At 35.0% G+C, this 575,240-nt stretch overlaps 42 protein-coding genes, 2 long non-coding RNA genes and 1 pseudogene across 108 annotated transcripts in view; 19 read left to right on the top strand and 26 right to left on the bottom strand.

The window, feature by feature from the left end:
• The window catches only part of LOC412617 (lipoma-preferred partner homolog), a 2,896-nt gene extending 2,472 nt beyond the window's left edge, over positions 1-424 (bottom strand). For all 3 annotated transcript variants that reach the window (XM_006563048.3, XM_006563047.3, XM_006563050.3), the window contains exon 1: positions 1-424. This exon is cut by the window's left edge and continues 110 nt beyond it. The gene's annotated coding sequence lies outside the window, so the exon portion shown is untranslated.
• Positions 1-8,931, top strand: part of LOC494509 (malvolio) — a 9,067-nt gene extending 136 nt beyond the window's left edge. Inside the window, exons 1-12 of one of the 3 annotated variants that reach the window (XM_006563052.3) lie at positions 3,359-3,514; positions 4,065-4,261; positions 4,368-4,490; positions 4,582-4,808; positions 4,924-5,062; positions 5,563-5,718; positions 5,843-6,001; positions 6,089-6,139; positions 6,262-6,644; positions 6,724-6,934; positions 7,028-7,098; positions 8,762-8,931. In XM_006563052.3, the coding sequence (XP_006563115.2) occupies positions 4,085-4,261; positions 4,368-4,490; positions 4,582-4,808; positions 4,924-5,062; positions 5,563-5,718; positions 5,843-6,001; positions 6,089-6,139; positions 6,262-6,644; positions 6,724-6,934; positions 7,028-7,098; positions 8,762-8,828 (1,764 nt within the window). In that variant the 5' untranslated portion in view covers positions 3,359-3,514; positions 4,065-4,084 and the 3' untranslated portion in view covers positions 8,829-8,931. The other 2 variants (XM_623943.6, XM_006563051.3) reach the window with 2 other exon arrangements.
• Positions 8,932-9,672: 741 nt separating this feature from the next.
• LOC551618 (prostatic acid phosphatase) lies at positions 9,673-13,008 on the bottom strand. The gene is made up of 7 exons (XM_624009.6): positions 12,604-13,008; positions 12,314-12,412; positions 11,720-12,142; positions 11,515-11,638; positions 11,229-11,440; positions 10,982-11,162; positions 9,673-10,871 (listed from the first exon to the last, which is right to left on the bottom strand). The coding sequence occupies exons 1-7, from the start codon at positions 12,751-12,753 to the stop codon at positions 10,747-10,749; spliced, it is 1,314 nt and encodes a 437-aa protein (XP_624012.3). The 5' UTR covers positions 12,754-13,008; the 3' UTR covers positions 9,673-10,746.
• A 1,400-nt stretch (positions 13,009-14,408) lies between these two features.
• Positions 14,409-17,459, bottom strand: LOC726922 (acyl-CoA-binding domain-containing protein 4). Of its 3 annotated transcripts, none has more exons than XM_006563044.3 (7): positions 17,318-17,459; positions 17,165-17,240; positions 15,818-16,011; positions 15,576-15,738; positions 15,300-15,439; positions 14,848-15,204; positions 14,409-14,757 (listed from the first exon to the last, which is right to left on the bottom strand). In XM_006563044.3, the coding sequence occupies exons 2-7, from the start codon at positions 17,223-17,225 to the stop codon at positions 14,620-14,622; spliced, it is 1,053 nt and encodes a 350-aa protein (XP_006563107.1). In that variant the 5' UTR covers positions 17,226-17,240; positions 17,318-17,459; the 3' UTR covers positions 14,409-14,619. The 3 variants fall into 3 exon arrangements, with proteins under 3 accessions (XP_006563107.1, XP_016771923.1, XP_006563108.1); XM_016916434.2 differs by having other exon boundaries at positions 17,165-17,317; positions 17,409-17,426; XM_006563045.3 differs by having other exon boundaries at positions 15,818-16,025; positions 17,165-17,380.
• A 1,914-nt stretch (positions 17,460-19,373) lies between these two features.
• On the top strand, positions 19,374-21,157 carry LOC100577279. 3 transcript variants are annotated; one of them, XM_026445136.1, is made up of 7 exons: positions 19,374-19,469; positions 19,597-19,801; positions 19,903-20,063; positions 20,161-20,348; positions 20,411-20,669; positions 20,806-20,934; positions 21,082-21,157. In XM_026445136.1, the coding sequence occupies exons 1-6, from the start codon at positions 19,388-19,390 to the stop codon at positions 20,916-20,918; spliced, it is 1,008 nt and encodes a 335-aa protein (XP_026300921.1). In that variant the 5' UTR covers positions 19,374-19,387; the 3' UTR covers positions 20,919-20,934; positions 21,082-21,157. The 3 variants fall into 3 exon arrangements, with proteins under 3 accessions (XP_026300921.1, XP_006563105.1, XP_003250197.1); XM_003250149.4 differs by having other exon boundaries at positions 19,391-19,469; positions 19,576-19,801; XM_006563042.2 differs by lacking the exon at positions 21,082-21,157 and having other exon boundaries at positions 20,806-20,978.
• Positions 21,158-21,888: 731 nt separating this feature from the next.
• LOC413466 (zinc finger protein 423) lies at positions 21,889-107,813 on the bottom strand. 5 transcript variants are annotated; one of them, XM_026445098.1, is made up of 10 exons: positions 107,267-107,813; positions 94,178-94,258; positions 93,970-94,032; positions 76,397-76,468; positions 31,763-32,001; positions 29,091-29,233; positions 25,174-26,905; positions 24,017-25,084; positions 23,652-23,876; positions 21,889-23,499 (listed from the first exon to the last, which is right to left on the bottom strand). In XM_026445098.1, the coding sequence occupies exons 1-10, from the start codon at positions 107,304-107,306 to the stop codon at positions 23,110-23,112; spliced, it is 4,053 nt and encodes a 1,350-aa protein (XP_026300883.1). In that variant the 5' UTR covers positions 107,307-107,813; the 3' UTR covers positions 21,889-23,109. The 5 variants fall into 5 exon arrangements, with proteins under 5 accessions (XP_026300883.1, XP_026300886.1, XP_026300885.1 ...); XM_026445101.1 differs by lacking the exons at positions 76,397-76,468; positions 93,970-94,032; positions 94,178-94,258; positions 107,267-107,813 and adding exons at positions 38,243-38,673; positions 38,837-39,281; XM_026445100.1 differs by lacking the exons at positions 76,397-76,468; positions 93,970-94,032; positions 94,178-94,258; positions 107,267-107,813 and adding exons at positions 38,243-38,722; positions 38,837-39,281.
• A 1,784-nt stretch (positions 107,814-109,597) lies between these two features.
• LOC724365 (ragulator complex protein LAMTOR4 homolog) lies at positions 109,598-110,754 on the top strand. 3 transcript variants are annotated; one of them, XM_001119944.5, is made up of 3 exons: positions 109,598-109,746; positions 110,184-110,262; positions 110,365-110,754. In XM_001119944.5, exons 1-3 carry the CDS (start codon positions 109,721-109,723, stop codon positions 110,602-110,604), a joined length of 345 nt encoding a protein of 114 aa, XP_001119944.1. In that variant the 5' UTR covers positions 109,598-109,720; the 3' UTR covers positions 110,605-110,754. The 3 variants fall into 3 exon arrangements, with proteins under 3 accessions (XP_001119944.1, XP_006563099.1, XP_006563098.1); XM_006563036.3 differs by lacking the exon at positions 109,598-109,746 and adding an exon at positions 109,834-109,970; XM_006563035.3 differs by lacking the exon at positions 109,598-109,746 and adding an exon at positions 109,847-110,064.
• Positions 110,755-110,864: 110 nt separating this feature from the next.
• Positions 110,865-112,480, bottom strand: LOC551191 (coiled-coil domain-containing protein 130 homolog). The gene is made up of 5 exons (XM_623586.6): positions 112,237-112,480; positions 111,788-112,103; positions 111,428-111,688; positions 111,220-111,352; positions 110,865-111,137 (listed from the first exon to the last, which is right to left on the bottom strand). Exons 2-5 carry the CDS (start codon positions 112,097-112,099, stop codon positions 110,905-110,907), a joined length of 939 nt encoding a protein of 312 aa, XP_623589.2. The 5' UTR covers positions 112,100-112,103; positions 112,237-112,480; the 3' UTR covers positions 110,865-110,904.
• A 539-nt stretch (positions 112,481-113,019) lies between these two features.
• aub (aubergine) lies at positions 113,020-119,644 on the bottom strand. 5 transcript variants are annotated; one of them, XM_026444876.1, is made up of 10 exons: positions 119,545-119,634; positions 118,384-118,598; positions 118,077-118,112; positions 116,363-116,450; positions 116,086-116,223; positions 115,799-116,007; positions 115,538-115,723; positions 115,235-115,405; positions 114,885-115,164; positions 113,312-114,757 (listed from the first exon to the last, which is right to left on the bottom strand). In XM_026444876.1, exons 2-10 carry the CDS (start codon positions 118,582-118,584, stop codon positions 113,349-113,351), a joined length of 2,718 nt encoding a protein of 905 aa, XP_026300661.1. In that variant the 5' UTR covers positions 118,585-118,598; positions 119,545-119,634; the 3' UTR covers positions 113,312-113,348.
• A 493-nt stretch (positions 119,645-120,137) lies between these two features.
• On the top strand, positions 120,138-122,663 carry LOC724506 (HEAT repeat-containing protein 3). Its single transcript, XM_006563034.2, has 6 exons — positions 120,138-120,372; positions 120,461-120,721; positions 120,795-121,732; positions 121,804-122,086; positions 122,156-122,329; positions 122,421-122,663. The coding sequence occupies exons 1-6, from the start codon at positions 120,229-120,231 to the stop codon at positions 122,529-122,531; spliced, it is 1,911 nt and encodes a 636-aa protein (XP_006563097.2). The 5' UTR covers positions 120,138-120,228; the 3' UTR covers positions 122,532-122,663.
• Positions 122,664-123,105: 442 nt separating this feature from the next.
• LOC409300 lies at positions 123,106-136,523 on the bottom strand. 3 transcript variants are annotated; one of them, XM_026444971.1, is made up of 8 exons: positions 136,431-136,523; positions 136,251-136,277; positions 128,984-129,291; positions 125,318-125,388; positions 124,916-125,168; positions 124,615-124,743; positions 124,234-124,507; positions 123,106-124,169 (listed from the first exon to the last, which is right to left on the bottom strand). In XM_026444971.1, the coding sequence occupies exons 3-8, from the start codon at positions 129,175-129,177 to the stop codon at positions 123,237-123,239; spliced, it is 1,854 nt and encodes a 617-aa protein (XP_026300756.1). In that variant the 5' UTR covers positions 129,178-129,291; positions 136,251-136,277; positions 136,431-136,523; the 3' UTR covers positions 123,106-123,236. The 3 variants fall into 3 exon arrangements, with proteins under 3 accessions (XP_026300756.1, XP_026300755.1, XP_026300757.1); XM_026444970.1 differs by having other exon boundaries at positions 136,251-136,512; XM_026444972.1 differs by lacking the exon at positions 136,251-136,277 and having other exon boundaries at positions 136,431-136,448.
• Positions 136,524-139,878: 3,355 nt separating this feature from the next.
• LOC102654890 (activating signal cointegrator 1) lies at positions 139,879-142,401 on the top strand. 2 transcript variants are annotated; one of them, XM_006563030.3, is made up of 10 exons: positions 139,879-140,073; positions 140,155-140,267; positions 140,326-140,459; positions 140,575-140,674; positions 140,775-141,042; positions 141,104-141,407; positions 141,490-141,653; positions 141,726-141,847; positions 142,000-142,194; positions 142,268-142,401. In XM_006563030.3, the coding sequence occupies exons 1-10, from the start codon at positions 140,006-140,008 to the stop codon at positions 142,336-142,338; spliced, it is 1,539 nt and encodes a 512-aa protein (XP_006563093.1). In that variant the 5' UTR covers positions 139,879-140,005; the 3' UTR covers positions 142,339-142,401. The 2 variants fall into 2 exon arrangements, with proteins under 2 accessions (XP_006563093.1, XP_006563094.1); XM_006563031.3 differs by having other exon boundaries at positions 140,341-140,459.
• Positions 142,402-145,721: 3,320 nt separating this feature from the next.
• LOC100577050 lies at positions 145,722-150,110 on the bottom strand. Of its 6 annotated transcripts, none has more exons than XM_026445210.1 (6): positions 149,985-150,110; positions 149,761-149,907; positions 147,802-147,942; positions 147,498-147,697; positions 147,240-147,419; positions 145,722-147,152 (listed from the first exon to the last, which is right to left on the bottom strand). In XM_026445210.1, the coding sequence occupies exons 2-6, from the start codon at positions 149,888-149,890 to the stop codon at positions 145,812-145,814; spliced, it is 1,992 nt and encodes a 663-aa protein (XP_026300995.1). In that variant the 5' UTR covers positions 149,891-149,907; positions 149,985-150,110; the 3' UTR covers positions 145,722-145,811. The 6 variants fall into 6 exon arrangements, with proteins under 6 accessions (XP_026300995.1, XP_006563085.2, XP_006563090.2 ...); XM_006563022.3 differs by lacking the exons at positions 149,761-149,907; positions 149,985-150,110 and adding exons at positions 148,184-148,248; positions 148,311-148,460 and having other exon boundaries at positions 145,812-147,152; XM_006563027.3 differs by lacking the exons at positions 149,761-149,907; positions 149,985-150,110 and adding exons at positions 148,184-148,248; positions 148,311-148,446 and having other exon boundaries at positions 145,812-147,152; positions 147,802-147,998.
• Positions 148,539-149,988, top strand: LOC724688 (biogenesis of lysosome-related organelles complex 1 subunit 6). Its single transcript, XM_001120579.5, has 5 exons — positions 148,539-148,728; positions 148,928-149,038; positions 149,097-149,184; positions 149,335-149,421; positions 149,493-149,988. The coding sequence occupies exons 1-5, from the start codon at positions 148,664-148,666 to the stop codon at positions 149,607-149,609; spliced, it is 468 nt and encodes a 155-aa protein (XP_001120579.2). The 5' UTR covers positions 148,539-148,663; the 3' UTR covers positions 149,610-149,988.
• On the bottom strand, positions 149,990-151,683 carry LOC113218534 (GDP-fucose protein O-fucosyltransferase 2). The gene is made up of 6 exons (XM_026445211.1): positions 151,456-151,683; positions 151,246-151,382; positions 151,034-151,159; positions 150,684-150,951; positions 150,427-150,619; positions 149,990-150,353 (listed from the first exon to the last, which is right to left on the bottom strand). Exons 1-6 carry the CDS (start codon positions 151,599-151,601, stop codon positions 150,144-150,146), a joined length of 1,080 nt encoding a protein of 359 aa, XP_026300996.1. The 5' UTR covers positions 151,602-151,683; the 3' UTR covers positions 149,990-150,143.
• Positions 151,684-153,958: 2,275 nt separating this feature from the next.
• LOC409902 (liprin-alpha-1) lies at positions 153,959-185,827 on the bottom strand. 13 transcript variants are annotated; one of them, XM_026445212.1, is made up of 23 exons: positions 184,424-185,827; positions 183,987-184,282; positions 166,706-166,807; positions 166,453-166,617; positions 166,081-166,155; positions 165,896-165,991; positions 164,897-165,103; positions 163,651-163,938; positions 163,414-163,557; positions 162,658-162,817; positions 162,211-162,572; positions 161,844-162,086; positions 161,594-161,776; positions 161,415-161,507; positions 161,156-161,316; positions 160,649-160,696; positions 158,913-159,168; positions 158,685-158,830; positions 158,353-158,583; positions 157,932-158,195; positions 157,701-157,857; positions 157,444-157,560; positions 153,959-157,351 (listed from the first exon to the last, which is right to left on the bottom strand). In XM_026445212.1, the coding sequence occupies exons 2-23, from the start codon at positions 184,233-184,235 to the stop codon at positions 157,262-157,264; spliced, it is 3,837 nt and encodes a 1,278-aa protein (XP_026300997.1). In that variant the 5' UTR covers positions 184,236-184,282; positions 184,424-185,827; the 3' UTR covers positions 153,959-157,261. The 13 variants fall into 13 exon arrangements, with proteins under 13 accessions (XP_026300997.1, XP_026301000.1, XP_026300999.1 ...); XM_026445215.1 differs by having other exon boundaries at positions 163,432-163,557; positions 183,987-185,827; XM_026445214.1 differs by having other exon boundaries at positions 162,658-162,814; positions 183,987-185,827.
• LOC102654519 lies at positions 177,972-179,921 on the bottom strand. The gene is made up of 3 exons (XR_409590.3): positions 179,639-179,921; positions 178,589-179,235; positions 177,972-178,405 (listed from the first exon to the last, which is right to left on the bottom strand). It is a non-coding gene; the product is annotated as an uncharacterized LOC102654519 (long non-coding RNA).
• A 354-nt stretch (positions 185,828-186,181) lies between the features above and the next one.
• On the top strand, positions 186,182-187,578 carry LOC100576983. Of its 2 annotated transcripts, none has more exons than XM_006563005.3 (3): positions 186,182-186,351; positions 186,684-186,980; positions 187,050-187,578. In XM_006563005.3, exons 1-2 carry the CDS (start codon positions 186,210-186,212, stop codon positions 186,971-186,973), a joined length of 432 nt encoding a protein of 143 aa, XP_006563068.1. In that variant the 5' UTR covers positions 186,182-186,209; the 3' UTR covers positions 186,974-186,980; positions 187,050-187,578. The 2 variants fall into 2 exon arrangements, with proteins under 2 accessions (XP_006563068.1, XP_003250194.2); XM_003250146.4 differs by having other exon boundaries at positions 186,192-186,351; positions 186,690-186,980.
• Positions 187,579-188,061: 483 nt separating this feature from the next.
• LOC724846 lies at positions 188,062-189,822 on the bottom strand. 3 transcript variants are annotated; one of them, XM_016916384.2, is made up of 9 exons: positions 189,480-189,822; positions 189,377-189,409; positions 189,240-189,284; positions 189,026-189,091; positions 188,807-188,944; positions 188,626-188,697; positions 188,485-188,554; positions 188,376-188,407; positions 188,062-188,293 (listed from the first exon to the last, which is right to left on the bottom strand). In XM_016916384.2, the coding sequence occupies exons 1-9, from the start codon at positions 189,570-189,572 to the stop codon at positions 188,276-188,278; spliced, it is 567 nt and encodes a 188-aa protein (XP_016771873.1). In that variant the 5' UTR covers positions 189,573-189,822; the 3' UTR covers positions 188,062-188,275. The 3 variants fall into 3 exon arrangements, with proteins under 3 accessions (XP_016771873.1, XP_006563066.1, XP_006563067.1); XM_006563003.3 differs by having other exon boundaries at positions 188,062-188,407; positions 189,480-189,821; XM_006563004.3 differs by lacking the exons at positions 189,240-189,284; positions 189,377-189,409 and having other exon boundaries at positions 188,062-188,407; positions 189,480-189,819.
• Positions 189,823-190,156: 334 nt separating this feature from the next.
• LOC411857 (charged multivesicular body protein 4b) lies at positions 190,157-196,211 on the bottom strand. Of its 2 annotated transcripts, XR_409589.3 has the most exons (6): positions 195,894-196,074; positions 195,406-195,583; positions 195,042-195,292; positions 194,912-194,971; positions 193,276-193,347; positions 190,157-190,466 (listed from the first exon to the last, which is right to left on the bottom strand). XR_409589.3 is itself a non-coding variant. In XM_395324.7 (4 exons), the coding sequence occupies exons 1-4, from the start codon at positions 196,072-196,074 to the stop codon at positions 194,916-194,918; spliced, it is 666 nt and encodes a 221-aa protein (XP_395324.2). In that variant the 5' UTR covers positions 196,075-196,211; the 3' UTR covers positions 194,858-194,915. The 2 variants fall into 2 exon arrangements, 1 of the variants encoding a protein (XP_395324.2); XM_395324.7 differs by lacking the exons at positions 190,157-190,466; positions 193,276-193,347 and having other exon boundaries at positions 194,858-194,971; positions 195,894-196,211.
• Positions 190,179-194,054, top strand: LOC107965471 (annotated as a pseudogene).
• A 516-nt stretch (positions 196,212-196,727) lies between the features above and the next one.
• Positions 196,728-198,358, top strand: LOC552492 (dual specificity protein phosphatase 3). Of its 2 annotated transcripts, XM_006563001.3 has the most exons (5): positions 196,728-196,786; positions 196,860-196,893; positions 197,150-197,337; positions 197,398-197,621; positions 197,709-198,358. In XM_006563001.3, exons 2-5 carry the CDS (start codon positions 196,873-196,875, stop codon positions 197,909-197,911), a joined length of 636 nt encoding a protein of 211 aa, XP_006563064.1. In that variant the 5' UTR covers positions 196,728-196,786; positions 196,860-196,872; the 3' UTR covers positions 197,912-198,358. The 2 variants fall into 2 exon arrangements, with proteins under 2 accessions (XP_006563064.1, XP_624869.1); XM_624866.6 differs by having other exon boundaries at positions 196,753-196,893.
• LOC552508 (kinesin 6A) lies at positions 198,089-202,290 on the bottom strand. Of its 2 annotated transcripts, XM_006563002.3 has the most exons (16): positions 202,154-202,279; positions 201,835-201,962; positions 201,387-201,761; positions 201,133-201,300; positions 200,855-201,053; positions 200,649-200,787; positions 200,351-200,550; positions 200,185-200,289; positions 199,995-200,080; positions 199,799-199,929; positions 199,628-199,731; positions 199,465-199,569; positions 199,235-199,381; positions 198,950-199,102; positions 198,644-198,880; positions 198,089-198,577 (listed from the first exon to the last, which is right to left on the bottom strand). In XM_006563002.3, exons 3-16 carry the CDS (start codon positions 201,596-201,598, stop codon positions 198,389-198,391), a joined length of 2,175 nt encoding a protein of 724 aa, XP_006563065.1. In that variant the 5' UTR covers positions 201,599-201,761; positions 201,835-201,962; positions 202,154-202,279; the 3' UTR covers positions 198,089-198,388. The 2 variants fall into 2 exon arrangements, with proteins under 2 accessions (XP_006563065.1, XP_624886.3); XM_624883.6 differs by having other exon boundaries at positions 201,387-201,962; positions 202,154-202,290.
• A 222-nt stretch (positions 202,291-202,512) lies between these two features.
• On the bottom strand, positions 202,513-204,083 carry LOC552517 (60S ribosomal protein L13). The gene is made up of 4 exons (XM_624893.6): positions 203,929-204,083; positions 203,349-203,498; positions 202,931-203,180; positions 202,513-202,863 (listed from the first exon to the last, which is right to left on the bottom strand). Exons 2-4 carry the CDS (start codon positions 203,489-203,491, stop codon positions 202,597-202,599), a joined length of 660 nt encoding a protein of 219 aa, XP_624896.1. The 5' UTR covers positions 203,492-203,498; positions 203,929-204,083; the 3' UTR covers positions 202,513-202,596.
• Positions 204,084-204,537: 454 nt separating this feature from the next.
• Positions 204,538-207,772, top strand: LOC552532 (probable leucine--tRNA ligase, mitochondrial). 2 transcript variants are annotated; one of them, XM_016916348.2, is made up of 7 exons: positions 204,538-204,743; positions 204,835-205,228; positions 205,345-206,204; positions 206,296-206,652; positions 206,740-206,980; positions 207,069-207,306; positions 207,531-207,772. In XM_016916348.2, exons 1-7 carry the CDS (start codon positions 204,653-204,655, stop codon positions 207,744-207,746), a joined length of 2,397 nt encoding a protein of 798 aa, XP_016771837.1. In that variant the 5' UTR covers positions 204,538-204,652; the 3' UTR covers positions 207,747-207,772. The 2 variants fall into 2 exon arrangements, with proteins under 2 accessions (XP_016771837.1, XP_006563063.1); XM_006563000.3 differs by having other exon boundaries at positions 207,078-207,306.
• LOC725055 (gamma-glutamylcyclotransferase) lies at positions 207,547-208,928 on the bottom strand. The gene is made up of 4 exons (XM_006563086.3): positions 208,738-208,928; positions 208,246-208,544; positions 208,072-208,176; positions 207,547-207,688 (listed from the first exon to the last, which is right to left on the bottom strand). The coding sequence occupies exons 1-4, from the start codon at positions 208,840-208,842 to the stop codon at positions 207,667-207,669; spliced, it is 531 nt and encodes a 176-aa protein (XP_006563149.2). The 5' UTR covers positions 208,843-208,928; the 3' UTR covers positions 207,547-207,666.
• Positions 208,929-209,123: 195 nt separating this feature from the next.
• LOC552569 (atypical kinase COQ8B, mitochondrial) lies at positions 209,124-212,811 on the bottom strand. Of its 6 annotated transcripts, none has more exons than XM_006562998.3 (11): positions 212,723-212,811; positions 211,999-212,192; positions 211,286-211,819; positions 210,975-211,194; positions 210,686-210,895; positions 210,448-210,563; positions 210,210-210,372; positions 209,928-210,130; positions 209,679-209,831; positions 209,496-209,596; positions 209,124-209,431 (listed from the first exon to the last, which is right to left on the bottom strand). In XM_006562998.3, the coding sequence occupies exons 2-11, from the start codon at positions 212,188-212,190 to the stop codon at positions 209,257-209,259; spliced, it is 2,067 nt and encodes a 688-aa protein (XP_006563061.1). In that variant the 5' UTR covers positions 212,191-212,192; positions 212,723-212,811; the 3' UTR covers positions 209,124-209,256. The 6 variants fall into 6 exon arrangements, 5 of the variants coding, with proteins under 5 accessions (XP_006563061.1, XP_006563059.1, XP_624948.3 ...); XM_006562996.3 differs by lacking the exon at positions 212,723-212,811 and adding an exon at positions 212,418-212,551; XM_624945.6 differs by lacking the exon at positions 212,723-212,811 and adding an exon at positions 212,365-212,483.
• A 913-nt stretch (positions 212,812-213,724) lies between these two features.
• On the bottom strand, positions 213,725-215,785 carry LOC102653879 (homocysteine-responsive endoplasmic reticulum-resident ubiquitin-like domain member 2 protein). The gene is made up of 4 exons (XM_016916414.2): positions 215,357-215,785; positions 214,674-215,062; positions 214,232-214,603; positions 213,725-214,161 (listed from the first exon to the last, which is right to left on the bottom strand). Exons 1-4 carry the CDS (start codon positions 215,489-215,491, stop codon positions 213,876-213,878), a joined length of 1,182 nt encoding a protein of 393 aa, XP_016771903.2. The 5' UTR covers positions 215,492-215,785; the 3' UTR covers positions 213,725-213,875.
• A 104-nt stretch (positions 215,786-215,889) lies between these two features.
• Positions 215,890-221,238, top strand: LOC100576082 (MATH and LRR domain-containing protein PFE0570w; the record flags this gene model as incomplete). Its single annotated transcript, XM_016916415.2, has 8 exons — positions 215,890-215,986; positions 216,369-216,408; positions 216,652-216,779; positions 216,870-220,355; positions 220,428-220,591; positions 220,677-220,881; positions 220,954-221,076; positions 221,139-221,238. Coding segments are annotated over exons 1-8 (4,272 nt in total), but the record flags the coding sequence as incomplete, so codon positions are not given.
• A 1,123-nt stretch (positions 221,239-222,361) lies between these two features.
• LOC551378 (toll-like receptor Tollo) lies at positions 222,362-232,010 on the top strand. 5 transcript variants are annotated; one of them, XM_026444997.1, is made up of 7 exons: positions 222,362-222,976; positions 223,059-223,300; positions 223,917-224,033; positions 228,643-228,997; positions 229,566-229,880; positions 229,989-230,321; positions 230,412-232,010. In XM_026444997.1, the coding sequence occupies exons 3-7, from the start codon at positions 223,996-223,998 to the stop codon at positions 231,792-231,794; spliced, it is 2,424 nt and encodes an 807-aa protein (XP_026300782.1). In that variant the 5' UTR covers positions 222,362-222,976; positions 223,059-223,300; positions 223,917-223,995; the 3' UTR covers positions 231,795-232,010. The 5 variants fall into 5 exon arrangements, with proteins under 5 accessions (XP_026300782.1, XP_026300781.1, XP_006563055.2 ...); XM_026444996.1 differs by having other exon boundaries at positions 222,362-223,300; XM_006562992.3 differs by lacking the exon at positions 223,917-224,033 and adding an exon at positions 224,940-225,226 and having other exon boundaries at positions 222,364-223,300; positions 230,412-232,009.
• Positions 224,040-228,607, bottom strand: LOC725200 (IQ and AAA domain-containing protein 1-like). Its single transcript, XM_001121075.5, has 9 exons — positions 228,167-228,607; positions 227,943-228,095; positions 227,736-227,869; positions 227,393-227,641; positions 227,024-227,325; positions 226,361-226,880; positions 225,711-226,051; positions 225,390-225,638; positions 224,040-224,774 (listed from the first exon to the last, which is right to left on the bottom strand). Exons 1-9 carry the CDS (start codon positions 228,334-228,336, stop codon positions 224,334-224,336), a joined length of 2,559 nt encoding a protein of 852 aa, XP_001121075.2. The 5' UTR covers positions 228,337-228,607; the 3' UTR covers positions 224,040-224,333.
• A 1,026-nt stretch (positions 232,011-233,036) lies between the features above and the next one.
• Positions 233,037-234,235, top strand: LOC413601 (adenine phosphoribosyltransferase). Its single transcript, XM_397043.7, has 5 exons — positions 233,037-233,170; positions 233,286-233,393; positions 233,527-233,758; positions 233,873-233,951; positions 234,023-234,235. The coding sequence occupies exons 2-5, from the start codon at positions 233,311-233,313 to the stop codon at positions 234,163-234,165; spliced, it is 537 nt and encodes a 178-aa protein (XP_397043.2). The 5' UTR covers positions 233,037-233,170; positions 233,286-233,310; the 3' UTR covers positions 234,166-234,235.
• A 210-nt stretch (positions 234,236-234,445) lies between these two features.
• On the bottom strand, positions 234,446-237,394 carry LOC724206 (TBC1 domain family member 31). The gene is made up of 4 exons (XM_026444998.1): positions 235,728-237,394; positions 235,173-235,642; positions 234,856-235,082; positions 234,446-234,794 (listed from the first exon to the last, which is right to left on the bottom strand). Exons 1-4 carry the CDS (start codon positions 237,111-237,113, stop codon positions 234,508-234,510), a joined length of 2,370 nt encoding a protein of 789 aa, XP_026300783.1. The 5' UTR covers positions 237,114-237,394; the 3' UTR covers positions 234,446-234,507.
• A 113-nt stretch (positions 237,395-237,507) lies between these two features.
• Positions 237,508-239,122, top strand: LOC409984 (DET1- and DDB1-associated protein 1). Its single transcript, XM_393473.7, has 4 exons — positions 237,508-237,697; positions 238,046-238,184; positions 238,252-238,313; positions 238,395-239,122. The coding sequence occupies exons 1-4, from the start codon at positions 237,677-237,679 to the stop codon at positions 238,500-238,502; spliced, it is 330 nt and encodes a 109-aa protein (XP_393473.1). The 5' UTR covers positions 237,508-237,676; the 3' UTR covers positions 238,503-239,122.
• A 1,163-nt stretch (positions 239,123-240,285) lies between these two features.
• LOC724158 (mitotic spindle assembly checkpoint protein MAD2B) lies at positions 240,286-241,208 on the bottom strand. Its single transcript, XM_001119914.5, has 3 exons — positions 241,101-241,208; positions 240,711-241,008; positions 240,286-240,636 (listed from the first exon to the last, which is right to left on the bottom strand). Exons 1-3 carry the CDS (start codon positions 241,117-241,119, stop codon positions 240,330-240,332), a joined length of 624 nt encoding a protein of 207 aa, XP_001119914.2. The 5' UTR covers positions 241,120-241,208; the 3' UTR covers positions 240,286-240,329.
• Positions 241,209-241,318: 110 nt separating this feature from the next.
• LOC409985 (ubiquitin carboxyl-terminal hydrolase 48) lies at positions 241,319-314,891 on the top strand. Of its 2 annotated transcripts, XM_393474.7 has the most exons (18): positions 241,319-241,666; positions 242,034-242,173; positions 242,298-242,501; positions 242,579-242,905; positions 243,084-243,320; positions 243,405-243,655; positions 243,743-244,278; positions 244,342-244,443; positions 244,528-244,931; positions 245,012-245,375; positions 245,452-245,636; positions 261,671-261,778; positions 263,960-264,066; positions 276,727-276,857; positions 277,318-277,437; positions 282,913-283,038; positions 306,690-306,774; positions 313,267-314,891. In XM_393474.7, exons 2-18 carry the CDS (start codon positions 242,040-242,042, stop codon positions 313,287-313,289), a joined length of 3,444 nt encoding a protein of 1,147 aa, XP_393474.5. In that variant the 5' UTR covers positions 241,319-241,666; positions 242,034-242,039; the 3' UTR covers positions 313,290-314,891. The 2 variants fall into 2 exon arrangements, with proteins under 2 accessions (XP_393474.5, XP_006563052.2); XM_006562989.2 differs by lacking the exons at positions 241,319-241,666; positions 242,034-242,173 and having other exon boundaries at positions 242,326-242,501; positions 242,579-242,984.
• Positions 314,892-334,457: 19,566 nt separating this feature from the next.
• LOC408455 (zinc finger protein rotund) lies at positions 334,458-529,645 on the top strand. Of its 3 annotated transcripts, none has more exons than XM_016916252.2 (6): positions 334,458-336,294; positions 395,879-396,193; positions 438,455-438,523; positions 438,607-438,658; positions 454,637-454,812; positions 524,356-529,645. In XM_016916252.2, exons 1-6 carry the CDS (start codon positions 336,118-336,120, stop codon positions 525,502-525,504), a joined length of 1,938 nt encoding a protein of 645 aa, XP_016771741.2. In that variant the 5' UTR covers positions 334,458-336,117; the 3' UTR covers positions 525,505-529,645. The 3 variants fall into 3 exon arrangements, with proteins under 3 accessions (XP_016771741.2, XP_006563051.2, XP_003250192.3); XM_006562988.3 differs by lacking the exon at positions 334,458-336,294 and adding an exon at positions 390,026-390,906 and having other exon boundaries at positions 438,622-438,658; XM_003250144.4 differs by lacking the exon at positions 334,458-336,294 and adding an exon at positions 390,027-390,906.
• LOC102656201 lies at positions 451,314-453,420 on the bottom strand. Its single transcript, XR_409587.3, has 2 exons — positions 452,705-453,420; positions 451,314-452,437 (listed from the first exon to the last, which is right to left on the bottom strand). It is a non-coding gene; the product is annotated as an uncharacterized LOC102656201 (long non-coding RNA).
• A 7,482-nt stretch (positions 529,646-537,127) lies between the features above and the next one.
• LOC410493 (vacuolar protein sorting-associated protein 11 homolog) lies at positions 537,128-541,966 on the top strand. 2 transcript variants are annotated; one of them, XM_026444962.1, is made up of 16 exons: positions 537,128-537,303; positions 537,406-537,474; positions 537,574-537,747; positions 537,824-538,020; positions 538,092-538,350; positions 538,426-538,580; positions 538,653-538,886; positions 539,021-539,321; positions 539,402-539,590; positions 539,648-539,770; positions 539,864-539,991; positions 540,067-540,279; positions 540,348-540,520; positions 540,597-540,894; positions 540,965-541,275; positions 541,382-541,966. In XM_026444962.1, exons 1-16 carry the CDS (start codon positions 537,289-537,291, stop codon positions 541,801-541,803), a joined length of 3,261 nt encoding a protein of 1,086 aa, XP_026300747.1. In that variant the 5' UTR covers positions 537,128-537,288; the 3' UTR covers positions 541,804-541,966. The 2 variants fall into 2 exon arrangements, with proteins under 2 accessions (XP_026300747.1, XP_026300748.1); XM_026444963.1 differs by having other exon boundaries at positions 540,965-541,257.
• A 155-nt stretch (positions 541,967-542,121) lies between these two features.
• LOC113219222 lies at positions 542,122-543,594 on the bottom strand. Its single transcript, XM_026444969.1, has 2 exons — positions 542,691-543,594; positions 542,122-542,623 (listed from the first exon to the last, which is right to left on the bottom strand). Exons 1-2 carry the CDS (start codon positions 543,558-543,560, stop codon positions 542,333-542,335), a joined length of 1,161 nt encoding a protein of 386 aa, XP_026300754.1. The 5' UTR covers positions 543,561-543,594; the 3' UTR covers positions 542,122-542,332.
• On the top strand, positions 543,347-547,876 carry LOC100578931 (activating signal cointegrator 1 complex subunit 2). Of its 4 annotated transcripts, none has more exons than XM_026444967.1 (15): positions 543,411-543,428; positions 543,938-543,972; positions 544,116-544,193; positions 544,480-544,640; positions 544,773-545,151; positions 545,236-545,435; positions 545,546-545,731; positions 545,935-546,090; positions 546,199-546,289; positions 546,368-546,535; positions 546,597-546,728; positions 546,819-546,991; positions 547,137-547,257; positions 547,366-547,558; positions 547,646-547,876. In XM_026444967.1, the coding sequence occupies exons 2-15, from the start codon at positions 543,958-543,960 to the stop codon at positions 547,783-547,785; spliced, it is 2,193 nt and encodes a 730-aa protein (XP_026300752.1). In that variant the 5' UTR covers positions 543,411-543,428; positions 543,938-543,957; the 3' UTR covers positions 547,786-547,876. The 4 variants fall into 4 exon arrangements, with proteins under 4 accessions (XP_026300753.1, XP_026300752.1, XP_026300750.1 ...); XM_026444965.1 differs by lacking the exon at positions 543,411-543,428 and adding an exon at positions 543,700-543,799; XM_026444968.1 differs by lacking the exon at positions 543,938-543,972 and having other exon boundaries at positions 543,347-543,428.
• Positions 547,877-547,972: 96 nt separating this feature from the next.
• On the bottom strand, positions 547,973-549,105 carry LOC725583 (bridging integrator 3). The gene is made up of 4 exons (XM_001121406.5): positions 549,055-549,105; positions 548,855-548,962; positions 548,618-548,792; positions 547,973-548,553 (listed from the first exon to the last, which is right to left on the bottom strand). Exons 1-4 carry the CDS (start codon positions 549,060-549,062, stop codon positions 548,044-548,046), a joined length of 801 nt encoding a protein of 266 aa, XP_001121406.2. The 5' UTR covers positions 549,063-549,105; the 3' UTR covers positions 547,973-548,043.
• A 553-nt stretch (positions 549,106-549,658) lies between these two features.
• Positions 549,659-550,649, bottom strand: LOC410494 (DNA-directed RNA polymerases I, II, and III subunit RPABC2). The gene is made up of 3 exons (XM_393973.6): positions 550,471-550,649; positions 550,005-550,157; positions 549,659-549,940 (listed from the first exon to the last, which is right to left on the bottom strand). The coding sequence occupies exons 1-3, from the start codon at positions 550,497-550,499 to the stop codon at positions 549,730-549,732; spliced, it is 393 nt and encodes a 130-aa protein (XP_393973.2). The 5' UTR covers positions 550,500-550,649; the 3' UTR covers positions 549,659-549,729.
• A 4,662-nt stretch (positions 550,650-555,311) lies between these two features.
• On the top strand, positions 555,312-562,927 carry LOC408456 (facilitated trehalose transporter Tret1-2 homolog). Of its 4 annotated transcripts, none has more exons than XM_016916388.2 (7): positions 555,312-556,276; positions 556,569-556,635; positions 556,968-557,118; positions 557,624-557,680; positions 560,613-560,748; positions 560,938-561,257; positions 561,433-562,927. In XM_016916388.2, the coding sequence occupies exons 3-7, from the start codon at positions 557,062-557,064 to the stop codon at positions 562,408-562,410; spliced, it is 1,548 nt and encodes a 515-aa protein (XP_016771877.1). In that variant the 5' UTR covers positions 555,312-556,276; positions 556,569-556,635; positions 556,968-557,061; the 3' UTR covers positions 562,411-562,927. The 4 variants fall into 4 exon arrangements, with proteins under 4 accessions (XP_016771877.1, XP_026300776.1, XP_026300778.1 ...); XM_026444991.1 differs by having other exon boundaries at positions 556,971-557,118; XM_026444993.1 differs by lacking the exons at positions 555,312-556,276; positions 556,569-556,635 and adding an exon at positions 556,650-556,756.
• A 2,724-nt stretch (positions 562,928-565,651) lies between these two features.
• On the bottom strand, positions 565,652-574,838 carry LOC410495 (cytochrome P450 307a1). Its single transcript, XM_026445109.1, has 3 exons — positions 569,121-574,838; positions 566,224-567,015; positions 565,652-566,108 (listed from the first exon to the last, which is right to left on the bottom strand). Exons 1-3 carry the CDS (start codon positions 569,521-569,523, stop codon positions 565,780-565,782), a joined length of 1,524 nt encoding a protein of 507 aa, XP_026300894.1. The 5' UTR covers positions 569,524-574,838; the 3' UTR covers positions 565,652-565,779.
• Positions 574,839-575,240: the final 402 nt, after the last annotated feature.

The following is a 575,240-nucleotide window of genomic DNA, read 5'->3' on the forward strand; positions in this document are numbered from 1 at the left end:
GAAGTCGTCAGATATACTCTGCACTTAACCGTGACACAACTGAATGGCTGACTCATAAATCTCTTATCTTGTAGCTTTAAAAATTCCTTTACAATGACTTTTTCATACATATAAATTTAATAACTATAGTTTTCTTTTTCTTTTATAGTATAATATTTAACCAATAATTAAAGTAGCGTGTTCATTGCTTAAAAAAAAAAAATTATTGATAATTTTGATGTATGTACGTATATAAATGGCCTAATTAATAATTCTCTATTATTTTATGAAGAAATCTGGGAAATTAAAGCACATTTATTTTTAAACAAGCTTCACCACACCCTAAATCGTACATCACAATATTGCACATTATTATATAGTTTAATTAAATGAAAAAAAAAATATCTTTGATCCGAATGTCATAAATTCATTTAAAGTACATTTTTCACTAGGGATTTCAACTCTAAAAATTTAATATATTTAATAATTTTTATTTAAATAATTTATAAAATTATATAATTTTAAATTATAATTTTTAGTATAAATAAATTATTTTTTTTAAAAAGATTAAATGAAATTTAATTATTTTTTGTTTCTTTTCTTTATTTTTTTTTTAATATTAATTTCTTTTAAATATGTGAAAGTAATACGAATTACACAGATTAATATTCAGCGCCATTTTTAAAAATATGGTTTCGATGCAATATAAACATTTTTAATAATAGATAATTAAATAATAGAAAAATAATTTTTAATATACTTGACCTCATTATCTATTATGTTTCTATATTATTTAAAATATTAATAAAGCATATATATAATATACGTTTATAATATGTATATTAATATATATATATATGTTTTTAAATATTAATAATATAGTTTATTAATATTTGTCTAATGTTAAAAGTTTATTAATGTTTAACATATTTTTATTTTTATTATATATATTTTATGAACAAACTTCATAATCAAAAAAGTTTTACTATTTTAGCAGACAAAAAATGTTTTACAGAAAATATATTTTAAAAATTTATCTTTATTATTATAATTATCTAATAAATTATAAAAACAATTGATTACTGAATAATTAAAAATTGTTTTATTTTTAATCTGTTTTTTTTTTCATAAGCCATTGAAATATTTATAACATTACACATGAAATTTTTGTAACATTACATAACAAAAATATTTTTTATTATTACAAATGTATTCATTTATATTTATTTATTAAAGACAAAGAAATTATATATTATATTTCTAACAAACTAATATATGATTCTATGATGAAACTAATATATGAAAGATATTTTTGTCAAAGATTATATTTTTTATAATCGTATATCAATATTATTTAATGAATATATTGATAAATATTGATAAATTAATATATCATTTATATTAATATATAAGAGAAACATATGTTTTCAATTATTTTATAATTATAAATATATATAAATATATTAATTATAAATTAAAGATTATATCTTAAAATACCTTATATTCTATTTATAATTATATTTTTTATTCGATTTAATGCATTTATTAATATTTTTATTTTAATTTATGTTTATTTTTCTGTCAAATTATTATTTATTATTATTAATTTATTTTTATTTTAAAACAAATTTTTTATACAGTCTTAAAAGTTCTTTTATGATAGAGAAATAAATAGATAATAATAGATAATAAACTGATCGTAAAATTTAGATTTTAGATAATATTTTTGAATAATTAAATTTATTACAATACTAATATTACAATAATTATATTAAAAAATGTTTAACTATAAATGTTCAACTAAAAAAGTTAACATTAAAAAATTTAAAAAAATATAAGTTAGAAATAAAAGATTAGAATCTTTTAAAGGAATTATTTTAATTTTATATTTAAAATTTACAAATATATAAAAATATAAAATCTTTATTCTAATATAGAAATTAATATAGAAATTAATCGATAAATTTTTTCTGAATTCAATAGTAGATTTTCCTTGTTTACTGGGATTATCCCGTATTATTCATAGTAGTAAAATTACTGTCTTTAATAATTTATATACTGAACGTCACTGATAACAATTATATTTATCTCAATGAATATAAAATATGATATTTTATGGATATGGTTGTTTAAGAAAAAATTATTCTTTTCCAATTTTTATTTGACTATTTTATTTAAATTTTTTATAAATTACAATTAAACAAAATAATTATATAATAAGTATTGTGTAATTATACATACATTATATAATTCTTATGCTGTTAAGAATTGACTGCTATCTGATATCTAATATAAAGAAGAAAACATTTGCTTGATATTCCAAGTTAAATATTTGGATCGAACTGTCCTCAATATAGAATGCAGTTAGTTATACACGATAATTTTATGATATTTTAATGTTCTCATTATATTTTGTTTAAAACTCGGAAAACTATGAGAAATCTCATTTTAAGAAATATATTTTTCTATCAATATGACAAAAAACACTTAAAAAAATACACAAAAGAACGCACACGTGTTAAAAATCAATAACAAATCCTCAATTTATCTAATCATTAATGATATATGATTAAATTTAGATATTAAGCTACGTGAGCAAATACAAGAAATTAATTATATCGTAATAGTTAAATTATCAATTAAAAAATTGTAACTAAATATTAACCATATTGATATAGTTTTTAAAATAAATTTTTAAATAGAATAGAAAAATAAATTTTATAATTTAAAAAATATTTGAATCAATTAATATTTATTAAAATATTTTTTACAATCTTAATAATCATATAATTAATAGTCTATTTCCAATCAAATATATAGAAAATTTTTCTTTTTTATTATGTGAAATATAAGTTTTATATAAATTGAAATAATATAGATAAATTTAAATTTTTTTCCAAGAAACATTTTGAATTCAATTTAATAATTATCAAATTAGTCAAATGAAGATTTTCATATAATATTGCATGATTTACATACGATAACGTATATAAATGTATCAAAATATTCCATATATTAAAGTTGATTAAAATATTAAAGTCATTTGTAATTTAAATCATATTCAATTGATTGAAAAATTAGATTTATATGTTCTTCGAATAAAATAACTTATAAGAAGCATCTTTTTTTCTGAAACAATGTAATAATAACAGACAATAACAAACAATAACAGATAATAACATAAAATGACAGACAACGTAATTATTTTTGTTAAAATAGAAAGATAATATAATGAATGTATTGCAGATTGAGCACTATAAGTAAGTTATTTTGATGATATAAATACAAATTTATAAAAAAATCGAAGTCACAAAGATTTTAAAAATTATTTGATACTGATAATGATAATGAGAAATATTCTGTAAAAGTTACATGCAGTTATTTTAATGCTGTGGGGAATCCCACACTTATATGCGCGGTTATAAATTCTATGCATGAATATTTAGTCACTGATGAGTTTGGATATCCCCGCCAAGATCACATTTGGTAATATTTCGGACAGAGAAGGGGAATATTGAAGAAAGATGCTTGTGTTGTAAGTCTTGTTCATTTGCCTTGTCGCAGCGCATTAGTTAGTGAATTCAGTTGATTGAAGGTTTTTGTTAAAATTTGTAGAGTATTTTATTTCAGTTATGTTTTTGTTTTAATCGTATATGAAGAAGCGTTTTTTTTTCTAAATTTTATGGTAAAATGATATTTAATCTATTTTTATATTTATTTAATTAATTTATCTTTAATTTATTTTTTCTTGCAACAAAGAAAATTTAATATTCATTTTTATATTAGTAAATAAAATATGTTACATGACTAATAATATGCATTTAAATATATACAGTTATATTCAATATATTTACACATTGTTTTCAATAAAATATTATTCAAATTTTTTATTATATTAATAACAATTATCGAATTATTAAATACAGATATATTAGATTTTATATAATGTAATTTATAATATATTATTTTTATTGCTTTTTTTTCAACTACAGTGAAGTGTTGAATTATATATAGAATTAAATATTTAGAATTAAATATATTTAATATATTTAAAAATATATTAAAAATTATTGATTATTTTTCAGAAAAATTTTATCAATATACCATGCAGAATAGTTATACTATTGATTCTAACAATGATTCAACAGTTACGACATTGTCTCATCAGTGTAGAAAAGAAGTACAGAATAATGAGAAACCAACTGAAAGTACCTATTTAACACCTAATAGTAATCAGACATACTTTGCTGATGAAAGAATTCACATACCAGAAACTGAAAATGTAATATATATTGATATCAATAAAGGCTAATGTATTAAATTTTAAATAGATGATAAATGATGATAAATAGATTTTTAATTATATTCATTTTATTTGATTTTTACAGAGTTTCTTTAGTTTTAGAAAATTATGGGCCTTTACAGGTCCTGGATTTTTAATGTCCATAGCTTATTTAGATCCTGGAAATATTGAATCTGATTTACAGTCTGGTGTTGCTGCAAAATATAAGGTATTTTTTTTTAATTATTTAATTTAATTTATTTGATTTTTAATTTGTTTAAATTTTTTAATTTTTTTAATTTATTATATTATTTTATTAGTTATTATGGGTATTATTAAGTGCAACCATTCTTGGCCTTATTATGCAAAGATTAAGTGCAAGACTTGGTGTGGTAACAGGTTTGCATTTGGCAGAAATGTGTTATAGACAATATAAAAAAATACCTAGAATAATTTTATGGATAATGATAGAAATAGCTATAATTGGTAGTGACATGCAAGAAGTAATAGGAACAGCTATTGCTTTGTCTTTATTAACAAATAAAACGTAAGTAATAAAATTCTTTCTATATTTTAGTGGGATTTTTAAAAAAAAAAATATAATTTATATTTATATTTTTTTAATATAATTATTTATAAATAATATAAAATTTATTATTCAGGATTCCTATATGGGGTGGTGTTCTTATTACAGTAATTGACACTTTTACATTTTTATTATTGGACAAATATGGTCTAAGAAAATTAGAACTTTTTTTTGGATTTCTTATAACAGTAATGGCTATTACATTTGGATTTGAGGTAAATTTTAAGGAAATAAATAAATATTATATGTAGAGTTTTAATATATTTAATATATTATGGATATATTTAATATATCTATAATATTTAGATTTAATATATTATAGATATATTTTTTTCATTTTATGAGAATGTTGATCTTTGAAGAGTCAATTCTAGAAGCCAAAACAAACATAAAAGTTGTTATACAAAAATATCTATTGAAATTTATATATTAAATTATATAGTAATTAATAATTAATGAGATGAAGTTAGAGTGAAGTATCTATTTTTTCACATTACTCACTTATTCTCTTTTCATTTTGCTTTGTGAATTGTTTATTGCAAATATAAGTTTAAATTATAACTTAATAAATAATTTAATTAATAAAAATTTTTATATATTAACTTTTGTATTTATTTTAGCTTCTAGTAGAATCACTATTTAAAAATTTTCCTTTTAAAAATTTTTTAAAAAATATATGTATATATAAATTAAAATTATTATTTTCAAATTTTAGTATATAGTTTCTGCTCCACCTGAAAGTGAAGTAATAAGTGGAATGTTTATACCTTGGTATAAAGATTATGACAGGAATATGTTACTACAAGCTGTAGGAATTGTTGGTGCAGTTATAATGCCACATAACTTGTATCTTCACAGTGCTCTTGTTAAAGTAAGAAAAGAACAAAGAGTATAAATAATCTTTTTTATGAAATTGAGGAAGTAGGCATTCTTATGTATTAAAATTATTTATCAAATATTAAATAAATATTAACATAATATTTTATAATTTATAGTCAAGGGATATTAATCGTGAAGAATCCAAAAAAGTAAAAGAGGCAAATATGTATTATTTTATTGAGGCATGCATTGCACTTCTGGTATCTTTTATAATTAATGTATTTGTTGTTGCGGTATTCGCGGATGGACTTTATAATAAAACTAATTTAGAAGTTGTAAGTACAAGAATTAAAAATTATAAGAGAAATTTTGTATTATAATTTTCAAAATAATATATTCATATATATTTCTTTACATTTTAGTATAATCTTTGTAAGGATAACAATTATACTCTAGGAATAGATACATTTACAGTAAGTAACAAATCATTTAAATATTTTATTTATTATTTATTTAAAAATGATATTTATTATTCATTATTTTTTATTATATTTCATTATATTTCAGTTATTATATTTCAATTTGTTCTTTACAGAAGGAGAATACTACTATTTCAATAGATCTTAACAAAGGTGGCATATTTCTCGGTTGTGCGTTTGGTGCAGCAGCAATGTATATTTGGGCAGTTGGTATTTTTGCTGCTGGTCAGTCTTCCACAATGACAGGAACGTATGCAGGACAATTTGCAATGGAAGGATTTTTAAATCTGCAATGGGCTCGTTGGAAACGAGTTCTCTTTACGCGAATGATCGCTATTGTTCCAACTTTTCTCGTTGCATTTTTTAGTGATATAGATAATTTAACTGGCATGAATGATATCTTGAATGCTATTATGACTCTTCAATTACCTTTTGCAACATTGCCAACAATAGCGTTTACTAGTAGTTCTCAGATTATGGGTGAATTCCGAAATGGAATGTAGGTTTTATTTTTATTTTTACATTTATAATTTTTTAGTTTTGTATACAATATTAATATATATTTTTATAAATTTCAGAGTTAATAAGATTGTTGCAACAATATTATCTGTTATTGTAATAACTATAAATATATATTTTGTGATAAATACTGTTCAAGAAGATTTACCGCATCACTGGGCAGTGATACTTGCCATTTCTATATATTCTATTTTGTATCTTCTATTTTGTTTGTATTTGACTATTCACATGGCTGTGAGTATGGGTGCAACTTCTCTTGGTAATCATTGGGTATGTATTAAATTGAATTATAAATAATAATTATAAAAAATAAATTGAATAATAAAATATCATTAATTATTTTATTGTTAATTTCTATTGCAGCTTGTAAGAAAATATATTGGAAATCCTGTAAGTACAAAACTTGGATTATCAAATCCTGCAATATATGCAAGGTAAGAATTGTATATATTTTATGTATAATAGAATTTCGTTAGTTAATTTAATTAATTGTTTTATAAAATTTACTAATATGAAAAAAAATTACTTTTTCCATTTATAAAATATATGTATTGTAATTAACAATGTAATATAATGAAGTACATTTTGTGTAGAATATATAATAATATGTATTTTTGTAAAAATTATTTTAAAATAACTGCTAATTTTATATAATTAAATAATTATATTTTATTTTATATTTGTTTATTTAATAAATAAATTTATTTAAGTAATTCATAACAATTTTACTTATATATTTTTTTAATAAATATTATAATGATTTGCATATGTTATATATTACTGTCAAATTTAAGAATAATCCGTTCATTGGCATTGTAATTGTCATAAAAAATTTAAATAAACATTATTATATATTCGTTAAATAACATAATTTTTAATAAAATAAGTTTAGATTTGCTTAACATAATATATTATAAAATGTTTGTTTAATATTATGTAACTAATTGCTCTATATCTAATATCATTAATTTTTAAATCTATGTATGTGTGTGTATATATGAAAAACAAGAATTAAGATATTGACAAGAATTGAATACAAAATGGAGTTAAAAATATTTATTGACCATCATATATGGTTTATGTTTAATATTAATATTATTAATATTATATATATATATATTATAATAAATACTAACACATAAAAATATTGTTTTTTTTTTTTTTTTACCATTTTATACTTTTTAAAAATGATATTATATAATTTTTATTATATTTTGGTTTATAAAATAAAAATTATATTCCAAAAAAAATTTTTTTTTATATTATAAAATGTACTTTTTTTTATATTTATTATTATTTTTTAAACATATAATATATTATATAAATTATTTCTTTTTCATACATAATACATAATACATAAATTCATAGTATATAAATTCTAATATAAATTCTTCAACATATGAAAAACTCAAAAAAATTCATATTATAAATTTTTATCACAATTAAAAAGAAATATATTTAATATTAAAAAATCACAACAACTTCATCTGTCTTCTTTAACTTTATATGGTATGTACTTTATCATCAAAATTTATATATTTTTTTTTTATATATTATATATTATATATTTTTTATATTTTTCAATATATAAAATTCTTAAAATCACTATAAAATTCTAAAAATAAAAAAAGAGTTATAATGATGAAACTAATAAAATATTACTGAAGTTATAAATTCCTATTAGTTATAAGTTGAAGATATAATTTGCTATAATTTATAAAATAGAAAATTAATAATAAAATATATTGTATTCAAAATTATTAATTATTTTATGTTTATCATTTGTCTATATTTATCATAGTTTTGTTAATAAATCATTTTATCATATGATTAACTAAATATTTCATTACACATACAATTTTAACAAATGCAAGCACAAACTTAACATATAACTAGATTTTTTTAATTTTTTTAAATACAAATAAATTTTTAACATTATTATAGTTTTATAATAAAGTATTAATCAAATTATATATTTTATTTCAATTATTTAAACAATTTTTTTAAATTCATAACATTTCAAATGTTTTTTTTTTTCTTTTATTAATTCAATTGATAAAATTAATCTAGATATTATCTATTTTTTTAATGTTTTAGGTCTAATCCAGCATTTAATATTCAAGAAAATTTGTCTGGAAACTTTACTACAATACCAGAATATTGAGAGAATATTATTGCAAATAAAACGTGATAAATAATATTTAATACTCGTGATTCGTACTGCTAAATTTTATTAGAATTGTATAAAATTAAAAATTATAAATGTCTATAAATGTTTTTTACTGAAATTAATTAAATTTTTAAATTTTTAACATAGAGATAAAAAGAGATGTGAGATATACATTTGTATTTATGTATATGTATATATATATATATACATATACATTTGTATTTATGTATATGTATATATATATATATATATATATATATATATATATATATATATATATACACATATATATATACATATATATATATATGTATTATATACATATATATATATATGTATTTAATTATTATAAAATAAAATAATTATCTTTTTTAAAAAAGTTAATAAAATATGCAATCAAATTTAAATTTTGAAAAATTTTATAATTAAGAAATTTAAATAAATGAAAATATATTTGAAATATAAAAATATGGTATTTAAAAAAAGAAGCAATAAAAATAAATAGTAAGAAATAAAAATATAAAATATAATTAGTGAGTATATATGTTATGTATATAATGATATTTATCTTATTATTTATGTTATTTTTTTAGAGATAAAAATTTTTTTTATATATAATGATTATTTATATATCATGATTATTTAATTTTAAATTAAAAAATGCTTAAAGTATATACAATATTGCTTTGAAAATAAATTAGTTCATTATATAATAATTGTTAATGAAAATGGATCTCGTATAATATATAGAAGGTATATTTTTCATTATAATTCAAAAATTCTATAATAAGAAAGAAATATTTATTAAAAAATATAAAAAATATAAAAATATTAATTCCTTTATAATACTTATTTTATTCGCTTTTAAATGTCACAAAAATACTTTAAGTAAAATACAATTTATATTTGTATGCTTATATAATATCGAACAACAAAATATAGTGATAAAATAGTTTAGTTTAAAAATTGAAAAATTTTTAGAGTATAATCTATTTGATTAAAATAGGACGTAACTTCTCTTTTTCTTTTCTAAGATATTGTCTTTTTGTTTCATTAAATCTAATTTACTTTGTATTTCTTATTCAAAAAATACAATTTACAATAAATTATAATAATATTCATGTAAATGTATTACAATTTAATAACAAATAGAATTTTAATTAATGATTAACTTAATATGATATGACTAGATACTCTTTAAAACATTGCAAATTTAATTTCTTTAAAATATTTTATTTTTTTTTTAATTTCAAATATTTATGAATCTATTTGTTTAGTATAAAATAAAAACTAAGATACCCTGAGTTGTAATGTATGTATTTTAAAATTCATTTTTTCTTATCATGATATCATTTTTACAAAAATTATTTTAAATACTTTAATTTTTTCAGAATTAATGTGTAAATTATTTCAGTCATCACAGATAATTTTTTAAATTCATATTATATATAAAAATCAATTTAAGTAATATAGCATTTTATAATCACAAAAATTATTAAGGATCTTTTACTCTTCTGTTGTGCTAAAAATTATTAGAAATACCGTTTTATAACAGCCTTGTTCTCAACAATCTATACGAACATTATATATAATTTTTTTTATCAATTAAAATTTACAAATAATTATGGATTTATTTATCCACTTATTTAATTATAAACTGAAATGTTTTATCATTAATAAAAAAGTACAAATATCATAAAATATATAAAATTTTTTTAGAATATTTTATGTGAAAACAATTATCAGACTTATTTTTCGTATTATAAATTCATTTCTTAATATTTGTAAAATTAAATATGAGTTTTATAATTTATCTTAATTGTTAATTATCTAATTACGAAAACATTGATATCATAATAATGAAGCGCTCACACGTAATATCAATTATTTTTTTTCACAATAAATTATCCAATTATATAGGATCCGTTGTTAATCGTAGGTAATACTGATTATGTTCTCGTTTATAATGCCAATAAATAAAGCCCATTATAAATAAAACTAATAAAAGTAACATCAGTATAGAAGATGTCAATATTACTGAAATAGAATAAAGATTAAATAAATGATTATAAATGATTATTCTATTAACTTATTATTCTATTATTATTTCTAATAAAAAGTATATTTATATTATTTTAGAAATTTACCAATAACTGCTGGTGTATTCATATTATATTCAAGTTGTTCCCAATCCATTGTACATTCTTTTTCCCAATTTATAGGTATAACATCTTTTGTTAATGTAATAAATTGATTTAAGGGACATAATGTAATGCAACCAGGAAGTGTCAAAAGTTTTGGTTCTTCACTAGTATTTTTATAATATATCTACAAAAAATATCAATCAACAATTTTGTACTGTTTATTCATATTCTTTTTATTTTAAATACTTACCGTTACAAAATACTGATTTTTTAAATTTATTCTTAATTCTATCAAAATTGTAGCAGTATATGGTGGACAATGTGGTTCAAAAAGATTTAAAGTCATTAACATATTGGCTAATGTGTCATCATGAGCACTATACATCCATATTTTCCTATCAGGTACTAAGGCATTTTTTGATTTTTTTTCCATATGATCTATCATTTCTCCAAGTAATGATCCTATTTTTTATCTTTCACATTATAATATAAATTTGATTTAAATTTTTTTTAGATATATTAAAAACAAATATTACCTGATTTTAATCTTTGAAGAATTTTATTATAGGCACTAGTTGTAAAACTTTTTTCAGCAATAGATTTAAGTTTATCTGGAAATACTGATTTTGTCCATTCTGGCAACGTTTTATTATAAAGATTCTATAGTACAAATTTAGAATACATAGAATATATTAAAATTATTTATTAGGAGAAAAAATAATTTAGAAAATAAAAATTTACCTCAATAAATAGGGTATCATAAAGTTGTTCAGCAGACCTTAGAGATGAAATCTTATTTCCTGTTTTTTCTGTTAAATATGCATATAATTTTTTATTTTCTTTATTTATCTTTTTTATTTCTGGAGAATTAAGAACTTTGTCTAGTTCATAATCATATTTAGGACAATATTTTTTAGCAGCTAAAATATGATCTTTATCTTCTGGAATAGTATGTATTGGAATAGGTATCCATTTAATATTACTCCATATTTCTTTACCAACTGGTGGATATAAACCCGCAAGATGTGATTCTGCTGACATTAAAGTACGATCTACATCTGTACTTTGAATATAAATATCATATGGAGAATATAGTTCACTTAATAAATATGTATAGCGTTTACGAATCCAACGACCAAGTAATAAATGTTGATCCTTTCCAATCTATAAACAATTTAATAAATATGTTATTATAAGAAATAATATTCTAGGAAGATTTTAAAATTAAAGATTGAACATAATAGAAATAATATACTAAAAACTGATATTTTTTTCTGTTAAAAAAGTTATTTAAAATAAAAATTGATGTATATATTAAGATTAACAATTACTTACATTTGTTAATTGGCCATATGGAACTGGCCATATACTTTCATCATTATAAGGATCATTTGGATAAGGTCTTATAGGTGTTCTATCTCCATGTCTATATAACTGTTAAAGAAATTATAATTATTTTTAGAAGATAATAATTATTATTATATTATTAGTTCATAATTATTATTATATTATTAGTTCATATATTGCATTATAAATGAGATGAAAAATAAATATATGTTTATAATACAAATAACTAATATATAAAATATCAATATTATTTATTTAGAAAACATTTTTTAACTTACAATATTTGCAAAAACAATAGTTCCCAAATCTATATCTTGAGCGTTTGATAGATTCATAATAAAAAATGTTAAAACGATGACAAGCAAATTTTTATTCATATTTTCAATTATATGATTTTTCGCTTTCGAACTACTAATAAGAAACGTCATGTAAAAATTGAATAAAGCAACAATTTATTGATTACCGCAACCTTTGGAATACTATGTGTTCTAACATTTGATACGTATCGTATATTGCTTTCGTCAGAAATTTTATCACTTATGTAAACATATAAAAATTGAATTGAGCAATATAAAAAAAATTCTAATGTTACAAAATTACTAACATTTCGTTGTTGCCAATATTGGCTCAACGATCTTTAATTCATATAAAATAAGAACAAGGTTATTTTACAGTGGTACTCATACTTGATATCTTTTTTAAAAATATATTTTATCAATTAATTTTATTTTTATTCGAACTTTAAATTCTTGTGAATTATGAGAATAAAATATCATTTATTGAATTTTAATTATAAATATTCATAAATTATATTACATATCTACTTGATTTTTTATCAGTTTTAAAATAAATTTATATGATTAGAAATGATTATGTACTGCAATTTTATTTTTATTCGAACTTTAAATTCTTGTGAATTTTGAGAATAAAATATCATTTATTGAATTGTAATTATAAATATTCATAAATTATATTACATATCTACTTGATTTTTTATCAATGTTTTGAAATAAATTTATATGATTAGAAATGATTATGTACAAGCAATTTGTATTAATTATTGTAAGTAATTACATGATAAATTAAGATTTCGTATGAATTTTATTTTAAAAGGAAAGTTCATTTAAACAATTTATTTATGAATATATATGTATTAATAATATGTGTATTAATAAAAATGGAAAATTGTAAAAAAAATATTATATAAATTTATATTTAATTATAATTAATTTTAATAATTTTAAGAAAACAAAATATGATAATTATAATATTTTGAAATATTTTATTGAGATTGTATAAAGTGAAAAATAATTACAAATAATAATTATTACAAATATAATTAAAAATTATACATTTTTATACAACATTTGTACATAATTTTGTGATATATTTGCTTTTAATTTAAAATTCATTGAAAGAAATAAACTTTGTAATATCATTGAATAATAATGATACTGATAAGAAAATCCGAAATAAATTATAAATTCTTTTAAAAAAATTGCATATTTTAATTAATTCTATCTTTGTTCTATCTTTAATCTGAATGTACAATATAAAATTTGTATATAATCTTTTTGTCTATATTACAATATATGAATACACATTACTATTTATAATACATATAAATTATAATTTGTTCAAAGATATAATATATTTGAAAATTATTAATATAGAAAAATCTTTCAATTAACTTATAATTCAGTTCATTTATTATTTGTTACTATCATTTATTGTCTATATACTACTATTGTAGATTGTATTTTATATATTATATTTTATATTTAAAAAAATTTTTTTTATAAATAATATTAGAAATATTTCTAATTAATATTATATAATTTAAATATTTTTATCATTTCTGAAGAAATTCATTAAGCAAAATATTTATAATTTTTCATTCAACTGATTTTATAAGCATATTATATCTTTGGACAAATTAGATATTGAATTAATTCATTAATTTTTAATATATAAACATACAGAGAGTAATGAAACTCTCATCAAATCTTTCATATTTAAAATAAATAAACATTTCTGTACAGTTACTGTACATTTATATGTGAATACTTTATAAAAAACAAAATTTAAAATTTTTATACGGTTGATTATTCGTTTATAAATGTAATCTACACGAATCGTAGTTTCGGCCAAATACGCATTTAAATTGTAGAAATTTACTTGAATTATAATTCTTAGAAAATGTCTATATTATTTGAATTCAACATTAATGTGAATTCATTATCTAATATTAAATAATGGAATATACTTTGAATAAAATAGTGGTAATGTTTAAATCACAGCCTTCGTTGACGATAACGATGTATTAAAGAAATCAAAAATTGTGTTATAAACGGCCATATCATTAAGATAGTAAATAATCGCGGTGAACATTCTGGTAAAGGCCACCATTCTGGATATGAAGTAGGCTGTGTCTAGAAAAATATATAATATATGCATAAATGAATAATAATAAGTAATAATAAACGAAAAATAAGATAAAAATTTTATTTTATTTTATTTACATGTACTGTTGATGGTGCCAATGCCTGTAATGTTTGTCCTTCTAAACTGCGTACTCTGGTTGTTATTCGATCTAAATCTCTTTGCAAATTTTGCATCGTTGTAGCTATTTGATTAAAAAATTCATCATTAGATTTTTCATCTTTTTTAGTCCGTTGTTTATTTCTTTCTTGTTTATTTTCTGTTAATGGTTCTGTATAACCATTTATATTAGTGTATCTATTAATTAATTCTGAAGAGTTTTCTTTTTGAGGAATTAATTCGTTAATTTTTTCAGTAGAAATATTTAAGCCATTAGTCATTTTCTGAATAACATTAGAGGTTTTTATTGTATCTTTTTGTATTCGTTCTGGAGCTGACTATATATATAAATAAAAAAATATAATTTTTCAATTATATTATATAAAAATAAAAGATATCTATATATATTGTCTATAATATTTATATTACTTACCTCAACAGTATCTATAAATTCTTCTTCACCATCAGTATCAGGTGGACTTGTACCATGGCTAGTGGCTGGGCTAGTTTCTAAACTACTTGCAATATGCCGAGTTATATTACAAACTCTATGTGGTGATGTTTCTCTTGATGCTACATAGATAGAAATTATTGCAAAAATTAAATTATTTAGAATTTCTTATATATAAATATTAAACATTAATTGTTAATAAATTATTAGATAACAAATAAAAAATAAAATATAATATTTCTATTTATAAATACAAACCTAAAGGAGAACCAGATAATGGCATTCCAGGTTGTGAACGCATACGTTCTAATACAGGACCAAGAAGTAGTTCCAAATCTTCAGGTGGAACACTTTCACAAAATGAATCTAAACTGTCTAAAAAATTAGCTACTTTGTCTGTATAAGACATTGTTTCTACAATCTGTTAAGTTATAAATAAATGTTAAATAATTTTTAGATATAACATTTAATATTTATTGGAATATAATATAAAAATTAACCTTTTTTAATTCTTCTACATAATTATTCATGGCTTCTGTTCTACTCATATTTCCCAACCGTGTCCAAGCATCCCATTTTGCCTTTTTAACCACTTCCCAAAAAGCTGGCTTTGGTTGTTGACATGGTCCTTCTGTTGCTTGTTTATAATATGCATAAAAACGTAGCATAATTTCATTGCTAGGTTGATATGCTCCTGAAATTAGAGGACTAATATTTAAATAATAATTTTATTGTAAAATTTTTGATTGGAAAACCAAACAGTATATTAATAAATGTATATTAGATTATATCTAATTATCATTAAATTATCATTAATTTTATAAAAATATGAATATATTGAATAAATTTTTATAATTTAGTAAATTTAATTATATTAATTACATTTAATATTTCACTAAATTTGATTTATGATGATAATATAAAATCTTAAATATTTAATAATATAAATTTTTAACAAGAGATATTATTATGATAGAATTATAAATATATTTGTTATTTTATAAAGAACATTCCAATTTTAAATACAAACTGCAATTCATCCATTCCTACTCTGTTAGAAAGTGAAATGAGAACACTTACACATTCACATGTAATAAATGGAAAGTAACATATGCATATTTATGAATTTAATAATACTAAAAATATATTCAATGTAATTGCATTCAAACAATCTAGTTTATATTTACAAAATAATATAAAGATTTCCAAAAAAAAAAGAAAAAATAATTCATAAAGCAAATTTATTGTATTTGAATTCTTAATTAAATAAATTTAATTAAGTAAATAATTGCAAATACTATATATTATACCATAAATTACATGAAAAAAAGAAAATGATAATTTTAATGATAAATCCTTATTGTATATTTAGTTACAAATAATTTTTATACTTATTAAAAATTAAAAATTATAAATATATAATAAATTACAGTTAATAAAAAACACATTTTATTATTGTTTAAAATTTAAGATATAAATCTAAATATCAATAATTTTAATGAAAAGAAGAAATAAATATTCTGAATCATCAAATCGGACTTTGTACGAATGGTTTAATGAGTGAATATTATGTATATGCTGCTGATTAAAATAACCAGTTAAGCAAACTTTGAAGGAATAAAAAAAATTGAAATTAAAAGAATAAAAAATGAAAGAATAAAAAATTAAAAAAAAAGGAAGAATAAAAATTTAATACGTTTTAAAAAGCTTCAGTTTTATAAAGTATTTTACATAAGTATTTTAAATATGATAATGTATAAACAATGTTATGACTTTAATTTTTAAAAATAGTCATAACAAAAAATCAAACATTATTATAATAAAATTGAATACTTGAAAAAATTTACCATTTTTTGGCAAATTCCTGATTACATTAACAGCCGCTTGAAATTGTTCTTCTGTCGTCATGGCAAAATCCGCTGACTTTGAACAGATAAATATTCACATTCACTTTTTGATCACTTTGTAATGTTTTTCTTTTCTTCGTTAATATCTACTACCTTGAAATATTCGAAATATATTTTCAAACTATTAATTGTAAGAAAATAATTCAATGTTTTCTGAATTAAATTAAAAACAGCTAAAAATTACTTATAACGATAGAAGATGACAGATCACCGATTGATGACTGGCGATCGTCCGGTGATCATACATATATAATGGCGCATGCGCATTAAATGATCGTCAACAAATTTTTAACCCTTTCTTTTTATAGTTTGCTAATTATTATAATTTTAAAAGAAGACATAAAATTTTCAATATGCTAATTGTGTATTTCGTTTTTTAAAAATTTGATTTTTTTGTTAAATAAGATAAATAAGATAAATAAGATTAAGATAAAAAATTATATATAATATTTGTTTCATATAATTAATACTTTTTTTTCCATTGTAATCATATAACCATTATTATTTATTATTATTTTTTTATTATTTATTTATTATTTATTTATTATTTATTAGATAAGAATAATTAGAATGGAATAATTTATTTATGGATTAATTTATTATCCAATTATATTTTATGTTATGAATAATTATTATTAAATTTATGTATCTATGTATTAAAAACAAAATTAAAAAAAAAATGTTATAAAAATAATAATTCTTTTCCTTATATACACACATACACACACACACACACACACATGTGTATATATATATATATATATATATATATATATATAAAGTAAGATATATAAAATATTAAATTCAGTAAAAGTTTTTTATATAAAAAATTATATTATTTTATATAAATAATATTTAATAATCTATTATTTTATATAAATATATGATATTTTATATAAAAAAATATAAGATTTAAATTAGGAATTTCTTTTTTTTCTAATTTTTTTGGGAACATAAAATGATTTAATAATTTATAATCATTTTTTACAACTTTTTACACTATGTGTTTTATTTTATATACAACATCACAGACAAGATATAAAATAGATTTACCATCTTTTAAGATTTTATGTCCCTGTTCTGGTTTATCGACCATGCCAAGAATTTTCATATGCTCTTTATCATTTGAGCAATAAATTTAAGAATTAAATTAAATTCAATCCATTTATTAAAATTTGTAAAGTTAACAAAAGAAAAAAAGTTTTTATTTAAATTCTAATATTTGTGATAAATATATTATTTTTATAAATATTATATATTTTTATAAAAATATTCTATTTTATGTTATACTATAAATGAAATAAAGTTTTAATTCAACTTTTTATATTTTCAATTTTTAAACTTTCAATTTTCAATTTCATTCAATTCATAATCATTTATTCATATAGATTCTAATCATATTATAAATATAATAAATATCTCTTTAATTATCTAGTAAGAATATGATTTTTAACTGAAAAATATGAATAATTAATAGAAATATAGAGTTAGAAAAAAGATTTTGTTATTAATATTCTTATAACATTATATACAAAGAAAGAAAACAGTATAAAGAGATACAAAAAAAAGAGATAGAAAATATATTAAGGAATTTGTTCTATCTTTAGAATATCCAAATGAAACACATCTAGATAAAAAAATAAATAATGGAAAAAAGATAAAAAAATATAAGGATTGACTCTCAACATCATCTTTTGAATAATAGAATCATTTTTTCAAAGATAGGATAAAAATTAAATTTAGTACAATATTCTTTGAATAATTTTAGAGAGATGTTTTTTTAAGAGCCGATGTTGGTTTCTTAAATCTTATCAAATTACTTTGCATATTTTTATATATTAGATACATATTAATTACATATTTTATTAAGGATTAAATATAAGATATAATATAAAAATATCATTTCTATATCTAGTCTGTGTCTATATTTAGTTCATGATTCTATTTTTTGTTTCTATTATTCAAAAAATGGCGCTAATTCCATTCTTATATTCTTATATTATCTTTGTATTGTTTGTTCTTTTTATCTATATCTATTTTATTTACAGCATTCTGAAGATGGCGCTGATTCCACAATTTTTAATTTTGTTTTTCTCTCATTGTTTTCCTTCTTTGCCTATATATATTATATAAATTCAGACACTCAAGAGATGGCGCTGATTTATGATTAGCTTTATGCTTTTCTTATTTAATATATTAATTAAAAATAATTCAGTTTATTCCATATTGAATTTTTATATTGAAAGTGAGTATATATTTTATGTAGAGTATATATTTAAAAATGAATATCTTAATTTAAAAGTAATATATATCCTTTTTGCAAAAATTTATTATTTATTTTTATTTCATAGTTTAAACTTTTTCCAAAGTAGAAATGGTGTCAATTGGTCGTGGTCGAGGATGGGCTCAAAACGATAAAAATTTATTATCTAGACCAGGAAGATCATTATATTCTGATGATATAGATTATGTGAATTTTCTCAATCTTATCAATACCGTTCACAATGAAAATGTAGCAGAAAAATCTGAAGATTTTGTAAAACTAATTAATGAGAAAGTGAATAAGGAAAATTTAAAGTAATATTATAAAATAAAATGTTTAGTTTCATTCTTGTTTTCTTATATTCTTTAATAGTTATTTTTAAAAATTAATTTTAATTGATTTTAATTAATTGCAGAGATATACATGATAAACTTTATCAACATGCTTTAAACAATCGGGACTTTGGAGCAAAATTATTAATGATATATAATTATCCTACAATCAAAAATGTATGTGATTCTGAAGAAACAAGTTTATATAAGCATTTAGTAAGACGATTTCAAATTGATTACGAAAGTAAATATTTTTTTTTATTTATGTTTTTAATTCAAAAATTAAAAAAATTGAAATTAATATATTTATTAATGAATTTTTTATTTTTTTATAAATATAGGAAGGAAAGATCTAAGGCAAGAAAATACAGTACAATTCCATAATGCTATTTGTTTATTTTCTAAATATTTAAGTTATATTCTGCATTCATCACAGTCCTTTCTTAGATTTCAATCTGCATTATTGGATTATATGGAAATGTTATTAGAAATACCTTCTTCAGAGGATATCCAAATTTTTACAGAACTAGTAAGTATCTGAAGCTTAAACTTTGATTTCATATTTATTTTAATGTTTCTTTATGTTTCTAGATTATTGTACATGGCAAACATTTTTATGACAGTCATAAAGAAAAATTAAATGATTTAATGATCATTGCAAGACAAATTTTAATTAAAGAAAATGTATGCTCTACATCTCGTCAAAAATTATTATATGCAATAGATTTGGAGAGTAGAAATTTTAATACATTACCTGTAAATTTACAAAAATTTTATAATTCACAATTGAATAAAACTCTTATTCAAGAGGATAATGATATTGTTAATTCTGTATTGAGAACAGAAGATGGTAATTCCAAATAAATTTTTTAATTTTTTAATTTTTTAATTTTTTTCGAGAAAAAATTGTTTATTTTAAAATAAAAAAATTTATGTAATTATAAATTTAATATTTATTAAAGAATGAACAAGATTATTTATTTTAGAGCGCCATTCTTCAACTAACGAATTAAATAATCAGACATCTCAATCTGTGCCTACAAGTAATCGAGGTTTAAGAGCAATTCGAGGATTGGGAGCAGTAGATAATGCAAAATAAAAAAATTCTATAAAATGTAAATATAATAATAATTTAAAAACTAGAAAATATAGAGAAAGGCAGGTTAAATAGTTTTTAAATTTATTAAGAAAACAATTTCTAAATGTATTATATAATATTTACATGAAAAAATAATTACATAAATAAATTATTGATATTTCAGGAATTTGCAGATGAAGATTGTATATATTTCGTAAATAATATTAAATAATCTAATATTTTACTCTAAATTAATTATAAAATATATACATAAAATCCATTAAAATATAATTTATGATTAATTTTAATACAATAATTAATAAATAAATTATATTCTATGTAATTAAAATTTATAAAAAAAAAAATATATAGATATATAATATTATTTTATATTCAGAATAAATATTGTAAGTATATATATAAAAACAGTAAAATATTAAAACATAATATATCATTATATTATTATTTAGAATTTAGAATTGTAATTTATATAAATATTATAAGTTTTTTTGTTAATTTAAAATTAATAAAATTAATATAACTTCTTTTTTTAACAAAATTAATTATATTAATCAATATGTTTTCACATACATTTTTATTAAAATTATTTATCATATTATTTTACATTCTGTAATAGTAGATATATATTACTATACATATATATTATTACATTCTGTAATGTTTTTAATATTAATATATAATATTAATTATATAATATATTATAAAATAGAATTTTATTATATATACTGTCATTAAAAATAACAATATTACTTATAGTTTAAAAGATAAGAGAACAATGTTAAAAATAAAAATTATTTTCCTCTTAAAATAATGTTAACCTGAAACATCTTGTGCAACAATTTTAAAACTCAAAAAATTGAATTACAATAATTTAAATAAAAATTTAAATAAAACACTTAACAATTATTAAATATAAATTACTATACATATATAATTATAATAGGAAGAATAAAATGGTTAGAATTGTTGATTTAGAATAATAATTTATTTTGTAAAGAACTATCTTCTGATCTACTAAGTCTAATGGACAAGTTATTGCATTTGCTTTAATAATAATCGCTTAAAATAACGGTCAAAATCGATAAAACGCTGATTAATACATTTTAATATTATTCAACATATTTACAAATTGCATCTGCAATTACACATTACATAATTTTTCTTTCTCTTTTTTATTTGTGCAATAAGAATAATATTGTTTTTATGTTACAATGTTTGTTCAAATTAATTTCATATTTTAACATGCTAAATATAATATTATGCGATATTAAGATTAACGCATATTAAGATAAATAACGTATTAAAAACAATGAAGTTTAACGTTATAATTTAACGTTATAATATTATCTTTAAAACTCAACACAGAGTAAAATATACTAGAATAAATGACAAAAAAAAAATCATTCATGTATAGATAATGTAATAGAGAATAATGAAATTTGATAAAAAATATTATATAACTTTCAAATTTTTCTAGATTGGTAGAAAATTACACCGCACAAATTATTATAACTATCATCAGTAAAAAACTTATATTATATATGAATTTGTTTACAAGTTTGTACCATTTTAATAATTACCAATTTGCAATATGTTGAGAATTTCAGATATATATGAATCATACTTACTGCATATTTCCATTCGTAATTTTGCAATCTAATAAAAGAAAATAACATACAATCATATTGAAAAATAGATTGTTAATATAATAAAGATTTATGAATAAGAATTTTAATTAACTATATGAATAAATATAGAACATTCTTATAAACATATTTTAATCAAAAAATTGAATAAATATTATGTTAAAATAACTTTTCTTACTGTAATAATCATTTAATAAAAGATTTCTCTATAGTTTTCAAACAAAATCCTATTAAGATTCTTATTCCTTATATTTAAACGAAAAAAACTTAACTATATAATAAAAAACAATAATTTTATATAATAAGATAAATCAACGTATTGTCTTTCCTTCACATAATAAATGGACATATAATAAATTATTATAAATAAAATTATATAACAAAAATATATGTGCAGTTTATTAATATATTATTAATAGATAATTTAAACTTTGATTTAGTCTAAGAATATGTCATTAATGATTTTTTATCATATCTTTGTCTCAGACTAATTCAAAAATTATGTTTTATTCGAACCTTTTACTTTCTCGATCAACGAGAAATAATCACGATTCCATCTTCTCGGAAATAGAAGACTGGAGAATGTTTTCCTCCTCGATTTCAGTTTTTAATTTTGTCTCGAATTCTAACTGTTTGTCTTCCTTTTGCTCGTTCTCTTCTACTTGTTCATCCACGTTGATCTCTTCTTCTTCGTCTGCAGCTTCCGGTAACAATTCTTCTTTCACCATTATTCTTTCGTCACAGTTATTTTCTTCGGTGTCTCTTGGTTTCGTTTCAATGTTGTTTTGTATATCTTCATCAGGCGAGGATACGTCTCCAGATCGATGGAATGTTAATATATGATGATCCAATTCTGCTCTGAAGAAAAATTTTAATGTGCACTGGGAACAATCATACGGGCGTGCACCCAAACCGTGTTCTTGAAGCATATGATTCTAAAAAAATTAAAAATTAGAGATGTTTGAAAAGGTTATTTTAAATTTTATTTATTTATTTATGTAAAGATATGATATAAATATTAATTATTATTTTTGAAAATAACAATAATAATAATTTAATTGATAAAGAATAACACTTCTTATTATACCTGAAGACCAATAGGTGCAGTGAAAAGAGATTGGCAAATATAACAGCTGAGAGCGGCACATCCTGCAAAAGTATGTTCTATCAAATGGCTTTGCAACTGCAATGGACTATTAGCTTCAAATAGACATAGATGACATCGTAATGCCTCCATGGAAGTTTTTCCTGCTACTTCCAAATGTTCTTTCTTTATATGCTGTTGAATCTTTGCTTCCGTTGCGAATGACATCTGAAAAGGAAATAAATGAATTAATCATTAGATTTTTAGACTTTATTTATGATTTTATATATGATTTAAAAAGTGATAAATTTTCGAAATATCGAATCATTATATTTTATATTTTATTTAATTATTGCAATTTTTATTACTTGACATTGTATACACGTATACGTATTAGATGCAGTTCCAGTCTTCTCATGCTCTATTATCCTATGCTTTTCCACCTCTTCGGAATCCTCAAATTTCACTCCACAATCTTGACATCTCTTATTATCAATCATTCCATTTCTATTCTCTTTATATTTATTCTCCGATTCCCATTTATTTTTCGACCCATCCCATTGTCCATCTTTATTATTAGATGTCCAAGAATCATCACATTTAGATCTAACAGATTCATATGAATTCAAAATAGGTAAACCTTGAGAATGACGAATATAGCAAGATTTGCAGACCCTCAAAGATTGTCCTCCTCCACTCACATGACTTGGAGGCAAATTAACAAAGTCATCGCTAGAAAAATCTCTTAAGCAAAGACAACAACTTGGATTCTGATTTTTTTGATTGGGACTAGGGCTAGATCCCACACTGTGAGCACCAGTAGAAGCTCTCAAATGATGTCTGGCATGAAGGCGACATTCCAAATCGCTGATCAGCGTCTGTCTGCAAACTACACACGCAGCAGGAAGATGGGGAAGAGAACCGTCCAATCTCTGTTGTGGATCCACGTTTTCCAAACTGTGTCTTTGAACGTGTTCTAAAAACTGTGATTCCGAGGCTAAATTTCCTCGACAAACAATACACGTGTCACTTAGTTGAATTTTACAGTGTTTTTGCAGTTTATGCTCTGCCAGAGTTGCACCTGAAGGACAGACTTCGTCACAAATATTGCATTTGTGGCGGCCCCCAGGTTCATTCGATGCATGTTGAATCCTTGTATGAGATTCCAGATCAGTTCTAGAACGACATACTTCTCCACAATATGCGCAAGTCATGCTGAGATTTGATAAGGATTTATTTTGAAACTTGGCCGGAGTGTGAACCAATTTCTTGTGGGCTTGGAGTTCTGTTTCATTAGAAAATTCCCCTCTTTCGCAGAGATCACACTGTTGAGAAGATGTGTTGGAGTAATTTGGACGTTTATTATTGTTGTCTCGTTGATTTACGGTGTTGTTGTTGCTGGAGGCTGGAGAACGACCTCTTTTTTGAGATTTTGTCTATATAATAAAAAAAATAATCAATCAAAAAGGGGATGGAATAATGGAAAAGGTATTAATCGAATTAGAATTTGAAGCTTTGAACATACCTCTTCTTGCAATCTTGGCGGTCTACCAATCCTTCCATTTTCTCTAGAGCTACTTCTAATAATACCTTGATGATTACTGGAATGATGCGCTTGAGCAATATGCCTGTCCAGCAAAAATTCTACAGCAAATCCCTCTCTACAAACTGGACATCTGTACAAGTTAACAGAATGGCTAGCCAAATGGAGTTGTAATTCCAGTTCAGAGGTACAACAAATTCCACAGAAGACACATCTCGGTCCGGAATTTCCAGTTATTCCAGGAGTAGATGCGGGGCTTCTGGCTACAGGGCTGTTATTTGATACAGTAGGAGGCGCATGGACATTTCTCACATGATTTGTCATCTCTGATTCACTCCTGAAGAAACTTTTCCCTTCACCTGGCGCATTACCCGGCGAATTTTCGTTATTGGACACCGTACAAGCATTGCACCTATAGATCCTGCATTCTTGACTGTGTTTCACAGCAAAATGGACTTGTATCGCCACTCTGGAATCAAAAGTGTCTTTACAGAGAGCGCATCTGTAAAGGTGGTGAGCGTGACTATCGAGCAAGTGCCTTTGAAGAAGATCTGGATGGGGATAAAGCTTTTTGCAGGCACCACAGGCATACTCTTTGCTAATCTGGCCCAGATAATGCTTTGTCAAGTGCACCAACATGTCTTCCCTGTCTTGGAAAGTGGCCTCACACTTGGGACAAGAATGTCTGACAGCATCGTTTCTATGATTAGCTTGAAGGTGTCTGGCCAGATGTTCTCTGAAAGATTCAAAGTCCTTTAAAGCTGCTCCACATTGGCCGCATAACAGAGTACCAGCTGAATAATTGTTTTCCGTAGTAGCGGTATGCTTGCTAGTCAAGTCTGCCGGCTCTGCAGAACAAGATATTTGTTCTCTGCATTTCTGATTCCTGGAACTTTTCGACTCGTAATTACCGTTCATCTTCGCATCCATATAATCTTTGCTCTCCAGTGGACCTATCGATCGATTCTCACAATGTTGAAGAACGTAATGTTCCGCGTAAGCGGCTGCCGAAGCGCAGGGTATGCCGCAAAGGGGGCACATCATCAAGGCAGAATTGAAACTGTCCGTCCTATGGATCGAGATCAAGTGATCCCTCAAAGAGCCTAACGTGGAGAATTTCATGGTACACTGATTGCACGTGAACGCGTTTTCGTAATGATCCTTTTCCATAGACCTCTCCGAATCATCTTCTCGATACTTCCTGTGCTCCTTCGAAGTTCCTTCCGATCGGTCTGAATTTTTCTCACCGTGCTGATAACCAATCGGCTCGCTGCCTCTATGCGTCGACGGGGATACGGCAACAGTTTCCCCGCTCAAGATAGCTTGATGCATCGTGTGCACGTGCATCTGGAGTTGTTGCATGCAGTTGAACGAATCTCTGGTGCAGTACATGCAGGCCAATTTCAACGGGGAATTTAGGATTGGCGTCGTCGAAGCGCTTCCCTGCGAGCTTTTCAACCCGGGTTTCGGGTTCAAGGCGAGGTTCAATGACGGTGACGGGGAACTCGGCACCGGTGGCGATGATGTACTGTGAGAGGACACGCTTCTTCTACCGTAATCGATGTCCTTGGTCGATCCTTGCGATTGATGGTGTTTCTTGTGAGATTGCATGTGGGACGTCAAGGCAGCTGCCGTGTTGTACCCTCTGGAACAGGCCGTGCACTGATACGGTTTCTGCGTGTCGTGCGTTTTCATATGGATCTTCAGATGGTCGCTATAAAAAATAATTAATAATTATTTGTTATTTGAAGATTTTCGTTATCGTTCGAAGAAAAATTATTTAAAAAAAGAAGAAGAAGAAACTGAAGCAAAATTCTATATTACTCTGAGATATGAAGAATCTTTTCGAAGAAAAAGAAGATCCGCTCTCTCGTTCGAGCAGCGAACAATCGGCTAAGGAAGGGGATAAACGTGAAATCAATCCCGGATAAATCGGAAAAATTGATCGGTGGCGTGTTGGCAAAAATAAAGAGGGAATGTGAACGATGGCCGAACGATTTTCCTCTGCTCGATGTGTCGCTCGACGGATAAATAATTCATCCGTCCGGTGGAAAACTAAATCCGTTATAAGGCGAGGTCACCGGTTTGGTCCAACCGGTCAGTGTCTCGGCTCGTTCAGAAACGAAGACAGACGGCAAATTCGCTCTTGCACTTTGTGTTTGAATAATTCATGCGCCAGGATTATCGACTGGTTATGTTCTACCTGTCCTATTATCGTGTATGTATCGTCTCTGTGCTTAGCAAAATTTTTTTCTTCGGGGGAGGAAGGGAAGAAGAGAAGAAGAAGAAAAAAATATATATCGAAACTGGACAACTTTTTCGACATCTTGAATCTTTTGGAAACGTTTATTACTCAGAATGGCTGATACGATTTAACAATGGTTATATAGTTTTAAATACGTTTTAGTTTAAATCTTTCTCGAATCTTTTTATCTTCGATTATTTAAAAATAATTATTTTCTTTCTTCAACAAAATAATGCCACGAATGTTAAAATACGATTCAAAGATATTGAAGAAAGGGAGGAAGATACTTTTCTTGGAAGATAATATCTATCGTTCTAAGTGAGAATATCGATGACGATAATAATTTTCGACAAATTAACAGAGAGAAGAGATGTTTTCGCTTTATTTTCTCTCATGGGCAGATAATCTAGGACCAACAACTGGTCGAGCGTGTATCTCGATCGATTTCGAGATCGTTCGGATCTCCTGCGGTTACGGTATCTATGTAAGGGAACTACAGGGGTTTTCACCCTTTTGTTGGATCACCCAAGCCGGCCGTCGAGCCGAGAGAACGAATAGAGATGTGGCGTAAAGATCCAGAAATGCGATTGTAATAATGGCCGACGGGCTAAGCCTCTGTTAAAACCTCTGTTTATTTTCATCCTCTTGAGAAAATACCCATTTAAAACACTTTACATCAAAATTGAATTCTAATAGAATTTTTTCTAATTTAAAAAAAAGAACAAATTTATCGTATATATTCAACAAACACAAATACAAACAATTTTAAAATAGTAATCTCGAAGAACGTCCAACAGAAATTTTTAGCGATTGATCCGATCCTTTGTTATTAAAATTTTCAAGAATCGATTCGACTAAAACTTTTCAGAGAGAGAGAAGGATAAATCTAAAGAAAAGAAGAAACGTAATGAAAGTCACGAGCGCGACGTAAGGGCTCGTAGCGTCGGTGGACGAGGAGCAACGAGGCACTTGACTAATGTTCTACCTGTTGTCCCGTAACACCTATGCGCCTACCTGTCCACTCAGCCGAGGGACGCAGAGAAGAGATCCCCTTCTTCTTGTATTCATGTATCTATACATATATATATATACATATACATTGCCTCGTGTGTATATCTCGAGAAGACCATGTGGACACTTAAAGGACGAAAAGGTGCGTGTGCTTGCCACCCTTGCGGATCCGCCTGCTTTATACCGGCTTAGCATTTCAATAACCCATGGGTTGAATGCGAGAGAAAAGGGAGAAATAAAGATAGGAGGGGGAAGAGGCGAAAAAGAGAAAGAGAGAGAGAGGAGGGAAGGTGGTAAATACAGAAAGAGTCACGTAAGAGAGTAAGCTTGACTAATGCCAGCCGGAGCCGTGGTCGTCGCGCGATCATTATTCATTTGTCAAACGATGGATCGGAATATCGGGGCCTATCCACTCTCGTTCCCGCTTGTCTACTTCACATTCAATTGTTCTTCGACTTAACGTACGCATCCAATATTGTATTACTTGATTTGTTACAATCTTTTATATCAAGTATAATAAACTTTACGAAACGAGATTATATTTACAATTCATCGATGGGATAAATTTTTTTGCAAATAATTAAGTTGGAGATAAAAGAATTCTTGGTGAAGGAGAGATATTTAGAGGATAATAGGGACGTACCTCCTGGAGAAAGCAGCCTCGCAGTGCGTGCATCGATATCTTCGGTCTCCTGTGTGAAGCTTCACGTGTCGATCTCTGCTGCGTTTATGTTTGAACAATCTGGCACACCAGCTGCACCTGTATGGCATTTGGTCCCCGTGACTCTGTGACATTAAAAGGAACGAATACACGTATCGATACTAATCGTGATTGCCTCGATTCATTTGCATACACCGATCATTTTTCTTCAAAGCAAATAGATACATGGATCGATCAATAATTTTTAACAGAGTTTATCATTTATCGTTCGTAAAGATTTCAGATGGAAGTTTTTGAAAATTGAATGGAGGGACAAAATTAATATATCTGGAAAATAAATTGAAATTTTCAAAGAGGCGAAGGAAGAGAAGGAAGTTTCTCTTCGTTTTCCTTTCGAGACATTCTTAAAAAAAAATTTCTCTTTCGATTATTCTCCTTATATTTCCTTCGTATCCGTGAAAAACGTCTTATAGACGTCGCGATACAGACGTCTCGAGGAAGAAGGCGATCGCTTCGCCCTTCCGTCCGGATTGTCTCTTCAAAGGAGCCGACGGCTCGAAAGTCGTACGTGCCGAGGTTACTTCGTTGGACGAAGACCGACTCGGGAAAAAGAGAGGAAAAAAAAAAAAGAAAGAAAAGGAGAGCATAAAAAGAGCTGTACAAAGAGAATGACCCGGCCCGTTCGCGATCATATCGGTCACACTGATCTACCTGGGTGACAACCACCGGAGGGAATTCCTCCTCGAGGAACTTTCTTGCCCCGTCGATCCTCTTGCTCCTCCTCCAACCGCTGGAAATCTCCTCCGCTAAAGCCTTGTCATTATTCTCGATGATCATGATGATTCAATCCAACGATAACTTTATTTCAAACTCAAGATAACAATTTCTGCATTTCTCTATGAAAATTATAAAACATTTTTGTGGCCAATATTAATATTATTCATTTTCCAATGGAAAAGATTATTAAAGGTTTTCTTAAAGTAAAATCTTTTATTAAAATTAATAATTTAATATTATTAACAAATATTATTTATTAAAATTTCCACATGATTTATATTTCAAGAATCAAACTCATATTACGCCGATAATTTAATTTCATTTCATAATATAGTTATAATAATTATTATTACAATTTCAACATTAACTATTTATATTATTTTAAGACTTATTTTTAAGTAAATTCTCAAACTTATTTTTATTAAAAAATCATAACATTGAAATTATTTGGAAGTAATTCCAATTATTATTTTATCAATCATTTGTTTTCCTTCGTTAAAAATTTTATACTTAATTGACGAAATTGTAAATCCTTTCTTTTCAATTAAATCAATCATATTGATCATATGAATATCCAAAATTTAATAATATTGAATTTGATTCATATACACTAAATTATAAAAACTTAAATCAATTTTGGATTAGAAACGGATAATATATACATCTCACTTTTCGAAATTCGAGATTTGTTTCCTAGAGATCCGTCTGGGAGAAACTAAAAAATTCGATCCCATTTCCAAAGTTCTATTTTGGAAATAGAGCAACGAAAAACGTTCACGCTCTTCGAAATTCGACCAGCTTTGCCACTCTCATGATCGATTCAACAAAAAGTAAAAGGTAAAAGGACAATGTTCCATCCTTCTCGAAATTCCGTAAATGGAAATATTTCTTCTGATTCCTCGTGGTCGAGATAGAGACAAAGAAGAAGAACAAGAAGGAAAAAAAAATACTCGAGGCAATGAAGGAAGATTTCATAGCCCCTGAACGAAATTTATCTCCGTTATCGGCCTCGTATCTTTGCTTGAAGCGAGGCGCGATTCAGCTCGCGTATGTGGAAGCGGCTTTTATATCGGGCCTCGAAGAAGCGTAGAGAAGAGGCCGAGGCACGGAGAACCACCTGGACGAGAACAACCTGACCGGTACAACCTGTTATGGGCCATGGAACAGATTTTGACCCGAAGATGACCCGTTCGACGTAGACTCGGACGCGGAAGAGAATCTGTCTTCTCTAATGCCACCGCCACCGCAAAATGGAAAAATGGAAGAGAGAGAGAGAGAGAGAGGCTACGCGTCCTTCGCGCCTCCACTCGAGTGACGCGTTTCCGTTCTTCGACGATACTCAGTTTCGCTGGATTACAAGGAACGTCGATAAAAATAACGATTGGAATATATATTTAACCTTGAAATTTCGAGAAATGATATCATAAATTTTGAATTTTGTATTACTTCTTTCCTAAAATCTTAAATATATATATAGGATTGATAATTTTATAATTTTAAAGACCAAAAAAAAAAGAAAAATTTAAATTATATCACTCGTTTCCAAATATATGTATATATATAATTTTTGCAGTGGAAAAAGATGATTGATCACTCCATTTCCAAATATACACACATATACATAATCTTTGCAGTGAAAAGATGAAAGGAAAATAAATAATTCCAATTATGACAACGATATTTTGAGATTCTCTAATTCTCCAAAGGAAAAAAAAAATAATAAAACGATGAAAAAAATATCTTTCTCCAAAGACTTACAATTTGCAAGGTAATGAACGAGATGTAAAAATGCAAACACGAGAGACGATTGGAAGGGGAGGAGGGGAGAAAGAACGAATAACGTAATAATAATAATAATAATCCTCCTGGATGGATACCTGTTCGTGCTTCTTGAGATAGCTAAGCCGGGGGAACGTGCGGTCGCAGAATTGGCAGGGGTAAGGGGCTGTCGCGTTGCTCCCGTCGGCGTTCACTCCGACGTCGGCGTCGACCTCTGGCTCCGACGGGAAACTGGCCGACGTCGGGGTCGCGCAAGACGAGGGCGTCTCGCCGCCTCGCCGCGAGTTTGGTCCGCCATCCTCGCTCTGCCACGACGAGCTTCCGGTCCCCAACGCCTCTGCAATTTAAACAGGGAACGGCTGAGTTTCTCGGTTCGAAGATGGGAGAAGATGGAAAGAGATATAGGAAGATTTTTCTTTTCGTGATTTATTTAATTTTAGGGATGAAATGGTGGATGGATACAAATGCTTGCCACCTCCCTCTGAGGTGGATAAATGGAACGGATACCATTTGTATCAATGTTGGGGAACGAGGAGAAGCGTGATGGAATATTGGAGGGAAGAGGCCGTTGATTCTTCCGCGATTTTTCGTCGCGATGAATTGGTTTTTGTTGCGACGATGATTCTGTGTCCAGTGAAAAAGAGAAGAAATGAAGGAAGCTGAAGAAGAGAGAAGGGACCGAGAAAAGAAATTAAGTAATCAAGAAAATGAAGAAAGAAGGAATGTAGGAATTTAGGAATTAGAAATTAGAAATTAAGGAAGCTGAAGTAGAGAAGGGATCAAGAAAAGAAATTGAAGAAAGAAGGAATGTAGGAATTTAGGAATTAGAAATTTAGAAGAAGAGAGAAGGGAGCAAGAAAAGAGATTAAGTAGTCAAGAAAGTGAGGAAAGAAGAAACCTAGGAATTTAGGAATCTAAGAATCGGAAAAGAAAGGAGTCGAGAAGCCAAGAAATCAGAGAAAGAAGAAACCTGGGAATTTAGGAATCTGAGAAGCAGAAAAGAAAGGAGTGGAGAAGAAGAAACCTAGAAGAATTTGTAAAAAAAAAGAAAAAAAAATGAAATAAAGAAATCAAGAAAGCAAAGAGAACAAAAGGGAAATCGAAAAAGTAAAGAAGAAAAAAAAATCAAAGAAAGCAAAGAAGAAAAGAAGCAAGGATCTTTGTTTTGAGGATTGTGTCGATCGACGTCGATGTTTCGTACACGGAACGAGGAGAGTGGCGAACATTCGTACGAGCGATCTTTTCGGGGAACAGGTTTATAAATGTCGTAAGACGAACCAGTTCCATAAATGAACCTTACGAACTCGAACGAACACGTAGAAATATTACGAGAGTCTGGCTGACCTCACCTTCCCCGTTACATGTCCCTTTATATCGTTTTCGTAACGAGTATGCGGTGAAACTGGTACCATTAACCCGTGAACATTGTCAAGAGAGGCTTCGTCGTCGTTCATCCTCCACTGGAGAAGACTCGTCCTCTCACGGATAGAAGAAAAGCGAATTCCTTCTTCGCTTCTTCCATTTTTCCATCCCCGATCTCTTGTCCGATATTTGCGCGATAAATGCATAATTGCTTCGAGAACGGATCGTTTTTCTTGTTACATCGAATCGAACGATAAGTTTTTGCAAACTCGATAAAATAGTATTATACGTAAGATAGGTTTCGTTTATTCGTCGATAAGTTAGGTTAATTTTCACCGATCGATACGCGATGGATAATTGTTTCATTTTTCCCGATCTGTTATCCGATATTTGCACGATAAACATATAATTGCTTCACGAGAATGAGATCGTCGAGTTTTTCTTGTTACATCGAATCGAACGATAAATTTTTGCAAACTCAATAAAATAGTATTATACATAAGACAGGTTTCGCTTATTCGTCGATAAGTTAGGTTAATTTTCATCGATCGATATTCAATCATTCAGTCTGAAGCCTCTTTCATTTTTCCATCCCAGATCTGTTTTCCAAAGTTTTTGCAAATTCAATAAAATAGTAAGTATTACATATAAAATAGATTTCGTTTATTTGATAAGTTAGGTTAATTTTTATCGATCGATATTTAATCATTCAGTTTGGAGCTTCTTCCATTTTTCCATTCCAGATCTGTTTTCCAAAGTTTTTGCAAACTCAATGAAATAGTAAGAATTATACGTAAGATAGGTTTCGCTTATTCGTCGATAAGTTAGGTTAATTTTCATCGATCGATATTCAATCATTCAGTCTGAAGCCTCTTTCATTTTTCCATCCTAGATCTGTTTTCCAAAGTTTTTGCAAACTCAATGAAATAGTAAGTATTACACGTAAGATAGATTTTGTTTATTCGTTTCGATAAGTTAGGTTAATTTTTATCGATCGATATTCAATCATTCAGTCTGGAACCTCTTCCATTTTTCCATCCCAGATCTGTTTTCCAAAGTTTTTGCAAATTCAATGAAATAGTAAGTATTACATGTAAAATAGATTTCGTTTATTTGATAAGTTAAGTTAATTTTTATCGATCGAGCGAAGATTCGTTCGAAAAAAAAAAACGTTGGAAAAGTTGGAAGAAGGGGAAGAAGAAGGACGGAACGATGAGTGAGGGAGAAACGACGGTGTCGTCGTAGACGAAGAAAACCGGTGACAAAAAGGAGAGATCCGGACGAGTGGAATAATTAATAATTGGCAAGAATGAAGACTCGTACCGGGTCGGATAGAGCAAAGTGGCCCTGGTAAACGGTGGAAATGACTCGGCTAGTTGGCCGTTTCCTCATTTGCCCCGTCCACACGCTGGATCCGACACCCACCACTGAATTTAAGAGATTTTGCGGAATCCCGCCGTCTCTGCTCCTTGAAACGCGAGCGCGAGAGACACCCAACGAGATCGGGCTCGTGTATCCGTTTAAATGGGTCGCATCCTCCGCCCACGCGTCCTCCGCCACCGTTTTTCACGCTTTAATTTTCTGGGATCGCGACTTCTAGCAACTGCGACATCAAACGACCGTTCGAGCCGTCGCCTATGAATCGCGACATCGCTGTTTTCTCAAACTTTTAATCTCATTTTCAATTTAAAAATTTCATTCGCCATTTTTAAATTCTTCGTATCTTTCATATTTCTCATCTTTTGCTTCTTCATTGCCATTCTCGAATAGTTCATTCTCTAATATTTTAAAATTCTCGTTCCCTTAAATTTCTGAATATTATATATTTCTGAATATATTTTCATGTATCTTGAAATTGCATTTCTTCAAATTTCCGCGTTTAAATTAAATTCTATGTCGTTTCTCTCTTCGCATTCTCTCTCTCTCTCTCTCTTTGATTTCTTTTCATGATATTTATATACACGGGTTGGTATTATTTTGCAATTTCGCAGGAACGGCTACGATTTGTCGGCGTGCCTCGACGATTGCGAGCGTAGAAAAAAATCAGGTGTTCCTGCAATTGTGCAACATGGACCGCGGCACGGGAACGGGGCACTCGCCCAATTGGCATCCAGCATGACTCACGCGCGCCTCTTCTCGAAGGGAAAAAGAGACGCGGCAGATCGGGTGAGCGTGCAATAAATATAAACCGAGCTGCCGATCGAGTGTACGAAAGCACCCAGCTGATCCCGCCGCCGTCAACAATTCGGTTGCGATTGCCAACAAATCAGGATCAAGCCTTTCGTCAGCCCATTCATGGAAAGATCCGATCGTTCTTCGAAATCTTTTAAACGTCTCTTCATCTCGGTCGGCGAAGGCCGACTTCTCTCCCATTTCTCCAACAACCATCTCTCCAACTTTTCCCTCCTCAATTTTATTACTTTTCGTTCAAAACACGGAAATTCAAACGCGAATTCTCCAACAACCATCTCTTCAACTTTTCGCTCCTTAATTTTATTATACTTTTACACAGAATTCTCAAAACGATAATCTATTTCTTTTTATCCGAGAAAATTCTCAAAATATCTTCAAAAATGGATTCAGATCAAACTGCAGAAAACGTAGAACGGTTGTTCAAATACAAATTTTTGGATAAATTTTCGTGCCCACATCCTAAACTGAACGACGCATCCTCTTAAAATTTCCCAAGAGACCTAATCGAATCTAGATGAGACCAATACCGATCAAAGTATTTCTTGAAAAAAAAAAAAAAGAGGAATCTAGATTAATCTTACCTAGAATCCTTTTTTTTATTCGAGACGTGATAGAGAAACACGAAAATTCTTAAAATATCCTCAAAAAGAGAGAGAATGAGTAGAATGCTTGTTCAAATACAAATTTTTGGATAAATTTTCGTGCCCATAAACTGAATCCTCTTAAAATTTCCCAAAAGACTTGATCGAATTTAGATGAGACCAATACCGATCAAAGTATTTCTTGAAAAAAAAAGAAAAAAAAAAAGAGGAATCTAGAATCCTTAGCCGAATCAAAGCGTTGCAAAGAAGTGATGAAGAGAGAACATCGTTTCTCGAACGATTGAAACGATGGAAAGAAAGGTAGGATCTTCTCCCAAGTAAAGGAATCGGGGGAGGGAGGGGAGAAGGGGGGTGCGATAACGCGAAAACGAAGAGGAGGCAAGGATGCGAGGGCTCGGCCGGAGGATCGAAGGGGGTTTTATTTAGAGTCTCGATTCCGTCCAATCAGCGGCGATGTGTCATCGACGCGAAAATAGTCGCACTTAACACTGGCAGCTCTTTTCTGCGACCTGCCGATGCCAGCCGTATTGCATTGTGTTTTTATCTTGTGGCAGTGTTGGTGCGAGCCCATACAGCCTCCCTGTGGTCGCATGTGGCCGCGTATAATGTTGTCACCTCGTGCCCGTCGCTATTTATAGGACGCTTCGACCACGCTTATTAATAGGGGGCCGACTTAACGCCTTCGTTAATTGTGACTTATGTTAGCACGCGAACCTCTGACAACCCTTCTGCCCCAGTCGTTTGCGCGGATTTTTTCATCGACATTGGCGTAACAACCGCCATCTCTCGCGCTTGGATCGATATTTTTTTTTTTATCCACGATATTCGTTGATCGATCGAAACGAATGGTGTTTTCGGTTCGGCGATCGGGTAATTTGGAAATTTTCCTTCGTTTCTTTTTTGGGGAAAAAGAAGGGGAGAGATTTTTGGTAGTTTAGAGATTTCGAGATTGATAAGATGCGAATCCTTTGAAATGCTGGGTTCATATTTGATATGACGATCGATAAGGGATATGAATTTTCCTCAATGTTTCGAGAAAATTAGGTAATTAGAGATTTTGGCCATTGATCGAATCGTTTAGGGATTTTTTTTTAGGAGGATTTTGATAATGTGGATAATTTATGTTAAGCGTGATCTCTTGATGCTGGATTCATCTTTTTGATGATTGTTAGGGAACTAGGATATGAATTTTCTGAATGTTTCGAGGAAGTTAGAGACGATTAATCGTTTAGGGATTTTTTTAGGGGGATTTTGATAGTGGATAATTTATATTAAGCATGATCTCTCGATGCTGAATTCACATTTTCGATGATTGTTAGGGGATCAGGATATGAATTTTCTGAATGTTTCGAGGAAATTAGAGACGATTAATCGTTTAGGGATTTTTTTAGGGGGATTTCGATAGGATAATTTATGTTAAGCGTGATTTCTTAATGCTGGATTCATATCATAGGAAGCAGGATATGAATTTTCTGAATGTTTCGAGGAAATTAGAAATTTTGGTGATCGATCGAATCGTTTAGGGATTTTTTAAGGGGGATTTTGATAGTGGATAATTTATATTAAATATGATCTCTTGATGCTGGATCATTGTTAGGGGATCAGGATATGAATTTTATTTCGAGAAAATTAGGCGAACGATCGAATCGTTTAGGATTATTTTTAGGGGGATTTTGGTAGATAATTTAGGGATTTCGAGATTTCGAAGGTGTTTGAAATTTGACGATAGATTGATTAATCAGTTAGATGAAATTTGAATATTTTGGTGATAGATAATTTCAGTATAATTACATTGTCAATTATAAGAAATTTTTGTTGGAACCAGGATCCTAATCGATAATATGAATAATATAATCGATAAAATGGAAGGATTTCTTAATTTATCATTTCCACCTTCGATTAATAATCCTTTAAATTTGTTATTGCTTCAATTTAAAATATCTACGTCTAAATGAAATTTTCACGATGGTGTATAGTAATACATTCTGACAAGCGTAAACTTGATAATTGTGATCTATGATGCCCATCTCCGAGTTTTAAATTGGACGGCGTTAAATATGCTTCTCCAACTGCGAAGCTTTCGGATAATTCTATTAGACAGTCGATGATATTGTATCATCGTGAAAGACTTTTAATAGCGAGTAACTTAACCATCAATTAACGGATCAGATTGAAATTGAGGAGACGTATGAAACGAAGGGTAAGCGATTGAAATACGTTCGCGTGTAACGAAAGAAAAAAAAAAAAAAAAAAAAGAAAAAGAAAAATAACTTCGAATAAAGGAAAAGATATATTTTAATCGACCATTCTACTTACGATTCTACTTTGAATTGTTGTAATAAAAAACCATGCAATTTTATTATTTTTATTCAATAACAAAAATAAATATACTTATATTTAATTAATAAAAAAGAATAATACCTTTGGACTTTTGCTGCTCCTCCTGAGAAGGCTCCTTGTGTGCCTGGATTTTCCCTATTAACAACTCCAATCTCGAACTATTTCCCTTGAACAACATTTTGTCCTTCTTCTTGTTCAATCACCCCTTGTATACTCAAATTCACACCCGTTCACCATCACCGGTTGATACCAACCAATTCGAAAAAGAGTTCTTCAAATTGATCTACTCCGAATTTTTAAATTTTGAAATTTGGAGCAACGAGAAACGATTCCAAAGAAAAAAGAAAAAAAAAGAGACTGTTATAAATATATATACATTTATCAGATATCCATCACTTCGATAACAGAATATTCTTTACATGTAAACTTTTTTCGAAATTGAAAAAATATTAGTCTCCAATTAGCTCAATCTTCGTCACGATTCGTCCCTTTCCTCGAATTTCGTTCAAAATCTATAAATAAACTACAATTGATTCCCGAATTCGAACAGCGAAAAATCATCTACAATAATCATAATATAATTAGCCTGCTGTCACTGTCGATTCTTCACCACACTCGACCCGACCAACAATTCCTTCCAAAACTTATTCAAAAATGATTCTCCTCGAAACTAACCCCTTCCTACGAAAACTTCCAAAACTCGAACACTCGATCACACGAAGATACGTAAACCAAAAAAACAAAAAAAACCAGAATTCCAAAGAAATCGCAAAAGCAAATCTCTTCTTCTCCGCGCGGAGAGAAGAGACCTGGCCCAAACTTTCGACTCTCTCGAACGAAAGAACCACGTGACAAGGTCGAAGCTGCGGAAAAGCGCGGGTATTAAACGCTCGTTATTTCCCCCAATTTGCCGGGGGGGCGGGGGGAGGGGGATGGGAAGGAAGGAGTGCGTTTATCGATCCGGTCTCGATCGTTCGATCGCAAGGACTGGCGGCGAACGATCTCCGCGCTGCCGGCCACCGAGGAACACGGCCGAGTGTATAAACGCGCACTAAACCCGGGAACCCACGGTTCCACTATTATCGCGCACGATGCAAAACCGACACACCAACGTCCACCTCCTGAAACCTCCTGAAAGAGTGTTCGCCGTACGTGGAGGAAGGAGAAGGGACGACGACAAAAGCCTGGCTGCGAGAGGCCAGGGAGTCCCCTGGGAAACCAGCGACCGCATTGGACGGTAGGCGGGATCGCACACTAACGGAGTACACCCACCTTCCGGCTACCTCTCGCACCTATTTAACCTTTTCGTCCACCTCTGTTTCTGCAGCCAGCCAGCTGATACGTGCTAGGTGATCGCCGCTGTCCCACGCGGTGCTCGTGTGCGTGTGAGTGTGTGTGTGTGCGCGAGGACCGAGCTGGCGATCTTATTATATTAAGAATTGTCCCGTTTCCCGTTTTGGATGAGGGGAAGGGGGATGATCGGTTTTAAGGGGCTCTTTGAGGGACTTACGTTCGTAAGTGTTGGTCGAAAATATTTAAGAACGGGGATTTTGAGGGGAGAGGGATGAAAAGAGTGTGTAGGTACTTTTATGACGGTTGTATGACGAGGTTGGTGGCTCGTGTTGTTGAGAGTTGCGAGTAACGATGCAGTTTTGGAGATTCGATGATGGATGGAAAGAGGAATGGGAGGAGTGATTGGAAGATCTATAGGAAATGTATAAAGATCGCTTTCTTGAAGTTGTTAAAAGTTGGCTCGTTTTGCACAGATCGAGAATGGGAGTGGAAAATTTTTGATAACATGTGAGACTTAAGGTAAAAAGGGAATGATTGGAAAAGTATAAGTTCTTAGCATCAGTTGTAAGAATTAGAAATTATTGGAGTCGCGAAATGTAGGTACAATAAAAAAAATTGGAGCACCTTTGGATAAAATTTTCTCTGGGGAAATTTCAAAGTGAAACATATACTAATAATTTTCAACAATAATCATAAAATTAATTTTCTAACAATTTAAAGTACGTGCACGCACACAATTTCGCAATTTTAACAATTGATTTGCAAGATGGATTATTTACGCAACAATCAATGGGAATCTGATCGATGGAAATCTCACGGGTTGCCAAGCCACCCTATATATACGTTCCATTTATTCGAGACCGAGGCAATATTCGAGGAAACCAAGGGCGTATTGCTTCCTCGAAGCGATATCCAACGGCAGTTAACAAGCTGTTAACTGGTCGTCGCAGAAAACAGAAGCGGCACGGCGCATAGTTTTCGTGAAACCTATTTCCAAGGTTCGCCAGCGGGGTTTCTATCGGGGGATCCAAATCGAAAGGTTCAGCCTTCAGATTTGTATACACGTGTATGTATATGCACATACCAAAAATGTTGGGAAAATATAAGGTGGAAGGAAAAAGAAAGAAAGGAAGGAAGGAAGGAAGGAAGAAAAATAGAAGAGGGAAAAAGAAAAAGAGAGAGAGACCCCCTGCAACCCCTGTGAAATCGACTGGAATGGATTCTCACACACGGTTGGAGCTCTGTACCACCTTATGGGGGCCTAACAGAGGAGACAGACTCCCTGGAGGGGACCCATAAGGTGTGCCCGTAACCCGTGGCCCGTGCACGGAAAGGCGCGAGGCGCCCACCCATCGCGATTATTTATCTCGTTGCGATCGTGACGTTAGGTGGTCTTCATCCCTGCCCGTGTCATTCGCACGTATACATATAGCTGTGGATGTCGATGACTCTCTTCTTGGACTTTTGGTTTTTTTCTTTTTCTTCTTTTTCTTCTTCTTCTTCGAGGTACGTAGCAATTTTCAGTTTCGCGATTTAGATAGATCTGTAAATCGATTCTTAGAATTTAGAAAATTGGAGAATAGAAGGTGAGAAGTTGAGAAATTTATTGCCTCGAGTACTCTTTTCAAAGGTTTCTTTCTTTTCGAGATATTGTGATCAAGATAAATTTGGAGATTGTACTTAAATTGATCGAAGAGAGTGGAATGAAAGAATTTTTTGACAGATTTCTTGATGTTTGAATTTTGGATTTATGATTTTTATAGTAGATAGATAGGTAGATGGGTGGTATATTAGAGTGTAGTGATTAAATGGTCAAGTTTTTTTTTTGCGATGGAAAGGAGGCTTGAAAAATCTCGATACTTTTTCAATGTAACGTTTTAATTGCCACGGGTGTTTCCTTCAGCCAGAGTTTTCATTGTGAGTCGTTTTTGCCGGATGCTTTTATTGATCGCGCAACTGGACCGAATCGTGCAGACGGCTACTCCGATTCGACATCGAAACGGAAACAGTGTGACCGGCAGCGATGCGAAACACCTCGGGCAAAAAGATGTTCTTCCATTAAAGATCGCCTTAGGCACGCACGTCCGATGATTCCTGGATCTTTTCCACTTTTTAACACCGCTATTCCAACCGTTATTAAATTCATTTTTCCATGTTACATGTATATTATATTTTCTAGAAAAATTCAAAGAAATGCAACAAGTGAAGTTATCTGCTCCAAAGCGCGAATTGCATTCGCCTCCAACGCAAAGATTCTACCGTCGAAAGTTTCGAAACTTCGTTTTAAACTACATCGTGTAACTCATCTCTCAAACTTCCTACCAAATGATCCATGGAATTTCCTGCCGTGAACCCGTTTAATCTACTCCAAAAAAATTAAAAAAAAAGAGGGAGGAAAGAAAGAAACCAAATCTAATGAAATTACTCAAACAACAACTTCCATTGAATCTCCCGCCGTTGAACCTAACCTAACTCACTCGAACGGGCTCCGAAAATATATAAAACTCGATTCGTTGTTTCGTAAATTCTCTTAACAGATCGGATATCTCTTAAGGAAGGGCGAAAAGTTGGGAGGAAATGTGGGAGGGAGAGTGGAAATATGAATGAAAATCGAGGCCGTGGCAACGTGACACGAAGCACGTTGTGGGTGGCTCCTTAAATAAAGCGCATGTGCGGCTTTTACCGTTTTCATCGCGATCGACTCCGCCTACGCGGCCCCGCCGATGCACGCGTTTTCCCTTCTGGCTCGTTCACACGCGCACGCGACGCTTCCGTCCGCCCCGGAGGTGAATCGGTGGCCCGCAAACCACCCACGCTTTAGGCCGCGTCCACACGTTCCCCTTCGCCCCCACCACGTGGCGCGCGACGTCACGCAACCCGGCACGCGCGATTTCATTCATGCCTTCGTCCCGCTCCTATACCTGCGCGTCTCCTATATTTCCTCTTCTTTCCTAATACGAAATTTAAGAATTTAATGTATACTTTTCTATTAAATTAATTTCTATTTTTTTTTTGAAGAAGAAGAATTTTTAATCTCTGTGCAGATATATATTGGTTTGTATATGGTTTGATTTTTTATGAATAGAAGTGGAATTGGAATAAAGATCTAAAACGTACTTTTTGGATATTTTATATCCTTTTGATTATATCACGTGCGTTCTCCTTTTGGATTAATATCTATGCGAATAGCACAATATTTTATTGTAAAAGTAAAGTAAATTTCATCGTTTTTTTTAAAGAAGAAGAAGAATTTTAAATCTCTGTGCAGATATACGTATATATATTCATACTGGTCTAATATATTTGACTTTTTATGAATAGAAGTGGAATTGAAATAAAGATCTAAAATTTTTCGGATATTTTATAACCTTTTGATTATATCACGTGCGTTCTCCTTTTGGACGTTTAATATCTATGCGAAAAGCACAATATTTTATTGTAAAAAGTAAATTTCATCGTTTGGATCTATTTTTTTTTTTTTTTTTGAAGAAGAAGAATTTTAAATCTCTGTGTAGATATACGTATATATATTCATACTGGTCTAATATATTTGATTTTTTATGAATAGAAGTGGAATTGAAATAAAGATCTAAAACGTACTTTTTGGATATTTTATATCCTTTTGATTATATTACGTGCGTTCTCCTTTTGGACGTTTAATATCTATGCGAATAGCACGATATTTTATTGTAAAAAGTAGATTGGATCTATTTTTTTTTTTTTTAAAGAAGAAGAAGAATTTTAAATCTCTGTGCAGATATACATATATATATTCATATTGGTCTAATATATTTAATTTTTTATGGAATTGGAATAAAGATTTAATTCATTTTTTAATCGTTATAAAACATACTTTGCTTTTACATATTTTATATCTTTTTGATTATATCACGTTCTTCTTTTGGACGTTTAATATCTATGCGAATAAATAGATATTTTATTGTAAAATTTCATCGTTTGGAAAATTATAAACATTTCGAAATGAATCACAGAGAATGATGACAATTTGAAATTCGATGATAACCTCTCCTCCATTCTCGTTCCTCGAAGGTTTAGATACGATTGTGTGCGATAGATAAGAAATAAAAAGATCGCCGAAAAATCATTGTCGCTACGAAATCAAACAACGACAAACTTTCCCTCCTTTTTTTTTCTTCTTCTTCTTCTTACCAACGATATCAAAGATTCGTCGAGTGATTAATCAGCTGCTCTCTAAACTTGGAAAGCGTGAATGAGAAGCGAAGAGACGATTAACGCTTTCGCGAAAGAGGAAGGAGGATGGCTGGTTTTTAGAGAAAGATGCATGCAAGAGACGAAGGGGACAAAAAAAACTGACTTTACGCAAGGAGGAGATGGAGAGACAATGGCGCTCACTAGTACACTCGATTTGCGGTCGAGAGATCACACGGAAGTGGTAGGAATTGCTTCGATATTCCAGAGAGGAGCCTGTGAGAACGCGGACGGCGTTCCTCCACGAATTTATTAGATTGAGACGCTCTCACGCGAGCATACCAGACGCTTTAAGAAGCCACGGAACCAATTTCTACCGGTCTTCCAATCGGAGACACTTTCACGGTGAAATTCGGACCGTTGTTCACACGTTTCGTTCTTTCCTCTTCTCTTCTCAGATCTTGTTAAGGATCGTGCAAACTTTAATCTGGATACACGCTTCTTGCAATTCCACGAATCGAGTCTACATTTTAAATTGCCCGTGAGAATTAATTTATATTCGAATTTTAATAACACGAAGAAATTTTTCTATTTACAAGTTGCTTTGTTTTCGAAGAAATTTTTTTTGTCTCAATTTAAAACGAGGAAGAAGATCACGCGTGCGTAAAGGAGATGCCTCTATTTCCATTCGATTATCGAGAGCAATCACCGATTTACGACCGATTTATCTTCACCACTTGTGCAATGACCAACGATAAACTGGTTTTTCGCAGTAATTTTTTTCCCTCGCCGTCACGCAGTCTGGAAATTTCTACTTCGCGCGTATATAATTACAAAAGTTGTAAATCAATCCGTTCTTCACAAGCACACGTTCACAATAGATAGAGATATCCGGACCGGTAAGTTATTGACATTATTTCAACTATCTGTCGAAGTCACGATAATAGATTCTTGTTAAAATCGGATGAGTAAGTCCACAGGAGAGTCATATTTTTCTTTCGAGGCAACAATGGCACGATTTATCTGGTGGAACAAAAGTATGCCTACAATTAGCCTTTGAACAGAGATTATAAGATTCTTTCTTTGTGCGATCCCGAAATTATCTGTCGAGTTATTTAGTTAGGCTCGTTGGAAGAGATAATCCAAGAGATTTGAATTGGAAGAAACGTTCTTTATCTATTCTCTTCATTGGAAGAATTAATTTCAAGGAATAATAAAAAGTAGTAATAATAAAATGAACTTGTATCTTATGTTACAAACATTAAAATTTAACGAATTACCCTTTTTTTTTACGCTCGTTGAAAATTTTCTCCCGCACCCTAAACGGGAGAATGTAAATTGGAACGTGGTGTTCGGCCACGACAGGAACGGCTTCCGGTCAAGGAACATAAACTCCTCGAAACTGTCTTAACAACCGCGAGAAACGGCTCCACAGACCGGTAGCTGTTACTCTCTTAGGATACTTCCGCTTCTAACCAACGTAATCGTTCTTCACAATAACCACTTCGAGGAAACGTATCAAAATTAATCAATTTAACAATCTTTGAAGTTTCGTTTTGAAAATTCCATACTTTTCTCGATTAAAATTTCCCTGAAGGAACAATATTTTTTATTTTATTTCTATTTTTATTTTTCATTTTATAGCGATGCAAAAGAGTTAAATTTTTTTTTTAAATATAAGAGATATAATAAAATATCGAAAGTCTCGTGAAGGGTTTTGACTCGCTTTTCGTTGGATTCGTGTCGAAGAAAGGAGGAAGGATTTAAGACGGTTTTAAGACGTCGATTTAGCAGAAATATTTCCCTCGGCATAAATTTGAAGCTGAATAGCTTTTAGCTGGGATCGGCTAGCTTCCGGTTCGCCTTAGGGTAAATCCAACTACGGAAGCAACCTTCTGACCGGAAGCGGCTACCCTTCTGAATGCTGTACCCTTCACGCGGTTTGTCTTAGCCGCCATTTTGGGGCTGCAGCAGTCCAAACATTCCCCTTTCGAAAGTCCATTAGTACAAAGAAATATCACGTTTGTCTAAACAACCTTCATTTTCGAAAGCAAAAGTTAAGAAATTCAAATTGCAAGGTAAAGCTTGGAAAGTTGCAAAATTTGCAAAGTTACAAGATGATTGATAAGTTTAAGTAAAATTAAGAAAAGGTGGAAAAGTTAATGAAATGACAAAGTTGAAATTTACAAAATTTACAAAATTGCAAAGTTATAAAATTAATAAAAGTTATTAATAAAATAATAAAGAAATAATAAAGTTGAAATTTACAAAATTGCAAAGTTATAAAATTAATAAAAGTTATTAATAAAATAATAAAGAAATAATAAAGTTGAAATTTACAAAATTTAGAAAATTGCAAAGTTAATGAAACGACAAAGTTGAAATTTACAAAATTGCAAAGTTATAAAATTGCAACGTTTGATAAGTTTGCAAACTTAAAGCTACAAAGTTAATAAAATTATAAAGTTGAAGTTTACAAAATCTCAAAGCTTGCAAACTTGCAAAATTAACCAAGTTATAGAAATATAAAGTTTTTTGCAAAGTTTGCAAAGTTCGATAAATTTGCAAAATTGAGAGAAAGTTAACAAAAAATTATGAAAGTTTGCAAAAAGCTCACAAAGTTTTATCACGATCAGATTGTCAAGAAATCCAAAGGCACGATATTCATAATTTCCATCGATCGAAGGCGAAAAACAAGAAGAAATAAATTCGACCTGGTTAAAAAAAACGAAGAATTCGAGATGAATACTCGGGATACTCCAAAGGAGATCGTAATTTCCCGTGGAAAACTTGGAGGGCGGCTCCTTTTTCGGAGGGGATCGCTACCGGAATTTCAAGAGGCTTCTTCTCCAACGCGACGAAACGCTCAGAAAACTAATTTGTCCGCTGACAAAATCATTCGATTCCCTCGAGGTCCAACTCTCTCGTTAGACACGCCAGAGGTTTTTCAAAAAGCAGCCAGTCACTTTCCAACTGTCGACTTTCCTCCTCGATCGCACCATGACTCGAACGTGTCCACGTCCATTATTTTTATCACGACCTACCCAGGTGATATTCTTATACAAAGCTGGATATATCGATTATCCGCATCGTCAATTATCTTAATCGCCTTTTCACCAAAATTCTTCACGAAATTCTCTTTCAATCGCGGCCTCCCCACGGTGATTAAGCGGCCCCATTAGGGAGGACATTAGAGGATGGTAATAGAGATACCGTTAGAAGGTTGGACAAGCTAATTATGGGTGAAACATGATTTCTAATTATCACCATCTATCAAATGATCGTAATTTGGGGGACCGACCCATTCCGTTTATCCGTTTATCTTCCCTTCCGATTTCCCATTCGGGAAAGGTAAATCGTTGCCCCAAACCCAAGTTTCCAAATTCTTCCACGATAAAGTTTTTAATGCTTTCCCTATTTCCTATTTCCAAATACCTTGATTTTTCAACATTGAGGAGGATAAACTTTAAAGAAATTGGCCAAATCCTTCCAATTCTTACTATTATTATTATTCGAGCGAATCGAACAAATCATTTTTCATTAGCCATTCAAAGCACTTCTCCACCGAATCTAGGGGATTTCTCCAAATCTGGGGGAAATTCTGCTTAGAATTGAATTGAACAGAGAGAACTAATTACTTTATTACAAGCAAGCGGTTACATCAAGAACGCTATATTTGTTAATGTTAATGTTACAGTTATTCCCATTTACAAGAGGCAACGTAACAAACGACGAAAGTTTGTTATTTTCCCCGTAGACAATCGCGGTTGACGCAGAAAGGATGCAAAAGCGGGAACGGTCCGCCGCCCCTTAATGGCGGTTTCGTTGGATCCTCGCGCGGCGGCCCTCCTTTGATATCTCGGCCCCCCCCTCCCCAACGAATTAACGTTCACCTGGCTGACCTCTTCGCGGTCGAGCCGCGTCCCTCCGTATATATTCGAAGCGGCGAAAAAACTTGGCGCGGGGTGCTGGCGCGCGCTAAAAAATAAATGAGCTCGATATCGAGGGTGGAGCGGCGGGAATCACTGGCGCGGATCACTTTCGAAAGTGAAACTCTCCGTCTTCCCTTTCGGATACGCGGCGAGATTTCTCACATTTCTTTTCTTTGCTCGACGCAAAATTCATCTAAATTTCTAGTATTTCTCTTCCTCTATAAAAAATAGTTTTGGAAAACTCGAAGAATTTAAAAACATGAGATGAAAGGAATGAATGTTATTCGAGAATTTTAATATAATTTTACTGTCTTCCAATCATTTGCTTGGCTTGTAAGTAAATATAGTAAATCGAGAATGAATAAATTGGAAATGGAATGTTTATGCATTAATTTTAATAAAAATTCTAATATTCTTTTTCTATTCAATTTCCAAACGTGGAACTCTAAAATTGTATATATTTATATCTCGTTATATATTCTAAGAAGAATCAAAAAGCGTAGAGTTATCTATAAAAGAAGGAGGTGGGTTGTGGAAGATGAAAAAAATCCGCTGGAAATCGATTACGGGGGTTTAGGGGGTTCTGGTCTGGCGGAGTTAAATCGAAGGCAGAGCAGGTGCCGTACGCGGATCCGCCTCCAGGTGCCTGTTACCCGCAGCTTCTTTATTTTCTTTTGGCCGAAAGTGTTCGCGCACCGAGACAGGACAGGTGATCCCCAAGGCTTTCGACATACTTGGACGATCCCGAGGGCAGACCGTGACGAAAGCCAGCACGCGACTTAATCACGAGCTAAGGTGATCGGGAAACGAGACTTTAACGCCCGTGCCTCCCTCGCCTCTCGCGTTTCTTTTAACCCAGATTTTATTAGGAGGGTTAAAAAAGGAATGCGATCCTCGATAACTCGTTTTTCGATCGATGTAGGTAGGATTTGATAAGAATTATCCTTCTCTCTCTTCGATTAATTGATTAATAATTAGTAAAAGTTGATTTTTCTTATGTTTTTTGTCTTATTTTCGATTTCTTTTTCTTTTTGATTAATTGGAAGGATTTGGGTTAATAATTGATTTAAAGTTTAAAAGTTCATTTTTCTTACGTTTTTTGTCTTCCATTTTCCATCGATCAAGTATGCAGCTTTCATGATTTGATAAGAATTATCCTCCTCAATTTCTTTCTCTTTGATTTGGATTAATAATTGGTAAAGTCGATTTTTCTAACGTTTTTCACCTTTCATTTTCCATCGATCAAGTATGCAAGTTTTACGATTTGATAAGAATTATCCTCCTCTTTCTTTTTCTCTTTGATTAATTGGAAGGATTTGGATTAATAATTGATTTAAAAGTTTAAAAATTGATTTTTCTTACATTTTTTGTCTTACTTCCGATCGATCAAGTATGCAGGTTTCACGATTTAATAAGAATTATCCTTTTCTCTCTTTTTTTCTTTGATTAATTGGAAAGATTTGGGTTAATAATTGGTAAAAGTTGATTTTTCTTACGTTTTTTGCTTTCCATTTTCGATCGATCAAGTATGCAGGTTTCACGATTTGATAAAAATTATCCTCTCTCTCTTTCTCTTTGATTTGGGTTAATAATTGGTAAAGTCGATTTTTCTTACATTTTTCGCCTTCCATTTCCGATTGATTAAATATGCAGATTTTACAATTTGATAAGAATTATTCTTTTCTCTCTTTGATTACTTGGATTTGGATTAATAATTGGTAAAGTCGATTTTTCATATTAATTAAATTCTTGATATCGAAGGGAAAAGTGACAGAATTATTTTTGATGTTAGTGCAATGGATTTTAAAAATTGGTTAAAACACAGATCTATTGTCTACACATGGAGTGGCTCGTGAATAGAAAATGAAAGAAAAAGGTTTAAAAGTAACGAAAATAAAACATTGTTGAAACACTGTTGAATATTGTATTTCAATCGCAATAAGGAAATTTCCAGACGTTTCAACTTTCACCCAAGTCAAGAAAGTGTAAAGGAATAAACTATTGTCGGGTTTCGGTTTATTTCATGGAGGCAGGTTTATCCGGAGGAAAATTTTAACCGCAACGCGGTCGGAAACCGCAAAATATACCAACAGAGAATAAAAGTGAATGAACAGATGTGAAGAAAAGTTCAATAGAATTGGAAATGAGCCATCAACGATTTCAAAATCCGCCCGATGGATCAACTTTCTTCCCCCTCCCCCGTTGGGAAACACAATTTCCACAATTTTCAAATTTTTTTTCAAATTTACGTAGAGAAATAATCGATAAAAATTAAACAAAGAAAAATATTTAAATTCTTGTAACAGAGAAAAGAAAGAAAGAAAGAAAGAAAGAAACGAAAAGGAAAAATTCTTTTGGAATTTTAATAAGCTTCCTAATTTTAATAAAAATTATTACTTTATATACTTTTGCAGAAAAATAGAGATCGAAAACGTCTCGGCTTCTTATCGAGATCCTCGAGAGTACCTCGAGGGTGAAGATAAGGATGTAGAGAGGTCGAAGGTTAACAAGACGACTATATCGACTTAAATGTCGTGGGTGGAACGGTGTGATACTACTTGTTGCTTCTGAATGTATATAGCTTCCCCACGAATTCGTCTAGTAATTCCCTTTCTACTTCGTCGAATTTCATTCTTCAAATATCCCCTTCTTTTTAAATAATCTTTAAAGAATAGATACGTACAAAATTACTTTTGCTATTTTTTTTTCTTTAATCCGCGATTTTAACAATACTTTCTAATCTTCACTTTCAAAGAAACTTGTCTTAATTATATTCACGATGACTTTGAAAAGGGATGGGTTAGGTCTCGTTAGGCGATTCGAGAACGTGTGCCTCGATGGGTGCACCAACTTAAATCTCAGATTACAATCTGACCGGGCCAAGATTAAGGGTCTCTGTACCCGTTGCAGCATACCAAGCTACACGCGCAAAACGAGCGAGCAAACGAAAAAAGAGAGAGAACATTGCATCAAAACACACGCGTTGGAAATTGAATCTCCATAATCTCCATAAAATTATACCTATAAGAATCACACGCGAGATGCGTTAAGAATTATTATCGATCGATTTAATAAATCCTCCTCAACTTTAACTAACGATCGAATCCCTTCCCTTCTCACAATTTTTCACAAAGTGGCGCGCCAAAAGAGACAGAGACCGCGTGTCCTGTATCTGTATCTGTATCTACGTCGATCCCTCCTCGAGGGCCCGCAGAATCCATCCGCAGAAAGAAGAAAGAAAAAGAGAAGAGGAAGGAAAGGGGAGAGAGAGAAGCAAACGTGTACCACGGGCGTGTATACACAGCACGAAGGAAAGAAAGCGAGCGAGATAATCATCGATAAAGGGGAACAAAAGGGGAATAAGGTAGATGAAGAGGGATAAAGAGGAACGGCGATAAATAAGAAAAAGAACGGGTCGAAAGGGATGGAAGCGTAGACCGAGGGAAGTAGATAAACGGGATACTACGCAGAGAGGAGAAGGAGAGAGACGTGTGTATATATATATATATATATATATATATATATATATATAAGAGATTAAGATGTCACGTGCACACCGAAGGGACAAATACGCTCCTCGTGGTAGGGACACCCGTGGAACACTCGCTCGTGCCATCTCCTCGACTCTCCTTCCTCCCCTCCCATCCCACAGATCTCGCATTCCTACCTGTGGACGCGGCGTGTGGGGGTCAAAGATAAGCTGTTCACCTTCGTGTAACTTCGACGTTAGATTTCCACTTAAACGAGTCGTTAGATAAGATCGGCGATAACATCTTTTGGGGATCATTTTGCTTTCCATTTCGTATTTCAGGGATACGGAAAATTTTTTTTCTCTCCAAGCGATTACAGAGTCACAAGTTTTAAATTTTTCTGGAAATAGTGGATGATAATTTTTTGATATATTTTCAAAAGTCCATCAGCTCATCGTTCTTTTCGACTCGAGAACAATTTACGTTATGGTCGAAAAGAAATTATAGTGGAAAATGAAGGAATTATTCCTTCTCCAAATTTATTTAAACGATCCCTCACCGTTTCTATCGGATTGATAGTCGAAGTACGATGTGCGCAGATATCTAAATCCTAGGGAAATGGTGGCACAGATATGGAAACTGAAGTCCCAGTTGGAGTAATCGAGTGTGACTAACGCGGAGGAAGTCGTCCCCGAACGAATGTCCTCGTGCGGCCCGTGACAATGACAGGACAGTTAGCATGGTACCGAGAATCAGCGGGGGTCCCTCCGTTGATCCTGGAGGGGGGTCTCCAACACGAGGTTATACCCGAGGTGCATCGACTCTCACGTGCCCCTTTTCCCCTCCTTTTCTCCACAGCTCCAACAAACTACTGGCTGTGTGCTCTGTAAACAGCTGTTCATCGTTGATCGAGATCGATGGAACTAACAGAAAATAGAATTCTTCTTCTTTCTTATTTTTTAATTAAAAAATTGGGAGGGAAAAGAAAATTGTTAATCGTTTAAAACTTGCAAAAGTATTAACTGCAATTCAAGCTTCTATTTCGGAGGAGCAGCTGTGGGCAGAGATTTTTCTTTTTGAATTTTTAAACCGTGGCACGAAACAGCGGCGTAGGCTCCTTCTGATAAAGTTGAAAAGGCAGGAGGAATCGGGGACCTCCTGTCGCGTGAACACTGTCGCCTGGTTAGTGTTTCCCAACACCCACGCGCTCCCCGCAGCCCTTCTGCACGGAAATAAAGCCGAAGCTTCATGAATATGAATAAGGACGAGGAATGGTGCCGCGGAATTTTCTTTGAGTTTTGTTCCTTAAACCTTCGAGACCTTATTTATTTATTTATTTATTCGTTGCGATAATACATCGTTAAAAATGAATCGATAATCCCAACGAAACAAAGAAAATTGTACAAAATTTTATTATTTCTCCTCTTCTTACCTAACTTAACCTTCCAATGAATCTTTATCGAGATTATTAAAAAAAAAATAACTTCCAACCATATATCGTTCCGTCGTTTTGTATCTTAAAAATATACGCATTCTTTTTCACAAAGAAAAACACAATTTAAATAACCACAATTCTAATTAATTTAATTTCTTAACAAAACGGGATACAACAATTATAAACGGAAAAAAGAAGAGAAACCGGAAGAAAACCGCGGCGAAAATAAAATCAATGGGGGAAAAAAGGGGAAGGAAAGGGGAACGGACGGGTGGAGGCGTCCAAGTGTTAAATCTCGCTGAGTTTAGAGTCACGTTTTCCGTGGGAGCAGAGCGAATCGTAGGGAAGGAGGACGGGGTGACAAGACAAAAGATACAAGAAAAGTTTCCGCGCGGTGAGGTCGTCCAACGGAGTGTGGGAATAACTCCGCCTCGGCTCTTTAACCCGATAGACGCTACCCGATTCCCGCTTTCTTCCCCATTCGTGCAGATCTTTTTACGCGGCCAACATTGTGTCGCGTCCCGTAAAATCGCTCGTTACTCGCTTTTTATTCGCGGGGGAAAGAAAGGAAAGCCAGGGGAGGGGAAGGGGAAAAAAAAAAAGGAAAAGAAAAGTAATCAGCTCAATTTCGCGAAAGATATTAACCTGGAATTAGCCTGAAATTAGCGTGACCACGCTGATTGCGGTCGAGATCCAATTTCTTATTTACATCCCCGTCCATCGGACACTTAATTCCATTCCTTCGTTTCCATCCTTACTCGGAATCGTTCCGCTTTCGTTGCGTCTCGTTTTATCTCTACGTTCTATATATTATATATATATATACGTATCTTCTATATTCGACTTATATAGTCGTTTCTTATTCTTACATCGCTTCGTTCCATTTATTACAGATGTGTTATATTAGAGCGTTGTTACAAGTGCGACACACTTTTCCAAGGATTCTAAGAGATGATGTAACAATGTTTGTTGGGAGGAAATTTAATGGTTACTTGGATAAGCTTCATCGAAATAATAATACGTCAAATGGTTCAGGTTATATAGAGAGGAAAGTGGATTGATTATAGTTACGAGTAAATGTTGATTCAAGCATTTCAACGAGTAATTATTTATTTCAACGTTCGATTAATCGCCGATTTCGTTCAAGTTACGAATATATTACACAAATTTACAATTTTGATTTCTATTTAAACGAATTTGTATGTTTCAATATCTTCCTTTTCCAAGGATCGAGGATTCTAAGAGATGATGTAAAAATGTTTGTTGGGAGGAAATTTAATGGTTACTTGGATAAGCTTCATAATAATAATAATAGGAAATAATACGTCAAATGGTTCAGGTTATACAGAGAGGAAAGTGGATTATAGTTACGAGTAAATGTTGATTCAAGCATTTCAACGAGTAATTATTTATTTCAACGATTAATCGTCGATTTCGTTCAAGTTACGAATATATTACACACAAATTTACAATTTCGGTCTCATTTATTTAAACGAATCTGCATCCCAATATCTTCCTTTTCCAAGGATCGAGGATTCTAAGAGATGATGTAAAAATGTTTGTTGGGAGGAAATTTAATGGTTACTTGGATAAGCTTCATCGAAATAATAATAGGAAGTAATTGTAAATGGTTCAGATTATACAGAGAGGAAAGTGGATTGATTATAGCTACGAATAAATGTTGATTCAAGCATTTCAACGAGTAATTATTTATTTCAACGTTCGATTAATTGCCGATTTCGTTCAAGTTACGAATATATTATGCACAAATTTACAAATTCTCATTTATTTAAATCTGTATGTCTCAATATCTTTTCCTTTTCAAAGGAACGAAGATTCTATTGTTTTACGATTTGAGTCCTCTTTTTAATTCTTCTCGACTAAGAAGAAATGTGTGGACGATCGGAACGAAGAATAAAATTAATTTCGAAATTCAAAAGCGTAGGTTATCGATGCGAGAGAGGAGAATCACGGAAGGTGGAGGAGGAAGCGGAGCGGGGAGAAGGAAGGAAGGAGGGAGAGGATGGCGCATATCATCTTAAAGTTTAATTGAGTCTCGGTCCCAGGAGAAGTCAACACTGGAGCCAATCTTACTCGACGCGGGCCCCTGGGAATCCGGGCTACGTCTCTGCACCCTTCCGCACGCTATTCCTCCCCTCCTCCTCCCCTCCCGTCTGAGGATCCCGTCTGAATATCTCTCCCGACACGACCTCTTCTTTTCGCGAATATAACTTATTTCCTCGCCATCGAGAAGAACGAAAAGTTCTTTCATTCTTCATTCATCAAAAATTCTGAATGACGCGAGTACACGATCGATTTTAAATTAATTAAGATAGAATTCCTAAGAAAGAAGTTTCTACGAAATCGAAATCTTTGAAATTATTATTACGAAACTTTGGAAGATTTGGAAAAGAAGAGGGAAGCGTCGAAGGAGTATTAATGTAAAAAAAGAAAAAGTATGAGCTGGATGAAATTTTCAAGGATGGAGATGGCGAGGGTGAAGGAACAAGTTTAAACATTTACAAGTAATTCGGCATCCCGACCTTAGCTTCGACTCTACGTATTCCGAGGGGCCGAGGACGAGAAACCTCTTGCGATGAATTACAGGAGGTCCCGGGAGAGAAACGGGGAGAATCAACCCCGTCGTCTTGCGTTAATTTCAGACTCCGGTATCTTGCTATCCTCGGCCCGAGCTTAAGCTTCCCATCCGAAATCTCGACGCGACACCTTATCCAGCCTTCCCTCTTAAAAGAAACAAGTTTCTTCGATGGAGATCGCCACGTTCTTTCCTCGAGTGAGAAATAGAAACATAAAATCCTGATAATAATTAGATCAAACTGCGAAAGAGAGAGAAGAAATTGCTATCCTCGGCCCGAGCTTAAGCTTCCCATCCGAAATCTCGACGCGACACCTTCTCCAAACAAGTTTCTTCGAGGATCGGGAATCGATGGGGATCGCCACGTTCTTTCCTCGAGTGAGAAATAGAAACATAAAATCCTGATAATAATTAGATCAAACTGCGAAAGAGAAGAGAAGAAAAAGGATCCTCGATTTTCCCACAATCGGATCCTCTTTGATCGGGCAAACGATCGGCGAAAGAAGAAGAAGAAGAAGGATCCAAGAAGGATCCAAGAAGAAGGAACACGCGCCCCTTAGAACCCGCCATACTTTGTTTTATAACCCCGTTGCTTGCCCGCGAAAGGTATCCGGTTACGCCACCACCTAATACCACGGGAAAGAAAAGGGGGCTCTCCGTATCGTTTTCTCTCTTTCTCTTGGGAGGAGGAGAGGACAGGACAGGACAGGACAGGATATCCATTCTATATTATATTAAATCGGCGGCCCTCCTCGATTGTTTTCTCCCCGTCTGCACGCCCTCCCCGCTGCTTTTCGAACATTCGGCGAAAAAGGGGTGGTGGCGGGGGCACGAAGAAAGGGCGGTACCGATTTTGCCTCGAGGGGCCCCATTGTCCCCGCGTACACAGGGGGACACCCGATACCGGCCTCGAAACTCTTGGCGGTAATAGCGACGGACGAGACGCGAGGAGCACACGCGAAATGGAGCGAAACCGACCGATTCGGGACCATTTACCCTTCCTGGAAACTTTAGAACATCCGCCGGAATCATCGATTCCATCCCCCCCCCCCTTTTCTCTTTTCCCTCCCTTCCTGTCGATCGCTAGGGTATTCGGGTTGATCAACCTAATTTTCCCTCCCCTACCTTTCTTCCCCGCGAAATTGCGAAAAAGGAGAGATGTCGAGAAGAAAGATTGTATTAGAATTTAAGATTAAACCGTGTAAGGTTTAATTTTAAGGAGAACGAGTTATTTTTCTCTGCAGATTTCTCGGAGGAAAATAAGGATTACGAAATGGTGATTGTGATAAATACAATAATAATTAATAATCTCGCGAGGGATATTTTCCCCTAGAAGGCTAGGGGAAAAGAAGCTTCTCGAAAGAGAGGATTACCGACAAAGGTGTGTTCGAGCTATTTTCACCCGATCGTCGTCCCCCCCGAACACGATCTCCCTGCCCATAGTCAAACGCGATAATTGCCGCAAAAAAGAAATCGACATTGTGCCGGATATTTTTTTTTTTTCCACTGGTTCGAAAACCATAGCACATTCACCTGCGAGAACGAAACCAGATACCCCAATCATCTTGTCACGGGTTGTGTAGAAACGTGTACAAAGGGTGGGCCACAATAAACCGCCCCTGCAAGACACCAAGGTAGTACACCCGCCCCGAATACCAGACAAGATCTGGATCTATTCTCATGGCCGAGAAAGAAGACTCGTCCCTGCTTTTAAAACTCTTGCCCCCAAAAATGGTCGAATTATTTCACCAACTATTATCTTCTCTTTTCTTCTTTCCGAAAAGTTCCAAAATTATACGTGCATATACCTGTTCCAAAGATATATCCGTCCATCTTAAATCGTATTTTCAATCAATTTGGATCGTGAGAGGAGTCTCATCCTCTCTTCAAAATACTAAAATTTCGTGATTAAGTGATACAGGCCAACGAACTCTATCACTCTTCCAAAGATGTAAAACGATCATCGCACGCGCGAAATCCATTCCAAACTTGGAAACGAAAACGAAACTGAAGAGGATAGGAAATTCGAGAAATATCAACCTCGTCAACTTCGACAAAAATATTGGGTTGGCAACTAAGTAATTGCGAATTTTTTTTAGAAAATCAAAGACAATTTTTTCATGGAACTATATAACTTTATTCTGTAATGTGTTGCCCATTTTGATCAATCACCTTTTGCCATCTTTCAGGCAGCATCATAATCCCACGTTCATAAAACTTGTGGTTTTTATTAGCAAAAAACTGAATCAGGTACGATTTGATACCATCATCGTTATTGAAATTTTTACCATTCAAGGAGTTTTGTAAAGATCGAAACAAAAAGTAATCGGTGCAAGGTCAGGACTATATGGTGGATGTGGCAAAACATCCCAACCAAGCTCCAATAATTTTTGCCGAGTGATCAAAGATGCGTGTGGCCTTGCATCGTCACGATGGAATACAACACCTTTTCGATTTGTCAATTCGGGCCGCTTTTCTTCAACTGCATTGTTTAATTTCGTTAGTTGTTCGATGTAGACAACAAAATTGATCGTTCGGTTGGGTGGTAAGAGTTCAAAATAGACAATTCCTTCGTAATCCCACCAAACTGATAACAAAACCTTCTTTCGACGAATACCAGCTTTTGATGTTGTTCGAGCTGGTTCACGTGGCCTGCTCCACCATCTTTTCCGTTTGATATTGTTGTAAACAACCCATTTTTCATCGCCAGTTATCAGTCGTTTTAAAAATGGATCATTTTCATTACGTTTCTTTAGCAAATCGCAGCTGTTAATGCGTTGCGTTAAATGCTTTTCTTTCAGTTCGTGAGGAACCCATGTATCGAATTTTGAACATAGCCAAGTTGTTTTAAGTGGTTTTCAATGCATGTATGCGATACATGAAGCTTCTCTGCAATCTCACGAGTTGTACTGTGATGATCCGAATCGATTATTGCTTTGATTAGGTCGTCATCAACTTCAACTGAAATCCGCAATTACTTAGTTGCCAACCCAATAATTTATCTCCAACGCCTTAACACCCCGTTCAAAATTAAATTATAAGAATATATGGAAATATCCTCTTCATTTTCATCCGGTTAATTGTGATATCTTAAGAAAGGAGGGAGAGGGATGCAACTGTAACACGGCGATCTCTGGTTCGTGGCATGGCGCATGGCATACACGCGTGTTACATCGAGGAAAGGCGGCGGTCCCCGTGGGAGAGATGGAGCACGAAGCACAGGAAGCCGGGTTCAATTGGTGTCCAGGGTGCATTTGCGTCTAATTCAATGCATTATACCTCCCCGTACACCCACCACCAGCTAACCACCCCTCGCCCTGGTAAACGTTTCCTCGGGCTTCCGTTACGTGTCCGATCGAATATTTTCCGATCCCGCGCGAAAAACGCACGATTTTCTGATCCCATTTCACGGCCTTTCGTGGAATCGTGGATTCGTTGTCGGGCGAAGAATCAGCGCCAAAGGTTTGACAATTTGTAGAATTTCGTAACGAAGAGATTGTATTATGTTGTTACAATTGTATCGTTCGATAAGACTGGAGGAAAGTAATTTTTTAAATGGAGATTTAATTTTTGGAATATTATTATTTCATAAAAAGATAAGATAGAAATATATAAAGAAAATTGCATTTAATTGGTACAGAATAAGAAAGAAAATATATAGAAATATAAATAGACGAATGTGGAAAGATTAAAAGGAATAAAGAGGATAATTAACTAAAGTTAGGAATATTGTTGCTTATTTCTTTAAAATATAATAAATGAACAACGATAGGAAAAAAGTTTTCGGAAAGAATATGGCAATAAAATAAAGTAGAAAGTTTCTATTTTTCAATATCTTGTTGGAACTATGTGGAACGTATAAAGAGTCAATTAACAAATCATTACATTTGTGAGATCGATCAATTATCGATTAGTTCTCTATAATTGTACTTTGTTCAATCTGTAACCCGTTCAAAAAGAGGATTAAAAATTTTACATTGAAACAAATTAAATTTTTACGAATTTAAAAATGAATTTCGTCCATTTTTTCACGCTTCATCTCTCCAATTAATAATATCGATTTATGAATAGGCTTCTTAAATCTTTATTTTTTTATTAGGAAGCGTACAAAATTATTTTATGTTAGGACACTCGTCACATACGCAAGAATCGTTCTCGAGTTGCTACTTGAAAAAGAACGGAAAGGAAGAATAAGGGATACGCGGTTGCCAATGAAATCTCTCTGACGTTACAAGGCGACTCACCTTGACCTAATGAAACGATTCCGAGTGGCGTCCCCGCTCGTCATAATTCCTTATTTTTTTTTCTCTGGCTACGCGAATGAAATTTCACAATCCTCCTCGAAAAAGTGACTCATTACTTACGCGTGGAATCTTTTCATCGTAGTCGGAAAGCGTCAATGGATCTCCTTTCTCAACTTCTTTAATCAATTCTTATTTCTATCCAAACTAATTCCTAACTCTTTCACTAAAACTTTTACAGAAACGAAATCCTTCCTATTCATTACCCAAAACTTCGAAAGAAATCCTTCTCAAATTCTTCCCTCCTCGAAACCAAAACGGAGAAGGAGATTTGCAAAAAGAAATCACCCATCGAATTTCACTTTAAAATTTTTTTCCTTTCAAAAAATTCGAGCCACCTTCGACCTCTTCTCTCGAAAAGGAAGCCTCTCAAAATCTTTTCCGAAAATCTCGAAGGAAAGGAACGATTCCAACTTGAAAGTTGGAGAAAAAGTGGAAAGAGGAGGATGGAGAAGAATGCAAGAAGGCTCTCCCTCCCTCCTTCTTTCTCTCCCCGCAAGGATCTCCCCGCAAGGCGAGGTGGGGGTGGAGCGATAAGAAGGCACCCGCAGGTGTAATTATGATTACCGCAGTGCAGAGAAAGACGGAGTATTGCGGGGCTCGTATGGCAGCGGTGGGATCGTGGGAAATAGGAATCCTCGAACGGCACTTTCGCGTCTCCGCCAGCTCTTGCTCCGCCGACCACCAACAATCCTGTTTTCCGATTGTTGGTCCCCTGGCCTTTCCCCTTTCGCCACCCCTCCACCAACCTTGAGACGCGCCTCCCTATCCTAATCGAATATCTCCCAACACTTTTGTCATTTTTCCCTTTCGCGATTTTTCTCTCTTCTCCATTTCGAGGTTCATCGAGAGAATTTTTGAAAAGGGACGCAGAGAAGATAATTTCAAAGTATTTCGTTACGAATGGAAATATAATGATTTGTTTCGAAGAAATCGTTGCCGATCCCTCCTCCTTGAAATCGATTCAAGAAAATCGTTTGTTTCCAAAAAAAAAAAAAGAAAAGAAATTTCGTACGATTTTCAATTTCTCCTCGAATCGAAGGGAAGACGAGCGAACGAGTATCGGGCGGAATCGTTTCACGAAAGCGTGGGAGGAAGGTGAAAACACCCTGGTGGCCTCGTCTCCTAAAGAATCGTGGAAAAAAAACGGGCAGTTCCAGGGCGGATAATACGCGGCTCTCCCGCCCGCTCTCCAACCGGTTAACGGCCGAGTTTTTCCAGCATGGACCCCATGGGTGGCTGCCATGGTACCCAGAGGTCTCGTTTCGAGCTATGCTTTACACCGCGATTCCACCCCTCGCGCCCTCGAAAACTGCCAACAACCGTGTAACGATGGCCGAACGAAGGAATCGGTTAATTCTCAGAATATATCAAGCCGCGCCAATCTTGGATATTATTATTTTGGATATCGGTGGTATTTTTTAAGTTAAAATGTAGGTTAGGTTATTGATTTATCCATCCTTGTGCCGCGTCGTATTTATTAAATATTGAAATCAAGAATATTTTTGTTCCTGCATTGATAATCTTTACATCATTTTTCTCTTTTCTCTTATCGATAATTCTGGTCAGATAAATGTATAAAGAATACTTTTAATTAATGTGATATTCAAAGAATTTCGATGATGCTTTTACTTTTGGATCGTTTTCTTTGATTTATCCATCCTTGTGCCGCGTCGTATTTATTAAATATTGAAATCAAGGATATTTCCTGCATTGATAATCTTTACATCATTTTTCGAATAATCGATAATTCTGGTCAGATAAATGTACAAAGAATCCTTTTAATCAATGTGATATTCAAAGAATTTCGATGATGCTTTTACTTTTGGATCGTTTTCTTTGATTTATCCATTCTTGTGTTGTTATATTTATTAAATATTGAAATCAAGAATATTTTTGTTCCTGCATTGATAATCTTTACATCATTTTTCTCTTTTCTCTTATCGATAATTCTGGTTAGATAAATGTACAAAGAATCCTTTTAATCAATGTGATATTCAAAGAATTTCGATGATGCTTTTACTTTTGGATCGTTTTCTTTGATTTATCCATTCTTGTGTTGTTATATTTATTAAATATTGAAATCAAGAATATTTTTGTTCCTGCATTGATAATCTTTACATCATTTTTCTCTTATCGATAATTCTGGTCAGATAAATGTATAAAGAATCCTTTTAATCGTGATATTCAAAGAATTTCGATGATGTTTTTACTTTTGGATCGTTTTCTTTGGGCAATTCTCAAGAGAAAGAGGGATACTGAATTTATTAGCATCCTTTTGCTACGATATTCATTTAAATATCTTGGAACAATGTTTCCCGATATTTTTTTATTTCTCGAAAGAAAAATATACAACAGATAAGATACGTACAGATAATTAATAAATGTCTCTCGAATGTTTGCAAATCGACAGAGAAGATGATAACCAGTTGAAACTTGGAATAATAATCGACTTGTTCACTGCCAATTATCGAAGAAAATAATCGTACGGAATGTAAACTTGTCATTCCATTGATACTTGTTCAATGCACAATGCTGTATCCATGTATCGTTAATTAGTTTCTATATGCAAATGTTTTTCGAAAGATAAATCCGTCGTCGAGTGAATCTGATATATAATTTCCTTCGAGATACTGGATGGAAAACTGGATGAAAGAACGCGTGAACAACTAATTGATCGATCCGCGCTACGACAAACTCTACGATTAAAGCCCTATTTATAATTGAATAACATTTAGTATTTTATCTAAAACTAAAAATCATCCATTTTAACTTTTATAAATTAAACAAAAATATATATGTATATATAATTTATCAAAGTATCCCTATTTTGAGATTCGAATATCTGGGACATCTCGAAACGTACTTTTTCATCTTTTCGTATTATTCCGTTTGTACGTTACTTTTTCGCGAAAGAAGAAGAAGAAATGAAATATCGCGACTGGAAGAAATTTACGAGCAATTTATTAATTTAATGTGAGCAGAGCTTAAGGAAACACACGCGTATGCACGATGTCCTTCCTCCAGGTTTTATCGTCCTTGTTCCAACTCCGAGCCCCTTATCCATCATCTCCTTCTCCTTCTTCTTCTTCTTCTTCTTCTTCGATTACGATTCACGACATCGAGTCGCGCGGTGGCCTCGATGAGATCTCGATTGTTGTCTCTTGAATGAGAATGGAAGAAGAAGAAGAGGAAGAGAAAGAAGAAAAAATAGCTATCCTTCTCTCATTTTTTCCCCGTCGAAATAAATCAAATTAGATAATTCCACCAACGATTCCATTCCATTTCCATTCGAAAATAGAAATAAATAACACGAAACTTTTTAACAAATAACGATGATCAAAGTTATTGCTCGTTCGAGAGAGAAACGAAAATTGGGAGAATGGAAGCGGGAGAGAAAGAGAGAGAGAGGCAAACCACACGTATGCAAACTTTTAATAACGCGTACATCCTCTTTTTACCGGTACAAGGTGTTCGTTACCAGTTTACGAGCGGATAATTATAGGACGATGCGGCAATATCCGGGCTAACTTTTCCCACCCCTCTTATCTTTCAACGCGATTAAAGAATTTCACGACCGTTTTTACGGGCTAACGGTTCCTCTCCTATTATTCGTTAAATTCAAATTTTCTCCCCCCTTCCCGTTAAACGAGAACACAAGAAAGAGAAACTTCAAAGATAAATTTCAAATTTCGTGTCCCAACGCGATATCAATGATCCTCGAAACATTAACCTCGAAGATTTTCATAGAATCATTCGAAAAATAGAAAATATTTTCCAGAAGAGGGAGATATTGGAACGATTGGAAGCTGTTCGAAATAATAACGGAGGGAAGAGTTTGACGAGTTCGTAAACGCGAATTCAATTAACCGTAAGCGTCTCTCTGCGGTCGAGGCGTGGGCGTGCAAGCAAAGTCGATTATCGCATGCACACGCGTGCTCCGCCATCGCTCGCGAGACGATCCCCCTTTTTCTCATCTTCCTCTCCTCCCCATCTCTCCGCTCCACGGAGTGGAAACCGGAGTGGACGGCAACGAAAGGGCAAATTGCCTCGATCCTTGTCTCAACTGGCCTGAAACCGCAATTGCTTAAGACCCGGACAATTAAACGGCGCGCGCCACCGCGAGATCCACTCCTCTCCCTTCTCTCCTCGGGGGAGATACTCCCGTCTACCGTTGTAAATCCGCAGGACAAGCTCAAGGATTCGCGTGCCACCGATTTCTCTTTCCTCCCTTCAATATTTTCCATCTTCTCCCCTCTTCTCTCTCAAGGTTTCAAAGTTTCAATATTTTCAGAGGGAAGGAAAGCTTCTTTTCTTTTCATTTTTTTATCCTCGAAATTTGAACACTTGTGGGGAATTTTTAACGAGCGAGGAGAAGAGAGAAATGGCGAGGGGAATGCGACGAGTCAGCGCAAGTAATAGATCCATCGAGGCGGAATGTCGGATGGAAAGGCGATCCAGGCGAGTGTGACGATCGTCCAAGATTTTATCTAGCGGCGAGCCAAATACTAATTGGCCAGGGGATTTATTTATATACCGATACGTGCGGCCAGCTCCCACAGTAGCCCACGTGACAAAGGTTACATTCCTTTCGCCTCCCCGTCCTGTCTCGCAGCACGCTGATGGAATGGGTGTCATCGTCCATTCCGCGCGTCGTCGTCTCTTTTTCAGCCATTGTCTCGGATTTTTAAAATAAGAGTTCTTAAGCACGTGTTCGAAGGAGGAGCCTCTCTTCTTTGCTTATGATACATTATCTTTACGAAAGATAGAGGAATCTTTTTATATTTTTTAATCGCTTGCTGCTAGAATTCTTCGTTCTCAAATGGAACTTAACCACTCTTGCAATATTAAAAATTGAGAAGAGAAAGGAAAGAGTGAGCTTTTTTGGAAAATTAATTTTCTTCCCCTCGATAAATAACGAAGAGAAATGAGGAGAACGTAAAGGTGAGGCAATTGAAAAGAGAAGAAGAAGGAGAAGAGGATGGGTAAACCGGTGGATGAAAGATTGCACGTAATCGTACGGAAGTGAGGTGGCCGAAGGAAAGAGGAGGACACTTGTCCCACACTATGCAATTCTCTTGGCGGAGAGAAAGGATTGCCGTTGAGGTGAGATTTGCGGTTTCCTTCGCGATAATAGTAAAGGGGTATACGTATACACCTAACGTTCCCCGCTCTACCGCTTTACCAAGTTATATTGCGCCTATACAGCTTGCCCGCTTAAACGCTTTGCAATACGCACCGGGTATTAACTCCGCGGAATTTTAATTTGAAATAGTCACAGGGAATGCGCCTTTTCCCCTTGGGAAAATATTTATCTCAGTTTTATTTTTACTACGTCGTATACAACGCGCCTCCAACTAAATATTGTTAATTCCGCAGGATTTATTTCATAAGAAACATGGAAAGAAAAATTGAATAATTCTAAACGTCGAAATATTCGACAACATGTTTTATATTTTGTATTTTGATTTATCTTGATACCTCTGAAAGAGATAGGTGTTTTATTCGATATCAGTTTTGGAAATGCAATTTTTGCAAATTCGAATCGTTCGATACGAAAATTGAGGAAATTCAAGGTTGGCGTCGTATACGCGTTATGGAGATTGCGCGCGGCGAGGAGCGGCGTCCTTCTCTGAAGCGGTCGAGGTGTAGGTCGGTAGATTTTATCGCACAAGGAGATTCCTGTACGCGGTACGTCCATCCGCGGGTCCGTTTTGTATTTCACTTGCCGCGACATGCGTCGCGCTCTCCTCCATCGCGTGCACGAACGCTCGCCAGCCTTCAATCACGCCACATACGCTGAAATTAAGTATTCCACCGCTCGTACACCCGGTCCGACCGCTCCTCGTCCCAGAGATCCGCAACTCTGGATGGAGATGGATCGTTGCGTAGCAACCTCTCGCTATCCCCCGCTTTCAAATGTCCGAATTTCAATGAAAATTATTCCGCCAATCGAATTTTTCCAAGATTGAGCTAATTAGAAAAGATCGTACAAGGGATCGAAATTACAATGTTTCAAAGAAAATTTTTCCAACGAAGATTATGATAATTGGAAAATTTTCTATTTGGGATCGTATGAGGAATCGAAATTCTAATGATACAAAGAAAATTTTTCCAACGAAGATTGCTGATTAAAAAATTGTACACTTGGATGGTGTTGACAGATTGAAATTTAAATTTAGGGCAGTTTTCATGATTCCACTTGGGTTTACATAAAGAATCGAAATTCCAGCGTTCCAAAGAAAATTTTTCGAGCGAAGATTATGGTAATTGGAAAATTTTCCATTTGGGATCGTAAAAGGGATCGAAATTCCAATGTTCCTAAGAAAATTTTTCCAACGAAGATTGCTTTAAAAAATTGTACACTTGGATGGTGTTGACAGATTGAAATTTAAATTTAGGGCAGTTTTCACGATTCCACTTGGGTTTACATAAAGAATCGAAATTCTAATGTTTCAAAGAAAATTTTTCCAACGAAGATTATTTTGATTAAAAAATTGTATATTTGGATGGTGTTGAAATTTAAATTTAGGGCAGTTTTCACGATTCCACTTGGGTTTACGTAAAGAATCAAAATTCCAGCGTTCCAAAGAAAATTTTTTGAACGAAGATTATGGTAATTGGAAAATTTTTCATTTTTCCATCGTATAAGGGATCGAAATGTTCCAAAGAAAATTTTTCCAACGAAGATTATTTTGATTAAAAAATTGTATATTTGGATGGTGTTGACAAATTGAAATTTAAATTTAGGGCAGTTTTCACGATTCCACTTGGGTTTACATAAAAAATCGAAATTCCAGTATTCCAAAGAAAATTTTTTGAACGAACATTATGATAATTGGAAAATTTTTCATTTTTCCATCGTATAAAGAATCGAAATTCCTTGAATGATCTAAAGTAAATTTTTTCAACGAAGATTAAGTTAATTGGAAAATTTTGCATGGTGTTGAGAGTTTTCGTGATTTCACTTGGGATCGAAATTCCAATGTTCCAAAGAAAATTTTTCCAACGAAAATTATATTAATTAAAAAATTGTATACTTGAATAGTGTTGAAATTTATTGAAATTAAATATTAGATTAAAATTTAAATTTACTAAGGTAGTTTTCATGATTCCATTTGGATTTTCATAAAGGAATTTTCGAACAAAGATTATGGTAATTGGAAAATTTTCCACTTGAGATCGTACAAAGGATCGAAATTCCAATGTTCCAAAGAAAATTTTTCGAACGAAGATTACGTTGATTAAAAAATTGTACACTTGAATAGTGTCGAGAGATTGAAATTTAGGGCAGTTTTCACGATTCCACTTGGGTTTACGTAAAGGATCAATGTCGCAAAGAAGAGAACGAAGGTTACGTCGATTGAAATATTTTAATTTTCAAGCGAGCTTTTAAGTTGTGAGATTTGATGAAATCGGGGGATCAAAGTTTAAACTTTGAAACAAATACTAACTCGCGTTTAAGGCTCGAGATCTGTAGAGATAATTATGCATATGATACAAAATTGTTAGGGGCGTTTCCTTCAACGTTCGAACGAAGAAACTGGAACAAGGTTGATTCGATTTTATCGAGGCGTATCTAACCTACAGATAGAAATGCACAAGGTGATCCGTTTAACACGCGCGGCATGTCAAGTCGAAAACGAGATCTAACATGAGATTTATTTAAAATTATTTAAAAAAATATCCAACCATAACAACTTTAACTTTCCAAATGTTTATCTTCTAAATTTTCAAGAATTCTCTAAAAAAAAAGAAGATAAAAATATAATAAATTCTAAACGATACAATTGAACCCCTTTTCTAACCTTAAAAAAAATTGTGACCGATTTCTGAAAATTCGATGATAAGGATCTATAATGGTTTTCCCTCCTTCGCCAATGTATTACGAGGGCAGAATTTCCGGGACTGGAAACGCACAGCTCGGGAAAACAATAATTCCGGCTAATGATGATTACCCAGCACTCAGCCCGGCTAGGATTAATTTAGCCCATTTGCATTCGTAAGCGAGCCGTTACCTGTTATACCCGCCCGCTACCTTGTCGCAATCGCCACGGCGTGTGTAAATAACGCCGCGCTCCATCCTCGAAAGACGGATCTCCTCCGGCCGTTTAATAAACGCGTGGCCCGTAGCGCATCGACTCGTACCACTCGCTCGACACTCGACAACAGCTGGTAAAAAAATTTTCACTCGTATCTTTTTTTCGAATTGAAACTGCGTTACCCTCGTGATAATTTTATGCACACCGATAAATATTGGAATTCGAATCGGTGGCCGCGATTCGATACGATTCGAGGATGAATAATAATCTCGGTCGAAAGGAAGTTGTGCGTTTCGCGAGGAGCGTAATCGCGTTATAACGCGAGGCGCTGTAGTATTTTGAGCCAGCGAGAAAAGAAAGTCGGCTGAGTAATCGAATGGAAATGGGTCGATCGGCTCGATAGGAGGAACACGCGAGACGGTGCCCATTAAACGTTTGGGCCGCTTTCCAAATCGAGATACCATGAGAAAAGCTTGCTATCGTGAGTCAACCGTTCGAAACGATACGTCTTATTTCCTCTTCTATTTTAAGTCGCTTACTCCCTCGAGATTAAAATCCTGTTAATCAGGATTACGATTAATATTTTTCGACACTACCACTATAATAATCTTATTGTTAACGAAAAAGTTTGATACTGTACTGATTTTGAAAGAAAGGAAAGGTTGAAACGAGCTAGTACAAGATTAAACACCGTATCGATTCGACGACGGACAGAGCGATCGGTACGAGGCAACGGGTTTCAACATCGATTCGCATTAAAATTACTGAGCCAGCAGAATCCGGTCTCTCCCTTTAACGCATCGTCGACCGTATAATATGTGCCACAAGATTATGAATGATCCTGTATTAGTAATGAAAAACATTAATGGATCGTGACTTGGCGCTTGTGTCCGTCGCGTCGTGTTCCATTTCATCTTTTTTCCGATTTCTGAATCCGCAATTAGTTACACCAAACTGGTATTCGAGAGAACTGAACGAGTAAAGTAAACAAAATTAAGAAAAATTTGGTGGAACGGATGGAACATTAGTAATCAGATTCCTAGTGCTCCCTAGGAATTCTAGATATCCCTAGATCCCTTAACTTCTCTATCGAAACACGAATAAATAGATAATTTTAAATATCTCCAGATTTCTAAGTCGAAAACGTCACAAATAAATGGGAAAGATGCATAAAAAAGATGAATGCAAACTCTTCATCGAGCGTCATTATTTTTCTGTTCCTGTTTACCGATTTCTTCCATTCGAACAGGCGGCATTACAGGGGGGAGGGTGGTGGTGATACGACGTCTTGTACTTCGGGGGCGTTGTACTCTCCCCGTTCCAACTGGTGGGAACGATGCTTTCTCATGGCGCTCCGGGGAATTTGGGCGAAAAGTTTCACCCTGCTCGGCCCGAGGCGAGCAATCCTTACGGCGCCGGAAACTTTTCGCCAGTCCACAACCTCGTCGCCGATTTCCCCGTTATCGCGTCGCCTTCTGGTTATCGTTTCACGGAATGAGCAGCCTATATCGTAGAAAGATCGTACCTCACCGCTGCTTCGTCCAACAGGATGAAATGTTCCAAATCCTTTCATCCATTTTTCCCTCTTTTTTTTTAAAACACGTAGCGATATTATTTGAGGAATAATAAGTTTTCAAACGTGTCCTCGCAACGTTTCATAAATCGAACGATGGAAACGTTTTTAAAAATCATCGAACGCGATGTTTGATCACCATCGCGTGAAAAATCAACGCCAAAATCGCGATTCTGTCCGGACGAATGCCGATAATTTCGTCTAGTGGGAAAAGAAGAAAGAGAGAGAAGAGAGAGAGAGAGAGAGAGAGAGACTTGTCAGGGAAATTCCCGCGTAGCTTCTGCTAAAACGTTCTCGGTGTATGCGTGTGTTACGTTCTTGTGCGTGCTTTCGCGGCATTCACGCGAGAAAACTCCCTGGAGAAATAACCGGCTTGTATGTAATGTACGCCAAGGCATTGTAAGGGGGTGTAAAGCCAACGCTACGGCCCTGATGGGGGATAGTTGCATAAAAAAGATAAAAAAGAAGAAGAAGAAGAAGAAGAAGAAGAAGAAGAAGCAAGATAGGGAAAAATAATAAAAGAGGAAGAAGGAAGGCATCGATCTAACTCGCAGGTGTGAAACGTCATCGACCCCCCGATCGACGTGGCGTGTATTTATTATTTTATTAGCATCAGGGAGCGGAAGTTGTGAAAATAGAAACTTCTCGAGGTGAACGGAAACGAGTGGAACGAGAGTGTCAATTTGTTGGATGAAAATTAGAGGACTCGAAGATGTTGAGCACGCAATGGTGCGTGATTCTTATGGTTCTTATTCTATATTTCTTTGGATCTGAAAGTTATGTTGTAATTTTGAAGAAAATTTTGTTTGTCGCATAGAGAATACAAAGTTAAATTAAATGATATTTTTCAATTCCTTCAATTCCTTTTTTTTTTTAAATAAAATGTGTTTACTATAAAATTAAAAGTTTAAACGATGTAATTTATACGCAAAAGACAAAATTGCGATCAGTGGAGCACAGCGCCACGGAAAGTTAACGAACTAAGATTTGATTATACCGTTTGCCGGTAAGTGAGAGAACTGCTGGGATTAGTAGAAATTTCTTTATCGCGGGAATTACGAACATTTGAATGTAAAAAGTTTTAGGATAATAATAATAGATGCTTCAAAAATGAACAAACTATAAAATTATAAAATTATTAATAACAAACAAACTACAAATTATATAAATAAACATAAAATAATCTACAAAATAATTTCGACGAGTACAATCTTTAAGAGAATTGTGAAAAACTAGTAATTGTAAATATATAATTTTTATTCTATCTATTCATTTTTCAATCCTATCAGACCAAAAATAATTCAATATTTTTATCTTTTCTTCATCGATTGTCAACGAAAAAATTAAACTTAATTAAACCCTTTACATTTTAAAACTTCATCGCTTAATTAATATATTCAAACTTATATAGAAGGGAGAAGGCTAAACGTATCACGATTCGTTAAAACGGATACATCAAACCGACCAATCAAGAAGGGAAAAGAGGGGAAAATAAAGAGAATACGATAGAGGAAGTCCAGTTTCGTCGAGCTTCCGTCGAGCACGAGATGCTGATCAACCAGGTAAGCTACGTGACACCGGTCCAACCGGCTGTCAGAACTTTATCGAATAATAAACGAATTAAACAGCGGCGGGACGATGGGCTGGCGGACATTTAAAGTGCTCGTCCATGTCCACGTCCGTCCTGGCTAATTACCGTCGACTTTAACCGCGATCCAGAACAGCAAATTTGATCCTGGACAAAACAATTTCCGCCCAACAACTCTGTCTCCCCGATTATATTTTTCCCCGCCCATCCTCCGCTCTCCCGCCACCGCTCCCTCTCCCCGTTTTCATCTTTATTCTAATTTCTCATACTATATATATATATATATATATATTATCCATTAATAAAGTTACGTTCGAATTTTCGTCAAGGGTGAGTGATAATTTTTCGTCTTCTCTTTTACCTTCCTTTTTTTTTCCTTCTTTTTCTTTTTCGAAGGAACGATGATTGACGGACGGTTTTCACTCGACGTCAATTAGAGGAGGGATCGAAGGGGTTCGTGTTGAGATCGTGATGGAAGCTTCGTCGAAAATATGCAAATCGCGCGATCATTTTCTTCTTCGTTACGAAATTTTTAGGAGGGAAGAAGAGATGTTAGAGAAAAATTTCGTAATCCAGAAAATTCCTGAATTATCCCTGTTTCGTTTTGCAAACGAAAATAGATTGTTTCATCGCTCGAGTTAGTTCACGATGCGCAACATCGTAATTCCCACGTTACTACTTATTAATAACGAGTGGCCAACTTGAAGGTTTCTCAGTGTCTAAAGACGGACCAGGGTTAAATTTTCAACGCGTCTGTTCCACATTGGTCAATCTACTGAACATTAGAAGTCCATGCACGAAACACGAATTTTTTTAAAATTAAAAAATTCAAATTAATTATCCCTCTACTAATCCATAAACATTTTAATTTTTTAATCGCGTTTTTCCATTTCAAGTTTCGAACTTCCGCTTTTAATAAAACGAGACGAAGAAGAAGAAAAGTTTAAACAAAAAAAGTTTATTTTTTTTTTCGAATTAGAAAACTTGAGCAGAGATCGATTAATCACGAGCGACTAACCCTTTGTTGCCGGTCGGACAACCCCTCCTTCGAGATCCATGGCAAAGTCGGATTCGAGTAAGTTAATCCGTCGATCGGTTCTGTTCATTCAGGGCGCGGATAAACATCCGAGATGAATTCCAAGGGTGGTTATTCCAGGACAAGGGGCGCGAGGGTGTGGGCGACTGGCTAACCGGAGGATTAAATTAAGAGGGGAAAGAAGGGAGCAGTTTCGAGCGATAGAAACCGAGAGAAACGAGAGTCGAACGCTCGTAATGCGACCAGCTTAAACTTGCGATGGGTCTCTGGGGTATGAAAGAAACATAGAACGTAAAAAAAAAAAAAAGAAAAAAGAAAAAAATAAAAGAGAGAGGATGAGGGAAGGAGGGCTGGATCAGGTCGCTGACTGATAAACATTGAGAAGAATTATCTACCACTGACATTGATAAATCCAACGTAGAATCCAATTTTGTTGTAAAGATTCTGATAAGATTATTCGAAGAATATTAGAATAAATTCAATCGAAACTAGGTAAAAATATTATTTGACAAACTTCATGAAATTATAATAATTTTCCCAAAAACTACTCCAAAAACTTATCCAGACTCCTCTTCCCCAAGAAAAAGAGAAAAAAAGGACAGGATGAAGAGAGGATTGGATTAGATCACTGACTGACAAATATTGAGAAGAATTATCCACCATTGACATTGATAAATCCAACGTAGAATTTTGTTGTAAAGATTCTGATAAGATTACTCGAAGAATATTAGAATAAATTCAATCGAAGCTAGGTAAAGATATTATTCTTCACGAAATTATAATAATTTTCCCCACTAAGAGAAGAAACTTATCTAGACTCCTCCCCTCCAAAAAAAAAAAAGAGATAGGATGGAGAGAGAGTTGGATTAGATCACTGACTGACAAACATTGAGAAAAATTGTTCACCATTGATAAATCTAACATAGAATCCAATTTTGTTATAAAAATTCTGATAAGCTTATTTGAAGAATATTAGAATAAATTCAATCCAAACTACGTAAAGATATTATTTGACGAACTTCACGAAATTATAATAATTTTCCCCAAGAGAAGAAACTACTCCAAAAACTTACCCAGACTCCTCCCTAAAAAGAAAAAAAGAGAGAGAATGGAGAGAGGGTTGGATTAAGTCACTGACTGAGAAGATAGAAACATTGAGAAGAATTATCCAACATTGACATTGATAAATTCAACGTAGAATCAAATTTTGTTATAAAGATTCTGATAAGATTACTCGAAGAATATTAGAATAAATTCAATCGAAGCTAAAAATATTATTCTTCACGAAATTACAATGATTTTCCCCACTAAGGGAAGAAACTACTCCAAAAACTTATCCAAACTCCTCCTCCCCCAAAAAGAAAAAAGAGACAGGGTTGGATTAAGTCACTGACTGACAAACATTGAGAAGAATTATCCACCATTGATAAATCCAACGTAGAATCCAATTTTGTTATAAAGATTCTGATAAGATTACTCGAAGAATATTAGAATAAATTCAATCCAAGCTAAAAATATTATTCTTCACGAAATTACAATGATTTTCCCCACTAAGGGAAGAAACTACTCCAAAAACTTATCCAAACTCCTCCTCCCCCAAAAAGAAAAAAAGAGACAGGGTTGGATTAAGTCACTGACTGACAAACATTGAGAAGAATTATCCACCATTGATAAATCCAACGTAGAATCCAATTTTGTTATAAAGATTCTGATAAGATTACTCGAAGAATATTAGAATAAATTCAATCGAAGCTAAAAATATTATTCTTCACGAAATTACAATGATTTTCCCCACTAAGGGAAGAAACTACTCCAAAAACTTATCCAAACTCCTCCTCCCCCAAAAAGAAAAAAAGAGACAGGGTTGGATTAAGTCACTGACTGACAAACATTGAGAAGAATTATCCACCATTGATAAATCCAACGTAGAATCCAATTTTGTTATAAAGATTCTGATAAGATTACTCGAAGAATATTAGAATAAATTCAATCGAAGCTAAAAATATTATTCTTCACGAAATTACAATGATTTTCCCCACTAAGGGAAGAAACTACTCCAAAAACTTATCCAAACTCCTCCTCCCCCAAAAAGAAAAAAAGAGACAGGGTTGGATTAAGTCACTGACTGACAAACATTGAGAAGAATTATCCACCATTGATAAATCCAACGTAGAATCCAATTTTGTTATAAAGATTCTGATAAGATTACTCGAAGAATATTAGAATAAATTCAATCCAAGCTACATAAAAATATTATTCTTCACGAAATTACAATAATTTTCCCCACTAAGGGAAGAAACTTATCTAGACTCCTCCCCTTCAAAAAGAAAAAAAGAGAGAGGATGGAGAGAGGGTTGGATTAGATCACTGACTGACAAACATTAAGAAGAATTGTCCACCATTGATAAATCCAACGTAGAATCAAATTTTATTATAAAGATTCTGATAAGATTACTCGAACAATATTAAAATAAATTCAATCCAAGCTAAAAATATTATTCTTCACGAAATTACAATAATTTTCCCCACTAAGAAAAGAAACTACTCCAAAAACTCATTCACAATATCCTCCCTCCCAAAAAGAAAAAAAAAAAGAAAAACTCGAATCAACCAATCCTTTCCAAACCGTCTAATCAATTTTTCAACCAAGTCAATATTCCCAACGTTCAGTATATCATCCCGGAGCAACCGATCGGTGTATCAACGGACGATGATCGTCGGCGGCGGCGACGATGGGGGAAACCATCCCGGCCAGAATTGAACCGGTTTTTTTTAAACGGAGGAAGCGCGGTGGCGGAAAACATGGTCCGGTTGTTTGCCGGCCGAGCAAACACGCCGCCACTTCTCGGGGGCGTAATCGAAATTGCGGCTTCGACGTCGACGAACGAGTTTCCGCGGAATCGTGGATGCGACCACGGTGATTCGATTACCGTGCAGGGCAACACACAGAGATTCCAGGCAGGGAGGGAGGGACGGAGGGAGGCTTTGGTTCGTTCGAGGGAAGTTGTCGCGGAACGGTCCTCGGCGTCCCGTGAATAAGGCGGGGGGTTGGTTTTGGCCTGCGGCGGCCAAGGATGGCTAACGCACTCCTGGGAAAACATAAATGTGTCCCTTTAGATGTTCTCGTGTCCAAAGGATACCGTCCTCCTCCCTTCGCGCCCGAATTTTCTTCCACGCGATACACCAATTTTTATTTCTTTTATTTCGATTCTTTTTTGGAGGGGAGGATTGTTCGAGTGAAGATTTTAAAGAGATTTTTCACTTAAGTTAAGTTTTAACTCATTAATTTAATTTAATTTTCATCTCGATTCGATCGTCCAGATCGCTATCCCTATTGTTTCATTTGTGAAATATAGATCTAATGGGATCCTATAATTAAATTTTAACTGAAAATTTATATTCTTGTTATAATTTAGAGTAGTAACAGTAATTATTTATCATTACTGTAGAAAGTATACACTTGGAGGATTCGAAGGAGGAAATTTCTAAATTTTAGAAAAGAAATTTTCACCTCTTTAAATTGTCCTTTTGTCGAAGAAACAAGGAGATAAGAATTTTATTCTCCTCCCTGTTTCTTTTCCTCGTAACGTTACAAAACGTAATGAAGGTAATTCGAATTCCCTGAAACATGATGATCGAACACTCGAGGGGTTGGCACGTACCTCCCGTTTACAAATCACCGTTCCAGATCAATCAGACGAAATAGTTAATTGTGTCCGTGACTATATTCCTACAGTTGTAATGGACTTGAGAGATTCGTGGAGTAAAACCGAGTCAAACCGAGCTGGGCCCTCTCTTGCTCTCCGTGTAATCGAATTACGTAAGCGTATGCACGTCGAATTCGTGGAAACTCGCGGCCAATTCGTATAAAGCAAATCTGCAGGAAATTTTCACCTGGTCCCTCGAGCCTGATAAAAACCTTACACCTTGTACATTTTACGATAAAGGAATTCGCAGTTCTCGAAACTTTTCGTACCTTTCGTCTGATTGATATTAAACGAAGAGCATCGAATTCGATATGAGATAAAAAATAAAATACAAATAATTGAAATCTTTCATTGTCGAGATCGGTAAACTAACTATATATGTATATATATGTATATTGAATTTTATTTAAACGTAACGCAAAGTCGAGAATATTTTTGAAATTGCAGAGTTAACAAATTGCAAATTCACAAAATTGGATGGCAACAGATTTAAAATTCTAGAAACGAGGCTCCCGAGTTAATTGCAAAAGTTTGGAAAATTTCAAAATTGAATGTAAATTTCAAAGTTCGAAATCCGAAAGTTTGCAAAATAATAAAATTGAATATTAGAGAAACGAACAAAATTCGAAAATTAACGGAGAGTTGGTAAAAAAAATTTTTTTAAATCGCAAAGCTGATGGCAAATATTCTCGTAAAATTTCCAATGAAAATTAAAAATTAATTAATACGAATTCCAATAAACTCGGATCGTCTCACTTAGACGCCTCGTCGTCTCGTCGATTTGACCCTAATTTCCCTTCTAAACATCCCCTCGTATTCTTTTCTCTTACGAGGCAATGTCCGCCTGAAAAATTCACCCCCGGTACAACGAGAAACAGAAAAGGGTGGCAACCCTCTTTATCGCCGTAGCTTTCTGCTTGTTAGGACCTCCTCTCGAGATCTCTGAGATTTTTATGGGTCACGGAACCGCTTTAAGAATCTCTATATTTTTGCACGCGTTTTCTTTCTTCCTTTTTTTTCGTCGATCGAATCAAAGATTTATTACACAAAACAATTACGAGAATAATTATGAAAGAAAATTTCGAGACTCACCGCTGTCGAGGCTGTTCTGGTTCTCCAAGTCTAATCCTTGAACGGAAGATGGCCTCCCCTCTTGCAGATACTCTGAAACAAAAGTTATTTGAACGGTTAATGAAAGAAGACGAATTAACAATCATCAATCTTTGATACAAAAATATAAATAAAAAAATAATACTTATTCGTCGTAGAATTATTAAAAGAAAAAAAAAATGCAAAGGTAAATGCATTAGTCCGATGCACTTACACGCAACTTCACTTTACTACTTATGCAATATGCAAAAAAAAAAAAAAAAAAAAAGAGAGAGAGGGAGGGGGAAAAGGGATAGGAGGAATATTCCATTTAATTTCTCTCTCTTCGCGTATATTTTCTTGATCTTGTCTTTTCAGAGAAACCAGCTCGTAATAATCCCTGGACGATTACGTTACAAGCATACAACGCTTTTCGACGCAACGTTTTAATTTCACACAACACGATTACCCTCAACTTTTCCAACGATCCTTCATCGCACAAATAGAAATCCCTTTGCGCGGCTTCAACCTACAATCTACGATCGATCTTTCTCGTCGTACGCGCGTCTTTTTTTATTCACGAAAAAGAGAGAGTGGAAAAAAGAAGGAGAAGAAAAAGAAAAACATTTGGACACGATCAATTCGGTCGATTTATTATCCGACTCTTTTACAACCCCCCCAAAATCCAGCGGCCAATAATTCGAGCCAACACGTAGCCCTAATAGGGGAAACACATTGAAATTTCATGGGATTTCGGGCGATCGAGCAGAACGAACTTAGATACACGGTGGTGTAAGCGTGCTCCCGGCCCTTTTTGCTTTACACGGATGGGTATAATACGAGAAAGGGTGGAAAAGAGCCGCGACGGCCCCATGGGAGCCATACCCCGGTGATATTGGCTCCCATAGCCTATGCTCCCGCTTAGGCGTGGGAGGACCCAGCCTTGCCACCTTAGGCCGGCTGGCCGAGGAAAACTGGCCAAAATTCAAATTTCCCACCGGACGTATGCGCAACTTTAAGCGTAACTTGTGCGAAACAACCACCGATAGCCTCCCCCCGCCCTCCCTCCTCACTGTGTATTCGGTGATCGGAGGGAGGGAGTCCCTTCTTTTTACACGTGTATCGATCATTGGTCAAAGTCGAGCGACAAACAGGGATAGGAGAATACGATATTTACAGATTTCGAAAATTAATCTTTCGAACTAGTAAACGTGAATTTCTTTTCTTTCTTTTTTTTTCGCGTAATAGAAAGAAAACTTGTGAAAATCCCTTTGCGCTGCTTCAACCTATAATCTACGATCGATCTTTCTATCTAACACGTGTTTTTTTTATACCATTTCATTCACGAAAAAGAAAGAGTGGAAAGAGGAAAAAAAGAAGAAGAAGAAGAAGAAATATATATATATTTAATATTTCTCTCCCTTTTTTCTAGTGAAAAAAATTTTTCTATGAAACTCGAATGGATGTAAAATGGTGCAACAGTGTTGAGAAGAATCTTTCGTCCTAAATGTTTAATTGTTTATTGTGAAATGAGGAATAACCGGTTGATAAGGGAAAGGAAAGAAAGAAAGGAAGGGGAGGAATGAGTGGCGAGACGAAGGTGGGCGTTCAAAAGCTTGTGAAATTATCATCGGTCGTAAGTCATGGGGGAGGCGGTGCAACGGAACGCAACGCGTTCCGTGGTTTCAGGGAAGAGATAACTCGTATAAATAACCCGGAAGTCCGCGGTGTACAATAGTCTTTTTTTACGAGTATGACTTCTGGGAGTTCCAAGGCCGCGCTTGGGACCGGTGTTGGTAATCAGTTTGTCGTTGCCGCCGAAATATACTACGAGAGGGAGGGGAGGGGGAGGCGAGAGAGAGAGGAGTAAAAAAAAAAAAAAGAAACATTTCACTTGCTCGAATTTCGAGATCTCTCGTTACGATGTGCGTGGGATCTCTGTTAACTTTTGCGAAAAAATGTTTCCATCGTGTCGCGCTCGATATCCTTCTATCTTTGAATTTTTAATGTAAAAGTATAATTCGTTATCAAAGTTTAATTGATAGAAGGATATTTTGTTTAATTTCGCGTGTATTTTTTTACGTTTCGTCGAAAACCATGTTCGATCAATCTTTTAAGTCGATAGCAACACATACTCCAAGTCGGAGGGCGCCTGAGAATTATCGCAACCCCTAAATCTCAACAACTGTTTTTAAATATCGAATCATTTTCGTGGATCTTCCATCTTTTTCTCAAACAATGTAATTTCAAATATCTTCCAATTCTTCTCTCGATTGATTAACACACACATTTTATTCAAACGAACAACTTATCAAGACCAAAACGTTTCTTCAATTTTTTTCAAAAGAAAAGAAGTTACTAATTCAATATCTTCAATTTCGATTCTCAATTTCAACCGAGCCATTTTTCATTCCCTTTCGAAATTCTTTCTTCGTAGCAGCCTCTATTCGTCACGTTTCATCATCCTCGAAACGAGAAAGGAAAAAAAAAAAAAAAAGAGAACGAACCTGTTAACATCACAAAGCTAACATTTCTTCTCACAAAAAGAAGAGAAAAGGGAGGGGGTTAACGAACAACTTATCAACACCAAAACGTTTCTTCAATTTTGTTCAAAAAAAAAAAAAAGAAGTTACTAATTCGATATCTTCGATTTCGATTCTCAATTTCAACCGAGCCATCTTTCATTCCCTTTCGAAATTCTTTCTTCGTAGCACCCTCTATTCGTCACGTTTCATCATTCTCGAAACGAGAAAGGAAAAAAAAAAAGAAAAGAGAACGAACCTGTTAACATCACAAAGCTGGTTAACATTTCTTCTCACAAAAAGAAGAGAGAAGGGAGGGGGTTAACGAACAACTTATCAACGCCAAAACGTTTCTTCAATTTTTTCAAAAAAAAAAAAAGAAGTTACTAATTCGATATCTTCGATTTCGATTCTCAATTTCAACCGAGCCATCTTTCATTCCCTTTCGAAATTCTTTCTTCGTAGCACCCTCTATTCGTCACGTTTCATCATTCTCGAAACGAGAAAGGAAAAAAAAAAGAAAAGAGAACGAACCTGTTAACATCACAAAGCTGGTTAACATTTCTTCTCACAAAAAGAAGAGAGAAGGGAGGGGGTTAACCCTCCCCCACGATTGTCTTTACGCGTATAAATTTGGGCGGCGCTCGAAGCTGTTGGGAACCGGTTTTGGTTTTGTATTAGCATGTAACTCCGGCAGGAGTTGAAGTTGCGATGGCTTGTGGGTGGCTGGGCGAACGTAGGGAGGGTAATTACCTCCTTGGGGAGCCCCCCTCCGTTCGCGTAGCCGGCAATAGCCCCAGCACGGGTACAGAGGCTTCCCACTGCTCCCAGTGGTCCCGCGGAAACGGGCCAGTGGCTCTCATCCTGCCGGTTCTCATTCGACCTAAATTGGATTTCGTCGTGCACGCGCGCGCGCGTGGATTTTTTTCCTTTCCTCTCCCCCCTTTTCGAATCGCGTTTCAATTGAGTGGATGAAGGGGGTGACGGTTGATCGGATTCGAGAGGATTAAGAGAGTTATTTTTATTTACGGAGACGATGAAAGTTTTCGATGATTCGTCGAGGTTTCATAGGCGTGGTTATAGATAAAAACTGCATTTTTGTGAAAGTGATGTGGTGGTAATTAGTATGATGAGTCGTTAATAAATGTGTTTTTGACGATGACAGTGATGTAGATGGTAATGGCAATGAGAACAGCCTTGAGAGACTGGTAGTGAGGATAATAGGATGATAATGATCTTTGGTGATAATGGTATTGAAAATAATAGGTATGGTTATATTATAGTACGGATGGTACGATGATAATTATAATGATGGTAGTAATAAAGAGAATGGAAATGTTAATAATAATGACGGTGGTAATAATTATGATTTCTCTCGGATTAACTTTGATTAAATTTTCGAAAGTTTAGTTTAGTTAATTAATAAACGATCTCTCTCTCTCTCTTTTTTTATAATTTTTCGAGTTAAATAATTAATGTTCATTTCGAAAAATGTTTCTTCTTCTTCTTCTTCTTCTTCTTTCTCCTTGTCAGATTATTTCGATAGAGAGACATCGAGTTTGCTCATCAATTTGAGAAATGGTAATTTCGGTCTTTTGACGTTCGAGGGTTGTTCCACCCTTCCAATTGAAGAGACTAACCCGTAAATATGTATAATATGATGTTTCGAGAAGGGTAAATTTTCCTTTGAAAGCGCGAAATTTTTAATCAAATCGATCTTTGAGTAAAATTTAACAGACCATTTTTCCACAAATTTTCAGAAATACGACAAAAATACCACAAAAGTAAAGATTTAAAACTAACTTTCCATCCGCTAATGTAGCTCACTATCTCGTGATAAATATCGAACAGGACGTAAATCATTAACCAAATGCTAAAGTGACCATCAATCGAATTGAAATTCAAACTTCCAATATTTTTGGCTCAACCCAACTAAAATAGTTGGAATAATTATTCGAGATCCTGATCCTTGGTATGATATAATTAAATATATATAATATACCATACACACACATATATACATATATAACAAATTAGAATTTCACGATTACAGCTTGTGATATCGCGAGACAGTTTCGTGCTTTCCATTCGAGCCTTGTCACAGAGTTTAATTGCCGGGACGTCTCGCGACGGACATTAAATTCGGATTACTTAAGTCTCGGTTAGCTCGTTTTATTAATCTTCGTTGGAGACCTACGATTATTCGAAACGAGATGTTCATTCATTAATAAGTTTCCCTCTAAAAGTGATTTCTGAAACGGAAAAATGTTTCAAGTATTTGAACAACTCGAGGAAGCGGAAACGATCTCACTTCAAACATGTGTTCGCAAAGCTCGATCGAAAAAAGAAGTCGTATCATCTCTTCATCGAATATTAAAAAAATAATTCCATAATGATCATCGGTATCTTCGGTATCTTCAAAGAATCGCTTTATACTTTCACGATGATCCCGATATTATCTGCGTACCTTCCACAATTCAATTAACCTCTCGAGCAGTTAATTGATGTGATTTTAATTAACGCCATTAATGGTGGCATTTTCACAATTTCTCCTCTCCAGAAGATTGTCGATCATTCTCCTCCAGGCGATGATAATTCTTCCTTCCAACTTTACAAATCTTCCCGATTATTTTTCCATCCTCCTCACAATTAACAACAATTCTCACTGAAAAAGGATAACTCAGAGGATCGATGAACTTGTTCATCGAATTTAAATCACTGGTTCCTCCCACATCTCGATGATAATTCTTCCTTCCAACTTTACCTACAAATCCTCTCGATTATTTTTCCATCCTCGTCACAATTAACAACAATTCTCATTGTTCTTTGAAAAAGGATAAGGAAAAGGATAACTCAGAGGATCGACGAACTTGTTCATCAAATTTAAAACACTGGATCCTCCCATATCCTGTCTGGTCACAATTAATAAGAATTCTCACTGTTCTCTGAAAAAGGATAACTCAGAGGATCGACAAACTTGTTCATCGAATTTAAATTACTGAATCCTCTCACATCTCGATGATAATTCTTCTTTCCAACTTTACCTACAAATCCTCCCGATTATTTTTCCATCCTCGTCACAATTAACAAGAATTCTCACTGTTCTCTGAAAAAGGATAACTCAGAGAATCGACGAACTTGTTCATCGAATTTAAATTACTGAATCTTCTCACATCCTTTCTCGTCACAATTAACAAGAATTTTCACTGTTCTTTAAAAAAGGATAACTCAGGAGGATCGACGAACTTGTTTATCGAATTTAAATCACTGGATCCTCTGTCTGATATAAATATAATACCGGTTACTCGTAGAAATCCGGGGCAATAAGCCGGGCACACCCGGTGTACACTGTCAACGGCACATGGCAGTGTTAAGGGCAGGCGGGTCCTCCCCCCCGGGAATCGGGCAAACAATAGCAATATAGGCTGGCCAAAGGGCCACCCTTCGGCATCCTTGCGAAGATGTCCTTCGACCTTAACAGGCCGCGAGAGAGAGAGAGATGGAGAGGGAGAAGTGGAAGGAGGTTAGGCCACAGGAGAGAGAAGAAGAGAAAGTATACCGTGGGGAAAAGTTTAATTTCTTTCCGAGAAAGATGGCTGTTCCTTGTACTTGGCCACCAAGGCGCACGAGGATCGCTCTGTTTTCGATGTCTTCGTGCACCGGGATACAGGGATCGCGTTACGTCCGTGCCCGTGAACGTTAAGGGTGAACACGCGCGCGCGTGTGTGTGTGTGTTGGCGCGCGTTATAATACAGATAAAGATGGCTTCCGTAGGAATTAATTTGACCGGATGTCCCTGCTGGGACGTCTCCGGTTAGAAGCGAACCGTTCGCCCGCGACTACTACTTTTCGAAACGAGCTCTAGGTCTCTTCCATTCGTTCAAAAATGAAAAAAATTGGGTGCGTTGGTTGGTCTGAAAGGAAGAGGTACGTGAACGAGATTCCTTTAACGAAATTCTTTTAAAGATATGTAACAGGAAGAGGAAAAAAGTGGATTATGGAAGAATTATTGAACGAGGTGGTTAATCGGAAATTAACGTTTCGTTAAATGTAAAAAAATTACTCGAAACACGGATAAATATCCCTCGAAAAGTTTCATCCCCCTTCGCATCAAATCTTTTCCACAACTTCGGCCAACTTATTCATACAACGGAAACTTGTTTCGAGTAATACTTGAAACTTCTGCCAAAGGTCCACCCTCCTACAGCTCCCTAAGTAAAACGAAACTTATCCTTCTCGAATTCTCTCGGATAAACAATCGTCGAGACGAGTGAAAATTCCAAAAGAAAAAAAAGAATCTCAAACACGTGTTCTAGATAAAATACCTTCGTTGGATCCAAGTTGCATAAATTTTCGAATTCCTGTCCATCGATCGAGAGGTCACGGTTCACGAGATAAAGCGGCGCACACACCTGCGTATAAAGTCTATCGACTTTCCTATCCCATCCATCGCGTTTGTTAACGCGACGTGGCCAATTAGTCGAGGAATTAGCGTGGCTGCGATCTCGAAATTATTGCACTCGGCCGGTTACACTCTTCCAAAGTGGGTGCGCTCCCTCCACGCCTCCGCCCACCCGCACACCGTGGGGTGCGTCGTGCTAGGGTGATTTTTCGCGAAATCGAATTGCACCGTGGATTCAATAACGGTGCACGACCGTTTCCTGTTTGTTTCGAGCAAACAAAATCGAGCCCTGGTGAAATTTGTGCAATTGACTGGGCGATCATTCATCGGAGAGGAGCATGTGTATGACGCGCTCGGTCGAGTTACGAATTTTTTCAAATGGATTTCGGTCTCCTCTTTTTTTTACGTAACGAAATTTCTACATCTTCTTATACATTTCGAAAGGGAGACTTTCCTCAGCCTTTCGTAGATAATTTTTTTCGTAGGATTCGTGGATAAATTTAGAAAAATTTTAACAAAGAACAGGATTTATTATTTCAAACTCGAGGTTTCTCTCCCGGGGAGGGAGAAGGGAGAGGATCTCTTTGATCCTCTCTAATTATCACCGTGGAGGGAAACGTATGGTGGAAAGAGTCGGAAAGGATCTCGTGTAACTCCGGCTCGAAGCGGCAGTCCAAGGAGAGAAAGATTAGCATAAAGTTAGCGGAGCACCTGATACGTATATGTTCGCGCGAAAGTTAAGTTGGCTCTTCGTACCGCCGGCCCTTCCAGTCCCCAGATACCACGCTCAAGCTTCGTCACATTTCGATACCGGCTTAATATTCGTATTCCGAAATATCATCGCTACCGGAGAATGCAATTTCTTGCTGTTCACCAAACTTGGCGGATATTGCTATTGATCGTATTGAAGAACGATAGAAATTCGTAGAAATTACTCGTTTAACAACGTATACAGCGTGAATATATACATGTGTTCTTCTTCTGTAAATAATAATCGATCCTTGAATTGTTCGAAAAAAAGTTAGTTGAAAATTGAAACGCGATGAATATTAATTCTTTGTTATAACAGAGATGTTATATTGATGGGGGAATGGAAAATACGCCCACGCATGTCAAATAACGAGTTCGATTAATCGAAGACGCACGATTTCGTACATTTCCAACCACACATCCAACCGTTCTTCCTATCGAATATCCCACGCGTCGACCACCCCCTCGAAATAAACTCGAAATTTCGTCGATCAGAGAGAAACACGAACGCTTTGAAATTCGATGCCACGTGGATCCGCTAATTAACACCGATGTATTAATTAAACGGAACTTTTGAAGCTTAATACATCTTAATACAATCGGATACAATTTATCGAAAAATAACTTTTCTTAACGAAGCTACGCTTTTTTCTAAAAAGAAAAGAGAGAGAGAGAAATATGAAAAGAAGAAGAAACAAGGAATAAAGATAGAGGAAGATTCCCATCCTTGCTGTTGACAAAACTCGCTGACTGGCTGGAAAGACGAGATCTCGGAGCAAAAGATGAAACGATGAGATACGAGCGCGATCTACGAGGATGGGATCGTTGGTATGGCCTCGGGACACTGACTCGTGCTACCTTTATCTCCTCGAGTTACCAAGTTTTACCGCGGAAACTGAAGCGCCTCGACAACGAGCACCTCCAGTTATTAGCCAAACTTCCTTCCAGACTTTCTCATTCGTTCACGCAGCGAATAACAGGTGGTACTCCATCTCCCTTCTCTCCATTCTTCGACCGATATTTCCTCGGATTCTTAACCCGCTTGTCTTAATCTCGCAACTCGAACTTTTCCTCCTCGATCGTACTTTTTTAACAATAAAAAATCTAAAATCGAATATCTTTCTCCCATAATCAGATATTATTAGACTTCCACTCGTCCCTAAAATTAAATCTATACAAAAAAAAAAAAAAGAAAAGAAATTTCTCTTCCTCGCTGGAAACGAGCATCTCGAAGCGAAAAGAACAGCGGCGGGGAAAAGCGGCCAAGTAGAATATTTTCCGCCCCATCCGGTGGATCAAAGTTAAATTGACTGTTTGATCTCTGATTTCTAATGCACTTTGTACTCTCGCCTCCCTACTACTACTCCCCCGCCCATTTGCCATCCGATGCAGCGACACGCCATGTGTGAAACACTGCCCGCTAATACAGGGGAAAGTATATGACACGGTCTCGGGCGGCAGAGAGCTTCCGTCGTTATAAACTCGCTCCTCTCTCGACTCCACCTGTGCGTTTCCCCTCCCCGTTCATATCTAATGCGATTGTGCTGGTGTTGGTGCGCTGCCTGCAATTGCAATTGGAACTCGATGGAACGTCCACGGGAGATCCTCGGAGTTTCGGAATTGTTGCGCTCGAAGGAAGCAGAATTATTCTTTGTCCGTTCCAAGATTTATTTTATTCTTCTCTTGATCTGTGTATGTGTTTCGAGAGAAAGAGATTCTTCGAATTCTTTTCTAAAAATTCATAGTATAATTTTGATAAAAAGTTAGGGTCGATTTGAGAATAAGAATTTTGTTGATTATTGTTACAAGAAGATGATAGAAATGACAGAGATTGGAGAGGAGGAGGAGGAAGAAGGAGAAAGGGGGGAAGGAAACAAGGGAATATCAACGTTGGTGGTGAAGGGGTAATTACGAAAGCGAAATACGCGTCTGACGATGAAGAAAATAATTACGCCGCCTGATGCGGAGATTAAAAAACCATGCAATTTTTGCGCGGGGCGTTTTTCCACGCGAAAACCTGGTCGAATAACGCGAGAGTTGATTTACAACTGAGATGTTTCCTCGCAACATGAGCGTATTACACGACCAGATATTTCTTCTTCCTCGTCGATCTTTGACAATCATCAAAGGATTAATCGATGGAATTCGATTCGAAATATTGGGTTGGCAACTAAGTAATTGCGGATTTCAGTTGAAGTTGATGACGACCTAATCAAAGCAATAATCGATTCGAATCGTGACAGTATAACTCGTGAGATTGCAGAGAAGCTTCATGTATCGCGTATATGCATTGAAAACCGCTTAAAACAACTTGGCTATGTTCAAAAACTCGATACATGGGTTCCTCACGAACTGAAAGAAAAGCATTTAACGCAACGCATTAACAGCTGCGATTTGCTAAAGAAACGTAATGAAAATGATCCATTTTTAAAACGACTGATAACTGGCGATGAAAAATGGGTTGTTTGCAACAAATTCAAGCGGAAAAGATCGTGGAGCAGGCCACGTGAACCAGCTCGAACAACATCAAAAGCTGGTATTCATCAAAAGAAGGTTTTGTTATCAGTTTGGTGGGATTACAAAGGAATTGTCTATTTTGAACTCTTACCACCTAACCGAACGATCAATTCTGTTGTCTACATTGAACAACTAACGAAATTAAACAATGCAGTTGAAGAAAAACGGCCCGAATTGACAAATCGAAAAGGTGTTGTATTCCATCGTGACGATGCAAGGCCACACACATCTTTGATCACTCGGCAAAAATTATTGAAGCTTGGTTGGGATGTTTTGCCACATCCACCATATAGTCCTAACCTTGCACTATCTTTTACTTTTTGTTTCGATCTTTACAAAACTCCTTGAATGGTAAAAATTTCAATAACGATGATGATATCAAATCGTACCTGATTCAGTTTTTTGCTAATAAAAACCACAAGTTTTATGAACGTGGGATTATGATGCTGCCTGAAAGATGGCAAAAGGTCATTGATCAAAATGGGCAACACATTACAGAATAAAGTTATTTAGTTCCATGAAAAAATTGTCTTCGATTTTCTAAAAAAAATCCGCAATTACTTAGTTGCCAACCCAATATTTAGGGGAAAATTTCTTGCGTAGATTTTCTTTCTTAAAATTCGAGTTTCGAAAAATTCTCCCTAACCGATTGATTATTAATAACAATTTAATAACAAGCCTTTGCAAACGTAAACGCGCGCGTGGAAATAGCGACATACCACCCTTCCAGGCTCGTACAACATCGTTGAACAGCCAGATATTGCCGCAAGTGAAAATTTATGATCGCCGTCCCTGGCCCCGGACAGATATGATCGTGCACGTGCACGAATTTAGGTTTGTATTATGTGCCCTCCGCGTAATTTGGAATGCATACGGGAAGATGGAAGATACACGGTGTCACGTTCGTATACACGGTGTCGCAATTACGATTTCGAGAGCGCGTGATTAAATTCGAGCCAAGGCGCCTCGTGTTCGTGATGTTTTCAACCTTGTTCTCGCCTCGCGCTTTCGAATTTCCCTCCCCTCCTCCTTTTCACCTCTTTTTCTCTCCTCGATTATTTTTTTTAACTCGTATCGACACGAACGATAAATTTGTATAATTAAATTAAATTTTGGTGCGTCGAGAATATCATTTCGAATTAGTTGGTGTATTAGAAATTGTTTGCTATATAGAATGTGACGATAATGATTAGATTCTTTCAATCTCTTCAAGAATATTTAAGAATCGATCGATATTTAAAAAAAGTTCTCTAAAACAATTCCCATTTCTTCGATGCAACGAAATGTAGAAAATTGCTACACCAGTTCATCATCAGTATATATATATATATATATATATATATATATATATCCCGTCCAATCCAACAACAATCCAACTCGAAAGGCAAGAAGAAAATTCGACGTTCCGTACGTATACCCTCCATCGATAACCTTTAATTTCATCCAATCTTCCTCGTAAGTTAAAAAATTTACCCATAGCGAGGTTACGAGTATCCTCGAACCGTTCTCTCCACGGTTGGCACAGGTGCATCCGTGTAAAACGCGCGTGTATCTCTCAACTTCTCCACGTGTGTGAGTTGTTCTCTCTTTCTCCCTCGCGGTGTAAACGCGAGAGGCGAAGAGGCGGGGGGGTGGACGAGGAGATCGAGGGAAGGAGGAGAGAAAAGGAGAAACCTAGAAGTCGGCCCCAAGGGATACGTAGAGCTGTGCCATGGCCCGAGGCAGCTCGTCACCTGGGACAACCTTATATCGGCGAGTACAGTCGCATCGAGAAAGTGGCATTGTACCTAAAGCCGTTTTCCTTGCTCCTTGATCAACAGCCATTCGAGAATAAACCGCGGCTCGTCGCACGGATACGCTCTTTCCCCCATTTCCCGGGGAGGGCGATAATCTGATAGATAATTTCCTTCAGGAATCAAGAGGCTTTCTTCCTTCCTTTCTTTCTTGATCGTTGAAAATAGTTTTTTTTCTCTTCTCCTCTTTTCCGCTGAAGACGATTTCAAGATGAAAAGTTTGTTAAATTTTTGAAATTTAATGAGACGAGAGAGTAGTCTTTTTTTAAGAGTGTATTTTCAGTGAGATAGTTGTTCTAGTTCTTCTTTGTGGGGACAACGTTTCTTCAATCCTTTCGACGCTCGTACTTTCGCGTGCCCGTTTATTCTCTGGGGTATAACATAATGTTAGAAATTATCGAGGCAAGTACCCTCTCGAAATGATTCAATTCTCCTCGAATCACCTGTTAAAATCATTCAAATTTCCTTCGCAATCTTTATAAACCTTATAAAATACAACCCTTCCTCCGACAACGCTCGATATCCACCTCGCAAAAAAATACCGCGATAAAACAAACGATAAAACAAAATATCGCATTATTCTAACACAACGGGGACAAAAGAAGAAAAAGAAACAAAACGAAGAATGGAATGGGAAAAAAAAGCCGAATAATAATAATAATTAAAAAAAGAAAGAAAGAAAGAAAGAAAGAAAGAAAAAAGCGGGATAACGGGAGAGGGGAAAAAAACGTAACGAGATGAAGAGGGAAGAGGAGGGAAGAAAAGAGAGCGAACGAGTAACGAAGGGATGGTCGAAAGGGGGTGGCGGAGGGAGGAGGAGGAGGAGGAGGGTGGAAAGTGCGAAGAGGCAGCGGGGCCAGATCCCACGGGACTCGGTGCTCTCCTCTGGCGCTGCCAGTACTCCGGGAACGGTGGCGAGGGGGTGGCGGGGGCGGGGGAGGCGGGTGGAGGGAGAACTAATCAGCTCGACGCATGCGCATTGGGCTGCTCTGCCGTTCCCTCGGGATTCCCCTGGCATTCCCCATAATATACCCTCGCCTCCAACTCCCCTCGCGTGCTTCCTCCTCCTCCTCCTCCTCCTCTTCTCCTCTCCTCTCCTCTCCTCCCTCAGCGCCCTCTTTACCTCCGTGCCCTGTTCCTCGTGCACCTCTTGGATCTCACGTCGTGTGGCTGTACAAGCTACAGGACTTTCCAACTTCCCACGGGAAAATGGAGAACTTTTTCTCTCCCTTTTCTATATATGTATGTGTATATATATATATATATATTTCTTTCTTTTTTGATTCTTTACCTGTTTCTGCGTGTTTTTTGTTTTATTTCGCTTATTTCTTTTTTACGCTCGTTTAACGTTTTGCTAAGTTTCTTTTTAGGTTAGGTTTACTTTTTTTTTAGGTTTCGCTCGGTTTCTCGCGCGATATAAATTTATTTGAAATCGATTTGAAATTGTGAGAGAAGATTTCGAAGAGATTTGCTTTGGAATCGTGTATGGGATGGATTGGAAAATCCCTTATTTTTTTTTTAAATAATTAATGTACAAGCAGAATATCAGTGAAATAAGATTGGATAAAGTTATTACGTTAGACGGTTAATAGATTGATCCTTGAAAAATCATCGGACAAAAACTTGGTGGTCGTGTCGGTGTTCGTGACGAATTGAAATCTCTGACATTAAGAAAATGGGGGAGATCTCGGTCTCTCCCAGTGGAAAGGTCGGGAGGTCCTGATGGTGGGCGACAAAAAATGAGAGGGAGGTAGGAAAATTATGCGAAATCCGTGCCTTTCCTGTCTGTTAAATAATACTGATAAACACGAGCACATTCGTTCGCGGATGAAATTCAACTTTGCTCGATGAAAAATGGAAATTAAGATTGCCCGCTGAATTATTGACCGAAGAAAAAAATTTCATCAAATTTATCCTTTTATTTCTTTTTCTTTCGCAATTTTCCACGTATACTTTTCGATTAAAATTTAATAACATTTGTGAAAATATCAAATCTGCGGATTTGAATTTATCGCCTCTCGATGGAATTGTTCGCAACAATTATCGGCGAGCATCCCTCTTTTCCTTCCATTGTTTCCAAGCGACGATTTCTTATTCGAATAAATTCACAAAAAAAAAGAAAAAAAATCTATTGGAAGCAACTTTGTCGACCAATAACGCATGCACGCGGTTAATTCCTAATTGGCTGCATCTGGTCTACCAGGAAGCAGGCGTGAAAGAAAGGAGGGATCGATAAAGAAAGAGGGGACGTGAACGTGTTGTTCGAATGATTGAGACCCAGCGGGTTTCCCTCGCGATAGAAACCCTTTCGATGGAGAGAAAAAAAAAAAGAAGAAAAGAAAGAAGGAGAGGAAAAGGTAAACACTAACAGAAACCACCCTCGGAATTCTTTTGCTGCTAGTGCAAGGCGTTAACCTGCCCCATCCCCTCGGCCAACGATCTCCAGGATGAAACCGAGCCAATATTCCCAGGATAATCGTAATACATAGATGATGTGCATCTGGTTGTATACAAGCGTATCCTATAGAAAGATTCGTCATTTCGATCATTATTTCTTTTACGTTCCATTGATCCATCTGGAGGGAAAGATTTATTTCTCAAAATTCTTTCTATTTTTCTATTTCTTCCTTTCCTCTTAATTCTCTCTTATCGATAACTAAATCAGAAAAATTCGCTCCGAATAAAGTCTCAATCCTTTTCCAATCTTTCTTATTTTTATCGTTTTTTTTTTTCGAAAATGAAAATTATTTTTCCTCGCACCGTCAACTTTTCACATGCTCATTTTATCGCTCATATAAATATAAAATATAAATAAAATTTTATCCACAATTTCTCAAAAATTTTCCCATCACCAAACGAATTTCATTTAATCCATCTTCTCAAAATTCTCCTCATCCTTTTCCTCTCCCCTCCGATTTCCCTTTACTCCCGCGTCAATTTCCTCGTTTATTATTACTCCACGAACTCTACGATCCGCGATAAAATTTTCTCCATACACACACACACACACACACACACACACACACACACACACACTCTTCATAAACCACAAAAATTTTTCCACTCCGCGTAAACTCACGAACAACAACAAATTTCATTTAGCAGCCACCTATGCAACCCGTTAACAATCCCCTCCTCCCCTTCTCCGCGTGAAAGATCGAGGAGGAGGCAAGCCTCCTCGTATAATCTCGCCTAACTATTCCACCGCCAATCTTCACTCCTCCCCCGCCCCCCATAAAATTTCGTTGCCCTTTCTTACGTAACCCACAACGCACACACACACACACGCCTGCACACACACACACACACCAATTCCAACTCGCAAGATTCCTTTTCCGAGAACAGATCTGCCTCTCTTCCTCCCCGAGGAGAAGCGAGATCCGACTTTTATCCGTTCCACCCTGCACCAGCCGATTATTATTTCAGCTTTACCTTTCGCCAAGTGTACTTGCGTCCGCTTTATACTCCAAGGTAAAACCGGCTTGGAGGAGCTCGGAACGAGGTTGTATCCCCGAGGAGGCCACCGACTCCCAAGGGAGATGCCTCGATGGCTCTCCTCCTCCTCCTCCCTCTCCACTCCCGTTCCATTTCTCTCCCTCTTTCTCTCCTGGCTGTCGACGTTTCTACTCGAGTGAAAACATCGTCGTGGCTCGGTTCCTTTTTAATACGGAGGGGGGGGGGGGAGGACCTCTAGCTACCCGCCATTGCTGCTCATTACTGGAGGAGGAATGGGAACGAGTGCAGCAACGTTGGAGGATGGCTACGTTTATTAAATAAATCGTTGATTCGCGATTGAGATGGGTGTAAAGATGGGTGATTAGGTGAGTTTTGAACGAGTTTTATGGAGATTACGGAATTTGGGATAAGAATTTTGGGGAGAGATCGTGATCAGAAGTGGAATGGAATTTTTTGTTTTTGATTTTTTGAAAGGGAAATACGATATTGGAATATTCTTGGTATTTTTAGTTAATATAAATGTTGATGATCATATCAAATCAAAATTAAAAAGACACGTGAAATATCTGAACGATATTTCACGTATGTGAAATAATAAATTTCGAATACAAAGTTTAACAAAATTGAAATTGCTACTAAAAAAAAAACGTGAAAATTTTGTAATTAAAGAAAAAAAGTGATGAAAAATGAACGAGTGACGAGTCTTTTTTTTTTTAAAAAAAAAAAAAAAGTATTATACCACGGAATAATCGAAAATTGTTCGAGAGAATGAATTCATAGCGGGGCAACTCGATATAATACGCGTAATGGAAATTTATCGCGCAGTTTCGACGTTTCAGCGTTACAAATGGACAATTTTTCGCCTAATATCCCATTCGTTCTCACGAAACGAACATTATATAACAAACTATGTAACAAAAAGAGAGAAAGGAGAGGAAAAATGATTTATCGGGAAAACAATCCTATCGTCTATATCGTTAAGACACTATTGCTCGTCCCGGCTATACCATGGACAGGATATATCGACATAATAAGCACACTCGGATCACCTTTACCACCTGAGCCCCTATTACCATTCTGAAAGGAATTGCCCCGGCCACCACTTATTCTCTATCCCATATGCTATGCACCACGTGCGTGGAGTGGAACTGGGAACAGCCCCTTGCACGATGCTTAATGCCATTACGCGCAAGCCAGCATACGCGAATCGTGCCATTTTCCAAACCTGAAATTCAATAATACTAGGATCCTTCTCCTTCGATTTCTTCAAAATCTCAACACTCTCTTTTTTCCCTCCAATTATCCTATCGATAATTAATACTCCTTCTCTTTGTACATTCCTTCTGAAAGAAATTTGTACAAAGATTAGAAATGAGAATAATTTTTCCAAAATATGTACTAAGTTAAGTTTCTTTCGAATGAAATTTCAACAATATGATCGTTGCCCAATCTTGATTGCTTCAATTCCACCACTCATCTCGAACCCTCTCTTGCATCGAGGAGAAGTTTCCAACGGATGGAAGCCAGGAAGGAGGGAGGAGGGATGGACGGAACGGTGCACGCGACACGGAAGGATCCTTCGGGACAAAGGATGGAATCCCATATTCATAGGGTCTAAGGTGGGCGGTAGGTTTTCTTGAACGGCGACTACGAACAATGACGACGTGTCTGAACGCATTGTTGCGTCGCGAGCCAATGTCCCGCGAGGACTGATAAAAGTAATGCACCAGAATGCACCGACCGTGCCACCCTCAATTCCTTGCCCATTGTTGCATCTGCATAACGATAGTCGTCTGCCGGCAATGCTTCATTGTGTAACGGGGGGGGGAGGAAGCTGCTGGATTCTTCCCTCTCACTGGGTTAAACGCGTAAACCGAGCGTACATCGACGGGAGTATATATTTTCTATCTAATCCTCGATGATCGTTCCTTTATCTCCAATACAATCCGTGTTATTGGAATGGAACAAACAACGAATGCGTCAGTTTTTAAAAACTCGGTCGAAAGAATTCAATGGACGATTGAGAAGAAAACCGTTTTTGTGTGAAAAAATCGTATTCAATTTGCATTCTCGTGTCATTCTCCTCGGTATAATCGAATTAGAAAGTAATAAATTGCTTCGATATCACCTACTCACCCTCCGGGTGGTGGCTGAAAGCTCTCTGCAGCTCCTCTTCCTCCTCCTCCTCCTCCTCGTCCTCTGTGATAAATTACCAACGATTTATACAAAGGGAAAAAAGAATTAATCGGAATTATAATACTACCACAATTTTTTTTTAAAAACTCTAACTTCTCCAGATATAACGTATACTCGTATACGAGTAAAAGTATTTAGCAACACTCACGCTTAATTCCCGTTGCCTCATTATCCTGCTCGGTTACCTCCAGGACATTTTGCTCGTTCCCGTCGTCCCACTCTTCGTCTCCTGCGGAGAGACAAGCAACCATTAATTCCGTTTCATTTGCATATCAGCCTCGAAGAATAAAATCTGTATTTGCGAACGGGGGAGGAGAGGGGAGGGAGAAGGGGAAGGGAAAAGAACGAGCAACGAAATTGTAATTCTTCTCCCTTTCGTGCACGTGAACATTGCATTCCGTGGGATACGCGCGATATAAACGAATGCGTGCATGCGAATACGAAATTCCAAGTAACAGCGGCGAGAAACGATTAATAATAAACGATTTTTTGCGGGCTCGGGTCGACGAATGAACAAGATTTTCGAATAAAAGTTTTCCCTTTAACGAACTCCGTTTCATTCCGTATATCTGTAAAGTTTTTAAAAACGAATTGGGAACGAATTTGTCGTTTCGAAACAAAAAGGAGAATCTTTTCATATTAAAATATTCTAATTTTTAATTTTTCGCGCATCGAAAATATAATTTTCCTTCCTTCCGAAAACAATCAACGAATATTCACTTTGTAATTTTCCTAGATTTAAATTTATCTCTAAAATTATATATATATATATATATATATATATATATGTATTTATAGATCCATAAGTTTACACACGAGGTAAACTACGGAGGCAAAATAACCGAGGAGCAACTAAACAAATATTTAACTCTTTCGCCACGGAAGCAGTCCGTACTGCTACGCTTTAATTAATCCCTCAAAATGCTTCCACCAGTGTTGTAAACTTTCAAATCATTCTTCGTATTAACGTGTTAATCTCTATCCACTCTCCATTCCGTTTAATTTCTCGCGATTCAAACGATTATCCCAAATCTTCGAATGAAAAAAACTCGAAGATTGAAGAAAAACGTGAAGAGATCGATCAGTTTCAAAAAAGAGAGAGAAAGAGAGAGATTTAGAAACGAAAAGGAAAAAGGGGGGAAAAAACAAATTCGCATTCGACACCTTCGAAAATAGTGGCAATCGTTCGGAATGGCCAAGTTTATCCCGTGAAAATCCTGTCCTGTTGAGGAAGGGGAAACGGATGGAGGGAGGAAAAGAGAGAGAGAGAGAAGAGGAGGATGAAAGAGGGAGAAAATGGATGCAAAATAACAAACGACCTGTTGGCCACGTGGACAGGGGTGTAATTTTTTAAGTTTAATTTTGTGGTCCCACGTGACAAACGGATGGCACCACTGCACGGGATCCACGTCAGTACAGTCCGTGGGTATATTTCATGTTGAAAACACGGCTCGTCGTTACGCGTTCGATGATATACAGGGCGACCAACAGCCGTTCTCCTCGCCGAGCGCAACTTGCTGATCTGCCCTGTTACGTTATACCGATCCAATTTACCATCGATCCGCCATATTTCTAAACGAGAGCGTTACATTTTTGATATATTTTGGTTCCCTTTCCAATCCGCGATTGCGAGTTTCTTTTGTCGAATAATCCGCTTTAAACTCTCCTTCGATGACGATTAAGTTATAAGATGCGACAAACATCTACCGTTTCTCCTCGTCAAACTTGCTTCTTTAAAAGTTACCACCCCTTCTGTTCGAGAAATTGTTCCCCATAAAATAAAATCGTTACGACAACGAAGAGGAGGAGAAGAGAGAGAGAGAGGTCTTCCTATTTTCTTTTTTTTTTTTTAATACGATAATCGGGAAAGTTTGATGAAGGCGAGGAAAGAAAAGCTGCTACGTTCATCGACTTTATTGGAAAGAGGTCCGGAAGGAACATCCTCTATGGATGGAGCATTAGCCCGGAGACGTGAAACAAGGAGCGCGAGGGATACGGTCTTAAATATTCTACAAGACATCAAGCCAAGGCAGCGCCACGCCAACCGCCCTTGGATTGAACCTTCGCACCCCCTCCACCCTGTCAGCTGTCAAGCAGCCTCCGCCGAGCTCTCGCGCCATTCTAGGATACCCCGCGAGTTTAATGCTTCATCCATCATCGGCGACTCCAGCTCCCGCCGACTTTTCCATCGATTCCCGCCTTTGTTCTGTTCATCTAATTGCTTTAGTCTCTCTCTCTCTCTCCAATTTTCGTCCAAGCGATTATTCAACTGTTGCTCCTTCTTATTCTTAACCGATCTTCAGCTATACCCGAATTCCATTCTCAACGAGTTTAATTTCTTTATCATCAACTGTCAAGAATAAATTGCAACGTAATTCAAAATAATTAAAAACAATTTCGTAATCTTAAGACGACTGATTTCAAAATTCTCGATTAAAAAAAAAAAGTATTCCCGATAAAATCCAAGCGACTATTCAACTGTTGCTCCTTCTTATTCTTAACCGATCTTCAGCTTCATCCATTTTCCACCCGAATTCCATTCTCAACGAGTTTAATTAAAAACTTATTCTTTCAAAATAATTAAAAACAATTGATTTCGTAATCTTAAGACGACTGATTTCTAAATTCTCGATTAAAAAAAAAAAGTATTCCAGATAAAATCCAAGCGATTATTCAACTGTTGCTCCTTCTTATTCTTTAGCTTCATTCACTTTACCCGAATTCCATTCTCAACGAGTTTAATTTCTTTATCAACTGTCAAGAATAAATTGCAATGTAAAATTCAAAATAATTAAAAACAATTCATTTCTCAAGACGATTGATTTCTAAATTCTCGATTAAAAAAAAAAGTATTCCCGATAAAATCTAAGCGATTATTCAACTGTTGCTCCTTCTTAACCGATCTTCAGCTTCACCCACTTTACCCGAATTCCATTCCTAACGAGTTTAATCTTTTTATCAACTGTCAAGAATAAATTGCAAGATGCAACGTAAAATTCAAAATAATTAAAAACAATTGATTTCGTAATCTCAAGACGATTGATTTCAAAATTCTCGATTAAAAAAAAAAGTATTCCAGATAAAATCTAGCGACTATTCAACTGTTGCTCCTTCTTATTCTTAACCGATCTTCAGCTTCATCCATTTTCCACCCGAATTCCATTCTCAACGAGTTTAATTAAAAACTTATTCTTTCAAAATAATTAAAAACAATTCATTTCGTAATTTTAAGACGATTGATTTCTAAATTCTCGATTAAAAAAAAAAGTAGATGCAACGTAAAATTCAAAATAATTAAAAATAATTCATTTCGTAATCTCAAGACGACTGATTTCAAAATTCTCGATTAAAATTCCGAAGGAATTTCGAAAAAAAAAAAGCATTCCCGATAAAATCCAATCATCGTAAACGGAAATATACAAGGAACGTAGCAAAGTTTTACGCTCGTCCACGTACACGTATCAACGTTATCGAAAGCGCAACGCGCGGAGTTAAGCCGCAATATGCAGTTATCCCGATACGAGGCGGCTACGTGGCCTCATAATAATACATCCGTTTAACGTTGTCCTCCCTGGCCAACGTTTCTCGAGGGCTAGAAGGGAGGGGGTATTTTCGAGGGGTTTCCTTTTCTCCTCCAGGAAAACGGGAGAGTCTCGGATCCGCAACGCGGGATATCAATGACGCCTTCTCTTTATGACGTAACGTTAAACGTTCTGGCGGAGGATGCAGCAATCCCTTTACCTTTATCGTCACCTCCAATACGTTCAATTGTTGTTTACGATATTTACGATACAACGAATTCGTAGGAGAGGCGCGTACGAAGAAGGGGGCGAGGCGTTTTGGTATTCCGCGCGTCTATCCAAGATGGTAACCCTATGGGCCGGGAAATTGCAGCTTCCGTTTAAGCCGTTGGGTTAGGCGGGCTTAATTCGTTGGGCCGGGTCCCGAGAACTGATATCGGTTCGTGGCCTCGGTTTGGGTTTGGTAATTGGGAATTTGTGGCAATTGTCCTTTGTGCCTTATTATTATCCGAGTATAAAGAGTGCATGAAAGGGAAGAGAAAGTTGAAATTGTTGTTCTCTATCGAGATTAAAAAGATAGAAATTTAAAAAGAAAGAAAGGATTAAAAGTGCTTTGTGCTTATTGTATCTCATTATAAAGAGCGTGTGATCGGGATATTTTAATTTTAGAATAAGTGGTTGGAATTGTTGTCTGAATTCTATCGAGATTGAAAAGTTTGGAAATAGATAAAAATTGTCAATTTAAAGAAAGAAAGGATTAAAACTGTGTGACTATAAAGAGTGTACGATTTGGATGTTTTAATTTTTCAAAGGGTTTTTTCAAAGGAGAGTAGAATCGATCGAAAGTTGAAATTGTTTTCTTTCTGTCAGGATTGGAAAGTTTGGAAATAGATAAAAATTGTGAATTTAAAGAAAGAAAGGATTAAAACTGTGTGACTATAAAGAGTGGATGTTTTAATTTTTCAAAAGGTTTTTTCAAAGGAGAAGAAGAATCGATCGAAAGTTGAAATTGTTTTCTTTCTGTCGGGATTGGAAAGTTTGGAAATAGATAAAAAAAATTAACTGTGCAGTTAAAACAATGTGGAATTATTTTCGAGACAACGAATAAAAGAGACGTCTAAAGTTGAATTTTGTATTTCGATTTCAACGAAATAGTATGAGAAATTCTGGATTCGAGTTAATATTAAAGAAACATATTACTACAAGCCAATCTATATGCACGAAGATGATAACTGCATATTGAGACCAAAACCCTCCTGCATGTAAACTCTCGCGAAAAAATGTTTTAGAGCCCGATATGATACGCAAAATTTTTCTATTCTATCCTTTTCTACCCCAAATTCTAAACCAGATCCAATTATTATCTAAAAATTTTTCCTTGCAAACTTTCGAGTCCTAAAATAATTAAACATTATATCTCTAACTACGTCAACGTTCAAAGCAATTTGTTACTTGATACTTTCAAATTATAATTCTATTCTCCTTTCATTCTACCCTTATTTGTATATTAAGATATATCAATATTGTTAAACCAAAAGTTTACTTTCACGTTTTTGAACCGTTTGAACGAATGAATTGACCGGAAATCCGAAAAGATCTTCTGAAATTTCGGTCAAGGCCAAACGTTCGAACCATATATTTTTCTCCTGATTCAACAGTTTCTACAATTTCGTCCCTATTCCTTCCTCTCTTCCTCCAGCTTTAATTACTCAAACCTCTATCTAATAAAATTATCCAACCATTTCCTTTATTAATTCTTTCCTTCCTTCCTTTCTAAATCTTTCCAAATCCCTCCAAACTCTTGCAAAAAATAAACCAATCAACATACGATGATGTACTCAGAAACTAAGATGGACGCAAAGGGAAGGAGGAAGGGAGAGGAAAAGCGAGAAAAGCGGATGGGCCCCCGATATTACGATAATCCAGGTAACGATATCTCCGGAGGATGGCCGCGTCGAGACGTCGATTCCGGTTGTAGGAAGGCAGCAGGGGGTTTCCAGTCATTAATCGATATGCCGTGAATAAAGGAGAGACACCGTCCTGCGGGTTATCCGGAGCGACTGCTATCTCTGCTCCCCGGGTTGCAGCCGCCGTACGTCTTGGACTCGTGACAGCCAGTCAGACAGCCGAGAGAGCGAGAGAGAGAGAGAGAGAGAGAGAGCAGCCATTGGGGAAGGAAGGGCTGGCGGTGGCTCCTGTAGCTGCTGGCCTGGCTGGGTGGCTGGTACAAGAGAAGTCGAGCTGATTCCCGAGGGAACTTAACCCCGGCCAGCCCTGACGCGGGCTCAGACTCCCGCGGGAGCGGCGCATCCGCCGACGAACACCCTCTGCCACCGACACGCTACCTGGAGCACCCGGGATATTGCGGGATAACTTTGGTGCCATGGTTTCCTCCATTCTGGCCAGACACTTTTTCCCTCCCTTCCTCCTCTTCTATTATGTCTTTTTCTGGGTTAACGCGGTGGGTGGACGCTCTCTCTTTCTTTCTTTTTAATCATCTTGGAAAAATTGCAAGACATCGATTTTGTAATTTCTTTTTGGACGATCGATTTCGATGGAGAAAGGATAGGGGATAATTACAGAGGAATTATTGAGAGAAGATTGATAAATTTGTTAGAACGAATGATAAATCGCCAACCGGTGGAAGTCTTACTTACGTTGGCGCGTGAACCGTGCGGTTGAAACGCGACTGACCTTTCCATCCACGGGCGGGAAATGGGCACGAAGGCTAAAGGAGGAGGGGGAGGAGGAAACCGGTGCAGAAACGAGCTTAGACAGAGAGACGAGACGTGCATACGCGCCGATTGTAATTCCGCGAGCACGCGACGCGCAATTGGCCGCAAAAGGGACGGGCGCAACGTCGCGGCGGACGTGAAACGTCTTGCGTGGCCTTGCCTCAAAGGAATACCGCGTGTCCCGGCCATGTCTTCCACGACGTCTCCTCTCCTTCTGCCGGCCGTGGCTTCCGCATGCCGGGCCACTTTTATAACGTTCCACCACGTTTCAAACGTTACCCACAACCGACGCACGCCGCCCACTTTGTCCTCTCTCTCTTTCTCTTTCTTTTTTGCGCTCTTCTTTCGTACCTTCCTTTGCGCTGGCAAGTATAATCGCGCGCACGCAGGTATACAAAGGTATAGAGAGATTCGAATTCTTTCGTTGCGCTCAAGTATATCGCCGCTTGTCGGAGAATTCTTTTTTTTTCTCGATCGAGCTTTGCATCGAGTTCAATTGCGATTTAACCATGTGGAATTTCGTAACATTGATAATATTTTTATCCGTGTTTATTTAATTTGGAAATTAAAGGGATAAGTTTATATATATTGGGTTGGCAACTAAGTAATTGCGGATTTTTTTTAGAAAATCAAAGACAAATAACTTTATTCTGTAATGTGTTGCCCATTTTGATCAATCACCTTTTGCCATCTTTCAGGCAGCATCATAATCCCACGTTCATAAAACTTGTGGTTTTTATTAGCAAAAAATTGAATCAGGTACGATTTGATATCATCATCGTTATTGAAATTTTTACCATTCGAGGAATTTTGTAAAAATCGAAACAAAAAGTAATCGGATGGTGCAAGGTCAGGACTATATGGTGGATGTGGCAAAATATCCCAACCAAGCTCCAATAATTTTTGCCGAGTGACCAAAGATGTGTGTGGCCTTGCATCGTCATGATGGAATACAACACCTTCTTGATTTGTCGATTCGGGCCGCTTTTCTTCAACTACATTGTTTAATTTCGTTAGTTGTTCAATGTAGACAACAGAATTGATCGTTCGGTTGGGTGGTAAGAGTTCAAAATAGACAATTCCTTTGTAATCCCACCAAACTGATAACAAAACCTTCTTTCGATGAATACCAGCTTTTGATGTTGTTCGAGCTGGTTCACGTGGCCTGCTCCACCATCTTTTCCGTTTGATATTGTTGTAAACAACCCATTTTTCATCGCCAGTTATCAGTCGTTTTAAAAATGGATCATTTTCATTACGTTTCTTTAGCAAATCGCAGCTGTTAATGTGTTACGTTAAATGCTTTTCTTTCAGTTCGTGAGGAACCCATGTATCGAGTTTTTGAACGTAGCCAAGTTGTTTTAAGTGGTTTTCAATGCATGTACGCGATACATGAAGCTTCTCTGCAATCTCACGAGTTGTACTGTGACGATTCGAATCGATTATTGCTTTGATTAGGTCGTCACCATCTATGAGTGAAATCCGCAATTACTTAGTTGCCAACCCAATATATGGTCGATGATATCGAAAGTAAATTTGTACGTCGTTCTAATCTCCATCAAAACCTCACTTGCGTTGAATTAAAATGAGATTAAGATTCGAGTACGCCTCTCTCGAATCCGATTAATTCCGTAATGTATAATCGTTCGTCCAGTTCCAGTTATATCCATCATCCAGAATGGTGAGTCGTTTACCTTCACCCGAGGTGACGTATATACACCTCGCTTACGATAATTCACCGAAAAGCCGATAACTTAATCCTATTTAGAAGTTACATTATAATCACTATAACCACTGGCCAGGAATTAGGGCTGTCACTGCAAAAACTAATAGCGGATTAAGTTTTAGAGCAACCACGATTAAAGGGATTAAAAGGGTAAACTGGAAATTTACATTCTACCCGCTGCATCCACCCTTTCTATTCCATTAAGCGTCTCTTCAAGGGTTTTCTTCTGTGGCTTTTGTGTCAAGGGCCAAGAAGAAGAAGAAGAAGAAGAAAGGAACTCGACTATGAAAATTTTCCTCCTAGGGAATTAATCTCTACGCTGGTAGATTTAACTCCATTATTCGAAACAAGATCAAACGAATTTCAATTGTTTTCACGCACCGGTTCAAATTTTTAATTTAATTGTCTCAATAAATTAACGCGTGAAGTAATAATAATAATGAATAATAATTCATGGATTCGTGTAATGGAAAATGGCCGATAAAGAAACATGGATTCGATGGAAACGAATGGATTCTGGGGTGGGAAAAATGGAGCGGAGGGGGAGGGGTGAGTTTGGAGGAAAATTCGAAAGATTGACGAAACGCGTGGTGAAACGCGTTGATAATTGTTATGTCGGGCGGGCACGCGTTAATTAAGAGATTATTATTATACGCATTTAGGCGAGAGACGCAAATTACAATCACGACCCTGAAGCATAATGCGCCGTGATTCGGGTCGTTGCGTTCTGATTCCCGATTATAATGTTTACGATTATACGATCACAGAGGATGGAGAATATTCCTACGTAATGGGGAATATTAACGATTGTGAATCGTGATTGTGAATTTCGCGACGTGAATATTCCGCTCCAGAGAAAAATTTCTCTTCGATACTGATACTCATTCTCTCAATCTATCGAATTGCCAGAAATTTTTAAGTAATCATCTTCAACTAAGAAGTATAATACCCTCGAAGATCATAACTTTTTAACTTTTCAAATCCACGTAAACGTTCTGATTCTTCGTTCATCGAACAAACTTTCAAAACTTCACGATCCGAATGAATATTTCAAAATAATCGATCGTCGGCCGGTCCCCAATTATATCGAGGATCGGTATATTAATCGTTGCCAGGGAACAGTTCGCACTAAGGTCGCCATTAAATCCCAGGAAATGCCCGAATTTCCGAGAGAGAGAGAAACGGGCGGAGGTCGTCGTCCACCGGTTGGATGATGATCATTCGGCGAACGAGTGACGAGCATAAGTAGCCCAAAAGCCGACAGCGCAAACAGATGGCCCTCCATTAACGCAATTACGTACGGTTCCGATGCACCTACGTGGATCGTCCGCGTTATGACGGGCATTGGAATCCATTAATACAGCTTCGGTTGCGCCCAGCTTCATTATTGTGCATTAATTAGCAACACCCTATATCACCGATGCTCGCAATGCTATCGGTCGGGCTTGCTATTTCGTGGCTAACCGCGTGTTCGTGATGTTCCACCGCGATCACTGTGTGCTGCTGGTATCCCAGGCTAATCCGGGAGGACGGCGACATCGAATTGCTTTTGCCAGAAATCGACGATTTCCACCGTGGATTTCACGAACTCTCCATTCTCCTTTCCGTAAGGGAAATTTTTATCTCTCCTTTTAAATGGAAATTTTAAACGTATCCTTCGTCGAGAAATTTTTACTTTTTACTCTCCTCCCCCTCTTCTCCCATAAATTTGTTATTTTTCGCGTAAATTTTCTTCTATAATTTTTTTTCCTTTTTTTTTTAGTAGGTTTTAAGATAATAAGATTTTTAAGGATAACGAATGCTGGTAATTTTGCTTTATCACCGATGCCCTCGAGTAAGTTTTTCGCGAGAGAGTTTTGGACAAGTTGGGAAAGTAGTTGGTGAAAATACGAGGTGCGTATAAAACTGGAAATACGTGAAAGAAAAACGATGGAAATGTATGTTGGAAAAGTGAAGAATGGTTTCGTTACGAAGAGATGAAACTATTGACTTATGCCACTAGTTCGAGATGTATACTTGACCTATACTACTGAATTATATTTCTTCACTCGTAGCAACAATCTTGATTTTTCCCAATACTCTCGTCGTAATTTCCAAAAAATTATTCTCGAAAATTAGATGAATTCTTCGTCTCTTTTACTTTCAAATGTAACTTAATCAGAGATTAAGTTCTTTTCTAAAATTAAACGATTATAATTTAACGTGTAATCCATCGTCAAAATTCCTTTTTATCTACTCGAAAAATTATTATATTACATTTACCAATCCTATAATCTTTTCAAACTTTTTTCTCAAATAGATATATTATTTGATTCGGAATATTGTATCAGAAGAATTATTTCGTTCGATACTGTTTCGAGAAATAGATTGTTGAAACAGAGAGAGGAACAGAGAATTTCTGAAGATTACTCGGCAATAACTCTGCGACGTCTGCCTTGACCTGTCTGTTTCTACTTGCGACCGAAACGGTACGAAAACATAGGGAACGATAAATGTTTCTCCTGTTAGTTTAATATCAAATTAAACCATAACCATAACTAATATAAGTATTAAATATTTTCTGAAATAAAAATCACCCACACATATATATATATATATATATATATATATATATATATAAAAAGAGATACTATCATCCACTAACGATGAAACAACGGCGTAAGATGATTATGTTACAAGTAACAAAGCTCAATTCGTGATTAAAAAAAAAAAGAAGAAAAAGAATATCTTCTATTATCTATACGCGAGATATACAGCATCCGTAACAAGGAAATAAAAATAAAAATCACGATGAAAGAGGGGAGACCCTAAGTGAAAGAAGAAAATCAACCCACGCGTAATAGCATCGAAGAAAACGAGCAAAAAATGTAACCAGAAACGGAGAGGAGAGGAGAGGAGAGGAGAGGAGAGAAGGATAGAGTGGAACGAGGAATAGAAAGGAAGGAAGAGGAAGAGAGAGGAGAAAAAAAATAAAAAGCGGGAAAGGACGACGCGCGAGAAGGAGTGAGAGAGAAGAAGGAAGGACGGGGGGGAAAAAAAAATAGAGAGATCGAGAGAGAGAGAGAAGGTGGAAGCAGTGCGACCAGAATTGGATAGGATAGGAAAACTGGTGATTACAGAGGCCGGGAATTCCACAGGGAGTGGCACCAGTCCCGCGGGTTTCCACCTAATTCCATCCTGGCTGACTACTGACTCTGTCTCTCTCTTCCATCTCCCCCCTTTCCACCCCCTATCCTCCATCTCTTTCCCTTGCCAGGTGGCTCGCTTCGCGTTTCTATCGCTATTTCCCTCGCTGAGGCCGAGTACGTAGTCTTTTCTACAACCCTCTCCTTTCATCCTATGCGCGATATCTATCCTCCACCATTTCACCCTGTTACGTTCGTTTTCCCTTGCTTTTCTCTCTCTTAGCCTGTTATCTATGGCGCTCTCTCTCTCTCCCTCTCTGTTACACCGAACGTTTGACCGGATCCCTCTGTCTCTCTCGTTATCCCGATTATCCGGGAACACGTACGCCCTGATCATATTCCGGATGGGAACAAGCTGCTCTCGTACGCTACTCTTTCTCCATTCTAACCCGCGCGCCTTGTCACCTTCTCTCCTTCATTCATCCAATGCAAAGATTTTTTTCCGTTTTTCCTCCTTTCTTTCCTTTTCGGTCTTTTTTCTTCCTTTCTTTCTTTTTTGTTGATGGCGCGGACACCTGTGCACCTTCAACGGAACGCTCGTAGAGCGCGGTTTACGAGAATCGGCCGAAGCTTTCCGCTGCTTCTGAAATTGGCGAGGATTGGATTGGTGATTGGAAACTTGGTACTTCTTTCTTTCTTTCTTTTTTCTTTTTTTATCTTTTCTTTCGTATCTCAAAGTATTTAGATAGTTGATGATAATAGAAATATTTTGGATTTGATCAAATCGTTTCAAATATTTCTATAAAAATGAATTTCTAAAAACGTATTATGATATATGTTTTCTTCTTCGCTCTCGAGCGATTGACGATTTTCTTTCGAGGTGTATCATTCGTGATAATTTTATGTAAAAAGTTGAATTTATCTTTTGGATTTATCTATCGTATCGCAATTTCTATAGAACACTATTTAATAAACTTGGACAAAATAATGTTTTTGTTACTTTTTTATTTATATTCCCGATTTTCTTAATTTATATTTAACTTTTTTAGGTTTTATTCAACATAGATATAACAAGGAATGAATCAACTTATTATAAGAGAATTGAACTATTATGAAAACAAATATAAATGTTTGAGAACAATTGTCGTTTAAAATATCGATTAATACATGTAATAGTTTGAAATAATTTTTCAGAAAAGACATCATATCTAAGTGGTAAGTATAAGTATATGTAAAATAATATAATTATGTAAAAAAACTAAAAAGTAGTATTACAAACTGGAGCTTATTAAAACAAAAACGAATAGAAAAAGTATATAAAACAACTCGCGTCTATTAAATATTGTTTGACAAAAAAAATAATCTTATTAAATTGTATTTAATAAAATATCTTTCTAAAATAACTTTAATTTACTAAGAATTCATTTTGTTCAACCAACATTAACTCGTGTTAAATTTTTTTCTTTGACTTTTTCCTTGTATATCACAACATTAAATACCCTTATTTCAGAGAACAAATTAAATATATAAAATATATAAAATCTGTCTTTTAATTATACGAAACGTTCAAATATATCTCATTTTATCCAGTATTGAATACATATTCAAATACTTTGTATCATTGCATAATTATAATATAATGCATAATACAAAAAAATATTTCTTTGCTATGGAAAACATATGTTATATATCGATTTTTATATAATTTTACATATAATTTTAATTTTGGAATACCATCGAAATCATAACTATTTATGCAACGACATCTTTCTCAACATTTCCCCCTAACACGTGATCTCGTTATCCATTTGTTTTCATTACAACTCGTTCGAAAGATTTCGTAATCGATTCTAAATAACACTTTTATGCGGGAAATAATATTTTCCAGGAAATTACATTTCTGCGCGATCTTAAATTTTTTGTTGCCAATACAAACTCAAGGTCTCGATACCGTACATACCGTGTCTCGAATAGTCACGTGTTGCAATCGCATATGGCGAATTCGTAAACATTGCCGAAAGAAAAAAAAGAAACATCTGCGTGGCGAACGCTTGCATATAAAGCATTCTAAAGCTGACTCATGAAATTCCTATATATCTGATAACGATCAAAAGGATTCTAAAGACTCACGTTTCAGAGATCGAGGTTTTGCCTGCTTCCTTCTGGACATAGCAGCGTCACACCGCTGGCTGGGTAGCAGTAATAAATCAGCAACAACGATTCAGTCACATTTCACACTTTTCCTCGCAATTTGATCCATCTATGCACTAGAAACGAGCCACACTGTGCCCAAACGTCGACAATTTTGTTTCGAAATGCGCACTGTAGACAAAAACTGTGTAAACACGATCCGAAATGACAATTTCGCGCGAATTCGAATAAAGAAACCGTCCTCGATTACCCGCGAATCGTAGCCATAGTGACAAAAAATAACATCTTCGAGAATCGAAAGATCGATTTTCACGCAATTATCGACAAATGATTCGATAAGAATCGAAAATCGAAAAATGAAAATATTATGACGAATAGAATAATTTTCTCACTAAGATAATTCGCAGATTTTTAAAACAATAGTTCGAGTATACCGGAAACCACGTGGCTTCACGTGGTTCTAGACAAACGAACATTTAAACATAACACGAACACAGAACAAACGCGCTTGAAAGACGCGCAACGAATGACACCCTACTTGATACCGCAGCGTCGTTGCAGAGAACCACTGAGACTCTTACTACTACGCGTGCGTCGTTCCTTACTGATAGCAGCCTGCGCAATTCTCTCTTTAATGCAGCTGAAACAAATTTACTTATGTAAAAATTACAATGCGATTGTTAATATATTTAATCCAATAATTTTTTATAAACATCTTTTGTATTATAAAAAAAATATTATTTATTTAATTTGCTACTCTCTTTTAAATTGTTACTTCCTTTATTATCTTTTATTTAAATATAAAAAAACTTTATAAAAGATTAATGTTAAATTAAATTAAATGCTAAAATTAAATATTAAATCAAAAATAAATAATTTTTTTTTTATTCAAAAAAAACATTTAACTATATTTAAACTAAATTGAACTAACTTAACTATATTGAAGTTAAGAATTAATTAATATATTCATATTACTTTTTTATTTTATGTCTAATCATTTTGAAAATTGAAGAAACATATTAAAATAAAATTTTAAAAATATAAAATTTTTTTCATTTTTCTTTTTTTTCATTTTTTTTTATTTAAATTACTTTATAAGATTTCCATATTATATAAATTATATAGATTTGCATTTTGTGATATTGCCTTAATCAGAACATATTTTGTGTTATTACCGACAAGAAAGAAATAGCAGAATTCTACTATAAGATGTTGATAAAAATAATCTTATATTTTGAAATACCGATCACACAGAAAATCAATGTGTTTGTTTTCTACATTTAAAATGATGATTATATTAAATTTCAATTTATAAAAGTTGTCAATAAATTTTAAAAATAATTTCCTTGATATATTCTTTCATTATTTATCACACATTCTCTATGCATTATATTATTATATATATGTTATTCTTATATATATATATATATATATATATATATATATATATATATATATATATGTTTTATGATTATATTCATAAATTTTTTTATAATTATGAATAATAGATATATTTATATATGAGTTGAATTATTCATAAATATAAATAAAAAAATTACGCTTATAATTTTTATTACAATACAATAAAAATAATATCAATTTCTAAAATATTTTATAAAATATAAATTTAAATATATTGCTATTAAACCTAATTAATAATATTAATAATTATAATTATTAATAATAATTAAATATAATATTATTAAATTTATTTAAATATATTATTAATATGAAATTGTAAATGTTATTATTTATATAACTTTTATAGAGACAATAAAACATTTTATTATTTATTATTATTATCATATTATTAAAATTTGATAAAAAATAAAAACATTTTATTATTAAAATCATAAGAGTCACAAGTATTTCTAATTCTGATTTTTTTTTTAATAACTTTCAATTGTTAATTTAATATGAATTATAATTGAACGATCTTATGACATATAAATTATATACACAAAAAGAAGAAATAATCATAGAAGGACAAAAATAAAGTAAAAATTGAATCAATTTCAAAGAATTCGTAAATGAAATATATATAGAAATATATATATAGAAATAAGAAAACTAAATAATAGAAGAATAGAATAAGAATTAACTATTAACGCCATCTTTTAAATGATAGAAACATTTTTCCAAAAATAAAATAAGATAGATAAGATTGATAAAATAAGATTGATAATGAACATCATTTGTTAAATACTAAAGAGATGACGCTAATAATTAATTCTTATGTTATATTTTTTTTTCTTATTTATATTTGTTTCATTTACAACTCTAGAGATGGCGCTAGTTCCTTAATTTTTATTATATCTTTATTTTTTTTGTCTACAAATATTTTATCTACGAAATATTTTGTCTACGAAATATTTGTTCTATTCTTTTTTGTAATTTTATATTAAAATTTAATTTCATTTCCAATTGTTACTAATGTTACAATCTTCTGAATTAAAAAGGTAATGTTGAAAAAGAAATTAATATGATAAGATGATTCTAGTGCTCCCGAGAAATGACTCAAAAAATGCATTGAATATTAAATCTATTCTATATTTTGTCTGTGATTTTAGATAAAGAGAAAATGTATTTATTTTCTACATGCATGAATTGATATTGTTGTCATTTCATAGTTTGATAGCTTTCATTTTGTTGTAATTTCGTGTATTGGCAACTATAAAAAAGTGTAATTAATTTTTGTTTTTTTTTAATCTATTAGTTATAAATAAATTTCCAATAATATATTTAATGCATCAGAACAATTTATTTTAAATCAACAGGTTAGAATTTTCATGTTTAAAAAAAAGTGTATTAAAAATAATCAACACAACTTAGTTTCATTTACATATTTTTTATTTTACATTAAAAATAAAGTTAATATCTGAATTACATACAACAGGAAAAATATGCTTTCATTGGAACGAATTCCAGATCAAATTGGGCATTTGATTTTGACAGAGGATGGTGCAGTGTTAACGGTAATATTTTTTTCTACATAAAAGAATTATTATTCTAATTGTTAATTATTTTTTATAAAATTTTAAAAATCTTCAAATTATATATTTTATTATATATTTTAGTCTGGAGGTGAACTGGAAAATGATGAAAAATTTGCAAATATTATTGTAGGTTTAGTTACATTAACTAATAAAATTGATCCAAAAGCATTTCCTAACAATGAAGTTTTTGATAAAATATCAATAACATATCCAGATCATTGTTATATTATCTGTCTTTCAAATAAAAAGATTCATGTAGTGAAAAAAAGATTGGTATCCTCAACAACTGCAATTGTTGAGCAACCTCTTATCGATGTATAAATATTATTTGTTTATACAAGAATAAAATTAAAATATTAAGCAATTTTTATTAAATATAATGAATATAAATTTAAAAACTTAAGTGTAAAAAAAAAATTTAAGTGTAATAATAAAAATGTAAAATAAACTTTTAAATCCATTATAAACAAATATATTTTTACTTAATATTTTATTATTCCTTAATATATACTGTTATTTTCACTAATATTATTATTTTTATATATATTATATATATATTTGCCAAATAATTATAAATTATATTAGATACACGAATAATTTTTTTATTTCAAATACAAAATACTATGAATCATTATCTGTATCAGAACTATCATAAGTAACTAGCGATGTATTTAATGTACTAGTAATTTTCGATGTCGGAATTTTTTGTTGATTAAATTCAGGAAGTTTAGGTGTTTGATTTATTTGTTTTTTAATACCATGATTTATAGAATATGGTAAATTTTTAACTTTATCTCTAGATCGTACAATAGTAATTAATCGTTTCAAAGGATTGTGTACACTTTTTTTTGTATCTGGAAATAATATAATAAATTTTTATAATATTCTTTTTAAATATTAATTTTTCTCTATATTATATATTATCTAAATTATTACCTTTTTTATACATTAATAATTTAGCTAATTTTATATCTTCTTCATGTTCATTAACTAAATCAATGTTTAATCCACTTTTTTTAAGCAATATTTGATCCAAACTTTGCTTTTTTTGCAATTCTTTTTTTCGTGTCTACAATATTCAAACATTATAACAAATTATATAAAATTATATGACATAATTAACAGAAGTATATATTAAACATACTCTAAATGCAGTTCGCAATGCACAATTTGAAGTATAATCATCTTTCCACGTAGCATCATTTAGTGCTATTGCAGATTCCAAAGAAGAATCTCGTGATTTTGCTATTTTCTTATCTTCTATACCATGTTCTAACTTATACATAGCATCATCATATAATCTACAAGATACTTCTTTTGTTTCTGGTACAATCTGTTCATTTTCTTTAGGATCCCATCGATTTTCTTGACGTCTTGCACCACTCACTATTACATAATCTAAATTCTATGTAAAAAATATTATATGTAATATTATATGTATAATAATGTAAATAATCAAATATGATAAATAATTATTATAAAAACATAATATATAATTACTTACTGCTGGATCAGTTTTTATTTCAAAATGATTGTCACAAAGATGACATTTCATACGAAATTGATATAAAGGTGTACTATAATACATTCCAATTTTTTTTTTTTCAGCATTATAACGAACACCCATTCCTATATGATTATTACAACCATCACACCATATATTGTATGGCATTTCAAATCTAACAATAAGAATACCCATGTGTAATTTACGTGCTCTTTCACGTAATGCATGAGTTCCAAGAAATTTATTAAGTCCACCAACACGAGGATCATAATCAGGTGGATAATATAAATTTGTGCCTTTACGTTCTCCCATTTTTCTATAAAATTAAAGGAAATATTAAGTAAAATATTTTGTAAAATTTGTAACAAATATATTATTCCAAAATATATTATTTTAAAATTATTTGTATATATGAAAAATTTTATTTATAAATTTTGTTATTATAATACCTTAATTTTTAATAAATCTTCAGGAGAAACAAAAATTTGTTTAATTTGATTATTAACTTCTATTTGAATAGAAATGATTCTTACACGTTACTTCTTCACTTTTCTTAAGTCGACTGAACTTAAAAACAATATATGATAAATCAGGTTAGCCAACTAATCGTATGATATTTTATATTAAAGCCTGTAGAAACATTTTCACTATTTTTATTATGTTGCTACCTTCAGATTACTATATACGCCATCTATGAGAAATTAAAATTATTACGAAAATTTCTTAGGATATAAATGAAAAAAAAAATTATAAAATCATAAATTACAAAACAATTAGAAAATATAAAATCTTTTTATAAAAATAGTTTTACATATTTCCATTATGTATTAAAGTCTATACATAAAGTGAAGTAAACTAAACTCCATAAGATATCTAAAAATTTATATCTATTAAATTTAAAGACTTCTATTTTGTTCACCATATAATTTTGAATATCTTACTAATTTTACAACATTCTTATAGAATGATATTTTACAGTATTTTAATAAATGACAATACATTTTTAAAAAATACATAATTATACATAAAAAAAATTCAAAGTAAATCTTACTTTATAAAGAAATATATGATTATATAATGTATTAATTTTAATTAATTAATTTTTATTTGTAATAACTGTAATGCAAGAAAGTAAAATATCATAAACAAATAATTTTTTACTTCATGTTTCAAATTATGATTCTTGCATAATAAAATAAACTATATAATTATAATTTTTCTTATTTTTTAAATTTTTTCATAATCAATTTTTTAATCTGATATCAATTAAATGAAGAAATAATGATAAAATATCATTTAATACTATATATAATTGCTCTATATATACATATGCATACATACATATATATACATACATATATATGTATATATAAAAAGAAAGAGAGAAAAAGAGAGAAAGAATTTTTAAATTCTTTAAAAAGAAAAAAGAAAAACAAAAACTAAATTATCTGTCATAGTACAAAAAATTGTAAAAATATACTTTTAAGACAGTTTGCATGTATAAAATATGTTTTATACTTAATCTATATATCTTAATTTGTATATTAGGAACAAGGAATGATTACAAATAATATAATAAACTCTGCATCCTTGCAGATGGTGGACGACGCACAAACTGTGCAACCAAAAAAGCAAGTTTGTGAGCATATTGGCAAGGCGCAGGTACTCTAACGGTACCAGACCAATTATAATACATATGACATAACTTGTAAGTCATTCTTTGCATCTGATCGGCTTTCCAACCAGTAGAATCAGCTATTACATTGTATGCGCATGGTGTCACTGTACCCTGTCTTACACTTTGAGATACAATAAAGAAATCATATCTTAATGGATTAGTAACAATATCATCGACTACTGTACCAGGCGGAGGATTATTTTGATTATAAAATAAGCGAGTATTAATTCGTTTCGTAACTATTACAAATGCCAATTTAATAGTACTAGGATCACCATAAAGTTTGTTTAATTTGGCCTTTATATCATCTACTTCATGTTTATATACATATGGTACCTGACCCTCACCTACGCCATCACGATATATCACAATATGCGAGGGTAAAATTTTGTTCACTTGTCTGTAGCATAGCACAGCTTTTTCGAGACTTTCTCCAAACTCATCTGAAAGTTCTTCTCCTGTAGTATGAGCAGCTACTGCACTATAATATCTTGTCAAGCTTCTATCCAATGATGCTACCATTGCACCAAAATCACGGCTTTTATCAGCAGGATCATGACACACGTCATAACCAACTACCATTAAATTAATCGGTGGTAATTCAACACTCCATGGAGCACCACCCAATTTACAATTTAATTGAATTGCTACTTTTGTAGCAATCGATCTTATACCTTTATTCGTGAGATTTTTTGCAAGGAAAACTTGTGAAGCTACTGGTCTATCATGAGTACACTTCTTTTTTATTGCACTATATCTATCGGCTCGATTATTCGATACTACGCAAAAGATTAATTCTGGATTACTAGTACTCATTACTCTTTCGAGAGTATCAGAATAAGTGTTGGATCGATCATCAACAATATCCCAAAGTCTTGGATTGTCAATTCTAAAACCCATTCCAGATGCAGATTCTTTAAGCGTTTGTATGAATCTTTCGACATCGCGTCTCATACGACCCATGCAAATTACTACCCAGTTAGTCAATCGAGCAATATTATACAATGGCTTATTATGTAATTCGCGGGTCCAATCAGCAAATTGACCCGCAGAAACTGTTCGTCCACTTCCCAATACAATTTTTTCTGGTTGTAAAAATCGTGCTGGTACATCAACCAGTTTTTCATCAAGATGTAAATTCCATTCATCTAATTCTCTTACTATAGATGGATTACCGCGAAGTCTTCTATTAAAAACCATTAATTTATCTATACGCGCCGCAGGAGATACACGTGTATATTCTGCCAATGTACGCATTAAATGAAAATTATCTCTCATAGCATCAGTTAAACCTGTACAAGAATTATTTATCATGAAGCACAACATTTTGAAATATAAATATTTATCATGAAGCAATTAAATAATATTTTATTTTATTTAAGCATATTAATTATAAAAATATTGAATAAAAAATTATACCTGTTGCACGACAAAGTTCCGGAACAAGATATACCAATTCGGCTTGACCAGCACGACGTTCTCTTGGTTTTAATCTCGTTACAAGCATTGGTTGAGAGGCGTTGGTAATAGAAATTTGATATTTATTTCTATAATATTCCCTATAACTTATTTTTTCACCGGTTCTTAATTGAAAAGTTGAATCAGGACTTGAATCAAAATCCACATCTGATATACGATATGTATTATTGTTGTAATCAGTAAGTACAACTAAACCAATAACTTGATTTTCAAATGAAGTCTAAATATATAATATTTAATATGAATATAATTAAGCTTAAAGAAAATTGTTAATAATTAATATTCTTTACCTTATAATCAAGCTTATCTTGCTTATAACAATCATTTAATATATCTAATAAAGTTTGCTGACGCATGACTTTATGTATGATTTCAGCACACATAAGAATACTTTTCTCATGTTGTCTTATAGATGTGAGATAACCAGGCCAAAGTTCCAATCTAAAATCACGTACTTCTACCTATATTTTAATTATTAAACAATTAATAAATACAACTATTTACTATAACTTTACTATAACTATTTACTATTACTATAAATTAATAAATACAAATATTAAAAAATTATAGCAAGAAATTATTTGTTTATTTACTTTACTATGTGCATCAAAGTAATCGCGTCCTACAAGCTGAAGATTCAATAGAGCCAAACATTTTCGCATAATTATATTGAAAAATTGAAGATAACGTTGGTCTACTTTTTCCATTTCTCCAACAAGACGTATGGTAATTCTGATTTTGTGTTCATCTGATGTCCTTCGAGACCAAATTTCCATTTTCTAAAATGAAATTTTTATTATGTAATCTCAATTCAAACGATTATATATAATTTGATTTAATCAAAAATATCTTACATCTTGTAAACGTCTACTAGAATACATAACAGTTCCATCAAAAACATATGCTCCTAAAATTTCTCTATGAAGTTTAAGTAATCCTTTACGAACCGCAGTGCGATCTTCTTCCGGTGCAAAATCAACTCGATATTGATATAAACACCAATCAGTTGTAGCAAGCAATTTAAAATAGTTTGCTTGTAGCATTACATTACTTCCAGTATTACCTAAAAACGTCAATATTTATGTTACATACATTTTTTGCTTTTTATATATATATATAGATATATATATAATGTATTAACCTTGTTTAGTTATTAAATTCTCTGGTCTAGTTTGTATATTTTCTGGAGTTGATGGTATCATACGTCTACCTCGCATAGCACCTCTTCCCAATTGTGATGAGAGTGCTGCTGCATCTCCTCCACTAGTTTCCCCACTAACTATAAAGTATATATATATATATAATATTTATATATAAACAAATTTATACTATATAATTTTTTCAAATGATATAAATATAAAATAAATATAAATGAAATATAAATGAAATATAATTTTAAAAAAAACTTTGTTAAATACCTTCCATTGCTTCAGGAATACTTTCTTCTTTATGCCCTGGACCACCATCTCCTTTAGGACCTAGTCTTTGAGTAGCTCTTCCAGCACTCTATTGAAATGCAAAATACTTAATAAAATAATAATTTAAAATTTCAATTATAATAGGTTCGGAAAGTGATTTTGTTTTTTTCATAACAAAAACATAAAAAAACGAAATTACTTTCTGAACAATCCAATAATGTATTGGATTGGCAACTAAGTAATTGCGGATTTTTTTTAGAAAATCAAAGACAATTTTTTCATGGAACTAAATAACTTTATTCTGTAATGTGTTGCCCATTTTGATCAATGATCTTTTGCCATCTTTCAGGCAGCATCATAATCCCACGTTCATAAAACTTGTGGTTTTTATTAGCAAAAAACTGAATCAGGTACGATTTGATATCATCATCATTATTGAAATTTTTACCATTCAAGGAGTTTTGTAAAGATCGAAATAAAAAGTAATCAGATGGTGCAAGGTCAAGACTATATGGTGGATATGGCAAAACATCCCAACCAAGCTCCAATAATTTTTGCCGAGTGACCAAAGATGTGTGTGGCCTTGCATTGTCATGATGGAATACAACATCTTTTTGATTTGTCAATTCGGGCTGCTTTTCTTCAACTGCATTGTTTAGTTTCGTTAGTTGTTCAATGTAGACAACAGAATTGATCGTTCGGTTGGGTGGTAAGAGTTCAAAATAGACAATTCCTTTGTAATCCCACCAAACTGATAACAAAACCTTTTTTTGATGAATACCAGCTTTTGATGTTGTTTGAGCTGGTTTGGCTTGCTCCACGATCTTTTCCGCTTGATATTGTTGTAAACAACCCATTTTTCATCGCCAGTTATCAGTCGTTTTAAAAATGGATCATTTTCATTACGTTTCTTTTGCAAATCGCAGCTGTTAATGCGTTGCGTTAAATGCTTTTCTTTCAGTTCGTGAGGAACTCTGTACCGAGTTTTTGAACATAGCCAAGTTGTTTTAAGTGGTTTTCAATGCATGTATGTGATACATGAAGCTTTTCTGCAATCTCACAAGTTGTACTGTCACGATCCGAATCGATTATTGCTTTGATTAGGTCGTCATCAACTTCAACTGGACGACCAGAGCGTTTTTCGTCTTTGAGTGAAAAATCACCAGAACGAAATTTGTTAAACCAATTTTGACACTGCCGTTCTTTTAAGGCTTCGTCGCCATAAACAGCACATAACTTTTTATGAGCTTGCGATGCGTTTTTCCCTTTGCGAAAATAAAAAAGCAAAATATGACGATAATGTTCCTTTTGATTTTCCATTTTTCAACGAACGCCAAACGAAAACTACGAAACCGATCAAAAAACTTTTTTTACTGATTGACAGCTGAATTGCCAACTATCAAATAACAAAATGTGTTTTACATTTGGACTACGCCAGCAAACCTAAAAATTCAACTGAAGTCATCTATGAGTGAAATCCGCAATTATTTAGTTGCCAACACAATAGATCAATAAAATTTATAAACAAAAAAAGATATACATTTTTCACATTTCTAAACTATTAATATATTGTTATTTATTATTAATTTAAATAAATTTAAATTACAAATACTATGTAATAAGAGACTATATTGTTGGGACAGTTTATTTTTACAAAGAAATAATATTATTCAAAATATAACAATGTATTTAACAATAATACATAAACACTAACCTTATCTATTCCTTTTACCTTTGGATAAATCGTGCTCTACACAAAAAAACAAAATGAGTTTCAAATTTTTTTTTACATTTCAATATTTCTAATATACTTTGGATACTTACATACTTTAAACATACACACACAAATAATTTTTTTATATTTTTAAAGAAAAAAAATACATACATAATACATACATTTTTTTTTTTACTTCTGAAGAAATAACAAAGAAAATAAAAAAATATAAAAACAAAAAAATACCATACATATCATACAACATATGTATTATTAAATAAAATTAAAGTTATGTTTCATAAATTACCTGTGCTGGTGCTGAAGATCTTGAATATGGTGTTTGTGAAGATGGTCCTGGTTGTGGCTGAGGAGGACCAGGTCTACGACTCCAAGCACTTGTTTGAGGTTGCTGTGGAGGTTGTTGTTGTTGTTGTTGTCCAGGACCTTGTTTTCTATCATCCTGACCTCTTCCTCGTCCTCGACTTCTACCCCGGCCCCGATCAGCCATAATTGATTTAGAATCTTAACAATTTTTTATTGAAACATGTAATTTTTTACAATAAAAAAATAACAATTTATTTTAAAAAGGAAAGTAATTGTAATATTATAATATATTAAGAATATTTTCTTTTTTTAAAAACTATTATGTTCAATAAAAAAAATTTTTTTACAAATGCAATATTAATAACAGAAAAAACAATTCTTTATTTCATATAATATTGATGAGAAAAATATTTTTATTTAAAAAATATGTTAATTATATCCGAATAAATATTATATTTCCAAAAATATATTTCCAAAAATATTATAAAATATAACTTAAAAAATTAAAAAAAAAAAATTTTTTAAAAAATTTTATAACTAGAATATATTTATATTTATAATATTAAGGATAGTTCAAGGTTAAATATTATAAGGAACAAAAGATTATAATATTTAAAAATAATAATTTCAAGAACGAATTTCAATTGTCATACATACAAAAAGAACTGTTAGAATTTATAGTATTATACATAAAAAAAAAATAAATACAATTAAAACAAATAAAATTTGAAACAAATCAATATCAACAATTAATAATAATAATTAATAGCAACATGGTTAAATAAATCTTCATAAAAAATATTTTCTAACTTAAAACTAATAATATATCTAAAGATTATTTCAAAAGTAACAGATAACTATCAATAAATAAATCGATAAAAAATCTTTTATAAATTTTAATAATATAACGAATATAAATAATATAATATAATGATGAATGTAAAATAATTAATAATCCATAGTTGAAACATATATTTTCTATTCAAATTTAATTAAATAAATTAACTAAAATGATTAATTAAAAATTCAAAAAGCTATACTTGTAATATTTATATTATAACTAATAATCAATAATCATAATTTTTATAAATTTGAAATTTAATAAAAAATATTGATAAAATTTTAAAATAATTATAAATAATACCTTACAATCCACAATATAAAAAAAATATTGAACAAATTAACTCCTTACTATGTTATTGCTATATCGGAAAATACCAGCTACACATTTGAAAAGATTTACAAGAATCAAATTTGGACTAACGAAATCAAATTTAACGCATGCGTAATAGAGAAACACAAATATTAAATTTTTACAGTACCGTACTACATTAAAAATATTTTATTTTCTTAAAATTTATTTAATATTATAAAAATATAATAATTAATAGAATATATATATAATCCTAATCTATTTTTATTTATAAATATTATAAATATCTTTATTCTATGATTGTTTTTTGCAATATTATCATATAAATTTAAACAAATTTTTATCATTTGTACAAATTGATACGTGAATGTAATTATTCAAAGCGCATGTCTCAAAAAACATAAGGGATTATGGGTAATTTCTTGCTATTTTATTTTATAGATGATAAACAAGTGGAAGTACATATTTTTGATTCGTTGATATATTTCACTCTGCCAATCAATTTTCTTAAAAATTTAACCAATCATGTGAATCTAGGAACTTAAAATTTTATTTTTATTTACTGAAATTATTTCAATAGAAAGAGACAAAAAAGAAAGATATAAATAGAAGTAACACGTGTTTTAAATAATTTTGTTTAATTTGTATATTCAATAATTCATATATTAAGAAAAAATGGGAAAGCAAAAGAGACAAAAAAATAAACCACATAAAAAAAATCCTACAGGACTTCTATCTGTTAAAGATTTTGAAACAGAAGAAATTGATGATATTACGAATGATGATCAGGAAAGTGCTTTACGAAGAGTATATGAAGAAGTTGGTATTTTACATGAAAAATTTTTATTTCACATTTCTATTCATTTTTGTATATTTAAAAATAATTATAAAATAATAAATCTTTCAGATACAATCCGTTAATATTGAGGAAAAATTATCAGGATTGCAAACGATTGAATCAATGTCTTATAATTCAACTCTTGCTGTACAAATTACAAAAAATGGAATTGCTAAAATAATAGGTCCATTACTTGTTGATAAAAATATTCTTATAAGAACCAGTAGTGCAAGTGCTTTAAGATATTTAGCAGATAATGGAAAAATGGAAGCACATACTAATTTATTAAATGATGATATTATGACTCCATTGTGTACTTTATTAAAACAAGTAAGTTTAAAAATTAATTTTTTTCTATTCTATTATGATAAATTAATAATTTAGATATAATTTATGTATTAAGTATTATATAGATTGGCAACCAAAAGATCATAATGAGAAAAACAAAGCAATTGATGAAAAAGAAGCATTCATTCAAGCAGTTACATTATTATGGACATTATGTGACCATAATGAATTTGCTGTAAAATGTTGCAATGAAAATGATATTGTTTCTATCCTAACAAAATTTTTTGATATCACTATTTATGGTATAGAAATTGCTACAATTATTACACAATGTTTATTATCTTTATCAGAAGATAATATCAATGCTATTAAAAAACTTAAAAATTCTGAAGATACACTTAATCAACTGTTAAACACAGAAATAAATAATGCTAGTGTTTCTGAAGTAGCTTGTTTTAAAACTGCTATAAGTGGTTTATTAATTAATTTAACTAATTATGAAGAAAATACTTCTATGAATATAATCTGCAAAGTGATAAATGTATTATCTGATACTCTTTCCATTGATTGTAAACAATTATTGTCCAATTTGATTTCAATTTTACCCTATGAAAAAAATGCTTTTTCTAGTAATGCAAAAAAAAAAGTACAAGATAATAGAAGGATTTTTGGTGCACAGCAACAAGCATTAGAGATTTTAGCCAATTTATGTTCAGAAGATCAAGAAAATGAGAATGAATCTGATTTAGAAAATTCAGATTATGAAATTGAAAATATAGATGACGTTTGTATGGATGATAAATTATATAAAACTATGTTTTCTTTACCATTGGAAGTAGTTGAAATATTTAATATCTGTAACATAATAAGTAAAGTATGGGATAAAACTAGAATTATGAACACAGATACAATAGAAATATTAGAACAAAATGTTGAAGGAAAAGATATCTTAAAGCAAATTCACACTCTAAATTGTACAGCCTATTTGTGTTTAAATAATTTAATATCATGTTTAGAAATTGATGCACTTGGCGGTATAGAAAATATATATAGGTAATATATAATTTCTGTTAAATTTATATAAAATTATTCAATTTATAATATTTTAATTTACAATATTTTAGAATGTGGACAGAAATTGGAACAATTGTTTTCAAGGATACAAGTGCAAATGATATAGAATTATTAGAATCTGCTACAGCAGCTATGAGAGCTGCTATTCAAAAATTATCAGAGGAGAAAGTAAATATTTTTAACTGTTTAACATTAGCCGATGTTCAACCAATGTTAAACAGAGAACGACAATGTTTAAATGCTAATATTCAAGTAAATTTAATACGAATATTAGGAAATTTGGCTTTGATTTTAAGAAACAATGATACATCTGAAGCTCGTGAAATAATTAAAGTAAGATTTATAAATTTTGATTAAACCTTAATGTTATTGAATATTTTTGTATAGTAATATTTTTTTTAGCATATATCTATATTTTTGTTGGATGCTTGTATATTAGAATCAAAAGTTTGGGTAATGGCAGAATTTTTGGATACAATAATAGATATATATGCAGAAGATAATAGTGACCAATTAGCAAATGAAATTAAATTGCTAGAAAAATTACAAACCTTGATACCTTGTTTTAAAAATAAAGTAAGATTCTTATTTCAATTTAAATATCATATCAAATTATAGGATTCATATCATATTTTAAATTTATTATTAAAATTATTTTTATTTATAGATAAGACAACAGAAAAAAACTTTAGGAGACAATATTGCAATAGTGTCCACAGTGAATATGAATATTATGAAGTTTATAAGGTATAAAGAAAAAAGAATGAGAAATCTTTAGAAGATTCATTCTGTTTTTTTATACATTAACAATTTTTATCAATTATGTGTTAGTACATTAATGTACTAAAATTTAATATTTACAATGTAAATATATATTTATATTATAAAATATTATTATTTAATTCTTAAATTGTAATAATAAAAGCTTTGTGTATTAAAGCAACCATATTAAATTTTAAATTAAATTAAAATTCTCGAAAAAATCGATTATATGAATGTTTATAATTTTATAAAATTGAAAATTTTTTTATAAAATAATACATGATTTATATAAAAAAGAAACAGCCTAATATAACCTAATATAATTTTTGTATTAATAGTATATGATTACAAAATTTACATTTGAATTAGTATAAAAATTCATTTTCATTTGATAATGATAATGATCAAATAATAATAATATGCATATTTGTAATACAATTTTTGAAAAAAGTATCTCGCAATAATCTACTTAAGAAATATTGTAAAAATAATTTTATTCATAATTGTCTTAGAATTCAAATTTAAACCGATAATTATGTATTTAATGATATTTAAAGTGATCAAGGAAAAATTTAAGCACTAAATAAATATACATGTACACAATATTTATACAGTCTTTAAAGATATCTCAACTAAAATTAACAAGGATATTCTTCTATTTAATTTAAAGACCAAAAAGATTGTACAATTTTTTACAAGAATTCATCATTAAAAATAAAATTCACAAAGATTTCCCTCTTATTGGTTCAAAGTTTTTAGTATTATTTAAAATCATGTTTGATTGAGAATCGTTTAGATTTAAAGCACTATGCCTTCTGGGTTTTGGAATTGGATTCACATCTTCGAGTATCTCTGGTTTTCGTCTTATAGGTTCAGAAATATGAAGCTCAATAACTTTCACCGGCTCTCTAGGAGCTATTACAGGAATAGGCGAATCATTTAATCTTACCACATGAATGTCTTTTTGTTCTTTCGGAAATTCTTTAAATTCTATTTTAATCGGATCTTTATCATTATCGGTCTCGACCATATTTTGAAAAAAATGCCTACGATTTTCTTGAATCGAATTCCTTATGTTCTTTTCTTCTGAACAGTTTTTAGAAGCATTTTTTGTTTCCAAAGCCTTTATTTGTTTTTCTATCTTTTCAATCTCATCTTTTACAGAAAAACTATCATTTCTGGATAATGTGCTTGAAGAACTTTTCCTTCGAAGAGAGATATCGTCTAATTCTAATGAATTCGTTTGATCTACGTCTTTAATTATTTCTATATTTTTCTGAGAAGTTCTACAATATTCGACTTGAATATCTCCTTCCTCTTTCTTAGATTGCTCAAAATCTTTTTCCGATTCTTTATAATCCTCTATAACCGAAATTTTTGATTCTAATTGTTCCATATCTACAAGTTTTTCCTCAATACAAGTTTTCTCTTTATTTTCCGTATTTGCATTAGTTTCTATAATTTTTGTTAAATTGTCTTCTGTTTCTTTAGATGATACGTCATTGGAACTCAAAATTGAATTTTCTTTTTCTTCATTAACTTCTTGGTCTAAATTTTTACTTTTTTTCGTTAAATCGTCTATATTCTCGGTAACTCTCGATATATCAATTGGTTCAACTATTTGAAGTTTTATGTTAGATGCTTCATGAACAGTCTGAAATAATGAAATAATGAAAATTGATAAATTTAAAAGTATTTAAGTAGAAAACTTGACTTACTTCATTTGTTTCTACATTTTCTGAACGTCGTGGTGGTTGTGGTGCTCTTCGTTTTTTACGACCATATGAACTCATCGTACTTCCGATTGAAACGCAACTGTTTATCGAAAGATTTGATTTTCTAATTGCATCCTGAGAGTATCTTTTAAACATGTAATCCCCAGATACGTTTTCGTTTTCATCACACATCGCCATATCACCTGAACGATTCGCTTCTTCCTCTGAATCCAGAGTTGCGTTTGTCCTTTGTGATGATCTATTACCGAATCTTCGCCTATAAAATATATTTGATATATTTCATATTATGTATATTCGATATTTTTAATATAATTTCATCTATTTAATAAATGTAATATACTATGGAATCTAAATAATAGTTACAAAGGAGGAATTGGCGTTCTTTCTTGTGTTTTTTCACGAAGAGTTACATTTCCGTTTTCCTTTGGACTTTCATTTTCAAAATCCAGCGGTGGTATTTTAGTTGTTGGTTTTGGACTCATTTGGCCAAATCTAAATACAAAAATTGAATTAATACGAACATTAAAATTTAATCAATAGATAATTTACGTATGTTTAAGTGATCATATCGAGATAAAATTTATCTTAAAGAAGAATTTTTATAAAATCACTACAGAAATCAAAATTTAATTATAATTTAATTAGTATATAATAATATATTCACCTTCGTGCTGGTGGCTTCGGTGTAAGATCACCCATAATAGATGTAGTAGTATCCTGCGGACTACCATCATAGAGTCTTGCAGGATCACCATTAACAGTCAAAGACGAACTGTATCTCGATGAGGAATTATCTAACGTATATTTTCTTCTTCTTGCTAAAGTTCCAAGAGCTTCATCAAATTCTTGCTGATCCTTCGTTATACGTGGCGATGGTATTGGTTTAACGTAAGGTTCTCTTTTGTACGTTGACGAAACTATTTAAAATTCAGTATTCATATTATGAAAAATTATGCATATATAATAAGAAATAAATAATAAGAAAACAAAATCAATAATTTTTTCATTACAAAAAAGATATTGTTTCAAGAACTTATTGTTATTTAACAATATTTTTGATAATAACCTGTGGTGATTGTGGATTTTTTTTCTTGAATTTCTAACTTGTCATCTTTCCGTTTGCCGAACAATCCGTTCCTGAAAACAAATAATTCATTGTCAGGTAATATAATGAAATAAGCAAATTAACAGCTATTGATACTTGCGACGCATATTTTGCTTTATATTTAAGTGTTAATTATTTATATCATATTTCATAATTCTATCGAAATATAACTTAACATTATATATTTAATAATTATTAATAACAATCATAAATATACAACAACATAAATATTTAATAATCAATAATAACATTATATATTTAATAATCTCGAAATTAATGAAGATAAGCTGAATTTAACAAAGATTTCAGTTATGAAAAATTCATAACCTATCTAACTTCTAAAGTTTATTAATATATGTATATTTATTTGTAGAAAAGTAACGATTATATTAAATTTTTAATATTTTGATCATATTTCATGTTTATTTTTCTTCATTTAATGATTAAAATTTATTTTCTTTCCTATATCTATGAATTGGTTGATAATAATTGATCAATAATTTATTCACATAAACACAATTAAACAGATATAAAGAAAATGGCTATGGAATAAAATATAAAATAGATTAATCAACAACTTATCCTTTAATTTTATAAACAGAGCGAATAGTAAATTATTTGTGAGTTAAAGCATTATACGTATAATGAGTATTGAATGACATCGAGAATATTATTTTCTTATTTTATCTAACGAATGCAAATATCAGTGTTGCAAGATGGTATGTATATTCAATGACGACTTAAGTGCCGTTTCTTGATCTTTTCTTCTCACATAAGCGCCTATAACAAAAGTCATCACATCGACAATTTCATCACGCAGATGTTTCAATACATATATTATATATTATTAACACAATTTGAATTTTCATTTATTACCATAATGAAATTTAAAATAAGAGCTAAATATTAGCTAAAAAAAGAGCTAAATATCTTAAATAAATATTATTAATGAATTAAAAAATTTTTATATTATTTAAAGAAAATATAGAGAAAAATTACATATGAACGTATAAAGATATTCATCATTTTATTTATATATTATGTCTTACGAAGATAAATTCCAAGATTGATTCATGGTCAAGGAAATGCTTCAGTAACTTCGGTATGATGGATTACAAACAACGGATAAGATTTCTTTTCATTTCTGCTATCTTATATATGTATACAAGGAAGTCCTGTTTATTCTAATACAGTTACATTTTTATAAAAAAATTACATATTTTTATAAAAGATATCTACATCACTTATAAAGATATTTATTGCATCACTTACAAAGTGATGTAATCATTTATGAAGCGAATCAACAATATTTTTCATTCTTAAATAAAAAAAAAAAAATGAAATAATACTTTCATCACAATAAGATATGCTTATATATATATATATATATATATATATATATATATATATATATATATATATATATAAGAATATATTAAATATTAAAATGAATATTTTTAATATTTTTTAAAGAATAAAAACTTTTTAAATGTATGATTTTTTTACATCATCTTCTATAAGCAAATATCGTATCATTAAATATATGTTAAGATTCCAGTATTAATTAACAATCACGCTGAAGTTAATTTTAATCAACAATTAGACCGAAACTCTATTTTTCTGAAGAGAATATGCAGAAGGTATCGTTTTCCAAATTAAAATCAGAATTTCACCAAGAATATTCAATTGCAAAATGAATATCCATAAAAAGACTGAAAAAAAGATTGAAAACATTAAAGGAAAAATTAATATGCTGTTTGAAGAAAATAAAAAAATATGTTATAAATGTTTTATGATTTCATGCTTAGCTTTTTAATTATATTAATTTTTAATTTTTGTACAATTATCGTATCCTATCGATTAAATGATTAATAAATTATAAAAATAACAATATCTAAGATTTTATCAGCAACTTATTTCTAGATTTATAGATCTTATAATAAATATTTTTTGATTTTTTTGTGTAGTTAAAATGACACGCAAATATCGACACGCAATATTCAATATATACAGATATACATTTAATAATTAAACTTCTTAATTATATAGAACATTATGCTGATTTAAGATTTTTAATAACACAGAAATTATGATCATAAATGAGGAATATTAATTCTGTTCCCTTACTAATAGAAAATTTTAGTAAAAATTAAGACCAAATTTGATTATCAAATTATTAATGAAAATTTTTATTTTTTGATAATATGAAATAATAGAAAAACAAAATGTTTTAAAAAACATTACTAATTTATATTTTAAAAATCTAAACAAATTTTACAATTTGTAACAATAAATACAAATAAATGTTAGAATCAGTAAACAACTTGATTTTAAAATTAAATTAGATCATAGATTAAATCATGGATTAGAGATAAAATATTTGAATCTGCACTACATCGATATCTAATGCTACTTTAGATTTTACAAAAACAAAATTAAGATAAAAATAAGATTGATTTAATTCAAGAAAAATTGTAGAAAATCGATATGCATGATATATATTGAAAATTTCCACATTATATAAACTTTTCGATACTTGAAATTTAAAAAAGAATTCAATAATAATTTAAAATAATGAATTCGAAACAAATTTTACATTAAAGTTTAATATTATTTTAAATTTTAATCAAATAATAGATAATCTATATAATAAAAATAACAATCATTGATAATATCTATTTATATCAATAATAAAATATCAACTGTTAAAAAATTTTTTTTTTTTTTTTTTGAAAAAATAATTTCATCACAAAAATAAAAACGTACAAAATTTTTAAAACTTTCTTATATAATAATTAATCACACGTTACTTTTGTAATAATAAATAATAAAATTAATAAAACTTATAAAATTATTTTTCTAATTAAACATTTCTATTTTCTCGAAAACTGATTAATAAGGATTAAAAAATATTTTTAAAATGGAAAAAAATGATCATAAATGAAGATAACTGTACAGAAGTTTAAGAACGTGTAATTGCGCAGGAAAGGCACGTCGAACGTTGCCTTAAATAGAAATTGCAAAGACCTTTTGGACGGAAGACAACCTGACGTCGATCGTCTGCTAGATTCCTTTTATTTATGTTCTTTGGATGATAGCCAAATGCAAATATCTATACGATACACGTGTACATTTTGTGGGTTCAAGTTCAAGAAACTTTTGGCCTAATCTTTATCAATTTATATTTGAACTCGACATACTATGATTCTGTAAAATTCTGTCAAATAATTAAATGCAATCCTTTTTAACAAATCATTCAATAATTGAAAATTTATAACTTAATATAATTTTGAAGTTAAATAAAAATATCATCATACTGATAATATATTTATATTCTTTTAGTCATCCTTCATTAAATCTAAACTTATCTTTATAACATATTTCTCTTCTAAAAATTTTCCAATTTTCTACATCCCTTTTTTGTCTAAATTCAAATTTATATCTTATTAACACTTTTATTATATGTATATAGGTATATATAGGTATACTATATTTGCATATAGTTTTTTCTATATAAACTTTAAAGTAAAGAGTTATTAATTTAATTATATTAAATTAGTTATTAAATTAAATAATATTATTATATATTATATAATTAATTAGTTATTAAATTGAAATAATATTTACCATGTGGACTTAATAGAAAAACTATTTGATCTCTTCTTTCTACTTCTGCCAAATGTCCAGAATTTATGTTTCGAATCTTTTGCCTTTCCATCACGGTAAAAGTAAGATTGTGTACCGGTGATGTCATCATTGAATGGATTCAAATGTTCCGGATAATCGTGGATGGAAACACTGGAACGTCTCGATTGCGACATGATTCACTGCATTCGATCTGCAAACTTTCGGATTTTGTCTCGATTGACAGTATGAAATCGTCGCGACGCCACGAGGTTCATCGATCTTTCGTCATCCTTTTTTCATGATCTCGTCTGAAAATATATGAAAAAAAAAATCTGATTATTTTCATTGCAAATCATGCAGGCACATTCTTATTCGTTCAAGAAAACTGAAAATAAAAATCTGTGAAAAAAAAAATAGTATCATTCTATATTTAAATTTGGTAATATTAAGAAAAAATATAGCGATAATTTTGTAACAACTTTTAATTTCTTGCACATAAAATTAATAGAAATAAATTTTCGATAATAAAAAGAATAATAAATGATTATTTTTAATTACTAAAATTTTTCATAAGTTGTTAAGGAAAGAAGAGAATTAAAATGATAAAAAACAAATAAAAAGCTTTTAAAAAAGATTTTAATTACTAGAATTATATTTCTCTATTTAGAGAATATTTTTAATTTTGAAACTAAAAAAGTATAAAAGAACTGAATAATTGAAAGATCAAAAATTTAATCAAAATTTTTCTTAGAAAGCCAAATGATCTTATCGAGATTTTTACCATAATAACTTTTAATCGTATTACTATACTAAATGAGGTGTTTATAATTACATACAGTATAATTATCAAAGAGCGGGAGTAATTTAGTCTAGTAACCATGCCGAAAACATCAAGCATCAAGAATAAAGTCCAGATTTATTTTTAACATATTACGTAGACCAAATTCCGGGAACATGAACAGTTAGGAAGGAAGTTGAACTTAATATAGTTGCATTATAAACAATTTGTTAAAAGTTAAATTTTTGTTTTTTGCAAAAAAAATTTTCTCAAAAATTTATTCATATTTTTCTGCATACTTTATATTTACTTGTGATACTTTAAATCTCTTCTTTTTTATTTTTTATTTTTAATAAAAAAATAAGTTCTTGATTTTAAAAATTATCGCATAAAAATTCTCAGCTCTTTGATATTATATGTAATAAAATGATAAAATATAATAAAACATATAAATAATATAAAAAAAATTAATTTGAAAAGATGTTTAAATATTCGACATCAACATCAACTTCCTTCCTAACGAAATTTATATTTTTATCAATATTATTATACATCATCCATACCATTCGATACCATTACTCTGTTATCTTTCAATTATCTACTCGAACAATAAACAAATTTCAATCAAACATTATGTCAAACATCGATTTCGTAAATTTTGACCCTGAACTAAAAAAACCACCATCTTCAAGGGACTAAAATATTAGCCAACCAAGATGGATATGAAGAGAATGATTCAGAGACCAAGCTGCGATGCAATTGCTCGATGTTATATCAATTGTCGGTTCAAATCGAAAGACCTACGATATCCAATTTAATATTATTGTGTAGCTACTGAATAAAGTGCTGGATTAATCACTATTAAACTCGAAAACTCAAGCATCTATTGTTTATTGAAACGAAGTATGTAATTTTCTTTTCTTTTTCTTTTATCAATTTTTATTATATATATATATATTTTTATTATAAAAAAAAAATAAATATTTAAATATTTTCAAAAATAAAAATTTTTTGAAACAAATTAAATTTAATATGTATGTCTTTTCCCTTAATATGTATGTTTATTAATATTATACGACGTTACATTAACCTAGTTTAACCAATTCTCTAATCCTAAATTACGAAAATAGAGAATGGCTCAAGGTTTACATAACATACTGCTCGATGATGCATCTTAATTACCAGAGACACGCGTAACTTTATTATTCTTTCTTTATGTCACGTTACGCGATTTATTATCTTGAGATCGTTTATTTTCTATTCCTAGTTTTAATTATTCATGCATTTAATTGTATGAGAAATTAAGGAATTTTCGGAAAGGAAAGTGTCGAGACAAATGTCGAAAGTTGAAAAACATCTCTTATGATGAAAGAATGATGATTTTTAAAATTTAGAAAATTTTATAAAGAAATGGAAACGATATTGAACTTGATTAGGAGATTTTAATAGAAATTATGAAAAAAAAATTCCTAAGTTTTTTTTATTCGTTTCGAAATTACGTATCGATTCGTAAATAAATTTTCTATGAAGTGGAAACTTCATTGTCAAAGATAATTTTATTCACGCCATATATTATCGAATGAAAAACAAACTTATGTCATGAATTGTGCATTGTCGTCGATTAACATCGCTAAGGAACGATTCCAGAAGAAGATACAGAGAAGATATCACGTGTATTGATGCTCACGAGTAACAACTAACGAACTTAATTAGTTCAATTAGCTCATTGCAGTCGCAGTTCATTTCTAATCTGGAGCTTACTGATGAATTTGCGTCATAAGCTTGGTTAAACAACTAATCTGAATTTATGGATATGAATCGAATTGAATGTAAATTAAATAACGGAAATATAAGATTAATATAAATTGAATATTCAAGTGCCTTTAAACACGCGACACAATAGTTCATGTGTTTTTACAAAAAAATTTTTTTTGTACATGCTATACTAATTGCACAGAAGGCCAACATGTTTTGCTAATTGAAGAAACTGTTTCACACGATGCTATTGTGAAACATAGAAACCGTTTTCTTTTTTTTAAATGATTTTGATAAACCAACGTGAATGATAATTTTTGCAATAATAATTATTATTTTCATTATTTGTTAAACTTTATTTATTATATAATTATTATTCGTTATATATTTAAATATCCTGAAATCTTTTTACTTTTTTATTTCTTATTATTTACTCATTATATTTCAAAAATATTTATAGTCGTTGAAACAAATAAAATTTTTAAAGTTAAAAATAAATTAATGATTTATCGTTATCGATAGTATTGACGATGCCATTTGAACTGATAATAAAACGAAGTAATTAAGTATGTACATATAACGTTTTAAAATTGAGTGTGCGATATTCGATGTGTAATAATTCTGTTTCCAGTATCTATAATGTGACATACACATTACGACAAGCAAAAAATTGATAAATAATAAAAATGAACTATTAAAATATTTGAACATATCCTTCAAAATATATTCTTAATTTTTCTAATCCATTTTGATTACTTTAAATAATTAATTCTAAATCCAGAAATTTTAAATCTTAAATTTATAATCTTAAATTCATGTAATATATTTATATAATACACAAAAAAATCATTGATTCACGAAGTTAGTTCATTATATATCTTTACTAACATTTATATCTTCATCTTCATGTGAAATATCATTAAATCTTTATTTTTTGAATATTTTTTTTTTTTTTTCATTTCAAGTAACTAAGTAAATTTTTTATTAAAATATAAGAAGAAGCAGAGAAGAATTGTTTTAGAAATTGAACTGTAATGAGAATTAAGATGTCGTTATAAAAAATAGTACACTATTCTCGTGAAATTTAATCAATATAAATATAGTGGGCTAACCGCAGTCGAGATTTATTGATCAGAATTTCAGTTTTGCATGTTACGAAAGTGGAACAGCCTTTTGTCAATGTCTGATCATATAATGGTTGCAAGGATTTCATAGTTTTGAGATATATAGAAGAAATTTTGAACAAATAATTGCCGAATGATAAATTTATTTTATTTCGAAAGAATTGGAAACTAAATATTTAATATAAGAATAAAAATTCAATGAAATGATTTTCATAAAAATTTATAGGCTTATGCTCTTAAAAATGGGATTTATATAACGAAATGTCGAGAATACAGCAGTGTAAGATGATCGTGCTAAGATTCGATGCAAATTAGTCGCAAATTAACTTGACTTTGTCCAAGTTGCCCTTCCGTTTAAAACGAGGGAACTCTCGAAATGATTGTGAATTAACCTGTCAGATACGGCCATTAATAGATCTAGAAAAAGGATCTCCATTTCAAATCTTCACAAGTAGATTGTGAAACAAAATCTAGAGTCAATTTACACAGTACGCTATCATCTTAGAAATTCTCAAGAGAAAATTGATCTGATAATTTCTCTATCTTTTTAAATAATCTACACTATTTTTCTATAAATATTATAACTCATTCATGATTTATAACTTAAATTTTGATATTCAATATTATTTTTCCTACATTTAAAAGAATTTTGAAACATTATTTATTTAATTTAATAGTAAAATTATTAAATTGTTATTCTTATGATTTACAAGGAAGGAATTACAATATTCTAGAATGTAAAAAATATAATTAAAAAATAATATCCAATAATATGCTTTGAATAAAATTAATTTTTGAAATTAATATTACATTTATCTCTATTAAAACTTTTATATTCATTTAATGCTCACAGAAATCAAATGTCTTATTATTTAAAAATATATCAATATAATTAATTGCAATATCAATATTGTGAAAATAGTATGCAAAATCTAATTGAAAAACTTTAAAATATAATTGAGAAAATATAAAAAATTTGTACATCTTTCAATAAGGTATCTAATTCAATACGAATAAAGATACACACAAACAAAATGATTACTTTAACAATTAATAAGATTAAAATGATTAATTCAAAGAAGAATAACATTTTAAAAAAACTTATTTCGCTGATTTACGAAAAATTTAAATTTCTAACTTGTTCGAAACCTTGAACATTTTTCGCATTTTGAAGAGATTTTCACATGCTCCATATACAAATGTAAATTGCTTTATTCGATGGAATAAACTTTTGAAGTGTTTTGAAGTGACTTTTTCAAGGAGTTGGATATTTTGTTATTTTTTCGAAGAGAAATATTAAATTTTTATTTTTAGCATTTGAGAAAACTTTTTATTTTCTCAAAGAATCAAATTTCTAGTGTTCTTAAATTCTCAAGGACAAGTTATTTTTTTTTAAAAAACATTTAATCATCCTTCTCAGATAGAAGTATTTTGTTCTTTAACCTAGAAAAAAAAAACAAAATTACTTGTCTGAATATAATAAAGAATAATATCAGAAATTAAATCGTTTATCTGAAAAATAAAAAAAAATTTTATAATAAGAAAAATTTAACAATAAAAAAGAATAATTTTTAATAGTTGAAAATCTCTAGTATTCATGACTTGAACTCATGGTACCAGTTATCACGAAATATAATAAGGAATTTTAGAATAATATACTCTTAGATTTTACGATTTCACTTTCCAAGTAATGCATAAAAGTGCCAATCGATTCTTCCATAATTATCGGTGAACACGAAAGGATTATTTAAAAGTAGAGAAAAAGAAAAGAAACTATAGTTGGATTATATTTCCAAGAATAAATTATTGTTGAATAAATGAAAATATAATATATGATATTTATATTTTATATTTAATCAAAAAGAAGGACTAAAAAGATAACTTTTTTGTAAGATATAAAAAAAAATGAAAAATCATAACTTTATAATTTTATATAATAAACAATTTAATAGTTAATTAATTTAATTATTTAAATAGTGAATCTGTTAGATATTTCAATTCTTATTATAGATTTTTTTAAACTGCAAAAGATAAATTTTTATTATTTTTAACATTAAAAATATTATATTTAAAAATTTAGACAGATTAAATATATATAATTACAAATACTTTTTGTTGATAGAAATACATTTAGGAAAAAAATAATGTTTAATTTAATTTAAAAAATAAATTTAGAATTATATGAAATAATATTTAAAAGTCATCATTTTTATATCATAAAGAAAATAATAGTTACAAACTTCTTATTTCATACTCTATATATAAATTCTATAATATGATATTTTATTTATCCATACAATAATTTTTTGTCATGCAATACTAAATTGTTTAAGATGAATTTACAATTTAACCATTCAAATATTTAAAAAAAATTGAGAATATGTAGATTCTAACTTCATAAAACATTATATTAAATAATTAATGAGATTTTCTTGAATGAACAAGATTTTTTTTTTATACAAAGAAAACATTCAATAATTGTAAATATATAATATTCTCATTACTTATGTTACATGCAATTTCACAAGTTAGAATAAATCAAACAATGTAAAGAATAATAATCATCGGGTTAAAAATAATGCTTACCGATCACTCTTTACATGCGAATTAAATCGAATATAATGACAGAAATCGATCACTCGAATCGGAACAAAAAAGATTGTAGGATCAACGGAACCCGAAACCTGACCAACTAAATTATGTGCGTCATGTAGGTCAGTGAATCGTAGCTCGAAATAATTGTGCATGAGTTATAGTTATGCTATAGTATAGTTGTTATGCTACGATAACCATGTATAATACATCCGTAAAAAAAAATAAAAATAAATAAAATATCATTCATTTTTATCTAATCAATAAATGACTTACTTTATCTTTATTATTAATAAAATCGTTAATAAAACTGCATTCAAATATTTCTTTTCTTATTGTACTATTTATAATTTCATTCCAATTTCTTTCCAAATATTTCTTATTATCTTTATAAATATCGATGTTATATAAATTTGAAGCGGCAAAATTTATGTACCAAGATTAACGACGCCATGATAAGCGTTTTTATCGTGAAACGTATTCATTTCAAAAAATATTATATATCGTAATATAAGCGACAATCAAATTCTTATAAGAGTTTTATTGATTTGTTGAATTTGTTCTTGTCTTTACACTGCAACTCTTATACATATACTATATATTATACTATACTATTCCAATGTACATACACACATATATACATACACCATATACATATATATTCATATATATATATACATATATATATATATATATATACATATGTATATATTATTTATTATTTTATCAACTTTGTTTTACTTACATTTAATAACGTTTAAAAAAAAATAAAAAGAACTGTGATAAAATGTCATCTTATTAACAAGCTTTCTTTCGATTAAAAAATTCGATCGAAATATCGATTATAATAGTGTGTGCAAGTTAATATAAAAATTCGATCATCGATATCAATTATTCGAATTTTTATAAAATATCAAAATATTCTCGAATAATGTATTACAAAATATATAACAATTATACTTAAAATATATTATACAATATATTTTATGATATTTAAAATCAAAGTCATAAGACTTACGTAAGTGAGTTTAGATGTCGAGTTGTACTGTAATCGAAGAACAAAAAAACTCGATTTTATTCAGTATTCAGTTTTGATCGAAATAATTTAAATTTTATACGTTAATTATACATCTAATTACACTACTTTTGACACCGATTTATACAATTGAAAAAAGAGTACACAAATAGCACCACATACAGCGTGGAACATAGTTCACAAGAAACACAAAATCATCCTTCCACGCCGGAGTTCGCCGAGCGACTGTGGCGAACTATATCGCAGTAAGATTTGTTCGACAAACTTCGCACACTTTCGAATGGAGCGACAAACTTCGCGCTTTTCGTCGCATTATATATGTCATATATATGATTAAAAATAGCGGCTAATTTAAATATAAATAATATTTTTTAATAAATATAAATATTATTATTATATTTTTATAAATACATTTTTTAAAATAATATTATACATAAAATAAAATATATAATTTATAAATCTTCATATAATTTTTTCATAATAATGAATGAAAATTTAAATATATAATTTTGTAATTTTTAAATTTTTATATATAAATCTGAAATTTATCATATTTGTACTGCTATTTATAAGATAATAAATATAAAAGTGATTCCATGTTATAAGTCATATAATAATAAATATGTTGACTAATGCTAATTGAATGCATATATTACTAATACAGGTTCACTACTTACGTAGGCGTTAGTGGAACGTGTAATAGAAAGTTGTAAAAGAAAAAATGCAATATGTAGGTAAAACTTGTTTTAAATAAAACAAAAATCATCTGTTATCTCATTTATTTCATAGTTCCTAGTTCTTTTTTTTTTAAGAAACTATTAATTTTCTTAAAACATTGAATAATTTCAATTTAATAAATTACTTTAATAAAAATACATTATATATGTAAATATAAGAATACCTACAAGAATTATTTTTTAATTTACATACATTTTTTTATTTAAAAAAATGCATTATTATTATTATTATATGTAAATTAATTCTAAATAAAATTTAAGATTAAATTTCAGAAAAAATTTTAAATTATCTATTATATTGGAAGTTTTTTTTTGCAATTGGTAGCATTGAAGACTAAGAATAAGCTGATCTTTTTTAATTAATTGAGTTATCACGTTGATGACTGGAAAAAAAGAAAAATATAAAATAAATAAATGTGCTTCGTCAAACAATTTGCCATGTATTTTTATCGATGATGATAATATGATATCACTGTTTTCATATGCATCATTAATTATAAAAAGATAAAAGAAAATATCTTGAAAGAAAACAATTCTATTATTATTAACATAATAACATGAAACCATGAATAATAACATGAATAATAACATGAAACCAACATTTTTTTTAAATAACTGTTAAAATCTTGTAAGATAATAACAATATTTTATATTTTTATCAATATTATTTTTAATGGCTGACTATAAGCAAAGAAGCAATAAAGATATATATTTTAAATAACATTTTTTGTTCTATCACTATTTAAAGGATAGAAGAAACACTATTCTTATCTTTCACTCTATCTCGATTGAATTCTCCACCGATCATATCGAATCAACTTGATAAGATACACGTTATCGAGACCAGTTTGCTTTTGATGCAATATTTACGATGACCCAATTGTAGATAAATAATAATGTTGCAAAAAATTCAATATATTAAATTTTTGTTATAATAAAATCATCAATTATAAAAGCAAATTGTTATTCCTCAAATATAATTTTATTTTTAAATAATAATAATATATTAATAATAATATAAATTAGAAAATGATTGTTTTAATATTATAAGATAGATAACTAAAAAACACGATAGAACTGTGAATCTGTTGAAATCATTCAGATTTATTATAGTATAATTCGTGTATTATATGTGCGAATAATGAAGACGCCTTTGAACAACATCCGTCCAAATAAAACCGTTGATTGAAAGTAATTATCAAATGATCCCGATGCGGAATGATATAGAAAGTTCATTGTACAAGAATCTTTTATCATTTAACAGGTTAATGGCTCGAACAACTAATATTCATAATATATGTTATTTAGTCCTTTTTAATCGTTTTGCATGGAAAGAAATATTGTAAAATTATAAAATATTTAATATATTTTAATAATATATTTTCTTTAATATATATAATATATTATTTTTTTATGTTATATATACATACATTTTGATATATTCTCGCTGAAATGAAATTACAATATATTGTGATTCATTTTAATAAAACAATTCATGATATTCATGATTTATTTATATTGTATTGCTTAAGTACATGTAATAATTCTAAATTGTAATTTCTGTTGTTGCTATCTCGAATTATATTACGGAAAGTAAAAAAAATTTTAAAATATATTTTTAAGAATTTCAGGGATATTTTCTTTAATAAAGGAAATTTAAAAAATAAAAAATTACTTGCTTCATACAACAAATGTAAGTATACCTTCTTTCTTATTCCTTTTTAATTATATTTTTCCTTACATTTCTTAATATTTGGTTCATTATTTATATATAATTCTTAAAAAAAAATATTAAATTATTTTCAACAATATAAAAATAATATATAAGAATATTATATTTCTAAAAAATTTAAAAAGAAAATTAATTTATAATGATTAAATATTTATAATATCATATAATAAATTTTAATAAAAATATTAATATGATTAATAAAAGTACCAATATGATTAAATGAAAATAGATATGTGAAACGCGATGATATCAGTTGTGATAAGTATCAGTAATTGTTATGTAACACCAGCAAAAATTGAAACTCAGCTCATATGTGCATGAATACATGATTGTCGACGTATAAACGACTGGGTATGCAAATTTAACTGCAGGAAGATCCGTTTGTTAAATGTTTCGAAGGCCTTGCATTAACCTATGCATTTTTTAAACTCCGTAACACAAGCATCTAGAAAATATAAAATTTTAATGAGAATTTTTAAATTAATTTTATTTTTATTTCTTATTAATATATTATATTATTACTTTATATTTATTATTATATATATTTTTTAATCTATTTAATTTAATTTAACATTAAATTATGAAATTTACATTTATATGATCAAGATTATATTAACATTGAAACAAGTAATATCGTCACCATAATTTAACAAAAATTGTTTAAATTAAATTTAAATTAAATTTAAGATATATAAGTTTTTAAAAAATTTTATCTATAAATATATTGATACATTTTAATTTGATAGAAAATTAAATTTATTATAATAAAAGTACAGAAACTATATTTTAAATACAAAACTTATTTTGAAAATGTTCCTATTCTTCAAAAGAAAGAAAAATTGTAATTAAATTGCAAATTTGATAGAGATAAAAATATTCTTTATAATATGAAATATATGTATTATATATTATAATATATAATATATGCTTAATGCGCATGTTTAATATTTAAAAATCAAGTGTTAACTTCACACGTAGAGGTACACCCTCTATCTAAAAGTGGCTCAATTCCCTTGTAGCGAATTTCTGCAAGAGCAGAATATATGACGTCACATTATTTTCACATCACGTGACGTGTACAACGCTTGGCTTTGGCGGAAATTCTAATCACGTGACGTATTTTGCTACAGAAGAATTGAAATATTTTTAGTAGAGGGGATAGCGTGCTCGTCAACTCTGCTCACGCGTCAATTATTAAGTTTACGCTTGCAAGTAACTACATAATATTTTTAATTTTTTTAGGCTATTATTTTAATAATTTTGAAAAAATGGAAGATTGGATTTGTGAAAATTTATCTCAAATTTTAGATTTTCCAGTAACAAACGAAATAGTACAGTAAGTAGATTATAATAAAATGAAACTATGATCACTTATATAAATGATAATATTTTATAATAATTCATATATTTCTTTCAGATATATGATCCAAATACAAAATGAAAGAGATTTAGATGATTATATGCGATCTTTTTTAGATTATACTAATGGAAAACATAGACAATTTATCACAGATTTCAAGAAACAACAAGGTTTTATATTTGTTATTTATAATTAAATCATTTAATATTTTTTACTACTTTTTAATAGTAAAAGCTATTTCAGCTTTAATTAAAGATCAAGCTAAATGCAAAAAAGAAGATGATATGGACAATGGAAAAAAAAAGCAAAATGAAAAAAAAAAAGGAAAAGTAAAATCAAAAGAATCTAAAGAAAATAAACAGGTATATTGTCATGTTATTTAAATATTTTATCTCAAATTTATATCGATTACTTATATTAGATTATTAAGATTATTATATTTATTATATAGATTAAGATTAAATATTATTTATTTAGATACAAGAAAATGTAAAAGTAGAAAAACTGGAAAAAAAAAAACCTAAATTTGAAAGTATATATTCTCAAGATGGTAAAAATAGAGAAATTTTATTAAAAGGTATTTCATATATTAAAATATTATAAATTATTATATAATATTAATATTGATAAATTATAATAATATATATAATATTAAAAATAATATAAAAATATTTTAGGTAGACACAAATGTGATTGTGAAGCAAAGAGACATACATTAATTAATAATTGTCTTAATTGTGGTAGAATAGTTTGTGCTCAAGAAGGAGCTGGTCCTTGTTTTTTTTGTGGAGAACTTGTATGTTCTGAAAAAGAACAAACTATTTTATCTAGTAACACTAAACAAGGTGATCAATTATACAATAAATTGATGAATCAAAAACCTAATAAAAATCTAGAAGAATCAATAAAACAGAGAGACAAACTTTTGGAATATGATCGTAATGGGTATAATACATTATATTATTTTTTCATATAAAAATCAAATTATAATTACAATAATTTACAGAATACAGGGCACAAAAGTAATTGATGATGAATGTGATTATTATCAATCAAATAATATATGGTTCACAGCTGAACAAAGAGAAAAATTACGAACTTTAGAAGAAGAAAAAAATAAAAAGAAGCATATGTCTCATTTAAATAAAAAAATTTATGCAATCTTAGATTTCACAGGTAGAATAATTGAAGAGAATTTAGTTGAAGAAGATTTTGAATTCAGTGAAGAACAGTTACGAGATATTTCTGAATCATTTAATGAATTTGAAATTAGTAATGTTTGTCCAAATATAGAATTTAAACATCCAATGGTAAAAATATTTATTAACAAATTCTTATATATATGTTTGTATTATTATATGAAAAAAGTAATATTGAATTATTATTATACAGTATATAGGATCAAGCGTAGCTAATCTACGAACATCAGCAGCAAAAATTTCTTCAAAAACAAAAAACATTATTCAAGATAAAGAATATTTAGAAATGTCTGATCTTGGTTTATGTTTAAGCATGCATCAACCTTATGCATCTTTATTAGTATCTGGAATAAAAATGTAAAATCATAATTTTCTAAATAAATTAAGATTTAATATGCTATCTTCTTAAATATTATAATATTGTTACAGTCATGAAGGTCGTTCATGGTATTCATCACATAGAGGAAGATTATGGATTGCTGCAACATCTAAAACACCAACTAGAGAAGAAATCTCGAATGTAGAACAATACTATCGTGTTTTAAAAAATGGTTAGTATCAATTAAAAAATAAATTTCAATTTTAATTATAGAAAGAATTTCAGATTTTTTTTGTATGAACTTAGTTAATTCTTAACATTAATTTTAAAATGCTTTGTCTAGATTACAGTATATATTATAATAATTATATAAATATTTTACAGAAAAACTAAAATTTCCTGAAATTTATCCAACTAGTTGTTTATTAGGATGCGTAACAGTTGTTGATGTTCTACCTCAAGATGAATATAAAAAATGTTATCCAGAAGGAGAAAGTAGCGATAGTTCTTATGTTTTTATATGTGAAAATTTTTTAACATTGCCAATTAAATTTCCAATACAAGGAAATCATAAAATTTGTAAGTATTTCTTCGATTTTAGTCTTTTGTTTTTGATCAGATATAATTTTAACGATTTTTTTATAATTTATAGATAAACTTAATCGGAAAATTCATCAAGCTGCTTTAAAAATATTAGAAAAATTTTCTAAAAATGTAAAATAAAATATTTATATATAATATAAATTAAATATATATATTAATATAATGCGTTTTTTGTTATTATAAATAAGAATTGTAAATTATAAATTGTGAATTAAAAATAATGCATAATATTACACATTTTTAATGGATTTCAATGTTCAAAAAATAAATATTTTGCACATTTTCTATATTAAATATTATTTATTATTTGTACATAATAGAATATAATACAATGTACATATAGCTTGCAATGTATTACAATTGCTATTGTACAACATATATTTATTTTTTTTTTTATATTAAATGTTTTTTTTTCTACGTGCATTCAATGAAAAAATATTAGATGTTTTCTCTTATTTCCATTAAAATATCAGACTTTCGTAAATGTTAAAAGTAGATTTTAGTAAAGTTATTTTTATATTCAAACAGCCTATATATGTTTGAATGGAACATTTTTTATTAAATATATTACTTTAAAATTTCTTATAAATTTTGAAATTTAGATTTAAGAATATTTCAAAGATAATAACAACAAATTTATTAACTTATAAATCTTGAAGAAATGTTTACAAGTTTTAAAACATATTATTTCTTGCAATATAATTTATACTAAAAAGCTTTAAAAATTTATTTGTTGTAACAACTTCAATAAATTAAAGTATAACATCATTATATATAAGAGTAATTAATTGATTATAAATAATAAGTAATACATAATACTAAATTCGAATAAAGTAGAAATAAAATTCCAAAAACAACGTATATTAAATCATTCCATGAAATGATGTATTAGGAATGTATAAATAAATATTAAACTATATTAAATAAATTTTAGTACAAAATTAACAATTGCACAATTTTTAAATTGAAATAATTGCATACTGATAAAATATATAGATATAAATTACATATTTATTAATCTATATACTGTGCACTCTATTAATTATCATGTAATTTATATTTGTTTCCTAAAGGTACACAAGTATTATTCTACAACAATATTGTCCAATTAATAAAAAATGATTTAAATAACAAATATATTGATATCTATTTTTCTTTTATCTTTCCAATAAGACCAATTATCATAAAATGACAATATTAATATTTTTTTTTTCTTTAATTTAAGTAAAATAATATATAATATTTCTAATTGTAATAACATTTTTTATCATATTTAATATTTCTTTAATTCTGTTACAAAAGTTTAAATAAAAATTATAAGTTATTAATTAATAAGTTATAATCAATACTATATGTGTATATATGTACACATATATATGTATCATACAATATACTTCAACATTTGATTTCTAAATAACATTCCAATAAAGTTATTTTTTTTAAAATATAAGTTTTTGAGTTTTTGTTATGGATACAATATACATACATGTTGTATATAATAAATAACTTTTACATAATTTTTTTACATTATAAAGTATTTAGGCTATTATTGGTAATAATTTTATTAACTTAATTTTTATCTATATTCAAATATCATCATAATTTTTATCTATATTCAAATTAAGTCAATAATATCTTTCTAATTGTAAATTAAAATAAAAAATAATTATATACTAATAAAGAATATTCGTTAAAATTAATCTTTATTTCATTTAAATAGATTTCATTTAAATAGTTTTAAAAATAGTATCTATATTTATTTTTATTTTTCTTCAAACAAGTAATAGGCCATCATAATGATAATACTATCATAATATTAATGTATCCATATCACAAGTCTACTCAAAAAACTTCAAATAAATAATTTTATATTTTTATTATTTGTTTTAAGAAATTCTAAATTTGAACAATAATCATTAATAAAATAATAGACTTTGAAATTTTTTCTCCAAATAAAAGCAAAAATTGTTATTACTTATATTAGCTATTATTAGCACTATAAGTACTAACATTTTTTTTCAAACATTTTCAATATTTTTATTAGGAGTATTTAGGAAATATACTCACCATTTTTTTTTCTTTGATTTTAGATATACAATCCACGATATTTGATTAAATGTAATAATATTTTTTTAATATTATTCTGAATTGAACTTCAAATTAATATATTCTATTTTTCTACAATTATAAACTCTATTTAATGAAATTATATTCATTTGTTTTAGGTAATTAGTTTAGTATAAAAATATTCATGTTTTATAGAAAAAGATATTATATTATTGAATAATAATATAGGTGTAATAAAAATAATAAATATACAGTAAAATATTAAATAAAAATAAAAAAAAATATTTTTATTTATAAATATACTTTATCAATATTTTATATGTCTACTATTTTTATTTATAATTTGAAAGATGTGATTTGATATTGATACAGTATATTATAGATAAAATTATAATACTTTTTATACCTCAATTTTTATAGCATTTATGAGATTGAAATTGACGATTTGTGCAAATTTCTTAAGATATGTAAATATTTTTAATTATGTTTAAATCCAATGATAATATCAATCAATTTATATTATTTATTTCTTATTCTTTTTAATAATTTTTAATTAGCTATAGAACAGCATCGTTGAAATATCTAATATTATTTAAAATTTAATTTATTAAATTAAAAATTTTAACTTTAACTTATTTCAATATTTCAAGGTATTTTTTGCATCTTGCCATCCTCTCATAATTTATAAATAATTCAAATATAAATACTTGTCTATAAGATAAAATTTTTTCCTCCTTTTTTAAGTTTAATTAATGATAATAAAATAAATATCTATCATATAAATTAAATTTCTTTTCATAAAAATATTTAGATATTCAAATCATGTAATTTCATAGAAATTCTATTATTATTTTAATGGGCAAACATAGTTTTTTTTTCTTTTTTTTCTCTTTTAATAATAGATGTTTTTTGTTCTACAATTTATATAGTTTGTATTGTAGAATTGAAACATTAATTTGTTTGTGTTACAAATCAAATTTGAAGATATCTTATCTTTTCTTACTATTGCTTAAGTATAATTATCTTTTAAATAAGGATTTTAATTACGAATAATAAACTTATTTCTATTTATTTTTTAGCTATATTTCTTATTTGAATATTTCTCTTTTTTTTATTCTTTATCATTTAAATTTCTTTCACTTCTTCCGAATATTTTTTATAAATCTTTTTCTTTATATATAATTTTTTAACAAAAGATTTTATGATAAGAATTTTTTTATGTTATAATTATTAAAAGCAATTACTTAATGAAGCATAATATGTTTATATGCAAAATATAATTAATAATGCATAATTTTTTCTATAAAACATAAATATTTTTATGTTTACTAAATAAATAATTCCTTAAAATTTGTATAATTTCATTAGATTATAATAAAAATATAGAATATAGAATATAATTATTTAAAGATGAATCTAAAATAATATTAAAAAATATAAATAATATTAAAAAAATATTTTCACTATTTAATCAAATGTCGTTGACTGTATAAAAAATAATGTAATAATTTCAAATAGTTAAATATCTAAATATAAGTAGGTGAATCTTTTAAACTGATACCACAAGCATCACAGATTGACACATTTTTTTCATTTACTAACGTACATCGTGGACATTCTTTTCCGCCACTTGCTAATGGCTTATCTTCATTTCCTTTATGCCTAGATTTTCCACACATCTCGCAAATCTCTTTTGATGAAGAATTGAGATATGTGCAAGTAGCACAATTCCAATTCATACTTCCATTTTTTATCTCATTTTCTGTTTCTGTTTGAGAAAGTTCTAAATTTTTTAATGTGTCTGCAATTTTTACAATTTGATCTACTGATCGATGAGAACGTTGAATTGGAAGTGTTTGACTACCATGTTTTTTTTCTTTATTATATGAAGATAAATGACTTTCTGAAGATATATCCTGATATCTATTAGAATCCATTAAATCAAAAGAAGAAGATTTTTTTTTAAAAGGTAATGTATCATGATGATGATGTCGACCATTTGTTATAGACGAATCAATTTCATTCATATCAGTTCTTCCACTTTTTCTTTTTTCAAAACGATGTATACTATGTATTTCATCCCTATCGTTTTGTTTAAATGATTTTTGTTTATTCAATCGAGAATCAAATTCTCGTTTGTGTAAAATATCTTCTCGATCACCAAGATCTTTAGAATAGCCTAAACTTTCTAAATTTCTGTATACAAAGTCCCAAGAATCACAATTGTTTTTTTCATTGCTTGATTTTGCAGACTTTTTATCAATTCTCCCGCAATCATAATGATCTCCATCATTAGATTGTCTTCTATAAAAATCTATTTCTTCCAAATTTGATATTCGGTGGGGCATTTTCCGATTGTGGAGTTTATCATAATTTGCAACAGAAACAGGCATATCAAGTTCAATTAATCTACCTGTTGGTACTCTTGTATATCCTGGCATTGTGGTATAATAAGGATTGACTCCAGTTAAATATTTATTACCATGTGGTAAACAACCATAGGCACTACAACGATTTCCAAAACCATGATCCACTGATTGAAAATATTTGTATGTTCCTGGTATTGAATTTGTATTTTCGATATATCTATAATCTGACTGACAAGTAGGCATTGGTATGTTATAACTAGGAGGCATAATATGATAAGGTATACATGGCGATGCATCTATACATGTATTTTGCGGATAATGATAATCCCTATAATTTTCCGTCTTCGTCCGATTTTGATGCATTTTCTCAAGGAAACGGAAATTTAATGCTCTAATTGCTTGTTCTGGTGTACCAACATGGTTTTCTCGAAATTCTAAGACTTCTAACCACGAGATACCATAATTTTGTGAAACATTTTCCCATATTTGTTTCAAAATCTACATTTTGAATTAAAATTGAAACTTAAATTAGATTAATTTATTTTTACAAAAAAATATATTTATATATTGTAATAAATTTTTTACCTGACATTCAACAAAAGCAACTATTGCATCTCTGCTTACACTGGATACTTTATCAGGATCAATAGGACCTTCCAAAGTGAGTATTCCCAATCCTGTATGTTTATATCCCATTTGTTCAAACATTAATTCTGCTCCTATTAAATTTGCTTCTACTTCATGTTTATAATATCCACTATAAGTCTAACATGAAAACAACTAATTAATTTATTATTTCATAATTTTGAAAAATGATATAAGAGAGATTACAAAAATATTAACTCTTAATGTTCTATATTCTCTTCTCCAAGGTTGTGCTAAAAGATTAGCAGCATATAAAGAAATAGCACTCCAGGCAGTTGCAGCTCTATATCCACTAAAATCTTGTAATGTAGCTGCTGATCTGTGCAATATATCTGCAGTTTCTTGAAATATATATTTATTTTCATTTGGGACAAAACAAAGATATTCTTTAATAAAACCTAAAATAGAAAAAAATTAATAAATAAAATTATATTAAAATTATAATAAAATTAATAAAATTTCATATCTTTAAGATGTTTATATTTATTTTTTATATATTTACCTTCAAGTTTATGACGTTGTTGTAATTTTAATGGACTGTCATCTGTTTGTAGATAAACTAAATGGCTCTGTTCTAATTTCATGCTAATTTCTTGTAATCTATCTTTACCTTTTATTATTAAGTCATTTGCCATTTTTATCACTGTAAAAAAATATATATTTCTATTCACTTGTATCTTCTACATTTCTAATATTCACCTACAAAATTATTTAAGTTATTTTATACAAACAAAACATTTAGCAAAAAAAACTTTTATATGTTTAATGTAAAAAACTTAAAATTTTGATATTTAATTGATCAAATATTATATAAATTCAAAATTAGCAAAAAACAAAGATTAGAATAAAAATGTCATTCAGAAATAGAAATTTTTCACACCTACTATAAAACTGTCTAGAAATGCAGTTTTAGATTAAATTCTTGATTCAAACTATGGCTAGCTCCAACCTAAAAATAAATCCTATATTTAGAAGCACTGCTACAGTGTTTATTTCACACACAAGAGCTACCATAATATATTTTCTATTTGAAAAATGCTCCATATCAGATAAAAACGTTCATCAAATTTATTATTAGATTTTAAACACATATTCCACTTCATAAACAATAAATATTTTTCTTTACAACTTTTTTCTTGGTTATGTTCGAGTTAAGTTCATAAGCATGAAACATATACTAGAAAGAAATATCAATACTAAAATTTATGTATAAAGATAGTAGACATATTTCAAATTTATTAAACTATTGTTGATGTAATAAAATGTCAAACTCATAGTAAATGAGTTATTATTAAATTCAAATAAATTTTTGCATAGTATAATTTACTGAATAATAATAATAATAATAAAACTCAAAATAAAAAATGATGACAGATATGGAAGAAGCAGAAGCAAGGGAACTTCAATCAGAAATTGAAAAACGCAATAGGTAACCTATTTCTCATTGTTTATTATTTTATAATTATTTGTAAATAATTATGAATTACATAATTTATATTTATATATTCATAATTAATATTTATAATAATAATAATAATAATAATAATGATATAATAATATTCTTTTAATTACTCTTTTACTTAAATTTTTTTCATTTAAAAATTAATTTTTTTATTTAAATTTTATAGAGAAGAAAATGAATTAGATTTTAAAGAGGCTGTAAAAAAATTAGCTGAAGGATTTTTAAATCAATATCAAGTACAATGGGAACAAACTGAAAAAAAACTTGATGAAGTAAAGTAAGTTAAAGATTCATAAGTATTTTTTATCTTTTTATTCCACATTATTTTTGTTTAGAAATAAACAAGAGACTTTGCTCAATCAGATGCAAATTGAGAACAAAAAATTTCAAGATGTTTTTGATGATATTAAATTAAATGATATGGTAAGTATTTAAATATAAATTTAATTAGCTTATGATATTTTAAACGAGGTAAAAAAATATATATTTTTAATATATAAATGTAATATATAATATAAAAAAGTAATATAAAATATATAAAAAAAAAATGTTAAATGTTATTATATATTTCAGTTCCAAACTATTAAAATTAGTCAAAATAAATTAATTTTAATGAAAAAAGAAATGGCTTCTATTCATGAGAGGACATTCAAATTAAAAGTAAGTTGTATCTATTATTTCATAGATATTTTTAATGTTATTTATGAAATACATAAATTATTTTTATGTAGAAACGAGCATTAAGATTGCAACAAATAATACAAAAAGAAGCTTTGAATAGGGAGCAACAAAGAGAGCAGGAAATTCGTCGAGAACAAGAATTAATTGGTAAACCAATGATAAGCTAACACAATAATAAAGAGAAATAATTAATATCAATGATATATAACTATATAAAAACAAATTGTACTTATACACATATTTTTGGTAAAACATATGTTTAATTTAATTATTTGATTTTATTATCTAATATAATTTATATATATTTTTATACATTACCAAACAATTTCCCATTGCCCATTAGAGTTACATTTCTCCTTAGTTTTACATAAGTAATTAAATGTTGTTTTAGTAGGAAAACCAATGATTTCTCTATCTTCTTGTATTCTAAATGTAAATGTTGATTCATATGTTCCTATAAAATATCTAAAAATGAATACATGCATAATGCATTATTTTTGTTTATAATGTAAGAAATGAAATATATTATTATCGAGTTTTACCTAGCATAAGAACAAATTATTTGATCAATAATTGCAATTCCACCATCTTTAAACTTGTTTAATACATAATCTGATGGGATAAATCTAAGAATTGTATAATTAGACAAATATTCTCTGAGTTCATTGAATTCTAGACAAATTGATATGATTAATAAATATTCAAACATTATAAAATTTTAGAGATAATTTACCTTTCTGAGTAGCATCTGTAGCAACAAACAAAAATTTTAATTGAAGTTCATGTAATTTATTTTTTAACTGAAAAGCAGCAGATTTTATTGTTGGTACTGTTGAAGAATGACCAACTAAAAAATCGCGTCTTCTTAAATGAACTGACAAATAAGGACCTCCAATTGCATTTCTTCTATTCTATAATTAAAAATTATTTCTTAGTTTGCATTCTTTATTGATATAAAATTTATTTTATTGATAAATTAAATACTTTTTCTTTAGTCCAATCATCCGGCCGTTCTGTTTTATCATATTTATTTGATGAATTAAAAAAGGATTTTCGAAATTCATTAGCAATATCATATAACTCAGAATTATATCGCATACTACGTCTAGCTTTCCAATATTCTTTTGTACCATAGAAATCATGTAATGCAATTTCCATATGATCGAACATTACAGATCTATACAATAATAATTAAATTAGTTGTAATAAATATTATTGTTGAATAAATAATATTTTTTTACCTATAAATATTAGGTTTAAGATTTTGTTTAAGATTTGATATCATGCCATGAAATATAACACATTTAACAGCTTTAGAAGTTATATTATTGTATCCCCAAAAATGTCCAACATATTTTTCAGATTTCATTTTATGAAATTGTAATGATTTATCATTACATTTTATTATTTTATTCTTATCTTCAAATATACCTGTCTTGAACATTTCTTCATCATTTTGTAAAATATATACAACATCAAGATGAGTTTGATTATTTTCTGAAGGATATTCTGAAAAAATTAAGTTTTTATTGACTTTGTGATTAAATATATTAAAATTATATACCTTAATTAAATGTATGAAATTATATACCTTGTAAAAACTGATATGTTTCAATAACAGGTATATATTTTTGTAAACTTAAAATATCAAAAAATAGATTCCAAGGTAATTGTGTTTGAAATCCTATATTTTTACTACGCCAATGATATAAGTTGCCTACAAAAACAAAATGTAAAAAATAAATAGATAAAATCAAAATAGTGAAAAATTATTAATGTATTTAATATGTATTTAAATATTACCCCATGGTGGCAATACTAATTTCCATTTAAATTCTGTTTCTTGTTTGATTAAAATTTTTATAAAAACTGCAATACGAATAAAAACATCTCTTCTTAGATTAAATCCCTCTGGAGAATTAACATCATAGAGTATGTAACTGAAAAATTATTATATAAAAATATTGATTTTAATATAAATAATACATTTATTATAAGCAAGTAAATTCAAACCGATTTTGTGAGTAACGTAATTGAATGTTGCATTTATCAGTTTCCTCATATTCATCTGATTTGTCACAAAATTTATTTGCCACAATAATTTGTGTGAAATTAATCAAAAGTAATATAAAATACCATATTCTTAAAAATAACAACATATTTTACATTTTGAGGTTATACTCTTTATGTTGATAGATCAAAAGCACTTCAATTTTTGAATATTAATATAAGAATTATTTTATAATTATAATTTAAGTCTTAATAAAATATGTAATAAATTTATATTAACGATATATTTAAAATATTGTTTAATTTTTATAATTCTTTTTCGAAATAATTTTGTTTCAAATAATAAGATTAAGGATAGTAAAAAACAACAGCAATAAACAACAACATTGTACAGCTTGATTTTTGTTATACATGAATTACAGACTTAAATCTCCCTTATTTGAAAATGGTTGATGGGTAGATTACAATTTTCTAATTCAATTAATAATAATTATAATAATGATAATAATAATTATTATTTATCGTCTTATACAATATTTATAATTCATAGTTCAGTTAACATAGTTTGTGCCCTCCTTAAATCAAGTAGGGCTATTATGTTACATTTATTGTGACTCATTTCCCATTCTTTTTCATTTATCCTATTAAAGTATATACTTAGCATATAAAAATTACAAGGACAATTTATATTGGTAATGATATTAGCTGTAATTATAGTAATAGTTATGATAGTTATAGCAATAATGGTAGTTGTAGTAATAATAATAATAATCATAGTAATCATAGCACTAGCAGCAGTAATGGTAGCAATAATGTTATAATTAATCATCTGATAATATACTTTGTTACCGTCTTATTTTTCATGATTTTAGTTTTTTTTCACACGTATACTTGCATGAAATCTCAGATTCAATTCTTGGTTGCTTAAGATTCCAATATATTTTGGACACAAATATTATTCATTGCTCTTTTCCTTCTACTACCTTTGTGCCTCATTGTGATTTTATTAAATATATGTTGTTTTATAGTTTGTTTTCACATTTTGTTAGCAATGATGTTAACTAGTAGAATTCTTAGTTTGCAAAAACATTGGTATATATCATAATACTGAATTGTCATTATAATAAATATAACACGAAATTCATCTCTATTATACTAATTCCTTTTTTGTTTTGCATCTCTGTATGAATTCCCTATTGTTAACATCACAGCTGAAAAAATGCTTTATGTCAATATGAAATATACTATTTTACATTCATTATAGAAAACGTGAAGTAGTATATACATAATGTGAAGAACTTAAAAAAAAATAAATAAATAAATAAAAAATTAAAAAATGAAATATGCACAGTGCACTTATTTAAGCATTACATATATTATTTTAATAATTCTTCATTTTTCTCACGCACATACATTATTTTCTCATCTTTATACATACATATGTATATTTATAAACATATTTAAATTTCTAACAAATTTTGAAGTTCATCATACATAAAAATGAAATAATATAATGTTCATATTTATTTCTATTTATTTTCACAAAAAAAATTACAAATATCTTAAAGAAATAAATAATTATTTAAAGTGATTTGCAAATGCTAGAAACAATATACTTTTTAAGTATAAAATCATTCTGAATATGGAATATATATTAATTATAAAAATTTCTTGATGAATAAATAAGTACAAATTGCATAAAAATTTATTTATAAGAAAAATGTAAAATTTAACTAAATATTTTACCAGCCCCTATTTTAATAATAATTTAAAAATTTATTTGTTGTGCACTGTGTATCATACTATACATACATATATATAAAACACACAAATATATGTATGTATAGTTTTATACTACTTCACATTTTGAAATCTTTGACAATTACCTGCTTATTAGCACAATTGCAATTTTTTATGCTGACACAGTTATATTACCTGACTACTCAATAAAAGTAAAATAATCAGATATAAATAAGAATCAATATAATTACATACATAATAGTAATAAGCATCTATATAGAATCATCTCATACAAAATAAATTTTTTAAAATGATGTATTACTCATGATCAAATCTTTTGAATTAAATCATAGTTTATTTTGTGACTGATGATTCTGACAAAAATGCCATTTAAATTAAATATTTTTTTTTCGTCTCTTTTAAAACCAGCCCAATGATTCATATGTTATTCTTAACTTTAAATGATAATATTTATTTGTGAACAAGTAAATTTAAAATATCTGTTATATTTTATTAGTAAATATTCATTAGTAGATATAGTGCGACGATTATTTAAAACTCATGATTTTTATTCCTTTAAGTTACTGTAGCAACTTAATCTAAAATTCAGTTACATAGATACAATTCAACAAAATTCATTATAATATTCATCCAAAATTAAAGTTAAATATTTAATAGCAATTTAACATTTGTTCAAACTATATTAAAACTATAGTATATTTAGCTGCATTGGGCTTGCAATGAAACGTTAAAAATTACAGAGATATTAATAAATAATTTGTATATATACAGGGAAAGATATATACACATACACATTCACACATGTGCACGCGCGCATACATATTTACAATACTAGCAATAACACTCACAAACATATGTTGTACAAAAATCCAGAATAACGTCGAACTTCTTCCGGCAGTTCGGCCGAATTGAGCACACAAAAAGAGTGTACAAAGGAAAAAATACAATGTGAAATAACATATATTACAGCTGTTACATCACAGTATTATATATGATTTATGTGTATGTTTTTACTATGTATTATCATATATATTTTTCCTAGGAACCAAAAATTAATTATACAGAAAAACAATACTTCATTTAATGTAATTTCTCAATTTTCCTATATTTTTTACAATCTTAATGATATGTGTAAACTGATAATAAAGAAACTTAAACATTACAAATGTCTTTCTTTAAGTATTGTTAATTTGCTATATAACATATAAAGTTATTGTGTTTAATTAAAATAAAAATATTCATTCAGCATTGCTGAAGACAATAGTTAAAATTCATTTTTTTATTAGCATGAACATTTAAAAAGAAATCTCCTTTTAAATTGAAGAAAAGTAAAAGCAAGACAAAGTCTAAGTTTAAGCAATTTTTCACTATTTTTTTAGTAAAAACATTACGCATGTGGTTACTATTTCTGTTTATTCAAGCTCTATTCGATACCGAGCAGTCGGAGGCTCGATTCAAGCGAAATTTTGCATCTATGTATATATTTATAGTTAAATACATAGAAGACGACAAAGCTGTTATATATTAAGTCATGATACGATTATAAATGTGGCTGCTTTTGGAAGGGTTGCTTTCATTTTTTTTTTCCTTGGAATGTCCATAGACTATTAACTAGCGTACATTAAAAATAAGTTCAGTCATTTACATGTACTGCAGACACTTCCGAAAGGGAGAGACGGCCATTTTGTTTCACAAAGTGACACAGCTTTGTATATCTATTCATTTGTACAAATTAGTTCTGTACAATCATATAGCATTACATTATAGGATCAAAAAAAGATATATATTGTAACATTATTAAAAATGTTTTATCTCAAATAATCTTTTCTATAGTATTTGGGAAATCATTCAGTGTCACTAAAATAACTAAATGCGCGTGCAGTTTCAAATTAATCGTTGTTTTTTTATTTTCTTGATAATTGCTTCTTCTAACAACTATCTAATATAATTTACATGAAAACGTTTTCACTACGACGATTTATCTTTCACGCAAGATTAGTAAGAAATTCGAACTTAATATATTATAAAAATTAACTGACAAAAATCTTAGAACCAGTTATTAAAATATTTATATAAAAAAACAAATGTACCACCTTGTCTCAGTATTGAGGTAGCGTAACGTTGCTTTGGCTTAGCGAGTCTTTCTGATTATCTAGAAATATTTCAACTGATCGGTGGTACTTGGAAAAAGAAAAATACTACACGCCGAAAGATGAGACTGTACATTATGATCTTTACATGTAAAACATATTTTGATCTTTCTACTGCGTACATATGTCGAGTGTTAACGTTATATTCTTGACAATATACTATGATGTACGATTGTACAATTATCATCATACTGCATAGTAAGTGATTTCTTTGGTAGAAACTATTTGGTACGTTTGCGCCCATTCGGAAGGTCATGCAGAGCAATGAAGTTACAACGAATGAACAGCTTGCAGGGGGTACTTCAGAGGGAAACAAACATCAACAACAATGATTCCTCAAGTATCAACAACATTAACAACATCCCATTATAACTTATCATCATTATTGTGATCGTCTCTATCATGACCAGTTTTATCATTAAAGTCACTGTCATAGTCTCAGTCTTTTGCCACACTTTAGCTTGATAACATTTTGTAATGAGTAATTATAATTATCATCGCAATCATTGTCTTCAGCAACATCGTCATTATTGTTAAATAATATTTATGGCCATACCTACTTTTTGTTCCTTTTTTCTTTTTTTTTTACACTTTCGTGATTTTATTATATTTATAACGCTTTTTATCTTTGTGAATTCTTTTACACTACCGATCGAATCTAATGATAATGTCGGAACTTTGAAATAATATAAAGAAATATTTACAAATGAAGTATCAAAATTCTTTCTTGAAATAAATAAAAATATGCCGAATGATATATGATTTCTTTATGATTAAACAAAATTAATGAATGTGAAATAATCACTTAACGATATATGACTGATTGGTAGAATTCAATTATTAATTAAAATTACAAAGTTCCTTAATTTTATAACATCTACTAACATTTCGTACACGTACTTATACATTGCGCGATTATTTTGGTATAAAATGTCCGTTCCTTAGTCCACAATAAATAAAAAGCGAGTTCTTTTAAACACGTCCATGCAACTGGTTGTCAAATAATTTTCTAATTACGATAGTTGCTTCAGTGTAATTCTTTGATATATACGTGTTTATATGTGATCTACAAACATTTAAAATTCATCGAAATAACAGAGGAGAACAAGTATTTCAGCACTCCTTCTGTATGAAATAATATGTATATATATATATATTTTTATATATATATGGCTCATTAGGTCACTGTCTTATAGATGCAGAAATATAGAATGCAGTCTTTTCCTTGTACATATGTAGATTGTTTCCTCGAGAGCGCTAATGGCACTAATATAAGTTTGGGATTTTTATTTTGTGCGGTAAGTGGTATTATCAAAATAGATAGTTGTTTTAACTATTTGTTACATAGTATAAGTACATAATATAGTATAAGAAATATGCGATTATATCTTGAAAAAGTTTATGAACTATCATAATATTCATTATTTCGAAAACTACAAATCTTGCTATCCTTAAAAAATCAATGTGAAATTAGAATTATTGTCGTAATTATATATAACTGATTCTTTGGCTTTCGAGGAAAAATATATTTTACGATTCTCTGACCGCTCACTACATTTCAGTATCTATATGAGAGTAATTCAGAATTACTATTTTTTATCCGAAATACGTAACAAGCGGTTTATGAAATTTACGCGACATAAAAATTGATAAAATGTTTTAAATTTTCTTCTTGAACATACGATAAATCATCCTTTTCTTTTAACAGTTTGTTTGTCCAATCATTTTTTCATATCACCGCATGTCACAACTCTTAACAGTATGAAGATATCCTTAGAATGATACTTAAAGCTCTTACAACTTTTACAACACACTTGCATACAGAGAATAGTAATAGCTGGGGTTTTGGACTAGACGTGATGCGGTTGAAGATGAGGCAACCTGCTGGACGAGTTGGATCAGGATTTCATACTATTGGATTCATCAAGCCGCCTTTCTGTTCCTACAGTTAATAAATTTGTGAACTCCATTTCTAACAATTGTCGAGCCTGTTAAAATATAATTTTTATTTAATTTATATAATTTAGTTCACATAAATTTTAATGTAATATATTTAGCACTTCATTAAGTTATAACATACTTGTGTGTTTTGGGTTGGAATTTGCAAAGCTAGTGCAAAACTATTTGCGTCGAAGCTTTCATCAAGAGCTATAAGAGCTCCATGTACACCAGATTCTAAGAGATTGTTCCCATATTCCTAGATTATATTTAGATATCCGAGATTATATTTTCTTATATATAATATTCAAAATAAAAAAATTATTAAATATAGTATTTAATTAAATTAAATTAAAAATAATTAATTAATTAAATTAAAAAATTTAAAAGTAAAATTACTTTCAGGCCGATAGATTGCACCCATCTTATAACGCGATCATTACTCCATACAAGAACATCAACATTAGCACCTTCTGCCATTCGTCTTCTTTCTTCTAATTGTTGCCTATCATAATTTAATCGCTTTAAACATGAAATACCATATTGCAAACTTGTTCTGTAAAAATAAATAAAATTTAGATCAAGCATTTAAATCATTGAAATAATGAATTTTTATTTTTAAATCATTACCTATGAAAACTATCAACCATCCTAAGTTGACCACGAAGGTCTTTTTTCGTAAGATGATCCAACATTCTAGCATCAACAAGGCACTCCATGAAAGTGGATCGATATTGAGGCAAACCGAGACTTGGAAGCCAAACATTACCAATCCATTCATGGTTCATATCTCCAAATGCTAACGTTGTGCGAGAAGTTTTTGGTGCTGATGGACTTGTAAGAGATACCATTTCTTGAATAGCTAATCGTAATTTCAATCGATGCAGAGGATTGCTAAGAATAAAAATTATTAGATTGAATATTAATAATTTTGGTATTTTTTATCATAATATTCTATCTTTTACAAATAATTCTATATTTTATAAATAATATATTAGCATTTATAATAAATAAAATAATATGAATTGTATTATATAGTTTCATTTTGTACCTTATACCAATTTCACGTTGAATCTCTGTATCACTAAGAGCACTCATTATGGCACCACTTTTGACATTTGCTCGACAAGCCGCAACATACCACGTCGGCATGCCTACCCAAAGCTCAAGCCAAGCCACTACTGTTGGCCCATTCCAGAGAGCAAACGGTGTTCCAGCTTTCATTGCTTCTGCCAAAAGTTCGTGTCGTGAAGAATCTAGCATACTTCCAAACATACTTGGACTGAAATTAAATTAATATTATAACATTTATTCAGTAAGTATTATAAATATTCAGTAAATATTTAAAATATAAATGTATTCTTATTAATTATATCTATGTACCTTTTCTTTTTTCTGCGATCAAAATCACTTTTACTACCCATAGTTCCAGCTACAGAAACACTATCTCCATAATCAGGATCTGCAGGTGTACCTGCTCCTCCCATACCTGGTATATCTCCAGGCATTGGTGTATCTTTTCCTTTAATCTGTAATTAAATTTCTCTCTCTCTTATTTCTTTAGTAATTAATTATTCAGTTATTATTTCACGTAATTAAAATCTGCATCACCTTTTCTTTTTTGCTGAAAAATCTACCAAGACTGCTTTTAATGCCTTTCTTCTTTTGAGCTGCAGCCACTGCTGCTGCTGTTGCTGGACTCATGGTAGATTGCATATGCAAATGTGAACTAGATAGTTGTCCAATTGGCAATCCAACACCAGACAAATTGTTTTTATGCAAACTGTCCTGGCTGCTATGTCGTGAGGACAATGGGGAAGGGGGAGTCCCAGAATTGAGTGCGCCGTTGTTATGTTGCCCATGCCTGCTGCATGGAGCGCTAATCTAATTTCTATTTCTACTCTAAATAATGCATTCTGGCCCATACACTATTCGGTTTTTACTTTTTTCTATATACTTCTATATTTCGTTTGTCATCCAAAATATTAAAATTATTTTAAAATTTTTTGAAAATACATCACCATGTCAAACAATTGAAATTAACAACAGGATTCATTAAATTGACTAATTTTTAATATTTAAAGGAATATAGATGTTTTTTACTGTTTAGTATGTTTTAATTTACATGACATAAAATATGATTAGAGAAGAAATATGATTACTGAGCCAAGTGAATTGCATTACTTAAAAGATTTTAGCAACAATAATGATTATATAATAAAATATAAGCTACAAATACTATTTAACTATGAATAATAATAATTTTCCATTCTAAAATACTTAATATTAATAAAAATAATATTCTTATTTGAAAATTTAAGCATTTAAGTTTTAATCTTATACTATTCAAGATATTTATAAATATATCAATTAATATTTACTGCAACTATTTAACTAACAAACAAAAAAAAAAGCAATATCTATAATTTTAGAAGCTCATGGAAAAAAATATCATTATATCATATTTTGATTAATTATGCAAATATGACATAATATTATGTAAAAGAATAGATATTTTTTTCCAAAAACATCCAAAATGATTAACTATGTTCAATAAAATAGTGAAAAAAGAATTGTAATACCTACTCAGTATTACAGGCAAGACATAAAAACCTGGAAATATAGCTGATCACTGCTTATGAGATGAGATTGCCATAATAAATACTGTTTAAAAACAAAGATATAGAAAGACCATTTTATCTATAAATTTTTTTAAAATTATTGTAATCGTTTATTAAAATAATAAAATGATTAATTTTATTTATTGAATCTATCTATATCTTTGTATCTATTTCTTTAAAAACAACCTTATTCGCGTAGGAGATTCAGACGAGATGTTAATTCGATGCAATTCTCTTGGCTGCTTAAATTCCCTTGTTTGTTTGAGACAGCGATGTCTGTCGTGAACTGGGCAGGCTTGAATGTACGATGAATGGAAGAAGCTAATATCAGTTTCTTCCAGGAACTCATTTCTATCAGATCTATCAGTCGGTTCATCCGTACCACTGTGCTCGAAAATTGAGGCTGTAGGCATGTATGTGATATCTTGCATACTATTCATTAATTATATGTTTTTATGATAAAAAATCAGTTATAGTTAAAAATAAAAACATTAATACATGCAAAATATAATTATAATTATCAATTTTATTTTTTGTGAAAACCTAAGATCATCTTAGTAAATCCCTTTTTCCGAAAAAAGGTATAAAAAGGATCTGTTACCATCGATATCACTTAGGTCGACCTCAAAGTTGTTCATTTTGCTATGCCCACATGGGTCACTCAAATATGTCGTGCACAGCGGCATATGTTGTAGATTACATGCAGTACTACGATCTTTAATTAACCTGTGAGCAGGAAAACCACTGCTGGGAAATCCGGCTTGTCCAGTGCGTCTGGCAGCATAAACAATGCACAATACTAACTACTTACAACGTAATTAATGAATCTTTTTCAATCCCATCTCTATATATGCAAGAACTTTGATGATTTAATCAATTTTGATATATAATTATTTAAACAGTATTCAATTTAAAAAAATATATTTGCAACATTGAATATGTATAAAGAATTTCTCAGCAAAATAAAAAGAAAGGAGAAAATATAAATTATAGAAAAATTTTGAAATAGTTCTCATTATAAGAGATGTGATTATTAAAGTATTATTCATAATTATCATGTATATCATGTATATAATTATCAAGTATCATTCATAATTAGTATTATGCATGAAGTATAGCAATGAATAATAATTCATTGCTTCCTTATAATTCTTGTATAATTTATAGTTATTAAATCTATAAAAAACTTTGAAGTTTATTAATATTATTATAAATTGAAAATTTAAGATATACCTTCTGAGCTCCTCTTGACTATGAGCAAGGACTTGTGCTACTCGTTCTAGCCTGATTGACCGAGCAGTTAATGGTGAAGCCGCATCGCTGCCACCACTTCCTGCACCACCAGTACTGTCTCTTTCACTCACTGAATGCAATTCTTCACCTGATAACTGCAACTATGACAAGAAATTACAGTATATATAAAAATTATGTTATTGTTTTATAAAAATAAAATTAAATAATAACAAAAATGATTATAATTGTAATTATTTACCTGGCTCGCAGGAAGAGATTCCGAAAGTTGACCTGGACTAGCTAAAGAAGCAGCATATTGGTGAAGATGCGCTGGAGACATTGATGCCGGTGCCTTTAAATAGACAAAAATATAGTTATATAAGTTATATAGTCAAATATAGTTTAAAATTATTAAGAATTATAAAATATAGAACTTACAGTATGATATTTATGTAAATAATCTCTATTTGGACTATGATGTGATTTTGGAGTGGATCGTCCACTTAATGGTGGGGATGCACGTTCGAGACTTCGTCCTCTCGCTAATAAATTCATATGTTCAAGACTACCAACTCGGGACTCTAATTCTTCAGCTCGTGCTTCGGTACTTTGTTTTTCTTCCTTCATCAAAAGTATACTTTGATATATTGATAGTTAAGTTGTAGTATAATAAAAAACGTTTAATTACCTGGATTAATCTAATTTCATTATTAATTGCATCTAACTGTTCTTGTAACATTAGTGCTAATGTTTGAGCATCTGTATGTCCTGTAGGACTAATTACATCAGCTGCACAACTAAACAAACTTTCATTATCTCCATCACCTTCTGCATCACTAGATACATCAAATGCTTGTTGCACATTTGCAAGAACATGTGCTTGTTGTAACTTTTCCCATTCTTGTTCCGCTAATGTACGTGCTACATAATTCTGGAAAAATTAAAGAACATATTATTCATATTTTATTATATATATTTTTATATATATTCATATATTCATATTATATCATATATACTTAATCTTTTATATATTAAAGATATATACTAAAGAATACCTTTGATGGATCTTCTTCGATTGCAGGCCGTTTACCCGTTCTTCTTGGTAAAGAGTGAGTATCAAAACTACTATGACTTGCACTTCTAGAAAAGGAACCTGGATCCACTGCATTTGGAGATAAACTTCTAGTTAAAGCATCAGTTTGTTGAATATTAAATGCGATTTCCTGCTGAAGCATTTGTCTTTTTACATTATCAATTTCTAAACGAGCTTTTCCTAATTCTTTAACTATGTCAGCCTTTTCATTTTGAAGATCTTCTGCAATTTTTCTAGTCTTTTCCAATTCTTGTGTAAGTGCATTTTTTTCTTCTAATGCATGCATTCTTTCTTTTAAATGTACTTGTAATCTTTCATTAGATTCTAAAAAAATAAATCAAAATTAATAAATATAAGAATAATTTTTTTTATTAATATAATTATTTTAAGTAATATTTGCATAAATTACCCGACAAAAGTTTATCAACAGTTGTACTAAGTCGCGTATTATGTTCTTCGTTCATCTTAAGTCGTTGATTAACACGCATCACTTCTGCATTTTTTTCTTCAAGTTGCGTTTCCAACCTCTGTATTCTATCCTCTGCACTTCCGTGTCTTTCTTGAGCCTGCTTATTAAATATTTCATATAATTAAAATCAATGCTTATAAACATTAAATTTAAAACTAAATTCATAAATATATTTATTTAATCGTTTTTCATTTCAAATATGGGTAATTTCAGTAAATTTAACAAGTAAAGCTAAATTGGATTGAAGAATAAATATATGTAACATATTCTAACAAATATATCTACAAAAACGTGAGCACTAAACTACAATTATTGATAAGCTTTGAAAATAATAACATTGATTGCTATATTCGGCATATTTAGTGTTAAAATAAAAGTAAATAAATTATTTTAAAGCCAATTTTTACCTTTATAATTAACATTTGATTATCAGCATATTATATTTCATAGCTTTAGAAGAAATTAAAAAAAAAAATCTTAAGTATTTATTGTTTGTGTAATATATAAGTAACCATAGCCAATGATAAAAAATATAAGAGAAAAATATTGGAAAGTTCAAAGGCTATTTTTAAGAAAAGATATTGAAGAGCAAGCATTCTAGATATAGATACATTAAAAGCAGGAAGTATTGATAGAAGTGCAGAGGAATAAGAAAAGAATAAACTGATGATACAACGATTTAATTCCTCTGCGTACCTGGTTGGGCCTCCTCACCTGCGTCAGAGCCTCCATCCTCTGCTTTAATTGCTCTTCCATTTCTGGTAACTTAGCATATTGGGCTAATTTTTGCTCTGCAAGTTCTAATTTCTCCTGTATTGCTGCTATTTTTTCTTCTTGGAGCTAAAAAATATTTAAATAATAAATTGCATAAAAAAATATTTACATAAATTTATATAAATTGTAAATAATTAATATATATAAGAAGATAATTACCTTTAATTGAGCCTTCTTATGTTGTAGCTCCTGTTCCAGTTTTTCATTGAGATCATGTAAACTAGTAGACTCTCGTTGAGCATTAAGATAACGTTTTTCAAGAGTTGCTATCCTCTCTTCTTGGTCCTCTTTTTGAGCAACATTTTCGCGCAAATCTCTTTGTAGTTTAACATTCGTTTCTTGTGTTTTCAAAAGATCTTTCTGAGTTTTGGACAAAGTTTCTTCTAATTCTGCTACTCGTCCACTTAATTCAGCTACTCGTCGTTGCCATGTGCTCAATTCTGAGCTCTAAAATAATCATTATGATATATTATTAATAAAAGTCAATGTACTTGTATATATATAAAAAAAATATCAAAAATTGTTTTTTGCATATCTACTATACAAATTTATATTAATAATATATATTATACTGCAATAAAACATAATCTTCTGTTTTTCTGATTTTAATTTTTAAAATTTGAAGTATTAATATAATATAAATATACATATATTTAATCTAAATATGTAATATAGTAATAAATTGTAAGTGTATTCTTATATTGTATTTTTATATATATGAAATGTTTTGTGTTAGTATATCACATAAATAATTATGTTATTTATAAGTTTTGAGGAAAAACTCATTCTTATATACTAGATCATGCGAATATAGAACTCAAAACATATATTATTGATATATTCTACAACATGCCATAGGCGTTAATGATAATATGACACATGAAATGGAAAAATAATTTTAATTGTGCAACATAATATTATAAAATTGAGATATTTTTGTTGATATAATTTTATTAATATATTTTAAAAAATCTTACAATATCATAATAGAAACAAAAATTTCAACAATCATTTCATAAATCTCTATCATATTTTCTAATATTTAATGAACATAGTATAAAATTAATTTAAAAGACCTCTTATTAATATTATATAAAAATGAAAACATTTAATAATATAAAAAATAATTTATTATTACGTTTTGACATGCAATATAATTCTGAAGTATCTATTTTATTTGAAGAACCATAATCATAAAAAATATTTTTTTTAAGTTCTATAAAGTTTCAAATCATTGCATGCAGAAAAAAAAAGATAAAATGAAAAACAGTATATTCGTTCTGCATCTCAAAAAATAAGCAATCAGATGTTTTATCGCATGAAATGTTTTATGAATCCATTTATTTAATTGATCAGTTAGAAATCATACATACTTTAAAAAATTCGTCGTGATGCTTTTTCATACCTGCTTATCAAGAGTAGCTTGTAAATCTATTACGCGCGCTGCAGAATCTTGGTCCGTAGGATCGAGACTGCCATTGCTCAGTCTACTTTCAATCTCTGTTGACTTCTCCGTACCTAGTTTTTGTATTGACTGCTGTTGTTGTTGCTGCTGCTGTTGCGGTTGTTGTTGCTGTTGTTGCTGCTGGCCTGCTGCCTGCTCAGTCTCATTCTGCCCGATCACAACACTACATTCAGAATGCCTCGCTCGCATTGCCTGTCCTGCATCGCCGCGCAATTCCCAACAACTACGTATCTATGCAGCTACGTGACTAAACCTCTACTGTACACGCTATTGCGAATGCATTCTTATGGATGCAACGATCGAAATGAATGGCAAACAAATGATCAGTTTATCGGTACAGATTTGAACTCTGTTAAGAAATGATCATATGATTTTTTTCTGATTGATATATAAAATGTTATGATTTAAAATTGAAATTATTATAAATAAAACTTGAATGAAATATGGAATAAAATAATTGATAATAAACTATTGTTTTAAATTATGATATGTGAGAATTATTAATGATCAAATGTGATGATATAGAATATAATTTTTTAATCGTTAATAAGTCAAAGGCTAAAATCTGTGACCAATAACTTTGATTAATATCTAACGCCGAGATTAGAAGCGTTTCACAGATAGAAAGAAAGAGAACAAGAGGATCTGATGACGCAAAAACTGAACTTTATCACTCTATGTAAAACAATGTGACTAAGTGAAATATATTAAAACCATGAACATGCATAGTGAAAAGATCGCATAAATACAATTGACAACGTTCAAACATGTCGAACATCTTTCTTCATATATATATATATATATATATATATATATATATATATGAATTCTTTATGTATGATGAAGTGATTGTGAAGTATGAGGGAACAGTGTACGTGAAATATTTGTGGAGTGCATTATACATGGATGTGCAGCAATATAAAATTATTTTTTAGCTACCTTATTTTGTTGTTGACTATCTTCCGTCTGTCCGTTTTCCTTGGGCCTATCTTCTATAGTTTTAGGCGCAGGTCCACTTAATTTATATTGTTGGAGCTGCAAATTTCATTCATATTAGAAATAGTTTGTTATTAGCAAATTAAATTTTGATATAATTGTTTTTTAAGAATATATAAGTTATTTACCTCTTCTTTGGTAATAGCTAATTCTTCTTCCAAACTTGTATTTCTTTCTAATGCAACTCGTAAGCGTTCACGTACCTGAAAATTAATCATCATATTAAAAATCAATTTCTTATGTTCTCATTAATTTTCAGTAAACAATTATTATGGCTTTGATTATCATATCTTGAAATAGATTATATGTATTTTTTTCAACCGGTGAATCGTTGCATTTGATCATTTTACACAAATTTACAATTCACCATTCTTTTATTTGGTTCGCTAGAAATGCAACGAGTACCAGTTTCAGGGCTGAACAGGAATTGCGATTCCGTATCCTCCCTCAAGGTTGCCAATGTGTCAATGTCGTCAAACAATGGATCAGAAAGTTCTTACTTTCTCGTCTAAAGCTTTGTGGTGCTCAAACAGACTTTTTAAAGCTTTAAGCACTTCAACTTCGGACGATACTCCAGATTGTGCAGCGGCTTGCCTCTTCACTACAGTCATCCTAAGCGATCGTTCATGTCGGGAAACCAGACATTCCAGATGCTCGAGCAGAAGCTGCAACAGAATCGTCTTGATGAGCAATGTCGTAGAAACAAGTATCAGCTTAAATCTATAAAATGCACTAATGGACTGTTCTACGTACACGGGTATTATTCCTCTCCGCTTTTAACTCTGATATTTCTTCTTCTCTTTCTAGGATACTTTCGCGGGCTGCAGCAAGCTCTTTCGTCAATTGAGAGAAATCCTAGAATTAAAAATTAAAAATTACTACTTAAACATTAATAAATTTTATTAACATTCATAGAATAATATCAAATAATAAAAGATATTATTTTTTTAAGTAAAATAAAAATATTTAATAACGAGAGAATTAAAATATTATTATATATAAATATTAATATTAAATAAATAAAAAGAATTCCTATAAAGAATATATATTGATAAGTATATTATATTATATTATATTATATTATATTAATAATAAATTTTTCAAAGTCATTTTTAATGATTCAAAAAATAATGAAGATGATATTTTTGATTAGTTGCAATGAGATAGTATAGATTGAACAAAAATAGTTATTTTAAGTGATCAAGTGATCTTAAATCGTGTAGACTTTTGAAGAAATAAACATCAAAACGGTCCAGAGTCAGTCTCAGTGAGAATCTCGATAGGGAAACTACACTTTCACCTTTTTCATTCAGGCACGTTTTATATACGCCTTCGAACGTGTTACTTCCGCTCGACACTCCAGCAGAATGTTAAATCTTTATTTATAAATGCTACTACGATCGATATGGCCTTCCCTGTTGAAATAACATTGATAGCTTCTATATACTTTAAAAGAGCAAACAAATTTATGTTTGTCTTTAACCCTGTCCTTGATTTTGCAAAATTTTTGCAACTTTTATGGAACTTGAAATAATTATTGATATTTAAATATCAATAAATAATCAAATATCAAAAGATAAGTATATAGTTATATCTTAAAAAAGAAAAAGAAAATTCAAAAAATATATAATTTCAATAATAATGCGTTTGCACATTGCACAATTATATTGAATAATTAACTAAATCAATCATTACATTTTGACATATTATTTTTGTTTTTACATTTTACATTCAAATATAAAATATTTTGAAAAGTGCATAAAAAATTGATAAAGAATCAATTAAAATCTATAAAGTAAAACGTTTCACGTAAGAAAAACATATGATAATATCATTGTACGAAAATAAATATTTAATTTTCAATTTAATTGTTATTCATCGATTAATATATTGACAGAATAAGCAATGCAATTCCTGCTCATCCAAATATTTAATATTTAAAAATTTAAAGATAAACGATCATATTTGTCAATAAGTCTAAATCGATTCATTCAGATCTTCACAAAGAGAAATCATAATTTTTTTTCTCTTTTTCTTTGTGCAACAAATTGTAATTAAAAGAACATAACTTTCAATAACTTATATTAGCAATTAAAATGAATTTTTTTATATTAAATGTCTTTATACTAGATGTATATAATTCTATATATTAAGACAAATCTCATCGAAAAAGTATTTAATACTTTTACTCTTTACAATTTTATTGATGATTAAGACGACGAATTTAATACGTGCATGATTAAAAATGATAAATAATATAAATTTTCCATACAAATGACATATAATGATAATAGACAATTTTTCGAATAGAATACTTAAAATAAAAAAATTAATAATCTTGGAAGAACAACAGAAAAAATTATTCTAAAATTATAAAGTTATAAAAGTTTATTATAAGATATATAATCTCAAAATTAATAAATCAAAAATCTAATTGAATCTATCTCGATTACTTTTAAACTGAATTTATTTTGAGTTTTCTCAAAATTTTGTTCTTATGATAATTTAAAATAAGACTTGTCACTTAGAATTTAAAATTTTCTCTGATTTCTATTCATTAATTCTCTGATTTCTATCATTGAATTAAATGAACACAAGAATTATGCTTTTTCTTTCTTCAGATCAGAAAAGTAAATTATAATCAGAATCAATGCTTTGATAAAGATCATGCATTTCTAATAAATCTATGTAACTGCATAATTCTCATAATATATTGCACCATATTCATAATAGGCGCAAATGTATATCTGCACACAAATTTAAATCCAATCTTACGCATCATATTATATAATCGATATCGTGTAGAAATTATCATTGTTCTGATAGTGTATTCTCGACGACAACATCGTGAAGCACTATAAAATCGATAAATGCACCGATCAGCATTAGTCTACTATTTGCCACAATTTCTATTTCTTTTTTTGGTTTTCTGCATTTTTTAAAAGGTAATTTGCATGAGATAGTTCGATTATTTGAATCTTCTTTTTTTTTTTTTTGAAACAATTGAATCTAAAATAAAAAGAATATAAATTTTAATTTTAAGTTGTAAGTTAATGTTGATTCAAAGTTAATTCTTTCATTTAAAGAATTAAAATATAATAAACATAACATGACAAGATAAAACATGTTTTTTTATTCAAATTAATTTTTAATTTAAAATTTTATTTCAATATGTTTTATAAAATATTTTTTCAATAGCAAGTTTTTGAAATATAATAGAAACTTTAAATATCGAAGTAAAGAAATATTAATAATAGTAGTATATTTAAACTTAGAACGTGAGAATGTTCTAAATGTGTAAGTGTTTACCTTTTTTATGATTTTAATTTTTTTTAATTAATTCCATTGTTTTATAAGAATCTGAATGTTTTGAATGTTTTTATACTTATTAACAGAATACAAAAGAAACCTACAATAAAATATTTTCCTTGGCAAAGAAATAATACTTAAAACTCGTTACAAAATACTTTCTACTATTAATTGTAAATAGCATCACTTTTTTTCTGCTTGTATAAATTACAGAAGCAAGTAAAATTAATATATAATAGTATTCGAGTTTGAATTTAATTCTATAAAACTTATGCATAAATGTTTTTCATAATTATTATTAAAAATATTACTTTCTTTAATATCATATATATTTATTTTTATATATATTTTTTCATATATATTATTTATATATATAAATTTTCATTAAAATTAAAAGTTTGATATATTATAGTATTGATATTAGTTTCTATTATATCTATTCTTATATCAAAAATTATATAAAATAATATAAGATCATTAATGTGAGATTATTTATAATTTTCTAAAACTAAATGTGTGGTAGATACATCATAAAAATATATAGTATATAAAAAATGTAATAATAAGTTAAAACATTAACACTCTACTATAATTAATATAATTTTATCTATATATATTTAATCTTAGAAAAAAAAATGTAAAATTGATGGTCCAATATTTTAAATTATTATGTAAAGTTTGATTAATATGAAATTTTTATTACATATTTTACTGTATTTACTGATAATTATGTTTATTATCTAGTTTATAATATCTTTTAAAAATTCTTGATAATTCAACAAGATAATTCCTCTTAATTTTTTGGCATTCACAAAAATAATTAAATTCATTCGTAACGAGTTTTAATTATGCGTTTCGGTTAAACGTTCTACTTTTGTCGACTATAATTACCCGAATTTGTTCGTTCATTTCTTCTGATGTTTGAATATACAATCATCGGTTTATTTATATACACTGCACGTCCTATTTTCCAACATTCTTCTAACGGTTGTTAACAAAATGACAAACTTGTTGGCTTGCTAAGAATTACTAAGAATCATCACTAAGTTTTTTTTCGATAATTATTATTATTATTAATTTGAAAGTATATAATTTAATTATATATAATACAATTTGATTTAAAAATTTTTAATAATTCTACAGTTTAGTTTTGAAATATTTAGAAAAATTTTGTAAACACAATAATATATATTAATTTAAGAGTTACATTAATCTTGACTCAAAATTAAAATAATTTATTTTCTTAGATTCGAATATTCATTTCACAGTTTCTCTATACGTCATATTTTAATTTTATTTATGACAAAAGGTTCAAGAAATTTTTAAACACAGATTGTACTCATAAATCTCACGACACTATATTTCCATCACAGCAAGGAGTCTTTTGGTTCAAAAACCTATAAACTTTCCACTAATAACTTCGCGATTTATATTTAGTCAGAGAACGAGAAAGAGTATTTATACAAAGAAATTTTATCTTCATTGTTAAACAAGGACCAAGTTTCTTAATACAAAGAATCAAAGAATCAAATCAAACCATATACTACCATAAACATCCATTTTAGAAAAAAGAATAAAATGAAAATTTCAATAAATTCACTGACAATTTTTTTACTATATAAACAAACAGATTCTTCTAAATTTCATTAATTATACAGAACACAAAGTATTGAATAGTGAGATCCTGAGTAAAGAAAAACGACATCACGAACTAAGGAACGAGAACAGGCTGAACGTGCCAGATGCAGACGAAAGCCAAACTCGATTATTGCTTGAGTTGTAATGGGAACCTATAAATAGTGACATTCAACACAGTGTCGAAGATGTTATCGAGTAGTTAAAGTTTACGAACATAAAATCTTGTCTCTGAAACTTTGCCAAATAAGTAAAATTTTAAAAAGATTAGGTTTATTAAAAAAAAAAAAGAAAAAAAAAGAAATAGGAATCAGAGAGCAAAGAAGAGAAATGCAATTAATAAAATGTATATTAATCATTAATAATAATAAATAACATTCTTAATTCATTATTCTCTTTAATCATTATTATCAGAATTATTATTGTTATATAGTTGAGTATTTTTTAAATAATATTCATAATGTTGTTTCACCTTATTTTTATATTATTTGCTTATCATAAAAATATTTCTATATTGTCATTTAAAAACATTGCTCATTAAATATTATTCTATGGAATACAAAAATAAATATCATTTAGAAATATTAACTTTTCTGATTATATATAAATTTCACTTCAAACTGACTAATTAAATATAATTAACATGGTCATAGATAGAAATGAAAGACAATAAAGAAAAAAGAATCATCTGTGAAGAAACATTATCTGTTATTTTCTCGAAAACGAGGTATTTAGTACAGCAAAGGAATTTCTCTGTCTATAACGTCGTACTACTATTTTAATGATATGAGCTGGAAACATGTAATGCGCAATACCTGCATAATAATGAGTAACGTCACTTCATTACGTGAGTTGATAATAATCTTGTGTTTCAAGATAAAGAAATTTTCTTTCATAATTAGTAATTTTACAGTATTCCATCATTTTATTTTCAACCACTTTTATATAATAATCCAATCTTTATTAATAGATTATCATATCTTGAAGATAAGAAAAATATTAAATATAAATATTTATCATCAATGTTCATTTATTTTTTTAATATCTAGAAATAAAAAACAAAAGCAGCATAAATATTTACTTAATATTCTATAACAAGATTATGTAGTGAAATATATGTAAGTTGAATTTAATAATTTTTATCAAAAATTTCTTATTGGATTAGAGAAAGATAAAAAGGTAAAAAGAAAGGCCAACATGTTTTAATAAACGAATGCAAACAAATAGTCGGATAAAAGTGATTCAGAAAGAGAAAGAAATGTGAAGAGGGTGTGATGAGAAGGGGTGAAATACACTCTTACACGTTGGCCCCATCTGAATCATCACTGCACGCGAATGGCTTCATTCATACGCGAATTTAAAGTACGTTCACGTGAAGCAGAGTTACGATCTATATCCTTCCTCAATCGATTATTACATATAACCGATTCTTTTGTCAATTATAGATTTTTAATATTTATATATTCTAAAATTTAATTAATTTAAAAATTAAATAAAATTACAAACACTTATTATATATATGTAAATGTAAAATTAGAAAAACTAATATAAAACTTGAAAAATATATATATATATATATATATAATTATATATAGTTAATATGATAAACATAGAAAACATAGAAAACAAAAAGAAATATTTCAAATATTTTTACTATTATCAATCATTTTAAAAATTTATATCAATTTATATCATCATCATTATGGAAATTTAAAATTTAATCCCAAAAAAACTTTACATTATAATATTAAAAATTAAAAATTTTTTTTAAATTTCTAGAAAACCATAACATTTTGATCTATAAATTATGTATAAGTTATAATATAAAAATTAAATAATTGCACACTACAAAATTCTTGAAATTCATGACAATTTCTTTTCTTTTTTTTTTTAGAATAACTAATTATTTAATAATTAGAAATGTACAGAAAATGTAGTGGAAAATAATATTCAATACATATTAAAATGATTGACAACAGCATATTTTATTTAATAACACCTACGAAAAGGAAAGTATTTACCCACGCATCTCATCTAGCGGACGTTACGACAGCAGATCACAAATACCAATCTTACGTTCCTTCTTTAATCAAACGTGTCAGATAAAAGTGATAGATAAGCCATGATATCTCGCAAAATCGCGATTTTTAACTAATATAAAGTTGATACATTTATTTGAACTATTGAACGTTCTATAAATTTAAAAGTTTTAATTATAAAAAACATTCTGAATGTAGATATTTGAAATAGATTCCTTGTTTCTCGAAGATCTTTTGATTCTGTATCAAAATTATTTTGAAACTTAATTTTTTCATAAAATAAATATCGACGATTTAATCGCTAGTTTTATTGCGATTAATGATCGATTATAATTGTACTTATCTTTATTTGTATCTCTGTAAATTTTTATTAAGAGAATCGATTTTTAAGTTATACATATAATAACTTTTTGCATATAAATAATTAAATAACTAATAATAAATAAATTTATAATATTAATAATTACTTATGCTCATAAAGCATTTGCTCATAAAACAATGATGAATAATGAAAGATTCTTCTTCTCGTTTGCGATTTTCTAATGTTTCTTTGTAAGTGTATCAGTGTTTTTCATAAAATATAGTTCTATTTGCTGGAGAACTTACAACGAACAGTTTCCAGAGGAGTATAATATGTACCAGATGTTTACTGTTTGACTTGGTCACTGTGCAAATACGAAGTTCCTTCATCCAACTTCCAGATAATATATCTTGAATTTATCTATAGAAATTTGTAACATTAACTATCTTTTTAAAGATAGAGAATTCAAAGAAATATATAGAAAAGAATGTGAATAATACATGAAAATATTACACGATGAGAAATATTACAAGTTAAAAATTAATCCTTCCATTCCTAAGTTTAAAATATTCGTCCCTGAAGGGATGTAATTACGAGGAGGTAATGGAGAAACAGATATCATACGAATCGTCAATGCCAATACACAGACAGATTCGAGGAATGTGAAGGGAAATCAATAGCTCGAACTTCTCCGACTCAGTGACACAGAATATTAATTCTATTGGTTTACATGCAAAAGGGTTAATCAGTACAAGTAAATCCAAAGAAATAAAATAAAATATGATTACTTATATAACATAATGCCATTTGATCTGACATCGTTTATATTTTTGATTAGATTACCATCTTTTAGATCCATTTGTAAAATATAGATCCTAATATTTTAATTTTAATATATTATGTTTAAATCATGTCATAAAACTTGAACTTCAAAGTTCTTCGTCAATAAAAAATTAAATAGAAAATAAAAGATTGCACATTAGTTATAACTTTTAAATGTTTTTCAAGAAATTCTTACAATAGAATATGATGAATTTAGCTTGCACGTACTTGTATATCGTGTCTTGCAAATACACTTTTTAAACAGATGGTTCTCAATCTATATATCTGAAAAGAATGCATTAATATTATGATAATCATAATAGCCAATTTAAAAAAGCATAAAAGAATATTAAAAAATTTTTATTATTTAAAAATTAGTATACCGTAAAACGAAATATTGAAGAAATAAATGGAAGAATAAAAAAAAAAATCAAAAGTGTTGAGGAAAAACCAAGTGATGAATCGAGTAAAAAAGAAGATAGGTCGGCTATATGGCACCGATTATTGGGAATCTGAAAAATTGGGTCACATTTTGTTCATAGTATGTATAAGAATTTTCTATGAATGCCGACTCCATCCAATTCTGTAACGGGACCGATATTCATTCTTTCTATTCTTTACTCGCTTGAAACTATTCTATATTGAATACGAAATAATCATAATTTAATATAAATTTTTGAAAATTAAAATGATAATACCAATGATAATACTATTCTTGTTTCTTAATGAATTTTAATTTTTGACTAAACTTCAAATCCAAATTAAATATGAAATTCCATCCACGTATACGTATTCTATTTTTATTTCTTCATTCATTATTCCAAAACACAATTTTAAAATCTGTAACTACAAAAGAAAAATCATTAATAAAAGATTAATCGTTTCCAATTTGGCAAACATAAGATTCATGTTAATCACCTAGTTGATTAAATTTCATCCAGATTCAGCTTCAGACCGTTCAGAGAGGCATTGAAAACCGCTGCACACGGCCGAAGGCGGCGGCGTTGCAGCTCGCTGGCGGCGCGCGCGAGTAGAGAGAGCTACTACTACCGAGTAGTGTGTAAAAGGCGAGGTTCATTCATGCGCCGCCGGCCCAGTAAGGTGGGGTGGCTATTGATCGTCGAGCGTATATCGCGTACACCGGTGCATTGCACCCGTTCGCCTCGTCCTAGAAATTTTTACCCCAAACTCTTCCGTGCTGCCTCTCTCTATACCGCGCCTATCTCGATATCATCGCTTCGTTCTTCGTCGTCCTTTCGCCGATTTTCTAACCGGATCTTCGTCTACGCCGATTTCTACCTGCCTTCTGGGACCAAATAATCAGCCCTATTCGGCTAGGAATCAATAAACTTCCCGGGAGACTCTTTTGAACCTCTCTCTAGCACTTCGAAGAGGACTGATTTTTTTACACGATGCGAGATAAAGATAATGGTGAATAGAAAAATTTTTAATTTGCATAATGGATGATTGATTGAAAAAAGCAAGAAATCACTTTGAATTTATTATATTATTTGCATATATATCTATTATTCTGTAGATAATTAAATAAAAATATAATTAATTTTTTAATTTAGTTTTTTAATCATCGAATCATTATATTTTGTCATAATATTATATCAATTCACATAATTGATTTTTTTTAATGTAATTTAACAGAATAATGATTCTCACTCAACAACAACATTTCTCGCAAAAATCAATAAAAAAAAAAAAAAATACGAGGAAAGGAATAAAAAAAGCAGCAACTCCAAAAGGGAATGAGAATTCCCAGGAATCGCAAAACTATTTCACCCCTGAAACATTTTTTCTCAGCGGAGAGTCGAGACGGCCTAATCGCCTTTTTCGCCTCGCCTCTACGTCCTCCTCTCTCACTCCTTCTTTACTCCCTTTTGCACCCTAACTTCCGCTGCACGCGCCTGCAGTTTTTTGCAACCTCCTGGCCAGCATTACGCGCCAAAAGTACGAGCGGGTCAGTTTTTTCTTCGCTCAATCGTGGAGTATACATATATATATGTGCATGAGTGTAGGAGTAAGTACAAAGAGAGAGAAAAAAAGAACAAGAAGAAAATGAAAAAAAAAAAAAAAGACAGAGAAAAAAGGTTCCACCCTCGAAAGTTTCTACCTTAGGCTTCTCTCTAGTCTTTTCTGTGCTAGACAGGACGAAACTTTCCGCAGTATTACAAATGAAACGGTCTTTATGTCGCGTTGCCGCAGCTTCGAGATCGCTCCAAGCATGCTTGGCAGCGAACCCTTTCTTCCGGACAATGTTCCACCAGGATCGTTCCAAATAATGCTGTAATATTCCGACAAAACTGGCACTGATTTGTGGATAAATACACCGATGATAATGCAATCCCGTTCAAGATTGTATAGGTTGAAGATTCGATTAACCCTTTGCTTATAATTGTTCCTTAAATCAGTATTGATACGATCTTTATTCCGTTTATTAGAAATCATCATAATCTCAATATGGAAAAGAAATATATCCGGCAATTATTCTTTTATTTTGGATTAAATAACTGGTTTCGTTATTCAAACAAAATATCAAAAATTTGATCACATTTTTATTTCTCTAATTATTCAATTCTTATTTTTTCTCTTCCTATTAAAATTAATTAAAAATATATTAAATATCAAAATGTAAGATAAAGTAAAATAAATAATAATAAATTAATACCATGCATTATAAAGAATTTTCTTCGATCAGGTTGATTTTCAGAATAGAAGAGATCATCGATCACCGTAAAGAAGATATTCGTGTATTTCGATGCAGTTTAAAAACCTACGAGAAGAAAAAGAATTGGTATGAAAATCACGGAAGGATAGAAGCAAAAATCACGTAATATGAGCCGCTCGAGTGACTCTGCCCTTCGTACTCCAATTGCTCTGAGGTAACTTGTAATCCGGACACATTACATCACGATATCCACGCCCAATCTTTATACAAGTAGAACACAATGCACCGCCAACAAATGTAAAATCTACCTCATAATAAATATATTAAAATAGTTGATAAATAATTATATTTAATAAATAATAAATCATATATAATCTATTTAAATATTGAATTATATAATTCAGTAATTTTTTCTAAATAATTTTTTAAAGATTAAGGGAAAGGAAATACTTTGTTTATTTAAAAAAGAGCAAAGAGAGAAATTTAGGGTTTCAAAGCTAGGTCTGTTAGTTAAGAAAGATCTGAAATACATGCGAATCAATTAGCAAACATGTTTTACGAGGTTTGTTGGTGGAGGTGTTCGATTTTCTCTTGCTAATCAACTCGAAGCGACGATACTGAAGAATTCGAGTTGTTAGCTACCACTTAACAACCTGATACTCAACACCTTTCAATTCGACGATGAAAAAGAAGAAGGGAAAACCAATGTAGCTGATGTAGGTTTTCAATCATTATACTGATCGACCTCGTTTAATCGATTTAATCGATACAAAAAAGTGATTGCTTCTTGAAAAGAAAATAAAAGAAATTATTTACAATTTAAGTTTTATAAGAATACTATAACAATATTATTTTGTAGTACTTACAACTTAAAAAAGAAAAAGAGGAGATGAGATATTAAAGATATTAAAAGTTCAATTTAATTCAATCTGTCTGATTTACATTAAGAGTCTGAATTAAATGAAATTGGTATTAAAATTGTCTATAGTAATCTAATTGAAATGACATATGTTTAAAGAGTGATGAGTATTTATATAAATATATATATATCAAAACAATTAATAATTCCAATATTAAAAAGAATCTTTTTTATTCCTTGATGATAAAATTCTATATGTAAAATACAAGTATATTTTTTTATTTTAAATAAAATTTAATTTAACTATTTGATATATATATATATATTATATTCATTTATGAAATTTGTAAATTAATTAATGAAATAATATAAAACTAATTAATATAAAATCAACGGAAAATAAAAATATATGAAAAAATATAAAATATATTTTCCAGATATTTACTACTATATTTCTATAAGTATATATCTATGTTTCAATGTCATTTGCCATATACGACGAAAGAATCGATAATCTGTTCGAACGTGCACTCGATACATTGCACATTGAAGTAATAATGTGAAATTAATGACGAGACAAGTGACTGACCGCAATTGCAATACACAAGGAACAATTTCCCATCATGAGAAGAGAATTCTTCGCTTTTATGCACCCTATATCATTCAAAAATTAAACGAAACTTCGATCCATCTCAAGAATAACTCAGATTCCCTCCTGAACAAAATAATTCATTTTCCTATCGATCTCCTGATCAATTTCATCTTTCACGTATTTTCCTCTACTATTTTATCCTTATTTATAGAATTTCATCTAAAAAAGAATTCAAACAGTAATTAAAATAGATCAGAAGGTATTCTAATAAAAATATATTATGCTTTAACCTATTAAAAATATGATAAATTAAAAAAAAAACTTAATATAAAAAGAAAAAAAAATTTATATCATTATTCAATTATAACTTATTATTAAGAAAATAAAAATAAATCAACAAACCTAAAAAAGTTAAAACCGAAATGATTTGGTTCCATATAAATATTTGGTTCTATGGTTTGAATCTATGAATATGATTTGGTTCTGAATTAATATTACTGGTTTTATCACAAGTTACAAATTATCAGTATTATTTCAATGATCAAATTCGATCTTATTACATCATATATTTGATATTATTATTACATCAATATATCTGATAATTTCAATAAATTGCAACAATCAAAATTAATCCATTGTTACTGGTTTTGCACCGATGGCATTGTTAATTTATCGGCACCGTTTTGATGTTTCATTGCTAATCGCAATTAATTACAAACTCTGAGAGACCTCGCTGAACTATGACCCGTTAGCTTAGACGAGATTTCATTATGATCACTAGTAACCCTATTATTCTTCTGGTACACGTCCGCAAACACTAATTTAATGTCATTTGTAATCGAAGTCGCTTCTTTCCATTTCCTTCTTTTTTTCTTTTCCTTTTTTCTCACAAATTTATTTGTAAATGAGAATAGTTAATGAAACTATAACGAAAGTAGGTCATCGTAGGTTCGTTTCTCTTTCCAGCTCTCATTTATTATCCGTTCTCATTTCATTTTTGCCCCTTGTCTGAGAAATACGTGCCATTGGGTCGTGCAGGAAACGAAATTCTGCCATGAAAAAATACGAAAGGATGATCAGAAAACTCGACAATATTGAACTCGACGCATGCAAATATAATACAATCATCATAAATTTGTCAATAATCTCTGCATTTTTTTAATTTAATTGAGAAAAAATTCTGTAACTTTTTTTTCAATCTAAAATTAAAAAATTTTATTAATAAAAATTTAATTAATCAGCGAATCTTCTTTTTATTATATAATATACGTAATAAATAAATGATGTTTTTTTTTCTCTACGTATGAAGATCAGTGCAATAAAAAAGTACAATATGATTTCACTTTTATCGATTAAATTTTCCAAAAAATGATTTGTTTCTATTTTTGTTTATTTATCAGTAAAATTGATTTTCAATTATACGATTTATTAGAAGCACCCCGTATAATATACCGGCGTGTACATAAAAGCCAATCGGGCGACGGATGGATCGATATAGCTGTCGGTTTCTCCCTTATTTCATGGATATATCGATGCTCCACATTGTGTTTCTTCTCCTTATGTATTATATTCTTATTAGATTCTCCATACGATGATTTTTCAAAAAAGAAAAAAAAAAGATAAATGAGATTAAAAAAGTATGATCTCTGTGATCAAATATTCTTCCGAAACAAATCTTTTAATATATTTTAAATTTATCTCGAATTTAAAATATATTCATTAAAATGAATTCTGATTTTCTTAAATCTAAAATTAAAAAAAGGAAAAAATGAACATTGAAATAAAGACGACCTATTTAAAATACAATTTTTCAATATTCGATGATATGTATGAAAATGTATAATTGTGAATCACATTTCATGCAAAAGTTTTGATGAATAATATCTTCAGTGATAATTTCTAAAAATCTAAAAATTTCTAAAATTAATATTTGAATATTATCATATGATATTGAAATCAAATTTTGGATTAGATTATCATGGAGAAAAATCATATTATTTATCAATGACTTAATAAATTATAGATTAAAATACTAATAATTATAGATTAAAATATCATAATATTAGAAAATATATGATTAACATGAATCAAAAATTTCGGCATGCTCCATACTATGTAGAATTTTCTATGCAATATTATCATTTCAATGAGCACTTATCGAGATATGGAAAAGTTAGCGATGATAAGAATTCTTTATATCATTATCATCAAGCCTAGGAAATACTATATTTCCTCTTTCTATGATATTTCATATTTCATATTCTATTCTACTATATTCTAATATAAAATTAATATCAAACTTCTGATTTCTAAATATTGATTAAAATATGTATAATAAAATTTTGGTATTATAATAAAAAAAATATATAATAATATTGTAAAATACAAATGATATTCAACGAATAAAGATTAAATTAAATGATAAAGTCAGTATATTTTCAAAGCTACCTCTGGTAAGATAATGCGCTGTCGAAGTCAATACAGCTTATACAGATTTTTATTGGATCTTGCCAAACTCTGCAGAAAGTTGTCACGTTTCATCCGCAGCAAAAATTCGATAAATAATTGCCAAGAAATTTTTTTCTGGATGCATGTTTGGAAAATCTACATTTTTTTTATTTTTCTTATTTAATATTATAATTTCGACAAATATATTTATTATAATAAAATTGCTTGCAAAATCGCTATATCATAACAGAATTTTCAATTTCCTATATTATTATTATATTTTTTTCATTATATTTTTTAATAATCAGAAGTTTGACATTATTATATTTTTTTATATTATATATCATCCTATATTATATTTTGTTTAAAGAAAAGAAGCTAATATGACAAGATTTTTATCTCTAAATTTATTCCACAAATATAGAAAAGATTTTATAAGAGAAATAGGTGAATAAGACGCACCTACATATACCACCTACGACTTTATATCGAGATCTATGTGCATTTCCGACGGTTTACCGTTATGTGCATATACAGCTAAGAATTGGATTACAAAATAGATAATATTGCTTCTTCGGATATGCATCACATTTTATATTTGATTATAGAAAAATAATTCTTTGACAATCAATAAAAAGACTATTTGCAAATTTTTTGTTAGAGTTACAAAAAAAATAAATTATAACAAGAAACATCTCATAAAGAAGAAATGAAAAATAATAAATACAAAGAAATTATTAAAATTATTATATCTATCTTTATAATAATTCATTAATAAATAGTAAAACTATATTATTATTATATAAAAAGAAACATTCATAGAATTCAGTTTTAAGAATATCAATTATTCGAACTTTCATCTCTTCTAATTTTTTTTAAGCCGTACAAAAAAAAAATGAACAATTTCTGTATGTATAATAGTCAAAGAAATAAGTATTGCAATCAGTAACTGCATAATATTGCGTCCTTAATCAGTTTCCAAGAAATATGACAAATTCCCATGTGTTAGCCTTTTATTTAAAAGATCAATTCATTTTTCTTTTTCTAATTTTTAGACTTTTATTTTCAAATAATCAATATCTTCGTTTATCTGATTGATATCTTTATTTAATATTTAATATCCAGAATATTCGTTTTGATATTTTTTTCAATTTTTTCAATTAAAAATCATTTTAATTTTTACTTTTCTGTAAAAATAAATAGTAAAATTTGAATATATAATGTTATAAAAAATTTTGTTATTTTATATAATTAAAGTTGTATTATATCAACAATTTAATTCAATTTTAATTGACTTAATCTAATATTTTCTAATGTAATATATATATATATATATATATATATATATATATATATATATATACTTTATAGATGAATATTATATACAATTAAGTACAATAACTAATAGTTATTCTTTTATGAGAATTTTGATGATAAATATAAGAATCAATTCGTACGAAACAATCAAAATTATTTTCACATAATCGTGAATCAAAATAAATTATATGTAGATATATATTGATATAATAAATAACTTTGAATTAATAAATTCAATTACTAAATAATTATAGACTTATGTTACACTATATGAAAATTCCACTATAATAAAAATATTCTTATATTAAAAAAATAAAATACAATCTTTCTTTGATTTCTAATATATGATTTATATTTGGAACACTTCAAAAAAGAAAATTATGAATTATTTACATAATAATATATGATGAAATATAGAAAATTAAAAAAAATTATATACAATCCCTTAATCATATTCTAAATAATTTTAGCTTAATCAAAATTTCTTTAATTACAAAGTTCAAAATTCGGATCTAATTGATAATTCAAATTAAATTTTTATATTTCAAGATAACAATAATAAAACAAAACTTTTTTAAATTCTAATCTATTCTATCTTTTTTTCTTTCTATCTTTTGTGATATAAAATAACGTGTTAATTGTCAAACATTTCTAATAATCATTAGATAAAAGCTTCGGTAATTACAGATCTATAATCGATCTCATATTGTGCAATTAAAAAAACACGCTTTTATAAATATTTCATAATAGAAAATATATTATTGTTATGTTTATTGAAAAAATTTATGAAGGAATATATTAAATGAACGAATTAAATCCTAACTAATGAAATAAGTAATTTTTCTAAATAATTTTTATGATAAAAAGAATTTGGCTTTGTATCTTCAGATACAAATATTGATCTATACTTTCCCGTTAATCAAGTAACAAATTCAACGTGCTGATCTAACTCTATTGAATTTAAACCAAATCTATTTTATGTATATCATTAATATTATATATAATATCAAAATCGTCTCTTCTTCAATCATTATATTTGCTAAAAAAAACAGTTTTATTAGTATCGATTCAAATCATAATTTTATTAATTGATATACTAAAATATCATAAAGAATTATACATGAATTTTAACACATGTAATCACCCACGTGCATTTATAATCTTCTTTTATGACATCATTAAATTATTCTTTATCTAGGTTGAGCAATAGAACGAAGAAATGGAAACGGGTAATAAATGCTTGTATATATGTTAAGATCAAGAAATCACATGATATAATAATAAATTAATAATAAAGATTAATGATTAATATCGTTGTTTCAAATAATAAAATTATCTTTATTAAAATAAAATAAAATTCAATTTACTTTGAAATAATAATTATTATATTAAATAATAAAATTGTACACACATAATCTAAAAAGTCTCTATAAAATTGTAAAGGAAATATATCTTTCATAAATCAGATCTTTAATCATTTTTGTTATAATATTTTATGTAATATTTTATATTAATATAGCACGATTTTATTTATTCGATTCAAAACACGTTTCAATCATTTATTCTTCACACCTTATATATGAAATAAGTAAATCATATTTAACAATTCGTAGATCAAATATACCAACTACAATTAATAATTTATTAATCAATTTGATTCTTTTTAGAAATAATTAAAATATCAAGATATAAATCGATCAATATTAAAAATAAAAAAATAAATATAGTTAATTCTTAAATAATACAATTTGAATATCCAGTTAGATATAAATCTCTTTCTTGAAAAAAAAAAGAACCAATCATGTAGTTATTTTAAATTAATTCAGCTTCATTATTCTTTATTATACATATAATTCATATATCATGAATGTTGTTATTTATTTGTTATAAAAATTTCTAATAATTTCATTATTATCAAAAAAATTATAAAGAATTATGTTATGGATCTCAATCAATAAATAAATAATATATATATGAATATAATATATACATATATTACACGTTTAAGAATCAATTATAAACTATTAAGATATACCTGAGGGATATTAGCGTTCAATTGACGATTCAATGAATCCCGTTCCTTCTCGACCTCCTGCAAACGTGCTTCCGTTTCCTGCAACCGTTCCTGGTTTTCGCGTAATGATTCCACCAGTTTGTCTCTTTCATCAAGCATTGATACCATCAATTGCTCGAAGTTCGCATCTTCACCAGAATATTGCGAACTTCGCTGGCTAATGCTGTCCTCCGCAATAGTCGGCATCACGTCACACATCATATTCCACATTTTGTGTATCCTACTATTTTTTCACCCTCCAGCACACTGAAACTCCACTTCAAATATACACGCAAATAAGAAATAAGAAACAAAATGAGAAACAAACACGCGCGCCGGATATAATATGGACACTCGCGTGCGCGCCAGTGACAACGAAAGCCACCTATCGCTTTCTATATGTATATATATATATGTACCTTTTAATTTGTCTTGAACTTTTTAATTAATCATTTTCTTAGTCAGTTTCATTGTTTGGATGTGTTTTTTCTCTCTTCCTTTCTCTCTGATTTGTTTGTTTTGAAACTTTCTAATTCTTCTTAAAAATTTGTAATTTTTTTTCTTTCAGTCACACTTTTAATAATTCTAACAACATCTATGCGCCAAAATCCTGATAATGTTATCTTCTTTAAAGAGTATATTGCTTAACCAGAAGAAATACTAAAATCCTGAAGATTAGCTTCTCGTAATTTTTACTCTGTGAAGGATGGAAATCATTCTTTTTTTATGTTTGGTTAACTGATACCTATTGGCAGAAACATTGCTCGAATAATCTCTTAACAGTTCCAAGTTCAACATAACTCGCTCGGTCACTTTCTCACCATGATTCAAATTCATATCTCGTTTTCAGCATTGGACAATACATTCTTAGCAACTATTAAATATTGTTTACGGAAGGGAATCAATCGATGTGTCGTTGTGAAGGATCATACGCAGTTAAGACACAGTCATAGGCAACGAGAATATTTTCCTTAAAAAAAATTAATCAATTCATAAGAGGAAGATTTGATACAAATAGTTTCACTATAAATATATGTACGATTGTTAGATAGCTAAGTCAGTTTTGACAGATCACAAATAGGATCATGAACATACACTATATTACGCACTCTTGGATCTCTTATACGTTGATCAAACGCGCGTATTCTTCATTTTTCATTTCACTTTTTATTAGAAACGTAAATTAATATTCAATCCAAACAATTCGACACAAAGATAATATTCACAGTGCACTCTCTTCTGGAGCCGGGCAGATGAGTCTGACATTCGTGAAATATCCGTGAACAGTATAAGAATGATCACTGGACAGGCTACCGTTTACTTTTCACTTCGATTTTATTTAGACAAGATTTCATCCTATCTATTGAATGTATGTAACACAAGTAAATTATGAACAGAAAAAATTTCGTTTCAGGAAAGATATATATCGAGGGGAGTTCGGAACACCGCTTATTTTGCCTCGCCGATTATTTCACAATTTATTATCACCATCGAAAATTCGGCCAACGGAACGATTCCGATCGTACGTATAAGTTATGCACGAGGCGCAAGTCAGCGTGCAACAATCGGCATTTCGATGGCATTATCGCGGAAAAGCCGAGTACTGACACACCTACAGTTCGTTCCTACCGCCCAGCCTCTATGCTACTCCATTTCCGATACCGGCGGCCATTTTGCGCCGTGACGTCAACCTTCGTCCCCGAAGGTGCGTCCGACTCCGCCCGAATGTCGTACGACTTTCTTTAGCCGTGTTTGCAAATTGCGACAAGATCGATGATCACTTGTAGCGCTACAATTTCAGAATTTTAAAAGCGCGGGACAATTGAATTAATTTCTTGAATTCCAAATATGTACAATTTGTATTAAATAGATTCTATTTAATTATTAAAATATTAAAAAATAGTAACTATTAAAAAATCTAAAAAATCCTTCATTTATTTAAATCAACCTATAAATATATATTATAAATATTGAAATGTACAGGGCATTTAAACCAAAATTTTTTATTTTTAATACTTGAATCCATTTTTTAATAATTAAAAAAATGTATTCCTATAAAGAAGATCATTATTTTAAATTTAATTTCTAGTGAATTTTAAAATTTATAGAAGCATTAATTTTTTAAGTAAAATTGACCATAACTTAATATGATAATTTTGATCGACTTAAAAAGAAAAAAATCGGAGAGGCTTAATTTTCCAGAAGATGGAGACTGCGCTACAGAGTAGGATGCTGGATAATCAATACCGACCTTCGTGTCGAATGCTGGACCAAGTTATACAATTAAAAGAGATAGAGGCAAGCATCATGAAAACAGTAACACATACTTGTACGCCAGGAGCTACGGGTAAGTAGTCATAGCTTCAATTCAAAATATCTTTCAAAAATAGAACTTACATCATTCCTAATAAAATGTTAAAAGATTTCTATATTTTTTTGTTAAAAGAAAAAAGTATTTTATTATAAATATTTCAATTTTTTAAATTCTAAGTATCTCTTTAAATATTATTTTTAATGAATAACAAAAAAATTATATTTCTTTTTAATTATTAATATTTTTTTTTTTAAATATATTTAAAATGGAAAGTTTTTATTTTCTCCAAAACACTTTTTTGCTTTACATTTAAATGATGCTTTTGAACGTTTCTATTTCTCGGAATTACACTTTATTCGGCCAAGTTGTAGATCTACCTGGAGGCGATTCAATCGAAGATATCGCTGAATCAGTAGATGAACTGCGTGAGAAATTAGCGAATATGAAAAGACTGATGGAAGAGCGAAAAGGTACTACCCTGGGCGAGATTAGCGCAAGAAAGAGAAAAGAGACCTCGGATATCATAGATGGTCATTTTTTATCTTGGATATTTGGCTCGGCATTGATCGTCATCTTAAGTGTTAGTTTTTATGCATTTTACAATCTTTATCATGCAGTTCTGAAAAAATTTCCATCACATCATACAGAATTATAAAGAAATGGTAATTTTTATTTTTGAAAGTATATTTCAATTTTTTTCAATAATTTTTAACTATCTTAATAATTTGCAGAATGGACAAATCTCTATAACAACTTTTAATGAATTTTATGAGTAATAAATTGTGCTGATGTTCGCTTTGAATGTATTCTATTGCATTCAATAGAAGACGAACTAAAAATATGTCCAGAAATCTCAAACTTCTTGCATGATTTTCAAGAAGTATGTTGATAAATAATTTTGTTTTATATCAAAAAAAGTATTCCATGAAATAATATAATAAGATGTGTGGAATAGCAGAAGAAATTAGAAAAAAATTAAAAGAATAAACAGCAAGGTTCCTTTCGTGTGCACTTAACAAGCTCAACGAACATTTTATAGTATTCTTTCCAAATAAAAGATAGTATTCCTTTTATGTTTATTACAATTTTTTAAGGAACTCTCTATGCTCACGAAGAAAATTTTAAAAAAACTATTACGTTATATATCGGAAAAGGAGCAAGTGCCTTAAAATATCTCTATTTGTTTTAATATGTTCACATAAATGTACAATTCTATGATTATGAAAAAAAAGGCACTCAAAATAAATAGTTTAAACTCTTTTCATTTTTAAGATGAAAAAAAATCTTGAATGAAAAAAATATATTATCTACTTATTCCTTACTTATTTTTATTTTTAATCTCCTACAAATTAATACATTTCAAAAATAAGATCTCATAGAGTATTTTTTTTTTTATTCTTTTTTTTCTATTTTGTTTTCTTTTTTTCATTTTGTATGCAAAAATTCTATCATTTTTAAATATTATATTATTTTTTTACTGTTTACATTTAATATCATGCAATATTTAAAGTTTAAATTATAAACTTCATATTTTATACTAATCTGTTTTATCTTAAGAAAAAATCATTTTCAAGATATTTAGAAATAAAAATTTATAAATATTAATTAAAATTATTATTTTGATAAACTACTAATTGATTATTAGTTATTAATTGATTATTAATCAATAAAAATAATATTTTGCACTTTGTTTTTGCTTTCTATATAAGAAATAATTTGTACGAATTAATCGAAATTCATAAATCGAATTAAATTTTTGTTTCAATATTAATTTTTATATGCATTTGAAAGTAAGAAACTTTCATATCGATCATTTACTTAAATATACATATTATGAATAATAAATAAACGTTACAACTCAATCAAAAACAACTATTCTCTGACCGATATTAAATCGATGTTCGATAAAGTAGTATTTGATAATGTCTTCTTAATTATTTGTTCTAATTTTCTTTCTTTAATATGAAAAACAATACTGTGAACATTTAATAAAAAATTAATTATTATGCATACAAGGAGACGATAAAATTTTTTTATGGTAAAATGAAATAACTCACACGAGGGTGTCTTGATTTCTCAATACTCGAAGCTACAAACATTTAAAAAATCAATTAAAATAATAAAAAGCAAATTTAAAACAAAATAGAAAACTTTATAATAACGTACAGAATAATATTTTTTTATTCTCCAATTCTTTAGAGAAACTATTGAGCATTTTTTGATAGTCTTCTTGTTGCTGTAATTATATTATGAATTATTTTTTATATTTTATATGTATTGTCAACTTTAAAGCAATTAAAGCATTACCTTTAATACTTCACTTCGAAGAGCTTCTCGTCGAATTGATAAACTTGAAATTTGATTTTGTAACATTCTTACCTATTAAATATAATCATAATATCATAATTTCTTTTATTTCTTTTTTTTTTTAATAATTATATTATATTATATTATATTATATTATATTATATTATATCATTACGCCAACCTCATCTTCAGTCTTCCGAATATCTTTTTTCAAATCAATCATTAATGAGCGATATCGATCTCGACAAGAAGATGTTTTATTTTCCAAATCAGTCAATACTTTTTCTGCATCTTTTATTTCACATTGCGATTTTTGTAACTATGCATAGCAAAACTAATTATATTTCTTTTAGAAAAACTTAATAAAAGATGTGTATGAAAAAACAAATTAATTTCTTACCACATGTTCTTTCTCCGTAAGTTTTTCCGTTAATATTTCCAATTTATCATCTACGCTATCGCGACTCTGAAATAATCAACATGTAATCATTTGTAGAAATCGAAAGTATAAAAAAAATCGATAATTGTGGTTAAGAAAAATATATAATATAATATGTTAATATCAGCATAATTTTTTAATAATAAATTTTAATTAAAAATATTTTTTAACTGACTTCGATTGGAAATTCTTCTTCCACATTTGTATCTTGAGGTACAATCTAAGAAATGTAATAATATATAATTTACATATTGTAGAATACATAAAATCTTAAAATATTATAAAAAAGAAAAATTATATTATTAAACTTACACATTTTTTCAATTCTTCTGTTTGAGCGTTATACTTTGTCATAAACAACATTATTGGTTAACATAAAGTATTGTCGATTACAATAAAAGAAAAAAATTCTTACCATAACCAGAAGAAAAGTGACAACGCAATAGATAATGAAGATAAAAATACACGTTATTTTAAAGATGCAGATTGCGAAAAGTATGAACCACATTATAAAGAATTTTGTAGTAATAATTATTCCTAATAAAAATAATTAGTAAAAGTATACAAATAACAATTAGAAACGCTTGAATTTATGATAAAAACGATATTAATAAAAACCGAAGATCTAACATCGTTCCCATTTTGAATGATCACTTTATCGAAGAGATTTGAGAATCGAAATCTATCGAAATTTAAATATTTCGATTTATCGTTAAAAAAGTTTTAGCGCGCATTTATAATTATATTAAATATTTAAATGTATCCAAAATTAAATTCAATAATATTTTAAATTAAATAATTTCAAACAAATCAATCTACCAATTATATTAAAATATTATTTATATTAAAATAATGAAAAAATAATTAATATAAAAAATAATTTGTTTTCTTCAAAATTCTTAATAATTATAAAATATCAAAATATTATATAAAGTTTCTTAATTTTTATTTTTAAGTGATAATTTAGATTAATTAAAAAAATCATTATTCTTATATCGAAAATTTTAATATCTAAGAAAACATCCATACAGTCAACATATTTTAGAATTTTAATTTCTACAATTTATTTAGAAAAGTAAATAAAAACCATAATTATTATTTTTCATATTATTTAATGCTGTAACATGCAAGTTCAAAATGTTTTCACATTACAACTTTGCAAAAAATAGTTTTAAAAACTTATAAAAATCATTTAAATAATATAACCTATAAAAATGAAACGTTTAAATCTAATCAAATCGATAAAAATAAAAATAGAAAATTTAATCATGATTCACATACAACAATTTCCATTTCATACAACAATATTACCTTCACAAAAATTGTTATAGCAGGTGCAAGAATTGTGGCTAATTCAGTTGCTTATCATCTTGTTATTAATGGATGAAACGATATACTCATTCTGGAACAAAATAGGTATAGTTTATTTACATGAAATGAAATAATTAATAAATAAATAATAATATTTTAAAATAATGCTATAGATTTCTTTACTTGTCACATTATATTTATTATCATTATATATTTTATATAATTAAATTAGTGAATAATTTTGTTTTGAAAAATTATTAATATTTTGATTATTTTACTTAAAAATTATTTATTATAATATATACTAATTAAAATATTTTATGTCATAGAATCGGAAGTGGAACTTTTTATTTTGGCTCTGATACATTTGGTTCTTTTAATATCACATAGAAACTTAATTATAATATTAAATTATACCAACAATTACAAGAAATGGGATATGATGTAAGTTTAAAACAATGTGGAAGTATATATTTAGCTCAAACCAAAGATAGAATGATAGCTTTAAAAAGAAGATGACTTATAATAATGCCAGATTTATATTATGTGTATGTATGAAGTAAAATTTAGATACATAAACTTTAAAGTTAAAATTTAAAAACAACTTTTAATTAAAAATGTATAGATTTTAGAAAGAGAACAATTAAAACAATTATATCTATATTTACATATTGAAGATATTGAAGAAGCAATTTGGAAGATGCAATAGCCAATTCTAATATAGTTTGTGATATTTTAGTTAAATTAGCAAAAATTTGAGGAGCAAAATATATTGAAAATTGTCGTATTTAGAAGAAATTTATATTGAAAATAAAACCACAAAAAGTATCAAAACTCAATATGGAATAATATCTTGTGAATACTTTATTAATTGTGCAGGAATGATGATATAAAAGTCAAATTTTAAAAATATAAAATAACTTTAATCTTATTTTTTAAATAAATTCTTTCCTATTTTTAAAATTTAGTGGGTACGCGAATTAGAATTAAAATGCAATCCACCAATTAAAATTTCAACATATCCTGCTAAATATTTTATGCAATTTCTTCTCCTTTTTCTTCTAATATAAATATAGCTTTATTATATATATGAGATTATGATTCATATTCATATGTAAAAGAATGGCAAGGTATTTAACATATTAATATATCTTACAATTATTAATATATTTATACAAATTTATCTTATAATCTTTATAATAAATAATTAGATTTATAAATTTATAGAAGATTTATTAATTTGTTGGATCAAAATCAAAACCTGCATTTGAGAATGGTATTGTATTTATAAAAAATTGAAAAAATCATCTTACAATTGATATTTCACACTGGAAACCATTATGGGATAAAATAGTATATGATTTTTTTAATTTTTAAAAAATGTACAATCAAAAGTATATAACTATCTAGATAATTTTACACCAGATGGTAGATGGATATTAGAAGAAAGTCTAAAAGTAAAAAATTATTTTGTTGCTGTTGGCATGAATGGAAATTTATTGCAAGGTAAAATATAGTAAATTTTTAAACAATTTATAAATTTTTTAGATCTTCTCTATTATTAAAATTCTTTTCTTACTATTTTAGGAGCAGAAGGAATAGTTAAAAAAGTTGCTGAATGTTTAATAAATGGTTCTAATGGAATCTACACAAAAATTATTTCCTTTTAGTATACAATGATTTTTAAATATTTACATAGCAGTAAACAATACTTACAACAAAGAACAAAGGAAATTGTTAAAACAAATTATACAATTTTGTATCCTCATCAATGTGAATATAAATTATAATAAACGCTTGAAAATTGTGTTGTTCATCATTATATTCTGTTCTTGAAGAAAAAGCTGCAATTTTTAATGTCAAAATGATTTATAAATGTCTCTATTTTATCCTCTCTATTTTAATTCAACTTATAAAAATGAGAAATTAATTTTCATATTTCATTTAGTAATGTTTACATTCACAAATAAAAAAATAAATTTCATTAAAAAAAGAGCAAAAGAAAGCAATTATGCTGCTAGGAAGTTTTTATAAATTTTTTGACTTCATGAAAGAAGAATTTTTAGCATGCAAAGAAAGGGTGGGAATAATAGATATAAATTCATTTTCAAAAATCGAAATTAAAGTATATATTTAAATTATGATTATAAAATATATTTATAAAATATATTTCATTATTATAATTGTGTTTTTTTTTAAAGTTTTTTGTCTAGTCATAATGAAATTGTAAAATGTTCAACAATTATGTTCTAATGATACAAATATACCAGTTAGTAATATAGTACATACAGAAATGCAAAATGAAAAAGGAAAATATGAAAATGATTGTATTTTAATAAGACAAGCTGAAAATAGTTATTTTATGGCTTCACCTACATTACAACAAACATGTATTTATCATGATGTTTAAGTAAAAAAATAATGGAAATCAAATAATGAAATTAATAATATAATTTAAATAAAAATATATATATATATATTTAAATTATTTGTTTATTATCATTTATCAGCTGATCAGTAATTCTTAATAATGTAACTTCAAAATATATTGTTATTAATTTAGGATCTAAAGTAACAGGACTGTTTTTAGAATTATCTAATTCTAATATTCATCTTTCCCCCTTTACATATAAAGTAAATATTTTCATTTGTTTCTATTAATTATTTCTATTAATTAACATTAGGTAAATTTATGACATATGTACAAATATTAATTTCATATAATTAACAGAATGTAAATGTAGCCTATGCTTCTGATGCAATGGTAATATTATTTATACATACTAGTGAATCAATTATTATTTATATATGTATATATCATCAGAATATGCACTTCATGTATATTCTAAATTAATGAAAATAAATAAAGATTATGGAGCATGAGATGTAGGTGTACTCACAACATTTTATGATAGAAAGATTTATTCCATTTTGGGTTGAAGAATTGACATCTTTTATTACACCATATGAAGCTGGAAATGGATACAGTATAAAATTAGATGTAAGTACATAGAATTTATTTATATATTTCTATTATTAAAAGACAAAATATTTCAAATTATGATTAATTAACAATTTATTATTACAGAAAGAGTATTTTATTGGCAAATTTGTTTTACAACATCAAAAAAAATAAGGTATATCAAAACGATTAGTATTATTTATTATTAATGAATTAGATATTAATAAGAATATAAGACCATAGTGTTTATTGAAATAATGAATTTGTAGAAATTGTTACATCAGCTGTAAATGTTATATATAATTAAAAATAAAATATATTTGTAATTATTATATTTTTTTTAATTAATAATAATAATTTTTTAATTGATTAATAATCTAATTTTATATGGATATAATTTTGCTATATCTATATATTTTGCTACTGAAAAACATATCTGGCTTGGTTTTATTAATATTTCAACAGACTTTATAATGGAATCCAAAATTCCTTACGAAATTGATATTGCTAGATTTTCTGTTAAATTATACATCCATTACCCATATTAATGCTAAATAATAAATTAAACAAAAAATATATTCCTACATCCATTGTAACATATAAGAGTGAAATTCTTTGATAATAATTTTTTATTTATTTAATTGAAACTTTAATCATTGAATTATGAATTAAAATAAAAATAAATTTTTAAATTTTCAAAGACTATTTTCTTACAAATTTAAATATATCTATATTTGTAAAATTATTCAAATTATATATATTGCATTTTAATGCATCCGTCATTCTTTAAACTATTTTATTTAAATTCTTATTTATATTTATGAAAGCTATTAATATATTAATTCAATATTATAAAAGAAAATATAATTATTTATAATTTTATTTATAATTATTATTTTATAATGTTTTTAGAACATTGCAAAAATTATAATTTTTTGATTTAAAAATATGCAACTATATTTGTTTCATTTATGATTACATTATACAGTATATTACAATATACATTTGAATGAATTTATTTATGACAGATACATTTATACAAGTTTAAAAAGCCATACAACTTATAATGCCAATTTCAAAATATGTTATATATATATATATATACATTAAAATAATATTCAAATATTAAAAAGCAATTATATATCTTATGACTTAATCTTCAGTATACAAAATTTATAATAAATTTGTATTTTTCATTATTAATTACATGTATACAATCTATAGCAATTATAACTATATATGCAAATTATAAATTTATCTGATATAATTAATTTTTTACTGCAACAATAAAGTATATTGATTAGCTTAAATATAAGTATTTGTATTGTTATAACATTTTAAACTTTCTTATAGGAAAATTTTTGTATCTAAAAAGCAAAAAACCTATTGTGAAAACTTAATTATTATTTTAATTAATCATTTTAACAGTGCATAAAAAATACTGTTATTAATATTAGAATAATTGTATGAATCCAAAAAATGTATTGACGTACACTGTTCTGATTTTCAACTGTAGATACTTAATTTTAACTATTAATTTCTTATAAAATTTATTTTTACAAATATTTTAATACCATCTTATGATGCCCATGCTTCTAATTCTTTTAAATCTTCATCTTCTTCAGGTTTAGCTTCTATAAATATAAACAATATTTTAGTTTAAAAATTATTGTAATATATATACATATACATTGAAATTTTTACTTGTGCGAGTCCTAGTTGGGGCAGTTGGAATAGCAGTAGCTGGAACATTTGGTAATTCATCAGTAGGTTCAATACCAAGTAATTCTTTATCTAATTGTTCTTGTTCAAGTTCTTCCAATTCTTTTTCTAATTCTTCTTCATCTACATCTTGTCCAAATGCTACAGGATTAGAAATTGCATCAGAAATTTCTCTTGCTACATCTTGTTGTTCAGCTATATCATCCATCATATCATGTACTTGATCAACATCCCTAAAGAATAATTTTAATAAATACTTTTAATAAAGAAAATTTTAATAAATTATTTATTTAATTTTACATTAATCAATTAATTAACTATTATAAAACTAAATATTAATTCTTACATATGTTGATGAACAGATTTTAATGCATCTGCTGCATTTTTCATTGTAGTAAGTACAGCAGTATTAGTATTCGCACATTCAAGTGCTTCCCTTTGACTTTCAATTGTAGTGAGTGTACCATCAATTTGTTGCAATTGTTTTTCATAACGTTTCTTTCTTTTAAGGGCTTGAATTGCAGCTGTAAAGCATGTTTCTTTATTGTATTCATTCTAATATATCACTAAAGTTAAAATTACTCAGAATAAACAACTTGTAATAATATTATAATTTATAATTCAATATAAATTTTTTAATTTATAAATGAATAAATTTATAAATAAAGTATTTTTTAAAACATTTTAAAACATTAATAATTATAGTATATAATACGCATAAATGAACATTAAATACGGAATAAAGAAACGTCAATGACAAACTATTTTAATCATTGAAAATTGTCAATTATTAATATAAATGATTACTAAATAAAAAAAATTAGTCATAGATACCTCTTTTATTTTTTGTTCCATGTTTCTTAGCAGTTTGAATTTCAATTTCTATTTTATTTTCAAGGAAATCTTGTTTTTTTATCAACATATCCTCCGTTTCTCGTAATTTTTGTATTGCATCGGCTGTTGACAAAGGTGCCGCTTCTTTTTTACCACCGAATACTTTACTAAAGAAACTCATTTTGTAAATAAATCTAATTCAAATTTAAATTATGATCACACTTTTAAAAATATAATAAATATACTTTAAGGAGAATTAAGCACTCTGCATTAATCACATACTACTGCCATATTTCTTTTGGCACTGATATGTATTATGACTCATCGCTAAGTTACTATAAAATTCCTATACATTCAAATTATTAAAAGGAATGTCTAAATTTTTTTAAATTTATAATAATAAATATAAATAAAATATATGAATAAAACTGTAAAAGTAAAAATAATTAAAAAAATTAATTGAATATTATTATATTAATTATTTAAATAATAAATTTAGATTCAAAATTAATTTTTAAAATTTTTATATATATATAAAATCGTGTTTTATTTTTAGGAAAAAGAATATAATAAATTTAAAAAATATTCAAATATTCAAATATATATATATATATATATATTTTCATTTAAATTATCTTAAAAATTATATATATATATATATATATTAAATATTTGAAATATAAAATTTATATTTTTTTTTATATATTATATTATGTATACATCATATTTTTTATTTACTATTTAAAATCATTGTGCAAGAAAATATATATGTACAATATAAGTTTAAGTATATAATTATCGTGATTTTTATATATGAATGCTTGATATATGTACCATTATATTTATATATAAACAAGATAAAATTAGTTATAATCATTTTCGCCAAAATAAAAGTATAAAATTTTGTATGCTATTCTATTATTTTCTTTTATTTATTTAATTTAACTTATATATACTAATTTTTAGCTAACCTTTTCAAATGGAAACTAATTTGAGAAATGTAAGTATTGTAAAAAAAGAATTGAATTGTATTTTATGATGTAAGGAATTTTATTTCATTTTAATATTTTATAAGATTTTTGTTAAAATAATATTTGTACTAAAATAAATAATATATAAAAATAAAAAATGTAAAATTTTTTTAAATTATATTTAAATTGAATATTTATAATTTTTCAAATCAAAATAACTATTAAAAAAATTTATATTATTCCAAAATTATTATTACTTCTTATAATAAAAATTGTTATTTTAAGAACTTTGAAAAATATTTATCTGGTGGAGAAACCACCCAAAGTCAATTAACAGAAGTTTTGTATAGAACACAAACTGAAAATAAAATGCTACCAGGATTTGATCCTAATCGAGATGATGTTGAATATTATCGTATTCAACAGGATATTGATTGTGATGAAGTATATCCAAGAATATATATTGGTGATGCGTAAGTATTATAAATATTATATTTTTCATTTTTATCAAATCTTAATTTGCATTTTTATAGTGTAACAGCAAAAAATAAAAAATATCTTAAAATGTTGGGTATTACACATTTGCTTAATGCTGCTGAAGGAAAAAGATTTGGATTTGTAAACACTAATAAGAATTATTATTCTGATATAACAATAAAATATCTTGGTTTGCCACTTATTGATTTATGCAGTACAGACATTAGCAAATATTTTTTCACTATTGCAGACTTTATTGATGAAGCTATTTCTTCTGGAGGTAATTTTGCAACAATTTAATAAAAGAAAAATATTTTATGATAATATTTAAAATACATTATCTAAATTGAATTTTTCTTTATTATAGGTAAAGTATTTGTTCATTGTATGTTAGGAATTTCACGTAGTGCTACATGTGTGTTAGCATATTTAATGATTAAAAAAGAAATGTTAGCAACAGATGCAATTCGTACAGTCCGCAAAAATCGTTTTATTCAACCAAATAGTGGCTTTCTTAATCAATTAGCAACATTAGATAATCATTTACGAAGACAACGATTACAAATATAGATTTAATGAGGATTATAAAGATATATTTCTATGAGATTTTACAAGATTTATCTGCAGTATACAATGCATAGAAATTTATTAATATATATTGTATATAAATAATTGTATATAAAAATTGAATATAATCAAACTGTTTATCAATACATTATTATCTATTTGTAAATTCTAAAGTTTTATTGTTTGACATTACATATTACACATAAAATTCATTGTAAATTATTTCAAAATTTATATTTTATGCGTAATCCATATTTTAATATTATCATGTAATCTAAATTTTATTTATTTACAAATTTCATTAAAATTATAAAGTTGATTGCGATTACATGTTTGTGATGTAAAATTTTATATATACAATATTACATCGCACCTCTTACCTTCACCTTTTTATTTGATGAATTTGTTTAATAAATTATAAAATTGATAAAATATAATACTGTAAAAACATGTTGATTTCATTATTCTTAGCAATTATTATTAATTTACAACTCGTGGTCGTTTGGATTCTTTAAGAGTAGATGAATGATTTGGGGAACCTATTTCATTTATATTTTCTATATCCTGTGGACCACTACGTTTTCTTGCCTTTGGAGATAATTGTTTTAAACATTCCATATCATTAAATATTACTTGTGCACCTCCTCCACTAGTAGGTATTATATCGCCCTAGCATCATAATATTATATTTTATAATAATATGCTTTTTTTTGGATTCGTTCAAAAAAAAAATACCTTGAATAATTTTGTCTCAAGTTCACCATCCGTATCATGTTCTTGTGCAACAAGACAATATCTGGATACACCATCTGTAATTTCTTTTGGATCTGTAAGTCGTGTAACGCTACGTCTTCTACGCATTAAAGGTTGAAGAACAGTTCCTACAGGAACAAGTGCTCCTGGTCTATGATCAACCCATCTATCAGCGCTTTGTGAACGTCTATATCTTAAATTTGCTGTAGCTGCTTTATCCTGTTAATAAAATATATTTAAAATATATATTCAAAAAAATTACATTTATATAAAATATAAAAAACTAACTCTTCGTGATCGACAATCTGTTCCTTTTGTTTGTATATAATTAGAAGTAGGAGTCGCATAATCTTTGGAAATAGGTACAGAATTAATACCGTTATCATCAACTAAGATTTGTTTTACCAATCTTAATTTATCATCTTTTTCTTTCATTTGATTCTAAACAAAAAAATTTTAAATATAAAATTTTAAATATAAAATATAAATATAAAATTTAAAAGTGAAATTAAGTGAATAATATAATATGTTGATTATATTAATGAATTTATATATTCATTTCTTTTATTTTACCTGTAATTGTTCACGTTGTTGACGTAATTTTATTTCCAATTCCTTATTCATTTTATCAGTTTCTACTTGCATTTTAGTGTTGTATTTTTGTTTTACTCTTTGTTTATCTATTAAACGTTGATTTAATGCCATATTTCTATCTTTCAACTGCAAAATATTGAAATCAAATGTAAAATATAATAAAATATGTAATCATTTATACAAAAAAGAAAAATAAATTCATTAGCTACCTCATGTTGTAAACTACGTATTGTGTCATTTGCATGATTTAATTTTCGAAGCAAACTATCAATTTGTTCTTCAGTTTTACATAAATGACCCTCTAATGCAGAAATCTAAAAGCAAATAAATTTTTTTTTTGTATGCTTCCCATAATCAAAAAAATATTCTTACCTTTTTATTTTGTTGTGAATTAGCTGCTTTTAAAGATGCATTTTCAATCTTTAAATTCATATGATCTTGTTCCATTGTCATTAACATTTTTCTAAGATCATTTTCTGCAAATGCAACCAAACAAAATTTATACATATTTTAAACTTCATTAAAAGATAGATATATTCTTACGTTTTTGCTGTAAGTCAGTACGTAATATATTCCGTTTATTAATGCGTTGTTCCAAAAAATGCATTAAATTAGTAATGATTTGATCATTACGTGGAGAATTAATTTCCAATTCAGGAAATGGACCACCCAAACTGAATTAAAATAAAATTAAGTAAGTAAAAAGAAAAAATAAAAAAAATATATGTATAATGCTTACCTATACACTAAACCAACATCAATTTCTAAATCAGCAGCTTCAAGACGTCCTTCTTTTTGCAATTTACTACGTGCCTCCTTAAACAACTTAATTAATATTTTAAATTAAAAATTTAAATTATACATTATATATTTAAATTATACATTATATAAATTTAATTATATTTCTATTTTTTTATTATTTATCTTACTTTATTTGCCTGTCTTCTTCCAGGTGTAAAACCAAAATCTATTTTTGTAATTGCTGGTCTAGCTACTTGAACTTCTTGTGTCATTTCCGCAAATTTCATTACTTGCTAAAATATGAATAAATTTATTTATTTTGATTTATATATTTATATTTCATATTATTCTTACAATTGTTTCATCATAATCATCTGTTCTTGGATTAACACAGACAATCATTCGAACTTGTCCTTCTCCATCAAAGTAATTTTTAAATAAATGGGTAAGTTTTGAATCTCTATAAGGTACCATTTTATTTGTACTTTGAAGTTGATTCTCTCTTAAAATTTCTAAACACGATCGTAGCGTCATCAAAGAATTATTAATATTCCCTAAATTAAAACAGATAAAAATAATTATAAAAATATATTAAATATTTAAACATATATTAAATATTTAACTGTAAGATTTATATTTAAAATATAATTACCTGCTTCTCTCAATCGTTGTCCCGTATTTTTAGTCCTATTAGTTCTTTCACTACCAGCTAAATCCACTAATGATAACTGAGTAATACATACCACTCGTTTATCCTGTACAACTTGTTCACCTTCGCAATCTAAAGGTGCCTATAAAGAAATCTATTATTATTTGTAAATATTAATTATATAAAAAAAAAATAATTAAAAATTTTACTTGAACAAGACGAATAGTGAAAACACTATGTGATCTACTTGATTCTGCATTAAGTGCAGTATGAGCAACTCTTCGTCTTCGCTGACCACGCTGAAATATTTCAAATGCTTCATCTGAACTTTTTACTTCAATTTCTGTTACAGCATGTACATACATATTCTTATTTCCATCTTCTCTAACTATTTTACTCTGTAATGTTCTAAAAATTATCTTTTAGCATTATAATATTACTTGAAATTAAATATAATAAAATTAAAAATGAATATATATTATTATACTTAGTTCTAATATCTTCATCTTCTAATAAATCATATACACTATTATTATAAATTTCAACATAAGTAACAAATACAGCATAGACATTATCTTGATCTACTTGTATTGTCTCTGTTTCCTCAATGTCATGAATTATTGGATTACTATCACTATCACTTTCTACTTTACGTCTATAAAAAAATTATTTATTAACAAAAATTATTAATAAAAATGTTTACATTAAATATATTAAGTATTAAGTATTATCCATATTTACAATTTGCCCGATTTTCCATTTCTTTGTGACATAAGCCCAGCATGAAGTTCATTTTGTCTATCGAGCATTGCATCAGCTTCATTTTGTATATCAAAACCATTTAACTTATCTGGTTTAAAAATAAATTTTTTTGTCTGGTAATTAGCAATACTATTAAAAATAACATCAAGACAACGTGGCATTATTCCTGCATCTTGAGATTCACCAGTCATAGTATATGTTTTACCACTTCCCGTTACACCATATGTAAATAAAAGGCTATTTCTACCACGAATGACATTTTCAACTAATGGAAGGGCAACTATATTAAAAACATCTTTTTGTGTTGCATCTGGTGTAAATACATGACTAAATGTTGTCTGAATTTCTTTATTGCTAGAATTACGAAAATTTGTTGCTGATTCTGGAGGTGTAATAACCACAGTTGTATCAGATGTAACTTTCATACATGATATATCAGTAGAATATTGCATTGGCCTTAAACGACAATAAACTTGCACTGGATCCTTAGATAATATATTATTGCCCCTTGGACGATTTGTTGGCTTACGAGTTGAACCTGGTGGTTTCACACGTCTAAAATGTTAATATTTTATATATATTTTTAAATTTCATATTACATATTATATATAAGTAATATATATTAAAAAGTTAGATATTGAAAGTTAAAAATTTATAAGATGAAATATAATAATAACAAAATATAATATTAACAATAAACTTTATGTATTTTTGTTATGTATTAAAATCAAAAAAGTAACACTTACACAGACTTCATTTTTCTTTTTATAAATCTATTTTTATTTTGTTAAAATTAATTCTTTGTTTGAAACTTGTATATATTTCTTAATAGATACAACTTCACAAACTCTAAACCGTTACTTTGCAGTAATATTCAAAATTTAAATCTAGTTATAAAATGGAACAAACAGTGTTACCAACATTTATGTAAAAAATATTCTATATACATACATGATTGGTTATTAAAATACTCTTCTTACCAATAAGAAAAAGAAAAAAGGGATTATAATTTTGCATTCTTATTCATATTGAATTATAAGTAAATAACATTGAAATATATTGATTTTCATCAAAATGTATAATATAGAAAAATAATGAACAAAAATTTATTTTTCGTTAGACAATTTATTTTTTATAATTATAAATTTTATAATTATTATATTTAATTTTTTATAATATAAATTTCATATTATTTTTTAGCCTTTTTATCTTTACCAACTTTGGTAACATCATCTGGATTTTCTGCTGCATCTTTTACACGTTTCGCACGAATTCCTACTAATCTAGCATCAGCTCTAGCTTTACGGAGAGTTACATATGCAGAGAATTTTCTTTCTTCTTCAGAAATCACACGTGCTTTAGCTTTAGCTGGTGCTTGGTGTCTTACTGGCATGATTTCTCCTTTAACTTGAGTAGCAAGTTTCATCTCCTCCTCACTAGCATCACCCTTTTTAGGCTTTTATTATAAATAATATTAGTTTAAAATTTGCTTTTTATATATTTTAATTTTATCTTATACTTACTTTCTTTTCATTTAATGGGAAGAGAATCAATTTTGATTTATATTCTTTTAATCTTTGAGCATTTGTTTGCAAAGATTCAACTGATTTGTTACGTCTTCTAGGATCTACTGCAATTCCAATAGTCCTAGCAAATCTTTTATTTAAACCACTTGCTTTTAATTCTTCTAATGTAAAACCTTTACCTGCCCTAACTTTTGTATGATAACGAAATGTTGGACAATGAACAACAGGTCTTAAAAGTTTTACAGGTCTTAAAATTTTAAAAGAATATTAAATTATTAAAATTAATAATATAGTTAAAATATAAATAGAAATATAATTTATATAAAATATTAAAAATATTATATAAAACATTAAAATATTATAAAAAATACTATAAAAAATTTTAAAAATAAAAATAAATTGTTTTTTTATTTACCTTGGTGCGACAGTACGGGCTTTTTTTACACGATTTTGTTTACGACGATATTTTCTGGCAGGTTGATTAAACCATGTTTTCACAAATCTCTGCCAATCTTTATGAAAATGTCCATTAGGAATCATATTATTTCTTTTACCCATGATTAAACTAAAACAAAAATATATTTATTTTCAATAACAATTTTTTTAATTTAAATATTTTAAAATATATTTATTAAATTTAAGAAATATATATTATTAAATTAGAAATATTACTATTATAAAATGTAAACAAAACATTTAATTTCTTTTTTAAATAAAATTTTTATAACTTTAATACTACTTTATAATACTTTTATAATTATGTTATACATTTTTCTATTAAAATAAATATTTTATTTATTATAAATTAAATATATATGAAAAAAAGTTAACCTAATTAATGTCACAAAATTTTTTTATTTATTCAAAAGAAATTACAATTATATTACTTAATTACACTTCAAAACATAAATAATAATGATTTTCTATTATATTACAAAATATTACTTTAAGATGTTACATTTTCAATTAGATTTCAAATTTAAAAGATTACTTACGAACTTGTTTATACAACACACACCGGAAAAGGAATTAATGGTGTCTAACGGAAGTTTTAATTTTCCATATAATAATATTTATCAATTGGAATTTAAACTAAATAATAAAATTATATTATTAAAATATTATTTATTGACAAAAATCAAACTTCAAAATTAAATAGTTTTATTAAAATAATAATAACGTATAATGTAGTTTTTTTAACATAAGTTATACAAATATGGCAACTTTCTAGATAACTACATAAGTTCAATGTTTTAATTTCAGAATTTTTAAATAAATTTAAATAATAATAATAATTTAAAAAAATATTAAAAAATGAAGATTACAAAATCTATATTATGTTATAAGGATTATAAGTTTTTTAAAAATATTATTCGTTATACTTCGACTGGTATAAATAAATTTTCGGTACATGTTTTATTCAAAAAATAAATAAAGTAAAAAATAAAAATTTATATTATTAACATAATTTATGAAATATAATGTATAATATAATTATATATTATATATTATATATTTTACATTTTATTATATATAATTATACATTATATATTACTATTTGTTTATTGCAATAATATATACTGTTATTTATTTTTCTAGAATGTAAAACTCACAGATGTAATAAAAAAAGAAATAGAAATATATTGGAAAGACAAAATTAATTTAAATAAAAATTATGATGATACAAATAATGAAAAAAAAAAATTTTATATTTTATCAATGTTTCCATATTCTTCTGGAATGCTTCATATGGGTCATGTAAGAGTTTATACGATAAGTGATACCATTGCTCGTTTCTATAGAATGAAAGGTTTGATTTAGAAAATGAAATTTTTTAATTTATAAATATTTTATTATCTCTTATTTGATATTCAAAGAATATTATTCTTTTCTTACTTTAGGATATAATGTTCTTCATCCAATTGGTTGGGATGCATTTGGATTACCTGCTGAAAATGCTGCTATTGAAAAACAAATTAATCCAATTGAATGGACATATGACAATATTAAAAACATGAGAAATCAATTAAAATTATTAAATTATTCTTTTGATTGGGATAGAGAAATTACTACTTGTGATCCTGAATATTATAAATTTACACAAGAATTATTTTTAAAACTTTTTGAAAAAGATTTGGTTTATAGAAAGGAATCATTTGTTAATTGGGATCCTATTGATGAAACTGTATTAGCAGAAGAACAAGTTGATGCTAATAATTGCTCTTGGAGATCAGGTGCTAAAATAGAAAAAAGATTATTAAATCAATGGTTTATTAGGACTACATCATTTGCTAAGTAAATATATAAAAACTGAATTAAATCTTTAAAATATATTATAATATAATAAGACTAGAAATAATAAATTATAGTTATATATAATTTAAATTATAATTATTTGTATATGTGATTAGGTCATTGTTTGAAGGTTTAAGTGATCCAAAATTGATAGACTGGAGAGATATTAAAACAATACAAGAAAATTGGATTGGTAAATGTGATGGTATTAGTTTTGAATTACAATTGATAGGAAATATCCTAAATTATCCAAAAACGATAAATGTTTGGACTAATTATCCAGAATTTATTGAATATGCAAAATTTGTTGCAATATCTCCACACAGTTTATTGAATAGACCAGAATACTGTACAGATGTGACAGAAGGAATTAAAATCATGAATGTCAAAGTACTAAATCCATTCAATGGAAATGAATTACCAATATTTGTAACAGATAAAGTAACATTTCCAAATTCTAGAGATACTTATATTGGTATACCCTTTGCTTCAATGGATGATTTTGAATTTTCTAAAATAGTTGGAATTGAATTTCAACAACATTCAATAGAATGTAAAAAATCAGATATATTATCTAAAGCACAAAAATGGAAAATTGGTGGATATCCAGTTAGTTCAAGATTACAGGATTGGTTAATATCTAGACAAAGATATTGGGGTACACCAATACCAATTATTCATTGTTCAAATTGCGGTATTCAACCAGTACCATATAATGAACTTCCTGTACTTTTACCAAGTATAACATTTTCAAATAAAAAGATTATATTACATGAAGCTAAGGATTGGTTAAATACTTCTTGTCCTAAATGTGGAATTCAAGCAATTAGAGAATCAGATACAATGGACACATTTGTAGATAGTTCATGGTATTATTTGAGATATATTGATTCAAAAAATATGAAAGAAATGTTTGCTGTTGATAAAGTAAGAGAAATATTTCCTGTTAATCTATATGTGGGTGGAAAAGAACATGGTATATTTAATTTTTTTATATTTAGATTTTTGTAAATAATATTTAAAATAATAATAATATTAAAAAATCTCAAATTAATGTATAATTTCAGCTGTATTACATTTATATTATGCTAGATTTATAAGTCATTTCTTACATTCAGAAGGACTTTTACCTAGCCAAGAGCCATTTCAACGATTACTTGTTCAGGGTATGGTATTAGGAAAAACGTATCAAGTAAAAAATACAGAAAAATATTTAAAAGCAGATGAAGTAGAAGAAAACAAGGGAGAATATGTAGAAAAAAATACTAAAGAACAAGTAACTGTTTCATGGGAAAAAATGTCTAAATCAAAACATAATGGCATTGATCCTATTAAATTTATAGATAAATATGGAATAGATACAACAAGGCTATTTATATTAGCTGATCAAGCACCAATATCGGATAAGTATTGCAATGATAATAGTAAGTTTGTTTTATAATAAATATTCATTCACATAAATTTTCATTATTATATATTAAATAATATTTATATTTATCTATAAAATATAGCTATGCCAGGAATATTAAATTGGCAAAACCGCTTATGGAAGGTAGTAAAAACTTTTACAAATTATCGTAATGGAGTAAGTTTAAACAATTTTAAGGTAAAACCTACTGATCCTAAATTTATAAACGATGATGCATATATGTTTGACAGCCGAAATTATTTCTTAAAAATTGTAACTTTTAATATAATTAAAACTCAACAATTAAGTATTGCAATATCAAGAATGCAAGGACTTACAAATAGGTATATATTGTATTTTTATGTTATACTAAGAGTTATAATAATTTCAGAAATTTTAATTAATATTAAACTTTTAATTTTTAATGTTAAGTTTCTATAGGGTATCTATGGAATGTATACAAAAAAGTCGCGAATTTGAACGTGCATTAGCAGTTCAAATTATAATGCTTGCACCATTTGCACCGCATTTTGCTTCAGAATTATGGTCGTTATTTTCTGCGGCAAAATATCATCTTATAAATGAGGATGAAATAAAATTAGATAAAGATGTTCTAGACCAAAAATGGCCAGAAATAGATATGAATTATAAAATGAAATTACTTGTCAAGGTAAATTTAAAGTTATTTATATTTTTTTTAATTTAAAGTATTTATATTTTTATTTATATTATATATGAATTTACATTATATTATTTATGATACAATTATATAACAATTATATTTTAGAATTATATTTTAGAAATTGAGAATAATACTCTAAATTTTTTATATAAATATATCAATAATTGTAATATTTTATATTTTATATTTTATTATAATTTTTATATTTTCAGATAAATAATATACTGCATAAAACAATTAAAATACCCAAATGTGAAATAGAAAAATTATCACTTGAGACAGCTCTTAACTTAATAGAGAATGATCCTCTTGTCCAGAAACATTTAAAGAATTGTAAGATTCTTGAATCTAAACTTCTTGTAAAGGAAGTCTGTGATCCAGAAATATTAATTTTGACAAAAAAATATGCAAAAATTGTAACAGCATAATAAGAAGAATATAATTTTTTATTAAATGAACTTTTTATATTAAAGATAAAATGTTAAAATATAGAAAATCTATAAATCTATATTGAAATTAATTATAATATCTTGTTTATTTGTTTATTTATTTATATTATATAATATATATTATATTAATATATATAATATTTTATATAAATTATAATATAATTTATATTATATATATAAATATATATTATTTATTTAAAATGAGTGAAGTTAATATAAATAAATAATATATAAAATAATATAATATAAATAATAAAAAAAATTTATAATGAAAATCAATTTAATAATAAACAATTATTCTTACCCAATATCATATTCTCCCATATATCCATTAGGTGGTATTGTTTCTAAGAATTTAATATAATCATGTGGTAAATGGCTTTCATGTGCACCTTTTATTATTGTTTCTCTATAAAAAAAATTAATTAATAATTACATAATAAATGTTAAATAAATTATAGAATTAAATATAACATACAAATATAATGGTGAAGGTCTTCTGTGTATTGGTAGTAAATGTAATTTTATATGTTCATCTGGATTTTTGCATTGTTGATACACTCTGCATTTTAATATTTTACCAGTAACTGTTTCTATATCAACTACTAATGGAAAGTATAATTTATCTGCAACACCTTCTTGATTGTCTAAAGTACACATATTACATTCATCTAATTCCCAAATTGCTCCCCATACAACATAATCTTTCGTGGGTACAATTGTTGCTGAGCATCCACCCCATCTTTTTGAATGTGTTAAAAAATCTAGTCTGAAATTCTGGTATAATTCAATATTTGCATAAAATATAATAATTTATAATAAAGATACATTATAAAAATACAGACACAAAAAACAATGCCAAATATTAAATATATAAAATATAATAAAATATATTTAGATTGAAATAATAAAATATTATAAAATATCATAAATTAATAACCAAAAATTTTTTCAAACTATTTATATTTACCTTTAAAAAACCAATATCTTTTCGTATTGCAGTTGGATTATTAATATGTATTCTTTTCATTAACATATTGCTTCCATATGCAAAATATAAAAATTTATTAGACATTTTATCAATTCGTTCGTAAAATTTTGTGAAGATTATTGATTGAAACTAACGAATAAATAGGTTAAGATCATTCCTCATTATCAATATTGATTATATCTTCGAAATTTGTAAATAAAATATATTCTAATTAAACAGATTTTATTTAAACAAAAGTTGTCGAAATATAAATTGAAAATAAAAATATATATTCTATTATAACATTATTTAATATTATAATAATTAAAAATATAATTATATATTTTATTATAATTATTTTATAATAATTATATTAAAAATAAATTATTTTTAAGTATTTATAAATAATTTAATATTTATTATGTGAATTATAAATATAAATAAAATAATATATTAATTGAAATTATGTTTATATTTAATTAATTATATATAAAATGTAAATATTAATTTAAAATGATATTATCCAAATTTATAATTTGCATAAACTTCGCGAAACATATCACGACAATTTATTTTAACTTGAAGTTTGGCACATAGTAAAAAAATTCCTGATAATTTTCTATGTAAACTATAAATTTCTTCAGGTGGAGGGCATAATCTATGATCTATTATTGTTGGAACTAATGTCTGAATTCTGCAATCAATATACATGTACATTAATTTTATAAATTTTTATTTTAATAATAAACTAATCTTACCTTTTAGTTACATCTTGTCCACCAAAGTCATAATATTTATAATTTTTATCAAATACTTGTCCCAAAACCATTACTGCATCTACATGAGCTTCTTCCATAAGCTGAAATTAATGTAATATAATAAATAAATAAATATCGATTTAATAATCTATTTTGAACTTGCTAAAAAATATTATATTATACTTTAGATTCATATCCTGTAAGAAATCCCATGTCTCTGGATAAATTTAAAATTTTTTTACGATCGCCTTCACTTGCAGCATAAATTACTTCAATATATTTATCCATAAATGATTTCTCGTAATCTCGACATGCACCAAAATCTAATAATATTAACTAAAAATTATATTAATATTACAAATTAATATTACAAATTTATTAATAATATGCATTAATAATAATGTATTAACTTCTTAATAATATCTTATATACTTGTCTTGTATTAGTATTGTAAAGAAAATTAGACCAATTTGGATCAGTTTGCATATATCGAAAAACAAATAATTCCTTAAGGCACAAATTCATTATTAATTTACAGATATGTTCCTTTGTATCCATATCCATAGTAGTACATTTATCTACTGGAATTCCTTCTACCATTTCAGTTGTAAAAATTTGATTTGTTGATAATTCATCTAAATTAAATAGAAATTAAATTATTACTTCTATATTTATATTATTCATTTTTAATTTAATATTGTTTAATTCATTTACCAATTACAGCTGGAACATAGTAATCTGAATAAGGTTCCATTAATTGTTTATATTTTCTAGTACATTCTGCTTCTCTGATATAATCCACTTCCCATGCAAGTTCACGTTTTGCAACTTCTACCAAATTATCTATAAACATACCTTTTGGAAAAATATTCCAAACCTATAAAAATTTTTTCATTAAATAAAAATTATTTTTTATAATCTAAAATGAAATCAAAATTAAAAGTTTTGATACCTTCATTATGCCTATTAAGTTTTCAACATCACTTTGAATACCCATAGCTACACCAGGATATTGAATTTTAATTGCAACATCCTGTCCATTTAATAAGGTGCCATGATGTACTTGACCTACAATATTTTTTTACATAAAGAATATTTTTTAAAAAATATTTTTATATTATTTAAAAAAAAAAATTTTAATAAAAAAAAAAAAGAAAAATATAATTTTTAATTAAAAAGAAATTAATTACCAATAGAAGCTGCAGCAAATGGTCTATCTTCAAAAGTATTTAATTTATTTCTCCAATCATGTCCAAATTCAGTACTTAATACTTTCTCAACTTGCCATGTTGGCATGAAATCTGCACTTTGTCTAACTCGTTCAAATACTTTTTGTAATTCAGGACTTATAATGGTTTCATCTTGTATACTTAAAATTTGTCCAATTTTTAGAGCAGCACCTATTACATATATAAATATATGTAAAATATATGATCATAAATTGATAAAAAATGAAATAAAAACATTTAGAATATTTACCTCTTACTTTACATAAAGTAGAAACTATTCTTTCTGCATTTGCTTTAGTAAGAAAAAGATTATCAAATGTGTTTCCAAGACTTTGTTTTTTTAATCCAAATGTTCTGCGTGTGTATTCTGCAACAGTTCCAACACCAAGTCCAATTCCTAATGTTCCAAAGCTCATCATTCTTTGTAATCTAGTAGCTGGAACTTTTTGAGCTTTTGCATTAGGTGAAAGCTTTAAAATAAAAATTTATTAATCTAATAAAATATATTATATAATTTAATATAATTATTTAAGTATAATATAAAAATATAAAGGATTTTACAGTTTTTTTTGGTCTAACAGATGGTTTTAATTTAACTTGAGGACTATTTGAAGTTATTTTTGTATTTTCTATTTTAATAACTTCAGCATCAATTTTTGATTCATTTGATTCATCTTGTTTTATGTTTTGACTTTTTATATTTTTTTCATGTTCCAATTCTAATTTCTTTAATATTGCTTTATCTTTTTCAGAAAGTACAATCTTAGGTATTTCATTTTCTAATTTGGAAATGGTTTCAATTTTTTCTTTTACAGTTAAATATTTTTTCACAGGTTTATCCTGTGTATCTTGATTTGTGTAATTATTTTCAGAATTATATTTCATTTTTGAAATATCCATTTCTATTGTTATTTCTTTTGGATCTTTAGCAGGATTATAAATATATAACTTAGTTTTTTTAGTTTTTATAGGTATCTCAACATTTAATGGCAATCCTGTGACTTCTTTAGTTTTTAATTTTATAAATTCTATTATACCTTTTTCAATAACATTTAATCGTTCTATAACTTCTTTAAGTTCTTTTGTTATTTGAAACTATAAATTACAATTAAATTATTATTAATTTATAAAATTAATTTATATTAATAATCACAATACAACAAGTAGTTATTATTTAAAGATATTTATGTTTCATATTTTTATTTATTATATTTATATTTTTTAAGAAGATATATATAAATTCTTTATGATTTCTACTTATTTTTGAAACTTACAGGAACCTTACTTGGTTCTATATTATTTAATGTTTTTAAATTATTTGTCAAACATCTTTCTGCAGTAATTTTTAAAGATGAAGTCTGTATTAAATGTGTAATTGTTTCTTCTTGATATTTAAGCATAGCATCAGCTACTGTTTTAGCTCCTTTAAATATACCAATGACATCAGACATTCGATGTTGAGACATTTCTGTAATGCAATTATGAATTAATTTTTAAATATTACTGATATATAATTTGAATAAATGAAATTATTTTTATTTTGTTCTCATTATGTTTGTCTTTTATTTTTTAATAATCATATAATAGGTTATTTTACACAAAATACTTATAAGGAATTGCAACTTTAAAAAATTACGTACTTGAATATTAACGTATTTTTGTTATATTGCATGTGTTTAAAATAAATACAGACCTTGAAACTTACAAATAGGGTTATATTAGTATTATTTCAATAGGGTCATATGTTAGTATTATTTTGTTACTTATAGATATATTTTATATTAATTAAATGTGATTTTTACATAAAAATAATTTTGTTATGCAATAATCGATTTTTTATTTAATATAAATTTTATGACTTTATGATAATTAATTTTTGTGTAATATAATATTTGAACATGGCATAAACATGGATATATATGGATATGTGGAATATGTATATAATATCAAATATATAATATCTAAAGACAATATATAAAAATGATACAATTTTCTTACTTTGAATTTCATGCTTAAAATCAGAATTGTTTTATACTATTTATTATTTACTTTAACTTGTAAAATGTTATTTAATTATATTGTGGTTAAGGTTATAAAAATTCTGTATTTTTATAATAATCTTTTCTAAAATTTATTTAGAAAATATTATTATTATTATTTTATTATATCATATTTTTTATTAATGTTATTAAATTATTTGTTAACAATAGTTTATTAATTATTAATTAAAAAATAAATTCTACAATTTATTAAAAATATTTGTTTAATATATTTATTATAATAAAAATATATTTACTTACCTATTTATATATATAAATATAAATATATATATGTTTATAAAGTAACATTAGAATATATATATATATATATATATATTATTGGAAAAATTATAATTTCAACTAAAATATTATTTATTATTTTTAATAGCATTACTGCTTTAATAATTTTTATAAACAAAAACTGCATTTAATCTCATTATTTTTTTCAATATCTATATTTATCCATGCCTTATAAGCTCTACAATTTTATTTATATACACATTTATATACTTTTCTCATTGTACTTTTATATAATTAGAAAAACAAAATTTACTTTACAACAAATTATAAACACTTTGAGATGATTTGCAATAAGCTTTTAATAAGTTAAATCTAAACATTTTCTACAAAATTATCATTGATTATAAATTTATTTTGTTTATATATCCTGAGGTAATCTCAATTAATTAAACTAATACACAAAATTATTATAAGTATATAAATAGCAATATTTATAAAAAAATGATATTTATCTTAAGTATATTTGATATATATATCTATATGTACTTATTATATATAGTATACAATATTCATATATATATATATATATATATATATATATATATATGTGTATCTATATATATATGTATATATATACATATATATATATATATAAAATATACTTGAAAAATTTGTAAAATTTTTTCAAATTGTTTTTCTAAAAATGTTATTTTTAGAATTCTTAATGAAGTTTTCTTTAATATTCTTCAATATTCACTAAATATACATGTAAAAAGAGACTACCTCATTAGGTTTGATGATTTTGTTTTGAAAGCATATATAGAAAGAAAAAAAAATTAACTTTACAATAAAATTGAATAAATTTGTTAAAATTAAATAACATTTGGTTGATCTGGAATAAGTGAAGCAAAAAATGTACTGAAAAATGTCCATGTAAAAGCAAGTGCACCAGGTCTTTCTTCTTCATGTTCTTCATTTGCATTTGTTCTTGCTTCTGCTTGCACAGTTGGTACTTGACCATTTTGTTGCTGTGGTACAGGTTCAGGACCTATTGCTTCATTCTGTAACATTTGATTATTATTATCTACCCGATCTCCTCTACCATTATTATTTTCAGGTAAAAGAATAGGTTGAACTCGAAAGAAACCACCCTGAAATCTAAAAAACATTCATTCAATTATGTTATATTTATATATAAAATATAGAAGTATTATAGATATGAACTTACAGATACATTGCAAAGCCAAGAAATGTAACAATAAGAAATCTTAGAGGGGATGAATAAAAATATACCATACTAAAAAAAACAATAATTCTGGATAGCATATAAAAAACATCTAGCCAATCTCTATTAAATGCACCATCTTCTCCAGCACCATTATTTCCTGCATTAACATCAATTTCTTGAACAGCAGGTTGTTGTTGTTCATCACCTACATTATTATTATTATTATTGTTGTTGTTGTTGTTATTGTTGTTATTACTACTATTATTATTTGTATTATTTGTATATGAATTTTGAACACCATCATTTGTATTAATATTCATTTGCTGAACATATGGAATGCTAGTTTGTAATTGTATTCCTTGTGCTGCTATTCTATAAAAAAAAATTTTCTTTTATTATAATTACTTAAAATTTTTATATATTGTATAATATATGCACTTACAATTGCATATATTGTGTAAAATAATGTGTATATGCTTGTTGCATCCAAGCCATTTGTTGACTATTTCGTGGATCAAAATATTGTTGTGTAGAATATAATTGTGCTGGAGTATGTTGCATAGCAATATTATTAATATGTTGACTTTGATTTTGAATACTATTTGTATTATTTAATCTGGTATGTTCTACTATACTTCTTGCACTAGAAATATTTGTGTTTTCTATAATTTGATCAGTTATTTTATTTGTAGATATTTTTTGCGAAGCACAGACTAAATGAACTATATAAGCTTGATCTTCTTGTCCATTACAATGCCTTAATACATCTTTTAAACACATAGAATCATTTAATAATTGTCCTGAATATATGAGTTTCTGGGATGCTCGTTCCTAAGCAAAATAATTTAATAAAATATAAATATTTATTATAATATTGATTATCTAAAATATAAAATTTTCAATTATTTAATGCAAAGAAAAAAATTACTAGAAAAAAAAAATTTATAATTAAATTATATATTCTTTTTATGATAATAATATTTTTAAAAAATATTATAAGTAAAAAAGTTTATAACTTTTTCTTTTATATAATAGTGCTAATAATATGTTGCTTTTAAAAATTAAAAAATTAACTTTCACAAAATTTCACATAACTGAATCACTAGTAAGTGAAATAAAACTCACTGGTTTACTAGGATAAACATCGGTTAAATGATCTTTTAATTGGCCAACAGTCCATCCAATGTCACAATTTACGATTTGATCTTTAATCTGCTGATTCGGTGCTTTTATTATCACTTTGACAGCAATTCCTTCCATTATTTGTAATGTCCGTTTTTATGTTTTTTATGATCAGCTGTTCTTACTGTCAATCACTTAGATGGGATTAATTAACAATGCTACCGAGGCAGATTAATATATTTGCGTTTGTGAGATTTTATACACTTGCATGTATATGCAATATAATATTGTCTTCTTTATCAAAGTAATTTGCTAATTTACATAAAACTTTTTTGAAAGATAAGAATTACAATAGATTCATAGCTAATATAATATAACTTCATAATGCGAACGGATATTTAATCGTAGATATATTTTTATGAGTCACTAAATGAAATCACTTATGTGACGATTTATCATTCGTAGATTACAATTATTTATTCTTTGATAAGAGCTGATCTTCAAGTTACATTTTCTTCGTATTTTATGGCGATATCATAATGCTTGAATCCATGAATGTTACTAACAGTCATGAAAACTGTATCGTAATAATTACAATTTGGCGCCAATGGAGTTGGCAATCGTTATCAGAAAGTTAGCACCTTCGAAATTTTTGAGTTTGAATTTGAATTGAATAAAGTTTAAATGTAATGAAATGTGAGCAATATTTCACTTGTTTCATTAACTGTTTTTCTTATTAAAGCACGTTATTGTTTATTCTTCATTAAAAAATTGATATTATAAACATTAAATATTGAAAAATAACATTAATATAAATTAAGTTTATTATTATTATGTTAACTATTTATTAACCTTAATATTTATTTCAATTTTTTAATTATTTGTAATTAAAATTTCATTTAATTAGTGAGTCCAAAATCTTTCACTCCTTGTATGAAGTATTGATATATAATTTATAATTTGTAATCTTTTTTAATAATTTTTTTAATAATTATATATTTTTGTTATTTTGCAGGATTTCTTCAAAATCTGGAAATAGTTCTAGGCGATCTTCTGTAAGTAGATAATTATTGAAAAATTTTAATATTTCTATAATATACAAATAATATTAATATTTGATTTTATAATATTTCTTTGTTATGTACTATTAATGCTTTTAATTTTATCTATCATGCCATGTATTTTGTATTAAAATTATATAGGTTTATTATGCTCTTTTATTTAATATGCTCAAATAATAACATTTGTTCTTTTAAAACTTTATTTACATATAATCTTTGTTTTTATAATATACTTAGATACTTAAGCCTCCTAAACCACGTCATCCTCTACAGAGCTTAAATTTTAATAATTCATCTAATGAAAATAGTCCTGCTACTTCAAAAATCAAAAGACGCGTTAGTTTTGCAGAAAAAAAGCATGTCAAGTAAGTTATTTGCTCCTCATATGTAGTTTATTTTCAATTTTCATAATTTTATTTATTTCATTAATACATAGTATGAAATTCATTGTGCAGAGAATTTTGCAATTCTTTGGAGCAAGGAACAGTATGGGATAATACATATGAAGAACATGATATAAGTGATGTTAAAATATCGTGTTCTTTTAATCAAAAAGAATATGAATCTAAAAATATACACAAAGAAAATATTTTTAACAATACTCATGAAAATAATGTGCAACTTGTTTGCAATGAAACAATAACAAAAGATATAAATATTGAAAGATCTAATTCATGTATTATAAATACGATTGAAAAAGAAAATTGTCGAGATGAAATGTTATTAAATGAATCATTAATTATTTTTCATAATGTAGATACTGAAAAAAATGAATCTATTTTCTCACATGATTTACAATTAAAAAATAATATATCAAAAAATATTGTGTATGAAGATTCTAATAAAAAACTAATTGAACAATTGGATCAGATATCAGATTACTTAGAATCAAATGTATATAATTTTGACAATAATAAATTAAATATTACATCTGATCAAAATATATGTATGGATTTAACTGAAGTTGTTAGCCCTGTTGCAAATTCTATTAATCGTGATGAAACAAAAAAGATGCTTAAAAATACATCAATAGAATTAATAAATGATATTTTACCAACAATAAATAAGAAAAACTTTCAACAATTTAATAACTCAAATGTAGGAGAATCTAGTATAACAAATCAAAATAAATCAATGGAAATTACTATGGCCCAACCATCTATTATTAAACTTAATAAAAACATTGATAATGTAAACATAAATACGTTTTGCATAGATGATAAAACTAAAAGACTTGATATTTCAATGGAAATAACTTCAGCAATACCAACTTTATGTAATCTACAGCCACATAATAATGATATAAATTATGTTTCTAATTTAATATCATATAATAATGATAATAAGAAAATTCCTTTTCATGACATATCAATGAGTACTACTAAAGCTGTAGAAACAATTGTTCATAAATCATCTGACAGATCATCTATGGTACAAAAAATATCACAATATAACATTACAAAACAAGATGAAGAAACCAAATTATTAAATACATCTATAGAAATTACTGAAGTAGTTCCAATTAATATACATTCTGTAATAAAAAATTATGGACCAAATGCAATTAATTTTGATACAAAAATTAATGTTAAAAAGTCAAAATATGATTCAGATATTTATGAAACCTTAACAAATTATGATAGAACAAAATTTTATAATAATGAAGAAATGGAATTTACCACAGCTATAACATCTTTACCTATAATATGTCAGAATAATCTACAGTTATCTATGCAAGATATTTCTTGCAGGCAATTAAATTCTTCAAATTCAAATTCTGAAAATCATTCATTGACAAACAAAACTATTATTTTTGATAACAATTCAATGACAATTACTAAAATAGTACCAACACTTGATAGGAAGAATCAAGACATTACAATACTCTCTCAAAGTGAAGTAGATTTTGATATATGTTCTAGTAAATTTAGGCAATCTGATAATTTTGAAAAAAAAAATCTTATAGATGTTTCAAACAACAAAGATAATTTATTAAGAGATAATAGTACTATAATAAAAATTCCTTCTTTATTAAACTCAGATATAATTTCAAATGATAATAGGAAAATAAAAGCAGCATCTAAAAGTACAGTAGATCAAAATAATTTACAGATACCCCAAGATATTTTATGCACACAATCAAATTCTGCAAATCCAATATCTGATAATTGTAAAAATCATTTATTGTTAAATAAAACTATTATTTTTGATGATAATTCAATGATAGTTACTAAAATAATACCAATACTTGATAGAAAACATCAAGATACATTTTTTCAAGCTGAAACAGATAATACAAGTTCTATTAAAGATAGACAATCAATATTATCTTCTAATATAAAAAAAAGAGATTTTATGAATATCATAAATAAAGATAATATAAGAGATAGTATTATAACAATCCCTTCTTCATCAAGTTCAAATATAATTTCAAATAATAATGAAAAAATGAAACTTACCACAAGTATAATATCTTCATCTGCATTACATCAAAATAATTTACAGATACCAATACAGAATATTTCTTGCACACAACCAAATTCTTCAAATTTAATATCTGACAATTATAAAAATCATTCATTGTCAAAAACTAACAAAACTATTATTTTTGATGATAATTCAATGATAATTACTAAAGTAGTACCAATACTTGATAAAAAGCAACGAGACATTATGATAACAGATTCCCAAGAAATAAATTCTGATGTATGTTCTGCTAAAGTTAGACAGTCGATATTACATAATAATATAGAAAAGTCTATTAAACATGTAAACTCTTGTTTATTAAGTACAAATATAGAAAATAATGTTATACGAAGTTCTACTCCAATTAAAATTCAGGATTTTGTAAATATTAAACCTAGCATGTCTTTGCATGAATCAATGCAGCAACAAACTTTTGCTTCAGCTTTAAAAGAAAATAACACAGAAATAGTTTGTGCTAATATATCTAATTGTGTATCAAATAAATCTTTCTCTGCTATAAACTTAGAATTAAATAAAAATGAACATATACTTAAATGCACACAAACAGTTATATCACATCCAAGAAGAACATATACAATTCATTCATCAAATAGTAATCACACTTTTACAGTAAATAATAAAAAAGAAAATAACATTTCAGAAATTAACAATGATGTTTCTTATGAATTAAATAATGAAGAAAATAATGCATATAGCATTTTAAATAATACGAAAGATTTAGAAAATAAAGAAGATTATGATATAAAATATTTAATGAATGGAAAAGATATATTTTTAAATGAAAGTTTGGAAATATTAGAATCAATTAAACCACCTTCATTTGATTGCTTAGATGACTTATCACATATAGATCATTCTATGAATATTATTTGTAATAAGAAAATTGATATAGAAACAAATTGTCTTTCACAAAATGAAAATAGTGAATCTGAAAACATTTTAAAATTTAAAGATTATCAGAAAAATGTACAAATAGAGAATCGGCATAAATCGGAAACATTTGTAATTAAACGTGCATTTTTAAGTGATGCATTAGAAAATTCAAATGAAAATAAAATACAAACTAATGAAATTTCAAAATTGGAATTGTTAACTCAGAAAAATACTGATATTGATATTGATAGTCGAATTTTAGAATTTTCGTCTTCAACTATAAATAATAATGAAAATTTTTGCAATTTAATGCATAATACTGACGAAGATTTTCAGAAATCTAGATTTTCAGATAATTCTAATTTAGAATGTATTTTATCAAAAGCTACTTATAAAACTTTAAAAGCTGATGACAGTAATAAATTAAATGATACATATATGATGGAAGTAAATAATGAATTTTATTCAAATGAAAAATTTCAATCAAATTTGAAATCTCATACTTTTTGTACAGAAGAAGAAAATGTTATAATCACATCTTTTTCTTTGTTAATAAATGAATTAAAAATTTGTGCAAAGAGGTATGAGATAAATTAAACATTTTCTATAATTTCATCATTGTATTAAATAATATATTTGCAATATTTTTTTAGTAACGAAATTATTTGGGAAGTATACTATGAAAACATCGAAAAAAACATGTTTATAATTGGTTTTATATCGTGTTCATTATTAGTAATAATATTTATACAGAATCCTTGTGAAGAGACAAATGATCATTATATTAAAAAAATTAATATAATTTCTCAATTAGCAGGTAAGTTTAGAATTAACGCAATTAACGAAAAAAATATTAATTTATATTTAATATAATTTTCTTAAAAATATTATTTTTTTATTAGACGATGCAGATGCATTAATTACTATAGTTCATCGAATAATTCTAGAAAAATTAGATATTAAAAAATTATTGGATTTGTATAAAAATCGTGAAGATATTTTACCGATGCTAGAATACATTTCGAAAGAAGTAAAATTAGCTATGGATTTTATGTTTGATTTGAAACGTTTGAATGATCCAAATTTGATGGAAATAACTCATGATAGGTAAAAATGATTAAAAATGGTTAAAATTACAATATTTTGATATAACTTATATATATTTTTTTTTTATTTTAGCATATCTTTCATATCGCAAACTAAAACAGGGAATATTATATTGAAAATTACAATAAATATCAAGCCATTTGATAAAATAGAATTTCAAAATATTTCTGTCCATTGTTTAATAGGTTCCGTGAGGTCAGTTGCGAAAGTATTTAATAGACAATAGATTGTTTTATTATAATTTAATTATTTTTCAGAGAAGAAGATGTTAAAAAATTAATAATAAATGTAAAAAAGGATCATAAGTTCTTGCGAAGATATATAAATGATGTGAAAGACTATATATATTTGATGGAAAAATCTGGTAATATGATTTAAAAAAAAATCATATCAGCGTATCTTAAAATACAATAATTAAATAATGATGTTTAATTTTAAATAATCACGATAATTGTATTATATTATAATTTAATAATTTTATATATAATTATAATATGAATACATAATTTATATTTTTTTAATAATATTTTTTTAATAATATTATATACTTAAAAAAATATTTTTCGTATTTACACATAAATGTATGATATATGAAAAGGAAAATGTAAAGTTACGAGCAAAGGTTGATCAACTAGTTCTCCGATGCAGCCGGTTCAATCAATGCAGTTTTTTATACAAGTATTTACGGTCCTTTCGATAGTATCGTGTGAACAGCCGGCTTTCATAGAATTATATTACTTTTCACTTTATTCTTTGTTAGTAATTATAGCAATGATATATATATTTTTTAAATTGAATAATTTTAAAACTTATAATTTAAGATGTAGTTAAAACTAAGACTTCTGAGCATTTAATTAATTCTAATTTTCAATTCAATGTAAATTTTATCTCAAATATAAAAAACCATTATATAAATATTATTTTTATAAGAATCGTTATCTTCAAAAACATATTTATTAACATTAAAAAAACAAATTAATGTTCATATTATTCAGTTTTAGATCGTGCTTAATATTTTATAAAAATTTCGTTAAAGAAATCACATTTTCTTCAATAACTACATCAATCCTATTTGTGTAGGCGTAAAGACTCGATTTTACATGATTTCGTAACTATAATAATTAATTTTCAATATCAAAAAATACTTCATGAAGATCTCGCAGGCTTTCAGTGTTTTATTTTTTTTCATCTGCTTTCCATCTAACAAAATGTTTTGTATAAATGAAGTTTAATCATATATGAACATAATTTCCGAAATTACTAATAATTATGCTAAATATGTAATCAATTGTAAAATATTAAATAAAGAAAATCTAAATTTGATAATCAAAAATAATATACTGATAATTTTTTTCTTCATATTTTTAAAATATATAATTTAACATTAAATATTCGAAAATTTTTTCTTTTAAATTTTTTTATTTATTCCTTTAAATAATATCTATTTTATTCTTTCTTCTAAAATCTATATTTTATAGTCAAAATATTAAATATAAATTTTAAGTCATAAAAAATTTCGATTTTTTATGCGTGTTGGATTTGAAAATACTTACGCAACTTATTGTTAAATTAAGCTAAGTGAATCTTGGCTTACAATCCAAGTATTCCGATCAGACAAGAAAGACAAGGTTGACGAGTAACATCAACGGATAACCTGCAACGGTGACGTTGGTTCGACGATACTTGTTCAGGATTATGAGAACGAGGCGGATAGTTACGGGAGCAACAGCAGCAGCGGTTCAAGTGGGCGTAAGGGCTGGGAGAGAGAACGTCGTCCTGTGTTCCATACATGGCTATGCTATGTGGAAACCGAGAGACACAGAGAGACGGACGTACCGGCAGAGTCCCCACCGTATGGACGCAGCGGAGGCGACGTTTTCTCGACACGAGTGCCCACCGCATGCTTGATGCACAGTGTGTGCTAGCACGACGTCGTCGTATGATCGTTCTTCTTTTGTGTTTTACGACATTATAATCGATTTAAAATCTAACGTTTTTTCCTAACAGACAGAGATAGTGAAATTTGATTTAGAACGATAACACAGAAAATTTTGAATAGGTTCGATTAGAAAATGCAGTTGCGAATATATCATTGGTATGGATATTGTCACTCTTTTTATCTATTTTAAATAAAAAAAAGTGATAAATAGCGTAGTCCGGAGCTTATAATTTCGAAGTTTAAGCGGGTCCGCGCCTATGGCTGAGTGACAGTTCTCTTGGTTTGGGCGAGCGTGCGATTGGTCCGCTTGTGCTTACTCTCGTTACGTGTGTTGCCTGCGTGCAACAGGCAACGTGGGTTGGATGCGTGAGTGCGCCTGCGTAAGGACTACGACGTATCAGCCGCGTGTGCGTGTGCTGCGCGTGAAGAGAAGCCGCAGGGGCCGCAAAACCCGGATAAAAGAGACACACATTGCTATAGGTATGTGTATATATGTATATACCAACCCTTTGAATTTTGAAAAAAAAATATAATTTTAATATCTTTAATCCTTTAGTATCCCTGTTCTGTTGCAATAATACTTTTTTTTTTATATACTTTCATTAATCTGTAGTATTTTTTCAAAATCTTCATTTTTAAATTCATTATTAAATTAAATTGAATTATAAATCATAAAGATTTAAATATTAAGAAAAAATGAGTTTAAATAATTAATATTTCTATAATCAAAGTTTTAATTTTTTATTTTTTAATATTTTGAATTTTTGAAAAATGTTTAAATAAATTTATGTATGTACATATAATATGTTACATGTATATATATATATATATATATATATTTATGTATGTACATATAATATGTATTGTTTTTTGTACCGTAAAATATTGAATTTGATTTTTGACTTGTTAAATAAGTTATAAATTTGATCTTTCTTTGAAAAAATATTTCAAAATTAAATTTTTTTTTCAAATTAAGATATTGCTTATGTATTCTTTAAAAATTTGCTAGTGGAAGTTGTAATACAATCGAATTTATAAAGTTCTTTACAATATTCGTCCCCATATCTGTCTCCTGTTTTTCGATGATCGTTTTTAGCATCCCACGAAGACGAAAACCAGTTTCACGTCCGGACACGAACATTGGCGAATCGAAGAAAGAACGAATCGCTCAATCGATGATCATGCTTCTTTCAACGATGTTTCTCCCGGAAAGGTCACTGTCTTTGAACATCGTACAGAGATATTTATGTCCATCATTTATGTCCATTTTGGATCGTTTTCTTTTTAATTTATCTTAAATTTCAGCTTTTCTTGATTTTTTAATCATTAATAACTATGATCGTAAAAAAAAAACCCATTAAAATACTATAGATTTGTCTCTTAGTGCATCTAAGAGCCTGTTCCATGTTTTATTTGACGAGTTTCAATCATTTCCATAGTCTTTCTTTCCGAAGAATGAAGAATAGAAAATTTTTATATATATTGTAGATTTGTTTTTCATCCATGAGTTTTTTCATTTACGCAGTTTTTTCGCACGTTCCAATAATGCTTTTTCCTTAGCCAACATCCTAAGTCTCTTCCTTCCAAGTGGTGTACGATTTTCAAAATTCTCAAATTTAGACACTATCCTCGCTGGCAAAGGTTCATATTTCAATACTTCATCCATAATTTCTGTCGCCAATAATGGTTTGAACTTCAATGTGATTCTTCGATTAAGATTTAGAATATTTTGTATAATATTTTTTATGTATCCCAACGGAATACCCACAGATACTTTTGCCATACTAGAGACATCGATATTGCGATCAATTCCGAAATACTTCATCAGCTCATCTTTGTAAAACATGTATAACGTATTGTAATCTGTGAGAGGAATTATTATGAACTTGTTGTGGATTCTCATGAAGGGTGCTGTTGCTGTATATGGTTCCGTGGCGGTCGTGAGAAACAGAATCTAAAAAAATACATTATGGCCCGATGTATCAAATCTTATTTTTTCATTTATTCTTTCGAAAATAATCAAATTCAATTTGTGGGAAAGAATAGTTAATTTCAGACAAGTTTTTTCTTCAAATTGCAACTAAATGTAGCGTATATCTATATTAATTTTGTATCGTAGGATATAATTCTACGCCAATGAGTAACAGTATCGGTCCGGAATCACCGACACTCTAAATCCTACGTTAACTCGGTACCACCTACGTCCAAATCGTTCGGTAGGAGGTGTTTCATTGATGACCAGCTTCGAACGATCGAGACGTTTGGGAAAGAGAAAGAGGGAAAGTCTCCGACTGGCTTATTGAGGTGGTTCATTCATATCGGAGAAAGAGTCGAAACAGGAATATCAAGAATTTCATAAAGTGGGCGCTACCAGATCACCAACTTTAACATTCCTTACCAGTTTAGGTGAGACACTTGTATATGTAAGCTCGTTCGATTGTGAAATCGAAGTACTCTTTTTTTTTTTTTTTTTCTGACATTTTCTCAAATAAAATTGGATAAAATACGAAAAATGTTATAACATTTGAACATTTATATCCCTATTAAGAAAATTTTTTTATCAAGTCACCTGATCACCTTTCTTGATATTTTTCACCAATTTAGGGTAGTATCGTGCAAATCGTTTCGGTTTTAAAGCTAATTCGTTCACTGGTACTTTTTTTGCCCAAACTTTTTCACTGTTATCGATGAAAATTACAGAAGGAGCATATGCTCGAGCTAATTTTGAAATCGTGTTGATTAATTTGTGCTCGTTTTTGGGTCCCATAAATTTACCCGCCAATATTTCTGGTGACATGTCGATTAACAATGCTCCGACCTATTATAAATTTATTAATATTAGTTTCGAAATTTTTTTTAGACACGATTAAAGAAAAAAAAATGTGAAAACCTCAGAACAGATAGCGTTCACTAGGAAGCTCTTTCCATGATGAGGAAGACCACAGATACAAACGGATTGGATTAATGGCGCGATTTGATGAATTTCTTTTGTACTAAGAGGAAGAACGCAATATTCCATGACTAATTGTTTAACTTCACCCAATCGATGGTTGTAATTTCGATATTCAAGAATTGCTTCATAATTTTGATACGAACGATCCCCTATCCAATCGTTGAGGGAACTCGGTGGATAATCTCTAATGATATTAGCCCTGACCAATTCTTTGAAATCTTCTATAAAATCATCAGGTGATGGTGGAGGTTTCTTTTTGGGGGGTGGTCTTCTTCTAGCTATTTATTAATTTCACACAAATATTCAGCGATGTAACATAATTAATTTTAAATATATTGGTTTATATTGAAAGATTTTTTTCAAGTTATTTTCAATTAAAGATTATATATAATTATAGAAATCTATACATTTATTGTCGTATAACTATAAAAGGACAATTATTTATATTATTATGTTAATGAATAATACTCGATTAGTATCCTATATCTAATATACTTTTCTATAATGCAACTTATTGTGAAATATTATCTTTCATAATTAATTTTTTATTTAATATCATATTAAATATGATTTTATATATAATTTACCTCTCTCAAAAGGTACGTCAAATGGACGTAAATCAGCCGCATAGTCTTTTCTGAGTGCTGCGTTCAATTTTTGCAATTCTAATCTCATCAACTCATCTACAACTTTTCTTGTTTCTAATTGAAGATTATAACAGAGTTCATTCGTAATTAAATCATGACATATTTTTTGTTGAAAATCATTCGAAACTCGATGACTCCAATCGTAATTATAGCATTGATTAGCCTCATTAAGAAGGGAAAATGCCTTTGTTTCCGACATCCAATAATTTTTCTTTTTGACTTTTTTCTTTTTGACTTTTTCGTTCTTTGCTTTCTTTTCTTTTTCTTTTTCTTTAGCTTTTTTCTCCACCAAGTATTCTTGAGGTGTCATAGTTTGTCCGGTAGCAATTAGCACACTGCCACCTAAACGTGCAGCTGGATATACATAGAAATGTCCTAATTCGTCATACCATAAAATGAACCATTCTCGAATTTCATCCGTAATGTCTTCCATTAAACCAGGGCGTTTAATTTTTAGTAACTTAGGCAATGAAATGATAATTTAATTTTTTTTTAAATTATTGCAATTAAAATATTAGAGTTAAAATTAGAATTAAAAATAAAATATATAAGAAACGTTCAAATTAAAGGTTCAAATATTAGGATAATTTGAAAAAAGATTACTCTTGCTTCTTCTTTCTCTGTTGCTTTTGCAGTTTTATCGGCAAAAACTGACATTAAAGCTAATTTCTTTTCAAAATTTTCCTTATCTTTTTTAAAAACTTCTTGATTTCTCCAACTGGGTATCGTCATGCCTAATAATTCTTCTGTACGTGCGATTCGATTTTTCAATTTTTTTCTTGCTGCGTATCTTCTCCAGGCTCGTTGTATTGTTTTAGCAGCATTAATATACGTATCTTTATCTATTTTTTTTGGTACGATTAAACCCATCGCTACATCTTTATTATATTTTTGCGTCTGTATCACTGTAATATTGAAAAAGTATTGTTAGAAAACTATTATCAAATAATAATTCATTTATAGAATTTCTACCATTTTTTCCAATAGCACGATCAACTCTTGCTCTTTCATGAGACTGAATAAGCAATATTGCTTCTAGCATGGCTCGTTCAGCTTTTCGAGCTGCTATCTTTTCCGGTGATTCATATAAGACTGGTATTTCATCTGTCGGAGTTTTTTCTCTAAGTCTTCTTCTTCGCAATCTTATACTTTCCTGAGATGGGGTAATGTCACTAACGTCTATTTCAGAAAGTTCTTTACTATCTACATCCTTTACTGATACTATTCAAAATAAAATTTCATGTTTTTGATAGATATTTCATTTTATTAATAATATTTAATAATATTTATATAAGCTTGTAAGTAATTTCGTAACTTGTTACAGCATCTTCTATCATCTTTTGAATACGTTGTCTACGTTCTTTCACAACATCTTTACCCGCTGCACTCACAAGAATTTCCACATCATCTGGCGTATACTTCAGTTGTTTCATAAAATCATCAGGCCATCTAAACAATTATTAATACATATTTTTCATTTTCAATATAAATTCTATAAAATTCTAAACTAAAATTACTAAACTGATGATCACTATAGTTCAAATTAACGATCTCTTGCTTGTATTCTAACATTCGACCGACAGCACAATCTAGAACCCGCTTTATCAAATTTCTTTTCTGCGTCTGTACCATTTGATCATGGCAAACTATCAGTCTCTTCACTAAATTACGATATCTGAAAACATATTCCATCCGATTTCTACCATTTGTAAACAATTCGTAAAAGATTATATCTTGGATTAATACTTAAGATAAACTGGAAGAAGTAAATCCAATCCATGTTTTACATCAATTTCCGCTTCCTCAGCTTCTTCTTTAAAACGGGATATTTTTTGTAGTTTTTTGTCCAACTCTATCAACTTTTCTAAATCGTTTCGACTGATGAGCCATAATTCTGTATAATAACTATGGGACATTGATTTCAACCGGTTTCACTGATATTATAGATTATACGAATTAAATAGATTATTGATTGTTCATAATTAAAAATGGAATTAAAAATTTTGTAGTGACGAAAAATTGGGTTAGTTAAATGGTTGTAGTAGTAATATAGTATTGAAATGACTGAAAGGACGAAATTCAGTCGATATTCGTTGCATCATTATTCATTTCTCTGTTTCGCTCTTTCATTTCACTTTTTTAATATTAAGCATTATGAATGATATTTTATTTATATAAAAGGAATATATCCATCTATTTTTATAAATAATTATATATTTCAGAATGCTGTGGACGCTTCGATGCTTGCTAATTTTATTGTTAATAACGATAGCGTCTTGTATAGACGCAATAATGGATGGTTTCCTGGAAGATGGAACGACCACCAACGCAATCTCGACGACCATCTTGGCACCGATGGTCACAACTACATCTAATTTAAATAAAACTGAGAGGACGATGGTTAATTTGTCAAATATAAAAAGTATGGACGAAGAAAATATTCAAGATACATCCCACGCATCCTCACCTTCGCCTGACACAATTTGGGAGTGTCCAAATATTACAAAAGCGGGCGTCGAATGTTCCTGTGACTTTCCACACACGTTAAGATGTACCGGTGATAGGACCGCTTTACAGGTATAATTTTTATATCTACACAACATTTAATAATAGCAATTGAATATATTGTATTTATTGAAATCATATTAAAAACTACGAAATCATGTTAAAAAATACATCAAAAATACTAAAAAATACATCGTATAATTTATTTAAATTTTGAAATAATTATAACGTGATAGTCAAAACTATCGCAAATTTACCATTTTTCCATATTACCGAGGTCAGTGGTTCTTTTTAAATAATTTTTTTAATTTTTTTAATAAATATAAAGCATAGGTGTATAGATGACCAATAAAATATTTTACAAGTCCCATTTATTGTTCAACAAACCATTGTGCAGTCTCTCTGTCTTGCCTTGCGTTGAATGTCCCGTTACCAGTTACTTCGAATATCTAGCCTTACAATACTCCTTTGGGAATCAAATGATTTTCATTATGCAATAGAGAATGTTAATAATTAAATTTGTTATGAAAGTAACTCATATATTATAGTGATAGAATTATATTATACGATTATATTGATATTGATTGATTTAATTAATAAGTTGAATTGAATATTAAAACATAGAAACATTTCTTTTTAGATTATCAATAAAAATTTGAAATTTAGTCGTCCAGGAACGATTTCTTTACTGGATGTAACAATAACAGGAATTTCTCTATTACCATCTCGTTTTTTGGAAGATGTTGCCTTGCATGGGCTTGTCGTTTCTAGCGGAGAATTGAAACGTATCCATGAAAATGCTTTCGTTGGGTTTATTACACCTCTTCAAGCACTTGGACTTCCTAACAATCTATTAGATTCTGTACCTACTACAGCTTTATCGCATTTGATCGGTTTAGAAAGATTGGATCTATCTCAGAATAAACTGAAAATGTTGGAAGCTGGTTCTTTTAAGGTAAAATTTAAAAATTCTTAGATATATAATAAATAATCGAGAATAAGGTAAATGTGAAGATCAATAATTCATAACATTATACATATTATAAATATTTAAATGTTTCAGGATTTGTCAAATCTAACATATTTAGATTTGTGCGACAATTTATTATCACAATTATCGCCTCAAGCTTTTGCTTCAGTACCTTTATTGCGCTCATTAAGAATGCGTGGAAATCGTTTAAGCGTATCAGCTTTATCAGCGTTGAGAGGTCTTAAAAGTTTAGAAGAACTTGATTTGTCTAATAATCTATTACTGGGTCCAATGGGGCCAAATCTTCTCCCTCAAATGCCACGATTACGTTTCCTTACTGTTTCTGAAAACGAGTTAATAAATGTACAACAAGGAGCTCTTGTAGGTTTGAGGAACTTAACTTATCTCAGCTTAAGTCATAATCAGGTAATCTTCAATCTACATATAAAAATTAAATATATATTATTAAATAAATAAGTATAGAGGAAATGTTTGATTTTTTTTGTTTTTATATAGATTGATGTGCTGGAAGATCATTCGTTCAAATATTTATCAACTCTTATTAGACTTGATTTAGCAAATAATCGCATTGTTGCGGTATCCAGCGCTTCTTTGGCACATTTGGAAAAATTGACAACTCTCGATTTGACGCATAATTTTTTACGATCTCTGACTGCTGATTTGGTAGTACCATTAAAAAGTCTCCAAGATCTTCGTCTCGATGATAACGATATTACAATGGTAGCCAGCGACGTACCAACGTCGAAATTACGACTCACAAGACTTTCTTTGGCAGATAATCCTTTGAATTGTGATTGCACGCTTTTAGAATTTGCCAATTGGTTAAGCAATTCTAGCTTAAACGAAGAAGACAAGTCTTCAGCAGTCTGTGCGACACCACCTGCTTTAGAAAATGGTATACTGACGCAAGTTTCTCCCGGTAATCTTCTTTGTGGTGAACCGACACCACCAATCATGACCAGATTACCTTTGGCAGGAGCTCAATTAACATTGAAAGAATTCCACTATGACAAGTCAACTGGTATTAATCTCCTGTGGCATGTAGAACCGTGTACAGAACGATATACTTGTGATACTTTAATTGTCTATGAAACTATAGGTGATACCGAGAATGAGACAGATTCTAGTTCTCTTCATTGTGATTCACGTATAATGAGAGATCCCTGTTCGCTTCCAGTTACCATACCTTCTTCCTTACATTTACAATTAGGCCATAAATATCGTTACTGTGTAGTACTTTTAGTGCCAAATAGCTACGATGATGTCTCCTTAGGTTTGGGTTGTAGCGATGTGATAACTTTGGAAGAATCTAAACGAGAATTACAACAAGATGAAGAAATTGGAAGAAATTTAGAGACTGTCTCTTCTTTAGATACTAGAATAACTGGAGTACATGTGAATGTCTCTGATCAAGGTTTTTTGCACGTCGATGTTACCTTATCAATCTCGAAAAAATCAAATTTACCTGAATGCGAATTGTCTGTGGTTGTTTTTGACGCTGAATCTGCAGTTCATAAACAAAAGTTGAATTGTAGCTTAACGTTTGTGACATTAGCTGTATTATTGCCAGGTCGTTATAAAGTTTGTGCAAGTCTTGACGATGTTAATGAAGAAGACGTTATCACAAATTTTATAAATAATCGAGATAGATTACGTTGCGTTGAAGTACAAAAATTCAAACAAAATACAGAGTTAATTGTTTTAACGATAATCGGAGCTAGCTGCGCTCTTTTAATCATAATTGCGATAATTTGTAGAAGCGTTTTGAAAAGGCTGAGACATCCTAGGATACAAACACAATGTTTCCTACCAGCACAGGAATTTGAAATAACGCATAAAGCACATTATATTAAATTATTAGCTACAACAAAAGTTTAAATCATTTTCAAGTACAATTCCATATTTCTGATTCTTGTAAATAATTACAGCTTATTATTGTTGAATATTTAAAAATGTGGGAATCGAATAATTTATTCGGTTAAAGAATATTGTATTTGATCTTATTTTATAAGATTATTTCTATGAGCTACTTTCTACTAGTCATAAAATTGATAATTCTAAATAGAATAATAAATAGTAGATCATAAAGAAGAATTTTAAAAATAAATAATAATATAATTAAATCGAATTGAAAAAAGATATGAATTTTAACAATCTAATAATATTTTAAGCACCCAGTTTTTACACTGCCATAATAATTTATTTTAATTAACAATATTTGAATTTAATATTTTATATAAAAAATTATAATAATGTATATTATAATAATGTTTATATGATTTTAAAATGTATTTTTCATTTAATATTTAAATATATGAAAAAAAAATGTAAATATTTTTTATAAGTTTCAAGGAATAAATTCTTAAATTATAAAATTTTTATATTATACAACATATTTGTTGAATGATTTTTATTGTAATATAAATATTTAGAATATGTTATATTGTGTACAAAAATAATTTTTTAAAATTATGATATGCAAAATTAATTAATAATTTAAATTAAAATTACGAATTAAATGTGAAATATTACGAAAGATGCGAAAAATAAAAAATAGAAAAATCATAATTTCTTAATTTTTAGATTAAATTTTTTTAATACTTTATAAACATAGAAATACGAAAAAATATTTACAATATATATTTTTAATACTTATCTAAATATATAAATATATTAAACTCATACATATAAATAGAAAATTAAAATAATAAAGAGAAAATTGTTATAAAAACGTTGTTAAAAAAACGATACTAGATATATGGATACTGTGACACCATCTAACAGCGAACAGGTGAAACTAATCGTCATATAACAAAATAGAAAATTATGAATATTTCAACTTCTAAATAAAATTTTTTTAATTTTTAAAAGCTTAAATTAAAGCTTAAATTCCCAAAAATATTCAAAAATTATAAATTATAATATTTCCCTTTATAAATATCTTTCGAAAATTATATAACACACGTTTTTAATTATCAAACAAAAAAAATATTTAAATATTATTAATTTTTAAGAATTTAAGTTTTAATTTGAATTTTAATTCCAAAATTAAAAAATTTCATTTAGAAAATTGTATTTTTCTACTTCTAATATTACTTTTATATAACAATTTTATCTGTTCATGAAATTATGATCCATTTTGAAAATTTTCATCACTTCACATCACTCGTGACATCACAATGTAATTTATATGAGTACTTACACGTGATATTTTTAATCAAACTTCATTTCTTTCTTTCTTTTATAATCTTATGGTATGTTTTCATTTTAGTTATGTAATAATAATATTCGTATATTTTGTTATAAAATTGTATCATCACATAAGTAGAAAATATTACATACATTTATTTATTTATATATCATTTGCAGCCATTGAATTATTAAAATAACAAATATGAATAAAAACGAAAAGATTCAATTATTACGAGATTCAATTACCACTTTTCCCGATTTTCCTAAACCTGGTGTCATGTATCGGTAAGAAATAAAATTGATTTTATTTAATAATATTATTTAATAATTTATATATATTGATTATAATTAATCTTGTTATAATTTAAAAAGTCATACATTCATGTTTATAAAATATAATTTAGAATTTTATTTTTAGTGATATATTTGGTATTTTCCGCAATATTGCCGCAGTGAGAGCAATGAAAGATTTAATAGTGGAACATATTTTATTTCTTGAAGTAGATTTCATAGTTGGTTTAGATTCACGAGGTTTTCTTTTTGGACCTATAATATGCATGGAATTAGGAAAACCATTTTTACCAATTAGAAAAAAAGGAAAACTCCCAGGAAAGGTTTTTAATCGTACCTTTAATTTAGAATATGGAGAGGTCAGTAAATAAAATTCTTTCATTATTAGTTATTTTGTAAATTTTAATTTTTAAACATTAATTTTTAATTTTTCAACATTATGTATTTTGTTTATTTCTTTTTATCTAATATAGGATACTTTTGAAATACAAACAGAGCAAATAAAACAAGGAAGCCGAGTGCTTATTGTAGATGATTTACTAGCAACAGGAGGTAAGACAATAATAACAGAAAAATAAATTTTATTAAATTTCAGAAAAAGTTAGAAAAATAAAATTAAATAGGTACTATGGAAGCTGCAATAGAATTAGTGAAAGCAGTTGGAGGTGAAGTAATTGAATGTTTAACAATAATTGAATTAATTGGACTAAAGGGAAGAGAAAAACTTAATGTACCTGTTCACTCGTTTATTCAATATGATTCTTAATTCTAAAATAATATACATAAAAAGTATAATTTGTTCAAAGACAATATAAAATACAATATTATCATTATTATTCTATCATCATTATTCTATAAACAAAGCATTTAAAAAAATATTTTTGTAATATACAAAAATCTATGTATATGAGAATTTTTTATTATAATTCCATATAAAGATAACGTATTTTTATATAAAGATATTTTATAATCACAATATTGTAAATATTATACATAAATTTTATAATTATATGTTTTAATAAGTTCTTAAATGATATATGATTTTTTATTATATTCCAATCTTTCACATATTTGAAAAAAATATATTAATTTTCTATTATAAAATATATTAAGTATTAAGTATTACTTTGGATTTTTGAGATCTTAATGAATCTAAAAAACTTTGTACTTCATATTCTAAGTTGTCTACATCTTGTTGTAATTGTTGATAATATTTTGTTTTATCATTTTTTAAATCTACCATATCTTCATTACTTGAAGTTTCTAAATCTAAATGTGGAATATCATGAAATTGATCACAAATACATTTATGTTTAGCTTTGTATGTATCTTCTTCTGTTGCTTTCAATTCCCAATCTTCATTAAATGCATATTCTTTAAAACATTTCTGTGCTTCTAAAAAAGAAATAAGTTTGAATTTTATATTGTCAAAATTCTTAATAATCTATAGTCTTACCAGATAATCTTATTTGATGAATTTCATCTATAAAAGTTTTTGCCTCGTGTTTTAATCTATTTTCTTCTGCAATTTTTTTAGTTATATGATTATGTTCACGCATAATTTCTTTTTGTTTTAATTTTTCTAATTCGAAAATAGAAATTTCATCTGTTAAAAATTTTGGAAAATCATTTATCATAAATGGAGGATATGGCCCTTTAAAAGGCAATGTAATTATTTCATTTCTAAAAAAAATGATGTAGAGTATTTATTTAATGTATAAGAAAACAATACAAAATATCGTTTTTTATATTTATTAAAGAATATTATTATACCTAAGATAATAACTAGGATGTATTCTTAATGGTATGCTATTATCAAGCTTCTGAGCGACTTTTAGTAATTCTTGTGCACCAATATGGCCTTGTTTAATAAAATATTTTTTAATATCTTCTTGCGTTTGCAATGAAGATATGATAATTTCACGAGAACATATACTGTATGCAATAACACTCATTAATAAAAGTGAAGGTTTTTTAAAAGATATTAAATGATCCCATAAAATTAACCATTCAGGACCAGACAAGACTTCACTCATTGCAGTCTTTAAAAGTGGCCATGCATATTCAGTGGATGTTATTTTTCGCTCACAAAAAACATTTAATAAAGATGGATCTGCTTGTAGGAGAATATTTTCTATTATACCTAATACATTTAATGGTGGTAAAGGATGATATTCAAACCATTTTTGACAATAGTTTAATAAAATACTCAGAATAAGTTCAAATCCACATAGTAGATTTTTCTATAATAAAAATAAATCAATTAATACATTTTTTGTTTTCTATCTATTTAATTATAATATTTATGTAATTTATTTATTTTATTACCTGAAAAATCATAAGAAATGGAAAAACTAAGTTTGGTAAAAATGAACATTGTATTAATAAAGGACACCATTGTATTAAACAATTAACTGTTGTCATTAATAATATCTTTTTACTTCTATTTGCTAATGGATGATTTTTTAAAATATTTAAAGTAAAATTTATATTGGCAGCTTTATTAGCCAAAGCATTATATGCACTTTTATTGGATGGCAAATTTAAAATAGTTGACCATATTAATACACGATATTTTTCAGGATATTCTCCAAATTCTTTTAAAATAAGTATTAATCTTTCTAAACGTAATTCGCGCTTAATATTTTGTCTAACACATTGTAAATGATCAGATATTTCGTGTGCAACTGGTCTACATGGTTCTATTTTTTGTAAAGATTCACATTTGTCTAAAAATAATTTCTCAGTAATTATGAACTTTAAATGACCCTCTTTTTCTATATATGTTATGTATCTGCCAGTAGGAGAAATTATAATTTTCTTTATTGGTTTAAGAGGTTGTAGAATATTAATGAAGCAAGATTTATTCAGATCAAAAAAATATAGATTATAAGTTGAAGAAATACAAGCTATTATATTATTTGCTCCACCATCCAAAGGTGATGGTACGAGAGATAAATGTTTTATTCCAATAAAATTATCTGGTAAACTTAAAGTTTTCATTAAATTCCAGTTATACGTATTCAAAATGACAATTTTATTCTGAATATTAACTATAATCATTGCTCTTCCATTTTGTGTAAAGACAAAATCATTAATATTTCGTATATTAAATATTTTTGCATCAATTTTAATATTATTTTCAAATTGATTGTGATTCCATATTTGAAAATTATCATTATAATATAGTACAGCAATATGTCCTAAATTTGAAAAACTTGCTTTTTTTATTATACAATTTTTTGTGTTAATTTTTAATTGTTGACTTTTACTACAAGAATGTAAACACCATATTATAACTTCTTTACATGAAAAAGTTAAACAATATTTCTTGTAAAAAGAAATTTGTAGTGGTGGTATTTTATGAGCAATTAATAGACAAAATTGAGAAATATCTATATTAACTCTTAATATTTTTATATCACCTGTAGTAAGACCAACTAATATTTCATATTTATTTGTAGGATTACATCCTACAAATGTTGCTTTTCCGATATTACCTAATTTTTTATAAGAAGGATAATTATTTGTTAAATCGATGTAATATAAATATCCTGCTGTATCAATTGCAACGAAATATTCTTCATTCCAATCAAATGCTATATGTGCAAAATTAATTCTTGAAAAACATTGTAATTTTTTAGTTATTTCTGGTTCAAGTTCAAAATTATCATTATCAATTTTTCTTAAATTCTTCCATTTCCATTTATACATTCTATTAATTTTTAAAAATAAGTTTTATTATAATATCTACGATTTTTTTAGGTTATGTTTACATTGAGAAATGTCAAATATGACATTATTTACATTATCTAGATTTGTTTGAAATCTTTTAAAATAAAAAAAAATGATAGTCAGATTTTTATTATTATGTAATTATATTAATTTATTTTAAATACACATATATTGAATCATTTTTTATTAATATATTATATATATATGTGTGTATGTGTGTATGTATATAACATAGATTAACAAATAATTAAATAATAATTATGATTGCAAATATTCCTTATAAAAAAAAAAGTTACTCGATATTTCTAAAATGTATAGATATGATATATTATATATTTATGAATTTTCTATTTTGCCGCTTTGACTAAGATACTTTTTTGTTACTTATTACGTCATTAACTAGAGAAATAGAATCTAGACATTTGGTTTCTGTGGTTCTTCGGCGAAATGATGGCAGTTGATTTCGTATCAATTAGAAAGTTTTAAAAATTAGTTTCTCTTCAGCGAGAAATAAAAATATTTTAAGTGATTGGTAACGTGATATGTCAGATAATTACAAAATGGTAAGATATATTTTTTATTTATAATCTCATAATTGTTTTTTGATATGAACTGATTGTTTTCTAGGTTATATACAATTTGTATTAAAATTTTTTAAAAATAAATGATTAATCATTCTTTGAATTTTAGTTGAAATGAATAATTACTTTTTATACATCTTTGTTGCAATTTTTTTAATAATAAATGGATAAATTATTTTTAAATATTTAATCTGTATAATTTAACAAAAATAAAAAATATGATTTGTAAATTGTTTTTTAAATTTTTCATTATTTAAAAAAGAGAGCAAGTTTTTGGATTTATTTTTATTTAGAAATAAAATTATTCAATCTGATTTTCTTTCTTTATAGTCTGTTGCTGAGTTTTTAAAGGGCCTGCCTTCTCACAATGAAAATAACTTCGCTAATTTTCATACAGATAGTGGAAATAGAACATGTGTAAAAAAACCTTCAGTTTATCTTCCTACAAAAGATCATCCTTCAGAACAAAGTAAGAACTTTAAGATATATATTTATAATAATTTTACAATAAATATAAATATAATTATTATTTTCAGTTATAGTTACAGAGAAAACAACCATACTACTAAGGTATCTTCATCAACACTGGGACAAAAATGTATAAAATTATATATTTTTAAATAATATTTTCTGTTACATATTTTAAATTTTAAATTTATTTATTAATTATATTTTTTAGCATGCTGATAGAAAACGTGATTTTTTGTCTGTGAATGGTGATTCTGAAGATGATGCTGCTACAGTTCATAGCAAAAGGCCACGTCTTGATTTAAACAATACTATATAAACTACAAACTCAGTTATAATTTCATTATTATTCACCTACCTACATTTCCATTATTTGCTAAACTAATTTTCATTGTTTATTAAACTATATAATTCTTAAATATTATAAACATATCTACGATTCAGAAAAATTATTTCAAAACGTTGCTTTTTAGATGTTAAATATACACAAATTGAATTAAATATTATGTGAATATTACAAATGTAGGAAATAACGTTTTCAAATAATATTTCTTTGGATATGTGAAATCATGTAATAATAACAAGTATTACATTAATTTCATGTTCGTCGCTTACTATATTGTATATTTGATATTTGGTTCGAAAAATTTGTATTTAGCATAAATAATAATTGCTCTATACTGCACAATATGTATAGGTGAACGTGTTCATTGTTATTGACAGCAAAACATGACTAATGTAACATATGTGCGTTACGATTTAAGAAAAAATTATTAACATTTTATTAATTTAAGATATAATAGAGCATTTATTGAAATAATTTTGTAAATTTGTTTTACAATGCACATGTTTTCAAATCTGTATTACATATTTATGTAGTAATAAGTTTAATGTACGTCTAATTTACAAAAAAATATATTCGATATATTATTCTTAAAATACTAGGTTATATTGATTTTTTTTATCATAGCATCATTATAAGATAACAAAAAATTTAAGATGAAGATCTTGACAATTATGTATATATTTATATTCATGAAAATAAGTATTAATCTAATTTACGAAAATAAGTATTATTACTGATCAAAAATATCTTATAAGTTATATGAGAAAAGAAAATTACTTTAATCAATTTTCTTTTTCTAATAAATAAAAAATAATATTATACGTACCATTTTTACACTGTATAAAATATAATAAAATTTAAAAAATTGATTTTAAAGTAAATAGAATTTTTATTTTCAAAAATTTTTTTATTAAAATAAAATTCTACCATTAGTTTTGTTTTCATTATTCCATTCTTTTTCTGATTTTGCCTGGTAAAATTTAAACTATCATAATTTAATAATCAAAAATATTTTTTCATAAATTATTATTAATAACTTAAATAAGAATATAAAATAAAAATATTTTTTATTTTTACATAAAAATATAAGAAAATTAAAAGTATAATTTCTATTAAAATTGCTAAAAAATAAAATTGTTAATAAAAATAATCGAACTTCAAAAGAAGCATCCTTCACCTATTATATGTCAAGATAAGAATTGGTTACAAAAGAAAGACAGAGAAAGAGTTTTTCGATGTATGAAAATCAGTATATAACAGTAATAATAATTTAGTTATGTATTCCTAACTTTTTAATAAATTAAATTGACACTTTAATTTGTAAATAAAATTTAAAAAAAATTGTACATATTTAGAATTATAATATAAATTTTAAACAAATTTCTATATATATTTAAAAATAAATCTTTCGTCAAATTATTAATAATTATTAACTATTATAAAGTACACATGTATTAGAAATTATATTTGAAATATTTTTTTTTTTAAATTTGATATATTTCTATCTTTATTATATTTTTTCTATTAATTTATGCTTTTAGAATAAATAATTGTTTATTTTTTGAAAAGATTCAATATTATTTAATAGTTTATGAATTTTTTTGTCAATTTAATTCAAACAGATAAAAATGATAAAGTTTAAAAACAAAATTAATAAAAATTATAATTATAATTACTTATATTTTTTATCTATCATTATAAATAGTGAAGTAAAATAAAAAAATAATTAAACACTTTATAATTAAGATTAATAATTATTTAATAAATACATATTATAAAATCAATTAATACATGTTATAATTAATCTGTGCATTTCTTATTTTCATCTTCAATAACATACATTTGCAAATTTAGACAATCTGTTTTTATAGTTTTCAATGGAAGTAAATTTTTGTTAGTCATTTCAAAAGCATTTTCATCGATAATCCATGGAAAATCTTCACAATGAGGATTTTCACTTAAAATAATATGTGCAGTTTCATGTGTTTGAATTTCAATGGAAAAGGATGAATCTTCTGGCAATGGTTTCAAATAAGCTTCACACATTGATAATTTCAAACAAATTGTTCTTAATGATTCTTCTGTTTTTAAATAATATGGATCTTTTCTAAAATAAATTTTAAATTAGCTAATAATGTACTATTATTATTATTATTATTAAATTCTTTTAAGGATACATACTCTGTATTATTTGCTTGTAATTTAATAAAATCAAAAATAAATTTCTCAATTGGCTCTCTTTTTTTATTATAAAAAACTAGATTCACAGCTTTAACATTATTTTCATTCTCTTTCACTAATTCTCTAATTGCTTTTAATACATTTTTTATGTATTCATTAAGCTCAGGATGTTCAGAAATATATACAACTACGCTATAAATTTTTTTTTTTACAAATATTTCTTTGGGATATAAATTTCTAAAAAATAAAATATGATTGAATGCTACTTCTAAAAATTCCAGTAAAATATCAGTAGCAACTGTAAATAAAATATAAATATTTTTAAATTATCTATTAACATTTTATATTTTTATTATTAATAAATAAATAAAAATGTAGAACAATATTTACCTAATTTATCTTCAGACATTTTTTAGAGTGTTTTTAAAATGATAAAAATATAATAAGAAATAATTAGAACAAAAAAATATTTAAGCTCACAATTTTAATATTAGCTATTTAATTTTTTTATTGAAAATTTTTTATATATATTATTTAAGTAAAGTAACAAATAATAATATTTATGAAATTCCTTTTATGCGTATGTAGATATATTTATTATTTATATTTGAAAAAGATTAATGTTTTAATAAATAATTTAATATATTATTTTTATTTTTTAAAAATATGTATTAATTTAGATGTAATGAATTATACAGCGATTGATTTGACGCGCGCCTAGGTCGAAGCCGATTGCATATGGCGGTTAGTGTATACGACAAACAGTTATAGTGTTTTGATGATACTTTTTTATCTGTTCACGGAAGTTATCAATAGATGCTTGCGTTCAATAAGCTCGCGAACGTAATAAAGTTCTTTTACATTCAGATAATGTTGTAAAAGAAAAACAGTACTTTACAATATTCACAGCGGCATCTTTCATAACCTCAACAATCAGGAACATACAGTACTTCTATGTAAGTATACATTATATATTTTCGATATATAAAACTTTACGTATCACATGTTAAGTTTCATAATTCAATATTTAGTTACGTTTATATCACTAAACTTTCGATAATATTCTTTTTAAAAAATTGATTATTTTAAATGGCACTTTCATTTCATTTTTATTCTGTGATTGTATTGTGATGTTCTTGTGGCGCGAAACAAGACATATATTTGAAATGTATATATTACTCTTAATATAATATTGTTCAAAATATCAGTAAAAAAACAATATTTTTTTAAAAATATTAATCTTAGTATAAAATCAACATAGAATTATTTAATTTTTATTTTAATTTTAATTACAAAAATGTATTATTATTTGTTATAATCTAGGTAAAAATGCCACCAACAAAAAAGACTGATTTAGACAAATTAGCATGGGCTTGGGTGGAAGGTGTGGTTTTAGACCAAATAGAAAGGATACATTTGGAAACTGCTTATAGAATAGGTTTAAAAGCATGTAAAAATTGCAAGTAAGTTATATACTTATATAAATATAATGTATATAAATATATAATATATAAATAAATATATATAAATATATAAATATACTTTTAAATATTTTAAATATTTTAAATATATATAATTTGTTTTTAGACGTAACTGCACAAACAATCCACAGTGCTTGACTGGATTGGGAGAAGAAAAATACATGAAGTCACAACCTGCTGAAGTAATGCCTTTAGAAAGTTCTTTATCTGAGTTACGCGATCCTACACAATATGTTGGTCTAAAGAATTTAGGTGCAACCTGTTATGTTAATAGCTTAATTCAAATGTGGTTTCATAATGAAGATATGAGGTATGCATTTTTATAAATATCAATTTATTTTATATTTAATTTATTTGCAATTATAAAATGAAATTTGATATTTTTAGGAGAATAATATACAAGTGGAATATCACAGATGATCCAGAGGAAAAGGAAGCACTATATCAAGCTAAGAAGGCAGGAGTACCATTTCATCCAGTGACAGCAGTTGGACAGTTGCAATATATATTTGCAATGATGCAATTTGGAAATCGTCGTCTACTCGATCCAATGAACCTTGCAATCGCGTTGTCATTGGATACTAGAACTCAGCAGGATGCACAGGAATTCTCCAAGCTGCTTCTCTGCCATATCGAAGGGAAACTTCAACAAAACTCAGAACTGAAGCAGATGCTGCAGAGGCTGACCCAAGGAAAATACAGCTATATCAATTGGTGGGTTTTCTGAAGTGGAAAACAAATGAGAATTGTCCTAAACGATGATGATGCTGATGATCTTGACGATGAGAACATGGTAGGACACGTTGCTCGCTGCGATGACTGGTGCGATCAACTGATCTGACCGAGAGAAGTTATTTCTTTCTAAATAACGCGAGTTTTATGTTTGGCGCAGTTGCTCGAAATGCGGAACTGAATATCCAACGTCCACAACGTTCTACGAATTGGATCTACAACTTGCAGCCACTTTGAAAGAGGCAATAGAGAAATACTTGTCTGTGGAACAGTTGACTGGAGCAAATCAGTATCACTGCGTTACCTGCAATGACAAAAAAGATGCGCGCCGTTTTATACGCTTGGAATCTCTTCCAGAAACATTAAATATACAGTTAATGCGTTTTGTGTTTCATAGGTACTTTTATTTTATGATGTTTATGTTATATTATTAAATTATTATATTATGTTAATAAATTATTTTATAATTTATCTTTGTTAGAGATTCTGGGCAGAAAAGAAAGTTGAATTCTTTTATACAATTTCCCGAAGATCTTGATATGTCAGAATATGTGAGGTGTCCATTACAAACTCATTTGTACAGTCTTGTAGCAGTTTTGAGTCATAAAGGACCATCTGCACATTCGGGTCATTATATTGCAAATATATGCAATTCAAATGGGGAATGGTATCAATTTAGTGATGATAAAGTAGAAAAAATGCAGAATAAAAGAATCGAGGATGGAGTTAATGGTAAATATAAGTTTCTATGTAATATAACAAGTAATAATGAACAAGTTATTTAATAAAATAATATAAAGTTTGAATTGTTTATTACAGAGAATTCAAAGATTATAAAACGAGGTCGTATACCGAAAGGATTTTTATCTTCTAACACTGCATACATGTTAGTTTATAAAAAAGTTACTTCTGAAAAACGAATAAATAATACAAAAAAAAATAAGTTAAAAAAATTAGATACAGAAACTAATAGCAATTATAACACAATGCATGAAGAAAACCTCGTGATAGTTAAAGATAAATCAGTTTCATTAGATGAAGAAAAATGTAAATATGATACAATTTCCGTTTCGGATGTGAATAATTCTGAGAAAATGTTAAAGCTTGGAATAGAGACTAAACAGGAAATGGAAATTTCGAAGGCATCAGAAAATATTGTAATGGAAGTATCTGTAAGAGAGGAGTCTACTTTTGATGAACAAAATGGCAAACATTACGAATTCGATAATAAAGAAAATCAGCATGATATATTTATCAAAAAATCATTAGCCAAAGTTGTGAAGATAGACTACAAACGTTTAAACGGTGCCGCACATAGAGCTATGAGTTGTGGGGAACGTGACTTTTACGAAGAGGTCAGTATATTGAATTGTTTTTTTTTAATGATATTTATATAAAAATATTTTGTTATTTAACAGATGGAATTTGAAAATTGGGAAGTGAGTTCAACATTGCGTGATTTAGTGAGACAAGAAAATGTGAAACATGAATTGAGTTTATTGGCGACTCAACAAGAAAAAGTATATATTATAAATAATAAAAGATTAGAATTAAATAGTTAAATTAGAAATATTTTTTTATTATTAACAATATTTTTTTTATAGCAAAAGGAGATTGAAGATCAGAACTTAAAGAGACAACTTGTCATAGATGTATATAATATTATTTCGAATATAATTTCATGGGAGAAATATCAATGGATTCCAAGTGATTGGTTATCAAAATGGCTAAATGGACATTCATTCATCGATGGGGTGCCACCAATAGATAATTCTACATTGATGTGTACGCATTATCGACTTGATCCTTTAAAAGTGAATCGGGCAAAATGTATTCCTATAGCTGCTGCAGATATACTTTATGAAAAATATCGTGGTGGACCACGTTTGGATGAAAACTCTTTTTGCGAAGTTTGTGTGAAACGTCGATATAAATTACTTCGTTTCAAGATGTCACTTGAACGTGATTACAAGGAAGTTAGTGAACTTATTCGCAATTTTAAAGAACCGTAAGTTTTCTGTATTAATTATAATTTAAACCAATAAATCATTTTATAAAATAAAACAAATTTTACTTTCATGATAATAGATTCGAGACTAGTTATGTTGTGGGTGCTGATTCATTGAGATCGTGGCGAAGACTTGCAATGGAAAAATTTATGGACGATATGGAACAAGAAATTGAGGATGAAGATTGTCAAGATCCGAATAGTATTCAAGAAGATAGGAAAAGTGAAAGCAAGGAAAGTGAACGAATAAAGGAATCAGGAGAGGGAGAAGAGAACGAAGTTATAATTTATTTCAACGAAGATTTACTTTGTGAGCATGGTTCATTGAAAACACCAGATTCAACAAGAAAAATAGTACCCCGCGAAGCTTGGATGATACTTCGAAAATACTTTCCAGGATCTAAGGAGTATCCTATCGGTTCTAGCTCATGTTCCATTTGCGAGGTATTTTTTCGGAATTATATTTGAAATAAAAATGAAATTATTTTATATTTTAATATCGAGGTATTTTTTCGTTAAGGAAAAAATGGAAAATGCACAAAAGGCAAAAAAAGATGATAAAATAAAAGCCAAACAACAAAAGGACGAGTTAAATGATTTATATCATGGTAAAAATAGAAATGAAATATTAAAATGTGAAGAGCCAGAAAAAGCATTTTATATCGTGGAGAAGGGATTTTTGGACAGTTGGCGTTCTTTCCTTCGGTGAGTTTATTGTATATTTTTTTACACTTTTCAATAATATATAATATATATATATATATATATATATATATATATAAAATATAATTATTAAAAATAAGTAGAAATAAGCTATTTCTACTTATTTTTAATAATTATATTGATAAGCAATAGATAATAAAATTTCATTAAAATGTCTATTAAAAATAGATAATTTTTTAAATTTAAAATTTCCGCCAAATTACATATCGAATTATTTCAATAAAACGCCTACAGATGGTACTAGTAGGTAGTATTCTCTATTTAAGAATTCTAAAGAGATATTCTTATAATTTTTTTATTTTTAATTTTACTAATAAATTATTTAATATGATTGCAAATATTATTTATTTATTATTGTTTTTATTTTGTAATCATATTTTTTATTAATTTTTAATGAGAAATTTTATACTATATTATATTTTATATTATATTTATGTGGTGATTTTAAACGCGCGAATTGATATATTTAATTTATCAAGAATTTTATATTTAAGAATAAGAATATTAACATCTTTTATAATTTATTAAATTGGTGCGTAATTTACTTTTTTAAAATAATATTTATCATTTGTGATTAAAATTTTTATGCAATAAAAATAAATACATACACACACATATATATATATATATATATATATATATATGTATGTATGTATATTTGAAATTAGGTACATTTGTATTTTGTATGTAGATATTTTTTATAAAATAGCGTGTAAAAAAACGTTAATAATTAACTAAAAATTTTTCACTTAAAGATCAAATTCTTTATTATTACTAGCAAAAAATAAGTTCCACAAAAATACATTTCACATGTCTTTCACAAATTTGAGTATAGCAATAACATTTTTATCGTTTCTTTTTGTTACAAGCAAATATAAAAATTAGAAATAAAATTAGATAGAATTAAAAAATAGAAATAAAAAGATGGAACATATTTTTAGTTAATCTCAACAATCAGAATCCAACATGAAATTAGAAATTCTCAAACTTATATTTCTTTCTCAAAATCATATTTGATGAAAATCTTTTTACTTTTATATCATTTCAAATCAAGAAGATCCACATTCTTGAATCTTAGAAGATCCAACTATATATATACTTTACAACATGATAGAAGAACCATAGAAGGGAACAAACAAAGGAGAAAGAAAGAGGGTGTAGAAAAGAGATAGTAGGGGACGCATTAACGAGCTTTTCCTAATTATGAGAAAAAACTGGACTGTACGATTAAGGGCTGTGCCGCTCCTTCCCTCATACCCTATGTGTGGATGGTGGGCCAGGAGAGCAACGTGGAAAACTAATTGAAACCGCCTAACGACTCGCCGCCAAATGATACATCAGCCTTGAGGAAACTCTCCCTACTGTCTTAATACCGTTTCGCCTTATTCGATGTTCATCGGCCATCGAGCAATTTCGTCTTTTCCTTTTCCTTTTCTGGCTCATTTTTGGTAACGATATTCGAACGATATTCCCTTAAGCTGGATTTTGTTTTCGTGTATTAATTATTGCATATTCAATGGAAAATCGAAAACGCATTTGCACGAACAGTTTATTCTTTTTGATTCTTGATACAATTTTCATTTTCAATTCGTTTTTATAAATTTCCAATTTAAATCTCTTATCAAATAATTATAACATGGGCATAAAATTATGATAAGACATTATCATTTATTAATTTTGCTGAAGATAAAAGCAATATATAATGATCAGAAAGGAAAGGAAAGGTGAAAAGTTCAAATCTCAAATCTCTAATTTATAAATTTGGTCTTGTTTGCTTTTCATCGTGACACTTTGTTGTCCACCCAACTATTCCTCCCATCCTGGAATAAGAAATGATAAATAATCCTATTTTTCCAATGAGATGGATATCAACCTCTAGAAGGGCCTCTTCAAAAGTAGTATTTAAATTCTTCTTCATCTCATTCTCATTATAATTTGTTGTTTCTATAATGTAAAATAATTCTCTCCAATTGTTCGCCCAAAGTGTCACTTTTGGCCAGGATGAAATTAAGTCTGTCCCAAAATTGGGGTTAAATCTTTTCTGACACGATGAAGAGAGAAAGAGAGAGAAAGAGAGAAAGAAAGAAAAAAAGCTTTTAATGTTTGGACGGATGTTACACCCGCGTGGGATGATCACACACACACACGTATGCTTCCTCTCGGATGCTCAAGATTGACGGATTCAAATTTGCCTGGGCTTAAGTCCACCGGGTTCCACCGGGTTTACGGACAGCCGGCTAAACTGGGATCAACCCTTTGCGCGGATTACAACGTGTGTCATGTCACGCTTGATTTCGGTACAGGCGAAAAGGGGGTGTGAAAACGAGGAACAAGTGGCCGCCCCTCCTCTTTGCCGCTCGTGTATTTAAAATAGCACAGGAGACGGGGACTAATTAACCGCTCGTAAAAAAGGATCGCAACGCGATTATCGATCCGATTAAATTTTAATAAGGCTTGATTATTGAATAGCCCCGTGGCCATTTCTCCTCGATTTTTTTCGAATAAAATCTCTCGAAGAATGTTTCAAGGATGCAACGCGTACGAAAATTTACATTTCTCGTATGGAAGAAAGAAAATCGGATCCTTTCGCGAAATTTTTAATCAGAACGTTAAATTCCACGTTATTCTTCTGTAAAAAAAAAAGAAACGATGACAACGATTCGAAGAATGCCGGCAGAATTTTACTTGGGCATACCATGGACGAAAATGTTGCTCCGCCCCATCGAGGAAGGGAAAAGGTGAAAAATATTTTTACGGACCAGGGAGCCACCATTGTCTTTTCTCGATGATTAATCCTTCCCTCCTCCTTTTTTTCCCGCTAATTATCGAATTCTCGCGGATTCCTTCCTCCATTCACGCGAAAGTTTGCACACGAAAATTTACAATTCTCGCGAGACACAAATTTTATTTCAATCGAATATATCACAAGTCTCTCCAAGTTTCCAGTTTTCCAAGATTAAAAAAGAATCAATGAGACTTCAAACTTTAGGGAATTAAATTTTCCACATCGATTCCATTATTTTTACATTATATAGAGATATCTATACCGAGAATTTCTTAATCGGAAAAGAAAGATTCTTCTGATTTTCTTCTGAAATCTTTGATTCGATGGAGCATAAAGATAATATGGTCCGGATGTATCGGTCGTTCCATTTTATTAACAATTAAGTAGAGGGGCCGAATTTAATCGATTTGGACGAGTGGTCTTCGTGAAAGCAGGAAGCTCTCCTCCGGGAAAACAAATGGTGTCGCGGATTGCAATCTGTTCGACTCGCCTCCGAACAAAGTCCTCCGCCAATCCGTCAACGTCACCTGGATGGATCTGCGAAAGGATTAGGTATTTGCATAGACGATCGCTCAACTTCTATCGAGAAAGAGGGCTCCCCCTCTCCTCTCTCTCTTTCTTTTTTTTCCCATTGGCTTCAGACGTTGTTAAACTTTCTCGCGATGCATCCGCGACGGGACGAATCCTGCTAAGCGTATAAAGCTTGGAAATATTATTTCTTCAAATAAGGGGAAATTGGAAATTGTCTCGATCGTTGAATTTTCGAATGAATAATTTTTTTCAAAGATGTTTTCGAAAATAATTAGATTCGCACGTAAGAAACAGAAATCGTTTCTCACTATTGAAAGAAGAAAATACTCCGATTTGTAACACGGTGAAGAAGAAGAAGAAGAAACAAAGTAACACGGTGAAGAAGAGGAAGAAGAAACAAAGTATAGAAAAAATGATCCTAATCAAGACATCTTGAAAATGACGGTGAGGTTCTTCACGGAAATTGGAAATTGTCCTGATTGGAATCATCGAATCAAATTTTCGAATGAATAATTTTTTTCAAAGATGTTTTCGAAAATAATTAGATTCGCACGTAAAAAACAAGAATCGTTTCTCACGATTGAAAGAGAGAGAAAATGAATAGAATACTTGGAAACCGATTTGTTGAACACGGTGAAGAAGAAGAAGAAGAAACAAAATATCCATAGAAAGAATGATCCGAATCAAGACATCTTGAAAATGAGATTCTTCACGGAAATTGGAAATTGTTCCGATTGGAATTATTGAATCAAATTTTCGAATGAATAATTTTTTTCAAAGATGAAAATAATTAGATTCGCACATAAGAAACAGAGATCGTTTCTCACGATTGAAAGAGAGAGAAAATACTTGGAAACCGATTTGTAACACGGTGAAGAAGAAGAAGAAGAAGAAACAAAGTATCCATAGAAAGAATCAAGACATCTTGAAAATGATGGTGAAGTTCTTCACGGAAATTAGAAATTGTCCCAATTGGAATTATTGAATCAAATTTTCGAATGAATAATTTTTTTCAAAGATGAAAATAATTAGATTCGCACAGGGATCGTTTCTCACGATTGAAAGAAGAAAATATTCGAAAACCGATTTGTAACACGGTGAAGAAGAAGAAGAAGAAGAAACAAAGTATCCATAGAAAGAATGATCCGAATCAGAAGACATCTTGAAAATGACGGTGAGAAGAGGTCTCTCTCTCTCTCTCTCTCGAGAAAGAGAGACTCGAGCTCCGTTAAATAATTATTAATGATGATCGGGGCGAAAGCGTGGCTCTGATCGTGTTGACACTGCATTGTAAGCCTCAGACAATGGTCCACGGTGGCTTTCTGAAGCGTGTTGCCTATGGTCTTGGAGGATGGAGGAGAGGATGGGGAGAGGGCAGGGTCCGTAATTAATAACTTGGAATTGATTAAGGTGTCAGATAAGTCCATGGAGTCGCTCCTTCCCTTCTCCTCTCGCTCTCGCCTCTCTTTCCTCATCGGCGCGACGCGTTACGATATGATTAATAATTTCGAGATAACGCTCGTCGTCCCTTTGCATCATCGTCCCTTTCGCGAGAGCGAGGCCGATTCCCACTTACGGTCTCATAAATGACTAATTATCCCCACCGTTCTCCCCCCTCCCCCGTTTTCTGGTCACTTTCTGCTCCTAAGAGGAGGGGCGAGGGTCGAGACGTTTGCTTTCCATCTCCATCGATTTCGATTCTTCGAATCGTTTGGATTAGGAGCATTGTTAGCATATTGGAATAAATTTTGAAACAAATTTTCTTTGGATATTCGATAAGAATCCATAGAAAGAATGATCCAAATCAGAAGACATCTTGAAAATGACGGTATAATAATTATTAATAATTATTAATGATGATCGGGGCGAAAGCGTCGTTCTTTTGACAAAAGATTTTCCAGAGTCGTCATCGAATTATTTTTCGATTTGCTTTTGTTCTTCTTATTCGATATTCGATTTCATCTCGGTTTACTTTCGCTCGAGACAAATTCTTCCTCGATTTAGATGACGAAAGATAGATATATTATCGCCAAATGCCAATTTCGTGTATCGATCTTCGAATCTCCTCTCCTCTTTACCAAAATTTTCAATAATTTCCGGTTATATCCTCCTCCTCTCTCAGATATATACTGTTCTTCGGTATCGAGCACTCCTCGTGTCTACATCAAGATTTAACTTCAGCCAGGGTGGTGCCGAACAAATTCCGACTATTTTGCGTATATTTGGCAGAGGGGTGCCGTTTGCAGGGAGGGTTGGAGGGGGGAGGGTGGCCACGGAAGGAAAACTATAAATCATTCGACGAGGCGTGCTGCGTGCTGAAGAAGAAGGGACATCGAGGGAGGGGGTTCGATGGGGTTGGTAGTCGTCGTGCATCGAGTCGCGAAATCCAACTACCCTTAAATAAGTTGATTCATTGCAGCAGGCCTTCTGCGACCTTCAGCGTGGGGCAACGAAGCAACAACCCCCCTTTTCCTCCCTTCCTTGGAGCCACTCGACACTTTCCACCGTCTCTCCTTTCTTTTTTTCCTTCCCTCCCTTTCCCCATCCTTTCTTTCTTCCTCTTCCTGAACATAGATAAACTTAAACATCGGTTATTTTCTAATTTGTCGAAGAGAATTATCGTCGTCTCTCTTTCTCGAAGAAGAGGAAGAAGAAGAAGAGGGGAAAAAAGGGGGGAAGAACGCGAGGGAAGAAGCGTTTCGATTAAATTCGATCGAAGAAATGAGTAATGGGTTGGTGGAACGCGTATTTTCGCATTAAGTTAAGAGTAGCTTCATAAAATCGTGGATGTCAATTACCGGTGAGAGTAGTTCACCCTCCTCCTTCTCTTCCTCCTCCAGGATGAATCGGGACGAATGAATTATCGAAAATGTCGATAATTCATCGATGGAAACGAGTTTGAATTTCTTGGACGGAAACGGATCAACGAAACTACCCTTCCTCGCCAAGGGGATAAATATTTCTCGTAAGGAGGAAGATTTTCGACTAACAGGCTTGCCATATCTCGTCGAAGACAAAATTGAAGTAAGAAAATGAATTCTTCTCACTTGAATTCTTCTTCTTTAGAAATCAGAAGAGAAAAATCCGATTCTTAACCAAAACTCGCGCGAGAAGACGTTAGAGAGCTGCTAGTTTTGAAAATGAGCGAAAGATTTCACGAGTTCTTGCGAATTTTTTGGAATTTTGTGGACGGAAATAGATCAACGAAACTACCTCTTCTCGCCAAGAGAATAAATATTTCTCGTAAGGAACAAGGAGGAAGATTTTCAATTGACAGACTTGCCTATATATAATCTCGTTGAGGACAAAATTGAAGTAAGAAAATGAATTCTTCTTCTCGAGAAATCAGAAGAGAAAAATCCGATTCTTAACCAAAACTCGTGCGAGAAGACGTTAGAGAGCCGCTAGTTTTGAAAATGAAAGAACGCGAAAGATTTCACGAGTTCTTGCGAATTTTTTGGAATTTTTTGAACAGAAACGGATCAACGAAACTACCCCTTTTCGCCAAGAAAATAAATATTTCTTCTATAGTGTAAGGAACAAGGAGGAAGATTTTCAACTGACAGACTTGCCTATATATAATCTCATCGAGGAGTCACGGACAAGATTGAAGCGAGAAAATTTGTGAAAATGAATTCTTCTTCTCGATAAATCAGAAGAGAAAAATCCGATTCTTATTAACCAAAACTCGCGCGAGAAGAGAGCCGCTAGTTTCGAAAACTAAAGATTTCACGAATTCTTGCGAGCGAGGGCGGAGGACACAGGTTTTATCTTTCTTCTCATTAAACGCTGCCAAGAGCAAACCCTGAAAACCTAATGAACTCGGGTTGGAGAGACGTTTCTTTTCTCTCTTTCTCTCCCTCTCCGTGAAACCGATGAAAGAGCCGGGAAACGTAGAAAAGTAGCGAGGCGAAGAGATGGAGAGGAGAAGGAGAAGGAGAAGAAGAAGAAGAAGAGAGAGAGGAGAGCTCGCTTCGCCCGAGCACTGATGATAGTTTTTGCTCGGCAAGATTTTTTGCCACCACCCCCAGTAGCCACCCCCGGGGGTGGATGATATATGACCGCCCCCGAGACACTGGCCACCCCCAGTGGGGAAGGAGGGAGGGGGGAAGAGGCGGAGAAGGAGAAAAAGAGACGGGGCGAGGGAGATACATCCTGATTCCGGAAGAATTCCTTATGTACGTGCGCGTGCATTTGTGTTTCAAAGCGGCGATCGTTAGCGCCAAACTTGGCCGAATTTATGGCCAGCCCCCTTCCAAAATCGTGGTAACGGGTATTTGATTGTTTTTTTTTTATCAATCATTAATGATTATTGTATTTCATTTATCGAAGGGAAAGATGGAAGAAGGGTGGAAAGGATTTCTCGCGTTTTGGACTTGGATACAATTTATGAAGTGTTAATACTAATATCGACGATTCAATTTCCATTTATTTATTTCCTTAGATGAAATTGTAGTGTCTGTAAAAGAAAGGTGGATTCTTTAATATTCTTCTTACTTCATATCGTTCTTTTTATCAATCATTAATGATTATTGTATTTCATTTATCGAAGGGAAAGATGGAAAAAGGGTGGAAAGGGTTTCTCGCGCTTTGGACTTTATGATACAATTTATGAAGTGTTAATACTATCGACGATTCAATTTCCATTTATTTATTTCCTTAGATAAAATCGTAGTGTCTGTAAAAGAAAGGTGGATTCTTTAATATTCTTCTTACTTCTTCACATCTCTTTTTCTCGTCATTGTTCCATTACTCTTCCAAAAATTTTCGTTTCTACGTACAAACCTTCTCTTTCAATTTTCTTCCATTTATGCTAAGACACGAAGATCTTACGATATTATTTTTTTTTCCTTTCAAAAATTTCCTTTTGACCGTATATCCAATCCAATCCAGAAATCGATTTCGAAAATCTCGAATTACTTTTCATCGTCAAAAAAAAAAAAGATCTCTCGTTTTATCGCGATACGTAAGAACTAACTCCCCCTTTCCTACTTTGTTGTTCCAACCGTGTATGGGTGTGTGTATCGCGGGAATAATTCGGAGCGCGTGATCGACTTATCGAAAGGATGGAAACGAGATTACGCCGTTGATCGGCTCGATTTTCATATCGCGGCGGATGGAAGGCACGTTCGATCGAGGGCCGATCATTTCCCCGCAACGGTGCCAATGTAAATAGACGGTGGGCGACTGAGCATGGCCGGCCGGCTATGGTTTTTCGTGGTGTATCGCGGTAGCCGATGGTCACGCCTGGCGTGCAAGCTACGCGTGTTGCTCCCTTGATCGGGAACGCTCGATCGGTTTTGAGAAATCGAGCAAAAACGGGGCGCAGGCGGTGCAACGATTCGCCGCTCCCTCTGCCTCTCTGCCTATCTCTCTCTCTCTCTTTCTCTGCCTATCTCTATCTCTCTCTCTCTCGCAACCTCGTTTCGAGAAACGGCCGCATGCGATATTTTCCTGGATCCATTCTCTCTCGCCATTTTTTCCCTCTCTTTCTCGAATCCTGTTGTTCAACGTAACTTTTGCTCCTTTTAACCCCTTTTTCGAATCAATTTTTTAAATCGAATAGGCTTTTTGGTTTTCGTAGAATGCGAATTCGAGAGGAAGAGTTTGGAGAATCGGGGTGGAAGGATTAAGATTAAGATACGAGTCAAGGTTTTTTTTTCTCGAAATATTCGAAACGGAGCGAGTTATCGAGCATTGCTCGCTTCCACGAGCGAATATTCGATACCAGAGGAGAGGAGAATCACCCTTTGTGGTCGGCCGGTGGTTACCGATGGTTATTTTGTACGGAATCATTCCTGCCGATTATCCGACCGCTGTGACGTTTTCTGAACTTATCCTCCTCCCAACAGTTCCAACTACTTCCGTGAACTGTAATTCCGAATGCCCGAATGACGATGGAAAATATCACTTTGTTGTTGGCCATCTTCTATTTTCTAAAAAAAAAGAGAAGAAAAGAAAAGAGACTCTCCACTTGCGAGAAAGGAAAGGGTAGCGATACGATGACGAATTCTCGACCAATGCGAAAATTCTTGGCTTACTTTGTTCGTCCAAAAATGTTCCAAAAAAAAAGAAAAGAAAAAAAAACGAGAGAAAAAAGAATATAAATAAAAGAACCATCTCGTCTCTCGAGAGACGTTCTCGAAGGGAGAGGATAAAAAGATTCTCTTCTCGCACACATCTTTTAAGATTCCTCGAACGTTTGAAGAAAGGGAGAGGGTGTTGCTCCACCTTTGGAATCGGGGGGGGAGGGAGGGGGGGTTATCGTCTCGATTTTCGAGCCGCCCTCCTCCACTCCCCTCCTTGCCCCGCTTGCAGGATCACGGTCCAGGGCGGCTGCATACCGTGATCGTCGAACCATCGTCCACGGATTTCGTTTTTACCGCGGCAAAACTCTGCCGGCCGATCTTCTTGTTTGCTCAGGGAGAGAGAGAGAGAGGGGAGGGGAGGGTTCGCGACGAAGGTAACGTTCGGATAAGGAGGGACCCTGCGCGGGACTAAATTTACGCCGGTCTGTTACCGTAGTTGACCGCGGCAGGATGTCGATTATCGATGCTTTTTGCCAGCATCCCCTCCCTCTCCCCCCCCCCCCCCCCAGCGGAACGCATAATTAGCTTTCGTTATTCTAGCGCGTACCTGCCGGCTTTCCGCCCCATGACAGCGATTCATCGACGACGACGACGACGACGACCGTTCTCTCGTTCATCCGGATACCGCCTTCTTGCCAGCTTCTGGCCAGGAAGTTGTGAAATCCTATGCGGAACGTGCGGTTTGCGTTTTTCCTCGTTCGACTCGGTTCGTGATAAGATTTCTGTTGTTTTAGGAGGCCTCGATATTTGCTCGAGCGGCGCTTTTGCTTCGATTTGTTGGAAATGTTTGCTCTTCGCGAAACGAAGAATAATTCCAATTACAATTTTGTTTGTTCTTATGGATTATGGTAACAAGTTAATTGAGATTGTTTTAGAGAATAATCAGGGTTTGGACGAAACGAATAATTCCGATTCCTTCGTTCCAAGATTGTTCTTAAAATTATTGGTGATATTTGAATATATATATAATTTTACAAATTAAAATTGTTACAGAGAGAAAAGTTAAAGAATAGATTTGTATTCTCTTGTCTGGAGGGATCGTTGACCTACGCGATGAAACGTGGAATAGGAAATTCGATGCAAACCCGATTACCTGTGCGTGGAACTTGTGCCGTGGCGGCGTTTCATTATGATTTAACGCAGTGGGCATTCCAGCCAAGTTCACCGCGCGTTCGAAAAAGCGTTCTTCCTCCTTCCTCGAGGTATTCACAAAGTTGAAGCCTGTAACGAGGCTTCGTTAACGGTACGGGAGGCAATAATCGGTCGAGAATTACAGTCAACCCGCATTCCACGAGTTATTGGCGAGGTGGATGAAGAAGCCGCGCGCGAATTCCTCGTCTCGGAAGAAGAACCGTGATTTTTCCACAGATGGAAAAAGGCGTTTTTTTTTTCACAAAGATCGAGATTCGATCGATCAATTATAATAGAGAGTTGGGGGAAAAAAATTGAAAAGTGGTGGCGAGGAGAGACCTTTCTAGCCGAGGCCTTGATTCGAGGCAACGCGACCTTCGTTAAATAAGCTTGCCTTGATGAAACCAGCGGAGCTGAAAAGTAGAGAATCGCAAGGTGAGAAAAATAAATCGAATCGTCTCTTCTCGATATTTTTTCAAAGCGATCTCCAATTTCGATTCTTTCTAAAAATTCCCAATCTTTAGTACATTTCGTTAAAAGCATCATTCGCTTGAGGAGGCATCGCTTTTGGGATAACGAGCCGGATGATTTACAGTTTTATCCTTACACCTCCATTTACTCCTGCGACCGCTTTTAAATTCGCTCCCAGTTGATGCAACTGGTTCGTCGTTTATACTCCTCCATACCCTTCTCTCTCTCTCTCTCTCTCTCGTTTCTCATCATCCCACGAGCCCCCCTTCTCCTCCTTATTTTCTGGATGTCCCGCAACATTGTTTTTCTCTCTCCTCCTCGCCTGCCATTCCTTTTTCCAGCGGTGGACACCGGTGGTGGACCACGGCCACGTACGATATCCCCCTTTTCGCTCTATCCCTCGCTCCACCCGTCCTCTCCACTCGTAATGATCGCAACGCTTCGATGCACCCGGCCTCAGAAGCTGCATCGTAACCGAAGAAGAAGGAGGAGGAGGAGGAGGATCATCCTTACCCCGCTCGATTGTTACGTTATATATAAATTATTATATCGCGTTATTACAGGAGGAGGAGAGCGGCTCTCGGTGGTTTCTTCCATCGTTTTTTTTTAAATTTATTTATTTACTTATTAATCTTTTTTTACCTATTATTTCGTATATATATTATCGAAATTGGTGGGGAGAGAAGAGGTTTGCGGCCAAGTTTGTTTGTTAGGAGACGGTTAGGAGTGCGACTAGTTTTTCCACTCTGCGTTTCTTTCGCCGGATTGTAAGTTAGTGTTTAAGGTAAGAGATGTTTAGAGAGGAAAGTTTTAAAGAAGTGTTCCTTGGTTTAGAATATTAGAATGATACTTGCATCTGATATTTTTCTTATCCTGTCAAGGTGTAATAATAATCTGTTAATGAAGATTGCTGTGTAAAATTCGATTGAAAATAAAATAATACGGAAGTAATATTACTAATCGTGGAAGAATGGAGTGGATGATTGGGAGAAACGACACGGAAGTAACGCTTATGCGGTCCATAAACGCAGTGAAGAATATTCTGAGTGAAAATATCGGAATTCTCTCCCTCTTTATCCTTATATAAATTCGCTTTCTTAATCTCGATCGTTGCTGTTATTCGTTCATCCTTCATTTCCTTCCTTCGATATCTTTTATCTTCTTTCCCCCCAAAAAAAAAAACTCTCAAGAGCATCGAGATTTACTCGAAATCCATCCTGCTCTCCTCCCAAGCTCAACTCGAAAACTTGGAATCCATTAAAAATTTGTGGGAACCGGAAGCGTCCTCTGTTGCATCGCGAGAGGAGATCCCAGCGTTTAGTCAAATACCGCGGAGGGGAGCGGTAAATCAGGGAAAACCTGGGGACAGTCATGCGTTCCCTTCTTCCACGCCGGAAGACAAATGTCACGGGGGTGGTGGAGGGAGAGAGAGAGAGAGAGGGAGGAGGATGCACGGCCTGTGCTCGTGGCGGTAAATCAAGGCTTCGGTGATATTAAAAGGCCGCTTATACGCGAAAACACAAGATTTATTTCTGCTGAAAGGAGAAGAGATCGGCAAGAAATCGGTGTATATACGGGCGGCCAATCAATGGGCAGGGGCAACGGGACGAATACGGGATAAAATGGAAGAAGAAGGACCTTGGCTATCCGGGTGGAGAAAAAGGAGGGAGAGGGAGAGAGGGAGAAGAGAGGGAGAGAGGAGAATCGATTCGAAAGTAACGAAACGGCGGGAGATGGGGGGAAAAAGAGGAACGAGAAAGAGAGCCACGCGATTCGAGCCGAGAAAGTTTGACGTTCGGCGCGGAAAGAGGAGGATTCCTCTGGAATTAGAAGCAACTTCTTTGCCCCGAGACATCGAGATTCGATTAAAGTAGGCTGATTTGGTTCGTTACGTTTTTGCCCGATCGTGGAATCTCTGCGAGATGCTCGAATCTGCGGGTTTCGACGAGGAATTTATTCAAATTTTTGCCGGGACGATGCGAGGATAGAAGAAGGGAGAAGAAATAGGCGAAAACGAAGATGGAGGTATTTTTTGAGTAATCAAATTTGAGTATCCAAATTTTCCAAGGAACCAAAATAGAAGAAAAAGAAGATAAATTTTGATCGTACTTTCGAGAATTTATCCAAATTTTCCGAGAATCGATATGAAATGGAAAAAGAGAAAAAGAAGGGAATGAAAATAGAGGAAAAAGAGAGAGAGAGAGAGAAGGAAGAAAAGTTAGGAAGGAAGGTTAGGGGTAGGTTATCGGGGTGTCGGGATGAGTGAAACGGAGAGGATTCACCCCTGTTTCGGTCGAATAATCGTGTCCTCCTCGTCGAAAGCGGTTTGCTCCAGCTAATATCGAACCATCGCCCACATTCAAAGGGATGTCGGCAGGGAAGGAACGGCATTGTGCTCGCCCTTCGAGGGCGATTCTTCTTCGAACCGTGTCACTTTTGACGTTGCTAATGAAAAGATCGCTGTATCAAGAAATACGCGTGAATCGAGGAGGAAAAGGAAAGGAAAAAAAAAGAAAAGAAAAACTTTGTTATTCATCCTTCCTTTACTTTTTCCCCGAAAGATCGTTGATGGACCGTTGAATCTCTCCGCAACTTTCAACCCGTTCTTGCACTTCCTGTTGAAATACAGAATATAATTTTTTCTTTTTCTTTAAACGAGCAAGTTAAATACAGATACACGATCCAATTAAAAAGTACTCGAGAGCACTTTCAATACGATCCGCATACCAGACGAGACGTCGATGCGTCTCGGATATCCTCGTGATCATTGCGGTTTACGTGATCACTGCGGTCGAGATATCATTATTCGGTACCGGTGCGTAATATCCTGCTCTATGCACGAATGAGTCTGGAGACAACGCGAGCGATCCCTCTGGAACGCTTTAATCAACGGACAGAGATATCTCCTCTCTCTCCGTTCCAGAGAAAACAACACCTTGGAAAGGATGTTCTTTGCACTCTGCGCAACGACATAGAACGATTTCAATTTCATGCTCCCAACCGTATTAAACCTTCCGGTTGCGGCATGGTAAATCGCTTTTCCTTTGACGATCATAGCTTATTTTTCCATCGAGAGAGAGAGAGAGAGAGAGAGATCTTGATCGTGATGGTTTATCGAAGCCTGTCTTTGGACAGCTGCCTATTGGCTGATTGTGTATTAACGCATGCCTTTCTTTTTTTTTTTTATCCCAGGATATCGTCACATCCTGCAATCGGGAGAAATTGTATAAGAAAAATATTTCAATAAATAACTGTAATTCGTAACGTTTAATATTGGAATATTTATAGATATTCCTTGGACAAAATCGAAGAGGATCTTGGATCAGTCTTGGAAAAAAAATTTTAGAAATTTTCTTGAAATTTTAATCGTTGAGGATGAAATGAAAAAGGATCTGAAAATTAGACGTCCGTTCTGAATTTTTATTAAACGGAGATAAGAAGAGGGTGAAAGGGTTGAATATAACGAAAACATCCCTTAAGCGAGAGAAGGAAAAAAAGCAAGTCGGAAGATCGCATAAGGTGTTCCGCCGACCGAATTATCGAGGAATTTCCAAACGATTTCCTCGAATCGTTTCTCTCCCCTTGTAGTGGCCGTAACTACCCCCTTGCACCACTCGGAGTTCTCGACTCCTGTTTTCCTCTTCCATCTCCTGGGAGTAATAATCGCTGTGGAGCGGAAAAATTCCGCGACAGAAGTTAAACAAAGCCTCGAATGAGAAATAAAAAAAAAAATATGAATGAGAGAGAGAGAGGAGGAGGAGGAGAGGAAGCGCGTCTGGGAGAGGAGAGGAAGAGAAGGAAGAACGAGAGACGCGGAGAAACAGAGAGAGAGAGAGTGGTGATGGTTCGACTGTAATAAGGGTGACCAATTTTCCCCTCACCCCCTTTGCATCCCACTGTTCGACTGTTTGAACAAGGCTCATAATTAATACGCATATTCGCTTCTGGAAAACCCGCTTGGGGGTATCCGGCTGGGAGACATTTTTTTTTTTTTTTAAATCCTCCACACGACGGATATTTGCTCTCTTCCTCGCGGTTTCCAAGCTGCTTTCGAAAATTTCTTTTTCCATGTTCTCACCCTCTGGATTTTTTTTTTTTCTCGATGATCGAGATGATTCCTTGTTTCTCGTGAAATGGTGGGGGATGGATTCTGATTCTGCACAAGTCTTGAACTTGATGTATGAAATTTATAATATTTTCGATCAAAAGATGCATTCCACGTTCGACAAAATTTTTATACACGAATTTTCATAACGCGTAATTAATTATTTCCACCGTGAAGTAATACGATTTTAACGAAATTGTGATGCGATCGTTTAAAATTTTCTGTACAAATATGTATGTACGTGAAATTTATCGAAGATAAAAAATTTGTCCTCTTTTCATCTCTCTCATTTATAAATTTAGAACGAAATTTTCATAAAATGAAAAATGAAAAATTATGAAAATTCGGTCCCAATCATCCTCTTCCATTCGGAAATATATCCAGGCTAGATTTTCCACGAAACTTGTACCTCGATCGCCCGTACCTGGCTCGTTTTCGCGGGGGATATCTGTCTTTAAGAGCATTATCTGGATCGTGGACGGGTAGGGAGAGATGGCAAAAACCGTCCGCCCCCTCGTGGTATGTGAAAAATGATGCACAACCCCAATCCCCCGACACATCTCCACCCCGGGAATGTCCCGAAGGAAGCGTTCCTCCTCGTCGTCTTTCTGGTCCACGAGCCGAAAGACGTGTCACGGGCGAGGTTGCATTATTCGAAACGATTAACTGGGTGACAGTGTTGGTAAAAAAAAATAATCCTCGAGATATATATATATTTTAATACGCTCGAGGATTTATCACGAGAGTATCGATCGCGAAAATTTCCGTGAAAATAAAAAAAATTGTTTGAAAATGTTTGTTGAACGAAATTACGAAATGGAAATTTTTTCTTATTGTATATCTAAATTTTATTTTTTTAAATCGAATCTCTGTGGATAAGAATTTTTGATTTTTTGTTACTCAGGTATGCCGAAGTGTTCTCGAAAACACCACCGGTTGGTATTCGAAACGGTGTCCTCCTCTGCGAGCCGCACAAAGGATTCCTCTACTCGCCTTCCATTAGCAACGAGCTGTGAGTAATTCCTCCCTTTGAATTATTGTAATAAATAATAATAGAGATTTCATAGAAAACGACGAGTTAAATATTCGAATTAAATATTTTTCCCTTTAGTGAAAATAGCGAAACGTTTGTTGGAAAGTGTTTTTTTTTTTTTCTTCTTCTTCTCAAGTTTCTCACCCTTAACCACTGTATTATAAAGCGAGAGTGCGTGATCTCCTAGCCACCACTTTCTTATTTGCCCATCCTTCGCGCGACGTGATGGATACACGAAAATGTCACCAACACGCCCCCGGGGCCAACGTGGCAATCCACCCTCTCTGACCATTATGCTAAACCATTGTCCACTATCTGCCTAAGATAGCCGACAACGACTCGAGTCGTCCGTGCCCTCGCCCCCTCCTGTATCCCGCAGACCGTTAAAAAATCATTTTAACCCTCGATCTTCGACCTCTCGGCCTTATTTCAACCTTCCTCTCTCTCTTCTTTCCACCAGTGATTCGAGTGATTCGATTATGATTATCAGGTGGAACGATATTTATTTACACGTTGATTCCGTTCTGTGATCCTCTTTATTCCGCCATTTTTCCTCGAAAATTCAAAATCTTTTAATTGAAAAGATTGATGGGGAAAATTTAATAGTCGAAGTTACTTGAGATTTAATCATTTCGATAATTTATTGCTCGATTTGAAATAATTGATGGATCAATTGTGTAATAAATTTTCGAGAATTTCAACGAGTAATTACTTAACGTAACTAGTTTTTAATCTTTTTTTTAACTCTGCTGCGAACAGAAATCGATACAATAGTTAATTATTCGATCGGATGGTAAAAATTGAATTAAACGTATTCAATAATCGCGTCTCGTATTTTTTCTTTTTCCCCTCATTTTTTCCACTCAACTCGCGACGAGGATTTCTCCGATTCCCCTCCCCCTTTTTCTCCGACTCATCCTCGATGCATCCACCATTATTCCGGCGTTAGGCAAATACAGGAGAGGAGAGACGACAAGCTCGTCCGCGTTGTTTTTTGCCTCGTGAAAATTCAAATGAGACCGCGCGGCATATTGCGTTGAATCGAAATTAATGTCGCGCAACTAATTATCGGCTGGAGGAGGGGGAGGGGAATCATCATCGTCTCGTATCATCTGGTTCGTACTCCTCCCCTTCGCTTTCGAAATCATCTACGAAACCGAACCGAATTAATTTAATTCCTCGTGGAATCTTTAAAAATTCTACTTTCGAAAATTATCTATCGATGTTGTTAAAGAAAGGATGTTATATTTGGAATTTTCTATGAAATTTGGAAAAATTGAAGTAGATAGTATCCTCTCCAGTATCCTTCCACGACTTTTTAAAGATCGTTTTCTCCCTGAAACGCGTTCAAATCTCTTGGAAATCGACTTTTTTCTTACGGATCTCTCCCCTCCCTCCGCTGGAAATTGAACGAGGGATCGATGGACAGAGTTGGGCAGATTTTTGAAAAGGCGTTATCGATCATAGGGAGGCGAGAGAGATGGCGGTGGTTCGAGCTCGAGGTTCAGGAACCACGCCAGGATCGGGCGAACAATTGCGGGGCAAAAAGCTGGAGCCGGTGCGCGGCAAGAAATTTCTAATTTGCGGTATAATTAAGGGAGACGGGGCAAAAAGCATCACGGATTCTACACCGTTGTCGGAAAATCGCGAATTCCACCTTGCGAGTATACGCTCCTGCCACGGCTCCTATATATATATATACACACACACACACACACACACGCTCGTTTGATTTTATCAACATTTTCTCTGTGAACCGGTGTTGGATGCCGTTGGATAAATAATCGAAGATTGTTTGAATATGAATAATACGAAAATAACACGGGGGGGAGGGGAAAAAAGAAAGGAGAGGAGAGAAAAAATGGCGGAGGAAATAATTGCCGCGGGACACGCGACTCGTTTCTCATTTTTCCGTGAATTATCCTCCGATTTACGATACGACGACGAGTTTTTTTTCCTTTCTTTCGGATTTAAACATGCGGCAAGGAATTTTTTTTCTATTATTTTCTCCTCCAGAAAAGATATTATAATTGGAAAGGGAAGGGTGAATTTTTTGAATTTTGAAAAGGTGTGTATATGTATATGTATCGTAGAAGATAATGGTGGAAAATTATGGCCGACAATAAAGGTGGTAATAACGCGTTGAAAATTTTGTTGCAGGTTTACCATCGTAACGGCCGAGGAATGGGCGAAATTGATGCAGTTTTACGACGTCGATTATCCGATCATCATCAAAAAGAATAATTCCGATCTTCAAACAGAGCCAAGTGAGTGCAAACAAGTTGAAATTACTCGTAGAGAACGTATAAAATATACGTAGGATTTAATTCACAGATTCCAAGCTTCGATTGAATAATCTCTGACGAGATTTGGCTTTAAATAGAAATAGGAAACTCTTATCGTTCTGCTTTTTAACCTTTGATCTATCGATATAATATTGATGAAGGAAAAAAAAAAACTAGTAAATTGTACTCCCTTATAGAAAGTTGAAAGCGTTCCGATCTCAACGACCTCTTATTGCTCGTAAATAAAATCGAAGATCGGAAAGATAAAATTCTCGAGGAAAAGTTTTGCTTTTCCCTCTCAACTCGAAAAATTAATTTCTTAATATCTTCGAATTCCATGTACACTATATTTTACAGCATCCACTCCCCCAAAGGCGACTCTTCTAGCCTTTTTTCCCCGATGGACATTGCATTGGAATTCTTCTTCTTGATTCAATGTTTGTCCATCGAAAGAAAAAAATTATCCTCTAAGAATTTTATTATTCGTACAAATCCAGGCTCTCGAAAATTATTATTATTCTCTCCTTAACGAACACTGCGACCGTCTCACTCTGAATTTACTACTAAAAAATCAGCGTGAAGAGCGATCCTCGAGAATTTTTCTTCCCTTCCCGACGGATCGCGAAGACACGAGATCGAAAAGAAAAGAAAAGAATCGTTGCTCGTGTCGCAATAGAGGTCTATCAATTTCCTGGTCGGTGGAGGCCGTAGATCCGAAGACTGATCGTGCAATTAACGGCTTTCTCTTTTATTCCATCCTGGGACCGTTCGATCTTATCGGCAATTAATTTTCGTACGATTCCAATGGGGTCATTATGTAAACGATCGTCCTTAGGCGGATCGTTACCAATGGTGCTCTCTCTCTCTCTTTTCTTCTTCTTCTGTTTCGTTTTCTTTCTTTTTCTCCCCTCCCCTTTCTTTTCTTTTCTTCTTTTTTTTGTCCCTATCATTCTCGTTCTCTCTATCGATGCACGTAGCTCGGTCTAATTATCGGTACGCGGTCTAAGCGCGTGTACACGAGGCGATTTTTCCTTTTTCTGGATTTTAACTGGATCTCTCAATACGTCTAGGATTTATTTGTGGCTTAATCGGTCGGTGGAAGGCTGGATACATTTCTCTTGCCACGAATTTCGCGTTTCCACGCAATTGGATCTATCTCTCTCTCTCTCTCTCTCGATCCGGTTGCGGAATTTATTTGTGACTTAATCGAAACGAGGAAATTGTCGGACAGTTTGCTACAGTGAAATTGTTTAGTTTCTTTTTCTTGTTATAATGTAAATGGATTGTAAATAGGGGCAGGAATTTACGCGGTGATTGATCCGGTTGGATCGAAATCGTTGTCCTTTTCGTCCTTCTTAAATTGAACGTGGTAAGAAAAAAAGGGGGAGGAAGGAGGATAGATAATGAACATGAAAATCTGTATAGATAAAAAGATTTCGAATTATCATTCTAAACGTAATTATTATTGGTTTGTGAAAGAAGAAAGAAAATACGCATGTGCGTGTACATTGGTTCATCGTCCCCCTCTGAAGGATCTAGCTCGAGGAATAATGCCAGAAGACATTAGCCACCGATTTACATAAACACCCCTGCCACGTTTGTTTCACTGCCATCCTCGATTCGCTTCTCTGCCAGACCCCAAAGTGTCTCATTATAATTAAGAAGTATCCTGAAAATTAACCGACAGAAAAACCGGTGCCGGTTTAGGGAGATGAGTAGGTGGTGCCGGTCCAAATGGGCTTCTAAAAGTTTCTCGCCCTTCTCTTCCCCCTCCTGAAACGAGCATTCCTTTTCATTGCACGAACAAATTTTATGATCCTACGAATTTTCACTCTCTTCCTTCTCTCTTTTTCATGTAAATTAGTCATTCGAGTATCTTCGAATCGACGTATCATTTTATGGTTTTTCGAGGATATTCCATTCTTCAGTCGCGTATCAAAACTTTATTTTTTTCCCATAATTATGTTTTCACAGATCGAAATATTTTGTAATGTCTACTTCAAATCAATTTTAATTAAATCGAAATTTCATATCATTATATTATATTGCTTGGAGATATCTATTCTTAATCGTGTACAATTCCTTTACCTTTTCATAATTAATTTTCATATTTTCGAGATTCACAGATTGGAATATTTTGTAATATCTACTTCAAATCATTTTTAAATCGAAATTTCAAATCATTATATTATATTTTTGGAAATATCTATTCTTAATTGCAAAATAAAATTCTTTTACCTTTTCATAATTATATTTTCGAAATTCACAAATCGAAATATTTTGTAATACTTCAAATTAATTTTAAATCGAAATTTCAAATCATTACATTACATAGTTTGGAAATATCTATTCTTATCGTATCACAAAACTTTTTTATTTTTTTTATAATTATATTATCACAGATCGGAATATTTTGTAATATTTACTTCAAATCAATTTTCAATTCAAAATTTCAAACCATCACGTCACATTTACAGATATCTATTCTTAATCGTATACAATTCATAATTAATTTTCGAGATTCACAGATTGGAATATTTTGTAATATCTACTTCAAATCAATTTTAAATCGAAATTTCAAATCATTACATTACATGGTTTGAAGATATCTATTCTTAATCGCAAAATAAAATTTCTTTATCTTTTCATAATTATATTTTCGAGATTCACAGATCGGAATATTTTAAATCGAAATTTCAAATCATCACGTCATACAGAGATATCCATTCTTAATCCTTTCGTAATCGCATTCGAGGAGATTCGATATATTTGAAACGAATGGCGCGACAAAAGGCAGATCAGGTTTACGTGATGGGGGCACGCGCAAGCCCACTTTGTCCAACGACCGATCCCTGTCTCCTCCTAACTGGCAGGCAAATTGAGTCCCGAAGGTAGCACCAGGGGGATCTTGCGGACCGATGTTCACGTCGCTGTTCCCTTGCGCTGTTCGCTACCTCGCCGTGTCTCTCGCTTGGGAACGGAGCGGCGGGCCCGCTCTAAACATCCCATTGTCTTGTCCGTCTCTCGGTCGCGAATCGCCGCCGATTTTTTCCCACCGACATTTGTCAACCCTCTGCCTCGTTGCCCAATCGGCCGGATTTGAATTGCAAAGTCCTCGATCGGCCTGGCGTCTCTCCTCCTCCTCGGGATATCCAACGGCCGGATCGCGGATCGCCCAGATGGAGATGTCGTTTAAGGGTTAAAACCGTGATCCTCTCTACACTCTCCCCCTTCTCTCTTGATCTACATCCACGATTGATCTTCCTTGCTCTTCTATCTCTTTCGAGATTTGGAGAGTTATTTCGTGATCGTCATTCATTTCCACAGAGTTTTTCCTCTTTCGAAATATATATAATATCGTATGTCGTATTTCATAAATTTTCGTTGTGAGATTTTGATCAAAGATTTGCAATACTATTTGTCAAAAATTTGTTTGGAAAAAGGAGGCGTCTCGGAAAAATTACACACGGCGATTCCAGCATTACCTAGCTCGTTAACGATCGATCGTCGTCGGCCATTAACAACGATTCCTCGGAACGGTTTCCTTCCCCGTAGCGGCGGTGATCGTGCGGATGCCCGTAGGGTGGTATTCAATCGCGTCACCTCCGCTTCTGTCAACCGATGCCTCCTCCGAACGATCCTCGGGGTTGTCGAGTGATTGATACGAGGTTGGACGGTGGCTAATGTGCCTTCGCGACGAACGACGAGGAAAGAAAGGAGGGAGGGAAGGAAAGACGCGTGGATCCGAGAGGGAGGGACCTGGACCCACCCTTCGGGGGGGCTTTAAGAGTGGAAGGAACGATCGTCCGGCGGAGGCTCGTTAGTCAGGGCCGTATCAGTCACCGAGAGCTACCCATCCATTTTTTGCCCTCACTTTTCCTCGTGTGGACGCGTGCCCTTAAAACCAGCTAAATTCTCTGTTTGCTCTGTTTGTCCTCGTTGGACCTCGTTGGGCTTCCTCGGGGGTGGCAATCCTTTTGACGAGTCGCGGGATAATCCTTTACAGGTTAGGCTGAAATCTACGATGATTCGATCCTTGGGCGGATTTTTACTCGCTTTATAACCGAATAAAGTGTATTATATTTACTATATTTTGTGTTCTTTTGCAATTTGCATCAACTGCACCTGTGATGATTCTTATAAGTATGGATTTTTATGATGGAGTTCGAATAGAGTATTTACTATATTTCGTGTCCTTTTGCAATTTGCATCAACTGCACCTTTAATGATTCTTATAAGTATGGATTTTTATGATGGAATTCGAATAGAGTGTTTACTATATTTTGTGTCCTTTTGCAATTTGCATCAACTGCACCTCCAATGATTCTTATAACTATGGATTTTTATGATGGAGTTCGAATAGAGTGTTTATTATATTTCATGTCTTTTTGCAATTTGCATCAATTGCACCTCTGATGATTTTTATAGATTAATAATCGAATGGAGTTCCAATGGAGTGTTCATTATATTTCGTGTCCTTTTGCAATTTGCATCAACTGCAAATGATCCTTATAAGTATGGATTTTTATAGATTAATAATTAATAGAGTTCGAATAGAGTGTTTATTATATTTCGTGTCCTTTTGCAATTTGCATCAATTGCACCTCTGATGATTTTTATAGATTAATAATCGAATGGAATTCCAATGGAGTGTTCATTATATTTCGTGTCCTTTTGCAATTTGCATCAACTGCAAATGATCCTTATAAGTATGGATTTTTATAGATTAATAATGAATAGAGTTCAAATAGAGTGTTTATTATATTTCGTATCCTTTTGCAATTTGCATCAATTGCATCTCTGATGATTTTTATAGATTAATAATCTAATGGAGTTCGAATAGAGCGTTTATTATATTTCATATCCTTTTGCATAAGAGTATAAGTATAATCGTTTATCAGTTAGGCTAATTCTTTTCCATCAACTGCACCTGATAAGTATAGATTTTTATACATTTTATAATAACTGAACGGAGTTCGAATAGAGTTCGTATATTATATTATATGTCCTTTTGTAAAAGATGATATAAAAACGAAACGGAACTATTATTTGAATGAAAATATTCTGCAGAAGATATAAGTACCTTTGATACGAGATTATCGAGTGAACAATCGAATCCTCCACCGAAGGGGTTCTCGACCGAAACTACTTTTACCGAAATCTATCGCGCGCACCAAGAAAAACCGGAGCCAGTCAAAGGAACCAGCATTCGGGATAGATCTCGACTCGATTAATTATCAATTATGGATACACCGTGTGCAAAAAAAAAAAAAAAGGAAAGAAAACGATTCCCGATTCCGTTTCCAAAGGGTCTCTCCTCCACCACCGCCGATAGTTTTTTTTTCCCCTCCTTTTTTTCCATTTCGCCGCTCGTTCGAAATCGATTTCCGGGAACCGGGGGACTTTTCAATGCAATTAAAAGCGGAGAACGGGCGCGCGCGGTGTTTCGATTCCTTGAACGACAGTCGTAAATATCGCTTAGGCGCCAGCCGGTGCCACAAATCAGCCGTGTGTGCGTCTCTCTCCCATCGTGCGCTGCGCCACTGTATCGCGCAAAACCTAGAGAGAAACGTTGTTGGTCGGACGGCGTAGGTTGTTTCCCCGGTTTCGCCACGGAACATAGGGGGAACCTCTCTCTCTCTCTCTCTCTCTCTCTCTCTCAACGACGACGCTCGATCGAGCGTTGAACGAAGAGAGGAGACAGGCCTGGCCTCGAATTAATATTCGGCCGGCGATTTAGATTTAGAACACGAATTTGCTGATTAGTTTCTCTCTCCTAGCGCCGCGGACGACTACGATACGGGTGGTGCACCACCACCATCATGATGTCCCTCCCTCTTCCATAAATGCGGGGGGCTCTCGACTCGAGATTCGGTGGCCGAACCTTACTTACTTACCCCTGCAGGGGAGGGGAGGGGTCAAACAGGAGGGACATTTGTCAGACTTCACCCTCCAAGCGCGACAAGTGCGCCGGACACGTCTTAATATATGCATTCAAACGGCCGATGAACACGACTTTACGACTTGTTCGGTGTGGATAACCGTTCTTGGGGAGAATGAATTTGTTTCGAATCGTAGTTTTCTATATATGGGGAGGAGAGGAAGGATTCGCGGAGGAAGAACAGGGAGGGACTCGAAAATTTTTCTCTGAGAAAGGAGATTCAATACAATATCAATATATTGCTTAGATTGTATTCAACTGATTCTGTTCTCTTTTTCTTTTTATATATAAAATACTCTCGTTGCCAAATTAACGATCACAATTTTATCGAGGAAAGAAAAATTCCAATTCGTTTTTCGAATTTCTCGAAAGAGGAGGAACAAATATATATATATATATATGTGTCCAGCGATTCGACCGATTAGACTTGTGGATTAACGAAGGCTCGTGGCTGTCAGTGTCGGAGGATAGCCCCGTTTTCGTTGTCAGTAAGGGAGGAAGGCTCTAAGTGAGCTTTATCCTCGTTTTATCTTGTTTTCTAACCACCCCTCGATCTCGACTGTTAGGACGAGCATCGGTCATCTAGGCGCTCCATTTAATCCTGCTGGAAAAGAACCCCCCGTGGCGTGGAGACAAGTGGGGATATCCTGCGGGATAAGAGAAAGAAGAGAGAGAGAGAGGAAGAGGGAGAGATTGGGGAGAGGCGGGAAACCGGCGGGATGTCGCTAATTCGACCCTTCGAAACTTGACCTGCTCGACTTTCTCCTAGTCCACTTCCACTTTAATTTACGACATTATTTTCCACGAATCTTTTTAATTGTCCGTGGCTAATGTCTCCGTTTAATACGGCCTCCATGCGTACCGGATGTATTCTCTTCGAGACGAATGATAGATTCGAAAAAAAAGAATTATCCTCGGAGGAGATGGAGTTGATGGAAGTTCCAGAGATCGGATCACGGTCGAAGCAGATTGTACGTGCTTCGATTAAATATATTCAATATGGAATATCTTTGAAATCTCGTTTCGATAAAAAGAAATATAAATTTAATCTATTTCTGTTCTCGCTGTCGTCGTCACACTCAAGACAAGCCTCGATCGATATTTTTGTGCAGCAAAGAAGAGGACAGGGATAGAGATGTCTTCATTTAACATTTAAACCTAAAATATTCGCTTATAATTTGAATTTTCGTATAAACTAAAATACGACTTCTTTTAAGAATACAAATGTTTAGATCAACTCGAAACACGATTTAATTAAAAAGGGTTCCTTTTCGTATTATATAATTTATCCCTGCATTTTATTTTTCTTAAAAGAATCACTGTTCCAATACGTTATCACAAACTTAAAATACAACGTTTTCTCAAGATATAAGCGTTTAAATCAACTGGAAACACGATTTCTATTTAATTAAAAGGGTTTCTTTTTTGTGTAACTTCTGCATTTATCCTTTTTATTTCCCTTAAAAAGCATTGTTCAAAATTCGCATTATCGCGCGATATCACGAACTCGTCGTTATTAAAACGCGACATTTCTCGACAGGAGGAGGAGGAGGAACGTTTAAATTGGCTGGAAACCACGGTTCCTTGTTTAATTAACCCGCCGATCGGGGGGATCCATTAGCGGTGTCGGGGATTCCTTTCGATTTTCCGAGGGGAGGAGGAGGCAAGGAGAGCCGGCGTCCCGGTTGCGGAAACACGGGGCAACCCGCGCGTAATTCCCCCTCTCCCTCCCCCCCCGCTTTTAAGCTCCCGATTACACGCTCCTCTCTCTCTTTCTCTCTCGTGTAAGAGGATTATATTTTGACTTTGTTGTGGCGCTCGAAGACGTTCGTTAGCGAAATCGTTACGGCGACGATCTTCTCCTTCTTCGCGTCGTTAGACCCGAAACGAGAAACCGCGCTCCTTAGGATTTCGCCGCTAAATTCATCCCCTTCCTCCTTCCTCCTCTTTCTCCTCAAGGATGTTGCTCGGATGCGAGACAAGAAAGTCCCTTTTTCCATCCATTTCGAGAAAGGATTGGGTGAATTTGGATGACGAAACGGCAGGTGAAGGATTAAATCGCGGGGAGGAGAGAAAGAGAGGAAGGAAGGAAGGAGGAAAGAAAGGTGGAAAAATCATTATTTACTGGATGGCGGAGATTGTGGAACTGGAAGCATATTCGGGCGAGGGTTGGAGTCGGAGGGTCTGCGGAAGGGCCATCAATCTTTCATTCACGGGACGGAATTCGAAGTTATGAATGAAAGTTGCGAAAGATACGATGTCGCGCCGCCTGCCTTTTAACGCGCCTTCGATTTTGATCGAAGACCTCGACAGACTTCGCCCCGAGATTTTCTCGTCACTCGACGAGAACGGGAAACTTCCAATTCGATACGATATGTGATCCTCTTAATGACATTTTCATCGATCTCGATAATTTTATATATATATATATATAATTTTTAAGATAATATTCGTTGATAAATCGTAGATAATTATTAAGAGGGAGAGACGCGTTAAAGGAGAAACGATGGTGATGGAGGATTTTTGCGCTTGGGATGCTTTTTCTTCCGATTGAACTCGGTTTCCCAGAAACTTGGGGATTTGATTTTCTGGAACCGAGCAGGCTTGGAAGCTCGTCGATCATCCGATTTCACGGAGTAGTATGAATTTCCTGCAACCGTCCCGCCCAATTCCGTTTTTTCCCTCCTTTTTTCCCCGATTTTTACCCCCTCTCCTCCCTTACGTGTCCCTTTCTTCCTTTCTCTCTCCTTCCTTCTTTTTTTTTTCCCTCCTTTTCCCCTCGCTATTAAGCCGATCTCTCTCTCTCTCTCTCTTTCTTCCCCTCCTCGTTTCTGTGTCACGGCACCTCTTCCCGCGGGACGTCCGACACGGCTGTCCGTGTGTTCTTTTGATTTATCGACCTTAATTAGTCGAGGATTCTATGAAAATTGCTAATGCGGATGCCCTGCTGCGTTTCTTTCGCTTCCTACACGCGTATACGCGTCGCCTCGGATTTGCCACGACCGTGTTAGACGACTGTGCTCGAAGACGGGGAAGACGGGTTTTAAAATTTCATTTCATCGATCGATTTCGACGATCGATTTCTCTCTCATCCCTCCGCGATATTCCTCCTTTGTTATTCTCGTTTACGAGGCAGAGGGAGGAAGAATAGCGAAAATAGGAGGCCTCAGGTGGCTTGAACAATTTTCCGATTAATTTGGCGTAATTGATTTCACGCGATAAGGACAGATAATAATCGTTCGATTAGAAGATGAGATCGATCGATTAATCTCGATGAGCGCGTTGAGATAAGAGAATAAAGGGACGCGAGAACAACCCCCACCCCTTCCGTTTATGTGTATCGCAACATGGGGCGAATCTTCTCGGCGGAGAAAGTGGAAGGAAAAAAGTTGGATTCGACGAGGGATTTCGGCCCGTTTCCATCGATAAAATCCTAAGGAATCGGAGATCGGGGAAACGTTGTCGAGGAAACTTGTCGAGAGTTGATCCAGTCCAAGTTTTTGCCCACCCCTTTCGACGCCCGTTTATGGTTTCACTGCCCTCGGATGGCACTTTAGGGAAATACACGAGCGCCCCCAGACTCTATTGGCAACCTATAAGTACGAGCCTATTGTGCGTTATTAGCCAATAAAACCCGCTTGTTTCCTCGAGACACGATCCGGAAATTCCTCCTCTTGCTCTGCATTTTCTTTATGCATATATTTATATGTATACTGCTTTTTAAAACTTTTTCTTCTCCCTATTTCGCTCAATTTCGTGCGAATTTGTTCAGAATTATTCGGAAATTAAATCATTGAATCGTAATCATCGTAATAACTTTTCTTAAAATATTTATAATTGATCTTCAGCTTTTCAGAAATTAAAAAAGATTTAATGTTCGGCCTCTTCTTTTCACTCATTGTTCGAAGCGGATCTTTATTATTACTTGAAACAAAATACCTCTATTTCGCTCAATTTCGTGCGAATTTGTTCAGAATTGTTTGAAAATTAAATCATTGAATCGTAATCAATTATATCGAATTATAAATATCAATTATAAAAATATTTATAATCGATGTTCTTCAGCTTTTCAGAAATTAAGAAAGATTTAATATTCGGCCTCCTCTTTTCTCTCATCGTTCGATTCGAATTGTTCAGAATTATTCGAAAATTAAATCATTGAATCATCGGTAATTTGATTTTCTTAAAATATTTATAAATGATGTTCTTCAGCTTTTCAGAAATTAAAAAAGATGTAATATTCGGTTTCCTCTTTTCACTCGTTTGATTCGAAATCGGATTTTTATTATTACTTGAAACAAAATACCCCTATTTTGTTCAATTTCGTACGAATTGTTCAGAATTATTCGGAAATTAAATCATTGAATCATAATCATCGATCGACAAATCTTCAGTTTTTCAGAAATTAAAAAAGATGTAATAATTGGTCTCCTCTTTTCACTCATCGTTCGATTCGAAGTCGGATCTTTATTGAAACAAAATCAAACAAGCGATCGATATTTGCACTTCCTTCGATATTATTATCCCCTCTTCTATATATTTATCTAGCAAATAGAACAATTTTCACTTTTGCCAGGCTAAGAAAGATATACGATATCGATATATCTTTCGAAAGGGTTGATTTAACGGAATCGAGGGTTAAAAGACTTTGGATATATCCCCGATCCTCCCTACGCATCCCTGATTAGCTTCAAGCTCCTCCGTATTTCCGATTAAACTCGATAGCGAACGAGATCCTATCGTGCACCCCTCGTGCACCGTAATTGGAGGCCCGTAAGGGTGGACATTTGAATTCATTCGGAGTAGCTCGTTCCTCTCGACCATCCCTCCCCTCCCCTCCCCTCCCCCTTTCTATAAACCAAAGTCTAACTCCGTTTCTCTTCTTACCTCTGCTGCAATTAATTTTTTCCCTCTTCGATATCATCGATAAATAATTCCATTCCAAAAAGTACTGATTATTATCCGTAAAACTCGTGCCTTCGTTACTTTTTCCAAGAATCCGGGATCAACCCTTTTTTTCAGTTCCTTTAACTTGAAATCATTTTTAAATGAAGAAATTTGTCGGATATTAAATCTATATTGTTTTCTGAGATATTTTAACAATAATTAAGTGATTATCGAGATGCGTTCTGGTTAATTTGTCGTTTAATATATTTCATTTTTATTTTATTGAGAGCAAATTACTTACAATCTATTATTAACTATTATTCTTATTTTTCATTCGTTTCTATATTTCTCTTATACCACATTTCTTTATTTTCCTTCTCTTTGTCGTTGATTCCTTGATAGAAAATTTATTCGTTCGAACTAATTTCATTACTATATTTTTACGAAACTCGAAACCTTTGAAAATAATATTTCTATCGACTGTCAAACTAATTTGAGGTAAAAAGAAACCATTCGATGGTATATTATTCCACGCTTTATAAGATAAAGAGTTTAGAAATTTATCGAGGATTTGCTTCTATCTAAATAGCTTATTTATCAACTCATCTCTATAATAATACGTAATATATCTCTATATCAAAATTAAAAAAAATTATAATTTTCATAATATTTGTTCAATTATTCTATATTTAACAACGGAGACTGAATTAGAAAAAGAAAAAAATAAATATTATATCATTTTTATCGAGATTAATTAAAATTATAAATCAATTATATCCATATTTTAAGAAATTTATCGGTGAATTTATTCATTTTAAAAATTTCAAACGTGAATAAATATTATCGTCGTTCGAATTAACGCTCTTGAGTTATCAAACCGAGCGAGAATCACCATTCAAGCGGAAAGAATTGACGCACAAATAATTTCTTTAAAAAATTATTTTAAGACTGCCCTCGAGACTTTGCAAGCTCGTGCTAAATCTTGGAAATCTCCAAGAGCATCTCGAAAGCTAATTTCAGCGCCTGATTCCAGGTGAAGGTGGTCTCTCGAACCTTGGAAAAGGGGTTGGAGGAGTCGAGTTCCTCTTGTAATTAGGGGCTTTGGCGCGGAGGTGGTGGACATTCGAATTCATTGGAGGCCGAGGCTGTCTCGAGGGAGGGGTGGTTTACCCTTGGGCGTAAAACTGTCTGAACATGACGTAACGCTCCTGAAATGCCCGGATAGGAGAGCTGCCCCGGTTTTTGCGCTTGCCGGCCAGCCAACAATGGCCGCTTCTTATGCGGCTCTGGTCACCGTATATTATTAATTACTGTATTAATCTCGCCGACCGTGAGCAATCTATTATACACGGGGATAAGAGGCCTGCGGCGTCGTCGTCGTCGTCGTCGTCGAAACGTCGTCCACTCCCTTCGACCACCACCCTCCCCGACCACCACCCTCCCTTCGACTCCACCCTCCCCGATCCGCGACTTCGTAACTTGGAGGGGGTGCGTCGATGTAATCTGACCCCCGCCGCTGGTGTTAACGAAGAGTTGGGCGGAGGAAAAGGGTGTTAAAGGAATCTTGAAATTGTCCGTCGCTGCTTGGCCGAAGGGGTTGAGGGAATCGATGCGAGGGAGGGAAAGGGCGTTTCGTAGAACGATCTCACGCTGTTTATTCTCCTTTTGACTTCGTTTCTTTTTTGGGAAGATTTTTCGAACTTTCCAACTTTCTCTCTCTTTTTTACTTTGCGAATTTTCGAAGGTTTTTAAAGCGAGAAGAAGAGAAGAAGAGTATACCAAATAATAATATTCTTTTTTCCTTTTATTTTCAGGTTTGTGCGCGGCGTGCATGTTGGCGAGAGTGGAGCAAGAACGTTTGGAGAGTCTCAAGTACGACAGGGCGACGATTTATATAAAGTGCGTGGAGGATAACGAGGATACGAAGTCGGAAAACGACAGTGAGGTAAGGATCTCGTAGGTAAGGATCAGGAAATTCGAGGCCGAGTCGTAAGGTTGTACACGTAAAAATTATTATTCGATATTTCGAGGAAGGCAAGGAAGCAGCGGATGGATTTTTGTTTAATGGGCTAGGCGCCGAGTCACCCGGACCCGTTGTTGGAACCGGTCCACCGTTTCAGATTGATGCCGGTCGATAAGGAGATTGGCCCCGTTCTCGTTCATTTCTCCACGATAATAATCGTCATTACGTTTTCGAGGCTTAAAGCCACAGCTGCTGCTTCTTCTCTTTCGTTTCTTCTTCTTCTTCTCCTACTTTTTCGTTCCTTTTGTTCTTTTCCTCCTTCCCTTCTTTTGCTCCTCTCCTCTCTCGATATCACGAGACGAATCGACGAGGAACGACGCTAAAGGGTGTACGCGATTTCACGATGTTTGAATGGTTTCTTTTTTTGCGGTTCCTCACGAAGATGCCCGCCAAGAGACCGAAGCTGGAGAACACGAGGCCGTCGAGGACCAGGCGGAACTTGAAGGGGTCCCACGAGCTCAAAGTTTCCTCGGAGATCACGTTGAAGGAGCTGAAACTGATGGTGAGTGTGTTCTTAAATAATTAATAGTTTTCAACTATTCCCTTATATTAATACATATTTCAACGAATGAAATACAAGTATCATATCCAAATAGATCCACGTGTTGTGTGAGAAGAAAAAAAAGGAAAGAAAAAGGGAAGTGTTAGAAATATAATTTACGATTTCTGAGAATCGAAAGGAGGAAAAATTCCACGATAATAGATTCTTCCCTTTGGCATCCGGCCAACTAAACAAACATAATTTGCTCCATTTTAACGCGTTCCCCGATCGATCGTAGTTACAGGGAATGACAGTGATCGCGGTATAATTGAATGAAATTACTCTTGCCGTGTTTTTACGAGGGATCGTAAGGATCGTTTCCTCGGGTACGAGGAGGGAAAAGGTTGGTCCCTCCTAAAATCGGACACCCTGTAAACCAGCCTCTCTCCCTCTCCCTCTCTCTCTTTCTCTCAACTTGGCTCTCCTTCGCGGTGGACGAAAGTAGTAAATCCGTAGTTATGGCTGGTTAGCATATGCCCGAGCCCCGCCGGTGTGCTTAAACTATTAAGCGTATTTATATTGCGAGGCTGTGGACCATCTCCTTCTCCTTCATCCGAGGCCACCGGCAAAAAGCCGAAAGAGCATAAACCTCGCGCTAATAACAGGCCTTCTCCGCTTCTCCATTCTCCACTTCGCTCCACTTCGCTCCACTCCGGGCCCTTTTCATACCGGTGGCTCTTTCCATCTCCTCTTTTTCTCTCTCTCTCTCTCTCGCGCGCTTTTTCTACGCGAACAGTTTTCGTTACGGATTCGTTAACGTTACGACGAATAGAAGGGATAAGGATTATATTCCTGCTCGAGTCGGATGCGGTGTAATGGACGTACGAGGGCAGGTTTTCGAGATTTCGTTTTTCGGGAAAATTGAGAAATTGGAGTTGTTCGGGAGAGGAGATTGTAATTTTGGGGGGATGATTGAGATGGCGGAGAGAATGAATGAGGGGACGTGGAATAGTTTAGGATGAAGGTTTTTAGGGAAAACTAGGAAATTGGAGTTTTCGTGTAATTAAATAAATCGAGGAATAATAAGTATGGGATGTCGTTTAAGGAACATTTAAAGTTTAATGAAAATTTTAATATCAAGAAAATGAAGGATTCGATGAATAAGAGGTTGAAAGAATTTTGTGAAAGACTCTGAAATTACTTCAAAGTTTAAAAAAAAAAGGATTCGATGAATAAGAAGTTGGAAGAATTTTGTAAAAGACTTTGAAATTATTGGAAAGTTTAAAAAAAAAATAAAAGATTCTATGAATAAGAAGTTGGAAGAATTTTGTAAAAAACTCCGAAATTACTGGAAAGTTTAAAAAAAAAATAAAGGATTCGATAAATAAGAGATTGGAAGAATTTTATAAAAGATTGAAATTATTGAAAAGTTTAAAAAAAAAAAAATAAAGGATTCGATGAATAAGAAGTTGGAAGAATTTTGTAAAAGATTTTGAAATTACTGCAAAGTTTAAAAAAAAAATAAAGGATTCGATAAATAAGAGGTTGAAAGAATTTTGTAAAAGACTCTGAAATTATTGGAAAGTTTAAAAAAATATAAAGGATTCGATGAATAAAAGATTGAAAGAATTTTGTAAAAGACTCTGAAATTATTGAAAAGTTTAAAAAAAAGTAAAGGATTTGATAAATAAGAAGGTGGAAGAATTTTGTAAAAGACTCCGAAATTACTGGAAAGTTTAAAAAAATATAAAGGATTTGATAAATAAGAAATTGGAAGAATTTTGTAAAAGACTCCGAAATTACTGGAAAGTTTAAAAAAAAAAATAAAAGATTCTATGAATAAGAAGTTGGAAGAATTTTGTAAAAGATTTCGAAATTAAAATTGTTGCGTAATTCTACTACTGCAAAATTTAAAATACTGAGAAAAAAAAAAGAAAATTTATTTGACGAATAAGAAGAAGTTGGAAGACTTTTGTAAAAGACTTCGAAAATACTGGAAAGTTTAAAAAAATATAAAGGATTCGATGAATAAGAGAAAGAATTTTGTAAAAGACTTCGAAATTAAAATTGTTGCGTAATTCTACCACTGAGAGAGAATAAAGTTTAGAATACTGAGAAAAAAAGAAAAGGATTCGAGGAACAAGAAGAAGTTGGAAGAATTTCTTTTCATCGATGAAAAAGCTTTCCGTGCTTTAAATTCGCCTGCCATACGTACTCCCATACGAAAATAAAATTAACACACGCGTCCCCATTAAACCATCCGCGAGGAAGGAATTTTTAAAAAGCCGGTTTTACATATTAAAACTACCGTTCGGTTGGAAACTTCTAGCTCGGCCACTTATATTTTATTGCCGGCCCGAGAAGGACGAGACAAGACGATCTTACCCCGCGGTAGATCTATCTCTCTCTCTCTCTCGCCAACGCCATTGCTTGGTTAACGAATTTTTCTCCCCGGGTTTCCCGCAAAAAGCGAGGAAACCGGGCAAAAAGGACTGAGAGAGCTGGTGGCTCGTCTCAGTTTTACCGCAATAATTGCCACTCTCCTCCTCCAGTAGTAAAACTCTTAAATTCAAGCCGGCCACAGGGAGATGCCTGTGTCCAGCCCTATTTCCCTGCCCATTCAATTCTTCTGATCGATGGATCGGCAACGAAGCGCAAACAGTCGGAGATTAGACGGCTCGAGCGTTATTTGGCCGATCGAGCAAAAGGGTGCCGGTTTCTTCCACGACGGGGAGGAGAGGGAGGGATAGGATTTGCGTTTGACAGGAATAGGATAGTTTTCCTAGCCTTTTTGCCTGTTGGCAAAAATCTACGAATTTCATGGTCGGATGCGGACGAGTCGCGAGCGAGGCAAACCGGGCCGCCGGTGCTCCTTTTACGTAATAATAATCATCGTAGTAATAACGATCGCCACCTGTAAATATTACTTTCTACTCCACTTCTGTGTCACCAACCTTTCCTCGCTTCTCTCTTTCGATTTTTCTTTCTTTCTTTTTTTTTGCAATCCTCTCAACCGAGGATTGGTCATCGCTTTTTTCGTCGCGCGAAACCGAGCTGTTCGCCACGGTTTGGAGAAGAATTTTGCCGAGGAATTGTAAACTCGAGGCTGCGCTGTTATCGTGCAAAAGGGTTCTCTCAGAAGTTTTGATATTCTTTTCGATCTCTGTTCATCGACATTGCGCGTGCACTTTTCGACAGATCTCTCTTTCCTTTCTTTTCGTATTTTTTCCTTATTCTCTTTCTTCTCTTATTCTCTTTCTTCTGCTATTGTTCCCAAGTAAGTTTCACAGAGACATGGAGAGACACTGGTGTAGTTGGAATTAGGGGAAGAATATCTGCGAGATGTTCGATTCGAGGTTCGATATCGAGTAGGTTTTCCGTTCGATCTCACCTCGTTGATGTCCAGTTGAAGGATGCGCGAAGGAGTGGGACGGAATCGATGATTCATCGACGTGGGTGTAACGGAACTAATTTTTGGAATTTAAAATCAATTTCACAGCGGACCGTCCATTGTTTCTTGCCGTGTCACCGCGAGCTCGATCGGCCCATCATAGAGATTCCTAACTCGCACAAGAAGCGATTCTTCTGAAAATTGGATCCAAAGTGATGGCCAGCGATAGATAGATATTGGGGGCTCCGACAGCGATTCGTTTTATGATGTTCCTTTCGAAATCTTGTCCTCTTCGATTAAAGAAGAAAATCTAACGTCGATCGTGTTATATTTAACGCGTGTCCGGAATCAATCGCACGTTTCCTCGATGAAAGAACATTACGAAATACTTAGCCAATAGTAATACGACTCTATTTTTCCAAAATTCATTTACTGCTCTCGCAATTCTTCTTAAGAATAATTCTAATTCCAGTTATTCGATCGAATTTCAAGAAACGATATTTAGTTTCTAAAATTCATTTACCATTCTCGTAATTTTTCTTATAAGAATAATTCTAATTCTAAGAGTAAATTCATAAGGGAGTAATATTTACTTTCCAAAATTCATTTACTGCTCTCACAATTCTTCTTATAAGAATAATTCTAATTCTAGTTGTTCGATCGAATTTCTATTCAAGAAACGAAAGAATCAGTTTATCAAGGAACAATATTTACTTTCCAAAATTCATTTATCATTTCATTCATTTAATTTTTCTTATAATTATAATTTTAATTCTAATTGTTAAATCAAATTTTCATTCAAGAGACAAAAGAGTCAATTTATAAAGCAGCAATATTTACTTTTCCAAAATTCATTTACCACTCTCTCAATTTTTCTCAATTATAATTCTAATTCTAATTGTTAAATCAAATTTTCATCCAAAAGACGAAAGAGTAAATTCATAAAGGAGCAATATTTATTTTTGCAAAATTTTTCTTATAAAAATAATTCTAATTCTTCGATTTGGAATTTCCTTTCCTTTCCAAAAAGAATCAATTCATCAGAGAGCAATATTTAGTTTTCCAAAATTCATTTGCAATTTTTCTTATAATTATAATTCTAATTGTTAAATCAAATTTTTATCCAAAAGACAAAAGAGTCAATTCATAAGGCAGTATTTACTTTTCCAAAATTTTTCTTATAAGAATAATTCGAATAATTCGATCGAATTTCTATCCAAGAGACGAAGGAATCAATTCATAAGGGAGGAATATTTACTTTTCCAAAATTCATTTTTCTTATAATTCTAATTCTAATTGTTAAATACGTATATACAATACGTATAATATGTAATAAATTCAAAGGATGATGGTTTGACGGACGATTTAGCTCCACTCTCTAACCAGAGCGTTTCGCGTGTGCGCGTTCTTCTCTTTCCGCGCGTTCGTGGCTGTTACTCGCTCGTAAAACAGAAACCTGCACGTTTAACCCCGTTGGTACGGGGAGCCGGGCGAAGGGTAAACCGTTTCTCGAACGCGGCTTCCACAAATTAAGCAATTATCCGGACGCATGCTCCGCGATTCCGAGGTCCTTTCCTCCTCCTCCTCCTCCTCCTCCTCCTCCTCCTCCTCCTCCTCCTCCTCCTCCTCCTCCTCGTTTCTTTTCCCCGCTTCGCGGCTCGCTCTCGCTACCTCGGAACGGAGAGCTACAGCTTGTTGGAATTTTCTACGTTCCGAGAATTTCCTTGTTTTCCTCGCTCCAAATTACGTAGATCCATTTTCGATCCTGATATTATTCCGCTTTTATTGTTACTTAAACGAGAAGTTTTCTTTTTCTTTTTTTTTTTTTCGCGAATATTCATTTCACCGTTATAGATATTAAAATTTTATTCAATTTAGAGAGCCAGGGAGGAAGTGTTTTTATTTATCCACCGCGTGAATAAGAATTCTTTTAATATTATTCTCTGCTGTTTTATGAACGTCAGGATTTAGGAATCAAGAAATCGATTAAATTTCGTTTAATTTAGAAAGTTTGGAAGGGAGGGATTTATTTATAAAGGAATTATTTATAAGAATGGTTTTCTAGATCTATTTTTAATTCTGAAACGGCGGAAATTTTTTTTCAGACCATGCAAATTTGCGGCGCTGGACCTTACGACCAACATCTAATGCTGGGTGAACACGAGCTGACCGATCATAGTCAAAGCCTCGCTGCTCTTGGTATATTTCCCGGGGCGCTTCTCACCTTGAAGGTAAGGCGAAGCATTGATAATTAAATATCCCGTGAAAAAGAATCGAAAGAGTCGAAACGGAAAACCGCCAGATTTTCTTTACGAAATTAACGAAACTCTTTTGCAACACTTTGGCTGATAAGAGAAATCCTGTTATCCCTCGAGTGGAACAAACACCTCTTCAGGATCGTTCGAAGGACAAAAAAAAGATCCGAGAGAAAGCAGAAAGCTTCCTGTTTTCGATTTGCTTCGATATTTTTTTCGAATATCTCTCCCTCTTTATTTAATTTAATTTCTTTTTAATTTTATATTTCTCCTATATTTCCTATATTTTTATTTTCGCGACCGTTAATCAATTTAAGATTTCGTTACTCGATTTATCCTTTTTTTACATCAATCCATTCTTCCATTATTTCAAATCGCTCCAAGTAAAAGAAAACTGCGTTTAAACAGCACCGCCCAATCGTTCTCTCTAATCACTCAAACCCAAACGTTTCATCGAAACCAATCTCACGTGCGCTTATTTAAAAAAGAAAAAGAAAAAAAACTACCCACGTAAAGAGATTCGATTCGTTTCGTTTCGTTTCAACGAATAACAAGGAAGGATAACGGAGAGAGAGAGAAAAAGATAGAGAGAGAGAGAGAGAGAGGGGCGTGTTCGATAAATAGATAGCGGTATTCGTAAATGTGTATCTCGCATATCTCGCGGCTTAGTCAGCCGCATTCGCCACGGCAGACCGTGATCAATCCCTACGTTTTTCACCGCGGATATACACTTTTTCCCATCGAAACGCCGAAACGGATTAACGCATTAGCGGCCCGGATTTCAAACATCCCGATCCCGATCCCGCCGCCAATTTGATTTCTCTTCGAATCGTGGGATAATAATCGGCCAAGTTTTGGACAGGTTAGATTTCTCCAATAGAAATTTCGCATTGATCGACGATCGACGCGAAACGAAACCGCGTGTTTACGAAAATCAATGGATGTCGTTCCATCGGTGCCAGGATAATTTCAAATAATTATTTTTTCTTGAGATCGTTTTAATTTTCAACGGTGGAGCGTTAATGATAGTTGGATATAATTTTTAGATATTTAGATATCGAACGGAATTTATAGTTTTCAATGATCGCGTTTAGTCGAGGAAAGTAAACGTTGAGGAAGAATTTCATTATCGATTCGATAATAACACGATATTCTATCGATGCCAGGATAATTTTAAATAATTATTTTTTATCGTTTTAATTTTCAACGATCGAATATTAATAATAGTTGGATACAATTTTTAGATATTTAGATATCGAACGGAATTTATACTTTTCAACGATCGACGTATATCGCGTTTAGTCAAGGAAAGTAAATGTTAAAAAAGAATTTCATTGTCGATTCGATGATAACACGATATTCAGCATTTACGAAAATCGACGATTAATGGATGTCATTCCATCGGTGCCAGGATAAATATTTAAATAATTATTTTTTCTTGAGATCGTTTTAATTTTCAACGATCGTTAATGATAGTTGGATATAATTTTTGGATATTTCGAACAGAATTTATATTTTTCAACAATCGACGTATATTTAATCGAGAAAAGTAGATGTTAAGGAAGAATTTCATTGTCGATTCGATGATAATACGATATTCCATCGGTGCCAGGATAACTTCAAATAATTATTTTTTCTTGAGATTTAATTTTCACTTTTCAACGATGGAGCATTAATGATAGTTGGATAATTTTTGGATATTTCGAACGGAATTTATACTTTTCAACGTATAACGATCGACGTATATCGAGAAAATTTCAAGGAGAGAGGAAGAATTTCACCTGGTTTTAATCCCCACGCTACATTTTGGAATGGAAAATTTCGACTCCACGGGCGGAGGTTTAATTGCAGTCGGTATGATACGTGGGGGAAGGAGGGGTTACGCGGGGGACAGTGACAAACAGATGCAATTTAGATTTAAGATCAAGCTACCGTTTCCCTTAAGCCGGAGACAATGGATAAGTAACGCCGGCAATGGTCCAAGATAACGGGAAGACCGCCGATTTTGTCTTGGGATTAGCCGAGAATCTCGCCTCCCGAGATTAGAAGCGTTAATTGGCCTCTTAAATCGGAGGAGGATCGCCTCTTACTCCAGAAAAAAAATCTCAATCCTTTCAATCCTTCGGGATCGGTTCAAATTTAACCTATGATAACCCTTTCTCTCTCTCTCTCTCTCTTTCTCTTTCGAAAATTTTCGAAAAACTAAAGAAAGTGAAATTCTAATTTTATCGTGAAACGTAATTTAAGGGAAAAATTTTTCAATAGTATCTTTTATGAACGGATACAGCAAGAATAATTTTCATTCTCGTTAATATTCGTAATGTTTGATTATTGAAATATTCGTATGGTGCAATTCTCGAATTATTTCTTATCGTGAAAAAGAAGAGAATTATTTGAATATCTTTTAAAAAGTTAGTACAATAACATTCGTCGATTTCTAATCTGATTGTACAATAAATTGGAAGCATCATCACATGTGGATGTTTGATGTAAAATAAAATGAAGAAGAAAGAGAGAGAGATCGGTGCAATTTTCAAGTATTTAATGAAAAAGAAGAGAGAATTCTTTGGATATCTTTTAAAAAGTTTAATATAATTCGTCGATTTCTAATCTTCGCAATAAATTGGAAGCATCGTCACACGTGGATGTTTGATATAGAATAAAATGAAGAAGAAAAAAAGAGATCGGTGCAATTCTCGAGTGTTTAATGAAAAAGAAGAGAGAATTCTTTGGATATCTTTTAATATAATTCGTCGATTTCTAATCTGCGCAATAAATTGGAAGCATCGTCACACTGTTTGATATAAAATAAAATGAAGAGAGAGAGAGAGATAGGTGAGAGATTCGCGATTGTTTCGCGGTGGGCCACGAAGGGAGGATCGAAGATTCAGCCAAAAATTCGGCGGACGTGGCCGCCGTTTTTGCCGGGTCAAAAGCTGTCGCCGCCGCCGCCGCCGCCGCCGTCGCTTCTCGACGAAAGAAAAATTCCGCTCGTCCGTTTGGGACTGTCTCCGAATAATTCCGCCGTTCCTCCACGTTCTTTCGTTCACGGTTCGCTGATTTTGATACGAAACTCCAACGGCAACGTTTCACGCCGTGCCATTCTTCCAAATCGTGTCTCCATATCGAACGGAAAACGCCAGCTTTTCCTCTCCTTCGATCTCTGGGATAAAAAAGAAGAAAAGGGGCCCTCGTTGACTTATCTTTCAGAATGTTCTTTGATTCAACAAAACGTATCACGTGTTGTGACTTTGTAAAGTTTTGAAATTTACAGAATATCCATAAAAAAGAGAACGTGGAATCTAATTAAGTATTAAATATTATCGTGCAGTTATTCTAAATTAATTTTACGCCCAGATTAACGATTAACCTCGTGTAAATAATTTCCAAAAAGTTCTGACGATAAAATTAATTATTGCACATTGTTCATTTTCGCCAAAACCTGTTACAAATGTTCCTCGTGAGACAAAATCGGGAAGAAGATTCATTGGATTCGATTTCTCCTACGAGATTCAGATCAGATTTCCAAACCTATCCAATTCCATTCTTTCAATGGAACCAATTAACCGATCTTAATTTGATTTATCATCGATCTAATTTCAATTAGATTCCGCGTGACGAGAGTGGCGCTTTGCGAACTAGATTTTACTGAAGGTAAGGAAGGAATATTGTTTGGGCGAAACAATGGCGGAGGAGAGCTCTTCTTGCCAGCTTATTGGTTATCCGCATAACTGCGAACAATTATCTTCTCGGTTACGGATTGTTCGGTTCGCGTTACAGCAACGATAGCGTGCTGTCGACCGCTTAAAAGCCAGCTAGACGCTCCTTAAAAGGATTTATCACTGTCGTTACATCGACCGTGAGGGGCCGATACTATGCTATGGTTCGAACTCGCTGTAATTCCACTCGTCCCGCGCCTCGGAAAATTTCCAAACTTCTTGCCAACGTTCCGCCGTATACGAAACCGAACGCCGTCTTTTTTCTGTCTCTCTCTCTCTCTTGGTAGAGGTAAATCGCGTTGGAAGGAATCGTCATTAGGAAGAACGAGGGATAAAAATGTCGAATTTGATTCTAACAGTTTTAACAGAAGAACCTTGGAGTGAAAACATTTGCGTCTTGGAAGAAGGTAAATTTTGGAAAGAATGTTATGTTATCGAAGAACTTAGAGACAAAATTTTAAAATTCGATTCCAACAATTTTCGAATCTTTCTGTTCTTTTTTTAATGAAGAATAAAAATTAAAATTTTTAATTTAATAATTTTAACAGAAGAACTTTCGAGTGAAAACATTTGCAAGTGCTCTCACTTTTTTTTCTTGGAAGAAGATAAATTTTAGGAAGGAATGTTGGAAAGAATGTTGTTAACGAAGAACATAGAGACAAAATTTTAGAATTTGATTCCAGCAATTTTCGAATCTTTCTATTCTTTTTTTTTTTAAATTTTGTAAGAAGGAATCATCATCGAAGGATGAAGGATAAAATATTAAATTTAATTTTAACAGTTTCGAAGACTATTTCTTAGCAAATTTTACAGAAAGAAATATTATCGAAGAATGAGGAATAAGATTTATTTAAATTTAGCAGCTTTCCAAGATGGAGTTTGCAATTTTATCATAGTTTTAGGAAGAGGAAGGAACAAACCTTTAATATCTTTCTCTGTTTATCTTTCGAAACGAATTACCTCTTAGCTACCTGTCCACTCAAATTTCCACTCGAATTTCGAATCCCTTAGAAATCTGGCACATCCGCATCCTCAATCAAATCAAACTACCAACCTGAAGCTATGATAATACGAAGGAAGAATTTTTAAGAAGGAAAATCCGCGTTAGAAACGGTTCGACTCGAAGCGAAAGGTATTCTTAAAATACCTTTTAATCGATCTTCCTCGCCTTGGATCGATCGATCGACCGATCGATCGATCCAGCCGCTGGAACAGTCGCCTCGCCTATATTGAACGATCAACGACGGTAGCGAGCGGCTACCGGTTCAGAATCTTGGAACGTACAATGATTGGGATGACTTGCCGGCTGAATCAGCCGCGGAACGTCTTTCGATACATTAAATAACGCCCCGTCATCGTTCGTGCAATAATTCAAGGTCGCGATTACAAAGTCAATACGTACGCCGTATATACGCGCGTTATATCTGCATCTCGGATTTTTCTCTCTCTCTCTCTTCTTTTCTCTTCTGCACCCTCTTTTCTTTTTGCATTTCCAATCATCCAGCCGCATCTCCAGTGTAAAAGCGATTATGCAGCGATAGGCGTGGTCGCCTCTTCTTCTTCTTCTTCTTCTTCTTCTCCTTCTTCCACACCTTTTACGCCACTTCCGCTCCGACCGCGCTTCTTTCATCCTCGCGTTTTTCGCATCTTCCGAATCTTCGTCTTTGGACGAACGTTTACGGTGGAGGATCCTTAGATTTTTTTTGATTTATCATATAGATTGGATGTTGTTCCTTGACTTTTCTTTCTTTTTTTCTTTTTTAATTTTATAGGTCACGACTGAGAGATATTTATTATACCTGTTCCATTTAATATCGATGAGTTTCTCGTCTTCTAATATATAAGTTTCGTGTTCTTTTTCTTTTGTACACGATCTTTCGAATAATTTAGCGATAAATTACGATACGAGATAAACTGTTTTAATCGAGAAATCTGCTAATATCCGATCGAAACTGTAACGCGACTCTCGACATCGCAAGGTCAATTTACTTTCAAGATCTACGCTTGGAATAAAAAAGAGAAAAAAATTACGTACAAGGTAGAAAGATTAATGAATCAACTTCGATTTAAGATCCATACGAAAATATATATATATATACATAAGATAGAAAGGCTGTGGACGAAGTCCAATTTCAATTCACCTTCGAGATCTACGTTTAAAGTAAAAAGAAAAAACATTATCGAAAATTCTATTTAACTTCGAGATTTAGAATGAGACGAACTTCAACTCTGATCGACCAAACAAGATCTTCGAAAACAACTTCAAATTCCACGATAAAAAAAAAAGAATTATCGAAAGAGAGAAAGTTTCAGACTCATCCGATCGGCCAACTTGAACAAGATCTACGATCGAAATGAAGAATTATCCAAGCTAAATAAATTCTAATTCTAATTAACGCAACTTCGATTTGATTCCAAGATTTATATGTACAAAAGAAAGAAAAAGAGAAATCTAGACGAACTTCAAATTCCACGATAAAAAAAAAGCAAAATTATCGAAACTCTGATGAACAAGATCTATGTTGGGAATGAAAAATTACCAAAACAAAGAGAAAATCCGATCAACGAGCCTCAACTCTGTGCATTTATTGAAGATCTATGATCACGAAAAAGAAAAAAGAAAAGATAAAGAAAGGCTAGACGAAGTGGAATCGGAGACGACTCGGAGAATTCGAGCGAAAGAGGAGGAATCTCCTTGGCGAGAGAGGACGAAAAGGAAAGAAGAGAGAGAGAGAGAGAGAGAGAAATGTCCGTGAAGAGAGGAAACTGGTAGGGAAAAAGAGGGGGAGGGAGAGAGAGGAGAGCGCGTCCAACGCGGACATTCGTCACACGACATCAAACGCGGCTGCCGACCGGCCGACTCTAAAGACTCCGCTCGATCAGCTATGAAGAGAGGGCGCACAGTGAGGAGGAATGGCAAAAAAATCGGGAAAAATGAGGGGAAGGAGGAAACGGCCGGGGCCCAGAGCTTTGTAAGGTACTCTTGTTCCTCCGCTCCCTCTCTATTCAACTCTCGATTAATCTAACGTTTGGTGGGGGCGCGATTTCGTCGCGACGTTGATTAACCCGTTCCCCCACGTGTTTGTTCCGGAAGTGGGAGGCAAATATTTTTTTCTTCCCTCTCGAAAGAATAGAATCGTCTCGTTCCTTATTTTCCCTCCCGATCTCAAATTTTAATTTCCAATTTTTCAACTATCTCGAACTCTCGTTTTTTTCCTCCCGCTCTCAAATTTTAATTTCCAATTTTTCAATTATCTCAAAGTCTCGTGTTTGCTTTGGAAGTGGGGGGCAAATATTTTTCTCTTTCCCCTCTCCAAAGAGTAGAACCGTCTCGTTCCTTATTTTTCCTCTCACTCTCAAATTTTAATTTCCAATTTTTCAACTATCTCGAAGTCTCATTCCTTATTTTCCCTCCCGCTCTCAAATTTTAATTTCCAATTTTTCAATTATCTCGAAATCTCATGTTTGCTTTGGAAGTGGGGGGCAAATATTTTTCTCTTTCCCCTCTCCAAAGAGTAGAACCATCTCGATCCTTATTTTCAATCTCAAATTTTAATTTCCAATTTTTCAACTATCTCGAAGTCTCGTTCCTTATTTTCCCTCAAATTTTAATTTCCAATTTTTCAACCATCTCAAAGTCTCGTTCCTTATTTTCTCTCCCGCTCTCAAATTTTAATTTCCAATTTTTCAATTATCTCGAAGTCTCGTTCCTTATTTTCCCTCCCGATCTCAAATTTTAATTTCGAATTTTTCAACTATCTCGAAGTCTCGTTCCTTATTTTCCCTCCCGCTCTCAAATTTTAATTTCCAATTTTTCAACTATCTCGAAGTTTCGTTAGAATCTTTTCTTCAAAGCGTTCCAATATGGGGGAATAGTTGGGGGAGCAAGAGGTAGGAAGGTTTGCCAAGGTTTGCAGGAAATTGGAATTGGTTCGATAGGTGTGCTTCCGAGATTCGAAGAGGCAAAAAAGGACGAAGGGATGGAAAATAAAAGGGACTCGACACGACGTTAATTCCATTTCTTCGATATGGAATTAAATTTTTTCCCTGATCATCCTCTCGATCCTGCGACGAATTTTACACGAAGTATCCGTTTAAAGGGATTTGTGTAATTTTGTCGCGCGAGGAATTTTTCGATCGATTCAGTGGCCACGAAACGATCGTAAAAATGGTTTGCGGCGGAATGAAAACGTGTCGAAACGCGCAATTATAATATTTCGAAATACGCGCGATTATATTCAGGAATGTGTACGCGGGATATTAGGATATTGGTATTCGAGTAACAATAATAAATTATGTTCCTTTATATATATATATATATTTTATCTATTATTATTATTTTGAAAATATATGCGAAATTTCGAAAGCAAAAGAAAATTATTTCGATATTATTTAATTTAATTTCCATTGTTGCCGATCTTTATGTTGGCGATTATTTCTTCCATTCGTTCAACGAGGCAACCGAAAGATAAAACGCAGAATTCTTCCGCGAATTCTTCCACCTCGTTCATAACCATTCTTTCGACTAAGTTAATTTCCGACCTCGTCTCGATTACACAGCAATAATTCCGATAAGAATCAATAAAATTCATCGTAAAGCTCTCTCAGCTTTAGTATACCAGGAATGGTATAATTTGGGGGGGGATAACTCCCGCGAAAGATCGTGAAAATGTTTGTTGTTCCTCTTTTTACTGCGCCCCTTTTTTTTTAATAATCAGAATCGCGATACAAATTTTACTCTTCGAACATTTACGTATTATTTTTAATAACAACTAACCGGAAATTCTATTCCTCCGATTGTTGGAAAACAATCCTTTCTTTCCCCTCTTGTTCAACTCCGATCGAAATACCTGTCGTCGAATCGAGCACCGATCTCTCTCGAACACTCGTTTCCATCTTTCTTTTCAAAAATCAGTCGGAGGATAACGGTACTCTAATATCATCGCTACGAGAGAATGAATCGAACCAGAAGTGAAATCACGGTTAATACACCGTGGCTTAATTACAAGGTTGGCGCGGGCCTAAATCGGCCTGTGAAAATTGAGCCATTATTAATCGTCCACTTTTACCGCTTGCAGGAACATTGTGATCCAACCTTGCGCTCTTCTTCCCTTCTCTTTTCTCCTCTCTCTTCTTTTTTTCTTTTCTTTTCTTTTCTTTTCCTTCTTCTTTTTTTCTTCAGCCGGTCGGAAGACCGGTAGCCCGAAGATCGGTAGCCGGAACACCGGTAATTATTATCCTTAATTGTCCAGCCTTTCGAGGATAAGATCGAAGAAAAGGGTTTCCTAAGGCGGGAAGATAGAGGGAGAGGTCCTCCCCCTCTCCAATCAGCGACCCCCTCCTCCCCCTTCCGCTACCTTGACTCCTTTGGACCCCTCTCGGAAATAAATCAATTAAGCCGATGCAGGCTTAAAAAGGCATCGTCATCATCATCGGGCTCAACGTCTGAAAAATAATCGAAGAGGATGGAGCGAGGATAGGAACAGAGAGAGAGAGAGAGAGAGAGAGAGAAAGGGTCAGAGAGATCGGTTAAATGGTATTGAACGTGTATTCGAGGTAATGCTTGTACATGTATCGCGATCAAGGATCTCGAGGAATATAAAAATTGGAATATGATTTTATAATACACGGGATATTTGTGATGGCTTAATAAATTGGTTGGATACGGGGAACAAGCGTAACGTGCTTTCTCGTCGACCGAGGAAAGGTGCGGAACACGGCCATTCAATCTCCATAGAAATGGAGCTAGGATAAAAATTTGAATTAATGGGAATGAAGATTTTGAGCGTTTGGATATTGGTCGATTTCTTGAAGCATTGAAGAACGCAATTATTATAATATTTTTACTATGAAATTATTTACTCATCTTTCTTGCAACCATTTATAATAATCCCAAAGAACATATACGAAAACTCTTTCGAATGTTTGGATAATGGTCGATTTTTGGGGGCATTGAAGATCGAACACAATAATAATCCCAAAAAACATATATAAAATATTATGGATACGAAATGTTCTCTTTCGAATGTTTGGTCCATTTTTTTAGGCATTGAAAATCGAACACAATTATTATTGTAATACTTTTTTACTATGAAATTACTCACGTTTTATAATAATCTCGAAGAACGTATTCGAATGTTTGGATAATGGTCGATTTTTGGAGGCATTGAAGATCTAACATAATAATAATCCCAAAGAACGTATATAAAATATTATGAATACGAAATTTCTCTTTCGAATGTTTGATCGATTTTTTAGGGTATTGAAGATCGAACACAATTATTATCGATATTGCAATACTTTTTTACTATGAAATTACTCACGTTTTATAATAATAATAAATCCCAAAGAACGTATATAAAATAAAAATATTAATATTAAATATTAAATATTATCCATACAAAAGCTCTATTCGAATGTTTGGATAATGGTCGATTTTTTAAGACATTGAAGATCGAACACAATAATAATCCCAAAGAACGTATATAAAATATTATGGATACGAAAGCTCTTCGAATGTTTGGTCGATTTTTTTTGGGCATTGAAAATCGAACACAATTATTATTGCAATACTTTTTTACTATAAAATTACTCACGTTTTATAATAATCTCGAAGAACGTATATAAAATATTATCGATACGAAAGCTCTTTCGAATGTTTGATCGATTTTTTTGGGGAGCAAGATTGAAGATCGAACACAATAATAATCCCAAAGAACATATATAAAATATTATGGATATGAAAGCTCTTTCGTTTGGTCGATTTTTTAAGGCATTGAAGATCAAACACAATTATTATTGATATTGCAATACTTTTTTACTATGAAATTACTCACGTTTTACAATAATCCAAAGAACGTATATAAAATATTATCGATACAAAAGCTGTATTCGAATGTTTGTATAATAATTTAGGGCATTGAAGATCGAACACAATTATTATTGATATTATAATACTTTTACTATTCCGAAGAACGTATATGAAATATTCAATGTTATCAATATTATTGAATCCCCTTCGAAAGGAGAAACAAGTGGAACTGGATCATTCGTAGTCGGGCAAATGTAGCAATCGGTTCGAGCGTAAAATAACTGGATACCATTTTCGCAATCTTTCTTTTTTTTCACGCTTATTACTATAACAACCATTTGCAAAATTCGTGCACAAGAAGGCCTGGTCTCCGATCGATTTATCGAGGCAACGAAAAACTCTCTCTCTCTCTCTCTCTAACAGAAGAAGGAGAGACTCGGAAGATGTCGAAACGATCACGGTTTGCCTTCCTCCTCTTTTCTCCAGCCGGCTGATTAGCGTGCTACACCGATGTTCCCCGTTTGCGTTTCACGCGTCACGATCTCCATTTCGCGCGTCGCGCCTTTCTTGCCACGTTCTCCACGTCGAACGTGGAGAGAGCGGGTGTCGGTTGCAAGAAAACGCGCCACGAGAAGTGTCAGCGGCGGTCGAGGAAACGAAGGATTAACAGACGCGCACAGAGGGAATAGAAGCTTTCGAGTCTGCAAACACTTTTGTCCTCCTCGAAATTCGAAAATTCGATCCTCTTCGATCCCAGATTTTTATCGCTCGCTCGAGGTTATCGCATCGAAGAAGAAGAGAAGATATTTCTGAAAAATCATAAACTTGGTAAAATAAATATCGGATTGGTCGCAAAGATTATTCGCAAGGCGAAGATATTACTCGAAACGACGAAATGGCGGAAGAATAAAGCTAATATTCTCACCCCTGTACCGACAGGAGGGTGGTTTACTCCTAGGAGAAAGCCGGTTCACCATGAATTTTTCGATCGGCCAATTCCCAGCTGCGGCCAATATGAGATTCGTCCCCGGCATACGAGATTTTTTTCCCCCTCGCCCCTTCCGTTTTTTTGTCGCCTCGTTTCGGTCACTCGCGATTCTCGCCTTCTCGCCTTCGAGAGCCTTAAGTTAATATTAATGGGGATATTTATGGCGGTGGGTGAACGCTGGTCACCGCGAGAGTACCACTGATAAAAGGAAATCTGAAAATGCCGTGATTTATGGCCAAGCCACTGTTCCACCATCCCTCCTCTCCTCTTCTTCATATCGAAACTTCCCTCGAAACGCTGAATAAGTTATTGGAGGGATAGTTCGCTGCATTCCTTCTTTTCTCTCGACGAGATCGAGGGAAATCATCTGGAGAAGAAATTAAACAACGATATTTCATATTCTGTGATTATCATCCTTCTGATAATAATAATCTCGAATATCTGTGGAGATCGACGTCCGTCTCGAAAGATCGTTGCGGAGATTTGAGAAAGAAATATCGCGGTCGCGATAGAATTGTTCGCCTCGAGATTCTTCTTGGAACTGCATCTGTTCGCTCGAAAGGAAGAAAACTTGGAGATGAGGAGGAAGAGAGGAGAAAAAAGAAGGGGAAAAAATGGTAGGAGAGATCTGTTGACGAAATACGGCCGACAGGCGAGCCAGAGAGGAGCGGATAAAGGGGATCGTTAAATAGTCGGACGTTAAGTAGATCGTGTCTTCAAAACAACGGATAATTACAAGTCGAAACGGGGCGTTTTAAGTGCCATCGATAAAACACTTAAGCGTTCTTCTTCCTTCTCCTCGACCGTTCTTCTCTTCCTCCTCGCCTCGTTTTCGTTGGAACCCGGAAAATGTACAAGTTTTAACGATCGTATAAATATTCATCGAATATTTTCCAAGGTGGAAATATTATCGAAACATTTGTCACTCGTTACCGTTCCTTACAGGAATGTCGATTGTTCTCCCTGCCTTTCCTTGCTGCATTGCTCAGCCAATGAATTGCTGTTATTGCAACGTTACTAGGATTCTTGAACTGAAAATTACCAAATGCTTATATATATATGGAATTCTAGCAGTTTATGGAAAATAATTCATAGGAGATATTTCCTATTTTTTTTTAAATTAGAAGAATTCTGCCGAGGAGGAAAATAATATTGATGAATTTAATTGAAGTTACTTGGATAAGATTCGAAATAATAATTATTGCGAACAATTAATAATAATATTCGAGATTGCATGGAAAGTATAATGGCCACGAATAATTGTTTATCTTCTATATCCACGGTTTCTTCATCCCTTTCAAGGACAGCACAAGATCTACGCTCTTTATTACACATCGAGAGAATTAGATTCAATCTAATTCTTATTAATTCTCAATTGTCATTTTCAGAGGACCTTTTCATCCCCTTCCACTTAAAAACAAAAAGAAAAAAGATAGAAAAAAGAGAAATAAAGAAGAAAATGAATTCTCGAGGCTGAATGGGTTAATGCAGGGTCGGTCCAATTACGCATTGGCGCATCTTGTAGCCGGGTCGCGGCTCGGTCTTATTGCGCTCACGAAACGTAAAGGAGATATTTATGGCCGCGTACACGTGTTCCCACATACACTCCGATCTATATTTGGCCGAGCAGCTAACCCTGAATTCCTGCCTCGTTTCTCGTGCGTTGCTCGTGCGGTATGCCAGCCTCCACAGGTTGCTCCCTCGAACAAGTGGTCCCTGGGTGCGTGCCGATAATACCAGACGCGTGGATCTCGTTAATCTCCCCGCGACGTTCGCCCCTCCTCCCTCTCGATTCTACGATTTTACCCAAATTTCTTCACCGATATCTTTTGAAAATCTATCGTACGTCGAGTTCGATTAATTTTCCAACCAAAGGTTCTCCTCTTTCTCGATCGTTTGGAGAAGGAAGAGGAGGAGGAGGAGGAGGAGGAGGAGGAGGAGAAGGGAGGGCTTGGTCTCGTAAAACGGACGGAGAGAAGAAACGCGAAAAGTGGCCGCTACCTTGTCGTTTGCACTCGAGTATGAATGTGCAACTCGATTTATGCCTTTGACCAACGACCAGGAAGAACCGCTATGGAATTTACGATACCTTTTAGAATAGCTGGCTGGGACGCAATTTGTTTCGATAACACGACTCGACACGTTCACCGTTTAATAGTCGCTTTTTTCCTTCCTCTCTCCTCTTGTGTATTTTATTATAGGGATGTATAAAATTTTGCATTAGGATTATTCGTTAATTCGTGATTTTCAAAAGTAGTTTTATCAACGTTAGAAATAATAAATTTCGATAAAGGAAAAATCAAAATTCAAATTTCCAACTGTTCGCGTTCGAGAAACGGATTCTTGGTCAAAGATCTTTGCCAATTTCTCTCTAACACGAAGCCATAAATCCTAGGAAAGGATTTACGCTTATCGGATCGAGGAAATTCAAGGTAATAATTAAAATTGATTTCCTACGAGATTTATTCGTCAATTTTCTAAAAGATTGCGCTACCTTAAAATTAAATTGCTATTGAACCGAGTATAAGTAGAGAATATAAAAAAAAAGAATCGATTCAAAAGTCATCAAGGAAGCAAGAGGAATTTTACGATTAAAAATCTCAATGAATCTCGACGAACGAGAAGAAAAATTCAATCAAATATCCAAGGATATTCGAGGCAAGGATTCAGGATCAATTTCCTCTTGGCCCATGCACGAGGATCGAAATTCAACGATAATTAAAATCGATTTTATACGAGATTTATTCGTTAATTTCTAAGAGATCGTGCTAAAATTAAATTCGATTTAATAAGCACAGCGAAGTATAAAATAAAAATATAAAAGAATAATACAAAAAGAAAGAATGGATTCAAAAGTCATCGATAAACCCGATTAAAAATCGGAGGAAACGTTAAGGATAATAAATCTCGAGAAGAAAAATTCAATCAAATATCCATATATTATATTATTCGAAGCAAAGATTCACGCCTATCAACTTCCTCTCCTCCACGCACATCCGGCGAGGATCGAGGAAATTCAAGACAATAATTAAAATCGATTTTATACCAGATTTATTCTAAGAGATATACCTTAAAAAATTAAATTCGATATAATAAGCACAGCGAAGTATAAAATAAAAATACAAAAGAATAATACAAAAGGAAAGAATCGATTCAAAAGTCATCGATGAGCCGATAAACCCGATTAAAAACCAGAGGAAACGTTAAGGATAATAAATCTCGAGAAAATTCAATCAAATATCCATATATTATATTATTCGAAGCCTATCAGCTTCCTCTCCTCCACGCACATCCGGCGAGAATCGAAATTCAAGACGATAATTAAAATCGATTTTATACGAGATTTATTCTAAGAGATCGTGCTACCTCAAAAAATTAAATTCGATATAATAAGCATAGCGAAGAGAAGAAAAGAATCGATTCAAAAGTCATCGATGAACCGAAGAAATCCAATTATTAAAAACCGGTTAGGTTTTAAGGACAATAAATCTCGATGAACGAGAGGGAAAATTCGAAGCGAAGCGTTCCCGGGTGTCTCCGATTCCCGGTCAAAGATTTCTTCTCCCCCCTCCTCCCCTTCCCAGCGCGAAAGGTACGGTCGCGAGGCCATAAATCCCCGGGGGAAGGATTCACGCCTTCTATCTGGAGGCCCTCTGGCCTCTTGGCAGGACGCGCAACGTGCAACGCGCGTCCTGGCCGAGGTAAAGTGTCCGAGTTAGGTCCTGGCCGAGGGGAGGGACAAGGAGTGGCGGAGAAGAGGCGGCCGATCCCTCCCCGAGAACCTCCGCAAGATTTGTCCCCTAATGTAGTCAGCTAGGCTCGGGGACGGTGGCTGCGGGGTGGATGGGGCTGGCAAGTAGGCGTCTAGAAAGTGAGTAATGCTCACGACAAACGCAGCCCCCCTGCGGGGGGGAGTTGAGGGGGTTGGGCAGGGGTTGAAACCCCGAGAGAAGGAAGATCCCGCCAGATAGGGTGCTAAGCGACACGCTAAGACCGCTCACTATCTCTGCGTGTCTCCTCGAGGGTTGCTTTTCACCCCGATATCATCCCTTCACCTCCTCCTCCTCCTCCTTCACTTCTCTATTTCGACCTCTTTGTCTTTCCTCCCTCTACTTCTTTTCCTTTTTATTCTGCTTTTTGTATCCCTTTCTCTTTCTCTTTCTGCCTTTGTTTTTTCTTTCTCTCTTGTCTGTTTCATTTCTCTTCTATTTTGTCAATCTTTCTTTTTGCTTGCTTGCTTGTTTGTTTTACTTTGTTGGAGAAGATGTAGATGAAGGCTCTCTCTTTTTCCTCCCTTCTTCTACTATTTCTTTTCTTTTGCATTTCACTCTTGGAAATAATAAAAGTTTTTGAAAGAGTATATATATAATATAATTGAAGGTGTTCTTTCGGAAATGATAGAAGATAATCTATGAAAATCGAAGAGAAGAGATCAATTATTTAATAGAAAATAATCGAACCAGCTTCAACGAAACTTACCCAGTCAACCAACTATATTTTTCCATATTCGCGCAATCGATCATTATTTCTAAAAAAAAGAAAAAACTCGCTTTATACGAGCCCACCCTCCTCTCGCAATCTCTCGCGATCCTTAACGGCCCGCAATTTGCCAGGGTGTTTTCCCTCGACTCAGGGAAGGAAGGGGATGCGAAGGAGAATTGGTGTTGAATCGTCGCTATCCCAACTCCTCCACGATTTTCCTCCCCTCCTCTCTTCATTCCACGCTGGTGCAGCCTCGAACGAGTTTCAGTTTCTTTCCTCTTTGACGTTTGACGATGTCCAAGCGTTCGACGATGTTCGATCGACGAGCGAAAAATGTTCGGTAACGGGGACGTTTGGAACGTGGAGCAGACACGTCACGTGGAGCGACGTCACGATAACATAAAGTCGGTGGAAAGAGAGTGGCTCGATTACTGCTCGCCGGTCGTCATCGGAGGATGACGACGAGGAGGACGGCTAGTCGGATGAAGGAGGCCTTTGTGCCTTGCCGGAAGCATGGATCGGCTCTTGATGCGCGACGTTCGGGCTTAAAGTGCCTCTTTTCTCCGATGCCACCATTTTCTGCCACGCTTCTGCTTTCGCTGGCTCCTTCAATTCATCTTGCGAATTCTTTTTCCGATTCGTTCGAAATTTTCGTTTCGCGAAGAAACAAGGAGGATCCAGTGAGAAAGATACAGGGTTAGTTAGAAATTTTATATATAACGAGAGGATCGTAGTTGATGATCTCGAATTTGAAGATTAACTTCGAGTCGGCCGTGACTGTTTCTGCAAGACAGATTACTCAAAAATTAACCGCGACGAATCGGAATAGAACGAATATAACGGAAAAACGGGGAGAAATGTTCGACGAAAGGATCAACATTGAAAAGAAAGGAAGAAAAATACCGCTTCTATTCAAAAACTTTCCGTTGTGGATCGATTGTTCCTCTTCCTGACTAAGCTAAGAAGAAGAAGAGAGAAAAAAAAGAGAGAAGAAAAAATCCGAAAACATGGTTTTTTCCCCTCCCCTCTCCCGTAACGCTCCAGTAAGGCGGAAAGATTGGATCGGTAAAAGAGTCGAGAGTGTCGTATATCGAGGAGTGAAATCAACTGGTTCGTGACGAACGGGTGGTGAAAAGGTATGAAAAAGGAAGGGAGGGGAGGAGGAGAGGAGGAAGGTAGAGATTAGACGGAGGAGAGGAAATTTTTTAGACGAGACACGAGGATGGCGAGGTGAGGCGAGTTATGTGTGGAGTGACTGATGAGTTTTCCGCTCGATTGGATAACGGGCGAGGCCAACACCCGCTCGCCTCTTCCATCTTTTTTCCATCCATCCGCGCCGCTCGACCTAAATCTGAGGCCGAGGCTGATGGATTCTTCCTCGCTGCATTGCGGTTTCCGATAAAGGCGGATCAGGTGTGTTGGTCGATTTTATACACCGACGCCGATCCGTAAAATTGAAAGGATCGAAGAAAATTGCCTTCCTGCCACGATCGCGCCCAATTATTCCTAGGGGGACTAGTTTGTTGTACCGATTATATTTACACGGTGTATATCCGCGATTCGATACGGGCGTGTGAAAAAATTTTTCATCCTCCTTTCTCTCTTATTTCGAAAAACCGAATTTTCGACAAATTTATCGATCAATTTTATATTTCTTTTTCTTCTTCTTAACGAGAAGATCTTACCGCGAATACCAAGTTGAATATTCTTCGTGTAATCGAATTTACACTTTTCCATTCTCATCTTATCGTTTCTTTTTCTTCGTACAATATTGTATCGCAATATATTCTTTTTCCCAATATTGTCTTATGAATAATCCAAAGGTTTTAACGATTAAAAGCGCTTCTCAAGTGATTCCTCTCTCTCTCTCTGTCTCGGGTTTTACCGAAACGAAAATAAAGAGCGGAGGAAGGGAAAGTTTGGGTAAAAATAAAATTGAAGCGTTCAAGATGGTCCCGGTTGATAGTCAGGCCGCGCACAAAGTGTCTGTTGTGCCGTCTTTTTATCCTTATGGTGTCGTTTCGATGAGAGGAGCATTGTGTGCACTTCGTTCACACCCGTTAGACGAGGGGGGGAGGGGTTGGGGGCGAGTATAAAGACATCCGCCGCGGTGACCGAGGCAGAAAACCCGCGCCCCTCCTCTCTCTCTCTCTCTCTCTCTCTCTTGAAAATAATTTGAATAATTACCGGCCCTGCTTTTTCATCGGGGATGCTAAACAGCTGTTAGCCTACGTTTCTCCTCTCTTTCTCTCGGGGCGGGAGACAATGCAGACAGGGCCCCTTAATTTTCTTAAAAGATCTCTTCTTCGAGGATCTCTCTTCCTCCATCCCTCCTCCATCGCTGTCTGCGGGGATTAGAATGACAATGCGACTCCCCTTTCTCATCGATTATGGACCAACGCGCGATTTTCTATACGCTCCCTAATATCTTCCCTTTCTTTCTTTCTCTGACGAATATTCTTTTAATTTATTTATTTATTTTCGGGTAAATTCGATGTATATTCTCTCAATCTCCTTCGAGACGAAACGAATTACGTTTAACGTATTCAAAGTTTTTCTCTCATGATGACAAATATATACGAGAGACGTTTAATTAGGGCTCGATTTACGATTACGATCTCGGCGGAAGAAAAATAATAATGATTAATCGCAGAGTTGTTCGATGGAGCCGGAATTCGAGAGGATCGAGGGAGGTCTAATATCCGCGGAGAGGACACGTCCGTCGTTGGAGCACGTACGAGTTCTATTAACGACGGGACAGCCAGCCCCCCGTTTTGGCAAAACACACAGCGAGGGGCTGGGGCAGCAGCGGAGGCAGCGCCGAGTAATAATTCGTCGGCCGAATTAGCGCCATAAGTTTACCGCCGCGACAGTCGCGGGGATAATATTAATCTACTTTGAATTTATACACAGTGCGGTCTTCCGCCGCCGCCCAACTTCCTTCGTATTAAGTCTTTCCCCGCTCTTTCGCCCCCGAAATTCCGTCAACTTCTCCCTTTCCTTCTCCCTTTTTCAAAATTACATCTCGATCGAAGCTTCGAAACATTTAAATGGATCTTTTTCTTCCTAGATTTCTCTTTCGCCGCGTCAACTTTTCCCTTTCTTCTCCCTTTTTCAAAATTATATCTCGATTGAAGCTTCGAGACATCTAAATGGATCTTTTTCTTCCTAGATTTCTCTTCCGCCACGTCAACTTTTCCCTTTTCTTCCCACCAATTTTTTCAAAATTACATCTCGATCAAAGCTTCGAAACATTTAAATCTTTTTCTTCCTAGATTTCTCTTTCGCCGCGTCAAGTTCTTCCTTTCCTCCCTCCTTTTCAAAATTACATCTCGATCAAAGCTTTGAAATATTTAAATAATGGATCTTTTTCTTCCGAGATTTCTCTTCCGCCGTATCAAGTTCTCACTTCCTCTCTCCCATTTTTTTCAAAATTACATCTCGATCAAAGCTTCGAAACATCTAAATAATGGATCTTTTTTTTTCTAGATTTCTCTTCCGCCGCATCAAGTTCTCCCTTTCCTCCATCTTTTTCAAAATTACATCTGGATCAAAGCTTCGAAACATTTAAATGGATCCTTTTTTTTCTAGATTTCTCTTCCACCGCATCAAGTTCTCACTTCCTTTCTCCTACTTTTTTCAAAATTACATCTCGATCAAAGCTTCGAAACATTTAAATGGATCTTTTTCTTCCTAGATTTCTCTTTCGCCGTATCAAGTTCTCCCTTCTTCCCTCCCAAAAATTTTTTTTCAAAATTACATCTCGATCAAAGCTTCGAAACATTTAAATGGATCTTTTTCTTCCTAGATTTATCTTCCATCGCATCAAGTTCTCACTTCCTTTCTCCTATTTTTTTTCAAAATTACATCTCGATCAAAGCTTCGAAACATTTAAATCTTTTTCTTCCTAGATTTCTCTTCCGCCGCATCAAGTTCTTCTTTTCCTCCCTTTTTCAAAATTACATCTCGATCAAAGCTTCGAAACATTTAAATGGATCTTTTTCTTCCTAGATTTCTCTTCGTCGTGTCAAGTTCTCCCTTTCCTCCCTCCACTTTTTTCAAAATTATATCTCGATCAAAGCTTCGAAACATTTAAATGGATCTTTTTCTTCCTAAATTTCTCTTCCACCGCATCAAGTTTTCCTTCCCACTTTTCCTTCCCCGCCTTTTTCAAAATTACATCTCAATTAAAGCTTTAAAACATCTAAATAATGGATCTTTTTCTTCCTAGATTTCTCTTTCGCCGCATCAACTTCTCCCTTTCCTCCTCTCCATCTTTTTCAAAATTAAATCTCGATCAAAGCTTCGAAACATCTAAATGGATCTTTTTCTTCCTAGATTTCTCTTCCACCGCATCAAGTTCTCACTTCCTCTCTTCTATTTTTTTCAAAATTACATCTCGATCAAAGCTTCGAAACATTTAAATCTTTTTCTTCCTAGATTTCTCTTCCACCGCGTCAACTTCTCCCTTTTTCAAAATTACATCTCGATCAAAGCTTCGAAACATTTAAATGGATCTTTTTCTTCCTAGATTTCTCTTTCGCCGTATCAAGTTCTCCCTTCTTCCCTCCCAAAAATTTTTTTCAAAATCTCGATCAAAGCTTCGAAACATTTAAATGGATCTTTTTCTTCCTAGATTTCTCTTTCCATCGAACAAGAATTCGATCGGTTTTTAATCGGAAATATTTTTCTCTCGAAGTCTTCTCGGAGAGAAGATTCGATGAGGAATTTTCATTATTTTGAAAACGACTCGTGTCGATAATTTTTGGGAGGAGGGGGAAGGAAGATTGGAAGTGGAGATTAATTTAATTCTCGAACGAGTATCTTGGAATATAGGGTGGTTTATTTACTCAGCGCGCGTATTAAGACGCGGTCAGGGGGAAGGGGCTAGATTCACCCCTTCGGTGTAGACGGATAAATAACTCAAGACGGCCTGGGAATAACTTAAGACGCCCATTCTTAATGAAAACCAACTATATTCCCCCCGGAGAAATTCTATACATCTCGTATCATCCTCGTTTTCGATCCTTCTCTATCCCAAAAATCGACGATCCTCTTCTCTCCTTCCTCCTTTTCCTTCGAATCGAGTAATTTTCATTAATTTAATTCACGAAAGGAGAGGAAAGGAAAAAACTTTCTTTAACCTCGGTTGATAAGGTGTCGAGAAAGGGACACGAAGATGGGCGCAAAAAGAGACCGGCGGTGGTCTACGTTTAACCCTCGTTCGACGCCTCGCATGCATTACGCGCCGTTTTACCGAACCTTCTCTCTCGAAGAAGAAGAGAAGAAAAAAAAAAGAAAAGGAAAAGAAAAAGAATTTATGTTAACCTCGAGCAAACCGCGAAGTTAAGTTCGCTCCTCCGTCGTCGAGGAGGATTAAGACATTGCCGGCCTAATAATTTTCATTTCACCGGCCGCAAATATTTTGTCCGTCCGCCATTTTTCTCCCCATCCCTTTCCCTTTCCCTCTCCTCCTCTCTCCCTTTCCGTTTCGAAAATTTCAAAGCAGTTTTTCCCTGTCAAGGGTCGGAGGGGGAGGAAGGGTTTCTTTCGCTGATTAGACGGGGGCAGGAGGGGAGTTTTCGCGGGGGAACGGGAAGATTTTCCAGTGGACAATAAGGTGTCGGGCGAGAAGGTGGCGCGGCACGGCCGAAGGTGAGCATCTCGAAACGCGGCACTGCAATTATGAGCCATACCACGTCGGGGCGAGCCTCGTAACGAACTCGCTATATTGCCCACCATTTCGAGACTGGCCGCGCGTAGACGCTCTTTACCTGCCTCTTTCTCCCATCTTGGGGGAGGGGGGCCGCTGTTAGGCCTGAGAATAATGTTTCGGAGATGAAAGGAAGGAAGGAAGAGAGGAACGTTCGGGGAATAAGAAGCGGTGCACTGGCGAATTCCTGATGTTGGTGACCTCGATCCAGCTTCTGCGAACGATAAGTCTTGAACTGGGATTTGACGAAAGGAAAGGTTTAGGTTAAAGGCGTGTCTTTTTTATTTCTTTGGAATATTTTTCGAGATAGAGATTTTCGATAAGGTTTAGATAAGCTAGGTTTAGATCTGTCTTCTTGTCGTTTGATTTATCAGTTTCTCGAATTTTTGAACAGGCTCTCTTTCTCTTTAGCTTGTGAAGAGATTTTGATTACTAAGCTTGTAGATTTTCTTCGTTCATTATCATTATTTCTTGGAGAAGAATGAAAGATTTTCGGTGATTTAGCTAGACTTGGACTAGCTTTTGTGAAAAGCTTTGCTCGAAATCAGGATTTCTTGAAATGATTTTGACATCAGTTTCCCGAATTTTCGAAGAGAATTTCTCTCCAAGAGATACGTTTTTCTTGGTCGGTTATCGGAATATTTTCTCGTAGAAGATGGATGATGGGTGTTCGATTTATCTCTTCTATCCGCAACTTTTCAAACGATCAAGAATAAAAGATCTATTTTCGACCAGGGATCCTACAATTCCATCTACAACATATAAACTGTGATTATGCGCTAAATCGATCCTTTAATTTTCAATCGACCTCGATTGGAATCGGTGGGATCGAGATCGATCGATCGTTGACTTGTTCCGACTTGTGATCCGAGTGAATCTCTGGGACTCGTTCGCTCTAAAATAAATCATATTGCAGAAGATGCCACGGCCAGCAGGAAACAGCGACCAGATGTGGTCGCTTTGCTTTACGAGACATGTGTGTACAGGCCATCGGATGACACTTGCTATATTTAGTTCTGTGGGAAAAAGGGGTTCCACGCACATAATTACACCTACGCGAAACCTACCGCGTGTCTCTTTGAAAAATCCTTCTCGATTTTCCCTTCGTTCGTTCATTTTCTCGAGACAAGATAAAAAAGAAAAAAACTCGTCGACGAGGAAAACAAACTCGTACGAATTCAATTTTTCACTCGAACCCCTCCGTTGCTTTAATTTTTACGTCGAAAAATATATATATATGGTGTCTGCTTAAAAATAAACAATAACACCATTCTTATTTTTTAAAACGTTGAAGTTTTGAAATTTGAAATCCTCAATCTAATAGAGAGTTAAATACCTGTCTAATTTATTTATCATCCGATTTTTAAGAGGTTCGATCAATTGATTAAACGAAGTAAATCATAAATCTGGCGAGAAGATTTACGTGAAAGAGATAGAACGCTTCGTATCGGAAATTCTTAGGTTCAGAGGGAGCCGTTCTAAAGCAAATAAATGTTTCCTCCCATTGCGAACGTTTGTTAATTCACCGAGGACGGTTTCTCAGTCGAAATGAATCTCCATGATCCACGTGGCTGGCCCGTGTCCCATGTGGAATATTCTACAAGATCCCACGTGTGATCTTGACGGGGAGATCGCGTGGGAAGGCGAGCGTCGCACGAAACGTCGCCAGCTGTTCACACGTGTCCTTTATGCGTGCATTACTAAAAATCCGCCGCGTTTCAAACGTCTCCCTTCTCCCCTCCCTTCCCCTCTTTTCAACGATCTCACGATTCTCTTATCTCTTGTACTTGTTTCGGTGGAAAAGGAAATCGCGTGTATCTCCGATTTTTTTCATTTTTTAGATTGTTTTATTTAATTCCCTTTCCCCCTTCTTCTTCTTTTTTTTCTCGATAAAAAGACGAGGAACTGTTTCAGATCGACACGCCGATCGAGAACGAAGCGGACGTGACGTCGGATGCGAACAACCCCGAGTCCAGCTTCCCGGAAAAGGGTTTCAAGGGTGAGTGAAAGAAAGAGCAGAAGGGTAGAAAATTATACCGTGAAACTTATATCCCCCATTTAACATTTATCCTTCCGGATGCGTTGAAACCCGCGTAAACAATTCCTATCTCAATTTACATTTTCTCGTTTCCTTTCGCTTTCGTCGTTCGCGAAACTTTGGTTTGGAGAAGAAAGGAAAAGAAAGAATTACACGCGCGTAAACGAAGAAGAATTTGTCAGAAAACAAACGTGTAATTTGTAATAATTCATCGAAATCGAAATATGGAATAATATCTGTGCAAATTACTTTCCAAATATTCTCTCTCTCTCCGATTCAGATTGATTCGCAAATCTCTGATTCGATAAGAAAATCTGTAAAATTTGTAAATCGCGCCGAGAATCGAAAAAAATAAATAAATTCGCATAATTCGCGCGACGGAAGTTGAAGTGAAACCAAGTTGGACAGCAGGAAGGAAGGAAGGAAGAAAGGAAGGATCGAATTAAGTCGGTCGCGTTCAGACATCCGACGAAACCAATCCACTTAACTCCCAACCCCGTTCAACCCAGCCCGAAGGGGGAGGCCGAGTGGAAAGGTCGTGGAAGGTTTTGTTCTCGAACAAAAATCTGACAAATATGCCGCGATTTGCCGAAGAATGGAGGCGAAGTACACTCGGCCACCCCCTTACCACGGGTTCCAAGGATTCTCCCAACCGTCCCTCCGCTTCCACAGAGAGGGTGGCGAGCAAAAGGGTGACTCTTAAATTACTTAGACCGAACAAAACGTAACAAATGACGGTGAATCGGGCCACTTATGCGATATTGGCCCATCACCGCCACCCACGTATATTGATACCGTCGCATTAGGGCTGCCAGACTCCCTCCCCTCCCCTCTCTCTGTATCCTCTCTTTCCTCTCGAAGAATTCTCCTCTCGGAGAAGAACCGTTTCTGCGATTTTGATGGAACGGTGTCTTATTCTCTTCTCTTCCCCTCCTCGAATTTTTGCGATTGGAGGGGGATCGAGAAGTTGTATTTCGTTTCTTTAATCTTTTTCGAGGGAGGGAGGGAGGGAATGGGTGTATCGTTTCCAAGATTTGTAAAAGAAAGAAAAGAATCGTCTTCGAATTATTTGGACAGTTTCTTTCAATTCTTTTTGAGATGATCGAATCGATCTCTTTCTTTCTCGGAGTGAAAGTGTTTTCTGCAAAGATACGGGCGGACGAGTATGGTGTGTTGTAACGCCACCCCCCTCGCAGTTTTCTCCGTTCCCAGACTCGGTTATTAATGGTTTTCGCGAACTCGGTTCATTAAGGAGCTCACGAAACTACGAGGAAACTACCCCCTCCTTCCCCCTCGCGGGCAACGTGTCGAAAACGGTGGCCGCGCACTAAATTAACAACGTATATTATTTCCAAAGGTTGCGCCGCTATTTTCGCCCTTCCCTCCCCGTCCAACTCGATTTTTCGAATTTTTATCTTCCCTTCGATTTGGAAATAATTTCGAAGAAAATTATTATTCTCGATACTCGTGGCTATCAAATTACTCGTGGTTGTTGCATAGAATATTTGTTGAACATTTGGTATGAATTATTGAAATCATTTATCATAATCAATTTTTGGCATAATCGTGAATCTCATCTTCCACTAAAATTATCAATTGAAAACATACCCTTTTGAAATAACAATTCCCCAAAATATATCGAAATTACTTGTTCACAATCCCAATCATTATCGACATTAATAAATATTCTTCTCGAAGAAAAAAAAAAAGATTAACGAATTAATCAAAAAAAAAAATAACATTTTACGATTGCCATCTTCCAAGTGAAAACACTTATCGATTCTTGCATCGAATACGAGCAAGTGAAAATCATCGAAATCACTTTCTTTCAACGACTCGTAAACAATAAATTAATAATTACGAAATAACGATTATCCATTTGATGATAATGATGATAAAAATGGTGGCAACGATTCGAAGGGTTTTCAAAGGTTTTCAGCAGCTTCCTTTCAACGCACGTTCGTCGGTATCAATCTCCCCCTCCCCTCCCCTCCTTTTTTGCCAGCCGCTAGAATTACACGCGCTATTATCGCGGAAAAAAGCAGCGGCCGAGATAAGAAAGAAGCGAGAGGGAGGAGGGGAGGGGAGGGGAATTCGCGATCCACCGGTCGCGGAAACCGAGAGATGAAGACATTATCGTGATCCGTGGCCGCGTGTTTAAGCGTGGCAAGAACGCAAAAGAAGGCGGGAGGGGAGGGGAGGGGAGGGGAGGGAGCGTGGGTCGGCGAAAGAGGGAGGAGATGGGATGCACCTGTCCACAGGCTCGCTAACAAGGAACATGACCCGGCGCGCGCAAGCGGAACTCGGAGCGCCGCCGTTCCTTGAAAAATATTTCTCAGCCGTGCGTGGAACGATGGCTTTCTCTCGAAATATTCGGGGAAAAACAGCCGCCTATATGAATAAACTTAGAATCGGCTTGTACGCTTGTAATTGGCAATTAAGCGGGGCGACATTTTTAGAATTCTCGTTTTACGACCATTAGAATTTTAGCCGTTTCGTCGCCTTTTTTCTTCTTCTTTCTTCATTCAGCCGTGTTTACGTTTACAAACGAACGAACGTCGGAAAGGAATCGTTTTATCGATCGAATCGATAATTCAATTTATCTCTTTCAATTTCCATTCCAATGAAAATTCGGTTATTGTATCACTTGGAAAATTATTTTCCAAGAATTTTTACAATTTTTTTTTTTTACAAATCCATCGTATCCTCGTGCAATCGATCGAAACAATCCAAATTTGTATCCGTTGAAGATCGGTTTTAGAAAAACCGAAGACGAAATACTTTACCGACTTAAGGTAAAAAGAAAGAAATTCAATTACCCGGTTTGATTTTTCGCATCGCGTTTCTCGCAATTAGAGGCGAGTCGAAGCTCTCGAGGATTGTTGAAGATTCGCTTCCCTCCCGCTTTCAGGGAACACTTTTTCTCCATCCCTGTCGTCGTTCCGCGGCGGCCAACTCCGCACGCCCGTGGAATCATTCTAGGCCAAAGGAGATAATGCAATAATAAGTATAAGTTAGGCGGAGAAGTGGGGGGGGAACGAGCGCCCCTCGCAATCTTCGGTGCCGGTTGATTATTATGTCGTTCCGGACGGGCCTCGAGCATTTTCACCACCGCTACTCTCTCAATGGCTTCGTTGCGTTTTCTCGCGGAGTTACTCGAGTTCTCCTTCTTCTTCTTCTTCTTCTTTTTTTTCCAGGATTGTGAGATTTTTTGAGAAAAGGTATCGGTTCGAGGAACAGGTTTCAAGCTTTTCGTAATCTTGCTAAGAATTACGTATACGTGTCAATTCTCTTCATTCGAGTTTTTCGAGGATTTCATCGTCTTCCTCATGTTTTTGAGAAAAGTTCATCATATTTGTAAGCAAGAGTTTTTGTGATTTTATCAAACGATAGCAAAAATTCGTGAATACAAATGCCAATTCGAGAATTGGCCTTCTTCTTTTTTCCCAGGATTGTGAGATTTTTGAGAAAGGAAGAGTTTTTAAGTTTTAATAATTTTACCAAAAATAAATACATGAATGGCTTCACTCGAGATCTTCTTTTTTTCAGAGTTGTTGATTTTTTGAAAAAGATTGAAGGGGAACTTTTCAATCATAAATATGTCTCATAGAACCACTTCATCGAATCACTTGTCGATTTTCGCGAAATTGAAAATAATTTTTAACAATTTTACCAGCGGAAATTGTTAATAAATTTCACTCCTTTCCCCCATAATATTTTTCTTACGTCACTTCTCACACCATCTTCCCTTTCTTCTTTCTTCAAATTCATTTGCAAACTCTTCTCTCTTCTTTTCAGAGAAAAGATATCGTTGCAATTTAGAAAGTTCGATACATAAATCGATGTACGTTTTCGTAGAATCACTTCGAAAGCGAGGCTCGAGGAGATAAATTTCGAGGAAAATAGGGAAATGATTGTTTTTCGTAATTGTAGCGTGGAAGGCGAAGGTCAAGCGCGGAGAAATGGAGGGCAAAAACGTCGGCGGTGAAATTGATGGGAACGTCTTATTTCGAGGGCCGCCGCTTCTTCCTCCCTCTCCCCCTCTCCCTCCTTATTCCCTTCCTCGCTTTTGTCTCCACTCTCGTCTTGGCTGACTATGACAAATAATTGCCGAAGCTTAACATAAGCCAGAGCCGGTATACTTAGCTAATAGCAAAAAAAGAAGAGGGAAATAGCGACAAGTTTTAACTAAGTGTGTCCTCTCCTTTTTCCAAGGAGCGCTGCGTGCCACGCAATCGGCAGAGGTCTTTGCCTTCCCTCCCCTCTCTGAATCCCCTCCTCTCCCCCTTGAAATCTTCTGCAAACGATAGATCGTTTCGTAATTTTTTCTTCAACCGATCGATATTCGATTCGAGCAACGACGACGACAATTATATTTCTTGGAAGATGGAATTCTAGAAAATTGAGAATATTGAATTTCGAAATATAAATTGTTCGACGAACGAATCGATGTTCAAAAATTAAATGGATAGGAAGAATGTATTTTTCCTTTAGTATTTTTCTTTTTTTACATCGGTTGATGACATTTTTACGGTTAACGGGACGGGAGAGGAGGGGGAGGGGAAAGAGAGAATTATCCGAGAGAAACGAGTTTCCAGTATTCCGACGACGGGGCGAGTTATTCGAGCAGAGAAGCAGAGTGTTGAACCACCGCCTGATGCTACTAAACGCTGGATCGACGTGCATGCGTGACACCCTTCGTCATTTTCGTCGTCACCAGTCGTCCTTAATGTGAATTTAAGAAGCCCCGCAAACGACCGTCGATCCTGCATTTCCATCGTTACTCGTTTTAAATTATTCCTCGTCTTGCCGCGTTTCAACTCCCCCCCCTTCTTCTTTTTCTTCTTCTTCTACCAACTCGTTTCACGTACCCAATGTACACTTATTTCCCTCGTATTCCGTAATAATCTAGGAATATTCCATTGTCCAAACCATCATCGACAAATATTTTATTCTTTCAATTACACATTTATTTTCACCTCGTCTTTATCTTTTTCCAATTATGCGACTGTATATATTTATTTTTATCATCGACATCCCTCCTCGATTAAAAAATTCTTCTTCTTCTTCTTCTTTTACTTCTTCTACCAACTCGTTTCCTGTAATAATCTAGGAATATTCCATTGTCCAAACCATCATCGACAAAATTTTATTCTTTCAATTCTTTCAATTATCATTTATTTTCATCTTTATCCTCGTCTTTATCTTTTTCCAATTATGCGACTGTATTTATTTTTATCATCGACATCCCTCCTCGATTAAAAAATTCTTCTTCTTCTTCTTCTTCTACCAACTCGTTTCACATACCCAACATACACTCGTAATAATCTAGGAATATTCCATTGTCCAAACCATCATCGATAAAATTTTATTCTTTCAATTACATATTTATTTTCACCTCGTCTTTATCTTTTTTCAATTATGCGACTGTATATATTTATTTTTATTATCGACATCCTTCCTCGATTAAAAAATTCTTCTTCTTCTTCTTTTACTTCTTCTACCAACTCGTTTCATATCCAATATATACTTATTTCCCTATATTCCGTAATAATCTAGGAATATTCCATTGTCCAAACCATCATCGACAAAATTTTATTCTTTCAATTACACATTTATTTTCACCTTTATCCTCGTTTTTATCTTTTTCCAATTATGTGACTGTATATATTTATTTTTATCGTCGACATCCCTCCTCGATTAAAAAGTTTTTCTTCTTCTTCTTCTTCTTCTACCAACTCGTTTCAACGTACATTTATTTCCCTCGTATCCCGTAATAATCTAAGAATATTCCATCATCAAAACCATCATCGACAAAATTTTATTCTTTCAATTACACGTTTATTTTCATCTTTATCCTCGTCTTTATCTTTTTCCAATTATACGACCGTATATATTTATTTTTATCACCTTATGACATCCCTCCTCAATTAAAAAATTCTTCTCGAAGAATTGAAATCGAGGAATCGCGGGAGCAAAACCGAGCGCTCGATCGAGCTTTTTTTCGAGGGAAAGGACAAAAGGACGAGGCGTTGGATTGGCCCTTGGTCGTGACCTCCCCTCCCTCTCTTCCTCATGGAAAAACATTTCGGAAAAGTCGGTCGACCGGGAACCGCCATTTCGACGTCCATCTCGATTCTGCAGGAAACCGGAGACATTGCGCGAACCAAATATCCGGACACTTTTGTGTCGATCGAGAAGAGAAAAGAAAAATGAACTCTTGGTTGGCTAATATTTCTTCGAGACGAGGTATATGTCATTGACACGCGAATCTCTCGAAATCGTGCGAATTGAATCGATGTCGTCGGATGAATTATCAAAGTAAAGGAAGGAGATTGAAATATAATCGCGGAGGAGGAGAGAAGAAGTGTCAAAATATCCTAATTCCGTGTATTATTTATTCCATTGTCGGAAGTATATAATAATAAATAACGATATTTCAAATTGTTCCAGGAACCGAATTGGTGCCGAGTTGATCTGCGTCATCAAGGATCAGAGGATAGGCAAATTGCTTTGTGGCGGAACGTTTCAATAACGATAGTCGATTTAACATAAAATATTTTTGTACACGAGTTATCATATATTACATACATATATATATATATATATATATTATATATATTAATCTGTATAATATACAGAGGTGTGTCGAAGATGAGATGAGATGAGATGAGATCAGGCTTTATAAGAAAAAGGGTATCGTGTGCAAGGAAGGTGGAGGAAGGAAGGAAGGAAGGTTAACAATCGTGGAAAAGAAAAGAAAAAAAAAAAAAAAGAAAGGAAATCAAACGACCGCACGTTTTTTTTTTTCTTTTAAATTGTTATATACTCGATTATTATTTTATCAACGCACAGAGAAATGGGTGCAATTATACGGGGAAATAGGCGTTGAAGGCGACAAAGGAATCCAAAGACGATATATTCGATATATATATATATACACACATACACACACGTACACACAAGCATATTTCCTTTCGGCTAAATATTTCTATTCGTGCTACGGTAAAAATGAGGTGCAAAGAGAATGCGTGGCTATAAGGAAAGAAGAGATTATTTGCGAAGAGACGGCTTCATTGTGAATGATCGATAGATGAATTCCGTTAGATTTTAGAGAATTTTTCCATTACATTCTTTAAAAAAGATATTGTATCGTCTCATCATTGTTTCGCTTTTTCCTCTCTCTTTTTTCTCTTTCTCTTCCTTTTGGAAAATTTTTTGAACGGGAAGAAAACTTTGTCGATCTATTTTTTGTTTTCCTTTTTATACAATCGTTTATATATTTATTTAAAGCAATTATCTAATGTAACAATTAATCAGCATACATATGTATACACACACACATATATATATTTTTATCAAATCGAGATCATGAGAATTAATCTTCGAACAGGGGGATTCGGTCATTTCCACGAGCCATCCCTTCGCATTTTCGGATGAAATGGTGCTGACGCAGAATTTATATTATTATTATTATATACATATATATATATATATATAAAACATATATATATTTTTTTTTCTTTTTTTTTTTTTTTTTTTTTTTGAGAGAGAGACTTTATTCGAGTTTGGGTAACGACTAACACGCTTTTACATTTATATTAATATTATTATACATATACATATACATACCACGGAGAGAGTTTGGGTGCACGAGGAGAAATGGGATGCGCGAGAGAGTATTGTGCAGAGAGTTTAATCGGTGCGCTCAAGCGATTGTTCGGTGTTTAATCGTTTTTTAAACGTAGAGACCAGAGTTATAGGGAACGCAATATTCGAGAAGCTTTTTTTTCTTTTTGTTATTTTATTTATTATTATTAATATTATTATTATTATTATTATTATTATTATTTTTTGCGCATTTTTCAATCAATACTACTACTACGAATACCTTTAGCGAATTTTTTTCCGGCTCTCGATGTATCACAATTGTATATGGCTGTCTCGTATACATAGACAATGGTTATTAGAACGCGTTGAAGAAGAATCTAGAAGATCATTAGGAAATAATTTACATACTTGTTCGTCGTAGAAGCTGAAAATAAAAATGGCAAAGTAGTACTGATCATGTATACGTATACACGAATTAATTTATTATTCCTTCATCACCGAATATTCCATATATTTTCTCTCGTCGTTTTTCAGATTTTTAATATAACGAATAAAATAATAATAATAATTTCAAATGGTAAGAAGATTTTAATTTTTGTTCGCAATTCCTCTTGGATTTTATTTATTTATTTCCTTGTTTCTCCGAGAGGAGAGGCAGGAAGAAGAGGAGGAGCCAAGGAAGAATTTCGAGGGGATTAAGCGAAAAACTATTGGGATTGTTTATAAAGGTGTTCAACAAATAGCCAGCAACGCGGGAACACGTGGAAACACGTTCAATCAAGATTAGAACTCGCATGCGGGATCCTTCGTAATACGAATTAGGGGAAACGCTTGATTGCCGTGGCATTTGTAAGGATTAGGAAAGAAAATAAGTGAAAAGAAGAAGAAGAAAAAAAAAAATCCCGAATTTCCTCTCCTTAATAACAAAATCCTTAAACAAATCGATCAGAATGAGATATAATTATTGAGATGATGAAATAAAATTTATCTCACCTTTAATGATATATATTTGTAATTATGAATTTAAAATTTTCTCTTCCGTCTCTTCGTTATTCCTTTATTTATTTATTTCCTTGAAAAATAAATAAATAAATAAAGGTTTAAGGGTAAACACGGCGTGGTTAAGATTCCGAAAATTGGTAGCTGTTAATTAATTAACGCGTTCCGCGACGGGACGACGCGAATCCCGGATTTACAAGCAAGTTTAATTACTCGATGGTAAGTTTAATGCAGTTAGGCCTATTGAACCGTCGGCAAGATTGTTTTCCAAAGTAAATGAGGCAATGATGACTCGAGGATTCGGGACCACCTAGAAACCAGCCAGAGGTCCTTCGTCCTCGCCTTTAAATCCCTCCAGAACTAATTAACGTACGAGCATGCACGATGCCTCTTCCTCCACATCTAGGTTTCGAGGCCGTCTTTCATTATCCTAGATTCAATCCCAATTCCGATATTTATTTCTTTTCAGAATTTCGAACTGCTGAAAGAAGAATCTATCGACACGAATGTTCGACGAAAGGGAAATTTCTCTCGTTTCGAAAAACGATCCTGGATCGAGATGGAGGAAGGAGGGTGTTGCAGACGTCGAGCAAAAAAAGGATCTTTCGCGTTTGGTTTTATCGTTGGGAAAGAAAACAGAAACTCTCCCTTCCTTGCGGAGAGAAAGAGAGAGAGAGGAGGATGCTAAAAAAACGTTGGAAGAATCGGGAAGAGTGGAAAGAAAAGAGGAGGAGGAGGAAGAGGGTGGTTGCCAAACAAGTGTTGGCCGTTTCCTCGACCTTGCTCCAACTTTCTCTCTTCGATGCTTCGCCTGGCCATCCGCTTTAAAGGGTTGAACTGGCCGAAACGCTTCCGCGTGTTGCAACGATTTTCGCGCCAGAAACTTCGATCAGGATCTCGAACCAGTGCCGATCTTTCCTTCGGGATCCGCGTCGAGGACAAAACTATCCCCGCGCGGGGAAACAATAGGGGGGGAGAGACTGGCGAGTCAAACGCAAAGCTGAGATGACAAATGAAAGGAGATCTCTCGTCGCGTGGGCGGAAGACTGTTTCTGTTTGTAGCTTTCTCCCTTTCGTTTCTCTTCGTGTTTCCATCTTGGACGAGTTCTTCATTAGACACCCTCTTCTCGATTTTAGATTTTTTTATTATTGAAATTGAAGAGCGAAAATTATCGTCGACGAACAAGTTTCGATTGTTCACGAAAATATTTAACGTGAAATATTACTGTTGGAGATTGATTAATTATCGAGGAGGAAGAACTCTCTCGAGGTAATTTCGCTCTCGAAGTAGAAAGTAGAGAGATCTGGATCCGTTCTTCGAAAAACGGATCAACGTTCTCGCTGTTGCGTTTATCCGTAATTGGTGGAAGAAAGAAGAGGAAAAAAAGAAAGAAAGAAAGAGAGAAAGAAAGGAGGAAAAAACGGAAATGAACGGAGGAATTTCTGTGAAGGGAGAAAAATAGTTGCTCGGTTCGGGAATGCAATTTGTTCCAAATTCCAGAAGCGCGACTTAGCGATGATTGGGGTATGGTAAAAAGAAAACGGGCGTGTAACGAAGGTAGAGAATAATCGAGTTTGCTCTCGGTGGCTGGATGAACATTCCAAAGTAGTTGGCCGTAAACGGTGCTCACTTCGACCTGGCAGGAACATGTTAATTAGCGGTAATTAAAGCGCGCTCGTTGCCCGCTATCCGCCCTGCATCGCCAACCTCTCCCTCTCCCTCTCTCCCCCCGTTTTCCACTCCACGTGGTTTATCTCTTACCTGGAATATCTCCCTTCGTTACTCCTTCCACCTGATATCCTTCCCCATAATTAATAAGATAAACTACACACCTTTATATATATATTTCGAAACGAGTATTTAAAATTTATCCCTGAAAATATATATATATATCGGAAATATGTAATCGTCGAAAAGAGGATAGAGGGGAAAAAAAGCGGGGACGACGCGACCAAGTTTCTTCAGGAGTGGGGAGGGCAAAAAGAGGACGAGAGCGGAGGGGGGAGGAGGGAAGAGACGGCGTCGTCGTTAACCGACGACGGGGTAACAATTCCAGCCGCGAGCGAACAATAAGAAATCATACGAGCCGTCCCGTCCCGTCCCGTCCCGTCCCGTGGCGGGGCAGGGCGCGGTGTATATAACGTCGGCTGCCATATTTCTTCCATTCCACGAATCCCGGGGACGTTGATAACCGATCGATTAATTCGAGCGGGGGCCCCGTCCTCCGCGTCCATCGCCTCGAAGGAAGGCATCGGCATCTCTCTCTCTCTCTCTCCTCCTGATCGCCCCCTTCGTTTTTTTCCCCCGCGTGTTCGGGGCCTCCTCCTTAAGTCGGATCGCAGCAGCAAGATGGCCGCGGGCCCCGGTAAATAAGCGACTGTCATCTGACGCCCGCAAAAACCGGATACACCGCGCCAGACTGGTCTCTCCGTCTTCCTCTCTCTCTCTTCTATCTTTCTATATATATATATATACATATCTTTCACCGTTGCTCTCCTCTCTTCCTTCGCTTTTATCCCTTATCCCTTCCCTTCCTTTTCTTTCCTCCTCCTCCTCGACTCGCTTTCTTTCCTTCCTTCTTATCTGTTCTTCATTTTGTCTCCCCTTTTTCCATCCTTTCTCTTCTTCTTCCTCCTCTTCTTCCTCCTCTTCTTCCTCTTCTTTCTCTATCTGTCGGTTTTCTCGAACTCTACGTCGCGATGCACGGATGCGAGAGGATTAATTACAAAAAAATGCGCGGCGACGCGAATTCGAAACGTGATTCCACGAAGCAGCGGGCGGGAAGGGGGAGCGCGCGCCCAACTTTTTCGCCACCCCGTGGAGAGAGAGATGGCCCAATAAGCGATCGATCGGGATCGGGGGAGAGACAGGGTTGCCGACAGCTGTCGCGAGGGGCCCCCGGGGCCCCTCGATTGAAATTGAAATCGGGTATATGGGAAAGGTGAAGATTCGAGGAGAAAAGCGGGATTTTTTTCACTTCTCGCGCGATGAAATTTCGAAAAGTCGAAGTATCTTTTCCGAATCTATTTAACTTTGAAAATTCGAAGAAATTGGAAAGTGATTCCAAGATGTTTCGTTATCAGTATGAAATTTTATAATTGAGATTGGAGGATTGAAAAGTGGTTTTTGGAAGAGAATATCGAGTTTAAATGTTAAATATAATAACGAGGGGTCGATGCTCGCCAAGAATTTGCGAGGAACAATGTCGAAAGATACGGGGAGTTTTTGAAAGGGGACGCGGGATAGGATCTTTTATTTTTCGGCAATTCCGAGACAAATGATCGTTCGGGTTGACGGGCCATTATAACGACATTAGCAAAGTTTCTACGGGTCAGTTGACGGAGGAAGCTAGTAGTCGATTTCGTTCTCGACTTCATTCCTTTTTTCAAGCCTCCATGGCTTCCTCCTTTGTGGCCATTCCGCAAACCGGGGGGAGGGGGACGCACGCTCCGAAAGAATATTTCGGATTAATTGAAACTCCTCGAGCAACGCGTAAACCCGAATTTCTTCGAGACTCGAATTTCAAATTGAACGATGAAAAAAAAAAAAGATCGAATCGAATAATATTTCACGTGTCGTATTATTCTTTCTTTAACAAACTTACCATTGATTCCGTCCCATCTTCCTCTCATCTCGAGAATGAAAAAATCAAAAATCATCTCCATCCTTCCACTGCTTCTTATCTATCGACAACTCCTCCAATTTCCTTAAACATAGAAAAAAGGAAAAGTATCGCAAACTCGCTATCAGCTGACTCGTCAACCAACTGTCCCTCCCGATTCTCAATGAGAAAGGAGCCAATAAACTCTGGATCGCGGTTTCGTAGCCCGATTAACCGATGGATCGAGGGTGAGGAAAGGGAGGGAGGGGGGAACCCGATCTCCTCCGGGTTTTTCGTGGCGGCGGCCCGGCTCTTGGACAGTGGAATTGGGAGGAATTAAAAACGAAGTGAAATAAAGCAAAAGGCAGAGCGACGAGGAGACGCGGTTTGCCGGGTGCTTTGTGATGTTCCCAGAGGCCGCTCCCTCCCACTTATTTCACCCTCTCTCTCTCTCTCTCTCTCCCTCTCCTTCTCCTTGCCCCTTGGTTCCCTTCTCGGTCCACCTCTTCTCCACGGCTTCTCTTCTCTTCTCCTCTTCCACGTTCCACGCAGCGAGGAACTAATTTGAGTGGAGTGCTAGCCCCGTCCGCGGGCAAAAACTAATCACCCACCTCCCTCCCTCAAACGTTTACCCCTCAACGTCAATTACCATTTCTAATTCGGCTATCGTGAATTAATACGACGATCCCGCGAGAGGACACCAACACAGGAGAAGGAGAAAGAGGAGGAGGAGGAGGAGATTTCGTCGATCTCGTCGCAAGATCTTGGCAGAGATCTCGTTCGTCTCGCTTTATTATTTCAACGATGAATGATTCGATATCGGCCTGTACGCGATGATCTGTTAATTTTATAGAAAGAAATGGAACATTTATATTTATATCTACGGATGTTTTAAATTTCGGAGGGATTTACTCGTTTTCGTTCGAATGGGAAGGAAAGTTTAATTTTTTTCAAACGAATTATCGTTTGTTGGAATAAAGAGATGGATAGATAATTGGAGATGGAGATAATTGGGGAATAATTGGGGACACATGGTGGACACGGTGTTTCGATCATCGAGGAACACTTGGTGGAGGAGGGATGGCCTGGTCAAGAGGGCCAGTATTAACGATAATTAGATAATTAATTGGTCGTCCCGGGCGAATGGAGGAGATCGGTCAGAGACGAGACGGAGCCGACTATAAATTCACCAATTATCGCTCTAACGCGTAATTGGGCCGATCTTCCGCTCGAAACTTTGTGGGAAAGCAGTCGACCGCGACATTGGCGCCAATTTACTGATTGCATTAACAGGCTAATTGTGCCGTTGCGCCGGGGAAGGATCGTTGCTCCTCGAGAATCGATCCGTCCAAATATCCTCCTATTTTCTCATCTTCTCTTCGATATTTTAATTTTAATCCGATCCGATCGAATTGCATTCAAATTTTTATCATTGGACGCGAGAATTCGGGGACCACCACCTTCGAAGCCTTTTTTTTTCAAGCCCACTTTCCAGGAAGTCCTTTTGCTCCCGCCGAACCCGTTTCTCCCCCTTCCTTCCCCCGAAATGCCGTGGATCTTTAAAGATCTACGGACCCTTCCTAGACGATCGACCGATCGATGCATTCCTCAGCCCGATCATCCCCGAATTCCTCGACCTGCTCGTTCCAATAACCCGGTGCAAACTCGATTAACGGGAATAATTTAAGGAATCGTGCTCGATTCGTCGAATCCTGTTTCGAGTCGAAAGAAAGGGGGGCCAATTGTCGAAGAAGGGAGATGAATTTTCGAGCGTGCGTTTTTAGAAAAGAGATTTGAGAAAAGGGGTCGTAAAGTGAAAAATAAAATGTCGTGGTGGTAATTTAACACGAGTGGGGGAGCGTAATCAGTCATCGCCTCGCGATTGTTTCGTTCGGAGAGAAGGTAATTAGTCATTAGGCGGGCGATATTAAGCGGGCAGCCGGCCGGCATTACCCCGTGGATTAGCGGAATCTTTTAAAAAGGGAATGGAAAATCAGCTGGGTTAAAGGAACGAGAAAATTACCCTCTTGTTTGATCCGGTAGGGGTTGGAATGAGTCCTCGGTTGCGAAAGATTGTGTGCTCATGTAACGAGGGCGATCGGAAGATACATTTTCAATCGCTTCGCATCTATCAATTTTTGCAAAAGATCTTTGTTCTTTGTGGATGACATTTTTACATTCGATACACTTTAAAGATTTCCTTTAAAATTGTATTTTGGATCGTCTGTTCGCTAATCTGAAGAGACTTAGAAATAATACTTAAAAATAAAAAGAAGAAAAAAGGGAAGAAGATGGAAAAATGAATATGGCATTTTTATATTCGAAACACTTTAAAGATTTTCTTTAAAATTATATTTTGGATTGTCTGTTCGTTAATCTGAACAGATTGAATCACTGAATTTAGCAATAATATCTAAAAATAAAAAGAAGAAAAAAGGAAGAAGATGGAAAGATGAATATGGCATTTTTATATTCGAAGCACTTTAAAGATTTCCTCTAAAATTATATTTTACATCGTCTCTTCTCTAATCTGAATTTAGCAATTCTCTGAAAATAAAAAGAAGAAAAAAGGGAAGAAGATGAAAAGATGAATATGACATTTTTTATATTCGAAACACTTTAAAGATTTCCTTTAAAATTATATTTTGGATTGTCTGTTCGTTAATCTGAACAGATTGAATCACTGAATTTATCAATTCCCTAAAAATAAAAAAAAGAAAAAAAGGGAAGAAGATGGAAATATCTTTATCTTCCATGTAATCCAGAATCTTGTACACGAATGTAGTATTTTTATATTTCAAGGATAAAGGAAACATTTCAAAGATATTCTCTAAAATTATATTTTAGATCGTCTGTTCGCTAATCTGAATTTATCAATTCCCTAAAAATAAAAAGAAGAAAAAAAGGAAAGAAGAAGGAAGAAGATCTTTACCTTCCACGTAACCCAGAAGCTCGTTCCAACATTCGAGCCTCGAGAAAAGAAAAAAAAGGACCAAAAGACGGGGACGTGAATGAAACGTGAGAGAAAATCGAAGATAAAAAAAAAAATAAAAAAACCAAAGACAAACTGGTTGTAAAAACGAGATGCTGAAACGGAATAGATAGACATAATGAATGGAGAAATCGTTTCACGTAGGCAGCGCGTGAATACGGTAGCAGTATCCTTTCCAGACCTCTTCTTCCCTCAACCCTCCCTCCCTCCCACTCCCTTTTTTTCCTCCCCATCTCAAGAGACGGCTTTTTAAATTCATCATCGCCAAGGCTGTAAAAGCTCGCGCGGCCGCTTTACGAGTGTGAATAGACGCTCGTCCAATTATGCAGCTTAATTTAAATGGGATAATTGCGTGGCCTGGCTCGCGTCTGTGATGGCGTTGTGCCTCGCGTGGATACCGTTTTCGATGCCGCGGATGGGGGAGAGATGGGGGGTGGAGATGTGAGGCTGGCGGCTGATGGATACGAGGGGAGGGGGAGGGGTGTGTGTTTTACAGGGCAATCGGGAGGTGTAGATACGCGTAATTGGATCGCTCCAATAATATATTCATATTCGGTTTTCTAACCTCGCGCGTTTATTTTTAATGCGCTCCTCTTCTCGTCCAATAACAGCCATCCGGCGGCCACGAATTCTCGCCTCTTTATCCTTCTCGTCCGTTCAAATGATCGAAGATCGTTCCACGTAAGATCTTCCTTTGGATTTCATTTTCGCATTTCAAGCAGAAAGTTGATTTTTTTATTTGTTCAACAGCGTTCGAAACTTTTCCATTTTTTTTACTTTCGAACGAAGGGGTAATTTTTACGATCGAAAGTGCATTCGAGATGATTTTCCAGAGGATCGAATAAATCTTTGAAAGTTTCGAGACGAGAGACGTTTTATTTTCGAAATTAAGCTCGAAATTAAGAACAAAGTTCCACGGTTTATTTGACAACTCAATAGCGTTGAATCAGTCGAGCAACGGATACTTTGAACAATTGTTACTCAAAAAATAATTTCAACCAATTAAAACTTATTAAAAACTTTCCCATTTTTGCTTTAGAAATAATGGAACGAATGCTCGAAACTTTCGATCGAGAGAGACGACCTTTCGAGACGAGAGGTTTCGGTCGAATGAAACGTGTGTTCCGAGCGCGTAACATTTAACCCGAGTGTGTTCGACGCACGAGCCACGGATTTAAAGTTGCTCTCTTGTCCTCGAGCGTGTAGGAGGAACGTTCCATCCCTCCTCTTTCCTTTTTTATCGCTCTCCTTAACCGCCGTGAATTTTCACGGCCGGAATTAAACGGTGCATTCCTTGCTTTTCCATTTTCTCGACACACCTTCGACCTTTCTTTCCGATCTCGATTTTCGATCCTAAAATCAGAGGGGAAGAGAGGGATAAGAGAGGAATATATTTGAATTGGAGAAAGAGAGATATATATATATCCTCTTACGTTACGAAAGTTGAACGATTAAATGGCGCATTCTTTGCTTTTCCATTTTTCCAACATCTTCGACATCTTTCTTTCTGATCTCGATTTTCGATCCTAAAATCAAAGGAGAAGAAAGGGATAAGAAAGAAATATATTTGAATTGGAGAAAGAGAGATACATATATATCCTCTTACGTTACGAAAGTTGAACGATTAAACGGCGCATTTCTTGCTTTTTTCCAACACACCTTCTACCTTTCTTTCGATTTTCGATCCTAAAATTCGAGAGGAAGAGAGGGATAAGAGAGGAATATATTTGAATTGAAGAAAGAGAGATACATATATATCCTCTTATGTTACGAAAGTTGAACGATTAAATGGCACATTCCTTGCTTTTTTCCAACACACCTTCGATCTTTCTTTCGATTTTCGATCCTAAAATTCGAGAAAAAGGGAGGGGATAAGAGAGGAATATATTTGAATTGAAGAAAGAGAGATACATATATATCCTCTTATGTTACGAAAGTTGAACGATTAAATGGCACATTCCTTGCTTTTTTCCAACACACCTTCGATCTTTCTTTCGATTTTCGATCCTAAAATTCGAGAAAAAGGGAGGGGATAAGAGAGGAATATATTTGAATTGAAGAAAGAGAGATACATATATATCCTCTTACGTTACGAAAGTTGAACGATTAAACGACGCATTCCTTGCTTTTTTCCAACACACCTTCGACCTTTCTTTCGATTTTCGATCCTAAAATTCGAGAAGGGATAAGAGAGGAATATATTTGAATTGAAGAGATATATCCCCTTACGTTAGAAAAGTTGAACGATTTTTCTTCGAAGGATGAGCGGGGAGGGGAAAGGGAAGGGAAGGAACGAGGCTCGGAAACGATAATTCTATTCGGGTGACGTTGATTCGTTGTGCAAGCCGGGTTTAGGGGAAATTAAGCACAGTCATATTCGCAATTAGAACGCGGCCTAAGTTCGCTCGTTTGCGGATTGTGCCGTGTAATCTCGCGTGTCCCTCCTTGCTCGCTGTCCTTTCACCCTCTCTCGCCGGGGATTCCCCTTCCCCCCTTCTCGTGACTCGCGATTTTTCACGTCCTCCAGACGATCGTTAGGCGAGTTATCACTGCTATTCTAGCCGCGTTTCCCTCGAAATCTCGCCGCTTCTTTCCTTTTTCTATTAAATCGACAGAGAGAGAGTGAAGATGTAACGTGATGGATCTTCTTGGATTTGTCTTTATTTCGTCCGATGTTTGGAAATTGGAATCTAGGAATTTTTTTTAATGGATTATTGTTATTTGTTACTTTTAAACTTGAAAGTTTCTCTCTTTTTTTTTTTTACTTGCGAGAAATAAAATCTTCGTTAATTTAGAATCTTTTGATCTCGACGTGTATTTCAAAATATCGTTTTTATCCGTTTATTTATTTATTTATATTATATTTGGACAGTGAATACTCGTAATTCATACTCGTGATATAGAAATGAACGATAAAAAGATCGTCCATTCATAATTCTTAGCGAACATTGTTCGAAGAACAATTCCTTTACGAAAGAGTAATTAAATTTCGCGCCACTCGCTATTATCATCCTCTTTCGTAATAATTTTTCAATCCTCCAGCGCGCATGTTTATCTCTCTTCTTTGAACAATACGATATGCTTCGTTTCTTCATATCCAACTTGCTACGCAAGTTTTACTCGAAAGGAGATAAAGAAAAAAGAAAAAAGAAAGAAAGAAAAGAAAAGAAAATTCAGTTAATCCTCGCCAATTAACCACTTTTTATATATCTCCCGGCGAATATTATAAGCCATTAACGTCCCAGACCCGTGTTTCCGAACACGTTGTAAAATAAGATTGATTTAGAAGCGGCATTTAAAGCGTGGACAAAGCGGCGAGACACCCGTCGATAAACCCGTGATCCGAGTTGGTGAACCATTGGAGGAGGACTTGGCCGCTCGGAGTCCATTGACTTTCCGCCTTTCCGGCCTCCAGGAAAAACCGACGACTTTGAACTCCGGCGCGCCGAGAAAATTCCATTTCCCTGTATGGAAAACCGCTCGTCGAATCGCCATACTGTAATTAGCGCCGTTGTATATGGGAATATAGAAGAAAAGGAGTTGGAAGATCGGCGCGGCGATACGCGGCTGAAAACGGATTCTTCCCGTCCGCTTCCATGAAACTCGTCCTCGCCACGTGAATCCAAATTGATTAATTAACTTATCCGTCCGACGTAAATTTTACGAATTTCACGTCTACGCCGTTTTTTCCGACGCGATGCAATTCAATAATTTCATTCCGGATTTAAATTTTTAACCAACGACTCGAAAAGAGTTAAAAGAAGAGATCCTCTCAGTTAGAATAATTAATTACACGAGTGATTCGATGTTTATATATCGTCGAATGATTGGAATACGATCTGAAATTCGCGCGACGAGGATTAGGACTCGCGAGTCGAGGAGGGAACGAAATAAAATTAGGATGCCGAGCGGCGTTCCAGGCGGATTCAGGTAGACATTGGAGTTTGCCCTCGCGCATTCCTCGTCCTTTTGCGGCGACCGGGATTGGAACTAAAATTCTGAGGGGATGCGCATTCCGTCGAGTATCTAATCCGAATATACGTCTTTCCAGCCAAGGTTTCTCAAATCGAAATTTTCGATAGATTTACGAATCTTCGATAATTATCTCTTCGAAACTATAAATAATCCGTCCTCTCCATCTTTCAATCTCCCTGTTCCGATTCTTTCTCCTTTCTTCCTTTTTCAAACCACGACTTTACCACTTCGCCCACTTCACCATATATACATCGGCCATCAGAATTCGAAACATCGGCCGGTGACAAACTCGATCGAAGCTCGATCCATCCATACCCCACTCTTCCCCCCGCCCACAAAAAAACCCCGTTCCCAAAGCATCCGCTCTGAAACTTCTTTCGAAAGAACGAGCAACCGAAACATCCTCTCGCGAACCCCCTGCTGCCAACCCCCTTTAAAACATTCGATCTTCTTCAGAAACGGCGAAACCCTCGGCGCGCGCGAGCTCGAGGCAAAAGGAACAAGAGAAAGAGGGAGAGAGAGAGATGGGGAGACCCGAGGAGATCCGGGATTCTAGAGAGCCGTAACCCTCTGGAGGGAGGTGGCGGGTACGAAAGGAAGGCGGTGATGGCGGCGATCGAGGGCTGGAAGGGATCTGGGAAGTCAACCCTCGGGCGGGGTTGTCCAAGGAACGGAGGACCAGCTGGAGACCCTCGCCCTCTCCTGTCTGCCTCCTTTTCGTGCCTCCCCTCCCCCCTTTCCTCCGCCTCGGAATCGGCATCCCTTTTTTTCTTCTCTTTTTTCCCCCCTCCTTTTTCTTTTTTTCTTTTTTTTTTTTTCCTCCCCAGAGTTGCGCCTGCGATGGGTGGAAACCAGGCAGCTCCGCTGCCGACCAATCGGGAGCCGGTTACGCCTCTGGAGTGCGCCGGCCGAGGCCGCTCTCGCCTTCCTCATCGACCTCGACGTCGAGCGGCCGGTCCTCCTCCCTCGCTCCTTCCTCTTGCCCTCCACCTCCTCGTCCCTCTTGCCCGCTTCGATCGTCCCCTGCCCCCTCCACGGCCAGGCGTCTCGCTTCCTCCACCTTTCCAACCGGCGACCCCTCCTCGTCGCTCTCCCGCGCAGCCGAGCCTCCTCCTCCTCCTCCGACCACGTTCCCCGTCCGCACCGAGTCTAGCTCTCCTCTCCTCCGTTAGATTCCACCCAGAGAGTTCTTGTCCCTGTTCGGCAACTGATAGCGAATCCTACGCTATCTTTCCAACGCCGTTTCCTTGTTCCTAGTCCCCTTCCCCTTCCACGGATCGCCGCAACGCTTTTTCCGACGGATTTCTCCGAATCCTCGCCACTGTTCCCCGACCTACGGAGAAAATCCTTCTCTCTCGCCAGGATCGTCGTCTTTCCTTGCTCGGAGAACGTCCAGGTTTCGATCGAACAATCTTCTCGAGCATTCATCCCTTTCGTTTCCGTTTCGATAGAATTAGAATTTTCGGTAATTCTATTTTGCCTTCCACTTGTAGGTTCAAGGAGAAGAAGTAGGAGGTTGGTTTCTTTTTCTTCGAAAAGGGATGTTTGTTAGCAGGATTCAATCGCCGAGCCGAGGTAACGTGAACGGATTCGAAAATAATTGTTTCTATAATTTTGATTAAACTTTCTTTATGGTGAAAGGAAGGAGAAGCTTACTCTTACATCGAATCGCTGTATGAAAATAGGATCCTTCAGGCATAAGAGGACCACCTCTCTGATTCGCTTCAAGGGATTGGTATATTTCTTGCCCCGTTCCTCCATAATATTCATCATCTTTCCGTGGAGGAAAAAAGAGGACGTGATTTAATAATTTAACAGATCGTAAAGAAAGAAGGCTCGAAAGAAGACGAATAAATATGAAAGTTCGATAAATGAGAACGAGAATGCATAAATATAAAAATTGATAAACGTAGGTGAAAAAGAAAGAGACGAGCAATGGAAGAACTCGTTGAACAATTTTCAGGATCGACGTGTGAAAAAAAAAAGCAAGGAATAAAATATTCGTAAAATCGAACCTCGCCATTTTGGAAATAATTCACGTCGAGAGAAAGGAATTGAACGATATTAATCGATGAATGAATAAAATGTCGCGCGAGACGGTTGGAAATGGAGCGAGCCATCTCTTGGAACCACGGTTCACCGCGTTCACCCCCTGTGCATCGAGTTGCAGCTGCACAGGTGTGGCCGCCTCGACCCCCTTCCACCCCTAAGGAGAAGGGGGATGGGTTTGGCGATGGCAGGGCGAGGCGCGCATGCCAGCTCTCCGTTCGTCCAAGACCTGCTCGAGAGACCTGCTTCCTCCCAAGGACCAACCCCTTTCCTCGGAGGGGGTGCGGCCACTCGGTGCAACGCGTAAGTCGAGCAACCCTTCTCCTTCTCCTTCGCTCCCTCCCCCCCTTCCACGTCACTCCAAGCGGCACGGAAGCCGCGGAAACGAGTTTTAATTAATCACCTCCAGTTTCCTCCTGGTGCTCGCGCCATCTGCGAAGGATCCTCTCTCGCGGCCGACACCGCGAGACCGAGGCAAAAAAGGAATCCTCCAACGAGCACCGAATCTATGGCCTCGTTTTTCGCCTCGCGCGCCTCTCCTCCGGCTATCCCGGGATATTTGCCGCGGACGTGGTTCTTCTCGTCACCGAGAGGAGTCCTCGATACCGTAGATTTCGTTTCTTTCCCGTAGATTCGGAGCAAAAATTTCAGAAATTTCCATCTTTCTTAAGTTGGAAGAGGTTACGTTTGTTTAAGGTTGGGATATTTGCAATGGATGTGATTCCTCGTCACTGAAAGGAATCCTCGATAGAGTAAGCAGAAATTTGAGAAATTTCTATCTTTCTTAGGTGGAAGTTGAAATTTGAAAGATTTGTTTAAGATTGGGATATTTGCAATGAATGTGATTCCTCGTTATTGAGAGAAATTCTCGATAGAGTAAGCATAAATTTGAGAAATTTCTATCTTTCTTAGGTGGAAGATGAAATTTGAAAGATTTGTTTAAGATTGGGATATTTGCAATGAATGTGATTCCTCGTCACTGAGAGAAATTCTCGATAGAGTAAGAAGAAATTTCCATCTTTCGTAGTTTGGAAGATGAAATTTGAAAGGTGGAAGTTACAAGGTTACCTTTGTTTAAGGTTGGAATATTTGCAATAGATGTGATTCCTTTTCACCAAGAGGAATCCTCGATAGAGTAAGCATAAATTTCCATCTTTCGTAATTTGAAAGGTGAAATTTGAAAAGTGGAAACGTACTTTTGTTTAAGGAATATTTGCAATGGATGTGATTCCTCGTCACTGAAAGGAATCCTCGAGAATAACCATAAATTTGAGAAATTTCCATTTTTCGTAGATTGGAAGATGAAATTTGAAAGGTGGAAGCGTACGTTTGTTTAAGATTAGGATATTTGCAGTGAATGTGATTCCTTGTCATCGAGAGGAGTCCTCGATAGGGTAGATTTCATTTCTTTCCAGTAGATTCGGAGCAAAAATTTTCATCTTTCCTAAGTTGGAGGGTACGAGATTACGTTTGTTTAAAGTTGAAATATTTGCAATGGATGTGATTCCTTGTCACCGAGAGAAATTCTCGATATAGTAAACATAAATTTGAGAAATTTCCATCTTTCGTAGTTTGGAAGATGAAATTTGAAAGGATACATTTGTTTAAGGTTGGGATATTTGCAACGGATATGATTCCTTTTCACTGAGAGAAATCCTCGATAGAGTAAGCATAAATTTGAGAAATTTCCATCTTTCGTAATTTGGAATTGAATGAAATTTGAAAGGATACGTTTGTTTAAGGTTGGGATATTTGCAATGAATGTGGTTTCTCGTCATCGAGAGGAATCCTCGATAGAGTAAGCATAAATTTCCATTTTTCGTAGTTTGAAAGGTGAAATTTGAAAAGTGGAAACATACGTTTGTTTAAGATTGGAATATTTGCAATGGATGATTTCTCATCACCGAGAGGAGTAGATTTCGATAGGGTAGATTTCGTTTCTTTCCCGTAGATTCGAAACAAAAATTTGAGAAATTTCCATCTTTTATAATTTGGAAAATGAAATTTGAAAGGATTGATTTGTTTAAGGTAGGGATATTTGCAATGGATGTGGTTCCTCGTCACCGAGAGGAATTTGAGAAATTTTCATCTCTTTCATCTTTCTTCATATTCCTAATTAGGAAGATTCGAAAGGATTTGTTTAAGGATTTTTGAAATTATTTCCATCCAATTTAAAATGATAATATTAAGATATGAAATACTTGAAATCGCGTTAGAATAGTGTCTAGATTTTGTTTTGTTGAAGGTGGAGGAGACGACGTTGTTCGGCGGAGAGGAAGAAAAATGGGAAACACCTCCGAGACGGCTAGCTTTTTCGCGAGAGGGGAAATGAATGAACATCCTCCTCCTCGGAGGACCGCTCTCCAACTTTCATCCTCTCTCCCCCCCCCGTTCCATCCAGTTCATATCCGCGAGTTCCGGTTAATGGTACCGGTCATAAACAAAATTCATCCCCGGACAGGGGTTTAAAACGGGCGAGCGTACATCGGTGTACATCGGGAGGGCAGGCAAAAAGGGCCACCACCATTTTCCTCGAGCGATAGGGGGGGCGAGGAGGGGGACGTGGGAAGAGGGATTCGGAGGTGGATCGAAGCGGGGCGAAACTTGCGATACTATACCTCTAACCGGGATGATGTAACGAGGTGCGCATGTTCTCCGTGCCGGGTGCACGCCCTCTCGTGCAATTTCATTTTCTAAATGAGGAGGCCAACCCTGTTTGGGAAGGGATGGGGGGGGGGTGTGTACCGCTCGCAATCGAAATTCCATACCCCGTTTATAATTAATTATACATGAGCTTTAAAGGGGTTGCGGGCCAATGTTATCGCTAGCCACTGCTTTTTGAGAGTGGTTTTCGAGAGAAAAAGAGGGAAGAAAAAAAAAATTGGACGCTTTTGCCCGCTTGAATTTCTGATTAATTATTATTATATACGTTAAATGTACGTTACGACCAAAGAAGAAGAAGAAATAATTAAATTATTGCCGAAGAATTTTTCCTGTTTCGTTGGAGCGTATGAACGAAGAGATATCCAAGGTTCGGCTTGGAAAAGTTGTGACGAGAGGTTAGCCCTGACCTAAGGCAATGCTACGTCTGGAGGAGGTCGTCTATTTCCCTTCCAACATGGCGAGCCCTTTCGGAAGGATCGGGTTCGAAGCCTGCTCCACGATCTTTGCCTCTCTCGCTCTCTCTCTCTCTCTCTCTCTCTTTCTCCCTTCTCGTCCGGATTCGTTTCTCATTAATCTCCGTCTCCACCCTTTTGCTCTGTTTCAAGATTTCTTGTTACTTGGCCGGCCTCCTCTTTCGCCCCCCCTCGCTCTGCCCCTCTGTTCGTGGCCAACATGGCCGACGGAGGAACGACCAACGGCCACCATTCGGACGATCCGTCCCGGGATTTTTCAAATTTCGCCCGGTTCGCCCGGTCGATTGGTCGGTGAAAACCTGCGAGGAAGAAGATGGCCGCGATCCTGGACCAGCTTGTACCATCAATGCCAACGCTTCCTAGCGTTCGCCTCCGATTTTTTCGTCCCCCATTTCGCGAGTAGAATGCGAATCCTTCTCGCGATTACTCTTCTCAGATCCTATTCCTTCAGATCCTCTCGTTATCAACGTAATTCGTATTCTTTCACTGTTAAAGTCATTCTAAACGTATAGATAAAAGCCAGAAGATCGTGAATCCTTTCTCTACGAGATTTTCTTTATTGCTCCTTGTTCTTTCTTCTGGAGTTTTGTCTATTGCCAATTATTTTCATTGCAACAATCTTCTACTTCCGTTTCCTTAAAGAAGAATTCCGTCCAATCCAAAAATCCAATCCAATTCCGAAAAATCCAATTTCTTAACAATAGAAAAAAACAGAATCCGGAGAACGAAAAATAATTTAGAATAACAGGATGCAAAGAATAATTTTGAATCCATCCATCTCAGAATAAGAAAGATTGAATAACGCAAAATCGTAAAGTTGTTCGATTCTCTCATCTCCGAGCAACATCCCTCTCGAGGATGTTGCGCACAGGTGTGGAAAAAATAGTCTGGCAGCTGAAGATCTGCGGAGGGAGGGCAGCAGGCCGGTCGTATGTCGGTCTGTCGGTCGTTCTCGTTCCTCCCCCCATCGGCGGGGGCCCGAGAAAACAAAAAAAGCCCTCCCCTCCCTCCCCTTTCTTCGAGGATGGCCTTGAACTTCGGGGGAGTCTCTCGTTGGCCGAAAAACCGTGTCGCAGTTTTTCCACACGGGCTGGATAGATACGCCGGCGGCAGCTCGACGAGCAGCACGAATCACCGGGCGAAACGGGGCTCTTCTTACAGGCTACTTGTTAGGTAGCCTGTGAGAAGGTGGGACGTACTCACCCTTAACCAGCCACCCTCTAGCGCCTTCTTCTGCCTCGCCCCGGCGATAAGATTTGTGGTTATAGCTTGTTTTTGGAGCCGCCGCCGCCGCGGGTGCCGAACACCGAGAGATCTTCTCCTTCCGGATCCTCCCTGAGGGAAGGGGAGAAGAGAAGTGGTTAAATAGAAGGGTGGACTTGTGGACTGTCAAGATCGAAACAATCTTTCGAATTGAAAATTTTTTGGAAACTCGAATCGAAGATTGGACGATCTCATTTTGGATTTTTTGATGGATGAATTGTTCGAATAGGTCGACGAAAAAATGTCAAATGTCAAATGTGATGAGTTTGAAATGGATGAGCTTATATAAAAATCGAGAGGAAGTTGGTAGAGGTAGGAGGTATTCGAGAAAATTTATTTGTAATTGGTAGATTTGTAAGTTGTTGAGTTAAGTTAAATTCGTTTGAAAACCGACCTGTAGAATCTGTCGGGACGTTAACTGTGGGAAGGTTTAGAAAGAAACTGGGACGATCCTGAGTCCAGTGACCCTGTAACCGTGACCAACAACCCCTTCTGAATTGCATCCACCCTTGACTATAAGATTTGTGGTTATAGCTCTTTTTTGGACCACGCCATAGGGGTCGATGACGATGCTTCCTAAAGGGTGCTTCTTTACAAATGGACGACTGGTGCTTAAGCTTCAAATCTTGAAGATCTTCCCTTTAATAAATCGTGCTTTCCTTCGTGATAATACGAAATAATAAATTCATCAAATTTCTAAAAAAAATATCGACATTAATAATCGCGAAGATTATACGAAAAAAATTTTCGAAGCGATCGATGCTTTTGAAATTTTATTATCCGCGAATTTTTTTCTCTTTTCTCTTTTTTTTCGTTTTGCATTATTCGACGAATGACAAACAAGCGGACAACAAATAAGAAGAGATTGATTCGAGAGATATTCGTGTAGACGTTCACCGACCCCTCGTCTTGGTGGGGTGACTTTTTATCCTAGGGACCGTTTTTTCTCTGGCTACGAAGAAATTCCTGAGGAATTCGTGGACCGTTTCAGGGGCGGCTTTTTGCATGATGCCTCGTGATGCTCGTGACCTTTTCCAACCTATTTCTTGAAGCGTACACCAGTGTGAAATTAAGTTGTAGGAGGTCAGGGTCTAGTGTTCCTTCCATTCAAGAAATCCTCCTCTTTGCCTTTGAATTAGAACATTATCGTTTCATTTCTCGTCCGACCAGTCGAACGAACGAAAAGTTCTTTCTTTATCGTATTTACTTTGGCCTTAATAAAAACTCGCATTTCACGTTTCATCAGCGTGTATCAGATAATTAGTTAATTAAATATGCGATGTCGGTGCGAGCTCGGGCTTCGTGCTCTGTGAATTTTTTGACATCTTTACGACCGTGTAACTCGTAATAATATTAGATCGGCAGTACTGCGAGAGGATTAGTCGGAATTGGTAGATAAATATCGTGGAAAAAACTATAGTTTTTTGGAGAATGTTCAGTTTTTGCTTCTTCCGTGAAGAGTAGATATGAAAGAAAGAAATGACACATTCTCGGTCTTTCGCGTTCTTTTCCGCTTCTCTTTTGTAATTAATGTCACGATGTATTTTTATCAAGTTATACAGTAAACAATTCTAAATATCTAATTGGTAATATATTATTTCTTTTCTATATTTGAAATTTTTTATTAAAAACTAATTGATAGATAAAATTTCTTTCTCGACAATTTTCATGAAATAATTTCTTTTCTTTTTTTTTTCGCTCGACCGTCTCTCTATAAAAATTTTAAAAATAAATATTAAATTAATTGATACAACTCTAACGATATATATATATATTCGATAAAAGGAGCGAGAAGGAAAGAGGCATTAGGAAAGAGAAGGGGATAATAAGAGAGAGAGAAAACCCGCCCGTTTCCCCACTCTTTTTCCTAATCCCACCGTGGTAGCTCGTTACCCCCACCAATATTCTCGCAGCACGAGCAGCTCGCGATGTATCGCGAGGGGCAGAGCCGAGGTCGGCCGAAGAGGGCCGAGCACGGCCGAACGGTTGTTCGAATCGCGACTCCCGCGTCAGTGCTGCAACCGCGTCCGCGGTCCACGGTTCACGATTTCCGGGCCTTGCCGGTTCTGTTTTTTCCCCGCTCGTCACAACGAAACAAAAAAAGAAGAGTAGGAAGGACGATATCCGTTTTCCAGAAGAAGACGCGTGCTACCTGTGCGGCGAGTGAAAGTGATCGTTCGACAGCATTCGCGAGAGGAAGTTGACGAGAAAAATCAACGGTCGCTTTTCCGGTGGCAGCGTTTTCCCGCCACTTTTCGTTGCCGGTAAAATGGCCGCGGTTACGATACCATCCTTTCCACGGAATTCGGCGTTCGAATCTCTCGTGCAGTGAGCCAGAACGAACGAGCAGAGGATCCGAGCTGCAAGGAAAGACAACGAGAACAGGTGAACGGGTTCGAGCTACTTATTTATCATGAGACACATCGACCTCGCTGCGTGGACCGTTGTTCAGGAGGTGGTCGTTGTCGTTTCGATGGCAAGCCGGTAGGTTTTTTTCGAGCATTTTACGAGTCATTCCGCGTTTCCTGGAACTCGAGGAACGCGATCATGGAACTGGGAGTGCCGTACGAGCAGCTGATCTGTAAATACGAGTGACAGTCGTTGGTGATGTGGTGAGAAAGAGTGCAATGACAGTGGGAAACGAAGTCCAACTGTCGACGGAGCTGATCACAGGGACGTCCTGAGGGGGGCTCGGACGAATGGAAGAGAATAAAATATACGATAAAGAGTGTAGTTTCGAAGTGCAATATCACGAGTAACCAGTGTGCAATAATAAAACGTTCGACCGAGACTTTTCGTAAGAAAAGTGCGTGTCGATCGTGTGCCTATGTGTATGTGTGTATGTGAGACACTGAGAGAGAGACAGAAAGACACGGACCGTAGATAAGATAGACGAGGAAGGAAGATAATATAGAATAATCTAGTCAAAAGATCGAACAAGGAACGATATTATTTTTAACAGAAACGTTTTTCACCGGTTTGGACTCGATCGAAGGCCTACGAGCCAATCACGACGCTGGAAAGAAAGAGATAGATGGACAGCGAAAACATTAGCTCAGTGTGGTACGTACACCCTTGACGCCGTTTGTAACCGACATGTTATGTTTACATCGTGCACGAAGTTATCCATAGTTCGAGTTCGGTTGTTCGCGGCGTAACACGTACGCCATATTTCGTGCGTTCGATTATTACTGTTACTTTCGATCATTATTACGTTTTTTGGAACACATGTAACGTAAATATTCCGTTCCCTCGGTATAGTGCTTTTTCTCGAATTTTGAAAATTCACAGTGCAAAATGCGTGGGAATGGGACAAAACTTTTTATCGAAACACAGTAGTGTATTATTCGAAAAGTGTATTGGTCGTTATTTCTCACTTCAAAGAGAAGAAGAGGAGGAGGAAGAGGAGGAAGAAAAAGAAGAAGAGGAAGAAGAGGTGATAATAAGAAACTCGACGTTTTTCGAGCGTTGTACGTGGATCGTGTTCAATTTAGAAGAAAATTTGGAAGGGAAATTCGTACCGGCAGTGCGATCGAGTGTTCGCAGTGACGTAATAAGGAACCGTGGCGCCTCGGGACTATTCTACGGTGCCGAACGTATTTCTCGTTGACGAGAATCGAGTGTTTGGACGCGGGAAAGCGATTAAGTGACTGTATTAGGTGTTTTTTAGTGAAATATGTATCCGTGGTATCGGGACAGCGTCGCGGCAGCGGCGGCAGCCGGCCTCGGAGGCCCCGTCGGAGTCGTCGGTTCCGGGTTCTGCTCCACCGGTCCAGGACAAGGCGGCACCACGATCAAGACCGAGAGCGGATATTCGGATTGTATGCTGGCCCTGGACTACGTGCAGAGTAAAGTGAGTAATTTTCCTTTACTCTTTCACGCCATTTTTTCTCCTTCTTTTTTTATCGATAGGCGCTTACGTTTTGTTTTATCGTTGGCCCCTTTGAGCGTGGAATTGATTCTTTCTCTTCCAGAAACTATTTAGCGATTATATTTAGTTTCTTTGATGATTGTATTTATAATTACATCGATATAATTATTACGGGTATAATTAATTTCGATAAATAATTCATAGGATGAAAAGGTTTAGGTTAGACGGGATATCGAAAGGTTAATTTTATTAGAATAATAAATACGTGCTAGTAGGAAAATTTAGATTTACTTTTCTATATATTTTTTGGAACACCTTACCGTGTTTATATTTTGGAACTCTTATCTAATATTTCTCTGTAATGGATTATACAGCTCCAAGCATCGTGTTGATGTCGACGTCGCTTTCTTGGAAGATTAGATTCCTTTTCGAGAGTGTATAGTTAATCTGCAGTATTGTAACGATATAAACAATATACCAGAGTTTAGATATTCGAAGAGTTTAGACGGATATTTACAATAATTTTTCCTTAAACGATCGTATTTCCTCGTTATTTTTATTTTTAATTAATTTCACGCTTGAAGGAATTGACTATTCCTAATCGAGTTAACCGGTAGGAGAGCCAAAATTGAACGTAATTGACTGGAATCGCGTAATAGTAGGTTCGGAACAAGATTCTGAATGAAACACCCTTTTTTAAGCTTTCCTCTTCCACAACTTAACTCGTCTGCTTGGTTTTTATTAGCCACTCTTTGGAGTAACGTTTTTAATGACTCAAAGAAATTCTTGGAGCTCTTTTTCGACTATCTGTTATTATTCATTGCGGTGTTTAAGTATATTAAATATTCAATAAAAAAAATCTCCGTAAATTGGAATATAAAAGAAGACAGAAATATATTTATCAATATACCGATTATTTTATTTTAAAAAGTAATAAGATAATCAGTATATGAAATTTATAGTATATGATTTTCATTTAATAAATTAAAAATCAATAGTTTTCATTTTACGAAAATATTTAATTATTTGTTTCATTGCTGTTGAAACAAATTTATATAGAACGAAACGAGCAATTAATTTTATTAATCAAAATTAAAAACTTTATTACCACTTTCGATCGTATTTTCTTCACCGTCGTTTTCAAAATTTTAAGAGAGAAAAATTTAATAGTTATTCAAATCTTCTCAAATTGTACATTATCATCGATTATCATCGTAGATAATTTAACAATCTCTTTCGCAATTTATTTCACGAATCCTATCTACTTCTAATTCTAGTGATATATTTCCTGGTCAAGAGAGCTACTTTGCTTCAAGCAGATTTGTTTGTCCATCGTTCGCCCATTTTTTGTTTCACCTTTGCCTTATACCGTTTCGATTTACATTTCTCGTTCCAAAACACACGTGTTACAGTTAAGGAGCGAATCAGTTCGCTTTTGGTTTTCCTCGGGGTATATAAACAACCTGGTTGATTCTACGTTGATTTATTAAGCGACGATGTCGTGAATCGGTATGGAATCCGTACGTTTCATTTTTCTCGTTAATGGATGCAATATCGTTTCTTGGTAGGGAGAATTCTCATTGGGTGTGATTGTGCAATTGCACGAGAGAAATGAAGGGCAGGGAGATGCGTTTTTTCCAAGAAAGAAAATCTTTTCTTTCGTCACACTGGAAAATTTTGTATTAATTATTTAAGAATCTTTATATTCTCGTTGGATCATTCGTTTATTTATCTTTCCCTTTTCTTTTTTTTCTTCGTTATTAATTCTTTCGTTTCGTTAAAATTCTTCGAAAGATTTCGAAATTATTATATTTCTTTTTTGATTAGAATAAATTTGAAAAATCGTATTAAAATTCAGGGATAGATTTTTATTTTTTTTAAAACTCATGGGTTCAAGATGTGTAAATCAGGGGTCGGATCGATAGAAATTATAGAGGATCAGGATCCAAGGAAAATGATTAAAAAGAGTGGAATCAACGGGGAATGGAATGTTAAAATGAATGGAAGCAACGTTTTTGCGAGAAGTATTCATTTCGTCGCGGAAAATAGGATTATCTTGGAGGCGTTTTATATCGCGTAAATCAAACGCAATTGGAAAATCAATGTCCATTCTCTAAATTGGAGTACGCTACTGAAATCTTTTAAATCATCGGGAATTACTCGATAAAGTGCTAGGTAGTTATAATTTATTCCCAGCACTTATAATTCTTACTTCGACATTCCAATGCAAATTTACGTCGCGGAAAATTAATCACGCTGATTTATTTGATTTATCTTTAACGAGGTGTTTGGCAAAGCATATATCTCGCAATATATTTCTTTCAAAAATCTATTTAGTTATCAATAAACTTATTCCTCTATGAAAATTTTTCCAATTTTTACGAAAAGAAATGGAACGATATTGAAAATTAAGAATTCAAAATTCAAATTTATTAAAATCCATTCAATTTCGAATTATCCTTCCTATCCAAACTTTCTATCATTATCATTCTTTTTAATTCCATTCTTCTCTCAATTTTGCCCAAACAATTTTTCCATAGAATCTTAGCAATTTTTTCAATGGACGAGAGATTCGTCAGAAAACGATTTTCAAAATTTCGTCTATAATAATATAAAACCTATCATTTTCCAAACTCAAAAAAAAAAAAAGAAACGATCAGAAAACGATTGTCAAAATTTCGAGAGAAGCAAAAAGAATGGAAAAAAATTCATTAAACGGAAAATTCGTGGTCGTCACTTGGAAAGTTGATGGAGCGATCTTTTGATATTTGACGAAATAACGCGGGGGTCGTTCACCCCCGTCCGTTCCTTTCCGTCCCCTGTGTCGCTCGGCGCGTAAAAAAGCGGGGACGAGTCCGAGTCCAGTTTTTACCATTCGCAAATTATCGTGCTTGCCGGGACAATAATGGCATTGTACGTCTTCGAAGACGAAGATTAATATCGAGATTATCACGCGGGGCTAGCGGTGAACCTGATACCTCGCCAATGTTAATCGGCGGCCATCCATCGGCCGTGTTCACGAGTTCCGCGTACTATTTTGCATCATTCCGCGTTTGGATGAACGATTGCTCCGTTCCTGTAATTAATGCGGCGCAATACCGGCCCGCGACAGAAACGTCCGTGAAATGTTGTTGCCCGATCCCCGAACTCGATAGGCTTGTTTTGCCCCCGCGACTCTTTCGATTCCCCTTCCCTCATCAAGTTCGTTTAGATATTTGAGAGAGCTCTGAAACGTCAATTTTTCAGAAGTATATATTTTTATGAACGGAACATTTTAATTCAATTTAAAATTTTTCAATTAAAACGAAGGAAAATCGTTGCTTTTTGATCGTATCGCCAAATGTGAATGGAAATTATGGATCAGTTAACGCGTTAGATATCAAAATTATATATGTATAAAAAAAATGTTCTTTTTCCTAAGAATCTTTTTTTTGAAATAATTCTCCATTAAAGAAGGAGAAAATTAGAAAAATTATGTTTCTCTGATAAATTTGTGCACTCGTTTGTCTGCTCTCTCGAGAAATCTTTCGTTCCTCGATCTATTCCGCGGAGAGAAGAATAAAAATCGATGGAAAAGAAGGCGTTCCTCTTGGAATCCTCTTTCCAAGCAAAAATAGCTTGAGCGTGCTATTCTTTTTCCGAGGAGGTGAAAAGAATCGATCGAGAATAAGGTCGCCACGGCTGAGACCGATTCGATCCCCGAACCCTCGTGTCATTTATCCGTGATTTACGGAACAAATTCGTAATTAATCGATTCGTTTATCTTTTCGTCGTATTTTTCTTTTCTTCTCTCTCTCTCTCTCTTTTTTTTCTTCTTTTCGTTTACATCACGATTGCGTAAAAACAATCGTTTGCAATCGCTCGCACTCGTAAGAAAATAATCCGGCGTGTCAACCTGTGAAAATGATTTGCCTGTAAAAAGTATCTCGAACTTGTTACTTGGGAGTTAGTTGCATGTACACACTTTTTTTTTTCACGTGTAGAAAACTGTTATATTCTTTCCTCTCCCCTCCTTTGATCCCGCAAAATCGAGAATCGTGGAAATTGATTGGTAGCGGAATTGAAATTTGCATCGATCTTTATCCCGTTTTTACTCCCGTTTTTTTTTCCCCTCCCCGTGGAAAGATCAAGGTGGCTGTGCAAGATCCCATTCCTGCGTCGAATAGAAATTTTTTTATTTTCTTGCTTTTTTTCTCTTCTGCCGAGTTGTAATCGTGTGGATACCATTCTTTTCGATTCGATAGAAAAATTTTTATAATAATTTCGATCATCACAGAGGATTTCCTCCCTGCGGGTCAATCAACGTTCTAGGATTCCCTTATCGTTTCATCTTCGCAAAAGTTGCAATTCCAATTCAGCGCAAGATTCATATCACGGAATCAATAAATCCCGTTCTCCTTTCTCGCGCTCCACACTCATCAAACCACATGATTCCGCATAAAAAAGGGAAGTCGAATCGGCACACAAGAAACTATCCTATTGTTGTTACATCACCAACGTTCTAAAATCCCAACCAGTTCGATCGTAATAACGGGGAAAAAACAATCACAAATATCATACGTAGTTTCGCGTGACGGAGTAGAACGGATCGATCATTTTTATTGTAGCATAAAATCGTAATTAACGACGTTGTAATAAACCGAGTTATTGCAAATGGTTAAACAACGATTACGAATGTTATCGTTATCGGACAAAGGATTTCGTTTCTCTTCCTTTTCAATAATTATCGATTTAATTATTCGATCGATCGAATTATCGCCCTTTCCTTTTCGCTTCTTCTTCCTCTTCCTCTTCCTCTCTTTTTATCCATTTGATCGAACAACGTGTCAATTAACGTGTCGTGGCGAGTGAAGAAAAAAAAAGGTGACAAGTCTGTTTCTTTTTTTTTTTTTCCTTTCTTTCTTCTTCTTTTTTTTTCTCGATACAGGAAATCTGGTGAGGCGACAAAAACAATATATCTTAGTATCCGTGTAACTGATTCTTTTTCTTCGTCGCTCCTTGAAAAAAAAGAGTTAATAGCGCATATGTTAGTAGCTTTTAAATAGAACGGTTTTCTTATTACGGTTTTATTCGGTACAACTGCATGGCACGTTGAAAGAGCTCGATTAAAAGTTTATCTCGATATATTTTTGTTTTTTTTCTTTTTTTTTTTTGCGCGCTCGTCGACAATTATTTTTCCTCAATTTCAGATCGAAATCAAATTGAGTTATCGTTTTTCGAGTAGATAATATTATATATCGCGTTATATTTGTTCTTTTTTCTTTTCCTTTTAAAAATATAACATCGCGAGGAAATTTCAACTCAATCTTTTATCGTTGGCGTGGATCTTTCGCAATTTTTTTTTTTTTTATAAAAATTGTTATTTCTTACGATATTGATTATCTAAATATAATCTTAATACAGCTAACTCGATCATCGAACGTGAGAGAAAAAAGGCCATTAAACCGTGTAATATAATGCCGAGCTCTAATGCTAGTTTAAAAAAAGAAATATATCGATATCTTGTCTTCTTAATCTACAATTAAAAATTTAAAGAAGAGAAAAAAATTGTCGAATAAACGAAAATATCGATTATCCTCGTTAAATCGAAGAAAATTTTTCCTTTAATCGGTTTCAATTTTCGATCTCGAGGATGATAATTCTTTGCTGATCGTTTCAGAATCAACAAGTGCTTTTTTTCTTCTTCTTCTTTTTCTTTTTTCCTCCCCTTCCCATTAGAGCCAGAGAATTATTTTAATTCGCGTCAGAGAAGATTATTGTCTTTTGATCGATCGTATTATTAACTTTCCATCCAGTGGAATAATAGGGGGGAACGATTTCCTGGTTCTTGGATATTTTCTCCCTCCGACCGTAAAAGATTAACAGAGGCCTCGTAAATTGCGTACGATGATAGAGAACGGCAAGGAAAATTAGGAAATCGAGCGAAACTGGGTTAAACCGCGCGCGTTTGGATCAAGGATTATGAAACGCGTCGCTTCTTTCGCGCATCCTGCGCCTCGTTTTAGAAAACGAAACTTTCTTTTCCCTTTCGTCAAGTATATATACAATCGTCAAGTTGTTGTTGCGTACTCGTTTAACGTAACATTTAATTATCATCAACGAGGTTAGACATTTCCCTTTTAATAAATACGATTAAATCGAGAAATTTTTGGATGCAATTCGATCTTTCGTTTCAATCCAATTCTCCTCTTCTCACAAATATATTTTCTGAAGAACGAGAAGAAGAATTCTTTCGTTGCTCCTTCTATTCCTACGCGATTAAAATTTCTTAAACGACAAAAAATTAGAATCTGGAAATTAAATTAAATCAGAAGACCGTGACTTACTCAAAATTTACATCATCATTCTCCCAATTAATCTCACGTAAAAAAAAAAAAAAAAAAGAAAAGAAGTCAAAGGTAGAATCGATCTGAGAAGAATCGAATCGAAGCAATATTATGATCGATGAATTTCACGGCGCGTTGATTTTTCAAGCTAGGTTGCCAGGCTTAATTGCATAAAAGCGGGCGCGGATGAATTCGTATCTCCTCCGCCGTAATTGCCAGCCACGCTGCTCGCCAGCCCTTGTTTTTTCAATTACGCACATTATGTATATACATATATCCCCCGTCTCAATTCCGTCCGTTTTCCATTCCACGGGCATCCAACGGCTCGTGGCTCCGAGATGAATTTAATTCGAACGATTACCGGGAAAGCGCGATGACAGCAGATTATGGGAATAATTACGGTGTAACGTGCGAGCACGGGGGTCGCAAGGCCGTGACTAATTGCCGCGCTTTACGGCCAATCGTATCCCGTCATCATCTGCCGCCGGGTCAACGTTGGATTCAGCGTATATTTTTATGGTAATCGGCGGGTTATCGATTGCGCTTTGATTCCTTCGTGCCTTTTGTTCTGCCGGACAATGGGATAATCGGGGGAGGGGAATTTTTCCTCGAGGTTGAGAGAAGGAGGCTTGTTTCTTTCTTTCTTACAGATTTTTTTGTCAGTTCTCTTGTTTTTGTGCGGGATAATGGAATAGAGAGAGAGAGATGAGGTTAATTGTAATAAAGGTGTGAGAGGTTAGGTAGAATACTTCAGATTTTAATTATTCTTGTATTATATTGTAGGAGTGAATTTTTTTTTTTCATTAAAAATAGAAAATAGAATGATTACAAGGATGTTTCATATTCATTCGTTTGTCCAATTGATTCTTGAATTATTTCGATAAATATCTTCGCGATTTACTATCGATTCGCAGGATTTTTTCGAGGGTTGATGATTTATTTATTTCGATGACGAGAGAGCGTAGAACGAAAGAGAAGTTCATTGGCTCCAGAGTCGGAGGTGAGTGACAAAAAGCCTCTGAAAGTGCAACGTGCAACCAATTTCCCCTTCGTCCTGTCTCACCACTTTTCCGCTCGGCGGCCGTAAGTGCGATCGTTTCTCTAGTACCGCGAAGCGGAAAGCTCCCGACATTAGCTCGCCGTTTTTACCCAACTTTTCGTCTTCTCTCGTTGCCGTTTTCGGCTTTATCACCCATCCCATCTCGCGAAAACGTCTCCCCTTTTTTGCCCAACTCCGTTCTCCCTTTCGATCATCTCACCTGGATCAGCCGATCTTTTTATCTCTCTCCGCTCTTCGTTCTCTCCTCGATCGAGTTCCTTTTTTCTTCACAAGTTTTGTATAATAATTGTTGGACGATATTAACTGTCCGTCGATTTTTCATTCCAATTGACGTTCAATTATATGTTCTAAAATATTAGATATTGTCTTCTCATTCTATTGTAAAATAAAAATATAGGATAGTTTTATCTCGTTGCTTGCTAAAATAATATTTCAAGTATCCCAATTTTTTCAAAATCATTAAAGGGATCCTCGAACATGGTCTAATAATACTCGTTATTCTTATCAAATCAACTCGTTTCCAAATTTATGAAGCGAGCCAAAGTCTTGTTAAATTTTTAAAGAAAGAAAATATGGTTTGGCTTTGTTTTGTTTGGAAGGTTGAGGATGGTCGACGACCTCCTCCGCCGTAGGGTGGAAAACTCGTGGGATTGCTCGAGTCGGCTGGCCGTAAAAGGAAATTAAGGGATCGAGACTCCTTCGTTAATTCTCATAAATCTGAATGAAATTAACTTGCCGTGTTGATTTTTCCGCTTGGAAAAATCTTTGTCGGCGGTTTTGAGACGAGAGAGGGGTGGGAGAGGATAGGGAACGCGGCTTGTTTAGTTAATTGTAAGAAAAACAACGTATTACTACAACGTATTACGAGTTGTTTGTAGGCACGCGGAAGCGGATGAAATTCGCGTCCCGTGAATCCTGCGAATCTCATACGCGTTAAGAGATCTCCTTTCCCGATTTCTTCTTTTTATTTAAATATCGATGAATTATTTTCACTCTTCTCATTTTTTTTTTTGCTTCCTTCAAACCACCACCCGCAACAACATCTACCAATTAATTGTACAAATGTTTCATCTTATACCATGCACACCGCCACTTGTTACAAAATCGATCTATTAAACGATACCAAGCGATCTTAAAATAATTTTCCAAAGGACAACTCGAAAAGATACATATTTCTCGGTTCGTTTGAACGTCCACGAGCGAAATTCCCCTCTCGAAGGTTGTTTCGCAAAGGAAAAATGACTGTGCTAGGCGCGGGTATGCCGGGAACGTTGGACGTTGCCTCGCAGATTCCGTAATGTTCGCGGCGGATAATTCCATCGATATCGAAAGGTTTTACAAACTTCTTTCGTCCGGTTGCGGAAACTGATGAAAAAACGAGAGAGAAAGAGAGAGGCGCGATGTCGTAGGCGTTAAAACACGAATCGCGTTGGATCGCGGAGAGTCGATTTTTCAAGTTGAAGGCGGCCATTGGCGAGCGGCGGCGGGCCCCGCCGTAAAAGGCCGCACCTAGGCCCGGCCGGCTTTCCAAATTTGGCGGGCGCAAGGCCCTTTTTGCGAGGCCCGTTGCAAAAATGGCCGTGAGGCCGGGTGACAACCGAGCTTCTCCCTCGGTTATAGAGACCACGGTTAAGTTCAAGGTGTTTTGTTTATTCTCTTTCCCTTCCATCGATTCGATTTTCCTCTACGATTTTGCTTGAGGATGCTCGTACTACGATTCTTTTATTTTTTATGTATCTTTTATGTCCTTTTTATGTTTCCATTGCTTGTGGATGAAGAGATATTGACGAGAGCTAGAAGATGTTTTCTTTTCCCTTGTGATTATGTTGAGAGGAAGAAGAGAATAATATAGAGATAAAGATGTCAAGAATAGGATTTTTTCTTGAATGTAATTTTTTTATCACTGTTGGACGAGGATGGCAGGATCTTTTTAATCTTTGCATCGAATGGAATACTATAAAAGTATGGAATTGCGACAAATTAAGGAAAATCAATTATCGAGTCACGAGAGATCTCTCATTGAATTCGAAACTCGGTTCCTTTCAATTACCAAGCTTATTATTACCTTACAATTACAATTGACCGAAAATTATTCCAATCCATGAATTTTCCTCTTCCAAACGATCTCCTTAATAATAATCAAATCCCGCCATCAAATAATCCACCCTCCAAAAAGAAACTCCTTTCGTGTCAACATATCGCAGATCCATTCAATTCTACCTCCTCGTCTCCTTTAATCACCATCGAACAAACATAGCCAAAAATTCCATCGAACTCCTGAACGAACGGAAACGAAACGAAACGGACGGAAAAGTGGAGACATCGTCGTCGAGTCTGAGGCAAGATACGAGGAGGCAAGATGAAGAAGAGAATCAACCTTTCACAGGGGAAGGATTGAAGAAGGTAAGCGCGTTGCTTGCACAGCCTTCCTCCTTCGGCGGGGTAGGGGGGAGGGGAAAGAAACAAAAGTGCTGCAAAAGTGGAAAGTTGGAAGAGGAGAAGACGTTGAGGTTCGCCGGAGCGTGCGCGTGGAGGACGTCTCTCTCTCTCTCTCTCTCTCTTCTTCCCTCTCCATAATCTCTCTCTCTCTCTCTGTCTGTCTGTCTGGTTTCACGTCCAGGTAGCACGTCCTCCGATTGGTGGGCGTGAACGCAGGTGCGCGTGGGTGGGGGAGGCGTGGTGACGGGTCTGGATTGGCCCACGGGCACCTAGGCAGAGCTTAAGCGGAGACCGGAAGTGGGGCCGTGGGGAAGAGGTGAGGAGCGAGGGAGCTGGAAACCTCCGCTTGGGCGCGCGCGCGCGCACAGAGGGGCAAAAACGATATCGCATCTCGCGTAAGGGGCCGACAAAAAGCTGCCAGGTGGCATTTCGCCTTACCTTCAGGGTTACTGCCTCCACTGCACGCGAGCGCACCACACGAGCGAAATACACCGGATACCCTGCGCGTCGATCGACGGGGGCAGCGGAGGAGCGGAAGGGGAGAGGAGAGGATTTTTTCCCCCTTCCTCCCCTCCCTCTCTTTCGCGGAGTTTTATTTTTATTTCTCGGGGTGGTTTCTCTAGGTTCGCGGTGGAGGAAGAGGAGGAGGGGTGGGGGATGATGGAACATCGGAGGTAGCTTTCAATTTGGAGTGGAGAGAAGATTTGGATCGAGTATGAAGAGTATTCGGAGTAGTATCTTCGATTAGGGTGATTAAGATTTTAGGGGATGTTTGGTGTGAAAATGTAGCTTGCGTCCGTTGAGACGAAGGGAAGGGAGTTTTTTTTCGTTTCATTTTCACTTTTGGAGTGGTTTTTGTAAGTTTGCGATGGATTGGAGCGAAAAAAAGGGTGGGGGATGATGGAATATCTTCGATCTGGATGGAGTGGAGAGTAATATCTGTAATTGTCAGTAATTAAGATTTCAGGGATGGAAATATATCGGATAGTTTGCGTCTATTTTTTCGTTTCATTTTCATTTTTGGAGTGATTTTTGTAAATTTGCGATGGAACGAAAAAAAGGGTGGGGGATGATGGAATATCTTCGATCTGGATGGAGTGGAGAGTAATATTTGTAATTGTCAGTAATTAAGATTTCAGGGATGGAAATATATCGGATAGTTTGCGTCTATTTTTTCGTTTCATTTTCATTTTTGGAGTGATTTTTGTAAATTTGCGATGGAACGAAGAAAAGGGTGGGGGATGATGGAATATCTTTGATCTGGATGGAGTAGAAAGTAATATCTGTAATTGCCAGTAATTAAGATTTTAGGGGATGGAAATATATCGGATAGCTTGCGTCCATTTTTTCGTTTTATTTTCATTTTTGGAGTGGTTTTTGTAAGTTTGCGATGGATTGGAGCGAAGAAAGGGGTGGGGGATGGTGGAATATCTTCGATCTGGATGGAGTGGAGAGTAGTATTTGTAATTATCAGTAATTAAGATTCCAGGGGATAGAAATATATCGGATAGCTTGCGTCCATTTTTTCGTTTTATTTTCATTTTTGTAAATTTGCGATAGATTTGAGAGGAAGATGAGAAGAAAGGGGTGGGAGATAATGGAATATCTTCAGTCTGGATGGAGAGTATTCGGAGTAGTATCTGTAATTGCCAGTAATTAAGATTTCAGGGGATGGAAATATATCGGATAGCTTGCGTCTATTTTATTTTCATTTTTGGAGTAATTTTTAGTAAGAAAGGGATGGGGGATGATGAAATATCGGAGTTAGTTTTCAGTTTGGAAGTTTTAGAGTAGAGAAGTCTTCGATCTGGTTGGAGTATTCAGAGTAGTATCTGTAATTGTCAGTAATTAACATTTTAGGGGATGTTAAGTTAAGGGAATGGAAATATATCGGATAGCTTGCGTCCATCGAGACGAAGGGAAGAGAGTTTTTAGTTTTTTTTTGTTTTATTTTCATTTCTGGAGTGATTTTTGTAAATTTGCGATAAATTTGAGAGGAGGAAAGGGATATCAGAATTGATTTTGGAATAATTTTTAAGGAATCTCGAATGTGGAGGAATGAAGAAAACTTTGGGTAGTATAATATAACAATTATGATTTATTTTAGATAGGGTTGATAATTTCTCAATTATATGTGCATTCATATTGAAAATTGTAGAGATTCAATAAAATTGGGGTAACGAGGATTCGGTGTAGAAGTGCTTGGTTAAGATATTGAAAATCGAAATAAAACCTTGAATTTGTAAATATCAGCATTGAGAATCGAGGTGAGAAGAATTCGATGCTGCAATGTAAAAGAAATTTTTAAATTGCACACGTTGGAGTTGCGCTTCTAACAAATAAATAATAATTTGGCAACTCGAAGCAATTTAATAAAATTTCTTCCCCACAATTTCCGGATTTCGAATCACGATCCTGGTCTTGTACCAGTCGAAGAACGAAATTCTTGCACGCTATTAGACACGGGCCATTATCGTTTCCACGAATGGCGTAAATAAATTAAAAAAAAAAAGGAAAAAAAAAAAAACAAAGGCGAACCTCGGGAGCCGTAATGGAAATGCAGAGCGAATTTCTAATTCTTCCACGCTAATTCCACGTTTCTTAGAAATCGTTTTCTATTTCGAGAATCGTCGAATAATTTGCATACACGACTCTTCCTTCTAATTAATCCCATTAGCCGAGAAGCGATTTACCTCTCCTCTTCCTCGTCGTAATTTATTTCTCTTTTCTCGCCAACCCAAGGAAAGGAAAAACGGACGCGTTAAATACGAACTTGAAGTGAAACGCGAGGATTAGAAACTTTTTAAAAACGATTTCCTTTAGAGTTTCGTGGACACAAACTCGAGACGATGACACTTTATCGCTTATTAAGTTTCATCTCCGTGAGTTTATCGGTTAGATGATTAATAATCTCGTAAAATCAATTCTCAAATTTATATTCCTGGCTTGTAAAATATTATACGTGGATCAGTATCAATCGGCGAGCAATTAATTTTGTTTAACGTCTTGGAGGAATTGCTTGAAACAATCCAGTTTTGTATGAGTATTTATTGAGATCACAAATATTATCATAAATTTTATTCTACAATTTTTCTCTAATACTCCTCGATGACTACTCGAAATTCAAAGCTAGGCTAAAAATTAATAAATTAGATATTTGTTGCACACAGTTCTTCAACACAGTATGTAATATCCCTGTTAGATCAGAAGGTTCCAAACTTTGAGATTATTTTTCTCCTTTTCAAAATTATATATTCCCATTTCCAGCACGAAAAAAACCGTCAAACCGCTCCAAGAAGCGGAATAATTTCTCACAAAGGTAGCAGTTCGAGTATGCATCGCTAAAATTTCCTCAGTGCAATAAATATCAAGAACAATTCCGTGTTTTCCCTTATCTTTGCCTCCCGATGCAAACTTTTAATTGGAAGAAAGAAGAAGTTAAAATATCGTTGTGGTTTGAGGGAAGGTGGTTTCGGCATTTGGTCGACTCTGGTTATATTATTGTACACGGAGAGGGAAAACCACGAAAGCTATGGTGTGTACGCCACCACGGTGTTGGGTCGTGGGTGAGATGAGGAGAGGCGATATTCCGCGCGCATTCCACCTCGACGTCGACGCCGAGTTTCTAGGATTGATGGACGGAAACGCGAGAAGAATGGCAGCAAAGTCGCCGTTGTCGGTCTTCTGGGGTCGTTGACAGTCGGACAGATGCGTGCACCACACCAGGGCCGTACAAAGAATTTATTAAACATCGCCATTTCCCCCCCGTTTCTCTCCGCCTTCTCTCCATTTCGAGCAATCGTGATTATTAATCACGAATGTTACAGAAATCGATAGGAAAAATATCTGTTGGACAGAAGAGGGTACGAAGAAAAAATCTTTGATTCGATGGTGGATTTCGTAAGAGAAATAATTCACGGATAGTTTGTTCAATTTCACGAGGTTACATTAGTGTCGTTAAATTTATACGAGACGATTTTTTATTTTTTTTTTTTTTATAGCGAAAGAAAAAGTATCATCGTCGAGACAGGTTCCCTTAATTAGCCTTTGTCTGGATGAATTCAATAATTGCGGTAACGTTTGCACAACAATACGGTGCAACAACATCCCCCACGATACATACTCTCACGAGGTATAAGTTACGCGCGTGCGATACATCGTGAGACCTCGAAGCCCTCCTACAATGGGGGGTGGAAGAGAGGAGAGCATGAATAAACATCAGAGGCACATGTTTCTCTGTCGTCGGTATCGCGTGGTATAATTGCGGATTGCCATAAGAGAAACATTTTTCGCAATTAAGTCGAACGATGTGTACGATACGACGGTTCAGTATTCAGGGTTGGCAGAGGTGTATCCATCGGGTTAAATGGTAATGGGAACGATTCATTATTAAATTTGATGTGATAAAATTACGGGAGGGGAGAAAAAAGAAAAAGAGAAAATACACAATCGAAGAATTCTTTCGATCGATCGTAATTTCTTTTGCTTTTACATTCTTAGATTCTTCGATATTTGAATATATTAATATATTCATTAAAAAAAAGCAATTGGGAAAATACGTATAACAAAAATTTCAGAATCTTTAAAAAATTAGAATAAATCGATTACATAATATTAAATATTAAGTGACAAACTCTCGACCAATAATTCCCATTTCCAAAACTTGGGTTGATATTTGAACGGTATTTCCTCCAAGGTTTCTTACAAGAGGCACGCACAATAGATGGGTTGTCTAACGGTTGTCTCGATCGACGTTTATATATATATATATATATATATCTCACCCCCCTTCCCCTCTTTTTCTTAACCATGTAACTCAATTAAACACCGTGTCGCGTTAATTATCCCGGATGGCGGGTAGAAATTTATCACGGAGAGGCAGCAACGATTTTGACACGGTCTATTTAACCGTTTATCCCGGGTTATACCGGGGGAAAGAAAGGTGTATCAACCGGGGGGTTTCGTGCGCTTCCTCTTCTCAATTCGGCGGATCGTAGCGGTCAGGTATTAATTAATTAGATAATTAATCGTGTAATGGGTTTAATTGGGTCCTGTTAAGTGTCAGGCGTGCTCCCTTCGGGGCGTAATCTTCGCCGTGGCATCTCTCCTCCGCCTTTGTCCGCACACGTGTACTCTGGGCGGGAGGGGGAGGGAGGAAGCGGCGTAGCCCACCACCACCACGTCCCGGTTAAAAAGGCTGGCAGGTAACCAACCGCTCGCTTCTCCTCGGGAAGTTGTTAAGATTACAGATAACGAGAGATACGGAGATTTCGCAGATCCGATACCCCGTTGATAAGCGAGCATGCACCGCGCATGTAAACTGCGAGATACTTTGCCCTCTTATCCACGTTGCCCGCGCTCTTGTTTGTCCCTTCCTTGCTCCTTCGTTCCGTTCCACGATTTTTCGCGATACGCGTTCCACGTCGAGTTGTTTGAGGGCTGGTTAATAACGCGGGGAGAAGGAATTCTCGATATTTGAATCATCTTGGCGATCTTGAGGTATCGATTTTTGGAATTAAGATCCTTGGGATTCCGAGGGTTGAGATTCGTGGAGAATTCGAAGCTTCGAAAAAAAGAAAAGGATTTTTCCAATCGAGATTTCAAATCTTCAAAGAATTCAAGAATTTCCATAGTTTTATTTCGAGAGACTATCGATAAAAAAAATGTCAAACAAAATGTCAAAAGCACGTGGATACGAAGGATGGATCGCGAGATCGGGTGAAACAAGTTGAAAAGGTTGGCTCGCGTGCGAGATTCGCGCTATCTCTGTTCCCCGCGCTCGATGCAGGTCTCGCGAGAGCGAGACGAGGATAGGTGGCAGGGCAAGAGAAGGAGACGGAAGATGAGAGAGGCGTGCGTGTACCATCGAAGCTTCGCTCTCGTGAACGTCAAAACGGTTCTGCGTTTTGCCGTGGCGTGGCGTTAGCAGCCGCGCGATTATGCCGTCCAATTCGAACCGGAATTATGCGTCTGATCGCTTATTTCCATTCGTATTGGAGACGCTTAAATGTTTTGTTTTAACGAAGAAGGTTTATCTGTTTATTTATTTTTTTCCATTTAAAGAAAGAAATATCATTTGGAGAGGATCTTTTCTAATGTATTTTATCGGGAGAGAAATTTCAATCGAATTTTATTTCGTTATTATATATTTCACAGTTAATTATTAGAATCCTTGGACTTTATATTTAGTTCTTTTCACGTTCCATTTTCAATTTCAAATTTTAATTGTTCTAAAAATATGTTATCGTGAATGAACGCGAAAAGAAATTTTAAATATGCGTGTCTTTTTATAAATACTAAATATTAATGATCAATAAATCAGATGAAATAAAGTGACAATTATCTTTTTCTTCGAGATAATTAGCATTTTTTAAACGCGGAGTTTGAAAACATTGTTTATTTCAATACGAAATCAAAGTTTCTGTTTTCCACAGTTTTTTTCTTTTTTTTTTTATCCCTAATTATCATAAAAAATAATTATCATCTATTAATTACGTCAATACAAGTTTGAATAGGAAGCAAAGTCTATTTCCAGACGTGACATTACATTATTTTAGCAGATGTTGAGGACATGTTTGTAGTAGTTGTCCGTGTAGTTACGGCTTCATCAACAGGGGTACTCGATTTTTTTCGACTTCATTTTCGAGTCGCATAAAACAAGCTATTTAAAATGCAAATGCGTACAAAGATACAAGGATGTAACCATTGATTAAGAAAAAAATTTTTTATGTTTTCATCAAGTTAATTGTTTCATTTTCAAAATTAATTACTCGAATATACGTTGGAACAATAAATCTCATTTAATCGCTACGAAATTTCGATACAACTTTTTCTTTTCTTGCTTCTTTCTTTTTTTCCCCTTCGATACACGTGTTTTCTTTTTTCTCATCTCTTCTTCATCGAAAGATTTCTACTTTTCCCTACGAAAAGATTCCCTTCCCTTCCCTTTTCTCTCGAAAAGATACTCATTTCAATTTTTTTTGATCCAACTATAAAATTTCTTTCTCTTCTTTTCTTCTTCTTCTTCTTGCACTTTCCTTCCTTCCCCGTCAAGGGAATTTTCGTCATATCGACGATAGAAACGTCGATTATTATATGCCGTGGGGAGGGAGCTAAGAGAGACAGAGAGAGAGGAGAGAGAGAGAGAAAGAAAAAAGAAAAAGAAGAAATGTCGGGTTCGGGCCGTGGAAAAAGAGGAATTACTGTTAGGTCCTTACATGGAAGAAACAACGTCATTGCTCCGTGTGAATACGGTTTTTACGAAGATGACGACTCTATTCACCTTTTAAGCAGCAGCAGTCCCTCTGGCCGATTACGCGGGGAGACCATTATTCCGCCTAGCGGTTTCTCGCTTCTAACTAAAGCTGGCACTACACCGAAAGAAAATCCATTGGAACGTCCCGTAGCACGGATTTTCACCGACTTTTTTCTCCTTCACCCGTTTTCATGAACGATCAATTAGCGTAACGTTAATCGTCGAGCGTTAAAAGAACGACCGTCGCCTCTCTCTCTCTCTCTCTCTCTCTCAATATGGCGAGGATCGATTAGGATGTCCTCACTCTCGAGAACAAAATTACTCGGCCGACCATTTTTCTATTCTATTTGTCGAGTTGGTCAGATCGGTCTCTTGAGAGAGTTTATTACACAGATCTCTCGATCACTTTTACATCCGATTGTCTTCTTTTCTTTTTTCTTCGCAATCTTTACGTTGCTCCGTCGAAGTTAAAAAATTTTTTAAGTCGACACACGATCGTGGAAAAAATTGGAAAAAAGGAGGGAAGGGGAGAGGATATCGACGAAGAGGATCCAGTTTAAAGTAAACGATCCCATTGCCCTATTTTTTGGAAGCAAAGTAAAAGTTATTAGCCGGGTTGCACGGCGTGTGCAACCTTTTATGGCCGGGCAGGGGGATTCGTGGCAGGGAAAAGAATCTCTGTTCGGCGAGGCGTGCAGTGGCCCAGAACGGATGAAATTCCACGGACGTTTCCGGCGGACGCGAGCTGAGCGCCGCGTGGTTCGCCGAATCGGCCGGTGCCACGAATCGGGCAGAGATACCGGGAAGGTAGACAGAGGATGGTTTCAAGAAATTTAATGACCAATCTCTTCCTCCAAAAGAGAGAAAGAAAGAGAAGAAAAATCTTGGAAAAATGAAAGAAGAAGAAGAAGAAGAAAATAGAAATTTAATAAACAGACTCGATTAATCTGAACGTTTGCCAAGATCCGAGGGGAAAGAAAGAAAAGAAGAAGAGAAAGAGGAGGAAAGGACTGTTCTCTCTCCGCAACTTTTTTCTTCGAATTAACCCAACAAAGCTGATTCACTGTGTTTGCTCGAAAACAGAAACTGTCTCCCTTGCTCGGCCGGAAGCGGGGAAGGTTTCCTCGGTAGGTTTCCTAGGGATCAGGAAATCCGTCTAAAGATCGAAGGAGAGAGGCTCGAAGAAGGGACGAAGAGTTGACTCCGACGAGTGGTGCCGCGAGAAGAACGGGGGGGTTTCGGAGAAGAAACGGGAGACGAGAGAAAAGAGATGGTGGAGAGTATTCGCAGGACATCCGCGCCACTGGGCATCGAGACAGTTATGACTCTGCCCGTTCTCTCCGACTCGTCAGTTGTTTTGCGCCCGTCTCGTTGCTTTTGTTTCTAGCCCCGGCGTGTGTGCGTCTCGTTGCTTTTGTTCATCTCCTCTGCGGTGCCAGCGCCCTGGTCTTTTGCTCCTGTTTCCACCGCAACAGAATCACCCAACCTTCTCTCTCTCTCGAATCATCTTCCAACGTCCTCCTTCTTCTTCTTCGTCTTCTGCTTCGAGTTCTTCCATCGAGACCGCTCCCGCATCCTCTCCCTCTCCTTCTCCTTCTTCTTCTTCTCGTACACTCGCTCGCCAGTAGTCGCTCACCGTTCTTCTGCTCTCTTTTTCGCGAGAGGGTCGAGGTGATCTTTTTGCCGGCGCGGCGCGCAGCCCGGCCAGGAGGACGAGGAGGAGAGAGAGAAGGGCGAGGGAGAGGTGCAGCATCTCTCCTCTCCTCGGCTTGAAAGGAGCCGACGTTACGTACGGTAGCCGGCCAGACTGTACCCAATTATTCCGGCGTGCTATACTAATGCCATGGACCCCCTTGGCTAACCACCCACCTCCTTCTTCTCCTCCTCTCCCTTTTCCTCCTTCTCCTCTTCCTTCTCTCCTCTGATCGTCGCGTATAGGGCCGTGCACGTGTTGTGTGTGTCGTCGTCGCCGTCCTCGTCTCGTTCACGCCGCGATCAAATCGCTCCGTCCTCCTCCGGCCGCCGCGATCTCTTCGTCCCCGTAATGCGATAGGAAGAGAGAGAGAGGGAAGGGAGAGGGCTTGCTTTCGATGCCACCAGCCGACGCCGATGGATCTCTCCGGAATGACGAGAGGGATTCTTGATCTTTGGCGGGCTACCGGCGTATAGCCATTGATTCTTTTCGCCACGATGACGATTCCGTGCGATGCTTCTTCTCGTCTCATAGAGGATCTCTTCGAATTTTTCATTCATCTCGACGAGGTTTTCTTCTTTAAAGAACTCTGTTCGAGGTTCTCTTCATTCGTCGTCGAATTGTTTCAAAATATCCGGATATATTTCGAAGGAATATTTAAATATGGAATTCTGGAAAAAATGAAGAAGAAGAATGTTTCGGTACGCGAGTTGCATCGAAAGAATTCTTTTTCAATTTTTGTATCGCGTATCGTTTCGAATCGGAAAGGATCGATCGAGAGTTTCCCGATGGGCTTCGACGAGATGCTCGAAGAGATCGTAGAGAGATAATTCTCCCCCGTTTTAATTATTAATCCAATTACAGAAGACAAATTGCAATCGGTTTTTTCAGCACCGGCGATAAGTAATGGAAAAGTAATCGCACGCGGCGGCGATCATCCACGTCTGTCGTGAATCATCGTGCTAAAGGTCGGCCGATTATCAGTTGTAAAATGCGTGCCAACGCCGTGCTCCAAGCTTATCTGCCCATTTTCCAAACTTTGTTTCGTCACATCTGGAAATAACGATCCCGTCCTCGAAGAGAGAGAACGAAAGAATAATTTTAACGAAAATGACATGACGCTCGAAAATGGGATTTTCTTGGAGGGGAAAAGAGAAGGAAAAAAAAAGAGAAGAAACATTCACGATTAGATCGTTTCTCGAGACGAAATGTTAAGGGGCGAAGAGAAGGATGATCGTCTGATCGAGGAGAGGAGGATCGTGCGTCAGCCTTGTCCCAGAAACAACTCCACCCCTTCCCGAGGAAACGGAGAACGGTATTAAGGATTGTATTAATCAGAGGCTGTCAGTGTGATTCGTTGTGACGGTCGCGCGAGGGGTGGCTCGACGACGATGAGGACGAGCGAAGACAAGAGACGAGTTTCTGGCTGCGGTCGCGGGGTTGAATCTGCCGATGACGTCGAGAAATGACGGGAAAAAATAGCTGCCAGACTATCCGGCACCACCCTGCTCGCGTTCCCTCCTCTTCCTCTTTCGTTTCGCTTCTCCCGCGAGCTTCAGCCCCCTCCCTCCCTCCCCTTCGCGTTGACACGTTCGAATCGTGGAATTCCCCGTATAAGAGGAAGATCGATGAATCTTTTTTGTCGGAGAGACGATCGTATCCAAGAATGAAACGCGCCGGAGAAGAATTCCCGGAGGAATATTCTCGAAAATCGTGTACCATCTTCAAAATTCAATCCTTCTTCCTCCTCATCCGATCTCGCAAATCTCTATTCTATTTCGAAATTCTCTTCTCAGAGAATTTCATTCGAAACGCTCGACTTGAAAAGAACGCGAGAATCGAAGAAGACGAGGAAGAAGGGATGATTCGATGGAGAAAGGAGAAAAAGAGAAAGAGGAAGAAGGGATCGAGAGCGGCGCTATTGATCGAATTGGCGAAAGATTAAACAGATTCGTTAGGAAATTGAAATCTCAGGTGGCCAATTAAAAGCAAAAAGGGGGGACGTTATTAACCGTTGCCTGTGGCGTCGAACAGAGTTGCCGCTGCACGTTGGCCCCCTCTCGTGGAGAAGTCTAGAGGCCCTTCTCTCTCTTCGTTTTATTGCGTATACGCTTCGTGTCGAACTCGATTATAATAGTGGCGTGGCCCCTAAATGGCCCCCGTGTCGAACAGCCCCCGAGTATTTCCAATATCCTGCAGGGAGATTCATCTTGCCTCTTCCTCTCTCCCCCTCCCTCGTCATATTATCCACCTCTCTTATCTCTCCTTCCCTCCTTTGCTCCACCGATCGCCAACTCTTTCCAGAGTTCATTCATGCCTCCTGGTGGCGAGGACCTCATTACCCGCGGTGAATGGATTCCTCTTCCATCCCTGTCCGCTCGCCTCTCCAATCCGCTCTCCTTCCCTCGCTCGCGCCACCGTCTTCCGCTCCATTTTTCTCTTTTTATCCCTTTTCTTTCTTCCTTTTCTTTTTCTTCTTTTTCAAAAGTTGCCGTCTCACGGAAGCCCGCCGCTCGTTCATTAGGTTTTCGGGGGCCTGTCTTCTTTGCCCGGATCACGAAGAGGTTTCTAGGTCCGGAGAAAGGGTTCTGGGAGGATTATAATACGAGGGAGGAGGGGAAGATGTTGTTAACAGGATGTGTGGTCACTGCGAATTCTCAGAGGCGAATCTCTCTCTCTCTCTCTTTCTCGAGTCAAAATTTGCTGTTTCAAGAATCTTCAAATTTCAAATTTGATTTTGAGGAAGGGAGTTTAATATTCTACCCTCTGAAATCAACAACTATTTTGAATTATTGAAGAGAATCGTCCAGAATCGTCCTTCTATGCTGAACTATGTTCGTCCTTCCTTTTGGCGCGCTCCACTCGATGAAGAGGAGGGGGGGAGAGGTGGTGGCAATTTTGGCGGAGCGTATTTTTCTCTCGCGCGAAAGGTTAATCGAGCAACGAGGCTTTATCCGGGCCCTTGGATCCGCACACCTGGAGGCCAGCGCCTAATGTCTGCCTCTTCTGCTTTCGGGAGCCAATCATCACGTTCGCCACAGGCGCGTGCACCGATCCTCGCCCTCTCCCTCTCCCCTCCCTCCCTCGTGTGTTCCAACCCTTTCTTTCCTTCCTTCCACCCGAAAGCGAATCCGATCGGAACACGTTTCTACTTTTCGCGTTCGTCCCGCTTTATTTTGCACGCCCTCCCTTGGATCCACGATTCCCTTCCATCCATTTTTATTCCCCGGAATCCACGCTTTTTACCTTTTTTTTTTACCCCCCCCTCTCAAATCTTCTGCCTCTTTTATTTTTCTTTTTTTTTCAAGATTCGTGACGATGAAATATCATTCTCCTTTTTTTCTTTCTTTTTCTTCTTGAATTTCGTCGTATTTCATCGAATTCAAATTCCATTTCTCTCTTTCTCTTTCTGTGGGATTATGATTACAAGAGATGGGGAGAATTGAGGAAGAGAGTTACATCGATCGACGATACGTTTGAAATGTTAGAAATTAAAATTGATCGCGGAGTGGAAACCGCTTATTCATCCGATCTTTAATTATTTTCCCTCATTAGCGAAAATGCACAGTCATGTCACGGTTAGTTGAAACACACCGGCCTATTTTTCATTCTGGATTTTGTAAATAAAACGAAGTTGGGGAGGGGAAAAAAGCAAAGATCGCTATCTTCGTTAAAAGAAATCTGATAAAAAAAAAAAAATATCGTCGCTCTATTGTTCATCCACACGCGAAAATGTAAATGTTTTATCATCGACGTCTATGATTAATAGTTCTAAACTTAAATGAGACAAAGTCGAAGCGAACTTACAATTTTTCTTTTTTCCTCCCTCCTTCTCTGGTAAAAGTTTAACCAAAACGCTTTTTATTCCCCTCGTAATCGTGGAATTCCTTTCGAACAAAGTTGAATAAGATAGGACGAGACGTAAGACTCTTCCTCGGGAATGAAGTAGTGAAATTTTTTCTCGACTCGAAAACCTTGGAAAACACTTCTCCGCTCGTTACACCGCGCGATTCCTGCTGCAGCTTTATTTCCCCCTCTCCCTCCGTTAAGTACTTAAGCACACCACCACCGTTTCACGCGGGAGGTGGAAGAGTTTTCTTTTGTCAGGTCGGCCGGTTATTTCACGCCGGGTAAAACACGCGAAACGATTTTTCCTTCTCCTTTCACTCGGAGGCAAATTATTCGTCGTTGAAGTCGAACGGCGTTGGAGCGGCAGTCTCGTGCAGTCTCGAACAGGACTGGAAATAATTATTGAAAATTGTAGATCTCTCTACCGGCCAGCCAGCTTCCGAGAAGCTGGTGTATCTCTGCGGTCGGAACTCTGCGGCGGTGGAGTAATTCCTTCCCGTGGATAATCGAGGAAACCGGCTCGGTCTCGAACGGTACACCGTTCCAAATTAATCGAGACTTTCTATGCTCTCTTAGAGATTAGCGCAAGGATTTGTCCATTTTTCATCCTCTTCTCCTTCTTATCTTTCAGTTTCTCCGCTCGTCGAGGAAATTAGACGGAATTTCGAACTTTTGTCTCGTCTCGTTCTCTTCCTTTCTTCTCCTTTTTCGCCTGAATCAGTTTTCGAGAGGAAATGGAATCTTTTTCTCCATCAATCGAGATTCTTCCTTTTCCTCTTTCTCAAGTTTCTTAAAAAATTCCAGTTTTAAAATTGAAGAAGTTGAGTTTCCTTCTCCTTTTGTTTTTTCTTCTCTCCTCCTCGCATTTTTACGCCCGTCGACCGAAACGCACTTTCGAAACGCGCCTCGTCTCTACCCGTTCATGCGGAAAATAACTCGGAAATCTCGAGATAACAATCTGGAGATCAGCGACGTGGACGCTAGAAATTATTTCGCGAAAGGGTATTGTGAGACCGATTTTCTTATCCTCCTCGCTTTTCTCGCTTTATCGTCTCTTCTTTGAAAAAAAAACCTATACTCGAGCAAAAAGTTTCGTAACGAAAACAATTCAAAAGGAAGAATTTAATTTTCTTCTTTTCTACTCCCCCTTTTCTTTAGGAATATTATTATTCGAAGATTTAATTGTGTTTAATAAAGAAATTTTCGTATCTTCGCGCAAGCACGTACATCGAATCGGTCTCTCGTTATCGTCGATGATCTCTGAACTCCGACCTATATATATATATATAAGTCCATACAATATATCTCGTCTCTCGTATCTGGCTTTACATCTGTCCCCGAATCGAGGATTGAGTGTACTCGAAAGACAAGAGGCGCTCCATTTACACGAAAACCCAACCAGATAAAACGGATTAAAGAAATATATAGAAACGTGGTATTGCATCTACGAATAATGACTTGTACTTTGTTTCCCCGGCCACTTTCTCTTCGACTTATCAATTTTCAACGACGTGGAGAACAGAATATACTCTTTGCAGAGAAATAAAATATCCTTGTCGAAAGAAATCGATCTTTGCTTGTAAGCCATCCAAAAAATTAGATACTAAAAGAAAAAGGTGTTAATTTCGACGTCGAGTCAAACGTTCGTCCATGAACAAATTCAGTCTATTCGCCTGGTTGTGATAAACGGATCGATCGGAAACGATCCAAGGATCGAAAACGGGGAAGGGGGGGTCGTTTTCTCGGCGGAAAGTGCGCAGCTAGGAGGGGCCATTTACGTCTTACTCGGCCACCTTCCGCCCCTTCTTCGTTTACTTCTTCATCACTTCTCCATCATCTCCTCTCGGCTCGTTGCTTCGTCTTTTCTTTCCTTTTTTGCGCCGAGGTAGTAGCAGTAAAACGCATTTCATGCGAGGTGCAAAAAAGGGAGGAGGCATTCGAACGAGCAACGAGCTCGGTTTGAAAAATCGTGTAAAATTGTAATAGCAATTCTATTCGAGAAATTTGACAATTTTCTTTCTTCTTCTTCTTTATCGTCTTCTCTCCGATTATTATAAAAAGATTCGTGTAAAGTTAATTAAGAATCGAAGATAAGAAAGGGAAAAAAAAGAATTTCATTATCATCGAAAAATTCCCCCAACCGGAAAAACACGTCCACTGTGTTCCGGCCGGACGGATCCACAGATAAAAAAAACTCCAGTCGTCCACTGTTTACTCCAAATACTATTTATTTATCTTTTTTTTTCCCTCCCCGGGGACGGGGTTACGCAACTTACTTACACTCGCATTCGTTCGTCAGAAAGCTGACACCATCTTTTTTTTCCCTTTCCCCCTCCCCTCCTCCCTCGATAGTAAGAAACGAGCCACGCGTTTCGAGCTCATTTTTAATACGTGACAATCACGTATGTGTATATATATACATATTTCCTGCAATGAGGAAAAAAATCTCCGTCAATTTATCTGTCCATTGAAAAGTAAAGAAGAAAAATAAAATACGAGACTCATAGTCGAACACTATGTTATTTTTTTTCCCTCCTCTCGTTGAAGATTTCGAAAAACAAAGTTGCAAGATAACGTCGATTAACTGGATCACTCGCTGTTGATTCGTTTGAATCATGCGTGGATCGTGTCACACTCGATTCCATAGTTTTTGCCAAACTGTTAGTTTTGAGAATTCGTCGCGTGGAAAGTGCGATGATCCATCATCGAAGATATTTATTAGAGGAGGAGAAGGAGGATCCACGAGAGGAAAATTTATTTTGGAACAAACAAATTTGCATGTCCCGCATGAATTTCTATTTCTCGCGATATTCTTAAAAAGTTTGAGAACGAAATCTCGGAGTGGAATTCCGATCCTCCTGTGAAAAAATTCATCAATGTGTTCTCGTTTCGAGAATTCTGATCTTCGCGAGTCAACTCGAGATAACTCTCGAATTTGTTGTTCGTGATCTCGATTGCGAAAGATCGATTCCATCGACCGTTCTTCTCCACTGTTTCGAGATTCGTTGTTTATTAATCGAGTGGCACGGTGGTTGGGTTTCGATGCATAATTAATTGGCGGTAAATGGAGGATGGCCGAGCTCGACGAGGCGAGAGCATCGATCCCGATGTTCGAGAGACCGTGGAAAATGCAACAGGTGAACGAGCATCCTCTGAACAGAGGGAGAATTTGACGTTGATCGTTGTTTATCAAGTACGGCCCATTGGTTTCTAATCGCTTGCCACCGAATTCGTTCATAGATCTAAGTCGATCGATGTTTCTCGATATACGTTTAACTCTCTTACAACTTTTCCTTCGCTCACGTAAGAGTAATTCTCCATTCGACGAAAAGGAAAATTTCTCGTTAAAGAAACTTAAAATTGGCTGACCGACGAGTTTTAAACTGTCCCGTTCTCCCGGGACAATTAAAAAGGGAAGAAAATTAATTTAAAATTAGACGTTCTTTCGCATCGCGCACGACAAGCGTGACGGGATTTCTCTTCACCTATCCCGTCTGTTTACAAGTTGGTCGGTGTCGCAATTCGATCCTCGACGACAAATCTCCGCGTCTCTGAAATGAAACTTGGCCGAGGATCGCGTGCGCGGTCTGGGCGGTTACCGAGCCGACCATTTCGATCAACCGTTGGACCCTGGCCCTTTACCGAGAAAAATCTCGTGTCGACACTCGATCCCCCTCCATCCTCTCCACTCTCCATTCGTCCGGTTTAACGAGATCTTGTATTATTGGTCCGATTCGAGGATGGACAAATTTCGACTTCGATACTCGAGTTGTATACACTCTGTCTCTGATTTACATCGAATCAATTTCGTGGAAAGATTCGATACGATTTGCTCGAAGGATAAATTTTCTCGATCGATATCGGAGGGAAAGGAGAGAGATGGGCACGGATTACCTTTGCATGTTCAATCTCCATTCACGGAAGGTTATTAATCTTGGAACGTTTAAAAATATCCAGAATTATTTCTCTCTCTCTCTTTCTGACTACGCTGTTCTATAATTATCTACGAATTCGAGATATTCATTCGTTTTCGTTGGAATAGAATTAAGATTGTTAGTAATTTCAAAATTCCTTGCGTTACACGCGTAATTACGGAATCTGCGCGCAAGCAAGTATATGGTTATAAATAAATCGAATATGTAAAATCGCCGGCTATAATAACTGATAAGGATAATTGAATATTGATAGATTGGCTCGTGAATGGCCGCATCGCGTTTTTTCCATCCGCATACACTATCGATCAAAAGTTTCGAATCGAGTTTCTCGAGTACTTTCAAATTCTATTCTGTTTATTACGAAACGAGGATTTATTATCATCTATTTAATCTTTCAGGGAAGACGAAATACAAAAGGATTAACCAAACTCTCGAGAGTCTCGAATCTCGAATTCCAATGATCCAATGATAATTTTTTAATCGCGGATTCGAGTGAGCGAGGAGTAGAAGAAAGTATCCTGATCTAACTTTTCGTTTCTTTTATCTTCAGATTTCGATCGAAACTTTTGGCGGACAGTGTATATTCCTGCAGAATCGGGTATAAGAGTAAACATCTCATCGTTATTAATATTATTATTGCGAGAGGCGCGCAATCACGAGGCTGAACGTTATTACGAAGTGTATCGTCATTATCACCATTATGGGATTATTTTCCAGGACGAGAAGCCTGTTATTTTATATATAAGAAACACGCGGGTCGGCAACCTCTTCTCGATTTTATCCAAAGGCGAATTATTGAATTATCTCGTTAATCACCTAATTGGATTTTAAAGCGGTGCTCGGTTTGAAGAAAATTCGTTTGTTTCCTTTCCTCGATATCGTACGATTTTTCTTTGGATGAAGGACTTCAAGTTGAATGGTAAAATCACTTACGAGTATTACTTTTAAACGAGATATATAGAAATATAGAAATGATAAAGAGAATTCGAGTCTCGCAATGGCCATTGTTTCAGGTGTTTACCCCCGTTTGGAATGGCTGCGCCCATATGCACCACGCCCTCGTTGCGTTTTTGCGGTTTAATTAGGGGTATGAAACGAAATTAGTAGAACCACACCCCCAGTCGATCCTTCTTCCAGTCCTTCTTCAACCTCGGCTCCACGCTTGCAGCAAACCTTGTCTTCAAAAATCCAATTTCAATTCACACAATCAAGAGAAATCATTTTTGCACTCAGCTCATACATTACTTATTTTTTAATCGATCCATCTGGAATTTCAGACGGGGGAAGGAATTATTTTGGATGGAAAAGGGCCGGGATTAATAAATAATGAACTCGATTCAGAGGAATTGGCGTGGCGATCGTTAAGAAAATTGAACGTAATCGCGGAAAATACCGGCGACGTGACTCGCGATGGCCCTGTTTGATCCCGGCCCCGGGTTCATTTGTCAGGTTGGAATAAATTCCGTGCGCGTGAGCTGTTTCGTGGCGTGGTTGCGACGGTGTCGGTGCCCTTCCCGAAACCCGTGCACGCTCGCCCGGTAATTATATTCTGCAAAACTGGGGGACCCTTGGGCGCGCTACGAGGGTGGCCGCCCCTCAGACGCCACCCCCTGTCGCGGCCGGAAGTGACGCACATCTATCTTGTCCCTGCGTTCTCTGCACTTCCGTCTTAAGACGGTGCTCTCTCTCTCTCTCTGCCCCTTATCCCTCTCCACTCATCCCTCATTGAGATGCTGGAGAATCCAACGCCAAGTGTTAATTTCTTTCGTATCTTTTCAGAGATCGATTTTTAAAGGAAAACTTTTCCTTTACCCAATAATTTCTGAAAAGAGAAATATATTGAAAGAAAACGGAGGCACAAACGACAGTAAATTGGGGTAAAATTTAAGATAATATAAATCGTGCAAAATATCGGCAAGAAGGAATATTTCAACAGCTTCTCCATGGAAAACTCTTTCAAATATCGTCGACTCTCCATGGAAAACTCTTTCGAATATAGATTTATATAAATCTAGATTCATGTATTCGAATATTCTTTCTTTTCTTTTTCAAGAAGGTAACAGGTGAAGGGAAGGGAAGAGTCGGTTTCGAAGAAGGGTATCGAGGCATGTTGCGGCTATTGGTCGGCCGCTAATTACTCGGGGATTTGGTGGAAAGATTGGAAGAGGCGGTCTGCGACGACGCCTCTGTAACGAAATAGGCCGCGTGTTCTTTTTTTATTTGGCATTTTCCAGCGGATGGACGATTCAATTAGGCGGTCGATATAAAATCCAGTGTCCAGTTTTGCGGGAAAAGGGAGGGAGGGAGGGAGGGAGGGCACGGTAATTGGGCAAAACGCACGTACGCCGAATTTCGCCGGCTAATGGAGATTTATTATGGCTACTCGCTCGACCTGCTCCCCGCCCCTCTCTCTCTCTCTTCGTCTCTCTTACTCATCCCCCTTCGAGCGCACGGGGGATGCAGCTGCGTCCGAAAAAGACTGGCCGGTGACGGCCAAGTTTCATTTTTGCCCCGCGAGTCCATTGTTGCGCGGGGAATTTTTGCGCGACAAAAGTAGGACAGGTGGAAGGATTTACTCGATATCGTGGATTCTCGTTTCTTTTTTTTCAAAAGAGTCCCTCGTCGATCAATTCTCAGAGAAATTCTCGCCCGTCTTCTTTTTAATCAACTTCTCGAAGATTTGAATTTCGAACTTGATCCTTTTTTATCTTAGAATCAAGTTATCTTAGATTCAATTTTTTTGATCTTCGAAATAGGAAATTGAAAAATTACAAAGAAGAAGAAGAAGAAGAAAGTTTATCTTCTCGTAAAATTCGTTTCACAAAGAAGCGTTATTTATCCTTAAAAACCTCGCTTTCTTCGTTAAACGAGCAGGAATATCCTCGTAAAGATTAAGAGGAGGGGGGGGGGAGAAAAGAGAAGAAGGAGAGGAAAGGAAGGAGGTCGAAAAGCTAATCTCGAAATAACGATAAAGGAGAGAATTGAACGTGGAAGTTGACGGGGGAGGAGCCGAGCGTACACGGGCAGAGCCGTAAAATGTACAAAGACACGGCCAATTAGGATCGAAGTGAGCGTGAGCAGAGGATGGTTATTTAAATAATTGACAATGTTTACGAACCGCCTGATCCACGGTGAAACTCGATGGAATCGGATTAAACGGGTACGTATGGTGAATAATTAATCGGAAGAAGACGGTTGCTTAAACTCTGACCGAGGGACAGGGCCTCTCTCTCTCCCCTTTCTCTTATCAATCGTGTTATCGTCGTGTTCGTCCAGATCCATTTTGGACGAAACATCCTTATCGATCGAGTATTTATTGACGCTTTGAAAAAAAGAAAGAAAGGAACCCGTTGGAAAAAAATTATCGTCCCGAGTCGATACGATACGTCGTTTCACTCCTCACCAAAGAAGAAGAATTCTCCCCTTTTTGGGATCCAAGATTCATTTTATTAAGGGATTATTTTAGATTATAAATATTAGATCGTAAATATTTAAGTGCTTTTTAAGTACAAAAATCTGCGTAAAAAGTATAATTTAAAATTTCATAAAAATTCGTGAGAGAGGATCTTTTAACTTTGAAATTTTGTAAAAAAGAATATACTTTCTTAATAATATTATCGTTTATTTATTCATTTATTTTTCTCACGAATTATTCCAAATTATTTGTATATCGATAAAAAAAGTTTCGTAAGGAAAGGAACAGAAAATTTGAAGATTAGAAATCACGAATTAAACAACACGTGAAAAGTGAAGACGCGTGAAACTAAAAATTGGAAGGATGAAAAGCAGAAGGCTTGGAGAGCGGGAAAAGTTGGGTAGAGGGGTAATAGCTCGCCGAGGAACACGCGTGTTTCCGTGTGCGTGTAACTCGGCGGGCTAATGATGATGACACTCTTATTTCTCGGGGAGGACGCGGGTCATTTTTCAAAGGGCAGCCAGGGAGAGAGAGAGAGAGAGAGAGCTTCTGAACGTCGAAGGAGAAGCGAGAATCGAGGAGTGAAACAAGAAGATCACGAAGGAGAGAAAGAAGAAGAAGAAGAAGAAGAAGAAGAAGAGGTTCTCTCCTCAGAAGCTAATGTCCGGAACGACTCCTAAACCATTAGACCAGGAGAGAAAGAGGGTTGCCCCTTTTCCTCATTTCAGCTCACCACTGCTGCGTGTATCTGTTTGCTGTTGTTGCTCTGCTTGTTTCAAGATGGATGGAGAGATGATTCGAGAAAGAAGGAGGGATAAGGATAAAGGGGAATTCGACAATTATTCGATCGATGTTTGATCGTTCGAAGAATATTCGAGAATATAAATCCTTTTCTAAAAGTATGTAAATATATTTCATATTCTCAATTCTTCTAATTTTCTCGAAATTATTGCATCTAAGAGTGGACGTTATTGTATAATAATTTGCATATAAGATTGATATTCAAGTTTAGATACTTGATACTATAAATAGCGAACAATATATTTTAAAAGAAATTACGCGCCGGCTTGACCTTGCTGGATATCCGCGAGCCGCAAATTTTTTTGAAATTCAGCCTTGACGATAGCCGGCGAGAGACGACGAGCAGTAGAGACGATATAATAGTAGCCGTGTCTCGGATACCGTGTCGATAAACCGAAGATATATCGTGGTGGATGATGCAAACGTGAGCTGTGCAAAGTGCAAAAGTGAACTCGCTGGGAATTGAATCTTGCACTTTGAAGCCGATATATTCGATACATCGCGATCGAACAGGTACCAGAAACCCGATAGAACAGTCTTTCGAATAGCGAGATGTATCGAAGAATAATTTGAATAACTTTTCGAGAGGAAGTATTGAATGAAAAAGAAGAAAAAGAAATATGGATGTTCAAGTTAAAGTTTCTCCCCAAGATTAAAGATGAAAACGAAGAATATAACGATAAACAAGTTACGCGCGAGTTATTTTATTCGATTATCGAGAGTCAGAGAGAGAGAGAGAGAGAGAGAGAGAGAGAGAGAGAGAGAGAAACCGGTCGAAATTCAGACAGTAGTACCGTGAAGGTGATTTATGAAAAAGCGTGTGACGACGAGCGTGGGCCCTCTTCCATCCGACCAAAATTGCGGCCTAATATCCTCGAGCTCGTCCGATTCGCCTCGATGCCTGCAATTATTGCGCGTACGTATAACACACACACGCGTATACCGGGTGTCGATCAAAATTCTTCCTCCTCGAGGAAGAGAACGAATTCCTCGTCGAGATATTCTCCTCTCCACCCTTTTATCCTTTTTCTTGTATATATATAAAATTGCGGAAAAAACGACACAGAGGGGAGGATAAATTTAAACCTGTTATAAAATAAAGGATAGGATATATATCGAGATAACGACAGAATTTCGGAAAGAACGAATCTAGGTAGATAGAATTATTGCCAGAATTATTGGCGATTGAATTCTTCCTCCTCGAGAAAGAGAACGAATGCCTCGTCGAGATATTCTCCTCTTCACCCTTTTATTCTTTTTCTTGTATATATATAAAATTGCGAAAAAAACAGAGACACAGAGAGGATAGGAAGATAAATTTAAACCTGTTATGAAATAAAGGATAGGATATATTTAGAGATAACGACAGAATTTCGGAAAGAACGAATCTAGGTAGATAGAATTATTGCCAGAATTATTGGCGATCGAATTCTTCCTCCTCGAGGAAGAGAACGAATTCCTCGTCGAGATATTCTCCTCTTCACCCTTTTATCCTTTTTCTTGTATATATATAAAATTGCGAAAAAAACAGAGACACAGAGAGGATAGGAAGATAAATTTAAACCTGTTATGAAATAAAGAATAGGATATATTTAGAGATAACGACAGAATTTCGGAAAGAACGAATCTAGGTAGATAGAATTATTGCCAGAATTATTGGCGATCGAAGTCGAATCGAATCGTTATCGATCCTTTTCTTGACTTACCGATATATATATATAATTATCGTATAGTTGTATTAAATTCATCGCGTCGCACGACGCGAATAGTTGAATAGATGGCGTCGATTAAACGATTACGACGCGTGACGCGTTCGTTGCGGCGAGGAATTATCGATCGATAATTTAACACGCGAGCCGTTGTTGTAATCCACCGTGAAGGGCAAAAATCCCTCCGCCGTTTCGGTGATTAAAAAAGAAAAAGGGGGAAGAAAGCGGTTTACGCGGGCCGCGTTAAAGGCGCATCGCCTCGATACACCGTGTCCACTTTTTTACCGACACCCCGTATACGCTCGGTGTATTTGTTTTTTCCTCTCTCCTCCTCCTCTCTCTTCCCCTGCTCCTCTCTCCCTCCCCTTCCAAGTTGGGGGCCCAACAATGGCACGAATTCGCGCGTGGCGGAAGCGCCGTTATAATTTTCGGGCGTGAAAAGATTTCGTGCTGGCCCCCTGATCCCCCGTTCGACTCATTATCCTCTATCTCGCCAAAGCGAATGTTTGCTCGCCCGCTTTGTCCACGGCTTCCTGTTCCTGTGCTCGTTTTCGACTTTTACGTAACGCGCCTCCCGACCCTGCCTGCCTGCCTGCCTGCTTCGACCTCGTAAAACTAAACTACCGTCGTCTTAGCCTCGATAAATACATAGAGTAACACCGAAAGGAGGGGGAGGGGAAAGAAACACGTTCAACTTCCGGGACGTGAAAATTAAAAATCGAGATGGGTTCGAAGGAGAGTTAAACTTTTGAGAAAGGATTCAACGGGGTGTATATATATAAAGATACAATTACAGGAATGAAAATCGAACGATTGAATTTTGAATTTTCCAGTCGAAAGATAGATTTCCCAATCTTCTGCTTTCCAATCTTCTACTAATAAGAAATCGTTCGAATCGAAACGGTTGGACGCGAAATTCCTCCCCCAAAAAAATGTCCGTTCCAGTTTCGAGCCAGGAAACACCTTTCCTTCGATCTCTTCCGAAAGATGTCCTCGAAAGAATTCGGCGGGAAGGAAGGGGAGGTAGTCAGAAAATCGGCGGCGCGGGGAATAGAGATAGAGGAGGAATCCCCGGTTTGGTTGGAACGGTTTCGATGATCGAATTCCGAGAGGGATTCGCGTCGGTTGGAGAGAGAGGATCGGGCATTGTGTCGGCATTTCTAGTCGACTAGTCGACGAGAGGTTTGACGAGAGATTGATGCCCGGACCCGGTCTCAAGGCGAATCCGCGCGCGTGCTAGCCTCTCCCAGAAGGAACAATCTCTCTCTCTCTCTCTCTCGATGGACGAGGACGATAATACAGGTTTGCAGTCGCTGCCAGGTTTGCGTTTCGATGCATCCCTCCTCCTCCTCCTCCTCCCTCGTCCCTCCGCGAGGCGAATCGGCGAGGGCGAGGGGCGAGGGCGAGGAAGAAGAAGAAGAAGAAGAAGAAGAAGAAGAAGAAAGGGCAGGCCGCTTCTGCCCGCTTCTAACCGTGGCAAAAAGGGAAAAGGCGAGGCATCGCGGGGACAAAAGGCACCGCCGCGGAATTTTGAGCGTCGGCTCAGCTTCTTGGCCCCCCCTCTCTACTCCCTCCTCCCTTCCCTCCCCCCTTCCCTCCTTCTTTAACGGGGACTCTCTCTCTCGCGAGGGACCGGTGCACAGTAAAAACAGAAAATATTTTCCCGACGAGAGAGGGGAGGGAGAGGGAGAAAGGGGAGCCGCGGGTGGACCGGCACCGGCGTTTTTGACCGGCGCGCGATTTCCGCTCCGAGAGGGTTTCGTCGAGAGAGCGTTTCTTTCGAAAAAGTCGAAAGAGGGTTGTCGATCCCCTCGCTTCTTGGAAATGTTCGATGTTTCCGAATCGAAGGGTTTTTTTTTTTGTTTGGATGTTGGGTTTTTCTTTTTTTTAAGCGTTGTAAAATCGAACGACAGTTTCAGGATGATCTTTCCTTTCGGAAGAGACGCGTAATAACGTTTCGTTCGTTCTTTTTCGAGGCTTTTCCGAAAAAATTAGAGATTCTCGATTCTTCGAACGATGGATGGATGCACATGGATGAAGATTACACAGCGTCTGCATAGAAAGTATTCGTTGTGGAGATAAAAAAAAGGAAAGGAAAAGATTGAAAATAAAAAAAGAGACACGAAGGAATGGGATAAAGAGCGAGGGAGTGGAGATGGTATCAGCTGTTCGCCGATCTTTGATCGCGAATTCGAGAGGAAAAGTCGGAGTCGTTTATGCCACGGGGGACGGCCATTAATCCACGGATTCTCCCCTAAATCTTTGGCCGCATGCTCCCGGGGACAGTGAACGCGTTTCCATCCAGGGGAATTGCTGGAGAAGGATTCCGAGGCAGGGCGGGGGCGGATGCAGGGGAGGGGGGACACTTCTTCCGGAAACTCGGCGCGACTTAAAGACGCGTGCACGGCATCTGAGCTAACCACGTCCCGTTTTCTTGATGGAATTATTATTTTTTTCCTTTTTTCTTTTACACGCGAAACGATATTTTTCGATCATCGAACGATTGTTACCATCGATTGTTTCAACTTTGAAAACGATTTCTATCTCGTGTTCTTGATATTATCCGTACGTCTCATGAGAATTTCGTTAAAGATAAAAAGAGACTCCAAAAATCAATATTCATTATCGAAAGAAAAATGAGAATCTTTTAAAAAATTCGAGGAGCATGTTGAAGAAACATTTTCGCAAAGCATCTTAATTTCGTAGCGACGAATATTATTCATATGTATTCACTTTCATTTATTATATACCTGCTCTTTCATTATTCGCATCCGTTAAAAATTTTGATACAATCTCTCGAAAATAAAAAATCCCTTCCACTCTACGTAATTAACATCCACTTTGTCCGTGTAATACATCCAACTTTTTGCAAATTTGTATATATATATATATATCTCCTGCAGATAAATGAACGATTAAACGTCCGATTTTCCTCCCCTTCCAATTCTCTTTTTTTTTTTTAATCTCAATATAAGGTCGACGAGGTGTTGCGGTGAAATCGCATGCTCGATCGTGTGCACGCAAATAACACGGCAAGCCGATATTATTGATGTGCACGCTCGTTTATTTTCACGTCGTCGTCCACTTTTATCCTATCCAATTCCTTCTACGTGCAATTCCAGATCGAATGTTGTTTTGAATCGTATATAATCGTTCGAACGATTAAAAAAATCGATGATGATTCAATTGTTCTTACCTGTTTCCTAATTAAACGGTGCTATTATTAATAGTATCGATCATGGTAGATTAAGATCGTTCGAAGGCTGGAACATTTATATCGTCAAATACGAGTAACAGTTTGATGATCGATGTTTCAAGATGATTAAAATGTTCTCTGCCAGAAAGAGAGAGAGAGAGATATATATCTTTGGCGCAACTTTTTTTCTAAGAATTCTTCTGTCAAGTTGTAAACTTCTTGCGGATAGTTTTTACAGATGGTATGTAAATAGACTGTATAAGAACGGTTAAAGTAATTTTTACATTTTTTTTTCCTCCATCGAGCAAAAAAATGCCACGTGGAAAAATTATATTTACGATGCTTCTATTAATAATATATCCACGATTTCCAGTCCTTGACTCGTTAACTCGATTATTCTTTCTAAATTTCTCTCAGTAAACAATTTCCAATCCATTTGATTCCAAAAATAATTCTTTCTTCTCCCGAAACATTCCAAATCCAAATTTCCTTCTCATTCTACGATCTTTCTACGATAAATCTTGAAACGCAGACATCGAACAAATATAAATCATAATTCGGATTTCAGAAATTATTGCGAACGAAACGAAACTATTCCAATTAGACGGATATATAATAATCGTTTCGCAATCTAAAGATGCAAACGAAGGTTACACTCAATCAATCACGATTCGGCATTGAATCGAGGTGTTCGTAACCCCGGAGGCCAAGTTCCCCCCTCCTCCTCCCCGTTTGCCGGCAGCCGGTTAATGACGACGTGCACCGTGACCACTACATAGTAGCAAAATTGCACTTAATGCACCGTCGTGCCTGTCTTTAACGATCCATTACGTGAATTCCCTAGAAGTGAGAGAGAGGAGAGCGAGCGATCGAGCGAGAGGGAGAAAGAAAGATAGGGAGAGGAGGGAATATATGCAGGTAATAAGCGAGCAAAGCGGCTGATTGATCTCGAAATACGAAGTCGAGGCGACGTATTCGGATTAAGGCGTTAATTACCCCCCTCTCCGAGGGATTGAGGGGAAGGAGGGGAGGGGGTTGGATGGAGAGAGGAGCCGTGATTTACGTCGCGATAAACGATCGAGATCATTTCATCATTGCTTAATGACACGTTTCGAGGTGTGTATTATTGGACACATTTGCCCGGCGGATTTTTTTTCAAAATCCGGATAATTGGAAGGGGAAGGGGATTTATTTTTAAACCCGAGCTTTTTCATAGGTGAACGATTCGTCGATGAATGGGTGTCCCTTCCTTCTTCCCTCCTCTCCTCTTTTCCTTTTTCTGTGGAATTTTAAAACGGGTATCGTCAAGGGTAATTGCGTTGAAACGAGATTTGTATAGGAAGGGAGGGGGGGGAAGGAGATTTCAGGGGAAGATTTTTAGATTCTCCTAGGTTTTTCTTTCTTTCTTTTAAACGATATTATTATCGAAGGAATCGGATTCCAATGTCGTGGACGAGCGATTTTCTATTCGAGAATATTTGCACGCACGTTTGAAAAAAGGAAAGAGAAGAGGGGAAGGAAAGAAAAGAAAAAGGAAAAAGAGTGTCGCTCATCTACGTATGACGCAGCAGTCAATAGGTTAATGGCGATGCAAAAAGGCAGGCAAGGGTCAAACGTTGCACGTCATTCAGGTACAGTGTGTTGTATCATCCTGAAGTAGCGTTTACGCGGGGAATTTCACGGGGAAGGAGGTCGAAGAGGTCGGGATTGTTCGGTGATGAGATTTATCCCCGTGTACACAGATGTAAGTCTATCTCTAGCAAGTCTATCTCTCGCAGCGTGTAAAATTGTACGTGTAACGATGCGACGAATTCTATTTTTTTTTTTTCCTTTTTTATTCGTATCGTATTTAGAGGAAATAGTGATAAATGAATATCGTTTTCGAAAATCGTTCGCGAGACACATCTCGTTAGAGAATCTCATATATTTAATATATTCCTTTTAAAATTGAAGACTGTCGTCTACGTGCTACGTGTCGTAATCGAACACGTTGACAGTCAAGCGTTAAGATTGGTAAATAATAAATAATGCTCGTTTATCCATTTAACGCAATCGCGAAATACGCGTTTGGAAGGAGAAGGAGAAAGCAGGCCGGCTGATTAAATTCGGGGTCAGCGAATTGCCTTCGGAACAAAGGTTGCAATATCTCTTCGGGATTGTATACAAATCGGTGTGACATAATCCGGCCTGTTTAAATAAAGATATTTTCCAGCGAGTGAAATTCAGAGAGGTGTATTATATATTCATTTTCATTTTCATTTTCATTAACATATATTTAAATGTACAATTTGCCCGTTCGTCAAACGGATTGGCAAACCACCTTTCTATATCTCGTAATCGCAATCTCTTTCGATACGTTTAAAGAAAGTTTCTTATCAGATATTCAATAATGTTTTCAAAAACGTTTAAGAACGTTAAAGGGATAATTTTTGTAAATATCGGTGGGATATTTTTGAAATTTCGAACGATAAATTTACCGATACAGTTTTGGAAATATAATCGACGAAAAAAATTACCACCACGCGATGCGGAAGAGTTCGGTTTACCCCCAAACTGGTAGTTGGCCACCCTGCTTATCCTCGGTGGATAATGCAGAGAGGGACTCGGTCGGTTAACCAACCCCCTCGCGCAAGGGGTTGAAACGACGCACCGTTCGAGCAACAACCAATTTCTATCCTATCCCGCCAAGGATATTCTCGCTTCGTTCGTGATTCAGATGTCGCGAATTACCCCTCTCCATGGCTAAAATGTTATTTAATAAACGTTGAGATATTTATTCGAATAGAGAGGCTATATTCAATCTTATTGCTATGAAAACTTTATCTCGAAATAAGATGAGGGGAAAAAAAGAAACGAATGAACGAATAATATCGTTTAGTCTAAGAAAGGAGAAATTTCTTTGGAAGGAAATATTTTGTTTTCACTCGGAAATGAATATTTAAAACGCGACCGATGAATAATAATTGGCCCGGCAAAAATTCTCTCTTCGAGTCCATTTTATTTCGAAACGTACCGATTCGATTCTGGAAAAAATCGAGAGGGGAGCCGTGCCGTGTTTTTCCAAGTTGACAATTTTTCCATTCGAGGAGCTCGCCGAAACAACTTTTTCCAATAGCCGGGCAAAAATTCTGTTATTGTTGCACCGTGCAATTTTTGCTCGTATCGCGATTTCTCCGCAACAAGTTACGACAGGGGGGGAGGGGGAATGACGTTTATTCTCCGCTTAAAAATTGAATCGATCTTTTTTTTTCTACATTTCGCAGAATCGATATGATATAATATACATTTGTAAATTATATTTTATTCGATGAATGAAAAGGAAAGAAAAGGAAAACAATATATCCATTTCGATCAAATTGAAAGCAATTAATTTGATTATATAAAAATCGAGTACTTAGAAGGGACATAATTCGATATTGCTTCGTTTCAATGGGATCCCGTTTCGATCGAAGGGAAATTTGGGGGAAGTGCCATCGAAAGGGATGAGCTTTTAATCAATGCAACGCCGGCCGGAATGCAACGCGCTTTCGGCTTAACAGCAAGAGCATTCGCGTTGCTCTGTTTGTGCAACAGGTGACTGTCGCTTTCCCCTTCCTCTCTCCATGAATAAAACTATCAATAAAATTTTCACTAACGAGTCATCGACGAGTTCTTCATCCCCCTTTCTCTTTTCAAAATTTTAACTTTTGATTTTTAATTTTTCCTCCTGATTGTCATTCGTTGCAAGAGAAATCAGAGCAGAAGCATAAAGTAGAATGGATATCGTCGATGATTGACTTGGCCTGAATTAAATTATTTCATCGATCGCCGATTGAAACGATACAGCAATCGAACTTTTTTCTTTTCTCTTGGAGAATATCATTTTTAATTAATCGATCGATACTTGATCCTACGATTTCTTCTTCTGTCGTTGGAATAATGGAATTCGAAGAAATTTTTTGGATAATTCTTCCCTTCGATTGGATTCGATTTCTGTCGAAGGAAAAAAAAAAGAGAAGAAGAAGCAGGAAATTGAGAAGTTGACTCGATTTCACTTCTGATCAATGTTTTCGTTTCGAAATTTCGCAACCAGCCCGCCTTCCGAGTAACGAGAAAAAGGCGATGAAAAAAAGAGGAACGCGGGGGAAAAAAATACAGCATCGACAGCCATGGGCAGGGGCGGATGTATTTTTTCTGAAAACACCGTCACCACCTTGTCTCGCCATCGTCGTTCCTGAAAAGAATGGAAAAACAATATTTTGACGTTTCCCGTGCCCCAAGTTTTCCATTCCCTTATCATATTCCACCCGTCTCTCCGATGCACCTTTTTTTTTTTTTTTTTGTCTCCGACTTTTTCGTCCCAACGAATTATACATACGTATATATATATATATATATATATATATATATATATATATATATCGATTGTGCATGAGAAAGGAAAAAAAATAAACAACCACTCTCGTCGATGCATCCGTCAACGATCTGTCAAATCATCATATTGGAACTTTAACATATCTCTTTCAATCTTAATAAATAATAGGAATAAAAAACTTTCTACTAAAATTTCCAATCAAATCTTCAATGCTCTCTCTCTCTCCTCGTTGACCAAAAATCAAAGAATACGATTTCAAATTTTCAATCGTCCCTTCTCCCTCATCGATGAAATCAAAACGCATTTCCGCTCGCCAAATTTTTAATTTTCACGAAAATTGTACGAAAATTAACTTCAAATCTATCATCGAAATTTCCAACGGATTCTCTTCCAAAATCAATTTTTTTCTAATTTTCTTTAAGGGAGAAAAATTCGAAGAAACAAAATCGACAAAGTTCCAATTTCAAATTTTCAATCGTCCTTCCTCTCTCATCGATGAAATCAAAACGCATTTTCGCTCGCCAAATTCTTAATTTTCACGAAAATTGTACGAAAATTAACTTCAAATCTATCATCGAAATTTCCAACGGATTCTTTTCCAAAATCAATTTTTTTCTAATTTTCTTTAAGGGAGAAAAATTCGAAGGAACAAAATCGACAAAGTTGCAATTAAAATTTCGAAAACGTCAAAATTTTCTATCACCTCTCGATAACAATAATAATAATAACAAAATCAAAAGGAAATTATGAAAGATACGTAAGGTCAATCGGCGCACATCCCCCGAGGATTTCGGCGCGCCATCCCCTTTAACAATGTTTTCGAGGCGGTCCGCTTTAAGGATGGGCCTTTATTTAGGCTGGCGGTCGCGGGGGTGGCGAGGTACACAGTTGCGTCTGTACACCTCCACCGATTCTCTCCCGGGCTGTTCCACCCCTTCGACCCTCCCCCCTCCTCTCGTACTACTGCTCTTTAGCCAGGGATCACCTACCTCACCCTCTCCTCGCCTTGTAGGGTGTCGGTGGACGAGGAGCGGGGCCAGGTTATCGATTAAAAAATGTCTGCCCTTCAAGACGGCCTAGGTCACGACCTGTCCGTCACACACACACGCACGCACGTATCGTCCAACCACACGTTGGGTTGACGTACGGGTACGTTTGATTCTTCGGCTGGTTTTTTTTTTCTTTTCTCTCTTTTTTTTTTTTCTTCTTTTCTTTTCGGTGCGGTCGTCGTACGCTTTAGGGTCAGCCGTACAACCCCCTCTCGTACGAATTATATTCAATCCGATCCCCGTCCCTTTTATTTCAACGCAGACACGTTGTTAATTTAGTTAGACACTTGGAACCCCGCAAATTTTCGATCTTTCGATTATCGCGTCGAATATCGAAGAGTGGAAGTTGGAATACTTTTCAATAGGGTAAATAAAAATTTTGATTAACGGCGAAGGTTTCGAAAGGAGAGATTAAATGATTCGTTAATTTATGCGAATTCAATTATGCGCAATTTTATAAATTTGTAAATTTGTAAATTTTAGTTTCAAAGTTAACAAAGTTGTTTATGCGCAACTTGTACTTGAATTTTCAGATTTCGAATTTTTAATTCTCAGGCCAATGTCTCGTTTTATAGTCGGATTTTAAACATTTTTAAAATCCAATAATATCGATGAGTGGTCAGGTAAAATTCCTCGAACGTTCCTGGAATCTTTTACAGACTCGTGTTAATTACCACGCCAAAGAAAACTGTACTTGAATTCTGAGATTTCGAATTTTTAATTCTCAGGCCAATATTTCTCGTTTTACGTATAAAATCTCGAGGAAAAATGTTTAAAACGCAGTAATATTGTTGATTGATCGTCAAGCAAAATTCCTCAAATCTTTTATAGACTCGGAAAGTTATCTGCGAGAAAATCAAAAAGAAGAAAAAAAAAAGAACGTGAAAAATGTTCTCTCGAGTTTCGAAGCTAGTCTAAGAATTTTAGAGAATAATTCCATCTGTCCCGCCTCGGCCAAGTTGGCGGGAATTAAAGAGGTTTGCTGACCAATTACCCTCTCGATGATTATTTCACCTCTTGGAAAGGATCGGAAGCTGATCAACAATCTCCTCCCACGGATTGTTACCTCCTCTCGATTAAAGCAGCTCGAGAAGCCAAGTGCCTCTCGTTCATCCCCCTCAAAGTATAAAGGCAAACGTTTCGAGCCCCGTGAACAAGGGAGTCCCCTTAAATCGAGTTCCACTCCTCTCTCAACCCTTGCGAGCCAAAAATTTCAAAGCTTCCATAAGAATCATCCCCATCGAGTCGAAGCTTATATCGAAGCCGTCCCATCTCGATCGCCACATTGTGCCCGTCAATAATTTCCAATCACCTTCGATCACCTTTGGAATCATTTGACAGGACTCAAAACTGTATAATCGAATTTTTTAAATATATCATCGATGATAATTTTCAAGGATAAGGATAATTAAAGGGTGATTCGAGAATCGTTCGAAACTTCGATCGTCGTCTTGAAAATTTTTCCAAATTTCGTAAATGAAGGAAGGAAAAGGATTGGAATTAATTCGGAAGAAGGAACGAAATGAATAATAATCGTCCGTTCGATCGTCTTGAAAATTTGTTCAAATTTCTTAATTCCAAAAGAAAGGAAAAGAAGAAAAAGAAAGGTGGAGAAACGGGGGAATTGATCCTGAGGGAGGATGGAAGGAAACCTGACGAAGAAGGAAAGTGTGCGTAAGTGCGTGGGTGGTTTGCGACAGGTCAGGAGCGAGGGGGTGGACGGTGGTGGATCGAAAATAGGGGGAAGGTGGAGAGGGGGAGGGGATGGTTTCGGTGGTGGGGAGCGTGGCAGAGGGGCGGTAAGATCGGACGAGACAGACGAAGATGGAGGATAATCGATAGACACGGCTAGACGCCGCCCCAGACAACCTTTTACCTTAGCTTAAGGACACCCCAACTCTTCAACAATTTACCTTGCACGCCGGGGATGCATATTTACCCCGCGAAATCCGGGCCACCCTCTTCCTCCTCTTCTTCTTCTTCTTCTTCCTCTTCTCAGTTTTCGTTGATCCATCGATCGGATTTTCCTTGCGTGAAGAATTTTTCATTGCGCACAAATGATAATTATGATATTTCTAATTTTCCTTTATCGATTGTAATTGTTCGACGAATTATCAATCACGAATTCTCTTTTTCGATTCTTTCCTTCTTTCCTCCGTGTCATTTGTCGAAGAATAATTGGAAAGCAACGGTAATCGGTATAACTTGAAAATTTCACGATTTTTTTACGTCTGATAATTTTGCTTTAACGATGATTGCAATTGTTCCACGAAGTGTCAATCACGAATTCTCTCTTTTTTCCAATTCTTTCCAATAGGATCAGATATAATTTCGTTCTCCCTTCTACCATTTCTATTCTGTCGAGGAATGGTTCGAAAGAGCAGGTTTATGATACAGTTTCTTTTCTTTTTTTTTTTTTTCATAAGCTTATAAACATCTTCCTTCCGTTCGAGAAGTAATCGCACACTGCCTGGTTTGGTGTTAATTTCGTTATCCTCGGTAATTGACTTGTCCCCCCCTCTCCTCCCTTTCTCCTCCCCCCGACTCTGTCTTGAACAGACTCGTTCAACGAGATACGATATTAAGAGGATTAGAGCCCACTTCCTTCGAGCCTCGGAGTTTAAATTTTCATAAGCTTTTCGAAAGAGCAAGAGGCGAAAAATTAAATTATCGCGCAAACAAATAATCGAGATTTTCGGTTTCTTCTTCGTTCGAGAGGACTGATTCTGGGTTTCCTCTTCAATTTTCGGATCTTCTCCTCCTCCTCGTCGTCGTCGAGGATCGAAGTTATCGAAAGAAAGAAAAAAAAAAAAGGGTGACGAACGATTAATATGAATCACGTGGATCGAAAAGACCCACCCCCTCCTCCATCCCTTGTTGCGATAACGCAACACGGTTTATCGAGACACGGAGGAGGAAGGGGTGTGGGTCGCGGGATCCCCGAGAGAAGCAATCCACTTTAGCGTATATCCTCGATTCAAAACACGGGATTCCATCGATCGCCCGTTTCTGAAACCCTTGTTTCCCACCCCCTCCCCTTAAACTTAATTTTGTAAATTGAAAGCGGTCCGCGCGCTAACTCGTACCCACCACAAATTTCCTCAAATTTAAAATTGGATCTCTCTACAACATTCTAACATTTGTCGTCTCCTAATTAAAATTTCTTTTTTTTTTTAGTCTTCAAGATCAAAGTTTTGAATCGAGAGAAGTTTGAACGAAGAAGAGAGTTTCGTTCTTCTTTCGTGATGTTGTAATTAAGCATGTTTGTATTTCGATCATTGTTTTATTTTTATTTTTATTTATTTGTTTGTTTATTTATTCAGAAGATAGAAAATAATGACGATAATTTAGATAAATCTGGTGAAGAAAATGGGGAGATAGAGGAGATAATCGTCTCATTAGTTTCATTGTTTGGCGAAACAATGAGGCTTTTTCGAGAAGGGAGGGGATCTTCTTTTGATGACGTAAAACTCTAATTTAATATAATCTGATAATATGATAGCGTTAATCCTAATAAACGTTGGATCGAAGATAGATCCAGAATGGAATTCGATTCACGTTCGATTACATCTTGTAATCGGTGTTTTATAACATTGCCTCGCTTTGTTTTTCTAGATGACGTTGCAAATCGCGATTTTTCCTCCTCTTTGATTCACTGTTATTAATGACATTTTCTTCTTTTTTTCTCCTCCTCCTTTTTTCTTTTCTTTTTTCCACTTTAAGAAAATATCGATCGCACTTAATTTGGAAGGCGGGGGAAAAAACTGGCGGTGGTTATAATTTTATATTGATATTTATTTATTCAACTGTGAAATCGTTGGAAGTCGATTAATCCACGTTTTATTGAATTTAAATTGATAATAATTATACGAATTTCGTAATAGAGAAAAACCGTTGTACCGTGATAAATATCCACCGCTTGGAAAATGAAATACGAAATTATTTGCAACTGCAGTCTCGCGGATATCTTTTTCCCAGTTTTTCCCCCCTTCCCTATCTCTCTCTCTCTCTCTCTCTCTTTCTTTCTTTCCTCTCCCTCTTTCTTTCATTTCATTATTTCCGATCCGACACGTATTTGCAATTCAAGATGGCCGGAATGCTCAGCCCCTATGCTCGCCAGCGGAGAGATTCGTGCGCCGCGATAAATAAAAAAAAAAAAAAGAAAAGAGAGAGAGAGAGAGAAAGAGAAGAAACGGAGAGAAATAATAAAGGGGGCCCTCTTTCGACGACGACGACCAATCGTGGCCCCGGTTGATCGTATCGTACAAGCTTAATTTATTATTTTATGCGCCACGCACGTGTGTTACGTGCACGCTCGAAAAACGTGTGTTTGCATCTCGAAGCCTCGTCCACAAAAGATAGGATAATACTCTGAATTTGCATTAAAAAATTCTCCTTCCTTTCCTTCCTGCGAATATTTATCGACTCGAGGAAAACTTTGTATTTTCTGTATCTTCCAATTTCTTTTCTTTTCTTTTTTTTTCCATCCATTGTTATCAAGAAAAGTTCGTTCAGTTCGATAAAATTTTCGAGAAAAATTTCTTTCCTTTTTTTCCTTTCTTTTCTTATCGCCTATATTTTTATTTATTTTTGAAAATATAATATAGGATATTAGGGATTTGATATGAAATCTCGTATATGATCGAATGGAAGAAGCGATGATTCTTCTTGAAAATTGTGAACTCGGCGAAGACTAGACGAAGGGAGGGGGAAAAAAAAAATATAAAACGTTTTTCATTGCATCGGAGAAGTAGAACGGGGTAACCAATAGGATCGAAGTGGGCCAGCCAAGAAAAATCTTTCAGGGGGAAACGGGTTGCAAGAAAGGCTGGAAAAAGGCTCATTCGATCCCTCCACGTTTGTTCAATCGTCGCGGGAATTCTTATCGGCCCGTGCAGCAGCTTCCTTCCAGAAATTCTTCTCAATTCACTTACACGATAGATAATTATTTTTCGTTCCCCTTGAAAAAGAAAAAAAAAAAAACGATCTTTATATCGCGAAAATTACATCCTAAAATTAAAGGAAACATTTTTACGAAATTAAAAATATCCCTCCTCCAAAAAAAAGGAAAATTCGAAACTCGATCGTGCAAAACGATTATTTTCTTAACAAACGAGAACAGACTCATGGACGAATGATTCGTAAAGTTCTGATATCAAAAATTTCTTCTTGACCCGCGCGCAAAATATAAAAATTGGCGAATGGAACCCGTTCCAAGAAGAAGAAGGAGGGAAAAAAAATTAAGAAGAAAAAAGACAAACCTTCCATCGTGTGTTGTACGTGGAGGGTGAAAGGTAGACTCGCACACTTGCGCAACGCGTGTATACCGTTGCAGGGGGTGGAAAAACCTACCCCAACGAGGTTGGAGGATGCGCTCGCGATGGGTGGATAAAAGGGAGAAATAAGAAAAGCCGGAGCCACGGAGGAGACGACGTCGTCGACGACGACAACGACGACGACGACGACGACGACGACGACGACGACGACGACGGGGTATCTGGGTCGAGACTCGTCGACGCCGACGTCCCGGCGCCAGGCGTCCTTTCCTCCGCCTTTTTTTTCGGCAACCGAGAAAAAACGTCGAAAAGAGGGAAAAGTACTGCCGCGGGATCCGTTGTTTCGCGGGTTCTCCCCATCCCCCTCGCGGAGAGGGAGGAATGAGGGAGGGATGATAAGTCAAATTGTTGTTCGGCGAATGGACACGGGTGGAAATTTCTTCTCCCGGATCGATCTCCCTTTCTATTGTTTGCTCGAGAAATATTTCCCAGGATTGGCACGAAAACTTCTCGATGAACGATTAATTGTTTCGCGTATAATAAAATGCGCACGCGATGTGTATCGAAGCAGACATGTTCGAAGTAAGATCAAGCAACGTGTACAAAATTGTACGTATATCTCGTGAAAATCTAAATGAGGATAGAGTAAAAAAGAATCTTAATTTGAAATTAAGACTATTTCCCCTAAACGCGAAATAAGTCAAACGGAGAGATGAAACTAATAAAAATGGCACGTTAACAATCCCAATATTCAACCTGTGTACACTGTATTGCTTCGATTGTTTCCACTCACGATGCTCCAAATAATTAAAACGTAAAAAAAAAAAAAAAAAAAAGATAAACAAGATCGAACAATTTAAACAAGCTAATCCAACAAGCAAACGAGCAACGCGACCGCTTTCTTCCAAAAAAAAAAAGGAGAGAAAAGAAAAAAAATCATAAACCGGATTCATAACCCTTCTCCGCTAATTAAAACGAGTTTAAAAAAAAGAAAAAAAAAGGAAGCATCAAATCGCGAAACGAAACAAGAAAATAACTTCTCAGGGACGAGAAGTTTAAAAAGAATCTTCGTACCCCGAGGACTCCGCTTCCCTTACACTTTGCCCGAGTCTCTTGAAAAGTCTCGCCTCTCTAAACAGTCGAGCATCTTACAGATTTAATTTTTTAAAGTCGAGGGGAAGGGAGGGGGTGAGTAGTCAGCCCGGCGTAAAAAGGGGTTTGCACGAAAGTTAGAAGTTAGTTACACGGCCACCCCTCATCTGCATATCCGCCTCCGTGAACTGGACCACCCCCTGCCACCCCGTCGTCTCCCGGCTGCTTTCCAACCCCTCCGAGAGAGCGGTGGCTGTAACCAACGTGCCGCCGCCACTGCCGCCGCCACAACCTGTTCAACAAGTGGTTCTTCAGTTTAGCGGCCGACTTAGCGCTTCTTTAATTTTCACCTCGCATCCCGGCGACCACCCCCCCCTCGCGTTAACCTTGGATTTTGCGTCTTATCGGCCGACCAGCCTCGTGGCTCCACCATCTGCGTGGCCCGTTGCCAGCAGATCCTCGCGAAGATTATCGCCCTATCTCCGTGGTTTTTTTCCCCCAACCGGCCAGCTCGCGAAAGGAATCGTAAGTGGAATGGAATTTGTTGTTTCTCTTCGTGATGACAATTCAACGAGTATATTTTTCTCTCAAGGAATTGCATATCCCTCGTCGATTTTCTTCTCGGTTTGGATTCTTTTTTTTTTTCGAGAAATAATTCGTAAATATCACGCTTCGAGCGTGATTGAAATTTCGGAGGGAATTCTTCGAATATAATTTTTCTCGTTTCCACGTGGGAACCGCGCTTGACTTTTCACGTGACAACGGTGAACCCATCCAACCTTGGAGGAAGCAAGTTCTCGTGTTCTTCTCGATACGGGTAATCGTAAACCGTTCCAAGGAAGCGCTCCACTTCCGCTCCACCCCGAAAAACCAAAACACAAATAATCATCTCGCGAACGAAAGGGTGCACGAGACAGAGAGAGAGAGAGAAGGGGAGAAAGGAAATAATGGAATCTCTAACGGGAGGGATGAAAGGACAGGTCGTGGTGCTCCCATCGAGCTACTTAAAAGGAGGGAATCGAGGAGTGTGAAGGTATTCTGCATGTGAATGGCACAATGGTAATTCGGGGATTCACCGTTAGAGGATATTAGAGGCTGCTCGATCCCTGATTCCCGTTGAACTTTTATGCAACCACGTGAAACACCATCTCCGGAACGCGAAAGGAGTCACGTTCTTCCTGGCCACTCCTATTTCCTCCACAATGTTTTCCAACGTGTGACTGCCTCGCTCGAGACGCGGGCCAGCCTCAAAAGCTGATACCACTCGAGAAGGAACTACCTGCATTACCTGCCCCTGCCTGCCTGTCTGCCTGCCCATCCGTTATTCGCGCACGTCTCGAAGAATGGAGCGAATGCATTGTAACGTTGGCCAACGTTGATCCCGACGCTTTATGCCGATTGACAATGTTATAACAAGTGGATGGGATAATGGATAAGGGAGAGTCGAAGATTTGGATGGAAGATAAAAGAAATGTCAAAGACGAAAATTGGCGAATATTTGAAAGGAGTATTGATTTTTCTCTAATATCGATAAATAGGGAAGAGTTGTTGTGATTATTTTTATTCTTGGATATGAAAAAGAAACAAAAATATTAAACAGAAGATTGGCGAAATTCGATGGTTTTCGAAACTGGAAGAATTTATTAAGCTTGTGTATGGGAAGATCGCAAATTTGATTTTGGCGGAATCGTCATACGTCTGGCCGAGTCTCGGACGATCCAGGAATACCAAGGAGAATTTTCAATCCCGCGGAAAAGAAGCGGGGAACGGAAACGCATCCGTTTCCGGGCTTGGTCTGGCAACGATGCCATTTATCACTTAAATCGTGGCCGAAGAGAAACGACGATTTCCGTCCCGCTAGGCGTATTACTTTTACATTGGGGGCGAGGGCGGCGGGGCCCGGGCCTCCATTATCGGAGGCCATCGCTTAAACTGCGTCTCGTTACCGCCTCCGATAAACCATCCCCGCAGCCAAACAAACAAACAGTCGTTCTCGAAGAAGAAAGAGCCTCCGCTTCGATCACGCCGCGTCGTCGCGAAAACTGGAACGAACTCGTTTCTTCCCTCGCGCTCTCTCCAAGGTAAATAAACTCTTCCCCCACGTTTTAAAATCGTCCCTTTTCCAACTCCCTCCCATAATATATAAAATATATACCGTTAAACGTTTTCTTCTCTTCGACTAATAAAAAGAAAAAAAAAAGAAAAGTCGAAGACAAGACGATCGATGAGATGATCCACGCGATCTCTGGCTTGTCGCTGTCAGAGATTCGCCGTCCATTTCCATTGGGATTGAACGATCCCGAGGCTGGTAGCCGGATAATGGAACGATTCGGAGGGATATTTCGAAACGGTTGCGAGATGAAAAGAGGAGAATGAAAATCCTCTTTTTCGAATTTCCGCCGGGAAGCGAGTCGTGAAGCGTAATTGAAAGGAGACGGGGGATTAAAGGAGCGACGGGATCAAAGGGATGAGAGGACGAGCGCGCGCGCGCGCGCGCGCGCGGCGGCAATCGAATTCCATCGTGACACAGATACTTTATTAGAGCGAAACAAAAGAATCGGATGAGCGGGCGCGCGCCGGTATCCGGAGGGTTAATTTATGTACGGAATGTGTAGCGGTCTTTCGAACTGGTGGCCATGTTGGTTTCGACGTGCCCGTCAAGCTATGTGTCCCCCTCTCTTCCCCCCTCCCTTCCTCCGTCTTCCACCCCCAGCCCCACTTTTCTTGCCTTCGCCGCCGCCGCCGCCGCCGCCAACGATGGAACACACGTGAGAGATCCCTCTCGCACACGAAGAACGATGTGTGTTCCCTATCAGCCGGTCGGGTCCAGGGCGCATGCTGCACTGCGCACAACCCCCTACTCCATCCCCATCCCACCTACTCAGCCAGCCACCACCGCCATCCCCCCTGCCCCTCTTCCTCCTGCTCCCCTCGTCCCGTTTCTCTGCACCCCGCTGCAACCCCTTCGGCGGCCGTTCGTGCAGCCCGCCATGCAACCCCCCCAGGAGGCGACTCTTATTATTTCCATTTTTCCAATTCGGTCTGGGGGGCGGGAAACGTGCAACACCCTCCCCTCTGCTCGCTCTCTACACACCCCTCTCTCCTTCTCTCCCTGCTCCCCTCGGTCCTCAGGCTCCTCTACCACCCACGAGGCCTCTCCCTCTTCTCGCCTCCCCCTCCTCCCTCCAGGTAGCCAACCAAAGGAAAAATATCTATATTTATCTGTTTCTTCGCGGGATACGGCACCACTACCACTACACTCTACCCTCTTCTACCCCCGTCTTCTTCTTCTTCGCAACCCCTCGTCCGCATCCTCTATTCCCTCGCTCGCGTTCTTTTTCTTTCTTTCTTTCTTTCTTGGTTTCTTTCTTTCTTGGTTTCTTTCTTTCTTTCTTTCTTTCCACTCCACCACCACCACCACCACCACCTTGCAAGTTTCTCGGTCTCTCCCACCCCTTTCTCGGTCTCTCGCTACCTTTCCGTCTATCCACCGATTCACCGTCTCGCTCCCGCGTTTCCTTTCTTCCTTTCGGCTTCCTTCTCCTTACCTCCACCCAACCACCCCCTTCTTCCTACGGCGTTGTGGCGGGAGAGACAGATACACGGCGGGTGCGAGCGAGTCGGGGTTAGGGCGGGAAGAAGAGCGCGCGAGAGAGAGGGAGAGAGGAGGGAAAAAGGAAACGAAAGAAGACGGAGGGCAGCACGACGACGACGACGACGACGACGACGTCGACGACGACGACGCCGGCGGCCGCGGCGAAGCGTGCGCGCCTTTCCTTGGCCGGCGGCGCGACAAGGAAGCGCGAAGGAGTCGGAGAAGGATGGGGCGAGCGAGTAGAAAGCGGAGCAACGGAGAAAAAGCGGAGGAGAGAGAAGGAACGGCGAGCTTCCGCTTCCTTATGCTCCGCCGCGGACTGCATCAACCAGTCGCACGGTCGCGCTCACATAAGAAACTGGGATTCGAGAGGCAACCCCCTTCTCGCGAACCGCGACGCGGTTTCCGTGAGCGGAACAGAAGAATTCGGTAGCCGGGGATCGTCGTGCTCTCGCGTGCTCGTGCCAATTCCTTCCATTATTATTATTATTATTATTATTGTTATTATTATTATTCTCCCCTCCCTTCACACCCTTTTCCCTCTCTCACCCCTTCCGACCCTTGGACGGATCGGACGGATTGGCCAAGGTGAGAGAGTCGTCGTCATCCTCGTCGTCCTAGTCGTCCTCGTCGTCGTGGTTGTTGTTGTTTATAATTGACTCGGCCACGCTCGAATCGCGACTAAGCGGCCGCGTACCCCCACCATCGCCCGTCCGCCGGGGCCGAATACGTCCGATCGCGTACGGAGATTGGCGAGAGGGCATCCGGCCCGTCGGATCGGGTCCCGTCGCCGCGGCTCGCCCCGTCTCGCCGCTTTTTCGGCCCGCGCTCGGCGAATCGCGTGTCACCAACCGCCCCACCGCTACTCTCTCCGGACGATGAAGAAGGGAGGCCATCGGGCCTCCTGGACGACGGCTCGCATCATCCACGTAGGGAAGGAAGAGCGAGGAACGAAGGAGCGAAGCGAAGTGGAAGAGGAGGAGGCGATGATGCCCGGGGAGGAAGGTGCCGGGATCCCGATGGACGGTTGAAGGACGATGTTCCTCGATGCGACGGGAAGAGGAGGATGTTCCTCTTCCATTCCGTTTCCTCTTCCTCTTCTCTCTCTCTCTCTCTCCGCTTCCTCTCCCACGCGCCGCGCTACACCTCCTCTTCGCGCCCGGGGACGGACGTGCCCGTCCGAGGGGGAGGAGGGACGACCCGAATGGGAAGCGTAGACACAACAAGCAGCCTAGAGGGAAGTGAGATCGTGCGTTAATGACCGGTGGTTGGCCGCTCGATGACGCCGCTCCGCGCCGATGAGGAGGGACGAAGAAACGAAGGAGACGAAAGAGGGAAAGACAGAGGGGAAGAAGAGAGATCGTGCGAGAATACGAAGGAGGGGAAGAAGGAGGGAAGAAACGATCAACCAAAGTTCCTATTTTTCACGTGTTTTATGCGGTTATCGCTTACGATTAACAAAGTAGGACGTAAGAAGAGAAGAGGGAGTTGGTCGAGGGTTTGGTCGGGGCCGAGGGGCTGCCTGCGCCCATCGTCCCATCCTCGCCCCCCCGTGTCCTCCTCGTCCGCCAAGTGGGTGGAGGGAAAGAGGGGTGAGCGCGCGGTACACGCGCGTACACGCACGCCGGATACCTCGTGCCCGCGCCACCGGGGACACCCTCCCGCGCTAATTAGCCAGCCAATTAGAAAGGCCGCGGCCATGCGTAATGAGCTGCGCGCGCAAAAGTTCCTAAAACGCCACGATACAATGTTTCTTTCTCAAATGCGGATGCCTCGTCTCGCCGCCCCGCTTAACTTGTATCCTAGGCGACCACTCGTAATATCGTATAAGGCGTAAACGCTAAGAAAACGTAGGGGATATATATATAAATAATAACGATAATAATAATAATAATAATAATAATAACGATAACGATAATAATAAAGAGTAATAATAGTAATAATAATAATAATAATAATAAAGAAATAAAATAATAAGAAAGAAAGAGTTGGCTGGATCGAGAGTTCCTCTCGTTCGGAAGGAAGATGCTTCCTAAGATGCTGTACGTCACGAGGCCGTGTGATTCTTCGTCGGAAACGTGAAATACCTTCATCCCCGAGGAAATGATAGAGATCGAGGAAGCATAGTGTATAGTCTCGCAGCTGTGTCCAGATTCGCCAGGCAATAAAACACGTACGAATTTAAGAAGAGAGAGAAGAAGAAAAAAGAGAGAAAAAAAACAAAAAACAAAAAAAAGGAACAAAAAAAAAAGAGAAAAAAAAAAAGTCTGGATGGCTGTGCGTTCTCTGGCTCCCGAACGGACAGAAATTGTGTAAAATTGTAAAATTCGCGAGATTTTTCGATCGTTCGCCAATCCACGTTTTAATCGCTCATCCGATCATTCACTTACTTTACCCTCCCTCCCTCCTCCTCTCATTTTCTTCCCCTCCCCCTCCCTTTTCTCGATCCTAGGCCGCGCCACGTGGCTCCTCTTTGAGCCAGGGATCCCTCGACGAGGACACGATCTTCGGTGGTTTCGGATCGACGGTCGGTGTTTTTTTAATCTAAATCGAGAGCGAGACGATTCTCTCGCGATTAATAAATCTATATATATATATATATATACATACTTAGAAAATTAAGAAGAGCAAATCTATATATATATATATACATCTATATTATATATACATACACTTGGAAAGCGTATTTAATTATATATTCCTATACACACATGCAAGGGACACATGTACAGGTATTTTAATAACCTCGCGTATAAATAAATAACTACTAGTAGCTACGTTATAAACGGCGGCGTGTTCCGAAGAGGAGAGAATAGGGGATATTATTCTCTCCCTTGTATTTTTTATTGAACACCAGAAATCGGATACTTGAAAAAGGAGGAGGGTGAGAGGAGGGGAAGAAGAACAGCCCAATTTTGCATTTAATTGGAATATCGGAATTATTTATTTTACACCATCACGTCGGGAAGGAGGAAGCTTGGAGAACGCACGGAGCGGCGAGGACGAGAGAGAGAGAAAGAAAAAAAGAGAAGAGTTGAAATTTTTTTCGATCCACGTAAAAGGGAAAGGAAAAGGAAAAAAGGAAGGATAGAAGAGGAGGACGCGTAGAGAAAGTGAAGGAAAGAGAAGGAGAGAGAGATTCTTCCTTTTGATGAAACACCAGATTGAAAGAAACGCGGAGGAGAAGGGCGTGGACGAAGGGCACGTGCGAAATATGTCGACGATGAGCGTGGTTTCGAACTCGTCCGTCGAGGTCGACTCGGATTCCTCGAACGACGCGTCGAGCAAGGACGATGGGCCCGGCGAGCAAAAGTTCATCCTGCGTAACGAGCTGTACAACAGCCTTCTCGCGAGCGCCCTCGGGAAGACGGTGCTCAACAGGCACCTCAACTTCAAGGAGCAGGGGATTAATTTTAATCTGGCCAATCTGAAGGATAATCTGAACGCGCTCGGCGCCCTTAAAGAGCTCAAGGATCTCAAGGGTTTGACCGTGAGCAGCGTCCCGGCTTTCCCGAGGAATCTAGCTCTTCACAGGGAGGACCATGACGAGGTCAGAGTCTCTACCCTTCGTCCCTCTCTGTTTTCTTTTTTTTTTTCTTCTTCTTCCATCCACGAATTTTTATTCGTATTCGCTCGACAAGTATTGTTTTTTTGGCTTCCTTTTTTCTTTTTCCTTTCTTTCTTTTTTCCTTTATTCTTCGAAGGATGATCGTTCGACAAGCGTTGTTGTCGTTGGAAACGATGTTAGCGTTCTTCTTTCGCGAGATTTCGCATAGTAAGAAGGAAGGGTTCGATGATTTCGAGATTGGCGGGAGATGGAATGGAATGGATGATTATATGTATATATAAGAATTGTTCGAAATCGAAATCGAATTTTATCATCCTCACCCGCAGAATCGGGTTAACATCGGGTTAAACGAGTTTCCTTGGAATCATAATTATGGGGAAGAGCGTTGGTGACAGCGAGATGGCGATTTTTTACGTAAAAAAGTAGAAAAGTTCCGCGGTAAACAGTTGCCTCTTCTCCTCTAAACCCGTTCCAAACTTGCAGCATCAAGATCAATAATCCCCGAAAGATTCCGCGTCCCTCACTGACCTACCCTTTTTCTCGCGATTTCAAGCAAAAGCCAAAATGGAAGAAGAAGAAGAAGAAGAAAACAAATTCACAAATTCTCCCAAGACAAGAACGGTCGAAAGTACTCTCGAGCAAACAAATCAATTCTTGCCGAGAGGAAAGAGTTAAAAATTTTGCGACCAACTTTATCTTTAAAGAAAAGATGGGGAAGGGGGAGAACGGAAGAAGAAGAAGAAGAAGAAGACAAAAAAAAGGAAAAAGATAGAAAAATATCGCGACTACTCCCGACGTGTATATCACCCCGTATATAACATAAGCGTTCCACTTTTCGCGGAAACGGGCGGATTTCCACGGCGATAGTTCGAAAAGAATCACGTGGCACTTGACACATAAGTCTTGGGAGGGGAGGGGGGTGGAAAAGTTAGCGGGCTACTCATGTATAGTGCAATACCTAATGTAACATCAGGCCAACGGAAAACAAAGAGATATTTTTGATAGTTGTAAGGGAGAGAAAATCCTTTGTTTTTGCTCGACAATTATCCTCTTTCTCCCTCCATCGATTCTTCGATTCGCTTTTCCAAAACTACTTTGTCTACTACTTTTCGCCGACAACTGGCTGCCCCACTTCGCTCTCCCTTCATTTCTCTTGCATCCTCCTCTCTTCGAAATCGTTCGTCCCCTTCAACCCTGTTGTTCCTCATCGAAAAGATCAAATCCTCGTGAGAAGAATTAACTTCTCCTCCTCCAAGAATTCCGTTGAAAATGATCGAAACACATCTGATCTTTCTTTCAAGATCAGATCCTTAGATCGTGGAACTCGAATTATCACGACGTGGTATTTTTTTTCAGCAGTGTAAACAACCGTTTGCGGACACGGTTGTTTCAAAAAGGGAGGGTGAAATTTTTTCCCTCGGCTTAATTCATTAACTTCCGCGAGCGTGGCACACCCCGCTCCTCCGTCGACTTCCTGTTGCTTCCTTTTGCTCCTGGCCGAGTTATCGCCGCGAGGCAACTTTTCTTGGCACGTTCGCGGTTTTGGCTCGGCTCGCTTGATTCCACGACGACCACTCTTGACCCAAATCCATGACGCACTTTTCCCCTGGTTTGTTTCCCTCTCTCTCTCTCTCCCTTCATTCCTTCCTCTTTTCGACGCCGAAACGTCTCGGCGCGAAAAATATACAGTCCAATTACGAACTTTGGCTTCCCTCTCCTCGCGTTTTTTTCGTCTTTTTTCTGGCTGGTAATAATTATCACATTTCTCTCTCTCTTTCTGCGCGATGAAAATTCTTTGTTCTAAGTAAGAGTAAGAGAATAATTTTTTTCTTAGAAGTTTGGAGGAAGAAAACATAGGCGAGGGATAAAAATTTGAAATTAATTCGATATCGGAGGAAATTTTTCTCTTTCATTGGATAAAAGTGTTTTCAATTGTTTTCTTCTTCATCTTGAAACTTGAGTTGTATAACAAATCCTTCTTTATATCAAGTTCGAAGTTTCAATTAAGCAATATCACTTGGATATTTGAAAATTTTTTTAAACGATCGAAAATTTCAACGATTTCTTGAACTCGTTTCCATTGATTCGCTCCCCTCCTTAAATATATATAAAAAGAGTATTGAAACCTTTTTTTATTTTTTTCGTTCGTGACATATTTTTAGAGGCGGGTGGAAATATTTCTCAGAGACTTGATCCGCGATACGAACTTGTTCCGATCTCGAGAGAAATATTATTCGTTAACGAAAATGATCGAAAAGGAGTTTCGACCGATTCCTCGATCCCTTTTGAGGATCACACGCGCCTTTGTACGTACGTGCGAGACTAAGGAGAGGAGAGAAATGCGCAGAAGGTCGGTTGGAGAACGTTGTAATTAAGCGCGGGGCAATAATGAAACGCATCATCCCCCTTGGTCGAAGAAATAACAGCCCTTCGGGGACCCCGTGGGGATGGCCCTTTGAGGAACAAGAAATCCGACTTCAAACCAGCTTTCTCACGCGTTAGACGATCAATTAACAAATCTAACTCTGCCTGGTGGTTAATTACCCGTAATTTTTTACTCGGATTTGACGGACGTGGTAATATAAACGGGGGATGAAATAGAGAAAGAATTATTCCCTGTATAGAGGGAAGAAATTGATTTTAATAATCCTTTTCCTCGCATTCAATTTTTATCATATCTTGAAACTCTTTCCATTTCTTCGTGATTGAATTATAAAAATTTTTTAATGTTCCACACGTGCGAATGAAAGTCGAATAATTTTCAACGAAATCAATACTAATTGTTTTTTTGTATATTTGAGTATGCGTTATAAATTGGTAATTTTAATTTAATTTGGATCTCCATTTGTTAAAAACCTCAGCTATCGATAACGAAAACGTGTTACAATTCGGATGATTCGTTATAGCGCACATATTATGGAATATCTATATACTCGATATACTCGAAGCGCGCAGGGATAGCTATATAGATAGACAGATTCCCCGAGGTATGAAACTATAGAGTTGATGTTAGAGAAAAATCTTAACCTCTCCTACAAACCGGAATTCTATTTGCGTTTAAAAGAGAGGATGATAAAACCATCATTCTGTAATCTTGGAAATAATAGCCACGATAAGAGGATTATATTCGCTGTATAACAATGACGTAACATAAAAATCTGAATTTTATTTTCCAACCTTTTAGTTCCAGCGATCCTTGTCGCGGAACGTCGCATTGTTTCCAAGCTTATCTGAAATCGTATCTGAATAAACTTTCCCCCCCTTTTTTTCATTTATTAAGTAACTAAAACTAAATTCTTTTTATTCTCTTAAATTAGATCGATCGATGGTTAAATACGCACGTAATTCGATAATTAGAAAAGTAATGGAAATTTTCAACGTGGCCACACGTGCCACACACAAAGATCAGTATCACGGATGGATAAAAGGTGATTCGATCGACGATTATCGAGATCCTCCCCGTTCATTATCGCGCGTTTCATCATCGTGATTGAAGGATCGGCATAAGAACGTCGTCGAATTTTCGAATATATTCGTTGGAAAGGAAGGGTTGGGTTGCGTTCGACGAGGTATCGATTCACCCGACATTTTTCCGTTCCTTGGTTTCTCGTCCATGAATTTCTCATTCGGGGAAACGAGTCGATCGTTGCGCAATTACGTACAGTCGAATTCGCGGGGACGATTTATCCTCGTCCGTCCGTTCCTTGGATCCCTTGGCGGATCGAGATATACACAGAATAAATAGATTTCTTAATTCCTTCTTTTCTCTCATTCCCCCAATTATCCCCTATCCTCCCGAATTTTTTCGCGATTTAGTTTCATTCGAAGATCACGATAGAACATGAGTGATTTTCTTTCTCGGGACGGGAGGAAAAAATTGAAAGATGAGATTGAAATTAGAGATGATTGAAACGATCTTTCGAAGATGAAGATAATCGGCGAGAAAAAGTGATTTTTTATCCCCTCTTCGATTCGAAATATTGAAAGACAAGAAGCTCACTAAAGAATTTTTATTCTTCTATCAAGTAAACATTGAGTTTATGTACGAAGAGATCGTGATGATTTTCCATGATTTTCGAAGATTTAATTTAATTTAATTTAACATTCCAAACGAAAGATTTATCGGCAAGCAACGATCCTATCCCTAGATAGGATAGGTTTTTCAAACGTTCGAAAAAAAAAAAGAAAAGAAAAGAAAAGGAAAAAGAAAAGAAAAAAGAGAAAGGAAAACGAAAGTATATACCTGGGTTATTTTAAATAAAGTTTAATACTAGCCGCGAGTAAAATGTATCGCGGCGAGCAACTTAATCGGAAAGGGGATCTCGTTTTAGCCCCGGTTCAGGTGTCCAGGCGCCATCCTCGCTGATTTATCGATCAATTTATTAATGGGTCAGCTCTTCTCGTGCGTTCGATCATGAATATCCGATGAAGCAGCCAGGACAGACGAGGAAGCCTCATAATTACTGTGATTAATGCTCGTATCGAGGGGATTAATTCGCCTGGCCGAGCTTATTCTCGAAAATCGCGGGAAAAATCTTCTTCTTCTTCTTCTTCTTCTTCTTTTCATTCCATTCTCGTCTCTCACTTAATTTCCTTCATTTCCTCTCTTGTAATTTCTTCTTCTTCTTTTAAAAATCGAATTTACGAGCAAAAGCAAAAGCAAACGAGAAAAAGAAAATCTCCTTTCGATTTCCATTTTCTTTCCCTTCCTTTTTTATTTTTCTTTTCCCTCTTTTAATAATAATATATTTAGAAATTATTCTTCACCAAGTTTTTGATTGGTGGATGAAAGTTTCGTTCGATGAAACGAATAAAAAAATAAAAGAAGAAAAAAAAACCACGAACGAGCAACAACGATGAAGAGATATTCAAATCTCAGCAGGATCGTTCGATCGATCGTTGCAAGATCGATCGATACAACCCAATTAACCCCTGTCTTTCCTTTCTTTCGCAGAAAGCCTCTTTCGCGTGGTCAGAGGGTGGCGAGGAGGGTGGTGGAGGCGGCGGAGGCGGCGGCGGAGGGGGAGGCGGAGGTGGAGGAGGAGGAGGAGGAGGAGGAGGTGGCGGCGGGGGAGGAGGTACGGCCGGAACCGGAACAGGGAACACGGGCCCAACGGCCAGCGGGGGCGGTGGATTGGCCCATTGGGTCAGCGTGATGGCGGAGCACATCCACAATCCACACTCGGCCACCGGGATGGGCGGTGTCCATCATCAGCAACAGTCACCCCCTCAACCACCCTATCCGTGGAACAACGGCCTCTCCGGTGATGTGAGTACACGAAACAATTTATTTGACAAATTTTCTCTCTCTCTCTCTCTTTCTTTATATCCTTATCTCTCTCGAATCATCGCGTTATCTTTATATGATGTCGATGCTGTGCGTGTATATGTATATGTAGATTTTTTTAACGAGAGATGTATCAAGAAGTATATCGTTTGCACGATATCGTTTATTTTATTTTTAGAAAGATTGGTAGAGTTTTGATTCGTGAGCGTGTAATTTTAATAAAAAGTGCGCGTAATTGAAATTAAGGGACGAAGAGTATATAATATTCGTGTATATAATATTCGGATGATAATATATTTTCGTTCGAATGGAATTAAATTGAAAGGAAAAAAGAAAGAGAGAGGAGGAGAAGGAAAAAGGAGATAGAAGATAAGGCGAAAAATTTTACGAATGTAAAAATTATATTATTGAACGATGTTTTGAAAACGTCGTTTCTAATCGACGTACAATAATCTTCGCTTCGCGTGAAATTTATTTATTATTTAAGTCGGCTTATCGCGCGATCGTTTCGATCCAAATATTTATCGTTTCCATTGATTGGAACGTGTTCGTGGAATCGTCCGCCTCGGGAGGTTACTTGTCGAATATACGCGTCGAAATTTTCATAACACGGGAGATCCAGTCGTACTTTTGTTTCCTTAGTGCGTAGTCGCGTCGTGCCCGTGCCGTGCTCGAATATTATATCCAGAAAATCGAAGGTAGGATTTTTATTTCAAAGCGTGTATTCTTTTTATCGCGTATTTTTTATTACGCGTATTGCGAGATATAATGAAGATGTTAGATTGATCGTAAAATTCTGTTGATCGATACGTTTGTACTTCTGGAAAAAATGTTTATCATTGATACGTTTTTGTCAATAGAAAAATATGTAGTAGGAGATATTTATCGAGGATGAGAATGCGTGTTAAATTTATTGTATTTTGTAGGATTGAAAGAATCGTAATGTTAGTTAAATAACTTTAACAGAAATTGCGTTTTTCAAAAAACAGACAGAATTTTCGATCAATCTAACGTACTCCATCTTTTTCTCTTAATATAAATACTACATTCTTAAAACTTGAAATTTAAAAAATATCTAATAATCAAATCTCGAATAGAATCAGTAGATTTCAAAATTGTAATTATTAATCGCGAAAAATTTTAACAATGTAGATTTGGATCAAAATATCAGAAAAATTGGAATGTTCGTCGCCAATCCCAATCAGTTCCCAATCTTGGCATCAAATTTAAAAAAAACTCTCGTCTTTTCGATTTCTCGTAGTCGAATTAATAGCCAAACTTTTTCGTCGATCATGATCGAAACGAGTCGTAAGAGATGGCCGTGACGATACAATTCGAGAATTAATTTTATACGCGATATTATTACGCGAGTAATAATTACGAGGCAGGGATCGGTTAATTGGCAACAAAGAGACCGGTGGAGTTTCAATCAATCGAAATTTTTACGACCGCGACTCGTTTCTTTCCCTCTTTGCTCACTTTTATATATATATATATATATATATATATCTCGAATAAACGATTGCAGAATCGTTCCCAACCGGATGTCCTCGTCCAAGACATGTATCTCTTTATACTTTTATTAGCTTATCTATATATCTTTCTCCCTCGAACTGGTTTCTCTACGAATAATTGCGAATCGAGTCGATTTCGATAGAGATTAGGAGAGATGGAGAATTATTATCGCGAAAGGGGGTAGTTTTACGGAATCCTCGATGAGTTTAATCCGATTTCGTATTTAATATGAAAATTTTTTTCGATAAATAATATCACTGGAATAATTTTGATCCTCGATTGTATAATCGTAAAGTCAAGTGTATCTTTTTCAAAAAGAAAACGAAGATTAGATAAAAAGAGGATAAATGTAAATTTAATAATATATATATATATATATTTATCTTTCTCTCTTAATTTTCTTTTCGAAAAATATCGAAAAGAATTTTTGTTATTAGTTACACTGTTAGTTCGTTTATGTGTATTGAAATCTCATTCCTCGTTTTAAAAAAGAAATATTAAGTCGGTTTGATGACTCGTCCAATGTTTGCATTCGCTCCAGCTTTCTACTTCTTCCTTATTTGATTTTTTTCCTCGCTTCAAGGGTAGAATCCTAATGAGATCGAAAGGATTCTCTAAACTCTCTCTGTCTAAAAAGAAAAAAAAAATCTGAGAAAGCAAACGGTTTTTTAACGGACGAGACATATAGACAAAAAAAAAAAAAAAAAAAAAAGAAATGAATGAAGGAACACGAGTATTAAAATCGCCCCCGGAAGACGATGCGCCGTTAACTCGCGATCTCGACGAGGAAACGCGCGAAAAAAAAAAGGATCTCTACCCCTTTTTTTTTTTTTTTAAGTAGGTACCCCTATTTTAATCTCCCTCTCCCCTTCCTCCCCGTGTTTCCGTACGAGAATCCTGCATAATTTGGACGAGGAAGAGGAAGAAAGGAATTTGGAGGGAAGACAAAGAAGTCTGCGTGGATGCTGCGTGAGGAAGAACAAAAAAAAAAAAAAAGAAGAAGAAGAAATTGATGGATGGTGAAAAAAGGGTTAAAGATCGCTTTGCATACCTCTTGCTCCGCCCTGAGGCGGTAGGAAGAAAAAAAAAAACAAACAGACGGAAGCGCGAAAAAAAAATGAGAGAAGGGTTGATTTGAATGTGCGCGCGGATTCGAGGACGCGCCGTTAAGGGTGAAACTTTCTTTTCGACCGCGAAACGGCACCCTTGGGTCTCCTCTTCTGAGAGGAAGTCCCATTTTCATGCTTTTTTCTTCTCTTTTTTTTTCTCTCTTTTTCTTTTTCTTTTTGGCGCGATTGTTTTGCCTTCTCGCGAAATAACGATAAGAAAGTATCTTTGACTTTTCGTGTATTTTTCTTCTTACGAGAAAGTTCTTTGGAGAAAACAGTACGTTTTACAAAAATTGATCGTCCCACTGAATTTCTTACGTTAATTATCGACGATCAAATAATCTAAATTCCATCTCTCTTTGGAACTATTTTAAAAAATTTCCATAGAATAATCCAAAGATAGTGATAAATAATAATCCAAAGATAGTGACGCATATTAATATATTAATTTCTTAGGTGTTAATTCACTTCTTCACGATCGACGAATTATCATCGTCCCTCTAAAGAAGAGCAAAGAAACGGCGCGAATTGAGTGAATGAAAAAAATTTTGGAAGAAACTCAAAAATACGTATACTCGATCAGAACTTAACTTTTCGAATCACCGTCTGATTTTGCCAACTTTGACAAAAAAAAAAAAGAAACTCGAAAAGGAACGTTACGTTACGTCCACGTGTCCAACGCAAGGTGAGACAAGGAATTCTGGTTCCCCGGATCATGATGACCAGGAATGGCAGGGTGTCCGAGGGGTGGGGATTCAGGTGGCGGGGATGCGGAAGACGCTTCCGTGGGCTCTGTCCCGAGGATCAGCCGGTTTTTTGTCTAGCCTCGGGACCCACGCCAATACCCACTCTTGGAGTGGAAAAAACAAGGAGCCACGACAATAAGGGGACGATTTAAATAATCCGCGGCATGCAAATGCCCCGTACATTCTCACGGGACGGGCCGACGCGCGGGGAGGAGGCGCGGGGGGTTGTTCGAGGCGAGAGGAGAGGAAAAAAAGGGAAAAAGGAAAAAAAGAAGAAGAGGAAGACAGAGGCCCGAAGACAATCGGGCGATCTGCATACGGACTCATACGGGTAGGCCCCAACCCCTTCGAGTGTCGTGCGAGGATGATCGAGCGAGGAATCTAATTGAGGGATCTCTTTTCCCTTTTGTTTCTCCCCGTAACGTTTCTTCCCGGACGGATTTTGTAACCGTGAACTTTTTTCGAAGAGTTAATTCTTTGGGAAATGACTTGGGCTGCAAGTTTAGAAAAAGTGTTGGTGGGATAGGATTTGTTTTGGATTCTTTCTTTCTTTCTTTTCGGAAGGGGGATGGAAGAGGAGGATTCTTTCTTTCGTTTTATTTTTTGAAAGGATAAGAAAAATGGGTCGGAAATTTTTCGATAGTCTTCTTCGTGAATCGTTGATTCTCTTCTTCTTCTTCGAATTAATTTATTCCCTTCTTTTAACTTTCATTATAAAGGAAAAAAAAAGAATTCGAACGAAGAAGTTACTTTTCGGGTAGAGAAAGGAATGGTAATTTTGTTCTCCTCTTCGAACTTAAAATAGAAACTTCTCCAAGTTCGTTTCGAAATAAGAAAAAAAGAAATTTCTTCGATTGGAATACTCGAATCTCCTTACGCTTTAACAAATTACAATTCCTCGATACGAGGAAACGTGTTCCACCTTACGAAGAAAGAAAAGAAAAAAAAAAAGAAGAAGGGGGAGAAAAAAAAAGAAACTCTCGAAAAAGAAAAAGCGCTCGAGGAACGAATACTGGGTCGTAGTTGGTATTCGAAACTAGACCAAGGCCACGCTCTGCGCCTCGTGCATCAGAGAACAAGGGGGAGGGGAGGGGGTTGAAGAGGAAGAGGCAACGCTGAGAGGTGCCCCTGTAAACACGTTTTCGGATGTTGTAATCTGTCGCTGGTTTCGCCCAGCGGGTGGTCAACCCTTTTTCCATGCTTTTTTACGCCTGCCCGACCTTAATCCCTTAAAACGCTTAGAGCAGCTCTTTAGGGTAATTTCTTCGAAAGGAGTAGGGGAGGTTAAACTATCGAGGGGTGGCCGGATTCATCCGCCGAAGGCGAAGATGCAAAACACCTTGGAAAACACCGGCCCGAAGCGGCTAACTGGAACACTGCCGCGTGAGAGTAGTCCCGCAAGAAGCTACCCCATGAAGATTATGCAAAAAAAGATTCTTCCACCCCTTTAACCACCGGTTTCCTCTCGTTCCACTACCCTGCCACGCTCTGCCGGGACGAAAATTAAAATAATGGCCGTGCGCGCCTGCTGCCAATTTTTATCTACCATGTTGTACCCCTTCCCTCTTTCGAGTTTCCTCTCTTTTTTTTTCTTTCCCTCCTCTCCTCGCCGTTCTTCCTTCTTTCACCTTCGTTCTTCCAATTTTTCTTTCCAATTGTCTCCTTTCCCTTCTCTCTCTTCGTTGTTTTGTTCTTAACTTTGTTATTCTTATCTTCCTTTTTCTTTCCTATCAATCTCTTTCTCTCTCTTCCTCGTTCTATCCTCCATTTTCGTTTAAATTTCTCCTTCAACTTTCCTTTCTTTTTCTTTTTTATTTTTCGAGCTTCTTCGAATTTTTCCTCTTTTAGTTATTTTATTTTTAACTTCGTTATTCTTACCTTCCTTTTTCTTTCCTACCAATTATTCTCTTTCTCGTTCTATCGTTCTTTTTCGTTTAAATTTCTCCTTCAACTTTCCTCTCTTCCTCCCCTTTATTTTTCGAGCTTCTTCGAATTTTCGAATTTTTCCCTTTTCTCTTTTCCTTACTTTGTTCTTCTTCGTTCTTATCATCTTCCTTTTTCTTCCCTTTCGAAATTAAATTGCTCCTTCTTTCGAATTTTTCTCCCCAACTACCCCTTTCCCCTCTTCGTCGTTCTATTCTTTTTCTCCTTTCAAATTTTTCCTTCAACTTTCCTCTTTTCCTCCCCTTTATTTTTCGAGCTTCTTCGAATTTTCAAATTTTTCCCTTTTCTCTTTTCGTAACTTTGTTCTTCTTCGTCCTTACCATCTTCCTTTTTCTTCCCTTTCGAAATTAAATTTAAATTTCTCCTTCTTTCGAATTTTTTTCCCCAACTACCCCTTTCCCCTCGTCGTTCTATTCTTCTTTACCTTTCAAATTTTTCCTTCAACTACATCCTTTTCCATCTCATTTTATTTTTCTAGTTTATTCGAATTTTTCCAACTATCCCTCCCTTCTTCCCTCTCTTTTTTCGAGCTCCGTCTTCGTTCTTCGTTTCTCCCTTCCCACTCGCCCCCCCTTTTTTTTTCCTTTTTATTTTTTTCCCGGGGATGCAAATCGTGGCGCAACGGTATTTTTGTCTCCGCTCGACGTGAGACAAAAAAAAAAAAGAAAAGAGGAGGAGAGAGTGGCGCGTTACAAGGGGAGGGGGGGGGGCCGGCTCATTGTCTCGTTCACGGGTTCGTCACGGGGGTAGCAACCCCTTCCTTGGCCGATCTGGATCGGCTAATGAATTTCCGCGTAACGTATCGCGGATCGAGAAAGGGGTTGCCGTCAATTTTTTCCGCGATTTTTTTTCCCTCTGGGACCGGTCTCCGTGCACACGGGGACTCAACGGCTGTTCTGGTTTCGTATGGGCTTTTTTTTTTTTGGAGCTCGATATTTTTTTTTTTCGGAGGAGGAGGAGGAGAGTCAGTGTCGCGACGTCAACATTCACTTTTGAATAACTCTCGTTCACCCTGGGAATTTTTATTATTACTTTTTTTTTCCATGTGTATATATATGTATACATATATATATATATTTTTTTTTTCATAATTGGATTTTGCACGCAGCATAGTAATGGGGTTTGAATTCGTTGGTTTAATTCATTTGGATGGATTGTTCGATGGAAGGGAGGGGGGATGAATAAATAGGGACCAGAAATAATTTCTGGTATGATTCTCCTTTTGTTGTGATATTATAATTTGAAATTTTTTTTTTCTTTTTTTTTGTAAACGTTTCCATGCAAATGAATTGTAAAATTTCTACGACTTCAAAGAATTCTTTCCTTTGGTTGAAAAATAAATTTGCACTACGAAAATAATTCTTCCATTACGATAATTCAACGTAATGCAAAATTTCTAAGATTCGCAAAAATTTTTCTTCCCCTCCCTCGAATATTCCGATCGAACATTGGATCGTCTCTCGTTAGAAATTGTCCCGTAACGATTGAAACGATATATTTCACGTTTATTTCCATTTTTATAGTGTTTTAAAGTTAAAACAGATTCTATCGAAACGGTCTTCCGACTAAAATTCTCGAAACTTCTCCCAAGAATTTATATTATCGGGGGGTGAAAAAAAGAAAAGAAAAGAAGAAAAGAAAAGAAAGAACGGTTTCGTTGGAAATCGATTCGCGGGAAGGGTGAACGTACTCCGGAGGCTTGGTACTGGCACGGTGTAGTCTGCGGAAATGGAGAAAGAGACGAAAGGGAATCGGCGAGGAATCGTTCCGCCTGGTCGGACACGGATGGAAAACGCGGATCGAGAAAGGGGCCATAACTCTGTCCCCGGGCCCAAATGTTGTGACATCGTGGCCCGGCAGAAGGGATTCCTCGATTCTATGCTTGTCCATTGTCTCTTGGTCTCCGCGGGGGGTTGTTCTTGGAACACCCGGGGGGTTCGTAATGGAGATATTGGAAAGTGTGAAATTTTTGGGGGGATGAAAAAAATGGGACAGTTTGCGGGGAGGGATTGGATCTCTGACGCGGTGGGAAGTTTTCAAAATTTCTTTTTTTAACTTGGAAGAAAACTTCTCGACGCTTCACGAATTTAAAAATAATTGAAAAAAGTATTTCAAGTATCAATCGTTCCTCGTCTTTTCATAAACCGTTATTTCTGGAACTCTATTAGAATTATTCTTATCTTAGCGTTAAAATATCTCTACAATTATTAGACGAATATAAGAAGAATCCTTTATAAATAATTATCACCGTTCAAGAGGAATTAGAACTTTAGCTTAGCGATACTTTCGAGATTCAAATATTCTTCCAACTGCAAAATTAAATAAAAGAGACCGGGAAGAAAATCCAATGGGCGATCCAACTTCTAAGAACTTTGAAAGAATCTCTCAATACCTAGAATACACTCTTTTCACGTTCGAACGTAGCCGCGAAGCTAGACGATCGATCAATCGGAATACAAGAAATCTCCAAATCCAAAAAATTTTCGAAAAAGCTCCATTCGCAATCGTTAACCAAGAATCCGATTGGAAAAAGAAGAAGAAGAAGAAGAAGAAAGAGAAGAAAGAAAAAAAATTAGCACCCATGAGAGACACAATCCCTGTACATGCGTTTCTTCCGGAGAGAAAGAGAGAGAAGATCACCCTGGATAGAAGAAAAAAAGCGTGTCTTGGTGGAAGGGGTGCAGGTGAGAGGGGTGCGTATGCAGATGACGGTGAAAGTGGAGTACAAAGGGCCCATAGTCTCACGCTATTGTGGCCCCCAGGTAAAGATAAAGGTTGGCTCGCCCCGAGGCCGAGCCAGCCATACTCCTCCTTGATGTCTCTTTAATTTTTATTAATGACAAAGAATTTGAATTTCTGCATCGGTGATATGGGAACGATCCTCGGCTACGTGACTCGGACGAATCTCCCGGTTGCCGGGGATTCGTCGCCCATCGATCATAATTATCCGGTTTACGGGACGGGTTACGAGGTGTCACGAGGAGGAATTTTATACGGCGAATCGAGCGAAAGATTTGACAGTTTTTTTTCGAGAGAGAGAGAGAAAGAGAAAGAGAGAATGATATCCGAGTTTTCCTCGGTCGATTAACGTTTCCTCGTTTCGATGAATTTTCGATTGATTTCTTCTTTCAAAAATTTTATTCTATTTTTCCTCTTTCTCTGTTGAAGTTAGGAAGTGAATTGTACTTTCTCGATTTCAAAATTTCTTTGATTCGTTGAAAGATGTTTAGAGGATGAGGATATTATTACTTTTGATTATATGCGAGATGAAAATTGTATTTCGTAAATTTTATTTTATTTCGAAGTGTTAGGATTATTTCTTTACCTAGTTAATTTGAATTTTGTACATTTTGTAAATTTTATATTATTTATTTATTTATTTATTTCCATCCCAAGGCAGGAAATGGATAATGATTCGATGATTTCTTTGATTCGTTGAAAGATGTTTAGGAGGATGAGGATATTATTATTTTTGATTATGTGCGAGATGAAAATTGTATTTCGTAAATTTTATTTTATTTCGAAGTGTTAGGATTATTTCTTTACCTAGTTAATTTGAATTTTGTACATTTTGTAAATTTTTATATTATTTATTTATTTATTTATTTCCATTCCAAGGTAGGAAATGGATAATAATTTCTTATTCTTCGATGATTACTCGATAGATCCTTTGATAGAGCGTTTAAAAAAGAGTAGGAAGAAGACGTGGGAAGAAGATTGCGTATATATTTGCGTAAATTTTATTTTATTTGTGTTTTTCTTTTTTTTATTTTATTTCGAAGTTATATTTCCTTATTTCTTTTCTCTTTTTTAATGTTTAAATAGATATGCATTCAATGGGAATTTGCATGTACATTTTGTAAATTTTATTCTATTTATTTATTTTTGTATCGAATGGATTTTTCGTTTTCCGGCTTTGAGAGATGTTTGCGTTGCCTTTACGCGAACGTAAATTTACGTAGCAAAATATTAAATGTACGCGTAGTTTTATTAAAATCCGCAACTTCGATCTTTCTTGCGATGCTTCTAGTTATCGCAACATTGCGATAAATTATTAATTTTTTCTTTCCCCCTCCCCCTCTCTTTTTTTTTTTATTGTAATTCACGGAGAGTTAAGAAAAAGTTTAAAATTCGTTTGCGGAGTCGTGATTAAAGAATCACGATGAAAAGAATTTTTAATCAGGAAAAATCGGGTTGAAAAAGAGAAATAATAGAGCGTTGAATAGACCGTTTCTAGTCAGTAATTGAAAAATCTTATTGAAAAGATTTATAATCACGAAAATGTATCGAGATAAAAGGATAATATTATTACTTGAATTTTTGACTTGGAATTGATCGCGAAAGAAAGTCCCAACAAAATTTCCAAATGACTAAAAGATTCGAGAAAAGAATCGAGAGAGAGAGAGTATATATTTAAAAACTAAGAACAAAACAAATTGGCTGCACAAATTTTTGTTTGAAATATCGAAAAATCGAAAGATTTTGCGATTTAATTCTCTCTTCTTGGTCGAATTAAATTTTTCGGATGGTTTTTGGAAGAAAAAAAGACACGATCCCGGCCGAGTTTTCGAAGAGAGATTCTCGCTCGCGAAGAGAGATTCTAATTAATGCATACCGTGTTGTCAGCTCGTTAAAGTGGCGCGTAGAAACTCGTGTCGCGAAGAAACAGTAGGTTCAGTGTTTTAGACGGCCACGTGTTTTTTAATGACGAGTAGCAGATGCCGTGGCGTTTCATTGAATCGATCGAAGGGGGCTCGATGTCTCCCACGTCTTTTCTTTCTTTCTTTCTTTCTTTTTTTTTTCTGTTTTTTTCGTCAGACAGACCCGTTTTGGAAGCAAAGGAAAGCACGCTTGGGAAAAAAAAATCTGTATCTGTCCGAACCTGCATTCCTTTCATACCGAAACCGGATAAATAACGAGACTTGAAAATTAGTTCGAAAGGAAAGGGAAAAAAAAAATATATTTTTAACGCGCGTACTTCTTTATCTTGGATTAGTGTTTAACTTCATCGTAGTGCAAAATTGACCCATTTCAAATTTTTTTTTCACGAGTGAACATATTTTTCTTTGGCAAATATGGGGAAGATTAACAGTTTTTCTCTTCTTCTTCTTTTCTTTTTAGGCATTTCAAAATTTGGAATGCTTAAATGCCTACTTCGTTCGTTCGACAATATTGAAAATGATATTCGTCAATGATCTTGTCGCAATTTCTAAATTTCATCCCCAAAAGTAAAGACTCGGGATAAAAAAAGAAATGTCACAAATATTGGCGAATCAGGAGGAATATTATTTTGACGCATTTCACTGTGCGATAAAACATTTAACCGTGTTTTTGTCTCTTCACAGGAATTTTACGTTTAGCTTAAACAACTCGGATCTTTCTACGATATTACTTCAACTTGAACCATTTCTTCACGAAACACTTCCACATTCCAGATTCTAACTGTTGATAATTTCGGAATACTACTTAAAAAATCACGAGGGAAACAAAGAAAGGAAAAAGAATCTGTCAAAGTTTCAAAGATTTTCACACAACGATACTGGACCACGATCGACGGAAGGAATAAAATTAATAAACGGATGGTTAAAAATGAGATTGGGGGACGCGTTCCTGGCGCAAATTTCGAAGGGAAAGGACGCGTGAAAAGTTTAGGCGATTAAAGTTTCAACCAGTTCTTCCCTCGTCGCACAATCGCGATTTACGGAAGTTGCCGCGAGGGAGGTGGAGGGAAGTACGGTCGAAAGAAAATCGCGAAAGTTCAACTGCTAAAAGGGATTTCCACCCCTTTTACCTCCTTTTCCCCCTCCTCCTTTCCTTTTCTTTCCTTTTCTCTTCTTTTTTTCTTCCCTCCACCCTTTGCGAGACGAGATCGAATCGCCCTTTCGAACACACCACCGGTCTCGCCTCCGCCATCCCTTTTCCACCACTGGAGAGAAAGAGGAGGAGGAGGAGGAGGGGAAGGAAAATTGTAAATACCGCGATCAAACGAGGAACGGAAACGAAGGAGGGGTTGGAAAATTGCGAGGAGGGATACGCGAAGAGAAGGGAAAGATGAAAACTTGGAAGGCAGCAGCAAGTTGAAAGAGATTTCTGACGATATGCACGTGTTCCTCCCCCCTCCTCATTTTTCCACCGGTCGAAATTTCCCCGGTGGAAATTTTGAGAAACAACCGCGGAGGGAGGGGAATTTTTTTTACCGTTGAGAGGGAGGAGAAGAAGTGGAAGAGATGGGGGAGAGGGAGGAATTCGGAGGCAGGGAAAGTTTAAAAAAGGAGGGATGGGATATTTGAGAGAGTTTAATGAAATAGTTGGGAAGAATTAGCGAAGATTCTTTGGTTAATTTTTTTTTTTTTCCAAGGAATTTCCCTTTCGATTCTCCCTTTCGAGATTTTTACGCGAAATAAATACGATGTAATTGGATATTAAGCAACTGGAATTGCTCGATCAATCGATAATATTATTTACATTTATTTCGATATTCGGTATTTGGTATTTAAGTTTTCGAAAAGGATCAGTATCTCGTGCGAAATAAAAAAATTTTAAGAGATCAATATATCAAGAGGTGTTCGACTACCAATTAATTTATTATTACGAATTAAATTATTATTAAATACACTTATTTCATTTTAAGATACTGATTTTATAGAATTGATATTTAAATTTTCGGGAACGATCAGTATCTCGTACTCGAAATAAACAAGATTTTAAGAGATAATATACGATATCGATTATACATAATTGATATATAAGTTTTCGAATAAGATTTTGAGATAATACGTTAGATTATGGTTCGAAAATCCAGGATAGATCGAGGTGCTACGTTTTCTCGAGGGCGAATTGTGCCCCTCTTTGCGAAGGGGAAGAGGGAGAGAAGTTGCGTGTCTCGCATCCTGTCCGCCACTTAATGAAAAATAGAGAAAAGGAGCCAGGAGGGAGGTGGAAAAAAGAATACCGGTGGAAATATCAGAATCGATATTTGACCCCCGACGGGGGGGGCGGGGGTGGGGAGAGGAGAAGAGTAAAACGGGAAATGGAAGGAAACTGAACTGGACTGGCCTTTGAGGAACGCTGGCTACCAATGTTGCCGCCATCTTTCCGATATTTGATGGATCTCGAGAGAGAAAAGAGGGCGGCTTCTTCCATCTGTCGCGCGATATTGAGGATCGAAACGGGAGAGGTGGCCATCGAGAGAAAAAAAAGGGGGATTTTCCTCCGGTTATTTGCGAAATTAAAATATTCCAGCAAATATATGTGTGCATATATGTATGCGTGTATTTATTTTTGAAATCTTTGCGCGGTGGAAATCGACAAACGCTGGGGATTTGTTAAATAATTAGGATTGTGGAAATTTGAAGGATAGAGGAAAAACGGAGAAAGTAAAAATATTTGTAAATTATTTGAGATTGAGGAAATTGGAAAAGATTGGAGGAATAGAAAGATAGAAAGAGATATTTCTTTTTTTCGCATCCTTCGAATTTGCCAAAATTGGAAAAAAGAAAAAAAGAAAAGCATCTGAATAATTAAAAATGCGAAGGGAGAAATCGAGAAACGATAAGTTTAGGTATAGAATTCGAGTTTAATAGTTTTTAAGAATGCAACAGTTGAACGCCGCAACTGGAAAAAATTAAGAATAAACTCTTTATCGCTCGAGTATTTATCACCGACGACCGTTCATAATATATGAACTCCATTATCCTATTAAGCTCCCCCTCCGTGTTTTTTCACCTTCCTCGCGATGAAGGTAGATTATTTTAAAATAACAATTTCGTCTAATTGCCCGGACGAAATTCAATCGAGACGAATTATTCAATTGTCAGTATCCAGAATAGCTGAATCATTGGATGAGAGAGAAAAAAAGAAAATATAAAAAATTTCTTAAATAAAAAACAATCGTGATTGAAATAATTATATCACAATTATCGCGATTAGTAATTCGATTGCAATTGCACGTCGACCAGGATTATTTAACGCAACAGATTAAAAAAAAAAAAAAAAATTTCAACTCCCTTCTATATATATCCCCAAATATATATCTACCTTCGAGTGGAAATCACTCCATCCCCCCGTGTCGGTTTCGAGATCGACCCGTTTCCCGTTCGGTCGCAAATTATTCCGCAATGCGCGTGAATTAGCCCATAAAACCGGATGAATAACGTTGACCGGGGGTGTCGCCGCGAACTGGAAGTTGCCATCGATGCAGAGAGAGAGAGAGAGAGAGAAAAAACAAAAATGAAAAAAGAAGGAAGAAAGCAAGCATTGGGGGGGGAGGAAGGGAAAAAAAGAGAAGACGATGCTTGGTTTTGGAGTATGAGCGAGAACGAGCGTGACGAAGATCGATATCTCGAAAAAAGGGAGCCGCCGAACGGAACGAGAAGAGAAAAAGGAAAAGGGGGGGAGGGAGGAAAGGAAGGAAGGAAAAAGGCGAACGAAGAGAACTAAGCGATTTAGCGGGAGAATGAACGTGGAAGGGTCACGTGGTTTGCCGGACTTTATGGATTAAACTGCGCGGAGAAACGAAAGGGAGGGAACATGATAAACACTTGGGGGAAAATTTTTTTTCTCGAAACTGGAATTCAATCGTTGTGATCGTTCTCGAGTTCGAAATTTTAAGAATCGAAAGATAAGATGATACGAAGTGATAAAAAGAAGGATAATAACAAAGAGAGATAAAATTTCGTTTCTGTTATTACTTAACTCTTTCGCATTTGGTCGAAGTGGAGGAAATTCTTTGAAAGGATAATTTTCCTTCCTTCCTGTTGAATCGAGCACGAATCGACAAAGAATGAAACGAAATTTTGAGTCGCAACGAGTTATTATTATATTCGCGGGGATGGATATTCGGCGGAAGATAGGATTTTGCGGCAGGAAGACGTTACCTTCCTCCTCCTCCTCCTCTTCCTCTCCGCCTCTCCCTTCTTCCTCCGCGCAAGGAAAGGGAAAACAAAGAACGATCCTTCCATCCCGCGTGGATCCGTGGGCGGAGGAGGAGGAGGAGGGTGGTGGTGGTGGTGGTGGTGGATAGAGAGGAGGCAGGTCGATGGGGGATGTTAACGGTTCTGGTCAGTCGGAGGGCAAGAGAGATATTTTTATAAAATTATTCGAGGCCCGAGGCGGCCTCTATCTCGCCGGTGCGGTAGTTTGATGAAAACAGGAAAAAGGGAGGAAAAGGGCGGCACTCGCGGAAGGGAGGATGGGCGGGTGGGGGAGGGGAGGAGAAAGAAAAAGAAAAACCGGCCACCGGAGGATCGATATCGAGCCCCCCTCTGGAAAAAAGGAAGGGCGGGAAAGAACGAAGGTACAAAAAGGAAGAGATCGTGGCGGAGAGAATGGAGGTTGGAGGAGGAGGAGGAGGCGGAGGGGGAGGAGAAGGAGAAGCTGCGGGGAAGGGGTAGTTTGAGGTACGACACCGTCTCTCCCGCTGTATAAAACGCATCGCGGGTTCCCCGATGCACGGGTGCTAAACGCGTGCTCGAATTAAACATTCAATCTACCGTGACGCGAATCCGAATTCGAGTGAATCTCTCGAATGTCGAGAGAAGGAAAACAAAAAAGAAAAAAAAAAACATGGAGGGATCTCGTTTTTAATCGGTCGCTATAAAAAAATATTCCGATTATTTTCTTCTTTCGACTGTTGTACTGTATCTTATTATATATATACGTATATAATAAGATACAGTACAACTTCTTATATATAATTTATATACGGAGGAAGGGGGGTAGAGAGAGGAAGGGTTCGCTTCGAAAATGATCCGAACGTTTAAGAATCCTTTTTATCCCTCGTTTCGAACTCTCGATTCGGTCGATAAATCGATCGAATCGTTACTAAATTACTATATACTAGACTGTAGAAATAGTCGGTTTAATTGGCTTATCAACCGGGACGGTTAAATAATAAAGGGTAATCCTTGGATAATAAATGATTTTCAGAAAACGTCATTTACGCTTACGATTGAATCCGAATTGTGTATCTTCCGTATCTTTTATTTACAACGTCTATAAATATAATATTATCGTCGGATTAACGAAAGAAGCACTAGCACACTTCCACACCAGGGAGAAAGTCTATTCCAGCGCGAAGGAAAAGAAACTCCATTAGAAAAAAAAAAAAGAAAGAAAGAAACAGTGATGAGAAAAAAGAAAAAAATCCAGAGAGATCTACCGAGAACATCTAGCAAAATTAGAAATTAGGAAATAGTACGTAGACGAGAGGAGAGGAAGGGAGGGGGGAGGGAAGGACGAAGGAGGGAGAAAGGGGAGGGAGGGGCGGGAGGGAGGGAAGGAGGGGAAAAAAGAGAAAGGATAAAAAGAAAAGGGGGAAAGGAGGGAAGCTGGAAGTTGGTAGATCTCGAGAGGCGAGTTAAACGGCGAAGGAAAGGGTGGAACGGTGAAAAGGGCGGGATGTTGAAGCGAAATTGCAAGAAAATTCGCCCCCGTTCCCCTTGAAAACCCCCTTTGGTGACCGATGAACGTACGGTAGATCGAGAAATATAACTTCTTTCGGCGGTTGGTACGAGGAGTGGTACGAACGTGAGGAGGTGGAAAGAGGAGGAGGAGGAGGAGGAGGAGGAGGAGGAGGAGGAGGTTGGGGGAAGGTTGGCGGAAAGAAAGAACTGCTGGAAATGACGCTCGTACGGACGTGGAAAAAAAAAGGATGGAAAAATATCAGGATCGATATTCGACCCGGAAAAAGGAGCAGCGCTGCCCGGAGGAGGAGGGGGCGGAGGGGAGGGAGGGGGGAGGAGGTGGGCCGGGGAGGAGGAGGAGGAGGAAGAGGAGGAGGAGGTGGAGGAGGGTCGGTGGAGTTGGCGGAAGAGAAAAGTGAGAAAAAGGAAGCGGCGTGCACCCGGAGTACCCGGGGGCTGCACTTTGAAGGAACGTACAATGGCGAAACGTTTCTCTCCCTTCCTCCACCACCCTCCTTTCTCTTTCTCTCTCTCTCTCTCTTTCTATGCTCTCTCTAATATTTGCAGGAACGGGTCGAACCGACCGCGAATCGTCGCCCCTTTTCACGTGATAATAAACGCCACTCCATCCACTTTCCACCCTCCTCCCCTCTCACGTTTGTTTTTCTTCGCCCACGAGTCCATCCACCATGTACGGACACCCTCCCCCTTGAAGAAAGATTCTTGATCTGGACGAGGATACGACTGCTCGAAAATTGGAACGTTCTTTCTTTTTTTTTTTTTTTTTTTTTTTTTTTAAGGACGTTTTGGCTCCGTTTCCGTGGATTTTGGATCATCTCAATTTTCTGGATCGAGAGAGAAAAAGGATAGTTGAGATTTTTTTCTCTTGAAAATTTGAAATTGCAAGAATTTCTCTAGGATTTTATCATCTATCCCCCTTCTTGCGTACGAGATTGTTGTTTTACCCGGTTCGTCGAAGACGCATAGGGGGATGAAATAACGGTAAAGTTGGTGAAAGGGGGAGGTGTACATCCCTTTGCATCGATTGCATTTTCAAAAATAACGAAAGCCTCGGCGAATAAAAATACAAGAGGATGGATTCGCGACTAACAAAGGGAACGCGATATTCCTCGCGAATATCTATTTGTTAAATATATATATATATATATTGGTTCCTTGTTAAAATATATATATCCCATATTTCATCGAATAATCCATCCTTACGACAAATCATCCTTATATTAATATTTGCAGATTTCATAAAAATATTTCCGCCCCTCCCACTTTTTAATTCCTCGAATTTATAATCGCGAGGAATTATCGCCTTTTATTATCAGCAACTCCCAGCTAAAGGGGTAAAGTTTCGTCGCAGGTAGAAAGGAGGGAGGAGAGAGGAGGTTTCATCCACCATCTGGATCTCTAATATCGATTCGACGATCACCTCGATCGATCATCGCACACTCTACGAGCTTGTCTTCCTTTTCTCTTTTTTTTTCTTTTTTCTTTTTTCATGCAAATGGAGCCGCGACGATTGGCAAGAGAGAAAAGCGTCTCCTTCAAGGGATGGGATTGATGGAGGGAGGGTCGTGAACTTTGATTCCTTCCTCCCGTGGAGAAAAAAAATGAGCGATTAGAAGGATAGTTGTGCGCTTGTGATCCACGTATTAATCTCGAGACGGCGATCTCTCAATTCTCGGTTAGAAATGTTCTAAATATTCCGACATGTGTGCGTCGAGAGATTTATCGTTGCTGCGAGGAGGGAACGATGGGAAGATGTCGTGGAGGCGAATTGCGGGGATGAAAGATTCCCTTTGAAGTTATTCTCTTTTTCCACCAGTTTAACGAACGTTAATTTCAGTTTCATTTTGAATATATAATTTTCGCGATTAATTAAAATTTGATTTTAATATGATTCGATTGAAAATAATGGAATAATATTGAAAAGATATGTAACATTATTAAGGGGCTTAATAATGTTGAAGATTAACGAGGTGATGAGAATTTTTGAATAATTACGCGTATTGGAAAAATTTTAAAAGTTTTCTTTCTCGAATCATTATTTACTTTTAAATTGAGCTTTCACTTGTCGCCAATGTAATACTTTTTTCACGATACGATGGATACGATGAATATAATACTTGGTTAAAATTAAAACCAGAGAATCCTTGGATAAATAAATGATCGGAGGTTATTGACAAGTCGAGGACAAAACAAGTTAGAATATCAGAAAATATCTGATATAACAATAATGGTATTAGACACATGTATTATTTCGTAATCCACGTCGAGTGTTTCGATATATTCCAATCTCAATATATCATATATTTCAGGATTCATAAAAGAGTCACGTCGACTTTAAGAACTGTCTTGATCCTTTAATAAAAATTATTGAATCACGAATTTCGAATGTAATAATATTCGTTTCTTCGAAATTAAATTTTAAAAGGCAAGACCTTCAAATAGAAACACGAAGAGTTCTTCAAAAAAAAATTAAAAACAATCGTCTTAATAATATTCGTTATCCCATCTTGCAATCTAAATGAGATTTAATAATTTTCATCTCTCGCGTGCCAAAATTCTTGGAGACAAAATTCTTGGAGAGGAAGACAATTATCGATAAAAATCGTTGCTCGACGACGTATCAAAGTCAGCGTTGCCGGACGAAGACGTAAAAAAGAAGAGAAAAAAAAAAAAGGAAAAAAGAAATCGAAGGAATGGAAAAGAGGAAAAAGCGGGGAAAAAAAATCGATGACTCTCTTTCAAGCATCGGATATTCCTCATCGTCGTATCCTGGATATGAAAACGAACGATCGGACGGAGAAAGAACGGCGAATGAACGTCGAAAATGAAAATGGACGCGTTTTTCAGGGAACACATCAGGGATGTATATTGGATCTGCAGCACATTGACGGGGCGATATTTTTCTTTTTTTCTTCTTCTTCTTCTTCTTGTTTGTTCTCGAGCCAAGTGCAATCCCGAAACATTCGAATAACTGTCGATTTCTTTTACGTCCTCCTCTCACGTTAGATGTGTAAATTTTTCGAATTGGCAATCGTCGTAACTTTTAAAGGGAGAACTCAAACAATCTGATCAAATTTCTACTTGGAAAATTTAATAGGAATCGATCTCTTCCCGATATAAAAAGACGATAACAAATTTTGAGAATTTTAAAAATTAAAAAAATATACAAATCGTCTTGCAACGAACGAAGGATTCGATACAATCTCGAAAAATTCCAAAGAAGTTCTTCACGATCTCTTAATCCCAATTTCAAACGAGTTGTCCACGAATCGCAATTCACAGTTGGAGGAACAGGGTATTTACACGACTTATATGTAGGAATATTTTAACGAGGGTTTCGAAGAAAGACACGGTTGGCTACTTGAAAACGTCGATGGCCCATCGGAAAGACGTCGTCGCGAGCATTAGAAGGCTCGAATCGACGTGTCGCGCACTCGAGACCCCCGGCATATCTTCGAGGGCCCTCTCGAAGGGCCACCACTTTGGCAGAATTTCACGAAACAACCGGCCCTCTGTGCTCTCCCTTCCCTTCCTCCTTCGTGGAGGGAGAGGCTCAACTTTTGTTGCTCTCGTCATCATCCTTGATTCATTCGGCCACTGATTCTCGAACGTTTGCCCGCTGGATTATCAACCGTTCGCTGACTTGGTCCGCTTCCTCGAAAAGAAGGAACGAGGAGTCGACTGCTTTTCAAACTGGAGGAAGAAATACGAGAAATTCTCAAAAAGCGAATTGCCTTTTCGCGTCCCTCGTCTGATTAAATTTCATTAAATCTCTCATAGCTTGGAAAATTTCTTCCAATCGGAAGAAATTGGAAGGAGATAGCGACAAGCTGGTGGCGTTAAGTGCCTCTTCTCGGGGCCAGGAAGATCCCTCTCGTGAAATCGACCTCGTAAATTAGATCAGTTCCAAAATTCCTCTCCAAAACTTTGCTGCTCATCCGAAATACTCTCGTTCTCTTCGAAAGATTCTTTAAAAAAAAGTCTTGTGGAAGATCGTTGCAAAAATTACACAAGCTATTTCCATTTCATCCAAAACCTGGTAAAATTAAAAAATATCCAACATCCATCCCGATATTCAAACGAGGTGTCTCCCCCTTTTTTCCTTCATAAACCAAGGCTCGAAATTACAAAGGCAATTATCCACGACCCCTGCATCACGGTAATTCCACGGTTAAAAGAGAGAGAAAGAGAGAGAGAGAGTCGGGCGGATGGCTCGTATTTCTCCGTCACGTCCAAGGGATGAGGCCGGAGGGGGATGAGAATCTCGCAGACGATTCCTCGTTTTACGTTTCACCCCGGTCCACCCGGCTGCGCATCGGCTCGTCTGGATGCACGGCCAGGATCTGGAGAGAGGAAATAAAGGCATGGGAGAGGGGGGAGGGAAGGAAAGATGATGCTCTGGCGAAGAGAGAGAGAGAGAGAGAGTCACCCCTTTCGAACGGGTTCACGCGCTGAGTACGCTGGTGAAACAGCCCCTTAAAATGGTTTTACTGGCGTGCATGGGGCGCAACGACGTCTAGACGGGAGGGCAGTAAAGTTTGACCTACTCACCCCCGTCCAGAGGAGCGGAAGGAGGGCTGCCTCTCCCCTCTCCCCTCCCTCCTCGTCCCTTAACCTGGCCACGTTCCTCCGTGGAAACCTTGAAAACTGGGCCAAAGGGTTTCGTCCTTCCCCTCCTTTCGGTTCTTCTGGTAAGGGAGGGGGTGGATTCTGAGATTGCCATTCCGCGCTTTCGAGGAAAATTTCGGCCAAATGTCTCGTTTGATCCTCGACGAAATAATGAAAGTGCGTATGATAATAATTAAAAAAAAAAAAAAAGGAAATTAATTGTATTCGATCGAGCAAACGTATGAGAGAATTTGGCAAGTGGTCATCCTTCTTCGTCTCTCCTCTCCTCTTCTCTTTTTCCCCCCCCATCATTGAAAATTGGTTGATTATTTTGGTCGGTGTACAACGTTACACGTGGCTTTCCGTACCGGGCGGAATGAAATTCGGCGATTAATAGTGGATGAAGGTTCTAGAAAAATCGAATGGTGTATTGAAATGAACAATAGCGATACACCGCCGCGCGCAAATCCGGGAATAGTAATCAAACTTTTTTAATATCCTGTGGAGAATTAAACGTTAGGGAGGGAGGGCGTACGTAATAAAAAAAAAAAAAAAGAGAGAGAGAGGGAGAAAAAAAAAATTTCTTTCCAATATTTACGTCCGTCGGGGAGAGTTACACTGGAATAATATTTGGCCACCGCCGTCGATGCACGAAAATTTCATTTTATTTCTTGCACCCCTTCCGGCACGAGGCGAGCATAATATTTAGGAAAACACGTTGTTTAAAGAGGGTTGGTAAAAAGAAACGATCTTCCTTCGCTTCCCCCTCCCTATTTTTCACCAACGATTTTCACCAATCGAAAACATCGATAATAGGAATAACATTTGTTCCATTTGATCAATCGAGAACAACAGGCTAATTTTTTTCTCCAACCTGAATTTCTCGAATTGTTAATTAACGGATTAAATTTCGGGAGACGGTGATAGGGATAGGAATTACGGGATCCTCTTTAACCAACCAGTAACCGCCCCTCGACTCGCGGACCTTGAAAACTGGGGCAAAAGGTTGCTTTCACCCCCTACGCCGACAGTGGAGGGTCGTAAACGTCGTAGGGGTGCTCGACCCTTGAAGGAATTCCACTTTGAAGCGGCGGTGGTATCTTTATTGGAAAATAGATTGCAGTCAAATTCACGATCCCTCTTCTCCATCTTGTTCTTTTTTCTTTTCTCTTTTTTCTTTCCTTCCTCTCTCTTTTTTTTTCATGCTGATCTTTATTAAAAAATTCATTCACTTTTTTTTCTCCCCTCCCCTCCCCAACTGGAACGAGTATAATGCAACAGAGTCATTCGATGCGAGTAACAACGTATTTTCCGAATCGAAATGAAACGTGGAAATTGTAATTCGTAAACATTTGCTCGGCTCGTGTATGATGCTGTGATCAAACTTGTCGAAAATTTGTCGGGGTTTTCGTGGTTGGAAATTTGTATTTCTCGTCTTTTTTCCTCCCCGATGGTTCGAACCGGTGGATTTTTATGTTGCGCAAAGTACAGATTGCCGCGTTTAATTCTTAAACGCTTTCGTTGCTTTCCGCCTGTTTGTATTTAGGATGTAAAGATGGAAATTAATTAAAAAAATTTCTGATATTTATTATCTTCAATATCATATTCCTTTATTAGCATCGAAACTAATCTAATCGAAACATAATTACACATGTCTTCTTCAATATTTTTTTGTTTCAAAATATATATGTAATTATATATAAAATAAAAAAAAATCAGATGTAATTACATCGTTAAACAATACAAAATGGATTAAATCAAGAGAGAGAGAGAGAGAGAGAGAGGAAGATGTTTGAAGGAAATAAAGGGAGATCCATTGTTATTAAAACAAGTTGGAAGAAAGGGGGGGAGCCATGTTGCCCTGAATGAATTCTCGCCAGTTCCTTAACCTCCACACCATTGACCTTCGAAACTGGGCTAGAGGGGTTCTCTTTCTCCGACGCATTTTGCGGTGGGTCGTAACGTCGAAGGGGTGTTCGACCCTTGGTGCTCGTGGAATTTCGCCCCAGACGTCTCAGGGATGTTTCCATCGGATTACGATTTAAAGGGAATCTCCTCTCGAAATTCCAACTCGCCGACCACTCTTCACAACAATTTCCCCTTTGATCCTCTCCTTTCCGCGGAATCGATTGCCAATTGTTTCGTGGAGGGATCGAGAGAAATTTTGAGACATTATTGACAATTGTAAATTCGATATCAAGAATTGGTCGATCAGAATTAGAATCGGAATCTTGATGAATCGAATGTCGGAAAATCTCAGGAAAATTTGGAACTTCTTTTTGAAAAAGGTGTTTCGAATTTGGGAATTTGTTGGAATAATGTAAGAAGAATTATATTTTCGTGAATGATCGAAAATTTATTTATAGGAACTTATTTCAGATTTGAAAAGTTTTAATGGAATTATAATGGAATTATATTTTCTGAATGATCGGTATATCCATCGGAAACTTAGATTTCGAGAACTTATTTTAGATTTGGAAAATGTAAATGGGATCGGTGGAAATTAGATTCGTATTAATACGGAATTTAAACTTGGGGGAGAACGTGTTCGTTTGCAAAGTGGACGGATTAATCTTACATCTTACTCAATGATCAATTCGTAATGGAGGATAATTTTAGAAAGGAAGTATTTTAGATTTGAAAAACGTTAGTGGATATAATTGAACGTAATTATATCCATTGTTGGAAATAATAAGGGATGCGTGGATTATTTCAGGAAACGAAGGATAAATTTGAAGTACAGTTAGCGCGAAATTTATTTCGCCGAAAAATATTTTTCCTCGGCCGTAAAAAAAAAAAAAAAAAAAAAAAAAGAAAAGAAAAGAAAGAAAGAAAAAATCGCTGAAAATTGTACGATGAAAAAGGGGGTAAATATTATTTACAAAAAATTCTTGACCCCGCTGATATCGCGAATATCGAATATATGTATATACACGCATCTCTCCAGATTCGAGGCGTAAAAAATTTCGTTTCTGATAATTATTCGAAAAACGGTTTCTCCTCTACGAATACATTCGCTGTCCAATTGGGTCGCTCTCGAAAATAAAATTTTTCCCCGCTGCTAAAAAAAATTATGAAAAATCGCGATGAGAAAACAAAATAAAAAGAAAATAAAAAAAAAAAAGAAAGAACCAAAAAAAAAAGGAATACAAAACATTGAAACCACGATGGAAAACGCGCGGCAAAGACATTCGAAAATTTTGGAGGAAGGAAAATATGCAAAAAAAAAAAAAAATGATAATCCCTTCTCAAAAATTTCTCTTCGGAATCCATCTCTTCATCAGAAATCGGAAGATATTTATTCTTTTAAAAATCATCGTGATTAAATCGGGTGGAATAACGAGAGATTTCTTTCTTTCACGATGCGAAGAGACGAAATTTCCCAAGTATTAATCGAGTCCATTCTTAAAGAAGAGAGAGGGGGGAGAAAAAATCGAGAAAAGGGGAGAGAGAAAAGGGAAAACAAAAAAGAGAAAAAAAAGAAGAAAAAGAAAAAAAAATAATAATTACTCCTCTCTTTCACCGAGTCTTCACGAAACGCTCGCTTAAATATGGCTCGTCTGCATCCCGTCAAGGAGGACGCGAGGGATTTTTTTTTTTTTTGAAAAAGAGTGTAATTAGAAGCGATGCTTTCGCCGAAGACAGGATTTTTACCTCGGCTCACTCCCCAGTGTCGACGATTTTAATAATCTCTCTAAATTAATTATGAAACAGCCTTTTCTACTCCCTCCCTCCCTCCCTCCCTCCCTTCCACTCTTTAACTCCCCCTCCCCTCCCCCCATCTTTCTCTTCCTCCGCTCGGCGCTCGACTCCATTCGTCGTGTAACGAGCCTCGGGGAAAAATAGGGCCTGAAAGGGCTCGCTGTCGGTGTACAGGGAAACGAAACTCGAGAACTTTCGCCCTTGAGATTACATAAGCCGGAAAACTCGGTCAAACGGAAAGTTGGACCTAAAGGGAGTACCAGTCACGTGGCCCTTTTTGAAAACCTCTAACTGGAGTGTGCCCACGGTTTGCGGAATATCTGTACAACCCGGTGAAAAAGAGAGTTTTAGAGAGAGCGAAAAAGGAGAGGGGAGAGGGAGGGAAGGGGTGAGTTGTGAAGTGTCTATGAACCTTTTAACGTTAATTGCGAATTCACCCTCTTTCTCTATCTCTCGTTCGTTCCTCTCTCTCTCTCTCCCTTTAGTTTTTTCGCGACAGTTCTCTCTCTCTCTCTCTGATCCCTTTTCTTTTTTTCCTCCCTCTCTTCACAAGCGTGCGCGCACGCGAATCGCCGTGATGTAAACGAAAAATTACGCCCTTAGCGGTTTTCCCGGCCCACTCGAGGCGGCGCGCGCGGCGGCGGCTTTTCATTTTTCCGCGCTCGAAAAATTTAAACGAGCCGCGCAACGCGCAACCCTTTGAACCGGTTCTCCCCGGTAATTACTACGGTTCCAACCCTTATGATTTCGATCGTAAATCTCCTAAGATCTCCCTTGACAGCGAAGAGAGAGAGAGAGGGAGGCGGAAATAGGGCTCGTGGTGGTTTCGCCAACCACGACCCGTTTAATTGCTCGAATTACACCTCGACGAGAAATCTCGGGGAAACGTTGTTTTAACAACGCTTATTCTCAACGCTCGTTTTACACGCGTTTTACACCCGATTTCTCGTCTTCGTTTTCGTTTTCTAAGAGTTTTCTATTCTTTCTTTTTTTTTTTTTTCTTTTGTCGTTTGGGGAAAGGTCCTCTTCGACGAGAAGAATCCATAGATCGGACGGTAACTCAAATTTAGAATTCGCGTTGAGCGGATATTAACGATATTGCTCGTTCGTGTTGAACAGGTGTCGCTCGCGATTCTTTCAAATAAGTATCGTTCACGAGAAAAAGATTACAAGCTTGTCCTCTGTGGAAAAGAGAAAAATCACGTTAGAAAATATTATGATTCTCAATGTTTTAATTAAATCAGAAAAATCATCAAGTGGTGTATCATTTCTCTTATAGAATTTCTATCTAACAGACTACTGTTATACTTTTTAACCTTGTATTATATTTCTCTACATTCACACTCTATCTTCCAACACCACAAAATATTATCAAGATTAATCATTAAGTGAGAAAATTCATTATATATCTTCTAGAATGATATTCAAGATTTTTAATATCTTCAAATAATCACCACTAATGATTCTACTCACTCGTCAAAAATGAATCGTTTCTATATATTGTTCCCAACTCAAGAGTGAAGATTTTTACAATCACCGCTGATTCTACTCCCTGGTGTCAAAATATTAATCATTACCATTCCTGTATTCTGTTCCATTCAACTCGTAGCTAGAAGAGAATGGAACCAAGATCAGCGTTTCCCATCTCGTCACGTTTCCTCGACACGTGTTGGCAAAGACTCCTCGCTGGGCTCTCTCCACGCCCGTCCCTAGGCCTCGTGGTTGTGTGTTTATCCCGACGACGAATACACTCGCGGCGCCCACAATACATAGGAAGGACGGGACGGATGGGTGCACAGGCACGAACGGTGCACAGCGCGAGTCGGGTCGACTCGCGTTTTAACCCCAAACCCGACTACTTGTACGATTTAATGGAAGCCGGCCGACGAGTGGAACCATGTGTGTTCCCTTTGAGACACCGCGCCTCTTCCATCCACCGATATTTTATACGTGGGGGAACTCTCCTCGACTTAGGATAAGACGTATAAATGAATCGTTTTGTCGGCGCCACGGTTTCCCGCAGGAACAGCCTGCCTCCAACTGTTTCGCTCGCTCTGTCTCCCTTTCTCTCTCTTTCTCCCTCTCCGAGGGTTTGGATTAGATCGGAAAGGTGATGATTCCAAGCTCCAAGTTTGTTTGGATACGAGCTGTTTTCACGTCGATCGTCGATCGAATTAGAGTATTATTATTTATTTTGCCTATGAAAATTTGCAAGTTATCATAAGAAAGCATTCGATTTTTATCTTAATTATTTAACGGCGAAAAGTTTTGAGATAACTTTTAAAAAGTGGAGGATTGAAGAAAGAAAAGGGAATCGTCGCGATAAAGATGATCGTTGGTAATTTGCGAGAAAAGTGGGGCGAGAGAAAGGGTTTCCCTGGTAATAGCGGGGATGACAGAACGCTTATAAATATCCTTTGACGGTAATGAATTTTATATAGACACGGTGTATGGGCCGCGCAGGTGCTTTATTGGCCAAGAAACTTTACAGCTGTCTAGCAGGGGATAAGGAAAGGGGAGGAGGCTGTCTGCGCGGAATGGCCGCGGCCCGCTCGCGGAAAACTCATAAAACCGGTCGTCTGCAGGCTGCATCTAAAACTTCCAATCTCCTCTTACCCTCCCAAAGTGTCGTTACGACGCGGAATCGCGTTCCTCGACTTGATATTCATTTAATTCAACCCGGGGACCGAACCTAATTTCCAACCCCTTCTCCTTATATTATATATATATACCGTCTTATCTTTAATCCCGTTACACTATCTCTCTCGCCAAGAGAATTTTCCCATTTTTGTTATTCAACTTGTGAAAGTAAAATACCGAAGAAAATCGAATTTGTTAGTTTCGTGTTCTTTTTTTTCTTCTTTTTCTTCTTATTAATTAATTAATCGGCAAATTATCAGAGTGTTCTTTTTTTTCTTTTCTTTTCAAAAGTTGTTTGATTAGAATAATATGTATAATGCAATTTCAAAGTCAATTCTTTTCATCCTTTTTTCTAGTGAAAAGGAATCTATTCGTGTAAGGATTGATTTAGGAAATATTTTAATTAAAAAACTTGGGGTTTAGCGAGAGATGAAAAATCATTTTGGCTCAATAATGTATTTAACATTTTAATAAATACGTATCGAAGGTAGTGGAAAGTTTTTGCCACTTTCTCTTTTCTTTTCTTTTTTTCAATTAAGGAATTAAAGAAATATGGATTTAGGATTTTTTTAAAAATGCAAACTGCAAATTTTATCATTTTCCTTCGATTTTTATAACGTATCACCGTGCATCGGAATATTGGAAATTTTTTCCAATGAAATTCTACTTTTTTTTTTTCCTCCCCCCCCTTTTTTCCTCCATTTCTTTACTCTCCATTTCCTTCGATAATTTCTAGCTTTCGCGTTTTTCTCTCGATTTTCATAACAAGGCGACCGTTCCAACCGTGAAAACGGGGGAAAAAAATCTTGTCTGTGATTGGAATTGAATTTATTAATCGCATCGATCTTTATCTATTGTAATTATTTTAGAGGGTATAGATGCACGTGTTGCCTCCATTGTTTATTGTTCTTGAAGGATACGATGAATAGGAAACAGGCCGTTTTCAGCGTAAGTGGGTCCGAGAAGTTTTTCTAATGGCTTGTGAGAGCCTTCTTAATGAGCTGTGAACTGATTTACGCGAGCGTGGTCGTAAGCTCCACTCCTCGCGAGGGTGCAATATGAAATTCGAGTTCCTCTCACGAGGAACCCCCTCCTCCCTCCCCTCCTCCCGCCCGTCAACGTTCAATAATCTTTTATTCGAGACATCGTACAGAGAAACTCGAGTGTTTTTTCTTTTGAGACGGGCGCACGATCGGAGGAAAATCGTCCAATTACGATCCTCTTTTTTAACCCTCGCGATGATATGCATCCTTTTTTTTTTCTTTCTTTCTTCTTTTTTTTTTACTCTTCTTCGAGAACGAAACTCGAAAGATTTATAATCCCTCGAGGATTGTTGCGATGTGCACAACGTGTTTCGATTCACGTTCGATCCGAGTTCGGGAATTTTTACTGTTGGAAAATTATCAAAGGATATTAGTGGTTGAGAAAAATTTTAATTTTACGGGATGGGGAAAGTTTGAAAGAGTTTGTTAAGAGGTTATTACTATTATCTCGTTGAAATAAGTACTACTCGTAAAAATTACGTTACGTTCTTATGGCACGTTTTGAAATTTTATAGATACTGATAGAAAAATCGATAATGACGTCAATGGAGAAAGTTGTTGGGAAAAAATTTCGAGCAAGTCAGTCCAGATAAGGGAGAATTTTTAACGGTAATTCTCAGCGGTATCATTTCTCTTTCTCTCTTTCCCTCTTCCCTTCCCTTCTCTCCCCATTTCTGATAGTTTCGTTGTTACCGAAACGACTTCCATTTTACGAACACGTAGCCCTCTCTTACCCCTAAACGGGCTGTAAAAATCCTCTGAAGGAAGGATTGAGAGGTCACGTCTGGATAAACGGAGTCCGTCGGTTTCGCTTGATTAAAATCCGTTTCGTTTCGTTCCTCGAATAAAACGTTGCCGGCCTTGCCTCGACAACGCGGCCAGCTCTCTTACGTCGTCCAAGTTGAAGAAAAAAAATAAAAAATTCTGTCAAATTCGTTACGTTAAATTTTAACCCAATCGTCCTGGATTTCATCCTATTCTTTATCGCCCTTCAACTCGAAAGCAGAAAGGAATGGATCGGTCAAAGTGACTTTTAAGAATTTGGCAATCGACGATAATAATATAGAAAATTATTATATATAATAATTTATTCCTTATACTTTATTTCTCAATCATTTGAGAAAATCAAAATTGAATAATCTTCAAAGAAACTTTCGAATATATTTTTTCCTACTCCGATAATAACACGAATTCAGTGTATCGTAACTGTTTCTAAAAAATCTCGAAATCTCGTCGTGTGACTTCTCCATCGAACAGAAGAAAGGACAGAAAAAGTAAAAAAACTCCTAATTTCTTCTCCAAAATCTCACGAAACTTACCTCTTTTATCCCCACTTATTTTCAACAAGGCAAATTCGAAACTCGAAATCCCAAAGAAACTCGACTACGTATCAATCGTGTCGATATATGCAATAAACGAGGAAGAGAAGAAAGAAGGGAAAAAAAGAAGAAGAAAAAGGAGACTGAAACTGGATGAAAACGAAACGAGACGAAACGAAACGACGGAAGGGAAGGGGGGTCGTAAATACCCCCTCCCCCACCCCCTAATAACCCGGTCTCGAATCAATCCGAACGCGGAAATAAAGATAAAGTCCCGATCGGAGATAAACGTCGGCACGGCGTAAAATATTTTCCGAGGACGAGGCTCGAGGAGATTGTGGAGGGCAGACGGTGTAGGTTTATGGGTTTCCGCGAGCAGGCCGCGGCCATTCCGCGCGTCTGGATCACCCTCTCTGTCCCCCTCCCCTCGTCCCCGCGGCGGCCCGTGTCGCAACAGGGGCGAGCGGGTGGTGGGGCGGCTGGCTGGCTGGCTGGCTGTAAAAATTTTACTGCGAATTGTCTGCAGACTGCGACCCACCGCGCCCGACGTTACGACCGGGAAAAATAGGAAATCCCCGGGAAACCGGCGGAAAAACTCGTCTGGGTCAGATCCACTCCCTCCCACACCTATCCACGGGTCTCTGCCATCCTCTCTCTCTCTCTTTCTCTTCCTCTTCGGTTTCCTTCTCGCGCTCCCTCATTTGGGTCAACGTTCGAATCGTTTTTCTTTTTTTCATACAGGTGTATATCATATTTACCTTCTCCCTTTCTTTCCTCTTCTGTTTTTCGCAAGAAGATTTTCGAGGATGGAATGAATTTTTACTTGTTTAAGGAGGAGGAGGAATTTCTTTTAGGGGTGGAGAAGAGGTTTTTCTATTTGTTTCGAGATTTGTCGAGTTGGAGAAAAAAATTTTGTTCGAAGGATGATCGATGGTCAGGCTTCTTCTCTCTTTATATATCTTATATATATATCTTTTTCGAAGGAGAGGAGTAAACTCGGGCAGAGCGCGAAGGGTCACAAGTCACGTAAATTCCGGGCGATCGGTTATCGGGGGCAACGGTCCTCCCCCGTTTCCACGGGGGGGAGATGGAGGCGAGAAGGGTGAGGAGCCGCCAATTCGGGGCCAACTGTTGAATTTTATCACTCCCTGTCGCCCGACCTCTCCTCTCGCCCCGCTCGCCCTTCGTGTGTTACGTGTCCGCGAGGGGTGGAGGGGGCGAGTTAACGTGACACAGACCACATGTGCGTTGTCTCTCTCTCTCTGTCTCTCTCCCTTTTCCTCTTCCTCCTCCTCCTCCTGCTCCCTCTTCTCCGTCTTCATCCAGTCGCTCGATTTCTAAGCCTAGGAGAAAAAAAGCCACGGAAAGCGATACGGCCCTGACACCCTGTGGGAACACATGTGCGACTTAGATAGCTGGAAAGCAAGTGGGAGGGAGTGTGGAAGAAGGTCTTCGAACTGAGATAATCCATTGAACCCTGCCAGGCTGTCTGTGTGCGTGCCCGTGTCCGTGTTTCGTTCATAGAGAGAGAGAGAGAGAAAAAGAGAGAGAGAGGAAGCTTCCCTCGGATGGAAAATTCAGTTTTCCCGTCGAAATGAAAATTATGGAACGGTTTAATTTCTGGTGTACTCTCGAGGATTTATCCGCTCTTTGTCTCTCTCTCTGTCTCTGGTTATTCATATTTTCTATTACTTCCTGCACATCGTTTCGGTGATTCATAGCGTTGGCACCGCCTTTTACGATTCTTGATCTGTATCTGTTCGCGTGGAGGGGTGGGGGGAGTGGATCTTCTTGGATTCAATCGAGATCGTTAATTTAATAAATGTTTAAGGATTGTTAAAGGATTGGACGAATCGTATTTTATCTTTTTTTTTATAATCGAACATCGAAATATGGAGCGTTTTGTGTTTAAAAAAAAGACGCGTTTGTCAAAAATTCTTTTCTTCTTTTGTCCAATATTCTCTATCGAAGATGAATCTTTTTTTCCCCTACTCCTTCCTCTTTAAACTCTCATCGTTTCCCATCGTTTCAAAATCCACGCTGCAAAGTTCATGAAGATGTATTCATGGTTGGATTCACAAATCTCTTCTAAAAATAAAATTCAAATTCGATTTTCACCTTCGTGCAAAACGAACGATCCGGATCGAATCGAAATTATTACCCTCCTCCTTCAAACTCCTCGATGCTTCGAACCCATCCATCGATTAATAACCCTAATTAACAAGTCTAAGACTGTTGCAAAACTATGCGAGATAAAATCCTACGAAGTTGGAAGTTTGAAAAAAATTCAGAATGATTTCTCCGCGATTCAAAATTTCTTCTTCGAAACTTGTTCAAAACTCCAAAACTTCTCCCTCCACTGCCCTTCCACTCCGGCAAACGCAACAAAGTTGAAAGTTCCAGTACTGTACTGTACGAAGATGTTGTCTAGGTCAATCTAGAGGCGAACAGGTCGCGGCCACGTGTGTAGTAACCCCTTTGAAAAAAGGGCGCGGAGAGAGAGAGAGAGAGAGAGAGAGAGTTTTGCCAGCTGCCAGCAATTTATCAGGACCCCTCTGCGCGAGCCTGGTTCGAAGACCTTGGCTCCGTAGATCCCGATAGCTCCATTCTGTCACGACTCTAGAAACCCGACTCTTTCACCCTGTCCACGATCTCGACTCGATTCTGGGAATCGTTGGTCCACGGGGAGACCCACCGGATCGCCGACGTCCCTGACTTGTGTCATTAGTGGCGGCTTGGCTATAAGTCATTAAGATGACGACCAACGAGAGGACGATCAGTGTTTCGGGCCGGCCCTCCGATGGAGGGATCCTTTGAGAGAGAGAGAGATTACGTTTCCTTTCTGTGTTTATGGAATTCTCTTTGAAATGTTTCGAGATCAACGATTATTTCCATTATAATTAATGGTTTACTTTAAGCGTGATTATTATGCGTAAGAAGAAATTTATTAAAGTGCAGAATAAGAAAGAGAGAGAGAGATATTAAAAAATATTTTTGAGATTTGAATATTCGTGATTATATTTGGTTCACTCGTTGATGAACTCGTTTGGTATTAGAGTAATTAAAAATATTAAGATATACGTCATATACGAGAAGAATACTTTTAAATCAATTAAAGATTTTTAATATTAAACAATTATAATATATTATTCTGATAAAAGTCCGCTGCGATATTATGAAATATCGTTTGGGTAACAATTTATCTATCTGAGTGGTGAGATCAAAAATTCAGGATACCTTCAACTCGTCTCAATTCTTTCTGTATCGATCGAACCAGCTCTTAATTACATTAACCGTAATAATAATCGTCGTCGTTGGATCGACTTTTTTAAATCCGTTCGGAAAAATTCATAACGGTCGATAATCGAATTAAAGATCGTGTTATCCGTGTTTCATTCATCAATCGTGGAACTTAGTCAAGTTCAAGTGCAAAACTTTTCAAGTTGAATTCGTTTCGATCGAATTTCATAAGGAAACTATAGTTCCTAAGTAACTATGAGGGGGAAGGGAGTCGAATAAAAGAGCATCGAACGAATAACGTACCGTCGATTATTTTTCCATCGAGGCGCAATTAAGCGTGGTCGAAGCGGAAGGCAACCCATCGGCTAAACCCATCGCGACAGACAGCACTCGAGAAGAATTGTCGATCCCCGGTGGATAGTTAAACACGAGAGGCCCTTAGGGGCATTAAGAATTAAGTAGTAGTCCTCTCTAAACATTGGATCGACCCATGCGCGATACATGCGCATCGTGGATGCACTTGGCCGACTGTGTTGTAAGGAAATAAGAAACTTTGGATACTTTTTAGAAAGAGTTTTTTTCTATATTTTAGACACCCGATATATTTTGGAAATATTCAAAATTAGGGACACTTGAAACGGTATGATGAGTGGAACTGTGAGAAATTTTGAATATTTTTTTGAAAGATTTTGTGGAGGAAATTGATAGTTTTTTAGAAAGATCTTTGCTACATTTTAGACACCCGATATATTTTGGAAATATTCAAAATTAGGAACACTTGAAACGGAACTGTTGAGAAATTTTTTTGGCAAGATTCTTTTTATTTTGTGGAGGAAATGGATACTTTTTTACAAAGATGTTTGCTATATTTTAGACACCCGATATATTTTGGAAATATCCAAAACTCAAGATACTTGAAACGCTGTGGGTGCACTGTGAGAAATTTTTTGGAAAGATTCTTTTTATTTTGTGGAGGAAATGGATACTTTTTTAGAAAGATCTTTTCTACATTTTAGACACCCGGTATATTTTGGAAATATCTAGACCTCGAGATATGAAGCATTGAATCCATCGCGATTATATACGCATCGTAGATACACTTTGAAGAATATTGATCGACTGTGAGAAAACGGAACTTTGAATGTTTCTTAGAGAGAGTTGTTTTATATTTTGGACACTGTATATGTTTTAGAAATAGAATTTATTCGAGTGACTCAATATTTTCTTGAAGACCTTATTTCGGGAAACGTTTATTCGTTTAGATTAATTAAACATTTATCTTCTAAAAGCAATTAAACCCAAGATTTGTGAAAGTGGAAAGAAATTTACAATTGGTTAAGTGATACTTAAACACTTTGTAAGTGAAGGGATGAAAAATTCACCTCGCAATATTTATTGGTAGTCGCAAGAAGAAAAAGAACGGATCGAGTTCGAGATCGATCGCTCCTTAATCTTTTTTTTTTCCGAGAAAAATATTTTGTTCAAACATTTGAGAGAAGTGAAGAAACAAAAACGAAATATCTCGAAAGAGGCATCTTTGAATCGTGCAAGGAGAAATTGTGAAAGATTAACAAGAATCGGACGGCCTACTTTGAGGATCATTGATTCACGCCGATGCACCTTGAACTGTGTCGTGGAAAATGGAAGGAAAATAAGAAGAAAAAAATGGAAGGAGAGAAAAAAAAAGAGAAAGGGATTAATCTCTCGAATTCTTCTTCTGTTTAAAACTCTGAGTTTAATATCTTCGATATTCTAAACTTTTAAAAATTCTAAAAGAAAAAAAAAAAACTCGTATCACTTATTAATAACGAATCTACTTCATTGTGCAACAAATTTCATCCATGAGAAAGATAGAAATATTTAATAATATTGCTATTAGCCGAATAGACCTAAGGACCTTCTACCAAGGGTTGAAACGCTTTATAATTCCTTCCACGATCGGATTCCTTTCCACTCTATGGGAGAAAATTCTTTTTATCGAGAAACTTCCTCTTCGGTAATCTTCGACTCGGGCGAAATAAATATACTACGGATAGGAAAAAGGAATTAAATATCACGGATAAAACGGGTATTCCATTTTACCCCGTCACACGGAGGAAACGGAAGAGATTGCGCATTTACTTGGCGTTAACGAAGGAAACATCGTGACCGGCGAGACGAATAAACAAAATAACAAAAATGAGAAAGAGAGAAAGAGAAAGAGAGAGAAAGTATTTAATGAAATTAAATTCGCGAAAACGAAGTTCGAAAAAACTTTTTTTTCTAGGCCCACTTTTTCTTCTTCTTCTTCTTCTTCTTCTTTTAACGAAAGAAATAACAATAACGATGGAAAAATAAAGGATAATAATAGAAAAAAGAAAATGTGGGAGAAACGGAACGGGATAAGGGAAGAGGGAGGAGAGGGGGAGAAAAATTAAAGGGAAAAGCTCGTTCTCGATGGAACGTAATTTCCGGTGTTTAGCGTGGAAAATATTTCGCCCCTCTCGCGCTTTCTCTCTTATATCCCGGAATTTTAAACCGTTTCCACAACGATGCTTGTTATAATTTCGTTAAACAATTACCGTTCACTTAGTTACCGTGTTCCCGCGGAGAATTCGCTCGCGAGGAAAGTGAAGCTTTAACTTTCACCACCGGCGAGAATCATGTTAGAGATGCTCGGCTTGGAAAAATTTTCCTTCCGTTGATCGTTAACGTTCCTGTCGCGGCTGTTGCTAATAAATTCCTTCTTTGAAACACGAATACGCGTATTCAAAGATATAGAAATTCCAATTTTTATCCGCTTAATTTCCGCCCTCTCCATTCTTCTTTAATCATTAATTTAAATTTAAATTATTAATCTCATTCGCTCCGCCGCTAATCACTCGACTCGTAGGATGGGAAAAATATATATCCCCTTTATCAGTTATTAATTAAGAAAAATCAACGTTTATAAACGTTTTTTGTAAACTTTTTTTTTAGGAGATTGTTGATATATAATATCGGAATTACTATGAATTTAATTGATATTAACAGAAGAAGTATCTAACATAGATATCACGTGGATCTTTGCTACCATTTTCAATTTACCTATTCCCAAATATCTATCATTCCTTTCATTTCGCTTGAAATTCCTTCTTAACGAGAAGAGTCACGCTCGACCGAAAAAAAAAGGGACAAGCTCGGCTTGGAAAAATTTCCCTTCCATTACGTTTCGTTATCTAATAAATTCTCTAATAAATTCTAAATAGATACATACATATATATATTCAAAAAAAAATTTTCCTCTCTTATTCCTTCCATTCTTCTATTAATACATCCGTTTAAAAATCAGAAAAAAATCGCGGGCATCATTCATTGCTACCATTTCCAAGAAATCAATTTCGCGAATTTGCACATCCCCCAATCCCTAATACCCGTCCCAGGTTGTCATTCGCATTCCTCTTTAAATTCCTCCTCCTTTAACGAGGCAAAGTTGTCCGAGTCGGAGGGAAGGAGAGAGAGAGAGAGGGCAGGAGTGGGAGGAAGGGTGGAAAACAAGGGTGGACGAAGAAAGGGGAGGAAGAGGGGGAGGAGGAGAGGATGGGGTGACGTCACGAGGGGGGGTTGTCCTGTTGGGCTAGGTCGCGCGACGCGGCCTCCTCCTCGGCCACGGAACGGCCAACTCCTCTTGGTCCGCCACCGGCATCCACCAGCTCCTCCACCCTTGGCCGTCGTGCCGAAAAAAGCAAGGCTCGCAGAAAGGACGCCCGGCATCGTGGCGCTCTTTGGTTGATCAATACACGCCGCCTCGTACGCGGACGGACGGTCACGCATGTGCACCGTGTGGGCCCCCCTAGTTCCGTCTCCTTCTGTCCTTCACCCCCTTGGCCTCCTCCTCGCCATCCTTCTCCCTCCCTCTCTCTCTCTTCTTCCTTCTCTTTCTTTTTTCCCTCCTCCCTTTCTTTCTCACCCACCACCCTCGCTTTTCGTATCGCGTCTCTCTCTCTCTCTCTCTCTCTATCTTCGTCCCAGCCGCCTTCCACCCCCGTTTCTTCCACCCTCCATCCCTTGTCTTCTTCTCTTTCGTCTTTTTGCGCCTCTTCCACCACCCCCGCGGTCTCGACCCTTCCCAACCCCGTTCCCGTCCCCTCTCCCTCCGAAACTCTGTCTCTCTGGCCGGACACCGAATCTTATTTCTTGTTCTTGCTCTTGTTCTTGCGCTTCGAGAAACTCGAAGAGTTTTTTGAGCGTGAATTCGTGGAGAATGGAGAAGAAGGAAGGTGTGTTCTCGTTTATTGAGAGGAAAAAATGGGACTTGTTTTTTTCTTCTTTGATCGTTCGTTTTTTTTTGTCGTTGGACAAAGTTCTGAATGTTTCGTTCGTTGGATAAAGTTTGTTTCTCTTTTTTCTGTCTCTAGTGTCTAGGATCTAGTTAGAATTAGAAATCGTGAGAATTATCAACTTTGTATAGAATTGTAACTTTAAATATAGCATAGTAATACCAAGATCCTGTCATAAAGATCCTCCGTCAATAATAAAGTTTCTCGAATATTACTTTGACACTGATTTTTTTTTCGTCTCGAGATATTGGAACAAGTTTCTTGATCCTTCCCTTCTCGAGCTTCTTGATTATAAATCACGGATTATATCCTCGACTCGTATCAATCGTATAAGAGACAGAGATAGGTTAATAATAATAACAATAATAAAAATTCAATTTATCTTTCATTGGAAAATTGCGCCCGAGCACGTGTCAAAGTAGGATCGATTCGAATCGAGACGATTTCCCACGATTTAACGAACGGAACGGAATTGGAATGGAAGAAAACATTTACATCTACTCGATTCTCGATTTCTATTCCTTGGCGAAAAATGAGAAGCGAAACTCGCCCTTCTCTATCACCCTATTATTCCACCTATCGCGCCTCTCTTCTTTCCTCCACCCCTCCGCTCCTATCTTACCCCGCCCCTCGCCGCTTCCCCGTCCACGCTCCTTCCCGGAGGCTGCCCGATTTTTTCCTCCCGTTTCCTCCTCGGCCCCGCTATTTTTTTTCCTCCTTTCTTTTCCTTTTTTTCTTTTCTTTTTACACCTTTTTCCCTCCCCCGGCCGGTCGTTCCACCCTCCTCCTCCTCCTCCTTCTCTTCCACCCCTTGCCGCTCAAGCGGCACGAAGCGCCCTCTCCCCTCCCCCTTTCTCGTCCACCTTCCCTCTACTATTCTCCTCTTCCTTCCACAACCCCTTCTTCCTTCTCCCCGTTCGTTCTTCTGATTCCTCTTCTCCCCCTCCTCCTCCACCCTGGCCACCCTCCGACGCCGGGCGTCGGCGTCCTTTTGCTATCGGGACGCTCTCTCGACTATCGGCCCGACCACCTACACCGACCTACGGAATAGACAGAGAGGAAGGGAGGGTGGCTGCCAAGGGGGTTGGAAGCGAGGAGAGAGAGAGAGAGTCGGTGCAGCGCCTGGATGCGAGCTAAAATGTATTTTTTTCTTCTTCTCTTTCTCTCTTCTTTATCTTCCCCTCGAGCCGCTCGTGGGTAGGTTGGATTACCAATCCGGGGATCGTGGAGCATGTATTTCCATTTTTTTTCCCTCCTTTTCGCCTTTTCCATCCATTTCGCCCCCTATCTCTATCACCCCCCCCCCCTCCGATCCTCTTTCTCTTTTTCCCGTGGACCTTCTGGGGTTGCGTATCGGACCGAGTCCTCCACCATCCTCCACTTCTTCTATCCACCCTCTCTCTACCCCTCCGACGGCCTCGATGCAAATTATCGAGTTGAATTTTTGAAGGACCCTGTTTCGCGTCCACGAGGAACCAAGGGGAAGGGAGGATGAATCGTGGAGAGCGATCGTGGATGCGTGGTTTCGATCGAGCGAACTCTGAACCAGGTTTCAGTGACGAGGATGGAGAGGCTTCGAAATTTTATCCGCTTCGTTTTAATAACTCAGAGAAAGAGAGAGAGGGAGAGGGAGAGATGTTGAAGTTTTTAGATCCGTAAAGAGATTAGTACATCCGTTACATCCTTGGACGAAAATAAATACTTTGTCGTTATTACTATACTTTGTCGAAAGTTACTAGATTCGTAGCGACTTTTCACGCGCAAGAGAAACTCCGTCCTCGATGAATTATTGATATCACCCTGCGAAAATTCTCGACTAATATTAGATTAAATAGCTTCTCTTTAACCTCTCTTCCCTTGTTGCTTAATCGAGAGATGCTGGATCAATACTTAATTTTGAAAATTAACTAATGGAGAGGATAGTTTTTCGTACAATCTGATAAAGTTTTCGAAATTGTAATATATTTTTTGAATATCAATGGAATGGAAAATATATTTGAGAATAAGAAGGCCTATTTTCGAGGCTTTCTTATCGTAAGAGATTAGATTAATAAAATTAGCGAATATCTATAAATTGAGTTTTCTTTTTCCCCTTTTTTTTTTCACGCGTGCCGCGAGATCGATCCGTTCCGTGTCAAGAGCACGAAATAGAGATTTGGGTCGGCAACCCTTGCAGGAAATGTCAGACAAATGTCAAAGGTTGACATTAGACGGTCGGCAAACGCGATTTCGAGCCTGTTCAATTATTCTTCTCATTATCAGATCTAATTCGAAGTGTCACGTGACCGATCTCGATACCATCTGCCACCAGACGGATGGATTTAAGAAGGGATGAACCGATTTCCAAAGAGCCATTTCCTTCCTTCCTCCACCTTGCTCTCCTCTGGCTCGAATTTTAAAATAGACACGAATCTTGGCTCTGACTTCCGGACGGATGATGGGTGGAAAACCCTCGGAGATTTTTTTCCTCCCCAGGTGCTCTTCTCGTGGGGGTGAGAATTTTTAGTGCACGAGAGTGGAGAAGTGACATTTTCTTTTTTTTCTTTTTTTTGTACGTAACCAAAATATTTCTAAGATACTCGAAAGTAATATGTCTCGAGATATATATTCACGTTGTTGAGAATTAATTTTCAAGTCGAAACTTTATTCGTTAAAAAAATAATTTTTCCATGTGAAGTGTAACGACGAGTAGTAAACGGAATTTCTCAGAATTCCATCGAAATAATTCCAAAATTATTAATTTCAAAATTAGCTCTAAAAATGGAGCGAGAGGAAGGACAAGAAAGTGAAAAGCAATTGGAAATTTCGTTTCGATAAAACTGTTCGCGAGGGGGTGAGTCTTCGCCCCCGCGCTGACCGTCCCTTGCACCAGGGGATGCATGCACATCCCTTCGCGTTCCTTGGACTTTCTCGCAAGAATCGGTTTCACGAGCCACCTGTGGAGCGACGGACGAAAGCATTGCCCTTTCCACGCCTTATGGTGTCCCTTAAGCTCGATTTCTAGGTCGGCCCTACGACCTTTCGATTTATGGGGGCGTAAAATTCGATCTCTCTCTCTCTCTCTCTCTCCCTCTCTGTATCGCGTTTATTATTATATCGAATTGGGCCGATCGAACGATTGAGGATAAGAACGCGTTTATAGAATTATCTTCCATGTTGCGTGTTCTTTTTACGATCAATTTTTTTCGATCGTTAATCGTTTGTAGACAGAGGATAAGTATCGCGAGGATTAAAGCGTTATATGGTAGGATTTGGAATTTATATCGTGTTGGTGAATCAACAGTTTCTTGTGTGTCCACTTTACGCTTTTTCTCTTCTTTTAATCCTTCGTTACAAATTCGTATAGATGTTATTCTCTTTAGGAATAGATTAAAATTTTCGATAGAAGCTTAAGTTATTTAAAATTGTTTTTATAATATAACAAAATCGATACAAAATCGTTATTGCGAAAACTTTTTCTCAATTCAACAATTTCGATCTGAAATATTTTTTCCAATATTATCCACCCCATTTAGCATCCTGCACAATTGAAAAATCAAGAAATATTTACTTCTTCCACCCTCGAAAAATTGGCCAAATATTTTCCTCTCGAGCGTTTCAAAATATTTTCCAACGTGATATATCCGGTTTAAATGCAAAAATTCGAAGATATCTCTTAAAAATCGTTCATCCCCCCCTCTCTTCTCCCCTTTCCTCTCTCCCTCTCAAAAAAAAAGATCAAATACTTCAATGCGTTCGTAAGTCGAGAAACTTTGCGGATCGAATTGAATTTGTAGAGAGAGAAAGAAGCTCGTCATCCACCCTCGACAGGCCACCCTTTCACGGGCATCCTTCGAGATGGATACGTGACCACACGCAAGGTCCTCGTAGTTGCGGAGGGGCCGCGTGCGGTTCAGGAGGTCGTGAGAAGGGAAACAGGGTCATCCCTTAATGTCCCTGGCTTCCATCCACCCTGTCCCCTCGTCATATCCACGGTGTCTCTCGTTCTAAGGAAAGGTCTAGACACCAGAGAGCAGTTAAGAGAGCATACGCGTATCGAGAATGAAAGAATTTTTCTCCCCCCCTCCAATTAGTGAGGCGACCGATGATTTACTAGGGACAAATTTTTCTCCCAAGGAAGATTCGAGGAATTTTCTCTCTCTTTCACAATATTCGATATTCAGATTTATTTCAAGGGTGTAATCTTCTTTTTTTTTTCTTTTAGGGACAGATTGTAGATTGAAGGTTTCGTACTTTTATCTTATCAACTATTTTTTTGGCTAGCAATCGAGAAAAATTTTTTTTCATTTATTGATGTGATGTAATCAATCGTAATATCTCGTGGAGAATTATAAGTCAGGCGGATACACAATAATGGAGCAATTAAAAACTCTTAGGAAAATAGTGAAGTTAGAAAACTTAATACAATACAATGCTCCTCCTTTCCCAAGCAAAAACCACTTCTTTTGCTCTTTCGATTCGATGGCAACATTTTAATAAAAGTCAAACGAACGAAATAATGAATAAGCTACGGTCGAAGCAACGAAGGGTTAAAATGCTCGAGGACGTGTTATTACCTTACCACTCGATCAAAATCGCTCCCTTCCAAAATCGATTCTTCCGAATCGTGAGACTCGTGCAACCTGTCCGTCCTGTAACTAACTTTCCACGCACACACGCGCGTACCCCCTCCCTCCTACTTTGGAAATACGCGTAAAGAGGCGAGCGTGCGGGAGAAATATGGTTCGCGAGAGGGGGAGGGTCGATTTGTTTGTCTCAGAAGGCCGAGTGATGCCCAAGGTCACGGGCTAAGCCCGCCACCCTCGTCTATGTTGTGTCTAGACGGTGCTTTTTACCCCTCTTTGCCATCCTACCATCCGCCCACGCCGGCTCCTCGTATCGTCATACTCCGCCACCTTGCCAACCCTCTCCACCCCCTCCCTCCTCTCCATCAATTATTGACGCTATTTACGCGGCTTTTGGAAAATACTGTTCGACTGAATACTTTGCTTGCTGCTTCGCCACGGATCGAAGGGGACGGAGTGTTATTATTTTTCTTTTTTTCTTTTTTTCTTTGGATTCTTGTTTCACTTCGTTGATTAATTTATTACGATTTACAAAAATTAATTTAACAAATATTTCGGAGAGGAGCATCGATCACTTCGATGAAGTGTAATAATTCTGGATTTGGAAGATGAAGTTGAAGTTAAAAATGAATCGGTTGGAAATTCAATATTCAAAATCGAATGTTTAAATATAAATTAAAATAGAAATCGATTTGGAGGGAAATAGGACGAGTTTAAATATAGGAGGATTTTAGAAAAATATGGATAGTGTAGTTTCGTTCAAGAATTAGTGGAACGATTAATAAAATAAGAAATGGGATAAAAATGCGATTAATTGATTTTAAGCGAAAATAAAATAATTTCAAATAATTAAGTAGAAAATTAAAAATGTATGTATCAAATTGAATAAAATGCTATTTACTTATTTTTACCTATTATTTAATTTTTCTTTTTTATTGAAATTGAAATTTATCAACAAAAGAATTGCAGAATATAAAAATAAAATGTAAATAAACGCGAGAAATCGTATACATTTTCAATTTCGATCGTATCGTTCAATTAAACGTAATATCATTCGTACAATAATATTTCTTTGTTCTTCCCGTTCCAGCAATGCAACCCCCATGACAAGGAGAGTGACTATTGGGGCGGCGGACGGGGCGCGAAACAAGGTTACGAGGTGAGCGAACCGCTTGCACATATTTTAGCAGAATGGCTGGAATTTTCACGGTCCCCGTGCTAATTCTACTTAGTGAAGCGCAGCACTTTCTGTTGCAGGCGAAAATGAACGCGGACCACGGCCAATTGCAGAAAGGTGAGTGTTTTGTCTCCTTACCTTCTTAATTGGATCTCTCGATCACGCCGCGCCTCGACACCCTGCGTACGATTTTAATTATGCTCCTCCCTTCGTTTCTCTTTTCGCCATAAAAAAAAAAAGAGAAGAGAGAAAAAAAAACATTTTCGACATGGAATAAACGCGCGGGCCAAGAAGCGCGCAAATATTGGCACTCAATATTCGATAGTGCGGCCATTCACGGATATTGAAATAACAGAGGTGAACGACGACACGGAGGATGGAACGTACTCGTCTCGTTCCATTTTTTTTCCACGTTTCTCCTTTTTTTTTTGTTTTTTTTTTTTTTTTCATTTTTTCCGTTCTTTTTTTTTCTTTTTTTTTCCTTTCTTCCTTTCCTTCTTTTTTCACGAATTTTGTCTCGTTCGAGGGTGCAAACGTGTAGTGTAGAGAGGGTCGGTGTTGACTTGACCCTCGCGGGTTTTTCATCACTGAATGGACGGGGAGGGGATGCGAATTTTCAAAAGCGCGAGTATTTATATATATACATATGGGATGATTAAGAAAATTATTTTTTTAGGAATCTATATATATTTTTTTTAAGATTGTGAGATGTTCGCACGAGTTAAAAAAAAAATTTAGACGAATCCTCGTTCCTTTCCGTTGCGAAAAAGAAACTTGTGATTTTTAAAGGAAAAAAAAAAGAGAAAAAAAAGAAAAGGAAAACAAACTTTTGGACGAGACAGACATTGAAGCCGGTGGAAGAAATGCAGATTACGTGTTCGCCCGTCGATTCGATAACACACAATGCAGGCGAGACAACGAGGATGATTTCATCGCGCTAACCAGAGGTCTTTGGTTAAATAATCCTATAGGAGGAGAGAAGAAGATAAAGAAGAGACGGAATGGAAAGTGACGCGCGTTACGTGTAAACACAAGTCTGTTCGGTGTCTGGAACCGGTTGTAACTTTGCATCCGTGACGTAAGATGGTCGATTAGGATCGAAGCAGGCGGCGGGTCCGCTTCGGGCCAGGACAAAAAAAAAAAAAGAAAAAACACGCGTGAACGCGAATTCATCATTCCAACGTGTCCTCGTCGTCGATTCTTTCTTTTTCTTCTCTCCTCTTTTCTTTTCTTTTTTTTTTTTTCACCTGTCACTAAACCAGGATCTCTCTCCTTTCCACCTTCGATCGACGGTCCTGCGACCTCTAATTCTTCTCCGCTTCCGCCTCGTGCAGTCTCTTTCCGCCGCGACCTCTGCCTCGCCTTAGAAAGTCACGCTTAGTCACTCGTAATTGTCATTTCGAAATCGGAATCGCGATATTTTTTGTGGGTCGAGGCCGAGGGACGAGTAGATATCGATAATTGAGAATTTTAGAAATTTAGAGAAAATTTCGAAAGATGTTATTAAAATCTTTGGATTTAATTTTTGAAAAGAACGAGAATTTTCCATCCATCTATTGGATTAATATTGGAAGAGGAGCAAAATAATCGGGATCATCGAAAGAATAAATTTCTTCCACGTTTCTCCCATTGAATAGAATACAAAAAAGAAAAAAGAAAAAAAAAACAAACTTGTCCCTTCTTTGCCGTGGAAAATCGATTTGGAAAAAATGGAGCAAAAGAATTTGGAAAATGGGAAATTTTGAATAAAGTTTTCCGTTGTTACGGGGGAGGAAGAGAGACGAGATCATCGATCGGCGTTTTTCTGAAGCGAGAGGGAGAGAGAGAGAGAGAGAGTGCCAGCGGCAATGACCTAGGCCATTCACAGACCGTCATTTTTTCCCCCTGTGCTCTCCCCGAAGGGATTAAGTAATCGGTGGCTTCACTCGTAAAAGGTGAAGCACGTTTCCATAAATGTTTTTCACTGCCAATGGCACGCGCGACGTGTCGTGTAGATCGGCCATTTACGAGACTCACGTTTTCCCTCGCCACGTATAGGAGGCTTGCTTCGAAGGGGCAACCGATTCACCCGATAAATCGTGAAGAAACCGGGCGAAACGCCCCTTCCATTTTTTTCTTTTTTTTTTCTCCACCAATTCATCGTATTTTCTTTCTTTTTTTGGCTTCGTTACATGCGAAAATAATATCGTTAAAGAAGGAAATTTTTGTTGGAAGTATTCCTTGCTTATTAAGAATAAGTTAATCGAAAGATGAATAATGAATCGAAGAGATCGAATGAATCGATTGCATAATAATTTTAACCTTGCTTTTTCGATTGCTTTCATATATTATATTGAATTTCACGTTAAGTATTCGATCGAAGAGATTTATGGAGATCGAATCTCTCAAGTAGATAATTTGGAAATCTCGTATTGATTGGACGAAACGTGTCGAATTTTTGAAAGGATGAAATTTGGAAAAGAATATATCGGTTGGAGAAGAACGGAACGGGCACCATGGGGCGATCTCTGGCGGTTTCGACGACCAAATTTCGACCACGTCATGCGATCCGTGCATTAAGGATTAGAGAGGATGAACCCTCGAGGCTGGTTTTCGGGGGCCCCGGGAAGAAATTCGGCCCCGAGACACGCGAGGCGACGATAATCACAGCTCCACGAAGATTGAGTTATTATTATTAACTGAACGTGTAACATTGTTACGTCTTACCTACTTAGAACTGCCGAATATCTATTTCCTGCAAACTGAAAAATTAACAATCGAGATGAAAAAAGAGTACAAAATAAAATCCCTCATGCAGAATTAGAGATCAGAAATGGAAGCAAATTCTTCGAATTAAGTACAAAAATATATCCATCTCTTAACATAGCTAGATTAAAATCCAGAATTGTTGCAATTGAGAAATTGGAAAAAATTGGAACAGAAACAAGTTAAAATTGGATTTCGAGTTGAAAATTTTCTCCGAATATAAACTTAACGCTTATAATATTAAAATCCAAGTGCACGATTCTTTGTGACGCGCGCAGATCGAGCACAGGAATAAACGAGGAAAAGAGATGAACTAATAATAAGACTAGACCGGTCATTAAGGGCCGAAAATCCGAGGTTTGGCACTAGCCGAGTCTCCCCTTTCGTCACGATTCCCGTTTTCGAAACGTAACCGACGTCCAAATGGCCGTCCCCCCTAATGACCGAAGCACCTTCTCCTCCATGCTTAATATTCCCCCTGTCCTTCTTCTCCACTCCTCTTCCCCATCGCTCGGCTTGGATTCGACCCGTTGATGGAACGGATAACGACTTTCACCTATGCCAATCGGTCGCTTCCTCGCAGCTTAGATGCAGCCTAGTGGCTTCTTCGGTTTTCAGCGGTTAACCGAACGATGCTCCGCTCGCGTCGCCACAGGTGGTTAACACGGAGTACCGTTTCGAGAGGGAATGATGGATGCGTATCGAGCGGTGTCTCCCTTCTGTCCGTTTTTTCTTTCTCTTTGTCAACGAAAAATGTCGAAAAAATGAAAATTAAAAGAAATTAAAGATCACGAGATCGACCGATCGGATAATCGATTCTATTCTTGGACGATGAAAAAAAATTCCAAAATTCCAAAAGCCGTAAAACCGTCTCTGAGCTAGAGCGATTGATGATAATGATGATGATGATGATGATGATGATGATAATAATGATGTTGGGAAGGAGCGAATTTGCCAAACGAATTGCGAAAATAAATTTCGCAACCGGTAGTCTCCGATTATCCGCGCTTCCTTCATTAAACCAGGATCGCGCTAATGACGATAAATATCGAAATTACGCCTCGAGCAATGAGCCATTGAATCTTCGTGCGAAAAATCACCTATCTCTCGATCACCTTCCTTCTAATCGGAAATACGATCAAAATGTGTATGTAACGAGACGTAAATATTTTGCTTCGATTTCCATCCGTGAGACCGGAAAACCGATTGCGAAACCATGTTTATATTCGAATTTGTCGTAAACAAATCGCTATCCCTTTTTCTCTCAACTATCGAAACCTTTTTCTCGGGGGAGGGGAGGGAGAAAATTCGAATTGCCCGCCGAATGGCGAAATATGAAGTGAAGGTGTGCGATCGCTTCGAGTGGAATCGGTAATTGGAAATTGATTAAACGTTGGATCGTACTTTTTAAAAATTGTATACTATATATGTGTGTGTGTTAATGTTAAAGCAAAGAAAGATATAAAGTATTGGAAGTAACACAGTGATCGAGAACAAATTAACGATCCTTACGATGGACGTGTCTTGGAACGATCGATCCGGTCCAAATTTAAATAAATTTTCAACCGAAATCCCGACTGGACGATGAACAATTCGAAAAAGAAGATCTCGAGATAGAATCGATTTTTAATTCAGATTTTTAAATCGAAAATCACACAGTTTAATAATAATGTGTTGCGCAACCGAATGAATTTATGAATCTGTGATTAATAAAGTATTGTTACCTTATCACTTCATCAAATTCTCTCCTCCTCGAATTAAAAGTCCTTGGGAGAGAGAGAAAGAAAAAGAAGAAATAAGGTCACGGTTGGAGAATCACGATTAAATGATAAACGTTTCGTTAATTTGCATTAATATACTGCTCTATTGTTCATCTATCACGATTTCTTAAACTTCCGTCGTTCAAGAATCCTCTTCTTCTTATAGAATATTAAAAATAGCTGGTTACAGGTGAGAAGTTACGATCGAAATGAAAATGGTCATCAATGGGACCATTCGTAAAATTCATCCTCCCTTTTCTCTTGGATCCAAAAGAGTAATTGAAAAAGGGGTTTGAGTTTCGGTTGAGGGCTCGTTTCTCGGTTGATATGTTTCTGTAAAGCGACGTGTAAATCGAGTCGTTGCTCATCGACGAGCTACCGCCAGTCGTCGTGATATAAAATCCAGCAACGACGTCGTAAAACTCGAAGGCCGGGCGGTAAAATCTCTGGAAAAGCCATCAAACCGAGGCAATGGGTGGAGGAAAAGCTCGAAGGGAGGAGAGGAACCCGTAAAAACACCTGAAGTACCGATCACCCGAGCCAGACGTTCGCCAGACGGTCTGTCTGGTGAAAAAATTCCAACTTCCTTTACTTAAACTTGGAGAAATTTCTGCGTGTAAAGAAGCGTCACTCTTTTTTTCCCTTTTCCTTTCCCTTTTTTTTTTTTCTTCTTCGTTTGGAAACTCGACTTTCTTTTCAAATTCGTTTCCATTCTCCTCCTAACACTAGGAGAGATCGATTCCTCTTTAATTCCTTTTTCTTTAATTTTAATTTAATTTCAAGTTAAGGAACTTGAAATTATTCCAAACTAATTATTTCGAGAGAGTCAAAGTTTCTTTTTTTTTTTTTAATTCGTCTCGATCTCTCCTAAATTTTCAATTAAATCCGATACCATAAAATTCCGATTCCATAAAAATTCGCCGTATAATATTAAAAATTCCATCTTCCATTAATTCTTTCCTTTCCACCTGTTGTCCATTCAATAAATGAAAAATCGAATATAATCTCGAGAACAATATTCTCCTCCGTTCTCTCCCGAATAGGAGAGGACGAAAGGAGCGCTGCTCGAACCGATTCTCTTTCTCTCGCCTAAAACGTAGGACATTTTAGTCGATGAGCATACGCTGCCCGGAGGCAGCCATTGTCCGGAGAGCTGGAAAGGTCCCGAGACGGGACTGGATTAAAAATCAGATGCACATTTGGCAAGGACGTTATGTCATCGGCCAATCATCAGACCTTGCTCTTTCGGGGAGGGGATCTGCATACACGCGTAGACAGTCGTCTCTTCGAAAATATTTTTCCCCTGGTATTTCGATCGGAGAAAATTCGAGAATATAAGGAAAAGAAGAAAGAGAAGAAAGAAAAAGGAAGGAGGGAAGCCACGACTTGTTCGGTATTTACGAAGATTTTTCATTATACGCGTGAATCCTCCTCCTTTTTCCTTCGAATTCTGGGACACCGATGGTATACCCTTGAAAGGATTCTTGGTTGGATTACCCCTCTTTAAAGCGTTTAGAACAACTTTTTGTAAAAAAAAAAAAAAAAAAGAAAGAAAAGAAAATAGATAGAGTTTTTCTTGGAGAGAGGAAAAAATTTTGGAAAAATCCAGAAGATTGTGTTTTTACAATCTTGCAATAATAAAATCTCGTAGGTTTATGTATTTAACATACACGCTGAAAATTTTCATCAAAAATATTTTGCGCTACGAAAGATTATATATATAATGAAAAATTAAAAAATAATGGAAGAATTCCAATGAATTCAAAAACGAATCCAAGACTCAATTCGATGACCGATATCCTGAATTTTTATCAGAAAGAAAGGAAGAATATAATAACACGATGAATTTTATAATTTCATACATACGATATTTTTCTCGAAGAATATCTGGTTTTGGAGGATAGAATGAGCGAGTAATTAGATCTCATCCGCGAGAAACATCTAATCGGATTTGTCCTCGTGTCGTGGATTTATATCGTTCGCTCCATTTCTTCACGCACGAGCTCGCTATCTAAATTTTATATTCCGCTGCGTGATGGTACAATGGCGTGGACGTGATCGTAATTAGAAGAATCCCGTTCGTCCCTCGATGCACCGTCTTCTCATCTCGAGGATCGATAGTTCTCTATGATCGGTGACGTTTCGCATCGAGTCTCGTTCGCATAATTGAACAGACCAATTCTTGAACTTGAACGATCCGTTACTCAGGAACGGTATTATTATCCTGGTCAATTAAGAGGAATTCGTCTATTTATCGTTGAGGCGAAAAAAATAATAACGAGGAGGGGAAGGGTGTTGGGGCACGTCGATAGAAACGATTTGAAGAAGGAATTCCAACGATGAAGGAAGACGGGGGAATTCGAGCGATGAAAAAGCGAAGGAGAAGAAAATTTTAATATAAAAAAAGAGAAAGAAAAAAAAGGAAGAAAGAAAATTCAACCAGAAAATAGAATGGCAAAGGAGGAATTGCAGAGACAGAAAAAAAGCGCTGCAAGGACACCAAGAAAGGGAATACTATCGACTTAAAGAAACCGGAAATGGAATTCCAACGATAGAAGAAATAGCTAAAGATACGTCAAAAAATTGCAGTGAAAGGAGACCGCATGAAAGAAATTCCTACGGCAGAAGGGGGGGAAAAAAGGGAACAAGAACGCGAGAAAAGAAATACCGGCAAGTAGGAATAGCAAAGTAGGAATCGAACCACCTCGAGATCCCATTTAAGATCTCTTCCATTTTCTTTTAATCGCTTCATTCAGATATGATCGAAGTCAGAAATTCTTCAATATTTCAAAGCCGCAACGTAACGATTCCATTCGAGATAATTGTTTCGATTTGGAAAATTCAAAGAATTTCAACATTTCTCCGCTGCTTTTTCCCAAAAATATTCTTCGATTCGATTCGAAAAATTCAAAACTATTGTATTTCTCTCTCTGGCAATTACTTCTTTTTTTTTCCGAGGAAAAATTTTCGTCCCCCTTCCGTGTTCGAGGATCTCGAGATTGAAAAAGATTGAAGGAGAAGGAAAGAGAGAGAGAGAGAGAAGAGGTGCATCGCGAGAAACGAGTCGAAAGCTTGGAGAGAGACAGGATCCTTGATCCTTCCGACTCGATGACGTCAGGATCGCTCTCGACGACGACCACGACGACTGATCGAATATTCATGAGCGGCGAGGAGACAAGCGCGGACCACGGTGTCGTGTTCGCGGCTGTTACGACAGAGATCTTAATGGGCCGAATCGAAATCGTAATGATAACAGCCAGCCTCTTTATCGCCCGACCCTTTCACCCGTCGCCTCCGTTCTTTTAATCGTTCCAACCGCCGATTTTTCCAGATCTCGTTTCCCTGATCGTTCATTCAAACGAGACATTTCCTTCTTTCTTATCTTACATTCGAAATTATTTAGAATTCTTTATTGAGAATTATTTCAATATTTGATAATATTTTCAATCGGAATTCTTTTATTTTGATAGAAATTAGAAGAGAAATTTAAAATTTTAAAATTTACTTTTAATTCTTTTAATTGGTCGATGGTTTTTTTTCGAGATTTTCGAGTTTTCAGACAATTTTCCATTTTTTTTTCTTTTTTTTTTCCCCTCTTCTTTTATATTGTATTCCTTTATATTCGAGATTATTTTTTTTTCGACGAGAATTTTTTTGGAATTTTTATCGGAATTTTTTCTTCTTTTTTTTTTTTTTCTTTTTTTTCTTTTTTTTCATTTGGAGAGCGTGGAATTTTAAAGTCTTTTTTCTTTTAATAAGACAATAATTTTTCGAGAATTCGTTTTCTTTTGTCTCGAGGAAAAAAAAGGAACGAATCTTGGAGATTTTTTTTTTTAACATTGGCTGTATTTTTAATCGAGTTTTTTCGTTTCGACAGTGGAAAAATTTACAATCTTTTGAGTTTTCTTTTAAACGTGCTGTCATTTCGAAGCTATTTTTTGAACAGCTTGTAGCGCGTGTGTAAGATTTTTTTTTTTCTTTTTAACAAATATTCAAATAATTTAATTCCAAAGGAAAAAAAGTTAATTTAACTTTTTGTTTTTAGCATTTTTATCCCGATTTATTTTATAAACGTTTTGAAACGAGTGTATTTCAATTGCCACGGGAAGAAGAGGGGGGAGGGGGAGGAAAAGAAATTGTTAAGAAACGAAAGAGAGAGAGAGAGAATTAGTTCGCGGGACAATCGAAATTCCTCCGACTCGAAAGAGGCAGAGGCTCTCGTCGAATTCCGACTCGTTTCAACGCAGCTGGTAAACAATTATAAACATGTGTCACAATGGAGACAATTGTTGCGCTCCCACGACCATTAGTCCCGTTTCCCGCGTGCTTAAGTTCCGCAAAAGGGTGCCTCTTTCCAACTTGCTTTCCATCCATCCTGGAAATTTTTACTCTTTCGTTTCCATTCATAATAAATGATAGAATCCGTCTAAATTTTATCGATCTTCGTTTTTTTCGTTTTATCGAAATATCGAGGCGAGATATTAAAAAAACGACGAAATCAACGAAATGGACGATTGATTTTTTTTTTTCTTTTTTTTGCAAATCTTTAAATAGATAATTGAAACGAAAGAAAAAACGGATTCGAATGTATAATAACGGATAAACTTTCGAATCTGAATATTATTCAACCGACTTGCCATTAAATCGACTTAATTTTATACGCAACCATTTAATTACTTAGAGTTTTATTGCGGCTAATTATATTACATAACATCGATACAAAAGTGCGCATCATGATCGTTTTAATGAAACTATCTATCAAAATGATTTTGCTTTCGTAAGTAATCGATAATTAATTCGAAATTCACGTTTTAATTAGACGAAATTTCATTCAAATATCAACTCGAATATTATACTTTTTTTTTTTTAATCTAACCAAAATTTTTCATGTCAGAGAGAGAGAGAAAGAGAGAGAGCAACAGGTGTTGCGGAGACTTAGACCATTTCTTTAAACAGAAATTGTTAAATTAATATTAACATCTTAAAATCGAAAACTTTATTTATTAATTAAGGGGGACAAAATTTTATATTGTTCGAATTTTGCATTTATTGTCTTCTCTCGACAACCACAGCAACGATCACATTCCATACTCGATAATATCTACTCACAACACTCGTTATATAAAACGAGACGTATCATTCAACGATGCACTTATTTCTTTCTCTTAATTATTAAGCATGTATATATATACAAAGTGTCGTCCAATCTATGCAAACGATGCAATCTTGAATTCAACTTTTTTCTCCAATTTTTAATTTCTCAACTCGTCAAAGCGTGCACAACTCGAAAACGCGAATTATTGTTTACAACGAGCGTTAATTTCGCCGCGTGTTTCCATCGTCAATGAGATCATTAATGACGCATGACGTCAGTCAGGCCGCGGCTTCGATGCAACCAACGACTTTGCTAGAATTGTTTAATCGTCACCTACGAAGCGTGAAAAACCACCTTCTTTTCCCATCTTTTCCACCTTTTCTCCTTCTTCGCAACCCAAGTCGAACCAACAGCTTCTTTCTCCCATCCTCGACGATTTTCTTCGAGGAATCGTTTGAAATCCTCTCGATATTTCTCTCGCGTATTTCTTTTTTTGTCTTATTGTGTTTCTTTTTTTAGAATTTTTTGGAAATCGATGATTTTGTCGTTGGAAAATAATCGTTACGTATTGTTAAAACGTATTCTCATTGATTCGATCGACATATTTGCTAGAATTCTTAAAAATAATTAAAACAAATTGAGCAGCGATTCGTAGAATTTTTTTGGATTTTGAAAATTCTCCACTCTAAGAAGAAATTCATAAACGAATATAATCGGAATTGCTAAGCAGAAGTAGAATCTCCGATTCGTAGAATTTTAATCAAATATATATTGCGAAACATATTACATAGTAACACCGGCGGAGGAAACTTTTTGAAAATTTAATCATCGAGAGTTGGCGGAGTTAATTTTGAAAAAATTATTATATTTAAGAAACAAAAGGAAAAAAAAAAAAACAAAAAAAAGAAGAGATGTATATGATAATAAATTAGTTGGGATGTAGCGAGAGATTTTCGAAAAACGTTAATCGTCCTCGAAATTTCGTCGTCGTAAACAAGCAAATTGGAGATGAATCCATGTATATATCGACGGTATTAAATATATATATATAAATATATATGGAAAAAAGAAAAAAAGAGGAATATTGTTCTCTGCGTGAAAAAAAAAAGGAAGAAAAAAAAGAGAGAAAAAAGAAAAAAGTTCTGAAAGAAGTAATGTATCTTGTTCCCAGTCAGTCGGATTGCTTTGCATTCTAAACTTAGCAGAATTGGCTTTTATCTCCATTTCACGTCGTATTATCGTGCTCCATTCAACCAGCATAAAGAGCCACCTTTCGACTTGTGCCTTCCGGCGAATCTTCTCTGTTGCGAACCAAAGATTTTTCTAATAAATCCATCCTTTGGATCTCCATTGACTTAACTTAGAAATAATTAATCTTTTTCTTTTCCTTTTTTTTCTTTTCCACATCGAAGAGATTTTTCAATTTCACGGACGGAAAGAATCGAACACGATCGGACAAAACTCTTCATTACGGATTCTTATGCCTTTTTTTCCCCCTGTTTACACGGCGTACACGGGTTAAAGGTCTTACATAATTTTTCCAAGAAACGTGTAATTTCTACAACCTTAGTCCACTTACCGTCGATCGATCCTCTATCGATCCTTCTTCTTGCAAAATGTGGAGAACCAGGTTAATATCGTTTCTACGATACACGTGCTGTCATTCCCTCCCTTCGTGATAAAAATTAATTTTTAATCTTTCGAATCTTTTATCGCGAAGTGAAGAAATTGAATAATAATCAATCCTTTAAGAATCATATTTATTATTATTATTATTATTATAGTTTGATCTCATCGAGTAGCGCGTGCGAGGATCACAATGATTTTTCATCGAGCAATGTCGTTGTAAAAAAGAAAAAAGAAGAAGAAGAGGAAGAAAAAACGAATCGCGAAACTTTAAAAAACGTCACTCGACGAGAGGATAAAATTATAATTTATAATTAGGCGACCGTGGAACTTTGAACGAAGAAAAGAGAAACTCGAAGCGTCAACAAATTTCTTCAATCCTTTCCAAAAATTGCTACAAAATTTCCGGATCTCTGCGAAAAGAATCATCGAGCAATCGATCATCTTCGAATACGACGAATTTTGCGTAGAATCGTAAATATTTATTCGAATCGATCGAACGATCGATTTTTGTGTTGTTCATCTCTGATCCGTAACGCAAAGCAATAAGAAACGTAACAACGAAGTCGAGAAATGGAGAACGCATTCAAGATCGAGGAGAGAAAAGGGAGAGAGAGAGAGAGAAATAAAAAATACAGGATTTCGACGTTGTTTTAAAAAAGTGACGCGTTGATAAATCACGACAGATCGAGCGGAACGACGCAGAAAAATGTCGCACTTGTTGCAGCTTTCCGCGGTGTTGCGATATTGATTGCGCTAATTGCTGGTCGAAGGAGAACCTGCCCTCCCTTCCTTCCCCCTGCTCGCCCTCCCCTCCTCCTCCCCTCCCCCCTCCCCCTCCTCTTAGCACCGGTCGAAGCGAGAAAGACGATCACGGTGCACGAGATCGCGTATGCAAATGATAATTGTCGAGTTCAAGCACGCTGGAAAGATCAATTAATTGTGCCGCGAGGAGAACGTTACGTTGGTCGCTGCGTGGAGACACTGCTACCGCCGTTTATTATTATTATTATCGAAACGAAGGGAAGGAAAGGAAAGAAAAAAAAAAAAAGAAGAAGAAAAAAAAGTTGGATATAAAAGTTGGATAATTAGGTATAAATTGATCGTTATTATTAATGTTTTGCAACTTTCGTTCAAATTGTTGAATAATTGTTTAATTTTGTATAATATCATGATAAATAATATCGAATGACGAATAAATAGAATAAAAAGAAGAAAAAGAAAAAGAAGAAGAAAGAGAAAAATGGAGAAACCATTCCTGATGTTCCTCGGGAGTACGAATGATTAAACGGATGATTTTATACAGGAATTGTCTGATTGACAACGGTAATTTCGAATTTAATTCTGATAAAAAAGGAGGATCAGAGAAGGATCAATGGAAAAATCGATAACAATTTTTCGAACGGAAGATATTTTTCTAACGATCGTTATTTTAATCGCGATATGGAAATCGCAATATCTCGTAATTGTTGCAATTCTAATGGATCTTTTGATCTTGTAGAGATCGTTATTTTTTTTTTTCTTCTTCTTTCCTCGAACAAATATCTGACAGTATATTTATATTTATTTACGAATACATTATTTCAGAATGATGAAACTGGGGATGGGGAGGAGCGACATTCCAAGTATTTTTTTTAATTAAACTTAATAAAAATAATTGCGCCGTGGAAACGATGCAACGTGCGGAATCGTGCTTATTCAAATACGTCAAGTTTTAAATTATACCAGTGTTCAAAGGTTAGGTATCGTTCTAGTATATAATATCACAAGATCGTGAAATTGGTGTCAAACTACTAGTCGGCAATTATTATAAATGTATCACGGTTGTTTCTCTGCTCCCAATCGATTTATCCCCTTCGTTCATTCTCTGTTTTCTCGTTCGATCGATTGTAACTCGTTCGCAGCGAATATATACATGCGTATTCCCTCCTTCTCTCGATCGACATCGGATCAACATTAATTCGATCCAATTCTAAACTTGAAATATTATACAAATTTCTTCTATCCCCACCTTTCGATTCGAATCGAGCGAAAGAATGTAATTAAAAAGCGGATAAATTTGCAATTCGTATGAAACTTTTTTCGCTTATTTCTAGACGACGAGAATGCATAAATAAAAAAAAAAAAAAAAAGAATTCTTTTTTGCAACAATCTTTTTATAAAAATATAACTTGTATAATTTATATTTATATCGCGTATATTATCTCCTCTTCTCGTATTCGATACCACTTTCCACATTTTTTCTTTTTTATCGATCGACGATCTTTCTTTCCCGTGCAAGCATATCTCCAGGTATAAGATATGTATATATATATAAATTGAAATGAAATTGAATCTCCACAATACTCGAAGGATCTCCGTGCGTTCTCTGTGCGTGGACTGGGTTAAAAGTGTCCCGACTGCATATGCACGAGCAATTACGCGCGCATGAACCGGCCAATTAGACGGCTAAACGTTACGGTAATAGTCGAGCGATAAAAAAAAGAAAGAAAAAAAAAAAGAAGAAGGAAAAAAAAGTACACGGGAAAACGTGATTTGCAAAAATTTCGCGGCGAGCGGTGACGCGATTTAATAGCAAGATTAATTGGCCTTGTGCGGCGTTGTGTTGCTCTTGTTATTGCTATTGACACCAGTCTGTTAACCATTATTTCGTTAATTTGTCTCTCCATTCTGAAAATAAAATTTACTTGTTTATATTTTAAAATATTGCAATTTTTTCTTCTTTTGAGAAAGAGAATAAGATAGATTCGATAATTATGCAATTTTGACAATCAAAATGTTGGGATATATTAAATTATTCGAAAAAAGAATTTTACTATAGATAGAAATATTGGAAGAGAAATATTCTCTTCGTTTCCATAGAATTCAAAAAAATTGCTACAAAGTCGCATGGTAACGAACATTTCAATGAAAATATTCTTTTTAAAAGATACTCACCAACTTTTTTTAAAATGCATCTTCTCAACTTTCCAAAAACCGATTACATTCCAAAAAAAGAAGAAAGGAATGGTCGTGTAAAAAACATTATTTCTCAAAATATCTATCCTTGTCGATCATCATCTCGACTCGACTCGACTCGACTCGACTTCGAACTTTCTTCTCTTCGCCGAGATGATGATCCCGTGGCGGCAAGTGATGGAAAAATGTGGATGGAAGGAAGGGAACAGCGAGAAGATGGAGAGGAACACACGCACGCACGGAGAGACGGATGCACCTGTAACTCGCGGCTCGATCTCGATATTGAGAACTCGCCTTTAATGACAGCCACTCGTAATGCAGGATCACTCGTCCTTGCAACCTGGCCAGGATCCTCGCCCCTCGCCCCGCGTGTTGCGCCACTCTCTCTCTCTCTCTCCCTCCTCCGTTGCGTGTTCACCTGTTCTCTCGACTGCGTACAATTCCTCATATCTCGAGCACCTTACTGTTAATTATCACACACTGGATCGAACGTAGATCCCTCGTGGATTCGTTGTAAAAAGTAGTTGCTTTTCTTCGAGACGAACGTTTAAAACGTTTTCTAATCAGATACGATTTTGAAGGATTCGAAAATAATTTTCTTACTCTCCATGAGAAAGTGATTTTTCTTTGGGTTTTCAACGTTACGACGATTTTTATTTGAAATTAAAGGGGACAGGTTTTTCAGGTTCTTGGATGACGGATTCAAGATTCTTTGGAATCTTGGATTCGATATTTTGAATAGAAGGATTTTCGTAAAGTCTCTAATTTTAGACAAATGTTTCTTTCCATTTGCGAGGATGTATGAACATTATAATTTATATATTCTTTAAATTAGTAAAAAAGAAACATAAAATTGCATAACTATTGTGTAAATTCGCATCAAATTTCACTAGGATTACGTTATGCATCGAGTTTTGTATCATCGATGTACGTAAAATTTAAAACGTGTATTTTTGTTAAAGAGAAAAAGAAAGTAGAAAAAAATACAAAGTACGTTTCCATAAGTAACTGTATTCATTTCCATAACAATGCAACGATCGAACAATTCTCTTTAATTTCTAAAACTTTGTAGATCGAAGATCGCTCGGTCTACAATAATTAAACGGAAGCAAAATTTCTTGTGTAACGATTTCGCAATTTTTATTCCACTCCAACGTTTAATTGACTCGTTATCTTATCGTTTAATTGTCCCAATGATTGGTAACAGAATTTCTCCAATTCTGTAACGCTCGTGAAATGAAGGAACCAGTTTGACGAATAGATTATGTGTATATATATATATATATGTTCGAGCGATAGTGACTTTCTAGTCTGACCAGTCACCATAAAACACGCTCGTAATGGCAACATTCGTGTTACATTTATACACAGATCTGTTGGTAAAAGAAATTTCGAACGGAAGATTAATGTTTTCGAAATGATTGCGATAATAACCAAGTTCCCTCGATAAGATTGGTCTTTCGATGTAAAATACGAATATCAATTTCTTTGCTTCTTTTTTTTCCTTTTTTTTCCTTTTTTTTTCCTTTCTTTTTTTTTTACGACCAAAGAAATAGTGAAAATTAATCTTGGAAGATTTATTATTTCTGGATGATTCATTCTTTAAATAAGAAATCGTTACACTTCTCAAGATTATGATTTATGTATATTTATGGAAAGCGATTAGTTTTCAGTCTTATTTTTTTTTTTTTTTTTGTTTTCAAATACACGAATAATTGAGGATTGGAAAATGGGGAATTGTCGTTTAAATGTTTGTTATTTATCAAGATACTCCGAATCTTCTGCAACTCTTTCTTTCTTTCTCTTTCTCTCTTTACTTTATCATTTTCTTTACTCACGATTTTTCTCTTCTCTATAACGAAATTTAACAAAATTTTGTTTCTAACGAAATTTATTTTTTTTTGATTTCAGGTGACGAGCAATACCGAGGCGCTGGAGGATCCAGCAGCGGAAGTCCTCCAGCGAGTCTGCTGGTGGTTCCTCAGCCTTTGACCGTGAAACCGTCTCATCCCTCGCACCTGAACCCCCACTTGGGTGGACCGCACTCTCATCCGCCGAGAAAGTACCAGTGCAAGATGTGCCCACAGGTGAGCCCTTGAAAATTTCACTTGATTCGTTCGAATTTCACCTTAGAATCCGATTTACAAAAAGTATCACCGACGCTTCTATACCAAAATAATAATAATAATAATACATATTTCGGAATAATTGCAACATTAGAAATCTCCTCGAAAGTGTTTTCGAAAAGGTATTTTCCAAAAAGATCTTTCTCTCATCTTCCGTTCCTTCCAACGCCTTGAAAAGCTATCACCGCGATTGCTCAAAATCCCGTCTCGAAAGAAAATTCTCTCATAGAGGATAAAAAAAAGGGAAAGAAAGTGGGGATGGGGGGAGGGAAAAGAAAAAAAAATGCAGAGAAGCACGGAGAAAGGAAGGAATCGACAACAGAGTCAAGGGTGCAATTAAACTGTAACTGGACATTTTTCTCCGTCCTGAACTCGATAATGGCGCTTCGTTTTATGGCGCTTCAACCCTTTACGGTGTGTCCCTTCAAGCCTCGTACGCACGGTAGCGGCTGATTTTTACCGCAGGTACTCGCGAACCAACGATTCAACAAAGCCACGAGGGTTATTCGCCTCTCGCCACTGTTGTAAAACACCGACCATTCAGCTGACAACCATTTTCCCCCCTCCCTTCTCCTTCTCCTTCTCTTCCTTCTCCCCCGCTTCTGGTGCAACACGCGGAGAGACACCCCTCTCCTACCTTTTCCCCTTTCTAATTTTCTCTTCCCCTATTTTATTCCTTTTCCCGCCAGAAATTAATCCTCGTCATCAGAGATCTTTCTCTCTCTGTCTTGTAATTCGATTGGGAAAAGAAAAAATTTGATTTCGTTTCATTTTCGCGCCAAAAAAATATTCGACACGTTTTCGAATCGAATCCCTCAAGAAAGTATTTTAATTTTTAAATCATCTCAAACGACGATGACGAATTCGATTCATCTCGAGATGTTGAAAATGTTGAAAAATTATCTCGATTTTTCTATGAAGGGGAAAAGGTCCAATTTTTTTTTTTTCTTTTTTTTCTTTCCTTTATCGAGATTTATCCTCGGATATTTCTTCGCCTCTCACGTACGTCTCATCCTTCCACGTATCGATTTTATACCTATTCGAACCCCGAAAGTCGATGACGTTTTCCTAACCTTTTCTTCTCTCCTCCCTTAGGTAAAGGAAAGGGGTTGTTTCTCGAAATCGAGCCATTCACGGCCAAGAATCTCGCCGTTTACACCTTGTAAATCCAACGACAGAGCGGCGGATTAGCTCGTCGAAAGGCTAAAAGGGATTACACAGCTTATCCGGCGTGGTTAATCGCGAAAATACACGAAAACACGACGGAGAACGACGGTTGTTTGCGAGTGTCAGTGTCAGAGGAGTCAAAGGACTAAAGAAATGGATATAAGGAAGAGAGGTTTTCTTTCTTTCTCTCTTTCTTTCTTTCTTTTTTCTTTTTTTTTTTTTTTTTTTTTTTAGGAATAATTTGAATCGTTTAAGGTGCGTAAAATTAAAGGTTTAGGTTTTCAAAGATCGTCGTTTCATCGAGTGTACCAATTGACAGTTTTATTGCCGATTTCACGTTAATAAATACGTTTTCAAATACTTTATGACGACGACAATGAATCCTATTAAGAGATTTTTGTCTCTTAACGTTGGATAGTAATATTTCTTCAATGATGTAATTGGATTATTTTTAGATAGATCGAGAGATGGTTGTTTATTACAAATCTCGTTTACTTTTTTCGTTGTACATTTTCCAACCAAAATTATTATTTTTTCTTTTTTTTTTTTTTTGAAATTACAGATTAAAATTTGAAACAATTCATTGTTCCAATATTCCAATATTTAAACGTATTGTTATTAAAAAATCGATATAAAAATTATTCCAACTTCTTGGAAGAACTGGGGATAACAAGGTTCTCATATTTTCAACAGGGGAAAAAAAATTTAAATCGAAAAAGTGATAGCCGTGTAATAACTGAAGCTGAGAAAAAAATGAAGTCTTTTCAGCAGGTAGCGCAAGGTTAAGAGGTGATTTTTTTAAAAGTTGAGTCGTTTTTCCACCGTTTAGTTTACGACCGGATTTCTCCGGGTGCGTCCAACTCTTTAACCTTCGGTTGTTTGCAAATTAAAAAAAAAAAAAGAGAAGAAAAAAAAAGTCCTCTAATCCCTTAAACTGCCTCGAACGACGACGACGACTTATATAAACGTCGATGTCCACCTGTACTTTTCTCTTCCCACTTTTTTTTTTTTTATCCACCTTTCTCCGTTGTAATTTAAATACAGTCGATAGCAACTTCTCTGAAGAGTAGAGAGCGCCTCTTTCTCGCTTCAAAATTGAAACGAGTGATATCGAAGAGAAAAGAAGACGTAATTTTATGAAGGAGATTTTGGAAATTAAAACAAAAATTTCGAAAAGAGAAGAAAGTAAAGTCTCGTCGAAGAGAAACGTTCGAGAGAAAGAAATTAAGAAATTAAGAAAAATCGTTTAAAAAAATGCAGCATAGGGGAAACAAGAGTGTCGACAAAAGGAAGGAAGAAAAAAATGGTGAGGAAGAGCGAATCGATCGAAGGAAAAAACTGATGGATCGATCGTTCGAACGGAGATTGACGCGGCGAGCAAAGGATAAGTCCACGTGGATGGAGAAGAGAGAAGGAGAGGAGGAAGGTGGATAAAGTGCATGCGGCGAAGGACGCGCAACATACCATAAGACGGATCGTTAAAATTTAATGATATTCACCGAACGGTTACAGAATAGGACAGATTATCATAGGCCGGAGGCCAGTGAAACGCATCGTGGCTGATCTGACACGTATATCTTGCCCGTTTCCGTTGAAAAACAACAATTATTGCCTGCCATTAAGCGCGAATGGACGATAGAAGACCGCGGATAGAAGAGCAGGTCTCGCATTTTATGCGCGTTCATTATACCTCGATACCAGAATCGAGCAACGATTTTTTTCGAACTTTCGAGTGATCGAGATTAAACGAAAGTCGCGTGAAAAAGTATGGATGTGGAGAAAGATGTGCAAGATTTTTTTTTTTTTAACGGAAGATTTATCTCGAACGAAACAAAGAGTAAGAACGATTTTAAATTTGATAAAAATTTCGATTTCGATTATTGACGATCGATGATCGGCGGTGACGATTTTTTTTTTATTTGAACGATTCGAAAAGTTATTATTCTATGTATATATCTATTTTAAATAATGAAATTAGTTGGCGGATAGACTATTAATCGTGGACAGTGGAAAAATTTCTTGAAATATGAATTAATTTTGCACGATGACTGGGAAAGATTGCGCTGTTAATTAGTTACGTGGAACTCGATGAGTCACTTTTATAATGGATGCACGTTACCTCGAATTAGGAACGAGTGTAACTTAAAGGATGCAAATCTCAAGAAAGTCGTAATACATATGCGTGTGATGCGGTTCAAGGATCGCCTGATAGGAGCAAAGTTCGATCGATATATGCTCGCATATGATCGCGTATGCGTGTTTCCATCCATCTCGGGCTCTGGTAATGGAACAAAGTTTCTTGGAATAATAATACTTCAAAATAACTAAATAAAAAGAATTAAAAATCGTAATTAATAATTTTCCACAAATCTGATCCAAATCATCTTATGATTGAATCAGAATACTTCCATCCTTATCTTACTCTGAGAACGATCAAATTTAATTACCAAAAAGGAATATCTCTACGATCCCGAAAAATTCGAAAAATTTTAATTCTACAAGAATGAGATAGAAAGAGGATCCCCAAAAGCGGGGAAAAATCAAAAAAAGAAAAAAATACAAGAAATAGGAGGAGAATCGTTCGAGTCATCCTCGCGACAAAGGGGGCTCCTTCCACCACCACCTTCGCCCTTCACGTTCGCGTGCAGATCGCGGCACGAATAAAGGCCCCTCCCCCTCCTTCGATACCCCTTAATTCGATACTAGTCACGGTTCTTCGATCCCCGATGGTCGTCGGCGTCGATAATTGAGGAAGCGGCTGCGGGATTAGCGAGTGGGGGGTTGCGGGCAGGCAGCTGCTTCGTTATTATGATTTTCTTCATTAAATGCCGATCAAGGCAACGCTTTAATGGCTTTCTGGGTCTTATCAGCCGGTGCGCATAAGACGATGCGAGCGCTTCCCGCGCGCATAAACCTGCGAGGCCGAGGTGAGCGAGAGAGGAGAGGGGAGAGAGGAGAGAGAGAGGGAGAGGGAGAGGGAGATGCGCTTATTCGTCAGCCGCTTATTTCAATATTACAGTGTAATAAATAGCGAGCGGACTCGGCCGGGATTAAATCGACGAAAATTACAGATCCCCGGACCCGGGAGGGGAGGAGAGAGGAAGAAGAAGTCGGCCGGCAAATTACATAGATCTTACATAGGGCAACGGTACAAAACGTGGATCTGGTTGGATTTTTCGCTGGTGCGTGTCTAAGCTTTCGCTTATGGTATATATCGTGACGTTTTCGTTTCACGGTGATCGCGGTTTGTCGCGATGAGAGATTCTGTGCGATTCATCCCCTTCTTTGGGAAGAAAGGATTAACGGGGTGGCGTTTAAATAGAGAAGTAAATGCAGAAGAAAAGATTGTCAATGAAAAAATAATTAGAAGATAATGGAAGAAATACGTGAAGAATATAGATATATTGTATTTAATTATTGTATTTAATTATTGTATTCGATTGTACACGTAATGTTAGCTCGAAAAAGATAGGTATGGAAGATTGGGCGACGTTTTTCGATAGGACAGGTTAATAATCGGCGTTACAACAAGGGACGAAACGACGGCGTGTCGGACAGTGGACGTTCGTTACGTTATTATTTTACTGCCGGGCGATGATTCTTATTGTAATTAAGCCGGCAGCAGGGAGAATCGTAAATTTCGAGTTTATAGAGACGGACGAGAGGCGGCCTGGTAATATTAATCGCGCGGTAAGCTCGTAACGGTTGGCATTTTCGATGCCGCGTTGTTTCATCCTCGAGTATTTGTTTTCTCTTTCCACGAGTGGAAAGTTTCGAATTTTACGGGAGCGAGGATCTTTCTTTCTCGAGAGACATTGATCGATTACTCGAGTATAAGAATTTCTTGGAAAAAAAAGAGTAATTCATATTTTTGATATGAATAATCGAAAGAAGATGCAAAAGAAACTTTTCGACCGTACTCGTTATTCGATCGATCAAGCAGATGTAAAATCTAAAAGTTACGTCGATTTTTCAATATCGAATAATCAATATACGAATCTCGATCGAAGCTGATTCGAGACATCTTCCATCGCATCGATCGAGAAACGTGAAATCAATCGAACAGCGTGATAATAGAATCTTAACAGCAACCACAAGTGGTTCAACAACATTTCATTTCCATAAAAATCTCGGAATACCATTTTCGATTTTAGATACCCTGTCATCGATACTCGATAATTTCACATCAATAATATGAATATCTCTACACACTCGATCGAATCGGCTAACGAGAGCAGGCGTCGAAATAAAGATAAAGATAAAGGTGGAAACGTTTCAGTACAACGTTTCCACGTTGGCGGAAGTGCGTTTACCCCGGCTCTCGAGGAGCGAGGCGAGCGAGGAGGAATGAGAGGGGGGGGCCTGGCGTTATTCCGCGAATAATTTCCACGGCGTGGTTAACTAGATCCGCGTTGCGGTTTCCCGTTGCGGGCCGATCGATCGGCCGATCGTGGCTGATGATGGCCTGCGAAAACGGAAAAGGAGCAGATGGGAAGGGGGCGAGCGGTTTCAGATCCGCAAAAGGAGGGGGAGGGCAAAAACCGGATGGAAGCGGAAAAGGACGAGGTGGCCGTGGAGGATCGTCAAGGCTGCTGCACCACCGATCCTTGGATCAATCGCGATCAGAGGTCGATGAATGAGAGGCTCGAACGAAGATAAGGTGAAAGTGAGGAGGATGGGGAGGGAAATTGAGAGATCGATGAAGAGGAGAAAGGGGAGCTGGAGAATTTTGACAATTTTGCAAAACGAATGAGACGAATGATGAATTATTTGATTTCTTAAGTAATTAATTGATTAATTTCTATATCGAGGAATCGAAAAGGAAAATGTTGTCGAAATTTATAAATTATCAACGAATTGTCCCTTCTTTTCATCCTAAGATGTTGAATCGATTATAGAAGATGCGTCTTCCTCTCCGAGGTAAGAATCGAGCAATGATAATCGAAAGGAGCGTAACGATTAAATAAACACGAGGAGAAAATTCTTACAGCCGGAGTAAGATCGTCTCGTGGCCAGGCAACGATTCGAGAAATCTTTGATCGGGGGAAGGAGCGCGGAATGGAGTGGAGATGAAGAAGAGGAAGAAGAATAAGGATGGAAGAGGAGGATGAGGCAGGATGCTGTGCTCGTCACGGTACACTAGCCTCCGGACTTGAATCTTGGGCCCCCCGGGCACGGAGGTGCATAGCTTCATTCACCAGCCAGCCACTTTTTTACCCTTTCTTTTTCCATCTTTCCTCTCCTTATTTCTTCTTATCCCTCTCTCTCTTTCTCTCTCTCTCTCTTCTTCTTTTCTCTCGAGTGCACGCCGCTCTTGGAAACGACGCCGAAGAGATTACAGTGTTGCGAAGTGACAGCCCAGTCGATTAGTGTCCTCCCCACCCCTCTTTTCGACGTTACGACGTATTCCACATCGGTGTTTTTCTGTCATATCCAGCGATTTCGCGAAGGTTTAAGGTCGAAGGTGGATACGATTGAAGGTGGAGGGGGTTGCTTCTGGAAAGTGTAAGAAGATAAACGAGGAAAAATTTTTGGAAGCTTTGAATTCAATTTCGTTTTTAAATCGAATGTATATCTTTTCAAATTTTCGGAATTTTTTAATTTTCGACTGGTTAATTTGCCAAGTGAAATTCTAAGAAATTTAAGAAACTTTCTTAACGATATTCGAATATTTAATTTTGTAAAAATTATTTAATCGTCTTGAAATCATCGATGACGATTATTATAATATTTCGAAAAATTTTAAAATTTTCAAACGTGAAAAGAATTCAGAATAATATCTCGTTACGTCTGAAATACAAATCCATTTCGATATTTTCCTCGATAAATCTCTCTGTCTCTTCTTGGTATATCCCCCTCCTTTGTTGAATGGATACAACAAGAAATATTCAAATTTTTCTGCCGGATTGAAATGGTACAATTTTTCAAATTATACGTCTGGTTGCCGTACGATACATTCTAGCAGCGTTTCTTCGCTCCATCCGTAATATCACGTTCTATTCGCATCCTCGATCGAAGTGGTGGTCACTCGGCCGTGGCTACGCGCTTGTTGCAACAGTGTCTCTTTTTATTAGGCTGCCCGTGCCTCTGCTGCTTGGTTACACCGATCGCTGCTCCACCGCTAATCTAACGACGATTTGTTTCTAACACGTTGCTCGCGTCGTTTAAACGCGTCCACGGGTAATTCCATTACACAATTTAGAATACTCTCTCTACTCTAAACTTGAATAAATCTCTTATTCTTTATAATTTTATTCTTTTTCTTTCAAAAAAAAAATGAAAATTATAAAAATATTTACGCTTCGACGAAATCTCTCTCGCATCCCTTCATTTCCAGAAACAAAGATCTCGGTGAAGAACGTTAACAAAATTTCCCTCTCTTTATAATCGTTACTCAAATTTATCATAAACGCGAAAAGAAACTCATGAGTTCGAAAGTTCGAGAAAAGAGTTGTCCCTGATACAATTTCAATCAAATTTCTCGAAAGATTCTCGCGTCACAAAACTCGAGAAACGCGATGGAGTGATGGAGAAATTACACAATATACGTTTAACCAGAAAAAAAGGAGAAAAAAAAAAGCTCCACTTAACGCGTCCCCGATACAATTACATTTACAAACGAGACACTTGGCCAAAAAGAAAGCCACCTCTCGATCAGCGATACCGAGAGCCGCACAAAGAAACGACACGGCCCGCTCGACGTGTGAGGGTACATCTCGAAGTGGTGGGGAGAGAAGGCTCACCTGATCACGCACCACGGTAGCGAGAGGCCCGTCATTTTTTCCACTCGATTCCTTTTTTTTCTTTCTTTCTTTCTTTCTTCCTTTCCTTCTTTTTTTCTTCTTTTCTTCCCCCTTTTTCGCCTGCTACCGGCAGCGAGAGAAGGAGGGAAGAAAGGGAGAGGCAGGGGCATTCTCGTGGTGCGGGCCCCCTCGAGAAAAAGAGAGAGAGAGAGAGAGAGAGAAAGAGAGAGACGTAGAGGACCCCGACCGTCTCAAAAACATCGGGTTAGATCTAATTTTAATCGAGTCTCCGGCCGCGAGGCGTACGATATAATCTTACCCCCCCTCCCCCCAATCCTTTCGGCCCGTCTTCCTCCAGTCGCGTGACCCGCCGATTTTTAGGACCCATAGGCAATTTGGGGGCCCAGAAAATAGGACCACCGCTCGAATTCGAATTGGATTTTGTCTTCGTGGAAATCACCTGGTCTAGGAATCGCCTCTGCTCTCCATCATAACTGATAACAAATTCTAAAAATCTAAAATTTTTTTAAACATTTGAAGCACAAGTTGAAGTAATAAAGAAAAATTTTCGAGACCCACCTGTCTGCCCTGGTAACAAAATTCGATCAAAACGAGATCGAAAATGAGAAAGCGAAAAACTTTTAACCGAATGGGTCAGGTCGTGTCCGCCCATCCCCCTCCTCCTCCTCCTTTCCCTCCCCTCTTCTGTTCCACCGGGGTCAGGTGGGGCCCCTCGGCTAGCCAGCCAGCCAGCCAGCCAGCCAGCCAGCCAGCCAGCTAGTGCATACAGCGAGAGCCTCCCACGCCAAACAAAAGTCCTTAAGCCTTAGACTGAACATGATACCCCATTTACCTCCATGTACTAAATTTCTAAGTCCGTATCTCCATCCCTTATGTACGTACCTAGGCCAAAAACCAGCCTAGAGGGGCACAATGGACCCCCTCACGGTTATGTAACCGTCCGCCCTGTCCGTCTGGGCACACCGTGCTCCGTTCACGTCTCTCCGAGAAAAAGCTTCTTTCTGCTCGCGTGAATGGCCCCCTCTCCCTCTCCCCTTCCCCTCCGCCGATCCACCGATTTTAGATTTCTCGATGCGCCCCTCCTAGGTCCGGTGTGAACGAAGCAGCGGAAAGGGACGAGGAGGGGAGAGGTGGACTCACGGAGATTACACGGACGATGATGATTCGACGATGATTCGATGATACCCATACCGGCAGAAGCGGAGGAAGGATTTCTTTCCCCGGACAGATCTATTGCCGAGTCGGTTACCCTCCTTGATTTCTTGTTTGTCGATCTATGAATAATATTATTCTTCGAGAGGGAGAGAAGAGTTTCTTCTTATTGCATCTTACGTCGCGTACACACGCGTGGAGTTGTAATTTTGCTCGTGATGTTTCTCCATTTCTTTCGAAGAAATTTCAATGGAAATTAATAAACGAACGAATTAATAATAGGAGAAATATCTCTCAATCTTGTTCCAACTATAAGTCGGTGAGAGCAAGGACAGATAGATAGATATAGATCCACCTCCTCGAGTCAAAAAATTTCGTGCCCTCGACCCTGTTCCCACGTACACGTTCCCAATAAATCCAGGGTTGAAGACAAAAAGCAAACTTCCTCTTAGAGCTCCATCCTCCCCTTCTCTCTCTCTCCCTCTCTTTGATCCTATTTTTAAGATCTCGCGTCAAGTGTCGTCTCGAGGAGGAAGAGAAGAATCCTAGAAGCTCGAATTTGTTCTCCTCGAATCCTTGAATCGACGAGGATGGATGAGAACCTCTGCACACCTCTCTCGGCTCTACCGTGATAATGCGTGACAATTCGAATTTACTTGCAATTACCTATGGCCGGATGATCACGTGACGCCTGGAAAGACGATTAAAGTGGCTACGTACACGGCTGTAGCCACTGTGTTCCTGTGTCGGCAGAACCGAGCCTATTCCTCGAACGGGATACAAGTACTGGCCTGGTAGACCGTAACTAGTTGACTGGATTCGTCGTTTTTTTCTTTTTCTTTCTTTTCCTTTTTTTCTCCCCCCCTCTTAGCCTGTTTTGCTCCTTTTTTTTGTTCTCTCTCTCTCTCTGTTTCTCTCGTCTCTCCTTTCACCTGTTCGCATCTGCGTTTCGCCGTGACGAATGTGTGTATCCTAGAAGAGATTAGGAGTTGATGTTGCCTAATTGGATGTGGATAAGTAGAGATTAAGGAAGTTGGTGGATTTTTTAACTCGTATATATTTATATATATTTATATATTGTGAATTTATCGAGTGTGAAGGTCGAAGTCATTTTTTCATTCGTGATAGAAGTGTGTGATTTTTAGGAGAGATTAGAAGTTGAATCCAATCTGGATTGGATGTGCGAGCAAGTGAAAATTAGAGAGGAATTATTTTTCAAATCTTTTTAAATCTTGGAAAAATTTAAATATAACGTAATTGGACAGTGATTAGGAAAAGATTTGAGTGAAAAATATATTTATGGATTTATTAGCGATTGCTATATATAATGAAAACCTGGGAAATTTTGAGAGTTAATGCAGTTTAATTTAATGTGAATTAGGAAAGTTGGATAGAGATTTTTTTTTTCAATGAAAAATATGATATCTTAACTCTAAAGATTTAGAAAAAAATCTCACCCTCTCCATGCACATCATAATATTCTCCTCGTATTCTCTTGTTTTCTTCCCTCGCTTTGACGATGGATCGTCTCCTCGACGAATTTTTCTCCGTTTTTCGCCGATGCAACTCGATCAGATCACCGATGGATATTGGCAATTTTTAACCAGGCCAATGCAACGTCTCTTCGATTCCGCGCCACTCTCTGACTAATTAATGAAAGAGCATCGTCTGATCGCCAACCACGGATAGCATGGATTTTGAGTAGATACACGCACACACGCATGGATGACTGACTTTTTTAAGGATTCTTTCTCCTCCCCCCTCCCAGATTTTCCTATCCCCTTTTTTTCCTCCCTTTTTTTCCTCCATCGACGCGTTTTATTCCTGGATGTTAGGAAACTTTTTCTTCGTTTCCGTTCGAAAAGATGGTATGCGTCGCGTGTCACGAAGAAAATTAGGGCTCCTTTATAAATTTAGATCCTTTTTTCCAGTCGCGTGTCTGCTTCTTTTTTGTTTCCTTTTACAAGTTTATCGAAGTCGAGGATATATATATATATATTCAAAATATCACTCTTTCTTTCTAAAGATACTACATGTTTCCAATATTAAATTTCTCTTCGAAATTTGCAAGAAAATTTTAAAAAGAAAAAAAAAATTACTTTAACTTGTAATCTCTGTTCGAAGCATTATCTTTTATTTCCCTCCTTAATATAAAACTTTCGTTAACGTAAGAAAAAAAAAGAAAGAAAGAAAGAATAAAAAAGCTCTCTCTCCTTAAAACCAGAAATCCGTAGTCGCGTGGCAGATTTCTCTGGACCCGTCCCTACGTAGCACGATGTAGATGCGGCCTTTTAACGTAGCCGTGGGTGAACAAGTGGAAAAGAGACGAAAAGGAGAAAGAAAACGGGCTGGCAGGTTCGGTAGCCGCGTAAACGGGAGAGTAGGGGAGGGAGGGGGGCAGGAAGGGAGCCGACAAAGGGAGGGGAGGGGAGAGGAAAGAGAATAAATAAGAAGTGGTGCTCTCAGAGGCTGCCGATCGTAAATCTGTGGCCGGACCTCATCACGAACCGAATATATTCTTCTCCCTACTATACTCGACACACTCTTTCTCTTGGAACATATGCATACTATGTTCCTTCCAATTTCTCTTTTTCCCTTTTATCTCTCCCTACCTCTCAGTGGCGACGCCACTCATCTTTTGTTGCCTACGTTCACCAACGGCATTTGTCTCGCTCTCCCGCCACGCTTTTCCACTAAAGTCTTTTCCGCTAAAACACTCGAGAGATAGAAGAAGATAGTAGATCCTTTCTTCGCGATAGATTTAATTGGATTTCTATTTATTTATTTTTTTTATCTATTTATATTTAATGACGATCGATGAATTAAATTCGAGTATCTTTATCTTTTGCTCCACTTTGCAATTCCTCTTCCTTCTTCCTCTATCTTATCTTCATAACCCTCTTTTTCTTATATATATATTTTCTTTTACATTTCTGTCTATTTTCCTCAGCTCCACGATCGATTCTAAAACTCATACGTTCCTTCACTTTCCCTCTTTGCACATCTTTCTTCGCCTGTCTAAATTCTTCTTTATCTTTCACGTTACTTTACAGGCGTATGTCTCTTCTCTCTTTCTTTCGCGCACGCACATGCACACGTATTTCGACCCAGTGTGTTTCCTTTTCTAGCTGTAGAGGGGCCTTTATCTGGTCTTTTTTGGTTGGCCGCGACTAACGAAAAACGGGGCCTGCGTGCGGGGCCCCAGTAGCCGATTCCCTCGGAAATTGAGTAGCTATAAAATTAATTATTCGCCGTACTTTATCGCCCTCCAGTGGTTCCCTTCCGCCTCGTCCTTCCTTTCGGCACAAGAAAGGAACAGGAAACACGTCTCGAATCTAATGCCGATCTCATCGTAATGATTTTGTAAAATTAAATTTTTATGACTTTGATAACGTTTCGAATAACCACGCTTCCACCACGGTTATCTTTAAGATAAGATTATACCGCGCGTTCTCTCTCTTTTTTCCATCGAATGCAAGCATTTATTTCCTTTATGTGCCTGTATTCTGCTACTTTATTGGTATTGAATTTTTTTCCTTTTTTTTGAAAATGCAATTATCGTGGATATTGTTAAAGAGAATTGCGAGATTCCAAGAGATTGGATTGAGAAACACTGCGTTGGCAAGGATAGATCTTCGAAACTGCGTTTTACATCATTAACCTGTTCAATTTTAAAAGTTTATTTAGTTTACTAACCTAAATTGTGTCGCGAAAATAATTTAATTCGTGATCGGAGTTAACAAATTAACCTTTCCTCATGTAATCTATCGAAAAATTCCAAAATAATTTCACTGTATCAATAATTCTAAAACAATTTTCCAATCGAAGGGAAAGTCGAGAAGCACGCGAAACGAAGAAGAAGAGCAAAACAAAGCTCGCCGTTTCATCCCACGGAAAACGTTGAAAAGGTTGAAAAATAAAATTTAATCCCGTTTAATCGGAATATAATGAAATTGTCGCATCGATTGTTGGAATCGCGCGTGTTACGCGTCCGTGCGTTCCTTCTTTTTTTTTCCCTCCATTTTCTTTTTCATTTTTTTTTCAACCCGAAAGGTTGAAACGTCCACGTGGAGCACGACCGCGGCGAAATTCACCGCGTCCTTAATGAAGCTCCTTTCCGCGGCTCGGGACGACGTTGCGGAATTAATTAGGGGAGCCGCTCTGGCCCATTTAAGTTTACGACCGTGGGTTTACGTTAATTATTACCGAGAACTAGTTGTAATTAGTCTTTCTCGAATACAAAATATCGGTTACGTGGACGGACGAAAGGGGAAGGGGGGAGGGGAGGGGTGGGGGGGCTCGTAAAAGTTTTTAATGCCGGCGCGCTCAGATTTATTAAAATGCGCGACATTCCCGGAACAAAACTCGAGATTAATACCCTTGGTGGGGCTCGGTGTAAAAAAAAAAAGGAAAAAGAAAAAGAAAAAATTGTGTATTTTTTTCGCCGCGTTTCTCTTAATTGCCACCTCTGTCTCGCTCTCGCGCCTCGAGGAGAAAAGAAAAGTTGAAATTTTTGCGAATAATATTTTCGATTTTCTCGTTGAATCGTTTGGGGAAACGATCGAGCGAAGGAAGAAGTTCCTGTATTACTAACGATGTGGTAATTCGGTGACAGGTGGTTTTCTCTTTTTAACATCGTGATATGGTGCAGTTGCTTAAGTGAAGGGGAGAAGAGAAGTAAACGAGCAAGGTAGATTGTTAGAAATATTTCGATCTTCTTTATCTTGTTGTTTGTTTTGTAGAACGTTTATGCAAATTGGAATTTTTTTCGAAGCCAGAACTAGAACTATTAGCCTACCTAAGTGGTAATATTTAAGTATCTAATATCTGATAATTAAAGCGATGTTGTGAAAATAAGTAGTTGATTTCCTAGTTGATCGGGGAAAAATATGTGGAATTCGTCGAATTTTTATCGAATGTTAAACAGAAATCCATTTCATTCGCCTACTTTCTTTTCAAATGCGAGTTTTCTGCATCTACATCCTCATAAATGTATCCAATCCTATTCTACTCAATGATATATATCATATCAAACCGTTGAACGGAAAAAATACTCGAATCTGGAGAAACTGGAAAATCATCGCGACCGAAATACCGAAACTAACCTCTCTCTTCCTCTTCCTCCCTGCCCAATCTTATCAAACGAGCGTGGCCACGAAATCCAGCAGGCTGGCATTTGTCAAAACCTTTATTTCACGGGCGAACGAGCGAGCCACATCCTCGAGAACCGCTCCTTCCAAAAACGGAAACGCACGGGCGGAATTCGAATCAGTCCCGCTTCACACCTATAACCGCCTATAGCTGCCCCTGGAAGCTATCTACCACGCCAGACCATAACCGAAAGGAAAAATTGGAAACGAAGGAGCCGCTTATTTACGCCGCTATCAGCCGACTACTACGAATCGAGGAAGAGAGAGAGAAGGATGTGCGTGATGTGTGTTTAAGTACACGGTCTCTCCTCGTTTCTATCAGGAGGCCCCCTCTATTTCTCATTTTCTTCTCTGGCAGGACGGGAGAGAGGTAGTTCGGGTAGTCCCTTGCTCACTTCCTAGGGATGCTGCCCCCGAAAGTCAGGTTCCCATGCTCTCTGGTGTCCCCCTCCTCGTCGCGCGCACGAGGAACCGGATCCCTCTCGCTCTGGGCCACGAGGGCCCGGTCTGCCACCTGTCCCTGCGTCTGGAAGGAGCAGCGATGTCTTCCTACATGTTCAACATGCATCGCGCTTCGCCCATTGTCTCTTGTTCCGGCTTCTACTCTCCTCGTTTTCGTCCCGTTCGCCTCCCCTCCCCCCTCGACTTTCGACGGTTCTTTCCCTCCCCTTTTTCTTTTTTTAACGCGAGTTTTTATTCCTCGTGAGTGTTCGTTTTTGCGCTCTCTCTCGTTTTCGGTGACGGAGGTCAGTGCGTTGGAGGAGTGAACTTCTTCTGTCCGAGTTGGTCGGTCGGTCGGTTGGCCTGGGTCAGGGACAGTATGGGTCAATAATCTTGAGACTCGATTCTAATTTCGGTGTTTTGGGAACGTTTCGTTTTTTATTTGTAAGAGATTTTGTACATATAAGTTTTACGAATTTTTTGAGTGAGAATTTCATTTTAATCGATTTCTTTCTTCCTTCTTCGAAGTTGTTTCTTTTTCTTTTTTTTTTTTGTTTCCAATGTTTCAGTAGCCATCATTGTATGTCAATTATTATATGCGTATTTTGGATCTCCTAGATAGTATTTTGAAAAATGTTCAGATCGTTTTCTAGAATAATTGTTCAAATATTTAATGATCTCTCTTATTTCGTACCTTCTATTCACTCTTTTCACAAAATGTCGAAGAAGATTCGCCAAGAAAACAATGATGAACAATAAAATGAATCAATTTGTTTCGAGTTTGCGATTGCTTTCAAAACCGTTCATTTCTACTCAAAAAGGAAAAATAAATAAATAAATGAATAAAAACTGTTCTTCGTTTCGCCTCCCCAGTGAGTTTCGCTTTTTGATCTTTCACATTCTTCCGTGCACAGGTTTAATTAAACTTGCACAGGATGATGTTGTTCACAAGAGGACCAAGTTGAAATTGAATTCCCACTTTTTCTTCGAACAACTCTCTCTCTCTCTCTCTCTCTCTCTCCATGGCCCTTCGACTTTCATCCTTTGAATCTTGGCGTTATTTTTTCCTCTCCCCTCTTCTTGCGCCTGTAATTTCAGCTCGAGCGTCATCACGATTAAATTGTCCCCTCCTCTTACGTGGAGAGAATCGTCACTTGGGATAAGAAAAACTAAACACTTCTCCATGTAGATGCGCTTCTCGATCCTCTGTTTGTCAGAGAAAACTCCTTCTTTATAATAACTTTTCCTGATCTCTCGAGTTGACATACGTACATCGGATACGAGTGTAATTAATAAAATTTAATAATAGGCTTGGAAGGGAATAGGAGAGGAGAGGTTTGCTACAAACTGCGTAGCTTCGCGCCAGATGGAGGGTTATTTCCTTCCTTTCCCCCCTCGTTCCGCATCTCGAGCTGTATATTCAACAGCGTCGAAACTTTCGAGAAGTATCACCGATTTTCGCGTGAAAAATCCTTCTCTTTCTGCCGATTTCGAAAGGAAGGGAATAAGAATTTTGACTTTGAATTTTGAACTTTAACAAGTATAATCATTTCTCATCCCAAGGATTGATCATCCAGGATAGATCACAGGTTAAGATAGGATTTATTTTTTAAAAAAGAAACGATTCTTCTTACTTTTACACCAAGCCTTCGAAACTAGTTTGTCCATCATTCAACGGGCAACGATGAATATTTATTCGTGGGTGATATTTAACGATATCGCACGGCGGTTGAATTTTTAAATCGGCGGGCGCGTGTTTTTTAGGAAAAATTGAATTTTATCACGATACTCTTTCTTTGAAACTGATATTGAAATTGACGAGGCGGCCGATGGACGGAAATAACACGTGTGGCTCCACAAAAGGCGAGCTTGCGTGGAAACGTATCAGACGTTGGACGATGAAAAATTTAAAAAGATGGCAGAGCTGTGTATATACACACTCGGTAGAGATAAAATAATACGGTAAATCACAGTTAGTCGTAGTGGTCGTTTGGATAATTAATTAAGAGATTAACCGTCGAAGAGTCGGCTTTTGTAAATTTAATCTCGACGCCTGGTATCTCGAACGATACTGCTAACAGCCTTTCTTCTACGGAGGGAAGTTGAAAAATCGCGTGGAAATTGCATCGGGTTATTTAATTAATTAAATTCTGCTTAAATCTTCTCTCCTTCCCTACTTTTCGTCCGAGAGAAGGAACGCCTTCCTTTTCCAACAATTTTTAACGCCGTGCTAAATTTTCATCCCTTTTAATAAACGCTTAATTCTATCGGCCATTTGTCGTGTCGCGTTTGGAATATATATTTAGAAATTGTATATAAATAAATATAATGGGCTTTGATTGTACCTTTGATTGTCAAATAATACGAGAAATGGAATAATTCGATCCTCGTGCTTCGCGAAATTATACGTTTAAATTTCCATTAATAATCCTTGTCTATTCTTCAAATATAATTTTAAAAAATATATATATACTTTTCACATTTTTCGCTTTTTAACACCGCTTGAATTTTTCATAAATATCCAATTATATACAATCGTGATACAAATATATCCGATTAACAACAAGGACGAGAGATCAAGGAGTACAATTGTTGGAAAATCGTGGAAATCAAATATAATGATATATATATACCATAATTTTTACATTTTCGCTTTTTGGCGCCAATTTGAATTTTTCACAAATACTCAATATTATAAATAATCAGAATCAATGATAACGAAACGAGAGATTAAGAAGTGCATCAATACGAAAGAACTGGATTCGTGAACGATGCACGAACGATCGTTGAAAAATGGTCCAGGAAGAAAATGATCGAAATGAGCGAGATACCCGGTGTACACCAGTTGCAACCCTTTGACTGATCGGCGGGGAACGGGCTTCCCTATAAAAATGATCCCTTTGGGCCCCCGGCAGGATTGATTTAGCGAGCTAATGACGAGGCGAGCCAGCCTCCCACACGAGAATCAGAAGAGGAGGAGGGGGGGAGGTTCGATGGACCCTCTCTCCGCTCCCAAAGGTATTTTTTTACCTGGGCCGGGCCTCCGCCGACATCTGGTCAGATTTTGTTTCACAAAAAAGTCCAGTAGGCCCTTATCAAACACCGAACCCTCCGCAACTTGCGCCTGTGGGAACTTCTCCTCCTCCTTCCCCCTCCATCCTCCTCCGCCACCCTCCTCCTCGGGATGATTGCCTTCTGGAATCATTTTCCGGTGTGTAACACGAGTTATTCTTTGCCCAACCTTGTCTCATCCTCGTATCGGGGAGGGAGAGGGGCGCGTGTTTTTAATCCGAGTGGGGGCTGGGAAGGTTGGAAAGTAATCTGGAGGAAACTGCACGTTGTAAAGGATATGAAATATTGGACGATTTATTTTTATGTGGGGGAGGGTGTTTTATTTATTTTTGGAAATGACTTATATAGTTCGAGAATCTCTTTAAACGTTTAATTGATAATTAAGTAAACGAATAATTGTGATGGTTCATACGAGACGAAACTTTCTTTTTTTTTTGAATTTATAGGTGATTCTAAAGAAATATTATAAATTTTCGAGAAAAAAAAAAGAAAAGAAAGAAAGAAAAATTAAATTATAGCCAAGATATTTCCTCGAAAATGTTATATCACACGATTCTTAATAATAATTTCGAGCGATTCGACTAGATTTGCGGGGAAATTTAAGAGAAATAATGGAAAGAGAAGTAAAAAAGAGGAAACAAAAAAAAAGGAGGGGAGGGGGGTTGCTCCTTTCTTCGAGAGGTAGAATAAAGGAAGTATGAACAAATTAATTTCACCTGCACACAGTAGAAAACTGGGTCGTCCCGGCAAAGGAAGCCGGTCCGCAGAATTTCCAGTCTCGTTTACCCCGGCACACGCCACCCCTTTTGTTCCGCGGTCGCGTGCACCCCCTGCAAACGTGGTAGATTTTTTTCGCAGAAAAAAGGCTAGGACGCGTGCAAACAGAAGACCTTGGCGCACGTTCCTTCACGAATCACGGGGCACGCGTGTGAAGCCTTGTGCGTTTCTCTCCCTCCAATTTTTTCTTCTTTTTTCTTTTTTCTTTTTTTTTTCATCTCCAACCCTCCGCGTAACCGATGGATTTTGTCGGAAATTCGGAAATCCAGGGGACTCTTCTCCCCTTCCGGGTTCCTCCACATATTTTCATCGTTTCTCTACCCTCTCTCTCTCTCTCTCTCTATTTTTTTTTGGTTCTGGTCCACCTTTCCTGGATCGAAAAAAAAAATCACGCAGCTTCCTTCCACGCGCCACATGGTACTTTGTCGTTTCTTTTTTTTTTCTTCTTTTTTTTTTGGACGTTCACCACCCCACGTCTCCTTATTTTCCACCCCTCGATTCGGACCCCTTTGTACGATGGGCCCTGCCCAGCGTCCGGCAACGTTCGTTTTTTTCTCTCTCTCTCTTTCTCTGCTCTTCCACCTATGGAAATCTGTACCAATTTCAGAAGGGATGGTGGATGGACGGTGGAGAAAAAAAAAGTTCATTGAAAATTTGCCTAACCGTCGAAGGATCGTCACAATGGGAATGTGACGTGGACGTTCCGATGGTTTTTCGACGTGAAAAACGGTGGGTCGAATGGTGATTAGATTTCTTCTTAAGAGGGAAATCTTTTCTCGAATGAAAGGAGAAGAATCGTTGCCACGTTTCCGAGAAAAATATATGTCTTTCGATTCTCGAATTTTTAATTTTAATTTTAATTTCGAAAAAAATTATATATTAATTTCGGGATTGGACGATTTAAAAATTCGTTTCTTTCTTTTTCTCTCTCCCTCCTACCCCACGCAACTTTCCAATTCTCCATCCGAAGGAGTGTTTCCCGGTAAGAAACGACCCAGTTCAACGGGGAGTTGATACAGGAAAGTTCCCGTGTGCGTGGCGAAATTAATTAACTTTCCCGGCCGGCTCTATATTTGCTTTTTAAAAATACCTGGGAAAATTATCTTCTCTTTCCCTCCTCTGTTCTGAAATTCCGCGTTCCTTCTTTTAAGTTTTATTCGAAGGGAAGGGCAAGGAAGAAAACTGAAGGAGAAGAAGGGAAAAAAGAAATAATCCGCGAAACAATGCCCTCTTAAAATGTACTTCCATAAAGATTAAGCAGCTCCCCCTCAGGAGGGTTAATCATCCCTCTTTCATCCTCGGCTATATAATTCAGAAAAATTCTTTTCCCTCCCTCAAAGTCGATATCCTTTCGCTCGGGCAGCGTTAACCCAGAAGCAGAATGAAATCGTTTGTCTGCCATCCCCTTCATCCACGCAAATACATTGTTCCCGAGAGTGAGAAATCATTCGCTCTCCCCTTCCAGTTTTCACGCTTCTTCCATCCTCAAATATATTCACATCATCGAATTAATTGATTTCTTCGAAACTGACGTGATTTCTCAAACACGTGCGAGAAATTGTCGAATCGAACAAATCTGATTCAAGATATAAGAAGAACAAGAAATATTGGATAATAAAGGTATTATATCAAACGCGCGAGACTTGGAAATTTTCGATTCCATTCACGCGCCTGCGCGAACATTTCTCGGAAAATCCGCTTTTCGCAAGAGCCGGCGACAGTTTTTTCGCGGCTATTATGCGCCCGTCCCGATTTTCATCGTTCGACCAAGGGTGCGCGTGGATTTTTGACAGGAGGGCCAGCCATCAATGGGAAATTTGCACGGCTAAACGGATTACAGATGTTTTCGTGCGTTTGGCTACAATGGCGGGGGGGAAGTCGACTCGAGCCGATTCCTTGATTCGGGATGAATCGAGAAATCTTTCGTCTGACGTGCCAGGGATGGACGTTGTCGAATCGTTCGCCTGACGTATGTAATTTCTCCCTCGAAAATTTCTTCCCCTTAAACTGGCTTCTTTCTCCTGTGATTCTTCCTTGATGTGGAATATTTTTAATAATTCGAGGAAAGGGAGATAAGAGAGAATAAACGAGAGAATACGTAATATTAGAAAGATGGGAATTATATTTACAAGATTTATTATTTTATCATGAATATCATATATTCCTTTGAATTAAATTCGTAACAAGTAACGAAAGTATGCGTTCCATTATCCGTCAAATTCGTTATTTTTCGTTTTAAAATTTAACGTATAAAATTTTCGGTCTGTTTATCTTTTTTTTTTTTTTTTGGTAAATGTGCAGCGTTTCTATATTTCATCGAGTACTCAGTCGAGGTTGTCCGTATTTTTTAAAGATGCATATGGAAAAATGAAAAGGGACATTATTTTTAAGCAAAGTAGCTGCGGCACTGTTGATGCACGCCGACTTCCTTCGTGGTGGACGGAATCGCGTCGTCGAGAGACATTCAGAACATCTCACAGGGGTTTGAATAATCCATGGCTTAATGCCGCGTAAACGTCGACCGTTTTTCCATTTTTCTCGCCGCTTTTTATTATTCCCTTTCACCGACTTTCCCGCCATCATCCCTCTAGCACGTGGCTAGAGAGATCGATTCTTCCAGCATCTCCTCATAATGGGGACCTTCCGTGTTTTGATTCCACCCTGTTTCCTCGATATTAATCGAGCCACAGTCAACCTCGAAACACTGAGCTTGCACATTCCTTTCTTCTTTCTTTCTTATTATCCCTTCTTGCGCGTGTACCATTTTAAGATGCGCGTTTGTGAAACGAACGGGCAAAAAATTAGGGAAGAAAAGCCAAGATTATATCAATCCACTTATTTCGTGACAAATAAGAAACAATTCTATCTCTTTCACGAGATCTCTCCTAAGTGTTAAAGTATTAAATTCCACAAAAATTTTGACGAATATCAAGCAAAGAAATTAAGGGGAGGGGAGCCATCCTCCCTTAACACGTTTTCGACAACGTGTGAAGCAACAGAGAAAACAGAAGATTCAAATGGAAGCTGAGATATTGACAACTTGTATCTCTTTCTTTCTCTCTCTTCCTCTCTCTCTCTTGCTGGATAATCTCGTTACGGGAATGGTCCGGCACTTGCGCCCCCTGACCAACCACCCCCCCTCCACAACTCCATTTTCACCTTACACACAGCCTGTTGGCGAAATCCCTTTTCCAAACATCTGCATTTCACGTGGCCAGTATCTTCGGATCCGTTTCCAAAGCTGCCCTCTTTAAACAGGGTTCTGCATCGGCCCTCGAGATCGAAACGTGGGGGTGGTGGTGGTGTGGTGGTGGTAGTGGTGAGTACTACGAATACTATGTACATATATATATACTATATCTTAATTAAAATGTCCTCTATGTTAATTCGAAAATTTTTGTGAATAAAATTTTGATTTAAGATTTAAAGATCGGATTATTTAAATTTTTTTCTTTTAATTTTAAGCATTTCGATAAAGTTTTAATGCTAGGACATTTTAATTTCGAACAATTTAAAATTTAAAGTATTTTATATACAAACGTTTTCTACGAATCGGAATTTTGAGATTGTTCGATGCTTCGTGTTATATATATATATATTTTCCACGATTTTTTAATGATAGAATATTTTATATCATTTTCTTTTTTTTTCTTTTTTACCTCCCGTTGAACGATCATTAATGAAGAAATATTATTACGAGGGTTTTGGTCGAATTTAATAAAAAATAATAATAATAATAATAATAATAATAAAAATAAAAAAAAAAACAGAAAAAAAAAACAAAAAAGGGGATGAAAATGCCGCGGTTGTTGCGATTTTACGGTGATATTACGTTACAGTAGTATCGAATTGCGAAGATAGTGTTCTGTTGGTTCGGTTTCAATTTTTTTAATGCGAAACGTGTGTACGAAAAATTGATCATTCCTGGATGTATTACGAATATATGACAAACTTTTTTTCTTTCTTTTTTTATATTCGATTTCTACTTCCAACGTATAGAAAAAAAAAAAAAAAAAAAGAAAAATATTTCGCGAACATATAGCTTTCGTTCAACGTGTGACAAATTCAATCAACTGTGACCTTACATCTTCATTAAACTTTAACTTTAATCTCGAAATCGAAGAGAAGGATTGAAATGAAGAAGTGAACGAATGAATAAATAAAATAAGAAACCTGATTAAAAATTAATTCTTCGAACGGTCACAATTTTCAAAACGAATCATCACGCATTACGTTCTCACTGTGCCGCCTGTTTCCCCTCTATTTCGACAAAGAGAAAAATGTCGCAGAGTTTAGAGATCGTTTCCACTGTTGGGGGATCCACCGTCTCAATGACCGAGACGAAACGGGGAAAAAGGACCAGCAATGGAAAACATTGGTCTCGAAAGGGGGACAGGTCAAGGAAGAAGACATCCGTGGCGATCCGTGCACTTGTCGCGCGAGCCATGTTTGGAACAGGGCCTGCCCGGTCCCAAAACACGCTCCTCGTCTCGGCCACCTCCGAAAAATCCCCGAGATCAAACGCGCCGTAAGGTCCAGTTTCTCTCCTCCTCCTCCTCCTCCTTCTTTCTCTTCCTCTTTCTCGGCCGCCTTCTTCGTGTTTGTTTGCTTGTTTGTTTGCTGACTCGGATCATTGGGCCTTTCTCGGAGAAATCGTGCTGTGCCGTGTTTCCTCCAATCTTTCTCCAGGTCTCGTGGAAAAAAAAAAAAAAAATAAAAGAGAGAAAGAAAAATTTTATTTTTGAAAGAGTTGGTACGCGGATAAAGTTATCATATTCTCTCTCTCTCTCTCTCTTGATTTTCCGTCTCGTGCGAGGATCGATGATATATATAAAAATTGTTTTATATGATGTTGGAAAGTGATTAAAGTGTATACGTGATTGGAAATACAAAAGAAAGTTGCGGTGATCAGCGTTATCGGATTTTCAAACACGTTAAATATCCCAGGGAGCAAAAAGAAGGAAAGAAATAAATAAACAAGATAAATTCTATTAAACTTGATCCACACGCGTCGCATAATAATCGAGACGATTTTTTGCCCCGACACCCCGCGTTTTCCCCCTTAATTCAACGAGCAAAGAATCTAATTTCCACTTCGAAGAAAATTTATCAAAATGATATTCGATTTCTTCTCTCTATCCTTTTCATCCTCATTCCTCTTCTTTTTTCTCTTCTAAAACTTCCCCTCTATACACCTCTTCATGTATACATATACCACTGCAATCTTCTCTGTACCATTTCCTTCCTACTTCCTATTTTCTATCCCCTAACCCTATTACCCGATAAACTGATTAATCGACTCGACTTTTGAAAATCCATCCAAAAAAAAAAAAAAAAAGAAAGAAGAAAAACCTGGAAAAATTTTCTACAGAACAGAGAAAGGAGGAGGAGGAGACACACTTTTCCACTCGATTGTTCCTCTACCGTCACGAAGGGAGGAGAGAGGATTCCTGAAAAGGAAAATCAAAGACTCGATCGGGGGAGGGGAGGATCGATCGCCTCACCCCCGAACTCCGTTCCTTTTTCATATATTCTCCTCGCCTCGGTTTCCTCCACGCGAGGCGTGTGCGCGCGTGTGTGGAAAGGGTAGCGATAGGGGTTGTTTGCGGGGCCCGGTCGCATTGTCGCGCGAACCAATTTGGGTATTGAACTGCAATCGAGAAAAAAAGGGAGGGAGGAGGGGGGCTTCCCATTGGCCCTGGTTGTTGTGCGTGCGTACAGATCGGCCACGATAGCATTGTCGGCGGTATTGAGCCATCAAAATATTAAGGGTGGCGCGCGCTCTCGCAGGTGCATCGATTTTCCTCTTCCCTTTCTTTCTCCCGTCTCCTCTTTCTTTTTTATCCACCACCCCTCTCCCTCCCTACCCCTCCATTGTGGGGACGTGTTTCTTCACGCCGCGAGAGAGGAGGGGGGGGGGGGGGGAGAAAGGGGTTCCACCATCGATTGATCGCGCCTCGTTATTCCGCCGATCGATTTCGAATCCCCCCCTCCTCCTCTTCCTGCCGCTATTTCGAGGGGGGCAAAAGGCTCGACTTTTGACCGAGCCGCGGCTTGGATTTCATTGATGAATTCGAAGAGCGATCGACGGGGTGGGTTTCTTTGGAATGGAACGGTGGGATAAATTAATCGTTTTTCTTTCTCTTTTCCTTTTTTTTTTTGACTTCGACACGTGATACGTACTTTTTTGGTATGTATTTGAAATAAAAAGGCGAATTTGGAGAGCGTGCGTGCTTTTCGTGATGTTTCTTTATTAAAGGAAAATAGGATGATACGAGGAGGAAGGAGGGATGAAAGAAGAGAGGTAGGGTGGATGAAATTATTGGAAGGAGGGAAAATAGGAAAGGTGTGAGAGTCGGGAAAAGATTTTGCACCCTTTGCGGGATTGAGTCGCGCGCCAAGGAACGTGTTGAGTTATTGTTAAGGAAGGGTGTCGATCGGAGGCCGCGTGAAGAAAGGCGAAGGAAAGGGGAAAGTTGGGCAAAATCGATCGATAAATACGATCAATGGATCCCGTCGAAACCCTTTCCTTACACGTCGAATCGGGGAAGAAGGGGAAAACACAATCGGGGTAGCGGTGAAACTGGTGCACTTGCCGATGATGGATCATTTCCTGATTAATTTTCATCACAATAGGCTGTCCTGCTCTTCGCCTTCCTATTATTCGAAGAAGGAACAAAACGGTTCCTCGTTCCAATTACAAAGTGATCTTTCTGAAATATTTATCGCCTTTCATAAATTTACGGGAAGGAACGACTTCTTCTTCCTTTTTTTTTTTTTTTTTTTTTTAGAAAATCGCAACTTTCTCGATTTCAATAAAAAGAAAAACGCATCGATATATTAAAAAATTCCAACCATGATGATAAGTTGCAACGAATCGAAACTTCGCTCGAGTTTTCCAAAAATTCGTATCGATTAAAATTCCAAAACTAAGATTTCAAAGATTTCCATCATCCAAAGGGCATTTCCATAAAGCGATCTTAAAAACCGATCGACAAAGACTTGCCTCAACTTCCCTCGATTCATTCAACTTCCCCCGGAACGAACAAACAAAAATTCTAAAGTCCAGGATGGATACTTGGGTGGTGGCGAGGTTTGTCGGTCACCTGGCCAACGGTGACGTCACGAGAAAACACGCCGGACAGGAGGAAAACCCCCCACGGGTTCCCATGACCCCCGTCGACCCCGTGGTTAAGGTGTTCCTCGAGAGGACTCCTCGTTCGGGTTGACCTTGTCCAGAGGTCGCGCATATGTTCCAATCCAAGGCGGACTTCCTCCACGGAGACGAGGTTTTTTCCCAAAAACTGGCTACCCCACCCCTCCACCCCTCATCTCTCCTCGGGGGTATTGAGATAATCATACCCTCTTCCGTGGTTTTTCGTTTCGTTTCGTTTCGTTTCAGGGAGAATTCTCCAGCCTCTTTCTCACAGTCCCGACGTGAATCGGCCGTTTCGTCACCGTGATCGAGCGTTTTAGCAAAAAAATTTAGAGAAGGAACCGGGGGAACCGTTGGTGACACTGCACCGTCACCCCTCTACGTGGATCGTTACTGGACAGTTTTTGAAAAACGGATATTTTATCGGGAGGACCACATTTGCCATTTGGAGTCGTGGCACGTGCTATTTTTTTCCCCCTCCTCCTCCAGTTTTTCGATACACGATTGGAGGGAATTTTTGTCAAGGTGAATTTAGGGGATGAGGATATCGAACACAGCTTTCAGGTGGTTTTTCGATGGAATTTGATCTTGGAAAAAGATTTCGATATTAATTTTTAAAATCCGAAGAAGAGGAGGATTGATCCTTCGTTCGAGAAGACTCGGGTTGAAGGAATTTTAAGATGAATTCGTTAAGGGGTTGAGGAAGTTGTGGATATCGTAAAACATCCTTCGAGTGATTTTCAATTCGACTTTTTTTTTGGAAGAAGATTTCAACAAGGAAGATTGGAAGATTCTTTTATTTTAATAATATACACCACGCCATAAATATTACTACAACGAATTTAAGTTTGTACGCAGCCGGACACCATAAGAGCAGGAGGCTTTCTGGAAGGATTCGGCCACCTTTTCTTTTTTTTTTTTTTTCAACACCGGTGTGTCCAAATATTATTCGTAACGGCGCACGACAAATTACCCACTCGTCGTCGGTGAATCTTTCTTTTTCCGCCCTCCGCCTTCGTCCAGTCATTACGAACCACTCCGGGCCCCAATCCTGCCCAATTTTTTGCGGAAGCTGAAGATTCTCGAAAATCAAGCATATCCGTGCTTCCCTTCGCTCCATAACTCGTCAACATTCCGAGGTGACAATTCGTCGGGTCCTCTTCTGTTGACACGCCACTGCCACGCAGATTGAACCTAGCCTAAAATAGAGAAGAATAACAGAAAAAAAAAAAAATAGAGGAGACAAAGAGAGAGAGAAGTCCAAGTCCATGGAAGTCCATTGATAACAAAAAAAATATGGAAGAGAAAAGAAACGGTCGAGTCGAGAAAGGGTTGACTGAGGAGCAAGGTTGGGGGGTGGCAATAACAGGGAAAGGGTTATTTCCAATGTTTATGGCTACAAATTTTCACTTTAACGCAGAGTTTCCTTCCTTTCCCTCCTTTTTTTTTTTCCTCTTCCTTTTCGTTTCTTCCTCTCGTTTCTTTTTTTTTTCTCTTATTCCGGTTTTAATCCTTTCCTAGGTCGGTGGAAAAAAAAAAAGAGAAAAAAAAGAAGGGGCATTATGGGGCCCCGTTTGAACGCGCGAACGGATTATCCTGTTATAAGCCAGGATTTCCAGAAGTTCCTTTCACCCCTTTCGCCTTCTATACACTGTTTCGACGGTAAAACTTTATTGGGGCCCTGAAAACTGACGGACCTTCTCGCGTAATTACGCCCTTCACGAGATTATGCTCGAGGGATGAGGATTCGGGCACGTGCTGGAGGATTCTTCTTTTTCCTTTTTTTTTTTTCCTTTTTTTTTTTTAGGAAGTCATGCGACTGTAACGAGATTCGAGAATTTTTCTTTGTGAGGATTCTCTTCTCTCTCTTTTCTTTCCTTCCCTTTTCTCTTTTCTCTTTTCTTTTTCTCTTTTTTCTTTTTGGTAGATCATGTTCGAGATTTTTGATAAATTGTACACAATTGACGATATAGAAATTTTAATTATTCATTTTCAATCGTTTGATTATTTCGATACGAAACAATCGAGTCGTATGGCTTAACTTTGCATAAATTTAATTTTAATTATTTTCATTGTAATTGTATTTTCATATATTTTGTAGAAAAAGAAAAAAAGAATACATCGTACTAATTTGCTAATTGAATAATTTCAACGTTGGTTCAAATGGTTTAGAAAAAAATTCACTCGTTAAGAGATTAATTTTCTACGTGGTTTAAAGCAAGCCGGAATTCGAGGGTGTATACACACCCTTTCCGGGTGTAGATTCCGTTCTTTAGGCGAATTTTTATAGTTGATTCACAGGAAGTGAAGTTGAACTGTTCAAGTTTCCCTGCAACATTTTTTTTATTAGGGGAACGAAGTGGCGTTTAATTATTCGTTTTACAAGAAAGGGGCCGGGATTGGTGTTTCAAAGGGTGTTTCGCTCGGAATTTTTCGTTACAGAGGGAGAAGCGGCTGTCAGTCTTGAGAGCTTCCCCGTGTTAGTTTCCACCTTGTGCAGCTTCAACCAGCTTTTGCCAAACGGAAAGAAACTTCCTCCACGGTTACTTCCCTTACAGCCTCTTCTTTCTTTCAATCTTCTCTCCGGCAAAATAATTAAACTTCGACACCGATGAAAAAATTAAAAAAAAAAAAAGAACGGAAAAGGGGAAGAGAAATAAAATTATTCTCTCTCCAGATCCAAACCATCCAACTCCTCCGTTCATCGTCGATTTAGAAGTTTCTATATCGGATCCGATTGAATCCAATTTTAACCTTTAAAGGATCGCAAATCGAAAGTCAAGGATTAATCAATTTCGAGGAAAAGGAAGAAGAAGAAGAAGAAGAAATAAGGATGAAAAAGTCGAACTCGAACTTATTAGCGAGCTCTATTCACGGAGGGGGAGAAAAAAAGGTAGGAATTCGTGGTCATGCATGAGCCGCACGGTCACGGCTTGACAACCTCGTCACGAAATCCTCCAACAACAACAACAACGACGACGACGACGACGACAACGACGACAACGCCATTCGACCCAAACTTTGGTCTCGTTTCCTTTTTTTTTTTCTCCTCTTCCTTTTTTTCCTTCCTCCCTCGAATTCGGCCCACGCCCGGACGAATTAGGGACGCGCGTCAAAGCGTGGCGGGGCCCGGCTCCTTTCGAATTCGTGACACCCGGTATTGAGCAACACCGGGACAGATCGGATGGGACGCGTTACAACAGTTTTTCTATTCCGCCCAGCGAGCTAAACGTTGCGCCCGCTCGAGATTGCTTGGCCGAGTGGAAGAGGGGTGGAGGGGAGGTTTAGGTGACGCGATTGGACGGCGATTTTTAGGTTTTATTCGTATGGAATCGGCCCTCCGCTTATCTCTCTCTCTGCCCTCTTATTCATCTCCTTTTTCGTTTTCTCGAATTTTCCTCCATCGAAACAAGCACGATTTCCTTTACACGAATCTTTTTCTTACACTTTCGAAATAATCCTCGATTATTTCTTCTATTCGAATTTCTTTTAACTTCGTAGCTTCGAATTGTTTGAATGAAAATTTAAAAGTGATAGATTTGATGGATTCGCTATTAATCACTATTAAACTACGTCTCCTTTCCCACTGTCAACTTTCTCGAATCAAACTTCTCTTCGGATCTGACGATCCCACGGAAGGGAGAGGAGAAGAGGGGAAGGAAGGAGAAGGAATCGACCGAGAAAAATCGCAAATTAAGTCACCCTTTGATCTCGACCCGTGACGAAACTTTTCCGCGACGGAAAAAACGATCCTCGTCCACGATTCTACCTCCCCTCCCCCCTCTCTCTTCCGCGGCTATCATTAATCTCCGCGGTTAAGTGGAGTGGAGCCGTGAAAATATTTGCATATCGGGTTACAGGCGCAAGCGTTTTCAGCCGGTTTGATCGATCGACGACGAACCGTCCCCCGGGGGAAAAAAAAGGGGGGGGACGGTCCAGAGATAGGCCGAAGAGAGATTCAAGGGGGTAGGAAAGGAGAAGAGACGTGTATATACAATCGGAAGTGGAAAGAAAATCGTCTCGAGGTTTGATCATTGTCATTCAAAAAAAAAAAAAAAAAGAAAAACCGATTCCAAGCACGGTAGGATAGGACGGTTGAAATTAGGGCGGCCCTTTGCCTTCGACGTGGCCCCTGGTCTTCGCCTGGTTTCGACCCTTGGACAAAAGTTGAGGCCAACCAGACCTTGGGGCCTCGTACAGGCCCTCGGTGGATGGATAGGAGTTTGAACAGGACTCCGAGTCCCGAAATCGCGTTGAAGAAACAGAGAAAAAAAAGAGAGAGAGAGAGAGAGGAGAGGAGAAAAAGCTCGACGAGAGAGGCTGGACGGTATGCAGATGAGAGAGGCACAGATGCGAGGGAAAATCCGGTTTTTTGGTGGGGGTAGCGAGAAGGGTGACCGTTTTCGCGGTGATCGGTATTATTCGAGTGACCTCAACGAGGAAGATGGTTTGGACCTTCAACCACCTTCTTCTTTCAACGATTTTTCAACGATCGAGACTGGGGGGTTTTGAAGAGTTGGATGGGTAATTCGTTTGTCCAAGTCAACGATTCACGGATGTATTAATAGTTAATAAGAGAGTTAAGATTTATGGATTAATGGAATGGGATACGGATTGAGAATAAGCTACTTAAAGAGCTACTTTTCTATTTTGTTTGTTAGGTTAAATAATTTTACATTTTTATAATGTCCGATAATTTCTATTACAAGTTGTACGGATAAAATATAAAGACCTGATTATAAAGATTATTAAACGCATTATTGTTCCTAAACTCGCGAACGCTCAACGTTAACTCGCTCAAAACAAAGTGAACGTAGTTTACGTGGACGGTAATCGAGAGAAAATTACGAAGTAATCGGGCCAATTATCCGCCAGAACGGGGTCCTTGAATCTCCACTCCAGAACTCCGTTTCCAAGATTTCATTTTACAGAACGCTGCCACTTTCCATTGCGTAAGAGCTCTGGCGCGAAACGCAGCGTTGACGCGTTGTGTTTAGCCTCGAGCGGGCTCGATCGGCGGTGGAATATCGGCGGAATATTTAAGACCAGAAAACCGCGAGACACGGCCACGTTTCCTCCGGATATCCATCGGCATTGTCGATTTCTCACGCACGAGCGCCACCGGTGCCGCGGCAAAAACAATGGCGGCCGCTTCGGTGGCACGGTAGCCACCACCTCGCCGATTTCACCGGTCATTATCCACGAGCACGTCCACGCAACTCGTCACGAGGCAGCTCTTTGAAGACGCGGGCTCGGAGACAATCCGTGGTGATCCGTGGAGCTGGACTTTCGACGACAAAACGGCCACGATCCACGCTCCGCTGATTTTCGGTATTGGAAGTGAGGTTAGGCCCCTGCCCGTTCCGCTTTGCCCGGCCACGCTTCATCGCTCCTAATCGTAATAAAACGTGCCAAGGTGTCTACTCTCGCGCAACTTCGATCTCTATCTCTGCTCTTTTTCTCTCTCTCCCCTCCCCCTCTCTCTTCCATTTTTCCTCCCTTTTCTTCGCCACGTTTTGCCAATCCATCCGTTATTATCGAAGGATCGCCGAAAAGGAGGATCTCGTCGCTTTCTCGCGGAACAATCGCTCGAACAGGAGGCGCGAGAAACGCGGGACCATATGGCAGCCCTCTTGAAAATCATCCGTGTGCACTACTCGCGCATCATCCTCCAAAGAAGGAGCCAGATAATTATCTCTGCGAAAACGACACGTGAAAAGCGGTTAAGACTTTCTGCTGGCCTTTCTGCGCGAGCACTATCCCCCCTCGTTCTTTGCACCTTCTGACGCACAAGCTTTTTCCACCAAACTTTAAAGCCGCGTCGAAATTGAATTACACTGCCACTTCGCGTATTGGAAACAGCGTTTTCGACTAGCCTAGCGTTGCTCTCTGTTTGAACAGTAGTAGGGACGAGCAGGATGGAAATTCCGTGGATTTTTACAACGTGAGGTTAGAGGGAAGAATTATTCGATAAATTGTAATTTCTTCGAGATGTTTTCAACTTCTTACGCTCGAATCGAGCGTAGGACGGACGAATCTGAAGTATTTTTGTTCGATCTGTGTGCAACGAGCCTCTGACGTGAATTGGACCGTGACGAGCGTTTCAAAATTCCAACTTGCTGGCACGATAGATCTCTTATAGATTAATATCGATACACTACACGATATTTGGATCGTATCACGATCATTGAAACAATGGAAAAGGGACGTTTGAAAGCGTTACCCTACGCTTTCGCGTTAATGTCGTGAGGGCGAGACGACGACGACGATTAAACGCGATGGAAATTACGCCAGATGTCATTCACCATAAACAGTGATTGTTGGGGGAGGAGGAAGAGGAAAAAAATGGGAATAAAAAACGTATCCATCGGGAAAAATCAAATATCCATCCCTCGAGTGATTTCGATCTCTCCCTCCTAGTGAAACGTCCACTAGTCACCCTCGCGCTGGTTTAACCCCCCTCCTTCCATGAAACAGGAAGAGAAACATGGAGCCGGTGAAAAAGAAGGAAAAAAGGAGGGAAAAAAGATGGAAGGAAAGGGGAGGGTAGGGAAAAAAGACACAGGGGTGGAAGAACGTTGCAAAAAAGTCGGTCAACCGCAGATAGCGCGAAGGGGGAGGAGGGAAGGACGAATTGAGTCGTCGTCGTAGTGCGTTTAGCGGGGAAGGAGAAAAAAGAAAAGTGGTTGTTGGGGGAGAAAGGAAGGAGGGAGAGGAAAAAAGGAAGAGGGAGAGAGAGAGAGAGAAATTGTACAGTTTTTCTCGATGGCGCCAGAAACATCCTTGCTTCTTCTTTTCTTTTCGAGAAAAAAAAAGAAAAGAAATAAAGAATTCTTCTTCCTCCTTTCTCCCCTCTTTTTTTAATTCTCGTGAAGAATAAGAAGAAAAAATAGAAGGAAAAAGGGGAATCTGATTCGAAAGAACGAAGAATTAAACGAAGATTCATCTTGAGCTTGACAATTTCATCCGTTGGATGGAAAGGAAACGGGAAAAGAGGAGAGAGAGGAGAACAAGGAGAGGAATCGGATGGACAAGTCGAGAGGTTTTCGACAAATTTCCTGTTCTCGAGCGTGTGATACCCGCGTTTAAGAGAAAAACCACGTGGTTGGCGGGAAGGTTGGAGGGAAGTTGGCTGGATCGAGGGTTGGAACGATGCGTCATTTTGCGCCCAGGTGGATTCTTACGCGCGGAAAAGAACAGAAGGTCGAGGCTCTTATGACGATGCGATTTTCTTGGGGTGGATCCACGACGAAATTCGAATTGTTTATGGTTCCTTCTTGATGGTTGCGCAACGAGAAGAAGAAAAAGAAAAAGAAGAAGAAGAGGAAGAAAAAAAGATAAAGTTTGAAAATTTTTCACTACAGTTTACACCGTGATAATATTATCTCAATCGCTGATGAAATTACGAAATCTCCAATTTATTCGATTTTCGATCCTTTCTTAAAAACGTTTCTTTTTTTTTTTTCTTCTTTTTTTTTTTCTTTGAAAGATCACGTGAATAATGTCCGTTTCGGACGCGAGATAAAAATTCGGCGTCTGTCAATACGTGAGAGGATAAATATACCTCGAACGAGACTGTGTCTTTAAATAGAATTTATTAAGAATCCTTTGCATATCTTCTGACACATCAATAAGAGAATATCATTGAATATTCACAAAGTAAACGGTATTTTTTGACATTGATTGCGGTAGGTCATCGGAGGATCGTCTCCATTCACGCTCGATCACTTTTTTCTGCGAGAGAAAGAGAGAGAGAGAGAGAAAGAGAGAATAGAAAATTTCTCTTCTGAAGCAAAATCAAAGATCTATTGAGAACATATATTTATATCATCTCGTAGATAAATAGTTTTCTCGATTCGTTTCCAGTTTCAAAGCGACACTTATCGGTGTTTCGAGAAACAGAGAATCGGTTGTAGAATGGTGGATGATAAGCGAGAAGCGAGAGAGAGAGAGAGAGGGAGAGGGAGAGGGAGAGATCTGTGCTCGTTAGATCGTCGTTGCATCGAAAAATGTTGTAAACGAGCTGCCGGATTACGCGGCGGATGAAGGAGGGCTCGTATCTTAGGCGTATCTTGAGACGTCTAAAAACGAGTGACACGAAACGAGGGACCGACTGAGAGGCCTGCAAGACAAAGGCCAATGGACGGAAGAAGGGAAGCCGGGAGGGCACGTGAACTCGTGAATTCAGTTCGGCATTGCCTGCGAATTTCGATGCACAAGTTAAACAGAATTTGTCCGAGGAAACAGGTTCCTCGGTATTGGAGACCATTTTTAGCCGATGACACAATGGATATCGATCTGTTCGGAGTAATTTTTCCCATCTCTTTTTGTCTTATAAAATGTTTGATGTTAAAGGTTAAAGGGTGAGTATTTATCATCAAAAATTGTTGCGTAAAAATAACAATGTTAAAAAAAGGAAAAAAAAAAAAGGAAAGAAAGAAAGAAAAAAAGGAGGAAAGAAAAAAACGTGAATGGAGGAACTTTGGACAAAGAGGACAGGAAATTTATTACTACACAAATCAAGGAATGCAGACACGTTCACCTTTAATGGATTAAATTTGGCTGAAAAATGGTATCCAAAGCTTAACCCGGCGCTCACTGTTTGAGAAACATCGCGGGGGCGGGAAATCTTGGTAGGGCTCGTCCGATAAAATAAAACGGACAAAGGTGGTCGTAGTCACGGCTCTTTAATTAACCCCCCTTTCGTTTAAACAATATCAATTTTACCACGAAGTCGTTCTCCACAGCCAATATTGACTCGTCCTACCCCTCTCCCTCCTCCAAAAGTAATCGTATCGTCCTGTGTCCCGAAATCGGATCCCGAATTTTTCAAAAACTATATTCAACCATCTGCGGCCTACTAGTCGTAGGGGAGGGATATATAGATTTAAAATATCATAAGGAATTCTTCATCGAGTGTAACGTAGTAAATCTTTCTTCTTCAAAAAAAAAAAAAATGCAGAAAATTGCAAAAAGTTGTATTTTAAAAAAACGACACTTAATCTCTCCGAAGGAAACTTCCTCGACAACTTTTTCTTTTTTTTTTTTTCCAAAAGAAAATAATCAAAGTTAGCGGAAAGAATCTCTGAAAGTCCCGAGAAATTAAAACACAAGATTCCCTTAGATCTTCGTTATCAGCCTAATCACCGTCGTCGAACTATCTCGAAAAAAAAGGGACGAAAAAAGAGCGAGAAAGAAAGAGAGAGAGAAAAGAATCACAAGAAAGAGAGAAGAGAGGGGGGGAAAAAAGCGAACGAGAGGGTAGAAAAAGGCGATATCGTCAGCTCGAAATCCTTTCACCGGCTCTTCCCCTCCTCCCTCCCCTCCCGTACACGTAATACGTATATGCGTACAGAGGGAATGAAAAAAAAAAAAAAAAAAGAGACGCGAAAAAAAGACGCCGGGAGAGAGAGAAAGAAGAAGGAGATTTTCAAGCAACAGAAGAACCCTGCACCCGAACAAAATAGACGCCTCGTCTCCGAGGCGAGGGTAAAAGAGACAGAGAGAAAAAGAGCGGCTAGAACGAGGAATATGGCAGGAGGGGGGAGAAGGGGATACGCGATAGAGACGAGGATACCCTCGTGGCTAGAGTAAGAAAAAAAAAGAGAAAAAAGGTGAGGAGTAGGGAAGAGAAACAGCGGGAGAGAGAGAGAGAGGAATGGAGCGGAGCATACGGAGGACGCGATATGCCCGCTTAATTATCCCTCCCTGCCCCTCGCACGTATGCGCCTAGCCTATGTCCCTCTCGCTCCCTCTTCGTCGCACCTTCGCTCGTTCCTCGTCCCTCGCACAGTTTCTCTCCTCACCGCCGCGTCGTGTTCCGTCGACGTTCTAGCTGCTGCTACTACTACTACTACTACTACTATTACTACTACTACGCTATTACTACTACTACGTAGAGGAGAGCGAGAAGCGTGTTGAGCGGTGGTGGGGGACGATTGCGCGGTGACGAGAGGGAGACAGCGAGAGAGGCCGAGCGAGAACGAGCGAGCGAGCGAGAGAGAGAGAGAGCGAGAGCACCAGTAGAGCACTCGGTTTCCGAGTCGGGTGGGGTGGGGGTAGCACACGCTCCAGCCGCTCCGAGGGCCGCCACGGCGGCGCAAAACATTCAGTCGGCAAAAAGTAGCCAAGGGGTGAGCATCACCCTGAGCTACCGGAACGCATCCGTCGCATCGAGTGTGCCCGAGAGAATATATATAATACCGCTTGCTTTTGCGTCCTCTTCCTCTGTATGGACACTGGAGAGGTGGCCAGTTTTAGGCAAAAAGAGAGACGTTCGGTCTCTTACATGTACACGCACGGAGCGAGGAGAAGGATCGAGGATCGAGTACGTGGAATTGGACGAGGACGAGGACGTTGGCTTGGAGATAAGTAACGTGAAGGAAAAAGGAAAGAAAGAAAAAAAAAAGAGAAAAAAAAGGGGGGGAAAAAGGAAGAAACAAGAGACACGAAAGAAACGCATATACTGAAGAGAACTGAAGCCGTCCCTGGATGCATGCACATGTTTCGACTCCTCGTGGTGAATATTTCCGTTCGATGATACCTCGAGGATATCTCGAGAGAGACCGGTTAATCGTCCTTAAAACCTTAAAACTGCGAAAAAAAGTGCGAGAAGAGGAAACTTTATTGTTGCTTTGTACCCATGGTATCGATATATAGGACTAAGAGTGAGACGAAGTTGAGCACGGGGTGATCGTCGAACGAAGGAGAGGGGAAAAAAAGGAAAGGAAAGGGGGAAAAAAAAAAAGTGTGGTGTGGACAGACGCCAAGAGTCTTTCTCTTATTCAGTGATTTATCGTTTTGTGCTATGATGAGGATGATCGCGGTGAAACGGCGCGTCCGGCAAGGTCGCAGCTGAGGCTTCGGGCGCGAAATCGAAAACTGACTCAAGGTCGGGGACGCGATCTTCCTCTCTCTCCACGGGATTTTTCGTCGGGATATTTTTTCGTCGATAAGACGACGGTGAAAACGGCGACGGCCACGAAGACGGGCACGCGATCGTTAAAATCACGGGTGAAAGGAGGACGACGACGGCGACGACGAGGTGTAAGGGAGGCACCCGTTGAAGAAGAGGAGGAAGAGCGTGATGGAGGTGCGTGCGATGGAGTATCGTCCCGTGATGCCTACGGGGGTGATACCCACCGGATTGCAGGACTATCACGCGACCATCCCGGACCTGAGCCCGCCGAGGAGCCAAGGCTCCTCCACCGGTGGCGCTTCCTCGATCGGCGATTACGCGCCCCGCATGTACACGCCGCCCACGCCGCCCACCCCGCACGACGACGACAAGGTAAAGGAGCATATTTCCTTTGTTTCAAGGTTACGCGGTCTCAGCCTTGCCGCAGGATTTCACCTCTTTTTTTTTTTTCTTTTCTTTTTTTTCTTTTTTTTTCTTTTTTTTTTTGCCGTGCTACAACGTGCGTGCTCGAGAAAGGGGGGTGACTTGTCAGGGAATTTCGAATTTTGAAATTATTCGTTCGTTTTGGCTTAGAAATTTTGTTGGAATTTCGGTTAACCGGGGAGTATGTGTCAAATTAGTGATAAATTAGGAAGAAATGTTTCTTTTTTTTTTGTTTTTTCGTTTTATTCCACGATTCGAATTTCTAGTTTTGATCGATTTAGAAGTGGATCGATTTTTGTTTTTCGACCACCTCGCAGATGATGGAAACTCTAATTTTCGTGGGGCGCATATTGGTGTCTGGTGTCTCTTCTTATTGTTAGCAACTTAAACACGTGTTTCCCAGAACGAAACCAACGACATTCTTAGACGTTCTAACGGATGTTGCATCGAGCCCAAATGTCTGACTTCAAACATTTGCCGTGGGTATTTCGCAATTCGAACCGAGACCGAAGATGTTATGCTCGAATTCGAGAAATCTCTCTCAAGTGTTTCTGACACGTCGAAAATTAAGTGCTCTGTTCTGCGTTTGATTACGATACTGGATCCCCTCGAAGTCGATGATAAAATTTTAGTGAGCAGTTGAAGGGATTTATTTGTGCGAATGAAATTTTGTGAGGAAAACTCTAAAAGAAATATCAAAAAAAAAAAAAAAAAAAAAAGAAAAGAAAAAAACTACTCGAATCAAAACTTTAAAACATTTGGAAAAATTGGAATTAAAAGTTTCGAATCTCCGATTCGAGAATCGAATTTTATCGTATTAACCGTTTTCATACGGTGGAGGAATATTTTTTTCACCGATTCCAAGCTGGCAATTTTCCTTTCTTCGCTCACGCCAGAAAACCAAACCGATCTTTCGCTCGCCAAACATTCTTGGCTCGAAATCGGGTCAAAGATTCGAGCACCAATGGCCTCGAAGAGAATCCAAGGATCAGTTGGGTAGCTTCGCTCGATCTTTCGTCGCTCTCTCGAAATTGATTGAAAATTCTATCCCGTAGCCGACTGAAAATTTCATTCGACACGCTTCTTCCTTCCTCCGTGAACCTTCTCTCGAATTCTGCTCGCGATAAAATTCCTCCTCTCCGTTTCTCTTTCCCTCTTCCTCTCCCTCTCCCTTCCCCCTCCTCTCTCTCTCTCTCTCTCTCTCTCTCTCTCTTTTTTCGTGATTGAAGGACGACGGATGCACTTTACCTCCGACTTCGACCGCGAGAGTCTTTCGATCCGCAAGTTTCGAGCCGTCGGCTCTCCACTCTTTTTTCCACGTATTTCCCGCCTAAACGAACCTCTCCAGATTCCACTCCTCCATATCTCGCGATTAATTGCATTTTATTATTAAATCGAGGCCCAATCTCGAATACTATTCGAGCTAAAATCGCGCCCCGGGACAAATCTTCTTACTCTCGTCGCGATGTTGAAATCGTTGATTATTTTAATTACTCGAACGATAGATAATCCTATGATTAATTATATCGGGAGATTGTTCCGTGAATTTGTGTGTATTTTATTTTTTTTTTTTTTTTACTCGGATAAAATAATCGAAATCTTTAAGAAGTATTCTTAAACGAGATTTCCGATTTCGAAGACGACGACGAATTTTCTCGATCGACTTGTGTTGTAACTTGTTAAAAAATTCGAAAACAAGATTCGAATTAATCGACGGATCAGAGTTTCTTTCTTTTTGGATAAATTTTTGGATATGGTTTTTCTTTTTTAAATTAATCTTGGGATTAAAGAAATGAAATAAGAGGAACGAGAAGAGGAGAGAAAGAAAAGATTGCGTTTTATCCCTTCGTCGATATTTTCAATGGGGCGGGCAGAGAATAAGTTCGTTAAAAAATCCTCGAAAGCCCTTTAAAAAGCGAGAGAAAACGAAAGAGGCGAACACGAGAAGAAGAAAATCCCGGGCGGTGTTGGGTGTCGCGTCGATTCCCGGCCGATCTTCTCACGAAGTCTCCGCATAAGGGATCCCGAAGGATCAGGGGGAGAGGAAGATCCACTGACCCCGACCGGCGATCTTAAAGGCGCATTCATGCCGCGCAATTTTCCAGAAGTGGACGACAATAAGGACGTTGTCACAATAAGGGCGGCGAGAAAAATAATCGGGGGTGTTCCGAAACGCAGGAATAAACGATACAATCGATCTTTCTCCTTCTTCTCCTTTCACCCTCTCTTTTCACCACGCTTCATCCTTGCTCTTATCCTCTCTTTCTCCCCCCCAATCCCCGCTTTTGTATCTCGCGCAATATCTTCTCTCGACTCTTCTCTTTCACTCTATTTTCCTCCAACCCCATGTTTCATCGTCACTCCCATGTTCTTTCGCTTCTTCTTTTTTCCTTTTTCGCCAAAAATCATCCCACCTCTCTTCGTTTTCCACTCATTCATCTTCTTAATGCAATTTTCCTTTAACGTATCGATTATTCGTGACTCGAATTGCGAAAATAGATCGATGGAGGATCTTTTTCGAATTTCAAATTACTTTCGAAGCTAACTTTTCGTTTCGTATTGTAACATTCGATATGAAATTCATTGACCTCGATCCACTTTTCTTATACCTCTCTCTCTTCCTCTCTCTCTCCCTCCCTCGTAACTTCTCAAAAAATTATTTTTATAGGTTAAGGTTATAACGCGATCTTTTTTTTTCTTTATTTCTTTCTTTTTTTTTTTTTTTTTTTACGTGATACTTGTATCACGACATGTTACATAAGTTTTATCGCGACATAAAAACAATTTTGCATCAAAACATCTTACGATTAACAAATTCATTCAGTAAAACGAATCGTTTTCAAAAAAAAAAATACTCGAACCGAAATTTCATTTCACCAAAAATAATCAATCGAAAATTAATGCAATCATCCCCTCCTCGTAAATTCCAAAAATGATGTTTTCAATCCACCTGGATCCACTCCAGGATGAATCCGGGCCGTCTCCTTCGAACGGAGGAGAAGGAGAAGGAGGAGGAGGAGAGGGCAAGGGCGCGAGGAAAAGCGGGGAGGGAGAGGGTGGGTTTTCTTCTCCCGTCGAGTAATTCCATTTGTGCGTCACCGAGATTTTGAAACTTGACCTGTTAAAAAGTCCTCTAACGGAGTTCTCGTGTTCCGCACAGTGTTGGAGGGAGGGGGGGGAATAGGGGTTGCGCGCTCTTGGAGAGGAAAATTGCCGGAAAAGCCAGACTTTCATTCGTCATTGCGAAATTAGGGGACTCTTTACCCGACCCCTTGAAAATTAATGACGATCGATCCGCGTGATTAGTGCGTCGCTTTCACCCTCCTTCGTTTATCGAGGTTTTAACTCGCCTTACGGCCTTACGGTTGGGGTGGCGGCTGCAATTTAGAAACGATTGCATTTAAAACGGGGAAAATCCCTCTCCTCTTCCTCTTCTTCGAAACGATTTCGATTTACGGCGAAAGTATCGAAACGAACGCTTCGTGAGAAATTTAAAAGAAAAATCGAAAGGTATAATCTCGTCATTAATTTCGAAGCAAGTATGTACATCCCTGGTATGTCCATTCTCCTCTCAAAGATAGAAGATCTTTTTTTCTTTTTTTTTTTTCTGCCCAACAACTTATTAAATGGACAAATACATTATGCCCTATTTAGAATCTTTAAGGAGGCTCTCGATACGGCTTATCGATACTCGTGCCGTAACGAAACTAAACAGAGCCCGCCGAAAGATAACGTTTTTATCGAAAGAAATATTCGTGCAATCTGTCGTGAAATTTTGAAATCGAGTACTACGCCGTGAGTACTACTATTTCGTTTACATAATAAGCCGTATCGGATAATTCTCCATATAGATCGCAGTATTATTTCAATGGAAAGGAGAATCGGACGAATAAACGGGATAAATAAAACGATCCGTACCCGTTTCTACGAGGGAGTTAAGGGATAAAAATGGCGGAGTAGGAAGAAGTATGGTGGAGAAAAATTTATAAAAAGGAAGATAATACACGCACATTATACACACACACACTCTCAATAATTAAAAATCGAGTTTGGTCGCCGCGACGCCGGTTTGTCTGCACGAGTCCCCGTCGGGAAGCAGCACTTTCGGCCGAGCATAAAACTTCCAAGCGGTTCTTCCGAGCATCGTGAGGCGCAGGGACGAGGGTTTCAAATATTTGCGCGAAAATATACGTGGTGGAGAAGAAGAAGAAGAAAAGGAGAAAAAAAATGTCAAAAAGTGGGGAAGAAACGTCGACGCCGTTTATTAAATTAAACGATTATACTAAGCGAGAGAGAGAGAGACTGTTAACCTTCGCTGCCGCCAGACAGCGCGGAGAAATTCGTCAAATAAATCTGAAAGCTTCTCTTTTTCTTTCTTTCTTTTTTTTTTCTGTCTCTACCAGCCAATTTCGCGATGTACGATTATACATAATTTTTTTTCCTCGTCTCGTTTTCGAACGAAAGGAAAAAAATTCGAAGGAGGATCTTGCAAATTCGACAAAAAGTTTGTTTATTTCGAAACAGTATTATATTATTCTTCTCCCTTTAGGTTACTTTTTAAATAGAGAAATTATGGAACAAAAACATCGGAGAAAATTTCGTAAATTTTTCGAGAAAAATATCAATTTTTCTCTTCCGTTATTGAATTTCATTTTCCCGCATATTCTCAAACAGAAGAGTCGAGTCGAAATGGAAAATATATTATTAAGAATATCTGAATAAATTTGTGAAAAATATTAATATTCGTTAAATTTTGCTAATCTCCCTTGTTTTTATGGTATATTAGTAGAGAGAGAGAGAGAAAAAAAGAAAGAAAGAAAGAAAAAAGGAGGAATATCATTTTATATCGAGTGTCGAGTTATTATTCCAAACTCGTAATTTTCAACCAAGTGCTATATTATAACATGAGGGAACGAGTTTCGCAAATGATACACCTCTATGGACACTTTCGTCGACATTCGTTCGACCAAAAGGAAGAAAGAAAAATGGGGAGGGGAGGGAGAGAAAGAGAGAGAGAGAAGGGGAAGGAGCGAAAAATCGTACGGTGCCGATTCAAGGTGATCGCGCGCGATTTTTGCGCAAATTTCACGTCTCCGGTCAAGGAACTTTTTCCATTTACCCCGCGCAGATTGAATAACTTTTCAACTTCTTTTATCGTCCCTGTTCCCCCTCCCCTCCCTTCCTTCCTTCCTTCGAACAGATATTGTGGTATCTGCCGCGACATGACAAACTCGGGAATTAATAGTATCTTTTTCGCATTTTGCGCCGCCGCGAAATTTTTCTTTTTTTTCTTTTTTTTCCTCCTCCTCCCTGCTTTCTTTCTCCAAACTTTTTTCGTAGCGCTCGGTGAAATTTAATAACTCGTCACGTGTTAATATGGTAATTTAACCGTGGCTTTTAAAGAGTGCGAAGAGAGGAGAGGGAAAGGGGGGAGAAAAAGGATATGTTATAACTCTGTTCGTATCTTCGTACGAATGTTTGGATGAAAAGAAAAAAAAAAAAGAAAAATCATAGTTTATTGCCTTTTGGAAGAAAAGTTTTCTCGATTCGAAAATTGGTCTTTTCTCGAATTTAAAGAACTAATTTCGGTTAAATCGACGAATTTAATTTATCACAATTGTTCCGAGAAGAATATGTTAAAATATATTTGTATAATAATTGATTATCGAGCTTCGAAAGAAACAAAATTTCGACCTCTGTGAAACGGAAGCTTTGTACTCGAATTAATCCCTTTGTTTCACTTTCCATCGAGATTTTAATCGACGCTATAAGAAATTTAATCAGCAGTGGAACGTTTAATCGCGCGGTGATCGTGGCTCGAACTAATTCTCCACCGACCCCGATGGAATTTTCAAATTCGAGTTCCCGTGGATGCCGCGTAATCGTGTCACGGAATCGGTTTCTCCCTTCGTTCGTTTCTCCCTTTTCCACCTATAATACGCGACGGGACGAACGGAAGGGAGGAAATTCCGCGTCGTCGATGTTCCTCTTCTCTTTGAGAAAATAATTCATGACCGATTTGGCGTAAGTGTAATCTGCAACGCGATAAGAGAAGTCGAACGTATGAAATTCTCGTCTGAAGTTTCGTCATAAAAAAATATACAAAAATCCGCTCGTACAAGATTACTTCTTTCTTCGGTATACAAAATAATCGTTGCCTCTAATTTTAAAATAATCTTTTTCCATTCCAGTTTTTTTCCCAATCGAAAAAAAAAATATATATACATATACATATATATCGCTAAATATAAAGAAATGTATGCTTTGAAGAAAAGTATACGAATTTATTTCCGACGTAAATTTGTTTCTTTTATTTTTTTTTTTTTTTTTCCTTCGATACATACGTACATCTTCCCCGACTATAAAAATTCGTCTGTGTTGAAAATAGACGTTATTATCGTTAGAAATAGGTCATCGAGTAATCGTGAAACTTTGAACTCTAGTGTCTAAATTGAAACGCATTTAAGAGAGAGAGAGAGAGAGACAGAGAGAAAGAGAGAGAAAGAGAGAGAGAGAAAGAGCAAGTTTCGTAGCCAGTTTCTTGAAAAGGTGTCTCTCGCCCGGCGGAACTCGAATCCGGCCACTTACTTTAGAAACACCCTATACACCCGAGGAGAAGGAACGATGTAAAAGAATCCAGGCCGCTGACGAAACTCGAGGCGGCCCTCTGCCTCAGCTTTCATTAAGGAATCGTTAGCGCCGTTCTCATCAGCATCCTCTCTTTCCTCGTACTCCTTCTTATTCCATCCCTCTATCCTTCTTCCCTTTCTCATGATGGTTCACTTTTACTGCCACTCTCCTCCTCCCGCCTCCTACCTCCGACGTTATGCATTCTTCCTTATCCTTTTTTTTTTTCTTTTTTCCCTCCCGTGATTTCATCCCCTCGACCCCTCCACCAGCGAACAGAACGTATCTTTCCTCTTCATCCCCCTTATTTCTCGAATAATTCCCTCTATTTTAGAGTATCAGCGAAATTTTTTTTCTTTTTTTTAGTCTTCGTTGCTTCGTTTCCTTGTTCCATCTCTTGCTTTATTTTTTTTATTTTTCCCTTATTTCTAGTTTTTTTTCTTCTTCTTCTTTTTTTTTTTTTTTAACCGTGCTCTCGTGCACGAAAGAGGAATTTTCGAGTTTAATACGTTTAATGGAGGCGTTGTGTCTTTTTCTTGCCGGGAGGGAAAAATGCGAGGGAGGTCTCTCTCTCTCGTTGTCTTTCTTGGATGGCTTCGGGCTCTCTTGCTTTTGCGGCGATTTCTGACAGCTGACTCTTTTTGCCCGTGGTTTTTTGGCTGCCGGGTTTTTCAACGATGCCCGGCCACTTCATCTTCCTCGACACCATCCCCTCGAATATTCTTCTCGTCGTCTTTGATATGGAGGAGACACGCGTTTCTTCTTTCTTTCTTTCTTTCTTTTTTTTTTCCATCCTCGCTTTTCCACCCCTCGCGGAAATTGCTTCCATTTTTAATGCACGCGAAATCTAGAGAGGATCGAATATTAAGGTAATCCCAGCAGACACTTGCAACGTTTTCGATTCCTTTCGATTTCCTCTAATTCTTCACGATTTCTCGTCGCGATAAGATTTCGAGTTCGTGCGATTATAATCCGCGCCTATTTCTCTCCACCGACGGTCAAATCAAAAGTAAAAATGGTTCGAGGGGGATGGTGGATATCGAGAAGCCTCGCGCGGCGTCGAAAAATCGCGAGGAAGGGTTGAAAGAATCGTTCAACGAACGAAAAGAACCGTATGGAATCGAATGCGACGGCAGGTGAACGGCACGTGCGTGAAAGGAATGAAAAGCGCGAGTGTACGAATGCGCGACAAGGATGAGGAGAGGGCTAGAAGGGGAAGGAAATTCAGAGAAAAGAGGAAAACCTGTCGAGATATCGCGGAAGGGAGAGGGGAGACAGATTGGAACGAGAGGGAAGCTTCGCTTCGTTTCTCCTTATGGCAGGTGAATATGAAGGCGCAGAAGGGAGAAAGAGAGTCGAATAAATTCTTGAGAATCTTCTTTTTTTTTTGAGAGAAAAAATATCCGAATTTTTAGAACCGAATTTGATTGTACTTTGGTTTGGACGAAATACTTTTTTTTCTTGCATAAGTAAAATTTTGGAGAACATCTTCAAGTGGCTGGATACAATATAACTGATCTAAGTGATGAATGTTTAATTGTCGATCTCGTGACACGTTAGATCGCTCCAAATCCGTAAATGAGGAAATAAGGGAGTCGAGTTCAATCAAGAATGTGAAACATTTTAATTACAGGGAATAACTTAAACTAATAAAACAAGACATTTGATTAAAATTATAATCCAATCTAAATTTCCACATATTCCTGGAAGATTGATTTTTTTATGAAACATAAAGTTTCCGTCAATATATCGATTGTCTCACAATAAGCATTTCGAAGTGAATTCTTTCTGTCGGTCGCGCGACAATTAATTAATCGCTCGATTAAAAAGAGAAAAAAGAAAGAAAAAGACACAATTTTCAGTCAATCAAATTTTACGAGATCCTATCTAACATATACGAAATCTCTCTCTGGTGATCTGGCCAATAACTCGACTAGATATCCCACCTTCCACCGTCGAACCGTTAGAAGTATCCATTCGAGGGCGCAGATGGTCTTTCCCCCTCCCTTTTTTCCATCGTTGCATACGTATGCGTGATCGTGCACGCTCGCCATTGAGTGTGTACGCCAAAAAGGAAAACAGAGAGAAAGAAAGAAAGAAAGAAAGGAAGGAAGAAAAAAAACGGGAGAAAAAACGAAAAAAAATCCTCCCCTAGGACCATTCGGCATCCGCGTTAGCATAGCCAAGGGATACCACCCCGATCGAAACGACCAACCCCCCTCCCCGATCCATATCTCTCTCTCTCTCTCCTTCTCTCTCCCCCCTTGTCACGTTGCGTCGATGCAAAACTCGAGGAGGTGGATCCCTGCTTCGCACTCGGGGCTCGTAACACACCACCCCTTCCCCTCATCCCCCTTCTGGCTAGCCGGGCCCGCTGATTGAACCGGCTCGACACACTCTGCCTCATTTTGTCGTCCGTGTTTCAACCCTCGTCCGCGTCCACGCGCGTTAAGAAACTTTCTCCTCGGCGGTCCTCCTCGTGGAGACGCGTACGTGTCCGGAGAAATGTCTGGAGAAAGGGCCGTTGATGGGCAGTGAAGAGAATGAGCAGGTACGGAATGGGGTGCGGAGGAGGGTGGGTTAGCTTTCGCGGCGGGAATTTTCGAAATTTCGCGATGGAAGTTTTGGAAACGAAGTTTTTCCCCTCGAAATTCGATCGATGAGGATTATCATCGATTATCATTACATTCAAGGGAGTGGAAAGGAAAGTTTCTTTCGAGGAGAAGTGAAGAAGAAAGTGGAAACTGTGCGATTTGAGAATACAAAGTACGGATTTTTGTTATACGGGGAAGAAGATGGGGTTTGGAAAGTGGAGGAGGGGCGAGAAATTTTTACTTTTCTCTCGTTCAAATCATATTTGGGTGAAGGAGAAGATTTGCAATTTGCAATGCATGGTGGTGGATGGAGTGTAATTATTGTCGGATTGGACGGAAGATACGGAGGAAGAGAGAAGTTGGAGAAGGACGAGGATTTAAGTTAATGCTATGGGTTTTTATCGGTGATAGAAGATGGAAGATTTGAAAAAGAAATCGGATGGAATGTGGTTAAGGAGGATTTTAAAGTGGGGGAGGGGGAGAATGGGGAGGGTGGTGAAAGAGGTGGCGGATTGATTCTCGGGTGATTCGGTATATATACTTTTCTTCGACTACCACGAGTATTTGGAAATAAAATTCGACGAGTGGAGAAAGAATCTTAAAGTGCGAAAAATTTTTATATCTTTGCATAACTTGGACGAAGCAACGAGCGACGAGAGGGAAGAATTTCCACAATTTCTTCTCCCTTGCATCTTTTGAGAATGAAAATAAATTTAATAACGTGAGAAATTTCGAGTTATTTTCCGTGATTTGTACAAAAAAAAAAGAAATGTGGAAATATTTCTTTGAAAATCGTTGGGCTCGATCCCTATCTACGGACAATTTGTCGTTTCTTGAAAAAAAGAACATTAATTATCGTGGCAACGTTTGAAGAAGCGTGAAAATCGCCGAGATAATTAATGGGAGCGACGAGGGTGGAGTTGTGCCGTTCTGCCTGAAGTCGCAATGATGGCAATTTCGAGCGCGTGTCAACGTTTTTCGCGGTTTCTCAAGTGTTGAAAGTAAAAAGGAAAAAAAGGAAAGAAAAATTGAAAAAAGAAAAACACGATGTTTCCGGCGTGTAACTTCGCGAAAGGGATGTTATATTTAATTGACACGAATACATTGTCGACTCGTCACGAAAATAACGAATTAAAACGGGAGGGAAATAAAAGTTGCGCACGAAATTAAAATGAACACGCGCGTTTCGATGAGTCTCGAAAGGACAAAAGATAAATACTTTGCAGCGGCGGATTAGAGAAAATTAATTATGACGGAAATTCGAGAAAAAGTGAACCGGGCGAATTTTACTCAGAATCACGAATTTTCGACGAAGAACTCTCTCCCTCGAAAATTTAACACCAACTTTTTTTCACGTGAAATTCGAATAAATTTTGTTCAAAAGTCGTGCATCGTACTTATGAATATTATTATCACTTTTATTCCCATATATACGATGTAATTAAGTAATACGAAATTGAATTTTACGCGCGCCAAACATAGTTTTATTTCTGAGAATATCGAAAGAGAGTTTTCAAATTGAGAGTAACGATCATTGAAGCATTACCAGCGACGAACAGTTATAATGGGAAAAAGGAGGAGAGGGGGAGAGGAGGGAAAAAAGGAAGGAAACGAAGGAAAGTAGGTGAAAAATTGACGAGGATGTTGGACCAGGTAATAAAAGAATCTTGATTGAACGGATATCTGCCATTTTGCTCGCTTTTATGTTCTCATGTTCGATTTCCTGTTACGTTAAAAAAAAAAAAAGAAAAAAGAAGAAGAAGAGTACGAGAGGAAAAAAATAAGATAACAAGGGGGACGTAAGGAACGGAGGTAAAAATGTAAAAGAGACGAATATATTTTTCGAGTATATTTATAGAATCGTCGGTATATATTGCTGTTCATCATTGTTGTGTAACAGCTGGCAAAAGATCTGATGAAAAGAAAAAAAAAGGAAGGAAAGGAGAGAGAGAGAAAAAAGAAAAATGAATCGAGGTCCAGTGGATGGAAACTGTGCATTTTCTGCTGACAATATTTTCCATTTTAATGAATACGGGTAAAGAAGAACCATTGTACACCATTGTGATGATTTCACTTGTGCAATTTCGCTTCATTTCCTGCGGACTTCGTTTGGCTTTGCCGACCATCTTTGCAAAAGAGTATTTGCATGTATCCTTTTGTTTGCACTCCTTTGCCCTCTATGCGAATAGGTGTTTCGAGTTTTGTGCAGTTCCCTTCTATTTTATCACTTTCGAACACGTTACGCTAAATTTTTAGGCATCTCGGATTCTATCAATCTCCTCGAATCTACTTTTGCTTACAGGGTAGAAGTTGAGAAATTCTCAAGTTTTTTATTTCTTCTTTCATTTTTCATTCGATTCCTTCGATTTTTTTTTCCATTGGGAAAAAAATTTTGAAAAAGCATCTTTACGATTCATCTCTCGATAGAATAGGGAAGGATTTGTCTCGAATCTCTCGATGAATTTCCATCTCTTTCTAAAAATATCGATTCGCCCGTAGCTGGATCAGAAAATTCGTCAAAAGTGTTAACGTCGATACGACGTTAATTTCCCTCTATTCGCGAAAATTTTTTTACACAATTTTTTCCTAATTAATCCAATCCACCCTTTCTCTTTCTCTCCCTCTACGAATAAACCTACTGTTCTATAAAAAGTGGACAGGCTAAAATAGGCGAATACGGGTGGCGAAGAAGTGGCACCTCGATAAATTTTCGCTCGTTAAAATCTCAATTAAGAGCGGCCGTTTTTTTGCGAGGCAGAGAACTCGAAAGAAAAAAAGCTACGAGACAAGTCGAAGAAAAACAAGGGATGCAAGAACGCAAGGAGGATCATCTTCTCGCCTCTTCTCTTTCTCTCTCTCTCTCTTTTTGTTCGATCAGATATCTTTTTTTTATCGCTCGATAAAGAAGAAGATTTTCCATCCTAATTATCGATGAAAAGTTTCGCCACCTTTTTCACCTGGCCGATGAATTTTTTATCTTCTTTTTTTTAATTCTGAATTCCTATGAAAAATTAAAACTCTCATGAATTTATTAATATATATATATACATATAATCATAATTGAAATAGTGTCAGTAACAGTAAAATTTAACAATATCGTATTTGGTAAAAATGACACGATATTCCAAAATTCGATTCACAGATCAATCAAAGCTATATAACGATCGTGCATTGCACAATTCTTTAATGTAAATTCCACGAAAATTCGCCTCGTTATCATTGGACGGAGAGAGGGACACGGTAGAGAGAGGGGAGGGACAGAATGGAGAAAAAAAGGAAGAAAGAAATAGCTCGTTCATATTTCAATCTCAACCAGGGTAACCATTCGAGAGAGGCTACGTTTACGACTGGTAATTGTTGCAGTCGAAGGTATTCCAGCAATAGCGGGGGAATCGTTCACTGGAAACGCCAAGGAAAAATGTCTTTCCTCCCTTTTCCTCTCTCTATCTGTTCCGTTCTTCCCTCTCCCTTTTCCCCCTCCCCGCACAATCATGCGCTCACGCCTATTATTTTTCAAACGCGCCTCGAAATCTCTGCAACTCGCGGATGGACTTTTACCCGGGAAAATTTACTTTTATATTACGGGCCTCGACTCGAGTTGCGCAACTCGTTGGATCTTTGTTCGCGCGAATGATTTTTCACGCAAGTGAAAAAAAGAGTTTGACCAATCGTGACGCGATTTTTTTTTTTCAATCACTTACAAAACGTTTGTCGTATCTCTGAACCATAGAATTTTTATTGTTTTGCTAAAATTCACGTTATATTATATTGTACGCATATTCTCGTAAATCAAGAAGAGGAAGAATTGAAAATGAGAAATGAAACTCGATAGGCTATGCACATATCGTCAGTCTTTCGTATTTGAAAATATTTCGAGATCGAATAATTTCCACTTTCCAAATTTCCTGAGAGGACAAATCCAAAAAAAAAAGAAACGAGAGACGAAAAGAACGAAAATTAAGCCTACTTCTCCGGGCGTAAAATCATCGAGCATTTCCATACCCCTTTCCCCTCCTTCCCCCGTTAATTATCGCGAAGGAAACGTGTGATCATTAACGATCCATCTCCTCCCGTTCTTATTTTCCAAACTGCAATCGTGGTTGAATTACAGCTCGCCGCGACCACGATCTAATATATCAGACTACAAATGGTGGAAACCACGAGTCCACCGTTGCGAGAGTGGAAAAGAAAAGGAAAAAAAAGAAAGAAAGAAAAAAAAGGATCAATCTCTCAAAGGAAAGTGCGGGGAATTCTCCGTTTCTCTCTTACTTTCGAGATAAACTCGAGAGCATCCTTTCGAACGCGAGCACGTAATTTCATGGAAACTATTTAGGCCGGTTAAAAGGCTATAAAACTTGGAGAAGAAAGAGCGAAAGAGAGAGAGAGGAAGGGGCACCAATGACGTGGTCGTTGATCCTCCCCTCTTTCCACGCCTCTCTCTCCATCGTCCTCTTTTTCCTTCCCTTCCGTTTCCATCCTTGGTCAAGTTTCGTTTCTTCGTGATCTCGAGCCTAGGTACGCGCGGCTCCTCGGATAATGAATGGCGAGAATAGAGAGTCGGGTCCCCTTAAGCCCCCACCGATCCACAGGTGCGGATGCTGCACTCGTTTCGCGACGATGCCGCCGGAAGTTGGAACGGCGCAACGCCGTTTCCTTTCTCCCGCGTCCTCTCACCTGTTCCGCCCGCCGACCCAGCGCCCACTTTTTCAATAATTCCTCGAAATTATTCGCACATCGATTCTTTTAGATTCTTGCTGAGAGAGAGAAATGGAATTCCTTTCATGTTCACGGTGTTCAAAAATTGTCAAAATATTGTAGCATACGATGGTTGATTTTTGTTGGATAGATTCTCCTTCCTGTAAATAAAGAAAATTCAGTGGGAATGGAATTCGAATATTCGTTTCTTTCGCGTGGAATACGTGTTTAAACGTTGTAACCAATTGATTTAAGAATTAGAATTTGTAAGCGGATACTTCAGTATTCTCCTTCTCCTCGATTTCCACGGAATGGAGGAAAAAAATCTAAAATTTCTCTCCCTCTAATCCTGGAAGAAAGCGGTTGCTCAAAGTTCTTATGGAAGAAGATTCGAGTCATCCTCGAATTAATTTCGTAGATTCAACATCGCGTAAACGATGGCGGATTAAGGTCGGGATACAAATTGCCAGGAAGTTTTCGACGAATTGTAAATCGCGGGTCTCTAATGCGATGTTCAATTATGAAGGCCGCGTATAAATGACTAGAGTACACAGAGGAGGCCGGGGTACCGGGTTTTAATGAATGGCGGTTTCGCGGGCTTAAGGCCGATTCACACCTACCCCGCGCGGATCGTTGCCCGCCAAGGGGGAGGGAACGTGATTTGCGTGCGAGAGGGTTGCGTGCCGAACCTTCTCGTGGTTTCTCTCTCTCTCTCTCCTTCTTTTTCTTCTCCTTTCCTTTCTTCCCTCTTTTTTTTTTCTTTTCCTTTTTTTTAATCGCTCTTTAATTATCCGGAGGCCAAAGGATTTCTCCTCTCGTTTATTTCTTCGCGCTTTTTAAAACCATGGTTAATTGTTGGAACAGCGATACCTTATCTCTTTTTTTTTCTTTTTTCTCGTTTTGAGAGAAAAGATCCGGTTGCTGCTGATTGTTCGACCCAAGTTCTATATAAAGTTTCGACCTTTAACCCTCCCTCCCCCAGAAATTGATCTTAACTTTTAATCTTTGAGAAAGTCGCGCTAAACCCTTTATTGGAAAACTGTAGGAGTATCGAAACTAGAGTATTCTTTATAAAATGGATTAAGTTAAAGTTTAATCTCGAAATTCTTCGAATCGAATCGGACAATTCTTATCTCCCGATCTTATCTCGTGAAGAAATAGAAATAAAAATTCTATTCAAGTATAGACAAATTGACCGTCGAAGAAATCGAACTTGTTCTTCTTCTTTTTTTTTTTTTTTTTCTTGTATCTCTTGATAGAACATTTTAAAAAAGTATGGAAAAGAGTAACAGAATGGTTGTCGGAACGGCGTGAAAAGGAGAATCGGTCAGGTCAGATTTCGCTTTTTTCCGTTAGGGTGGTCGAACCACCGACGGCCAATTAGAAAGAGGATTGTATAATTGGGGAGATAAAGAATCAGCTGGATACTCGTCCGGGCACCTACCAGCTGCCAAGCACCTCGCCGCGAGACGAGGAGAAGGAGAAGGAGAAAAAGATCGAATCATCGTCCTCCTCGTCGTCATCATCGTCCTCGTTATTATTATCATTATTGTAATCGCCGACAATTTCGTGGTGGCGCTGCTTCTTGAATTCAACGCCGGAAATCTTCCTCGTCTCTTCCCTCTCTTCCCACTCTTCGTTCCCTTTGTTTCGAGCGGGATCGAGGAAGATTTTTCAACCCTCGTCCTTTTTTCATTTTTCCAAACGTATATTTTGTCACGCTCAAGCACGAGCAAAGAAAAAAGAAAGGAAAAAAGGGGGAGGATATTTACGACGCTAAGTAATACTCTCAATTACCAGTTTTCGATAGCAGATTATACAAGCAAAGTGAAGAAGAAAAAGAAATAAGAACACATCGAATTAATAAAACATCGCGTGGATTCACAACTGGAACTCTTTTTCTCCTCCATTCTTCAAACTTCTTCTTTCTTGCATATTATCACGATCATCGATCGTGATAGACGATCCATAATGATATCATTTCATCCCATAATGATTTAATATCAGAGTGTAATATCAAAGTTACAAAAAACGTTACGAAACTTTTTCACCCTGCATTTACCATACCGATTAATTATGGCTAATACCTTCAATGTATCCAAAAAAAAAAAAAGAGAAACAGACAGATAATTATAAAATATAAGAACATGCGCAAATTGTTTAGCAACAAGTGATCTGATTTTAAAAAAAAAATCTAACGAATTCCGATTGATACTAATTTCAACAAACGTTCGACAAAGGGAATCGCCCATTAATTTTGCGGGCCGGGTATTAAAAATTCATTACACCATCACGAGGCAGTTTGTAAAGTCAATTAATCCTTACCCCTTTCCGATCTACCCAGCGGATAACGATCTCAAAAAAATCATGGTTCCGTCTCGATTTCACGATTCCACCACCCCGGTTAACCGCGGTTTCTAATTAACGCCACAATGTCGGCTTGTCGCGCGATCCCAAGGCCATCAGTCTCGCGTTTCTTAACGACTGTTATCGGGTTGGATCTTTATACGTTCAGCATCATCATTCATACGCAAGTGGTTTATATTGTCACCGGGGTCCCCTCCCCTCCTCCGTGCTCGTAATTTTAATGGAACGCCGGGTAATCGATAACGAAAATTACTCTCCTCGGTGATTTCTTCTTTTCTTCTTCTTCTTCTTTCTTTCGTTCGTTCGTTCGTTCGTTCGTTCTTTCTTTCTTTTTTTCCTCTTCTTTCTCATTCCTCTTCGTCTTCCTCCCTTCACTCCCTTTGGGCCGACGTCGTTATCATTAGCATCATAATCGTCATCGTGCGCCATTAAAGAAAAGAAACCAGTTTTCGAGGCTTGGCCGCAGTCCTGCGAGAAATTGCGTGCGAAACACAGCTACTGGATCTCTCCGGTTATACCAACGTGATCACAGTGTTGCGTAAACGCGCGGTTTTTTTTCTTTTGTAATTGGACCGAATAGTCGATTGATTTTTCTCCTCGATCCAAGAAATTTGTCGAAATGGAAATTTTCGGATAAGGATCAGAAAGACAGAAAGTTTTTCGTGTCGAAAAATTTTCAATATTTCATCGTGATAAAATATCGGATAACGCTACCCGCATGCGGATCCTGAGAAAGGATCGACATTTTCCTTTGGAGAAAAATCTCTTTCTTCCTCAAAAACCTAGCGTAGCTAAAATTCGAGGCGAGTTAAATCGTCACGCGTTCCAATTATCAGAAAATTATCACGTACTCGAGGCAAATACTCATCAAGCTCCTTCTCGATTCGAAGCTATCAAATTCCCTCCCCGTAAATATAAATCGAGGAAGCGCGCGAGTTCCATCATCCTCGAACCCGCGATCTCGAATCGCCCTACGCGATAAAGCATCTCGACGAAAGGGCCACAAAGCCGCAGAATCACGAAACGATCTTTATTTACACTAGGCTTCGAGGCTTCCACCCCTCGAAAGGGACACGGAGAGTGAGAGAGAGAGAGACGGCTTTTGAGCATCGTTTTCCGTGCACGTGGGTCCCGATGGGACCCAGATGACGCACGGCAAAAGGGGTGAACCGAATGGGGAGGGGAAAAAGAGAAAAGCGCGCTTCTTTTTTTTCTCTCTCTCCCATCACAATCGCATAAATCGTATGGAAAATCAAGTAGCTTCGCGTGCGTGCTCGATTACACTCGCGCGCGGGCCCCGTCCTCCGCCGCGCCCGAGATGATGGAGATCGGGCCGCGAGGGATGATGGCGATTATCCGTAACAGAGGTATCGCGTGTACGCCTCGTCTTCCCATCTCGCCGTGTCCCGTAATTCGAGTTTAAGTGCGTGGAGATTTTTCTTCGTTAATTTTATTTCGCGAATTTTATTATTCCGTCCATTTCGTAACGAGGCCGGTGATTACTTCGTGAATGATTCGCGGCGAGAGAGTCTGGGGCACCGCTCATCGTACGTATTTTTCATCTTACGCGTGGCTTTGGAACGGTTTGTGCATGTAGAACAGGATTCCACGATTTTCGAAATATATTTAGAATTTATTTTATACAGAGTATTTCACAGATCAAATTGTGTCCAGTATGTTCTATGAGTAAAAATTCGATTTTAAATAGAGGTTTTTCTTTGTTAAATTTTTTTATTCCATTTGATGATTTGATGATCCACAGATGATTATTTCGTGAATGATTCGCGGTGAGAGAATTTGAGACTCCTCATTGTACGTATTTTTCATCTTACGCGTGGCTTTGGAACGGTTTGTGCATGCAGAACAGGATTCCACGATTTTCGAAATATATTTAGAATTTATTTTATACAGAGTATTTCACAGATCAAACTGTGCTCAGTTTGTTCTATGAGTAAAAATTCGATTTTAAGTAGAGGTTTTTCTTTGTTGAATTTTATTATTCCATTTCGTAACGAGACAGATGATTATTTCGTGAATGATTCGTGCCGAGAGAATTTGAGACTCCTCATCGTCCATATTTTTTATATGCATTTTCTTATGCGTAGTTTTGAACGATTTCTTAACGTGAAACAGGATTCGACGATTTTCGAAATATATTTAGAATTTATTTTATACAGACTATTTCACAGATCAAACTGTGCTGAATATGTTCTATGAGTAAAAATTCGATTTTAAGTAGAGGTTTTTCTTTGTTAAATTTTTTTATTCCATTTGATGATTTGATGATCCACAGATGATTATTTCGTGAGTGATTCGTGTCGAGAGAATTTGAGACTCCTCATCGTCCATATTTTCCATCTTACGCGTGGCTTTGGAACGGTTTGTGCATGTAGAACAGGATTCCACGATTTTCGAAATATATTTAGAATTTATTTTATACAAACTATTTCGCAGATCAAACTGTGCCCAGTATGTTCTATGAGTAAAAATTCGATTTAAGTAGAAGTTTTTCTTTGTTAAATTTTTTTATTCCATTTGATGATTTGATGATCCACAGATGATTATTTCGTGAGTGATTCGTGTCGAGAGAATTTGAGACTCTTCATCGTCCATATTTTTCATCTTACGCTTTGGAACGGTTTGTGGATGTAGAACAGGATTCCACGATTTTCGAAATATATTTAGAATTTATTTTATACCGAGTATTTCACAGATCAAATTGTGTCCAGCATGTTCTATGAGTAAAAATTCGATTTTAAATAGAGGTTTTTCTTCTTTGAATTTTTTTATTCCATTTCGTAACGAGACAGATGATTATTTCGTGAATGATTCGCGGCGAGAGAATTTGAGGCCGCTCATCGTCCATATTTTTCATCTTATGCGTGGTTTTGAACGATTTTTTAACGTGAAACATATTTCGACGATTTTCGAAATTTAAAATTTAATTCCTTTGCACAGGTTAAACGATCAAACTGTGCCTAGTATGTTCTATGAATAAAAATTCAAGTTTAAACTCGTAGAAATTTTTCTTCGTTGGTATTTTATAAATTTTATTGTTTCATAATAAGGCTAGTGATTATTTCGTGAATGATTCGTGGCGAAAAAATTCTAAGATCGCTCCATATTTTTCATCTTATGCGTGGCTTTGGAATAGTTTTTGGATGTAGAACAGAATTGAACAATATCTCGATTTGCACGATTCGAAATCTATTTAAAATTCTTTTATAAAGGATTAAACTAATCTACTATGTTCTATAAGTAAAAATTCGAGTTTAAGTGCGTAGAGATTTTTCTTCGTTGATATTTTATAAATTTTATAAAATATCTGAGGCCGCTCCATATTTTTCTTATGCGTGGCTTTGAAACAGTTTGTGGATTTCTTTGAAACAGAATTGGTGTCTCGATTTGCACGATTCCAAATTTATTTAAAATTTAAAATTCTTTTATAAAGGGTTAAATTGTATCTAGTATGTTCTATGAATAAAAATTTGATTTTAAGTGGAGGTTTTTCTTCGTTAAATTTTATTATTAATATAAATTCCATTTCGTAACGAGACAAATGATTATTTCTTGAATGATTCGTACCCCTCATCGTCCATATTTTTCATTTTACGCGTGACTATTTTGTGGATGTGGAACAGGATTCGAAATCTGTTTTTTTCAATTTAATTTTTTTACGCAGGATGTCCTCCTCCAGGAATAAACTGCATTTAATGTTCTTTGAGTAAAAATGAGAAAAGAATGTTATACAAACGCTTTATTATCGAAAAGAAGTTTCCATTTCATAAAGTGCTTATCCCCCGTTACAAGCTCGACATCTTAGGGAAACTAAAATAAAAGCATTTGCAGATCTATGTTTATATACCCTGTATATTTATAACATCCTGTATATTGCACGATTTGTGGATTCAAAAAATATTGGAATTATTGAATCGATCCATAATATTTAAATTAAACAAATTCTTTTTCACTTTCTTTCATTGATTTCTGAATCCACAATCTATAAGTTTGTTTAATTCGTTTAAAAAAAAAAAAGTATCGAATCGAATTTCGAGTTTGATGGAAAAAAGGAAAAATCTTAGGACGTCTTTCAATATCGAGTTTAGAGAATAGTTTAATGGAAAAACGACTGGCAAAAAAATTAATAAGAGAAATATATACAACTAATCCATTCACCCTCTCCGTTTCGATTTCAGTTTCGCGTAGAATCGTCACAATTATCGTTGCCATTCGACATTCGAGAAACGTTAACAACTGGTAATGGCTAAAGAATGATGGCTTGAAAACCTGTCAACCGAGACCACAGAAGTTTGCACAATACCGTTCCTGTAAATCGTATGGCTTTGGCCGCAGGAATGGCCGCTTAGTCAGCAGCCTTCCTTTAATCGGAATAAATATTTCTCGAAACAATCGTTACGGAAACGGTGTGGCGGGAAAATCGTTGCACAAAGAAGTCGAACCGACCGTGTTTCCGATCGATTCGTCGATTATTTTCTCTTTTTCTTCCTCCTCACGAACGCTTTTTACCGTTTAATTAATAGATGTATTTGGGACGGAGGAGGAAGGAAGTTCTTCTTATCGGAAGGATATATCCAGAATAAGAAAATATTCCAGTTCGACTTCGATGAATTTAACTTAACTCGCGTTTTTTGGGGGAAAGAGGCGAGAGATTTGCACTTGAAGACCGGATAAATTTTAATTTTGGACGCTAAGAAAATAAGAAAGTTTGACGAGGCGTTTTATTTTATTTATAACCCTGTTAAAAATTTCAGCACTCCCGGCAAATCTTTATTATTTCCATGAAAATTTTAAAAAATTAATTTTATCTCGTGGAGGTTAATTTAAATATTCAACTTGTCAAATTGGAACAAAAACAAATAAATATTTCAAAGACAAATTATTATATCAATCGGTTATTATTAATTCCGTAAATTTATAAATTCTCCCTTCGCAATTTATAATTTGTAATGCAGTTAATTTTGTTAAAAGAAAAAAAAGAAAAATGAAAAAGAAAGAAAGAGGAAGAAAAATTTATTATATCGGTTCATAGTAAAATTAAAATCACAAATCGGTGAAGAGAAATCGTTCCTTCTTCGACAAATATTTTCTCTTCGTGGAAGCCCCAGTTTCTACGTCGACGCGTAGAATGACGGATGACCGTGTGTGGGTCCCCTCCCTCCCTCCCCCTCGGCCAATGGGCCCTTGTAGGAAGGTCCCTAGTAGGAAGGAGGGCACGGTAAAGTGCCTTTTCGAATTTTCTCCAGGATTGTTGCTAGAGATACGTGCCGGTAATCTGTCGATTCTTCGTGAGCAGGAAATTCGGCAATTTCTCGGGCAAACGGGCCCCCTTTCATCGCAAGTTTCATCACCCCTCTGCAGCGTCCCTCTTTTCTTTTCTTTCTCTCTTTTTTTTATTTTTCTTCTCCAGCCGGAAATTTGTTCGAGGAAACGAGGGAAGACGGAAGATGATCGATCGATCCTCTTCCTCGCAAAATTTGTATTATTCTTTCTCGTACAAAGATCAAACTTTTTATCTCCCGTCACGTAGATGCCGATTCGTTTACCCCTTTTTGTCGTAGATTCGTCCAAAAGCGAGTTGTTAGCGAATTAGAGATTTTAATTGTATTAACGGTGAATGTGAACCACTTTTTTCTTTTTTTCTTTATTGTCCAGGGAATCGTTCCGCTGAAAAAAAGAAATAAAAGGGAAGAAAATAAAGGAAAGAAGAAGCTCGACTTGTTATATCGTAGCCACGAAAAGATACAACGAACAATTTCACGTTTTCGTCCTACATTTTCATCGCAAATCTCGTTTCTCGGAATAAATGTTCCCTTAGGTTTATTAAATAATCCGTCGCACAAATCCGTCTGTTATCCTTTCTTGTTACACCATTCTTCTTTTTTTTTCTTCTTCTTTTTTTTTCCGCCCTTTGTTCCCTCGCTCTCTCTCTCTTTGTCTCAGGCAAAAATTGATTATTCCGTTTAAGTAAATCATCGTCGTAACGAAATTGTTCTTTGAAAACGAACGATTTTCGTGCAAATAACATTTTTATAATATCGTAGCGAATTTAATATTATAATAATATCCTTGAGCGCTCGCTTTAAATTTCCAACGTTCAATGCTCTTTGGAAATATAAACCGAGGAGGAGGAACAATTATAGATATTTAAAATCCTCTCCACCCTTTGGCGAATGGAAATTTCTTCGTTTCGTCCCCGAAAGGGGATCACGATTAATCATAATCTCCGATTTTAACGTGGAGAGTGTAATAATAATTAACCAGGATAAAAAAATTTCCAGAAAGAGTATAAAGCAAACATACATACATATAAAAATATGTTCCAATACCGCGATTTAAAATTCTTTATTAATCGAAAAGAAAAAAAGAAGATAAAGAAAACCCCCAAGATTTTCTCAATACTTTATCCTCCACTCGCATTTCGGATTAATTTCCTAGTCAAAGGTCAAGAGCGAAAAATTTGACAGAAATTCACCCCTTCACAAAGTTTCCACTCCATTCTCAATTTTCCATTCTCTCCTGCGAATAAAATTTTACGCGTCTCCCCAAAGACAATGTACCCAATGCAATTCTCCATTTTTTTCCATCGTTTCATTTCAGATCGGTCGAAAAGATTCAAAGTTTGAAAGGGAAAAAAAAAAAAAAGGAAAAATTCGCGTACACGAAATTAAAAAAAAAAAAAGAAAAAGACGCGGGAAAGGATCCGTTACGCGAGAATCCGTGGGATTGGGCCGGTGTTTTATTGAATCGCGGGTGAGAAACGCGGTTACGGAATAACAGATTGGAAGCGAGCCGGTTTGGGAAATGGGGCGGCCCGTTTCCAAATAAAATTTCCGCCGGTGTACACGGTCGGACGTCGATGCAATTATCGCGCATCGAGCGTAGCCCGACTCGGTGACACGTTTCGCCGCACGAAAATTTCTATCAACAGGTTGTCACACCGGGGCTGGACGCGGTTTCCAAACGGCCGGGAATCACTTTCACCCTCCCCCGCGTGCTTTCGCTTTCCCTCCTCTCTCTCTCTCTCTTTTTATCCGCGATAGAAATTGATGCGTGGCAGATCGCGTTATTCGTTAAATAACCGTATCGATTCGATGTGACCGCGATGGTGATTCGTTTCACCGAGAAATCTCTGTCTCTCTCTTTCTCTTTCGACCATGATTTCGTTTCCATCAAGTCGATTCGAAAGGATTGTTATTGTTATTGTTCGGTATTCGAATTTTCTGAATTTCGAAAATTGGATATTCGAGTATGCTGGTATTTTGAATACTCTTTTCAAGCTGAACTCGCGTAGGAAAATTATTATGTGATTGGATATTGGATTGGAATGAATTTTGATTCGAAAATGGGAAATAAATTTCGAGTATTCGAAATATGTGAACTACTTATCATTGCAATTCTGAATTAAATACTCGAATATATATTTCGAATTTTTTTTTGAAGAATCGTTGAATTTTAAGGAAGAAGAATCTTTTCTCATTTTCTTTTTCCTGTTATGTTTCCTGAATAAATCGAATAAAAAAAGAAGAAGAAGGAAAAAAAAATAAAAGCAGAATTCAATTCGTCCGGATCGAATAATCCGTGTTTACGTTCAATTTCGTTCGAAAAAGTTTGAAAAGCAAGATAATGATTATCGGCTGTCTGGTAATTTTTCTCAATTAACCAGTCTCGTCTGGGTCTCGTCGTACGTGTAATTTTTGTCTTTCGTGGAAAAACTCGAGATCGATCCCGATTTCGAAACGATTGTTCCCACAAAGTTTGAAGACTGTTTCACGCGAATAGTTTCCGCGAGGGATTTAATCGCAAGAAGGGACAATTTTACAAGGGGGGAAAGTTTCGGGGGATTTGTCTATATAAGAGGCGTATATATATTCGCCTGAATCGAGTATATCTTTCCTCAATTACCGTTGAAAGGATCGATCAGGATGAATACGTGATTTTTATCGAATCATTTTTTCCATCAGTTTTATTTATACTCGAATATATCTCTTCGTAGATCCGGTTTCACTCGTTAATCGTAACAAACAATTTCGTGGTTTCCGTTTATCGCTAATTAAAACCTCTTGTAACGTCTTGAGAGCGAAGAAGAAAAAGAACAAAGATAGATAAAGTGAAAAAAAGTATATATATATATATCGCTGGACGAAGCAAGAAGTTGGTTTTAATGCGGTAATAAAATAATTGCTTGATATTTTATAATCCCTGTACTGTAAAAGTTTTATCTGTAATCAGTTTTCTTACAATTCCGTACAATTTTTAATTTTAATCCTTTCTCTTTTCTTCCTTTTTATTTTACTTAAGAGGAGGGAGAGATCGAAGATAGATCGATCCGTGAATCTACGAAAAATCGATTCTCTTTTTTTTTTCCTTTTTTTTTATATTATTCCTTTCTACCTCGCGACCCTGACGACTACCGAATGTGTTCTCCCGCCAAGTCATTAAGGTCGAATATTTAAATTGAATTTACGAGTCCTGGCCCGAGGCTACGCGTAGGATTGGAGATGTGGATGGATCTGCCTACGATATTTCTCGTGCAACAGGAAATTAAACGAGGATTAAATAATCTCGACTCCTCGAGAACTTTGGCCAACTTTTCGGCCAGACCTTGTATTTTGAAATGTCGAGAGAAACGATCGGGTATAGATACGTTGTCCGATTCCTTCACGAGAGAATTATTCATTTTTCTTCCTTTCCTTCGAGATTCAGTCATAGGAGAATCTCGTCTCATCGATCGTGTGACATCTCGTGACGCGAATACGAAAAATCTTCTCTCTTCTCTCTTCTCTCTCTCTCTCTCTTGTCTCAATCTGGAGGAATTGCCTGAAAAATTTCATCGCGGATGACTCGTCCGTTGTAACCTTTCGCAGACGTGTCGGAATTTTCTTAAATTGTTACGAAAAATTTCTGGCCAGACGTTTCTTAAATCCAAACTCATCAATTATTCATGAGGATTCTAAAATTGCGGAATCCCGAGAATATCGACACCTTCGGCTCGCTTTTGCGCCATTAATTACACAACTGTTATACAATTAAAATCCTCTTCTCGCAATAACTTCCGACAAATTTGTCAAAAAATTATTTTACAGACGATCCATCCGTTAAGAGATCTCGTTGCCCGCGTACTCGACGTGAATTTTTATCGTCATCTCTTGGAATGGTTGAAAGAAAAAATTCACGTGTGCAAAGAATTAAACAGAAAATTATTGGGAGATCAATTCCATCCCCCGTGTCTCATCTTAAAACCCACGCCATTTTACCAAATTCTAGTTCATATGTCAACCAAGCTGAACTTCTTCTTGGGCGAAATAACTGTTAAAGAAGGGAGGGAGGCGGGGAAAAGGGGGGAAAAAAAAAAGAAAGAAAAAAAAGAAACCAGCTTCCCCGAGTCGATCGATCAAGCTCCCTAACAGTCATCAAGAGACGATTTCTATCCCGAGAAATTGCCGCGAACGTGATTTCCTCGGTTCCTTAAACGTCGCGCCAAGTAAATCGTGGTCGATTAATCAGTGAATTACAGAAGTAACGGCGGCTCCTCGACGACCTCGGCGACCACCGACGTTTCGCAATTAAAAGCGTTAATTTCTCGCACGATTTTTGGGATTCGTCATTAGTATTTTTCATTCTCGAAACTGGAATCTTTGCGATCTCCCGTCGTCCTTTTCCAATTCACGCATAAAACTTGTATGCCTCGCAAAATTTTGGGAAATTTAGAAGATGAGACTAAAAGAGATACATAGATCAGAATCGAATAGAATTTTCGACGAATTTTGATGAGATGGAAGGAAGTACATATAAATATGTCGAAAGTAAGAACGAGTAATTTTCGACGTGAGAGAGATTGAGAATTTGAATTAAAATTAATTCCTGATGATTTTTCCTTCTTTTCTTTCTTTTTTCTATGATGATAAATCTTTTCAGACAAATTCTTTTCGAATTAAAGAAACAAGCATTGATCAATGGATCAAAAGAAGTTATCTCGTATATACGTTCTCCTCCATCGAAAATGAATTGAGAGGAGGAAAGGAGCGGTGGATTTCGAGTTTTTTTTTTTTTTTTCTTTTTTCAGGGTCACGTCCAAACGCTCCTATCAATTAAAAGTGTCAATTTGTAAGCCAATGGCGCGTAATTTGCATCGAACGTCGACTGGAATTATTTACGAGAAGATCCTTGAAATCCACTAATCGCTCATCCCCGACGACGTAACGATTCGCGCGAGAAATATTATTTCGCGCGAGTCGGTAGTTTTTTTTTTCGTATGATTTTTTTTACTTACGTATCGAGCATCGATCCTCTTCGATGTACAATGTTTTTTGCGAAAAAGAAAGAAAAAAATTCCTCTCCCACAAATAATTCCTTCAATTATTTTCTTTTCCTCAACCAGATTTAAGGTTTCATTCAGTAATTTTTCTGTTTCATCCGGTTGAATTTGTCTTTTCCGTAAAACGGTTAAACGATCGTTGATGGGATTTCTAGTAGGACAGAGGATTAAGAATTTCTCGAAAGTAAGACACGGAGGTCTTCAGGGTTAAAAGACGAGGAGGAAGAAATTAGTTCAGCAATAAAGTTCCATCCATGGAAGCGACGTTAATTAGCCGGTTTATGATTGCTTTTGTCTATGCTCGCGTTTACAAAATGCTTATCTTTCTTTTTTTCTTACTTTTTTTCTCCTCCTTCTTCTTCTTCCTCTTTTTCTTCCTTTAAATCTTCGTCTGGAAATGACGTTCTGGAAAAAACCCGACGAAACTTTTTTTCCCACCGCCTTTTGTACCCGTCCAAAATCTTGCCTCTCTACGATCATCGGGCTATTTTTGATTCCGCCAAACTTGTTCTCTTGATTGTTCGCAAAAAAAAAAGAAAAAAAAAGAAAGGAGAGGAAAAAATAAAATTCTACCAAAAAGAAAAAGGGAGGAGGAGGAAAAAAAAAGTGAAAAAAGCCAGAGAAACACAAAATTCCCATCTTCATTAACAAAGGAAGCATCATCAAACGAATCAATTTTGCTTGTCCAGTTCAGAGAGAGCGAAGGACCATTCTCTCTCTCTCTCTCCCCCTCTCTCTCCCTTCCTCCCGTTACCAAGCGTAATCAACTCTCGCGTTGAGCAGTTTTTAATCGACATTCCGCGTGATTCGAGCTGAATTTCCTGCTCGATTCCTTAATCCTCTCGATTAATCGGTGGGCTGGCAACCCGGTCGAAAGAGAGAGGCCAGAAACAACTATATATATATACACACACACACATACACACGCACATATATATATATATATACAGGGAGAGGCAATGTATAGAAACGTATAGAATGGGACGAGACGTAGAAGCGAGATGGACGATCGAGTTACGTGGGGCCCCGAGTGCGAACTTGACACCAAGGCAAGGACGCGTTTCGAAAGGAGGAAATAAAAAAATACACGCCGGGGCCCAGGCCGTTAAAGAACATCAGCAAGTCAGCTGTTGAAGACGCACGCAACGACGCACGATCGCCGAATAAATCACGGGTAAAAGGATCGCAGACGGTGCTGAGTCGAGGTCGAGTCTAGACTCTTCCAGACTTTATCCATTAAAATTAAGGAGGAGGAGGAGGAGAGGAATCGCGAGGAACAGACAAAATAACGGTATTCGTATTCCGAGATTCGTTTCCTTTTTTTCTCCTTTTTTTCTTCTTCTTTTTCTTTTTTTTTTTTTTTTTTTCCTCGGTGAAGCGTCTTAGCTTAGCGAGAATTCGGATAGGATCGATTCTCCTCCAGGATCGTTTTCTTAAGTTTATCGATAAGGTAGATTGGTTCGATCAAAGAAAGGATTGGTTCGCGAAGAGAAGATGCACGCTTTGTTCCCGGTTTTTTATTCCGGAATGATTTTCTAATGTTAAGTCAATCGAGGTTTTGTCGATCGATAATTCGTTTGTTTCTTTTCTTTTTTTTTTTTTTTTTCACGCGTTCGTACGATTTTATACACGCGAAAAGGATTTCTTCAATTAATGGGAATTATGCTGTATCGTTTTTCGATCTCTATATTATGATCTATATTCTTATTTTCCTGCTCAGGTTTATGTAACGCCGTTTCGCAAGATCCGAGTATAGTTACGAACGATCAATTCTCTTTCGTTTTCCGATACGTATCCTCGATATTTCTCTCTCTCTGTCTCTCCAGTTGAAACGATTATTTAAAAAAGAAAAAGAAAAAGAAGTCGGAAACGAATCGAAATTGTACTTTTGAATGCGAGAAAAGATTTCAATCGTCGATTTCTTTATCCTTAAAAGAGTTCGTTGATTTTGAATGATTTTGTAAATTTTGAAGATACGATAATAATAAAAAGAAAAAAACAAGATGAAATTTAATCGTTATATTTTACTCGAAAAATAGGTTGAATGTTTAATGCTATATGCGCCTCCTTATAAGCAAAATTGTACGACGGAAAAAAGAATTCTCATCTCTCAATTTGTGACATAATTTGTCACAAAATCCTGGCGAAAGAAACGAAGATAAATTTCTCCGACGCGTGGTATAATACCTCAAATCAAACGCGGAAACGGATTTGCCGCAGATTTCCACTTTCGAGAGCGAAGAAAAAGCGCGAAACGATAAAACCGAAGAACAAAAGACGAACGAAACAAGCGCATATCCCAGGGATACATTATATTCCCACCACACCGGCGAACCACGTGCACCAAAGTAGCATCCATGGCTTATGAAACATCATCCCGTCCACCTCTCGGCTCTATTTTACTTGTGCCCCACGGCGTTGCGCATCCCCGTGAACCCTTCATCTCCGCTCCTCTTCAAATAAGCCTCTTCTCCACCCTCCGCCCATATTTTTATCTTCCCTCTGCAATCCTTTAATTCCCGGACCTCATCGTCCCCTGCCTGTCCCCTGTACTTCTTCTGTAATCGTATTTCCCTCCGTGTGCCTTCCACATTCCATTGGAAATGGCCTTTGGCTCATCTCTGACCAAAAAGAGAGAGAGAGAGAGAGAGAGAGAGAGAGAGAGAGAGAGAGGAAAAAGGAAGAAGAAAACTGCGCGATACTAAGTTCTTTGTAATACAAGAGATTCTCGGTTCACACGTTTCTGATAGAGTATACGTCGGGATCAAGCTTCCTCGTGAGTCTCTCTCTCTCTCTCTCTTTCTCTCTCCTCCCTCTCCCTGCCTCTCTCTCTGTTCACGCACACGAGATTATCGCGCTTGATCTCTCGCGCATTCGTTCGTTCCGCTTCGATCGTTTCACGATTCCGTTTTACTTTAACTGACCGTGGTCGAAAATTTTTTTTTTTCTTTCTTTCTTCTTTTTTCTTTTTATTTCCTTTCGAACGAGAAGAGTTTATCCTCGTTTCTTGGATTATGAATCAAGTTGTCGATCTAATCTCTACGATTTGTGTCATCCGTCATGGGATGGGAACGAGCGTATTTTTCTTCACACTTCACCGGAAATGAATGTGCGAATTACGTATTTCGTTCGAACGTTGCGAAATTGCCCAGGTTGAATTTTTCTATATGCTATATATATAGGAGGACTTCTTTTTTTTTTTTTCTTTTCGAAACAGATTTATTCGATATCTCTGATATCGCGAAAAATTGTTCTCCCGAGTCTAGCTCGATCCCCTCTCTTCTTGGCTTGGAAATATTATCATAACGGTTGTAAAAATTCGTAACGGTTCGACAATCTTCACAGCCTGGAGGCTGGCTGGCTGCCTCCGTCGTCACTTTTGCCGGATCAAAGTTTGGCGACTGGCGATAATCCGCTCGAGTTTCTTTTCTTTTTTTTTTTTTTCCCCTCTCCTTTTTTTCTTTTTTTTTTTTTCCGTGACAAGTTTGACCCAATTCGTCGCTCGGTTTCTTTTTTCGAAGATTCGGTAAACGAGATGGAAGAAACGCCTTTATCTCGAGGAAAATCCCTCTCTCCCCTCGTTTTCCGTAAATTCGTTTCGACAAGTGTTTTCTATATAATAAATTGCGTGAGAAATATTGTATAAAGTTATTAAAAAAAATATTTAGAATGGAGAAAGTAAACGAGCTATTGTGCTATTCGAAAATATTCGAAAATACTCGATCGTTTTCGACAGGATATGCACAAGTTGTTTACGATACATTACAAAATCTTTGATCACTTATCTTCCGTAATTATTTTCAATTATGCATTATGACGCGATAAAATTGAATTTTATTAAAACGTAACGCATAATTGAATCGCTATTTGTAAAGCAGTTTTATTTTTACACTCTTACGAATAATGATGCTTCTGATTGAAATAAACTTCCTAAGGTCTCTGATTGAATAATTTCATCATTCGAACGAATCGAAACTCGTCAAAATGGCGAAGATTTTTCGAAACCGTGAAATTATAACAAACATCAATATCCAATGCATTTAACAGAATCCACTCCCGCAAATTTATCAAAGCATCCCTCGATATCATAAGCGATACAATTGGAGACCGAGTTAAAGGATCGATCCTTTCCTTCAAAGATCAAGATTTGTTTCGTTAAGGCTGGAAAAAAGTTGTATCGCGTGTCTCCGAACGATTAAACGGGATTATTAAGCAAGAGCATCGACATGGACGGGATCGGTAGGATCCTCGGAAGGCCACGGATCGCGGCTATGATCCCGGGGCGTGGCGCAGACCAGATCCGAGAAAGGAATCCGTCGTTTTACGTAACAATCCGAGCGGATCCGCGATCCTCAGACTCAGGAAACTGACCCACCACCGCTTCATTTCTCCAGGATTTTCACGATTGTTCGTTCGATCATTTACCATCCTTCGATCCTTCGAACATATCGCGATTTCTTCCGATACGAATCTCTACTTTTCTTTCAGTCGAGCATCGTGATATCGAAATTGGCAGGTCAAAGTTTGAATTATCGTAGCGGGTGCCAGGTGTCGTCGAGCGCGATGAGTCACGGTGATGATCGTAGAATTAAAGGAGTAGAACATCGAAAAGACGGGGATCGGTCCATCCACGGGGCAAAAATTGCGCGATCGTGGCCGATTCGTGGAACGAGCGGAAGTCGCCGCGACTTTGTTTCCACGCGAGAAACGTCCGTTTCCTTCTCGGGGTATCAATTAGATCGGACAAATTAGAACACGATCCGAGTCAATATTGATATCGAACGGGAGGAGGAGGAGGAGCGGTAATGAGCGGCGTTGCTCTTTTCTCTTCCCCTTCCCTCTCCCTCTCCCTCTCTCCGTCTCGCGACGCGCAACAGAGAGAGAGAGAGAGAGAGAGAGGGGAATATAAAAAGAGGATAAAAGGAGGGGAAAAAGAAGGAAGAAAGAGAAGGTAGTAGGTATTTAAGGCTACCGACGGGCGAACTACTACTACTACCGTACAAAGAGGAGCCGAGACACGGAGGGCAGGTACAAAAAGGGGCGCGGGGCGGGGGGCGAAAGACGGACAGAGACGAAATAAAAAGACGTGGAAGGGGGGAATTAAGAGAGGGAGAGGAGAAGGGGAAAGAGAGAGAGAGAGAGAGAGAGAGAGATCTGTATGCGGTAGCTATAAAGCCAGTCAGTCAGGTATGCCTGGAGGCTAGGCCATGATAGACAAGGTCATCCTCTCCCCCCTTTACACGTATGCTCCGGCTACCGCCAGTCCTCGTTTACATTTATTTATTTATAAATATACCGCGGCTGTTGGCTAATGCGCAGAGAGAGAGAGAGAGAGAGAGAAGGAAGAAGGGGGAGGGAATAAACGATGGATAAACGGACGGACAACGATGTGGAACCCCCTTGACCCCCCGTCGTGGATCGCCTCTCTCTCGTTATTCGGTTAATCGCGGCGCAATAGACGCCGCGAAAAAAGGCTACCGCCGTTACCCGTTCTGTTCGATAACATCGTTACTCTTTCGCACGAGGCAAAGTTCCCAAGGTAGACTTTGCCTCCTCGTGTCCAGTGCGGTGGATTCCCATTCTTTTAATAATTCATTGTTAATCCAGAGACTAGAAATATACGGATGCCGATCGTAATCTAATGATTAAACGTTGTAAATATAACTTTATTTCATTGCATATACGTTCGTATCGCGAAAAAATTATCTCGATCGTGGCGTTTAGTATATTAGCGCTTACACTTGGAGCTTTGAGTACGGTTTTGTTTCTTTTCTTTTTCCTTTTTTTTTTTTCTTTCTTTCTTTCTTTCTTTCTTTTTTTAACGAATTAATTAACGAATCGGGTGGACGGATTGATTGTTCGCAGATCTTCGGTAGCAAGGCGGACCTGCAGCTCCACACGCAGATCCACATGCGCGAGGCGAAGCCGTACAAATGCACCCAGTGCTCGAAGGCGTTCGCGAACTCCTCGTACCTGTCCCAGCACACCAGGATCCACCTGGGCATCAAGCCGTACCGCTGCGAGATTTGCCAGCGGAAGTTCACCCAACTGAGCCACCTACAGCAGCACATCCGCACGCACACCGGTGACAAACCGTACAAGTGCCGGCATCCAGGCTGCACCAAGGCGTTCAGCCAGCTGAGCAACTTGCAGAGCCACTCCCGCTGTCACCAGACCGACAAGCCGTACAAGTGTAACTCTTGCTACAAGTGCTTCTCCGACGAGCCCAGCCTGCTCGAGCACATACCGAAGCACAAGGAGTCGAAGCACCTTAAGACGCACATCTGCCAGTACTGCGGCAAGAGTTACACCCAGGAGACGTATCTCGCGAAGCACATGCAGAAACACGCGGAGAGGACGGACAAGAGACCTCCTATAATCGGGACGGGGCTGAGGCCGTCGATCCACGCGATGGCGGCCCATCATCAGGACCACTACTGGCCGAAAGTGAGCCCGGACTCGGTAATCAGCGATCTTCACGACCGGTTGCCCCATCACCACACCGACTACCATCAGAACCAGAACCCGGAGATGCTGTTGCCCGGCCACGGCCACCGTGGCGAGTCGATCGAGAACGATTCGAGGCAACAGACGCCTCAACCGGGCGCCAATCACCACCCGAACAGCAGTTCGGCGTTCACGCCGATCTCCTCCATCTCGATAAACTCGATCTCCTCCATGCAACACCCGTTGAACCCTCTCAACCACCTGCACTACCCGGCCAGCCATCACCCGGCCTCGAGGCCCTACCTCTACGAGGCGTTCAACTCGACGCAGAAATCCTCCCCAGCGTCCTCATCGTCCGGGGTCACGTCCGGCACGACCACCAATCAGAACGCGACCTCGTTCCCCAATCAATTGATCAGCCTCCACCAGATCAGGAACTACGCGCATCAACCTAACCTCGGCAACCTAGGCAATTTAGGGAACCTAGGCAATCTGAGCAATCTCAGCAATCTGAGCGCGACGATGGAGAGCCACGCTCTCCTAGGCGGACTCAAGGAGAAGCAGTAACTCCGGCTGGTCTTGGAGATTAGGAACAAAGAAAAAAAAAGAAGAAGAAGAAGAAGAAAAGAAAAGAAAAGAAAAAAAAAGAAAAAAATCTATATCGCTATTTCTCCTCGATTTCTTTTTTTCTTTATCCGCGTACACTTGGTGTTCCATGTTCGTCCTGTCGTCCTGTCCTCCCCCCCTAATCTCAAGTTTTTCAAGAGAAAAACCTGCGCGTGGGGCCAGCCAACTCGAACGACGCGTCTCACCTACGGCGAGAAAATTTTTTTTTTTTTCCCCTCATCCGCCGATAGATCCGACGCGTCGATCGAATTCGCCGCTCCTAGTCGCCCCGTCTCTCTCTTCCCTCCACTTTTGTGAAAAAATCCCGTAGAAAATTCTGTGACCACTTTTTTTTTTTTTACGAGAGAAAAAGAAAAAGAACCTTGTTGTTGTTGTTGTTGTTGTACGACGCGTGCAAAATCGTTTTCCTGTCTTTCCTTTCTCCGAGCTCGGGTGACCGAGGGTGGCCAATCGCTCGAGGATGATCGTTAGGTTGAAATTTTTTTACTTAGTTTTAAGTAAAGAGGAGGATTTTTTACGCGCGTATTACGTATCCATACACATTCGTCAGTCGTACGTATATAAGAGGATTCCCAGGTTTTCCTATTTCGATAGGAAATTTTCTTTTACGTTTTAAACGATTATCTTTTTTTTTTTATCGATAACCAGTTAACCAATCTCTTACCAGTTAGTCAAAAAAAAAAAAAAAAAAGGAAAACCTTCTCTTTTCCGAAGAATTCTAAACAAATATAAGAATGATCGTGGGGGGGAAAAAATAAAAAGAAACAAAAAAAAAAAGAAATCCTATCGTTCCATCCGGTGAAGTATTATTAATCTTCTCGAAAAGCATTCGCGAGACGAATGCAAATCGGCGACTTTTAATCGCTCCATTGCGACCGTGCATCCATGCATGAAGAACGAATATTAGAAAGTAACCCTGTTCGGCGCGGTATCGATCACGGCTTCCCATCGATCCATCGTGAATCGGCAGGATCGATCGAGCCTCCCCAGTGTAAACCGGCCGTTTAGCCTGATTAACTTTCACGTTCGTGAAGTTAGATAGAAAGTAGCTTGGAAAAGATAATCGACGGGCGTGTTTCTCGATGTCCTCGGCGAATAGTCACCCGGACCAGGGTTCCATGCTGGCACAGAAATCCTGACGCATTTCCTAGTGAAAAACTATTTTCGAGGGACGTCCCACCCGAGTTCCAACCGAACACTTTTCCTCCTCCCTTCGAAATTCATCCATGAAAAGTCTCCTTGGGGTGCGAATATACTTATATATGTATATACACATATATATATATATATATATATATATATATATATATATATATATATATATATATATATATTTCAGAGAGTAAAACTCTCGAGAAAGTTGAGATTATTTTTCGCAAGTAAGAGAAAAGTACGTGGGGAGTGATTTTGTTCCAACGATAATTTTTATTCTCTTCCCTGAAAATTCCACTTCTCGCGAAAAATAATTCTCGCGAAAGCGACTCGCGCCCCAAGGATGCGTTAATAATAACTTTTCCTTTAAGCTAATTATTCCTCCTTTTATCTTTTTTCTTCTTATCTTTTTTCCACTTCTTTTTTCTTTCTTTCCGGTATTACTACTTGATGACTCGGTGGTCCCATCGACGATCGTGCAAATCGTACAAATTGATAAAATTGTTTAACTCGATTGGCGCGTATCCGTCTCTCTGCCGCGTACGTTTTACAATTTTCGTTTACGATTTCTTTTTTTTTTTTTTTTTTTTTTTCCTTCTGGCCATGTGTTAAAGATCCGTGGAATTTCGATTTAATTTTCACGGATTTCGTTATCACGTACGATTCGTAGTGGTATTTTTGGTCTTTTATCACTTTGGGGCAGGCGACTTTGTTGGTTAGCCTCGTTACACGTACGTGATGCGTGTGTAAAATATCTCCGTGATACCACTGCTTTTGACCCTTTTCCACTCTATCCCGTATATACGGTAGAACGCATTGGCTTGCGTTATTGGCTTAAATTACAAAGCTGTCGTATATATATATATAACTTTATTATCTTTATTGAAATATTATTTCGAAAAGTTCTCGTTCCAAAATTCCAAACGAGGAGTCGCGATCATAAACTACAAGAATACACGCAAACCAATGAATTAACGAGCTCTCGAGGGCGACAATGTTTCTGTACGTTAAAGAAAGAAATTGATTTAAATTATAAGGTCGTAAAGTTCCAAAGTTCCATTGATTGGCGAGGAGAGAAGAAACGAAAGAGAGGTGGGTGGGGGAAATCTGTATAACCGACGAGAATCGATGGGACCGCCGACAATTCTGTTCTTTTCGCTTTTCTGCCTCCCAGGAGCATCGTACGTAAGAGGGAATAGCAAAGCCAGGAGAAATCGTGTCGTGGAGTAGAGCTATTTTCCAAGGGGTGGCTCACCCCCCTGAAACCGGTGCAAGGGGGTGGGCATACCTTTCTGGGTCGAGTGGACGTTTCGCTCGCAACGGGATAATTAACGAAGCGAATGTGTGTATGTGTGTCTGAGAAAGCCGGAAACTCTGCTGTGTGGTGTATGTGTGTGTGTGTGTGTACGTGTCTATGTGCGCGTGTCTGTGTGTATGTATGTATGTATGTACGTACGTATGTGTGAGGGGTAAAAAAAAAGAAAAAAGAGGGAGAGAAGAAAATGGGAGTCTAAGCATCACACGCACTTTTTAAAAAAATAAATAAATAAATAAATAAATAAAATAGGAGTTACACGCGTACACACATGAGGGCACAAATCGTGTGAATACCTTTGAGGGCGAAAGGAGTGTATCCGAGAGAGAGAGAGAGAGAGAGAGAGGGTGCAAGAGAGAGAAAGAGAGAGAGAGAGAGAGAGACTTAGAATAGAATTGACGACAGTGCCACGAAATAATTAAATGCGAAAGTAACGGAGATAATAGAGAATATAAGAAAAAGAAGAGAAAGGGAACGAGGAGTAGTGTGTGAGAGAGGAAGAGAGAAAGAGAGAGAGGAAAGATTGAAAAACGCGAGCAACTACACAGGCGCACAGAGAAAGAAAGAAATAACGAGAGAGAGAGAAAGAGAGAAAGAGAAAGAGAGAACGATACGGAGAACCTCCTTGTATATAGTTATTATATAAATATATAAATATATATATATATATATATATAAATAAATGAATAAATAAATATTATATATTATTATTATTAATTGATTAATTAATTAATTGATCGATATTCGGTAGGTGCGTAAGGGGAAAAAAAAAGAGAGGAAGAGGATATAGACTCTACTGAAGATATTCTAAGTACCTTGTCTAACGAGAAAACAGCGAAAAAGAGAACGAGAGAGAGAGAGAGAGAGAGAGTGCGTGTGTGTGTATGCGTATGCGTGTGTGTTGTGCGAGGGAAGATCGCGTGTGAGACAAAAAAAAGAAAGAGAGAGAGAGAGAGAATGGAAAAAAGAGAAGAGAGAGAAACGAATGGAGAAAAGGGAGGGAAAAGAAGTAAGCAATCGTTGCCCAAAGTTATTTACGATAATTTTTCTTTCTCTTAAGAGCGCGTTTCCGTTCCGTACGTATTCGCGGTTACGACCAACCTCGACGATCGGTCTTCCTTCGTTTTTTTTCTTGTTTCTTCGCCCAGTTTTTTTTTCTTTTTTCTTCTTCTTTTCCTTTCATTTCGACAATGTCTTATACAATGATATAAAAAATAAAGCGCGATCGTCGAGGTCGATCGAACGAGCTATTTAGAAAAAAAATTCGAGGCGTGAGAAAATTCGCTGGCGTAGCGAAGGGGAAAAAAAAGGGGGAAAAAAAAAAAAAAGAAAAGAAAAGAGAGAAGAAAAACACTGCGTACTATAGATAATTTCTTGTTACGGCGCCGCCAGTGTTTCGTTTCGTGACTCTTCCTCTTAATCGGTCTTGATCGATCGATCGATCCGCGAGGTACCGCCGAGAAGATTTTTTTTCTTTTTTATTTTTTACCATATTTTCAAAGAATCTAACAGAACCTACTATTTTTTTAATTTCTCCTAATTTTTCGTTTAAACGTGAACTTAAACTCGAGAGTTCCGCTCGTTCCTCCTTCCGACGAAAAAAAAAAAAAAAACGAACGAAAGAAGAATTATTCTTGCTCATCTCCGTCCGTCCTCCAGTTCGATGGACGAAAAAAAAAAAAAAAGAAAAAAATACAAAATTTCCATCCCCCCTTCTCCTCATCTCCTCTCCTCCCTCCTCTCGAAGAAGAGAGGCGAGGAAACGAACACGAAACGCGACACGATCGGCGCCCCACCTCTATGCTCAAGTTGTTTAAAAACTAATTAGTTTGTTAACTAAGAGAACGAGCGAGTGACCAAGAGCGATCGATACGATGTACGAAAGTATTCATATGAGGGAGTGCGTGAAGAGGAGGAAACGAGAAACGAAAGAGTTCTTTTTAGTTTAATAATTTCGCGTGGAAAGGACACACAAGCCCGATCGCGGTTTCAGGCACCTTCTCGTCTCGTCTCGTCTTAGCCGACTCGTTCCGTTTTCCCCGTCCTCTCCTCGGGATCTCGAGAAGTGACCTCGTGGAGAGTGTGGCTAGCTAGCGTGAGATCGTTAGATCGATCGAGGATGCGATCGTACAAATGCGTAGAGAAATGGAATCACGTTGGAAATCGGGACGGCGGGGGAAACGTCGCGTCGCGGGGTTGAACGAAGCGCACGAAGAAAATCACGAATGGAAAGGGAAGAAGGAGGAGGAGACACGGTGTGTTTCGGGCAATAATAAATATCGGAGGAAGAAAAGAAAACGAAGGCGATCGTTTTTTTTCTTTTTTCGTTGATATAATAAAATTGAACACACGGGGTGGGGGGAGGGGAGTGGGGGTGGGTGGGGACACGGGGCGAGAGTGGTGGAATTTGTTTTTTTTTTTTTCACGGGGGTGTGTGAGCGGTTGTAAAACGAGTGTCGTTGTCAGGTCCCCCCGCGCTTTAATTGTGATCTTATTTTTTTTTTTTTCTGTCTATCCTTTAGTTTCCATTTGATGATTATTTTATTATTATTTTATTAATATTATTATTATTATTATTATTATTATTATTATTATTAATATTATTATTATTATTATTATTATAATAATTATGATTTCGTTTAATAAACTGTCACGTTAAAAGAACAAATCGCGCTCTAACTTGTGGAAGGATGAGAAACGCGTTGAAGGATGAGGGACGCGTTTTTCTCTCTTCCGTCACCGTTATCATCTCAGTTCCATCCACCATGCGAGTGAAAACATGCCAACCCCCTTCGATTCGAGAACCCTCTCTCCTTTCTCCTCTCTCCTCGCGTCGAACGATGCAAATCGTGAAGGAATTCCTGTATCCTTGTAACTTTACCTTTTTTTTTTTTTTTTTTTTGTGTGTTATATATTTCTTTACAGAACAAAGGTTCTTCCGTTTATTTCAATACACATACATACACACATACACATACACATATATGTTTCTCTGAATATAAAGTGACAGCGATTGTAATTTGATTTTAGAGATTAAAGTAGTAGGGGAAGTGATTTTTTTTTTTTTTTTGTTACAGAAGAACCTTCGTACAAAATCTTTTTCTCCTTCGTCTTCCACGATAGATTTTTTCCAATTTGTTTTTTCTTTATTACTATTACTATTATTATTATTATTATTATTATTATTATTACTATTATTATTATTACTATTACTACTACTACTATTATTATTATTATTATTATTATTATTATTATTATTATTATTTTCATCGTATACTTACCACGTTTACTTTCTTTTATATTATTTTTTTCTTTTTCTTTTTTTTTTTTTTTTTTTTTTTTTATCCCACAAAATTCGCAGTAAGATGCCGTCCATTATGCTTTCGGAAACTAACGAAGACTACCAAGGGATGCGGAGGATCGATCGTTTACGAGCAAGCAACTTCCTCACCTCGTTGGCTTCGAGTCAATGGCGAAAGGAATTCCGTTTTTGCGTCATCGTGTGTTGCACCGCGCGGATTTTTCTATCGCGAATCACGTGAAACATTCCAATGGTTAACAATGAAATTTATTATAGATGATTACGAAAAACGCCAATTCTCGATCGTTCTTTCACACTCCTCCAACAGGAAGAATTATTTTCAGAAAAACGTAGTTAATATTTCGCCAAAATAAATATTTTGCCAGATTTTAATCGACAATTGTTATTAGATCCTCGACAAGTTTGACGAATAAGAGTTTCGAATTCGGATTACGATGATATTGGATTCTGCATCGTTGTTGTACCATTTTGAAAATTTTAACAAATGGAATCGTGTTTTTAATATCGTAGAATTATCTTTTTCTATCGAAGAACGATCGAGAATTAGCAACGAATACGATATCTTTTTCGCTTATAGAACCATCGATCCTTTCGATCCCCGAATAATTAGTTCCTTCAAAAAAAAAAAAAGAAAAGAAAAAAAAAGAAATTCATTAATTTTCCGGCAATGTTGCAAAAAAGAAAAAAAAAATTCGATCGAGACAAAATATATATGTATATGTATATATATATACGCGAATCGGTTCAATCGAAAAGAACGGATAAAGAGGAACGCTTGCGGTCTTTCGACCAAATAAACAAATTATCGTTGATTGATCGATGGTAAAAAAAAAAAAAGAAAAGAGAAGAAAGAAAATTGCAAGCATTCATAATTTCCTTTTCTATCTCTATCGCTATAGAGGTTCGTATTGATCGAAATATATTTATGATTCCACTTATGGGTCCCTTTAACCCTGAAACGTAAATTCAATTCGATCTTTCGATCGTTCTCGCCGTTCGACGTGCACGCGAAAAATTTCGTGAGTGAAAAAAAAAAAAATTTCTAGAGTGATATATATAACAACGGATATAATATTTAATCTTCTCTCGATTGTGATAATAATTTTTTGACTGATAAAACGAGAATCGGAAAGACTGCCTATTTGTTTTTTACCTTTTATTGAATTGTTAGGGATTTGTAGTAGAGACTGAGAACTTTCTGCGTGATGTTTCTTGATCGATTGTTGAGCAAGGGCAAGGGGGTGTTGAGAGAAATGGGAGGGAGGGGAGGTGCGGTGAGCGATGAAGAGTTGCGAAGCGACAAAAAGTGGAAAAACTCTCTCTTGTATTTGTATATTCGGCTCGTCCGATCGATTCGTTATTTTATTAAACTCGTTACGTAAACGATTTTACCAGAAACGAGGTATAAACGTGATCGTGATCGTTTCTCACGATATTGATATTTCACATCGAAATTTCTTCAGGGTTAAAGCGACTGATGAAAAAAAAAAAAAAGAAAAGAAAATAAAAAAAAAAAGAAGTCGAAGTTGAAACGATTCTCTATTATTACTCGTTGTAATAATCGTCAATTTTCGCGCTTTAGGAAAAAAAGGAAAGGGTTGCGAGTGTGCGAAGGCAACACACACACGCGCGTGTGTTTGCGCGCGAGAATGAGTAATAAAATAAACGAAGGTGTGTGAATGAGGATGTGAAAGAGAAAACGAGAGAGGAAAAAAGGAACGAGGAGAGAGAAAGAGAGAGAGAGAGAGAGTGTGCGTGTGTGCGCGAAGAAAGAATGAGAAGAAAGATCGAGAGACTCTCACGTATATAGGCAATGTAAGAAAAAAAACGATATATTGATTATATTGCGTGGTACGAACAGAACTGTGATATTTTATTGTATAAATTTACGGAGAACAAAGAGGATAGAGAGAGAGAGAGAGAGAGAGAGAGAGAGAGAGAGTGAGAGAAGAGAGAAGAAGAAAATGAAGAGAATGAAATGAAGAAACACAAATCTCTAAACGGATATACTTATATTATACGGTAGTAGAGACGCGCGCGGGATATTACTGTATTTTACAAAGAAGTGCATCCTTAAGCCATTTGAAAAAAGAATAAATAAATAAATAAATAAATAAATAAGAAGAAAAGAAAGAAAAAAAGAAACAGAAAAAAAATGAAAAAAAATGAAGAGAGAGAGAGAGAGAGAGAGAGAGAGAGAGAGAGAGAGAAACGCGACCGTACGCAATCGCGTGCCTAGCGCGCCAAGCCGGGTATCCCTTTTCGAAGATTTGAGTCGCTTCCGCGTTTCTTCTTACTTTGCGGAACGCGGAAGTTTCACGAGGGTGTAAAAAAAAAAAAAAAAGAAAAAAAAAAGAAAGGAACACACCACACACACACGCGCGTAAAAAAAGAGCTTTTTTTAATAATTAAACTCGTTGGAAGCTTCTTAATAATAATAATAATAATAATAATAATAGTAATAAAGAGTCACCCTCCTGTCCGGTCCATTCCTCAGCTTTAAAAGGAATACCCAGCGATTTTCGGGGCACGTCGCGAAAGCCCCAAAGCGTCTAATCGTTTCCTGTTTGTAAAGTATATATATATAGATATATAATATAGATATATTATATATGAATTAAATGTTTGATAAGAGGGAAGAGAGTGTGAGAGAGAGTGAGAGGGAGAGGAAAGAAAGTGAGAGAAGCGGAAGAGCGACACGATCAAGATCCGATTTCAAGACCGTATTCGAGAGAGAGAGATTTTAAGAAAAAAGAAAAAAAACACACGCGCGCGCGCGTGTGAAAACAAAAAAAAAATAATAATAACGATAATAAAAAAGAAAAAAAAAGGTAAAAAAAAAAAAGAAAGGGAAAAGAAGAAGCTAACACGGTCGTACACGAGATCACATCTACACGAATACACATTGTTTAATAGAGTTTATAATAGAGAGTAAGTGGAAAAAAAGAAACACAGAAATTGAAGAAATTACATCTCTGTAAAGTTTCGACGGAAGATCACGTTTTTTCGCGTTACTGATCGTCCCTCGCCCGTGTCCCAAGAATAAAATGAAAAGAAAGAACGTCGAAGAATATACCATGTTTCCTAATCCCTTGCCGATCGAGAAATAGATGAGAGACAGAGAGATGATCGAGAGAAATAGAGAGAGAAAGTGAGAGAGAGAGAGAGAGAGAGGGGAAAAGAAAAGAAATGAATGAATTTCGAAGGTAAAGAGAAATTGACTGGTTCGGTTTTTAATATTGCTGTAAGATATTCGCAAAAGGGTGGTTCCTTTTTATATTCGGTTTAATATTGGATAGACGAGACGTTCATATTGCCGATGTTAAATATTTTTCAATAATACTTCGAAAGATTGCACGGATGTAATGTCTTTTACTTAAAAATATGGTGCTTTTATGAAGAACTTACTGTTGAAACGAATTAAGGATGAAAAGGGAGCAATCTTCGGCGACAAAATAAGATGAAAATAAGAGGGAAAGAATTCACGGTGGTAGGAGTAAACGATAAATTTTTCTATTAATTTAAATAATAAAAAATTTGCAATATTCTACAGCAATATTCTTTGAGAGGGAAACGAAATATCTGAACGGAGAAAAGAGATTGGAATCGTTAACAATTAGATATTACTATAAATTACAGTAGAGAAGGAAGGGAAGTAACAACGTAAACTGCGACCAGTGAATTCTAAGAGACAAAAAAATGGTGGAAATATGTCGAAAAGATTTGAGAAATATTGACGAATTCTATATTGATGATTTCAGGAAATGAATGGTAAATTCATGTCATGAATATTTTAATAAAAAAAACAAAAAAAAAAAAAGATAAAAATTCACGTAAATTTTATTCCATTCGTCTGGAAAATGGATCTTAAAATCCGCCACGTTGAATGTAACAATTTTTCCTTAATAAAATATGTTGGTTAAAAACTAGTGGTGGTCCATAATCCCAAGAAAAGAACGTAATAAAATGAGAAACCACGACGGAAAATTTATATGACGATAAACCCACTGTCCTTAAATCTAAATCCTTACATAATCCTTCAAAGTAGCTTTGACACGCATTATTCTCAATCAAGGAATAAATTTAAAAAAAAAAAAAAAAAGAAAAAACTATCTTTCCATTATAAACTCATCAAAACCGTTTACGGAACGTTATTCACGAAACGTTTCACGACAAATTCAAAATCTGAGAGAATGAAATGAGAAAAAAAAAAAGGAAAAAAAAAAAAAATCCACGTCTTTCGAATTCACGGTATCGCAGTCTACTACATTAACAATTTCATCTCCTTAATGACATCATACGCAAGAACTTATCGTTCCGCAGAGACCGTGAAATCCGCGATAATTTTCTGACCCGTGAAACGATGCGAAAAATCAGAAACCATCGAGTTTTTCCAAGATAAATAGATCGTAAACGAGATGAACAGCGAAACTCGTTTTTATTAATTAATAAACCGTGTACGCATGAACGTGATACAACGAAGCGACGATCATCGTTCCACGCGTGTTTCGATTATTATATAATAAAAAAGAAAGATAATGGAACGTTGCTCGTCCTGAATAAGAAACGATCGCAGACTGAATGAAGGAGGAACCGTGCGTTTTTCATTTTCTTTCTAGCGCGAGCACGACAACGGTACAAAAAAGAATTAAAAAGAAAAAAAGGAAAAAAGAAAGAAATAGAGGAATGAGAAGAAGTGAAGAAGTAAGAACTAAGAAGAGACGGAGATGCTCGTGTCCTCGTGGAAATTCGTACAAGGATTCTTTTCGATGATCCGAACGATTTCCGTAATAATCTTTGTAAAAATTGATGAACGAAACGATTTTCTGAGAAACGATTTTTTTTGTACGAATTTCGTACGAATGAAGTCTCATTGGTTGCTGCAGTGAATCTCTTATTCGAGGACGAAGAATGACGATCTGCGATAAAAATTAATAAAATTCTTAAAATGGGATGTGGAACGGCAGATGCGTCTTTCTTGGTCCTTCGATTGGTTGGAAGTAAAATATCACAAAAAATGGAAAATGGTGTTGTATTCATAATCGAATTTTCAAAACTTTTCGTGACCATTTTTTCTTGATTCCCCCTGTCTCACGCAGGCAAACCTTGTAAAACTAATCCCCGATCCCGCTCCCCATCATCGACACTAATTGTTCGTCCTTTTTAACAAATATAACAAAACTTACGTCTTACTAATCGAGATTAGCGATGCGGAAAGCCCCAGTAGTTAATTCGAATTTTTGAAAGCAAGTAAAATTAGAAAGTTAAAATACTTGAAAAGGTCGAAAAACCTGCTGCGGCATTCTGTATTTGCAAAGTGTTTCATAATTCCTCACCAAATGACTTTTGCTTCAAAATATCTTTAAATATATGTATTTTTATCTCAATTTTACAAGAGAGAATGATAATTTTAATGCCAAGATAATAAAGAAAGGTAATTTCTTCAGAAATCTTTATTTTCTTTTTATTTTGTTGTTAATGATAAATGATAATTTATTCTATTTAATTTATTTTATTCTAAATTATAGAATTAATAAATATAGTAATAAATAATAATAGCAAATAATAATGAAAATAATTAATAAAGAAAAAATTTTAAATCGCGTTATAAAAATTGAAATTTAGTACTAAAAGTTTGTATAGGTGGCGTATGATTCTGAATTACATGAGAACGACATCTCTGAGAAATTACGACAATCGATGTATAACTACTACTCAATCGATATAGTAGAAGGTACATGGAGTTTATATTGCGCGTGCGTATAAAATATGTCATAATCAGCTGATTAAATCAGATGAAAAGATGGCTGGCATGCAGCTGACTCCTTTCGGTGTCAGATAACTGTCAAAAGAAATAGCTTCTATCTATAGCTTTTCGTTTACTATATCAATAAAATTTTGCTTCAAATGTGTAAATAGATAATTGTAGTACAACATGGCATTTCTAGAGGTTCATTTAATAATCTATTGAGATATTTTGTATATTTTTTTTTGTGATTTATACTTAACCTCACTCTCTGTAGTTCAAGACAAAAAATCAATTATTTTTCAGTGGAGACGCTTCAATTTCTTCGATCTTAAAAAAGAAGTTGACGGTGGAAAAGTAGCTACGGCACTTGGTGTGAGTTATTTTCAATTTAAATGCAATTTTTTCTGACATTCTTTTCGAACATAGGTTAAGATATCGTGCTCGATGTATATCATATATTTTGTTAATCAGGATGCTCAAGTAACAGCAGCTACGAGCGGTAATGGAACTTTAGTGTTCGGAGATAATACAGGCAATGTGCATTTAGTAAATAGGACTTACGATGTTATCACATTTCGCGCTTATGATCTTACATTAACATTAGCTCAACAAGTTCAACATTCCACTTTTCTATTCACCATTGGTGTTAGTATTATTTCATTACTGTTACAGATTTATTACAAAGATATTTTATAAGATATTGAAAAGTTTATTTATTTAGGAAGATGAACCAGGTTGTAATCCTACTATAAAGGTATGGAATTTAGCTAAACCAGATAAACAAGGCAATCCAACATGTGTCCGTATAAGTAGAGCTATACCAAGTTACAGAGGAGTTCCTGCAACTGCTCTGTGTGTGCATACTAGTCTTACATTAATGGCTGTTGGTTTTGGAGATGGGTCTATTATGCTTTATAGGTAAATTTATATAAATATCAATTTTCTTTTAATTTTCTAACAATTTTTAATACATAGTTTTTGATTCTTAGGGGTGATTTAACTAGAGAAAGAAGAAACAAGATAAAAGTTTTAAAAGTTACCAATGTTTCCATTACTGGTTTAGCAATAAGATCTAGTGGCAAACAAAATCATTTATTTGTTGCCACAACAAATAGTGTTTTTTTATATAATATTACTGTTAAGGATAAAGAATTTAAATCCCCCTTAGACACTATGGGTTGCGCTAGAAAATGTAGTGTTCTTGCAGAATCCATGCAAGATAGTCATTTCATGATTGGTCGTAATGATGTAATAATATTAAAAAAATTTCATTATAGAACATATAAAAAATATTCTCTTATTAATAATTTTATTTTATATTAGGCAATTTATTGTTACACACCAGATGGTAGAGGTCCTTGTTATGCAGTAGAAGGTCAAAAAATTATGTTAGAATGGTTCAGAAGTTATCTAGTTATTATAGCAAAAGAAGCTGCTAATGTTCCAAGAACAACAACTACTATTTCTGCGAAACCAAGGCAAGAATATTTCATATGTTTATAATTTTTATAAATAAGAATTAATTCTTAAACTATTATATCTATTTATAGTACTATAGAGCCAATACCTCCAGGTGTAGATAAACATATGATCACAGTTCTCGATATACAAAATAAATTTATTGTATTTTCGGCATCAATGTTGTCTGTACAAGCTGTTCTATCAGAATGGGGTGGATTTTTTATACTTAGTGGTGACAATAAACTTTATAATTTGGATGAAAAAGATTTGCAATCGAAATTAGCATTACTTTTCAAAAAAAATTTATATGATGTATCTATAAGGTAGGCAATGAAATATTTAATTAAATTTATAAAAAATATTTTTTAATTAAAATTATAAAAAATATTTTTTAATTAAAATTATAAAAAATTATAAAAAACATTTTGATAATAATTTAATATTACATTATTTTTAGAATAGCTAAAAATCAACAATATGATGCTGAAGGACTTGTTGATATATTTCGACAATATGGCGATCATTTATATTCAAAAGGAGATCATAATGGAGCAATAGAACAATATATTAAAACTATTGGAAAATTAGAACCATCGTACGTAATTAGAAAATTTTTAGATTCTCAACATATAGATAATCTAACAACTTACTTACAAGCTTTACATAAAAATGGACAAGCAACAGAAGATCATACAACTTTACTATTAAATTGTTATACAAAACTTAATCATACAGATAAATTAAAAGAATTTATTATGGTAAATAATTATTGATTTGAATATAATATTAATTTTGAAACGATTATTTTATCTTATATTGTATTATTCTATAATTCTAGACAAAAGATAGGGAAGTTGATTTTGATGTTGAAATTGCAATAAAAGTTTGTCGTCAAGCATCACCGGAAGATGCCTTATTACTTGCACAAAAACATGGTCGTCATGAATGTTATCTTCGTATTCAAATAGAAGATAAACAGGAATATAAAAAGGCATTAGAATATATTGCAACTTTAGAATTTGAAGAGGTATATTCACAATATAAAAAATTTAATTCATTTTATTAATTTTAATCAATTTTTTAGGCAGAATCTAACATGAAAAAATATGGTAATATTCTCATAGAAAATGTACCAGATGAATCGACTCAATTTTTAAAAGCTTTATGCACTAATTATAGACCTTCCAATAAACCACTTGTAGATCAGGTAAAATTAAATGATCAAGAAAATAGCTTAATAATATAGATTAATAATATAAATATAATAAAAACACTATTTCTAATAATTTATTTGATTTAGGAAACGTTATATGGTAACATATGCCAAGATGTTGATAAAGCTAATCCAGAAGATTTTATTCATTTGTTTTTAAATAATTCAGAACGTCTTGTAGAATTCTTAGAACATTTAGTGAAAACTCATAGCAAGTTAGTATATTAATTCAGATATTAAAAAAGAAAATTCAGTTTGTATTTTAAATTAGATGTTTTTTTAATACTTAGATGGAGTACTTTAGTATATAATACATTAGTAGAGCATTATCTTCATGTATGGTCGGCTTTAAATGATGATGTGACGAAAGTACAATATGAACAAAAAATTGTTCGACTTTTACAAAATTCGGAAGCTTGTTATGATAAAGATCAAATATTAATCTTATGCTATCAACATAATTTCAAACGCGGTTTACTTTTTCTTTACGAAGAAAATAAATTGTAAGTTGAAATAATTTATATAATCTGTTACAATTCGAAATTTTATTTTATATTATATTATATTATAGATATCAGGAAATATTACGATTTCATTTACGTGAAGGAGATAATGAGCAAATCTTAGCTACGTGTAAACGATTTGGACATCAAGATCCAAATTTATGGGTTCAAGCTTTGTGGAGTGTTGCAAGAAGTAAAGAAGCACCAGCTAAGCTTCTTGCAGATATATTAGCATACATAGGTATATGTAAAATTCAATTTAATTGTTTTAATTGTGTATAATATATTATAATATTTTAAAAAAAAATTATATACAGCTCAGGAAAGATTATTATCACCATTGATGGTTATTGATGCAATTTCTACTTCACTTTCCTGTACCTTGGGAGATATAAGAACTTATTTAAATAGCGTATTATTAACAGAACATAAACAAACTCAAGCAGATATGGAATTGACTGAAAAATATCGAGCAGATACTCAAAAAATTCGAGAACAAATAGAATCAATTAAAAGTAATACTATAATCTTTCAAGGATCGCGTTGTAGTGCTTGTCATCATCAATTAGAACTTCCCTCGGTACATTTTATGTGTCAGCATTCATATCATCAACAGTAAGTATAGAGTATCAAATATAATAATATTTGAGCATTCTAATATATCTTTATTTTATTTTCATTATAGTTGTTTTCAAAGCTTTTCGGAAAATGAAAATGAATGTCCAGCTTGTTTACCAAATAATAAAAAATTGTTGGATATTATAAAAGCGCAAGAACAATCAAAAGATCTTCACGAAACATTTCATAGTCTATTAGATCGAGCAGAAGATCCATTTTCATTAGTTGCTGACTATTTCGGTCGCGGAGTCTTTAAAAAATTAATGGTGATCACGGATAATGATAAATCATTATCCACATTTGAGGAATCAAAATTGAATTATGGACCAGGTGCAGAAGCTAGAATCAGATTAACAGAAGGTAAAACTACAACGTTAGGTAAATAAAATTTTACTAAACTAAAAAATTTTATTATTTGATATTATTTTATATTTATAAAATATAATATTTTTAATATAAATTAAATATTATTTTATTATTTTAGGAAAAACTGAAACTCGTCGTCCTTATGATAATTTTTCTACAATAACGGATGATCGATTGCGATCATTTCCAAAATCAGATCTTTATTCTTCGTCCTTAGAAGCAAATATCTCTGGTACGGCCAGTGACATATCTACACCACGAGGAAATTCAAGAAAAGCTTCTCCAATACCTATACGAGAAGCTCGCATTCTAAATAGTACAACACCAAAATCATCACCAATTCAAAAATCTTATATACCACCGAAAACACCAATTGTACCATCTAATCCATTTGGAACAGATGATTATGATGAATCAAAAAATCCATTTTCCGAAGATAAAGATGATGACACTAATCCTTTTAAAGATAACGACGATACAAATCCATTTAATGATGATGACGATGATTATAACAAGAACTTAAATCCTTTTGGTAGATAAATTGCATTTATTATATTCATCTGTTTTAATCATTAAATTTATGAATCATTAAATAAGAAAATCATGAAAAAAGATATTATAAATGTTACTGTCACGTATGAAAGTGTAAATTCATATTAGTTTTTATCAATATAATTAAGACAGTATAATTCTTGTTAAAGGACACAATTTAAATGTATCATGAATTTTTTTATTACTTTTCCATTTTATATATCATATAATATTATTATACATCGTATAATAATGATATTTTTGGTGCTTCATTGAAAATTGTAAAATGAAATGTTATAATCATATAAAAAAACTAAGACATATGTAGGTATATTAAATAATTTATTGTATATATTCATTTGTGTATATCACGTTTAAATTTTAACATATATATTCTACAAAATATCTATCACTATCTTATTCATTGATATGAAATATAAAAAATACTTTACATTTTACAAAAAAATATATCTATTAAAATGAGTGTTTTCCAAATAATAATTAATAAATAAGTTATTCATAAAACAAAAACATTTAATTATATATGATTCAAAGTATGTTTCCATTCATATATTTGATCACTTATTCTAAAAGCATTCCAATAATCAATAGTTTCTGGAGATCGTGGCTTTACAGAAACAGGAGTACAATATTCATCAATAGATATAGGTGTAAAAAAATCAGAAAGTATTGGCACAACATCTTTTTGCCTTGGTTCTGGATCTTTACTACGAGTTAATCTACTTGGCAATTGATTTTCATCTATAGATAAATCCACCAAATTTTTATAAATTATTTCATCAAGTGGAAAATCTAAAGCAGTAGAAATCTGAAATAGAAAATATAAGAGAATAACTCTTGTTTGAATAATTGTAAGCTATTATTTTTTTTATTACCTTTCCACTTATAAGATTTTTATATGAAGCTGGCAAATGTTCAATATCAGTTATAACTTTTTGTTTTTTTAGTTCATTTAATTTACTAATTGTATACATAATTGAATTATATTCTGGTTTTGCTAATTCTTTTCCACAAATAAGTGGTTTTACATGAATGTTTTCATCAATTTCTAAAAATTTTAAATTATCTGCTGTCTTTTCTATTCCTGGATTAATACAAGGCTTTATTTTGGAACCAATTATATCTCTTATTACAGTTTTTTTAACAGGAGTCTTAGATTCAACTTTTTTATATTTATAACATGGCATAACACCAACAATAGGTTTTGAATTTTTTTTAGTTGTAACTGAAATAGATTTTTTATTTGTAGCATTTAGCTTCTTTGTATTAGTACTAGAAGAATAAAGTCTATTTTTATGTTTTAAAATATCTAAATTTGGAGATTTTATAGTTACACTCTTAACTTTCTTTTTATCAATTGTTATTTTATTTTCTTTTTCTTTTGTACTTTTCATGCAATTTTTCTTTGAAACATTAGCTTCTTTTGTTTTTTCATATTTTTCTGATTTAAATGTTTTACTTTTATTTTCATTTTGTTGAATAGAAGTAGCTGAAATTATTATATTATCACTTAAAGATTTAATAGAATTTTTGGGCATATCAACTTCCTTAAAATTTTCTTTAATATTTTGAATGTTACTAGCATCGTTTAAGGGAACGTGATTATCAACAACGTTCGTATTTTTATTTTCATTATTACCAGATTTTTCATTTAATTTCATTAATTTAATAGGTTTATCCACCTTTATAATACTTATAATTTTCGGTTTATTCAATTTTTTAATATTTTTTTCATCAGTAGACATTTTAATATATAGTTTATAATATAAAATTTTAAATTATTAAATTCGTCAAAAGTAACATAAAAGAGCACTAGAACATACAAATAGTCAAAACATAACCTCAAGACAAAGAAGTTTTAAATGGTGTTAAATAATTGATAGGGTAGATTATAGAATAATATTAATTCATAACAAAACGATAACGTTCATTTTCCAATATTAATTTTTTTGCGATATTCAATTGAAAGGTCTATTAAACATAGGTTAGTTGACGAAAAGACAATCGTACTAACCGCGTGTATTGTTACGATTGCAACTTGTTAAAAAAATAATTTATTCCAATTGCAACTGTTTAATAACAATAGTATTATAATTTATAATATTAATAGTATTTATGACAGGAAATATATCGTACGAAAATATGGACTCTTATGAGGTAATTTATTCATTATTATTTATAATATTCAATTGTAAGTAAAAATATTGTTCACTAGGTTAGGTTAGAACAATGGTTTATTATAAATGTAATATTCTTATTTACTTAATAAAATATGTATAACATTTTTGTTTATTTAACAGAATCCTGAATTTTTGCCACTGGAAAATTTAAAATTAAAGGTTAAAACTAATGGTGTTGTAGAAACTATAGATGCTTTGGTATGTAAATAACAATGTTTGTAAATATATATATTATCGTATATTATATTTTTATTATAAATAATATTATTTTATTATAAATGATATTAAACGATTTACTAAAAATGAAATTAAATGATTTTTAATTAACAAATTTTATTATTTTTAATTTGTTTTAATTTAAATTTTAAAATTAAAATTTTATTAAATTTTGTTATGTATTAAAATATTAAAAATTTTTTAAAATCCTTATGTAATCAATGAATTTACAATAAACATAAAATTTGTTTTTCTTAAAACTTTTTAGAGTAAAAAATGGAAAAATAACCACTATTTCTTGCATTATGAAGCTCCTAATATATATAATGATGACGGAATTGAAATTGAAGGAGCAAAAGAACGTTGGATGGAAATTGTTAATTATATGATTAATGATTTAAAATGGCTTCTTAGTCTTCCATTCTATAGGTAAGCATAATTAAAAAAAATATTGATTTATATTGAAAATATATTGAAATATTGATTATATATTGAAATATATATATATATATTTATTAGTAGTATATTTGTACTATTTTGTATTATATATTCTTTATATAGGTTTTGGTCAAACATTATATTCAATCCCTCAATATTAAATACATTAGTATCTTTTCTTCAAGAAGCACCACCATTTTATGCTTTAGAAAATTTTCCTCCAGATATGCTGCAACTTTTAGAAATATTAAGTCGTTATGTACTTATAACTTTTACACGACTGATTACAAATAAGGAAAATTCAAAAGAATATATGGGCCGTCCTTTTTTTGGAAACTTATTATATGAGAATTATATATTTACAATTCCAATTATTTTTGATCTTTGTCAATTTTATGGTCGAGAAAATCCAAAAATAATGGAAAAAATTTTAAATTGTTTATTTATATTAGAACCACGGTACAATAATGATCTTCAAAAAACTATTCCTTGCCTTATAGAGGTAATATAATAAATATAGTTTATAAAATAATTAATCTTTTTTTAAAATAATACTAAAAATAGTAAATTTAGATTATTAATTCAGGCATTTGAAGATGTTGAAAGAAAGTTTGGTCATTGTTCTACTCATACTAATGCAATATCAACAAATTCTACGAAACTTACATTATTTAATTTGGAAGATATGATATTATACATTTTAGATATATCTTCAACTATCGAAATATTTTTGAAAAATTATCCTCCTGCAGCAAATGTATTTCATAGAGAGGATTTTATGAAAAAGTAAGTAAATTAAACCGTAAGATATTCTTATTATTATTATTACTTTCTTAATCTTTTTTTTAATTATTTTTAATAATTTATTCTATTATTATTTTTTTAACATTTATTAGACTTGTTTCAATATATGAAAATACAATTCCTGAAATGTATAAATTATTAGATGATTTGGCATATAATGATGAAAATATGCCAAAATATATGGAATTAAAACATCGTTTAGATGTATTAAGAATTGAAATTTTAAATATTTTTCATATTATCATACAAGAACCAATATTAAATATCCAAGAAAATATGTAAGTGCATAATTATATAAGTTAGAAAATTTGTTTGTCTCTGTCTGTCTGTCTGTCTGTCTGTCTGTCTGTCTGTCTGTCTGTCTCTCTCTCTCTCTCTCTCTCTCTCTCTCTCTCTCTCTCTCTCTCTCTCTTTCTCTTTCTATCTATCTATCTATCTCTATCTCACATTATATTTAATGTAATATAATTATAACATCTAGAAATACCATAAAGGAAGAAGAAATTAAGAAACAAGTGGATGAATATCTTGATTTATTAAGTTCTGTAATTTCTGAAAAAGAATTTGTTACAGATTATGACCAATTTTATCCTATTAAATTCGACTTAAATATATTATCGGCCCTTTGTTCCGATCCGTATCCTTTTTTTTTAATGATTAATTTTTAATGATTAAATTTTTTAAATATGATTTTAATGATTATAGAAATAATATATTACAAAATTTTTCTTTAACAAATATTTAGTGATCAAATAAATTATAATTATATAATACAATCAGTCAATGCAATTATTGGTAAATCCAATGATTTATTAAATATATTTTCTAATATAAGTGTAAGTATATAATATACAATAATTTTTATAAAATATATTTTGTTAATATTTTCACAAAATATTATTTTTTTTTTATAGGAAGCTGCAGCTGGACCTAGTGGTATTTCAAGTCAAATGGCCATATCTGAAAATATAAATTCTTCAAATAAGAATCAAAAACCTATAACAAAAAATTGTGTTGAATTAGCTTCTCTTGTTAGTGAAGTTAAAGATATATTACATGATTTAGATGAATATTTCATTGAGGTAATTATCTTATTATAAAAAAATTATTATGAAAATATATCTAATGAGATTGATTTTATAGATAAGTTTAAAGTATTATAATTATAATACAGAAGAATTAATAAATGCAATTTTAGAACAATCTTTACCCACAGAATTAAAAGAGTTAAAAGACTTAAGACATTCACAAATGTCTATTTCACCAATTTACACAGTAAGAGCATTTTATTATTAGATTATAAAAATAAAAAAAAATTAATATATTGAGTAATGTATATAACACATAATTTTATCATTCTTTTAGGAAACTTTAAACAATCAAAATTTAGATTATAATTTTGAAACATTGAATGTATATGATAATAGTAATAATGATAATAATGATATTAAATTTGAAAATAATGATATTAAATTTGATAATAATGATGTTAAAACTCAAGAAATTATAAATATATCTAAAGATTATATAATCAAAAAGTAAGGATTCAAAGATAATTATTATGAATTTTATATAATCCATAAAAAAATATTTATTTGTAAATAATATAATTATATTCGATAACATTTATAAAATTATATTACTTTAAAGAATTTAATATAATTAAAACGAAATTTCTTACAGTTACGATCTTGTCACAGATGTTTATGATGACGAGTATGATGATACATATGACAATCGTGATGTACGCGGAAATACTCAAGATGATTCTACTGAAATAGATAGGCCTTTTACTATACCAAGAGTTTGTATTTATATAATTTTATACATATATATTCTAATAATATTAATATGCCATATATATCAATTAATTACATAAAAATTAATAACAACAAATAAATAATAATTTTAGATTCTTCGGGATAGACAAAAAGTTGAAACTGTAAGCGAATCAATATCAGATGATGATGATGATGATGATGATGACGATGATGTAAGGAATAGTCAAAATGGAAAAGACTTTGTACAAAATCCAGAAGAATTACGTGCTAAAGCAGAGCAACGAAGACAAATGCGAGATAGTAGAATTGCACCAAATGTGATTGGTATAATTTGTTTACAATCTAATAAAATTTAAATAATCATTTATATTTACTAATAATATTAAAATAATATCTTTTATTTATATATAGGTAATCCTAAAGGTCATGGACAAAAGAAAGACGTTTTATATAATAGGCAGCAGAAAAATGTTAGAAAAGCAAAACATGCTAATCATAATCGTCGTTCTGGTGCTCAGTTTAAACGAAATCAAGGAATGATTCCATCATAAATTTAATTATATTTTTACAATTTGAATTGTAAATACTGCCATATAATAAATACAAATGATACATTCGTACCTATATATATACATATATATATGTATGTATGTATATATATATATATATATATATATATATACATACATATATATATTATATATATATTATATATATATATATATATAAAATATATAGAATTCGATTCCTTTAACATGTAAATTATTGTAATTTTTGTAAAATACTCATTTGAAAAATTCTTATAATTTTTAATGGTCTTTAACAATTGTAAGACCTCTTATTCTATTTATTTGGTTAGCCATGGCTTGTTGGTATTCATTTTCAGGTATCATAGCACTAGATGGTGATTCTGAAGCATTTGGTATTGGCATTAAATGTGTGAATAAATGTGTTGTGCTTCCATAGTAATCTAATTGTATCATGATTAGGGCATGTATGCTAGGTTTGATGTATTCTAATCTTTTGTCTAAAAACATAGGTAATTCTACAAGTAATTGAGCATGAACAGCTTTTAATTCCTTAGCAGCTGTTTCTTCAGCTCTACGTTCTCTTTCTAATTTTGCGATATGATTAGCAGTTCTATCTTTTTTCTCTTGTAATTTTTTGACACGATTATAAGAATATTTCCAAGTAGTTACCAATTCTTCGCGTTTAGTTATTGCTGCAGCTATTAAAATGAATTCATCTCGTAATTTTTTTAAAGGTTCTATGAAAGTTTTTTGACATAGAATTGCCATTTCTTGCACGGTTTTTCCAATCTATTAAAAATACAAAATTTTTATATTACCTTTCTAATGAAATAAGAATAATCTATAAATTTACCTGTGTTGTAACAGAATGATAATTTTCCACAACTTTTCTAAATTCATCATTAAGATGTGCTAAACCACAAGTTGTTAAGTTTAATGTTAATCTTTGATCCGCTCGATCTAGATTTATTACAGCTTCTATATATTTTTTCATTTCCTTTGTTAATTTCCTAATTGTATCTTCAATACTAAAAAACAAAATTTTGAATATAAACAATAATAATAAGTTATTAAAAATAAATATATGTACCAAATGAGTTTTTGAACTGCAATATCTAATTCTCTGTCTTCTGAATGAGAAAATAGAGGTGGTGCAGGTGTAGGTCTTTGTGTCAAATGATTTTTCCTTAAAGGATTCCTGTATATATATTATAACATTATTTAAAAATACCTATTAGATTGTTAACCTATTAGGTTAACAAATAATTATGATCAATGATAGTTACTTACCACGTCATATTATTATTACAATTTAAAAAATTTTATAACATTATGTTTTATTGATAAAAATCGTTATTATATATGAAAATAAATTAATATGATTATTATTTAGGGAAATATCGTAATAACGTATATTCTATTTCAGAATTTTATTACCATTATCTGAAATCGAATAGATAAAATTCAAGATAAAATAATTTACGTGGTTTTAAATTTTACTATAATTATTTTAGTAATCTTTTTAATGAATATTTGAACATATTTCTAATAAAAATTTAATAAAAAAATATGTAATATTCGTAAATTTAAAAATATTTAAATTCAATAATTAAAATAAAATTAAATATTAATTAATTAAATATTTAAAATAAATTTAAAAATATTTAAATATTTAAATTTAAAAAAGTATTTAAATTAATATATTTTCTAACCTAGGTAATTTTTTTAATTTAAGTCTAATGCAAATATATATACAATTTGTAAATTGTATTTTATTTTTTTTTAAGTGCATGTTACAAAAATAATATTCATAATATATTCACAAATAGAATGTTTATATAACTATTAAAATTCATAAGGATAAATAATGATGTAATAAGGATAAATGTAGATGTAATAAGTTTTGAAATTTTATTAAAAATAATCTTAAATTTACAATTTTAAATGTATGAATTAAAACAAAACTTAATGATCTATTATAATTAATTCATCTATACCCCAATCTTCATAACTATTATCAGGTAAATAACGTCTAATTATAATTGGAATTTTTCTTTGTTTCAATTCTTTCATTGCAATTTGTAATGGATCAGTTTCTCCTTCTAATTCCACCATTACAGGAGCACACATAGCTATTTGTAATGCTCTAGTCCCTAATACTCTTGCTCTTTCATATCTACAAATATACAAAAATATTTTCATTCTTTTTAAGATAAAAAATTTTTATATTATATATTTACTTTGTCATATATCTTGTTGTAATTCTTTTAGATCTTTGTACTCCTCCAGTAGCTTCTCCAGCTGCTAATAATTCTATATTTTCTCCATCTTCTTCTTGTGGCTCTAATTCAATGTTATCGTCATCATCCACATCATCAAAATCATCTGCTACCCTTTAAATAATAAAATAATAAAATTGAATAATTTTGATATCATCATATATGTCATCATATAAAAAATAAATTAATTTTATATGATGAATATAAAATAATAAATTAATTTTATATTATTTTATTAAATATATTATTTTTTTTATATATTTAACGTTATAAAATAAACAAATTCAATAGCGTAAATTTTTCAAATAAATATTTTATTTTATTTGAAAGATATTTATTATTAAAATATAAAATAAATAGACAAATATATAACAAAAAAAGAACATTTACTATCAATAAATGTTCAATAAATATACATATTACTTACTCATCTCCATCAAAATCATCATCCGCCATATTTTATTTTTAATTAAAAAAATATTTATATATATATATATATTATACAAGCAAAGTAGAAAATCTTATATTCTTATTTAATAAATTTTTCATGTCAATAATCAATATGTAATATCACTGTAGTACAAAACACAAGAAGATATAGAAGATAATAGAAAGAACAGAGAAAGTAGTGACATCTTTAATGCTAACAAATATATTAAAAATATCACTATTTTCATGTTAAATTTAAACTTACTAGAATGAAAAATCAAAAAGTTATTGATATTTGATAATATAAAATAAATTGTAAAATATAAAAAATATAAGAAATAAAAAAATATACTCGAAAGTTTACTAAAACATTCAGTTTTTATAATCCGAAGTATCATAAAATAAAGCTATTTGATTTTTTCATTCATTCTATATTTGAAATCTCAGACGATTAATATATTTTATCTAACATTTAAATAAAATAAAATTATAAATTTATCATTTTACATTGTATTAATAATTAGTGTAACATTTTATATTTTTATATTATGTTAATATTTTAATCAATCATTTTTTCACTTTTATCAAAGGTGAAACTATTTCAAAGAAATAAATTGCAAAAGTTTCTATAATTAATTAATATTTATGTATAAATTAATTTTTCTTCAAGAATGAACAAAAATATTCTTGAGAATATTTATGTGATAAGCTAGATAATAATAAAATGAGAATAGAAATAAAAATCTGGGAATCAGTGCCATTTTTAAATATAACATACATGATATAATATACATAATAGAGTAATTAATTTTATTTTTCAAATGAAACACACATAAACAAAGAAATAACAAGAGATAAGTAAGTAAGAACTGATCATTAGCACCATCTTATGCGTGAAAGATACATTTCTTCGTAAATAAAGTAACACGGAAAATAAAATAATAAAAATTATTAGTGCTATTTTGAATGTCTAAGGAATCTTTCTAAAAGTATTCAAGAAATGGCACTAGCTTTCAATTCTTATCTTAATTTACATTCGTCTTATCTAAAGAATGTCTTTATCAATCAAGAGATGGCGTTTATTATCAAATCTTATATCATTTCTTATAGTTTTTATTTATATTTCATTTCGGTTACACTGAAGATGGCGCAGAGCATACTATAATTTTTCATCCTATCTTCATCCTTCTTCTACTATTTGCTTTCCTTTTGTTGTTTATATTTAATTTACAAATTCACGTGCTCAAGAAATTGTTGGCAAGATTTAATTAAGTTTATTATCTTATATCATAAGTATATATATTCTATATATTTACATATATAGTAAAAGAGTATACTTTTTTGAATATATATGTTATATAATAAATTAATTTTTTCATGTCAATTTTGTATATAATTTTGTATATATCGGGAATCATTTATTTTTATATATTTATATAATTATATATTTTATATATAATTTCGATTTTCCAGAATAAAACAAATATATCAAATTCTATAATTAATATTAAGTGAAATGATGAAAAAAATATATTTCTTTTTAAATGCAGGAGATGGCGCTAGTAGTCAATTCTTATTCTATCTCCATCTTTCTTCTACATTTACTTTCTTCGTTTATATCTATTTCATTTACAGCACTCTAGAGATGGCGCTAATTCCTAAATTTTTATTCTATCTATATTTTTATCTCTCTATCCGCTATTCTTGTCTAGCATCACGAATAGATTCTCAAGAATCTTACTGCTTATTCTATTGGATATATTGGAATAATTAATTTATACATAAATATTAATTAAACTATATTAAAAGATATTAATTAAATTTATTAGATTTTTATTATTTTCGAAATAGTGTTTCCATTTCTCATTTTTGATAGAAAAAAAAAAAATTAAGGAATAATCCATTTTATAATTTCATTTTATTTAATATTAAATATAAAGTAGATATTAAAAATATGCATGAATCATTTGAAGATATTTGTTATATAGAAATTTATTATGAAATTATAGGAAGATCATTTTATTTTATGAAGAAATAAATTTGTTAACATTCATTTATAATCTTCATAAAGATTTCTTGAAACAAAAAATTTGCAATATCATAATCATCAAATTTTCTTCGCATTCTAAAATGTTGAATTATTTAAAATTAATATAAAATTAATAGGAAAGTTTTTGATATCTCAGTAAAATTTCAGAGTAAAATTTACTAAAGATTATTGAAATATCAATCGAGTTTTAATTGCGAGTTACATTAAATTGCGAGAAAACACATGGCGAATGATTTGCACGTTCAAAGTTTCAAAGTACTATTTGATTACGAACACCTATACTTAGATCGATAAAACACGTTGCGTGCAAAAAAATATCAAGGGCACAGGTGTACTGTTACCATTCCTCTTTGTTTTCCGTCCACGAAAAAAGAAATAGAAGAAAAAAAAATGAAATCTGAAATCTCTCGATCGCGTTCACGCATTAAATCGAAACAAGAATTCTCACACGTCAACAACAATATTCCTGCCCCTATTTCTCAAAGATTCAACAATAATTTTTCAATCGATTTCTTAATCAAAAAAAAAATTCCCTCATCATTTCCTTTATTCTCCTTCCCCTTCTTCTTCTTCTCTGAAACTATTTAAATAATTTTTCCCTCCCATCTATTCCTAATAAAATTACAACAAGCTTTCCCATCCAAGTTAAACCAAATTGTTTATCCAAAATCTTTCGATATCGTACGGATGATGAAAGAAACACATTCTCTCCCCCCTTCCTTCCCCCCTCCTCCGAAAATTCTTACACGACAACGTGATCAAGGAAGGGAGGACGGGAAGATCCGGAGACGGATCATAGAGAAACGAGGAGGAAGAAACGAAATAGGGACGAAATTTTCTCTCCTTCTTCGAGCCACGTGCGAAACATCGGGGATGATATTGGCGGATGCGTTCATTAGAAAACGGAGCGTCTTATTTTTCGATTTCCTGTCAAAAGCGGAGCATGCTGACGCGGAGGAAGATCGACACTGGCGAACACTGACCTCCCTCTACTACTTGCCTTGTGTCCTTGGCCTTGAAACGAGAACGTGTTTCGGGAGATGAAATCCAACCGCACAGGTGGAACGATAATTGCTCGGCCGTCATAGCGAACGTAAGCCTCGGTTTTACTTTCGCTCCGTTACGGAATCGGAGAGCTTACGGGCGAGGAGGAGAGCGAATTGGGTGTTAGGTAACCATTTTTTTATCCCCATCTTTGCTCGAGGGGAACGAGGCGAAAAATTTCGATGGAGATCGACCCGATCGATCGGTAAAGCGAAAACGTACGCGCGAGCGAATAACGAATTGGAGAATTATGGAAGAAAGAAATTTTACAATCTTTGCTTGGAAAATTCGAGGGAGAAGATGATTTCAAAATTTTTGAAAATTTTTCCGAGCAACTCGATGCATTACGTACGGTTTCAACTCGCGTAAAGAAAATTATCCAATTCATATCTTCTGAACGAGAAGAAGACCGCTGTTTACCGAGGCAATTAATTTCAATTGAGTCGCGTTATTTTTCTCCGTTTCTATATGAAACTTGATACGTGTTTGGCGTCGGTATATTTCAATTTTTTTAAAGGATAGATCTTACGTAAGAAAAAAGTGTATCTTTAATCTTAAACCCTGAAGATTAAACTAAATTTCCCGTATGAATCGGATAAAAATTTTGTCGTGTCGTGTTTCGATAGGATTAATTAATCCTATCGCACGACAGAACAGATGCAACTTGACCGAGAAAAGAAATATGCGTTCGACGAAGAATAGATCATTTTAATCCGCTTTTAATCGTGCTTGCACGAGTAACCACCACGTCTCTGATCCACGAAAAACCACTAAGACAATAATCGGTTTGACCTATGCCATCCATTCCCAAGGCTTGTTGATTGAACGCAATAATTATCGTTGACCGTCCCACCATCCGTTTCCGTTTCGATGGATGACTTTGAAAAAATTCTTTCCCCCGTACACCTTTGCATTGTCTTTCTCAACTTATACTCACAAAACTTGCATACGCGCGACGTGTGTATACATTACGTATGTACGATGGAAAATTCTGATATTAAAATCAGTGGTTAACTTTGTTTCATCGAACTTTATTTATTCAAAAAATACGTCTATTAAAATTCTATTTGATCTATTTATTCACCTTATTAAAAAAAAAAACGTAAAAATCATCATAAAACAAGAAGAATTTCAAAACTCGTTCTTATAATAATTTCCAACATTCGCGAATTAACGAGGATGATAACGTAATCCTGTTAAAAATAAAAATAAAAAAAGAAGAATAACACCGATGTGACTACGTTTTAAAAATCGGAACAAACAACAGAGAGTAGAAAAGAATTTTATCCGACATAACCATCAAATGAACGAGTTAAGAAAAAGATTAGAAACAGCCAAATTGTAAATATGAAACGAAAACTCGAAGAGTAGAAGGAGGAGGAAGGGAAGGAAGAGGGGGGAGCTCGGACGAAATCGAGATCTTCTTCCCCTTGGAGATGACAGTCATCGTCGAAAATACGTAGAGTAAGACAAAAACTTGGAGAATCGAGTCGAGAGGAATCGAAGGAAAGGAGAGAAAGGAGAGAAAGAGAGAAGAAGGGAGAGGCGGCGGGCACCCACAGCTGCTCCGACTCCTGTTACCGCGTCATCGAGTGACGCCCGCCCGATTGCACGCGATACGCTCTGCCCGCCCGATGAAATCACCTTGCGCAATCGCTTCTTTTTTATCCGTGGGAATTCGCAGGTCCCCTTATACATGAATATATATATATATATATATACATATATTACAAATATATATATATGTATATATACGCGATTCCTGGACGGTTGTTCGGATGGGCGACACAGAAGCGGGCGCCGCTCAGCCACGGATGTGAATGGTGGGTCCATTCGTAGCGATCTGGAACGAAGGAAGCCGCGTCTCGGCCGGTGTACACACAGTCACCAGATAAAACCGGACTTGCACTCGGTGAATAACGAGTCTCCGCGTGGCTGTCCTCTCGGCTGCAACAACGGCCACACTGTTGTACCGCATACCGTTTCACCGTTTCTCTTTTCCTTCGGCTTTCCTTCCTTCGGCCGACGAGAGAGAGAGAGAGAAAGGTTCGCAAATATCTTCGTCCCGGTCGAGAGGAGGGAAGAAGGAGGGAAAAGATTGGGTCGCGGAGGTTGTAGAGTACATAGAAGTAAGAGGACGTTGGAAAAATCGAAGAGGCATGGCCGAGGTGAAAGAGGCAGATTGGTGAAGACTCGGGAAGAAAAGTCGAGTTGGAAGTTCGATAGAGAGGAAAGAGAGAGGTGGAGCAGGGAGGAGGATTTTTGTTATTGTTATTCCAGTCGATCTGGAATGATCGTTTGCCGAACGGAAACGAAGGAAGAAAGGAGAAGAGGATAGAAAAGGGATCTCGTGTGATTATTTTTTACATAGAAGTCGATCGAGATTTTTGTATAGAACGGATCGTTATCGATTAGTACGCGCCCCACAATTCTCTGGTTTGGGATCTGACAGTTTTGAGAGATGAATCTGTGCGAAGTGGAATTGAGGAATAAAAATTTGTTCAATTGGAGCCAAGAGAACAGCGTGCTGTGGAAAAAGGTCTTGTTGGTCTATCTAAGTGATTTCTGGCTGATGACATTCTTCTTGGGAATGTGGGAAATATACACGTGGGGGGATTACATGTTCGAAGAATTTGACGATGATTACGAGCCATTAGACGCTTTGTAACTCGTGAGAAAAGTTTGCTTCTTCCCAGAATTTTCTTAAGAGGTAAATAAATTTTTTAATCTCTTTCATCGTTCGAAAGGAAAAATTTTTATTCTTTCTCGTTTCTCCAATTGTTGATAAAAAGAAGAAAAAAATTCCACTTGAAAAGCTTAAACGTTCATAAATCACGATTATTATTGATTAATTATGTATCATCGTATCTTCTTCGCGAATTTATATCTGATATATATCGTGTTTAATCTCTTGACATCTCTAGATCATAAGTTGCGATAAATATGGATTATTATACTATTATACATTTTATTATACTAATTAAATATTTTATATAACGTAGAGCATGGATTTGAAGAACGTGTTCGAAGATCTTGAACCGCTTGGATATAGAAAATTGGCTACACATGGTAAGGATATATGTGTGATATACGTGTGTGAACTGTTTAAGAGAACGTTATGATTGAGAAATGGTATAGTTGCTTGTGAATAATCGAGTAGAGCTGTTTCTGAGATCATCGTACGAGGATCGTATGTACACACAGCCATAAAAATTATCGTTGTTGTCATTTTTTCCCCCTTTTCGAGTAATCGAGTTCAAAACTCTCGAAACGAGTTCGTTTACTTTCATTCGTTGATCTTGCATCACGTTTTAATTATGTACGATCATCGAGCGTTAACAAGCTTTTTCGAAACGGAAAGCAAGTATTCAAAGTTTTAAACGAAAATTTCTTGTTTGCAGAAGAATGGTGAATCGAGGGACTGAGGTAGGAAGAGAATCGTAAAAGTCGATCGTGAAAAAAAAAAAAAAAAAAAAGAGAAAATATCAAAAGAAGATGAAAATGATCGTCGCGAACGGAATAAATGGACACGTGGAGGAATATTTGGATAAGGTGATTTTTATTATCTGAAGAAAATATTTTTCTACAATTTTTTTTTTTCCGTCTCTAATCGGATTCAGATAAATTTTTACATATCGATGTTAATAATTTGACGAATCGATACGAAGGTGCTAATTTTTTAAACAATCGACGGTACATTTAATGTTTTTGAGATAAATCATATCGAGTAAACGTAAATTGTTAAATTTGTATCGAAAAGATATTGATTTATCGATCGTTTGAACAAAATAATTAATTAATGAAATTAATCAATGAATTTAATCTTCTACTTATAACAATTTTGATATGGAAGAGCTTATCAAGAGACCATTATTCCATTATGTAATCCATGTTACACGTTATCACTTTCAAACGCTAAATAGAAAGAAAAGAAAAAAACGAAAAAAGCAAATAAGAAACCAAGACCTTATGTATTTACTTACATAAATCTTTGATATCGAATAGAAATAACACGCAAAAGAATGCAATATATTCTGAATAATAAATTTCCTTTTAGGTCGAGGTGAATGAGGAGGAGGAAAAGAGAAGGGAGAAGAAAGGCGTCACGTATCAGGTAGAAGTTTTTTTTTTTTTTTTCTTCTTTTTCTTTGGATAAAGTTTCTAAACAAACAAAATTTAAATAAGCGAATCAATGTTATTTTTTTCATCGACTACACGAATTCTAAATAAAAGCGATGATGTCTGAATCAGAATTGCAAATATTATTTTGCACAAAGAAAAATCTTATATAATAAACGGCTTCGTGTTAACAACGGTAATGATTTTGAACAATTATAATGTAAACTAAAATAAAATGGGAGGAAAATAAGAAAAAAAAAAAATAACGAAACATAAATTTCTATCGAAAATCTTAATAAATTCAAAGATCGTTTCGTATCGAAAACAAATTATTTATCTGTAAACTGGATCTTAAACTTTCTATTTTTTCTAAAGATAAAAGCATAGAAAAAAAAGAAATAATAACGACGATTACGATAAGAGAAGAGAATTATTCTAAATAATTTTTTTTTCTTTTTTTTTTTTTGCAATGTCGACGAACGTTTATATCAATTTCATTTCACTTCAGAAAAAAATCATGCGTTATTGTTATTATTACGACGTAACTTGTTTTGCCAATCATAGAATGTTTCATCGCAATTAATTTAATCAAATGTTTAAACGTTATATACAATAAATAAGATTCAGAATTCATTTGCCAATTGAATACACATACACACACATACGAGTAACGATTTTGGAATTAAATTGAAATAATGAAAACTATATATAATATTATTTTTAAACAAACGAGATAAAACGTCATTTGTTTAATGATACCGAGCTATATATTTCTTATCTGTATACAGAGTCGAACTAAAAAGTCTTGGAAAATTTACGAGTATTTGTTCTTACTTAATAGTAATCAATTTTGCGAATTAAAGCGGTGAATAAGTAATGTAATTGGTCCATCGTTATCCCCTTTAAAAAAGTTAATAAGATCGTATCGAGTTCGATCATTTACAATTGATATATTTATATCTCAATAATATTCATCGATTTTACTATTATACTATATATTTATTATATCAATCATTGTAATTGAAAGATTCAATGTATTATTGATTTAATAAAAATTTATTAATAAGTTATAAATATTTTCTCAATTGGTGTTTTAACATGTGACTGATTTACATTTGGGATGTTATAGCATACATTATATGCTCGAGACTTTTTCTGAACCTTTGTTCTTCGAAATAATCAAAACAGAAATGTTGTGGCTATAAAAATTAAAAAAAAAAAAAAAAAAAAAAAATACGAATCGCTATTCTTTAACATTGACAGATGCGAAAATATATTTTTCAGGAATTTTTTTTCGACGATTCCTCGGATCGAATTACGAATATTCGCGAAGAGAAATATTGAAAGAAAATCGAGATCTATCCTATGAAAAAAATTCCAAACACCGATTATTTGCGCAATGGATTAAACAAGATATCTAATATCAAATTAGTAAAACTTTTTGCTTTCCATTTGTTAAAAATAGATTCGCTTTTCCTCGATCGAAGTTGTTCGTAATTATTCGTGAAAGAAATAAGTAAAATATAATTATTATATTTAATTATCATATTGCAATAATATTTTTTTCTCTATGTTGAAAAATTGTACATTAAAATTTAATAAATATCTGATATTTATAAACGAAATAAAAATAAATACTAATAAAAACTAATAATAAATATAATTTCAACTGTATATAATATTTATGAATAATATAAATAATCGTAATTATTTAAATGTATGCAATTGCAAGAATGTGAAATTAGTTACAATTAGTTACATAAATATGCTAAACGCAGACTAGTGCAGATACGAAATAACTTAGCGTACAAAGATATATATACATATATATATATATAGTATATTTGAGAGAGAGTTTTGCGTAACTCGAAATATTATCGTTTAACGCTGCTTTACGTAAACTTGTTGGTGACATTTCAAGGCTTGATTTAATTATTCCTCCGGATGTCTTGCTCGTCTTCTCTTTGAACCTTCATCCCAAACCGGTTTCGATATTGGTCATATAAGAGCAGTCTCGTCGATAGTAGGGTTGTTTGGGAAAAAAAATCCCCCCGATTGACTGGCATTTATTCAACTTTGCTTCTCGACACACTCTTTTATATGCGCTCTTTTATATTTTATCTATTCTACAATTCTGCATTCAAAATCGTGGGGAGAATATGATGATGTTAGAACGATATTTATCCATTTTTTCTTTCATAAGTTTCCTTTTTTTTTTTTTTTTTCACGTAAGATAGTTTTTGAAATTCTGAGAATCGATTTTATCGATCGATCGATCAATCGATCGAGAATTATCGACTTTAGAATTCAAGAAAATGTTAATTTGATTTTGAAGTAAAAATAAAAGTGTTTGTTTTGTCGATAACAAATTTTATCAAAAAAAAAGAAAGAAAGAAAGAAAGAAAAAAACTTGAGTCAACTTTATTTTTTTTTATCGTCAGAATTATCTATCAGAATTCGCTATTCATTAATCTCTCTAATCAGCATTATTCGAAGAAACAGCCAATCAGATGATTAATATGATAATCATTTGAATTGATAATCATGATATTTAATGATGTCATCGTCCATCGATTATCGATAGATTAACGATTAAAAGTAATAAATTCTTTTTTTTTTTTTATAATTTTACACATTTTATATATATATATTTTTTATATATTTTTTTATAACATAATATTTAAGATAATTATACAATTAATCGAATATTAAAATTTATAATATCCGCGATTACGAATGGAATGAGAAACGGATTTTTCTATCAAATGCAAAAGATTTATGTAACAAGGAAGTTATAATAGGATAACTTTGTTGAAATCATAGATTAATTAACTCCTTGCTTCAAACGCTTCTTCAAACTTGTTCTTTTTTTGTATTAACTCGTAATTAAAATATATAAAATATATTCTAAAAATATTCGTTTGCAGATAATGATGGTTCTCTGCGCTAATTCTTCGATCCTGGGTCCGTCCATGGCTTTCGGTTATAGCGCAGTGGCATTGGAACCGATGACGGCACCTAGTAGCGACGTGAAAATCGACAAAGTTCAAGCAAATTGGATCGGTTGGTATCATTTATATCATTATTTCTTGATCTCGATCGATATGACTATCAACGATATTTAATAACGAGAAGATTTAAAAAAAAAAGATTTCCATCATATATGCCGTAAATTTTCATAGAACAAATTGAATACAAATTGAATAATTGTGTGAAATTGAAAAAAATATAATAATGGTTGGAAATCCACAGCCACAGCTACAGCACTGGGCATCCCACTCGGTTGCATTGTATCTAGTTACACTATGAGGCGGGGAAGAAAGTTGAGCCTGTTGATAACGTCGATCGTGTCCATCGTTGGATGGCTGCTCATTTATCTCGCCGGAACGTACGAGCAGATTCTTGTGGGCAGAATTATTTCCGGAATCGCGACCGGAATGGCCTCGGTCCCAGCCACCGTTTACAGCGCGGAGATCTCTTCTCCAAAATGGCGATCGACCATGGTCACGTGGACCAGCATAACCATCGCTATTGGCGTTTTGATCGTTTACATTTTTGGCTATGCGTTGAAGGTAAATATATACAAATATATATACATATATTTCTCGAACGAACCTTCATTTCTCTAATTTCGTGAATGATAATTTTATATAAAATATATGTATATATATATATCAATAATTTTGAAAAAAGTGAGGAAGCGGAAAGTTATTCGTACCCGATTCACGTATCTTTCTTTCTCTAAAGGACAACTGGCGTACGGTGGCACTGCTGTGCGCCCTGTTTCCCCTGGTCTCGGCCGCACTGACCTTGGCCATCGTCCCAGAAACCCCGATCTGGTTGCGAGACAGAGGTCGTCTAGACGAGGCGTTACAGGTGTTGAAGAAATTCCGCGGCGTCCCCAACGATGCGCCGCCCCCGCAACAATTGCGCCAAGAGTTGAGGCCGCGTCCCGAACGGGCGAATCAAAACTTCGCGAAGCATTTGCTGAAGAGGAACGCCGTCCTGCCGTTCTCTATTATGCTCGGCTACTTCTTCTTCCAACAATTCTCCGGAATATTCGTCGTCGTGTATTACGCCGTGAACATAGTGGAGAGCGCTGGTATCGCCGTAGATCCGAATTTGGGCGCGGTGTTGATAGGATTGACCAGGTTGCTGGGCAGCGTGTTGGTGGCGTGCGCGTCGGGAAGGTTCGGCAGAAGGAAGCCATCGATCGTCTCCGGATGCTCGATGACCGTTTTCATGGGGATTTTGTCCGTCTATTTGTGGGCCGAGGACGGGGGATATCGCGTGAACGACAACGGGCTGATCCCAGCGATATGCGTGTTGATGTACATTTTCGGCAGCACGCTCGGCTTCTTGGTCGTCCCTTTCGCCATGGTGGGCGAGGTGTATCCAACGAGGGTGAAGGAAGCGTTGACGGGGATGACCTCGTGTATCAATTATATTTTCAGCTCGATCACGGTGAAAATTTATCCGGACATGGAGGCCGGTATGGGGAGGCGAGGCGTGTTCGTATTTTTCACCGTGATGTCGTTGCTGGGAACGTTGTTCGTTATTTTTCTCCTGCCTGAGACGAAAGGGAAGACGTTGAGAGAAATCGAGGACATGTTCTCGAAGAAGAAGAAGAAGGGGAAGGGGAAGGGGGAGGAGGAAGTTGTTAATTGGGGAGAGGAGAGAGAAAAAATGATAGATCTCAAAAATCCTGTATCCGAACAGGCGTAGTTTCGTCCTTCTTCTCGGACAGAAGATATCAATGCAAAGGAAATACTCCTAATTTTTTTTAAATTAACTTTTAACAATTATTATTATTTTTTTTTTTTTTAGAATAGAGAAAAGAATTCGATCGCGAAATTTTTTTCCAATTAATTAAATCATTCCATGAAAGTTTAACCATAATATTATACGTCACAATATATCTACCGCTATGTGTTCATTTTTCATTTTAACTTAAGAAATTCTTTCGATTAATGTTATATCGAATATTTTTTTATTATACGATAATAATGTGTAACATCACCTCTGTATAGGAGAAAGATTAATCTCGTTAGTCTCTTAGTTTGAGAATAGTTACAATTTATTACGCATTTTAATCCTTTAGTTTATTATATTATATAGCTTGATCCTATTGCAAAGCGTTGCAACATTGTTATCATATTGTTACTTGGTACAGTTTCTAAATGGAACTGTATAAATAAATTGTAACGTGATAACGACACAAATGAACGATAAGAAATGTCAAGGCTGTTTGTTACGGTCATTATTTATCGATTGATGTACGCCTATTATATTTTCATTGAGTGAATTTTTCGAGACGGAAAAAAAGAAAAAGGAATAAAATAAAAATTATTCGAAAAGGAACGGCGAAAAACAAAAGAAAGAACAACCTTACGTGTCGCTTTTTATTATTAAAATCTTAAATAATAAATTAACAAATGTCGTAACAATCACGATAATTAAATAACAAAACATAAAATAACGAACGTTATGGAAGCGCGATACGTGGGGTGATTGAGATTTGTGATGACAAATATAAGGGGGCAAGGAATGAAAACTCTAATTGCTAATAATAGTGATGATAATAGTAGCAAACGCGAAAAAAATAATAAAATAATAATAATAATAATAACAATAACAATAATAATAATAATAAAAATAATAATAATAATGATGATAATAATATTAATAATAATAAAAATAAAAATAATAATAATAGTAATAATAATAATAATTATTAATAACAACAGCAACAATAACAAGAATAATATAATAGTAATAATAATAATAGTAATAATAATAGTAATAATAATAATAGTAATAGTAATAATAACAGTAATAGTAATAATAATAGTAATAGTAATAATAATAGTAATAGTAATAATAATAATAATAATTATAATAATAATAATAAGAAGAATCGACGCTTAATAGCGGAAATAAATTATTACATAACGCGAGTGTGGCTCGCGGGAGAACGATTTTTCTGTTTTGAGAAAAATCATTTAATCAGTCGTTATTTTTTTTTATAATCGATATAATTTTTCGTCTTACTCGAGACTCGTACTGTACCATTTTATCCACCCCTTACGAGCGATCACTTGCATCACAACATATATATTATTTCAAATATATAATATTATTTCAAATATATATTTTTCGTCTCGTAATTTCGAAAGAAGGTGGATAAATGGATCCATTTGCTTCGCTAAAAGATAAGGATAAAGAACGAGAAGATATATATATAGGGATGGAATTAGAAAAGAAGGAAGAAAAGAAGAAGAGAAATTAAACAAATTTAACATGTTATATACGCTTCAATTGTTCTCATTCCCTTCGAAAAGGAAGAAAGAGAAAAAGAAAGAAAGGAAGGAAGAAAAAAGAAAGAAAAAGAAACGAACCGATCGAATGCTATATATCTCGTTCGAACGTTGCTCCAACATTGGAAACTCAAAATATTCATAGCTGGTCCATGATTAAGCCACGATCGTTTGGAAGAAAAAAAAAAAAAAAAAAAAAGAAAAAAAGAAAAGACTAGAACCGTGACTAGTTGCAGCTAATAAATACAGCTTAACGTAATAATAATTTCATTTCGTTACTTTGGTATTCGCTCTAAATAAAAAATATATCGGATCTCTATATAAAAAAAAAAAAAAAAAACACCGAAAAAAAGGTTGAACAAGAACGGAAATGAAGCTGATCTCACAATGAGAGTTTCTGAAAACTGTGCATTCATTCAAATAACTCGTATTCGATACTTTCAACTCCAAAACCGTTGTAGAAATTCACATGGTAGATCAAATATTGGATCAACGTCGATGCGGATATTGATCGAGTGTATTGATCGAGTGTATATTATATCGCGAAAAAAAAAACCATACATATATATGTGAATATCGGATCGAGTTGGGGTAATTTCACCCTTTTTTTGGGGGGCCGCGAGACACTTTCGCTCTCTCCTAATCGTCTCGTCTTCGGCGTGCTTACCGCTCACGTTCTCGGGTCTCGTCTTTCGAACGAGCGAGGTTATCAGACGACAGATCGTGTGTACGTGATCGTTCGATCAAACAGGCGACGAATTTCGCGAATCTCGGCTGATTTTTGATCCAGGTGAATCATCGGCCGATTTATCGTTTTCCCTCGAAATCGATCGATAAGCGTGAGAAAAATTTAAAAAAAAAAAAGAAGGATGAGAAAAGAAGAAGAGAAACTATTAAAAAAAGAAAAAAAAAATAATCGATATCGTTCGATCAAAGGATCATCGATTACGAGAGAAAACAATCTTCGGATATTTGCAACCGGTATCCGATATCGCGTAAACCATGCGATCCTGCCATTAAAAGATATCTCGTCCTTTCATTTTTTCTTTTTTTTTTTTTCTTTTTTTCATTTTTCCATCTCCATATACGCAAGCACGATGATTCTAATAAGAAAGAAACAACAAGAAGATGACCTCGTAAGATTACGATTTACCTAAGCTGCTCTTTGACAATGTTTCTCTCGCAGCAACATCCCGTCAACGCGGAATTTTCGGAGTTCTCTTCTTTTCAGTCCAAGTTTTCTCTCCTGATATCGCGGATGATCGTCTACGAACCGTTTTTTCAGGAAAAAAAAAAAAAAGGGGGAGGCGGCGGAGTGTTCCAATCGTCGGCGGACGATCAACAATTTTACTATCTTAACCATCTAGTAATGTCAGTAAAGCTCTCGTTGCTGACGAAGGCCGAATCCTTGTTTCTCACCCTCATTAAGATTATTCGACCTTCTTATAAAGCTTTGTCTAAATAAAGAAGAAGAATAAGAAGAAGAAGAAGAAAAAGAAGAAAAAAATAAATCAGAAGCCTCTCTTCAGCCGATCTCTCTTCGCTTCTGAATCTCCTTCTCTCAAGAATCGTTCGTTCATACAACGATCCATCGTTGTATCGGTTGCCTTGCATCGCTCGAGTTCCCTCCCTCCTTCTCTCTCTCTCTCTCTCTCTCTCTCTCTCTCTCTCTCTCTTTCTTCGAAGCTTCGTCGAAGCAACCCTTTTAAAATCCGTCGTGGGTCAGTCCCCTATTTTCTCCAGGACTTACAACGTTGTTCACGCCCTAATTCAGGCCCTACCGCCGCTCGAATCGAAATTTGTAGGTCATCTCGGGGAGAGCCAGGTTCCCAATGGGGATCGTGTAATCCTCCTTTTGCACGGGCGTTATCGTGAAGTTCTTCAGAATGCTCGCCAAGATTGCGAAACTCACGTATTGGACGAGTTTGTAGCCCATGCAGGATCTACGTCCACCGCCGAAAGGCAGAAAGTGTTCAGGCTTCAACAGTCTTCCGTTCTGCACGAATCTGTCCGGCATGAATTCCTCCGGGCTGGTCCACAGATCGGTGGACATGTTCAGATCGTAATTGTTCAGGAAGATGAACGTGTCCTTCTTGATTCTGAAGCCTGAGGAAGAAGAAGAATATATCGATATCGGTAAATTTCTTTTTTTTTTTTTTTAACTGGTCGTAAATCGAACATAATGAGATGAAAGGAAAATAGAGGTGTCGTTGCCACTTACCGGCGATGGAACTGTCTTGATTGGCAACGTGAGGGACAATGGGGCTGGCGATTATCCTGATAGTTTCCAGGATGATGGCTTCGACGTAGGGCAAGGATCTTCTGTTCTCCAATCCTACGAAGTTGCCTGCGAGGCCGAGAGCATCGATCTCATCCTGCGCCAATCTCTGAATCTCGGGTCTCGTCGCGAGGAAGCCTAAAACTTTGACCAGAAGATTTCCAATGGCCGTGTGCCCGCCGATGATGTCTTCCATGACGAAGAGCGCCGTGTTCCAGGACATTTGGGGCTCCGTCCCGCTCTTCACGTGGTTGATCAGACAGTCCACGTAATCCTTCTCGGGCACCACGTCGTTCCAACTGTTCACTCTGTCCGCAATGATGTTCTTGATGACGAATCTTCGGATCTCGTGGCTCCAGTGCGCCATTCTGGCCATGTTCCTGTGGTGAAGAGGCATGAGGAACGGCAAGAAGTCGGCCGCGTATCCCTGATTCACCTCGAAGAACACCTTGTCGAAGTTCTCGACCATGTTTCGAAAACCGTCGTGCTCCAGATGAAAGTTCTTCGAGCAGAGATACGTGATGAAGATGTTGGCGCAGCAATGGAGGATCAACGGTTTCGCGTGAACGCTCGTGCCCGACAACGAGTCCAGATGGTTCACCATAAACTCCATCTCATCGCCAATTATACCGTTCAGCTCGTTGAAACGCGTGGAGAAGGCGCGGGGAAAGGTGTGCGCGCGAAGCATCTCCCTTCGGGCTTTCTGCACATCCGACCAGTTGCAAAATGCCAGGGCTGTAAAATTAAATGGGGAAGCCTTTTTTTTTTTTTTTCTTCTTTTTACCACGTAAACGGATTTAAATTCGAGGAATTTAACTCGTTAATAACAGGTTGAAAAGTAAGTGCTTCGTTCTGGAAATTTCCACGGATGGAAATGGAATGATTTCCACGTCGAACGAATAGACACCTGACAGGTGTTCGAATCGATATATCGATCGAAGATGACCACGTGATTAAACTTGACCTTTCGACGGCAACTCGTGACGCACGTCGATTTCGAAATATCGTCGAGTGGCGAAAAAAAAAAGAAAAGAAAAAAAAAGGAAAGAACAAAAAAAAAGAAAGAAAAAAAAAGGAAAAATTCCGTTGACGCGGTATATATATATATATGTATGTATATATTGTTGCTCCTCTCCCTTTCCGTGGTGTCGCGCTTCACGCTTTTCGCTTCCTCTTTCTCTCCTTCTTGTTCGTCGTTCGAGGGGAACGCGTACGCGGAAATGCAAGCATCGGCAGATGCCGATCAAGCGGACTCGGCAGAAAATCGATTCATCGGCCCGGCTGGCGTGAGCCACCGACCACTCGATTTGAAATCGAAGCGGTCGCGGGGCAGACCAGAACAGGAAGTGACCTGGTTTCTCGTGGTAGGACATGCCGCTCGACTCGCCTCCTCGAGCACAAGGAATCCAGGATTTTCAGATTTTATGATCAACTGTCAATCCTTGTTTCATCGTATTTTCAAAAATCTTTCTCGCCATACACAAATTAACCATACCATTTTTCTTCCCTTCTCTTTAACAAACGTTTACGTTTTAAACTGCCATTGTTTTGAAATCTATTAATCGACATTAATATACGTTTAACGCGTATATGATACGAAAAAAAAAAAAGAAGAAAGAATTATTACAACGTACAGGATTTTTCTCTCAAAAGAAAAAAGATTACGTCGATCTCTCTCTCTTTCTTTCTCTTTCCTTTCCTTCCCTCTCTCTCTCTTTCTCCAATTTTTCCACGAGCCGATCGAAAAACGTTCTCTGCCGATTCTCCGCCGAGAATGTTGTGCGCAAAATGTGCGCGGTGAGAACGGGGCGGAGGGAGCGAGCGAGCGAGCGAGCGAGCGAGCGAGCAAGAGAGAGGGAGATAGGGAGAGAGAGAGAGAGAAGGAAAATGGTGCTTACTCGGTAGTATCGGAATCGCCTCCGGTGGATCAGCCTTGATCCTGTTTGCCGGCTGCCAGGTGAGCAAGGAACGCGTGAAAGTGGTACCGTGACCTTTCCGGCTTGCACTTGGTACCGCTTCGGCCGCTTGACCTTAGCACGAGTTTCGGCGTTCCGTGGATCGCAACGAAAGCACGAGCCACGCGAAAAAATAAACGGGCTGCGATTGTATGGGCCGGCCGGCTCACGTGTCGCGTACGATGGCAAGGTCGTTAGCATGGGGAACGAGTTTTCAGCAGCCGTGACGACGAAGGTGTCGACGAATTCAATTTTCACACTGACTCACGCGCATCGAAATTTTTTTCTTTTTTTTTTTTCCTCTCTTTCCCTCATTCCCCCTCCCTCCCTCTCCCTCCCTTTCCCCCTCCCGAACGGCTTTAAAAACGGCTAGATAATCTCTCCTCTATTCCATCTATTAGAAGATATAATAATTCGAAATACATATATATATATATATATATATATTTAGAGAAGATTTCGTGAGGAGATTTTTTTTCTTTCTTTCTTTCTTTCTTTTTTTCCTTTTTTTTTTCTTCGTCACGGCACAAGAGTTACGTAATCGGTGGACACGTCGAGAGTTTTTGAATAATAATTAAAAGTATCGAAGTATCGAACGAGGCAATTTGCATGGTGAACGAGTCGTCGAGTAGGTAGGGACGAGATGTCCGATTAATTCCGACCGATGGAAGATTACTTTTTATTTTTATTTTTTATTATTATTATTATTATTGTTATTATTATTATTATTTTTTTTTTTTTGCTTCGAACCGATGGAAAATCCTTCGCGTCGTTTCGATCGTTTCGTCGTTCACAAAAAATTATTTTTAATCTTTGAATTAACTTTTGTTTCTTTTTCTTTTTTCGCGATCTTTTAATTAAATTAAAAGAGAGAAATTTTCTTACAGTTCTCCTTGTTTCCACCGAAGAGCAGATGATATCTGGCAAAGTTGGGCCTGGAATCGAAATGGTGTCCCTTGACGGTGAGCACTTCTTTGATGTTCTCCAGCCCATTGACGACCACGCAGGGCACGGATCCCATCCTGAGCTTGATCACCTGGCAGTCGAAGTCTCTAACAAGGTCAGCGAAAGCTTTGTAGGGTACGTCGTAGCGTCCCAGGATATGAAGGGAGCCAAGTATCGGCCACGGTTTCGGTCCAGGTGGTTCCGGTAGGGCGTGTTGGTCGTCATCACCCGGCACGACGCTCTTCGTCGTCTTCTTGGACCTTAGGTGATCCAACAGGATGAGGGCGAGTGCCAGGAACGTGATAGCGATTAGGAAGCACGTGGTGGCTGTCAAAGGGATCATCTTCGATGCTCTCCACGTTCCTCTCGATGCACTCACTGACCGATTCTCACAAAAAGATTTCGGGATCTCGTCGCGTCCCTTTCTTTTTTTCCTTTCTCTTTCCCTTTTCGCGGTAGATAGGGTACACCGACCTAGGGTACCCAAGAGATCGCGAGAAGGCGATCAATATTATTCTCTGTGACCGAAAAATCGACGAACAACGAACAAGCTCCGCTGGTTTCACCACGTGCCAATTTGCCAAAATCGCGATCGTGCAATTTGCACGAAAAAAAAAAAAAAAATTGCGGAAAGAATTTCTGCTTCTGTTGTACGGAATCGTAGCCGTACGCGTTTTGGCCGTGCGTTTCGAGGTTGACGAGCGAGAGAGAGACAGAGAGGAAAGTTGGTGGTGAAAGACGGGTGGTGTATAAGAGAAGGAGAGAGAGAGAGAAAAAGAAGAAGAAGAAGAAGAAGAAGAAAAAAAAAAAGAAATTCGACGTCACCCCACGGCGATGATGGGCTCGTGATCGTGATCCGACGACGATCACGAACGATCGACGAGCAACGAGGACGGAAACTGGAAGATCGATTATCGGATTATCGGTGGATATGGATATTCGCGATCGATCCGTGGCCGGTCCCGATAAACGAAAAAAAAAAAAAAAGAAAAATGATGCGTGCCCGTGTCTGTATCGGTAGATCGGTTCGTTGGTCCGTCTGTGAACGGTCTGCCGATCTGGCTCGGTCTGTGGGGATAGGATGGTTGGTCGGCTATCTTATATAGCGGCGTAATGTAGTCAGCACATTTGCGTCGCCACACACCCCATACATATGGATTCGTGTTGAGACGAAAGGGGGAGGAGAGGTTGGTCTCTCTGTCGTACTCTCTGTCGTAAGTGTATATAACACACAACCCGGTGTGTTGCTGGTGCTGCTGGTGCTGCTACTGCTGGTAGAGAGACGAATTTCAAGAAAGCACCGAGAGAGCCTCCAACTCTCCAACTCTTGGAGGCGTTCGTGTGTGGAACGGGAGAGCCCGAAGAGAAGAAGGGCTGGAAAGGTGGAGGGAGCGGAACGGAAGGATGATAGAAGGTATGGGAGGGGAAGGGAGGGAGATCCAGAAGGAGGTGAAGGGGCTGGAGAGAGCAGGGGATCCTCTCTACACAGAGAGATACACACAGAGGGGAGGTGCGGGGAGGGGGTGGGGGCACGACGTGTCGCGGAGTGGGGTCCAAGTAGGGCCCAAGCTGGGCCAGGCCGGGCAACGAAGGGACGCTTCTTGCCCTTGACTTCTCTTCTTAAGGTGCCATCGGGTTTTCTGGCAGCAAGGTGGTGCGCCTCCAGTCCAACGAGCACCTCGTGAGACCGGCTACGCTCCCATCCACGCCAGGCCACCGCTTTATTCCGTTCTTATTTCGATCGTACCTGACGTTTATCGATTCGGCACCTCTGCCCCTGCCTCCCCGCGCCTCCCCAGGCCCATCCTCGTCCATCCCACATCGTCCGCCCGATCATCCGACGTCCTCGCTCCAAACTTCCTTCGTTTTTCCATTTCTTCCCAGCGTTCTCTCTCGTTATCGCACGTTATCCGATAATCGCGGGGGAGGGTGGGGGGGTCATTCGAGGGTGCTGCACAAGGGTTGTTAAACGACTTCTCGTCTCTTCGTTTCGTTCCATCTTCTGCCGATACGAGAGATTCGTCGATTCGTCGATCGATCGTGATTGGCTCCTCTGAGAAACGGTTACGATTTTTATGGTTTTTATAGCACGGATGTTGCCAGTTCGTTTCGATCTTCCTGTTCCCCTACGTTTCATTGGGACGGTTTAAAGAGATAGAAGATCGCGATCGATGAGAAGAAGATTCGTCTTTGATTAATTAATCGTAAACGCGATTGCACGGGACGAAAAATTTTGCTTTCGTCCCGTTCGAATGCAAAACACCGTATGTTGTTTACGTCTGCAAATTTCGTCATCGACATTTTTCGTTATCTCCCGTCCAAGAAAATCGATCGAATCTGAAATTATTTCTACGAGATTGAATGAAAGTTGTGCAATTTTGCGATTCGATCGAGGAAGAAAAAGAAGAAAGAGATTCTTTTTGCCGTTGAAAAATAAAATCGTCATGTTTTCCCTATTATGTAAAAAAGTTTCGAGAAAATAATTCAGGAAACTTTTAATTGTTCGATAGTTAATTTAATTTGATAAAATAATAAATTTGTTTATTCCAACAAAACGTCGATGGTTTTCGTCGTGGTGTTTCGATTGATTCTAACACCGCAAAATTGGAGAATAAAAAAAATAAAGAAAAACGAATGATGGATAGATTTTTCTCAATCCTAATAAACGGAAGAATAAAAATTAAATATCTCGAATGAATAGAACATTTTTAATAATCTCTTGATCTTCTTTTAGAAAAAAATTCTCAAAAATACTTGACCAATGCGTCAACACTGAACGTAGTAGGTCAATTCAGTAGAATCGAATTTAAGTCAGACGCAATTATTTTTTACGTTCGGATCTGATCCACTTTACCGCCCGGGAACTTTCTTCGAAACGTTTTGAATTGTCAAATAACTTTCGCAAATTTATGAAACTGTATGACGTAGATTTCGTTAATGGCATCAGAAAAAGAAACAAAAAAAAAGAAAGAATAGTCAAAAATCAACGATAAATACGTTCCTTTCGAAAATATTACAAATATAATCAAGAGCACGGAAATTGTCTGAAACAAGATTGGCTGACGAGACATCTTATATTTCACTTCGATGCTCTCCTTCGAACTTTATCCCTTCGAAACCAAACTCGAATTATTAATATATATTACAACCCAATCCTCCACGATCTATCTTTCAAAACGATAAATAAAGACACAAAGATTTCGTAATAAGAAGCGACATACATAAAAAAATAAAAATTCCCTCCATATGAAAAATATTAAATACTAAAGATCAGCGAAAGGAAAAGAAGAGAGAAATAAAATTGGCGAAGAGAAGAGATTTCACGTCGAATGTTCGAATGTCTTCTATACACATCCCTGAACGGGAAGGTATAGCCCTGAAAGCTCGGATAAGAGAAGGACGACCACGTTATCTGTGACGAAGAGGAAGCACGCGACGAAGAGTACACGCTTCGAATTTGTTTCGAATCGATGAATAAAACATGAGCTAGTGGTGTGCCGGCTATATGTGCGACTTCCCCCATCCTGGCCCTGCCACTGCCGGCCCCCCCACCCCTTTCCACCAGCCTTTTTTTTTTCCCCCCTCGCGGCGGTGCGCGACAGTAGGAGATTGCTTCATCCGTATCGAGAGGCATTATCGAGCGTCGATTTCTGGGAAGCTAGCGGTACCGGCCTCTCTGCCCGCCAGCTCGAAATCGGCTTAGAGAGGAGGCGCATAACGGGAAAGCTCTCCTCGGCTCTCCTCCACCCAGCCAAAGCTCCTTCTCTCGCTTGGCCCCCTTCCCCCGCTTTCCACCCCCCCGCGCCAATTTTTCATTTCGCTTTCGATCGAACCGCCCCACGCGCTGCCTCTCCCTCGACAACGCGTACGCGAACGAAGGGACACTGATTTTCATTTTCTTCTCTTCTTCTTTTTTTTTTTTTCTTCTTTTGAGAAGAGAAGTTTCTCACGGACCTATGATGGATCGATCGTATATTTGCAAGAGAGTATTTGATTAGAGAGTTTGGAGAAATAAATATTGGAATATATTTCTTCATTCAATTGGGGATATTTTTAAAGGAGGCGAGGCTGAGATGGGATGGCCCCCATTTTCGTTGCACGCGAAATAAGATCGCTCGCCAGCTATCGTCTATTAAAATACCTCGAGTCACGCGACGAGGTATAAATTCTCACTCGTGGATCCTTCGAGATTTTTTTACATATATATATAACAAATTTAATAATTAAAGTAGATGGAAGAAGAATCTACTTCGAAATTCGAAATGAATATTGATTGGAAAAAAAAAAAAAGAAAAATGACGTAAGGGGAGGAATATCGAGATAATCGATCCACGTGGCCGGTTTAAGAGAGGAAAAAAAAAGGAATCCGGCGGCCGTGTTTTCTCGCTCTTGCGATCTCGATCTCGATCTCGATCCCACGCGAGCGGGCGAGCGAGCGAGCGAAGCGCCTTGGGCTCGCGGAATTTCAAGATCGCGGCGCGTCCGCGAAAAGCGAATCGGCGAGGCACGAGAGCGCGAGAGGTGAGACGGATCGATCCGATCCGTTGGGCGGATATCGGGAACCGGCCAGACGCTCGACGAAGGTCCCGCCGAAATCAAGGCTTCGTTCGACAACAATGGAACGATACCGGATGTCTTCGATCCGCCGTTTATCCTTTAGCTTTTATCCTTTATTTACATTCGCGGACGAGCAGGTTTTATTTTTCTTTTATGGACCGTGCAAAACTCAACAACGCCTCTTCTCGATCGTTGGATCCCTGCGTTTCGATCTCTTCTCTTCTTCTTCTTCTTCTTCTTTTCGATCGATTTTCCCTCCTCTTCTTGCGAAATTAAATTTACAAGCGTTTTTCTTTTCTTTTCTTTTTTTTTAAATTAAATTCGGAGAGAATTGTCGGGATTAATTTTTGGAGTGGAAAAGTGTGACGAAACGAATTATTAAAATCGGCGTCGATTGTTTTTAGCGAGAAGAGTGAATCGGAAGAAAGTGAGAGAGGCGAGGCGGTTCGGTGACACACTTTTCTCGAAGCCCAACAAGCAACAACGCTTGAATCGCAGCAACGCGGTTAAATATTATTATTCGCGAGCGATATTTTTCTCCTATTGTGTTTGTTACAATTATTCGAATATGTCTTTTGTTTGAATAAGAAGAAGAAGAAGAAGAAGAAGAAGAAGAAGAATTGTTCGAGATGAAAAAGTTAAGAGGGAAGAGTTTTTAAGAGTTTATTTTTTTTTTGAAAGATTACAAACTGATGGGATGACGATCGACGTTGCCACAGATAGATCTGCGGAGATTACAAAAGCTGCTTGATATTCTCGTATTCGTATTGAAGGCGAGCAGTGCCAAAAATCAAGGTTGGATTAGCGATGAATAAAATCGACAGACGGTGAGATCCTCTCCGCCTCGCATTAGATCACGGGGCTGCCCTTGTCCTTCCTTCAAGGCTTTCGAGACGGCAGAAATTAGCTTCCAACCATTTCAATACATTGTGAAGTATAATGATAAGCCGAGAGATACGTTAAATTAAAAGAAAAAAAAAAAAAAAAAAAAAAGAAAAAACACCTTGTGATATCTATCCTCTTCGACTCGATCAAATTCACTCTTCACAAATATATCCTCTAGATTTCTTCTTCTTCTTCTTATTCAAAATTATCGTCTCACGATATTATTACGATTCTTATCTCATCGATCGAAAAAAAAAAACAAGAGAAAGAAAACACATTACAATAACAAATATCAAAAAAAAGGAAAGAAAAATCGTGATTTATGAAATTCGAAATCGAAATTAAAATATTGCGAAATCATCGTCTCGATGATATCCTATTCGATAGAACGTGGTGTCGAATCCCCCAACTGAATGAAGAATCTAGAAAGATCGAGCCGGCCGAAAAGCTCAGGAATATTCCACTGTCCTGGATAGAAGTTGGTTCCGGCTATAGTGTTACGAGTTATGTAAGAAATTATTGAAAATGTAACGGCCTGATCCCCCCCTCTCCCTCTCTCTCTCTCTCTCTCTCTCTCTCTTCTCCTTATCCCTTCTCTTCTGCATCGGGAAAGAGCGC

The sequence above is a fragment of the Apis mellifera genome, linkage group LG14 (genome assembly GCF_003254395.2).
Source record: "Apis mellifera strain DH4 linkage group LG14, Amel_HAv3.1, whole genome shotgun sequence".
In the NCBI taxonomy this organism is placed as follows: domain Eukaryota; kingdom Metazoa; phylum Arthropoda; class Insecta; order Hymenoptera; family Apidae; genus Apis; species Apis mellifera.

Bases quoted from the DNA above. Each gene is read 5' to 3' on its own strand.
- LOC100578931 (XM_026444964.1), top strand. From the start codon at position 543,931: ATGACAGGAAATATATCGTACGAAAATATGGACTCTTATGAG. The intron at 545,732-545,934 runs GTAAGTGCATAA...TATAACATCTAG, and splicing joins TTAAATATCCAAGAAAATAT to AAATACCATAAAGGAAGAAG. The intron at 546,091-546,198 runs GTATCCTTTTTT...ACAAATATTTAG, and splicing joins TCGGCCCTTTGTTCCGATCC to TGATCAAATAAATTATAATT.
- LOC725200 (XM_001121075.5), bottom strand. From the start codon at position 228,336: ATGTCCCATAGTTATTATACAGAATTATGGCTCATCAGTCGAAACGAT. The intron at 227,870-227,942 runs GTTTAGTAATTT...ATAATTGTTTAG, and splicing joins TTGAACTATAGTGATCATCA to ATGGCCTGATGATTTTATGA. The intron at 227,642-227,735 runs GTTACGAAATTA...TATTTTGAATAG, and splicing joins GATAGAAGATGCTGTAACAA to TATCAGTAAAGGATGTAGAT.
- LOC552508 (XM_624883.6), bottom strand. The intron at 201,054-201,132 runs GTATAATAATAT...GATAATTTTTAG, and splicing joins GATGAAGATATTAGAACTAA to AACATTACAGAGTAAAATAG. The intron at 199,570-199,627 runs GTAAGAATATTT...ATTTGCTTTTAG, and splicing joins ATTCACAACAAAATAAAAAG to ATTTCTGCATTAGAGGGTCA.
- LOC409300 (XM_026444971.1), bottom strand. From the start codon at position 129,177: ATGTCGCAATCGAGACGTTCCAGTGTTTCCATCCACGATTATCCGGAA. The intron at 125,389-128,983 runs GTAAATATTATT...ATTTGTTTTCAG, and splicing joins TTTTCTATTAAGTCCACATG to GAACGGATTGTTCGGCAAAC. The intron at 124,508-124,614 runs GTAACTATTATT...TATATTTTATAG, and splicing joins AGAACGCCAATTCCTCCTTT to GCGAAGATTCGGTAATAGAT.
- LOC408455 (XM_003250144.4), top strand. From the start codon at position 390,508: ATGAAACACCAGATTGAAAGAAACGCGGAGGAGAAGGGCGTGGACGAA. The intron at 390,907-395,878 runs GTCAGAGTCTCT...TTTCTTTCGCAG, and splicing joins ACAGGGAGGACCATGACGAG to AAAGCCTCTTTCGCGTGGTC. The intron at 438,659-454,636 runs GTGAGTGTTTTG...TTTTGATTTCAG, and splicing joins CCACGGCCAATTGCAGAAAG to GTGACGAGCAATACCGAGGC.
- LOC411857 (XM_395324.7), bottom strand. From the start codon at position 196,074: ATGAGTTTCTTTAGTAAAGTATTCGGTGGTAAAAAAGAAGCGGCACCT. The intron at 195,293-195,405 runs GTAAGAATTAAT...ATTATTCTTTAG, and splicing joins AAATCTGTTCATCAACATAT to GGATGTTGATCAAGTACATG. The intron at 194,972-195,041 runs GTAAAAATTTCA...TTATATTTATAG, and splicing joins CCCAACTAGGACTCGCACAA to AAGCTAAACCTGAAGAAGAT.
- LOC552517 (XM_624893.6), bottom strand. From the start codon at position 203,491: ATGGGTAAAAGAAATAATATGATTCCTAATGGACATTTTCATAAAGAT. The intron at 203,181-203,348 runs GTAAATAAAAAA...TAAAATTTTAAG, and splicing joins GCCCGTACTGTCGCACCAAG to ACCTGTAAAACTTTTAAGAC. The intron at 202,864-202,930 runs GTAAGTATAAGA...TTATAATAAAAG, and splicing joins TCCCATTAAATGAAAAGAAA to CCTAAAAAGGGTGATGCTAG.
- LOC552569 (XM_006562998.3), bottom strand. From the start codon at position 212,190: ATGTCTCAACATCGAATGTCTGATGTCATTGGTATATTTAAAGGAGCT. The intron at 210,896-210,974 runs GTAAATATTCTA...TATATGTAATAG, and splicing joins TACTTTATGTAAAGTAAGAG to GTGCTGCTCTAAAAATTGGA. The intron at 209,832-209,927 runs GTATATAAGATA...TATAATTTTTAG, and splicing joins ACAATACTAATACAAGACAA to TTAATATTATTAGATTTTGG.
- LOC113219222 (XM_026444969.1), bottom strand. From the start codon at position 543,560: ATGTCTACTGATGAAAAAAATATTAAAAAATTGAATAAACCGAAAATT. The intron at 542,624-542,690 runs GTAATAAAAAAA...TTTCTATTTCAG, and splicing joins AAAATCTTATAAGTGGAAAG to ATTTCTACTGCTTTAGATTT.
- LOC100577050 (XM_026445210.1), bottom strand. From the start codon at position 149,890: ATGAATCAACATTTACATTTAGAATACAAGAAGATAGAGAAATCATTG. The intron at 147,698-147,801 runs GTAAATATATAA...TTTCTATTTTAG, and splicing joins ACAACGTCATAAACTTGAAG to GTTTTATTAAAGAATATCTT. The intron at 147,153-147,239 runs GTAAAAAATTTA...TTCAAAATGTAG, and splicing joins TTGCTTTTGTTGAATGTCAG to ATTTTGAAACAAATATGGGA.
- LOC551618 (XM_624009.6), bottom strand. From the start codon at position 12,753: ATGACGTTTCTTATTAGTAGTTCGAAAGCGAAAAATCATATAATTGAA. The intron at 12,143-12,313 runs GTAAGTAATTGT...AATTGTTTATAG, and splicing joins CATATGGCCAATTAACAAAT to ATTGGAAAGGATCAACATTT. The intron at 11,441-11,514 runs GTAATATTTGTT...GATAAAAAATAG, and splicing joins TCTTCAAAGATTAAAATCAG to GATCATTACTTGGAGAAATG.
- LOC724688 (XM_001120579.5), top strand. From the start codon at position 148,664: ATGATGACAGATATGGAAGAAGCAGAAGCAAGGGAACTTCAATCAGAA. The intron at 149,185-149,334 runs GTAAGTATTTAA...TATATATTTCAG, and splicing joins ATATTAAATTAAATGATATG to TTCCAAACTATTAAAATTAG. The intron at 149,422-149,492 runs GTAAGTTGTATC...ATTTTTATGTAG, and splicing joins AGAGGACATTCAAATTAAAA to AAACGAGCATTAAGATTGCA.
- LOC410493 (XM_026444962.1), top strand. The intron at 537,748-537,823 runs GTTAGTATTATT...TTATTTATTTAG, and splicing joins CTTTTCTATTCACCATTGGT to GAAGATGAACCAGGTTGTAA. The intron at 538,021-538,091 runs GTAAATTTATAT...TTTGATTCTTAG, and splicing joins GGGTCTATTATGCTTTATAG to GGGTGATTTAACTAGAGAAA.
- LOC724365 (XM_001119944.5), top strand. From the start codon at position 109,721: ATGTTACAATCTTCTGAATTAAAAAG. The intron at 109,747-110,183 runs GTAATGTTGAAA...TACATACAACAG, and splicing joins CAATCTTCTGAATTAAAAAG to GAAAAATATGCTTTCATTGG. The intron at 110,263-110,364 runs GTAATATTTTTT...TATATATTTTAG, and splicing joins AGGATGGTGCAGTGTTAACG to TCTGGAGGTGAACTGGAAAA.
- LOC724506 (XM_006563034.2), top strand. From the start codon at position 120,229: ATGGGAAAGCAAAAGAGACAAAAAAATAAACCACATAAAAAAAATCCT. The intron at 121,733-121,803 runs GTAATATATAAT...ACAATATTTTAG, and splicing joins GGTATAGAAAATATATATAG to AATGTGGACAGAAATTGGAA. The intron at 122,087-122,155 runs GTAAGATTTATA...TATTTTTTTTAG, and splicing joins AAGCTCGTGAAATAATTAAA to CATATATCTATATTTTTGTT.
- LOC410494 (XM_393973.6), bottom strand. From the start codon at position 550,499: ATGGCGGATGATGATTTTGATGGAGATGA. The intron at 550,158-550,470 runs GTAAGTAATATG...TATTATTTAAAG, and splicing joins GATGATTTTGATGGAGATGA to GGTAGCAGATGATTTTGATG. The intron at 549,941-550,004 runs GTAAATATATAA...GTATATTTGTAG, and splicing joins ACAACAAGATATATGACAAA to ATATGAAAGAGCAAGAGTAT.
- LOC409985 (XM_393474.7), top strand. From the start codon at position 242,040: ATGCCACCAACAAAAAAGACTGATTTAGACAAATTAGCATGGGCTTGG. The intron at 242,174-242,297 runs GTAAGTTATATA...ATTTGTTTTTAG, and splicing joins AAAGCATGTAAAAATTGCAA to ACGTAACTGCACAAACAATC. The intron at 283,039-306,689 runs GTAAGGCGAAGC...GAACTGTTTCAG, and splicing joins GGGCGCTTCTCACCTTGAAG to ATCGACACGCCGATCGAGAA.
- LOC100576983 (XM_006563005.3), top strand. From the start codon at position 186,210: ATGGAGACTGCGCTACAGAGTAGGATGCTGGATAATCAATACCGACCT. The intron at 186,352-186,683 runs GTAAGTAGTCAT...TATTCGGCCAAG, and splicing joins TTGTACGCCAGGAGCTACGG to TTGTAGATCTACCTGGAGGC.
- LOC408456 (XM_016916388.2), top strand. From the start codon at position 557,062: ATGAAAATGATCGTCGCGAACGGAATAAATGGACACGTGGAGGAATAT. The intron at 560,749-560,937 runs GTTGGTATCATT...GGAAATCCACAG, and splicing joins AGTTCAAGCAAATTGGATCG to CCACAGCTACAGCACTGGGC. The intron at 561,258-561,432 runs GTAAATATATAC...CTTTCTCTAAAG, and splicing joins TTTTTGGCTATGCGTTGAAG to GACAACTGGCGTACGGTGGC.
- LOC113218534 (XM_026445211.1), bottom strand. From the start codon at position 151,601: ATGTTGTTATTTTTAAGAATATGGTATTTTATATTACTTTTGATTAAT. The intron at 151,383-151,455 runs GTTTGAATTTAC...ATAATTTTTCAG, and splicing joins TTACGTTACTCACAAAATCG to TTACATACTCTATGATGTTA. The intron at 150,952-151,033 runs GTATATAATTTC...TAATTTTTTCAG, and splicing joins AACATATCAGTTTTTACAAG to AATATCCTTCAGAAAATAAT.
- LOC724158 (XM_001119914.5), bottom strand. The intron at 240,637-240,710 runs GTATGTATCCTT...AATTTATTTTAG, and splicing joins TTACAAGCAAATAATACAGA to AAAAGATCCATATTATTTAA.
- LOC726922 (XM_006563044.3), bottom strand. From the start codon at position 17,225: ATGACGACAGAAGAACAATTTCAAGCGGCTGTTAATGTAATCAGGAAT. The intron at 15,205-15,299 runs GTAAGTAATATA...TTATATATATAG, and splicing joins AATTTATAGATACTGTTGAG to TCAGCTCCAGAACGAATACA. The intron at 14,758-14,847 runs GTAAATAAAATA...ATATTTTTCTAG, and splicing joins TGGCACCATCAACAGTACAT to ACACAGCCTACTTCATATCC.
- LOC413466 (XM_026445098.1), bottom strand. From the start codon at position 107,306: ATGTCCAGAAGGAAGCAGGCAAAACCTCGATCTCTGAAAC. The intron at 94,259-107,266 runs GTGAGTCTTTAG...GTCTCTCCGCAG, and splicing joins AAAACCTCGATCTCTGAAAC to GAGACGAAGAGTGGGACGAC. The intron at 23,877-24,016 runs GTAATAAAAATT...TTTCCTTTTCAG, and splicing joins ATACGTGTATACAATGTCAA to ATGTCATTCGCAACGGAAGC.
- LOC409902 (XM_026445212.1), bottom strand. From the start codon at position 184,235: ATGTGGAATATGATGTGTGACGTGATGCCGACTATTGCGGAGGACAGC. The intron at 161,777-161,843 runs GTAATTAAACGT...CTTTTGATGAAG, and splicing joins ATGAAATTAGATTAATCCAG to GAAGAAAAACAAAGTACCGA. The intron at 161,317-161,414 runs GTAAATAATTAC...TTCTTGTCATAG, and splicing joins AATCTCTTCCTGCGAGCCAG to TTGCAGTTATCAGGTGAAGA.
- LOC552492 (XM_006563001.3), top strand. From the start codon at position 196,873: ATGGAAACTAATTTGAGAAAT. The intron at 197,338-197,397 runs GTAAGTATTATA...GCATTTTTATAG, and splicing joins AGAATATATATTGGTGATGC to TGTAACAGCAAAAAATAAAA. The intron at 197,622-197,708 runs GTAATTTTGCAA...TCTTTATTATAG, and splicing joins TGAAGCTATTTCTTCTGGAG to GTAAAGTATTTGTTCATTGT.
- LOC100577279 (XM_026445136.1), top strand. From the start codon at position 19,388: ATGATTAGCTTTATGCTTTTCTTATTTAATATATTAATTAAAAATAAT. The intron at 20,064-20,160 runs GTAAATATTTTT...TTATAAATATAG, and splicing joins ATTTCAAATTGATTACGAAA to GAAGGAAAGATCTAAGGCAA. The intron at 20,349-20,410 runs GTAAGTATCTGA...TTATGTTTCTAG, and splicing joins TCCAAATTTTTACAGAACTA to ATTATTGTACATGGCAAACA.
- LOC410495 (XM_026445109.1), bottom strand. From the start codon at position 569,523: ATGATCCCTTTGACAGCCACCACGTGCTTCCTAATCGCTATCACGTTC. The intron at 567,016-569,120 runs GTAAGAAAATTT...TTAATTTTACAG, and splicing joins CGGTGGAAACAAGGAGAACT to CCCTGGCATTTTGCAACTGG. The intron at 566,109-566,223 runs GTAAGTGGCAAC...CTTCTTCCTCAG, and splicing joins TCAAGACAGTTCCATCGCCG to GCTTCAGAATCAAGAAGGAC.
- aub (XM_026444876.1), bottom strand. From the start codon at position 118,584: ATGGCTGATCGGGGCCGGGGTAGAAGTCGAGGACGAGGAAGAGGTCAG. The intron at 116,008-116,085 runs GTTAATACATTA...TGACGTTTTTAG, and splicing joins GAATTTAATAACTAAACAAG to GTAATACTGGAAGTAATGTA. The intron at 114,758-114,884 runs GTATAATTTTTT...ATTCTTGTACAG, and splicing joins GGAACTTTGTCGTGCAACAG to GTTTAACTGATGCTATGAGA.
- LOC551191 (XM_623586.6), bottom strand. From the start codon at position 112,099: ATGGGAGAACGTAAAGGCACAAATTTATATTATCCACCTGATTATGAT. The intron at 111,689-111,787 runs GTAAGTAATTAT...TTTTTTACATAG, and splicing joins AAATAAAAACTGATCCAGCA to AATTTAGATTATGTAATAGT. The intron at 111,138-111,219 runs GTAATAATTTAG...TATTATTTCCAG, and splicing joins ATTATTAATGTATAAAAAAG to ATACAAAAAAAAGTGTACAC.
- LOC102653879 (XM_016916414.2), bottom strand. From the start codon at position 215,491: ATGGAAGGAATTGCTGTCAAAGTGATAATAAAAGCACCGAATCAGCAG. The intron at 214,604-214,673 runs GTAAGTGCATAT...TTTTTTTTATAG, and splicing joins TTTACACAATATATGCAATT to AATAGCAGCACAAGGAATAC. The intron at 214,162-214,231 runs GTAAGTTCATAT...AATGTTTTTTAG, and splicing joins CTTGGCTTTGCAATGTATCT to ATTTCAGGGTGGTTTCTTTC.
- LOC102654890 (XM_006563030.3), top strand. From the start codon at position 140,006: ATGGAAGATTGGATTTGTGAAAATTTATCTCAAATTTTAGATTTTCCA. The intron at 140,268-140,325 runs GTTTTATATTTG...ACTTTTTAATAG, and splicing joins AGATTTCAAGAAACAACAAG to TAAAAGCTATTTCAGCTTTA. The intron at 141,408-141,489 runs GTAAAAATATTT...ATTATTATACAG, and splicing joins TAGAATTTAAACATCCAATG to TATATAGGATCAAGCGTAGC.
- LOC724206 (XM_026444998.1), bottom strand. From the start codon at position 237,113: ATGTATAAATGGAAATGGAAGAATTTAAGAAAAATTGATAATGATAAT. The intron at 235,083-235,172 runs GTATAATAATAT...CATTTTTTTTAG, and splicing joins CATCCTAGTTATTATCTTAG to AAATGAAATAATTACATTGC. The intron at 234,795-234,855 runs GTAAGACTATAG...TTTCTTTTTTAG, and splicing joins TCATCAAATAAGATTATCTG to AAGCACAGAAATGTTTTAAA.
- LOC413601 (XM_397043.7), top strand. From the start codon at position 233,311: ATGAATAAAAACGAAAAGATTCAATTATTACGAGATTCAATTACCACT. The intron at 233,394-233,526 runs GTAAGAAATAAA...TTTTATTTTTAG, and splicing joins AAACCTGGTGTCATGTATCG to TGATATATTTGGTATTTTCC. The intron at 233,759-233,872 runs GTCAGTAAATAA...TATCTAATATAG, and splicing joins TTAATTTAGAATATGGAGAG to GATACTTTTGAAATACAAAC.
- LOC725583 (XM_001121406.5), bottom strand. The intron at 548,793-548,854 runs GTACATATATTT...TTTGTTTTTTAG, and splicing joins GCAGTTCAAAAACTCATTTG to TATTGAAGATACAATTAGGA. The intron at 548,554-548,617 runs GTAAATTTATAG...TATTTTTAATAG, and splicing joins ATCATTCTGTTACAACACAG to ATTGGAAAAACCGTGCAAGA.
- LOC725055 (XM_006563086.3), bottom strand. From the start codon at position 208,842: ATGTCTAATAAATTTTTATATTTTGCATATGGAAGCAATATGTTAATG. The intron at 208,177-208,245 runs GTATGTTATATT...TTTTTTTTATAG, and splicing joins AGACCTTCACCATTATATTT to AGAAACAATAATAAAAGGTG. The intron at 207,689-208,071 runs GTAAGAATAATT...TCTGGATCACAG, and splicing joins ATGGGAGAATATGATATTGG to ACTTCCTTTACAAGAAGTTT.
- LOC552532 (XM_016916348.2), top strand. From the start codon at position 204,653: ATGTTTCCATATTCTTCTGGAATGCTTCATATGGGTCATGTAAGAGTT. The intron at 206,981-207,068 runs GTATATATTGTA...TTTAATGTTAAG, and splicing joins ATGCAAGGACTTACAAATAG to TTTCTATAGGGTATCTATGG. The intron at 207,307-207,530 runs GTAAATTTAAAG...TTATATTTTCAG, and splicing joins AAATGAAATTACTTGTCAAG to ATAAATAATATACTGCATAA.
- LOC724846 (XM_006563003.3), bottom strand. From the start codon at position 189,572: ATGTGGTTCATACTTTTCGCAATCTGCATCTTTAAAATAACGTGTATT. The intron at 189,285-189,376 runs GTAAGTTTAATA...TACATTTCTTAG, and splicing joins CAGAAGAATTGAAAAAATGT to ATTGTACCTCAAGATACAAA. The intron at 188,945-189,025 runs GTAAGAAATTAA...TGCTATGCATAG, and splicing joins TTACGGAGAAAGAACATGTG to TTACAAAAATCGCAATGTGA.
- LOC409984 (XM_393473.7), top strand. From the start codon at position 237,677: ATGTCAGATAATTACAAAATG. The intron at 238,185-238,251 runs GTAAGAACTTTA...TATTATTTTCAG, and splicing joins AGATCATCCTTCAGAACAAA to TTATAGTTACAGAGAAAACA. The intron at 238,314-238,394 runs GTATAAAATTAT...TATATTTTTTAG, and splicing joins ATCAACACTGGGACAAAAAT to CATGCTGATAGAAAACGTGA.
- LOC551378 (XM_006562991.3), top strand. From the start codon at position 223,903: ATGATCGTTTTTAGCATCCCACGAAGACGAAAACCAGTTTCACGTCCG. The intron at 224,034-228,642 runs GTCACTGTCTTT...TATATATTTCAG, and splicing joins ACGATGTTTCTCCCGGAAAG to AATGCTGTGGACGCTTCGAT. The intron at 230,322-230,411 runs GTAATCTTCAAT...GTTTTTATATAG, and splicing joins TCAGCTTAAGTCATAATCAG to ATTGATGTGCTGGAAGATCA.